The 487,587-nt window shown below is 33.0% G+C and overlaps 2 protein-coding genes and 1 pseudogene across 4 annotated transcripts; 2 read left to right on the plus strand and 1 right to left on the minus strand.

Moving 5' to 3' along the window:
- The first annotated feature begins 148,580 nt into the window (after positions 1-148,580).
- Positions 148,581-150,062, plus strand: LOC130445344 (hexokinase type 2-like). The gene has a single exon (XM_056780924.1). It carries the CDS (start codon positions 148,581-148,583, stop codon positions 150,060-150,062), a length of 1,482 nt encoding a protein of 493 aa, XP_056636902.1.
- Positions 150,063-205,067: 55,005 nt separating this feature from the next.
- LOC130445363 (zinc finger homeobox protein 4) lies at positions 205,068-487,341 on the plus strand. Of its 3 annotated transcripts, XM_056780951.1 has the most exons (7): positions 386,454-386,662; positions 425,533-425,654; positions 445,761-448,125; positions 455,229-457,537; positions 457,664-458,242; positions 467,130-470,271; positions 486,954-487,341. In XM_056780951.1, exons 3-7 carry the CDS (start codon positions 445,794-445,796, stop codon positions 486,956-486,958), a joined length of 8,367 nt encoding a protein of 2,788 aa, XP_056636929.1. In that variant the 5' UTR covers positions 386,454-386,662; positions 425,533-425,654; positions 445,761-445,793; the 3' UTR covers positions 486,959-487,341. The 3 variants fall into 3 exon arrangements, with proteins under 3 accessions (XP_056636928.1, XP_056636927.1, XP_056636929.1); XM_056780950.1 differs by lacking the exon at positions 386,454-386,662 and adding an exon at positions 205,068-205,173 and having other exon boundaries at positions 455,229-458,242; XM_056780949.1 differs by having other exon boundaries at positions 386,427-386,662; positions 455,229-458,242.
- On the minus strand, positions 281,570-307,999 carry LOC130445861 (40S ribosomal protein S2-like; annotated as a pseudogene).
- Positions 487,342-487,587: the final 246 nt, after the last annotated feature.

Consider the following 487,587-nt stretch of genomic DNA (forward strand, 5'->3'; position numbering starts at 1 on the left):
TGAAATTTTTTTAAAAACATATAATATTGACGTTTCGACTAGTTTCAGTAATTGAAATATGATTTGGCACAGACAATTTGCGTATTTTTATTAATCATTAGATCCCCTACATCATGAAAATTAAAATAAAAATAATAACAAGAAAAATTATTAATAGTTCGTCATTTTGTGGAAAAGTCGATAAAATTCAATAAACCCATGTTTGTCTGTTTTGTTGACTTCGCCAAAGCATTTGATAGAATACGCCTGGGAAACAAGATTAGTAGTCTTGAGAAAAACAACATAGACTATAAGTACCAACGAGTCATCAAAGAACTTTATATCGGAACCAGAATAAGAATTAAAACTAAAGTAGAACTCTCTGAAGAAGTTCAAATTGATACAGAGAGAGTCTTAGTCCAACCCTATTCAACATCATAATGGATCAAATTATCGAGGAAGTCAACAACAAAGTCTATGCAGGATACAGAACGGGTTACCGCTCCCTAAAGGTATTGTATTATGTAGACGATGGTATTGTAGTTGCAAAAAATGAAGACGACTTACAACGTCTACTATATAAGATGAAAATTTCTGCCGAAAAATTTAATATGAGCATCTCAGTACACAAGACACCATCAATGGTAATATCAAAAAATCCTATTAGATGCAAATTGGCAGTCGATAGCGGAATAATACAGCAGGTATCAAGATTCAATTACCTGGGAGTGAATCTATCTAGTGAAAGAAACCTGACAAAGGAAGCACGAATACTAGAGATGAAATGAAAGCATAAAAAGTCAGTGGAAGTCTGAGATATATAGTGTGGAGAAACAAAGCGATGAACTCACAGAGCAAGACCAGAATCTATAAAACATGTGTGAGACCTATTCTCACATATCAATCAGAAACCAGAGCAGAGACATCAACAACAAAAGGAATAATGAGAACCACAGAGATGAAAATACTGCGAACCGTCAAGGGAGTCACCCTCAGGGACCGAATAAGAGTGATGACGTAAGAGAAGAATTGGGCGTACAGGATGTGGTGAGATGGGTCAGGGCACGAAAAAGATACTGGAGGGAACTCAGAGACCGAACACATGCAGACCTGTATGCAGACCACCAAAGAGACGGTACGAGAGCTGGAGTTCAGCTTCTTAGGAAGATCCAGGGAGAGGGCCAAACGTACAGAATTGAACAGGACCTGGTCCTATTGAAAGAGGAAGAAGAAGAAAAATTATTTGTTTCTAAAAATTCTCTTTTCCGTTTATTTGATTTCGTTTCAAGAGTTTTTGAATCTTTATAATTGAATGTATGTTTTTTTCATATTTCGTGGTTCGTTAATGTAGTTTTATGATGTTGACTCTTTAGTCTATTTTCTAAATACTGAGATGTCTGTCCTTTGTAGACATCGTCACAATCATGACAAGGTACTTGATATGTTTATTAACATAAGTGATAGAGACCTGAAATTAAGTTAATTTATCATCAAAACTATTAAATATATACTGTGCGAAAAATATTAGATCAATAACTACATTTTCTTTAAATGTACAAATAAATTATCTATTAACAACAATTCTTTGCCCAAAGTGATTCAATTAAGTAAATCGTCCAGTTAAGGAAAATAAAAATTTACACACAATCGCGCGTATATCTCATCCTCGACGTATTTTTCACAGAAGCGAACTGGAACATTGAGAGTCCATTTAAAGCTAACAAAATCACGTTCTGTAGTCATTTTAATGATGGCAGTGAATAGGTAATATGAAACAAGTCTTAGAAATTGGAGGTTCTTGTACGGAATTCAGATGGGTGATGGACGTGTGACGTTCCGTTCAAGACATCTATCGGATCATCAAAGTATCTGAAAAAAAAAAAATAAACAGTGATAGGCTTAAGAGATGTATGACAGTTTTACATACAATTGCTTTTGGTATCAGAAGTATTGTTATTTTCAGTTAGGTGAAAATAAAACTTGACGAAGTAAATTAGAATTCTTTGAAAAATGCTTAAAAAAATCAAGTTTTTGTTCTGAATATGGTTATAATTAGTCTTTAAGATCAATTCAAATTATTGATGAAGAAGGAGAAGTATATTGAAATTATTTATTCACAGAAATCCAAAGAAAAGTTGGTCAGACTAATTTTCATTCTTAATATCATTTTCGAAGAAATTTCGGTGATGTCTGATTAAAAATAAACGTAAAAACATAGTTTGAAGTTGAATCAAATCTAAATAAAACTATTTTTATAACTACATTAAACATTAAAACCAATATTGTTCATTATAGGTGGTCGCTAATATAAAATTTCCAAAAACTATTATTTGTTCAAACTTTTTATTTCTTAAACCTTCTTGCATGTTTTTCTTGACGAGTCTTCTCGGTTTCTGGTTTATTCGACCAATTTTTTCAAGTATAAACTCCCCTCAGATCATTATCTAATTATTTGAAAAATATTTATTTCAAAACCATTTATACCAAAACAAACGTTATATAAAAACTCATGGGACCACGAAGAAAACATGAGAAATATTAAGAATCCTGATGAATATATATTTATTTTTTTATATCTTCACATATAAATATACCTACGAGGATTGAGTTTTGAGATATGGTAGCATTGATGTGAATATGTTAAATCTGATATTGGCATCGAAAAGTTTGACATTTTTAATAGTGAACGTACTCAGAACGTGTTGTTATACGAGTGCTATTTGTGTTGTTTATACTCGTAGATACTTGAAACATTCATTCGTGGCTGCTTTTCTCTAAAGGATAAATTTCTTGAATTATAGTGAACGTATTCAGAATGTGGAATCATACAAGTTGTTTACAGACACTTGAAACATTCATCTTGGTCAAAAAATATAATCGAATCGCTAACATTTTTCGAATTCAATCGTGGTGCACTTAGCTACAGGATGAATTTTGAGGGGGTCTTCCAAAATCGGATGTAGTACCAAGAAACATCGATGCTGTACATAAACTGATATAGAACGATCGTCATGTAACATACCGCGAGATTAATGCATACTTGGGCATTAGTTCCACTCCCATGATCATTTGGCTGCCAAAAAGTTTTGTTCACGTCGAACAGTCAATTCTGGTTGGAGCATTTGTTTGCCAGAAGTATTTGAAAAAATCAGGTAAAGCGATTGTAGAAGACGAGTAAATCTCCACCACGACAACGCGAGCTCTCACACATTAGTTCAAACAAAAACGTTTTTGAAAAACGGATCATGATTGAATGATTCCTTCTTATTCCAGCAGATTAATAATAAATTGCGAGGTCAACGTTTTTTTAAACTTGAAGAAGTGGTTGATGCGTTCAAATTGAAACAATCGGAATGGAAAAAATACTTCGACAATTGGCTCAAACTCATGCAAAAGTGTGATCTTATTGGAGAATATTTTGAAAAACAAGCCATATCCATTCATAAATATTTATTTTCATTTGTCTATTTCAAAACTACAAAAGAAGCAAACCTCGTATTAGAATTATTGTTAAAGATATATAAATAAAAATAAATTGAAGTATAGGTATACCTAAAATAGAATTTATCAAAGCTGTAAAAATATCAAAAAGACTTCACATCAAGATTTATCGAGAGAAGCTTTTAATTTTCTGTCTAAAACTCTCTCCACTACTTTTTCTTCCTTCATCTTTATATTCAAATTTCGTTTTAATCGCGTTATTTTGTAATATTGTCTTCTGCAATCTCTGAATGTTCCTTAACGAATATTCAACTAATAGAACTTCTCCTGACCTTATTTTTCTTCCACATTGAGTTTTTTTTTAACTATCTTGCAGGTGTTATTTCTAGATCTTGCTGAAGTTAAATTTGATCTGAGGTGGTAAATCTCAATATTTCTTCTTCTTCTTCTTCTTCTTCTTCTTCTTGGTCTCTACATCATACTAACAGATCCATTAATGCCTTCTACATTTAGACTCAAGCTTAGTCCTAAATAGGCTTCAACGTGATGTGATGATAAATGATTCCGCTCTAATTTATATATTCTATCTTCTCCCCCAGTTTGTTTCTATATTATTTTACTTAGTAAGTTTTTCATTTGCTTTAACATTTTCAACATTCTTTACATTTCAACAAATTCTTTTACGAGGGTAGTTTGAAAGTTAGCATGAAAAGAAAAAAGACAATTTAAACTTTGGTAAGAAGACAGGACAAATCGCTGGTGGCTAGATTGGGCGGATGTAATTTGGGCGCTAAAGGATTAATGTACTTTTTACAACATGTAAACTAGGCGCCCAGACCGAAGAGTCATTTTAATCCTATGTGTATTTTGGGAGCTAACCGACTGAAGTACATGATTTATGAAATACAGTTATTTATTAAATCACCGACATTTATAATAAGATATATTTTTGTATTTTTAGATTTTCCTATAAGAGAAATGACCTATTATCACTTAAGGTCTGAAAAAGTTTACCGTTAGAGAGGGCTACTTTGCACTTTTTTTGAATGAAAAATATGCCCTTAATAAAGTTTCCTCACAACATTTTTGTAACACTCTACAGAATAAAGTAAATTTTATATTTCTTTATATTTTTATTTAGTACTTAAGTACATATTACATATAAAATAAGAGATTTACATAACCTAACCTAACCTACTTAAAAATCTATCAACTTTCCCTGTATTGGGCTATTTTAAGACTCAACCTACGCTGAAAATACATGTCGGATTATCTACCCTTCTTGGTCAGACAGGTAAAGAAGGATGGTTAGCGCCCAAATTACACCCACCTAGATTTGGTGAATACGATCGGTGGTCAATAAATTTTAAAATTTTTGGTTGTTCTAAATGTTTGTCATCAGTCAAGATTGTGAATAATCATGAAAATATCTCATTTATTCTAACTTTTCTTTCTGTTATTTTTAATTGTTCTCCATACGTTTGTTCCCTTTCTGTTACCATTACCATGATTACCCTTGAATAAAATTTTGTTATATCGAGACTAAAACTATTGGAAATATAAAATCTAAAGGGGTGAAAGACTCATTTTCATACGAATTCTTAGTAAATCCGATGTCGTCCTGCTATTTTTATTGATTTTACTTAAAAATATTTTTAGGTTACACAGGGAAGGAAGTAGATTCATTTTACCACAAGCTAATTTAAAAATATGAGAAGCTTTTGACTGAACTAACGGCTGTATTAAATAGAAATTGGTTCATTAATAGTTCAACTGCATTAATCTAGATCCAACACACACTTTTTCATATATGTTGGCGGTTCCAGAATTTCCAGAAAGACAAATATATGCTTAAGAACAACCACGAGAAAATATCGCCAACAATACCAACACTTTTGAGTTGACTTTTTGTGTCTTCTGAAATACACTTCTGAATTTATTTCCTCGCCTTTCTGACAATAATGAATCTTATTATTCGCCGTTTAATTCCCATCAAAAGTAAAATATGACTCGTCGATGATTTCCAAGCATTTGGCGGGCGAAATGTTGTCACTGAGATTGCTGTGCCGATTTTCTTGATTTTTGAACTATATTTAGTCCAGTCATTTAAGGTAGTTCACCTAGGAAAATCGTGTTAGCCACCTATAAAGTTGTTTAAACTTGTTCATTTGATATCATAAAACTACTTTCAAAACTTACATATAATTCGATGTGAGCAAATTTAAAAATGGGGGGTCAAAAGTCAAAAAAATAGATTTTTTGCATATTTTTTGAAAATAAGTCGTTTCCTATGGGTTTTACGATATTTATAGAGAACTAAATTCTCTACAACTTTTGTTCCAAGAATTTTTTCATATGGTGAATCGTTTCTGAGATAGAGGGCAGAGCACGCGTGGATAGAATCTCGTTTGAAATCAATTGGTAGTCCCGATCAAAATAATCTCTTATTTAGTTTACAAATTATTGCTTAACATATAATTATAAATAATATTCAATTCTTATTAACAATTACATTATATTTCAAAATTTTTTTCAGTATTAAACTTATCTATAAATTCAAAAATACTTATAATTTATTTCTGACATTGAACAATCGCTAAGGGACATACTTTAATTACGTTTTAATTTCTTTCCTATTATTTTTTGTTTATTTAACAATAATTTGAATTATAATATTATAATTTTTCTCTTTACGATTTGGAACTACATGGGCACGTGAGTGCTATTAAATGAATTTATACTAAGTGGAAATAAATAATTAAGCAAAAAATATTTAAATATAATGTAATTAATGATAAAAAATGAAACTTATTCATAATTATATATTTACAATTATTTATAAACTTCATAAGAGATTATTTAGATCGGGAAACAAAAGTTGTACAGAATTTAATGTTCTACGATATTGATAATAGATATAAATAGCGCAAAACCCATAGAAAACGAGTTATTTGCAAAACAATGTGCAAAAAATCGATTTTTTGACTTTTGACCCCCGATTTTTAAAGTTGTTCACATCGAATTATATATGAGTTTTGAGAAGAGTTTTAAGATGTCAAATGAACAAGTTTAAACGACTTTATAGCTGGATATCTCGATTTTTTCTGCCCAATTTTCGCTAACTATCATATTTAAATTGGTTCAAATGGAAGACAATGACAGATATTCATTTATTCGTTGAAACTTAACCTATTAATTTAATGCTCTTTTCAGAAAAAACGGTGGAGTAGCGTTAAACAAAATTTGTGCTAAATTAATCCACACAGGGCGGAAGAAGAGCTCATGATGTTTAAGCAGGGATGACAACCATATAGTAGTTCCTTTTCTATACAGAGAATTTTGAACTTCACCAAAGCCATCAAGGTCTAGTGAAAACGATATGGTTTAGACTAACGTATGCAGTACTTTAACGCAATATTTCTTTAAGAGTGGAAAGGAAGGCCTGCTAAATCACCAGATCTTATATTATTAGATTTCTTTCGTCTATACTTTTGAATAAAAACCCCAAACGACGTAGAGTACACTACAAAGTTGTAGTGGAACAATTAATCTCACGATAAGTTCTCTGGAACAGTCTCAGTGAAACTGACACTTCTTGTTCTGGATAAATTGCGGCGAATTGAGTATTCTTCACAGAAATTGATGGAATTTGGTTCACTACTGTCTTTTCCGAATTATTAACAAATTTTCAAACTGTACTTTCAGAGATGCTCGTTAAAGTTGAAGTCTCTTTCAATGAAAAGTATTTTGCGTCGCCTGGATCTACTAACTTTTTGCTTCTACGTGCAAACATTTGTGCTATTTGGTAGACATTTCAAGAGACAAATAAGTTGAAATTTCTGGAACCATTGGTGATATTCATACTGAATACACTGTTTACATCAACACTCACAATTACTCTGTCTGACGCGCGTTTCGTTAACCAAGTTATCGTCTTCAGACACTGAATGTAAACTAATTGAGTTGTGAGTGTTGTTGTAGTGGTGATTTAAACAGTATATTCAGTATTTCAAAAGACACTGCTCCATGGCTCGAAAAAAACTAACACAGACAAAGGTGTTGGGACCTTACAGAGTCCGAACCTGTTAGGGTTAGGAATAAATATAACGGTAGAGTCTAAGGCATTTTATATATTTCTTGGAGGTTAGTCACTTTCTTAAATTGTGAATAATCCTAACTTTTACGAAGCACTCGTTAACTATGTCAAAGAAGCCCTCAAAAGTTTTATAATGTATTCAGGTAGAAGTTAAAACGATTTTCATTTCCATAATAGTCGTAAAACTACTTTTCTAGAATAATTAATTTTATTGTTCGTTGACGTCGCCCTATCGTCTGCATGTCACAACACTGAGAACAAGGTAAAATCTATTTTTTTTTCACAGGAAGGAAGTAGTTAATTAAACTTTTTGTTACCGTTTATTTTGAATTAAATTACGTTAATTTCGGTCACAAACAATTAAACACTGTTGGAAAGAAAATGTATGCATGTCATTAAACTGTAAAATGTTAAGAACAATCAACTAATACACCACTTTTATTTATTATGTTGATTTATATTACAAAATGCGGTTTTTTGATAAAATTACCATAATTGTTGGAATTATACGGTTGTTTCCAGTAATTTCTATTATAAAGTAATCCTTTTCATAATGTATTTATTAAATATTGTCAAATAATAGCTATTTACATATTATTAGTTGTAAAAAAACAACCTTAACTAACACGTCGTATTTTAGATTTATGTAAACGAGAGACATCTAGAAAAATCCAGACTACTTAAAATTAAAATTGAAACCTAAAAAGATTATATTTTATAAATAATCTCAGCATTTATTTCAATATAAATAGGAATTTTGTTGATTTCATCGTTGAGATTAATAGTTCATTCATCATTTGTGAAACTGAAACTGAAACTTTTTTTGTGAAAAAAATTTTGAAAAATAAAGTTTAAGAAGTGAAAGTTATGATTCCAGCATCTATTTTCTTTATCCACCCGTATATAAGATTGGCATCAACTACGGTCATTATTAATGAGCAGATTCTATGCTACGAGGGTGTTTCAAATAAAAGCCCAAATTTTGATATAAAAAATTTAAGTTACAGAACTGAAATTATTTATAGTTTTTCTAGGTAGTCTCCGTCACACTCTACTTATTTTGGATGCATTTTTCGTAAAAATTCCTGGTCTTGTCTAACAACAATTGCACAGTACGTCAAGTGACTTTTTCAATGGACTAAATAAATAACAGGGGTCAATATTTTGCGCTTGGGTTTTACTTAGTATATTCTGATTGTATAAGAATATACATAAAAAGAAATGTCATCAAAATTTGAAATTGTTTGCTTTTTAAGAACTTATGGTGATTTGAAAATGTTTGATATTTGCGCCTAATCAATGTCGTTTTTCGGGCGCTATTGGTATGGAAGGGTTAGGTTAGATGCAAAATGCTACAATAAGTTGTAAATGAGATGCTGACTCGATTTATTATATTTGCGGCCATTTCATTAGAGTGAGAGAGAAAAAGTGTCATTTGAATACAAACTCAAAAATTTGCGAGGTATATCAAGCTTACTTTAATCTACCAGTCAAAAAATGGGCTCCACATGTATCATGTAACTCTTGTAGATACAATCTTGCCGGTAAGTCCATTTTCCCTTTTTTTATTCTATTAACTATCTTATAATAACATGAACTAGGTTTATGTTACGCTACGTTTTATTTTAGGTTGGTACCGAGGTGAGGAAAGAGCAATGAAGTTTGCAGTGCCGAGAATTCGATCATTACACTGATGGTTATCTTTGTATTGTGAATCCACTCAGAAGTTAAAATTCAAAAAATATAACTTATCCTGACCTACCATCTGCTCCAATGTCACATACAGAAAAAAATCCTGTACCTGCTTCTCAGGTCATCTGTCAAAATTCACTTAAATCTGACTGATAGATTAGTTATAAGACGAAATTAGGAAATAAAAAAATTTTCGATTGGATTTTTCGATTTATTTGCTTATGTTTCTCATGTCATCTCTCAAAATCTACATAAATCTCTACGATAGATTTGTTTTGACACGAAATACGAGAATAAAAAGAATTTTAATCGAATTTTTCTGCTTTTTTGCTCATGTTACTCATGTCATCTGTCAAAATCCACTAAAATCTCACGAGACGAATTACGAGAATAAAAAGATTTTCGATTGGGCTTTTGTGCTTATTTGCTCATGTTTCTCATGTCATCTGTCAAAATCCACTAAAATCTCACCTACAGACTTGTTTTGACACGAAATACGAGAATAAAAAGATTTTTAATCAAATTTTTCTGCTTTTTTGCTCATGTTACTCATGTCATCTGTCAAAATCCACTGAAATCTCACCTACAGACTTGTTTTGACACGAAATACGAGAATAAAAAGATTTTTAATCGAATTTTTCTGCTTTTTTGCTCATGTTACTCATGTCATCTGTCAAAATCCACTGAAATCTCACCTACAGACTTGTTTTGACACGAAATACGAGAATAAAAAGATTTTTAATCGAATTTTTTTGCTTTTTTGCTCATGTTACTCATGTCATCTGTCAAAATCCACTAAAATCTCACCTACAGACTTGTTTTGACACGAAATACGAGAATAAAAAGATTTTCGATTGGGTTTTTGTGCTTATTTGCTCATGTTTCTCATGTTATCTGTCAAAATCCACTAAAATCTCACCTACAGACTTGTTTTGACACGAAATACGAGAATAAAAAGATTTTCGATTGGGTTTTTGTACTTATTTGCTCATGTTTCTCATGTCATCTGTCAAAATCCACTAAAATCTCACCTACAGACTTGTTTTGACACGAAATACGAGAATAAAAAGATTTTCGATTGGGTTTTTGTGCTTATTTGCTCATGTTTTTCATGTCATCTGTCAAAATCCACTAAAATCTCACCTACAGACTTGTTTTGACACGAAATACGAGAATAAAAAGATTTTTAATCGAATTTTTCTGCTTTTTTGCTCATGTTACTCATGTCATCTGTCAAAATCCACTGAAATCTCACCTACAGACTTGTTTTGACACGAAATACGAGAATAAAAAGATTTTCGATTGGGTTTTTGTGCTTATTTGCTCATGTTTTTCATGTCATCTGTCAAAATCCACTAAAATCTCACCTACAGACTTGTTTTGACACGAAATACGAGAATAAAAAGATTTTCGATTGGGTTTTTGTGCTTATTTGCTCATGTTTCTCATGTCATCTGTCAAAATCCACTAAAATCTCACCTACAGACTTGTTTTGACACGAAATACGAGAATAAAAAGATTTTCGATTGGGTTTTTGTGCTTATTTGATCATGTTTCTCATGTCATCTGTCAAAATCCACTGAAATCTCACCTACAGACTTGTTTTGACACGAAATACGAGAATAAAAAGATTTTCGATTGGGTTTTTCTGCTTTTTTGCTCATGTTACTCATGTCATCTGTCAAAATCCACTGAAATCTCACCTACAGACTTGTTTTGACACGAAATACGAGAATAAAAAGATTTTTAATCGAATTTTTTTGCTTTTTTGCTCATGTTACTCATGTCATCTGTCAAAATCCACTAAAATCTCACCTACAGACTTGTTTTGACACGAAATACGAGAATAAAAAGATTTTCGATTGGGTTTTTGTGCTTATTTGCTCATGTTTTTCATGTCATCTGTCAAAATCCACTAAAATCTCACCTACAGACTTGTTTTGACACGAAATACGAGAATAAAAAGATTTTTAATCGAATTTTTCTGCTTTTTTGCTCATGTTACTCATGTCATCTGTCAAAATCCACTAAAATCTCACCTACAGACTTGTTTTGACACGAAATACGAGAATAAAAAGATTTTTAATCGAATTTTTCTGCTTTTTTGCTCATGTTACTCATGTCATCTGTCAAAATCCACTGAAATCTCACCTACAGACTTGTTTTGACACGAAATACGAGAATAAAAAGATTTTCGATTGGGTTTTTGTGCTTATTTGCTCATGTTTCTCATGTCATCTGTCAAAATCCACTAAAATCTCACCTACAGACTTGTTTTGACACGAAATACGAGAATAAAAAGATTTTTAATCGAATTTTTCTGCTTTTTTGCTCATGTTACTCATGTCATCTGTCAAAATCCACTGAAATCTCACCTACAGACTTGTTTTGACACGAAATACGAGAATAAAAAGATTTTCGATTGGGTTTTTGTGCTTATTTGCTCATGTTTTTCATGTCATCTGTCAAAATCCACTAAAATCTCACCTACAGACTTGTTTTGACACGAAATACGAGAATAAAAAGATTTTCGATTGGGTTTTTGTGCTTATTTGCTCATGTTTCTCATGTCATCTGTCAAAATCCACTAAAATCTCACCTACAGACTTGTTTTGACACGAAATACGAGAATAAAAAGATTTTCGATTGGGTTTTTGTGCTTATTTGATCATGTTTCTCATGTCATCTGTCAAAATCCACTGAAATCTCACCTACAGACTTGTTTTGACACGAAATACGAGAATAAAAAGATTTTCGATTGGGTTTTTCTGCTTTTTTGCTCATGTTACTCATGTCATCTGTCAAAATCCACTGAAATCTCACCTACAGACTTGTTTTGACACGAAATACGAGAATAAAAAGATTTTTAATCGAATTTTTTTGCTTTTTTGCTCATGTTACTCATGTCATCTGTCAAAATCCACTAAAATCTCACCTACAGACTTGTTTTGACACGAAATACGAGAATAAAAAGATTTTCGATTGGGTTTTTGTGCTTATTTGCTCATGTTTTTCATGTCATCTGTCAAAATCCACTAAAATCTCACCTACAGACTTGTTTTGACACGAAATACGAGAATAAAAAGATTTTTAATCGAATTTTTCTGCTTTTTTGCTCATGTTACTCATGTCATCTGTCAAAATCCACTAAAATCTCACCTACAGACTTGTTTTGACACGAAATACGAGAATAAAAAGATTTTTAATCGAATTTTTCTGCTTTTTTGCTCATGTTACTCATGTCATCTGTCAAAATCCACTGAAATCTCACCTACAGACTTGTTTTGACACGAAATACGAGAATAAAAAGATTTTCGATTGGGTTTTTGTGCTTATTTGCTCATGTTTCTCATGTCATCTGTCAAAATCCACTAAAATCTCACCTACAGACTTGTTTTGACACGAAATACGAGAATAAAAAGATTTTCGATTGGGTTTTTGTGCTTATTTGATCATGTTTCTCATGTCATCTGTCAAAATCCACTAAAATCTCACCTACAGACTTGTTTTGACACGAAATACGAGAATAAAGAGATTTTCGATTGGGTTTTTCTGCTTTTTTGCTCATGTTACTCATGTCATCTGTCAAAATCCACTGAAATCTCACCTACAGACTTGTTTTGACACGAAATACGAGAATAAAAAGATTTTTAATCGAATTTTTTTGCTTTTTTGCTCATGTTACTCATGTCATCTGTCAAAATCCACTAAAATCTCACCTACAGACTTGTTTTGACACGAAATACGAGAATAAAAAGATTTTCGATTGGGTTTTTGTGCTTATTTGCTCATGTTTTTCATGTCATCTGTCAAAATCCACTAAAATCTCACCTACAGACTTGTTTTGACACGAAATACGAGAATAAAAAGATTTTTAATCGAATTTTTCTGCTTTTTTGCTCATGTTACTCATGTCATCTGTCAAAATCCACTAAAATCTCACCTACAGACTTGTTTTGACACGAAATACGAGAATAAAAAGATTTTCGATTGGGTTTTTGTGCTTATTTGATCATGTTTCTCATGTCATCTGTCAAAATCCACTAAAATCTCACCTACAGACTTGTTTTGACACGAAATACGAGAATAAAGAGATTTTCGATTGGGTTTTTGTGCTTATTTGATCATGTTTCTCATGTCATCTGTCAAAATCCACTAAAATCTCACGAGACGAAATACGAGAATAAAAACATTTTCGATTGGGTTTTTGTGCTTATTTGCTCATGTTTTTCATGTCATCTGTCAAAATCCACTAAAATCTCACCTACAGACTTGTTTTGACACGAAATACGAGAATAAAAAGATTTTCGATTGGGTTTTTGTGCTTATTTGCTCATGTTTCTCATGTCATCTGTCAAAATCCACTAAAATCTCACGAGACGAAATACGAGAATAAAAACATTTTCGATTGGGTTTTTGTGCTTATTTGATCATGTTTCTCATGTCATCTGTCAAAATCCACTAAAATTTCACTTATAGTCTTGTTTTGAGACGAAATACGAAAATAAAAAATTTTTCGATTGGGTTTTAGTGCTTATTTGATCATGTTTCTCATGTCAATTGTCAAAATCCACTAAAATTTCACTTATAGACTTGTTTTGAGACGAAATACGAAAATAAAAAGATTTTCAATTGGTTTTTCTGCTTATTTGATTATGCTTCTTAAGTTATAATTTACATAATGAATCGGATTCATAGATTAGTCTCAAGATGAAATACGGAAATAACGAAAATTTCGTAGTTTAGATCTGGTAAAAGTGAGCATGCAATTTATTTCACAATTAAACAGAAAGGAAACTCAATTCACACCTCTGTATTTGAATTAAAAATTAATCTTCAAATTTGTTCAGTTTATGAGATGAAATCTCGACATTTATATAAATTACTGGTCACTATACATTCGGACAAACCCTGATCATTAGCCTGGATTATATCTAAAAAGGTCTTTGTCTGGTCCGCCATTCAAATTGACTATGATTTATTAAGGGATCATAGGGCTTGATGTGAGTGTGATTAATATAAATCAACACTAACAGTTTGAATTAATTACAAGGTCCATATTTATATCATACAACAAATCTCGTAACTGATTGAGCTCACTACAATTATTTTTTATTAAAATGGATGTAGGAAGTATATTTTTACCAAAGTTCGTATATTTTTCAAGATAAAAATCATCACAGAACATTTTAAATTTTTATTTATCATCAGGGAATATTAAAAAAATAGTGAAAAATAAAAATAATGAAGTAGGTAGTTTCAAATAAACTGTTTTGAGATTAGAGCCAAATGAATGAAATATCTGAATCTAGTAAATCTAGAAATGTCGATAGAGTTTCAACTATGAACACAGGTAGCACAAGTGAAAGCCGGAAGTGCTTTAAAAAATATGAAGTATTGGGGGTTTTGAAGGAATGTGCACATTGAAGTTTTTTGAAGAATTTCAGTGCTTCGACTCTATTTAGGAGTCTGACTTTGCAATATGTGTATGCTATGAGTACTTAGGATTACTGGTTTTAACTATGCCGGAAGTTCAAATTCAAACCAGTCAAAGTGCCTCAAAAATGATTTTAGCGGAGTTTTCAGTTTAATGTATTCAGTATGTATAATGTAATCAGTATTTTGAAGCATTAGTGGAGTCTATTGTATCAGATATGTGTATAATACTGTTACTTGAAATGTTAGGTATTGTTTTCGTATGATCTAAGAGAACTAGGCTCAATTATGGCCATAAGAAGTTAGGATTATATCCAGAAGTGTCAAAAATGAAATCGACGAAAGATACTCTAGTTTTAAAAGAATTACACTATTCAGGTGTCTAAAGTGATAATATAAATATAATTATAAACACCGGAAGTTTGAATTATAACTGGAAGTGTCCCAAAAATGATGTCAGTTACAGGCATATTGAAGTTTTTTGAGGAATATTAGTATTTCGAAACATTTTGGGTATATTATGTAACAGATATATGTATATTAGGGTATGATCCTAGACCAATGAACTCAATTCTGACCACCAGAAAATCCAATTATAACCAGAAATGCCCCAAAATTGAAATCGGCGACGGGCACTTTAAAGTTTTTGAAGAATTACATTATTTAGGCATCTAAAGTGATAAATGTGTGTATAGTACGGTTACTTGTGGTATTGAAGATGATTTTTGTGAATTATAAGACCATTGGACTCAATCATAGCCACCTGAAGTTTGAATTATAACTGGAAGTGACCCAAAAATGAAATCGGCGAAGGGCTCTTTAATGTTTTTAATGAATTACACTATTCAAGTGCCTAAAGTGATAAATATGTGTATAGTACAGTTACTTGTGGTATTGAAGATCATTTTTGTGAATTATAAGATCACTTGACTCAATCATAGCCACCTGAAGTTTGAATTATAGCTGGAAGTGATCCAAAAATGATATCGGTGATGGGCAGTTTGAAGTTTATAAAGAATTATAGTATTTAGGCATCTAAAGTGATAAATATGTGTATAGAACAGTTACTTTTGGTATTGGGGATCATTTTCGTATCATATAAGACTACTAGGTTCAATTATGACCACTAGAAATTCAAATTATAACCTCATATTATGTCCTTAGAATTAAACCGTTGATAAGCACATTCCCATTTTCAAAGAAATATCAGTATTTAGACTCATTTTGGGCAAGTGTGGTTACATATATGAGTAACCAACGTATTGGCATATTTAGTAGTCACTGGTGCTATAAATGGCCATCTTAAGTACATGAACTTTTGACAACAAAGTTCTTCTAGTAACTTTTCAATCCAAGCAGAAATCTTCTGATTCCTACAAAGACTCATTAGTTCTGTTTTATAAAAAACAACGACATACGAGTACACTTGGTAATTATATCGAAAAGCAAGGGATATCTTAATTGTGATATGTATTTATATTCTAATGATAATGGTTATATTATTTTATCGATTTGCTTTTGATCACCCCTCGTATAAATTAACAGATATTTTTTTATGGGCCATTACAATGAAATCTACCTACTTTTGATCTGTTCCATATATTTTTAGCACGTTATATATTGTATAAACTATGTAGATGTTTACGAATTGAAACAATTTCTTCTTATTTGACATTTATAGGAATATACCAAGATATACTATAACTTATCGCATGTGTAAATTGAGGTAGAGATAGATGGCGTTGTAGATAAAGCGATTTCCCTATCAAGCAAACTACGGCTATAGAACCAACTGAAGTTTTTGATAGGCCAGTTAACAATCATTTCACTAATACTTGAGGATTAGAAATCAAGTTATGGGTGGAAAAAGGAAGATAGATGGTTTTTTTCAATATAATTCAATAAAATATTCAATTCAATAGTTTCTGAAATTATAAGTGTACTATTATGAGTTTCAAGAATCTAAAAATCACTGTTTAAATAATTAAATTAGTTAACTAGTACAAAATACCAATCATAATAATTTTATATTGCCTGAATTTATAGCGTCGGGTTCTTAGTGTATTTTCTCTTATATTTTCCTTTCTTTCCTTTAATTTTCTCTTGCTAAGGTCACTATTGACATCTCTAAAAGGCTTGGCTCCCCCTAGTTATTTAATAAAAAAATATTTTAAATTTATAAAATGTACTCAATCTTATACTTTAGTGTAATAACAATATATTTGAAGCAAAAAAATTTAAATTTACGTAACCAAGAATATACAGTAAGACAAGTAACAAAACATTTGCAACATATTGGTATGAAAATGTTCATTTTTAGAAAAAATATATAATGTAATAAAAAAAAATAAATCAATAGTTCGTATGACCGCGTCTTCTTGCTATCAATTGGCCAACGTGTCTCTGTATCCCGCGAATCAAGTTGTCGATAACATGGTCAGCCATATTGTCCCACTCTTCTTAAACGGCAGCAGTCACTTCTTGAAGGGCTACAGGTGAGTTTTCTTGATTGGATATTGCTCTGCCAATATAATCCCACACATGTTCAATGGGATTATTGTCTGGTGAATGTTTTGTACCATTTCCGTGCGATGTGGTCTGGCATTATCATCTTCAAAAATGATATTTCCTCCGTATTCACTCAATGACAATAAGTGGTGTACGGAGACCTTACATTATACTTATCACGGATCCGCAATTATGGGAAACAACATTTCTAGTAACATTGAATCGTTCCTGTCTATCTGGGTCTCTCCAGACCATTTCCAGCCGACTATAACTGTGGAAATCAAATCGGTGACTCGTCGGAAGATAGTACGTTACGCAATTGTTGTAAAACCCAATCCCTGTGCTATTGAGTCCATTGAAGACGGCAGTTATGTGTCTTCGGAAAATCTAGGCACTCTTAAAGGTCTTAAAGGCACTTCTTCGGATGAAATTAGTCACGTAAAGGTCTTCCCTCTCTGATGTAACTCTGGGGCGACCCGTGACCGGTCTTCGCGCTACACCAGCAGTTTCCTGGAAAAGGGTCACGATCCGCTTTATCGAACTCCATGACATATTCAGACGAAGGGCAATATGGTGACTAGATAAATCTTCTTGTTGTAAGGCGACTATTCTTGCTCGATCAAACTCAGATATCATAATACCCAGCATTTTACCCAGCATTTTCAATAAGTTTTATCGTTAAATCTGATTTCTCTTACAAAACTTCATATATTTACGGACGAAAATAATTGTTTTTATGTTTATGACAAGTTGCCACAAAATTTAAAAACAAAAAATGGGCTCTTTATAAAGGCATGCTTAAGAGATTACAAGGGTTAGACTACAACAGGTTAGATTTTGGTACCTAAAATTGAGTAAATCAAAAGTGGAAAGCTTAAAAGATATTTTGAAAATACTGATAATGATTTGCTGGGTAAGCCTAAAAGAAGCTGATGCTAGAATATATTTTTTTTTCATGACAAAAAAATTGATCAACCTTTATTTATGATTGAATCTCCTCCTTTTTTCTGAAAATATGTCACTTTTTGAACATGATTAGTATCAAAATAGAATATTTGATAGATGCTGATAGACATTAAGTCTTCCTACGTCCACAAAACCACAAAAAGCTGCCAAATTTATTCAAAATATTGGTAATGTTTTGTTGTATTCTCTCTCTCTCTTCTAGCCGTTTTCTATCCTTTGGATATAGGCCTCTCTCATATTTTTCCAGTTTTCCCTGTTCTGTGCCACTTGGTACCAGTTAAGTCCGGCTGTTCTCTTGATATCATCATACCATCTTTGTTGTGGTCTGCCGGTGCTTCTTTTCTCCCCCCAAGGTCTCCATCTTGTTATTTTTCCGCTCCAGTTGGTGTTATTTCGAGCAACATGTCCGGCCCAGTTCCATTTAAGACTACCTATTCGCCTCACTATGTCCTCGATTTTGGTTCTATTTCTTATCCACTCATTGGTTTTATGGTCTTTAAGCGTTATTCCTATCATTTTCCGTTCTATTGATCTTTGATGTACCTTTAATTTATTCAAGATTTTCTTTGTTAGGACCCATGTTTCACATCCGTAGGTTGTTACTGGGAGAATGCATTCCATGTAAACCTTGGTTTTTAGTTTGAGGGGTAGGTTGGAGTTGAAGACGTGTCGCATCTTCCCGTAGGCCGCCCATCCTAGATGTATTCTGTGGTTAATTTCAAGTTCTTGATTGGTTTTACCCAATGTTAATTCTTGACCTAGGTAGATATAAGAGTTCACTTTCTTTATCTGTTGTCCTTGCACATTTATACTCTCTTTGTTTGTCCGTTGGTTTGTCATGAATTTGGTTTTAGAAATGTTCATTTCTAGGCCTACTTTTCTTGCTTCTTGTTGTAGTTCTATAAGCATGTATTCTAATTCTTCACTGTTTGGGGCAAAAATGGCAATGTCATCGGCAAATCTTAGGTTACTTAGTTTTTCTCCCGATATATCAATTCCTCTGTCTTCCCAATGTAGGCTCTTAAAAACGTCTTCTAGCACCAGTGTAAACAATTTGGGTGACACAATGTCTCCTTGTCTAACGCCTCTTTTAATTTTGATTTCCTCAGTGTCTTCATATAGCCTTACTTTCATTTTTGAGTTGTCGTTTAGTGTCTGTATAATGTCAATATATCGTTGGTCTATTCTTGCATTTTTCATTGACCTGATAATTGCCCAAAATTCAACTGTGTCGAAGGCCTTTCTAAAATCTATGAAGGCAATCCATAATGGGATGTTATATTCCGTTACTTTTTCGTTCAGTGTCCTTACGGTGTGGAGATGTTCTATTGTACTCATGCCTTTTCTGAAGCCCGCCTGCTCATAGGGTTGGTATGCGTCGAGTTTGAATTCAAGGCGGTTTGCTATTATTCTCATAAAAAGCTTGTAGATCTGTGATAGCAGGCTGATTGGTCTATAGTTTTCTAGGTTGCTTGGATCACCTTTCTTATATATCAGTATGACTATCGCGGTGTTCCAATCCTGTGGTATTCTTCCCTCGGTTAGGCATGTATTAAATAATGATTTAAGCTCTCTTATCAGTAGGCTTCCACCTTCCTTCAACATTTCCGGTATGATGTTATCGTCACCTGCCGCCTTTCCGTTTTTTAGATGATTTAAAGCTTTTACAATTTCTTCCTCTTCAATCTCAGGTAGATCCTCGGAGCCAACGTTACATATCCTGTTTTTATGGTCACTGTTTGCTTTTCTAACATACTCATTGTCTATTTTGGACTCGTACAGACCTGTGTAGAACTTCTCTGTTACCTTGAGTATCTCTCTTCGATCTTCTGTTATGTTACCTTGTCCGTCTCTCAATTTGATCATTTCTTTTTTATGTGCGTTTTCTTTTTTAAAGATGTTCAGACCTCTGTTTTGCTGTATCAACTCCTCTATTCGATTTTCTTGATACTTTCGTATGTCCTGCTTGGCCATTTTCCTTGCTGTTTTGTTTAATTCGGCATACTCTACTGTATTCCTTTTGTTGTCTTTAATGAGCTCTCTCCTTCTTTCCAGTAGCTGTTTGGTTTGTGTTGTAAACTTTTCTATTCTTTTAGTTTTTGATGATACTAAACTTGTAGTTGTTTCTTTCAGTTCTTTTACCAGTCTATTGTTTGTTTCGTCCAAGCTCTCGTGTGATGATGTTGTTTCCTTTGTTAGTCGTTCTGTCAATCTTTTGCTATATATTGACTTGTTGTCTCTTATTGTATCAGGATCTATACGGTATTGCGTGCTGTTGAATTTTTTTGCTCTTTCCAATTTTGTGTTTAATACGATCCTGCACCGGACTAATCTGTGGTCGCTGCCCGTATTAAAGGAATTAAGAACGTCAACTTCTTGGACGATATGTTTATTTGGTGTCAGCACGTAGTCTATTTCGTTTTTTGTAATTCCATCCGGGCTGGCCCAGGTCCATTTTTTGTGAGGTCTTTTTTTGAAAAACGTATTCATTATGTATAGTTGTTCTTTTTCCAGGAAATTTGCATGCATCGTCCCTCTTTCATTTCGTTTCCCCAGTCCAAATTGTCCAACATACTGTGAGCTATTACACTGCTCTCCTATTCTTGCGTTGAAGTCTCCTATTATCAGCGTGTATCTTGTCTTATTTTCTGTTAGGCTCTGTGTGATTTCATCATACAGCACCTCGATCTCTTCGTCCTCATGACTACTTGTTGGGGCATAGATTTGAACGACTTTAATTGTTATATTGGAGTTAATCTTAAGTGTTATGTATATTACTCTATCTGATATGGTTTTAAGTATTTGAAGATTTGGGGAGATTCGTTTGTTGATAAATCATTTTATGATTTCTTATGCAACTAAAATGGTTGTAACATGTTTCCAATTTTCCTTTTTCAACTTATTGCTATTGAATTTTGTTTTTTAACTTAGTACCCACATTTCGTAGCTAAAAGTTATATAAAAACGGTTCAATTAACTAAAATTTTTTCTAAACCTGGCCTATAAAACGAAGCTCCTTCGTGAACCGATTCCGGAAGGGGTCGGTCGTGTCCACAACTAAATCCCTTTGATATATTACAATAGTTAAGCCAGTATCTGATCCGGTGGTCATTTTACATATGTTATATGAGAGTACAAAGACAAAGTGTACATGCCATTATTAAATGCCTAAAGTGTAGAAGGGGAATGTTTGTTTGATTTTAAGAGGTCAACGATGATGGATTGGAATGTCAGTCGCCATCGATTTTTTAAAACACAGTCATTTTATCTTGGTAAACGTCTCATCCCCAAGCATAACAGTAAAAATATTTCGATTTTTAAATGTCTTCTCTACCCCTTCATATTCAAAGGTAAGTCGGGTTTAGTTAGAGTTGTTAAGAACATGATCTGTAGGCTCTAGTATATTCATTATTAAATTTTGATAAAAAATGTACATAGATTGTATGTAACTATCGATCTTAGTAGAAGGCGTAAAAAAATAAATAATGGAGAAAATATTCAACCAACTCAACCAAAAAGAAGTTGCTGGTATTTTGGCCTACCAGGAAAATTTACTATATTATATATATACACGAAGGCTGCTACTTAAGTTTGAGATAGACAAATAAAAACAAATATTTATAATTTGATATGGCTTTATTGTTTTTCAAAACATTCTCCATCAATATCAATACATTTTTTATGTGTTTTAACCAATTATCGAGGCATGTTTTTATTGAGATTGAGGTATCTCTAAAACATGTGATTTGAACTCATCAACCGCTTCTTCAGGTGTAAAAAACGTTGACCTCGCAATTTATTATTGATCTGCGAAAATAAGAAGAAATCATTGAGTGTCAAATAAGGACTGTACTGCGGATGACCCATCAGCTCGATGTTTTGACTGCTCAAAAACATTTTGGTTTGAACTTATGTGGGTGAGCTCGCATTGTCGTGGTGGAGAATTATTCATCTTCAGCGATTGGTTTTCCTGATTTTTTCGAGCACTTCTTGTAAACAAATGCTGGTCTACCATTCAGAATTGACCATTCTACGTTTCTAGACGAAGAAGATTGTTGTTAAGTTGCGGATTCCTATATAAAGATCCATGATTCGTTGCCTTTTACGACCTTATAGAAGTATTTTGAAGCGTTCAATCGATATGAGCTTTTTTTGAACGATTGTCAAGTTATGCGGTATCCAACGCGATCAAATCTGTTTGAAAGCAAAGTTTCCATGCGATATTGAAATTAACCGAGTGAAACTAATGCCCATGTATGCCTGAATCTAACGGTATGTCACATGACAATCTTGCAGTATCATTTTACGCACAGCATCGAAGTTTTTTAGCTAATTTCGTACGACCTTCACAAAATTCATCCTGAGGCGAAGTTCGACCACGATGGAATTAGAAAAACCAGCGAAAAACGGTAGCTCGAGATGGTGTTTCATCACTAAAAGTCGAAGTGTGTTGATCGACACACTACTGTTGGTTTAATCCACGTAAAAAAAATGAAAATCATCTCACGAGAAATTGTTTGACCAAGATGAATGTTTCAAGTGTCTGTTAAAAACTCCTATGATTACACGTTCACCATTAAAAATATCAAGCAATCAGTGTTGCCATATCTCAAAACTTAAGTAGCAACCTTGATATTTATATTTAGTTTGCATTAATGCTTGAGTCAACACAATTTGGTGTTTAATCATCAAAAGTCGAAGCTAGTTTATCGGCACACTGCTGTTGGTTTGATCCACGTCAAAAGTCATAGAAAATTATCGTAAAAATGTTTCCGAAAATGTCGAACTTTATGATGACAGTGTCAGATTCCACGTATTCATATCAATGTTGCCATATCTCAACATTTATGTAGAAATCCTTCTATAAAAGAACGTTGTGTTAGTTGAAATATTCATAACTCAATATCGACTGAACCAAAATGGGCGAAAATTGCTGAGGTGGTACCTTAGAACCAGAAAAATGATAAACACAACAAACAGAATAACGAAAATGCATCAAACATTAGTGTAGCTGTTGATTTGTTGACAATGGTATAACAAAATGCTAGTGACTCGAAATAACAAAACGCAACTGACAACTAAACGTGTTGTTATCTATGGTTAAGTATGATTGAAAATTTGACAATTGAAATTTTTGAGTTGACAAGTTGACAGGTTATTTCAAGCTTCTATTCTAATACCATCGAATCCTTCCCGACAAAGACGGAATGCAAGTAAAATCGAAACATTGCGAATTAAAGAATTCACAGTGCATATGGAGAGCGATCTTCATTCACAAGAGCAAAGCCAGGCAGAATATAGAACAGAGCATAGAGCAACAACTAGATAATTTTCGACGCAAGGTATGATACCAGGATCCCAGCTATATACAACTAATTTGTGAATGTCGCACCACGTGTATTTAGTAAACATGTTAACCAAAGCTCGTGTATTAGAATCCTCTTTTCTAAACAAAACACTGGCTTCAACCCCCCATGCCTGTTGAGCCAGTTAATTGTAACTTTTAATTGACTCGTACAAAGGTGGCGGCATAGCTTTGAAAGAAATATCGTTACATCACGTGACCACATCTGATTTTGGTATCATGATCTAAAACTTTTGGACTGGATAATAAACATTATGGGGGAGCCCCCGGCAAAGGTTTTCGTTTTAGACTGACACAGCAGGCTGACCTAAAGGTTCACCATTACTTTCATCTATGTCAGGCTCGTTGCTTTTAGACACATACTCAGGGATTTCTTAAAGTCGATGCGATTACGCCTAATCACATTACCAAAAGAATCTTTCACAAGGTAAGATCTAGGAGAGTTATGCTTGGAAACAATTTGTGCAGACTCCCACTTATTCTTTACATGGTCAAAATGTCACATTGGCTTTAGGGTCCAAAGGTTTTAGATCTTTACTTTTCTTGTCATAGTAAGACCTGTAAATATTCTGTCTTTGCAATAGTTTCTCAAAAACGTCTTCACAAAGTTTCGGATGCAAAAGACTGGAATTGATAGGAATTTTTCTCTTGCAAATCCTGCTCATTAATAACTCTGCAGGTGAATAGCCAATATACTCAAGTGGCGAATTTCTGTATTGCAATAAAGCAGTGTGTATACCACACCTGACACCATGTATGATATCAGGATGCGAGCTATTTTGTTAAAATAAAACTTATTTGTGAATGCTGCACCACGTGTATTTATTAAACATGTTAACCAAAGCTTGTGTATTAGAATCCTCTCCTCTAAAGTACAAAACACTGGCCTCAACCCCCCATGCCTGTTGAGCCAGTTAATTGTAACTTTTAATTGACTGTACAAAGGTGGCGGCATAGCTATGAAATAAATATATAATTGATTACCTATATAATATACACAATCGAAGAAAATTTTGAAGTATTTATGTGAATTTAGCAGCGTGATGTGATCATCACTAAACGACATAACTAATATTATTGATAGGATTATTCACATCAATGTGCTTATTGCTTATTTTGATTACAAGAACTGACAACGTGATGTCCTTAACTTCAATTTGAATCTTCATCCACAAAACTTATTAAAGCACACGGTCTCCAACTTCTGCAGATTGCGGGTAAAAACTCAGTGTTTGGTCTTACTTGTGAGACTGAAAAGGAACGTGCATTAAATTGAGTTATAACGTCATAAGTGAGAATAATCTGAGTTTTGGTATCATTGCTTCGTGGCTAAATACCCAAATGGAAAAATTTCCTAGCAAACACTCAAAAATATAATTGTTGCTTCTAAATGACCTAATTTGAGGCAGATATTATATAAAAACACAGATTTACTTGTTCATTTGGATGTGCCTGGATAACCAGCGCACAATTTGAGACTAAAGATTAGTTAGGTAATAATAATGCTTCGAAACAACCAAAATTAGGAAACGGAACGCGTTTGGTAGACCATACTCAAATGAAAATTCGAAGGTGAGGAAATTCTCATTTCAAGAGTCCCGATGATCCCAACGCCTTTACCGTTTGAGTTGGACCGACTTCAATTTCCGATTCGTTTTGCATTCACCATGACCAATATCAAATCACCAAGCCAAGAAAGTTTGTAGTCTGAATTTGAAAAATCTATGTTTTTCTCATGTTGAATTATATGTGGCTCAGCTAGTAATAACTTAATTACCACTAATTGATGAAATAATTCGTAATTTTTACAATTGATTCTTTTATTGTCACCCAGAGTACGTAAGCATTCAAAATTTCAAGACGCTTGGTTAACGGAAGGTTACACAAAAAACGATGTGTTCACATAAAGACTATAATATGCAAAATTTTCTACGCTCGCTCTTGAATAGGATATCATTTGTTTCGACTAATAACGTTATCGAAATAACCGAAAAAATAAAGAATGCGTCTAGCATAACAACATTAGAATTCAGCTGTCCGATTCTCATTACGAATGCTAAACGATTATCATTTACCATAACAAATTGTTCCCACTAAATGGCTATTAACACTCATCAGTTCGCTTATCTTCACTCATATCTAGTTTACTATACCTTGTACACATAGAACGCTCAACAAAAAACACATAACAGTGAATAGTTAGTCAACGATTAATTATATACATCCGTTTTATAAACTAATACGAAGAGGCAGTGCGTGAAACTTGTTCGTATTTCATAGATATCTACGAGAGTAAATGTTTACATATTATGATCTAGATATCTGTTCTGCAAAAAAAACACGAGGGAAATGAAAAGGTAAGAAAAAAGAGCTATTCATTCTTTGAAAAACGAATAAGCCCCCGGTGAAGATAAAATAACATCTAAAATGTTGATAAAGATGGGTGAATAAAGGGTATAGGTGCTATTGCAAATATGGGAAGCAGAAATAATACCAAACGATTGGAGAATGGTAATTCCATTCTCCAATAATGCCAATACGAAAAAAGGAAACAAAGCGGAGTGTAATAACTATAGAGGAGTATACAGTAATATACGGGTGTCCCACGACGAGTTAAAAGTATCTGTACATGGCAAAATACTCATAGAAAAATCATGAAAATTTCTACGTTTGGGTTTTCGGTTGAAATCTTTTTAACTAAAATATTTTCAAAGATGGCCGGTTCTACCTGAAATCGATTGTAACTTTGTTATTTTAAATAAAACACCCTGTATATGAATACATTTTTAAAATCTACGTAAAATTTTAGTATAATTTTGTCGTGAAACTTTCTTCGAAAAATGCATACTTTTTGAGTTATCAATTTTTTTGTAAAAAATTTGACCGTTGCAGACCTTTATAAATTATTTTTTAAGAGGATACTCGTAAAGATATACAAAAGGTTTCTATTCGGTTGCTTTTAGCAAGGTCAGACGTATTTGAATCTATGCTGAAAAATTTTTCATTTTATACAGGTTGTATATGAAAAGTTCAAAGTTTAACTTTATAAATATCAAATTTCTTTATTTTTCTAAATAGAACCACCTGCTTTTTTTATTTTAATGCATTCGGAATTAAAAATAAATTCATGTATACTTTCCTATACCTAAACCTTACCGTTATCCAGATAATAAGTATTTTCTGTAAATTTTTAGAGATGCTGGTGTGATCTAAATTTTATTTTGACCCGTTGGTACAAGCACTATTTTTTTTTATCTTGTCAAGCTATGTAAAAATAATCAAATCAAATTGTATTTACTGATCCTTTTCCAGCTTTTAGACGTTTCCGAGATATTTGAGTTTTTAAATTATTATCTTCTTTCTATTATAATTTTTAATTTTTTAAGTTTTTGTTGGCTTTGTAATAAATGACACTTATTTCAGTGTCATTAGTCAATTGTTGATACTTTCGAAAATCGTTAAAATGACTCGTTCTCAATTTAATAACGAAGATTATGTAAATTTGCTTTTAATACATGGTGTATGTGACAAAGATGTTACTAGAACATGTACTTTAATTGCTGCAAGATATCCAGATAGACCATGACCAAACTCGCATACTGGTCAAATTCTCAACAATTTGATACTATACGGTTTGTTTGAAGCAAAAGTTATTAAACCAGTTATTGACAATAATAATACCGAAATCAATGTTGCTGCTTATTTTACTACTTATCCAGAAGCATCAATACGTGTTGTCTTAAGAGATCTTGGAGTAAGCAATTCACTATATTTTGCGAAAATATAAAATGCATCCCCATTCTTACAATTTATGTCAAAATTTAAAACCAACCGATTTTATTAAACGCGTAGAGTTTGCTGAATTTTTAATAATAAAAAGCCAGGGAAACAAAGATTTTATAAAAAACATAATTTGGTGCGACGAATCGAAATTCAGGAAAAATAGATTATAGATAGAGAAATAGATAGATTATTCAACCAAAGAACTTGCTTTTAACTTGCTTTTGAAGATCGGTGACAATTCAATTAATATTTTTTACAAAACAATTAATAATTCAAAAAGTATGCATTTTTCGAAAAAAGTTTTTAGACAAAAGTGTACTGAAATTATACGTAAATTTCAAAAATGTATTAATATACAGAGTGTTCTATTTAAAATAACAAAGTTACAATCGACTTTCGGTTATACTGGAAAAATATTTTAGCTAAAAAGATCGTATCCGAAAACCCAAACGTAGAAATGATTTTACTATAAGTATTTTGCAATATACAGATAGTTTTGACTCGTCGTAGGACACCCCGTATAGTAATGAAAGTATAAAAAAAGAAAATAGAGAAAGGTTGAGATGCATCGTAGAGCCAACACCAGCAGATTTACAAAATGGGTTCCGAAAAGTTCATATTTTTACACTAAATGAAATAATAAACGAAACATTGATGAAGAAAAGTGGATCAGCTGGTTAAAGTATCTTGATAGAAGCGTCTCATATCATTTTCTAGCGATTAATACTTTTTATTCTCTCAAATTTCCTCAAAGGCCAAGTTTGGTCGATTATATCTATCGGAAAAGTATTTTCTTTTCACTTTTCGCATTCCAAAGAGCAGTTTTCCTATGGATAATGTAGCACCTTTCAAATAACCCAGTCGATGAGCTTTAGCGGATATTCGTTACTTGATGATTTGATAGGATTAGAAATTGAAAAAATATATCTGTTGGGTCAATTAGATGATAATTACGATTTACATTTTTTCTGTTCCGTTCTTTTAAACAATTGGATCTAGTTGCAAAATTACAGCTTACAACAAATTCTTGTGTGGACCTATCCTTTGTGCGTCTGTATTATTAATAGTTTAACCACTTCGTTTGTCCAATATATATAATCAATATCATAAACTTGAAGATAACAAAGAAGTTTATCAAGACCAAACTTCTCCCTTTGCATAAATGAAGAAAAGACCATATATATAGAGAGAGAGGGAAAGGAAACTGCAGAAATCTTTTTTGTCCTTATCTCTATGTATGAGGTGTATCAACAAAGTAGGGTCCAATTGATTATATAAAAGAAAACGTGTATAAATACTAAAAAAATTGCTAACCACCAAGGATATATTTTGTGAGATGAGATGAATGTTACTAGCAACGCGGTTCAAGCTATACACGTTCCAGAAAAGTCCTGTACGAGTTTTTTTCACGTTTGCAATGTGAGGTCGGGTATTATCATGAAAAGAAACACCTTTTGACAGTAATCCTAGACGCTTGCTCTGTATTGCGACCGCAGTAAACATGTGCATTCATTATTTAGTTTCGTAGTAAGATAACAAAATTCTACACTTGTGTTTCTGAGGTGTTAATATTTGCTTACGCTCATTTTCCTTAGGACGATGTGTGCCTCCATTCCATTGATTGCTGTTCAGTTTCTGGAGTATCAAAAGATACCCAAGATTCATCCGGTAAAGAAGTTCTTCTGCTTAATCTGAGTAGCTGCTACGCATACTTGGGACAGTGATCTCAGCACTGCCGTTGATATAAATAGAAACAGAACCTACATTTTGTTAAACTCTAACTCTATGCACGACTATTGCCACATTTTCGATGTTTAATCTCAATCGCGAGAACCGCATATTTCGCCTGTTTCTCCTGGTGTTTGTTGAGCACGTTATAAGTATTCGGTTTATCTACATCAACAAGAAAGACAGACCTAACCACCATGATGTAAAGTCTGTTATTCGTCACTTGTCTATAGGTGATAATGGACCTATCGTAGTAGTCTAAAATTGTCATTTTCGAGCAACCTCTGCGGCTGGTACTTGTAATACGGTGTATACGTATTAAGAGGACCGAACTTGTTGGACAGTTACCGATGGATGATGTAGCACACTTGGTTATGCCGGTGCAGATAGTCGGTATTAGCTAACACACTACAAGCAGATGTTATATGTTGATTGGTCTCTGATGTTTCTTGAAACTTTCTGCATTTGTCAGATTTAATGTTCGTTAATAACAGTTTTCTTGTAGTTATTCTTGTTAATAACTTGATTCTTGATAGGCATCATGAAGCTTTCGGTCTCTGGAAAGAGATTTCCACTGTTTGAAGCCTCTTTGTCAACATGCGGCTGGTCGAGGTCGTGATGGTGTCTACCGTGTAGTGCCTTTCGTAACCACTGTTCCAGCTTCTCTATTATTTTTAATAGTATTATCTAGAATTTCGTGGGCTTTTTTGATTGAGCCAAATTAATGCGACGTACTTCACGTGCAATTTTTTGTCCTTTCATTCCAGTGCGAGTGAAATTCTTCTCCAGGATAACGCTTGCCATCATACCGCACGAGACAAAATCAAAGCTAGGGTAGGAGATACTAGAACATCCCCACTGGATGAAGCCTAAAAGATTTTGTAGAGGTGTCAAAAATGTATAAGGAAAGTTACTTAAGAAACTGTAATGTCTCGATTATATTTGAACCACCCTTGTACGTTTTATATTGTAAATATAAATATTTCGAACACTTCTCTATATCCAATATCGTGCAATTCTAAATACGAATTACTACATATACATAAATATTCGCATTCTCGTAAAGACAGCTAACAGAAGACCAAAAAAATTTGATTAAGGATCTATGCAAACAGCAAAATAAGAACAAAAAGGCGTCCAGTCTGTAGTATGTCTATATCCAGCGGACCCGTTAATTTTCATTGACCAAATCTCTTATTCACGATATCCTTTTATTCTCTTGGTCAGTTGTAATAAAGGTTAGCTATAACTTGCGAGGTTACCCTTCAGCTTATCTCGCCTTTGTTCACTTGTCAACATAATTTTTGTTGCGAATGCATAAACAAAATATTTATATTGTCCCCTCGATTACTTTTTCAAGGATCGAGCAGACTGAATCGATCTTTTTTTATTCCAAGAATTCGATTTTTGTTGGGGTAGAGTTCAAGTCGTGATTGAATTATTGTAACCGCACCAACAGGTATTTAAAATTTGATTAAGAGATAAAGTTTCTTGTATTGTTTATTTTTTCAAGTGTTGGGATGTTTTAAAATACGTTCTTTGTTCGTATGTGGAAGATACAAGGGTACATTGATGAGTTATCGTTCAAGAAATGTTTGAAATCCGTTTGCCCACTTACAACAAACCAAAAGAATAATTTGGTACTTAAGCATCGACAGCGAGCAATCTTCTGTTTCAAATTTATCATAATTAAATATATACTAAACCAAGTTTTTTCCTCCGAAATATTACTGGATTCAGGAGACTCCATGCTGATACATTTCTGTCATATTTCGTCAAACAATAATAAGACGAATTGTAGAGAATGTAATTAATGTATTGGGTTAGGTTAGGTTAGGTTAGGTTGTCAATTGAGTCCACTGTGTACTCCTGGGCGTTAACCTGGACTACTTTAGTAAATACTGGTGTAAATGAAAAAAAAAAATTTCCTCGTAGTTTATCATCATGTTTTGACTTCCTCAGGAATGGTTTATCTTCAACTGATCTTTCTTTGTTTGAATACCATGTTGTCCTTTTTACAAAACGTTTCATGATAGATTATAAGGGTTACTACTTTAGTTTAGAGAGATAGAAAAATAAAAACAAATATTCATTCATTTTCAAAATATTCTCCATTCTCAAAGATCCATACATTTTGCATGCGTGGGAACCAAATGTTGAATAATTTTTTTCATTCCGACTAAGGTACCTCCAAAACATGTCCATGTACCTCCAACACGAAAAAGGCTTTTTGACGACCAAATGTTCATGCAATATTGAAAGTATACATATACTAATGCCTAAGTGTGTCTCAATCTCACGGTATGTTACATGAAGATCTTGCGATATGAGTGTACACACAGCATTGATATTTTCTGGCACAACAGCCGATTTACTATTGGTTTTTAAGAATTGCCACTTCTTTTAGATATACCCTTAGCCATGATTGCCCAGTACATTTTTCCATATACAGAGTGAGTTTTATGTATGGAACGCCTCAATTTTTTTGCGCAATGGTCTTGTGATACGGCCGGAATTTACATTGTTGTCAAATTTTTTTCTTTTTCCGTAAAAATGATGAACTTTGTTATTTTAAATGGATCACCATGTATATTTTGTATTCTTTAATAATTTATGTGCTAATACAAATCTCGTAACAAGCTCTAGTGTCAGTAAGTTAGTAAAAAGTTAACGAAACTGGTGCAGTAAAATATTTATCCAAATCATGGCACAGAAAACCTAAAACAACTGATTTTGTCATTTTAGAAGTAGATCCACATTTGTGGGTAGAAAAATTACGCATTTTAGAAAACATACAGTAAAGGTGATTAAAGCAGATACTCAAAATGTTGTTCATTTACTTCAGTAAAACAAGTCATGAGATTTTTAAAACTTGGCAATACATTTTGCAACAACCCTGTTATCTCTGTGGTAATCTTATCTTTTAATTCCTAAATATTGGCAAGTTTTGTTTTATAAACGATGTTTTCAAGGTGACCCCACAAGAAATAGTCTGAAGGAGTCATGTCATGATTTCAATCCATATTCTGGCAAACACATTGTTTAGGTTTTGCCTCACCGCACACGCATAGTGAGGTGAGACACCATCTTGTGGTAGCCAAATATTGTCGGTTACGTTATTGTTATTATCTGAAAATTCCTAATAATGAAGTTTTTGTCAAATGTAAACGTACTTGGATTTGGAAATATCCGAGCCAACTCAGGTATAAAACTATTTTCCAATAAATCTAAGTACTCCGGACCATTTAGGTTACCCTCAATGAAAAAATGAACCAATTATTTTGTCGCATATCATTCCAGCCCATACACTCAGTTTTTCGGGATATTGAGTGTGGGATTCACGCATCCAACAAGGATTGTTACGTGACCAGTATCTACAATAGGCTTGTTTCCACTAAGAATAAATCGCAAGGTTTTGAGTTTCTAATGATTAACCTTGATAATAAAACAATAATTGTTCTACAAAAATAATGTCATTTTCGTGTGAAGTGATCAGGTTATTTCGAGTTATCAGCAATTATTGTTAAATTAATAAAGTTCATTTTTAGTTTAATCTTGAAAGACAGGTATAATTTGCCTTGGAATTAGGATTTAACAAAGCAAACTGCAGTAATTTGTCCAAAATTGTCGCCGCTGTATTTGACAAATTTTTTGCAATTGCAACACCTACTTTTGTTCATCGTAAGTTCGCAGTGTTAAAACTTATATGTAAGTATTATGTGAAGAACAAAGTCTTATTTAATTAGTAGTTACCAGTCAGACAGTCGCATTTACCCACTGTTGAATGAAAATACTCAACTGATTTTGAGGTTAGCGAATACAAAGTTTCAATAACTTATGTTATGTTATGTGTGGTATATTATGGTAGATTTTGCAAAATTCATCGTTTTACTATACATTTATATATAGATACATCAAGTTTTGTTTGATACATCAAAATGATTTTCACAGAAATAACTCGAGGAATTAGTTGTTAAAGTAATATTATTAAAATATCAATTCGTTCGTTTTCAGATAAACGATCCATTTTGACCTTTAATAGACTTCAACAGTAATAATCCAAATTATGGCATTTAGGTATAGGTAACATTAGATGAAAAGTAATTAGTATTTCTTAAGGATTTCTAAAAACTCAAAATATATAGGGTGACTATTCGAAATAACAATTCATTCATTATTTTTCCGGAAAAAAGAAAGATCTGACAACAATGTAGATACTACCATAATACCAGATGTATCACAAGACCCTTGTACACAAGGCGTTTCCGAGATAATTGAGGCGTTTCATAGATAAAACTCACTCTGTATGTTTGGAATTTCTTAGATCAAACATACCTTGGTAGGTGGATGAAACGTGAAAGTTTATTTATTTGGTGACCCAGAACTCCGGTAATACGAAGCACTTTAATTGCAGAAACTGAAACTGATGTCCTATCTACTACTCAGTGACTTATTTCATTTATAGAAAATGATGGACGATACCTTAGTAACCCACACGGTACTGCTCTCTAAATCACCGTTCGGAAAGAGTTCTTTGGTGATTGTTAGACAAATTGAATATGGTACAACTCAAGTTGAATGATTTGTTTATCGGTCTTTTAACAAATACTGTGAAACAATTTGAATGGATTTGTTCAGTGACATAATGTTTCCATTAGCTCGACTTTGCCTATGACAGTGAAATAAAATCAATTTCCATCCACTTCCAGACGTCTACAAATTCTGAAATCGTATGCACGTGTTTGGAAATCAATAAGAAAAAAATAATATTGATAACCTTGACTGAGTATTCTTATAAAACACTGAAAAATATATATGAGACTGTTGAAATTTCCTTAAATGAATGTCGCTTTTCAATATATTTTGTTATATGATTTATTATAATATTTAAACTTAAAATTTTCTCTCACTAATAATTTATCATGAGTATATTAGTAATAAACATTAAATATTAGATAGACACATTATATAACATATTATTTGCATTTGTATGATCATATCTGAATGATTACTGTTAAATTTCAATACCTCTGTATATATAATTAAAAAACCGAATGGGACACATCGAATCAATACCGATTTATCCGAAAAATTCTGGAATTTCTTTGCGAAGGGGAAATTAAACCTCACTCATAACCTGAGGACAAAGGCGCGGCAAAAGGGGGGAATCTAGAGAGGTAGGGGGAGTGAACGACTGATTTCCACATATATACACATACAGTTTAAAGATCGATGCAAAGTAGTAAGAGAGGAAGTAAAAAGAAAGCGGCTGCGGAACCACGGGCTAGCTCGTTACCATGGAGATGTGATGAGACTTCTTCTTCTTTTTAACCTACTGCTTATGTCCACCGTGCATGCAGACAAGGGCGGAATTAGGGACGTCGAGAAAGGGGAGTACAATAAATTATTTATTAGTTTTATAATGAAAAGTACACGAGAATAATAAACGAGGGGTTTCGAGTTGATTTTTTCGCTTGGAAAGTTTACGCCATCGATAAAATTAAACGATTAAACATTATGAAGGTAATTTTTCATAAAAACGCTCTAAAAATATAATTTCTCTCAACTAAAATGATACAGAATTTATAATTTTCCACAGTAGCGATTCGTGTATTGTGTTAGTCAAATTTTTATTTCGGTAAATTAACTTAACAGTAGCTAAAGCTCTATTTTTGAACATATAGAGGGTGTTTGTCGTGAATTATTTCCCTAATTGCTTGAAGAAAGACTCATATGGTTGTTCGGTGGATTTATTTCATTGTAGGACAAGATCTTTCTTCAGCTAGTCCCATCAATGTAACCAACAACGCATTTTCAAAATTAATTACACCGCAAACATAGAAAAACCTCTCTTTCTAATTTGTATACATTTTTTTTATGAATTCAACTGCATATTTTGAAAATTTTTATATTAGGACTAGGATTTTCTTGAAATTAGAATCTAACACAGTTTTTATAATAATCATACATAAACTTAAACCGACAATAATAGGTTAAATAATGCTTAGGTTTTATGGAAAAGTGTCACAATTCAAATAAGTGCTAGAAGTCTCTTTTTATTTAGGGTGTAGTTGAAATATTTCATTTAAACATTAAATCATATTAAAGAATGCGTTGAATAGTGTGTTGAATAAAATATTTTTTTTTACTTTGCTAGCTGCTGTTGCAAATTTTTGAACCACCCCTTTGAACATTTTACTAATTTCAATTTGTGTCACTTTTCTACCGACGGAACCATTTGTTGATGTAATTGCATTATTTGGAGAGTATGAAGAGTAAAATCTATTCGCAGTTCGATGGATAGTTTGCTTGAAGGGATAATGATGTGCGCCAAAAAGTCTTGGAAGGAATACATATCTTGCGCTCATCCTTTTTTATTGAGTTCTGCCGTTTAGCTTCTCTCCATGTTGGGCATGGTTTCTCAAGTGTAGTACCCATGTTGTTTCAGGATTTTTTGCATGTCATAATCTCTTTATTGGTCTTGATTATTTTAATCTTTGTAAATAACATCTCCAACTCAACTGTTAAATAAAAAGTCGTCTATACAGCTTGGAGGTTTACCTGTATTATCAGCATGTTTCATCAAATATCTTGAGTAGTAATCGGCTCAAGCCATAACCTTGTCTTATGCATTTCGTCGTTAGAAGATCTTCTGATATGAGAATTTGACTAATTATAATATGATTTAAATTTTGATTTTCGTGAGTAGAAACTATTTCTTTCTAGAATGTATAGATCATAGATGTCAAAATAAAAAATTGCAATTTGGCGTAAAGTATCATGATAATTCTTAATAAGATTTTTTCACATTTTCTAATATAATATGCTACAAAATTCGCATATTAGAAATAGACGTATTTGTAGTGAAAAATATTTTGTTAAATATTCCCGCTCCCTGTATATAAATTTGTTGTTATTAACTTTAGGAATCTGAAAGGGGAAACCCAATTGGATACTATGAGTAAATTTGATCATTTTTTACCCCGAAATAACGAATCCAATTCTGATAAAAATGAAAAATCGTCGTTGGAAGACGGTAGCAAATAACACGTATTCAGATGGACAACTCGAACTAAATCTATATGCATATAGACTGGACGACTTGGAAAATGGAAAATGGCTTTTCTTTGACACCTTGAAATTAGATTTTTTCTCGAATAAGAATAAAACTCTAAGACGGTCATATACCCTCGGGTTTTCAGCAGTTATATCTGCGTAGGTCGTCAGTGAGAAGTAAAAGATTAAATACCTGAAATAAACTGAAAAATCAGTTTCCCGATATAGAAAAAAAGTGAAAATTACATAAAATAACATAATAAGATCAAAATATTGGTGATAATTCATTTTATTATTGTAGTAATACATCTATTAAATCAATAAACTTTTTAAGACATTGCCAAAAAAAAATAATTTAAAAAAGATGACAAACCAAAACCGTTAAGTTTTAACCCCTGAAGATGATAGCTTCGATATCAACTCTCAAATGTGATAATGATCGTTGTTATAGTGATAAAGTAAGCAGTGTGTTATTTTTTTAAGGTTAGATCACATTGTAATTGAGCATACTATCTATTCAGCTACCAGGATAATTTTTTCAGAAAGTTTTTAAATCAAACGTCTCTAATCAGGTGTACCTTGTGTAGTTGAAGTATTTTGATTCCATAGCTAGATTTTTTACAATAGCTGCTCAAAAATCACCTTTTTCTTGGCTTTAAATATAGTGTCGATCTTCCTTCATCAACCATATATTATCAGCCACCAACTTGTTAATTGTTAATTTGTTAACAAAACAAGTTGATTCAATAATTACTTTAGATTCTCACTGTATAAGTGATTGATTGATTATATAGCTGGATTTTTTACAATAGCTGCTCAAAAATCACCTTTTTCTTAGCGTTAAATATGGTGTCGATCTTCCTTCATTAACCATGGATTATCAGCCACCAACTTGTTAATTGTTAATTTGTTAACAAATAAGTTAATTAAATAGTTACTTTAGATTCTTACTGTATAAATGTTTGTCTTTAGGAACAAGTTTACTTTCTGAATGCGACTTAATTTTATAAATGACGTAATTATAAAAGAACCATATAAAAGAACAAACATACAAAATTCGAAACCTACGAAAATGCAACCCAATTATACACCCATTGCGGGACTTTTTAATGTCACCAAAAAAAAAGGAAGGAACCGTGAAGAAGAAGTTACCTCGCCCATAAATTTCTGTAATTATTTATTACCCTTTTGTGTTTTTTTTAAATTACAGCCGGTTGGCAGTTGCTAAGCGGGTTTTTGGTGACATGTGTCTACCTCAGATATCTTCAAAAATCAAATTTATTACTATCCTACTTCTTAAATGTACTACCGCAATATTCATTTGAGAATTGAAATAAGATTAAATTACAAAGAAATTTCAACAGTTGTGATTATTTATACAGTGTGGCTCATAAATTTGATGATTATTTACATACAAACTTGAGCTAGCGAATACAGAAGCTGTGCTTTTAATTAGAAGCACCCAAATTAGTCCTGCATTTTTCAATATACAGGAAATTGAAATCAACCCAGAGGTTAGTGAAATACCTAGTGAAGTATACTAGAAAAAGTGGAGAATCAATATCCGCATTGTCCAGTTTTATGCCCAATATTGGCGGCCCAAAAGCTTCCAACAGTCGAATCCTGCCATCTGTTGCTAAATCTCAACGCTTAGTGTTTAATTTTGTCACAATCTCACGACGAATGCACTGACTAGTTTCGACGATAATATATCTCATCAGAGTGGTATAACAAACTCTCGTTCAAAGTAGACTCCGAGCTGAAGACAGAATCGGAGAGCGCTTCTATTTAGGTCCTGCAGTTAACTATTCGCCTTTGAACGCTATTCGGCTATTTACTTCCAACTGCGAACCATTAGTCAATCGAAATTTAACCGTAGTTGACGATGATATCAAATAAATATGTGGATATACCAGGTTTATTAATTCGAAATAATTGTTTGCTGTTAATCAAAGGAGAAAATAAATGCTTTCCTGGCTAATGCCGCGGCGTTTATTGAATTAGATTGCCTATGAAGAACGTGATGTCTATCGACCTTTTTGTCCCTAATGCTTCGCAAAAAATTTCTCAAATTGATGGTATGAAAGTAAAATGGGTCTTTCCTTCATCAGCCCACCCTTTTTCGAGATATCATTCTTAAAAGGTGGTAACTAAAATTGAATTTTTATTTTTTTTTTCAGTTTTTTCAGTTTTTCAGTTAAGCTAGAAAGTTAAAATTCCGTTATTTTCGTGCACCCGCAAAGGATTAACCGAGGGTATTTTTTCAATAATCCTGTCAGATTATACGGGGGGGATTTAGCAACTCTTCATTTCATATTAAAACTTCTTTTCAAGACGAAGCTTTATGAAATTAAATTATAACTTAAGCTTATTTGATTTAAAAATATTTTCTATTCTTAAATTTTTTCGCAAAAAGCATAATATTTTCAATAAATTTAGTAGAAAACAGTCAAGATGTCAAATGTAATACGATTCGTAATAAATGCTGAAAATGAGCACCCAGAATTTCAAGTTTCTAGCTTTACTGAAATTTTAGAATTGAATAAAAACTTAATTTCAGTCACCAACTTTTAAGGGTGATATCTCGAGATGTATATATATAATAAATTTGATGAATACTTCCCATATTGACCAAGGAAAAACCACTCGAGTTTGAGAAATTAGAAAGAGAATTTCAACATAAACAACACGTACGATTCCGACGATGTTTTTTCATTTTCCAAGAGATTAATATTTTTGGACACTCTAATGGCTCACGTCACTGACTATATATCACTTGTTTCAATCTACTGCTCGTTTTATGTTTCCTACCCCTACTTCTTGAGTTATAGTTCCATGGACGGAGGTGGAGAATACTTGAAAGATTCTATTTGTTTCGGTAGAAAAGAAAATTACATTATAATTTTCTATTGAAACGAAAATATAAATTTTTGATAGTTTATTTCTACGGATTATCGATTACTAAAGTTGTATTTGTTCTATCAACTTAACGTCGTCTTCATTTTACCTTTGGTCTTTGAAGGCGATAAATTGGTTACCGAAACGCATGTAATTATTTTTGTTTTTTCAACGTTTAACTTCAGGGAATGACCTGTATTTGAAAATACCGCAAGATCCAAATTTTTGATTAGACTTCGTAATCTTTCATATAAATAATCTACTCATAAATTGTAGGGTGAGTCTTGTACACTTTTAGGCCAGGAGCCAGCTGTAAAAAACGTTGAAACGTTAAGAAAGTGGAATTTTGCTCTACTTAATCTTTTATTCAAAATCGACCCTGTACCGAAAGATGTTTTTTATTTTTAAAGGTGAAAGCTGGCCCCTATCGCGAAAAAATTAAAAATCCTCGATTTTAGCATTTATTTGAGTAGTACACAGTTTAAATGAATTATTCGTAGATAAGTTGATAATCTTAAAAAAGTTTATGATTAATCGGACTCTAAAGACCATCCTCTGAGAGTAGTAATATTGAAAGCTTTCATTAAAGACACTTATTATAATCCATGAGTAAGATCTATGTTACAATTTATGAGTATTAAATAATTACGATTTAATTTGTCCATGTCAGATGTTTTATAAAAGACAAATAAAACAAATGAATTTCATGTAATTTTTCAAATCAGATCTCGAAATTTCATCACATTCTACAAATGTATGAGTATTTATAGTTTTAGCGATCAATGGTTTTGTGCTACTGCAAAGTTTTTAATAAATTTCCTGTAATAACCAATAAGTCCTAGAAACGATTTTATTTCTTTTGCTGTTTTAGGTATTTTTTTCTGGATTTGGTTGATTCCATCAGGAACATGTTATGTATCCTTTCAAAGCAACTTTTTCCGATTTTTCTATTTTCTATCTTTAAGTTGGAATTTCGAAGTATTTGAAACATTTTAAGAGTCTTGGATTTATATGAATCGGATCTTGAAACAGGTTCTTTTGAGAGAATTGCCATTATGGCCTGTTGCATATTTTTCTGAAGTTTCCGTCTCTTAGTAAATAATGAATATTATTTTTCTGCCGGAAATGTGGTTGAATCCTGTTGATGGAAAAATTGTTTTTTCTAATGATAATGTGATGATCATCATTAATTTATGTCTATATAATAGACATTCATGATAAATCAGTTGGTTGTCGATTAAAATTAACTAAATCTCGAGTAAGAGAATTTTCTCTGTTAACCGAAATATTTCATTTTCATGAAAATTTGAATTCAAGATCTACTCACCCTCTTCTACAAAAGTTTTCCTGTGCTGAACCGGGATTTTTATATTTTGGGTGGTGTAACTACGTCTCATTGCAAAAAAATTTTAAATCTCAGATTTTATGAATGTTTAGGGGAAAATTGCGTATTAATCGCAAATTTTTTGACATTCTTAAACACGTTACTGATCAATCAGGTTCGTGCAAACACTCCAAAACATCCCCTAATCATATGAAAAGTTGAAAAATAATCTCAACGTTCTTTTTTAATTAAAAATTAATCAAAAGTGCTTTTATATTGAATTGAAAATATTTCGTTAGTATTTTTGTGTTGCTTTTTAAATATTTCCACCCTTATGAAACCTACCCCCAACGACCGAAAATTTCAAAATTGCAGTTTTGCAATATTTGGAATCAATGAAATTTTTTATTTAGAAAATAATATAAAAAAAATTTTAATAATTAAATTTCATCATCACTAATATCTTCTTCCAGTGTTCGTTCGTTTTTCGACAATAACTTGCTCAATTTTAAAGCTAGAGACTTTTATAAGAAAGCATTTTGTAGATGATTTTAAGTACTTTAATGTCATATCAATGAAAAATTTTTTCAACCGCAGGTTTCAAAAAAGGGTGCAGCTCGAAGGGGTTACATAGGTCACATTTGATATGCGAATATAAACTTTGAACTACGTATCAATTTTTATGATACATTGATTTAAAAAAGCTCGAAATTTTTGGCAAGAAAAACCCTACAATTGAAATTTTAAAACGTTTTTTCAAAACATGAATAGTTATTGATTTTTTCTAAGATAAGCCAAATCACATGAATCATATCAATAATACATCAATAAAGTGGATTACGATTCATTTCAATTAGGGTGGTAATGACGAAGGTATAATTATTACATTTTTTTAAAAAAGAAAAAAGAAGAAACTTTATTTTTGTTAGAGATCAGTCAACTCTTATGCAAAAAACTTTTGACATTTCAAAGGTTTTTCTATGTACGTTGAAAAATATCTATTGAGTTTTTTTCAAAAACTGAAATCAATTTTAAGTTATTTGAAGTTGAAGGTTTTCAATTTCGGAGCTTCCCAAAAATGGCCATCCTTCAACGAGCAATAACTCAAAAAATCGTCCTTAATTATCAAAATTCCACGGAAAATCGGCTGGTACCTGGCCTATTAACAATATTCAAAGGAAATCTTTCATTGGCACAAGATATCAATTTATATTTATTATAATATAATCGGCCAACAATAGCGGGTATTGAAAATTTGTCTTTGGTAAAATTATCGGAAATCGTCGTCCGTCTAGATTTTAACGCGTATTTTCAACTTAATCGATTTCCATTTTCCAATACATTTCCTTGATTAATAGAAAATACGCGAAGGCTTTTACACAGCGCCACCCACGAGTGAACAAAGTAAAAAATGACAAAGAAATGTCACGAAAATGCGTAATAAATTAGCAACGAATTACAAGTGAGATATAATGTGTATTTTTAGTGGTTGAAGATAAAAATCATCTTTGAAAAACTTTTGTTTATAAACAGAGGAAACGGAAGTAGAAATGGAAAGAGATATTCTTATCCATAAATAGTATGAAAAAGTGGGGTCATATGTAATGGATTTGAGGGGCAAAAAGTGTCTTTTTCTTCTTAAAAAAAAGTGCTAGTCAGTTATGGTTTAATCTAGAAGTTACATCTATTATCTGAAATAAATAAGATCCGTTTTAGACATAAGCTAGTCTTAATTTTTTCATGCAAAGATTCTCAAAATCACCTTCTCTGACTTTAGTTACTGGTCAGACTCCTGGGCTCTTCAGTTGTTTTAGAATTTTCTATTTAAGCGGTAGGCAATTCTTTTCCTCGCTACCCAACAAAATCGATTGATAAAAATAAAGTCTTCCAAAAATAAACTAAATTAACATTAAAATAACGAAAACTGCATGTTTATATGTTTTTTCTGTCCTGAGATACCTTAAGATATGAGTAAACGGCGAAAATTTAGAGTTTTTTTAAAAACAAATTGACAAATTGACACATACTATATTTGACCATCCAGATCTTCAGACTTAGCTTGCTTAGATTTTTATTTTTCGTAGTTAATAAAAGATCTCGGTTACACTAATAGACTCACGACAAGAAATGCTATGATTGAAATAATACGACAGGCAATACGAAGTATTTCAATGGCAGAAATTGAAATTGCTATCCTGTCAATCCGTCAGCGACTGATTTCATGTATGGACGACGTTTTGAATCCCACTACTTACATAATTAGGTATCTAAGTTGTTAATTGCTAGATTTGTTTCATGGTGTATTTATTAATTTGTACTTATTGTTAGCTTTACATTTAGATAACGTCATCTAGCGGCAATAATAAGATTCTGACAACAGTTTAAATTACTGCAGATAGAACTTTCTATTCAAGATAAATTATATCTTTTGAAACGATTTAATTACATTCGGAATATTAGCATGTATCATTACTTCATGAATACACTGTATGTCCAGAATGTTGGAATCCAAAAAAATCCATTTTTTTCTTGAATATATCGGAAAAATTGTTGGAAACAATGGAAAAAAAATCCTGTGAAGATTAATATTAAAATTTCCCGCATGTTAAACTTCAATTTGCAATATGATTAACACAGTAAAGATTGTTTAAAATTCTATAACTTTTTAATGAGTTAACAAAACCACTGACCAAATCAATTCCTCATAGAAAATTGAACGCTATACAAAAAAGTCGTCCTATAATTTTTTGATAAATTTCCACGTTTCGAAGTTATCCAACTTTTGAATATAATTTATAATATTTTTCCAATTGTTTCAAATATTTTGTATCCTAAATTTATTTTGTTTCACAGATGCTTTTATTTAACTGTCAAATTTCTAGCCGTAGGATTAATTGGACCTCGCGTTTGGTAATTTGGACTTACCTATAAAAGTAAACCAAAAAAAAAATATCTATCAACGATAGAAAATCCAACTTTGACTGAAAGTAGTCAACATCCTGAATACTGAATACACTTATTACACCACCACTACACCAACACTCACTACACTGTCTGACGCGCGTTACGATAACCAAGTTAACGTCTTCAGAGACTGAAGGTAAACTATGAGTAAACTGTGAGTCGCCCATCAAACAGTGTATTTATGAGTGTTGGTGTAGTGGTGGTGTAAACAGTGTATTCAGTATGAATATCGCCAACAGTTCCACAAATTCCAAATTTTAAATAGATTAATTCAGACAATCATAACAAACATCCGGATTAGTGGTGCAAGCTTCATGATTCCAGTTATGGCAACGCACTCATTGTATCCAATCCACTTTTGGTCCTTTCTGATCTCAGTAACTTCGCCCACATTTCGTACAATCATTTTCTTTATCTTCTGAATCGCAACTATCTGAATCGTCAAAGACTACGACTTCTTCTGCTTCAGTCGACTCTTCACTGTTTTCAATTTTCATCTTTTTCTTATTGCCTGCTGTTTTATATATAAGTTTCTTGTTTTAATTTTTTTATCATCCGCTTGATCGGTTTATTTAATGCTTGGATCTTTTTTGGACTGTTTAGCTTTCTGCTGAGATGTCTCTAAATCATTTTTATACAGAGAAGATATCAGTTCAACAGTTTTTTGAGCGCCTCAGTCTTTACCCAAAAAATTGCTCCTGGGTAATGGAGATATAATATTCAGGCTACTTTTGATCAGCACTGGTAATATTGGCAACCAAAGTTTTAGCTGGTGCGAATCGTGAAATATGTTCCGGTTTATAACACGGTCTTCTGAATAACCATCTAAATGTCTTTTAATATTGCTTTAGGAATCTTGTGTAATCGTGAATATTTTTTTTTAGTCATCTGTTACAAAATCTGCAACAAACCGACCATGTGGGGTCCATTCAAGCAAACTGTTTAATCGCAAAAAAAAAGAATTTGACAAGAGCTTAACCTATCTAAGCCGGCTAATCTTTATCACCAGTTAATTGTTACTATTTTCTTGGATCAGTCTAATAAGGAATTTATTATGTGAATATTTGATACATTTGGGAATCTAACAAAATATTAGATCGTAATCAATGAATCAAATGAAGATAACAACTTCATCAATTCCGAACTATAGAAAGTAGTATGTATGTAGTATACTTCTTCTTTAGCTGTATTCGTTTAGTTTCTTCATGTTTAACACCTTTACTCATATTTGTTTGTTAAACTTTGAGTAGCTGACTTGTTTTTTCGGAAACTATCGAAAATAGTTTTGTTGAAACGAATATTCTGTTTGATCTTTCTGCAAAAAAAAGCTGAAAGCTGGTTTCGATGTCACAATTAATTATTGAACGATTCCTTCTGCTTCTCTTGATAGTATTGGATGACAAACAAGCTTGCGCCTCCACATAAAAAAAGCCTATTGTTCATCATCGAGGAAAGCCAATACGTCTTATATATTACAAATATTGATACAAGATAAGCGGTTTATGAAATTTTCGGACAAAATGTTTGATATATTCTTCGTCACGTTCAAAGTACAATACAGATGAGAGGATCGTATATTTTGTAGGAGCATGTTTCTATTTTTTTTTTCTTTGAAATACGGAATGAGATTTATTACCAATTTAAAACTATACAATTCAAAATATACCACAATTTGTTTATATGGAAATTTTTTTATCAAAATTTCTCTAAATTGTAATCAATCTATTTCTCTTGAAGTTTTCCAATGAAAATACAGAATTCAATAGAAAAAGAAGTTTTTCTAAAAAAGCACAAGCTACAGAGAACAATATTTGTAGCAACAGTATAGCAAAAATGTCATCAGATTTATCAAAATTTCTAGAAGCGCGAAAAACTTTAGTACTTCCTAGTGCAATAAACGAGATGCGCTTCAAAATTGTTTAAGAAATTAAAATTTTCAATATTTATTGTGACCAATATTATCAGAAGGCAATACGAGATTATTATACGAGCTTCGTCCTGCTTTAGAGACCAAAGTAATGCTGCTATCCGCTTAATATATCTTTCTAAGTGGTAGAAATTGTTAAAACAAACCGTAAAAATATCAATATAATTAAGTGATATGTTGGAGGATTTAACTCAAAAATAACAAACTCCAAAAACAACTCTCTCTATCTGTGCCCATACCAGTTCAAACTGGTTCAGTTCGCGATGATATTGTTGAGATCTAGCCACTGTTACACGATTTCCCACAATTTCATATGTTTTCAATTTATCTTTATAAAAGAAACATCAAGAATACCGTTCTTCTCTTATCGGGCTAGAACTTAATATTCGTTGTCTATAACTCGGTTATAGATAATTTTAGGAGCCTCCTTGTTCAAGTCCAACAAGAACTCATAGAAACGCGAGGAATGGCTGTGAGTGGTTGGACACCAATAAGAAGAGTTAAGGTGGCTAACTTTGAGACAAAAGGCTCTAGCCTGGTTCCCAACTAACCCAGAAAGCAAAGTGTGCCTGCATGGTACCGATAGAAGGATAAGTCTACAGAAGAGCTGAAGAAAGATTCGTACGTGGCATGAAAGAGAACGTGTATCCTGTGGAAGCAGAAACTGAGTGGGTTTTTAAAGAAACTGGCGGTGCAGCAGGGGATTAAAAGCGAAACGACACATAGTAATTTTAGGAAATCACGTGTTCCTTATGTCAATTTTATTGGCAAAAACTTCATCCTAATGGAGGACAATGCTCCTCAACATACTGCAGGTATGGTAGTATTTAGAGGATGTCGAAATTGGCGCTATGGATTTGCCAACGCGTAGCCCGATCTTAAATTCTATCGAGCATTCATGGGATGAACTTAGAGAAAAGTTTGGGCTAGAATACTATATCTATATATTTCATCAAAACCAAATTACTTCGCATAAAAATTGCTGTTCGTTGTTTTCGCTGCAACTTGAGAACGGTTGGACAGATTTGTCTAATTTTGGTCTTGTAATAAAGTCCAGAGAAGGTTTATAATGTGAATAAATATGGAAATGTTCGTTATTAAATACAAAGGACAATTTTGTTTTTTCTTGATATTTTATCAGAAATTAAATTTCTGAAAGCAACTATAATATTTGACATTTGACAACCAACTAATATATCTATCGATAACTCAGACGAAGAGTGCATCCTTCTATTTTTGTGAGTGACGATTACCGTTACGTACTCGAGAACATTCTTTACTTTCAAGTTATGTGCTCTATTTTTGTTTTTTTCTTTTGTGATAGTGACAAACAATGAAACTGCAAATATGTTCACGAGACAGTCCACAGATTTTTGTCACATCACATATTTAAGAGAGGAGCTTATTCAGAATGTTTTCCCAGATATAGCGTTCAATTACCATGACTGACTAGGTGAACGAACTATATTGGCGGCAAAAAATAAAGATGTCGAGGATCTCAATACGACTATTCAGAATTTTCTTCCGGGACAGTTGGTTTTCTTAAAATCAGTCGAAAACGTTATGAACCGATGATTCCAACGGATTTACAATTTTCGGTACGTCTGGCCTTTGTGATAACCATAAATAAATCACAAGGCAAGTTGCTGGAAGTTTACGGAATCCCTTGTCCTGCTTCGCGCATGGACAAACACAGCAAAACAAAAAATATAGTTTATAAGAAAACTTTAAATTGATTAACAGATTGTATAATAACTGTGTGTGTCTGTCAATATCAATTTGAAACAAATAGTGAGTATTTCAGGAAAACTCTGTTTTGTAAGTAACCAACATCATGAGTAATTAATGTAAAATAATCATAAAACTTCATTCATACCGAAAATTTTTTTATTTGTTACAATAAACAAAAGGATTCATTTTGTTTGTTTTAAGTTTATTTAATTTAAAAATTTAGCTCTCAATTTATCGATTAATGCAGTACAAGTCTGCCAGTTAACATTATATTTATTAACTTTTAGGATGGAGTGGAAACAGTGACGACTGAGTTTAATGTATCGAATGGGACAAACTAATTCAAAAGGAAATTAGATCGACCCTATTGCATCAGAAGGTCTGTATGTATGCAAAACCTTTCGAAATTTGATCCGTGCGGGTATAAATTCACCGACGAATTTCAACGAAACGTCAAATCGAGTTCGAAGTGATATAAGCGTATTTGCGGGTTATAATTAGAATGGAATACGTGGTTCATTAAATTTAAGAAGAGGGTAATTGGGCTGTGCTGAAGCTGCTGGTGTTGGTGCGATGGATCACGAGGGAAATTAACCTGCTAACTAACCAAGAGCTGATGTTCTGAACGCTCTTATAGTACGGGGGATACATAAAAATGAGTTGGCATATATAATTTCAAGGTATTCAGTATGGATATCGCTAATGGACATTTCAACTTATTTAATGTCATTCCTGAAACCTTTCTAGGCTTAAGTGCTACATTGGTCAATGAGGATGACGATATATGTTAATTGCTGGTGAACTAGATGTACAAAGAAGTGGAAAAGAAATAAGAAGAAAAGTGAAAAATATTGGAATGATCATGAAAACTGATAGGTGTTACTCATAGAGTAAGAATTACGTGCTGGTCAATATTCTTGGATATATTTTGAGTTATTTGGAGATTCATTTCATATGTATAGACTTAAAAAGAGACTAGGTTTCTTATAAATATAACATTTGATGCAAAAATAGTCTCAGAAAACAGATTCAATATTCTAAAGGAATCGCCTAATGATTGTCAACCTCTATAATATGATAGGAATCTTTATAAAGGAATCATTTAAGTATCACATCCTCTGAATATGTACATAGGAAGATAAGAGAAAGAAGAGAGCATAGAGAAAGACCAAGTGGACAATAAAAAGACATAGAGCAAAAACTATGTAGAGAAAGTATTTGACTAGGTCCAAAGTACGAAAGAAAAGTCTGGAAAATAAACGAATTGATGAAAATATATCGAATGAAGGCAACAATATTACGAGGTTGAAAATTAATACTCAACGGATCATCAAAAGTTCTTTTTCCGTCGGTTTTCGATCCTTTCATCCTTAAGCTGATTCCATACCTTTAATCTTCCCTATCCATCTAACCACATCTTCTATTAGACACTTCTCTTGGATGACTGCATTATGTTTCGTAGGATCTTCATATCTTAGATCATCATGTACGAGCTTCTTACAGTTAGGAACACTTGCTGTTGGAATATGTGAAGCTAGAAAGAAACTACCAGATAATAATTCATTGAGACAACTAGTAAAGTACCAAGCTACCATGGAAATGTCGTAGAAAAATTGATGGACTCGGACCCGGCGTACGACATAACAAAGAGCATTTCCTTCGTCTTGATTATCGATGTAACCACATTTTCTATTTGAAACTTCTCTTGGGTGACTGCATTATGTTTCGTAGGATCTTCATATCTTAGATCATCATGTACGAGCTTCTTACAGTTAGGAACACTTGCTGTTGGAATATGTGAAGCTAGAAAGAAACTACCAGATAATAATTCATTGAGACAACTAGTAAAGTACCAAGCTACCATGGAAATGTCGTAGAAAAATTGATGGACTCGGACCCGGCGTACGACATAACAAAGAGCATTTCCTTCGTCTTGATTATCGATGTAACCACATTTTCTATTTGAAACTTCTCTTGGGTGACTGCATTATTTTTCTTGAGATCTTCATATCTTAGATTATTTTGTACGAGCTTCTTATAGTTAGGAACAATTGCTATTGAAAGATGAGAAGCTGCAAAGTAACTTCCAGATACCAACTCATTCAGACTGCTATTAAAGTACCAAGCATCCATGGGAATATCGTAGAAAAATTGATGGACTCGATATAAGACATAGTTTTGAAGAGCACTCATAAGTTCTTCTTCCATAGGTTTTCGTTTCTTTCGTAATATACATAGACTTCAGCTCATGTCATCCTCACTGGTATTATACTGGTGTTATACTCATTTCGATTAACAGACCCAAAAGCCTTCAAAAAATAGATTAATCGACCGTACTATAATACTCCATTAAGATTTTTCATGAATATGCAAAAGTTCTCTGCAATTTATGGGGTATTGTGTGAAAATTATACAGATAATTGGACGAATGTCAGATTACCATGATGTTCAATTTCAAACGGAGAATTTTCTTGTTTCGGCCTGTTTGTGAATTAGTTGTTGATGAATATGCTTTTGAAGTTATATTTGCTCTATTCCTTCACTCATTAAAAAATAATTGAGCCAGTTAAATAGCAATGATCAATCCACAATAAATATGCTGATTTTTTAATATAACAAACATTATAGAATTGAATCTAACATCTAAATAATATGAAACTACAACTAAAAGATGGGGAAAAGGCTCTGATAATCTTATAATATCATAATGATGTTAACATTTAATCGTAGTCTGTTCGTTCATGATCAAGATGGAATCATTAAAGTCATTGTCCGAAGAAACGTTTCTGTTTCTGATTTTGCTGTGGCTGATTTTCTTCACAGAAAGGTGTGAAGTGGATGTGAAGTGCTGCCGTACTATTCCTCAATAGATTGCCTCAATATTTGAGTTAAGTGAGAGCGAAATCTCTATAAACAACATAATAATTTTAGCTTCAACTTTATGTGGGTGAGTTTGTTTGTTTTGAAACAAGAGCAGGTGGCTTATTTGATGAAAAATTCGTTCGACAGACGATTCGAGCTTTCGATCTCCGTGTTGGAATTCAAGCTATTCGACAGCTTTACCAACTACACCATTACGGCTCGATACAAGTTTCGACGAGATATTTTTAAATTTAAAAACTAAAAAGTTTGAAATAATTTTCAAAATATAAAACAAAGCTCCTCACGCTATTCTTACATTAATATTATATTTATTTTGGTATTGTGATCAGTACGTTGGTTTGAAATGTAATATGGATGAAAGTGCATCGAGTTTAGTAAATGTTTTGTACTATCGGGTGTGTGTACAAATTTGTTGATGGTGATGGAAAATACTTTTGAAACTCTAGAAAATGATGATTTATCATGATTTGAAGTAATTATGCAAATTCTTTGACTTTTTAACACAAATAAAATGTTTCAAGTGACATTACAAAGACTAATTTATTTGTTATTGATCTATGGCTATAATATTGAGACAACAATTCAAATTTCTCCATGATCAACCAGTGATTAACCTCATCCTCAATAGACTCGTCAATTAAATTCAATTTTGTGAGGGAAATATTTGTAAACTTAAAGTTTCATAAAAGAATATTAAGATTTTTGCAAAACCGCTACTCTATTGGCGAGTTTTTAACCAACATCTGCTTTTTGGGGTCCAGTATTTTGAAAACTGGACGAGTTCCTTTAATTATTTTTTTAATTTCATGCATTTTGTGAAATGATGGGAATTTTGAAATACATTTTTCAATCATAATGAATGAAGCAAACGGAATAATGCACCTTTTTCTAATAATTAATTTACTTGGGAATGTACGGGAAGTAGTCTAAAATCGTGAACGGAAATTATAGCAAACGATAAAAATTGAAAAAGATTCTTAGTAAGCTTCTCTTTTATGCGAATTTAATTGCTTTCTTTTTCATTGTTGGAGTAGTATGCGGCTGATACTTTCATCGATTCGAAGTAATTATTTCAATTGAATGAAAATATTGACTTTAGAAAATTTCATTAGAAGAATCTGAAGAATAATTGAATTTTCAGTAGACCTTTTGATATATAATTTACTGACTATTGGTATTTGCATGGAAAATTCTAAGAAAAATCAATGTTTATAAACGAAAACATTTTCTGAGTAAAATTATTAACCCGCCCTCTCAAAAAATTTGTGCGTACCACAAAACATTGGGTTCATTTAAAACCTTTTGCGTTTATTACTGTAAAGTCTATTAGTCTCCTCGTTTTCCTTGATTCTAAAATGACGAAGAAGTCTAATCAAAAAGACCGTAATCTTCATATCTAGTCAACCTAATTTTTAGAATACTATAGTGATAGTTATTTTACATACTTCTTTCAATAGCAAATATTTCTGCCCAAAAGATTAACTGATGGTTGTGAATTGACCAGATTATAACAAAAAAATTAGCAGATATGTTGTAAAGCGTTGTTGGAAATCAAAATCAATGTCTTTTTGGTTCACGTATGGGGTATAGAAAATGTATCATATATCTTCACATCATATACGAGATAATTGAGGCATTGCTAAACAAAAATTAATTCTGAGCTGTGAAAAATACAATCAGAACCTCTTTCTATATTATAATTTCTAACATATTATTCACATGTAGTTATAAATTTGAAAATATAAGGAAGTGAGTATATTTTTGACATAAAAGTATGTACTTTAATCTATTTTACATCAAAGGCACTATCATATCTTCCAATTAGCTTCCAAAATTCCATTTTATCGTTGATCTATGTATTTCTTTAATGAAAGCACATACTGTAATTACTAGCCGCCAGATCAAGCTGTTCCCAACTAAATGTTCTGATTAGTTCTATTCGATGCATTTGGACAGGCGATATACTAAAGCAAAATGATACTATTACAAAGTTAAAGGTCTTTTCTAGATCAAGGAAGGCGCAGTATGAGGATTAACCCCTTTTAAGCGAGTTATAAATTTAGAAGTGAATTTTGTAAAAATATTTCTTGAGAACTTATTTTTTCGAAAACCAAATAAATATAATTTGAGGAGAAGAATTGAAAGATGAAGAGGAATATACGATGATATGAGGCCAAAAAAGAAAATCACGGAATAGTCGAGAGTCGAACAAGGGATAAGGAAAACTAAACTGGGAAAAGCGAGAGTGATAACATAAAAGCGGAAGTGATGAAATATTTTGAGCAAACAGGAAAGGGATCGTCATCAAAGTTATCTCATTTAGCATGGAACACAAGTAAAATACTCAGAAACTTAGAAAAAATCAATTGATACCACTAAATAAAAATGGAGATGACCCAATATGATAGAGACAAAGTAAGTACACCGATGAGGAACTGGTGTATACAGAAAAAAGGAAACAAATAAATTGTTAACATATACATATTAGCAACTCTAAATGTAAATCTCCACGAACCAACAAATAAGATACATGTAGGACGCGGGATTAGACAAGGAGACACTATCTCTCCTAAGCTCTTCACATGTGTGTTGGAATACTCTTTCAAAAAATTAAACTGGGAAGAGAAAGGTATAAATATCGACGGTGAGTATCTAAAACACCTGCGTTTCGCAGACGATATCGTCATAATCACCGACAATATACAAGACGCTCGGCAGATGGCCACGGATTTGAAAAGAACCACAATGAGTGTTGGCCTAGAAATAAATCTAGACAAAACCAAATTTATGACAAATCTGGTAACAAATGATAACATAATTATCGATGGAGGTGAGATAGCGCAAGTATATGACTATAAATATCTAGGCCATGGAGTGAGGATAGGAAGAGATAACCAAACGTGTGAGATAAAGCGTCGAATACAGTTAGGATGGATAGCTTTTGGCAAGTTGAATAGTACCCTGAAATCAGACTTACCAATAAGCCTAAAGAGAAAAGTATATGAGCAGTGTGTTATACCTGTGATGTCCTATGGGGCAGAGACAAACTGCAGAAAAGATGAGAGTGGCGTAACGGGCAATGGAAAGCGCAATGTTGGGAATTACGAGAAGGGATAGAATTACAAATGAGAACATAAGAAGAAGAACAAACGTTAAGGACATTATTGAAATTATAGCCCAAAAGAAATGGAAATGGGCAGGCCATGTAGCCCGAATGACGGATAATAGATGGACGAAAAGAATATTGGAGTGGAGGCCTAGAATGGATAAGAGAAGTAGAGGCAGGCCGCCAACAAGATGGAGTGACGATGTAAAGAAAATTGTAGGAAATTGGATACATACAGCTCAAGATAGAGATAGATGGTTTAAACTAGAGGAGGCCTATATCCAGCAGTGGATGGAAGATGGCTGGTAGATGATGATGATGATGATGATGATGATATACATATTGAGGAGCTTAATAAAAAGGGAAAGGGAAAGGAATTACATTCATCGATTCGAAAGCTGCATTCGACGCAATAGATATAAAAATGGTATGGGATAGTGTAAGGAAAATAGGAATCCATAGAAAAATAACTCTAGTACCAGAAGGAATATATGAAAATGTAAGAAGAAAAGCTGAAATATACGAAAAAAGACTGATGGAGTTTATGATCTAGATGGGGGTAAAACATTATACATCATGGATAGAATAATAAGAACTATCCAGGAGAATAACTATAAACTTGAGTCATTAATTAGCTACAGAAATCTAGAACCGGTAAAAATAGTCAAAAAAGAGAACATGAAGATGATTAATTGATGAAAGAACAAAGAATGAAGTAACCAGTTTTGAAAATCTGGGAGTCATTTTCATAGAATAGCGATAACAAACATAGTAAGAAAAGTATAACATAAAATATACTGTGCTCTAAATAAAGTCTCAGATTAGAATAGTAGCAGCAAAGAAGAAGCAGCTGAAGAGGATAGCAGGGAAAATGAGTATGGATGGGATATGAAATGAGGTAATTTTAGAAAAGTTAATTCAGGAACTAATAGAAAACAAGATATTTTGAAGATGTTGAAACTGGTACAGACACATGAAGAGAAAAGCACCACACGCCTGATAAGAAAAGTGACAGAAAAACTTTGCTACAACAAGTAGCATAGAAAAGAGGAATGAGGAGGAAAACAAGTCATCAAATGTATGAAATAGCATCAGAAAGAGTGGAAAAAATTGATGACAGGACCATGAAAACTAAAATCCCAATACTACGATGCTTGGAAGGACATAATAAGCTCTAGAAAAAAATACCTTACAAAAAGTTGAATGGAAATTGAATCTAATTTGACATATAGTTTTTGTCTCCTGACGTTCACATTTATTGAATTTTCTTTGGACAAATCTTGCTTTGAATTTTTTAAATATATATGTGTAATTTGAATTGGACTTGTGAGTTTTAAAATAAAATTAATCGACTGTTTTTTCTGCTTTTTCAATGTCGTTAGCTGGATCGAGCTTTTAATATAAAAAAATCATATCTCGTGGTTTGAAATTTTGTTTTATTCTTAGTTAATTCTACTAAAAATCTAAGTATACGTTTCAAGTAATACCGATTAACAACACATAATTAAATTTTGGTAATTATTTTTTTTTTTTCGAGGTTAGCTCATACTCAAAATATTGAGTGACTTTGACGAGATATTCGTAATAACATACCTCGTTACGGAAGTACCAGATCTCATTATCGTGAGTATTTTGGGGAATTTCTCTTTAAAAGACATTATTCATATTCAAATAGAATTGAAGCATTTATTGAAGAAATGTCACGAATGTATCCAATAGAAATTGTGATTATTTGTACGTGTAAATGAATGATTATTGTTAGAAATTGATTTGTGTCATTACATTAATCATAACTAATTATATTTAATGTTGGAAATGATTGAGGGCGAGGAGGTGGTTTGTTAAAAGATAGTCTAAATTTTTAACAGACCCTTAATCATCTCCAACATCAAGTATCTGCAAAATATCAACTATTCAAGATAGTGTACATTTTCCAATGTTCAAACCATAAAAACTATGTGAAGGAATGTTTCCTGTACCCAGCATATAGATATCTTCTTTTTCAGCATAAAAAACTGTATAAGATACTAAAATTTCAACGAAATCGGGCCTATGCAAACTAAACTAAATAATTACCTAGATTTCAATTACAATACTAATTCTATAGTTGTTAATAATTCAAATTAAATTATTATTAAGTTGGAATATTGACGTTCACACACCTCTCAGAGCTGTCCGACATCACTAACAACAGTCGTTAGCTAACAGTCGCAGGACCAAAAAATCCTGGGCCTCCCTTGCGAATTAAAGTAATTTCAAATTCGATTCCGTCGCTAGAGGGACAGATAGATGAGTGGTACATCCGAACAATTCGTTTTAACGTTTATAAACCGCCTAAATCGTCAAGAATTTATCTGTCTCGCCGAACAACAACCTTAGCCCGGCTTAGCTATTCAAATCGCGCTTCGATTGCAGTCGCGCAAATTTTTCCTCTTCTTTATCGGCATCGGCCGATAGGCCAGTCTTCACTTGGGCCGTTCAATCATATGTACGTATGTGTATATAGTATATAGACGTATAGCTATTCCAATTGTAAAATCTAAATTCTACTTTGCATTCCCCTCCAGCACGGTATATAGATGAGAGCAGCAGCTTCGCGCATCCCCGCAACGGTCCTTCGTTCTTGATTGCCTCCTACTACGTCTTTGAAGATTTTGTCGGCGATTACCTGTGTTGAATGAGAATAAATATAACTTTTTGTAATTCACACATTTATATAAATTCAACGAAAAAATGTCTACTCATAAAACCAAATCTAAAATTTATTTATATTCATATCATTTGGCTTTTATTATCCAAAAAGTTTTGGAATTGTTCACATATTTTAACTAAACTCCATTTTTAAGTGTGGAATTAAAACATTTCTTTCAAACTATATTATTGAGTATGTCTCTTGAAAATGTGCTTCTCCAATGTTCACTTCGTTTATGAAATCACATAAAAAGATGATGCAATATTCGATGTACATTCCATCCTATTCTAAGGTTCTAACCCAACGTCTTTAAAACATTGGTAAAAACATTCTTTGAGTTTTGATGCATCGTCTTTGTTGGTTTAGTACTGTTCCCATGTAATCTCAATATCCCATGCAGGTGGACAACCTAAACGCGAAAGATCTTCAAGGGTCAAATCTCCATTATTGAAAAGATTAAAAAACATTGTGTCGTATAATTTTCTTGCTACAGTAAAATTTTGTTTCCCATAATGTTTTAGCACTACAAGAATTTCATTTTCAGATGAAAATCGACAATACATATGAGACAATCCAATATATTGCATAATATTGTAAGTGGGTTTAACTTTACTTGAAACAAATGAAGAAAGAAGACGAAAACGCAAATAAGCTTACGAAAAACTGTTTCAAAATTTAATGGGAGAACAAATGTTTCTCTTTCTATTCACATCAATTGACAATGTAATGGGTACATTTGGCTTTTACTGGCAAGCATGATACGTTCCCATTATTCGAAAAATATTTGAGGATTTTTTGAAGAGTCAGTACTTATAAGGTGGGAACTACAGTTCAGCCACTGCCAAGGTCATGGAGAAAGTCGTTAACAAGCAAATCTTGAGATATCTTGAGCCTGTTAACATCATCAGCGACAATCAATACGGCTTTCGTAAACCTAGATCAACCGGGTATCTCCTGGCTCATATCACCAGCGTATGAATGGCTTGCCGACCTTCTGAAGAAACTGAGATCATACGGTTTTTCGTTCTCACTTATCAACTGGCTACTAACCCTTCCTCAAATGCCGATACATTCAGGTCACTATCGATGGACACACCTCATAAAGATTTTAGGTCAACGCTGGTATTTCTCAAGGACGCATCATGTCACCTACAACATCTCCCTGTACTCGATCGAACTGCAAACTCGATCTATAGTTTGGCCGACGATATCACACTGGTGGTCCCAATAAACTCGCTGAACACCCAAATCTCTCGGCGGTAACAGATCACCAATATCCAAACCGATTATAAAAAAATAATGGAATGGGGTGGAAGCAATCTGGATTTTTGTCCTGTCTGGATTTGAAATGTCACCACTATCGCAAATTCAGTTATTGCTTGTTTTTAAGCCCTTGAAAACCAAAAAGATATAAATTCCGCAACAGATTCTAATCCTCTACAAGGCTAAGATTCTTCCATGTTAGAAGTATTGTTCGCACAATTGTAGCTTGGCTCTCAAGCTCGACTTAATACAGAAAAGAGCAATTCGATTTATTGGCGATCCAAAGTTGACCTACGTGACAGGTAGACGTGCCTGCAAACATCAATTTTTCGGAACTCCTTTCTAACCTAACCTACAAAAGTTCAAAATATCCATAGGCCTCTCCACACGGTGAGCACGACTCGAACTACTCGAATGTAATAAGATTAATCCTCTTTTGCTTAACTGACAAACTGTGCCATGATCAAGAGGAGCTCGACCTGAAGTAGCTTCTATAGACCACGGAAATGAGAGTACTCTGTAGAATCACTGGAAAAACCTTCCTGGACAAAGAAGGAAGAACATAAACTAGGTACTGGATGGAAAAAAGTGTGGAACCAGTTAAATATACCCAAGAAATCACTTGCAGAGCAACTATGAAAAAGAAACAATTCGTCCAAATTAAAGAAGGAAGATAAAAGTTTCAGGAAGTTGTTATACAACCTGAAGGTTTTCTTCACTCGTACTATCGTTAATATATTAGGATGGTTTCATTAGTTAGCATGGTATTGATTGAATGACCTAAACACTCCCATTCTTTGGTCATTCTCTCATTTTAAAATATTACCTTGTTGTTCTGCAGGTACGGTAGGATGGCAAGTCGATAAACGTTTTCAAATTCAGTTCCTTTATTTTTAAGCTGAATCACTTTTGATTGTACACCAACTCATACTCCTAAGTATTATTATTATTCTACGACAACAATAGAAGACTAGAGTTCTGTTTTGCCAATAATAATTTGTTAAAAAGGAAATCTAATACTAAAAAAAGGTAAAGCGGGGATGGTGGATAGTCTATTTGGTTTTGGAGACATTTTCTACCTATTAACGATGTCTAAAAACCTTTTTGTCTTGTTTCGACGAGTGTTTCAAACTGCCCTAAACACGTCAAAATTGACATATAAAATTTGAAACGAGAGACTAAGTTCATCTTGAAGATGTATTTCCTCAATTGCTCTAAGGTGTGCTGTGAATTATCTGGATCTTTCTCATGTTGAGCTACATCTGGATGCCAAAAAGTCCCGGAGAATCCAAATATGTCTCGGACAAACCACTTTGTAATGAATATTGAAAGAAGTTCCACGTTAGGTTGGAATTAATCGAGTGATAAAACCATGTTTAATGTCTTTTCTCTATTGGATTTCATACAAACATCATCATAACATCTCTTCTAATTACAAACAGGTAGACATCGCATGATATTAGATAGGATAAAATTTTAATAATAAATTTGGTTAGAGAAATGAAAAAGATGCTATTTACACAAAAACATTAGAGAAATATCATATCCTAGGTGAGAAAAACACTTTTTCTGTGTATAGGAATAAACAAAAATAGTCACATTGCATTAATTCTCCGAAAAAAGGTTCCGTTTTTCTACGTAACATATAAAAAATTTGTCTAAGGTAGCAGGAAACAATAAAAAGTAACACTGTAGCTATTAAGAATTGTTTCATCTAGGTGTCTAGGTCCATAAAACGACTGGAATTCGAGTTTACCTGTTTTTTTTACCTAATTTAAAAATTTAATTGCAGAGGCACGCGCTTAAGTCAGAGGGTCACACTTGGAAAGAGTCAATAAAGTTCTTGAAGAATACCGTCGGAGTGAAATGGCCACATGTTGCTCCGACTTTATGTAATCATTTTACTGGCCTTCATCATTGATGTAAGATGGATTTTCAGAGATAAGGAACCGCATCTTTTACTGGCCTTCAAAACGGTCATTTTTATTACATACCGAGATTTCAACAAAAGATTAATGCTTAATTTTCATTGTCTTAGTAGCTGTATATTTTTTAATCAAGTTTTACGGTTTGTCTACAAGTATATATCTCCAATTTAATGAATCGAAATATATATAAAATTGCTGGAAGCCAATGCCAACGATTGTATATAAGACAAATACATTGCTTACTTGAAAATAGATTGAGAGATCATACATTATTTTCTCATAAACAACATTTTAGACACCTCGTTCATTGATGGAAACTGAAAATAATTCGTTTCTTCAGTGGACTTATTGAATATTTTGTTTTAGAAATAACAAGCCATCCAAATAAATGTACAAAACCACTAACTTAGCTAACCTAAACATTAATATAAAACTTTTGGTCGATAAATAATCATTAAATTTTTCAAAAATGGGTTGGAATTTGGGTTGCTAATTTAGAATTCTTAATCAGTTTATTCCTAAGTTTCTCGGGATTTTAAATATATGCTAAGTTATAATCAAGTCACCTCAAACTGTGGACGATTCAACTGATGATGTACAGAACATTCACATTTCAAGACGAACCTGGTATTATCAGACAACTAGAGTTGAATGATCTCTCAGACAACTAGAGCTGAATGATCTCTCCTCAGTCATGTCTCTATTCTCTCCGTAAAGAAGTTGGTCTGTGACTTATTTGATTAGATTAAACCATTTCATAGACGACCAGCTTCTAATTCTTTTTCCATGTAGGTGAAATCGTCTATAGGATGGATAGAAAAATATAAAATCCATGAATTTATATATCTGACTCTCATAGAAGGACGCTATTTACGAATTCCTAAGTTTATCCTTCTCTCTAAAGAATCCATTAATCTTCTAAATGATTGAGGATCAGCTAAGTTGTTAACCTGACGTTGAATTTACTGTGTGGTCCAACGGATTTTAGAATCGCATATCGAGGCCAATAAATCAGAAGTTGTGGAGAAGCTCCCTCGTGCATAAAAAGTGGAGATCTTCTCTCGTCAAGATTTAAATCTTCTAATGTCTCGAATAAGTGAATGAATTATTCTTCAGATTTTTTCCTATCTGAAGGAAAGAGTTACTTTCTTGAGATTCCTGCATACATACAAATGTTGTTTAGAGGATGCTACTGAACATGTCAAGTATGTGTGTATTCTGATCTGTCATCCATTAATTACAAAGTGTCTTCCACATTTATCGTTATCAGTATTATTTAAATCATTCTTAAGGAATATTTGTCCTAAAATTTAATTAAAAAATTTCGTTTTTTAGTTCTTTTTAAATAATCTGATGTCTGATTCTAGTACATTATGAAGATTTTCTGTGAAACTCCAGAAATGTTAAATTTGGCATGAACTATACCACTGACAATAAGTTTTTGGCAGCAGACACGGTCCCTACAAGAGCCCTTTGATGCGTGATCCATAATTATATATGCAAATAGTAATTTACATTGAACTTTGAACAATTGTGGCAAAATATGATTGAATTCATGCGGAATTCTAGTCTCTCTTTGTTAATTATACCACGCTACAAGCACATTTTATTGATGAAATGTTCATTAGTGGAAGTTACTGACAAAGGACCATATGAAACTTCGGCTATTATATATCTGAATATTTCGAGTTGTGCCATAGTTCAGGAAAATTAGTGTTCTCTGTACCTGACTCAATTTACATTTTGATAGCCTTTGTTGAAGACAATTATCAAATACTAACCGGAAACTTGCAATTTTACCCACAAATTTGAATAATGATTACGTATAAAGTTATAGAAAGGCAAATATAATGAACGAGTTAATAATATTGAATCAATATCTATCAAGAGTTCATTTCTAACCAAACACTGGGAGAATTCCAATAGAATACTTATTTTAAACAGAAAGAATTGAGTTCAAACTCAAATTTTCAAAAACTTTAGTCTGCGGTTTCTAGTCTATAGTTTCTGAATTCCAGCTAGGTAGGTATATAATAAAAAAACATCATTTACTATGGAAAATTTCAACAGATAGATAGACAGACATCATATTCGTATAACAAAACCCTGGTATCCAATGTCTTGTTATAAATGTTGGGATATACTTTTAGGCACAGAAGAATCAGGTGAGCGCCATTTAGATCGTTTTTTTAGTGTTTAAACCGTTCACGTTACAAAATTACAGTCCTCGAGATGATTTCGTGGTTCTCGCCAAATAGCAGGTGTTCCAAATTAAAGGCACTACTTTACCACTTTTCCATAATGTCTAATATTTCACACACGATTTACAAACACACTTAACTCGACTTTGTTTAATGAAAGGTCCAACATCTACGATTATATCTAATGATTTTTATGATCATGGCAAATCCTGACATGACTTCGCATTGTCCTATTTTGATGTATTCAATACTTGGACTGCTCACGCCTTTACAAAGTGATCTACCAGTCTGGGGGCTATACGGTATACTTTTTCTGGTTTTAAGAATAGTGAATGTGAGCTGTAGAAACCGAAAGATCTATTAGGAGTTTTTTCTATATCCTCAATGGTATTTCACCGAGCAGTACTTAATGAGCATACCAGTAAGTCTCCTTAGTTCCTATTTGCTTAACTGGGTGATTTTTAAGGTCCAATTAGTAGAATAAGCTTCTGAGTTCGTTTTGTATCACAAGATCATGGAATTATGGCTTTTTGAGAAACATATAACGCAATTATGTGGTCCTTATAGCATCGATTGGCTTAGTAGCTCTTCTCATACACCGATCAATCCAGATTGCTAGAGGTAGACACTCCTCAGAAATGTTTGAGGTCAACTCTGGTATTCTTTAACTCTCCTTAACATCTACTCGAAAAAAATGCAATAGCTTCACCGACTATAGCACAAGAGCACACCGGTGTCGCCGTTCAAATTAGCCACCCCAATGAACTCGGCAAATGAACACCCAAATCTTGAAAACATTCTGGTGTGGGATGAAAGCAAACTGATTGAGTTTAATGCATCAAAGATACAGGCTGCTGGCACTGCAACTGTGTTTTGGTCTTGTCTGAACATGAACATCACCATCACCGGAAATTTGCTTATTGAGTATTGAGGTTGAGAGCAATATGTCCTGGCACAATCAAATGGCCGAAATAACTAAAAAAACTTCGGGAAAGCTTGGAGCCCTCTTTGGAGTATTGCTCACACATTTGGAGCCCAGCTCCCAAACATATCCCGAGGATGCTCGACTTAATATAGAATAGAGCAATTCGACTAGGTGATCCAGAGCTGACCAGAAACTTGGACATCTTAGAGCCTAGAAGAAACGTCGCTGACAGGACTCTGTTTTACCGATACTACCACGGTAGATGCTCTTCCGAGCTGTCTAACGTAATTCCCTTAAAACAGTATTTGCAAGACCTACTCGGCAGACATATGAACTTAGATTTCGCCTCCAGGCTTTCAGAATGTCAATTTATCATTTCTTTGAAGAAGTGCAAGCCTTTGGAAGCAGCTACCCGGACACTACAGCCTACGGAAGTTCAAGATCAACATCCACAGGCGTTTGTACACGGCATGCGCCACTCTAACTCTTGTGCTTGCCTTTTACTTAAAAAAAAACTTAGTTAGCCTTATGCACATCGGTGTGGTCTTATACCCATATTAGAATCATTTTGTTGTTTTTTCCCTATGAGTTCATTCTATAAATGATCACCTGCTGAAGTGTAGAAAATTTAAAAGTCTACAACCATTTGCATACTTGTTCTTTGAGATTTTCGAGAGGCCATAATACCCTTGGTGTCTAAAATAGAGTATACAAATTGATTAATTGATGCTTTAAGTAAAATAATTAATTGTTTCTGCTCCATTTTTAGATATTTTTCACTATTACTATTACTAAATTACAAAAGGAGGATTTATCTCCTTTTTATTTCTACACCACTGGCAAAATTTACATTTCAGTAAAAAATTTTTATCCTTTTTTTGTAAATTACTTGGAATGAATCATACTTTAATGTCAAAATAAATGAAAAATTATGAATGAAACATCCTAAATAGTTAGATTCAAAACTTGAATGACAGAATGAATAGAGTTTTAGGGGAATAGCTATCGAAGCCAATCGTAGAGTCATACACGATAGTTGTGGGTAAAAAGAATGCCAACTATTTCGTTTAGTAGGGGTTACTTCGGCACTTTCGTAACAGATGGCACCAACGTATATATTTGAACTAAAGGTCAAGTTATAGTTCAGGAGTTATCTCTATTACATAAAATTAATTTGTAAATTGAAATGCTTAATATGAAATGAGCAAACCTCAAGAAACTACAGTTTTCTTTAAAATTTCGCCGCTTAAAATCTTTATAATTTAAAAAAATCCAGAGTTGTTTTTTAAGATATAGTTGGGCCTGAAGAAATTATTAGTTGCAAAACAGGTCTACCCCCTAACCCCTAACCAATCAAAAAATGTCTTAACTCAACTTTGGGTTGCATATAAGGTGAAGGTGATGTGAAACTGTTAATCAAATAAAAGTATCTCAGCAATATATGTCTAGCTCTTCAACACAAATTGAGTGATATAAGTTCAAATTTCATTATTTAAGAAGATAAAAATGGAAAATCAAAAACTATATTTTTAAATTGATCCATTGTGGAGAAAGAAAATAGAAACCATGTAAATGTACATTGTCAATTTACTACACAACTAAATCAAAACATCGAAGGTACTAGCTCAGTTTTGAGCAAAAAAGAGGATAGTGGGTCGACTATAACAGAAGTTATGCTGTTCTTGGTCACATTATGACGGATGGCAGGTTGAAATTCATGAAGAAATCGCAAGAAAATGTCGAATCTAATGATCTACATTAATAGTATCACCAGAAAATTTAGAAATGTAGAACATACGTAGAGTAAATGGGGATCTTACACCAACATTGGTTATACATTCTATCACATCTAAATAAGAAATTTGACGATACTGACTCTATTACTAACAAAAAAGGTGATCGTGAACGTTCTATAGCAAAAGTGATGCAGTTCTTGATCCTCTTTTGATTGATAACAGATTAAAACTCAAGAAGCAATCGCAGGAATTCATAGAACTCAATAACTAGTACAGCTAGGAAGATTGGAAATATGGAACAAGCTTACGTAGAGAACATCCAGACCCTGATGGTGTTTTTGGTCATATTCCAATGAATAACAGGTTAAAACTCATGAAGGAATCTCAGTAATTTATAGAACTCAATTATTAGTACAGCTAGAAAGCTTGAAACTATGAAACAAGCTTGCGTAGAGTACATCAAGAGCCTACAACCAAAATTATTCGTGTATATGCCAATTTTTATTGAGGAATTTGAAGTTACTGGTTCAGTTGCTAACAAAAAAACTTATGTTAGACATTATATAACAGAAGTTAAGCTGTTCTTGGTCATATTATCATGGATAACAGGTTAAAACTCACGAAGTAATCTCAATGATCCATAGAGCTCAATTTTTAGTACAACTACGAAGCTTAAAACTATAAAACAAGTTTGCGTGAAGTACATCAAGAGCCTACAACCAACATTAGTGATACATATGACAATTCTTATTGAAGAATTTGAAGATACTGGCTCTGTTGTTAACAAAAAAAAAATATGTTGGCCATTATATAACAGAAGTGAAGCTGTTCTTGGTCATATTCTCATGGATAATTGGTTAAAAAACATGCAGTAATTCATAAAACTCAATTATTAGTACAGTTAAGAAGCTTGAAACTATGAAACAAGCTTACGTAGAGTACATCAAGAGCCTACCCCATAAAATATGACATACAAATGTCGCATAATCAAAGTTATTTTCACAATAAAAAACCCTGAAATTATGTGGTCGAAGAAAATGCGTTGAACACCTGCTCGCAGTAACCATTTTAACATATCATAACAATACCTATGAGATATATTTATTCTTGTTTAATGATCTCGAATAATGAATCAGAAATTCCTAAAAGCGCCACAATGGGTACGTTGTACGTTCGCAGTTTCCCTAAAAGTAGCCAGAGATAAGTGGTACCGCCTTTGGTACCTGGTGCAAGGCGAATCAGATAATAATAACGAGTTACCGTCCATTCACAAGCACATGCTTATAATTGTTGATTATTTTAATGACATCCAGGCCGTTCAGAATCACACACACACACAATACCCACACAAAGGTATACAATTGTGTCGTACATTTGCATTTATATTCTATTCAAGTGCACAGAGACTAGATAAACATCACTAAAGACAGAGCAGAGCGCTTTAAGAATTAACAATCTCGCCCAGCTGGGCCTCGCATGATGGTCCCTTGGAATTCGAGGTACCATTATATACAATTAAATATGAAATTTTATTTTATCTCCCCCACATTTTTATTGTGTACGAAAATATTCTAGAATGTCATTTAAGTCGACAATATATTCGTAAATAAAGAAAAGTAAAATCACTCGACATTTAAAAGGATAATTAATGAGTAAAATATATACGAGGGCTGTTCAAAATCTAAGAATATGTTTTTTGATGCGTTAATGATAAGTTTTGTGGAATAATTGGGATGAGGTATACCAACTTTCATACCATTTTATAGATGGTCGTCTAGAGTTGTATCTAATTTAATTAATCACACTATTGGCACTGTCTTGCACTTACTTTTAACGAGCAAAGACCAAAATTACTTATCAACCAAATAATTAAGAACTTACCAACATTAACCAAAGTCTTATTTCAAAATAAAACTCAATATAGCCTGGGTTAGGACGAATTTTAAACCTAAGTATGAGTTCTCAATTTTCTAGTGGTGTGAAAAGGATGTGTGTTTATTATGAATTTAGAGCATTAAGTGAGAATTCTTGTACATTTCTTGCTACTACAGCTGGAAGACTTTTCCTTCTAAAATAAAAGAACCTAGTTCCAGCAAAACAAAGTAAGTTTGAATACGATTTTTCGAAATATATGCTTTTGTATTTAAGAGTAAATATTAACCCTTATGCAGCAAGCTACAAAATTAAACTTTCATTGTATTATTTAAAAAATATCCAAGGGCAAATTCTTTCACATAGATAAACTATTCAGTTCAAATTTTCCATTTTTTTTTGTGATAGTGTGTGCCCAGAAATATCTCTCGAGATTCATAATATACAAAAATCGTACGGTGCGAAAGAATGCAAAATGGCGAAAGGATTCTAACCGAATATAGCGGGAAGAGCTGATCATCCCGTTGAGTAGTGGACAAAAGATCCATTGGCCTGGAAGAAGCTTTGATCTCGTAGCGAAATTGCTATTTTCAAACAATCACCACAACGCAGCTTTAAAACTTATATTGAAAACCTTCTGAAGTTTTTATATCATATTACCAAAAAATAGAAGCAGAAACTGATCCAAATAACAAACTTGTAAAAGTTGAGTGTGTGGTAAATATTAGTACAATGAATGAACTCGGAATACTTAATCATAATATAGAACGGAAAAAATGGATAATCTACAAAATTATTGATAAAAGCGTAGATTATTTTAAAAATAAAGATAGATGGCAAGTAAAAGTATTTGAAAGATTGATTAGCATTGTAATAAATTTTCTTTTCATAAACTGTTAAATCGTTCATAAAATAGCTTTGGATATAGTTAAATACCTCGTATCCAGATTAGGAGAATAAAAATTATGCTGTGGCGGGTAGGACAAAATTAGATTTGTCCATAATGTCTATTATTTGTTTGCTTTCAACAACAACACTGAGTGAGAACATATACGAGGGGGTACCCAGAAGTAACCGGAATAGCATTGTCATGGTTGGAGCTTTTGTAGTACTGATTTCTGCCGCTAGGGCCTGCCTAGCGCAACTCATGGCCAGTTCAGTGTCGCGCGGGCCGTTGACCCACGTTCTGTTCGTCAGTAGTGACCGTTTTGCTAGTGCTGTTTCACTGCTGCTTCGTTTTTTTATGATGGCAAATTTAATGGAAAAACTTACTGCTGTGAAATTGTGTTTTCTACTCGGTAAAAACGCTGCTGAAACTGTTTTAATGTTGAAAACTGCTTCAAAAGATGATGCTATAAAGAGAACTCAAGTGTATGCGTGGTTTTCTCGATTTAAAAAGCGATTGATTGATGACAAACCTCGCTCTGGACGTCCATCAATTGCCCGAATCGATGAAAATGTTGAAAGAAAGAAAAGAACGAGACACGAGCTTGCAGCCATCTCTAAAGATGAGTTCAAACAATGTTTCGAACAGTGGAAGCACCGCTGGGACAAATGTATTACTTATAATGGAGAGTATTTTGAAGGGGAAAAGGTTGTTTTGTAAAAAATTGTAGATATATACCATTTAAAAAATAATTCCGGTCATTTTTGGGTATCCCCTCGTACTCTGTACTGACTGGTTGTTTGGCTCAGCACAAATGTTCGTTTGGATGAATCCTTTTGTTTTGACTATGATATTGTCTGTTTCAGATGATATGTAATTATAGCAAAAAAAAACAAAATGGCGGGAGTGGATCCTTGACGGTATGGAACAGACAATGTAGGTGGTAATCAATAGAGAACTGGGCTTAGATAGAGCTTCATATCAATTCAGTTTACAAAAATCAACATGATACGGAAAAACACCTGATTCATCAGTCAATCAATTGTATGAATGACACACAGATGGCACTGCCATTGTCAAATCCATATGACGTTTATGAAGTACCAACTTTCCGAAGATTCTATGTGAAATTTCATGACATTTCGTAGTCAGAAAAAAGTGACAGCCATTTAAGTGGAACTACTTTTGTTATTTTTGAAACAATGGATCCAAAGTAATTTCGTATGCAAATTTATCATTGCTTATTGATGGAATGAAATACTGTACAAGTTCAGCAGAGGCGTCAAAAGTGTTATACAAACTCTGCTCTATCGAAAAGAACTATAGTCATTGGTTTGCTGAATTTGAACGTAGTTTCACCGATGATGGTGAAAGTTCTGGTCGTCCAATTGAGGTGGTTACTCTAGAAAACATAAAAAAAGTCTACAAATCAGTTATATCTAATCCTATATTTGAATTGCATGATATAGCTGAGGCCATAAAGATGTTAGAGGGCAGTTTATTTACAAATATGCATGAACATTTGACCACGAGAAAGCTATGTTAAAAGTTGGTGCATCGTTCGGCCATGCTTATACGTGATAAAGCAGATTTTTTGAGTCGATATGTGACAATGGATGGAACATGGATCCATCACTTCACTCCGAAATTAAAACGATCATCATCTGAGTGGACTGCAGTCGGTGAACCAGGTCCGAAGCGACAAAGGCACAACAGTCAGCTGGTAAGGTTATGGCTTCAGTATTTTAGGATGTGCATGGAATATTGTTCATCCACTATTTCTAAGAGGCAGAGATATTCAATAGCGAATTATACGTGGATCGTTTGAATGCAAAAAACAAGATAAAACGGCCTCATATATCGAAGAAAACCCCACCAATTTTCACCAAGTCAATGCACCGATGACAACGATGCTTAAATTAAACGAATTAATCTCCAAATTGCTTCTTCGTCCACTATATAGTCTAGTTTTGGCTATTCACTGATATTAAAAAATGCACCCCGGTAAGAAATTCAGCTAAAATGAAGAAGGAATTGTTGACATTGAAGCCTATTTTGAGGCAAATGACAAATAGTTCTACAAGCACGGCATCGAGAAGTTAGAGAAGCGTTGGAATGATTGCATTGCTCTTGAAGGTGATTACATTTATGAATAGAATTGATTTTTGGCAAAAAATGGACAATGTCTAATCCTGAGAAAGTGTGGACATTATTCCAAGTTTCTACTTTATTTGAAGCTGCATTTATTCGAGCATGTACGATGCATAGCGCTTTAATTGGATTCAGAACAGATATTTGACCTCTTGATAACATTACTTTCACTAATTACTATTTTCTCTATGCGACTACAACAGTTATTAAGTTAGTCGATTAAGATAAAGCTGCTGACGAAGAACCCATAAGAAAATTACGAGGTTTATTCAAAAGTGACGAGTGAGGGATTGTCCAACCTACCCCGATACTCTTGGATGATAGATGTAGTAGTACAAAGCATATAATATCCAACAATGCCTCCAAATAATGTTTTGCATATTCCGGAAATTGAACAGAACAAACAAAGAATGTTCACAGAAAAGGAAAAAGAACAACATAAAATCATTAAAGATGCCAAGAAAGTAGAACGCGCTAAAGAAAATATCCTTGGAGAAGAACATAGAAAAAGAGACGTTACCAAAAAAGAAAATATCTGTATTTGGAATACAATATGATTCTTCAGATAATGAAGAGAATGCAAAGTGTTTATACTGTCTGGACTTTATATTCTAAATCAACTGAAGGAAGGATATCTTGTTCCTCATGTTACAATTGGGTACATAACTCTCGTGCTGACTTTGATAGTTATGACTATGAGGCCGTTTTTGTGTGTGAGTGGTATTTCCACTACCTTAACTAGGGAGAAATTTTTTAAAAGCTGTACTTTGATATTATTTTGCATTCCATTTCAATGTTTGATTTTTTCTAATGATGAAATATAATATCAATTATGGATTATAAAATTATAACCCTGAACTATATTGAATATTATTATTAATTCAGCTTCTAAAATAAGTTCAACGAGTTATACGTACTGCACAAAGCACGTAATAGTCATAAACAATATTCAATTAACAAAAAACCCGGTACGGTTTTGACTACGAACGTTTATACAGAAGCTTGTCATAAAGGATACTTCATCCTCATTCAGTCTCGTTTTCATTTGTAGTGACGTTTTGATTATTAACAACAGTGGTGGCGTGAAACAAAATTCCTTAAGGTAATATTGAGAACACTGCATACAAAGGATTTTTCAATTTTTTCAGTTTGCGAACACAAAAACACAAAACATGTTTGATAATCAATAATCAAAGCTGGTAAGCGGCTTATCACATACAATACTCAAAATTCATCATGAAATTAGCAAATAGAACTTATAAATTGACCATCTACGTCGTTTAGATAATTTATTGTACGCTTGGCAATGTGATTTAATGACTTTGATTTTTCGGTAATATAAAAGAAGTCAGAGAACGTCTTGAGATTGCTTCAGAATAGCTTCAAGTTTATAAATAAGTGACGCAATCTTTCTTGAAGAATCGACTTCCAAAATGAAGCAAGCTGATGGTGTTAAGTATTTAATCACTTTGATTTTTCGGTAACAAACAAGAAGTTAGAAAACGTCTGAAAATTGCTTCGAAACTGCTTAAAGTTTAGAAATAAGGGATGTAGTTGCATCTCTAATGCCTCTGAACAATGCAGAAATCCATTTAAAAAGTTTTTACCATTTTATGAATAATAAACATATGACGCGACTTGAATGAAAACTTGGCAGGTATTCTTAAAGAATGGACTTAAAAAAATATGACTTTCAATGGTTATAATTATAAGTAGGAAGCTGTGAAAACTATTTGAAATATTTCCGTTCTTTATTGTCAAGATTTTAATTGAAAATAGAATCATTTATAGACATAGGTTTTGAGGATGCCACTTAAGGCCAAAAGCAGTAGATTTCAATTCTGCAGCTCTGATAACAAGATTGTAGAAAACTGCCATCAAATTCGCGTGGTGCGGCAACTTTACGACTAGTAGAGGTCGGTCGTCGAATCTGCAGACCACCTTGTCAAAACAACCTCTAGCTACTTTGCAGAAATCAGAGAATGCTTCATATGAAAAGCCTCATCCAACGTTTTGGGTATAAGAGAAGCTGCGATAATGAAAAAATTGTATTAATCATACTAAATTCCCTCTAAGTAATTCGATGTCATCGTAGAGTCACACACTTACCCTTAAGGGAGTAATCAACCCCCACACAAACCAAGAAAAATTATTTAAGTTACTTACTTGTGTAAAAACATATAATTTTTTTTGGTTAACAAAATAATAATGATTCCGCTACTGACTGAGACGTGCTCTATAAAATTTAAATGTCGAGCTCCAAATGTCTTCATTAAATTATAACAATGTACAAAGCCTTAATACAACGTAAACTACTTTTTTCTAGGAAAGAAGGTTTCGTTTTTATCAGATTAATTTTTGTTTTCTGATGTACTGTGTCTGAGTTTTGTGACACTTTTTGAATATGAATAGAACCATCATTAAAAAGAAACTTCATATTCTTGTATCGTATTATTATATAATACTAAAGCTGAATTGAAGTTTTTTGTTGGATTATATAAGTTCATTTAGTTGGATGAGTAAATAAATATACTATATGCGATAAAAATATATAATACAGAACATGGACTGGAATATATAACATGATTTTCCAATTGAAAAACAAACTGTAACCAAAAAAGCTCTATTGCACATATTGTAAATTGTGTCCTTAGAACAGGACACTACCCCGATAAGCTCACCTCTCGAGCAATACGGATTCAGAGGTGCACATAGTACGCCGGCTCAAATAATAAGAGGTTTTAATTATATTAGAGAGAGCTTTCAAGAATTCATCATGGTCGCTATAGACATCGAAAAAGTCTTTGACTTCCCAGCAAATCTTAACAGCTGAAGACACTTGTTTTGTAGCATCGGTGAAATCATTCCGATCGCACACACATCTAAATACATTTAAACAATAATATTTCACCATATTTTCTACACAATAAACTAGCTATACGAGGATATATTGAAAAATTCTTAGCCTACTATAAAACCAAACAAAATTTCAATGTCAAAATATTCTATTACTCATCATATTCTCCTCTTAATTGGATACATTTATTTCAACGAAACTTCAACGTCTCTAGACCTTTCAAAAAAAAAATGTTTCTTCTTGCTCTGCAAATAAGACCTCCGCAGCTTTTATTACCTCCTCGTTGGAAGAAAATTTACGACCTTTTTTCCAGTTGAGAAAAGAGATGATAGTTGGACGGAGCCAAATCTCATGAATAAAGGGGTGTTCTAGTAATTCAAACCCTAAATCACGAATTTTTTGCATGGCAACATGAGATTTGTGTGCAGGGGTATTGTCCTGCCAAAACAGAACAACTTTGGATAGCTTTGTGCGTCTTTTCTCTTCAATTTTTCCCGTAGAGTGGTTAGTAATGTCGAATAGTAATCTCCAGATATTGTTCTAGCCTTATACAAAAAATCAATCATGATTACTCCATGGCAATCCCAAAAAACTGAAGCAAGAAGTATTCGAGCAGATTTTTGAACACGAAACTTCTTAGGTCTTGGAGAACCAGAGTGTCGCCATTCTATCGATTGTTACTTTGTTTTTGGATCGTAGAAATGTACCCAAGTCTCATCCGTAATAACAATTCGGTTTAAGAAGTCTACATCGTTTTCAAATCGAGCACAGATCGAACGCGATGCTTCTACCCTTGCACGCTTTTGGTCAACATTCAAACATTTGGGGATCCATTTTGCACCAATTTTTCTCTTGTCCAAATTGACGTGAACTATATGATGAACGCGTTCTTATGAAATATTCAGTGCTTAAGATATCCGTTTTAACCCAATTCGACGGTCTAGTAAAATCATGTCATGAACTGCATCGATATTATTTTCGGGGACTGAGACAGAAACTGGCCTTCCCGATCGGTTCTCATCTTCAATGGAAAATTTACCACTTTTGAAGCTTGCAGTCTTATAATTTACGGTCGCATACGGAGGACATTGATCACCAAGGGTCTTAAGCATATCTTCGTAAATCTGCTTACCCTTAAACCCTTTTAAATACAGATACTTGATTATGGCTCGATAGTCTAATTTTTTGATTTTCACAATTTCTGTGGACATCCTTTCTCTTTTAATTTATTGCGTAAGTTATTGTTCGTTGCTATATTAACGCAAAATTTTGTTTATGCTTGGAACTGATCTAAGCTAACTAGATATCAATACATCCTCGTAAATGCCTCAAAAACTTGTTAGTCAGATGTATAGCTAGGAAAAGCAACTCATTGCAATCGCTGCTAAACATTAACGGACAAACTATTCTACCAAGTAGTACCCTAAAATAACTAGAGTATATTGTGCAAGGAAACACAAATGCTAACGCCCTTATCGCTAAGCAAGTACAAAAACTAAGATTGCAATGGACAGACTTCACCTTATCATTTGTAAACACAGTAAACTCACCACTCAAACTTTCATTATACAAACAAATCATTACACTCATTTCAACATACAGCCCCAGTCTACTACTCATGTATCAAACAAAATTTCCGCACCCTTCAGGTGGTACAGAACAAGTGCCTCTTGCTATTAAATATTCATGCTACCCAAAACTTCCTAGAACCTCGTTGTTACATGATATAGCCGACTTCGTCAAATTTCAACAAACTTTTACAATTATTGTCTGCCAAAAGATCTTCGAGAAAAATTAAAAGCCGCAAATCGTGCAGGAAATATCCAGGCAGTGGGTGTAGGCTTCTGCATGGTTCACTAATTACTAGTTTGGTTGAAATTTAATTAATACCAAATCATCGTGAATTAAAACTTTCACATATCAATGCAAATTATAATTAACATCAGACATGTTGCTTTTTCGAAAACTAAAACCCCGATCGATATTTGAAATCCTCTTTTGCAACTGCTTTTCGGGGATATTTCAGCCTAAAGATTCTTGGAGTCACAACTTTATACCAGGGACATAGTAATTGTACCTACATCAAACTTGTGGTTAATGCCTCGTTGCAAGGAGCCACACATCGCATCCAGACGTATACATGACAACTACGGATTGCCAGAACATCGGCCAAAATATATATGTGTTAGTCTATTAGATGAAATATAGCTAGGCAATTAAAACAGAAAATAAAGACATTTTTGATAATAATGCGAGTCTTTCTCTGAAGTCTTATACTTCCAGTTGCAGCTGTATGTAGTTTGAGAACAAAGTTTAAAATTGAATGCGAAATTGTTATACAAAAAATTAGTTTTTTTAAGCAAATGCAGTAGAGAACTGAGAAACTAAGAACATTAAAACCTGTGTTTTATTGCAAAGTACATATATACGTGAGTAGGGTAATTCAGAATGATATGGTCAGTTAAAAAAAATTAAAAATGTTACCAATAAATGGCACTATATATCAGCAGGGCGCGCTTGACATAGTGCAGTGTGTTGTGCCGAAAAAAATTCAATTGTTCTATTGGTTTCACATTAAACCTACTCAAAAATTGTTAGCAGATTTTACTTCTTACGTTCTTAACGTGCTTTCATAATCGATTTTATATTTATTTTACTTTTATCTTGTAGTTTGATGTTTTGTTGTTGGCATAACCTCAAAATCGTTGAAACTATTTTACATTGACAGCGCTTTTGTGTGTACGGCCATCTGATCCTAAAGTTATGGTTTATATGGCCATTTATATTAAAGCTTTTATGGCCGTACTATTTTTATTGTTAACTAATTTATTTTTTGTTTTGAGATCTCAGAATATCTTCGAATTTCGAACATCAGTAAATGAACCCAAGAACAGCTATCAAATATAGTAAATGACATTAAAAACGAGAAGAAAAATAATCCTTGAAAGGGACATTTGGGCCCAGGTACTACATTCGGCTTTGAAAATGTAAAAAACTCTGTTGTCATATACACAAAATGCAGTCTATCGGATCTCCCTTAACCAGGAAAGATCTGTGGATAATCGGAGGGAATATCTATTGCTCAAACTGTATTTTTGTTCATTTTTTTAATCGACTTTCAGAATTTAGAATAGAAAACCGCGGCCCGGCCTGTACAAATAAACCCCCTTTGTGCTTAGTTGACTGTTTCGTAAACTATCATAAAAATATGGAGTTGTAATTGTAGTACATAAGTGTATTGTTTGTAAATATAATTTTAATTCAATTTATATAAACTTTCTTATGTTAAATTTAGTAAATAAGTAAGTTTTTGAAAAATTGTACATATAATAAACGTTTTATAAAAAAATGTAAAAGGTTGTTTATTTATTATATTTCCTACAACAATTTTATTTGCTTGATAATAGAAAAAGGTGAAATATGTATATGATTTTGAGTAATCGTTAACGTAATTAATATACACAATTACATTGTTTGAAAATGTCGTTTTTGATTTTTTTTATTATTAGTTCAATTTCTCGGACTTGGAACCAACAACGAATTAGTTACAAGGTAAATCACGAAGTAGGCTACCGTATACACAGGTGAACTGATCCCTTATCACTGACGGAGAGCGTGCCGGGACGCACCCGCTTAATTATCGGAAATAGGACCTCAGGATTTTTTTAATCATTTTTTAATTCAATTATTAAGATCAAATAATTTCTATCAAAAAACACATAATCTGTGAAAATGGCTGCCGTATTAAATGGGTATGATTCGAAATAATGTAGAATCATATCTTAACATTTTGAAGACCGTTTTGAAGGATAATGAATTGTTTAGTGATGTTTCCAGCATCTTTAAATTGGATTTGATAGGTCTCCAGCTGAATAAATATCCTGGAGCACTTCTAGCGCTAGCTATAGCCACAATAACGTCGACGGAAAATTTTACCTCCCGCTCGCATCATGAAGGGCAATAATGAAGAAGCAGAGTGTGAAGATAGCTTACCTCCAGGTTCTTTCCTCTTCATGTTGCAAAAATTGGTCTACATAACCAACTGGCAAGGTCCTACTGATTGTTAATAGACATGTATGGCATTGTTCGGTTCAAGTTCTTGGGCAAGCTGAAGTAAATGACATTATTTTTTTTATATGCCATGCTATATTACTCATTATCTCCAACCCTTAAGCAGAGCTTTTTTTAAGTCCTTAAAATGGTATTTTTATTAACAATGTTGTAATTGGCTCAATAATCATCCAAGTTGAGGGATTACCCGATTACAATTTAGTACTGTTTTGTCAGAATCTTGGGAAAAATCTGCGTCTCAAAGGAATGCTTCTTCTTGATTCAGCTCTACTGGAATATATTCATATAACATACAGACACTGGCAAAAACCTCTATGAGGTGATTCTTTGTATGTCCAAGGTTTAATTCTTTTGTGTAAGGTTGATTATTTATATTTTTAGATGATTCACTGATTCTAAAAATTTAATATTTCGATGCGGACCTAGACAAATTTTTTACTATTCATTTCGTAGTGGGACGTCTTCTATCTTTTTTGTGAAGGTAATATTTTCTCTATTTGATGACCGGTATTAAAATATTTTGTTAATAACAACTGCAAACTTTATGTCTTCGTCTAACTACATTTTCTGCACGGTATATCAAAAATAAAAGCTTAATGGCATAAACATCATCCACTTGTTTTTGTCTTGAACACTCCATTTGGATTTGTGATGGGATTGTTAAAATGGGAGTTAGTCGTGCAAGAATGGCAAGAACTTCTACTGCCACTGACAATCATTGAAATAGAGCCTCGTTATTACGGCTATAATAGGCACTACTTGGAAGTTTCGGGGTTTATCAACGATATATGCTCATATTACTATTTAGGTGAACATCTAGAAACGATATATTGATATATATTAGGCCAATAAGCTACTAAAGATATTTGTAACAAATATTTGTTATTAAAACAAACTTAAAATGATGAAATTGATGGATTGATTGTAGATTTGAGGTTATGATTATCATAATAACTCAAATTAATATTTTAAACAGAAAAGTTATGAGTTGATACATCGAAGTGTGTAATGTGCTGCATTTAAGAACGAAGACATATTTTAGATATTTCAAAGATTTTTATTGTAATTTTCACACATATTGGCTTTATTTACAACGATAAATTTCCAAAATTTTATAGTTATGACCAATAATTTCGCATAAATAGCTTTCTAGTGTGACTAAAAGACCAATACACAAAGAATTGAGCCTTTTACTATGTCCAATAATAACTTAAGATTTTTAACTCAATTAGACTTAGTCTTCGAAAAAAAAAAACGTCAACCCAACATAAGTTTATAAAAAATCCTCTAAACTAGACTAAATTTCAATAAGGTAATATATTTTTTTAAATATACAGGGTGGTAATATATTTATAAGATGCTTTTATTGTCTCACTACATCTCCCTTGGGGAGGGAAAAAATATTGCCAGTTGTTAACCAAAAATATTCTTTTTCTACAAGCTGGTCTCCTATTTTTATAATAATATTGAGACATGTCTTCTCAATAACCTCATAGAGACCTATATACAGCGGTTCCAATGTATCTTTACTAATATTTTTTAACATAATATTACCTCCTACGTTATATTTTAACAGATTTTCGATCATACATAGATTTTACTTTATTTTTTAATCAAGTTATTTTTTGCATCATTACATGCTTGCTGCAATCTGTATTTTAGTTCGTGAGGACAATCGTTAAAGTTATAAATGGGAAGGTTATTTGTTTGCTTCTCGAAAATTAGTTCATAACGTGTGTATTTAGTTTCAGTGTGTACTGTTTTATTATAAGCAAAACACCAATAAGGAATCCATGACCTCCATGCATTTCCAAATTTAGCTACATATTTGAATTCGAAGATCTGGAATATCGTAACGTAAGAGAAAATTATTAACAAGGATATTTGCCACTTTCAGCTGATAACCCTCTACAAATTTAGTTAATTCACAATGTATAGTTGAGATGTATTTGTTATATTCAACACCCCGTTGAAGTGGAAGTACTAAATCTATGAAAACTTTTTGATATCCTGTATAAGCGGCTGTAGTTATAGACATTAATTCTGGGTTTGGTATGAAATATTTACATCGTTGACAATCGTCACATCTTTGAACAAAACTTTCTACATCTTTACTTAAACTTTGTCAAAAATACATTTTTTTTATATTATTGTACATTCGACTTACACCAGCGTGTCCCCCTATAGGCAGAATACATATAAGAAGTCATTTAGAATAATTTTTCAGGTTTCACCATCTATGATATTTTCTTTTATTATATTTATAAATATTTTTATACCTGTATTTTTAATTTCATTTGGAAACTTCATTATTGATTCAATTATTTGTGTGCACTTGTATGATTCGCGAATCTTTACTATGCGTTTTATCCATTGATCGAAACAGTTCTGAAAGTCTTCTTTGGTGAGAGACTTTAAGAGCTCTGCCGTTTTTTACCGCTTCAATCGACTCAAATCGGGTCCCTTTCAAAGCAAATCTTTTTCTAACCTTTCAAGGAAATCTGAGCAGACCCGTTGACGCAAGAGCTTTTGGTCAAGAGTCAGATTTTTTGGCACCAACCTCGCACAGACTTTTTTCATGAGTAATTCCTCGTGTAAAATTTGTCTAACCGTTTCTTTATCGGCGTTTACAGTGTTTGCAATCATCCGGATGCTCATTCGATGATCTGCACGCACAATTTGGTTGATTTTGGTCACTGTTTCCGGAGTTGAAATAGTCACGGGGAGACCTGGGTGCTGATCATCTTCAGTGCTCTCTCGACGCTCGCTAAAGCGCTTACACCACTCAAAAACACGCGCACGAGATAGAGAATTGTCCCCATAGGCATTACAACAATTTATAGCACTCAGTCGGAGAAAAAAATACGTTCGTTTCAAACTACTACTGCACAAATACTATAAAAGTGACGGAAATGTGTTTTGGGACGTGCATAGACAAGATATCCAGATATCCAACGCACTACTCGTTTTTTATCTCACCCGTCTAGTGCACCCTCTAGGCGCGCAATTTCGTTATTTAATAGCCAGACCTCGTTTCCAATTATATAATTATCTTTTCCTTTCCTTTGTTTCCTTTCTGTTGTAGAATATGAAGAAAAAAATAATGTTTAGTCCACTTAATGTAGTGATATTGAATAAATATCTATGATAGTTGACTGACTCTCATTTTCTCACTGACTTTAACTGACATGGAGACACTGGGTCTAGTAGAAAAAGATTTTGTGGTGAAGTTGTAGGACCTCCAGATTACATAGTTATAGAAAACGTTGCTATTACAAGGTAACGTAGAAAATGTTTGGAAAGGGAATTTTGGAGAAAGGAGGATGTTTCATATTTGGAGCCAGTTTAGGTAACCTGGAATTAGAGGTTGAGCTTATGCTTCGTCTTACGAATGTCGCAACTAATTCAATATAAAAAGTAATTTGCGTACAAGTTTCAAACAAGCCTTAAGCTATTAATAGAACAACGGAATATTGAAGAATTTAGTAGTTGAAGTTTTTTACGAGTTCTAGAAATTCCTACTACATTCATCGAAAAGTTTTTTCTTATAACAGTCACATACTGAATTTTCTTGGATTAACCCCTTTATGTACAAGCATGTACATAGTTTACTAGAATTACAGATCAATCTAATAATTCTTACCAGACGATCTACCGGTTAGAGTGGATTTTTGTCAAACATTATATGAAACGACAACTTTAAATCCAACTATTTGAAAATATATTTACCAACAACTTTAGGTACAAATGAAAGCGTTTTATATTCTATCTGGAAACTAGCACTAAACTAGCGAGAATTTCTATGATTTGACCACGATGGAGCTCCACCACACTTTGCTAGAAAATATCCTAATTAATTGAGTAACCAATAGATGAATTGATAGAGATGTAGAAATTCCGATTCATTACCCTTCTCCTAATAGCTGATCTTGAACCGAGAATACCTTTTTTCTAACTTTAAAGAAGTTTTGTTTAATACTAATTGGTACGAATAGTGTAACAAGCGCCCTCTAGGAAAGTCAGACATAAAAATAAATTCATAAGATTGTATCAGCTTCCGAAACACTGGCATAAAATTACAATGTTGCCGGTAGCTTATGCAAAATCGAAAAGAATGTGTATATATATTTTTTTCAACTGGATTTTGAAGATGGATGGTGTTTTACTAACCTAACATCAATTAGTTTCTAGTTTTCTACCTATAGACGGTTTCACTTTGTTTTAAACACCCTGTATATGGTTTTATTAGTGTGGTGAGGATACTTATAGCAATTGGGTTAATAATTCGGACGATCTAAAAATTAATATCAGATGCCAATACTCATTACTTTCATTATTAGTATAAATTACTAATCAGTGCTACTAGATTGAAAGGTCACTACCATAACTCCAATCAATAAAAATACTGGTGCTTGATTACCAATCAAGTGACGTCAGATGTCAATTAGGAGAATTACAGCTTAATTTTATTGTCAAAAGGATCCCAATAGAATATTTGTACTTTTTATATTATCTTGTAAGGTTTCGAACTATATTGATTCAGATGAAATCAATACTGGCCTATACGATTTATTTATCAAATAATTTATCAAACGACCAGTGTTATTAAGAAAAGCAACGCATTTTAGACATAATTTGATCATAATAATAATGAATCAGTTAAAGTAGCGGTTAGTACACAAATATTAGTAAAAGAATTATAAATTATAACATGGAAAAACATCGAAAATTACAGGATTTGTTCAGAATTTCATGCCTTTTCAGAAATTTTTTTTCTAGAGCTGTCAAAACATCATTTTTAGGCAATTTCCTTTGACAAACACTTTTGACTTGTGTCTTTATACCAGGTAGTTGGTATTACAGAACCAAGATGGAAGATTGTGGATATTTTCTATTGGTACTATTTTTCCCACACGGCAATCCTTGACGATTAACAATAAATCAGTTAGAGAGAAAGCGGAAAATCCGCCAATGTCACTTTCTTTGGGTTGGAGCAGTCGATTCCCGCGCTGTAAGTGCACATTTCACCGCAAGTGAAACCCGCTCCAACCACAGGTAGTTTTACAGCCCTTTGTGCAAAGCATCTTATAGAAGTGCTGAGGCGCAAGTGGATCTACCAATGGCATAGGGATGGGGCAATAGCCTTTCGTCTCCAAACCGAATTTAGTGGCTGACAATGCATTCCCAAGACAATCCTGGAAAGAGATCAAAAAACATATTTATATTTAATTGAATAATGATTGTCACCACATGCTCATAATAGAACCTTGAAACTCATTCGTAAGTAAATTAAAAAGAAAAAAAGCATTAACATATCAAGTCAATTTATTGCCTGTATTTCTTATAGTAGTCACGCACTGATTCTTTACATTTCAACGATCCCAGAGCTCGTCCTTTGTTTAAAAGGCTCATTTTGACTAACCCATGGATAATACAGGGAAATAATGTATCCTTTACGAACAGACACAAAACCTAACGATCAATAATTGATATCACAGTGATAACTCAAACGTCACATGACAAACATGTAGCCACTTGTCCGCGGAGCGCTACGATCTATCATCACTCCCTCCACTCTCCTTGTATTGCGCCGCTATTCTCGCGGTGCAACATCCCAACAATGGGATGTTGCACTGACCACGGTGAGTGAGCGACATACGTTGTGCATATAGCATGATGATTATATGGAAAAAAATGTGCTCCAAACTCAAAAGAGAACAATTGTCAAAAATTTTGACAACACTTTATACTTACCTGTCGCTGTCCGGGTCGGGACAGTCGGTCCCCACAATCGTCCATCTTGGTTCTACTACGTGATTTAAAGACACCTACTGACGATAACTCGCCAAAAGTTATTGGCGGAAAAAAATTAAGGTTTGATAGCTCTAGAAAAAAATTCTGTCGTGCGTCTAATTTTGTGACTAAACCCGGTAATTTTTGCAGCTATATGATTCTTTCCCACCTTGAAGTGGTTTTTCCTGGGCTAATTGAAAATATTTGTTTTCACAGAATTTCGTGTAGGAACAAAAAAAACCTGTAGCATATAACAGGGATGTCGTACTAATAAAATTTACATACATGAATGAATTAGTTTATATTGCTCTGTACCTAGTCATTTGGAAGAATTTTTTTATGCTGTTGTTTATGTTGACTCACGATAAAGATCGATATCGTTGTTTGAATTTTTTGAATGTAAAAGTTCAACTAACAACAAGAAGATTACAAAAGTCACCCGTGGTGTTAAGTTAGTTCTAATGTAACTGTTTTTACTGTTAACAACCTACATTTATACAATGAAGAGTGAATGTTATAAACAATTTTCACGCTATATAATATTGGGATAAGGACATAATTGATAAATATTAACAGAAATGCATGGTGTTTCAAAAAAGGTGATCCCGTCTCTAGTATAGATAGAAAATTGAAAAATATTTGGGGTTTGCTCAGTAAAAAACCTAAAATATTTTTCAGTTTTCTATCTATCCTAGCGATGTGATCACATTTTTTTGAAACACCCTGTATATACGAGAAACCAAATTGTCAGTTAAAACTTCGTGTCAACTAAATGCAAAAGATACGACAAATGTTACCATCGAAGTTTTCACTAAATGTACGATGTACGATTCGGAATCATCATCTAATTAGATACCATCTTTTTCGTTCAATGAAACATTATTTCGAATAATCGATACACTTCAATGATTGATTATACACGCACGAAAAAATTATAAGTACAGCTGAAATTTTGAGGTTATGTTCAAAGCTTGACTTTCATTGGTTGCTGACTCGTTGTCTTTACTAACTACAAAGTACCTATTTCTGTCAAAATCATTATACTTTTAATTAATTAGGTGATTACTTTGCTGACGAGATGGTCATAAAAAACGTTCTTACTTTTTTTCTGTTTGACACTTAAAAATAACAGATCGTCATTGTCAACAATGAAATTTCAAGTTTTGTGTATCGTACTGCAGTTCAGAGCTAATAAGAAATTTATGTGTTACTTTATTATTAGTAGCTAAGCCCTGGTGTCGATTTTGTATTCTTAAAATTAAAATATGTTATGTTTTTTTATGCAAGTTTTGAGAGCTTTTAACCATACTGCTGGCGACATTTGCTGACATGTTCAATCTAGTTAACAGTTGTTTTTGTTTTTAAACTCGTGCAGATTAGTGTACGAATGGGCTTTTTGCAGGCACAGTGCGGGTGAAATAAAAGTGAATAGTGTTATCTTGTGTGTGATATGCAGGAACATTATTTGAAAGGTAGGACGATTAAATTACTTTATGCTATTAACATTTCATCAACATCAACAAATCAAACGAATTATTGATATTTTTAATGATTGAAACATCCGTAATTTAAAAAATTATTAATTTCGGAGTTTTGAAATTACCTGCATGGCATAAACAACTCAATAGTACATTCATCGAGTCTTATAGCGAAACGAAGTTCGCAATATTGTCTGTCTATTGTATTTTTAAATATACTGGGTGTTCCAAAAAAGTGTGGCGCAGTGGAGTAGGCAAAATAGGAAGTTATACATGTATATGAATGTATATATAGGTTTGGAGTCTCGTATACACTGCCCCTCTTTCTTGCTGCGATACTGGAGAACCCAGTCTTTACAGCTGATCCGTCAATCTCACTCCTTTTAGAAAGTCTAGAATGTAGGATGACTTCAAATGCCAGAGATCTTCGTCTTATATTTCAAGCGCATCCATGTGTAGTGCTTTGGAGTTCCTTAGTCTTCTCCAGTGCTTTTCCATTGCTCTTTAGCTGTGACCACACAAGGATTCAGGCCCCATGAAGGGCTTGTCTTCTCCCATTTCAGCGGGCTTATCAGCTATTTTATTTCTCTTCACTTCGGTGTCTCTCAGAATCTATTGCAAGGTAACTTCATTTTTATTGTCTAGCTCATTTAATTTTTCTAGGCAATTTCAAATGAGTTTGGAGCTTGAAGCTCTAATGGTTGCTTGACTATCTTACATGATGATGATCTCGATAATTGCGATAATTCCTCTGATTGAACTGAACACATTTTTCCATTGTATAGATTTGTGCTTGATAAATGTTTGGTGCGATGCCCAGGCTTTCAGAGTGTTTGGTTCTGGGCCCGTACACTCCTATTTCAGTTCCGTTTGTTTTTAATCCATCCATATACCATTTAATGGTATTTCTGTTCATTTCTTGTATGACATTTTGATACCACTTGCTTTTACAGTTTATTATTGAGGTGAAGTTTTTCTCAAAGCTAAACTTTTTCGATGCAACGTCCTAAAGCATGTCCCAGGGTTGGTCATTATTTAGAAACGGTTTTTTTTTGATGATTCCATCTATGAACATTCTAAGTGATGTTTTCCTTGTCACATTTTCCTGTACTATCTGGAGAGGTAAGTGATTTAGAATCATTTCTAGTATAGCTGTTGGGCAAGATTTCATAGCCTCAGTTGCGCAGGCAGTCTTTGTACAGTCTTTGTACCTTTGAGAGATTGTTCCTCGTATTATTAAGACCAGTTGAAGTACCCCAAACCACTGCCACGTGTATATTACATAATATACGATGAATATAGGAATATTTCAACCTTTTTACAAAGAAATGTATGTTGTTTAGTACCGTTTATAAAATAAGAAAAAAATTAAGCAATAATTTGAAGAATACCATCGATAATTAGATGTATAGATGATTAAGTATTTTTCAACCTCAAGTATCGATATCTCGAAAACTAAGCGAGATAATTTTATTCCTCATTTTCGACTTATTTTAGATCTCAATGAACTATAACACAAAGTAGTTGAAATAATATAAAAAATTTATGAACTATTGATTATATTCAATTTAAACTAAAACAGAGAGTATATAAAGGAACAGCGAGTGAAGACGGATACAAAAGCCGTTGAAATTTTCAATTTTTTAGCATACCTTTTATTGCTTTTTATTTTACTTACTGTCAGTAGATATAGTACTTTATCGAAATATACCTAATTACATAATGCACATCAACTATTATTTTGACATGGTAAAACAAAGAAACAGAGGAAAAGTTACGTTAATATTATCCCGAAATTGCTTTTAAAAGTGGTCATTACTACATAAATACAAGACCGCTTTGTATACTTTGAGTTGGTATGAATTTAGTTACATGTTTGTAAAAAAATCTGTAGCATATATACTAAGTTGGAATTTTTGGAAACGTTATACTGATATCACTATCTAATATCGCTCTGTAGGGAAACTTCTGAAATTATGTTCATTGTTTAGAATCCAAGTCGAATTCATTTGAAAATCAACCTAAAAACCAAGTAATTGGTGTCTAATTTTACAAACAAAATACACAAACAAAGGATGTAATTAATAATTCATAATAACATAGGCAGTCATAAACTTTTACCCTAGTCGTGAGCAGAGGCGTCCATTTATATAAATTTTAAAGGCTTTATTAAATTATTATGGAAAATATCTGAAATTTTTCCAAATTGAGGGCAAATAAAATACTAATTATCCCAAAGTAACTTTCAGCTTGTCAATGTGTCAAGTGAAGCAGTGTTGCCACATAGAAGTTGCAAACCTTCATAAACATCAAATTTTGCTCAAACAGTGCAGCACCAAATGGAAACACCCTGAGATTGAGTTTAAAAAAAATTTTTTATGTCATAACTTTTTATATGAAAATCGGTTTAAAATAATACTTATGTAAAAAACAAGTCATATTTTGATAAAGATAAAGATAAATATTTTTATAGAAAAAACACATAAAATCAAGAAAAATTATCACGAAAAAGTTTATAAAATGTCAACTGCATGCTTTCCAAAACTTCGAATAGTTTATTTCTGATTTCCAAAGCTTGATTGACTCAAACTATGGTTATTCAGCTATAGACCTTCTTTATTTTTTAAATAGAACTAATCGTAATGGCAGGTAATATGTTGAGTTTGTATGGAAAGAAATAAGCATTTGTTAAGAATACTATAATATATTCAGAAACTTCATTAAATTATAGTAAAGCAAGTTGGCTGTTCTAATCTAGAATAAAGTTAGTGACATGCAAGATATATCAGTAATACGATTACGAAGCTATACTTAAACTCAATGTCGAAAATAAAATCAAAATTTTGTCAAAATAAGGCTTTTTCGAATTTTGTTTGGACAATAAATGACTTAGGTCTAGTTTAGATTATAAAATGTGTGTTCAATTTTGCTAAAAACTTTTTTTTTTGAAAACATTTCGGTCGAAAATTGGAATTTCTTTGGTTCAACTTTAGCTTTTAGCCCAATTTATGACCAAATTAGGTCACAAACTGAGCTCAGTAATTGATTATAAGATGACTTTCCTTTACTTCATTTACTAAAGAGTGTCTTTTTTTGAGTGAAATTCGGTTAGCCTTTCTAAAATTAGTTAAAGTTCATATTCGTCAAAAATGTCTTTTCTTTCAAATTTTGATGAGATATTGGCTATTTGGTTTTTAATTTTGTAAAAATTGGCTTTTTTGAAACTGATTTAGTCAAAAATGCTATAGGTCTAATTTAGTTACAATTTGAGCTCAATAGTTGGTCATGAAATGGTTTTTTGTCCAATTGGGCCAAAAATGTCTTTTTTCAATGTAGTTCGGTAGAAAACTGGCTATTCTGAAATTATTTTGCATATAATTTTGCCTAAAATAGCTTTCTTTAGTGAATTTTGAAGGACTATTGGCTTTTTGGGTTCAATTTTGTCAAAAATTGGCTTTTAGAGACTGATTCAGTCAAAAATGCTATAATTATAATTTGGGCTTGAATTTAGCCTAATAATTGGTCATAAAATAGTTTTTCTTTGCCCAATTTGGGCATCAATGTCTTTTTTCTATAGACTTCGGTCAAAAATTGGCCTTTCTAAAATTAGTTTCAGTTCAATTTTTACAGAAATGGCTTTCTCAAGTGAAATTTTAGGAAATATTTATTTCTGTCAAAAATATCTTCTTGAATCTGGTTCTCGGAAAAAATGGTTTTTTTATAATAATATTTAATTTGATATTCCTTTTTTGATATTTAATTCGGTCAATAATTGCATTTTTGAGACTGATTCAGTCAAAAAATACCATAGATCTAATTTGATCAAAAATTGATCTCAATATTTGATTAAAAAATTTCCTTAATTTGGCCGAAAATGAATTTTTTTACTGAAATTCAGTCGAAAGTTCAGTTAGAACGTCCTTTCTGAATACATAAAATAGTCTTATGGAGCCAAATCCTTGAATTAGTGAGAGGGGTAATCAGACGCAGATTTCTTAATATTATTACCCTGTTGTAGTGACTTCAGTTACAGCCATGACGATTTTAATCACAGTCGTGTAGACTTCAGTCGACAAATTCTGCATAATTTCATCGTGGATTCTAATAACACAGCAGTTGGTAATTAATATCAATTATACGAGTATACTTCGTCTGTAAATTGATGTTAATTTCATAATGCCATCATTTATTTATACAGTTGCCACGCTTAATTGTAACAATCAAGAAGAAATTTTGAATATTTCGTTTATGTCTGACATATCGTCTTCTAATTGAGATAATAATCAAAGTATACGAGGTACGACTATAACGAATTTTTTATTATACATAAAGTCTTTCTTCATCAGTTCTCTCTCTCTCTCTCTCTCACACCTTCAATGGACTGGAATCTCTGTTCAATGTAGGCTTCACCTTAAGAAATAAATAAAAATAACACAGAGCAAAATCAGGCGAAAAAAGTGGATGATCTTTCACTGAGATGATGAACTCTCGACAGACAATATAGAATGAATCCTAGTATTGCTTTTATGGGGAAACCGTATTACTTTTATTTATTTTTTTATGAACATCAACAATTTTTATAATCTGTCATTGTGACAATAGAAATGAAAGAAAATCAGTGATGGTGATATACCAAATGTTCTGCTTCATTCAGAATTGATCCTCTAAGCGATTAAGTATATTCTCCGATAAAGTAATTGTTGATATACCTCGTATATTATTGTAAATTTAAAAAAATATAATTTGCATTCGGTTCCCATGTAAAAATATGTAAAAACAGTCGTATAAATTACTAAATGACAAATACATATGTACATTAAGAAAAATAAAAATAATTGCTCGGTCTCATTTCCATTCATTCTGATTACATATTCCAAAGGAGTGTTCATGAGCTACGAGGCAGACCTCAAGTGCTGCCAGTTGGAAGTTGAGGCTTAGGTGAATGTCACGTCAAAAATACCGCGTTTACCTAAGTCACATCAATAAATCAACTTAGAAGGTTTCAACTAGACATTGGACAGTTCATGTACAACAACTTATCATATCTAGGCAATTAAAACAAAACATTAATCTTATTATTTAGTATTCATCTGATGTTTGCGTTAAACTATGTAGAAAAAGTTGAACAATTATATACTCCTAATGAAGGGTGTGAAAATGTTGAATGATATATCGAAAACATGGTAACATGGTAATAGTGAAGAAAAAGTAAAAAATAATTTATTTTAGGGTTGGCGTCAAAGTAATTTCGGTTTTGTAGTATAAAAACACTTTTTGTTTTTAACAAATAATAGTTTTTAATCAAGTATATATTTTGACCTGTTGCCATCATGTTTTCAGCTTCATGATTCCGCGCTCCTAAAATTTCTGGACTTTATTAGCAAATAACTGAACTAGATCATCGACATTTGGGAAAGTTTGACCATTTATAGAATTTTGCAAACTTCGAAATAAATGGTAATCAGATAGTGCTAGATCAGGGCTGTATGAAGATTATGGTATCACTTTCCAGCCAAGCTCCAATGTTTTCCCACGAGTTGCTAAAGATGTGTGAGGCTTTGCATTATCATGGTGGAACACTAAACCTTTCCCGATTCAACAATTCTGGCCGTTTTTCGTTGATTGCTTCATCAAGTTTCATTAATTATTTACAGTATACATCAGAATTAATCGTCTGGTTCCTTTGAAGCAGCTCAAAAACCACAAAATATTTGTAATCCCAACAAACTGACAGCATGATTTGTTTTTATTGTTTTTCAGCTTCCGATATGGTTTGTTTTGGTTAATCTTGTTTGCTCCATGATCCTTTTCGAACTATGTTATTATACAGGACACATTTTTCATCGCCAGTGATGATTCTTTTCAACAAAGTATCGGTTTAATTTTCGTTTAAGGTGCATATCGCCAATGTTGATTCTTTGTGTTAAATCAATTTATTTCAACTCGTGAGGTACCCAAATATCAAGCTTCGCAACTAGCCCAAGTCATTTTAAGTGTATTTCAATTGCCAACCTTATAAAAATCAAAAGCGTGGACAACATATTTTTCCCACGACGCTATAGATCTGTAGAAGCTACGAAATATGGCGATTTCGAACACAACGTTAATTGTATTGTATACATTAATTTATTCTTAAATAAGTCTTTGGATTAAGTAACTAAAAATGCCTTTCGTGTCTTCTCGATTGGGGTAATTTCATATAATGCTTGGATAAAAATTCAAGCAGCGTCAAATGCTGTGATTTTGTGATATGAATAGTTTCTCATTGTGAAGATCATTTGCAATATGCTGCTTTCAGTGGTCCCTAAAAGAATGCATCTTAAAGTGAAAATTCTTCTTCATATATAGCCTTTAGATGAACATTTATTTCAAAAAATGGGCGGTATATTCATATAATTGTGTAACTAACGGTTTTTATTATTTCGGTGCACAATTGTGACATTCCCTGAACAATTTCGACAAATAATCGTCGTCTTTGGTTTTTATTCGTAAATAAGGATATTCTAAACATGTGAAGTGGAAGTATGACACTGTTTTCTGACTTTCCTATCCATTTTGTCTCACAACAACTCAAAAGGTCATGCCAAACAATTACTTTCAGTACATTCTTCCTTTCCAATTCTTTCAAAAAATTTGCAGAGCTTCTAGGAATGCTTGGAAATGTTGTCATGCTAGAAGATAAATTTTCGCTTGCCAGAAAGTACTATATTGGTTTAATATTTTGATTTTTGATTTAATATTGATTTAATATTTTTTATAGCCTTCTTCCTTCAATTTTTTTCCCGGTCTCCAGTCGCCCTTCCTTCAAAACATCCCCAAACCTCCATCGTGGTTCATACAATTACACATGGATCTAACATCTTTCCTTCCTTTGACCTGCGCAAAACATTCTTATTTAGACTAGCAATTCATAAATCTCACTCTCACTCTTCATGCGTCCAATTTTTATATTTTCTAGTCCATTGCAACCTCTCATTTTTATTTTAACGTCTGCCACATTTCCAAATAGACCAGCTGTAGTAGTCAGCTGAAGTCAGATCCTGAAATTCATTGATCTCTGGTCCGGTAAGTCGTCGATCTCGTTTACTGATCAATACAGTACGTTTATCTTACTGCGGTTTTGATTCTGTGAACATTTTCTATTGCAAAAGCTCCTGGTGGATGCATATTTTTTCACGTTGTAATCCATGTTACGTCGTATTATTCTCAAATCGGCAGCAATGGTTTTACCCATTTTAAAACTTCCACGTCTGAATTTACGAGAACGAAAACAATTCGTATACGAATTTTACAAAAAGATATGTTGGTTCGAAAAGTATAAATCACAGCACCTTATTGAGTCTCACGGGACTAGACGACAATCATAAACACCTAAGAAGTAATTCACAGTTGAAGAATAATAAACAAATTAGCCGGGCAAATTTCAACTTGTCATATTTTTGGTTTGTAAGATACTGTTTCGATTTTCGCTTGACAAAAACTTTTGACCGGTAGTGTACGTACGTTCTAATTAAATTCAGAAATGCCCTAGTTTCGTCGACTGCGGTAGGCCTTTGTGGCGATGAAAAAAGTTCGATAAAATTGCATACATTTTTTTTATAATTGTCCAACAGTGGTAGAAGACAAAATACAATGGTGTCTGCGAGAAATCTCGGGATAGCACTAAATTAATATCAAACCCACAAGAAAGCGATACTATCTAGAGCTAATGTCCTCACACAATGAGGATCACAAACAAATAAAACAATATTCGATTTAAATCTGACCAAGACTATTTAGTACACCTACAGATCTGATGTTTCAAGAAAGCACCTGTATACGTTTGCAGGACCGCATTTTTACCAAACGAATTGAAAAATTATGACCAACTTGCGTTGACGAAGATTTGAATAATCAAAAATTACACAACAAGGGACGAAAGTCGGATTTTCGATGGCTTCGCCTCGGGAATCATGATGAGCAAGACCGAGATTTCAACTTCAACGAAAGTTGAACATTTACTTACTGCACACGTGAACTTATTATAGGGAATGAATGTTCAATTTTTTTCCCTGATACTAGAGTCAAAAGTACTTACTTTCGGCCGAGGTATGAAGAAAATATATTTGACGAAGTTCGAGATACATATAAAGAAATTTATTGAGTCGAAATGTTCTAAAGCTATAAGGGGATTATTATATATGAAATAATAGTCACTGTCTTTCCTTCATAGAGAAAATTTAGAGATCATTTGTATTTTTATCTGCTGTCCCTTTATTCTTCTTAGCAAACAGAAAGTGGTACAACATCCTTTAGAACTAATATTAACAGGAAGTGTTTAAATTATTGATCTTAAATCTCCTAAGACAGTTAAAATTCTTGTACAAATCATTTATTAACCTTAATATTCTTTTGGAATCATTGAAACAGTCCAAGGGAGTATATAGGTTTGAGAAAAGAGTGATCGTTATGATATAAGTACTTTCAGATGTCTCTTTTAGATATTTTTAAATTATTTTCATTGTACGATTTGTTTTAAGCCTTTTTAAAGCAGTTTTTAAAGCTTTGTCGTCTTCTGCTTCTTCTTTTTTATGCACCATGTTCACAATTTCTTCATCGGAGACTTTAAATTCTTCACCTTCAACATCTTGCTTTTTTAATAACAACAACAAGGGATTTTCTGATTCGGTTCTCAAGAGATTGTTGAATTTCTTGAAACACAAATGCTGCAAATCTTGGTTAGAACTGACGAAAAGCATACGAGGTTAATAAATTGAGTGCCATGCAATGCGCCAAGAACGAAATAACAAAACGTCTACACAAAAAATTAACGAAGGATATCTTTATAACGTGAATCATACATTGGATGAGATAACAGGACTCTTATGTATAGGGATACGATTAATATCATCTAGAAAAAGAAATCTTGTGTTGGAGATTAACAGATTTCATGGAAAGAATATATCAATAGTATTTTTAACGAGCAAGGAAGGATAATACCAAAAAATGAGACTATGGAAAAAGGAAAAACATACTGTTAACACTTCCACTAGACCAACACTCACAATTACACTGTCTGACTCGGGTTTCGATGACCAAGTTATCGAAGTATCGAAGACGATAACAAGGTTATCGAAATGCGCGTATCGACAGTTGAATTATGAGTGTTGGTGTAATGGTAGTATGAACAATGTGTTTGGTATTAATATGACCAACGGTTCCAAAAATTCCAACTAAGTTGAAAAAAACGGAGAAAAATGCAATTTCGCCATCGTTTTTATTGATTTATGATATTGTTCATTGTATTAATGAAACAACATTTCGTTTTCTTAAAATTAGGTTGTTTTTTACTAAATAATAATCGCTGTTTGTATTTCTCTCCTTTTTTAGAATAGTAGATGGTATCATATCCATAATACAGATACTGAAAGTTTCCCAGCCACATTCTGCATCTTTCCACGTTTTGTCAGTTCATCACGTACTTTTGCTTGGACTCCCGTGTGAATAGATAGATATGTTCCATCTATTATCACATTTAGAACTAAAATTTGGATTTAAAAAGTCCAAACACTGCTCAGAATCATCAATTATGTATATAATTGGTCGATTATAACCTAGCGCGAATCCTACATTGAACAGAGCTTTCGCGAAAACAAATACTGATTGATGTCCAACACGTTCCATTGATACCTTTAGTCTTTTGAAGGTTAGAGCTAACTGAAAATCATATGAATTTATGACTATTACTAGTAGCACCATCTGGTGTATGCTTACGAACTTTTCAGCTCACTTATAATTTTGCTTCTTTTTCTGTGAAAGTAGCTCGCGCAATTAATTCACATGAATTAGGAAGTATGTAATTATATAGGATTAAAAAAATATATCATTTGAATTCTTATTTTGACATATGATCAATCAATATTATTTGTTATGACTGTTTAATCAATAATGTCAGAATGAGAGCCCTGCATCTATTTTCAATAATTTTAATAATAATAATTATCATAGAATGTATTCTAATCACATATATACTAGTGATAGAAGCAAAAAAAGCTGGATATAGAAAGGCCAAAGAACGCTGTTCAGAGAATGAATAGGAAGGAATATGACAGAAACTAAATTTAATATAAATGATTATGTGAAAATCAATTTTATTGCAATCGAATTAAACTAGATTTCACCCACATCTTAGTTTATCTATGAGTGAATGTTTGAATACTTACCTTGATCATCAAATGATGAGTTGGTTCTAAAACAAAAAGAGAAAAGTTCATTCATGCAGGTAAGATATTCGTCTAAATAATGAAACAATTTTAATTTGGAATAACAATAACACCTTGTAAGTTTACTAAATTATAACTTCATTCTTATATAAAAAAAGTTTCAACAAAATATAGTTCATTAGGAGTGATAAACAAAAATAAATTGCATTGGACATATATGGATTCATGGAAAACTACTCTAGAACCATCGACTTCTAGTTAGTTTCCTGCACAGTTATTCAAAACCATATCTCCTGCTATTAATAAAATCCATATCACCGGCCGACAAATGAAGATTTTTTGAAAGTTGTTTGTATTTGAGCCACAAATATCACCAATTTATACTATTTTAAACACAAAAATACTAGCCCTATCACATCAGATTGTTTTAAAAGAAGGAAAATGCATTTTTTTCAAAATTTAAAGAAAAAATCAATAATCATATTACAAAAACATATATTTGAACATTTACAAAGAAAACTTTGAGTCTAAACAATGCTACAGGACTATTTAGAGTGACATCTTTTACGTTTCGCGACAAAATTACGTCTGAGTGTAGTTTTTTTGTGAGTAACTTCAATAATATCACGTGTCAGTGACCAGCAATAATCAGCCATCATATTCACATTCCAACGACCTTGGTACCTTGTCTCCACAGTTTTTATGTCCTGATGAAACCTTTCTCCCTGCTCTCCACTGTAATCACCAAGATTATCAGGAAAAAAGTCCACATGTGAATCTAGAAAGTGGAGTTTTATGCTCATATTACACCCCAATTTTTGATACTTATCCAATAAGTTTGCAACCTTATTTTTATAGTCGGGATGTTTATTATTTCCTAGAAAATTGTTGACAACATCTTTGAACGCCAGTCAAGCATCTGATTCAGTGTTATTCATTGTGGCATCAAATTTTTCATCAGCCATTAAAGATCTGATTTACGGTCCATCGAACACTCCTTTAATTTTTGTTTCAGATAATCTTGGAAATTTTTTACACAGGTATTTAAAAATAGCATTGTTTTTATCCAATGCTTTAACGCACTGTTTCATCACATCGAGTTTGATATGAAGCGGAGGTAGTAAAATGTTTTTAGGACTAATTAAGTTTTTTGTTCCTACTTTGAGATTTTGTTTTTGCTTTAAAGTCATAAATTTTCCACAAATATAACAAAATGCATCCGCATTATTATGACACTTTCTTGAAGACATTCTGTTGTTTTAACAGTTTTTCAACAATAAATCATACATAAAATTTATTGAATACTAAAAGTAAAACATGTAACCTGTTTCGAATGGGTGTGTCGTTGTTGCAACTAATATATTTTCTCACGAGAGGTCGCACGATTCGAGAAAAGAGCGCCAAAATCTAAAATTAAATTTATTTTAATCAAAAAATTTAAAATAGCCAATGTCTTAACTTTTTTAAAAACCTGATGTGATACGATAAAATGAGGTATAATTTCGTGATCAGCACTACAAAATTAGTGGAAAAAAATAATCAAAACTAGAAAAAGGAAAATGATGTCGGCCGGTGTATTACACTGTAAGTCAAATCACACAAATGATTTCTTGCGATAGCAGCAACTCAACCATAAATCTAAACATACTCCTTAAGAACGGTGGAGTTCTAAAAAGCAGAGCGGCCAAGTGTACAGAGTGGCCATCGTATGTACAACTGTATACACTATAATACATAGTTAATGAGCGACTGCACAACGTTGGTTTAATCGTTTCAATAATGGAGATTTAACACTTTAAGATTGTTTCGTCTACTTGCGTGAGATATTGTTACAACTTACAGATGAAACAGTAGAAAACCAGCATTCGCTAATTATTGGACTCCTTTGGAACCGCCAAAGATACCATGTTGGGATATAAAGATAACAAATATTTATAATTGCATATGGTTTTATTGTATACTTTTACATGCGTTTCAGCCAACTATCGAAATAGTTTTTCCATGTTTTTCTTCTAAAACATGTGATTTGAACGCTTCTTTAGGTGTAAAAAAATGTATTTTTGATCTGCGAGAATAAGCGGAAATCATTTGGTGCCAAACAAGGACCGTATTCCTTGATTGACTGTTCAAAAACGTTTTTGTTTGATTCGTCTTCCGTGATTGGTTTCCCTGATTTTTTCACGCAGTTCTGTCAAATAAATGCTGGTGTACCATTCAGAATTAACCGTTCTACATTAATCTAATGGAACGGTGGCGACATGTCCAGTTATTTCGAAAAAACAGGCGATTATTTGCTTCGAAGTGCTTCGTGCGCGAATAACTTTTGTTGAATGTGGCTTAAAAGACCCATACAGGCGATTGTTGTTTAGTTTCAAGTTCATATGCATAGTTCCATAATTCGTGGCTTGTCACGATATTGTAGACGTCTATTGAAGTACCGCGATTGAATTTTTTCAGCATTTATTTGCACTAATCGACACGAGCATTTTTGAGCGATTGCTAAATTTTCATGCAATATTGAATGTACGTAATTGGATCTAATGCCCTCACGATATGTCACATGAAATATCAGCACTGATGTTTTTTTATAAAACCACCGATTTTGAACGACCTTCAAGAACATCCGGTAGCGAAGTGCTACCATCATTGACTTGAATGCGTGCATAATTAAGGGAAAGCTGTATCAGCCAGGTTTTTAAATATCTTCCTTAAGATTACGTGAAAGCCTATTCAATGACCTCGGTAGTGAAGGGTGCATAAAGTGGTATGTTCTCATTTAGATGGGTAATTCTGAGGAGGCTCAAGATTATGGAATCGGTTTCATTTGCAAAGCTCTATAAGAAATTTGGATTGTCAGCTGTAAATAGAGACAGTTTGCGGCTTTATCTTCTGCTACCAATAATTTTTGCGATGTTTTGTGATATAGAGATGTGAACCATCTTTGAATTATCCAGCTTTGTATCAAATTCACAAACTTGATATACATTAATGCTAGCAGATTCATCTAGTACTTTGAAATTTGAATAGAAAATTGATTTGGGTCATTTGTGTGAAACATCTATAAAATAGGCATACACAAGAAAGATGTTGTTGTAACAGCACGCAATAAATAAAATAGGGAAGAAATATTTGAGAGCTAATTAACTTTCTTGGAAATTTTCATTTTAGTAAATATGTTGATCCACCCTCTTTATTAGTTCGAACTGAAGCGAAGTTTTTCCCTGTTCCTTGTACATTAATATCCCTCTCTAACGAGATAACTTTCTTTTAGATACTTGAAGTTACTAGCCAACTGTTTCTGTCAAAAAGTTTCTATAGATTACAAAAATAATTATTGAAAAAAATATTACGTTAAATTGAAACGAAGTTCCGTCGTATTTGAGTCGAAATATTTCTTGTACTATTATCAGTTCTTTCATGACACATTGTTAGTTTTGAATCTTTAATCAATACGTTAAGTAAAATGTACTCGCTCCACATCACTGCCTATGGATGACTAAGCAACGAGAAGATCGTATCAGCGGCCTCCCAACTCGCTATGGATTCTGTCATTCACTTGGGCACCTCCTGTCAAATTATAGTGCAATTATAATTTGGTTTTTTTTATCTTAAAGCCCGCTGAGTAGTATTTGAGTTTCTACATTAAGGTTGTAATATACGAGAAACATTTAAAATGTGATGTTTGATTTTTTAAAATACTTGGATTATTGGATTATTCCGAGGAAGTTGGAATATTTTAAGTAAAATACCGATGAGAAACACGCTATTGGTATCAATTGAACTGAAAAGCAAAAAGTGATTCTCGTATTAGGTATAAAATTAATGAAAAACTCTCACTAAGCTATAAAAGCGTGGGAGTAATTTTTGTATTGTACAAAAATTTTGGGAGAAAAATTGTATTGCAATTTTGAAACAACGATATAATGTTGACAATTCGTTTATCCATCACCATTTTATTCGCATATAGTTAACCAGAAACATAAATTGAATTGTACTTAAAGGGTCGTTTTCTTGAAATGCTGAACGTGTTGCATCATCGACTTTTTTAAAATATTCTACGTCGAAGTTGTTGCTCATTTTTAGCCTCCCAGCCACTTTTCTACTCATTATCACCCAAAACTCTTCAATGGAGACAACCTAGGAAACATTTGGGGGATTATCTTCTTTCAGTATAAATGGTGAGGCTCTAATTAATCTCTGATTATTGTCAATTAGTGACAAGAAACTAGATTGAACCAAAATTTTATTGTTTCATTGGCATAATGTAATGATGTAATGATAAATTAATAAAATCCAGCAACTTTTCAAGAATCTCCCTGTATAAATATGTGCATTCAACACCTCACATGCCCTACATGAGAATATGAAATGCCTGCTGCTTCGGATATAGAACACCAGACAAAAACTTTAACTTTAACTTTAACAAATTTCTTTTTCGATTAATATTTCTGAATGTGATAAGGTGAAATATATTTCGTCATACACGATTCTGTTAACCGAGAAGTGACGTTTCCTTAATGCATAGCAGCGTATCGTGATTCTGCGCAACTGATCTTCAGTATATTTTGGACATTTCTTCCTTTTTCGATGTTTAACTCCTTTCTTTAGTTCTGGACTGATGGTCATCTGGAGAACCCGAAATCGGCAAGCCAGCCTTCGAGTTGATGTTGAGGTTTGGACATGGTATTTGTTCTTCACATTCACTTATTGTTTTATAAATAGTCAAAGTGCAATATTCTCTTAAATAGGGAGATTTTTCGATAAAACATTTGAAATTTGCTGTAAGTGAGTAAAATATCATACAGCGTGTATCAACGTCAAATTTGCCATGAATTTTGAAACTCACCTGCAAGTTTTCTAGCTCTTATAAGCATTTCTTTCACGAGATATGGTTATTAAATAACAATAATAGTGATATAAAATATTTTATTTCGATATTATGTATATTTATTTCTTATAACCTTCAATATTTACCCCTCATCTATCGCCACATCACTCCATACGAATCTTCTATTGTTCGCAACAGTACAGGAAGTCTTTTTCTGTCAAATCTTGTTTCTTTTAATGCAGATTTGACCTTATGAAAAAGGTAGTCGCACGGCGCAAGATCCGGCGAATAAAGTGGATAGTCTTACGTTGGGACGTTCGAAATCAAGCACATACTTTTCGCATGCTGAAAATTTTTTGGTCAATTCCTATAGATTCAGCATTCGCAGGTATACTTTGCCGAGGGTCAGATCGAATAAGATTACTTACTTTTTCTATATTTTCATCTGTTTTTGATTTGCAAGGGCTACCTGATCGTGCATCATCTTCTCGGCCATCTTGAAAACGATTGAACCACTCAGAAACATGCGGACGCTACAAATATTCATTGCCATATACTTTATTTCAATGAATTATAGTTAAGTTATAGTTTTTTCAAGTTTCATATGAAATTTTGCAACAGTCCGTTGCTCTCTTTTCACAGCAAAACAAAAAAAAGGAGGAGACTGCTACACTGGTTTGTTTACGGGCACGATAGACATCGCATTCTAAAAAGTAGGCTTCAGAGTTAACGGACACTCGCGAAGATTCCTTTGGTCTAAATATAGATTGAATTGATGGATTCATATCCATTCAAGTGAGTAAATCTCAATAATAATTTACTATCTGACGTATCTAAGCAGATTCAAGACTTCTCTAGAATTTTTCGTTAGTTCTTCTACAAGTGGGAATCACTTCATACAATCAAATGTTTCCTAGAGCCTACAATCATTGTGAAAATATTTAATAATGAAGTACTAAGAAAAGAGATTTTCACGCTTTTCCGTTCCAAATTGGATAGTTTTTTTTTATTTTTGAATGTTTGTAATCATGTTTGTCACCACGCTATAGCTTTTCTTTAACTGGATAAGAAGAGAAAAATCCCTCATATTTTCCAGAAAAGCTGCATAAAGAATATAATCTATACTCGGAGTTTCTAATATATTTGCCACAATTTCTGTTGAATCCTCTCTGTGTATGTTTTCTTTGGTTATCACATTGGCTTCTATCATATTTATGAACTCAGTATCTATCATACAAGGTGTTCCGGGACTTGATGCAAAAAATTTGGGAGTGATTAGATGATATGAAAATTATACAGTGACATGGAAAAATTTCTCAGACGACTCCTAGTTTCTGAGTTATAGAGCTGCGAAATTGGAGCTTGTATTGTATATTTTCTAAATTATACATTTGAATGAATAATTCTAGACTACTTTCTGAAGAACATAGGCTGCTCATGCCCAATGGTTAACCATCCGTAACATTTATAGGGACAACCTGTACAACCTAAAAATAGTAAACATGAATTTTTTAGCAAAAAGCTGATGAATTTCAATACCTCCTGTCAATATTTCCAATAAATAATTACAATTTATGATAATTTTTATCTGGGGGCTTGTTGTTTTTTTTTACCATGAGCAGGAAGCTGACCAGACCCATGAACCCATGACAGCAGAGTGAAAAAATTAAAATATCTGCAGCAAAAATGAAATGCATGACCACCTTAAAAACACCTATCAGATACAAACTGGTTTTGGATGATGAAATTATACAACAAGAGATGAAATTTAAATATCTAGGCATAGAAATATCAGGGTACGGTGATATCGAAGAAACCAAGCGGCAAAAGCTGCACGAACCTCAGCTTACCTGAACGATACAATCTTCCGAAACAAATATATAGGAATCGAGACCAAATCCCGAATTTACAAGACTGTTTTCAGGTCTATATAAGCATATATAGCGGGAACCAGACCAGACACATCGAACACAAAGAGAATGTTAGAAACCACCGAAATGAAAATATTGCCCAGGATTGCTGGAAAAACACTTTTTGACCTTGAGAGAAGCGAGGACATTAGAAGAACATGTAAGATTAACAACGTAAACGAATGGATATTGGGAAGAAAGAGAGAGTGGAATGAACACACAGATGATGACAGAATGGTCAAAATAGCTGGAGACAAATCGCCCTTAGGGCGTCGAAGCGTTGGAAGACTCCGCAAGAGTTGGAGCGAGAACCTCTCTAATAATTAAACGGCAGAGGATACGAGGAAAAACAAGTATTTTGCTTACATTGAAGAAAGAATAAGATAATTTTCTTCATAATGTCTCTTTATGGCGATTGGTTTCCTTGGTATATACAACGATCTGAACATCTGAACATCTGAACAATTTTGTCGAGTTGAACAAAAAGTTCATTTTTATCGAAACATTTAATTTTTGCTATCTTAGATTATCCCTTCAATAGTTACGGATTGTTAACCATGGGCTTGAGCCTTCCCTGGCATTCAGATAGTAGTGTAGAATTATTTATTCCGTCGAACACACACATGAATATACGTAATCATCCATTAAAAATTCATAATTTTCCAATATATAATTTGGTAAAAATACTTAAATATATAAGTTCTGATTTCGCAAATTTGAAGGCCCATAACTCAGAAACGAAGAAGCGTATTTTTTTAAGTCACAACATTTTTACACGTCAACTACTCACTTCAGAATTTATTATATCAATTTTTGGAAAATTTGCTTATAAAATTCCAGAGCTTCGTCTACTCAAGTAGTCGATATCGATCAGTTTGTGAATTATCCAATTTGAGAATATTTTGTTAATTCACCTAATATTTCTCGAAGGTATTTGCATGAATAATTTGTTTTTTATTGACTGTATAAATAAATACTTATTCTCGTTCTATCTCGATCAGACCCGCTGGCGAGAAAGAACTCATTACGAGGCGTGAGGTAATGAGCGGTCATGAACTGACACCTATCAGTCAGACCCTTAGCAATGCAAATGTTAACAATTAACGTTTATTCCAAGGTCTGATACTCACAATAAAAACATTGTTGTGGGTTTAAGATCGTCATAAGATCTTTAATTAGAAGGTAGAAACAGACGATATCGTTCTACTAAAGCAATTATCCACAGTGCCTTTGTGCCTCATATGTATAAACAACTAAAGTCGATCAAATTGATTCTTACACTTAAGTAATTAACGGTTAACTTCATACATTTTTAATGCAGAACAATTCAAATCAATGGCGAAAATCTATTGGTTCAGTTAAAAAACATGAGAAGGTAAAATATTCAGACTACAGACTATTAACCCAGACCCATCAAACGAAGAAAGTTTTGAAGTCATCAATCAGCTTCATGAGAACACATTTAAAAGAATGCAACATGTGAAAATGATAAAATATATGAAATGAAAGCAAACCCATGACAAAGATACTTTTAGAACAAGCAATACCTTGGACAGAAAACATAATGTAATATTTTTCGAGTTTATTTACATGCTTTCTATTCATGGAGTGAATTAAAAGACACTTTCTTTTACGTTTTTAATCTATTCAAATACCATACACTGCACTAACTTATAATAATTCACCTATCACTTAACTAACTTAAATAATTTTTTTAAATTCTCTGTTTACTTTCTATTTCGGTCTGTTCACTACGACTATTTATTATAAATTAAACTGAACTACGCTACACTACGCCGTGATATATCCCAAAAGATCTAGATAAATAAGGAAACAAAACAAATAAATAAACCTTCCTAGAAATTATCCAAGAGAAGCAATGTAAATAAAGCTCTTGCTATAAAAACAAAGATCAAACGAATTCCAAGTATTTTAGCAAAGGCGGCGCCTTCGCCGAATTTTAAAATACTATATCCTAACACCATCAGCTCCAGGGAGGAGATGAGTTCTTAATAAAGTACTGAGTACTGAGGACATCCAAAAAAAGATTAGAAAGATGTCTAACCTGGTTTTGTAATCAGAAAGTTTTGGAGCTGATTGTCGGTAGGGAAATATAAGATTAAAAGGTTGAAAACCTTCTAACTTTCTAAAAGAAGTATAGAAGGAAATTAGTTATATTTTTTTAGATGCATTGATATTTATTATAACTAATTTCTTTCTCAAACAATATAGAAAATCACAGTAGAGTCTATTAATGTTAATAGAATATTCTAGCCTTTAATTTTTACAAGACTTCTTCGCAATTCACAATTTTGTAAAAGAGTAGATTTTCTTGTAGAAACTTATCTGAAGAAGATTGGGTGGTTGTGGCTCTCGATTCTACCTAGCGGAAATTGTGGCTATAAGACAGAAGTGACTACTCTTTATCAAATTGTCAGTATTCTGTAAGTTTTCATAAATTATTCCTGCGGAGTGACCTTTGGAAGTTAGTTGACAGCGGAAGCTATATGTTGACAGTAATCATGTTACAGGTAGAGAACTAGCTACCCTGTCCATGTTATGATAAATTCTGAAAGTTTTTATTTACATGATCAATCCCTTGGAACCGACCATCACCTCGACCACAATGCTTAACCCACAAATCACATTTACTACACCTAAAACAATGACTTTTCACTGTTGTTTCAATACGTTTTTGACGGTATTCCAAACAAGGTTTTGGGAACCTCACAAAAAAATATTCATTTTCTAAAAAGGATTTATTTCGTGTATCGCTACGGCATACTACATAACAACAATGTTTTTTGCACCCTTTTTTATTGGTAACATTTTTTATTTCAATAAAAATATTTATAAATATACGTTCATTTTAATTGCACTGTTTTTAACAGATAAGTAATTTTCTTTACTTTTTTTTATTTTAAATTCTATAGAAAACGTAGTGTGTATCGTATGTTTATGCGCAGAAAATATCTATTAAAAACGATTCGGACTCCGAATATAGGAGACATGTGAAACGGTCTAAGGAAACATGTTTTTGAGCTGGAGTCATAAATAGTTACCATTTTTCAAACAATTATTTATTTCTCACAAAAATTCTGAAATATCCAAACTGTTCTATCTTTTATATTAAAAAAGAAAATAGTGTAGAGCTCACTATTTTTATACAATTACAGATATAATTGCGTCCCTGTTGAAATCAGAAGATAGCAGTTATAAGTAAAACCAGATGGCCTCTGCAAGAGCGGGCTATAAGCGCGAAAGGTGCGATTTGCCCACGGGCTCAATGTTCTGATCAAGAAAACTAATCTTCGCGCCGTTCTGCTAACAAGTTGTCTGTCAACGACCACCATGATACTCGCGTTAAGACAGCAAATGTTTCCCTAACCATAAATCATAATAACCACTTTTATCATTTCACATAATAAGAAATGATGATTGAGAATTTCTATATAGAGCGTAAGCTTTTATTAGATACACTGAGAATCAAAATTAATAAGTATTTTCGAAAATTGATTGTCCAATGTAAATATTTCACAATTTTTAGAGCATGTTTCCATTAGAATTAACCCACAAATGGAAAAAAATCTGTTAAAATCTCACCATAACAAGGTCAGATTTAAATAGATTTCTAATATTGTTGAATCGTTACTTGAAGCAATATAACCACTTCAAGAGTGCTAATATCACTGGAAATAACTCAAAAAAATCCGGTGAAGACCAGCGACCAGTTTTTCGGTAATGGGCGAGAAAACGATGAGGGGGAAACCTACCACAATAAACTGCGATTTGGAATGACTCCATGGTATATTATTGACCAGAGAGCAAATGAGGGCTGGGAACATCTATGATCATATCTTATACTTTCTTCCGAGCAAAAGAATCAGCCCAAACATAATTTTGGGGGGTTGTAAAAGTTGTATGGAAGGGTCGACTTATTTCATCATTTCGTAATGGAATTATGAGTTCTAGCAAATAACGGAATTAACGGTGTGCTGTCGCCTACTCGTAACATTTCAAATATTACTGCAAGAAGAAAGAATTTCTTGAGTTTGTGACAATATTCATAACAGAATTCAAGATAAGATTGATGATTGATGAACTTTAACCAAATTTTTTGATTCGAGCAATAATTATCAGGAAAATAACTCTTTTTCATATGTGAAATAACCTATTGGTACCTCACTCAAGAACCGCAAGACCAGGTAAGTTATTGCATCCTCCTAATATCAATTTGCAAAATCTCAATAATTTTCTAGATTCGAGAGATATAATTTTAACATGATTTTTTGGCACTCGATAAGTTTCAGCTTAATATCGTCATATGAAGGGATTCATTTCTTTTTTATTCTGAAAGTCCTCAACTGACTGTAATAGGGATATAATTTTTGATCTTTGAGCGTTTACAGAAGGCCAATATTTTTGTGGCTAGAATGAATAAAAACAGATTTAATTTAGCTTTGAATCTATTAATCACAGTAAACATAGTCAGGAGTACCCAATATTTGTCCAGTAATTGTAAAACTTAACAAGGATGTATTCATCAGCATACAATAAATCATTTTCCAAAAGTAATGCCTCGTTTTTCTCAAAACTATTTTATTCCTTGAAAACCACAGTACATTTTTAATTAATAATAATATTAATTAATTGATAAATTGTGATAATATCATCCAACTTCGTGGCATTTTCTCAAGGCTTTCGATGGAAAAATACAATGGCATGAATATACTTTTCAATCGAAGAAATTTTGAAACACTATAAGTTCGTTTCACGTCATTGCAAGTGCACCAACTATATATCATTTTGCCCCTTAGTCAACCCTTTATAGTCCAGTTATCTTAGGCCAAATTAGGTGAGTATATCGGAAAATCGATATACCCAGTATATTAACATTTAATCGGATGGTCACAAGTTTTAAAGTCAGTTGTCAAAGGTCACACAAATCGGGTTTTGTCCATTTTTGCAAATATCTCGTTTTCTATAAGCTTTACGCTGTTTGTATTCGTTATTAATATTGTATTTAAAATTTTTACACAAGCGTCATTTTTTTTTTAAACTTCCAGCTCCTAATTTTTGAAAAAATCCAAGCTTGGGTTTAAGCTCAAATATAAATATGCTCTCCCATTGCATTCTACGAGTGTTGGTAACACTGATATGAATATGTCAAATCTGACATTGGTATGACATTTTTAATGGTAAACGTACTCATAAAGTGTTGTCATACGAGTGCTATTTGACACTTGAAACATTCATCATGGCCATAAAATAGAATTTAATCGAAAACATTTTCACGAATTTCGACAGCAATGTGCCGATTATGGAGTGTAGAGAAGGAGTAACATCTCTGGGTTAAAAAATGTGAGCTGATTTTTGATGGGAAAATAGGTGGCGCTGATTATAGAGGGTATTCGTTTGAATTTTACGCTCTGATTTGAAAATAACTGTATAGTAATGCTTTAAATAATGCACCGTGATAATGAAATTAGTAGTATTAAAATAATGAAACGATTAACAAAACAGAATCTCGTTAAATTAACTTTATTATTTAGCTATTTATTTGGTTTAGATAATACATATATTCAAATATGAAAAAAAAGTAGAATCATGTAACAATAATGAAATAGTATAAAAAAAATTTATTTTGGTTGATTAAAATAAAATATTGAATTTTATCCGTAACTAATATAATAATTATAGCGATATAATTAGATCAATAAAAATAATAGAATAATAAAAAAAATATTTCGGTTCATAAAAATAAATTATTGAACTTCATTAGCAACTAATATAATAGTTATAGTGTTGTTAATTTACAGTGGGTTTTGGGTTTGCAGTTGCAAATAAATTGAGTCCAATCTTGATCAAAGTTCGATTTATTGGATTTCAAAATGCGTTCAAATAACAATAAAAACGGAATAACAATTTCGGAGCACGTTTTTCTTTCGCCTTTCTTTTCGCTTGTGTCACTATTACATGAAACTGTCAAAAGGTGCTTATCGCCTACTAATTTTTAATAAAATCAGAATACATTAGAATACATAATTACCAACTTTGACTCTATATAAAACAAAAGTATAGTGTGAAGTTGGATAGGGTCAAGGTTGGGTTGGGTTCGGGTCAGCTGTGAATTGATCAATTCTCAACAAATATAGTCATATAAAAATATCAATTTTGACTGAATTTTGCTTTCTAACAGATTCAAACATGACTTACCTTTGGTATTCCAAAGAGACTTGCTTGTTTTATATTTTGATATGAACGAATTCCACGATCTTTTAAAGAACCACTTATACATCCAGAAATACAACAAGTTTTCACCATGATTTTTTGTATTCTTTTTTTACTATTTTTTAAATATTTTTAAACGTTGTTTGATTCTTTTCACAACCTACATAATATTCTGTTTTCGTTAGTTTATAGAATCTGAAGCTAGTTTCAGATATAGTAAGTGTTTAACTTCAGATCTCAATCCCATAGTACAATCAGCGCCACGTATTATCCCTACAGAATTCAGACCATATTTTAAACGTACCGTCCATAAGAGATGTTAGTCCTTCTCTACACTCCATAGTGCCGATGAACTCGCTTCGACTTTCGGTGATGAAGCACCATCTTAAGGCACCGTGTTTCGCTGGTTTTCCGAATTCAATCGTGGTCGCACTATTCTACAAAATGAATTTTGAGGGGCCATCCAAAATCGGCTGTTGTGTCAGAAAACATCGACGCTGTGCGTGAACTGATATTGCAAGACATACCGTGACATTGAGGCATATTTTGCATGACGATTTGGCTGTCAAAAAGATTTGATCGCGTTGCCAGAAGTGTTTAAAAAATCAGAGGAACCAATCGCAGACGACGAATCATTTCCCACCACACATCAGTTCAAACAAAAACGTTTTTGAACAGTCAAACGATCGTTTGGCTCCCAATGATTTTGATTCCCTCTTATAAAGAATAAATTGCAAGGTCAACATTTTTTTCTACATCTGGTGAAGCGGTTGATGCGTTCAAATCACATTTTTAATAGGTACCTCAATCGGAATGGACAAAAATACTTCAACAATTAGTTCAAACCCATGCAAAAGTGTATTGTTCTTAGTGGAGAATATTTTGAAAAAAATTAAAGCCATATCCAATTATAAATATTTGTTTTTATTTGTGTATCTCAATGCTTAAGTAGCAACCCTCCAATAATCTTCACAAAAATTTTAATTAGACCTAATTCAATGTACAATGGTGGAAGTAGACCTTCAGACTGCTCTATATGAGGTAAATTTTTAAAAATAAATCATCGGTATTCAGTATAACACAGATGAAGTTCTGGGACAATAATTTTGCAATCATCAAAGATTTTTAAGTATTATTTACTACATTTGATTTCTTCCAGTACTAATTTCACGTTTTCATAGGTTTTTTCCATATCAGCAGAAATTACAGAAGAAAATACATTTCCATGATGCAATTTAATTTAATTTCCAAACTGTACATCGCCCTATTTATATGAGAACAATACACCAAATCTCCATTTGGAGAGTTTCAAGATGTAGTCACATAATTTCTTTCTTTTTAACGAGATTTCAAGGGTTGAGCCTGATTTTTCACATATCAAGTCGCGAACTTACTCGTTAAGGTTTTCTTGAGTTATTCACTGTGGCTTGTACTGAAACTCAAAATAATCTTCTATTCCTGATCCTCCGAATTAACTTTCCGTGATCGAAAATTACTCACTAAGTCTAGTGTGTGTGGATCGACTACTTTTACATAAGGGCATCTCCCAAGTATTAATATTAGATTGATTTGAACTTGAGCTGAGCTTACTAATATCCACGGTATATGAAAAAATCAATTCCTATAGTTGATTTTTTATTACTTATATTATAAATTTGTACCTTCATGTCTATATAACTGTTTCTTTTCAATTATCTGCACGTAATCTTCGATAAAGATAAATATTCTAACCTTAAAACAATTTCCCATTTCAATAATTGAAAACTATTGTTATCTTTATATTTGTCTAAACAAAAAGTTCACTCAACTCATTTTGATGAGGTTAGAGACATTCAAGTTTTATCGCTCATACTGTATAACACCCAGGATAGTCGTCATCTACATGGCTTACGGGTCATCACGACCACTAAACTAGAGGATTACATTCGAAATACAAGCATCGGCAATTAGCCGTTGTGTCAGCCAGGTTCTTTAATTAGATAGCATATCTTCTAAATTACCAGAACTCGTACATCAGCGTTTGGTATGAGATGGATTTAAATTTACCACCAACACGCTCCATTGGCGGAGATAATATCATCAAAATAAATTAAATTATCATTTCAATAGAGTTCAGTTGGATTTTGTCGTGAAAAACTTTGAATTACCCTCTTTTCTATATCTTCTTTGTTTTGTTTTGTGTTAAATGTAAATCTTTGTTTCGATAGTGAGAGAGTCGTGAGAAAGGTTTCTCAGAAAAAAAACACAGCAAACTTTCTGTCATCTGTACAATTTAACCCCCATTTCAGTAACAGAGGAATAGCTAGAGACCTAGGAATGTTCAGAACCACTATTAACCACCAATATCGTTAGTTAATAGTTCAAATGACAGCAGACGAACGAAGTATCAGTCGCGAAACCGTCAGACAACTTTTAACTCAAGATTTTGTGATAAGAAAGTTCGATGCAAAAATAGTTTTAAAAAATCTTTCGCAACATAAATATTTGAAAATTTGGAATAGATAGAAAATTATCCTAAGTTACTTGATCAAAAAAAGGAGCTTCAGGGTCAAAAGTGGCATCATCAAATGATCCTAGACTTATGAGCCAATCGAAAGTGAATAAGATGCTCCTTTGGCAGCCGCGTAGTGGTCTATATGAAGTTCTTTCTACCTGGACAGACCTTATATGTAGGCAGAAGTATTCCAGAGGTACCTACAGCTACCATATATCAACCAGCTACTTCTTTTACATACCTTTGTTGTCAGATCTAATTAAAAGTTTGTCCAGAATGGCTGATTAAGCGATGTATAATGTCTATGTGTAAAATGGAGTCGTGGGGTAGATATAATAAACATTCCTGATAATTTTGTCATCCAGTGAAGAAATCTACACTTCAAGTGTCACGAGTTGTACCAATGATCATCTGTTATTAAATTGAGTGATATAAGATGATGAAATAATGCAGTTTTTAACATGAACTGAATATCTAATGTTATCTAATGTTCTAATCTATTGTATTTTGGTTGATTATGCATTCCAGGCATTGAGTTTTATTGATTTGAAATGTTTCCTTATATCTGTTTCCATTTCACAATCATCAGGCTTTCCAATAACGTCTTCAAATTGATTCAACAAACTCATTTCGTTCAATGCCTTCACTCAAACTATGAAAACACTAACACACAATTGTGGCTCTCAAATAGAAGACTATTTTTTAAATCGATTTACAAGACAAGAAACCCTCTGAAATAGATTTATAGTTTGAAGAATATCAAGTTGAAATATTTTTCACAGTGGGATTATCACTCGTGCCATAATCACTATACGTTTATTATTTTCGTAGTTAAATTCCACTCCAATCACATGATATTCTTTTGCTATGTCTCCCATCATTAACAAACATATATTAACATATGAACCGATTCCACTTCAAAACCCAAACAAAGGAAAAAACTTATTTAAAACATTTTTTATGCAAATGCACCCCTAGGAATTGAATACACCCCGAAGTCGCGTACTGTTTAAAAAATAGAATTAAGCGATTTTTTACCGCTTAAATGCACGCACAACAATAAGAGAGATTAGTAAAAACAAAAAAATGAATAAAAAGTGTCCTTTATGTGCGTGTCACATCTGTCACACTATATGTGAGTAATATTCCAAACGATACACACCAGCATTGAAAGTTGTCTGGTTAGGGAAAGGTCCTAGAATGGTGGTGTGTTTAATTAGTTTTTGTCGCTGGCATGAGAAAAATTATTAGGGTGCGTTCGTTATATTAATGTTGTTATCCGTTGGAATTACTTTCTATTTACTTTCCATATTTCTTGTTATAATTTTAGCACTTTTTAATATATATAAAAAGTTTAAGACTATAAATTAGTTATACTCAATTAATTTTCGAAAATGCGCCCTCTTGTCCCTCACTTTCCCTCTAGAGTACGCAGTGTGTTACCCAAAGTACGAATTTGACGTAATCAACCCCTTTCGGGCTCAAATCGCAAAAAATAATCATACAGTCCTTCATACGCGGTGCAAATTTCATTAAACCATTTTTTATATGTTTTGCAGTGTATCAGGTCTGTTTCTGGGGACACATAGTACACTTCATTAGACGCAGGACATCTTCCATGTAGTGTCAAGTCGCCTAAGACTTTTTCTAGGCTATAAATTAGTTATACTCAATTAATTTTCGAAAATGCGTCCTCTTGGATCTCACTTTCCCTCTAGAGTACGCAGTGTGTTACCCAAAGTACGAATTTGACGTAAGAGTACGCAGTCAACCCCTTTCAGGCACAAATCGCAAAAAATAATCATACAGTCCTTCATACGCGGTGCAAATTTCATTAAACCATTTTTTATGTTTTGCAGTGTATCAGGTCTGTTTCTGGGGCCTCATAGTACACTTCATTACACGCAGGACATCTTCCATGTAGTGTAAAGTCGCCTAAGACTTTTTCTAGGCTATAAATTAGTTATACTCAATTAATTTTCGAAAATGGGCCCTCTTGGATCTCACTTTCCCTCTAGAGTACGCAATGTGTTATCCAATAGTACGAAGTTGACTTAAGAGTACGCAGTCAATCCCTTTCCAAGACATTGCAGTCGAAGAAAATTGAATTGGTGTCGAAAAAAATCTAGAAACAGAATTATCATGTAGCGAAAAAATTGATATTCAATTATTTTTTGTGAAAGATGAATGAATTTTCATAATCCTTGATAATGGGAATCTCTTCAACTCTTTCTATCGTGATATTTCTGTTCAGAGGCTTCGAAAACCTCCAGGATGTCGTATAAATGGAGCGCCCCGGGAACCAGGTATAACCAGTTCATTATAGTTGTGATGTTTGTATTCAACGACGTCGAAATGTATATATTTGGCCCATTTCATAAAAAATCCCCATGAAGCTTCAGGAAACAACGTAGAAATCACCCTCCCTGGCAGGTATCTAGCCGGTCATTGCATTCATGATGCTCGTGTTCGGCGACCTCAGTAACCTCCAGGAGGTAAATATTTGGCTGTTTCCATTAGGAATTTCCACGGGGCACCAGAAGACGACTTATAAATCTTCCTCCCCGGACACTAGGTTTTGAGTTTCGTATTCAGCGCCTTCGAAAACCACCAGGATGTAAATATTTGACCAATTTAATTAGTTATTTCTACGGTGTCTCAGGAGACGACGTATAAATCAGACATCCCGAGCATCAGGTACCTTGCAGGTCATTGCAATCATGATTTTAATCTTCAGTGACCTCGAAAACATCCAGGATGTGAATATTAGGACAACTTCATCTGTAAACTCCACGAGGCTCCAGAAGACGACGTATAAATCACACACCCCAGACACCTAGCAGGTCATTGCAGTCATGATGCTCGTGTCCGAGATGTGAATATTTTGCTAATTTCAAGAGGAATTTCTACAGGGATCCTTTTCTTAGTCTTGTTACTTAATTTACTGTTTGGAAATTTTTTTTCTTCTTAGTAGCAAATAATACTTCAATTCTAATAAGAATGCTATGCGAATATGAGCATGGCAGAGGACCGTGTATCGGAATACCAAAGAGATTAAGAAGTTGATACCATAAAATTCCAAACTTAATTATATGGTATTACTATGTTCAACACTTCAATCATCAACATCAATCTTGAAGACTAATTATATCAAGATTTACCTGAAAAATGTGGGTGATTTATTCAAAAAAAGATGTTTCACGTAATTATTAGATCTCAATCTCATATTCTCCAAATTACCAAAACAATTGTTCAAATAGAATAATTATCCTTCATTATATATAGAAACACGTATCCCATTGCTTATTTAAATCAGGAAACATTGTTTTTAGTAAGGCAGATGTGGCAGATATTATGTGCTTCGTTCTACTCTGTCGGGGTTAAAAGCTGTGAAATAATGCGTACAGATTACTACTTTACCGATTCGATGAGCGCATTTGCATTTCAATTCACAATTAACGCAACCCGTTGAATGAAATACCCACTCTGAACCCCTTTTATATGTAATTCGGAAGGAACTGTCTAGGTGCTCTCTTGTATCACACGAGATTTCGACACGTGCTGCTTGAAATAGAATTGGAAATCAGTCCAATAACATTAATACAATTGATTATTGGACTAAATTGTGATATAAATATTATTAATTATTTCTCGTGATTTCGCGGTTGTGACTTGTATAGTTCTTTCAATATCAATTGCGGATTATAAAAAACCTTGCCGACAATTTTGATTGATCTACCGTAGGCGTAGATACCTCATCTTATTATTTTCCTATTATTTTTATAAATACCTTTAAACCTCTTTCGCTGATTACTTGATTAATAGAAAATTTATTCACTCTAGTTAATTCAGCAATTCTTATTATGATTGCATTATCAGATTGCTGATTATTATTAAAACTGTATAATAAAATTCATATCTGTCTTTTGTTCTTACTACACTGGGCAATGTTCATTTATTAAATCTCACTTAGCCACGGCTCTGCTTATCGTAGACTGTCTAGCAGGAATATTCCAAAAATTTTGTGTACATACACCTCCCGACAGCTTCGGCCAATAGAAATGCATTTATGTTTATGATTCAATGGTAAACAGTGGATGAGATGAGTCCACGTGGTCTGACGGTTTGTTAAATGTTTTTCGAATTTTATACGGGGAGTAAACATTATTTTTCATTTCTTAATTTGGTATGAGTGCCGTGCGTATTTATGAAATATTTATTGTTCCTTGCATAATTGTCTTCTGCAAGTGATGTTGGAGGAACTATACCAAGTAGTCTGTTAGAAGTTTAGTTTAAAGTTTTTCCATAAAGAAAAAATCAAGGGATCTGAATTCATCTTTTTCCTATATTTTCTGGATACCTTATGATTTTACGTTGCAGTTTTGACTCTTAATTATTTTTAAAAAGATTGTTTGGCGCTGTAGATAGGACTTTTTTTATAGGAGCAATCGGTTAGGTTATCGGTTTTTCCGGCAAACCAAACCAAAATCCTCCCTTTTCCATATAAGAAAATTAGATACCATTTAATTCACAATAAAAAAAATATGAACGAAAACCATAAAAAATGTTATTAGTGACTTGTACTAATTATATTCGTACCCAATTATGTATCACAAAAAATGCAATTATCCATAGATATATCAGTTTAGTAAAATATTTATCAACAAATTTAAAGCATCAGTTGATAATTCGTGTTTCAACTAGTAATTTTTTACCGTAAAGAAAAAATCTACAAATCTGAATTTATCTTTTTCCTATATTTTCTGAATAACTTATGATATTACGTTGCAGTTTTGACTCTTAATAATTTTTAGAAAGATTGTTTGGCGCTATCAATAGGATTATTCAAGCATGGGTCTCAAATAATCTAGCTACAAATTTAAATAATCGATCATGTGCAGTGAAGTTACCAGTTTTGTCTATTATCAATCTATCTTGTAAAGACCTTTTCGAGTTCATTCTATTTCTTCGACAATTAAGACGCGCATCGCCTGAGGTCTGTCAAAATAAGGTGCTAAGCTAGAAAATCTTCATTGAAATTTCATAAGACAATCGTACTCAAGAAAGAAATCCAAAAATTTGCTCTCATTAATAACGATATTACGAACAAGTGGTTAATTTTTAGACTTCTATTTAAATTCATAAAATAAATAGAAGTCTAAAGTGAATAAAACTAAAATCTAGGAGAAAACGAGCGACTGAAAATAGTTGCCAAGTTTTATGAACAAAATCAAGATCTGAAGAAATCGTTTACAGTTAATCATTTTATAAGAATAAGAAAATGAGAATAGCTAGACAAACAATTAACTATATCTGTCCATAAGTTGAGTCAAGTATTTCGATTGGAAGAATGTGAGACTCGGGAAAAAAGCAAAAGCAATCCTAAAAAAAGAAGAGAGAGCTTTGGTTGAAGCGGCTCTCAGAAAACTTGGTAAGAATATTCCAAATCCTTAAGAAATATTCCAAAGGAACGAAATTTGGTTCAAAAATCAGAAAAAACAGTACCCAAATATTCTGAGAAGCAACAAATAGAACAAAGATCAAAACCTAGAAGTCTCAATGACATGTTTTCCCCGGTAAAGATTTGGAAATCATTAACGACGACGACTCACGACTACACTTTTATGAAATCCAACGTCGTATTGTATCTAAATTAAACTCCAGTCTCAACTTCTAGAGGGAAATCGTTGAGAATCATCTGTTGGCGATGTCTGTACCTGACTATGTGTTTGAGTGAGAGCGAAATCCCGTATAATGCTAAAATATGTCTAGTAGTATGTTTTTAAGAGATGCAACATCGTGACTTTGTAAGTTGTTATCCAAGTTAAATTTTAATAAACCATACACGTGACTGTCTACCGGAAAGGTCAACCAAACATCACACAGGTATTTCCTCAGACGTTCTGGTCTACCCGCATAGGAACACCTGCGTAGGTAGCCGTCAGAAAAGCCTTGACGTTGAGGCAACGTTATAACGAAACCTTGGTTTGAACCAATCAATTTTCTATGATTTTATCACAACACAATATCACAAGATTATTTTTTTGATAATTCTTGGAAATAATTCACTACATTTTATAGGAAAAGCTAGATTTCTTGTGTTTGTAGTGTACAAAAAGGATAAAATAACTACTTACTACTATCTGTTGAAGATTTTTATTGAATTATTTTACTGGTCACCTCAGTATACATATGAAAGTTGATCAACACTAGTGCAGTAACTATAGGAGGATCATCCTACTAAACGTTGCGTATAAGATTCTATCCAAAAACGACTAGCCAGCTACACTCATGAAATAGTGGGACAATATCAAAGCGGTCTGACACGGGGTAGGTCAATAACAGACGCAGTACATACAATAAAACAAATAATGGGAAAAGCACTTGAGCACCAAATAGACATAGAGATGCTTTCATCGATTTTCAGCAGGTCTTTGACTCATCAAAATGAAACAATTTATTAACACCAAAGGAACAAGATATAGATGCAAAATTACGAAGATTAATCAAGATGACTATGAGCGAAACAAGGGGTATACTCACCCTAAAGGAGAATCTAATATTAACAAAGAAGTAAAATGAGGCGGTTCACAACACTATTAAACTAACATTATAATACATAATGAGAAAAATTCATAAAGGGAATTTGAGGTGGACAAATAATCGCTTACGCTGATGATATAGGACCAAAAGAAGATCTATGATGAAGACAATGTTAAACGAGATTATTACAGAAGGTAAACGAATGGGTTTAAAATGATGTACTCAGCTGAAACAACGACACCAACAATAAATGATGAAGAAAAATTAGGCAGAATGGAAAGAAATATAATAATGGGACATGGTATATGATGGGACCGGTGGAAGTTAGTGAAGGAGAATATAGGATAAAAACGAACCGATAAATAACTGACGAACTCAGCGGCAAACAAAGCTTAACGAGTTAATTGGTTATGACATGTATGGAGAGACGAAACAAAATCCATAGTATTCAATATGATGCAATGGTGGTAGAACAAGAAAACAAAATGGTTAGAAGAGGTGGAAGATGTTGTAAGAAGGGTAGGAGTTATTAACTGACAGAAAAAGACAGGAAATAGAAAGTTGTGTAGGGAGAAAAAGCGACAAGGTGTAGACATGAACTATGAAGACTGATCCATTCCAATAAGAGGATCTGTGAGCATGTTTGTGACGCAACCCCATTACCGTTGTTAAGTCATCGTCATTATTAACACCTCAGGTGAGTGAATCTATATACAAATCAGAATCTTCAGATAACAAACCCATTGACACAAATACGAAAATAATTTACTGAGAGGAAATTCTTTTTCCATTATTCCTTTTTTGTCATTTTCTTAAACTGAAAATGGCTCTTCAAGGTAAGATGAAACACCTTTCATGTTTCGTGTTTCTCGATGATTCTCTTATTGAGGTGACTAAAATATAAATCTCGAGAATAGCTTAACTGATGAAACTTCTAGCACGTAATCAATAGATTGGTGCTCGATTTCTGTATCTGATACTAGTCGAGCTTGAAAAAAATTAATTACTCCATTTTATCCCAAATCATAGACTAGTTATAGCGCCCCCGTTTATATTCTAAATAGGAGATTCTTATCTAACGAAATATCACACGATCTGATTTGTCTTGATTACTTTAATTACTCTTCACGCTTCAAAGAATTCTCATTATAAAAATCAGAATAATCCAATAAAACCGATGTGGGTAATTAGATTTTCTGAACTATCTAGGAAAGTATCTGATGACATAAGTACGGGTAAAACAGAGATGAAAATATAAAATAATAAATCACAATTTTTTTTCCGACCCTCACTTCATTTATTAATATCTTTCGTTGAATTTGTATGACAACCTGCTTTAATACCCTCATATGTTATAGTGGTGAGACAAATGACAACGGTTTTTATCATTTAGAAAGGAAACAAAATTATGATTAGTTTAATCCAAATATATTTCCAACTAAGTTCATTATTCAACAAATAGTTTTACTATACTATTTTTTATATACAGGGTGTCAAACATAAGAATCCATACATCCAAGAGGCGTATAAGTGAGCCAAAATATGAGTTATAAGGTCTTGAAGTAAGATCTAAAATTTTGTTATTCCATTCTTCAGTGAGTACCGTTTGAAGGTCAGATTTTTTGCCTATTGCCCAAACTTTTATCTTAAGCTCATCCCATAAATGCTCGATGGGAATTGAGTCCGGGCTACGTACTAACCAATCCATAACAGTAATTTCGTCATCCTATAAACTGACTTAGGTAACGACGTGATCCCCTAAAAGGTATCGCTTCGCTGTTAATCCTCCGCTCCACAACAGTTTCAATAAAAACCAACTCGGTTTTTGTTTCCATTGAAATGCTCATCCAAACCATTCAGGAACCTTCAAAATCCACTTTTTTTTTATGCAACCCTGCACGAATCTTTCTACAGGTCTTCTGTAACTTTTTCTCTTCTATCGGTACCATGTAGGCATATTAGACATAGAAGGCGGCTTCCACAATACTCACACGAGGTTGTCAAAAGAGTCGGTCATTCTGAGACCAATTATCACATATGGGGCAGTAATTTGGGGTACTGGAAGTAGTCTAAAAACCACGAGGAATAATCGATTTGAGGTACAAATCCTGGCTTGTTCGTGTGCAACTGGGTCCGTAAAATCGTGCCCTAGATAATGACCCAAGCTGGGATATGCCCCAGGCATCGAAAAAATTTATCTTTGAGAAAATATTTACCTCAATACCAAGCTGTAGTAGGGACTGGGATCATAACACCATACGAAAAATGAACAGAAATACCATTAAGTGGTATAAAAACGGATCTAAAACAGCAGACAAAACTGGAATAAGAGTGTACGGACTCAGAACAAAACACTCTAAAAGCCTGGGCAAAACAACATGAATTTTTACAGCAGAAATTCATACAATTAAAACATGTGTTTAGACCAATCTAGAAAGGAAGTATCACGGGAAAAGAAGATAGATAGAAGCAAAACCAATTATTAGGACAACCTACAGGAGCTGAGATAGACAAAGACTCCTGGTAAACTATAAGCAGAGAAGATCTGTTGAATGTATCAACCTAAGAACAATCTACGACTACTAACGGGAGTCCTATCGGTGCACTGTCGCCTCAAATAACACCATGGAACTCCAGATTACTACACCTAGTAGCGTATGAAATAGAAGGCGAAAATCTCTGGCAGGAACATTAATCCCACATTCTGGATTTTTGTAAAAGTGGGACTAACAGAACAGCTGTAAACCCTGGGTTCCCTAGTATAGCAGCAAGAAAAGGGGACGCAATAGATCCTCTGGGTCGCAGTGTATATAAAGTCCCAATATCTACTTACATACATACATGCAGGCATGTTCTGCTTCCGTGAGAACATAACCTCATTATTCATTAGTTCAATTGATATGTTATTTTACAAATTGTAGACTGGGGCTCTCATTCGGAACCAATAGCTGGCCTTTTTGTATCAAGTCTTCTACCAACTCTTCAGCCAATCATCGCGTTTTTATGATATCTTTTGGAATTTAACAACAGTGAGGGCCCGATTTTTTAGCTATGTGCTGACAATGAATCGGTCATCTATCTTAGATGTACACCTCTTCCTTCTGGAACTGTCTCTTTGATGAAAGTCACTAATCCCTTGGTAACGACGGTAAACTCTGGAAAGAGCAGACCGACTCATGTTCAGCGCACTAGCTGACTCTGACCTTGTCGAAATAGGGTTACCGTTTGAGCAGCTTTATCACTTTTGTGTCCATTTTCAGGTAGAATTCTTGTTTGTTGTTAACAGAGATGTGTATCAGTAGACGTTTGATAGCTAACTAAGGTGAGGTTGATAACATATTAGTGGACATTACAGCATTCAATATAATTTTGCAGCTAATATCAATATTTTTAAGATTCTACTAAGAAAAAAACAATTTCGTGTTGTTTTCTTTTGTATCTTATGATTGCAGGGATGTCGCCTAAGTCGATTTTTTTGCTCGCGACTGTATAAAGAAGGAGATCAGCACAAAGCACTAAGTGGAAATAATATGTATTTGAAAAATTTATCCCTAAAAATATGTTCCCACTTCCATAAATTTTTTGTGATAGTTTTTTTTAACAGAAATCATTCAACTACAAATGTACCATTATTATTACCAAGCTTTGTCAGTTCTGGTTTAGTGTACGAGGATAGATTGAAAAATTCTTAGCCTACTATAGAACTTTACAAAATTTCAATATCAAAATATTTTATTACTCAACAATTTCAATGTCAAAATATTTTATTACTCAACATATTCTCCTCTTAATTGGATACATTTATTACATCTAACCTGCAACGCACAAAAAAAACGTTTCTTCTTGCTCCGCAAACCAGACGTCCACAGCTTTTATAACCTCCTCGTTGGAAGAAAATTTAAAGGCTTTTAAACTTTTTTTCAGTTGAGGAAAGAGATGATAGTCGGATGGATTCAAAAATGGTGAATAAGGGGGGTGTCATTCAAACCCAAAATCACGAATTTTTTGTATTTCAACATGATATTTGTGTGCAGGGGCGTTGTCTTGCAAAAACAAAACATATAGCTTTCCGCGTCTTTTCTCTTTAATTTTTTCCCAGTAATGTCGAATAGTAATCTCTAGATATTGATCTATCCTTATCCAAAAAATCAATCAGGATTATTCCATGGCAATCCCATAAAAACTGAAGCAAGAACTTTTCCAGTAGATTTTTTGACACGAAACTTCTTAGTCTCATCCATAGTAACAATTCCGTTTAAGAAGTTTACATCGTTGCACGCTTTTGGTCAACATTCAAACATTTGGGTATCCATTTTACAGCAATTTTTCTCATGTTCAAATTGACGCGAACTATATGATGAACGCGTTCATATGAAATATTCAGTGCTTCAGATATCCGTTTTAGCCCAATTCGACGGTCTGATAAAATCATGTCATGAACTACATCGATATTTTCGGGGACTGACACAGAACTTGGTCTTCCCGATCGGTCATCATCTTCAATTGAAAATTTACCTCTTTTGAAGCTTAGCAGTCTTATTTTTTACGGTCGCATACGAAGGACATTGGTCACCAATGGTATTAAGCATATCTTCGTAAATCTGCTCACCTCTTAACCCTTTTAAATACAGGTACTTGATGATGGGTCGATACTCCAATTTTTCGATTTTCACAATTTCATTGGACATTTTTTTAATGTATTGCGTAACTCTGGTTTACTTTTTTGACGTCAAACTTTACACTGACACTTCTAATAAGTTATTGTTCGTTGCTATGGTAACGGAATATTTTGTTTATTTTTGGTGATTGTCGTTTTGGAACAAAATACTAGATCTATCGACCTCCTGCGAGCGTTTCTTTTCTCACAGTTCCACCATACCAACAGCATTATCTTGAGAGATATCAACACGTACTTTGTAGTACTTTTTATATGTTCATTTTAATAGATTGAGAAAAGGCTCTACTTTATATTTCAATACATTATCTCAGATTTCGATACTGTTAATTATATTTAGACAGCCTTTTTAAAAATTTTTCAAAACGTTCAACAAAAACAAGCCTCAATAAAAGATTTTCTTGGATTATTGTGTATGATTATCAAATTGTCTTACAATAAGCTTGCTCTTGGTTATTGAACCCCATTAGCTAGTAAGTTCTGTTTATCTTTATAAATCTATAAATCAATCTTTTCCTCTATAAATTTCATATCTTGTGTATTGATATTTGGATTCACTAACGTAGAAATCTTTTTCGAAAATATTCATCAACGAACTTCGAAAACATCGAAAAATAATCAACTATGTATAAATATAGAAATCTTCGTATTTCGTCCGGTTCTTAGGTACTATAATATATCAAGCCGTAACGAACAATGTATATTTGATGTTAACAATTTTTAAATTCGCATAACAACGCATATCATTAATTAGCTTTTAAATATGGTGGTTGTTTATGGGGAATGAGTATGTACTGGTGTGGTATTCGGCCCCATTACATCTTTATCTATAGCAAGGAGTGGCAGATAATTTCATTACCAGGTGGGCGTCAAGCAGGGCATCGGATCCAACTATTGTCAGGTGTAAATTCTTCGTAAGACATATCAGTGGCGCGACAAATTTTAAACTTCTTTATCATGTATCTATAAACACTTGAACATAAATAATTCATTTTATATTATTTGTTCCGTCTTAGAAGCAATGAATAAGTACCTTGAAGGTCGGATTAAATCTAGTTTTTAAATAATGTCTACCCCAAATTAGGTCATTTAGAAGAAAAAAACATATTTTTGAGTGTATGCTAGGTGCTTTGCCAAGAAGCTCATGTTGTGGGGTAAATAATGGCACTAAGGCAGCACAATCCTAGCGTTACTTCGGGAAAGTTTAGTCCTTTCATTCGCAATGTTTCTAATCCTAGTTGTTTTGTCAGGAATGATTAGATCGTCTTGTTCGCGGCATTGTTAATGATAATATCAGCGCGAAGGAGAAAAAATATCGAAAGAAACACATCAACCAGTCAACATAAAATCATACTTAATAGATAACTTTATGTTTGGCTGTGAGTTGCGTTTTGTTATTTCGTATCAGTTGTTTGCTCACTAATGTATTAGCCAGTCTAGTTCATTCGCGTCCAGTAAAGTCGGACGATTTGAATTGAAAATATTAACTTACCATTAAAACAAAGAAAATGTGTAAATCTGGTTTCACACAAAGCGCGTCCCGTCAAGTGCCAACGCGTCAAGACTGGCCAAGACTTATTGCGACTGGTCGAAAATTTTAATTGAATTAGTGCAAGCGAAAGAAGCAATATACGATCCTACACACCCAAAGCATGAAGATCGGGATTTTATTGCTGCTGCATGGAGGTGCATAGCTATAGAATTGAACACAACTGGTAAGTAATTAAGTTTTTATTACAGTATATTTTCGTGAAAAAGAGGTACAGATTTGTCTACAAAACATCCCGACATTTCTCGTTTTGCTATGGTACACAACCTTCTGGCGACATGAAATACTCTGTTAATTGTTCTCGGATCTGCATTGCCTTTGTATTTGCTCTGTGGATACTTTTAGATCTTAACGATTGAAGTTGAGGATCGATTGAATTTTGTTCCAAAAACTCGGATTTTGATTCTTTAAATTAATTATCAGTCCAAAAAATATCCTATTCCTGTTTGTTATTTCAGATACAGAAGTCAAAATGGCAAAATTTACGAAGCAATTATATGCACAAAAAGTGCAAACTAAAAAGTGTTCCTTCTGGAACTGGTGCAAACAGTATCCCGAAAATAACATGGTCGTATTTTAAGTTACTGTGGTTTCTGGATTCTACATTTCAATATAAAGCAAAGTCTAGAAACGTTCTAGAAACCGCAGTTCAATTTTTGAATATTAATGAAAGGAGTAACAGTGAGTCTCGTTACGAGCTTTAAGAGGAAACCCAAGAGTCCCTCCAAGAATCAACAATCAAACAGCAAGTTGCTCTACTTTTAGTGGCCCAATCACTCACAAGAAGAGAAAATTTGAGGAAAAGGAAGCGGAAAATAACATGCAAACCCATCAACAAGAGTTTCAGAGAGGGGAGATTTATCAAGACATTCGTTCGTCAAGTTCTGATGAATCGCTACTTCGGAGGAAAAGGCAAAAACAAAAAGCTGATATCAAACATGACATTGATAGGCAATATCAACACCTAACGCAATTGCAAATAAAAAAAAGATGAAAACGATTCTGATTTATTATTCCTCTGCAATTTACTCCCATCGATAATACAACTGTAATCAAATTTCTTAGTTGAAGAAACAAATCTGAGCTCATGCGAAAATAGTTATAAAATTTTTTGAGGTCATCGAGTAAATTCGGAAAGAGGTGATTGAAAGAACCGAACACTAGTCTTCTTAAATGTATGGGATAAACCCAACAGAAATTTCGTCTTTTCTTCATCTTCCTTCTTCTGTATAATCGGTGCGAAATGGGCCTAAGGTACTCACCCATGACGTGGTCTATGGTTTCTTTCTTCTTCAAAGCACCAGCGACATGCTGAATTGTCTTTAATGCTTATAAAGGTGACCGTATAAAGCACCAGTGACATTTCTCATTTTTAATGCCTCTAGAAGTCATTTGGGGAGACAATATCAAATTTAAAGACATGCCATTAGTCGTATTTCACCTTTGTTTAAGATGAGCAGTTGACTTTTTTCCAAATGAAAGATCTCGTCGAAACATGAGATTTAGATAAATCGATATTGCTACAAGATTTTTGTATGTAGTTTCGACAAGCTAGAGTATACTTTTTTGTAGGTTATAGGAAACAGTCTTTGGCAAGTGAATCTACACTCTAATCTCAAATAAGAAAGACTGATATCATTAGAGAACAGATTATTGATTTAACCATCGTAAAACTAAGTCAAAAACGTGATAGAGTACATATTTACCCCAGTGTTTTTAAGCCACGAGTACGTGCTGTAAGTTGGTATGTAGTCATTTTCCTATTAAGTACATGCTCTAATGACTCAAGTTAATTAGTTTTAATTACAAATTTAACTACAAAAATGAGGAAACACTTAACCTATAACATTTATCATTGCTGTGTTTCTGTGCATCCAAATTATGACACTTATGGCGACTTTTTCTTTTTTTTTATCCCTAGGATGGATGAGGATTCACTGTTGATTCACTAATAATAGCTTCCGTTTCTCAAGAAGTAAATTTGGTATATCTTTCTCAGATTTAGTACAGCTTTATATCGGCACACAATATTTGTTTTTACCAGACCAGCTCTTTACCCAAATCCAAGAGAAACTATTGTCAAGCAGCCTGCGTTATCATCTGGATTGCCATATTCTGAATCCGTTTATAGCCGACATATGAAGCAAATTGTTGAATACTACCTTTATTCATCTATTCATCTTTGATCCACTACGTCTACTGCACCTTTTGAGCTATTATAGTGGAGGATAATGTCATGTTCATATGATGTTTCTTTCTCACTTACTTTATCATTATTATATTCAATGGAAAATTGTTTCCGATACATAAGAATTTTCGATTCCTTCTAAAAGCAAAAATTGACCAACTTGTTTGCTTAGATGCCAACAGCAAAAGTTCTTTGAGAATAAAGGTTTTATTTTTTTGTAGTATACCACATAATGTATATACTTTTATCCCACAGTTTTTCTGCCAATTAGATACTGATAAAAAATTATAGGAGGTAATATCGTATCCACTCGATAGATGATCTGTCATATCTATAACCACTCTTTAGCAATGATTTTTTTCAGGTTGGTTATTTTGCTTTCCTAAACATATTTAGTAGGTAACAGAAATAAGGTAAATTGCAAGCTCCATCTAAGTACAGCTACATGCTATATATGCGAATCGCAGCCCTCACCTTCAGACCATACTTGGCTGGATTGCTCTACATATGTATTCCCTCGTAATGGTATCGGTTATATGGGTACTGGGATTTAGCGCAGTTTGAAACTTATTTTTCGAACCAATTTCTGATCGGAGACATTTCATCTTCACCTTTCCGTTCTCTCGTGTATCAAAATTATCGAAACGCAAAAATCTTGTAATAAGCTTGAATAGATCTCGAGCAATAACTGCTGGAACTATTTGAGGAATATACACAGGATCATCAGACTATAGAATTTCGATAAGCTTTTTTGAGCACCAATTGTAATGACGAAGTCAATTTCTGTGTAGTTTGCAGTAATGACCTTCATTTTCATGATCAAAACACCAGTTTTTCAGAAATACCTACGCCCTTCTACTAGGATATCCAAAATATTCTGACATAAAAACAAAAGAAGAGCACTTTTTATACTGGAAACTTTGGAGCTAATACGTGTCAACTTCGGAGTCTTTCTTACTATATTTGTTGCCCACCCTCAAACGGTACCTTCGACCAACAAGGTCCGTATTTTGATACACAGTAGGGGTTACCTAGAGGAAAACTACTCGACCGAACTTCGTCTTCAATAACTTTTTCCACTTCATCGTTCCCAGTCTTTTACATCGTTAGATATACGCTCGACATCACTGGCGTCTCCTGCATTTAAAAATTCTTCTTGGTCCGGGTCGTCATTCATGAAAAATACATTGGTTCCTCATCTGTACAAATCAACCGACTTTCTGTTACAGCAACTTGAACGCAACTGACTCTAGAAACAAATCTACACTTTTATGGGTATTCTCCTAAAATTACAGGGCATTTGTCTATACAATTCAATGAATAAAATAACTTAAACACCCTTACAACACTCCTACAATCTAACCTAACTCCTATGTGGGGTACAAAAGTATCCGAAAAAGAATTTTTGTCATTAAAAAATTAACAAAAGAAGGTTGAAAATCACCATTTTTGGAAAAGGTATGTAATAGAATTAGCTATACATTAGTATATCTTAAAAATGTTCACTTATAGTACGTTTTCATCCCTCTTAATCTTTTAAGATTTAATCGAACAAAGAGAATGAGAATATAGAGATTAAATTGAAACATGAAAGATTTAGAGTCACCAGTATTTTCATAATAAAGTAAAAAATTTGCTTTATTAAATTTATGTTAATAATTTTCATCATTTTATTGTCTTATATTATCAATTTTCTTTGTGTACATCCACGAGCTAAGTTATAACTCTTATATTTTTTGTTGTTTTTCGCTTTCCGCTTTAGAACACGACTCGGGCATATTAAGTAACACTCTTGAGCTCATTACTATACCGGCGAAGTCTTGTTATTTATACATGACAGTAAGCAACGAACGACAGCATTCACTTCGCAAATTGTATAAAACATGTGCAATATTCAACCGTTTATAAATTAAGGAGATTTTATAATTCCTCATTTGTATATGCACCAAAACATGTATTTATAATTATGCTGATATGCGGATCTAATATGGATTACTAGATTATTTATTACCTCTTATGAAGCAAGGTAATATCATTAATTAAATACAAAAAATACTTATTTATGATACAAGTGTTAAAAGTAAGAATTCTGTATTTCTAAGCGACAAAATATGTGGTACCATCTGAAGAAATAAAACATTCAAGAGAACAAATCGATAAATTTTTACATGAAGCTCCAGATACCGATTATTTGATAATGAAAGTAACAATAATTGTTGGTGTATTCTGTGCATATCGCCGTGAAGAGTTTGAAGATTGGAGTTGGATGAAATAGAATTAGGAAATTAGTTGCTGATACATATTCCATATACGAAAACCAACTACTTCAATTATTACCGCAAATATACGTAGGTTAACCATAAATGCACTATCCAACCAGTTAGAATAAATACGTTTGGAAAGATTCTACGTATTTGAAATATATATAAGAGTGAAATTGCTGAAAGCATTCTTGTTGTTTCCAATCTGTGTGATGAGCTTCTTGTTGCTTGAGCAGCTGCTACATCTTCAAATAGCGATAACCAGCACTTGGTAATGATAACATCTTCAAGTAGCGACAAGATATATCAAGATGCTTTAAGAAATTCCTTATCTTTGCCAGGAGAATGTCATTAAAACTTTATACAAATTAATTTTGTTAATACAGGGTCCTTCACGACGAGCTGAATCGATATGTAAATGGAAGTACTGGAACGAGTGTTCTAAAATTTTGCTTGCTTGGGTTTTCCAAAATTCTCGTTTCAGTTTCAATTTCAGTTTCCTGGTACTTCCGGTTATACCGGAAGTGGACACAAAATTATTATTTTAAGCGAAATGCTATAGTTTTTATCAAACTTCGTATACCTAAAGTCCACCATTTTTTAATTATTTTACAATTTCCAAATTTTTGGACACATGCAGCCCTCCACTAAAAAATTATATTTTCATTTTCATTTGGACAAATAACACTTACAGGTTTTAAAATCTGTGAAAACCTTTACATAAATTTACATAGGGTGTTCAGAAAATGGTGCCGAATTTCGGTATCTAGAAACTTCGATAACTTAACTTTTCAAATAGCAACCTCCATTTTTCTCTATACCATTGAATTTTACGCTTTAAATTAAGGAGACATCGTTAGTAAATTTATATATCTCCTGGTGTCCAAAAATTTAGAAAATGTGAAATAATGAAAAAACGATGGACTTTAGGCGTACGATGCCTCACATAAAATTATATTGAAATTTTGCGTATATTTCAAAAATTCAATAAAAACTACAATATTCTATTTAAAATAACGATGTTTGGGTCCGGTATAAGCAAAACTTCCAGAAAACTGAAATTATTTTAGCTGAAACGAGCAGTTCTGAAAACCCATGCAAGCAAATTTTCAGAACACTAGTCGCAGTATCTTCCCATACATATCGATTCAGGTCGTCGTGAAGGATCCTGTACATATTTCACTATAAATGTATAATTAATTCTGAAAAATCTTTTCATACATATAAATTTTCTGTCCGTGTGTATGCGACTAAACTCTTCCAGCTGCTGTACCGATTATAATAAAAATTTTTGTATATATTCCAGAGGATTTGAGAACGGTTTAGATTCACAATTCGGTCCAATGATTAATGTTTATATATTTAATTAATAGTAAATTGTTGTTGATCTTGGAATGTTTCACACTAAATCCGGCATTACCGAGTAATCAGAATTTTTTTACTATGATTACAGTTTTTCCCGACAGTTGGTGCTGCGATTAGATTCAGGAAAATATTTAGTGTTATTATTTTGATGAAATAAATTGTGTTTTAAATTATTTTCCATTAAATTCACACGTGCGTTGATCAACAACCATTCTTATCGAGCATAATCTCCACTTTAATTACTTTTTGAATGTAGCCTAAAATTTATCAAATTTTATAACTCCTTTTCATGATCCGCCTTCATATCTCCCTGGTGCTAATGCTTACACAGTCTCTTCTTAATGCCCGTAGTTTTAGCAGAGCCTCGCAGTACAATTAATGACATCAAAAATAAACACTGATTTTGAACTGATGGACTAACATTAAAATTTTTTTCGAGTCTTCCCGATTGCACATTACCACTTCAATAATGTCTACTCCAGCCTAAGCAGCCATCACTCCACTGCAACAACTTTTTGTAATTTTTCTAAGGCTTTCGATTTTGTTAACCATAATATTTTAATTAACAAATTGCAGTACTACGGTTTCAGAGTTAAAAACTCTCGCACGGCTTAAGTTATACCTTACCTTACAGCTTGTAAGGGTTGTAACAATGATGTCTTGCAAGCCAATAGAATATAGAGTGCCCCAAGGCTGTATATGAACGACAGTGTCTATCTAGACATCAGTGGTCTTTTTGCAGACGATAGTAGTTTCTCTTGGAGTAACCCTGATATCACGGCACTTCATAGGACCATACCTAGTGACATAATCACCCTTAAATTATGCTGCGATTATAATTTTCTGTGTCTCAAAATTTCTAAAACTAAAGTTTCATGATATAAAAATAAATTTGCGCTGAGATCAGTTTCCAAACAACTAAACTTATCCAACTCCTTAACAATTTTTTACGCTGCCGGGACTTCTTCTAAAGATTACAAATTATGATTCTTCCTTTCTTATTTATCTTTGAATTTGCCTAATTTGTAGACACGCTTCCCAAATTTCAGAAAGATTGTTGCACGGCTATCCACTTATGAACGCGGAGCAGGACCTTTACCTACTTACTCCACTTTCAGAATTAGTTGAGGGCTCAATATTTGACAATGCAAAAAAATGCACAATCACTTGCCAATTGAAATCAAATGGATATCATCTTTTTCCGCATTTCGCAATAATTTGAGGGCATATATTGGAATTTTATTCTATTTGTATCTTCATTTGGTAATTTTTATATTTGTTTTTTAGTTTTTACAAGCTTTTGTCTACAAATTGTATTAATTTTTCGACAATCAAGCATTTCAAAAAGATGAAAAACAAAATGACACATTACTTATTTAAAATTCGATACAATAAATCTTTTCAGTCCTGTTACTAAGTAGTCAACTATCCTGTAAAGTTTTTGAATTCACTGGATGTGCCGGGAATGCCACCACATAATTTGCATTGAATATTGGCTCACCTATAATTTTGCCTCGTAATTTCAACGTTCCTAAATTTTGTAATGGCTCACAATTAGTCATAGAAAAATCTTTGACACATTCTTGAAGCCACTAATTTAAGTGGAAATTATACTTCTACCACGGATCCCAATGATTCATTCAGATTTACCTATACCATTCAAACGTTTACAATTTCCAATTCGCTTCGCGTTTGCTATGACTATTAAAAAGGCACCAGGTCAAACAATGAAGATTTGTGATGATGATTATACTTTGCTAGAAAACCATCAAATTTATTTGTTTATACTCCTCAAGGACTAACCAAATATATTGTACATTCATTGGCATTACGATAAATTAAGCTCTAGTACAATTTGATTATACACATGTCATAAAATAGTTTGAGTTTCAACTTTAACCAAAACAACTTTTCATTAGCACAGCCTCTACATTTAACTTTCCTCATAGTATATACATGTTTACACGTTGTCGATTGGTGTCGAATTGTAATAACCATTTATATAATGAAGTTAGATATTGTAATAACTTTTTTATAAAAATTGTCATGGAAACTTATATTCGTATATAAAAATTTAGAATTGTTCAATTTAAGCTGTATGTTCAGGATAATGTCTTGCGGGTTCGCTGGTTTGTCTTTTTTTCAACTATTGTTAAAAGTATTCATATAAAGACAAGAAACAAGGTTATCGAAAGGGGAAACTTTGGATGGAAAATTTCAAGAGGAATACTTTGGAGGACGAAAGGGCACTGCAAAATGACAACTCCTTATCAAAATTAAGAATAACGGAAATACTAACACTACGGCTAACACCCGCATGGAATATTGTTTATCTCCAAAAGACAGTGGCAAGCAATAGCGATTACTACATAGAGTTATTGGATCGTTTGAATGCAAAGAAAAAACGCCTTATATGTTGAAGAAAAAACTACTGGTGTAGCAAGATAATGAACCGTCGATGCCTTCGATGGTTAAATGGAACGAATTATACTTCAAATTGCTTCCTTATCAATCGTTAGTCCATATCTGGCTCCCAGTGACCACGGGATATTCATTCTAAAATGCTCTAAAAAAAATGCTCGCCGATGAGAAATTTAACTCAAATGAAGAAGGAATTACTGAAAATGAAGCCCATTCTTAAGGAAAAGACAGTAGCATCGAGAGATTAAGCATCGAGAAGTTGGAGAAGCAATGAAATTATTGTATTGCTTTTGAAGGAGACTAAATTTATAAATGAAATCGATTTTTGACGAAAAAATGTGTTTTTCTTAGTTAGTCACACGACTTTTGAGTGATGTGTTGTTTCAAAAGCTGTAACAACTTTGAAAGAAGAAATACGGATCGAAATCGACGATGATATTTGTTAATACACATTCCAATTGGCAGATGATCAGGTACTATGTTCAAACGACAGAGATGAATGCATGGTACGCAAAACTAAAGGAAAAATAAGGAAAATAGGGACTGCAGATGAACGTAAAGAGACACAGTACTTATACAACCTAACAAATATACAACTAGAAAACAATCAAATTAAAACGAGATATAAAAACTATTAATATCTAGGAGTTATTTTTGACAAAGATGTAACAGAAGATACAAAAATCAAATGTAGAATAAACAGAGCAAGAACAATATCTAAATCATTAAATGGGATATTATGGAGTACTGAAATAGAACGAAACTGAGGATCTACAATGCAATGATTAGGAGTACTTTGGTATATGAAACAAGAGCCACAAACGCCACAATAAAAGAGAAAATTAACCTAAAAGAAAAAATTATAATATATTGAGGAAAAGCAATTAATTTGGTTCATTCACGTGCAGAGAATAAGGGAGGAGAGATTGCCAAAAAAATGAAGTGGATCCCACAGGATAACAAAAAGAGAGGAAGACCAAGATTATCACGGATGCATGGAATAAGAAAATCAAAGAGTGTACGAAACCTGATTGATACTGAGAACTGAAGTGACAGGAAAGAGTGGCATTTTGAACCCAAATTTGTATATATAAAAGTATTTATTCCGCACGCTTTGTTATAAAATTCAATTTTCAACCATGTCGGCTTGAATTGAAAATGTCACTTTTATCGTCAGTTACATAAGAACTTGTTTATGACTTATATTCGTATGAACGCATTCGATTGGGGTTTTAGATATATTAGATACAAAAGAAATTTACTTTTATAGCTTTTCAAAAGTTACAAATATTTGTTTTGATTCAATATTTAGACAGAATGATGAACAAGTGTTTTGGATATATTGCATTTTTTAAAAGTAAATAACTCACAATAACCTTAAAATATCTTTGACACGACTTTGACATTTACCCCTACAGACATTGTAGAAAATTAAATAAAAGAATAAGCGTGACGTTTTTTTTTTATTATTAAATAAATTTCGTATTATCCATTCAACATTGAATTCGACTTCCATCTATACACCAACATATTTGGTTGATACGTCAGTTTAGACTTGTTGCGTTTGTTCCGATGGAAATATTAATGAATCCCGAGGAGACCCTGCTGCGTATACCAATATATCGTCGTATTTAAAACCCGGTGTATATAGCCACGTTTAGGGAGCTCATATCATATAAATTCCATTGATATTCAAAATGGAATTCCGAACTCTTCGTGGTCTTTCTTTATATCCCCCTCATACGCTTATGGCACTCTAACTCCTTTGCTGTTTAACTTTAAGGTTCTGTCTACTGATACATTACCGATGTTTTTTTTATTTCATACGTATACGTTTTTCAATATAGTCGCAATCACGACGGTGATTCAAATATATACTAGAATTTTCGAATAAATGAAAAATTCAGTGTCTGCACTCAATGTTAGACTTTGTTGAGAAGCGTAGAGTGAGACAGATGTACCCATACAAAATACGCTGTTAACAAGACCACTACACCAACACTCACAATTACACTGTCTGACGCGCGTTTCGATAACCAAGTTATCGTCTTCAGAGACCGAGGTACCAATATCTGTAGCGCAACACATCATTAGGTATTCGTTTTTTGATCAAAGTTAAAAGAGAGGAGTAATTGTGGTTGATTCTATCACTGATAAATGAACTGTGATTACACAGCATCATGGTAACCTCTTGAAAATCACGGTGGAACCTGTTTACAGACCAAAAAGACATGATATTGCAATCCGTAGTGCGATATTGCTGCAAGACAACGCCAGAGTGCATACAGCTCGGCTTGCGATGGAAACATTCCCCTCATAGTTCCGATTCATAGCCATGTGTAAAATTTATTTTGATCATCGAAAGAAAGGAATTTGAGAGCTAGAAATTTTTACGAATAAGGCATCAGAGAGCTTCTGGAGAGGTGGCAGAAGTATGTTGAAGATTATTTAGAAAACCTGTAAAAAATTTCGTCTTTATAACTAAATAATTGATATTTTTATAGCAAAATTCTCTCGTATATTCTTGGTAAGTATATAAACTTCCAAATGAAGCTTACAGAACTTGTTTTTAGTCAGCAAAGTATCCGAAAAAAGTGACTCAAGTAAACCTTCAATGTACTTATTGACACAAAGTGATTTAAGCGATTTTGCACGTGATTGAAATCTGTCTAAAAAACAGACTTAGCTTTTGGGACTAAGTTGAAACTGGAATTGACTTTTATCTGATGCAAAAATTTCTTATTTCCGACATATTCTAATGCAATTCATCAGTGAATGTTCACGGTAACATTGTTCATTATTTCTCCATTCCTTGCGGATTATAATAATAACTCTATGTCGTGTAGGCGTGTACATTGTCTGTTATTTAGCATCCAAGACATTTTGATTCTCCCGATCTCTCTTCCCACTTGCCCATCAAAGCTTCCTACGAAAGTGAAGACAGCACACATCCTTGTCGTACTCTCTTTTTCATTTCCATGATATTATTTTTACTAGTGCTGTTTGATTGCAATCTACGTTTTCAATGCATTCTCTTGAACTCAGTCTTTTGAGAAGCTGCACCAGTTTTTGGTGTAGTGGACTATCGTAGTCAATGAAACATGTACATACATTGTTTTTTTGGTTATTGTCACGATTCCATGCAACTCCACGTTTTTAGTATTATTTTATTATTAACACCCTGACCCTGGTGCGATCTATATGTCCGCAACTGAACTTTATCCACAGCATAGAGCGGTCCTATGGACTCTACACGATTTATTTTATTCCAAACCTTCTTCACGGCCCAAAGAATCGTAATTAAATGTCTTTTACAGTTTGGTTGGACCGTCCTGGGTCCTTTATACATTAATATGTTTCAAAACACATTGCACATTTTTGTGCACTTCAATAAAAGCATACATCATCATTCCAAGGATGAAAAAGCAAAGGAAATTTTATTTTTTTAAACTGCAAGTAGGGTGCTCCTTCAAAGTTATGTAATGAAAAGATTTATTTTGGAATAAAAAGTGCAAAATATTAAATTTTTTGCATATGGTCCATAGGACCGCTCTGAGCTCTGGGTAGACCAGAGCAGGCCTATGGACCGCACACAAAAAACATCATTTTTTCGCACTTTTTATTTGAAATTATTGTTGTATTCCCTGGACTCACACGCCATATGGAGTGTAAAAACACAAGAAAATTTTTTAGGCCCTAGGGCCTTTCAACTTTGATTGGGGCTCAACGTGTTAAGTAAATTACTTTCTCAATATTCTTGGTATGTATTAATAATATTTATTGTAGCCACTTTAACGGTCCCTTAGACACTACCAAAGTCTAGTGTATCGATACAGCGGGAGTATTTTTTTTGTTAGGCTTTCAGATAATTTATGCGATTTTAACAGACTGGTAACAATGGCGCATTATCCGGCCGGCAGTAATTAGCGATCAAGTAGGTGGAAATGTGGGGCATACATTGCATTCAGCTAGACAAAAGCGGCAGAAAAAAAAATGACGACGCTCAATATTCACATCTGTCCGTTGATTTTCCATACACTTTCTGCTTATACGTAATTAGAGAACGAAAAGTAGCACGTATGTGTGATATGTCAATGCAACTTTATTAGAGTTTTTATTGAACGTATTTTAAACAAAGAGTGCGATTAAGTCTACATTAGTGTCAATTTCACTTCCGCTACATCTGTATTATGTGAAAAAAGTGAAGCGAAACGACTCCGAAAGATTATTGTGTCATTTAACATGTAGGAACTCTAACCTTGATGTTTCTACAAGTATTAATGCTAGTCAACAATCGAGATTTCATTTTTCTAAATTTACTTTCTTATTATTACTATAATTTCTTTTCTACGACTTTGAATACGAGTTCATTGATGTGTTATTGCTAAATGCATCAATTCAAAAGATATTGTACTCTGAGTAGAGAAAAAAATCATGTATAAATATAAGAAAAACTTTTTTAAGAGAAACAAAACATCGAGATGTTGATTATAATGAAGGATGAAGCTTGCGTAGAACATAAAATTTTGAATATTAGAATTAACTAATTTGTTTTGAAGATATTATAATTTGAAGTATCGAAAGATAGATGAAAAATTCAGAGGTAAAACCATAGATAAAGAAATAAAACTAGCTAAACGAAGCTAAAAAAAATCATACTAGAACAATAATAATTATATAAAAAGTTTTTTTTCACACTTTACATACTTTCACCACCTCTCCGGAAGCTTTCGGATGTCTGCTTTCGAATCGCAGTCCATCAAGTACCTCTTTCAATAGATAAAATAAATAGTAGTTGCATGGCGGCAAATCGGGACAATAAGGAGGGTGTTTCAGTTTTTCACAACTTAATTCGTTCAACGTTTCCATCATAAACCGAACTTTTGTATCATATTCGTAGATCAATAACAAATATTTCGTACATTATGAAGAGAATGTAATGGGAATTATAGAATTTGGGTGCGGTGTATTTAATACAATAGTGCTGAGGAGTTCGTAGGCCATAACTTATTCATATGTCCAGAATTTCGGTTCAGCGGAAAGAAAAAAGTCACTGAGGATGAGATATGGAGAATACGGTGGGTGCAGAAGCCCAAATTATGCTAATTTGTCATTTTTTTCATTCATTTTTGACACTTCTACGTTTTTTCATGCTTTGGAGTCGGTTCATTACGTTTGGTTCACTAAACTGACTATATATTGGACTCTAGTGTGAAATGATTGTCGATATTCGGGTTTATTAAGGTTAAATAGCTCTAAACACTTCTCAGAATAATTAATTATAATGAATGTTTTGTTTTTGGTACAATGTGAGCTTGAGCGGCACCTACTTTGAGCAGAGCTATCGCGTACACAATATTCATCGAACTCTTTCCTTGGATATATCTAGAGTATATTTGTCCTCAATTTTTGAAATTTTATCAATAATTCTATTTTTCTACGGCCGTTATAATATAGTGGGCTGTTAATACTTTCTTTTTCATAACAATTCGTTCTCCGATACACTTTTATTCTTTGATATTCGTTCGAGAAAATCCGTTTTGCGTCTAATTAAAAGAAGTGTAGTATTATTATTGGTGATGGAGAGTAATAGTGAAAAAAGTTTGAACTGCACACCAGAAGATGTTGTTGAATCGGCAACTGCAACGACTATGAATCTTCTCCCTGAGAAATATAAGAAAAAAGATATAAACAGATTCACAGAAAGAGTGTCACCAGCTTACTTTGTAACTAAATCCAAAATGTGGAAGTCTTCAACACTTTGGTCAACTTCGTAAACAACATCAGTAAATATTCGAAACTCATTGCATATTTGAAAAATAAATAGACTCTAAAAATCTAAAACATTTGCCCATGAAGAAATTAATAAGTTTCTGTTGCAAGCTCCAGACGATCATTATCTCATGCATAAGGTATGACAAAAAAAAATTTTAATGCAAGCTTAGATAATATTCGTAACATCTTTCAAGTTGCTTTAATATTCGGAATCGCAGGAACTCCGCGGAACGAGGAATTATATAGAATGAAGTGTAACGATATTAATAATACCGGAATTGTTTTAATTATCACAGTAACTGAAACAAAAACCCATGTTCAAAGTCGATTCACTGTTATTGGTGAAATATCTGACAATAGAATAAACTTGGTAAACATTTATGAAAAATTTAAAAACCAACGACCCACAAATGTCAAAACATTTTTTTGTAGTATAGAAATGGAAAATGCAAAACCCAAGCTGTAGGTATCAACACCTTTTCAAAAATTCCCTCGTTTATCACAACAGATTGGAATTTACCTAATCGAAAAAAACTACACTGGGCATACTTGTTGACGCTCTTCGGCGTCTCTTTTAGTGGATTCCGGTGGTGATATAATTCAACTAAAGGAGCGCGGTGGATGGAAATCCAACACAGTTGCGGAGGGTTACGTAAACGACTCAATGAAAAACAAAATAAATTCCGCAGTGAAAATTTTAACGGGAACAACTAGTTCGACTTCAAGCAACATTGTAAATGTTCACGATCCTACCAACAATCCAATAAGTACTGATACAACTATAGACGATGTTATTTCTTTGAAACTAAATGTTGCCAATTCAAGTACCAATAGTAATGTAACTTCTTCTTCACTTTAAATTAATAATGCTCGTAATTGTACTGTTAATATCACTGTTACAAGATAGAAATTGATAAAAGTTTTGTCGATTTTTTTCTTCTACGGACATAGAACAAATTTTGTATGAAACTCGTGAGTAAAGTAAGTTCTTTTTTTGTCAAAATAAGTATTACTTCACTTACTTGTTGCATAAATAACTATTTTAGTATATACATAAAAAATTAATAGCATATTTCCAAATATTGATAGGATTTTTTAACGACTATAAAAGAAATTTGTATAATTTGCTGCAAGTTTTCAATTAACTTCCATTGTTACAAAAATGGAAAACGTTTCACACATATGACCAACTTTTTTATTCAGTCACATTCACCAAAACTAAGAGACTTTAATGGAAGTCATTATAACAATTTCAACAATTACATACCTCTCTGTGTAATTATGTTAGTATTGTAATGTACAGGAAATGATTTTTTCAAATGAACTCGCCCACATACGTACATAATCGAAGTTAAATGTCTAACAATGGCCTATTAGCTATCTGATACTATATCTGCTTTCACAATTGTTGATGCTCTCAATAATACTTTTATTTTATTACAAATTGTCAAACGAAATGACGCCTATTTAAAACAGTAAATTATTTCATGGGATGGTCTCTGAATGTCACACAAAATATCATACAATTTTTCAAATTAAGGAGAAGATGTAAAAGAGTCTTTTGACACAAAAGATGACGATGAAATGCCTAGAAGGAAAGAAAAGAATAAAAAGTGAAATGCTTGATACAAATAAGTGGATTGAAATGAGATTTGTTTCTCTAATAACAAGAAGAATTAAACAAGAAAACAGTTTAAATCCATTTCTTTATATTTTGGCCATTAACAATGTGATAAAAAGATTTCAAGAATAAGAAAATCAACGAACTATACTAAATAAAAGAATATGAATATTTAGAACTTGCTTTAATAACATTTTACTAAATAGGAGACCCAGTAGTCGAAATGCCGGCTTGGATTATAAATATGTTAAGGCAAAAATTTTGGTCGAAAAAAAGAGAGTAGAATCGTACTTCGAAGTACTATGTCAAAAATACTTCACATCAGGAGACCAAAATTGCTTTCTTTTCTCCAACTAACTTGCTAATTTCGGAAATTTTTCATCGACGCAGACCTTATTACTAGAAATATAACCCATAGCATCCACAGAATCATTTATTTAAATGAAATCATAACGACCCTTAACAATAGAGTTGTTATAATAGGTCTAATGTCCCTAATACTCAATAGAACTAAGGTTAGTGCTTCTTTCTCGCCACTTAGTTTCAATGTCAAAGTCTAAATAACACTCATCCGTTTGAATTACAAGGTTTTTCTCAGCCTACGATCACTCCGAGCAGACGCTACGCGGACAGAAGAAAGCTGGCATGTGCTATAGGCGACTGCAAATCTCTCGCTCTACTCAGTCCGCCATGGTTGACATTCAGGCGTCAGTCGGCGTTGTGCTACAGCCACGTTAACATATCCACCATGATTGATGCTCCCGCCAAGTGTGAATTGCGAAGTGTGATTCGTTTCTACAGGTTGAAGGCCACAGTACCGCATAAATTCATCGGATAATGAGTCGTGTGTATGGTGAAAGCTTCATGAGTGGTGGTGATGTGCGTGAATGGTGTCGAAAGTTTTAAAGTGGCCGTGATTGGAGGGTGTAAGGATGCAAATCTGTCGTTTCAGATGATCTGGTTCAACGAGTTGACAGAATGGTTAAAGAAAACCGCAGATTCATCATTATTGCTTTGTCTTCGGAATTTCGAGGTCTGTTTTGTACTTTATTGTTACTGAACGGTTAGGCTACATTGACGGAAACTTTCTTTGAAGAAGGTATTGAAAAGCTTGTCCACAGATATGAAAATCTCTTCTGTGATTATGTCTAAAAGTAAATATAAGTGTACTAATCTTTTGGTAATGGAATTATTGTTTTATGTGAACTTGTATCAAAGACGTGAAGCTGGTTTCTCTTAAAAATGAAGAAAAGATTTTGGATTTTGGAATCAAGTAAAGATATTGAAAATTATTAACAATGACAAACTTAAAGCAGAAAGTGGCTAATTAGTGAATAGACATCGTAGGAGTAAGTTGAAACTGTGTGATTATGTGCAGAAAATATTTAAGATGAAAATCGTAAATAAGCTTGTTTGTAGTATTTAAACTACTCCAGATGTGCTTACAGGGTTCAAGGTTCTGATAGCTTCGGCTATAAAAGATAGAAAGGATATGTTGGTAGGACACGGCAATAGACTTCGAAGTTATGATGAAGTATGTCTTTCATTTAACGAAGCACGTTTATAAAGACCCTCAAATGCTAGAAGTCCAATAATCAGAATTGTTGCATCCTTTAATAAAACGGTCAGTTCCAAAATCTACGATGCTAAGCTAGATATTTTTCTGTCATTAGAAGACAACCCTCAAGCAACAGTTCCTAGTTTTTAAAGAAAAATTAAAAAACTATTTTTCTATATAATTATTTCACTTTTTTGTCCTAAAAGTTCGTAGAAAATATTGTGTTGATTTTAGTTTATCAAACTGACTTTCTAGTTTTGGTTATTCAATATAAAAACGAAATAGCCGTATATTAAAGTACGATGGCAAAATGGCACTGTTTTACCGGTAAATATGTAAATTACCAACATTGAAAACGCACACTCCATTAAACAATTACAAGTCAATTATGTAAAATGAAGGGCTATCACTAGCTTCGGATATTAACACAGACAAGTTAAAACACAACCGGGCTCTGCCTATTTTCGGGACCGGAAGCTCTGTTTGGTGCGATTAAACACTGTTAATTTGAATTTGTGATATATTTGCTAATTATGTAGCATGGATTTCGGAAATTAAATTGTTGGCCTGCAAATAATCACTGATTTACTGTCTTTATTCTCACTATGTGTATAAACACTGCTGCGAGAGTAATTAATGGCGAGAGAACCGCTATGTTAAATCTACTCCATTAAAATGAAGAGATTATAAATTGAGTTGATTTGTTAAGCTGGATTTTAATGTAAGACGTAAGGAAGTTTTAAACAGTTAACATTAATCATAACTCTATGGAAGGAAGAAACTTATTATCAGGCGTAAAGGCGTTATTTTGATATTCAGAAATTTACATAATAGGTAAAACGATGTTTAAATCATTAATTACCTCATTATAATGATAATAATTTATAAGTAATTGTTTAAATAGTAAAAATAGGCTTACAAAATGATAAAATTTTCATTTACAACAACTTCTGAGATACTGGATATTACATTGAAATAATAGAAAAAATTTTAGAGAATTTAGAGTCATAGATCTCTCTACATCTCTTTATATTTCAAGAGTAGAATGTAGCAATACAATAAGAAGGGTTGAAAGAGGAATGACACGTGAAAAATTAGATGGTAAGATGCCACTTAAGTTTTGAGATTCATCAGATGTAGAAAAACGTTGACCTCGGAATTTATTTTTGATCTGCGGGAATATGAAGAAATCAATTGATACCAAACAAGGAATGTACGGCAGATGACCCATCAATTCAATGTTTTAACTGTTCAAAAACATTTTTGTTCTTTTAAGTACAAACCCTCCTATAGAAAGCTATCACACAAATCCAAATACATCAGCATTTAATATAGGATAACGGGGAGCAGACATTCGAAAAAAAAGGCATACAAAATTGGAACGTTGACAAAGACTGAAAGAGATTCATGGAGAGTTAGTTGTTGAAATGATCAAAAGAAATATCAACGGAGTGGAGGGAAGGATTGATAGTAATAATACCAGAAAAACTCTGAAGGAGTATAAAGGAGATAAAATCATTAAATACAGTATGCAAACAATTTACAGAAATGACCCATGAATACATTGTAGATGAAATTTATTTCGTCGTTGAAATACATTCACCTGGTTTTATTAAAACTAATAAAAATGACAATTGAAAATTTCAGTGCTAGAGTAAAAACAAAATAATAAAGTGAAAAATTCATAATAAATATAAAAGTAAGGCATAGCGATTCATTATCAGCAAATTTAGTTATGTTAGATCTCAAACAAGCAACAAGAAAAACCAATAAGAAGATAATAAGTAATTTAAGAATTGGATGAATTAATGAAAAAAGATGAAAAATGTTCTCAAACTGAATGCATCGAGAAAAAGGAAGGAGAGACGAGGTAAAAATTGGAAAATGTAAGTTTGAGATACCTGGGTGTAATAATAATGATCGACAGATGTAGAGCATAACAAGTAAAAGGGAATATAGGAATAACGGGCAAAGCATGTGGTGTCTTCATCCAAATATGGAATTTCATATTCTATGAGTTCTGAATGTATTTTTCATATACTCAGCACATCTGCTAGCTTTAAGCTTACTATTCCTTAGCCAACTTTTATTTTCATTCTTTGGTTGCATGCTAAAGTGGATATTCATCATTAATTTGGTAGATGGACTGAATCGTAACACATATTGCTCCAATGCATCAAAGAATTATATTGCCTTTTCTATGATGTAAGATGGAAATGGTTGGAATGAAATTGTTTATATGAATAGCCAGGAAGTCTGTACTTTTTTTAAGGTCTTAAGATACTAACAGTTTCTTTGTGCTATAATTAAATTATTATTATTTCACCTTTGCTTTAGTGTAATACTTTTAAAATTTTATTAACTCCAAACTATTTTGCGATAAATTTTATGGGATTGATGATAGTGTAATCTAAAAGTCCATTTTCTTTAATAACGCCGTATTTACTTTCTTTCAAACATGTTGATGAAGTCAGTGAAGTACAGGAGGAAAGATGCCATTGAGACATTGAAAAAATAAGAAGTTGTTATGTTACGAAGATAGTTAGATGTGTGAACATTGCCACAGCAAGAAAAGTATTGAGGACATTCCTGTAAGAACGTTTGAATGATAAAATAATTTTTTCATACTAAAAATAGGAACTTCAGACACACTTTTGTGTGCTCAAACCTTTACTTCACGCACTAGTGCGTGGAAAAGCATATTTTAAGTAGAAGTGCGTAAAGAAAATCAGGCCTCCGTTTCGCATTGGCTAGAGTACAAGTCCAAGGTTCAAGTCGCACTCATTCAAAATATTAGTAAATATACAATATATTCTATAAGGAATCAATAGAAGCGTTATAGTATCTTTTAACAAAAAATTAAACTCACTAGTACTTGAAGAAAATTACCATTAAACTGTATTTTGATAAAACTTTCGCTAGTAGAAAAAATTTTGTATGCAATTCGTGTGTAAAATATAAATGTATATATACTATGGCATTTCTCAATTGAGGAGTAGAAGTAACAAAGAGGTTAAGTGCCAAAATTGTTAAAAAGAGATATATAAAGAAATACTTTTCATACTATAATACCAAAAGTTTTATTTTCAAATACTAAACTTATATATTATTTGCCTTACGGCTAAACGGGCTACGACACAAACAATGAGAAAAAAATAACAATTTCAAAATAATTGTTCAAAAAAGTAAAACATTTGGGAAATGGGCTAAGTGCCTCTACATTACTTCGTTAAATTACTGTAAAACTCTTTATGATTATGATCTTTTAGATACGGAATCTTGGATCTTAAGTGCTTTTTCTTGCTATCACTAATCTTATTTATGTTTGGTAGCTGGTTAATTGAGATATTTTTTACATCTTGCATGGTTTTTCCTCCTGTAAGTATCGGCGTTGCTTTCCAGTATGCTCCTTCAGAAAAAGATTCAGTAGTGAACAAAAAGCCAGGTGTTTGGGAATCAACTTTCATTTGTATAACTTTGCTAATATGCACTTGTTTGAGATTTAACATCATGTCGGCTGCCGCTTGTACATCAAAAAATTTTTCCTGTGCCATATCTAGTTATTCAAATTGGCCAGTGTGTGTACTTGACAGTATTACATTGTGTTAGTCCTTAGGTACTATCGGAGCGCACTTACGCTTTCTTTTTTCGATTAACACGAAATCCCTAACGCACTGAAGAAAACTATAACCACTGACAAGGTATCGATGTTCAATAGTGTCAAACAGCCCACAACTCACCAAAAACTCATAAATAAACTCAATCATTCTGTTTTTATTTTGGACAGTACAGTTATCGCTCCACACAACAACATTCTTTTTTCCTGTAATGCTTATATTCAGGACGCGTAATAAGCAAGATGCAATGTCGTTACCACCACGTCCTGCCATTCCTTCATGCCAGCAGCACATGACAGAATGTTTGTTATCCCCAAAGTTGTAGAACATGCAAGAGTGCTTCAAAGTAGGTACGAACATGACTTGTTGTAAATCCGCAGAGAACACACTCGTGGTGCTTCCTGGGACTTGTGATGATGCTATGTATTTTTCCATGAGCATGGTAGCTGCTTCTGTTTTTCGTTGGTGCAGCTCTAACTCCACCTTTGCCGCGCAACTTCTTTCACCCTGTGCTTTTATTTCGCAATTCAATGAATCACATTTTCGGCAGGTGTCACTTTGAGGTGCTCTAAATGAAACATTTGAAAAACTTTTTCTAATATTTTTCTGTAAAACTCATAAGGACCAAGCTCTGTGGATATTTCTGTAAAAACGCTTATAAAGGCGGTTTACATTTAAATCTGGACTCATATATTCCTTTGCAATTTTTGCACGCCAATAATGAGACTCTTCTCGGGGTATGCTATTTATGTGCTCTGTAATAACTTTCTTATCATTCTGTGTAAATTTTCCAGGGGCTGTACGAGTTCTCATATCTTTAGAAACTACTTGACCGCTTTTTTTCTTTTGTATAATAGTTTCCAAATGATTTTTCGTCAAATCAAATATCTTCATAAAAGTAGATTTACAGGTATATTGGCGATTACTGTCACGAGGATCTTCATATGAACCATGCCTTCTTCTCTTTACTGTATTAAGTCCATGATGTATACGTCTACGGACGTCAACATTGCACTCGTAGTATTTTTCAAAAAGACCCAATCTGTTTGCGTAGTTCAACGAGTTGCTATTCAATTTGCATGTACATGTTACCTGGAAGAAAAAAGATCATTTTAAAAATCATCATTATCACCTCTCTACATGATAGTCGGAGGGTTGTTTATGAATAACGAATAGAAATAATTTATTTTTGGTCATTTAGACGCTTCCACGTTACAAACAAAGCCAATCACTTACTTGCAGGTTCGGTCTTTTTTTTTCTGCTAGAGCATTCCCTTTTCTCTGTTTATAGGATTGTCCTGCATTTTTTCGTTGTCGTTGTTCATCACTTAATCTCCCAATTTCTCGTTTTCGACGTTCCGGATTCATTTTGTACAGTTCTTTACTTTATTCCACACCTTTGTTGCCGATCACTTGCAGACATTGCCGTTTATCTTGCTTGATTTCTTATAGAATTTGTAGCCCTGGTATTTTACCCGTTTGATAGGACATAGTCCATGGGACATACAACCTTTCTATGCACCTATCTCATTTTTTGGAAAAATTGGCACTTAGCCCCTTTTTTACTTCTACTCCTCCTGAATTGTTTAGTATAATGAAAATTGTGTTACGTTTACTTATTCACCCACATAAGGGTCCATTTACGTGAGATAACCTAACGTCCTTTATGAAAATTTCAATAATAGGTAAACAAGAAATTTGTAAATGTTTATTACAGATATACAAGTATGTGTATTTTTTTTCTCATCTATGTACAAATAAACAATACTAAAGTAACATTTTTAGAACATAATGAGTTATATTTGTGTCAAAAATATTCTTTCAAATACTCCAGATGCATTTGCTCTCGTGTAATATTATTATTAAACATGTCATAATAAAAATAATTCCAATACGAAGCCAAAAAATATTTTTTAAACAAGGTTGAAGGCATTAAAACTCTTATTAAACCCTGATTATAAAACATTGTAATAAAATTTAAGGCATTAAAATAAAACTCGAATAAATTAGTAATAAACTGGTCGCCATTAAGATAATATTTACGATACTTAACGTCAGCTACGTTCATATTTTTGTTCGTAAATTATTAAAAATGAAAATGATAACCGTAAAACTATAATATGACTACTGCACTTGGTGTCGTCTTTAAAGTATATATTTGGTTCGTTCGTTATTGAGGTGTAGTTTATTATCGTTTATTATTTTAATTTTGTAGTCTCAACTTCAACTCGTTCGCTATTAAAACGAGGCATGCTTACAAGTCTTCTTCTTATAGGTAATGGCTATATGATAAACATTCAAATTGATTTGATCGTTGAATTGCTAACCCAGATATCGTTGTCAATATTATAATGTACCTTAGTTCATCGTTGAATTTCATGTTTGAGATTAGAATGAGTGCGAAACTTGAGGTTGTTTTGTAGCATTGTTTTTTTATGTGAAAAGCAACCACTCATTTGAAGTTAATGTTTTGGTAACAGCTTTTGGTAACAAATTAATATCACATTCTACCTGGAAATATAAATGGTGATTTTGTAAGTAATCATTTATTACAGATGGAATAACCATAAAGAGCGAACATCTCTACTTTCAATGCACGATGGAGCTCCACCTAACTTTGATAGAAAGTATCTTAGTTGGTTGAGTTACCATTTTCCGAATCGATGGATTGGTAGATGCAGAGGCTCCGATTCATTGGCCTACTCGATCATGCGATTTTAATCCCTAGTATTACACAATTTGGTCGTATCTTAAAGAAAAATTTTATGCTACAAAGGTGAATTCACCTCATCAATTGAAGGACAGAATCCAAATGAGTTTTTTATCCATCCTAGAGACGGGATCACCTTCTTAGAAACACCCTGTATACTACTAATACTACCAAGTGTGCAGCTTTATGATTCATGCATAGACCAGTTTTCAGTTAATATTTTTTTGTGATAAGGAAAGACTTTCAATGCGTAGGAACAATTTTCCCGAAACTCCCAATGAGGTACGATATACGATACGCCAATGAAATTGCTCACCCATATATCTTTGCTTATATAATGTCACTTAGTTCAATGCAGAATTCCAATTTCGCAAGATAATGGAGCGAAAATATTTGTAGTAAGAATTTTCCAGAATTACAGTTTTTTAAAATAATTATGAGCAAATTGGAAAAGAATCATTTTTGAGTTTGCTATGATGCTTTCTATGATTCTGAGAGAAGTAATCAAACACATGTTAATTGTTTAAAATCTCTCTACTACACTTTACTGTTTTAGGAAAAATCTACGTTTAGTTTAAAAGGTTACAAAAATAAGATAGCTCTGTGAAGACTATACTCAATGCCCAGAAAACGTTTTGACCACGGATTAGAGGGAATCAGTATTCTTGAACCTTTAAATTGGGTATAATATGATAAATCCTTCCCAGATGAATTAGTTTTTGTTCTCTAACCTGGTAAATGCTAATGAATTCAATTATTTGGTTTCTTTCAAGGAGTTAAATTAGAATATAAAGTAGTTAAGACCAAACCAGCATTTATGGTAATCAAAAGAGGAAGTTTTACCTGAAAATATGTAAAAAAGTCCTATACATGAAGTAATTAATAGATATTTTGTACTAAAAAGCCTCTTTCCATATGGGTAATGTATTTCATTACAATGGAAAAATACAACAACAAATTAATAACAGAGAGGCTAACAATTTTTGACATTGATATGTGATATGTAATAGATTCACCTAAATAAAAAGGTCAACTTATTTAACGTGAGTCGCCCAAAAAAAAATAAATAGATAAATAAACGCTACTTTCGACTACTAATGATTTGCGTCTGTATTTCCGTATACACCGGGTATAATCACATACCAATAACAATGCAAACTACGAAAAAATTGAACAATTATAATATATTAATGAATAAATTATGTGATACGCCACTGATAAAGAGATGAAGATCATTATTTGATGCATCCAGTCACAAGACACCTGGGGTCAGGCGATAACATCGATGGTATATAATTAATTGTGTTTTTATATTCTGTTTAATCATTCTATTAGAAGCGACCTCTAACTGGTATAGTACATAAAAAAAATCGAAACGTTAAGCCCGAAAATTCCAATGGTACATTCTCCGAAATCCTTTGTGCCTAGTTTTGAAAATATGTTGTTTACAAATTTGAGCCCCTTGCTTTAGATAAATCAAACATATCGAGAAATTAAGTCAATCTTATTCCAACTTAATATACTTATAGAACTAAGAGTCTTACTCAGTCGTTGTTCCTTCAGACAATAATTAACATGATCACATACTTTGCTTTATATTGACATCGAGTTATTGAGCTTACTTAAAAAGTTTAAAAAGAGATGAATGGCCTCTACCTAGCTGTTGTGGCTGGTTGAAATTATCAACTTTCAAGAAGTGGGTCACTATTCCAAATATACCAGGCAGTATTTATCATATTTTTCATTACGTTTCACTGGAATGTTTGGATTTAGGTATTATTTTTTTGATGAGTCCTTTATACAACACTTATATATACAGAATATATCTGTAACTATATTATATTCGGTTATGCTCTTCAATCTTTTTTATCAATAATTAGGCTTATGCGATATTATTTTTTGTAATGTATTAATTGGTTTGGGTTTCATCACTACTTTTGCTACTTTCCACAACCTTGATACATAATTTAGTATTAATGAATTTACCAGTTTTCTGGGGTGGTTGTTTGAATATTTTTTATGTAATTAGATGGAAGCCAAGAGGTTTTTTAGGTTAATATATGAGTTCCATGAGTTTCATTTCAATTCCAAATGATTCATAATTTATCCAAAGATTCAATTTTTTTTGTTCGGTTGGTAGGTCTCTTCCTTGTAGATCGGAAGCTTGCTCAAGTTCAAACAAATAATGGTTCCCGACAACTACAGTTCGATTGCTTTAGTCCTAGCTAGTGCCAAGGTCACGGAGAAAGTCGTTAAGCAATCAATCTAAGTCTTCGAACGTCATCAACGACCATCAATATGCCTTTCGTAAACATGGGATCTCTCAGCATATGTAACCAACGTATGTACTGAGGATATTGAGAAATATGGGGAATTCCGAGCAATCGCAATTGACATATCGAAGGCTTTATCATGGTTTGGCACTCAGTTTGTCGTCCTCATTTATTAATTAACTAGCTAACTAACTAACTAATTTTGAGGTGCTGGTATTCCCCTGGGATACATCTTGTCACTTACTCTCTTTCTTCTGTACACCGACAAAACTGCAAAATCGCCCCAATATCTTCAACTGACACCCAAATCAGCAGGTAGGAACAAATCACCACCATCAATACCGATCTATTTTTACAAAGGAGGCTAGCCCTGCAGCTCAGGATCTGGTCCTATCTGGATATGAAATACCACCATCATCGCAAATTGCTTGTTGAGTCTTGAGGCTGGGAGCTCGTTGTTAAGGCAGTTTCTAAAAATTTTTTCTAAAACCAATTAGCTATATATTCTACAACAGCTTCTAATCCTCTTCAAGGTCCAGATTTGTCCATCTCTGGAATATTGTTCGCTCATTTGGTACTCGGTTCCCAAAAATATGCTGAGGGTGCAGATGCTCTTCTGAGCAATATTTGCAAGACTTACTCGACAGCCAGACGTGGCTTATGAACACCGAGTTCGCCTGCAGACCCCCAGAACGTCGGCTATCCGGAATCTTTCCTTTGGAGAAGTGCAAGCCTATGGGATCACTTACCAAGGCACGTCTTTCCCCAACACTTCAGCCTACAAAAGTTCAAGATCCATATCCACATGCATCTCAAGTGCAATAGGGTTCAATTTCTTGTACTTGCTTTTCTTCATTTTTGCTTCACATCTGGGTTCACATCTGGTATTCTCCATACCATGTTTCAAGATTTACCACTATTTTAACTTCAAGGTTTTTGTCTCTAATTTCCTGCATCTTTCATTATTTGCTGTGATTATTATAAATATATTCAAGCTTACTGCTTATATTTCATTCTCTATATTGTAAACTTAGTTTTCTTCTTTTATTTCCATTAATTTCTTCTTCAACAATCTATTAAATTTGACGATATATTCTTGAAACATCTTTGTTGTGTTGTCATCGTACACGTCAAACATATTCCAACTTTTGAAAGGTTTTGGATGTCACGAGATGATCAGATTATGATTATGTGTCATTTTTGACTTACCAATCAACAGCGTACACTCATTTTTGCAAATATAATCTCAAGAGTGATACAATATACTGCACCTGAAATATAATTGGATAACTCTCACTATCATTTCGGCTCCAGTTCCATTTTCTGTGTTTTTCACTAAAAAATCAGAATAAGCAGAACTTTCACATTTCTATTGTGGATACTACAATGAAATCACTCTTTTTCTGGAAGACTTACTTAAATTGTAGTAGCTCAATATTCAAAAAGCATTTGAGCTTGAATTTCCTCATTCGTTTTATTTGCAAAATCTTAAATTGTATGGTTAATCTGTGACCGTACTAACTGTGAAGTAGACTATGGTTTCAAAATGACATAAGTGTCAAAAAAAATTGTGATATGTGAAGATTTCCAAATTTTCTGTATATATAAATTTTCTAAATTCCAATGGCCACTTGCAAAAGCGTAGTTTGCAACCCACCAAGTCTCCGCAGTATTGAAGTTATACCAGCACGAAAAGAATTGATAGAAAAATGTACAGAGCTGATTATAACCCAAGATCAAATGCAAACATATATGAAATCATTTTTAGACAATATTGAGAGGGGATTGAAAATGGATACACATCCTACTTCTATAGTAAAATGTTTCCCAACTTACGTTCAGAATTTACCCGACGGATCGGAAACAGGAAAATACCTTGCTTTAGATCTAGGTGGAAGTAATTTCAGAGTCCTTTTGGTAGAGCTCGCGAACAAATCTTACACAATGGATCAGAAAATATACAGTATACCACAGGAGACTATGACAGGACCCGGTGAAGAATTATTCGATTTCATAGCCACATGCTTATCAGAGTATACTACGGAAAAGGGAGTAAACAACGATAATCTTCCCTTAGGATTCACCTTCAGTTTTCCATTAGAACAGAAAGGTCTTAAGGTAGGCATCCTCGAACGGTGGACTAAAGGATTTAGCTGCGATGGAGTGATAGGTAATGACGTGGTTCAACTTTTAGAAGAAGCTATCGCCCGACGTGGAGATGTTACGATAAACGTAGCAGCTGTTGTCAACGATACTACTGGTACGTTAATGGCATGCGCCTTCAAAGATCCGAATTGTAAAATAGGTCTCATAGTCGGTACTGGTACCAATGGTTGCTACGTAGAGAAGCAATCTAATGCTGAATTATTTGACGAACCAGACGAAGGTTCTGGTGTTGTTATAATAAATTTAGAGTCTGGTGCATTCGGTGATGATGGTGCTTTAGATTTTTGTAGAACACAATACGATATAGATGTTGACGCCAATTCAATCAATCCTGGTAAACAATTACACGAAAAAATGATATCAGGGATGTATTTAGGAGAACTTGTTAGATTAGCAGCTGTTAGATTCACTAACGAAGGTATCATGTTCGGTGGTACACTCTCAGATGATTTCAATACCCCTGATAAATTTGAAACTAAGTTCGTTTCTGAGATAGAATCAGATCCACCGGGTAATTTCACTAAAGTAAAAGAAATTTGTGATAGTTTAGGGATGACGGATGCCACCGAACAAGATTATAATGATCTAAAATATTTGTGTCAATGTTTTTCTAGAAGAGCTGCTGTATTAGTGTCTTGTTTGATTACGACTTTAATCAGAAAAATGCAGTCCCCTCAAACAACTGTTGGTATTGATGGTACCCTATATAAAAACCATCCGCATTTTCACGATATTATAATGCAGCAAGTTTCGGAGCTTCTTCAACCAGATCCATATACATGTAAAGTGATGTTATCTGAAGATGGTAGTGGGATTGGTGCAGCTCTGATAGCTGCACTAGCAGTTAAAGGTGGTGACGCACCTGATGCTGGCGAAGGAGGCGAAGAAGGTGGAGAAGGAGGTGGTGAAGAAGGTGGTGAAGGAGAAGCTGAAGGTTAATAATGGATATATAGTACTGGGAATATAATTTTATATCAACAGATTGGAATATCATTTCAATAAATATTTTCAGAATCAGTTTTAATTCAATTTTTATTCTAAAGCTACTGAATTGGAGTTAATTATTTTTTTCTTCTGGAATTTAAAACGTTCTTAATATTTCATGTTATCATATTTCATATATTTTCAAGCTTTCAAAATTTTTATCCGCCATCGAATTGAAAAAATTCCGAGTTGTCCTCACGCGAACAAATTGCCAAATTGCTGTTAAATGTATCGGAACGATAGGAACAAATGAAACAAAAATAGAAAAAGAAGTTGAACACCGAACACTTGAGGGTAATGAAAAGGTACAAATTCCAATGTTTGTCTAGATCACGTCTGAACGTTTGTCCCGTGAATGGTCAGGCGAGGGTGCGGAGATCAGCCGTTTAGGTCACTAATTGCAACTATGTCACACTCTCGGTTAGCGGAAATGAGATAATAGAACTTCGGGTGAATCTTGGAAGATATTTTAAGACATTCTTTAAATTAAAAAATAAATAATAAGTTAAATTCGATGTCACAAACATTGTTGCAATCAATAAATTTCGATATGAGGCATATATATGATGGGAATAGTATAAAAAAATTGTTTTTTGTAGAACTGGCATTAAAAATGGAACTTTTAATGACAACCAACGTAGAAACGTGGTAAAATTCATTTGTGATACAGTTGTTAAAAGGAAGATTTGGTTTTGAGAATGGAGATGATTGGGATACGAGCGTAACACGTTTATTAACTCCATGGACAAAATAAAATCACTTTTAACACTTCTACCATACATTATTCTTCATGAAACTCTTCTTTCCAAGTAAATAAAAATTTTTGGTCTTATATTCTACATAATTAAGAGGCTAGGAGTCGTTAATGTACGATATTTAATTATAATTCACTAAAATTAATCAACTGGAAAGGAAAGAGAATCACCTAATAACAAAATTTGTAGATATTATTTTTATCTATTTTTTTAATAATATCAGTATGCCATGAGATATTATCATGACAACATTCCAATTTGAATAAAATGGAATAGAGAAGAAATCGAAACGGAACCTTAGATCAACACATCGTTTATATAGACAATACGAGGTCCCGTTTCAGCGCCATCTCTTGGTTCCTTAGCAGTACTGAACGTACTTAAAAACAACAGTTTCTCTCTGCTTGTTTGCAGATTTCACACTGAAATCTTTCGTCCAGTTTATTGGAATTGCATCAAACAACAAATACACGAAACGACAGTTTTTTATTACTTTCGAAAAAAATACAAAACAACCATGTAGTAGACAAAGGATCTATTGTGGCTTCCTTTTTTGTTAGGTTACTAGGAAATCCAGTGTTTAAAGCCAATTAATCTCACTCTTCTTAGAAAGTTCAGAATTTTCTATGGCTGTAGTTGCTAGATATCTTATATAGTGCTCTGGAGATAGAGGTTTCGTCCTCTGCGCAACAGAATTTGCTATATCTGATTCCTTCATATCTAAAATCAGAACAATTTATGAAGAAACATTTATATAAAGTTCAAGAAAGAAAAACTATTTCTGTACAATGATAAATTTTTACCTGGCATATTGTTGGTAGGCATCAGCCTAAGATCAACTACGCATTATATATTGTATCAAATGTCAATGCTGTTCTGTGATTGGCTGGATATTGCAGCCGCTAGTGTCACCTACCGTCAAATCTATAAAAGTTTTAGTTGCGCTAATGGACCAAGAGAGTGCGCCACGTTTAATTTTTCCCCTACCGTACCATCGCGTTTCCTTACTCTTACTGAAACTGACCGTGTGTTTGCTGAGTTTGATGTTGAAGCCTACAGTGATCTTTCCTTGATGATCGAACAGGAAGCGAATACAGAGACATTGGATATGCCACCTCCGAAATCGCGACAACAGTAGGGTATGCTATTTATTTGGTAGATTTATGCAATGGTTTTAATCGAAAAAAGTTGAAGGAAAGTTTAGTGGAACTGTATTTTCAGCTTATTCGAATATAAATCAACCATGGTACAACCATAGAAAGCTATTTGCTGATTAAAAATAATCAGAAGAGAATAGAACAAGTTTTATAGACTATAGTGGAAGGATAATTTTGTCAACAGCTGGTATATCTTTTCACTCTAGGATCCAATTGACATATAAAAACTTTCTCGATCAAAAAGAATGTTCAATCACGAAATTAACGGTACGAGTCATGAAATTCATTCTATAAACTAATGCAATTTTTGAGTCTCTTTCAACATTCTATCATCAAACATACTCTTTACAAGAAGTTGATGATGTGATATAGCTCAAGCTCTCTGAGCACTTCATTTTTATATTTAATACGCTCTAGATAAAGAGCTTTGAAGTATTTAACATTTAGAGTGAATATAAATGGAGCCCGTCCTCATGTAGCAGCATCTGGTATCTTCAGGTGTCCATTGAGACGACAATGCTTCGTCAAAACTTTTGTTACTGTTTGTAAATTGTTAATATATACAATTGGTGTTCTTTGACTATATAGAAGCATATTTGCTTGTCGGGAAACATTAGAAAGTAAAATTTTATTATTTATTCATAAATGCGACAGAAAACTCATGCAAAACAGACTTTTTCTGTGGATAGTTGAAAATAATTGCAACGCATGTGGTCCGTTGAAATTCCATTTTCCATTTAATCTTATTTCTGACACAGAGATACTAATCTGTAGTAATTAACAAATTCGTGACCCTTGCAAGTAACTTTTCAACATTTCCTATTCCAATAGTCATCATTCATCATTAATTTTTAACAATTAATTATTGTTCCATACCTAAACAATCCGAACTCAATGACAAAAGATTTATTGTATTGAAAAATAATTTACATTGAATAATTCAATCGATCTTTGCTCTGCAGGCGCTCATTTTCGCTCTTTTTATTTATAGATTTGAGCACCTCTGATGGTCGGCTCGACGGGTGGGTAAGAATGACGAGAGACAAGAGAGGGTTGTTAGTCATGATGGGTTTTGAAAGTGCAATTGTTTTTCGATGCTTAACATTTACATTCGACAATTGTTCGTTGACCTAATTTCTGTCGGGTTAGTTTTTAAATATATAGGGTCACTTGAAAATATCTTTATCTACGACCACCATTAAAGCTGGGCATTTAAATGAATAAAATTAAAGTTTCATTTAAAATGTTACTTTTCCTAATTGCCTTAAGATGGCTATAATTATAACTCTGCATAAAAGAGGAGATGAAAATCAAGCACCGAATTATCACCCAACTCCACTCCTTCCCACGTTATTTAAGATCATAGAAAGTTTGTTCAAAAAGAGCCTTTTATCATTTCTATTTAGATATAAAATACTCACTACCCATCAATTTGAATCAAGTAACAAATGATGCCATATTCTCCCTCCTTAATAATGTGTATTTTAGCCTAAACAGCCATCGCTCCACTACAACAATTTTTTTGTGATATTTCTAATACTTTCGATGGTGTTAATCATAATATTTTAAATTGCAGTACTACAGTTTCAGGGGAACACCACTCGCATGGTTTAAGTCATACCTTACTAACAGAAGTCAGCTTGTAAGGGTTAATACAACGATGTCTTCTTGCAAGCCAATAGAATGTGGAGTGCCCCAAGGCTCAGAACTAGGCCCTATTTTGTTTCTTCTGTTTATAAACGACATCGTCATATGACCACATTAAATAACACTACCATTGACGTTGTTGAATCTGTAACATTCTTAGGGCTTATTGTAGACAATTCCTTGAAATAGGAGTTACATATTTCCGCCCTATCTGAAAAATTAACTTCCTCCTGTTTTGCGCTGAGATCAGTTTCCAAAGAACTGGACTTATCCTCCTCCTTAACAGTTTATCATCTCCTTATTGAGTCGCATCTCCGATATGCACTCCCCTGCACTGCAAAAGAGAGCTGTTTGATATTTACTCGGACTCAAGAGCAACGCTCACTCTAGGGACTTCTTTAAAATATTGAGAATTCTGATTCTTTATTCCTTATTCATCCTTGAATCCGATCCGTTTGCCTAATTCGTACGCACTCTTCTCCAATTTCAGAAAGGTCGTTGCTGCACGACTATCCACTATGGAACGCGGAGCTCGACATCCCACGTTTAGTATTAGTTAAAGGCTCAATATTTCACAATGCACAAAAATGCACAATCAGTTGCCAATTGAAATCAAATCAATATCATCTTTTCCGCATTCTGCGATAATTTGAGGGTATATTTACTGGAAAGTGCCTTCTACTCTGTAAACGACTTCTATTCTAATAATAATATTTAATACCGGGCATGCTGCATACTGTTTTGATTTTTGCTATGGACTTATATCCTAATTATCACCTATTACAATTACCTATAATTTTGTTTCTCATTGAGGTTTTCTTTTGTATGTTTCAATTGTTATTTTTTATGTTCTTTCTTTAGTTTTTACAAGCTTTTATCTACAAATTGTAACAATTCTCTGACAATAAAGCATTTATCTCTTTCTTACGTGAAATTATATATTATACATACATCTTAAAGCGTGTTTCATTATAACATCCAAAAGAGTGCGAAAAAGTACAAAATTTTTTAAATGGGATAATACTATTTTTTCGTTGTATATTTACCAGGTAAATTTGCAAAATATTTTTCAAATTTTTATTAATAAAACACCGATTGTTAAGCTAAATAGACACGGAAGACAAATTTAATTGCACTCCTAAAATTGCAGAGATTGTGTGCAATGTAGCTGAACCCATGTTTCCGGAAAAGTCAAAAGAAATATTTATGTCATATGGTGATTTTTTGAATTGGTGTGGCACTGAAAAAATCAAAAATTAGATGGAAAATGTTTTTATTACATATTTCTTGGAAAAGTCAAGTAAATGTTGATGGAAATCGTCAATGTTATAGTCCCGTTGAAAACCACCAAAAATTTAAATTTAAACATTGATTTAATACATATCGCAAAAATAAAAAATAAATGTACCAAACAACCTGTTGGTATCAACCAGATTGGGAAGTTTCCCCAAGGACTACCCTGGTCACTGTTTTAGACGAACATTTACTTCTCTACTCCTCGATTCGGGTGTAGATATTAGCAATTAAACGACATGGTGGGTGGAAATCTTCTACTGTCGCAAAAAATTGTCTCAACAAAAAAAGGGACGACCAAAAAAATGTTTAATGTCGAAAGTCGAAAGTTAAAGATATGCCCAGAGTAGAAACTTGTGCACTGGAGGAGCCAGAGCCCAAATAGACATTTGTGGAGCGCCTTACACATCAAAAATAGAAACTATAACGTCATAATGTTTGAGTAACGAGGTTACAGTGAAAGAAAAAAAATTACCAACTGTAATAATCAATAATAAAAACAATTGTCTAGAATTCATTGGAAATGTTGATTTTAATGTTACTTGAGTTGTGAATTTTTTTCTCAAATATATGTTTATAATTCTGTTTATAATAAATTATTTTCTACACTTCCCATTCAACCAATTTTTCGGATAATGTCCATATCGGAATTAGTTTTATATCATTTTTTAGCTTCTCTTAGCATAGTAAAATTTTCTATTTGTGAGTTGCGAGATGCTGGAATTAAGTGGATGATATGTATTATATAATTAAGGAAAAGTATTTTTTAATATAGTCATAGATAAAATATTGTATGATACGAGTCAAGTACTTTTGCGTACTCGTTGCGAAAAAGGCACTCGCTATGTTTGTGCTTTTCATTTTCTAAACTTATGCGCAGATGTAATAATTGTCATATATATGTGTAAACTGAATAATAAGCAAACTGCAGTTCGACATATTTGACAGAGAAATCGAACCAATTAATGGCAGCATAAAACTGGATAAAAATGTTTAACTCGAAACTATTGGAATGGTTGGTCGTTCTTCAGCATAAATTTATCCTTCTGGAAAGTCAGTAAATGCCAAAAATAGTGTGTTAGATCTAGATTAATGCAGTTCATGAAGAAAAAGTAGACTTTATGGAGACTTACAGAGTTGAATATTCTAAGATTCTAGGAAGGTCCTTAATGTGCCTCAAATGAGGTTAAATGACCGTTTCTGACCAAATTTGAAACGAAACGTTTATTATAAAGGTTAGGAAGCAACCACACATAAAATAAAATTAATGAATTTCGCGCAAATTTCGGCAAACAAAAATTAAGAATCCATCCATTGTATCAAAGAGTAACAGTTTGTACGCATTCTTTGTCCTCATAACCATAAGTGAATATGGAGAAAGGGCAGTGGAAATGTATTAAACAATTGAATTTACAGAAATGTAAAAAATAAATAACGGCAATCCCAAGGGAAATCAAATTCAAATAAATTTGGAAGACGACCATAGATAAATAAAATATTTGAAAGAACACTCAAAAATAAGGTTGAGTAATCACATCTACACAATTTAAAATTTTTTGAAAAGAAAAAGGCTAAAAACAAAAATGTACTTTTGGTTTTTATCGACCTGAAGAAGGAAAAGAAATATGGAGAGCTGTGGAACAAAATTTATTCAAAACTTCCATGGAAAACACCATAAAACATAAAAGAATTACGAGGGAATGAGAATTTCAATCAGAAATAAACATCTAGACTCATTAAATTTTGCGGAAAACCAAGTAGTCTTAGCTTAGGATAAGGAGGTTCTGGGTTATATGGTGAAAAAGTTGAAGGAGGACAATCAGAAAGTAGGACTAAATAAAATGTGAAAAATTAGAATATACAACAATGACTGACGAAATAGATAGATTGAGACAACGTTTTAACAGTTTCTCTCATTATTTTCCACGTGAAAAATTAAAATTTTCAATATTTTGTTCTCCTATATTCACCCAACAATGGATACAGTTTCTTATCTACCTATGTTAGTCAATATATTAATAAAACACCATAAAAACCTAATCAGAAACGCAATAGAAGCATGCCATGTATTAAATACTGATATGAGATTTACTGCAAAAATTCTATAATGTAAGGGGAATACACGATGTGTTGTATACGTACGTATCCCAATCTAATTTAAATTGTTATTTACAACCGACTGCTGAATTTATAGCTTCTTATTCATTTTTTTGTTCGCAACAACTTATAATTTTGGCATTGTAGGTGTTCCAAAGAAATCGTTAATTTTAATTTATGCATTACAATGTACTTTATGGTATTTTCAGGATATATAGTCAATTGGAGCAAGTGACATAAGACATAGATTCAACAGTGGCGTCGGCTATACCGGATTCTTATATTTATTATATCAAAACAGACCCTAACGATGCTTAACTCAGTGCTTAGAAGACAGAAATTTCAAATTTTTGGGACTGTGGAAAAGTATTAAAGAAAGAATATCGTTTATAAAAGATCAAAAAATCAAGAAATATGGACTTAAATCAGATGCTGATATGTTATGTATATATTTGGAAAAACATGAAGGTCTTTTAAGCTACTCATGTTCTCAAAAAGTTGAGAAACCGCTTCGTCTATGTACGTCTATGTCTGATGTACGAAATATTCTCTTCTGGAAGGATAGATTACCAAACGTTTTTTAAAGAGTTTATTAGGTTGTCATATGCAAGAGACTGTACAAGTTATTTCCTAGCAATGGCCAGGTTAGATTTTGTGGCCCCCTTTCAACACCAACTAGTGTTACATCGAGGAGAATCTACTTTTTCTAATGAAACCCATCAATAGATGTTTGTGATAATATTTTCTATTATTTGTATATTTCTTACGACCTGTCTATTGTCCGAAATATCGCAGCCAAGACAGTTTTCCCGTGCTTTGATCTTGCTCTCAATTCACAGTTGCGGGAATTGATATTAAACCCATTGTTTTATTTTGCTCCCCTACTTTATTTATCAATTGTTGTAGGTCCGAGAAGTTATCAGTGATGAACACCGTGTCATCAGCATATATGATATTGTTAATCCCCACTCCATTAACCTTAACTCCCTTCTCCAAGTCCACCAAAGCCTCCTAAAAAATTCCCTCCAAATATAAATTAAGCAGAAGTTGAGATAGGACATCTTTGCCTTACTCTTCTTTTGATTTTTATGGTATTGTTCATATTATTATTTTTACTAGTCTATTCGGTTCCAATATAAGTTTTCAATGCATCAAATGTCCTTCTGATCTATATCGAGTATTTTGAGAATCTGCATTAGTTTGTGGTGTCGTATACTATCGAATGCCTTCTTGTAGTCAAAGAAACATAGATACATATCTATGATTTGGTCATGGACTAATACTTGCGTGGCCATTATTGCGCCTCGTGTACTTAATCCTTGTCTAAACCCAAATTATTTTTTATTAGGAATATGTTTAAGGTATAATTCATGAGGCTCTTCACAATTGTTTTGTTTGGTCTTCTTAGGTATGGGGATAAAAGTTATATGGTGTTGAACACTTTATATAGAGCTGTTGTGTCCCTTTCAACTTCCAAGTTTAAATATTTCTAAAGTGATTGCGTCTAGGCCAACTGCTTTATTTTTTTTTAATAACGTATGGCTTTTTCACATTTTACATAATACAATATTTTTTTGTACCATTATTGATATAATTATTTGAACTTTGAGGTTAGAAAGAAGTAAAAAGTCGCTAGGTGCTCGATCTTGTTAGTAAGATGCATAGAAAACTAATTTGAAGTGCAATTGTAAGGTGAGGAGGCGCGTTGTCTTGATGAAAAAGTATTTTTTCCTCAAATGAGGTCGCTGTTTTGCAGTTCCTTCCTTTATCAAGCAAACGACGATTCTGTGATGACTATCCTAAAAACATGGTGGATATCACTTCTCCAGTATAGTCAATTTACCGTCTTGGTTGTGTTTATGCTTCGAGAGTGTATTGACCATCTACAGTTATAGGAGGTCTGGCTATTAAATAATAAGACCGGTTACGAAAAAGGGTTTTATTATAAAAAATATTCTGCATTCGAATGCTCCCCATCCCTCGCCACACACTATTCCATACGTTTTTACCATAAATTTTTGCTTCACCGTTTCCATCGACTCAAATCGGGTCCCTCTCAAAGCAGAAATTTTTCTAACCTTTCAAGGAAATCTGAGCGTATAAAATTTTTCTAACCGTTTCTTTATTGGAATTTACAGCCTCCGAAATCATCCGAATGCTTATTCGCGGATCTGCACACATAATTTGGTTTATTTTGGTCACTGTTTCTGGAGTTGAAACAGTAACAGGGCGACCTTGGTGCTGGTCATCTTCAGTGTTCTCTCGGCCCTCACTAAAGCTTTTACACCACTCAAAAACACGCGCACGAGATAGAGAATTGTCCCCATAGATATTGCAACAATTTATAGCACTCAGTTGGAGGTTTTTTCAATTTAACGAGAAATTTAAGATTGATACGTTGCTCCTGATTTTCGGCACGAGAAAAAAACACGTTCTTTTCAAACCGCTACTGCACAAATACTATAATAGTAACGGAAACGTGTTTTGGGATGTGCATAGACAAGATATAGACAAGATATGTAGATACCCACTACTATTTTTTTAACCCACCCGTCTAGGGCGCACTCCAACACAATTGAACTTATTTTGCTTAAATCGCGTTAATAAGAAGAAATTTTCAATAGAAGAACAAAACTAATTTTTAATTGTTATAAAATACATCCCCGATCAGCACACCGCTGAGTTAAAAGAGACGACAAGATTAAATCCTATTTTATATTCGTGCAGTATGATTCTGAGAAGTTTGAAAAGCTTCGGGTAAGATGTAAATAACTGATCCTTCGAAAGCCGTATGTTTCTGTTCATGTACAATAATAATACTTTTTATTATCAAGTCCGCAAAGGATATTTTATTGATATTCAATTGAAAGGTACCATAAACTAGATTATAAATAGACATTTTATCATATAGATCAAAGGTTTGATCATTTGAATGATTCGCCCGAAGCTATTAAGAAACTTCAACATTTCGCTCTGATTATTATAGAAGATATCATTTCCGCAAACAAGCGACGTGATTTATTACAAAATACCGTTCAATGTTAAATAAAGAGTAATAAAATGTTTAGAATATAAAAAAAATTTACTTTCGAATTTACAAAATTCACAAAAAATCTCGAAGAAATGTTCAAAGATAAGTGGCAGAATCAAGGGCGTCTGGTACAGTCGAGAGCACGAAGCGTTACACTTTGGAAGTCTTTGCCTCGACGACGATTGTAATAGGAACGGTTCTAATATCAATATCAATGTCTAAAGGTTCACAAGCCCTCCACAGCAAAATAACTATATTAAACTTTTAAACACAGTAATAATTATTTATTTTAGCAAAAATAATCTTAAATATATATTAAAAAAAATTGATGATTTCCATTCCGAGTCCGTTCAGGCGTTCTACCAAACCGATATGCTTAATTTTTTTTTGCAATGAAAGGTATTGATGGACAGATCAGCCATCAACCATCGGATTTCATCTAATTTTCAACATTCTCAAATGCGATTTCCCCCTGTACATTACTTATGGAAGTTTTTCACATACACACGTTCTATTTTCAATATCTCAGGTTCTATTCAAGATAGAGACTTCATTTGTGCTTAGGAACACTCGCTAAAACATCCTCTTTATTCTGAGTTTTTGAACACTTAAATCGGTCGAGTTGGAGAGGAGCTAGGCGCGGACATTCAATGTGGAGTTATGGATTTTTGTAGGTTTTTGCCAATTTTTCTACATTTAAAGATCTATATCTCAGGTTCTAATATAGCTACAGAGTATGTTTTGGCTTAAGAACACTCGCTGAAATACCTTCTTTCTTTTGAGTTTTTGAACACTTAAATCGGTTGAGTTGGAGAGGAGCTAGGCGCGGACATTCAATGTGGAGTTATGGATTTTTGCAGGTTTTTGCCAATTTTTCTACATTTAAAGATCTATATCTCAGGTTCTAATATAGCTACAGAGTATGTTTTGGTTTAAGAACACTCGCTGAAACACCTTCTTTCTTTTGAGTTTTTGAATACTTAAATCGGTTGAGTTGGAGAGGAGCTAGGCGCGGACATTCAATGTGGAGTTATGGATTTTTGTAGGTTTTTGCCAATTTTTCTACATTCAAAGATCTATATCTCAGGTTCTAATATAGCTACAGAGTTCGTTCTTTTCTATTATAATGATTTCTGATACTTATTTAATGGATTCGATGCGAGCGAAGCCGCGGATAAAAGCTAGTATTTAATTAAAACATAACCTGCGGAGATTTTTTGCCAAACTTTCAACCACTTTATCATTAAAATTATTTATTATAATTCTGTGTACACTCATCATGGCCAGACCATTAAAGCGATCTTCTGCCATGGTGCTTCTTGGCCATGTTTTTAGTCTTCTTAGGCTGCTAAAGGATTGCTCTACTAAACAGGTCATGCATGGTAAAGCGATCAAAATGTTTAATACCTTTTCCGTTTCGGGAAATAGGGAATTTGTTTCTTTTAGGACATCAACAACTATTAAATTTGTTGGATTAAGCCTATAATGCTACAATTGCTGCCAACTTTAGATTTCATTCTTTAGTCTGGTCGCTTTGCGGCTAGCTACATTTGATCTCTAGGGGGGAAGGGGAACTGTCCCCCCTGCTCCCCGTTGGCGACGCCCTTGAGCAGAATTAAAATGATTTTTGATTTGTATTCTGAACGTTTAATTACTGTTTGCAGTGGCGAAGATAGGCGTGGGTAGAGTAGAGTATAACCTCGCGAGGCCACTTTGAATACGGATGCCATCAGACTTTACATCACATAAAGTTGTTAATATTGATGTGATAGCAGAATGAATAAATTATAGTTCTGAGAAACACACTTTTAGCAATAATCGAACTAGAAATATTTGATCCTTCAAGATCTTCGTGCGCAGGTCGTCCCACTGCGTATGATATTGAGGTTATAAAAGAAGTAGTGAAAAAAAATCATTGGTAAGATCTATAAAAGACTCGAGTATCATCATAGTCATCTTATTCACCGAAATCATCACCTAGCGACTTCTTTCTCTTTTCTAGAATTGAAGGAACGCATTTTAATCTATTGAGGACAAATGTTACAAGGTCTCTGTCGAGTTATTTTGACAGAAATTATGTTGTAAGGGTTAATTACTGAATTTTCAGACATCGTATGATGTAAAGCTTGGTTTTAATGAAGAGAAATGGAGTGCTTTATTGTCAAAAAATTGTTACAATTTGTAGACAAAAACTTGTAAAAAATATAAAACAAACATAACAAGAGCTAAATAAAGATATAAATAAAATAAAATTTCAATATGCAGAAAAAACAGAATAATTAACAAAATTATTGGTAATAATTAGTATATAAATCCATAATACACCAGTATATAGCATGTCCAGGATTAAATATTATTATTAGAATAGAAGTCGTTTACAGAGTAGAAGGCACTTTCTAGAAAATATGCCCTCAAATTATTGCGGAATGAGGAAGATCATATCGATTTCATTTCAATTGGTAAGTGATTGTGCATTTTTTGCATTGTAAAATATTGAGCCCTAAACTAATTCAGTGGCTAGCCGTGCAACGATTTTCCTGAAATTGGAGAAGCATGCTCACGATTTATACAACGTATTCAAAGATGAATAAGGAAGGAAGGAAGAATTTTTAATCTTCTAAAGAAGCTCCTCCAGTAAGAGATACTGTTTTGTGTCTTATGGATTGAATATTAATAAGAAACATGTTAAACATGTTATCGTTCAGCCTTTCAAAGAGCAATTGGAATAATATTTGCTATGACTAAGTTTTTGAAGCTGTAGAAGCTTCTCCGTTGAAAAGAAAGACTTGAAGGCGAAAAGAGAAAAGATCTGCTTCAACATCGGCTAAACCAATACCGCGTTGTGGAAACGATAATATAACTCATGCAAAGAATCCACGTCGCTAGGGTGTCCCTCTAATGTTACCGTTAGTTTGATCCTGGTATGTGTTTGCCCTTCGAAGCACAAGCTTGATGGTTGGTCGTTGTACTCTTTCAAATCGACCACAACAAGAAATATTCTTGTCTGCTCGTTAACATTTAAATTTATTTTATACTCGAAGCCAACAAATCTATAAAATTAATTAAATTTAACGCAAATGGATGAAAAACACGTCGAGTCGTATATATAAATTAATTTTCTTAAACCAATTTCGTTTATCTACACATATTAAAATGACATCGTTAGAACGCCACGCCCGTGAAATACCTCCCACATTTTAATGGTCACTATTCACTTGGTTTTAAACTCCTCAATCTTACGCCATTAACAATAGAACCACAGGATATCCCATACAAAATACATAAATACATTGAATTCATTATATATACATATATCTTTAGTAGTCGGACGATGATTTTGACTTCTTGTCAAGTGTTTTGGTTTCGAAGAACTTGCTGTTATCTCGCTGACCCGCTGGATAGGATCTTAACGAGCTAATCAATAGATCACGGTTGATCCATTCATCATTTATCATTCCTTTTTAAATGTATTTGTAACAAGTACTTGATTTTTATAAATAACTGTCACAGATGACTTCCAAATTTATACAGTGTGATTTATTCATATTAGAAACTCATATTTAATAGAATCGAATGAAACAGTTAAAGGAATAAAATTGTAATGATTCATTTAGAACATAGACAATGGCGGATTTACAAATTTTCCACCTGTAGGCATCTTCTAGCGACTAGCTTTCCAAAGGTGTTTTGTTTTTGCAGGACAACGCCCCTACACACAAATGCAAAAAATTCGTGATTTAGGGTTTGAATTACTAGAACATCCCCCGTATTCACCAGATTTGCTAATTTTTCAATATATCCTCGCACAGAAAAAATAGTACTAATTGACATAAAGGAAGAAACAGGAATACAAATTAGTAAAGAAGAGATATGGGTTAAAAAGGAAAAGACATGCTGTTATAATGAAGCTATAGAAGAGAAGACACTTCCAACAGTCTAGTAGAAGGCATTGATAGTACCAATATTTAAAAATTACCGAGGAATAACACTAATTAGTAGTGATGAAAAAATATTAGAGAAAAAATTAGATTAACAACGGAAGATACACCTGAAGAATGTCAAACTGGATTTCGAATGTGAATGAGCACCCAAGATCAGGTATTTACTATAAAACTGATGAAAGAAAAAGCAATACAAGGAAAGTAAAAATTCTACGTGAGTTTCTTAAATCTAGAAAAAATCTTTGATAAAGTACCTAGAGAAAATACATGGAAAATAATGGTTGAACGAGGGGTTATTGTGAAAATTATAGACATAATTAAAAATATTTATGGAAATAATGATGATGCAGTCACAAGAAAGAACCAAATATTAGAAAACTTCACTACAAATATAGGATTAAGATTAGGGGGAAGCTGAAATTCATTATATTTAATCATATTCATGAACGAGATCGTAAATATATGCACGAAGTTGAGTAAAAAAATATGTGTGGGCATTCACAACTACAAAGAATTGAAATCAGCGAAAGAATATTTGCAGACGATGCCATGCTAATAGCAAAGAACGAAAAAGAGTTGAAAGAAAATATTGAGGTATGGAACAAAGCAGAAATTGACATTGGGAAAGAAGAGACAGAGATAAATATAGGGTTTGATACAAAAACACAGGAACCGATACCTAGGAACAATAATAGACGAAAATGGGACATAAAATGCAGAAATAAATAACAGAATTGCAAAAAACAATACACTATATTACGCAAAGAACACGAAAATCGTAAATAAAATCCAGAGGTACCAAACTAAGGATATTCAAAACAATATATAGACCAATTTCTAACATTTGGATGTGAATCCTGGGTATTGACAGAAAGACAGAAAAATAAAACTCAGGCTATATAAATGAAATACCTAAGGAGAGTAGAAGGATTGACAAACAAAGATAAAATGAGAAAACAAAGATATAAGAAAAGACCTCAATATACAACCTACATTATATTATATGGAAAGACAACTAAAATAGAGGTAGACCAAGAAAAACGTGGGATAAAGTTATAACGGAAATATTGAATGAATGAGGAATAAACTGGAAAGAAGCAAAGGAGCCAGCTCATAATAGGAATGAATGGAAGAAATTTGCGCAAACGTAACCATCAACACCACTAAGTGGAATAAGAGCTCACGGATTATATATATATATATATATATATATATATATATATATATGAAATATTTATTCACTAAATGAAAAAAAATTCCTGTGTGAAATAGGATTAAACTTGTACTGCTCAATATTCTAAGACAAGTTGTACCTTCGAATTCAGTTAAAATGAAAATCAAATCAGACAGTATTGAACTAGAGCGCCTGGCAAATATTAATTTTTTTTTCTCTGATTTATGGGATATAATGCAGTCCTTTTGGTTTATTCGCCGTAACTCATGGAATTCCCCAGATTTGGAGAATCCTCTAGACTCGGTAGTTTTGAAACATCGCTTTTCCACTAGGTTGAACAGTTGAAGAAGATCTGTAATTTGGTTTCCTCCACTATTTCGGCAGTCCAGGTTAGCAAGCGGCGAAAAACCTCCCACCCTATGAATTTTTGTTCAAATTTCAACAGTTTGGGAACCCATCGCGCCTTTATTTTGCGATATTGAAGATGTTCGTGGATGAGAGACTCTACATTACCAATACTAATGCCGAAACTCAGTCCAACATTCACTCTACGGTCTTTGCCACATTTGAATATAGCAGACTCACTTAGCCACTCACTATCGAATTGATTTCGTAGACTCCGAAGAATTTTCATGTTTTTAATGCCTTTCCACACCAAAAAACGACCAACAATATGTTGGTTTGCACTTGAATCGTATCATGAGCGTAAAATATGCATTCGGGACAAAAACTATGCCACAATGTTAGTACATATACTCTCAAGCCACAAACTTCAAAACATACAGTGTTTTCATTGATTTTATCTCTTGGTGGAACCTTCTAAACTAGTTTATAGGAAGCATTTTGCATCCATTGTATCTCTTAAAGATCAGAATGAACTGGGAGCTATTTGGAGCCAATGCGAAACCATCTTTCATGAAGTAAGGCTTCAAAAAACTAACAGACGAAGAAAACACAGTATTATGACGGGCAAAACGTTTTTTCTAATAGATGAGAGAAGGAAAGTAAAGGGTAATAAGATAACAAACAAATTCAAAGATACTTATCTTCAAAATACTTCTAGAAATGTCATTGTGTTGTTACATGAGCTAATTATATCCCTACATATTATTTTGACCAATCTGCTATAAAGCTTCTCATGTTTTGAGATAGACAAATACAATAAGTATTTATAAAGGGCTCTATTGTGTTTCAAAATATTTTCCGTTAAGATCCACACACTTTGGTATGCATTTGAACCAATTGTCGAAGGATTCTTCCAATTCCGATTAAGGTACTTACCAAACATGTGATTTAAACGCACCAAACGCATCTTTAGGTGTGGAAAATTTGTGATATCGCTAATTATTTTGGATCTGCGGAAATAAGAAGAAATCATTGGGTACCAAACAAGGACTGTACACCCATCAATTAGATGTTTTGATTATATAAAAACGTTTCGTTTGAAATGATGTGTGACAACTCGTATTGTGGTGGTTGGGAATGATTCGTCTCCTATGATAGGATTCCAAGATTTTTTGAAACATATCTTGCTAACAAATACTGGTGCACCATTCAGAATTGACTTGACTTCGTTGAATGAATGTTTCAATTTCAACAACTCAAATAGCACTTGTATGACAACACGTTCTGAATACCTTTCCCTATTAAAAATGTCAATGATGGCAATGTCAGATTTGAGATATTCACATCAGTGTTGCTATATCTCAAAACTCTAGTAGCAGCCCGCAAAAAGTGTATAGAAATAGAGTAATTATGAAAATAATTTGTTATCTAATTTACAATGTTTAGTTTTTAGTAAACATTTCTGCGATTATTTAAAAATATTTTGTTGTATTTTTCCCCATGTACAAATATTGCATCTCTTCCTCTGGTCGAATATACCACATGAAAAGGTCACCTACACCTGCTATATGGACGAATTCACTACGGCCCGTATGTTTATCTGAAAATTTACTGTCAATTGCTCCAAAGGAAGATACTTGTTACCAACAAGTACCTCCAGGTGTTATTTATTAACCTTCTGATGTTATTATGTTAATTTTCCGTAGCCTAGTAATTTGGTATTAACAAACTCTTCTTCGTGTCAATTTATTGCTCATCATTCGTACTTTATATCGCATCTAATCAGCGACATAATGCAAATGTTCTTTCTCATGCGTCAATCTTCCAATTAGAATCACAATTAAAGTAATGATCATCCACAGACTTATTTTTGATTAAAATTTCCGTCGCAGCAATAAAAATCACAACTAACATTAACCAATTAATTAAGAAGGCGAGCGAAGAGAATCGTCGTGATTATTTGTCACTTAAGAAGATAACCCAATCGCACAACCTAATTTCAAATTATATTAGTCGTTGAAAAAACTAGATTTTTAATATGAGCCGCTGTATACCCTTATCAAAGTCAATTATACAATATATTCGGTTAAGTGACACAGTATTATTATTATTATTATCATTAAAAATAACAGTGGCTCAATGACGGAATACGTTCTTGGATTCTTAATTGATAAATTGAGTAGCAAGTACAAGTATAAATAGTATAGCGGAAATTTCATTTCTAAGCTATTTGTACCTTCCCAATAATGAAAAAAAAAAAGCAACACTTTTCAGTACATTCATCAAATCTTGTTTTGTTTTGACTATCATTCATATCACATACACAAAAGTATTGCAAACTAAACGTACCAGGAAATCAACACTACGAAGAAACGGCGCTAGTTTCTTATAGTCATATTTTCACATATGTAATGCACCACCGATTCTGGGAAGTTTATTTTGCTCACTCATTGATAGTTGTAGAAGTGGAAGATCAACTAAGCATGAAACTTAATGAAACAAAAACAAAAGTAATGACTTCCAAAACCACAACTGAACATAAACATCTATGACACCGCAATAGAGAAAGTTGAAAAATTTGGCAGCTGCATAACGACAAATATAGACCCTGACGTCGAAGTAAGATCAGTTTTAGAACAAGCTAGAGCCATATTCCTAAAGGTGGAGAAGTTATTATGTAACACAACTTTACCTTAAGATACCGTTTTGTAAAGGCGTACGTGCAACCAGTTCTCTTGGATAGAGCAGAAACATGGACATTAAAAGTGGATACCATGAACAGACTCGAAGCTTTTGAAATATGGATCCGTAGAGTACTAAAAATATCATGGACTCAACATATACCTAGCAATGAAGTGCCTAGACGTATGGAAAGGTAATAGAGTTACTTATAAAATAAAGAGAAGAAAAGTTGCTTATCTGGGCCACATATACCGTAACAACAAGTATGATATACTGAAATTAATAATAGAAGGAAAAATCGAAGGAAAACGTCGACCTGGTCGCAGATAACATTCATGGTTAAAAACCATACGCAATTGGACTGGTATGAACACATAATCTTTAATTCTCACCCCTCAGGACCGAAATAAGTATGCCGAAATTGTCGCCAACCTTCATTAGATGGAGATGGCACCTGAAGAAGAAGATTGATAGGCGTTCTTAGTGCAGGGACAGTGGTCCAATTTGTGCAAGAGACTCTTTTTTCTTTTTTTCTTTCAACACCTGTTGCTGGAAATAATGTTTTCTCATTTTGTCAGGTACAGCAGAAAGCCTGGGCAACATTCGAAAATATTTTAACCAAACTTGTCTTGCCCTTACTCCAAATAAGAGTTACTGGAGAGTTCTGCTTTCTGTCTTCGATTCATCTCTTCCAGCCACAAGAAGGAAACTATTTTCTCCTGAAAAAAAATTTGGGGGTACAATCTGGATAGTTTGCAGTTTGGTTTCTATCTCCATCTTTTATACGGTTATAGATATAATGATACTTTTTTATGTAATTTTTTCTCCCACAATACTCACACTATTTGGGAAATTGTATGCTTCCTTTTAGCTCTTTTTGTTCCTATTTGGGGTGAGCTATTCCTTTTTTATTTAAAATCCTATGGATACTCATTTGTTTTTGTAAAGTCCCTCTTTGCTCGAATTTTTCTGCCTATATTTCACTTTGAAGTGTATATAGCAGCCTAAATACACTTGTGATAAAAAAAATAGACACTAGTCGCACACTCGTGGTCAAAATCTGTAGCTTCCATTCTTTTTTCCATTCCAGTATATCACAGCCTTTAATGTTAGCTTTATTATGAATGATCTATGTTGTTATTGAGCTGATTTTTTGGCAAAAAAATATCAAACGAAAAGGAGTCTCAAACAATGAACAAGGGTTATAATTCACAGTAAAAATATACAAACTTTAATTAGTCAAAATAATAACTTATTTGGAATTAACCTATAAATATTTAGTGTTTCCTTCCATGGTCCAAATAGCCACAGCCAATTTAGTGGGTGGTGCATGATTTTAAGCCCGAACTTTTCTCTTAAATTCATCTCTCAAACGCTCGATGGGATTTAAGTTCGGGCTATGCGATGGGCAATCCATCCGTAACGGCAATTTTGACATCCTGTAACTACTGCCATACAGAACCTACAGTATGTAGACAGGCATTGTCTTCTTACCAATGAAGGTGGCATAGAGAATGGCGTGATCACCTAAAATGTCTTCTGTGCATTATATCGCCGTAAATTCCTCCGCTCCACCGTGGGTTTCAATAAAAACCAACTTGCCTTTTGCTTCCATTGAAATGCCCACCAAAACTATACAGGTAACTCCCCCAAAAACCACGTTTGTTCTATGTAGCACTGCGCAAATCTTTTCCCAGATCTTCTGTAGGCTCGTTCTTTTCTATCGCTACCAAACATGCACATTCTGGTTTCCTATAAGACATGAACACAGCCCCATTGTTCGTCAGCACAATTAACGTTTTCTCTGGAAAATCGTAGTAGGACTGAGGCTTATTTGGGGTCAGTAGTTGGCCTTTTGGATCTAATTTAGCTGCCTGCCTGATTATCCAGCCACTCATAGCCACTTCTCACGTTTCTCTGAGCTCTTGGAACGCCAGTGGAGGACTGGTTTCTCAGCGATGTGCTGATAATGAATCGGTCATCTCTGTCGGATGTGAACCTTTTTCTTCCAGTACCACGTCTTAGATAAATGTTACCAATTTGTTGCTAATGACGGTGAACTCTGGAAATAACAGATTGACGCATGCTGAGCGTACTGGCGACATCTCGCTGACTCCGGCCTTGCCACAATAGGGTGTCCATGTTCATGGAGAATGGGGTCAACCTAGTGTGATCCTAGTGTGGACCTCGTCAGGATTATCTAATAAGAAATATTAAAATATAAAAATATAAAATATAAAAATGTGGAAAAATTTCTAGTGGTTATCACGATTACAAGGAGCATTTAGTCATTTACAAGTAACTGTATTCCTCTGCTATGGCCGTTTTAATGAAATTAGTTAACAAACACAATTCTGGAATATTAAACCGACCATTCTTTCATGGTACCGCCATTTTAAATCCGGCTTTTAATAATTAACATATTACCAAACGAACAATGGAAACTACTTACTGAATTAAATACCAATTAAAATGCTACATTTGCTCTTAATAACTTAAAATGAAGTTTATATTCAACCAATAGGCTCAGTTAGTAATATAAACTTTTATTGCCTTTGGTAAATAGTAAGTATAAATCCGTTGTTGATTTTTTTTTGTTCTGTAATGAATAATAATTGAAATATTACAAGTACAGGACACGTACGATTGTATTCAAACTTATAAGGAATGTTAATATGCGAGAATAATTCATAAAACTTATTTTTATAATACAAATTATGGTCAATTCACTTTATGTAAATTTCCACAGGAATTATTGAGAGGTAAATATTTAATTAGTGATGGGAATATCTTACACAGAACTGTTTTTAAAGTAGATTTTCAATATTATTACAAAATTATTTCCCGAAATTTACAAGTTTTCGGACTTTTATAACCATAAGCTTTACAGAACAATATTAAACCGTTTGGACAGGCCAAAAGCCCTGAATGTTAAAAATTACATATCCCCATTATAAGATTTTTCTCAATATTTGCTAGAAATTTTGTTTAATTTTAATTCTAAGAATCTCTATTTTCACCGAAAATAAAATTTTTTCATTTAGTAATGAGGTCCAATTTATACAGGGTGTTGCAAAAAATTCGGGATTGAGTAAATGATGTGAAAATAATATTGTGACATGGGATAAATTTTCTTATATGACCCCTCGTTTCTGAGTAATTGGCCTTTAAAGCTGTGAAATTAGAAATTATATTTAACTATATTTTCTATTTATGGTTTAGAAGATATGTAGATTTTTAGATCGTTGTACACGTCAAGTAAACTGTTTGTTATTAAGAGACATTCCGAAGAAAATTACCATAAATTGTAATTATTTATTGAAAATATTTACAGGAGGTATTGAAACGCAATCAATCATTTCTAATTAAACTGCATACCGTCGAACATCCCACTACTAGCATACGTAAAATGTCACTATTCATAGAATACCCCAGGAGTAATTTCCTCATCCCTTTCAAATATAGAAAGTGTATACTATAGAAGTAGAGGATTATCTAGAGATACTTGCCTACTTTCGTTGGTTTCTAGATAAACAACGAGTTGATAATAGGTTTCCTGGAAAAGTACTGCTTACTAATGAAGTATGAAATGAATAAATAAACATTTGTACTACATATTATCGAAGATTATTACTGGAATAAGGAAAATTTGTAAGAGATTGATAAATAATTAAAATATAAGAAATAAGATTTTTACAAATAGGTAGATTAGTCATGGAGATTCATTTGCATGGCCACCACATTCTCCTGAATTAAATACAATGGATTCTTTTTTAGAAATATCTAAAAAAACTTGGTATATGCAATACATCCTTCAAGTAATTTCAATAAATAATTACAACTTATGATAATTTTCTTCAGAATGCCTCTCCTAAACCAGAGGTGTCAAACTCAATTTTGCTGAGAGCCATATATTAAATTTTGAATTCGTATATGGGCCAGATTGAAAATAAAAAAAAGGAACTGAATTTTTATAACATTTTATTTATTAAATTATATCAGTAAATGATGTACGGTGGTTAAAAAAGTTCCGGGTAATTACCCAAATGAACTGGTGCCTGTGAAGTTTCAAAAATGAATGGATTGTTGAAAATTGGAAATTCCATTTCATTCATTCTGTGAAAGTCTTCAAAACGATTGTTAAATTCCGTAATCAAATTTTGCAGAAGTAGAGAATATTCATCCAATTTTTATTGGTTAACTGTGCCAAATAATTTTAAATGAGGGAAATGGTACAGAATTCGATTTTTTACCTGATATTCCCACAGTCTCAACTTTGTTTCAAGGACTTGAATATATCAATACATTTGAGTGACAATCAGATTTTTACCCTTTAACTCAGTCAAGGGTTTATTCATATCTACCAAAAAGGCACAATCAATACACCAATCATTGTCATAATCAATGGATTTGCATTTCTCTAAAATAAAAGCTTGAATAGAGTCAGGTAATGCAAAAAATCTTGATTAAACATTAGAATTAGTAGTATGCTTGGTGTTGGAAACTTGAAAGGAAATTGCCCGCGTTCTTCTTTAGAAAAAACTTTCCAACAGTAGACAAAGTTGTTGCGACGGCTCGAGATTATGAGGATTGCCGTGAAATGAGTCGAAGCACTCCAAGGAAAGTTTTAAAACAAATAGGTTGGTGCTAGAAAATGTATTTTTTGAAGTTCATTTTGATAGAATTTGATACATTGTCTGAGGACTATAAAATATGAAATCTAAGAAGAAATATATTTTATTTAAATGAAACATGGATCAACGCCAAATAAATTTTGACAAGATGAAACTGTTACAAGTCGAATTGGTTTAAAACTTTCAATTTTCCCTGGTTCATAAAAATACACTATGAAATAGTTAATTTAGTAGTAGTTAGAATCAATCGCGAATGTGAACAAAATAAATTCATGGTTATAAGTGAAAGCCAAAATATTAATATTAACCCTATTCTCACACTGAATGGAAAACATATAGATTGGGTACAAAAATATGAGTATCTTGGTTCAGTCATAAACACTCAAATGGATCCAAACGAAGAAATCGAGATCAGAATTGATATAGGCAAGTAGATACTCTTCAATGTTTGCAAACAGAAATCTAAACTTCCACGCGAGAATCATATTCATGGAATGTTATGTGTGGTCAGTACTACTGTACGGAGTGGAAACTTGGACTTTGAAGGCTAAAATTATTGGCTCTATAGACGCCTCCTGAAGATACCCTCGACTGACAGAATCACCAACGACGAAGTACCAAGACGCATTGTTCGCAAAAGAAAGCTGTTTACAATTATTAAGGTAAGATAAACATCTTACATAGGACACATCTTACGCAACGACAAACACCTACTGTTACAGAACATAATGCAGGGCAGAGTAAAGAGAAAGAAAGGCATCGGCAGGAAGAAGAAATCCTGGCTCCGTAACATAAGAGAATGGACGAATCTCAGCGTCGTTTTATGTTGCGAGGGACAGAGACACATTTAAAAACGTTGTCGTCAACTTTCAATGAGAATACGGTATGAGAATAATGAGAAGACTAGAAAATTATAACCACAAATATTAAGTATAACATAATATGTGTCCTGTTGGTTATATGTTATCATATTAATATTATATAATGTTTTGTAGAAGTGTTTTTGATTTGCTTTAGAGTCTTCTACTTTCTCTCCAAATTTTTGCCTTACTTCATTTTTTGAGGTTTAAATAAGTCCTTTGATTTTTTTCTTTCCACTTTGTATATATTATAATATAGTATCATGGTAATTCCATGATTCTTCTACATTCACATTCATTTTTTTTTAGAAATTCAGTTTCTTATTTATCTCTGTTTAATATTCCTGGGCTGTTTTTATTTTTATTTCATAGTTTGTATGCTTTCATATTGTATTTTTCTTTTTTTTTTTGTTGATTTGCAAGGGTAGTTTCTCTCATTCATATCTTCAAATATGGGTTTTACTACGTAGTGGTTTTTAAAATAATCTATTTTAATGCTTATTTATTCAATATTTTTGTCTATTCACCATTAATTTAGAAGAACCTTCAATATTGACTGGAAGAAATTCTAATGACGTATCAGTTTAATCTAAGCAGATTAATCTAAGAAATATCTGATGGCGTGGTGTTATGGGTAAAAGGCACCCCAAGTGTGACGTTAAGGCCGTTTGTTCTTTACCATCAATCACAATGACTGAAGAGGGCATAATCGGAGAACTGGTTATATATCTGTTTATATACGAAGAAAAAGTTGTTAGTTCTAACGAATATTCTTCATTATGAGAAGTTATAAGAAAAATCTTTCTTTAACAATTTTTTTTATTAATGTTATTAGTTGAATTCGATTTTGTTCAGTTTCCAAACTTGGAGATTTACCATAAACATTATTAAAAATACAGTATGCATAATTTTTGCAAAATTCACTGGGGTGAAGGTCAGGAATAAGTGACGATGCAAAGTTTGATCATGAAGCAACTACATTAGAAATCTCTTTGCAACAAAATATTAGTCAGTCGTTTGTAGTAGAGTTTTTAAAGAAAGATAAATTACACTCAAACAAAGTTCAACTTGTTCAAAAACTCTCAGGAAACGATCCAGACAGACGTTTGGAGTTTTGTGATATTTTCATCAAGCATGTGATAAAAACACAAACTTTCTTAATATCGTTGTATTTCAATATCAAACAAATCAGCGAGGTGACTAAGTGATACAGTAAATCATATCGGGCTCGTAAAAATCCTCATTGGATTAGCAATAATCACACATTTTTTGATAGGAACCAAATAATAGGGAAAGATTTGATCCTAGTATTTGGTTCCAGCAAGATTATGCACTACCACATTATAGCTTTCATGTTCGATGCTTCTGGGGAATCAGTTTAAAGAAAAGTGGATTGAAAGACGTGAATCAGTATAGTGACCACCATCTGTTTATTTTGTCTGATTATTTAAGAAATTGGCTCAACGTTAACCGATCATACAATTTAGAGGAATCAATTATATTAGACATCAAATTAGACTAGCATTGTTTTGGATTAAATATTATTTGCAAAAAAATTCATTCTACCATCAGAAGTTGAAGAAGTCTTTAAGTTTCTGTAATTGTAATAATCCAGGAATTCGCTAAATATGGTATTTTACATTGTAAAAATAAGGTGCGTATTTGCTTGATATGAAAATACGTTTGAATCAACAGGAAACAGATGATGAAGGTTCCGAAAGAGTAAAAAATAGGAGCGAAATTCAAAAGACTAGTTACCATGACTACTGATGAATAAAATGCTAATGTACTACCCAGTAATGAAGAAATTGAGGCCATAAAAGGAGTATGTAATAAGAAATATAAAGGAATCTCAACATACCGCATTAGAAGAAAACATTACAACGAAAATAAACGTAATGAAAAAGTATCTAAAAGTATTATAAAGTAAACTGACAATAGAGTAAGAAGAAATAGTGTTAAATATCACAGTAAACCCTGCAATGAGATAGAGGTTGAAGAAAAAGAAAGAGAAAATTTGGATCAAAGACATATGGGAATTGAACTATGGAAAGAAAAAACCAAGAACTTGATCACTTTGAGAACAATTACCTGTAGAATAAAATGAAATGAAAATTGCGAATGATGCATTTCAAAACATGGATGTTGAAGACATAAAAAAACTTAACCCTTCAGGTATGTAAAGCCGTACGGTACAGATTTGCATATTGAAGGATCTTCTTAGAGGGTTTAGTTTCTAATTAATTCTATAGTATATTTATATTATACAGATGATTTCAAATGAAATCCTATTGTCACAGAGAGAAAGAGTGAGGTATTATGAATGATGAACTCGTCCACGACATGATTCGTGAAGCCAATCCAGATATAATGTAACTCTAAGCTTTGGCGAGTACGCCGAATCGTTTGATGTTTGTTGGCGCCTTTAATATTGCCTTTGACGCTTTTTATGAACAGCTGCGAATAGTTTATGTTATTTTTTTAGAACTTATTCCTAGGAAAGCAATTTTATTTATTAGTTATTTGTTTATTTTCTAGAATTTTAGAGAAATTCATTTGGGTATATAAAGGTGTTTATTTAGCGGAATTAGTTAGTTTATAATAAATAGTCATGGTGAACGGAGCGAAATCGAAAAGTAACCGTAAATTATATAAGTAAGTTGAGTAATAGTAGAATTAATTATTAAATATCACATAAGTTAGTTAAATCCAATGTAAGTGTTTAAATAAATTAAAAAATTAACAGACAGTGTTTATGAATTCACCCCGTCGTTAGAAATAGTATAAATAAATAAGAAAAACATCACCATATGTTTCGATAACCAAGTTATCGTTTTCAGAGACTGAAGGTGGGTGTGAATAGTGTGCTTAGTATGAATATTACCAACGGTTCAAGAAATTCCAGCTTAAATTCACACCTGATATCATTGTATGAAAACAAATGTCAATTTGCGATCTACAATTAAGCAATTCGATGAATTGTCGAAATAAGCTGATGCCCATTTAAAAATACCCACCGTGGGGTGAACGAATGCTTTTGCCATAAGTTTCTGTGTAATTGATTTGTTGGATTTTAAACCTTATTATTTCGAGTTTTATCGCGAAATTGCTTTTTGAAGAGTTGTTACTAAAAGAAGTGTGAAATTTCCTCTCGGAAACGTGGCGTTGTCGTCTTTTTTCCTCAATGTAATGAAAAAGGGGTTAACTCCATCTAAAGCTTCAAATTTATACTGTTACCTCTCAGCTGACTCTGGGTTAACCCTTGGCAGCCTACTCATAAACTTGAATGCAGTGTACTAAATTTTTTAAATTGCTTGAAAGCTTACTTGCAGACTGACGTAGATCATCCGTTGTCTTAGATTGTCTGATATACTTCTATATTATAAAACTGATATTTTGTTATCAATTAACTGAGCATTATTCTTCAAAGCAGTTCTAAAAATATTCTCCGAGTGAAATCTAATAAAACTCACTTTCTTCCCCAGTATTTTTTTAGATTTTCGCTCCATCGAAATTAAAACTGATCATGTATATCGTTTTGATCTGACCCCCGGTTGTTTGCATAACTAAATCATAATTGTAGTGAGACTATTGGACATATTGACTAATGATCCTCTGAACTCAACACAAAAAATAACTATTCAACTCGAACGTACGAATGTTTTCAACGTCGTATTTCGATAAATTATTATGAGACATTAATGAACAAACTATTAATTTTACCAACACCCTTTAATGCTAACAATGGATTCTAATGTTTTGTTTGTAAAAAAGAATGAAATGAACAGAAAATTCTTCAAAGTAAGCTTAGTAAAAATCATTATTATGGATTAACATACTTAAATATCTTTAATGATATTGATATTTCTATTAACTGATATCGTTCAACAATTAATTTATGAGGAGTAGTTTGCAACTTGCTCGTTTGATTTTTTTATAATCTTGTTTTATTTCAGATGCTACTTTTCGGAATTCTTTTTTGTGTTATATTGAATGAATCACGGAAAATCATTTTCCTCACTTATGCATAATCTGATTTAAAATAGACTTTTCCATTATACGCTTTATCTGTTCATTCCAGGATGTATATATGTAGAGTACAAGAGGCTGTTTCCTTCCAGGAAGTGAATGAACCTCAGTGTGCCCGAAATTAATCGTGGCATTTGTCACCTCAATCATCATTTGAAGACGCTTGGTTCAGTAGAGAATGTAACGTGCAGATTTTGTTACATAGATGACGAAACCTCAATCCACATTCTCTGAAAGTGTGAAACACTACTCAACTTCAAAGTATTACACTTAGGAGCGTTGAAAATTAGAATCTTTGGCAGCTATAGCCTTCTAAAAAGAGTAAAATTGATACGATAGCTGTAAACACTTAGTATTTTATATTTATATTGTATCCGCAAGAAATAGGAGCCAAGTAGATCCTTCGAATCGCAATATACATCCTACAGGGTGCGGCAGCATAACTTCCTTTTTTCAAAAGTTAATAAAACTTATTGTATGAATCAGAAAATTTTTATTCGTTTTTTATAATACAGGCACATACATAAAGTTTTGTTTTACTGAGTTTTGAAGATCAAATCAGTTAGGTGACGTCCCCCATTCTCCATACACTGAGTAAACCGATTTCTGGCGTTTGTCATGACTCTTGCCAGCATAGCAGGCGTTATGTTGGCAATTTCTTCCTGGATGTTCGTCTTCAAATCTTGTAGGGTCCTTGGACGGTTCACATACACACGGGATTTCAAAAAACCCCATAGGAAATAATCACAAGGGGTCAAATCGGGAGAGCGGGCTGGCCACTCCAAATCGCCCCTAATTGAGATAAGGCGCTCTGGGAAGTGTTCCCTCAAAACAGCCATCGATGTTCTTGAAGTGTGTGCCGTTGCTCCGTCTTGTTGGAACCAAGTGTCCCCTAAGTCCAACTCATCTAGCCGTGGGAAAAAAAATTCCTGTAACATGTTTACATACCGGTGCGAATTCACTGTCACTGTGACTTCATTTTCCTCAAAGAACCAGGGACCAATAATTCCACGTGAGTAAATTGCACACCACACTGTGACTTTAGGTGAATGCAAAGGCCGTTGATGCAATTGTCGAGGATTGGTATCAGCCCAGTAGCGCATGTTTTGTTTGTTTACGGATCCACACAAATGAAAATGGGCTTCATCACTAAAAAAAACAATAGCGTCCTCAGGAACGACTTCCAGAAAAACCTCACACGCGTTCCTCCGAGAATTGAAGTCACGTTCAGAAAGTTCCTGCACAATTGCCATCTTGTATGGATGAAAATGAAGATCATCATGAAGTATTCTCCTCACAGAACGATCGAAAAGTCCAAGGGCAGACGCATGATTGCGCGCAGAACGCCGTGGTGATCGCAACACTGAAGTTCTAACTAACTCAATGTTCTCCGGTGATCTAATGGGCCGAGGGACTCCAGTTCTTCGTCTTGTCACACTTGCAGTTTGTCTGAACGTAGTGACCCACGTAACAATTGATTTCCGGTCCGGGACAGGGGCCAAGGGGGCTAAATTAAAGCGATTCCGAAAGGCGCGCTGGGTTGCGATCACAGAACATCCGCTCGAAAAGTAAACCTCAACGGCAAACGCACGCTCCTCACTGTTCCAACGCATGATGGCGACTGAACTGTGCCGGGACAAAACTTTATAGTCCCCCCTCTCGAACGAGACCACTAGCACTCCGTTACGACATCTACCGACTAAATGGCGAACTTTTTAAAAAAGGAAGTTATGCTGCCGCACCCTGTATTGTACTAAAACACATACAGGGTTCCATTTAAAATTATCCTTCAATCAACCTGTCATCTATTATCACTACTTTATCTACAATCATTCTACAAATGAAACGGAAAAAGGATATTTTTGTATAATACTGTATAATCATGCGCAAATAGTTATGAATTACCCGTCATCGCATTCGTAATAGCGTAAAAATTTATTTTGATATAATTTGTTGTGGTATATTGCGGTTAACAATTACGGTAAGTTATGGTAGGCTAGTCAGATGAAGACGAAGAGAAAACTAGTAAGAAGTTAATCCAACAGAGAAAAATATACTTATTAAAATACGTGTTATTGTTTCAGTCACGTTGCACTTTCTCACGGGATTCATATACTTTATTAGTTTAATACTAATGTTACTTCAACAGATCTCTTTATTTACAGGGACGGTCTCAAATTTATATCGACAAAGTACTCACCAACATTTAGCCCACATTTTAGCAAAAGACCAATAAGAGAAGACAGTTTCTACCACATAATTATTGAACTTGACTTGATACTTTAAACGATATCTATTATGGAAGTTTGCTCAAACTATGTTCTAATGACTTATCATCAATTGATTGTGATTTGCTTCCATTTAAATTGCATTTTAATTGGTTATAAAGCATCATGTTTAACCATTTTCTAGTTGAATCTATAGGCCTCATAAAGTTCATAAAAATTTTGCATTCGTCATTGACAAGTCTCAACAAGCTTTACACAAAATTTCAACTTGCTATTTCTATCAAGCTCGAACGACCACTGAGTCAAATTGTTTCAAAAAATGTCTCAAGTTGATGTCGACTGAAGAAGAATTAACACCAAGAAAAATTAAAAACAAAAAGGTTGCTATATGCAATTAGTTGTGTCCATCATTTACAACAAATAAATATTGGTCTAAGGTCTAAGATATTTCGCTAGGAACGATAATCATTAGAAGAAGACAAACGTGCGAAAGATCCTGTGTTGGTGATTTGTGTCCATCATTTTCAACAATGAAAAATTGGTCAAAGGTCTAAGATATTTCGCAGGGAACGATAATCGTTAAAAGATGACCCACGTGCGAAAGATCCTGTGATGGTGACTGCTCCAGAAAAAAATAAAACAGTGAAATAATTTGTTCTAAGAAACAAAGCTTTCGAAGATTCAATAATCATTAAGTGGAAAGGAATAAAGGTGAACGGGAGAATAGTAGAAAAAATATCAATATTCAACTTTATGTACTCAAGGTTTGTTGAACAAATATACGTTGTACTTCGCCCGAAAATTATATCCACAATGTTATTTGAAGCTCTGTAGAAAGATCTGACGTTAATGACTTGAGAAAATTTGATGCTTGATTTGTCGAAAACTAAAAGCAAATGTTTTGTTTGGTAGTGGACGGATTAATGTTTCGGCAGAGACCAAATTTTCAATACAAGTATTTTTATAAGATGAATTATTACTTTTCTTCAATAAAATATAATTGTCAGGTAACTGTAAAATAATCTTACAGCAATTCCGACTTGAATTAATGCTTCGAATATCTGCAAACAACTCAAACAGCACTCCTATGACAATACGTTCTGAGTACGTTCACCATTAAAAATGTTAAACTTTGTGATGGGGTTGCTAAATTTAACATATTCATATCAGTGCTGCTAAAACTTAAGTATCAACCCTCGTATTCTATTACGAATCATTGACGTAAGACGATAAAAGTACTTTGAGGTTCACCATTTTACATAATTCTAGACTCGGTTAATGAATTGGGAATGATTAAAAACAAGATTATTTTCGAAAATATTATTAGTCACTAGCTCAAATCCAAAGCATACCAAAAAGAAGAATTGCTTTATTGATTGATCAAATTAATTTGCATCTGACTATACTATTTATTTTTCTTATCATGTTCATGTTTGAATCATAAAATTTTATAAGTCCGGGACTGTTTATATCGAACAAAATATTATAGATCTTTTTTTATTGTAAACCATAAAATCATCTACTGATTTAAAAGTCACCGCAAATTTAATTTTTTTTTTTAATCTCCTTTTTATAATTATTTTACTGCCCAGATGTAATTTATCTGTAAACTTCTACTTTTCATTTACAATTGGTATGCTTCTAATTTTTTCTCAAAATGAGTTAGTTTGGAAGATAAACTAATGTGCAAATAAATCTATGTACAATATGGCGTGTATCTATATCTACAAAAGCGAATACTGTCCATTAAATTTACCTCAAATTTGGTCGTATTTTAAAGTAAATAATAATGAAAAATAATGACTCAAATTAATGGTAAATAATCTCATGTTTAAAGAAAAAATATTAATTCGCAATACATACGTCGAAGTTAATACACGTTCTACTGAATGAAAAGTGATAATTTCAATCGCATCACTCTGTATACATTCAAATAAACGTAAACGAGTTCATTCATACCAATTTATAAAAGTTGTAAATCGAAATATGGTCGTTGATCTTGTTGAGATTGAGCGACATGACTAGATAACAGTATAATTTTTTTTTATTAACAATCTCATTAATTTTTTGTTGTTATTTTTGATTAGTTCGAGATTTGTAAACTAACATTTTTTCTCCTAAATCCGAAGTAGATTATTGAATTTACGTCGATTGCACTTTTGAAAGATGGAATGTAAGTACTATGGCTTGATCATAACTGAAAGATATAAATTAAATACGGAGACAAAAGCCCTTTGGCTGTTAGCAAAAGATATTTTTAAATGATTTAGTTGTTTAAATACTATCTATTATCAATACCTATTGTCACGTCTAATTAATATCAAAAGAAAAATTCTGAAATTAATATCAATGAGGGATGGAGATATTTGAATTAAATAAACATTACTTAGAAAAAATGAGGAAAAGAGTGGAATGTGAAACAAGGATTAGACGCCCCAAAAAAGATGGTTGCTCAAGATAGAACAAGATCTGAAATCTGAAAAAATAAGTAATGAGATTTGCCAAAAATTAAATACTCAATTGACAAATTGGAAGTAATTTGGAGTTAAGTGAGCAATATAAAGAAAAAAATAGACGATTGTAGAAGAAGAAAGAGCAAAAAAGATGATATCTATAGAAAGAATGGAGATGAAACAAGGATTAGATGCCCCAAAAAAGATGGTTACTTAAGATAGAACAAGATCTGAAGGAAATGAAAGTTGAACATTAGAGAATCAAGATCATGGATCGAGTGAAATGAATCTATACGATAAAGGTAGCCAAGGTCCTCCATAGATTGTAGACCTGAAAAATAATTAATGAGATTTCTACAAAAAATTGAATACTGAAAGATGTTTGAAAAATTGGATGTGATTTGGAGTTAAGTGAACATTGTAGAGAACAAAAATAGACGATTGTAGAACTAAGAGAGAATGGATTGAGGAAAGAGCAAAGCAGATGATCTCTATAGAAGGAGTGGAAGGTTAAACAAGGATTAGACACCCCAAAAAAGATGGTTGCTCAATATAGAACAAGATCTGAAGGAAACGAAAATTGAACATTAGAGAAACAAGGTCAGGGATCGAGAGAAATGAATCTATACGATAAAGGTGGCCAAGGTCCACCATAGATTGTAGAGCTGAAAAATAATTAATGAGATTTCTACAAAAAATTGAATACTGAAAGATGTTTGAAAAATTGGATGTGATTTGGAGTTAAGTGAACATTGTAGAGAACAAAAATAGACGATTGTAGAACTAAGAGAGAATGGATTGAAGAAAGGGCAAAAAAGATGATCTCTACAGAAAGAGAGAAAGGTAAAACAAGGATTAGACGCCCCGAAAATGATGTTTGCTCAAGATAAGAGTTGAAGATGCTATATGATAAAGGAGACCAAGAACCATAATAAAAGTACTTACTAATTGGTCATTTATGATATCAATCTAACTCTAACTCGGAACGATATTCTCATATAGCATACGGATTTTTCCCTGCCCACATATGTGAATTACGGGAATTAATTATCACTTCTTTTGTCCTGTACAATGTTGGTCCGTGATTGTTTATAGCTTATTGAAGGGTTCGTAGTAACAACGTCAATAATGTTATCTTCCTGCGCTACATCTACATGTTGTTCTGTTCTTTTAATAGGAAAAATGTCGTATAAATAATTATTGCTGAACCAATTATTGGATGACTGTGTTTTCTTGAGCCTCCTCGTTCGTTAAACGTTATTAGGTATAAAAGTAGAATAATCATTTATAACGTAAATGCAGTGCAGCTATCGAGAATAACTTAAACTAATGCAAGAATCAATTTATTTTATTTGATATCTGATCCCAAACAAATAATTAATTATGAGTTAAACGAGAGTCATCATTCAAAAACTGTTTCCCTTTGCTTGCATTATAGATTACGGAATTATAATTTCCAGTCAGGTATTATCTTTACGGTATTAATTACAAAATACGTGGGTGTGGGATTTAAAAACTCACACACATACATAGGGCTTCTTATTATTTATTAATCGGTAGTGGATGTCACCTTTAATTAATTATACAGATATGTACATATGAACACCTCGATTCCGATAAAAATCTTTCTTTTTTTATTTCTTGATCAACCAGTAGTCGAAGCATTATAATGAACTATCAATTTTATGCATATGAAACTATTTTTTATTGACACAGATAATTGGAAGATAAATTACCCCTGACAGAGATTGGTCAGTTCAAGTTAACACTAAGATAAATGCTTGTGGTATTAAAACATCGTTAATATAATTCACCAAGTACATATAACTTTAAATTTAACTACTATAAAAATGGAAACGTCTTCCTCCCTCTCCAAATTTAGAGAATCCTGTAAACTCACTGCTTTTGAAGCAACGCTTCTCCACTGGGCTGGGCAGTTAAAAAAGATCTGTAGCTTCCAGGTAGTCTAGATTTTATCTCTGATAACTGAGTTCTCCGTGTGTGATAATTGGATCTATCGGAGGTCTACATAGCTATAGTATTGCCACTGATATATCTAGAGGGTTTTGAGCTATATGAAAACATTTGAGTCAAATCAAACGTCTTTGTTTTCCCATTTAACCTGAAGGATTTCTCACTCTGCTATTTTTCTTACAGGTTTGAGCTCTGACAACGATTAACTAGTTGGTTTTAACATAAAGTAAAAAGCTTCTGGTATTAGATGTAGCCAAAAGAAATCATTAATACGAGGGTTGCTATTTAAGTTTTGAGACATGGCAACACTGATGTGAATATATCAAATCTGCTTCGACTTTTTGTGATGAAGATCCATCACAAACTACCGTGATTCGCTGATTTTCCGAATTTCCCAAACGTGGCCGCATGTAATACAGGATTAATTCCGTGAAAATCGTCTAAACTCGGCTGTTGTGCTAAAAAACATGGATGCTGATATTGCAAGATCGTCATATGACATATACTCGCATAAATTCAATTTAACATGAACATTTTGCTGTTAAAAATAATTTTTCGCGTTGGATGCCGCATAAGTTGACAACGCTCGTGTGAACAGGCGACGAATCATAGGTCTATGCATATGAATCCGAACCTAAATAACGATGGACTATATGGGTCTCTCCGGGCCAAATCCAACAAAAGTTGCTTTTTCCGAATAACTGGACATATCGCGACCGTTTCATTAGAGAAACGTAGAATGGTACATCACAATTTGTTCCACAGAAGTACTCAAAATTGATGGGTTATTCGCCATACAGTCCTTGTATGGCAGCCAATTGTATCTTTTGATTCCCAAAATGAAGTGCGAGGTCAACGTATACATTTGAAGAAGCGGTTGAGGCGTGTAAATCACATGTTTTGGAGGTCCCTCGATCGGAATGGAAAAAAATACTTTGACAATTGTTTGAAAGGCATGCAAAAGTGTATTGATCTTAATGGAAAATATTTTGATAAACAATAAAGTCATATCCAATTATAAATGTTTGCTTTTATTTGTGTATTTCAAAACTTTAGTACATATGATTTTGATTTCTAACAAATGAAGATGCTCACATAATTTGTAGAATCCTTTACACTCGCTGGCTTTAAAACAACGCTCTTTCACTGGATTGGACAGTTGAAGAAGATCTGATGCTTCTTTAAATAGTTCATAAAAGTTTTTTTCTCTCAGTAACACTTTTTTCTTCTCGTAACCCAGTAACATAATCTCACAAATTCTGTCTTCACAATCTATAAAATTTCTAATATCTTCGACTTTCATCATATCAATTTTAACCTATCCCATTAGTTTCCTCTCAGTACTTTTCAATCTCTTTTTTATATCATTTTTAACATTATTTTTTTGGAAATAATAGTAAAATAACTAGTTAAAGCTCTCCCCATGTCTTATTGCGTTAAAACATGCACCACAATCGTATTGTCAACATTTTTTAATTCTTTTTTTTTATTTGAGAGTGTCCTTCCTAAGAAAGTAAATTTGCATATCATCATATAAGCTGCCATGTCAGAAAGTATAATGAAATAATTCTTAATCGATTCAAGAAATACTAGTCACAATTGCCTTATAGATTTTTTCCATACCCCATCTCATAACTTGTCTTATCTCAGTCTATAAGTGGCATTGAATAGTGGAACGTCTCCCAGATGTAAGAGAACAATAGATATATGGGACAATGGCCAATCGACTTATTCGTGACATAATGCCCAGTTCATTTCAGCCAGCACACTCAAATATATATATGGCTTTAGATATGATATTGTTTAATGACAATATCGTCTAGAACAACGCCTAAGATGGGTTCATTGTGGACGTATGATCTCGATTTGAGGAGGAGAGTCATTGTCTGAAGTTTCTTATTACTTTTTCGATGATTAGTTATACGCGAAATTCGTTTCATAATTAATCTATGTAGTAAAAGCGTTTATTTTTTCTTTAGAACAGTGAACGAATACAAAAATTTAATTCTTTAACATTCCACAGTTATCCTCAAATAAGACAGTTTGTCCTTATAAAGGAGTTTTGCTGCTATTACCAGCTTCAATAAAGGAAGTTTGAAGCAGGATTGTCCTTATAACGACTGAAATTATCAGTTGATGCTGTATTTATAATATTCATGATTAGTCAATCTATTTTCCATATATTATAATGTTTCTCCTATATTAAGAACAATTTAATTATTAAAAGGAAATACTTTGCTCCTCACAATTATCGTACATTAAGTACACCTACCTATTAAGTAAGTAGTTAAAAAAACTAGAGTAAGCCATTTACTTCAAGGTCGGATAAATATACAGAGGGAATTAAGATTTGAATTAATAAGATTAATGAGTGGAATATCTCTTGATTGTTTCATATCAGTGGCGTTCTTCAATATGGTCCAGATTTTTAGTTTTCAACAAACTTTGAAACAAATAGAATTGTTGTACTGTAATAATTGGAACAATTGAAATCAATACATTTCATTAGAAAAACATCTATCTGTAAGTATTTTTACGAATATTCTATCGGAATGCTGTATTGGGGCCTCATAAAATTGAATAGTTCACTTTTGTAGCACTTTTTTAATTTATCATATGTCGCATGGTGCTATATCTGGTAGATAAAGCATACTAGAAGCGATTTATGGATATGCGCGTTGTGATAATATATATAATTACAATAATTGCTTATTTTACCACATTTTTTCTTGGCTAAAAATCGTATGGTGCTAAATCTGGTGAAGATATACTTACAATAATTGCTTCTTTCAGCACATTTTTCATTTGACTCACATGGCGAATGAAGCATATGAATTCACCACATAATAACCATCGACAAGATCCATGTCAAACCTGAGTCTTTAGTAGTAAGTCACAAAGAATGAATTTTTTAATTAGCGCTCCGAAATTGTATACTGAAAGAGTCACTAGCACTCGTCACTTTTCTTCTTTCATTTTCTCTTATGTATCTTTGTATTGTTTTTTTTATTGCTGACGAAATTTCACCTCTTTTGTTGTACATGTTTCATGTTAGTTTCCAATTCCAATAACTCTCTCTGCATCTTTATTTTTCTCTTTAATTTTTTATTTTCTCTTCATCTTTTCTTCCCCTGATGTTTATCGTTGCATTTTCTTATGTTTGGGAATTTGTTTCTTAAAGAATAACAGCAATTAAATGTAAACCGTTGCGTTCACGACAGAAGTTGGATTGTTGATGTAAGATTTAGATTTGACATAACCCCACAAGAAAAAGTCCATAGATGTCAAATCAGTTCCACGAACTCGTGGCAGAGATCTATTGGGCGTATTTGAAGCTGCACCATTCTGCTAGAACCACGTTCTTTGGTTATAACCATTAAATATTTGCAGCTCAGATACGAAGAAGTCTTCTAACATCTGCATTATCTCTATGAATTCACTGCGCGTGCCCTTTCATCTTCAAAAAACTTCCTAATTCCTCGAGATGACATCGCGTCCATACTGTCACATTAGGCGAATGTAGAGGTTTGTGTTTTGGATTAGTTGCACTCCGGTGACAGTACAATTTTTGCTTTTCGACGTGCCCGTTGAGATGAAAATGAGTTTCATAATAATATGTTGGTGAGCGTTGAAAAGCGTCTGGTTTACGAATCATGCCTTTGACCAACATTCTGCAGCATCGAGTCTGGCACCAGTTGAATTTTTTAATAAATAAATAAATAAATGAATTTCGAAATAATGATGATCTATACACGTTTGAGGTAGAAGCACACTCCCGAATAGACAATTCATACTTCTGATGAACAAACAGACTAACACTGTCCACGTTTTTGACCGACCTAGAAGACCTTGGACGCCCAGATATTAGTTTATTTATTACAACATTTTCTACGCACAGTCGCTGATTGACCTTTTTGTAAAATTCAAGCACGCATAACGCACCGACCGTTCCATAGCGACCAAATTCTCAAGAGCTCGACTGACATACCTCCCACTTCTCTCCGGATAGCTGCGTTGCGTTAAGCAATAATAAAGTGAACTTTTGAGATACCTTGTATCTGTTTTTTTTATTATAGAGATTCGATTGAAGATTCATCCTGCATCTATATTTTTTGTTTAATCATAAAATAAACAGAAATGGTGCAATTGATTGAACATAACATTTAGGAAAAGGTATTACTTTGTGAAATATATTTTATATCATCAGACCTTTTGCATAGTTCCTTATAATATTCAACTATAATTTGATTAAAAGTTATTTCTTTAAACTTTAAACTACAATAATTGTGTGTAGTTCAATGTGTTTTTTTTATTAGTTGTCAAAAACTTTCGATATTGGATTGCTTGAAAGCTATTTTAAAACATATTCATTTCCTCCTGCAACTGTGTTACTTCTCGTCGAAATATATACTTCCCTCGGAGAAAATTCATTTTGTACTTTGCAACATTGATATTGTCATTAAATAAAGGCATATATTACAGATTCTAGGAGCTTAATCTTCTTTTTCAACAAATTTTTATATTACCTCCTATTTTCCCAAACTCTTCCAAAATTTCCATGAGGCTATTTATTATTTTTCTCTGAATAAACTTCATTTGGAATTAAAAAATCTCAACATTCAGAATAAAGGAATCAAATTACAATTTCAAATTTCTGATCTTAAAATGTCCGTGCGTCAACTCGTGACTTTAATACCTTCCGAAACATTTTAACTTCTGTTACAATGTGCCAGCTCGTGATCGTGGTTGTCATGAAGATTAGACAACTCGTGACGGAAGATTATGCCGCTCGCGACCTCAATTATGTCCGTAGTTGAAAATTTTTTCGGTAAAAAGCAAAAGATAACGGAATACAATGTTCATTGTGAACGCCATGTATGATGGAAAACTGGAAAGAGTGCCATCCATGTAAAATGTTGCTGAGTTTTTTAAACAATTCAAGTTGTATTATGTACTAGGACTACCTTTTCGTTTACCTGAAATATTTCTGTCCCGAGTTAGCGCATCCTTATCTTAAAAATCGTCACGAGTTGTAGCGCACTCTTCAAAATGATTCGCCTGTTTTAACGAGTTGCCTTTGTGTTATATTGACGTCAAACGTTCGTGGTAATAATGTTATTGAGGTCCCTCGTGTAATTTTCCCGAGATTTAATATACACGAATAGGAATTGAAGAGTCGTAAATTAACTATGAAATTATCTCAATTCAACTGATTTCGAGATATTTGATAATTATGTAATAGGGAATATTTTCTGATTCAAAATTTATACACATTAAATTTTTCTCAAACAAAAATATTTCTATTACTTCGATACCTCACCTTCATATCGAAAATAGAGGTAAATATGTTAAGCTATCAATTGACAAGTTAATATGTGCGGGAAAGAAGAGATGAGACCAAAACGACGTATTCCAATCCCATGGATTAGTTTGTGGTTTATTAGGCTTGCAGCTTATATCGAGCTTAAGCGGCGTTAAAGCAATACCACTATATTCAGTATTTTTACTTATAAAAAGCTTCCAAACGTTTGGATTTCAACGTCTCTTCTTCTCGTTCATCTTATACGCACATTGGTTCGATATCTAATTTTATTAAAGTATATCTTTCATGGTAAGTAGGTACCTTTCAATTATTATTTTGAACCAATCAGACTTGTTATTTCACATAACATGAGAAACATCTCGTCTCTGTTTAAATTGTTTCTAGTTTCAGCATATTTTATATTTGTTAATCTTGTTTCTTTTCTCATTACTTTTAAACTTCTTTTTGAAAATAAATATTTGGTTAGCTTTGGTAAAATTAAAAAGAAAACGACATCGATCGTTCAATTACAAATAATAGCAAAGTACGCCACACAAGGAAAATGACCTGGATACCTATCTTCATTGGCTAAGCACTGGATGCATTGGACAGCTCCTAGCACGAACTCAAACACAAACGCACGAGCGCGGAGTAATCTGTTTACGTTCAACGCGAACGAGAGTGTCAGCGCAGAGAGGTGCGTATAAATTGACCTTAAGTGTGTTCTTCGGTATTCTGCCTATACCATGCAAATATTCAATTGTTAATTCAATTCGAAGGAGTAATTCCAATTCAATATTGAGTCACCATTTCGTGTACAAAAATATTACCATATCCTTCTGCTTCAAATAAACAACTTCCAATGAGTCGTTGCATGGTCATAAAGACAGTTATAACGTTCAAAATGTCAATTAACGCGTATCTAAATATTCACTGATTAATTAACGCCACGTGTCAAGTATGAAAATTCTAATTTTGTGGAAATAGTAGTCACATATAATTACTAGAGCAAGAAAATGTATGCGTGATGAGAAACATTAACGTACATTACGATTGTCGTTCGAAGTGCTAGGAATATGAAAGGTTTGTGTACCTTAAAACCTCTTTAGACATTGTTTATTGCCGGTGTTAACATCAAGGCGTTTAAAATAGATCAACTTGACAGAATTAATCTCGAAATTCTCCATAATTGTGTATTTGGTCGTGATATAATTTTCAAATTTCTTCTAATTGATACTTTCATAGCTAAAATTTGGATTGATCAAACTTAATTTCGTTCCAATTTTGAATGTGATATAAAACTACCCATGACTGTTTGTTAAAATTTCCGTTCGTATACGAGGTAAGTTTAATATATTGAAATATCATTCATCTCGCAAATAGGGAGAAAACAACTACTTTCCGGGCTATTGCAGCAACTAATATTGAATTACATCTTGTCAATCGACTTTCTTAGAGACATTGATATTGTTAAAAAAAATCGATGTGGAATAGCAGCAGTTGTAACTGTTATCTCCGCAAATTGTCCCAAAGAATGACGTTTGATCAGATTTCTTTGGTCAGAGAATGAGAACTTGATTGACTACAACATAGGAATGTAGAAATGATCACATCAGATACTCTAGATGAGGTGACATCTTCTTTAAACATTACGTAAGTTTATGTGCGTTGAGTACCACGTGTACTAATCACATCAAATAAATCCAAACGTTTGGACATCTGTCAATATTTAAAATTGAACTGAATGTATTTTTTATCACAATAGTGTCCGAAGTTAATCACTACAGTGAAAACACCCAGGATGTTCTAAAAGGAAGTGATGTAAGACCTTTTTCTCATTGGGGTCTGTATAACCAACACTTCTTGTTTGGTGGTCAATAAACCGAAACGAATTGTGGTCAAATCTTTAAAATCGTCTTGTTAAATATAAAAGCAATCAACAGGTTAGGCTTTGAGATTTTGGTACACCCTCCCAACAGCACGGATTTAACTCTCTCAGATTTGTATAGCTTTGAACCGATCAAAGAGACTTTGAAAATACTATAAGCTATAAATGATTCATGGTCAACTGAAAATGTAATAGAAAAGCAAACGAAAGCTTGTACTTAATTTGATGAAATCATTATAAAAAAGTGTGAGTAAGTTTTGATTTAAACTCGTAATTTGTATACAGAACTGCTTCTACTCAATACCTCAGTATTAAGTTCTTTGGTATGGGAATGCTGGATCCAGATCCACAAGTTTGTAGTTTACAATGCAATATAAAAAAATATTATGTCTATTTCGTATTTTTTTTTGGTGTTTCCTATTTCATTTCATAGGTTATCATCAACTTAGAAGACTGCTACTTAAGGCTGGAGATATGGCAACACTGGTGTCAATATTTTAAACTGACATGGCTATCAAGAAGTTTGACATCTTTAATTGTGAACGTACTCAAAACGTATTGGTAAAAAAATGTAATCCCGAACATTATCGGGCGATGATTTTCTATGATTTTCGACGTATATTAAATCAACAACATTGTGCCGAACAACTCGCTTCGGCTTCCGTTAGAGCAACGTAGAAGGATCAATTTCAAATGATACACCAACCAGATGTCTTCAGGTAAACCAATCGCAAAAACCAATCACTATTCACCACGCCAATATGAGCTCTCACACATCAATTCAAACAATAACGTTTTTGAACATCCACCGTACAGTCCTTATTTGGTACCCAATGATTTCTTTTGATTTCCGCAAATCACAAATAAATTGCGAGGTCAACGTTTTTCTTCACCTGAAGAAACGGTTGATGCATTCAAATCACCATTAGAGTATATTGGAAACAATGAAGTCATATCTTAACTAGCAGCCCTCGTAGTGGGGAGGTCTAAGTTGTGTGTTTTTAACAGTCTAGTTTACTTACAACTTGCAATGTAGTGTGCAATCTATTGTGAATATCTTTATATGATACTTTAGTATAATATGTAGTAATTCGTGATTTTCCTGCGTCGATTTCTGAATAATACAAATTGCAACATTTTCCCAATCATCTCCTTCTATTAAAACTCCGAACAAACCAATAGAATAAACGCTGAAACATCAGCAAGTTGTAGTCGATGTAGATCATCAACTTTCCGATCTACAGAAGTCTTCGCTTTCTATAAGGTGGTATTAACTGTTTCAATAATTCTCAGGGCTCCTAGGGATAATTCTTCAAAAACCAACGTTTGAACATTTTTTATCAGTCGCTCTATTGATGGAGAAGTATCCATATGCATATGCAAAACGAGAATCAAATTGACCTTTAGTCATTTTTCATATGTCTAATAATTGCTCCGAAGTTTCAGCTTCATCCTGATTCTTATGAGTACTTTTAAACCGGAGAAATTTTTCCAGGGAACTAAGATAAGAAAGTAACTACCATCGTTACTATTATCTTTACAATGTTATACAAATTGGTCAAAATAATATGTAGGAATATAATTGGTTCAGGTAACAACACATTGACATGTCTAGAAGTAGTTTGAATATGTGAATAGGTTTCTAAGCATCATTTAACTAATTCACAAACTGTTTTATATCTCTCGTGAGTTTTGTTATCTGAATTTTGCGTGCTACGCTTTCTACAGATAGAATTACCACGATTTGCGTAAATTAGCATTCTATTCAAAACGTGTTTCAAATAATATGTTCCAATTTCTAATGGAAACTTCTATTATATATTCTTATCAAAGTTTTATTAGATTGGTTTTATAAATTGAACCGTATTCGATTAGAATCAACTATCACTGGACTAAAAATTTAATTATAAGTTTTGAATAATTTAAATCAAATCAATCTCAACGCCAATTTCGCTTTTGAAAAGGTGTGTTCTACAACAATGATATTTTATTCATGAAATAAATAATTATCGAGCTTTACTTACCCAGCAATTAGTAATACTCTCATTAGATATGCTCTAATAATTACGGCTTCACTTTCATTGAGTGCGTTCAACCAATGGTTGTAGCAAACACTATTTGAAGTCTTTATTTGAGCACTTTTGTTATGATAGATGATATGAAATGGAAACAAGAATACGTGGTTGGAGTAGAATATGATTAACAAATGTAAGCACAGTGAGCCAAATAATAAAGTATATCTCGATATTTGACACGAAATTCTATACCCAAAGAAACCCAACGAAAGACGATATATAGATAACACATCACTCAATAAGTCGTGTGATTTACTTTTTTGCCAAATATCAATTTCACTGATCATGATCATGATGTTGTTATTTACCTCAAAATAGGCTTCAGTTTCAGCAATTTCTTTTCCATTTGAGCTGAATTTCTTACAGGCAAGCATTTGTTTGAGATCAGCGAAAAGTTAGTTGTCACTGTGGACCAAATCTGGACTATACGGGGGATGAGGATGCAATTCGAAGTGTAATTCGTTCAATTTAACCATCATTGCAATCGACTTGTGAATCAGTGCATTGTCTTGGTGAAGCAGTGGTTTTTATTCGATATATGAGGCCGTTTTTTCTTGATTTTTCCATTCAAACAATACAAAAACTCTATGTAGTATTAGATATTGATTGTCTCTCCTTTTAGGAGTAGGTCGATGAACAATATTCCATGCGTATCCCAAAATACTGAAAGCATAACCTTCCCAACTGACTGTTCCTTTGGACGATTCGGACGTGGTTCATCGGCTGCAATCTACTCAGATGATGATCATTTTGTTTTAGGGGTGAACTGATGGATCCATTATCACACATGGACAAAAACAATCTGATATATTACGTGTAAACATGGCTAAACACTGCTCTGAATCATCAACGCGTTGTTGTTTTTAATAGACTGCACCCAATTCGAACAAACTTTCTCATGGTCAAATGTTCATGTATAATGGTAAATACACTGTCTTCTAATATCTCTACGGTCTCAGCTATATCACGCAATTTCAAATTACAATTAGATAAAACCAATTTGTGGACTTTTTTTATGTTTTCTGGACTAACCACATAAATTGGACGACAAGCACGTTCAACATCGTCGGTGTCTGCACGACCACGTTTAAATTCAGCAATCCAATAACAAATGATCCTTTTTGATGGATTAGGGTCCGAATAACACTTTTAAAGCCATCACACACGAAATTGCTTTGAATTTATTGTTGTGAGAATAACAAAAGTAGCTTCACTCAAATGGTTGTCACTTTTTTCTGACTAATCGAAATATCTTGAAATTTCAAAAATAGTCTTATGAAAGTTGGTACTTCGTAAATGTCATATGGATTTCAAAATGGCAGCGCCATCTGTGTATCAGTCACACGACTTATTGAGTTATGTAATACATCACCAGTCAATATTCTTCTTTCTACTTTCCCAAACACATATTTGAGATCCTTATGTAAGGATTGGGAGAACATACTTTATTTTCCTGTTATAACGAATATCTTCTATTATTTAGGATGGCATTTAACAACCACGTGAATCTAACTCGTCTTTTGATTCATGCTATTTGGTTTAGTATGTATTATCTCCATTAATACCTATGATACTACTTCCAATAAATTTAAGTGAGAACGCTGTAAAGCACTCGATTTTATAGAGGTATACTTCTGCTGATATGAGATTGTGTGGTACTCTAATCATTTCAAGTGACCTTACTAAAGTCATGTTGGAATGGGTATCGAAGTATAAGGGTCTCAAATTTACATAAATACCATTCCATGGTCCAAAATACTTCTAGGTTTTAAAAACAATGATGATCAGCAGCTGCAGAGTATGATGGCAGAGCTCAGCAAGTGAAAACCTTTGTGTAGATTCTAGAGGAAGAAATCCATAACTTATGGCGAATAGAAATGCGTTTAAAAGAACCGTTATTTTCAAACAGGAAGATGTGCAAGAAGAAGTACTCATCTCTACACACATTTAGTAGTATCATCGTAAGAATTTGGTACTTTAAATATTCAACGCAACTGATTTTATAATTAGTACATTCTCTACTTATTAATAATGTAAATTCAATTAATTGTTCAAGCATGCTTTTAATTGATGCAATTACCTTCCAACATTCATTACCCCTTTCTATTATTCATCGATACCCAGAATCAATCGCAATCAAAGGCAATGTACAATACAATTGATGGAAGGAGTGCGCTTTCATGCGAGGTAACTTGACATTTCAAGGAAGTTGTGCTTTATGTAAAGGTTAATGCATACAAAAGTACACCGTTACTGTTTACAGGATATTTTCAATGTTATTGTTTGACAAAACCATTATATTATACATGGCATGGGGGATTTTAACAGAAAAATTGTTCTGGGAAAACACAAAGTATATCTAATCAAATATATGTTTTATTTTTGTATATTTATAGTCCAGTTATAATCTAGAAAAAACTAGATTGGGAGGAGCTTCAAAAATGTATGAACTTTTTTTATTTGAAATTTTCATCCTTACTTTGAATTCCGAAGAAAATGTAATGGTTTATAGGAATGATATTATGCTTTGTAAATATTCATTCTAGTCATCTTGGTTATTATTTTACCAGTTGCTAGTAACTATTTTCTATTTTTGATAGTCTTCACTCTGTTTACTCTCTATCATACTTTCTGTATTGTTTGTCCTTATTAGGACTGTGTCGTCTTGCCCTGCAAGAAAAAGGGAAGTTGACAATCTTGAAGCTAAAACAACGAAAAAACTTCCAAAAACCGTACTAAAATACAATAAAAAGCTTATTTGATGGTCATAAATATCTCACTTGGAAGATCTTAGTCAAAACCAGAAGGCGATTCCCTATAGAAAATCGCTTGGTATCTCAGAAACGTTTTACGGTGTATAATTTACTTCAAATGAGTTATCTCTGAACCATAAAAAGAATTTGAAGGGTGGTCCAGCCATAATGTATATTATTGTCAAGTTTTTGCTCAACTTGTTAAATCATTTTACGTTAATGTGCTAAAAACTTCTCTCTGTTGGTGTTAGATTTGTTATTTTTAAGAGGTGGTTTGCTTTGTTCATAAAGTGACTTGAAGTTTTCAGTCTTTGATGTCATGTCATACACCTCTATCAAATCTTTGAATCAGCACTGCAAACGAACTGTTGCCAGTCCCATGGCATTATCATTTGTGTCTGACCAACCAGATTTTTGGTTCTCTCAATCACGGAATTAACTCCATAGACTTCCATATGGGTATGCCCTTTTAATAAATATTTCTGAGTAATTACTTTTGATGTAGGTTCTTAAAATCCACACGTAAGCTGACACTATGCACGATGCTATTTCACAACCACCACGAGCACCCACTGTTTCATCATATATTGTGCAGTGGCTTTTTCACTCATTTTGAAAACAATAACTTAGCTTTTATTTTACAAATATCAATCAAATCATAAATAATAGATTAAATAATCGATTATAATTATTAATATTTGAAATTATTTGTAAAACAAAACAGAAACACCATAAAACATGTAAACAATACCTCCTGCTACGTTCTGGACACATGTCAGTTCAGAGTGTTGCCTTTTTTCTCCGGGGGTAAACTTGCATCTCCTCCACAATCAGTATTTAATAGGGGTATACAGTCGTAACTCAAGTTACTTGAATTTCTCTCTATCATATCATGACAGATACACTAAATTCACATTGGCTAAGACGCCATTCATTGGTTTGACATGGAATGTATAATAAAAATTAAGGAGAAAAAAGAAGCTAATGGCTAAGACCTAGGAAACAGGATAATTATAATAAAGAAAAATAAGAAAAGAGGGCACCAAGATAATAAAGAAAAAGAGAATAAAATGGCTAAACGATAGCATCAACAACTTGGAAAATGACAATAAACATAATGTCAAATTATATCAACATATAAATAAACAAAATAGAAAACGAAATACAACAAATAAGGGGTTTTCCAATAAGGACTTGACAAATTTTTTATCAAAAAAAAAGGAAAACCATTTGAGATATTTAAAAAACTTTAATATCGGGTTGAAGTACATTCAAAACATTTATGCATGGCCACTACGGGCACGTTTGCAATGGTTGATTCGTTGACCCAATTTTCCTTGACTCGGCCACACATTTCGGCCGAAACGGCTGCTATTTCGGGTTCAATGTTGGCTTTGAGTTATTCCAACGTCATCGGCTTATTAGCATAGACCAATGACTTGACGTAGCCACGAAGAAAAAAAACTGGTGGGGTTAAATCGCACGAAAGAGTTGGCCAATCGAATGGTCCAATTCTTGAGATAACACGCTCAAACTTGTTCTTCAATAAATCGATTGTAACGTGTACTGTATGGCTGGTGGCACCGCCCTGTTGAAACCACATGCTCTACAAGTCCATATATTCCAATTCGGGCCAGAAATAATAGATAATGATGGCGCGATAACGATCACCATTCACAGTAACATCGCGACCACTATCGTCGACGAAAAAATATAGACCTATGACGCCGCCGGCATGCAAACTGCACCAAACAGTTATCTTTTGTGGATGAAGTGGTTTTTCATTAAGCACATGTGGATTTTCACCCGCCCAATACCGCATATTTTGTTTATTGACAAGCCCATTGACCCATAAATGAGCGTCATCACTGAAGATGATTTTGCGATGAATTTGATCATCTTGGCGCATCTTTTCCAGAGCCCAATCGGGAACGTACGTCGCTTCGAATGGTCCATCGGCTTTAATTCTTGAGTGGGCCTGATCTTGTATGGGTGTAAAGTAAAATCCTTACGCAAAATTCGCGATAAAGTGGTCTTGGCGATGCTCAACTCTCGGGAATTGGCTGATTTGGATCATTCGCTACCGACGTTTCAAAGGCAGCGATATTTTCGACACTTCGACCAACCCGTAGTCTTACTGGTACGGCAACATCACACAACGGATAAGTAGACCCAAACTTGTTACTGCCTGTCTACTAGGTGGAGAACTACGACCGAAAATCGGAGTTAACGCTCTTAGAGTAGCGGCCACGGACTCCGAATTTCTGTAGTAAATTTTTAAGATTTGTAGACGTTGTTCGTTCGTTTACTTCACCATGATGAAAAGGTTATGTCTAATGAATAAACTGACAGTGACAGTTTGATTTTAAGTGAAAAGGTGCGTTCACAAACTAAATTCAAAATTGTCAAGTCCCTATTGGTAAACTCTTTATTAATAAAACAGAATAGAGTCAGTATTTCAAAAAATTATTAACGGAACAAGACAGTGAATACGAAGAAGATGATATAAATGATAATGGTACAATACTAGAAAATGAAGAAAAACTGACGGAAGCAGAATGTGATGACATAATAGACAAATTGGAATAGAATAAAATAGGAGGAGACTACGAAATAGCGAATGAACTAATAAAATAATAAGAGAATGTAATATCTATGGAAGTATAATTAATAAATTAATATGGTGGTAGCTTATGCTGATGATTTGACTCTAATAGCATGAGACTCAAAGAGTCTAGACACATAAGAGAAAGTTGTAAGGGAGGCAGGAATAAGAGGATTGTAAATAATTCAGAAAAAGACAAAATATATGGAAATTGAAAGAAAGAAGGAATTTCGCAAACAGTAAACATAAATGACCTCATCTTCGAAGTAGTTGACACCTTTAAGTACTTAGGGACAATAATAAGCAATAAAAATGACACAGAAATCGAGACAAAACAAAGAATTCATGCGAGATATAGGGCATGTAATAAGTAAAAAAGCAAAATAATTAGCAGAGTAACCAAATTAAGAGTTTACAAGACTGCGATAAGAGCAGTAGTTACATACGCCGTTGAAAGAATGAGAAAAATAACAAGGCACAAGGAAAATCACAGAATGGAGACCGAGCGAGAAAATATTGCCTGGTAGACCAAAAAATAGATAGGGAGATCAGATTGTGCAAGATATGGAAAATCTGGGAGTACGTGACTGGAGCAAACAGATGTAGGAAAGAGAAAAATGAAGAACACTAGTCGAAGCTGCAAAAACATGTGATAAACTGTAATTAAATAGGGTTTCACCCACAAAAATACAGGGTGAAAAGAGCTCGGTAGAATGTATAGCCTTGTATATATGACGCCATTCATTAGTTGTGTAGATACGACAACTATCCACTCAAGAATGTACACCTCGATAATGCAGTTACAAAATCAAGAATTTTGTAGTTTACCTCTCAGGTACAGAGTTGTTTCGCAATTTTGGGCCCTAATTCAACGTCTTATATCTTCTCATGGAATCAACTTTTGTATTATTGAACCATCCTCGTATATTAAATATCTTGTCTGGAAACTAGAGTCAGAAATTGTATTTCATCTCCTTGTTAATTGGGTCTGTGTAAGTTACCAAAAAAAAATAAACAATCAATTCAGTATGTTGAATTGGAAGAAAAAAAATATATTTTATTCAAAATAGAAATCACCTTTATTATTCAGACATTGGTATAAACATTAGATTACTGAAATCGATGGGTAAAATATACATTTTCCTTTCATCAATATACAATTAAAATTCTTATTAAAAATATAAAAGTTGTCCTTCATCAAACGTAATTAATAAAAACCAAAGCAGATGTATATAAACAGCTGATTTACTATTTTTTTATGGTATCTCTACCGAAATAGAATATAGCTGTGGCTATCCAACCGTTTATCTCAATAGTTTGTTTACCGAAAATATGGAAAGAGTTATTTTTGAAAGAATGAATGTACTAAAAACATAAACATACTATAACGAAAAAACTAAAATTAAAACAATCTGATAAAACGTCGTCCTCCTCAACGACCTTCGACATAAGGTTATTTTTCCACTCTCCATTTAAGCATGGAGGAAGTTCTTAAATATTGGTTAAAGTTAGTTTCATTTACAGAGGCTTTTGATGGTGAACTTTCTGAAAATCTTAAGTATAAAACGAAATAAAGGAGTAGTTATAAGTCAAATTGCGCGATCTTTCAATGAGGAAAAATGGATGGATAGGTAATTTTAGGAAAGCTCAAACAGGAATCGAAAGGAAACAAAATAATTAGAAGCTGTTTAACACGTTCTTTGCTATCCGTTATTAAATCAACTGCGATAACTTTTGAACTAGTAGGATTTTTTTGGTGATTAAGGTACCTACACACTCAGTTTCACCTTCCAGAAAAGATTCCGCCATTTTGTTCTAGGGCCACTAAACTGGCCGCTGGTCTACGAATAATCATAGACACTTTGGCAGACCGACGCGTCGCGACGGCCATTATAGTGGTCTCAAGAAAATTAAACTAAATTGATATGAATAATTATTTATTGAAGTGAATTTCATACATAATCCAGGTTGGTTTTCATATTGCAGGCAGTAATACTTTGACCTCTTTCTTATATTTCTTTCAGAGCACCACCTGCATCTTTTCATAGAATTCATTTCTCCAATGTTCTCAGCCGGATAGTGGTGTGACTGGAAATCTGTGGCTTTGAAATTTCTTTTGGTTTGAGCAGTTCGTTCAAGAGTTTTAACGAAACTTCTTTTGTAAAGGAAACAGGGATTTCAAATGCAAATATCTATTAAATGAAAAATCACTTGATCGGCCCTGTCAACTCCCGGCATATGAGCATTATAATCTAGAACGCTCTGTGGTTTTAGTTTTTCGTGGTCTATTCTTGTTGTAATTTTAACCAACTGATGTTTATGACAATTGCTTATTATTCTGACGTCCCTCTTATCTTTCCATTTGGTTACAACAATTTTTCCTTTGCGTTTCCGGATAGCTTCCTCTCTTTTTAGCTTCTTATTGAGTATTTTTAGGATTTCCTCTAGTGTTAGCCAACCATTCCAGTATTTTGAGACAGCAAAAAATCGGTAAGTGAGACACTGGTGTAAAAGTTGTCTACATACAGTATGTGACCTTCAAGGTAGCACATTTAAGCATGAAGGAAATTCTTAAAGATTGATTAAAGTTCGTTTCATTTACAGAGGCTTTGGATGGTGACCTTTCTGAAAATCTTGAGTATAAAACGAATAAGTGAGTAGTTACAGTCTAATTGCACGATCTTCCAATGAGGAAAAACGTGGATAGATAAGATAAGAAATTAGGTAATTTTAGGAAAGCTGAAACAGGAACCAATAGGAAACAAAAATAATTAGAAGCTGGTTAAAGTGGTACGTGCACATATATAGGAGAACACAAAAAAGCGTGAAAAGAAAGTGACAGAAGCAAAAGGATACAATAAAAGAAAAACTTGGCTAACACTATTAGCACAAGAAGAAGGGAAAACAATACAACAGATGAATGAAGTAGTAAAGGCTAGGAAAGAATTACTGTTTTCCCTTGTCTTCCTTCTTTTTGTATTAATAGTTTTAGCCAAGGTTTTCTTTTATTGTATCTTTTTGCTTCTGTGACTTTTCTTTTCACGCTTTATGGTGTTCTTCTATTTATGTGCACGTACCACTTTAAACAGCTTTTAATTATTCAGTTTCCTTTTGATTCCTGTTTGAGCTTTCCTAAAATTACCTCATTTCTAATACCATCCATCCACGTTTAACCTCATTGAAAGATCGATCAATTAGACTTATAACTACTCACTTATTTCGTTTTATACTTAAGATTTTCAGAAAGTTCACCACATCAAATGTTTATAAAAGATCAAAGCTTCATATTTTGATACAATTACTGCAGTGAAAGCTGTACAATTAAATATTCATATGTTAGCCTCAACTTTTACTCTTTCACCACTTCTGCTCCAAAATCTCTTGCTATTCAAAATTACATCGAGATCAATAAATTCGATACGATATTCAAGACGTGACCACTCTATTTTCTTGTTAATTGGGAACTATATTGCTAGTAGCTTTCATCTACATCAACGTCAATCATCAATTCTACTTTGAAAGCTTCTTCCACGACTCATCTGCGAAGGCTACAATTTGAATTGAAGCATTCGCTAATGTTTAGAAGCACCCTGCTCTGTATGTCATTGATAGCAAATGTAGTCAGACTGCATCTTAATTCGATATCTAGTACCTAGGAGTTTTTCCAATTGAGTTAATAACCTTTCTCGTCAAATAGTGTATCATAGATCCACATCAAGTCTAAAGCTAGTCTAACTTCAAGCAATTCAGCTAGTATATTGTCTAGACTTATCCATGTTTTTCCATAAGTTAAAATGATCCTTGTTGTGTCTTTATGCTTATTGTTTTTTCCTATTTCTTCTTCAATGATATATTTCATTTTTTTCCTTCTTTATAATATAAATGATCGAAATTTGTGTTAGAAACATGGAGAATGTAACTAAAATTATCGTCATTCCTTTATTCCTTATTTCTTTATACTACGTTAAATAGAGAAAAACTCGGTTGCTCAGTCATATCCAAACAAAATAGTGAAAGCAAACTGGAAGACTGAAAATTCAGCATGCCTCTGAAAATGTGAGGGTGGGACGAGAGCGTAAATTTAGACTACGATTAACTCGCTACAGTTACTGAAATATTTAATGAAAATTCGCATTATTCCTGGTCGTTTCATTTAGAAATGTTAACATGACAAACGCTTAGTCGCGATATATTAATAGACGTATCGCATTTCACCACTTTCGGATGTGACAGTTGACAGTTAGTGCTTTTAGTGTATTTTGATTTCCAGCTTGTGGTGTTTTGATTTTTAAGTGAGGTTATAGACCTGTGCGCGGTAACGTCGATAAAGGTGTCGGTAAATCCTCCCAAATTTAAAAAAAAATTGACTTTACGAGGTTTGTTCAATTATTGTCAATCGTATTGTCATATTTTCATCTACTTTTTAATGACGTCTTTTGAAGAAGAGTTTCCACTAGTTCTATATCTTCGAAGTGATGTCGTTTGAGTGACATTTTTAATTTGGGAGGCATCCAAAGTCGCAGAAAGCTACATGGAGACTATACGGAGGTTGGAAATGATATAAGACTTGGCACTTCGTTGTATATTGCAATCCCAAAGCTATTAGTCTTAGCTTCATAATGAGTGATCTATATTGTTATTGAGAAAGAAGTGTTCCTTGACCTTGCTCGAAACTATTCCATTCTTCAGTGAGCGCCGTTTTGACGATGAAGTTTTCGCTGATGAAACTGGTGTGGGGAATGACGTAATCCCCATAGTTTCTTCGATGTATCGATTCGCCGTTAATCCGCTCTACCACCGGTACCAATAAAAACCATCAAGGAACCTCTTCCAAAAACCTCGTTTGCTTCTCTTCTGTCGCTACCATAGAGAGACCCATTGTTCGTCAGTCCAATTAACGGGTTTTCTGGCAAATCGTAGATTCGCAGGGCTGCGATTAATTTGGGACAAGTAGCTGGCCTTTATAGCTCAAGATTCGCTTCCTTAATTCTTCTATCCAGCTACTCATGATCTCTCTTCGCATTTCTCTGAGCTCTTGTTGGACTTGAACACCACTAAGGGCCCGATTTCTTAGCGATGTGCTTACCAGTCTTTTGGTAACGACGAAGAAGTAAACGAAGAGATGGATAACTGATAGTGTTGGGTTAGGTATATAACCTTTTATACGGGTCTGGATGGTAAAACATATTTTTGGACTATAAGAACAAAAGACATTGCAATATTTCATGTCACTTCGAAGCTAATATCTTCAGCTTCAATATTCAAAATACAATTTCTTGGTCAGCTTTTTTATCTGACTTGCGATTGCAGGGGTGTCGTCTGAGTGTGAAAAATTTGGGAGGAATTGTGTCACCTTGTCGGATGCCCTTTCCGATTCTCAACCGATCTGATTCTGCTTGTATTTTGACATTTGCTGTTGCCTGCTGATATATAGAAATATAGAGGAGGTATATACGGCAATTTGCGATAGTTTCAAATATTTCATGGTGGTTTATGGAGTCTATACCTTTTCATATTTGACGAATACTGATAATATGGGCTTTTTGTATTATATAATGTGGTTTATTGATGATTTTATAATGGTCATTTGTTCCATATTCAACTCGGAAGGTTGTTCTCTAAACTGCAATAGGTTTAGTTTGTTAGTCGTGGAGTAATAATTCTGGTGAATGCTTCAAATAAGTTTGTCAACAGGCTTGTCGGTCTAAACTTGTGGTGTTGCTTCTTCCTCTAAAATGGGATAATCTTCAATATACTTAAAGTATTCTTAAAGAATACTGCACTCACACTGACTTGTTTTTTGACGTTATGTCGTTATATATTTAATTGGAGACAAATTTCAAAATAATAAATTAACCACATGTTTTTCTATAATCGCATTTTTTCAAATGCTATTTTCATCAAAGTGTTGCTATTATTAATTTGTCCAACGCTTTGAAGTGAGTACGTTGCTTGAAATGAAAAAAAAATTAATGGATATAATTTGATAGGATTTACCACATTCTCGAGTCGGAACGTTAAATTTTATTTGGAACAGCTGTCGAAATATGAAATTTAGTATTTGTGCCGCATTTCTTCAAAACCGGACAGTAGACTTTCAACGTAGATAATACGATATCTTAAATAAGTTAATTGCACTTGAGGTAGGTTAGTTAGAGTATCATTATATATATCATCTAATAATTTAATTCACCGTCTACGGCTAGATATCTACTACTACTAATGGTTCGCAGTTGAAGTGAAGATGTCGTCAGAAGACGTCTATAGGAGTAGCAGCGCCGGCTGACTTTATCTTCATTTCGGACTAGAGATTCCGAACGAGAGGTCGTTACGCCATTCTGAAGAGACGCAACAACGTCGAAACTAGTCGGTAGTTACGACCCTCTCCTTGTAATTGCGAGCCATTAGGGATGCCAATTTTTGTCGATGACATCACATTCTTCGGAGAAGATGTAATTCAGTATTCTTCATGGTATTAGCCAGGAAACTAGTTGTTTTCTCCTTTGAGGAATGGCAAGCTAACATTTCGAATCCCCCCATTTTGATAAAGATTCAAATATGTCGAAACGTCAATTTTTATTTATCTTCAAAAAATATATTAAAAAAACTAATAGAACAGAATAGACTCATAATAAAAAACATATGTTTGATATGCATAAGCATATCAAAAGATCTAAGAAATAAGATATTGAAGATTGTAGCCTAAGGCAGCATATTTCAATGGGCAACAATAAGAAAATATATTGTTCAAAAGGGGAATATGTTTTTAACAAAAAAAAAAGTAATTTGTTGAACATTTTGTAAAAGATGCTATAAATTGAACAATTGAACAGCCATTTGCCAAGAAAAAACAAAGATCTTACGCGAAACGTTAAGTATTCAATTATAAAGTTGACATTCCATTGACAGAAAATGTAATTTGAATAATTAAGAAATGAAGTATCAAATTTTAGAGGGGAATAGAGGCGACGAAAGATAAACATTACAATTACTTCAGAAATTTAGAGATGAGTGCGTCTACAAGACTCAAGTGTATGGTTAGGTCTTAGGTCAGTAAAAGTTCTGGTGCTGGATCGGCGATTGTAGCGATAGGCTCCAGTCCACGATTAGTTTTTCACACCCCCATTCCGTAGCGTTGACTGCATACTCCATTAACATTTGCACCTGTAGGTACGTCCTGTAGATATGTTGTTCTGCTGTTGCCGATGTAGGTGGAAGTGTCTCAAAATTGAATATGTTCCTAGTAATTAATTTTGTGAAGTTCTTGAATCTTGGGTCGTCGAGTGTACATTTTCATCGCTTCCAAATAATGCGATTAAAAAACATTTTCCAGCTTCAGCCAAGCAATGTTTGTGAATGTTTGCCTCGCAGAACAAGCTCAGAGCTTTATTCAAATTGTTGTTTTTTTTTGAGAGTCTCGATGAATTTCAATTTTCCTACGTTGAATATTGAAGACGTAGTATCGCAACCGCTGAAGGCATATAAGAACAAAATATGTTTTGCTATTGACTCTTCATATTTAAAAATTTGCCGGTGAGTATAATTGTTCCGGAGTCCGTCCTGTGCCGGGCTTCCTGAAGAAAACGTTTTTCAAATGATACCCTAACTTTATCACAATTTCTCGTGTAAAATTGAAAATAAACGTGTTATTCAAGAGACAAAAAATAACCCTTTAAATCAAGATGATGGATGCAGCAACAAGTCTGGTACTTCTACTTTTTGAATTTAAACTACCAGTTACCCCCTTCCAACGAATTCCAAAGGAAATTTGCTGCTTAGAATTTTCGTGACTAATCCGATTGGGCTATGAATGGTTTTCCGCTTTTGAAAAGGCCGAGATGTAATGATAAACTTGCCACATGCGCGGTGCCACAAAATAAATAATACCGATGAGAACTTTAACGCTGTAGAAATACTCATTTTGGGCATCAGCGTAGGTAGTTATGAACAATAATTCAGTTACCGCGAAATTTCGGCCTATTTAGAGCAGAAATCACAAACAAATGGAGAAAATTTGTTACACCGAGGTTTACCCAAATCAAGACAAGACTTAGGTCTATAGAATGGAGGAAGTAAGACAAATGCACATCAGTTACACTGTCAACGGAGAGGTGTTGTGTACCATGTTTTGGAACATGAAAGGAGTAATTGCAGTTAATTTTCTTACTTAGCAATGAACTGTGATAGCGCAGTATTATGATAATCTTCTAAAAAACAAGGTAAAACAATATTCCAATCCGTAGTGCGTTGTTTCCACAAGACAACGCCAGACCACAAACAGCTCATCTTATGTTGAGAATTTATCAAATTGAAAGCTGACCCGACCTATCCCAACCTTGACCCTATCCTCACCTCACACTATTTTGTTTCATAGATAGTCAAAGTTGGTAACCATGTTCATGTTAATTTTTAATTCAATTTAGTTGGCAGAGATGAAATGGCGACAGGCAAACGTGCTCCAATTTGTAATCTCAAGAATTGTTGAGTATTGAGCAACAATCCGACGATTGTTTAGCAAGAGTTTTGTTAATCAAAACAAGTATTGTTAAACGATTCAAAAGGTACCTTTTGAAACTCTGTTCAATAGACTGAACATTTTGTCAATTTTGGACTTCATTTCTCAACAAAGAACCCAAACCCACTGAAAGTAACAACAGGTAATGAGCCCAGGGCAGCTGTGGAAGGGTTTCCTTGGAAGTCAGAACAGGAAAGCAACCTGAAAGTTGAGAAAAGCAGTCCAGAGTGTTAGAACCGGCACGATCAACATAACCTACAAATCATCGACACCGGAGCAGTTATCACACTGCGAGACAACGTTGAGCAACATACACGCAAGTCGCTTTAAGTCAGAAAATCGCCAAGAAAGATTGTAAATTCATTTTGTTTATTTAAAAATTGTCAGAAGTCAATTGAATTGTAAAATTTACTGCAAAATGGATACTGTAAAGTCTCAAATGGAAAGGTTAAGTCAAGAGAATTAGGGAAATGTCAATTTTATTTCATGGCGATTTAAATTGAACCTAACAGTTAAGAATAAGGACTTGCACGAAATTGTAACAGGGGCAAAGCCCAGACCATTAGGTGCTGTGTCAAAAGGAAGCGTTTCAGCTTGGATAAAGAAAGATGTCGAAGCTCAAACGTTGATAGGTTTAAATGTAAACAGTAAATTTGTGAGCAAAATTTCAGCCAAAGACATAATAGATAAATTACTTTATAAGATACAAAGACTGCTATTAATCAAAACAAGTAAAGTCAAACGATTCGAAAGGTACCTTTTGAGACTCTGTTCAATAAACTGAACATTTTGTCAACTTTGGATTTCATCATTTCTCAACAAAGAACCCAAATCCACTGAAAATGACAACATCTTACAATGGAAACGTTGAAAGAATTAAGCTGGAAAACACTTGTACACCCTCTTTATAGTCCCGATTTGTCGCCATGCGAATATTATTTTTTCGGTAATGCAATTCGAAAGTAATCCTTCGTGCAAAAATGGTTTCGTGGCCGCCGAGAGATTTTTACGAAAAAGGCATAATACAATTTTTTATAGCAAAATTTCAGTTTACATTCTAGCCACTCTGGTAATATCTTTGTATGTACAATATTTATATAATAACGTTTAGAAATATAATTTCAGAAATTGATTGAAGAATTGTATGTATTCGTCAGCCTTGGTCCTAAAATTTATTTTGTGATTTCTTCATACCCTATACTTTAAAATTAAAAAAAATACCCACATCATTTAAAAATATTGCTATTGTCTTAGTTATGACTTGAGTTATTATATTAAAAAAAATTATTCAATAGTTATATAATTTTTAAAAATAATGAATTAGACGAAAACCTAGAGATCACATCGGTAAGTGTTATTTTTACGTAGTTAATTCCTCTAGAAGACGTGAAGGCATAAATGCAAAACCCATCGAATATCCAGATCTTCGGCTCCAATTTCTCATAGCCCACAACTTCCAGTACCTCATTTTTTTACGAAATCGTCTCTTTCGAGCTCAACTCAGAGTTCAAATAAGATATTGAAGATTCTTTAATGACTTAATAAGAATTTGTTTAAGTTTAACGCTGAGCTATAGAACTCCCTTTTGAAGTGATAGAATTTGCTCATTGATGTCAAAATAACCATCAACGAAGTCGGCGTACGTTCTACGTTCTTTACCAATGAAGATGAGATGAATTAATTTTAATGACATAAAAGTTTTGTTCAAAGTAATTAGGATGCATCTGTTCTCAATGAGAGGTGTTTATTTACTGACATCTGAACGAAAATCTGGAAAACAGTTTTGCCTTTTAGCTTTGGTCTTGGTCGTGATCTTGGTATTGTATAGTTTGATCTTGGTTTTGTTGCAAGAGTCTTACAGGTCTTGCATTTTATGGTGAAATTAGTTTCTGATTTATAATTGAAAATCATAGGTATTAATCATTTTCCAAAAAATTAAGTTCAAGTTAACTATATCGCTGTAAATCTGTAATAAAGGTTTCCTTGATATGATGATATCGAATATTCAGAAAGTTCTGTTTGAAAGTTCATCCATTTGTTAAAAAATTAAATTTTCTTTTTGTATTTTTGTCCCAAAATACATACACTACGTCACAAAAGAATAACCTTGTATTTACCATATTTATTTACCTATTCAAATATTTTTAAGGTGATAGCAGAAAACCCTGTTATCGACATTACTAGATACTTAAAAAAAAAGCAACGCAACAATTATGAATTTTTTTTATAATTATATTATATATACAAATAATAAAATTATCTCTTAACTACCTCCCATCAATCAACCGTCAACCCTTTATTTTGAATGGGTTTACAACAAGATCCACGTTTTAGCATGCTACACTTATTTTATTAGTATGATATGATTTTATGAGGTAAATAAACATTATTGAATTGGTGAAAAAAAAAACAAAACTGCAAGAGTCTTACAGGCTTTGGTCTTGCATAAGTCTTGACCAACTTGGTCTTAGTCTTGGTCTTGATTTTGCATTGCAAGTATTCAGCTTGTCTTGGTCTTACATTCTTTACAAGGCAAGACCAAAACCAGTCTTCCTCATCACTAAAGCAAAGGGGTTATTTATAACTTTAGTTCTTCAATACGATATGTAGATAATCTATATTTATAATGATTTTTTTTTTCGTCATATCATAGGCATTCCAAACTCCAAAAACTTACCTGTGCCTTTCCGCCTTAGATATAAAAATTGCTTGAGCGATCTATAAATGCAGAATAATGCTATATAATACTGTGTGCTTCAGATTATACATTTTTTTAATAAGAATTTCGTATTTTAATTTATTTAAAACCAATTTTTATTGAGAAGTTTCATGAGTACGATACTGAATTAATGTATTTATTTCATCTATATAGTTCACTATTGTCGTGGGCGTAGTTTTGTAGCAACAAATATAATTAGAGAAAGAATTAATAAATTTTATTATTGAATCCGTGAAGAATATAGCACATCGTGAAATCGTTACGACATTTGGTTCGCAATTATTTAGTTTTTGAACGTTGGAATACGTTTCAACATATCAATTCGGTTATTCAAAGTGTCTATAAAATCTGATTCTAGGACAAATTTGACCCACAACGTTAAAGTTTTGATATATATATATATATATATATATATATATATATATATATATATATATATATATATATATATATATAATTTTGATTTTAGGTCTACTCTGTTTTAAAATTAGATTTTTTAATTATTTTTCAAAAGTAAGATAAAAGTCTTTATCAAAATATGATATTGAAACTGACAATTTGCGTATTTATATTGATCAGTAGATCACCTTCATTATGAATATCAAAATAAGAATAAAGTCAAAGTAAATATTTAAATTATTCAGGTCTTGTTTACCATTTATAGCTTATTCGTTTTTTCCTCTTTTCGTGTATTAGATTCCTTTCAAACAATTTTTAAATCTTTACAATTGAATTAATGTTTTTTTGATATTTCATGGTTCGTTAACGCATCTTTATTTTTTTTATCGTATTGATGACCTTTTAATGTATTTTTAAATATTGAGAGGTCTGCCCTATGTAGATAGCATCACAATTAGTACAAGGATGTAGGTGATCTATTGATTAATATAAATACGCAAATTGTCAGTGTAAATATCATATTTTGATTCAGACTTGAAGAGAAGTCGAAACGTCAAATTTTATCTCTCTTCCAAAAATAATAGAAAAAAACTAATTTTAAAACAGAAGAGACCTAAAATCAAGAATATTTATATATCAAAAGGTCTAGGAAATGAGAAATTAAAGAAATTTATGTCATTATGTAGAACAAGGAACACATTTTTTCAAATTCATTTCAAATATATTGCATGAAAGGGACAGACATTTATGTATTTAGAAATTGTTTATAGGACAAGCTAATTGGGGACATAAATTTATTTTGGTAAATGCAGATCTTATCTTTCTATCCAATTCGCGTTTACTATGACTCCGATATGTGTGTACACTTCTACCCGATCTATGTCTTCATCGCTTATCGTTAGACGCACTGTATGATGTTGAATTTTGCTAATAATCATACGTTTTGTTTTTAATATATTCAAGGAGAGTATATTTGCTATAATTTGTGTTGTTAGCACATCTGTTGTTATTGATAGTTGTACTTTTATTTTTACAGTTTCACTCCAGTACATATTAGCAATAATACGGATATCTCTTCCGTCAGTGCCAATGTTTCTAGGAGCCTCGATAAGTTTTTCGGGTTTGACGTTATCGAAAGGCTTGGAGAAATCGATATAGCACTGGTATACGTGTTTGTTCATGTCTTTACATCTCTGGATAAGAACCTGTAGGGTAAAGACGGCTACTAAAACCAATTTCAGAAGATCTCTGAAACGCAGTTAATATACGTTAATTTAATTATAGTTTTCTTTGGTATATGTTTTAGTATTTTTCCAGAGCCCCTTCTAATTTATAGAATCCTCTTTACATTTTTCTTTGCTCTAGTTATTAAAGTAGCATCATCATAAGAACCAGTAAGCAGTTGTTGAGTGTATCCTGGTAGTCTAATTTCTCATAGAGAAAGAAGATATTTCGAATGAATAGAATCTTAGAGCAGGAAGATTCAAAGCGAGATTTGGTTGATTTGGAAAAGCCTTGGAGTGCGATTATTTTTCGCTGCATGTTGGAGTTCTCCTGGGCATTTATGATACAACCCAGAATATTGATGATTATTTCTCCCCGATCCCGATCAAACCGAGTTTCGTCCTCTCGTCATAATTTCCACAAAACAGTCTCAGGTGTCTGAGACCTTATATAGACTCTCATTCAAGTGCTCTCCATCTCTTTCAGTTCTACTTTCAATTGGTTTCTTTCTGGGAGACAGGACGTTTTTGGTCTGGTACGCTGCAATAGGATGAATAGCGCACTGCTTTCTTTGTTTATTTTACTTAGGTTTACTAGACGTTTCATGCATTAATTTAATTATAGCTTCCTTTGGGATATGTTATAGTATTTCGCCGGTGACTGAGTCAAAGTCAGAAGCTTTCTTTGGTTTGATATTTTCTTTAATTATTGTAGATATTTTCCTTTAGGGTATTTTAAGTTGTTCTCAAGCTGAGTTGTTCGTATTATCTGTTTAAGTCGTTTTTTGCCTTCGATAGCTATACAAGTGTGTGCTAAATGCAATCTATTTGCTTATTGTTGATTGTTTTTAGCCCAGCTTGGTTTTTGATTGAACGATTCTGGGTGATTGACCTCTTCAATCTTTTGGTCACCTTCCATAATGAGTATTCCGTAGATTTGTCGTTTGTTAATTTGTTTAGTACTCTTGTAAGAGTTAAAAATAACTCGATTCTAATTTCCATATTTTAAGGTTATTATACTATTTGGTAAAAGACTAATTTTTAAATCAAGTATGTCTAAAAATGTTTTTAAAAATTTATTTTTCTGTAAAGTGTCTTTTATGTCAAAAATATCACTCAACCCCTATTTAGCTTCAAGATTTTTGACTAGCTATAGCTTTTATTGCAATTAGTTATTGTGTCCGAAGACAATAAAATATTGAAAACAAAAAGTACATCCTTTTTCAATAAGGTTTTTGAGTTTTAAAAGGATTGGATATCTCAAAATTGTGTCACGAGATTGAGGATTCACTCAAAAACAATGAAATTAAATGAAGAAAAAAATGTAAATTAATATCAAATCACTTTGCTTACCTTCGAATTTTGTATAGAAACTGGTACTTGTATATTTACAAGAAAAATGTATTGAACTTAATTGCTATTATTTCAATATTAAGTGTGTTTACTATACTAGCTACGTGTAAGGCTCAATGATTTATTGTGTGAAACGTATAATCACTAATTATAGATAAACATCATGTACATACATAAAAAATATTATTTTTCTTATGTGTGAGTTTCAAGGGGCTATATTTCTATATACTATCCCCATAAAAAGATTTATGTATTTATCCACGGACACCTACAACTATAATAAATAGGTTAGCACTGAAATAAACATTGAATCTTGTTATGTTCAGTGTACGTTGCATTATAATGAGCTGCTAATTAGTGATAGTTACATATTTAGGTTATTCTAAATAACAAGAATTGGAGACGGTTCTTGGAAAACTGAAGGAGTTTGAACGAAAATAACAAACTTCATAGACGCACTCAAAATTTTTTTTCTATCCAAATTTGAATTGATAATAAAATATAACTAGGAGTATCTTTATTTCTAAGTGGTTTCTATCACTCGATTCTAATCATCAGCTTTATTTAATTTCATTTTTATAAAATGTTTATTTAATCACGAAATATATACAAATTGGACTGAATATTAATAGCCATTGGAGGAGAAGAGAATAAAAATTAAAGGAAAAATAATTTACGGGTGATCTGAGGTCTGGAAGGGAAATAAGGAGAGTTCTTTAAGGGTAATAAAGGATTTATCCCGATTTCCAGCAAAACTACAAGTGGTATGGAACAAAGTTGTAGGTAATAAAAATATCTACAGCTTTTGTATTAGCTTTTTTCCACATAACCTGAAAGATTTTGTGAAAAATTGTAGTAACTACTTTTTTGTTTTTTATATTTATTATTTACAAAAACCTTTTTATTTTTCACGAAATTTTGTGGAAATTATGTCCCTAACAGACTGTAATTCATTTGATTTGCAATATTTATTTTATTTTGACGTAATAACGTAAAAGCATCCTAATTTTCAATCGAAAATTCTCCCGTCGAAATATCAGCTTTTTTCAAAAAGTCGGTGAAATTTCTGTTCGCTGAAATACGAATAATCTACTTCCTGATGGCGTAAAAAAATATTACCATCACTATGGTAAATTCTTTCAGAGAACGCAAACAAAAATCGCAACCAATATTTTTTGATAATCACAATATGTTCAATTTTGATATTTATGAAAATTTTACACTTTAATTACTTGGTGTATGGATGTTATATGGGATCTCACATTTCTTATAAAGTCAGTGTGTAAAATAATGAAATAATTAGAAAATGTACAAATGATTAAAAAATTTCTCGTTTCCTTAGCTTTTTATGAGAGAATTAATCGTGGTTATTATGATATATTAATACACCATCAGTAAGTAAACCTAACGAACAAAAATCTCATCTACTTTTTGTAAAAAGATGATATTTTCGCCTTTTAGGTTCCTAAGAGAAGTGTTACCTTTCTACCTGATACTGATCTTCCAGGACCACATCCAATAATTTTTCCTTTTCCTACGTGTACCCACTTCTCTTTTATCAATGACCTTTTTGTGAATAAATTTTTGCGGTATCCCTTCAAAGCGTCGCAACGATTTTACTCTTTGAGCTCACGTAACTTGTATATTCGTACAAATTCTCCAGTTTTTGGACACTCCTTCATCATTAAAATCCTTTTTACGTTCTTATTTTTCTGAAAACCTTTCCTTCCTACTTAATTAGTTTTATTACATTTGCCATTGCTAAAGCCCATGTTTCACAAATTTCGGCGGCTCTAGATAAATCCTGTGGTCTTATCAACTCACTTCATGATCCTATGGCTTTGCTTCCTCTCACCATTCCTCTATTCATGTTAGCTCTAATATTGTTGGTGTGTTGTTCTCACGTGTATTTATGTATAGTTTCTATCCTTGTATTAGCACCTTATACTATTTTCTCTTGGTTTATTCCAGTCCATATTCTTTGCAGCCTCTTCTAGTTTACAGAATCCTCTTCCCATTTTTTTCTTTACTCTGATTATTAAAGCTGAATCAGCATAAGAACCAAGACCAGAAAGCAGTTGTCGAGTGTATCCTGGTAGGCTAATTGTCCCGAGATCCTCTTAGAGAAAGAAGATATTTCGAATAAAGGAAACGAATCTTAGAACAGAAAACTTCAAAGTGAGAATCGCTTGATTTGGAGAAACCGTGGTGAAGGATTATTTTTCGTTACACGTTGGGTTCTCCTAGGCATTTATGCAGAGTATTGCTTTCCGATCCCGATTAAACCCCGTTTCATTCTCCCGTTATAATTTTCACAAAACAGTCTCAAGTGTCTAAGACCTTATATAGACTCTCATTAAAGTGTTTGGCTTTTTATCTTTTTCAGTTATACTTTCAATTGGTTTCTCCCTGGGAAACAGAGTGGTTCTGGTTCGGTAAAGGAAGTCTCTAGGCTTTCACCAGATTATTTGCTACAAAAGGATTGAAAGCGCACTGCTTTCTTTCCTATTTTACTTAGATTTTATAGACATTTCATTATAAATTTTGACTCAATTATTGATCCTTTTAATAGCTTCTTGATATCTATCACAGTATGTGGTGATTAAATCCTCACCTCTTTTGTACATTATGATATACATTGTAGGTTGTTTTGAATTATTTTGGTGGATACCACAAATGTCTACTAATGAGTTTTATTTCTAGATACTTGACTTACTTCCTTCTTCCTCTTCTCCTTATTCTCCCTAGGTATATTTTACCATATTTTTTAGGTTCCTTCTTGGTGTAAATGGAACCAATGGGATTTTACTAGATTTAAGCTCCATTCGTACAGATTTTTACTATTTATTTACCAAAAAAATAGCTTGACTCTATATTATCACTTTTTTACTGATTCTGTTTTTTCTACTGTATGAATGAGTTTTTACCTCCTTTCTTTTCATGCTCTACTTCATATTGTGACAATTAGGCTGGTTTTATATCCATTTTGCAGCAAATGCAGCTTTCCAATGACTTATGTTGTATCCTCTTCTTTTAACCTTATTCGCTTTGAGCTCATGATCCTACGATCTTCATAGACCTGCTCAATAAAAACGTTTCCTTCTTGTTTATCATATTATATCCATTCTATGTTTTCATCTATTCTAATACTAGTAGCTCTTTTAAGTCTTCCAGGTTTTTTGTTTCTTAATACAGCTCTTAATTCGTATGGAAATTGTGGTCTAATTCTTCCTATAAGTTCGAATTTTAATTTTCATCATCAATATTTCTTATCACTTATTTTTTGTTACAAGAAGTGAAAATTAATCTAATCAAAAACTTTCTTAAATATAGTTTATGAAAAATTGAATGAAATCGTTCAGTGTGCACACTTTCATTTCAATTAATGTTATTCAGTACTACGAAGCCTTCAACTATCGTTTGGTCTACGCCAATGATATTACCTTGGTAAGTTTTAATTACCTCCCTTATAGCAAACAAATTAATAAGTGTTAATTGGAATGGGAGCTTTAATTGAATTAGATCTATTAGCTTTGTTTACTAGCGAGACTCATCTAACGCATTGCTGTTGTATTTGTGAACAAACACCAAGAAAATGTTGTTAATTATGTCTATTTATTTTCTCTGAAAGTGTGAAAAAATATAGGTTCCAGTCATCTAGATATCAATTAAATGTCTCTAGGAAACCTTCATTTTCTTCATGCTATGATTGGATTTTAATTAGAAGTTGTAATAATAGTAGAGGCGCCTTTTCTTTTTATCAACTTTTTTTTGTCTAAATCGAAAGTCACCAATTTTCGACATAATATTATTATTGAGGTTATATTCATATGTTATATTCATTACTCTTGAAAGCCAATAGTAACAAAATAATATGTGTGAATAATCACAGGTGCTAGTGCACTAGCTTTCAACAGAGCTGAACTTTCTCGTCATCGTGAAGAGTTTGACAGTCAAGTTTATTAGTAGCTCCTTATTATTGTTCCCTACTTGCTTGTAGTATTTTGGTATTTGCGTTTGCCTCATATAATGAGGCATTAACTTGTCTGAAGCCAGGTGACTGTATCCATGTATATTTTTTCTTTTCCTCGAAGTTTAATGCTCATCTGAATCCACCTTTCCAAAAGGTTTCATTCAATACGTAAGTAATTTCCACTAAAGACTTAGAGGCTATCAAAGGATGAGTGGTTCTCATCTTTGATGCCTACTTAGTTGGACAAAAATGCTGTTATCATCTTGTGCAGGTCTGTATAACAGAACAGAAAGAAGGAAAAATGTTCCTCAATACGTAAGTGATTTCCACTAAAGACTTAGAAGCTATCAAAGGATGAGTGGTTCTCATCTTTGATGCCTACTTACTTGGACAAAAATGCTGTTATCATCTTGTGTCTGTATAACAGAACAGAAAGAAGGAAAATGTTCTTCAATCCCATTTGCGCTCGTTTCTACTTATCTGTAGTATTTCTGCACCAAATCTGAGAACTTTGCCTTCTATAACAAAGTTTTGGTATGTTTAAAACCATATAACTGTATCCATGTATATTTTTTCGGTCCCTCGAGGCTTAAGGCTCATCTGAATCCACATGGCTGGATCCATGTATATTCATTTCTTTCCCAAAAGGTTTTATTCAAGACGTATGTGATTTCCACTAAAGACTTAGAGGCTATCAAAGGATGAGTGGTTCTCATCGTTGATGCCTACTTAGTTGGACAAAAATGCCGTTATCATCTTGTGCAGGTCTGTATAACAGAACAGAAAGAAGGAAAAATGTGTTCTCAATCCCATTTGTCCTTCCTCGTTTCTACTTAACTGTAGTATTTCTGCACAAAATCTGAGAACTTTGCCTTATATAACAAAGTTTTGGTATGTTTAAAACCATATGACTGTATCCATGAATATTTTTCGGTACCTCGAAGCTTGAGGCTCATCTAAATCCACATGGCTGAATCCATGTATATTTTTTTCATTTCCAAAAGGTTTCATTTAATACGTTAGTGATTTCAACTAAAAATTTAGATGCTATCCACTGATAAGTGATTAGGTTATAGTCCCTTACTACTACGTCTTTTGTACTGTGCGTTTACTTGCCCCTTAACTAAATTACAGAATTATAGAAGCAACTATAAAATTGGAGAAACCATGGAAAATCTTTTCTTATACCTTTTTCAACCGATATGTGGTTTCTTCTAGCTTTATTTTCATTAATTCCAGAAACCTGGAAAGTAAGATATCGAGACTTATAATTATCAGTTTGTTGTCAATGGTAGGAGATAAGAAAAGCCGCTATACTATAAGCACGTTCACCTTTGATAACTCGTTCATAAATTGGAGTCATTAATTGGATTGACTTTTAATCAATTGGATGGAATTGCGGCGCTGCTGCTGTCTATTATTAGATGTGAGATAATATTAAGAAATCCGCTGAAATATTATCTTTGCCTCAACACAAAATATAAAGCAGAACAGTTTTAAAGTATGAGCTAATATTAAATTTATCTGAGAAAGATTTTCATGAAGTATCCATTTTACTGTTTTATTTTTTTATATTATTTTCGAATCATCAATGGCATATTTGGGAGAATTAAGGTCATGTTGGTTCTTTGTACCACGCTTTTTCACATACAAGTCGGAAAAAAACACTACGAATATATGATCTTTATGGTCAAGTAGAATATCTTAATATCATATCATGTTGACAACCCCAAAATATGATTATCTACTAAATAACATATCCTCTATGTTTATTGAACTATGTAAAGTGATATTCAAATAATTTGAAATATAAACATCAATAAAAACTTCCAACCGTATGTTTCTGAATAAAATCAACCCTCTCAATTGTTTTTTGTCTATAACGGTCATTTGCAACCCCCTTGAAATAAAACGTGTAAAAATTACGTGGTCATAATCTAAAAGCTGCGCAATATCTATCCATACATGGGACCATCGTCATAAAACAATAACCCAACGGACAACCCTTAAAAGAAACCAGTTTAACAGTTGTACGTTAATAATCTTTTAGGAGAATCAGGGCTATAGTTGAAGGGCACTGAGTAGTTAGGGATGTATTTAATATGCAAAAGCTTTTTTGAACATCGCCAATTAACATATGAACAAGGACAGACTAGCAGGAAGTTACGCTGGTTATCTTCGTAGGGATAGTAATTACTTGACCCCTTTTATGATGATTTTGAAGAGGACACAAATGTTTTTAATTCCCTTTTAAAATGGCGTTTAACCAGCGAGGGGTCTAGTTCTTGTGAAATTGCAATAAAATTCGAAACAAGAGGATGGTAATTGCGAGTAATCAAATATGAATTGTTTTATTTGTATAACGTAAAACAGCTGGATCTAGTCAAATTAGAAAAATAATCCAACCAATCGAAGATGTCGTTAGACAATCCCTTCATTAGAAACCCCAAATTTAAACAGATTCTTCCACTATAATTCCACTACAAATGATTTTTAAATCGTTGTTATACCAACACTACTACTGGACATCATCTTCTCAGGAGTCTGAAAACACCTGATTCGATGATCAACTCTAGTCGTATCTTCAATGTGCTAGCAGCTAAACACATCTTTGTTTTCGAAATAATTCTTAATACCATTTTGTTTTGCAATTAGCCTTACATGTTTTGCAAATTTTTTCTGAAGTTTGTTCTGCAAGCTTTCGCAGTAAAAAAAGAACGATAACTTCCTTGTTTGCTCTAATATTTGAGGCAGTCAAATGCTTTCTGTACTATTAATTTAATATAATTTTTCATATCTACTCATTAGCTATATTTCAGCTCTAGATATCATTGCAATTTTTTATGTATTCAAGAACCCTTAGGAGCATCAGGTGATCCATGCTCTCAGACCCTTTACTCTGTGAATCATCTGAGATATCAGTTTTCTGAGAATATTTAAGAATTTACACGTGAATCTAGATAAGTTGTCATGTATTCATACTTATTATCATTAATTAAATATTCATTCTAATACATTTATTTTATTTTCCAAAAATGTGGTGTTTATATAACTAAGAAAAACCAAAATATCTCCGAGAAACTAACCACTATGGGTTTCTCATAAAGTTCTGTGTTGAGTCTGAACGTGAAAAACAAGGAGAAGGTCCTCTTAGATCTGAAAGGAGCCTAGAATCATTTTGATGATCGTTGTCTTAGGTAGTAGATGTTTTAAGGCTTTGATTGAAATCAAACACAGACCTATGAAGACCTAAGAAATGTTCTTTTTTTTTTAAATAAAAAGATTACTCTTGGTCTTCAAGAAGAAGTTGGTTTCTGTTATTGTTTGTTGTTTATCTGGGGACGAGAATTATTAGATAATGACCCACGTGCAGAAGATCCTGTGATGGTGACTTGTGTCCATCATTTTCAACAATAAAAATTGATCTAAGGTCTAAGATATTTCGTTGCGAACGATAATCATTAGAAGAAGACCTACGTGCAGAAGATCCTGTGATGGTGACTTGTGTCTATCATTTTCAACAATTAAAAATTGGTCTAAGGTCTAAGATATTTCGCTGGGAACGATAATTATTAGAAGAATATCTACGTGCATAAGATCCTGTGATGGTGACTTGTGTCTATAATTTTCAACAATTGGTCTAAGTTGTTTTGCCGGTGAAGAGAATCTTAAGAAGATGACCCACGTGCGTGAGGTCCTGTGACTCAAAAAAAAACATTAAATTAGTGGAAGAAATTGTTCAATCACTGGCTCTTTGAAACAAAATAAATTGCAGCAAAACATTTAAATATGACAAAAGTTAGAACAAAGTGAGGGCCTCGAATTGTCAGTGTAGTGCAAAAGCAGTTTCAAGTAGAATGTTGTGAGTGAATTTGAGAGCTTTTCCACGAGAACTAAAAAAGTAAAATTCAATAATTTGCAACAGGTGATGGAGCTATGGTCTTTCCCTATGATCCAACATGCAAAAGAGATTCCATGGAGTGGTATCGGAAAGGTGAACCAGTGCCAAGAAATACAAAGGTCATCAAAAGAATTGATGTCTACAATATTTTGCAAGGGTATCCTTCTGATTGACTGTAAGGAAAACTGTAATTATTTGGACCTACTAAGGCAGTTGTGTCAAAAATTATCCAAAAACGGTGCGGCAAAATCAGCAGAGCTGTGTTCTTGCTTCACGTCCACCATGTAGCCCTGATCTATCCCCGTCCGATTATTTTTATTTGTAGAGCTGAATGCCCAGTTAAGGCATATAAGATTTAACAGTGACGATAAAATTAAACAGGTGGTGTACGGACCCTTTGACCCTTAATGGGACGTTACGAAAATGGAGAATATACACCTAAAATTTTGTTCTAAAGCTTGTTTATAGATACAACTTCACATTTATCTCTCTATATATTCGGGGTTTTCTATATATTAAGTCCCCCGACTTCTCTCATGTTGAATCTCCACTCAATGACAGTTCAGAAGAAGATTTATAAAGCAAAGACAGTACAGAAACAAATTAAGATATAAATCAAGGTTTATATTTACAACTACGAATGGCCTTGTTTAATTATTGGGATTTTAGCCCATCGGTCATTCCTCCTAACTAATGAACTTTCTGATTAGTCGGTCAGATTCATGGGTCGCTCTGTTCCAGTGACAATGGAAATTAATTCATTACGTCTTCTCCAACTCGTGTGAATTATGTGAATGTTCCATTTTCTTGAGAATATACTGATGGTCTTACAGTGTCGTATCTGAAGTAAAATCTTAAAAAAAATTGATATTATTAACAAAAATTTAATGAATATGTATTTTTCTGTTTATATATATTTTATGATACTATTTTTAGGGAAAGAATTTTAGTTTTATATAAAATGGCACCTATATTTCGAAACATCAATCTCAAAATGATGATTTTTTGCATTTTTTACAAGAATTGTATCTTATATCAAGGATTCTTTTAAGACGATAATTTGGTTATCCAAAAGCACCTTTAACAATGCTGAGTATTTTTCCTATGATCTAAATCCTATGGGTTCCCATGTAACTTGCATAAATTTACCTCTCCTACAATGCCAGTCTTCAAATAGCGAAAATTTTATCTTTACAAGATATAAGAGAAAACCTATCACTGAATCATTCAAAAGTATAGATAAATAACAACATTACACAAAAAACTAATCCTATGGAATTCCAGAAACAAATACATTTTACAAAATTGCAATTTAAAGTGTGATAATGAGTCAAAAATAGAATATGTTACTAAATTTTTGGAAAATTAAGTCTGATAGGTTAACTCCAATATGCAAATATATCTAAAATATGTTCGCATCAAATGTAGTGGCAAATCTTACGGTATTCTTGCAGAACTGAAAAGGGAACATGTCATTGAGGTATATTCGGTACTAACACTGGGAAGATTTTTTAAAAACATGGTTTTAGATATAACATAGTAAGCAAAAGGCAAACAGTAGTGGAAAGTAGTCGTTTCATAAAGTGGAGGAATGAATATATAACAAAAATCGCAGCTTGAGACTGCCAATTTGGTTAAAGCTAACCGCACCCCGTGTTAATTCACTCGAACTGTTCTTCAATTATTTCTTCGAAATTTGATATCTGGCCACTATTTCAATACTTTATTAAAAAACTAAAACAAGTTATCCTCATTCAATTTTGTAAATCGTTTTTTGTGTCTACTGTAAAATTTGGTTTAAAAAAGTTACGAGGTTTGTAGTGGAAGACTTGGTAAATCACAATTCCAAAATTTGTAATAGCTTGGTTAAAAAGTTATTTCCAGTATGATTTTACTGTTATCAACTATTTACTAAATTGTATCTATATTATGGCAAACAAAAACAAGGAAAAATAAGTTTTTCTGACAAAGATTTTTTAGCTCCATGAGTAACTTTCATCAGAAAGTGTTATGTAACTTTCACTCTAGTTTTTAAGTTACAAATAAAACTTTGAAGCAACAAATTCATGTTTGTATTTAATTTTACTGAAATTATCTTCGCTTGTTATATATAACTTTGTACAATTCTTAATGATGAGTTCGGTATCTACGTTTGTAAGTCGATTATGGTTTCACAAAGTGAAATTTTTGCTTTTGATGACCGGCCTTATACCAATTACTGTTAATATTAAGTGTCAATCGTCTACTTTTTTTTGGATAAAATGAAAAAAAATCCAAACAAACTGTTTTTCTCACAGTTTCTAATCTTATTAAACCGTATTCAATTTTTTCCAACTGAACACAAAAGCGAAATAAAATTGGTCAACCTACCCTGTTTGTATAATTTTTTTTATATATCCAGGTCAGAATAAGAAAGGTTGATACAAATCTCGCTCGTCAGTGTCTTTACAAAACACAAACACATTATGATAGGACACTCTTTTCCCTTCATGTGTCGTCCATCCTGTTTTGTTGTTCCGGCTCTTGACGCGGACCAAGAGAGCAACTCGAAAACAAAAGATGGCCACTTTTTGTAAGTTACATTGTTCTGAACAACATGGGAACTGCAATTTCGTATTCGGTATATGGATGTTTTTTCTTTTCTTAATACACAGGTGAGACTAGGACAATTGGAAAAAAATTATAAAGTACAAAGGAGACCTATGGATTTTGTTTTTAATATTTTTATATGACAAACGTTTCTTCGTTGTATGGGAATAATAATAGCATGAAATTAAATTCATATTACGCGTTGGTCTGTTCTTTGATAAATATAGACTAAATTTGCGATACTCTAGAAATTCTCGACCATCCAATACTTTGTTATATTATTTGAATATGGGAAAAAAATCTTTTCACAAATTTTGAATGGCAATATCATAATTCTACATTGTGCGTTTTTTCAAAATGAGATTCCAATTCAATTTGTGAATTCTATAAAAATTCTCTAATGTAAACCGTATTCAAAATAACGGGTGTTGAAGTAAAAGTGATAAACATTTCTTACGATTTTACCGAAATAAATGATATGTTGTGGAAGCTGGTACATCCCATGAATTTGTTTTTACATCTGACTCTCCTAGAGGTAGCTAGTTACACGGTTCGAACCAAGTTGTATTGAACATAACTTTTTAAGTTTAGATTTATTGAGCAAAATGTAAAATGATTTCAAACAATATTAAATTTTACACTATGGTAAAGTTCTACACTGTGTACACTTTTTAGAATATTTTTAAGTAATAACGGATGTAGAAGCTTCTAAAGAATAATTGTACAAAATTTTATTACGATGTTGCCAGTATCTTCGGCAAAATCTTAAAAAATGCGCAAGTTGTGTACCTATACTTAAGGCCGCTTGATATGGTGCAAGAAATTGCATAGATGAATATTGCACGTCGCGTGTCACTTGTCGTTGCATCATGGCTGCCACCAATAAAAATTCAATAAGTGAGTTAAACAAATACCTTACCTAAAATTTGAATCATTATTTTGTGACCGGTTTAACGATGATGAAAATATAACTAAGTAAGTAACGAAGTAAAAAAGTGGTCAGTGGATTGCTGTCAATAATTATATCTACTGCTGCCTTGGTTTTGGAATCTGATGGATAGATTGGTTCTTAAGCCAAAATTAACTAAGTTTGTTCCTAGAATTGCAGCTTGCACGCGATAAAAATGCCACCTAACCGATGATGTTGCAAGTGCGAGATATTGCATGAAACAATCAGCTGAACGCATGCATTTTATCAAGAAATATTGCGCCTTGCATTGCATTACACGTTTTATTACATCATATCAAGCTAAAGATCTTGATTTTGTTTATAAAACTTTATAAGAATGGGAATAGCCAGACAAATAATTTACGACATCTGTTACCTGTTACAGAACATTCAATATCTGAACAGAATTCAAAAGTCAAGATGATCGACACCAAAATATTCGGAGAAGCAACAAATGGAACAAAAATCAAAATTTAGACGACTTGAGTTTTCGCCCGTTTAATGTCTTAACGTCAAAAAAATACAAAAAATTCAACTCGATAGTATTTGTATAGGTGATATCTTCTCGTGGTCGTTCTTCAGCGTAAATTTATCCTTCAGGAAATTCGGTAACCGCCAATTATATGCAAAAGAGGGTGTTAGATCTAGATTAATGCAGTTCATAAAGAAAAAGCATCCTGAAAGAAATTTGGTGTTTTTACCAGATACGGCAACTGCTTATAATGCAAAAGACATTGTGGAACCTTTTGCTTTTGAGTATTCCGTTGACTGAGATGTCTAGAAATGTTCTTAATGTGCCTCAACTGAGGCCAATTCAATGTTTCTGTCGAAAATTGAAACGATATGTAAATTCTTAAGGTTAGAAAGTAACTACACATAGAGAAGAATTTTTAGCAAACTCTGGCAAGCGCCAGTTTCAGTATTTTATAATTTGATGCAACATTTAAAGCCAAAAAGTAGGATAACGAGCTGATTGGTTCACATTTTTTATGATAATTTTTAATACATAAATAAGTTTAGTTAGATATCCACGTATATATCTTCGTCTTAAGTTTAATCACCCAAACGCGAAATTTCCCTGCAGTTTACAATCAACGAATATTTTTATTATAATTATTGCAATATAATTATCGGAATTTACCAAGAAGATGCCCATAACTTACCGATGTTTCACACTCGAATGAAACACATTTTTTTTCACAATCGTTAGCATATATCATTTGTACCTGACTTCTGAACATGAGGAACTAATGACATATGATTATTTCGTAGTATGAATGAAATAATGGATATAATGACACATTATTTCGATGTACGTCACCCGTAAAATCTTGAATACATACTTCGTAATTTAATTTGTCTTGCGTGGAATATATTTACGAAGGGATAAAAATATATTACTCGAAAATTATTATGTTTATATAAAAATATGTTACACATACTCAACAATTTAAAACGCTAGGTTTAATATCAGATACGCAATTTTATATTGTAAGTCATCCAGCAAGATTTAGTCGATTTGCTTAACGATAAAGCGCCCTTTATTCGTCTCAGAAATATTAGAAAATGATAGTTCTATGCAAAGCCTTGACAAGAATGTATAACAATCCTAATCTTTCGAGGACGGAAAAAAACTGAAAGATTTGTAAATATTATGAAAATATTTCGTCCATTGAATGGTTTTTAACTGATTTGACTAAGGTCTCTTCCTTTATGTATCATTATGTACGAGAGTTGCTACTTAAGTTTTGGGATGTGGCAACACTTATTTGACATACTATATGTCAATTTCAACATAATCAGAACGTATTATCATACGAGTGCTATTTGAGTTGCTTACAAATAATTTGAAAAATGATAATAAATCGTAACCATTTTTGTGCAATTATTTTACATCATTTTCATCAATTTTGTGAACGCCTTCAAAATAGGCTGTCGTGCCAGAAAACATCGATGCTGTGTAAAATCGTCATATGACATAATTTGACAATTACTCAAAAAATAAGTTAGTAACAATTGGTGCAAAAAGATGGATAAAAAAATCCAATCGTGATGCTTCAAAAAACGTCTATAAGATCATGAAAGGCGATGGATCATGAGTCTATGCATATGAACGTCTTTCAAGACGAGTCAAAACCAACAAAAACTGCTCGCGCACGAAGCACTTCCAAAGCACTTCCACTGTTCCAAAGAGCAACGTAGAATGGTCAATTCCGAATGGTACACCAGCATTTGTTTGCCAGAAGTGATCGAAAAAATAGGAAAACCAATCGTAGAAGACGAATCATTTTCCACCACGTACAATGCAAGCCTTCACATATTAGTTTTTGAACAGTCAAAACATCAACATCAATGATGTCTTCTTATTCCAGCAGATCAAAAATAAATTGCGAGGTCAACGTTTTCTTTACCTGAAGAAGCGGTGGATTCGTTCAAATCGCATTTTTTGGAGATACCTCAATGGAAATGGAAAAAGTCAACATTAAAAACAAAATAAAAATTTCTCATTCAATGTTTTGATAAAATAATAATGATGTATCGATATAATATACCGAAAATTCCCTGAAGATAGGAAAATTAATTGGAATCGAGTATCCATAAAATCGTCATCAATAAATACTAATTTTCCAACACCATGACATTCATTTCTGAATCATCAGGGATGTTTACTAATTTCACCCTAGTAGCCTTTCTTTCCCCGGAGATGGAATGTGACGTCACGAACGCCACAAATTACGTCACACACAAATACCCATAGATATCTATTAGAGAAGTAAATATGTGACCATCGCGGTCGTGCCAAGTTGTGATTGAGTTAGCGCTTCTTCGAGATTCTCACTTGCTGGTCACTAACCATTGATTAAACTTGAATGCAGGGCTGGACTCACTATAGATCGATACGTATTTAATTGGGTTTCCAAAAAATAATAGCGTATCTCAAAATTTTAAAACTAAATTGGAATATTAGTTTTTTAGTTTGAAAATGATGAAATTTATAAATTTATAAAATAATTTTATGGCAATAATAAAATGTAAACAAATGAAAATTATGTTATGAAAAGATGAAAGATACTCTTTCATACTTTTACTATTATCAGCTCACCTTTATTGGATCCATCCCTGTAATATACAGGGAGTTCTGGGATTTGATACAAAAAATTCGGTAGTGAGTAGATGATGTAAAAATAATGCTTTGACATAAAAAAATTCTCATATGACTTCCCTTTTCTGAGTTATAGGCCTTTAAAGTAAAATATTCAAAGATATTTTCTGAATTATACATTCCAACATTACGGATTTTTGATGAATGATTACCTACGTCCATGCGGTGTGTTGGACGGAATTCTACACTATTTGAAGGACAAGGGTAGATTTTTTAACTTGCTTAACTCGATCATATTTATAGTTTGGGAGGTATGTAGATTTTTAGATCGTTGTACGTGTCAAGGAAACCGTTCGCCATAAAGAGACATTCTGCAGAAACATATCATAAGTTGTAATAATTTATTGAAAATACTGACAAGAGGTATTAAAACACAAACAAACATTTCTTGGAGAACTAATGAATGAATAAATAAACATTCGTCCTACATAATATCGAAGAATCGTATTACTGGCATAAGGAACAACTTGAAATAGATTAATGATTATTTTTCATCTAATAGGCTACTGTTAAAAAAGCTAATGTGTGATATTTGATTGAAAATTGCAAGCGACTTAATTTTTTAATGTTAGTTTGCTATCAATCTTTTCAAAACATGTCATCAAAAATTATCAGAGCGTATTTAAAGTTTCAATATGGTCAAATTTACCTTCGGGTAACTCGTCATAAACCAGAAGGTTATATACTGAACGCTTTCCGGCCAGAATTATACCCGACTGTGGAGTTTTTGTTAGGGTTGATCGCAAAAACAGGTTTGTCTACATAAATTAAGTAAACTAGTTTCTATTTTTTTTATAAAATGATATTTTAGGAAGTGTCCTACCAAAGAAAGTAGCGAATATCAACAACGAACTACACGAACACCAGCTTTAGAGTAAAATGCATTAGATGCAGTTGATACTGATCCCACTACTAGCGTACGCAAAATGTCACTACAATTTAACAAATCAACCACAACTATTCACAGGATTCTCGCAGAGGACATTCGCAGTGGATCGTGCACGATTGAGTCCCTCTTTAATTTCTAAATTATGAGAAAAATCATCCTAATAACATTTTTATTAATGGATGGATTTGTCGGGGGGGGGGTCCATTTGCATGGCCACCACGTACCCCTGAATTTAATATAATGGATTAAAAGCTTAAAAGCAACGAAATGATCGATAGAATAAACTCCCATTGTGACGCTATGACACAGAATCTTGAAAAGCTCTGCTAATTTCAAAGAAATATCCTCCGTAGACTCCGGAAATGTTTAAAAGTGCAAGGTGCCCACTTCGAACTTTATTAAACTTTTTTTTTTCTTTATTTGATAAGTTGTAGGCTAACCGACTACATTTTTTTATACGTCCTCAAAATATATTCAATAAATAATTACAATTTATGATAATTTTCTTCAGAATGTCTTTTTATGACCAACGGTTTCCTTGGCATATACAACGATTTAAAACTCTACATATTATTATCTCCTAAACCATAAATATTATCGAGTTAAACAAATAGTACCTTTTTGTTAAAAAACTGATTGAAAAATCAATTTTTGCTATTTTTAGTGTCAAACACACTATATGGACATACGTAATCATCCATTAAAAGTTCATAATAACTCGAGTATGTTTTTATATATCACAGCATTATTTTCACGTCATCTAACCAAATTTTTGGAATCAACTCCATATCATATAAGGTCATATAACAAATTCATACTGGGCAGGGAGTAATTTTAAGTTTACAGCATAAATAAAACATCACCAAAGCAGACGTAATGAAGAAGAGTAGAATACAGTAGCACATCATATCTTTATCCTATTCTTCCTGCCGGAAATTTTGAAGCTCCTACTAGACAGGAAACAGAAAACTGTACATATTTTTTATAAGGATACTAAATTTTTTATCACCGTCGTTTGTTATTATGTTTTTAACACATTATAGTGCTAGAATTTCTTCCTCAGTAGCTAAGGCGCATACGGCAACACTATCATCTATTCCAATAAATTCTTCTATTTCCATTCTTTGTTCTGTATCAGTAGATCTTTGCATCTGAGCAACTAATTCAGCAAATGGTACGTTGTCATGAACATACCATTCTTCTTCATCTGTAGATTGTATCATTTTCTCTAGCGGAATATCATCGTCGTCCTTCGCTTGTGATGGAGAAGGATCTTTGAAACTTGCATGGCGAAAGCAGTTGGCTATAGTGGTTTGTGTGACATTTTCCCAAGGTTCCGATATCATTAGAATTGCATCCAGAACACAAAGACTTTTAAAATCTTTGCAGTTTTCAATATTCTGTATCATCTGTAGCACTTGATGAATATCGTCGTTATAAGCGATATGTCGCTGTATCTGATGTTGATATAGGCGCTAGAGATTCAGTGACTGGAGTAACCGATCGGTCGTTGTAAACGATATCGATTTCGACTATATATTGATAATAACAGAAAAAATATTTAGGCAACCCTCGTATTTATACAAATATTCTGGTTGGAGTATTATACAAACTGCAATTTCTATCATTGCATGGATATTATACAGTGAACTGCTTAATGTATAATTAACGTTTACTTTTACATACACGTGCGTTTTTATGCCTACTTAGAGGTAATGAACAAAGAAAATCATAATTGTATAGTAGTAACTTCCTATTATTTAAACAGGCACAATTAATAATTTTTTTAATACTAATTTATAGTTGTAAATACAGACCGACAATTTTCACTAACTGTTTCACTACTTTTGTTATTATTAACTTTTCCGCATACGCACAAAAGCATAATATGACTCAAACGGCGTGTAGTATAATTATCAACAAAAATTATGCAGTAGGGTATATAAATTGTTTTTAATGATACTTACCTACTTGTTGATTAGAGTATTGTTGCGGTAAGATTTTAATAAAAATACAAATAACGGACACACGTACCAGGTTTCATTTTTAGTGATAACTTTGTTATTATCTATCGAAATTAAAATTGACTGTACTCTGCATGCTCTGAAATTGGATCAATTGCTTTGTGTAATGAACTACTTTTTAATGTTTGAATCTCACTCACGCTAAGACCCTTTTTACATCGATTCCATTCATCAAATTTCAAAATAATACAATTCAACAAATTTCTTTTACATATTGTCAGGCGAAGGAATCTTATAAACCAAAAATAATAAGGTGATTGTTATTTAAATTTTAAGGTACTTCCAAACTGATTTGAGCGCATCAACTAGGTGAAGAAAACCGTTGACATCGCAATTCATTTTTGATTTGCGAGAATAAGAAGGAATCATTGAGTGATAAACAATTAACCATCAATTCCATGTTTTGACCGTTCAAAAATGTTTTTGAAAATGAACTGATGTGTGACAGATCGCATTGTCGTGGTGGAGAATGATTCCTCAGCTGCGATTGGTTTCCCTGATTTTTTCGAACAGAACAACAGATCGTTCTATGTTGCTCTAATGCAACGGTGGCGATATGTACGGTTATTCCAAAAAAACAATCGACCATTTCTTTAGAAGCGCTTCTTGCGCGAACAGCTTTTGTTGGATTTAACTCGTCTTAAGAGACCGATACAGTCGATTGTTGTTTCGTTTTTGGTTCATACGCATCAATTGAACGCCATTGACAAGCAAATTGAATGTATGCAAGAGGAAGTGATGCCCAAGTATGCCTGAATCTCATGGTAGGTCATATGATGATCTGTAGTTTAGTCCCTGTGAGACGCGAGAACGTCCTGTGACTCAAACTTTATTGACCAAGATATTTTTTCGTGAAGATCGTGTACGAGTTGTTTTCGTCTTCTCAAATTCAGACTTGTAATTTTAAAAACGGGTAAAACCAAGGAACTATCGATTGAAACTCAAGCATTAATTACAAGTCTTCATGGTCTAAGCAAAAGTAACAGTATCATTGATGCCGAATTAAAAATACATTGACCTACCGTGGATGACAGCGTGATAAATTATGTATCAAACAGGAGCTCTGGCGATAGAAAACGTTCAGAACAGCCTCGAAAAACCACAACCGTTGAAGATAAACGTATTTAATTGATCAGTAAACGTGATCGCCCAAAAATAGCAGCTCAGATTAATGAATCTAAACATCTGCCTTTGAGTACTTCTAATCTAAAAAGGATATTGAGAAAAACTGACCTTTTTGGAAGGGTGGCAGTGCAGAAACTTATTATAAGTCGGGGTTGACGTGTGCAAAATTAGACGCGTGAAGAGTAGGGGAAAGTTTCAGGTTTTTGGGTCTAAGATATGAGTGTTTCTGCGCAGGTCAAAAACTGGTATTTAGTTTCATGTGTGCAATTCCAACTGTAAAAACGCCGGATGCTCGATGATGATTTGGGGATGTTTTGGAGGAAAGGCTACTAGAAACCTTGTGAAAATTGAAGGGAGTTTATAGAAAAAATGCTATGAAACATATTAAAGGAAAACGTAGTAAGTTCTGATTGGCAGAAAATTCATCAGCCAGCATGACAACAATCCTCAGCATTCCTCGGAGATGTGCAAAGAGTATTTGAAAGAATTGGAAAGGAAGAATGTACTGAAAATCAGAAAGTAGTATCCTACTTTCACTTCACATCTTTGGAATATCTTGAAAAGCGAACGGAACCAAATAGACCACGATAACTTGTCAAAATTGTTGAAAGGAATGTCATAATTGTGCACAGAAATAATAAAAGCGAAAGGGGATTACATCAATGTATAAATATGTTACAATCACAGACCGTAGCTTCATTATTACCATGTCCTTTTTGACCGGTATTGTTTATTAGGTTTAAGCAAACGAGAAACTCCTCTCAGTTTATGTTTTAAATAGTTGTGAGGGTGCTAACTAATAATCTGCAAGTCTACTAGTGTACCAAAAAACAATGAAATCTAGTGGATTTTCATCAAACTAAAATTGAAAATAATATGATATGAGTAATATTGTCATCATAATAAGTTTATAAAAATTAAGCAAAACATTCCTATCTACGTTTTTGATATCGCACCAAACTTTCTTCTGCTTTTTTCGCTTGTTCAATACCTCATTCATTATTTTAAATACGAGATTCAGTTGTTAGGTTGGAAAGCGTGATTTCCATGGAAAAAAATAAACTAATATGAGATAGGTATTAGTTGACTAGAATCCAGAATATATAACGAGCAATATCGTGAATAAAGGCGGTGATATATTTTCGAAATTAACCTACTTTCATTCAAAATCTAAAACTGAACATGTCCGATTTTTAATCCTAATCCATGAGCAATCCTGGCTATAAAATCTCATAAGCAAACACATTATTAGATTACATTTTTCGGTCACGTGAATAGTACTGGAAATCTTGATTCTTTTGACAATCATTTTTGTCATCTTTCGTCAACATTTTCGGCAATCATTCATCTGCATCAATTATTTTGAAACTTGTTAGGATTACTGAAAAGGTCAAAATTAAATTGGGATTCGTTCTCATATCACAATCATCTGCTATTAATGTCTAGAGGATTATACATTCGTTGAGATGCAATAAGTGTGTTTTAAGAATGTTTTCATTGAATAGTACTTTTTCCATGATGTTTTTCCATTTTATTTAATGTAATTTTTGATATGGAAAGCACGTAACAGGTTGTTATTAATTAATTCTTTAAAATTTACAACATTTGTTGGCCTCACCTAACTTTAATATTCAAAATAATGAAATATATTTTTTTTAATTTGTAGAAAAGGTAACTTATTATAATACTAGTTGTTGTAGTAGACATAAGGACATTCTGTATAAGTGGCAATAATGTTAATCAATAATATACTTCACCTGTGTTATGTCTGAGAGATACTTACCCCAACTTCGGCCACATGAAAATTCGTGGAAACTTAGATGACGGCAAGTAAATTATAAAGGTCGGCTAAAATCAAAGCCCCTTGGTATTGAAGTAAATTGAAGATGAAATTGAAGTGGGAACGTACTGGAAATACATTTTAATAGAATAGTATATATTTTTTCAAAAATAAAAATATGTAATAATAGAAATGGAGCGTTTATGTTTACAAATAACATTTCAATAATATATGAAAGTAGTTGTATATTTTTTTTATCTTCAAAGAGACACCAAAGCCATACTTAACATCGAATAACTGATATTTTGGTTCTCAATCTATAATTCATTGTAAACTTTTATAGAGATTCCTATTATGTGTATGAATGACTATACTATATTTTATTCATAAATGCTACAAAGTAGTGAATTTTCGTGTTCCTCGCAGAACAATAATCAGTAAAGAATATAGACTGGTAAATGTACGAGGTTGTATTGATATCTAGTTAGCCTAGACCAGTTCCATGCATAAGCAAAATAACTTATTAGAAGTGTCAATGTAAAGTTTGACGTCAAAAAAGTAAACCAGAATTACGCAATAAATTAAAAGAAAAAAGATCTCCACCGAAAATGTGAAAATCGAAAATTGGAGTATCGAACCATTATCAAGTACCTGTATTTAAAAGGGTTAAGATGTAAGCAGATTTACGAAGATATGCTTAATACCCTTGGTGATCAATGTCCTTCGTATGCGACCCTGAAAAATTGCACTGCAAGCTTCAAAAGAGGTAAATTTTCTATTGAAGATGATGACCGATCGGGAAGGCCAGTTTCTGTGTCAGTCCCCGAAAATATCAATGAAACGAATATATAAACTACTGGATATTTCATATGAATGCGTTCATCATATAGTTCACGTCAATTTGGACTTGAGAAAAATTGCTGCAAAATAGATCCCCAAATGTTTGAATGTTGACCAAAAGCGTACAACGGTAGAAGCATCGCGTTCGATAAGTGCTCCATTTGAAAACGACGTAGACTTCTTAAACCGAATTATTTTTATGAATGAGACTTGGGTACATTTCTACGATTCAGAAACTAAGTAACAATCGATAGAATGGCGACACTCTGGTTCACCAAGTCCTAAGAAGTGTCGTGTCGAAAAATCTGCTGGAAAAATTCATGCTTCAGTTTTTTGGGATTGCCATGGAGTAATCATGATCGATTTTTTGGATAAGGGTAGAACAATAACTTGAAATTACTATTCGAAACTACTAACCACTCTACGGGAACAAATTAAAGAGAAAAACGCGGAAAGCTATCCATAGGTGTTTTGTTTTTGCAGGACAACGCCCCTGCACACAAATCTCATGTTACCATGCAAAAAATTCGCAATTTAGGGTTTGAATTACTAGAACACCCACCTTATTCACCAGATTTGGCTCCGTCCAACTATCATCTCTTTCCTCAACTGAAGAAAAGTTTAAAAGGTCGTAAATTTCCTTCCAACGAGGAGGTAATGAAAGCTGTGGAGGTCTGGCTTGCAAAACAAGAAGAAACATTTTTTTAAAGGTCTAGAGACGTTGCAGGTTCGCTGTAATAAATGTATCCAATTAAGAGGAGAATATGTGGAGTAATAAAATATTTTGACATTGAAATTTTGTTTGGTTCGATAGTAGGCTATGAATTTTTCAATATCCTCGTAGACCTTAATAAAGATGAAAGTAATATCCAATGTGACCGTACTTGTAAATAATTATTGGTAATACAGTAAAAGGATCAGATACTTTATATAGCTGATAATCTCTCTACAGCGGGGGCAGACAAGCTCTTCATGGGACCTGAATCCTTCTGTGGTATCACCTACAGAAGAATTGAGAAAGGGGGCGGAAATCCAGAGTACTACACCTGGGAGCGTATAAAATATAAGACGAAGGTATCTAGGAATTAAAACCATCCCACATTATAGACTTGTTAAAAGGAGTGGGATTATCAGATCAGCTGTAAACACTGGGTAACCCAGTATCGAAGCAAGAATTATGGGCTCAATAAATTCTTTAGATCGCGATGTATATTACACCCCAAGATCCATATACCTACATACATTTATGGGAGTCAAGAGAGATTTATACTGTTCATCTCGAACTAAAGATTTAGTGAAAAATTTTATTAATAATTTTTGAAGTATTTCTGAAATATTCACTTTGAACCTTCAAATTAACGGAGGGATGAAAGTTTATACCAAAGTCCGACAATTTTGAAGTTTGATTTTCTAATTTTGTTTTTAGATTAAGAATTATTTCACTAAAAGAGGATGAAATTTGTACTTCGATAAACATATTTTTTATAATCCGATCTAACGAATAACACATCTTTTTCCATAATCATTTTCTTTTTTGTCAGGAAGAGAGATCTAGTAAATACGATGGGTGGTCAACCAATTAAAAGTGTTTTCCACATTATTATCTTCCCTTTATTTCGATGTTGGTTTGTGAGTGAAAAAGAAACGGTGGAGGTCTTCCATCACGTGATCTTTCATAGTTAGTTCATAAGTTGTTGGTGACCAGGTCCGTTGTGCTCCACTTGACGTTACCAGAGACCGATGTCCTTTGAGAAGCCACTCAGACGCTTTGGCTTCAGCCCTTTGATACCATTAGGGAAGTTCTGTGGTTTGCCCAGGCGTTTGAACCACGCTCGTGTAGATGGTGTCTTAGATAGCAGTGTCCGGCTAGAAATACGGTCACTAGTCGGATTTCGCGTCTGTTTAGTTGTAGCAATTGTTTGATGTAAGACGCACGAGGTCCGTCTATATGCCAGGTATCTCTACCCATCACTTCCGACCCTTCTTCCGAGTAGATCGTGCAGGGACGCGATGGCAACGCTTATGGACACATTAAGGATGGGGTCTGGGCCCATTGGTGGGTTCGCTGATCCCAATGTAGCGAGTGAGTCCCCTTCGTCGTTGCCTTTGTTGCCGGACAAAAACGCATTGACGTAAAGTGAATAATTAAAGTCGAAGAAAGATAGTTAGCCAAAACATAGTCACACATAGAGCACGTCATCAGGATTGAAAACACCAAAAACGAGCATGTAACAGGACAGCACTCTACAAGAAATAATTTGCAGTTTCATACAGCAGATTAATAATATAAATCAAAAATAATTACGCACAACAACCATATTTGGTTCCCATTGTTGTATTGTTTATATTTTGGCTCTTTGGCTAATAAGTTTAACAACCACTGCTCTATTCCATTGGAGACTTTTGCAACCTAACACAACTGAATATACGTGAATTTCCTACCGAAATTTCAATAATTCTCTACTTTTAACTTTAATTCGAGTTAATGTAAGCGAAAATATAATTATCGCTCATTAGAAATAGTTGTGCTCGTGCCAAATGACTTATTCAACTCGACAGATTATTTTTATTTCATTTCTACTAGTTAAGTGCTGTTAAATATGAACTTTTTTTTATTTTTAGTGTGGGTGAAATGTTTATGGGACTATAATATTTCATTAATATCTAGAAATAAGCTGGTAGCCATGTTATGTTTTTGTATTTTTTGCCAACGGTCTTAATTTATATAATTAATTTTTTGTATCATAAATTCTTTGTCACCTTGAAATTCTATTTGAAGACTAGCATTTTTTTAACGACACTATTTTAGAAATGCTATAATTAATTGTTGTTTTTTTTTATAAAAATATCCTGAGAGTGTGAACTAGATTAATATAAAAAAATAAAGAATATTTTTATAATAATCCGAAATATTCATTTCGGTTTCTCTTCAAGATATAGTTTAAGTAGATGTCCTTACAAGTGAGCTGCTTTAGAAGTAGAAATGACATCATCAACCGACATTGTGTTTACAGTATGTCCTGCATTAATTCAGGTCAAATCTGAATACTTGATCCTCTTCATTTTTTGTTCCAAAGTTCATGCAGATATTTAGATAGTCAACTCATGATAATATTTCTTCACAAAAAGTTAAAAAGACACGGACAAGTCGAAACAAGGCTCATTCGTCGTTAAGGTTCATACATTTTTGCATACATTCAAAGTAATTCTGAAAACTTTCTCCCATTCTGGAGCAGATATCTTGAAAACACGATTTAGAATCTTCAGCAGTTTCTTGAGGTGATGCAAATCGTCGTCCGTGCAACTTTTATTTGACGGAGGGGAACAAGAGGCAGTCATTAAGCATTCCATGCTTGCGAAAACTTGCTTCCCGTAAACTATCAGTCAATTTCTAAATTGCCACTGGATTCGCTATAACAAACATCAATGTTCATACATACAGTGATGCAACTCATTGTTCGACTGTAAAAACTTTTTAGAGACGGTTCAAAATTAATGAAACACGGATTTTTTTATGAATTTTCTATATATCCCTTCTATATCGAGTCATTTTTTATCACTTTCATTAGTTTTGTCGGTATTTCAAATCCTTCTAAGTATTTCCATGTTTGTTTAATATAATTCAACCACTTGCTTTCCCTTAGTTCTTTTTTGATTATACTAAATGTTATCGATACTTTTCCATTATGATTTTTTCATTGAAATGAAAGACGCAATGATGAAAAGCATAAGCAGGTAAAGTTTCATGCGAGATCTCGCACTTGCAACATTATTGGTTTGGTGCCGTTTTTATTGGGCGCAAATTGTTATTCTAGGGAGAAAACTAGTTACCTTTAACATAACAATCAACTTGTCCATCAGGCTCCAAAAGCGGGGTTTAGCTTTGTTATTTCCATTTTTAAATAGGTCACAAGTTAATAAATAAAATTTGATGTTAGAAATTTATTTAATTTTTGTTAGTGGCAGACATGATGCAGTGGCAAGAGAATTGCTAATATCAAGCGACATGCAAGAAGGTGTTGCATGCAATTTCCTGCACGTTGAATTGCATCATGTAAAGCTGTCTTAACTGAAACTTCTCATTTTCTTTCAATTTTGTTCCTAGCAAATATTTCAAATGAGATTCTATATAATTTATTTATAATTTTCGCAATTTGTTTGTTTTTTCTATTCGGGTAGTATCATATTTCTCTCTCACTATTTTCTAAGCTGCTTTACGTACTTCTCATATTCTTTTTTTCCCAACAATATCATCATTTCATCGTTTTAGTAAACTTCATAACCTTTTGTATTTTATTGATTGCATTCTTTTTGGTTATTTCTTCTGCATCTTCTACTACTCATTTTATTATATTTTGGTATAATATCATCATACTTATTTTCATAATTTGTTTCAATTCTATTTTCATCGAATTGTTTTCATTTTCTAGTTTTCTTTATGCTTATCCTAAATCTTCTGTTAATCATTTCCAAGTTGCATCCTTATCTTTATCTTTTTGTTACTTCAACTTCCTATTTGATCTAATTTTTTCTCTTTTGTGATTCTTCTCTTCATGTTTCAGTTTGTGTGTACTTTTTATGTGCTACTCTCTTTTCTAACATAATTTCCACCAATCTGTTCTTTTAACGTGTTTAATACATCTGTTTCACCACACATATTCTGTTGTGTTACTTTGTCTTTCTTTATTTCTCTCTAGCTTTTTTCCTTTCTGATCATTCTTTATTTTTAAGTATACAAAATTTGTTTATTTCTTTGCAATAACTTACAACTTTACTGTTTTCTGTATCTTTTTTGTTAGGTTTTGTGTTTATTTTGATGTTTTCTTACATTTTTTTTATAAATGCTATATTTACGGGCATGGTTCCAGAAGTACCGGCCAAAAAAAACATTTTAGATCCAAATATTTCCTTATGGCTTTATACCCTTTTGGACCAACGAGCCATTTTTCAAGTCTAGGAACAGAAAATAATCCGAGGGGGCTAAATCTAGCGAATAGGGTGTATGAGGTAACAATTCAAACTTTTATTCATTAATTTTGGCCATTTCAATAACGGATATGTGAGCAGATGCATTTTCTATCCAAATGCGGTCGTTTTTGCTTGATATCTTCGCTCAAAAGTTTGCATAATACTTGCCATTGACGGTTTTTCCTTTTTCAAGGTACTCAAAGCCGCCCATCATAAAAAACCGACGCCATGACCTTACCTGCAGATGGAACGGCAAAGCCTTCTTTGGAACCGGTTCTCCCTTTTCAGTCCATTGTTTTGATTGTTCTTTTGTTTCGGAAGTGAAGTGAAGGACTCAAGGTTCATGATTATGAAACGGCACAAAAATTACCGTGAAACATGCCAAACACTTGATGAAAAAATATTCGCTACGCTGTGCTTGTTCCATTGTGAGCACTCATCTTGCGCACAACTTTCTCATATCCAAATTTTCAGTTTGAGATGTACCGTAATTTTTAAAATGATTATTACGTCTGCTAGCTCGCGCTTTTAATCTCTGCTACCCAATATTTTACTGTTTATAACGAAGGAGCAGTCTTACCCAGAGTAGAATCTAGTTCAGCTTTTATATAGATTGGCCTAAAGCCTTTCAAATAAAAGTATTCCATCACATTTTTTTCCATGTTTACAAATTCACTAAAAACGTTCACTATTAATAGCTCTCCAAATACTAAACAATGTAGCGTCTTCAAATTTAAAACATATGCTGTATAGATTGTATACTTTCTAATACAGTGAAATTTTTCGAGTAACTACCGCCACCTCTAGTTCAGGTCAGGTACTTCTGGGACCACCCTCGTATTCAACTAAAATGATTTATTAAAACCGACCTAGAAGACCCACAATTTTTGTTTGTGTCACACGTGGAATCATCTTATTATTTTTTCTATTTCCTTCATACACGGAGCTGCAATCTAAAAATCATTTAATTGGGTATATAATTTAGAAAATATGTGTCAATGAAATTATGAATCATTTCATAAAAAAATTGGCACGCACTGGTTTTATCTTTAAATAAATTTTCTGACAATGATACACCATACGGAAATCGTATGTTTAAATATTACTAGAGTGTTGATAAAAAATTAAATTAAATAATTCATCTATTAAAAAAATTCGAATTTATTACTGTCGGTTTGTAATAAATGAAGTATATAAACTTTTTTCTTTGCCAAATTGTTTTTAAAGCCTAATCTTTTCAAATATTATTAGATATCACTCCAATTTGGCTATAAAATAATTAATACATAACAAAAACAAATTGGAATTCTTATCAATAATATGAAAATTATTGCATACTGAATTGTATAAACCTCAGAGAATTCACAAACCTCTCACTGGAAATGGTTCATCAATTATACTTTATCGGTAGTTGAATAGAATACATTTGCTTTACTGAGAATACGTTAGTTCTTTGTGGAATATCATATTTGACAGCAATTTCTTCTTGTTTTAATTAGAAGAAAAGGAAAAAGGAGCGTGGCAGTGAAGCCACAAGCTAAGCAGGATTGTGAAGGATTGAAAAGAAAGAATGCAATGTGATGTATACTAGTACTCAATACTAAAGAACATGATTATTTTTGAAGAAGAAAATCCATATTGGACCTTTTAGGTGTACGAGATAGTTAATCTAACATGATAAGTAAGGGATGTAGCCCTGAAACAATCTATTCTAGAAGAATATTATGTACACTTTAGACTTCATATGATCTTGCACAGCTAAATTTTAACGTGACTTGGCTGACGACGAGCGTTAAAAACGATAATAAACCAAGATATTGGATTTTGGGCTCTCTTTTGGGCTAGCCATGGGATTGTGTTCATCAACTGTCTTCGGAAAGGTAACACATTGACAGAAAAGTATCACGTGGAAGTGCCTGAAACTGGTACAGAATTAAATTGCAAAAAACGTCTGCATTTAAAAACAAAGAAACTGTTTTCCAATGAGGATAACGCACTTCCTAACACTGTGACCGCAATGGATACTATTCTACCGTATTGAGATCTGACTTACAGCCACTTTATCCCCTTCCTAACCTCAAAACTTATTTGGAAAAGACAGATTTTTATCAAACGAGGACACTATCGCATAAAAGGAAACAAACTTGATGATTATAGAAAAAAATGTCTTGTTTCTTTGATAGCTCGTAAAATTGTTAGACAACCCTCGTAAAATTGACCTATTGAAGTTTGAAAATCATACGAAAATATTAAGTAGAATCAATTGTATTATAAAAATAAAATAAAAATTTATAAGATTTTAAAATAAATTGTCTAAATTTAGTTTTATAAATATGTACCTTGTATATGAATATAAAAAATTTCGTTCTTTTTGAAGATACATTCGTCACGTTATGAATTATTTCCCATAGAAACATTCCCATATGTTATATATAATTATTCTTCCCTTAATAATTACTATGTCCTAACCTAGTAACACGACTGACCCTCTAGATGACCATCGCGAAGAATTAACCTTAAAATCACGATACGTTCGCAGAAGAATGAGTTGGGCTCCCAGGCACCTCAAAGCGTCTATTATGATGCAAATAAGGCAGTAACTACCACTAACCAGGTGTTATTTTTCGAATGGACAGCTATTCTCTGAAGGCAAGACGCGTTAACGACTTTGTGCAGATTTCAGTTACTGCTAATATTTGCATTTGCATCTTCAATTACGTTACCGAGATCCCATGTGAAATGCTAACAGCGATCAGAATTTGTTTTATGGTAATTTATATCTGTATCTGACAGTTTGAGAAAAAAATGCGTAGACAACATCACATAAAAAATGTTAAATCTTATGGGTAAATATGTTAATCACCACCTTTTTCTCTTGCTATTATATTGTATATTCAAAATCGGTGCGTTTATTCTAGTATCTTAATATTAGAATGAGTTAAGTTTTATTCACTTAATTTGAATTTTTTGCTAACAATATGAGAGTGATTAGCCTCAAAAAACGATCAATAACTATGTGAAAGAAATAACTTATTATAAATATTTTCATAATTACACACTACTGAAGCTTATTGATTCTGTAGAGATTAATTCTAGCTTAGAATGGAATTATGTGGATGTTTCTAATATACTGTATAACATAATAAAGTCACAAGGGCTTCATACAAATTTTAACTATTATAAAAAGTGGTTGAAATACATTGTCGTTTATATCAAAACTATTGCCACAGTTGAGAACGGACTTGAAGCTCTAAACTATCATAAATTTGTTAAGGGATCATTAGGTAAGTGTAGTATACAGGCAACAGTCGATATTGATACCAGAAGCGAAATCAAGCACCTGGGGTGTTCCTATATACAAATATGATCTTCTGGTACCTTGAACTACCTAGTGACAAAACGAATTGACTACGATCAAGAAAAAAAGGACTATTGATGGTGATAATCACTCGATCTCTTGTATATCGTGGAAGTTTGGTTAGATGCAATTAGGACAAAGAAATGATACGAAACTATGCCGAAATTACTAGAAAAGTCTGACCTGGTGGTAATGAGATTAATAATTTTTCCTACAAAGTATGATAACCTCTGATAGTACTTTCATAGAATGAAAGAAGTAGGCGATTGCATTTAGGTTGTTGGCAATATAACCTTGGATTTTATTATGATGTTAACTGACTTCTATTCATACAGAGACAATTCTGAGAAAAAAGATATGGTGTAATTTTTGTGTTATCCAGGCCTAAAAGTGATGGTTGAACAAGTGTTGCCGATGAAAACGTCAGCGCTGTATAAAAACTCTTTTTTTAGACGACGCCATCTGAAAGTTTTTCGTTCTGTATTCATTAACATACGGAAAATGCGTTTTGAGTGTTCCATGTAGTGAAAGTGACATTCCTGTACTGCAAAACACTTTAGGAATGCTCTAGAGTAGACAACTTTGATTTCCTTAAATGTAACTCTAGCCACTTCAATGTAATCAGTTGATAGTTTCACTTCGATGATTTTGCATAACTTTAAATTTTTAATTATCTGAAATTATCTGTTTTATCCGAAGTCCTGTCTAAATCAATGAATAACAATGAATGATGATGAAAAAGAAAACATCAGCGATAAAGAGTTACTCGAATCCACGCCACCTGATCTCACCGAAGAAAGCAATGCGGCCGTTCTTAATTCGTTGCCAGATAAATCTCGTGCAAGGTACGAGCTCTTTATGACGTGGTGTCACCAGAAAAAGGCGAAAAACCCAACGGAAAACATTGGAAATAATTTTTCAGAAAAATCTAAAATCTGGAAAATTCTACTCTATGGTCTGGTTTACATTCTCGGTGATTAAAAATACTCTAGCCATAAAACAAGATGTTCACATCAACAAATATACAAAACTGATCAATTTCCTGAAGGAACAAAACAACGGATACCCTGCAAAAAAATCAAAAACTTTAACCAGAGAAAATATAATAGAATTCTTGTTACATTCTTATGCGTCGTCTAAAAAATGTTGTGTACGTCGCGGTTGAAATACTACTTTGTTGGACTCGTCTGTTGTTCGCTTTGCTTCGCTCGTCTCGCAGTTTTCAGACTCGTCCAAAAAAGTAGCACTTTCATTCCTTGGCATACAAATAACTGTTACTATTGAGAGTCTGACGCAATATTGTATACGATATGGTTGAAAAAGAGACCATCAGCGTGGATAATATTGAGCAAATGATGTATGAACGGCTCGGTTACCGCAAAATTTCAGCCAGATGGGCATCGGAAGTTTTGAAATTTGAGTTACCCTGTTGAGTTCGCACGCCTGCGTCCTGCATGAGTATGAAGAAGAAGGAGAAAATTTGTTGCCCTGAATATTCACCACAGACGGGACTTGGATACATCAATATAGTTCGGAAAGTAAATGCATGAAGAAACGAAGACGATTGCGCTCTAGTTAAAGCGAGTTACATTTTCAGCTGGGAAGGTGTTTTGTACTGTGTTTTGGGACGTGAACACCCTCCTTACAGTCCGTATTTATCGCCATGGGACTGTTATTTATTCGATCCATTGAAAGAGATACTTGGCAGACTGTGATTCTAAAGTAATGCAATCCTTCGTGCGCGAATGGTCACGCGACAAGCCGAGAGATTTTCACGATAAGATAAAGACATCCGAAAGCTTCCAGAGAGGTGGGAAAAGTTTGTTGAGTGTAGAAAAACTGTTAACAATATCACCTCTGTTACTTAATACTGAAATTTTCCATAGCAATGGTTTATATTCGAACTATCCTCGTATTTAAATTAACCGTACTGAATTTCGAATTTGAAATTAAGTTTCATACATAAAAACTATACAATAATAATTCCACCAAGTTACAACTTTATGGTATTTAATAGCTCCCATCAATAACGACTTTTTTCCAATTTTATGGTAGCAGAAAATAAATGACTTACAATAATTACTAATTTAAATGACATTGCTAAAATTCCCGTCTGGATTAAAGCGAAAAAGTTTATATTAACTTCCATAACCGCTAATCAAGCATGAACTAACAAAAGGCCTTCTCAGGCATTATGCAGCAAAATCTAGTAACCCACGTAAAGCTAATTAACTTCGCGTGATTGCAAAATGATTAAAATACAAATTAGAGTAAAGGAAATTAATACTGACGTCAAAGTGGTCACGGGAGTCGATGCAACGTTCATTTCTAAAGTTATACCAAATATTCTAGTTCAATCAAAATGGTACTTCTTTGTTTTATTAAAATAATATATTAAAAAATTATATTTCAATAAGATTAGTATAAAATTGGTATAACCAAAAGTACTGTTTTTTCTCTGTATTTACAATGACCTTCGTAGATAACTCGCACCATTATGATTGTTACCAAATGTTATGGAATTTCATTCACTCGACCACGTCGTACTGCTGTAAGCAGGAGACTGCCAGTACCACTGCTCGTAGAAGTCACACAATAAAAGTTTTTTTTCCATAATAAGTAATAAAAACTCTAGAAACCATCTTTTTTGTAGCCTAGCATAGGCTTCTTCTAATGTTTTAGACATTATTTCATCTTGTGTGGTTTGCATCTAGTATTATCGTACTATTCACTCAATATCATTAAGTCAGCATTTCTGGGGTCTACATATTTTTGTAACAAACAACATCTATACGTTTTATGATGGCTGCGACTCCTGTACCTCAATCGATTACGTATCTTTTTTCTGAGCGACATTCTTAACGTGGTTCTCTCCATTGCCCTCTTTATTCTGCTCAATCTACTCGTGTGTGGTTCATATATGTAATGGTTCAGTTCTTTAAGATATAGCTTACCAAATGTTGCTGTAATACAAATAATTCTCTTACCCATTTCATTGTTAAGGTTTTCTTTGAGCAGCTTTATAATGTGACCCAGATAGATATAGACCTTGATTATATTTGTTGTAATATTGCTCATTATCTTTGTTTAGCACATATTCATCCATCCAACTTTCTTATTAATGATATAAATGAAGTAAAACCACTTACAGGACATGAAAAGGAGCCATGCTAGCACCGACTAAAGGTATATATCTTTAATGACTATACTATATCTTTCAATATTTTTTTGGATATTTTATTGAGAATTATTCAAATTCTTGTTTCGATATGTATGTAGAACCGTTACATCGATTTTTTCCACCCTTTCCTGTACTTAGTTTGCGGTAGTGCCTCTATATAATTACCAACAATTATGAATGACGATTACACGAAGGGAACGCGGTTTTCATTCCGTGTTCCAATATTAATTATCAATGTAACAATTTGTCTAATTACCGGAAGTGACGAAATTTTCAACACGTTCTGTACGTGTACGTCGGTGGATAACAAAACCTTGCTTTCAATATTTCAGTGCAATTTTCACGGGGATTATTTCGAAGTACTGTGAAATCATATCAAATAAATTAGATCCGTGTAGATTTGGATATTTATTATTTGTCGCATACATTTAATAATATATTCCAAAGGTACTGATAAACTTTCCACATGGAACGTACAGCTCCAGAAAACCCAAAATTTCAAATTGAAGATCATTCTCAAGAAACATTTCGGAAGATAGTATATACGTTCTTCTTTAGAAACGAATTTCCGATAGTAGACAAACCTCTTGTCACAACTCGGGAGGATTACTTAGAAAGCTTAAAACCTTACGAGGGCTGCTACTTAAGATTTGAAGCATTTTTTCCATTCTGACGGTACCTCCAAAACATGTGATTTGAACGCATCTCCCGCTTTTTCAGGTATAGCAAAACGGTGACCTCGCAACTTATTTTTGATGTTCAGTGATAAAAAGAAACCATTGGATGCCAAACGAGGACTTTACGGCGGATGACCTATCAATTCGATGTTTAGACTGGTCAAAAACGTTTTTGTTTGAACTGATATGTGAGAGCTCGCATTGTCGTGGTGTAGAATCATTCGTCGTCCGCTATTTGTTTCAATGATTGTTTCAAACTCTTTTTTTAATTAATTGCAAATTTACAATCTACTCAAAAACATTACAGAGTAATAAGTAAATGATGTGGTTTCTTGCTAATTGACTTGAAGCGGGCATCATCCACTCTCTCTATGAGGTCTTCTGGTCAGCGTATTTTCAATCTTCTCTGTTCCATGGGATCAGTGTGAAGCTTGGATATTAGTGGATTTTGATGATTTTCGTTGGGATTTTTGTTTCTTATCACTGATGTCTGAATAACTTCATTGATGGTTGGAATACCGAGGTCTGTGTGTAATTTGTGGTTGCTTATAAACGATGGAGCTTTAACTATTATGCGAAGAATTTTAGATTGAAAAGTTTGCCGTATCTTAGTATTCGATGGTTGTTTACTGCAGCCCCATAGCTCTATGCCATATGTCCATATTGGTTTTAGGATAATTTTGTAAATAAGTATCTTATTTTCAATTGTTAACTGCCATCGTCTGCCGATTAGCCAACTCATATTTTGAAGTTTTCGGCTTTAGTTGTGTTTTTTCCCTTGTATGTGTTTCTTCCAAGTTAATCTTTGATTCAAGTGTAGTCCGAGGTACTTGACTTCTGTTTTCAATAGAATAGGCATATCGTTAATGGTCACTTGCGGACAGACACCTCGTTTTGTAGTGAACGTGATTTGTGTGGATTTGTTAGTGTTGACTTTCATTCTCATTGATGTAGCGAATAAAGTATCGTCGGTAGTTGGAATATCAGCAGTATACATAAGGTACATATAAGGGCCAAGGACACTTCCTTGGAGAACATCTGTTTTTATGGGTTGATAATTGGATAAGTAGGTTTGAACTTGACTTCTTCTTTAGGTATAATTGTGCTAATTCTATGGAGAAGGATTTTTTCGAAGGGTTTAGATAGTTGTAGTAGTAAACTATTTTGACCTGTATGAACTGGGTTCATGATGAGGTTTTCTTGGCTTCGCTAACTTGATTATCTGTGCATACTTCCATTGTATTGGATAATTATTAATTTGTAGTATTCTATTGAATATTGTGGTGGTTAGTACAATGGCTTTCCTTGGAAGATGTTTCAAAACTTTTTCGGTGATGAGCTGGAGCTAAATGCGAAATTGAATGTATGAAGTGGAACTAATGTCATAGTATGCTTGAATCTCTCGGTATGTCATATGACGAGCTTGCAATATAAGTTTACGCCCAGAATCGATGCTTTTTGGCACAACAGCAGATTCCGGACGACTTTCACCCTGTATCGAATTTCGACCACTATTAAATTCGGAAAACCAGTGAAACACGGTCGTTCTAGATAGCGCTTCATCATCAAAAATCGAAGTGAGTTGATAAGCACACTGCAATTGGTTTAATGCATGTCAAAATACAATGAAACTCATCTCACGAGAATATTAGCAATTCAATTCCATTTTTTGACCAAGATGAATGTTTCACGAATCTGCAAACAAACTTTATGATAGCAATGTCAGATTTGACGTAATCACATCAATGTTGCCATATCTCGAAACTTAAGTAGCAACCATAGTATACCTATATAACCAGAATGAAACAATGTTCTTCATATCTTTTGGAAAAATGAAACATTTTAGAAAAAACTTTCTACTAAAAGAAGTGAAACCTACGCCTATGGATTACGAATGCTTCATTATTTTATTACTTATTCGTAAAGATAGAATAAAGGACAACCATAGTTTCTGAAGAATTAAGAATTTCATGTAAAATTTAGTCATTTCGACGACAGCCGGTTTTCCCGAACGAAAAAATTGGCCTCATAACGGGCGCGCTAGAAACCTTTTGTAACGTAGTACTTAAGCCTCAAATAAGAGCGGTGTAATAGTTTAGTCTCAACTAAGAGCAATATGATAGAGCAAGAAGTTTTGCAGGCCGGAAAACCTCCGAAAAAATCGGCGTATATTTGAAATGAAAATTTTTCGTATTCCGAGAGACCCCAAAAACCTAATAAAAAATTTCGTGCGCACACGGTATTAGGTTTTTCAGATGAGTGTTCCGGTATTTTCGATCACTTCTTACCTAGATTTTCCGGCCTGCAAAACTTCTTGCGCTATTACACCGCTCTTATTTGAGGTTTGAACCCCACGTTACAAAATGTTTCACGCGCGCCCATTATGAGGTTTTCCAGCCAATTTTTTCGTTCGGGTAACCTGGCTGGTATTTTCATATCCGACCTATGGTGACCTTAAGAAGTGGAGTACTAAGTTAGGGCCGCAAGTTAACAAGCTGAAATGGCGCGCACTTTATCGACCCTGTTTTTTAGCCAGCTCTGGGACTATATGCATGTTTTCAGACATATGCATGCAGTATGCATGAAGTATAGAATCTGCTCTTTACATATCATTAAATAAATTACCTACCTCATAACCTCTCGAGATAAGAATCGTTAATCTTTTCTAAGTCATTTTATGAAAACATATATAAGTGTGTTAAGAAAAAACGGTACTGATTCCAAGCAATAAAACTTTTTATCTAAATTCGTTCATCTAAAAACTAGATCTTCGTCTTATTATTGTTCTCGCACTCAGTAGGCGATATTATTATTAAAAATTCAAATACCAAAACTGAAATTGTACTAAACAACTCTTGTCAACTATAATTTTATTACTGGTGACCCCATTTACAAAGACCAATTTACGTTCCGTTATTGTCGAGTGTATAATTAGAAATATGCAAATCTGAGTATAAAAAGGTACCTAGTTGTGCAGCTGAGATTGCCATCGCTATTACGGATTTGAAACGAAAGGTTAATTAGTTTTCATAAAAACATGCGGATTTGAATAATGGAGAGATTTATTTAAATATGTTCCTATATTCAAATTTTAATGAGTCCAATTTTCCGACAACGTAAATTATTTCTATAGTCTACTTCGAAACGTCGAGAAAAAATATATTTATTTCAAATTCATTTTAGAATTTACTGAAGTTGGTTAGTATTTGTAGCCGCCTCTGTGTAATACATCTAAAATTTTGACGAATGCGTCGGGTTTGGTCAACAAATAACCTTGATGAAACTTCATCATTAAAATAGTGAATTAATGAGCAAAGTATATTATTATATATGAAATTTTTCTTAACTTTTCTTTGGCTCGAAATATGACTCGAGCGATTTAAGATAACATAAGATACAAAATAAAATCTGAAGTACCATGTTGTTATAGGTATAAAATAGTTATGACCGATCAAGAACAAAACTGGACCCTGTCGCCTGGTTTCAGTCTTGCATTTTGCATCTCCTCATGACTTATTCACAGCCATCAATAAAAAAAAAGCTTGCTTTAAGGCACATAATCCATTAAATTATCCGATACCAAAGCACATGTGAGCTTTCACTAAATGATAACAAACTGTATTGACTTCTTCCCTTGACTTAGATGAACTTTCGTCACATCCATGGACTTTATTAAGAGTTTAACGAACTTTTTTCTAATTGTTCAGCACGGATGCAACAGGGGTGAATTTTCTGATGTTAATGTACTAATTAGTAGCAATAAAAAATTTGTTAAAAGTCCTTTACAAATTCAGTTCTACAGGGAAAGCCGAATATAAATTTACCTCCCAAACCAATGTTGGAGAACTTTGTTGAAAACGACAATCTTTTATACTGTACATTTCGTAGCAATTGAGGAATTTCTTTTAGAGTTTAATCCTGAAGACAGTGCTGCAAAGGTATAATATATTATACGAGGATTGTTACTGAACGATATTGCGCGTTATTTGCCAAAACTCGCTGGCTCTCGTTTTGGCAAATATTACGCTTGTTGAACAATATCTCTCTTTTCATAACGTGTTTACGTACAACGTTTTATCTGATTCCGCGTTATTATAATATTCAGTAGAATATTCAATTACAATGGAAATTTTTATGGGGAATCAAATGGTGTTAGAAGTGTTGATACTAAAGAAGCAGGTCTTGAAGTATTGTTGCTAGGGAAGCAAACAACGATTTTTTCAAAATTAGTCATAAGGAATTTCTGAAAATATCTTCAGAGAGCGAATCAAATATACCATTTGAAGTAAGAGAGTCTGCAAATGCTGCAGTGGTTAGTTTAATAATAAAATATCAATGAAAAAGTACTACATGCTCATTTTGAAAATTAACATTAAAGGCGTCGACATTAATCTTTTTGAATGGAATACAAATCGGATGTTGAGATCTAAGCTCACCGTGAGTAAAATGTTGATATCGAGAAGTACACTGTCCTTTTAGTTTTGCTGAAGAGACGATCAGAGGATATCATGCAAAAAAATCCACTAAAGAGAATGTAGGAAGATATATTGAAAAATTCTTAGCATACTATAGAACCGAACAAAATTTCAATTTCAAAATATTTTATTACTCAACATATTCTCCTTTTAATTGTATACATTTATTACAGCGAAACTGCAACATCTCTTGACCTTTAAAAAAAAAGTTTCTTCTTGCTCTGCAAACCAGACCTCGACAGCTTTTATTACCTCCGTGTTGGAAGAAAATTTACGACCTTTTAAACTTTTTTTCAGTTGAGGAAAGAGATGATAGCTGGACGGAGCCAAATCTGGTGAATAAGGGCGTGTTCTAGTAATTCAAACCTTAAATCACGAATTTTTTGCCTAGCATCATGAGATTTGTGTGCAGGGGCGTTGTCCTGCAAAACAAAAACACCTTTGGATAGCTTTCCGCGTCTTTTCTCTTTAATTTTTTCCCGTACAATGGTCAGTAATTCGATGCTTCGACCATCTGCGTTATTTGTTCTTGCGCCTGATAATATGAGGATATATTGAAAAATACTTAGCCTACTATAGAATCAAACAAAATTCCAATGCCAAAATATTTTAATACTCAACATATTCTCCTCTTAATTGGATACATTTATTACAGCGAACCTGCAACGTCTGTAGACCTTTCAAAAAAAAATGTTTCTTCTTGCTCTGCAAACCAGACCTCCACAGCTTTTATTACCTCCTCGTTGGAAGAAAATTTACGACCTTTTAAACTTTTTTTCAGTTGAGGAAAGAGATGCTAGCTGGACGGAGCCAAATCTGGTGAATAAGGGCGTGTTCTAGTAATTCAAACCTTAAATCACGAATTTTTTGCATAGCATCATGAGATTTGTGTGCAGGGGCGGTGTCCTGCAAAACAAAAACACCTTTGGATAGCTTTCCGCGTCTTTTCTCTTTAATTTTTCCTGTAGAGTGGTCAGTAATTTCGCTTAGTAATCTCCAGTTATTGTTCTACTCTTATCTAAAAAATCAAACATGACTTCTTAGGTCTTGGAGAACCAGAGTGTCGCCATTCCATCGATTGTTGCTTTGTTACTGGATCGTAGAAATTTACGTAAGTCTCATCCATAGTAACAATTCGGCTGAAGAAGTTTACTTGTTTTCAAATCGAGCACAGATCGAAAGCGTTGCTTCTATCCTTGCACGCTTTTGGTCAGCATTCACACATTTGGAGATCCATTTTGCAGCAATGTTTCTCATATCCAAATTGACGTGAACCATATGATGAACGCGTTAGTATGAAATATTCATTGCTTCAGATATCCAGTTTAGCCCAATTCGACGGTCTGATAAAATCCTGTCATGAACTGCATCGATATTTTCGGGGATTGACACAGAAACTGGCCTTTCCGATCGGTCATCATCTTCAATGGAAAATTTACTTCTTTTGAAGCTTGCAGAACTATTTTTCAGGACATTGTTCACCAATATTCAAACTAAACTGGCGTTCCTACTAGAGGGAGACATATTTGATGAAAGTCCTTTTTGTAACATTACAATTCCAAAAAGGGAAATACAAGTTATTCGCGATTGATGGTCAATGCTGGAAATAATGTTGGTGTCCAGCAAAGATTGCTCAGTACCTTGCTCTACTTAATGTTGAAGGATACACAGAACAATGTTTTAGACGCTTGTCATCATCTCTCCTGGCAGACTCAGGAGTAGACATACGGAAAACGGAAATCGAACAGTGTATGTTGAAAGTTCATTAGAAAATAGGAGAAAAATTTCAGAAAACATTCTAGGCCAAGCTTCTGGCAGACATGTAGATATCACTGCTTCAAATGAAATTAACACTGGACAAGAAGTTAAAGAGATTATTTACCTACAAAGTGGACTTACTTTGAATAGGTGTTATATTTTTTTCAGATTGTCAAATTATACGGTATCCAATGCGGAAAAATCTTTTTGACTATCAAATATTCATGCAATATTCGATGTATGCGAGTGTCAATAATGCCCAAGTCAATCTTACGGTATGTCACATGACGATATCAGTTTACGCATAGCATCGATGTTGGATTGTTTAAAATCTGTTAACAACACATTCTGAGTACGTAGGTACTAACCTTCGTATAAATAAAATCTTTGAAATAAATGGCTTTTTCGATTAAATTAAGTATATTTAGTGACTTTTCATGCACATATGTGCCCTTATTCCATCAAAATTTCTCTCATTTAAATCCGCTCTACATAAGCATTCGATCGTCGTATTTTTTATCGTACCTCGTATTACAAATGCCCTTTTTCGTACGCAGAATTTCCAAAATTGTCGTTATGTTCATATATTTATATAATAACCTCATTCTTTCAATTAGATCTTTATAAAACGGTGCGTTATTTCCTAAAATTCATATTCTTATTACGCATCTGTTCGAAATTAGGTACATTCGTACAGAATTTAGCATTTCAATAGAATCTTATTAAAAATAATCTGAATAGAGGCATATTCATCATATATTTCAAAAGGCAGAAAACGGAAAGAACTTACACATAATCGCACAAATTACCAGCGCAACTAATCGTCTTCTCCTACCGAACAGTATAATCCTCGGACAGGTAAATCGTGTGGTTGTTATTGTTACTGTCTTGATATAGTTAGGGTAGGTTACATCTAACCAAATAAATTCACAACGGAAACGATAAGGCACGAACGAAGTTTATATTTATGGACGATTGTTGTTGTGGTCAAATGATAGATGTCCCTTTGCTACCAACTGTTCCTAAATGAAACTAACGCTTTGCATTCGTTGAATAGGTCCAGGTATGTGTGTGGGAAAATGTCATCGTGGTGTACAGGGTGTCATGATAAATATCTTAAGAAGTCCTTCATTTTTATATCCATTAATCACACAAGGTTTTGTTTGAAATGATATAAATTTTACTATCATCAATCTAATTTTAACTAACTCAGATTTATACTAAAAAATATCCTTCTCCACTCAAACTTACGTACGTATTGATATCCAGAACTGTTTACATGATCCAAATGAAGACGATGACAGTTACCATTAAAAAAAGACAATGGTGTTAAAATTAGTAGCTGATAATTACAAATACGTGGTACGATAAATGAGGTAGTCTAACATAGAAAGAAAGTTCATAAATGATTATTTTTTTCAATTAATTTATCTTCCATTCTGAAGTAGTCACCGTCATAGAACTTCCCGCAATTAAATCTTCTTCCAATCGTTCTCGTCCCCTTCGAAACAACTTTTAATTTTTGAAGCAAGTTGTGTGAAGCTTGTTGAGCCTTTACACTCACGCCTACAGAAAGATTTTATCTGACGACCATCTGAAACATTGTCCTGTGAATCCTTCAACATTAGGTAGACCCAGGAACTGAGCAATCTTTGCTGGTAATTTGAGACTAGCATTATTTCCAGCAATGACCAGAAATCGCGAATAACTTGTGTTTTCCTTTTTTGGAATTGTAATGTTACAAAAAGTACTTTCATCAAATACGTCTCCCACAGGAACGTCAGTTTAGCATTCTTTCAGGCTTCCTCAATCTCTATTATCATTGACCTAGGGAATAGATTTATTTAATAATAAATTATGAATTATCATAAATTTAGTCGTACTTTCGCCAATAGAAATATTTCTCCATCAACATCCTTCTTTTATAAACTTTTCTACGAGGTTGTATTGATATCTAGTTAGCCTGGACCAGTTCTCTGCATAAACAAAAATATTGCGTTACCATAGCAACGAACAATTATTTATTAGAAGTGTCGGTGTAAAGTTTGACGTCAAAAAAGTAAACCAGAATTACGCAATAAATTGAAAGAAAAAAGATCTCCACCGAAAATGTGAAAGTCGAAAAATTGGAGTATTGAGCTATCATCAAGTACATGTATTTAAAAGGTTTAAGAGGTCAGCAGATTTACGAAGATATACTTAATACCCTGCAATATACTGCAAGCTTCAAAAGACCGTCGAATTGGGCTAAAACGGATATCTGAAGCACTGAATATTCCATACGAACGCGTTTATCATATAGTTCGCGTCAATTTGGACATGAGAAAAATTGCTGCAAAATGGATCCCCAAATGTTTGAATGTTGACAAAAAGCGTGCAAAGGTAGAAGCATCGCGTTTGACCTGTGTTCGATTTGAAAACTTTATACACTTCTTAAACCGAATTGTTACTATGGATGAGACTCGGGTACATTTTTACGATTCAGAAACAAAGCAAGAATCGATGGAATGACGACTCTCTGGTTCTCCAAGACCTAAGAAGTTTCGTGTCGAAAAATCTGCTGGAAAAGTTCATGCTTTAGTTTTTTTGGGATTGCCATGGAGTAATCATGATCGATTTTTTGGATAAGAACATAGAACAATAACTGGAGATTACTATTCGAAATTACTGACCACTCTACGGGAAAAATTAAAGAGAAAGGACGCAGAAAGCTATCCAAAAGTGTTCTGTCTTTGCAGGTCAACGCCCCTTGCACACAAATCTTATGTTGCCATGCAAAAAATTCGTGATTTAAGATTTGAATTACTAGAACACCCAACTTACTCACCAGATACGGCTCCGTCCAGCTATCATCTCTTTCCTTAACTGAAAAAAAGTTTAAAAGGCCGTAAATTTTCTTCCAACGAGGAGGTATATAAAAGTTGTGGAGGTCTGGTTTGCAGAGCAAGAAGAAACATTTTGTTTGGAAGGTCTAGTGACGTTGCAGGTTCGCTGTAATAAATGTATCCAATTAAGAGGAGAATATGTTGAGTAATAAAATATTTCGACATTGAAATTTGGTTTGGTTCTATAGTAGGCTAAGAATTTCTCAATATATCCTCATATACGACGATTATTTTTTCCCTAAAAAAAGGTTTTTGCTTACGATACCTTGATAGAATCGTAGAGGCAGAAGATTATGCATAGTCCCAACTTTCATTATAATGTGTAAACCTTGTGGAGACTTGTTACTTTCGTTTGAATAAAGATTTACCGTTCATTTCACTTCAAAAAGGCTTTTGCTTAAGATACAGCAGTAAAGAAAAAGGTCTTTCCCATACTGTGGACCGTCAGAATCAATGGATAATAATCACGTAACAGATCCTTATTTGTTCACTTGAATGGACTAAAATTCTTAAAATTCCTGAGAATATTGTTTTTAGCATCTTTTAGAGCATATTTTTCAAAATATCAGACCAAAGATGTTGCTGGAAGTAATTGGCATACTAGCACTCCTTTAATTAGCTTTCGAAAATATCTGTATAGAAAATATTCAACTAGATGGATAGGATGGTGATGGCCTTGTTTTTTACCTATTAGAAACCTCCCCAAAAATTTTTCTATTGCTCTGTATAGCTTATGGTTATAAAAGACCAGTCAAAGACCGAAAACTTGTATTAGCTTAGTTACATTTACGAATTTTTTTCTGATAAATCATATTTTCTCATACATTATGGTGGCTTTTTTCTAGGATTTCCTCAATTCTGCCGGACAGTTAAGTGTCTCCTTGACGTTGGTTTTCATATCAAACTGCTGGTATGCGGTAGAGTATTCTCTTTCCTCATTGCGGATGTGCTTAACAGACACAAGAACATGACAACGTTTGCAGACAGAAAGACTTTCTGATGACATCAAAGAGCCTCGAGTGGTTGATGCGGAGCCTTCTTAATGTCACTGCTTCTCTTTTACTCAAACAGTTTATGGGCAGATGAGAAGTAGATAGGTGGATGTTATGTACTTCTGTAATACTCTTGCTCCATATATAGCGTCAAGATTCTTGAAAGAGGTTTTTAAAGTTTGTCTTCAGATCATTGACAAGCTTAACTAGGATTTCAGGAGAATTTTTTGAAGCTTCTTCGGCATGGCGATCTGCAGATTCGTTTCCAGCAATTCCAGTGTGCGATGGAAGCCAGATGAGGGAGACTGTTATATCAAGATCAATGAGGGTTTGGTAGATGTCGTGAATGGTTTGGACTATTGGATGGTCGGTGAATTTGGTTTCAATTGACTGTATGGATGAAAGAGGGTCGGCGATATGTCTATGGGGAGGAGAGATAAACTTAAAATCTTGAAGGATACTGTATAATTCACCAGTATAAAAACTACACGTCGATGGTAACCGGAAAGAACTTATGAGTTCATGGTTTGTAGTGACTACGCAACCGACTCCGGATGCAGCTTTGGAGGCATCCGTATAGAAAATTAGTTCGAATATGCAGAATTTCTATGAATTTTTTCTCTGCAAGGACGCTAGGGAATTCATGTTTATTGTAAAATCTAAGTGAGGTGTCTACTATGAGAATATGAAAATTTTTAAAAATAATTCTGCAATAATAATTAAAATAATCGTATTTGTGCATTAGAAATTAAGTTCTATTACTCTCCCGTGCATAAAAATAGCCTTTAGTTCTCTATTTCAAGAATTGTGTACCTCCTTTAACACAGTTTTTTCATCTGTATGATTTAAACTGAAGAATTGACTCTTCTTCATAACGTTATTTACATCCCTGTAAATTTTATATCCTTGACTATGTTTATGTACTTTTACAAGGTGAAAAATTCCTAATTAAGGCCTTTTCTTCTATTAAACATCACATTATAGCACAGTTAATGTATTCTAAGATGTTCGGAATCATTTATAGTCACACGAATCAATTTCCAAATCATTGCAATGGGCGTAGTATTTTCGAATAATATTTTCGTAACTTTTACTCAGTTTTTGGTTTTACATGTAAAAAATATTGTATAAACAACAATTTTTTTCCGACATCGTAAACAGTTTGCTTTATATGAATATTCAAATAATTGTTTCAAAACCATTTGCAGCAATAAGTGGATATCATCAAAAGAAACTCACCCTATATGCTGGTTTATCGCTATTTCTTATACACTTTTTGTTTGTCCAACGGCTTCGAAAATCCGGCTCTTAACCAAATATTTTTTCACACGTCATTGTCATTTCTTATAATAACTTCGGGTATTAAAATTAATATTTCTGGCTTATGCTATTTATCAGAATTACATGCCGGACAAATTATATATATAAAATAATATCTGTAATTCCTCGACCCAAAAGAAACTTTATTCATTCGTGCATGTAACGGGAGGGCGACCGACCAGATGTGACTCGAGCTGCTCTTCCAAATCCTGATATATTTAATTAGAACCTGAGGAATATTATGAATAAATAGTACATCTAGTATAGAAAATTATCAAGTTTCTTTTTATTGTTGATATTTTATTGTATTTACCTGATTTCTGTTTTTCCTTCATTCCGTTGTTTGAGTTAAGATATAATTTTTGAATTTCCCTCCTTTTAAATCGAGATGCAGCATTGCCAATATCATCAAGCATCTGTCAATATTTGAATAAGTCTAGTGTTTTAAGAATCGACCATAGGAAGTCTACACCATCATTTTCTATAGTTTAATAAACTTTCTTAAGACTACTGACTATTTTGAATGTTGTTAATACGTCAAATGGTTGGCTAGACACTCAAAAATGAATAATGAATCATCTTCAGCGATGATTAGAAGATTTGGACAAATGAAAAATCACGAGTGATAGTTGAAAAGTTGCTTCATCTGCGAAGATTGACATATGGTATGATTTATGAGCTCAACTATAGTTATGGCTTCGCCGATTTAGTACAACTACCATAAGTAAACTTTAATAAAAGTATTGATATTGTTGATAGAAATTATTAATTTATTTTTCCCCGAAAAGTATGATTTTGAAATTTAATGAGTGTATTATAGTGTAAGCAAAACTTTTGACTTACAGTGTATAAATACGAGTAGATTTAGCGTCTGAAAACAATGTCAATGACCTGAAACTGAAATAAAATGAACATTTTTTTAAAAAAAATGGATTTGTTTCGATATTTAAAAAGAAATATATTCTGTTCTGCACGATTTCTGTATCCACACTTTTTCACTTATTGAAGGAAACGGCGCATCAGCATCACCTCATTTCCATGTTATCCTAACTTCGTATTACACTATATATAAGACATTAGCATCGGTTTCTATTGATTTCCTCCACGATGCACGCCCCTGCCCTGTCATCCTTTCTCTCTCCTCGCTGATAATGAGAACGGCTTAAAAGTGATAAACGCGCAGTTAAGAAAGACCGGGAGAATATGGATTCGACGTTAACCCTGGAACGGTTAAAATCGCGTCTTTTGGGTGGGTGGAAGAAGGATGGTGAGGTACCCGCGGGTACGGAACCATCAAGGTTCATTCTCCTACATAGAAAATGCCCGGAGAATGCGAGTTTCTATTGGTCGTAATGATCCCGCCTACCGCGACTTGTCACCTACCGGTATGCAAATGATCCCCTCTTCTCGATGATGCTCCGCAACCCGCAACGCACTAGAAATACCGGCAGAATGCTCTGGCATTCAGCATCCGAGGAGGACGTCGACAAGAAGTCTCGACTTATATTTAAATTCGAGGCTAAGGTCACTGCTATATAATCTATTTACATTTAAAAATATTATTTAAAATAGAAGAATAAATTGTTTTTGATTTTTCACGAGTTAACTGGAAATTATAATGAAGTAGAGTCATTTTTCATAAATAAAAGAAGAAAAAATTAATGGAGTAATTATAGTCCATTCGTTCAGTACGTAAAGCATCGATCTTTAGTGAAAGTAACAAAAATAAGGTTCATGTAAAATGGAATTCATTCGGAAATTATGTGTACAGGACGAATTTATTTACTTTTCAAACATTCCAAAATGTTCGACAACAAATTGATGGTTAAGTTGTAGGAAAAACCTTATTAAGTATTATAGCACAATGAAGATAATGAGGAAACAACTGTCGTAAGAAAACTTATGATAAATATTCCATTCTTTCACTGTTAAGTGGATGATTGTATTATTGCTATATCAAAATGGAAATTGTAAATATAAACTTTAGAATCGAGATCGAACAATATAAAAAAATTGATTTTTTTGATGTTTTTTCGGTCAGCCAGGTCATAATAATCAGAAAATTTTAAAGATATGAATTTAAAATTTAAAGTAAAAATAAATATTCTATAAGTAGAAATATGTGTTCAGTAAAAGAGAAGGAATTTGAAACTGATTCATCATTGTCTTCATAATCAAATAAAGAAGTTTTTTCCAAGCTTCTAGATGGAAATTTCAGGACTATTATCCAAACCTCTAGTAAGTGTTGATGCTGATTTGTCAAATATTATAAAGTATTTCTTAATTTATGACGAGATTTGATGTATGAGCCGCATTCGGCATATATTATATTCTACCAAGAAACCGTTTTTGAGACCTATATTTATATCCAACATCCAACTATCTTAAGCAAACTTAATAAAAAAGTTCCTTTCTTTCGGCGATACGTAAATGATTGCATTATTGCTGCAGGTATCACAAAATTAATAAAAATATGCTATTTGAAAGATAATTTAATACGCTTTAAAGTATGAAACTATGAAAACTTATGACCAAATTGACAATTTGAAACTCTTAATAATATGTACTTATGCCCAAATAGCATTTCTTTTACGATTTGACGTAGATCTAATTAAGTTGGCTATTGTTTCTTGGAGAATATTAAGCCCTTCTTCTTCGACTTCAACAATGAGCTATGGAATCGAGTTTGGGACAGGAAGTCTAGGTCGAACTCTTCTTTTTAGCTTATACCATAAATTTTCTATCAGATTTAAATCAGGACTGTAAGCTGGCCTCCCCTTAATCAGAAAAGCGACTTCTGAAATGTAATCTTGCACGATTCTGGTGGCCTCAAATTCGTCTCCAATGTAGCCGACGTAATGTACCACATGAATTGCTAAAATTTCCCTATTTATCTATCAGCCGTTGAAACTATTCTTGAACACGGTCGCCACTACTGCACAGGGTCGGTTCGTGCTCCTATAGAAATTGCACCCCAGGTCAAGCATGAAACCCCTCCATAAGCACTCTGCTCTACAAAGCAGCAATCTGGAAATCGTTCTCTTGGTCTTCAGTTAACTTTCCTTGTTCGATAGCTACCATGGAGGCATATTTTGGTCTCATCAGAAAACAGAACAGATCCCCATTATTCCAACGTCCAATTCCAATTCCTCGTGGAGCTCTCGTTGCACGGTAGTTGCACGGTATTGAGGTGACGGTTTCTAAATCTCGAAACACGAGCGGTTATGAATTGCTTTTTGCCTGATCCAGGTCACCTATGAAAGGATCTAGTCTGCGCGGGTCATATTCGATTGTCTAGCAACAGCTCTCTGAACAAATCCATTTTCTATTAAAGCAATAACTTGGACGGTTTTTTGAAGTGTAGTATGCATTGAACTTATACACTTGAACACTATTGGGATGATAAAAAACGAATGATATGCAAATTTCTGTTGCAAACCCAATAATTTTAATATTAATATGTTGCTGGTTGGTACGCATATAAACGATAAGCCTTGTTGATAAATTTATGCTCACATTAAAGCATAATGAATTATCTTTCAAACAGCATATTTCTTTTTTGATCTGATGAATAAATTATAAAAAGTTTACATTGAGCCGATATTTATGCACGCAAGCAAACTTAATTTAATTATTTATACCCCATTCTTTTACCGATGTGTATTACTGCTATAGGTACTAAAAAATGCAATTGTAAACATACATTCCTATAGGTAATAAAAATCTTCAATTCATACCCGATACTCGAGTTTCCTGATGTCACATTTGTCACAACTTGGTTTCAAATATATTTAAACTTCAATTCATGTTATCCTATGTCACAAAAAAGATCATTATGTATATTTTTAGATGCTTATTTTCACTGGATCATTCACTACCGACTAAATACTCTACATACATCTTAAAAATATATTGAAACTTGATAAAGCAGGATCCACTATTTAAAATACACTCGTGAGAAGAAAAAAACGACTTAGGCGACACATCTGTAATCACAAGTCTGTGGCAAAAAACTGAACACGAAATCTTACCACAATAAAGTGGTAACTTTAATCGAAGAAGAGGTTCAGGAAGAAAAAAGTGCACATAGCTGAGAAATCGGGCCCTCACTGGTGTACAAGACCAACAAGTGCTCAGAGAAAAGCGAGGAGTGGTTGTGAGTAACTGGATAGTCAAAAAAAGACTTAACACAGATGAACTTATGGTAAAAAGTTCAGATACTGGCCCCAAATTAGTGCAAGTTCACCGATTTGTTAGAAAACATGTTAATTGGACTGACAAACAATGGGGCTCCGCTCCGCATGGCAGCGATAGAAGTTGTGAAGTTTACAAAAGACCTGAATAAAGATTCGCGCAGTGATACAGGGAAGAGAACTTAGATTTTAGGAGAGGATTCTGGTTGGTTTGGAAAAAACCAAGTTGGTTTTAATTGAAACTAGCAATGGAACAGGCGGGTTAACGGCTAATCAATACGTAGAAGGAATTTTAGGGGATCACGTTCTTCTCTACCCGAGTTTAATTTGTTGCTGGAATTTAAAATTTTTTGTATCATCACTTGATCTAGACATTGTTGGAACGCAATTTTCGCACATGATCACGTAGTTAGAAACAGTCTGCATGAACCAACCTCTAATACACTATATTGGTTCCAAGGATCTTTTTGTTAGCCTTAGTTCTTTTCCAGAGGTATTAGTCGCTGAAAAAAATTGTATTTCTAACTTTCATTAACTCTGCTACGAATTTTGCTATCAAATGAATTGTGTAAGGGATATCAAACTAAGGGAACTCAAACTATGCTATTTTTTGAGAAATACAGAGGATTTTTGCTTCATTGTTGAAATAAAATGCTACCTGTGGTTATGTTAAATATTGTAATCAAAACCCTTCGTTGGATCTTATTTAATAAAATCTATAAGATTGAATTGTTTTTATAGAGAATTATCTAAAAGCCCTTATCTGATTTATAGTACAAAGGAGTCTAGTCTGTTGTTGTATAACCGCATAAAAGTCTGTGAAACGGGGCTAAAACTACGCATTCACGTTACGGTTTTATGTCTGGATTTGACCTGAAATCCAGAGTCACGAGCTCTCACTTTCAGCTGTGAGCCAAGTTTTCTCAATCGACATACATGTTCATTCAAAAATCTAGTTGCACTATACTTGTATAATCCACAATATGATCTTAATTCGTGTCAAACAGATCGTATTGATATACAAAACTCAAATGAAATAAAATTTTCACGTTAGAATCTAAGACAAAGAAAATAAAATGTCAAAACTATACACTACAATATAAATAGAGGATAATTGATACCTAGGTGATGGAATATATTTCATTTATATATATTTATATAATATATTTCATTAAATTCGAAAAAACAACTCAGAAGCTTAAAACCCGTTGTTGTTTTTTCAAAACATTGGTATATTGCTTCATCTATTCCATTTCGTACCACGTAAATATTCCTTTATGTTTAAGAAAAACCAGTTATACCCAAATCAGGTGAATAGGGTGGATGTTACATTATCGTCTTTGTTAAAGTACTAATTGTTTGTCGTATTGTCGTACTAAAGAATAACGCTATTTCTGTTGATACCAATTGATAATTTTCGATTAAAATGTTGTCCACTCGATCTATTTGTTCATAATGAAGATCTGCGATAAAAATATCATCAGTTTTCAGAGCTGAATAATTCCGCGTAAACTCGACCAAACACCAAGAAACGACTTTTATAGATATATATTTGGCTTCGGCGTAAGTACTTTAAGATGATTCATTTGAGTAAAGTTGGCATTGTATAAGAATGTTATGAATTGTTTTTTGTAATTTGACAGTTGTCGAATGTCTCAAGAATTACGTCTCTGTTAGGCTCAGGCAGATATGTTAAAATGCCAAAAAAGAAGGTAGAAGCTTCTGAAGAAGAAGAACTGGGTGTCAGTTTGCGAAAATTGAGTAGAAGATTCACAATCGATTAAAAATATGGAAAATGGAAATCAGGAAAATCACAAAGGAACAAAATGAAGTACAAGAATGAACAAAATTGGCACCCAAATATTCTGAAAGGCACCAAATACAACAAAAATAAAAGCCTAGAAGTCCGCTAAAAGTTTCGAAATCATTTTCGACGATTGAAACAGTGAATAATAAGACTTATTATTGTCAGATAGACTAGGAAGTAAATTCAGAAGTGTGTGTAAGAAGACACAAAAAGTATAACTCGAAAGTGTTGATATGATTGGCGATATCTCGTGGTAGTTCTTCGGCATGTTCATAAAAAATGCATCCCGAATGAAATTTTGTGATTTATCTAGATTTGGCAACTGCTTATTATGCAAAGGACGTTGTGTGAGCTTTTGCAGAAATGAATATTCTGTTTACTGAGAAGTCTAGTACCTCAACTGAGGCCAATAGGGCCATAGGTATTTCATAATTAAATTAAAACAAACAGTTTGTACGTAATTTTCTCCCCACCCCCTTAGCTAATGTCTGTTACGTATTAAATGATGATCTAGGAACCATTTTTCGTCTCCAGTGATCAGATTAGTCTCTTTGGACAGATTATGAGGCACCCAAAACTACCAATCTGATGCAAATATTGTTGGATGATCAACCAATGTTTGTTAAGGATGTTTAAGAGTTTCTATATTTACTTCCTTTCCAGCTCTTAATATGTTCTTACTGTTCTGATCAATAGAAGTCATCTAAACTTGAATATTTTTGTTTGTTGTTGTCGATGGGAATGAAGGAAATTAATTTTCAATGAAATTCGTTTAGAAGGTCATCAACTAACTGTTGGTAGTTTGGATCCATATTGTTGCCCAAAAATCCCCTCACTACACTAACAAATGCCTTCCACGCTCTAAGTTCCAGTCTGGTGAGCTTTTTTGCAAAATTGTCATCATCCAGCAATTTTCTTATTTGTGGCGCAATAAAAATACCTTCCTTTAATTTGGCATCACTTAACTGGGGAAAGACTTCTCCAAGATATTTGAATCCCTCACCCTCTTCATCTATAGGCTTTACAAAGTTTTTCATCAATCCAAGTTTAATGTGAAGGGGGGGGGGCAGAAGGATAGTTTTGGGATCTACAAGGGGTATAAAGTTAACATTTTGAGATTCCGGTTAAAACTTACTTCTTGCTTGCCAATTTTTTTTACATAGTGTTGATCTACTGCCTGAGTGTTCCATAGAAAAAGAAAACAGCAAGGTTTCATGAACCCTTCCTGAAGTCCCATTAAAATTCCAATCACCTTCAGGTCCCCACTTTTTGTTTAAAAGTAAGCGAATATTTTCATTAGTTTCTTTCATCTCCACAGAATGAGCAGCTGGTATAGACGGTTTTAAATTTCCGTTGTGTAATAACACTGCTTTTGAACGGTATTTAGACGAGTCAATAAATAGGCGCCACTCACTGGGATTCTGCTCAATATCATGTTCCTTCATTAGGCAATAAATATCCGTACACGCACACAACGAATTTTCCATACTGTATAATGCAGAATATGCAGCATTTCTTTTTCTAATTGTCGTAATTTGTGTCTCTTTGGTTAACAAATTCCATTTCTTAAGACGGAAAGCAAGAAGCTCAGACAGTTGCTTTGATAACCTCAAATCATTGAACTCACTATGAAGAATCAAATGTGGCTCACCGGAATTGGTACTTGGAGTAAAAATAGGGTTGGTGCATAGATCTTCGAAGCTTCCTGATGATACGTTGTCTCCAATATCTTCTAAAACAATATTTAGCGGATCTAAAGGCGCAATTGGTACTGGTAAATCTTATGGGAAACGGGTCTTATAGCAGACGACAAATTTAGATACTCGATCTTCTGCTTTCCTTTCTTAGAATAACCTTCAGTCTTTGTTAGATAAAAAGTAGCAGTCGTCAAAAAATGTTAGTAGGTTCCCGCCACACCATTGGAACTGCAAAAGGCATGCTTTTTTCTTCCCATTCATCCATTGCACCAAAGAGACGCTAGAACTAACCCAGCACGCGTGGGATGCCCACTGCTTGTCTTGGTCTCCAATTAAAGTACCAAATTATTTGAAATGAACTTTCTTCACATTTTCGAAAAATAGCCTGGCTTGTGATTTCACCATAAATTCTCCACAAATATAGCAGAATTTGTCAGAAGTTTCGCAACTGCGGCGCTTTTGACTTGACATTTTCGTCTTTATAATAATTTTTTGCACCATGAACAGAACCACTTACTATGAAACTCAACAGAAAAGAAGAGAGTACCCAAAACCTGTTTTGTTTTTGAATTAAAAAAAAAATAGACAATAGTAACAAATTATATTTTAAAATCATCTAATATTTACTTTGTGATTTTAAGCATCATTTAAATTTTACTTTAAAAAATCTAATTCAAAATTAGTACAAAAAAAATTATTTCATTAAACCTTAGACTTTCTCAATTTGTGATATGGGACCGGACCCCTTGTCAAAATAATACAAAAATTTAAAAATTGTATTAAATCAAAGAATACTCATTCTAGTTTCGAATATAATTATAATTTAACAATTACAATACAATATATACAATAACGGACTAGCTCTTTTTCAAGATCATTACCTAAGACTTCAGGTGTACCGTACTTCATGTTGGACAACCTCATGAGCGTTGTTTTCGGGACATTAAAATCTTTACTGGCCTTCTTCCACCCCATCTTCTTCTTCCGGACTGCTTCAATTGCTTTCCTCGTTTCAGAAGGACTCCACAAGGAACAAGAGGGGGTCCGGCTTAAGCGACTGAAGCCAGCAGTTTGTTAACCCGATTAATTTTAAACCAAATATCTAAATGAAACGTTTTGATGATAAACAATAAACTTAAAACTTATTATTTAAGAATATATATAGATATAAAGGCTTACCTGGAAATATCTGGGAAAAATAACGAAAACTGTGGCACTGCCCAAAAACTTTTTTCGCCATCGAAACATGTAATGGTAAAGTGATGGTGAACATGTGAAATGGGCGATGTGTGCGCTCCACTACATAGTGGTAGATGCCTAAACTACTGTTTATACTTGAAAAGGACAAATTTCAGGAGAATGCAGTATCAGAAGACCAGGGGTCCACTTCAGGGGAAGGGATATACAGTTTATAAAATTACCTAACTGCTAATGTAAACATGGATAATTGAAAAGTGGTACGTGTTAGGGCTTAATAAACATTTTTTCTATTATTGGACGGGGGCAAAAATCTTGTCGGCCAATATATGATCTTATTTCATTATATCATATTTAACCTCACAATAACAACATAGAATGATGAATATAAGTTATGGAACTGTCATTCGTTACCGCCCAGTATAATCCTTCATTTTGCCGTACCAAATCTCATTAGCGTCCGCGTTAACTACAATGTTAGCGCACTTACTGCCCCCCGCGCTGTATAATTACACCACCCCTCTCCGCGTGGTCAAAACGTACTGGCCAGACTATCTCCGTTGGCTCTATAGATAGTATACGGCGAACACGCGGCTTCTAGATACCGGCTGAGAGTGCGAAAGACGCGTACAACAAAATAAACACCTGTCACTTTATTTACGATAAATCAGCTGATTTTTTGTGATGTGGTCTAATGTGTATTGTGCATAGCTTCTCAGTATACTATCAAAAATTGAGTTTAGTGTTTAGGTTAATAAAAAAGTGATAGTGCTGATACTGTATTATAGGTTTGTTTTGATATTAACATGGACATTCATATGAAGCTTATATTCATCACATTTATTTTCTGAATTAAAATAGGTATGATATAAAAATCATTCTATTCTATTTTTCATCTATAATATTTTGATTTATCTATATAGTAACATCAAATACAGAATTATCTATTATAGTAATGCCATATATATTATTTTGTAAATAGTACCTTCAAGATTATTCTGAATTTCGAAATCCACAGGTGGAAATACTTTTTTCTGTTTGCCTTCTACACGTAGTAACAAATTTTGAGCTTTTTAAAAATCAATGCACATGAGTTTTGCCTAAATGAAGGATAACTACTTTTCAAAATATGATCTTCCACTGACAATTCTACTGAAAGAAAAATTCATACGTAAACTTCAGTTTCGTCGTTACGGGACCTCATCAGTATATAGGGTGTTTCAAAACGTTCTAATGATAGTTATATCACTGCATTAAGCGAAAAAAATCGATTAAAAATCCCCAAACAATCACGTGTCTATAACACATAGATTAATCGCAAATTAACACTAAGATTTAGCCAATCAAAGCTTGTGGAACGTTTAAGTTCCTTCCTATCGAGCGGTCGAGAGAGCCATAAAAGGCTTTAGCTGCAGCTGATAATAATATGTGCCCAAAAACTTTCGAGCACGTTTGAGAAACACAGGTAAGTTCAAAAATGCGGTAGCAGCTATATACTTTTATGGCTCTCTCGACCGCTCGATAGGAATGAACTTAAACTTTCCACAAGCTTTGATTGGTCAAACCTTTTGTTAATTTGCTATTAATCTATGCGTTATAGACATGTAATTGTTTGGGGATTTTTAATCGATTTTTTTCGTTTAATGCAGTTATATAGTTCGCACGGGAACGTTTTGAAAGACCCTGTATAGTAGGATCCTAAACTTATATGAAGTGACTTATATTTTCAGCGTAGACTTTTTCGGGTTCAAAGAGGAAGAAACTCAAGGCGTCATAGGCTTCATCAAGTTAGGTTAAGTACATTCAAATGAGACAGAGAGGGAGACAAATAATACTGAGTCTCTACCAATATGGGTAATATAAAGCGTTTTCCCTTTATGGATAGACCAGTAGATAAACTATAAAATAAAAGCTTGAGATTTTCATTTTTTACATACGAATCCTGTCAAATTTTTCATGATACGTCCTTTATGCAACCAGATTTCATGTGTGTAATCCAATTCACTCCTAAAACACGGTGTTAAATTGAATGCAGAAAACCATTTTCTTCATAGTCTTTCTTCAGGACATAGTTTTTATGAATGTATTTAAGATCTGGCGAATAGGATGGATTCGTTGTTACCTTATTGAATTGTTTATTTAAATATACTAATTTCCACGAGAAGGAACACTTTTTGGGTAAACGCTAGGTTTTGGAATGCAATTTAAGACCATTAAGTGGGATTTGGTAAACAGGTTTAAGTGAAATAGAATTTCATTTTGTCCAGATTTGAGATTTATATACATCGAGGAGAATGAACCAAACAAAAAGGAAGGTGAAACAAATTGCAGAGTGGAAATTTCCTTCATTAAAGGTGAAAATAATTATGGTCTAACAGTAAGACAGGTGGTACATGTCACTGCCCTTTTTCTTGATCAAATTTATTCTAGAAGGATAACAAACAATTAAAATAAAAATAGAAGGAGTTGAAGTACCAGGTGGACTTTTCACTTTGGTTCAATGATTTTGTACAAAAAGAATTCGTCTCTTTTTATTTGAAGCATTTAGAATATTACAATCTGGTCAACAATAAACAATGATCAATTTAATTCTCAATCTAATGGAGCTGAAATTTCAACTTAAGATATATTTCTCACCGTTTCTTTGGTCATAAATTTTAACGAGCTTACACAAGCTCTTAAAACATTAAACTAACTCAAAGGGCCTGATCCTCTCTAGTCTTCTTTCTAACCTAGTTTTGTCAAGGAGCTGGATAGGCTCGACATGACTCATGGCTAATTTCTTGATAATATGGTCGAGTGTGTCCAGTTCCACATCCCTATGGTGGTCACTATTGCGAATATACCTACTGTGATTCTAGGTGCTTTATTTTGGTATGTTTGGATGATTGCTAAGTTGCTTACTTTAGTGCATCCCCATATTTGAATACTATAAGTCCGTACAGGTTTCAGTATCTGCTTATAAAGCTTATTATGTCGAGACGAAGCGTAATTTCTTCCAATGAATTAGTATTCCAATACAAGTTCCTCTCTTTTCCTTTTAACATGCCCTTTGCATCTAAGTTTGATATCTAAGGTAATACCCAAGTATTTTGCTATTGGAACCAGGTTATTATTATATATGAATTCTGACTGGAATATGATCCACCCATTCATTTTTAAAGTTGATTTTTCCCTCTCTTCGTAAAGTCATAGAAACAGTGGACAGATGATTGTAGCTTGTTGGATGCTTCTTCATTGCTCTTCCTCACTACTAGAATGACAGAGGCGTCGTTGAAGGTGACTAAAGTATAGTTTTCTAACTCTCAAATATCACATGTGTACAGAATTAGACGACAGGTCCGAGAACAGTTTACTGTAGTACTTCAGCCTTAATTTTTAATATCTGAATAGGCTTCTTCTTGCCTGATTAGAAAATAAAAATGGAGGATATCTTTATGTTTTGGAAGGAAAAGCTTGAGCTTATGCATTAAGTACTTATGCCAAACTTCATCTTGTTGCTTTTTGCTCATTATTTGTAGCCCATTTATTATCTTACAATCTGACATTAGGTTATTAGGTTATGGGTCTCTTAATGGCTTTCCAGAGTGAGTAGTCACTACTGCTGTCGTCTGTCAATTCTCTTACTTATGGATTCTTATTTAAATTGTTGTATTTTTCTTTTGATTATTGGGCTAACATTGTTGAGAATATTTTTATTTTGTGGGGCTTTAGTTTCCTACTATTTTCTTTTTTAGAAATTAGTTCCTTCACTTCTTTAAGATAGTTGTTTCCAACCGTCTTTCTATTAGTAGGAGGTGTAGGATTTATATGAAACTTACACGTGTTTATGAAAAAGTAGTACCATTTTGAGAAAACCAAATAAACTATTTACACATGTATTTTAAATTAACAGATACTTTTTCAATATGTACAAGTAAAATTAATACTTGTAAGAAGCTTATTTGTTATTAATTAACATATTTTCAAGTGATATAATACCCCGTATGACTAATCCTGTAAGACGTTGGAGACCAAAACTACCCACCCTACTTCTTGGAATTGCAGCGCGCTTGCGTACTATTCTCATTACTGTACCGATTAATTAACTTGCATATTGCTGGCTCCTTCTAACCCCTGTAAATTACTTTTTTTTCTCGCTTCCACTTACTGTTTCGTCTCTCTTTTCGCGAATCTACTAACGGCCAGTTCGTCTTGGTCCCTCTCATAGGGGTATGTAATTTCAGTCTGTCTCTAACTTAATGAAATGTACATCTCTCTCACTCTCTCGCCTTTAATTTTCACCACCGTCTTTCTTTCGATGCCACATGATAAATTTTGCTAGGTTATCGCGAAATTTTAACATTTTTCATATTTTGTTCGTTAGAAGTGAATTAAAATTCCGATAGCGTCATGAAGAAGCAAACAAAATACGAGGGCTGCTACTCAAGTTTTGAGATAGACAAATTAAAACAAGTATTTATAATTGGATATGGTTTTTGTTTCAAAATATTCTTCATTAAGATCAATACATTTCTGATTACGTATAAACCAACTCTCCATTCCGATTGAGGTACCTACAAAACATGTGATTTGAACGCATCAACCGCTTAAACGTTGACCTCGTTGATCTGCGGGACTGTACGGTGGATAATATCGATATTTTGATTGTTCAAAAACTTTTTTGTTTGAAGTGATGTTTGAGAGCTCGCATTGTCATGGTGGAGAATAATCTTCCGAATACCAATAACTTACAGCAATAGTATGGCAACACGCTCTTGGTACGTTCACCATTAATGGCAATGTCAGACATATTTACATAACTATTGCCATATCTTGAAACTTAAATAGCAGCCCTCGTAGTCAATGGGCATATTAAACGTCATTTTATCGTCTTAAGATAAGTTTAAAAGTCAAGTCTGAAGAACAAACTCAGAAAATAGGGTTCAATCATTGATGATCCCAGAAAAACGAACCAAAATCAGATAATTTCAGTAATTTACCTCAACTCCGAAGATATTTGGGCACTTTTACCTCACAAAGTGTATGATGGAGGCTGGCGAGTCGAAAAGAGGAAAAGGCAAAGAATGTTTAAAAAAGAATGCGAAATAAGTAGATGTTCAAGTCATCCAATGAGAGATGTTCCTACAAAATTATGCCTAATTGACGAGCAAGTTATTACACACATTCCTACGTTTGATAAAATTAAGAAAAGATGAGGCGAACATGTGTTTTCTGGCAAAGTTAACATTCGAAAAGGAAGGAAAAGGAAGTGAATGCATGTGTGAGATATGTCGAAAGTTACCGAAATCTGTTTACCTGACAGAAAAACATGATGAACAGCTCCAATTTGATAGCTAGGAAGACAAATGTTGATGGTTGTCTACCTATTAGTCCATTTTGACTATAACATTTTTTAGAAATAAGGATCCAATTAAATGTAGTAGTGTGTATCATTTGCCGATAGCTATATTTTTTGGCGAGGCACCTTCTAGAAGCTTATTAGACGAGTTTTGGTGAGGCCTCTAACATCATCCTTAGACCAAAATATCTACGTTCAAGCAAGGCGAGTGGAAGCAAGAGAAGACATCATCCACACTCTCTTACTCGCGTGCGTTCTTTGGTGTAGAGAATGTGGTGTGGTTCTGCTACTTAGATACTTAACGCTCACGTCCTACAGGACAAGTTGACTTGATTCATACATCAAGAAAAAATAGGCATTGATATATTTATTCAAATGTTTTACCTCCTAATGATCCTAAAATATTTACTTGTTTATATTTCGTTTGTTCTTTATAATGATAACTGAATATTTTCAATTTATATTTTCAATAGTTTTGGTTTCAAAATTATACTTTATATAATTTTTATTAAAAGCTTTGTTGGAAATTACTTTTGGTTGTAATAGAAAAGGAAGCAACGTACTTTTTATCTTGATCCTCTTTTTATTCCCATATTTGGCTTCCTATCTCCCGAGTTAGTTTCTTTCTAAACTAGATTAAGTGCATTATATTTGCAATTCTTACTTTGCAGCTCTGCATTTTCTTGGGATTAGAGTATAAATGCTGAAATTAAGTAAGCGGGAGCGGTTTCTATAAGATTTATTGAATTCTGTTTGTTTGGGTATAAGATATACATTCGAAATAGTTTAGTTTTAATGTTACATTTTCAATTATACGAGGGTGGAACAGAGAAGACGTATATCTTAAGTTATTTGTAAAAATTTCAAAGTAATAGTAACCTAACTGGTGCAGAAATATGATTGAAGGTGATTGATTAAATTGTCTTTTGGATCTTTTCTAAAACACAATTTACTCGGCCTACTCATTCCCTTCCGAGATATCATTATTTTTTTGTAAACTGTCAGTGAAATTAGAAACTTAAAGTTGCGTAATTTGCAAAGAACTGACGACGGGTATATTTTCAATATTCCAGTTACATGATACGGCAGTGAAAATGGTGACCAGAAAGCACTTTTTTATCGCTTTGTATGGAAAGGACGGATTGGGGCACCAGATCGACGTCTTCAGAGATATTTGATGAGGCACTTCAAAATCGAGGCTGATGAAACTAAAAAATATCAGCTTGATCATTCCGCAATGAAAAAATATAGATTTTTGAAGGAAAATACTGAATAGTTGAGTGTCCAATTTACATCTGAATAAACCCAATTTGGACGTACGTCCTCGTGGTCGCCCAGAACTAAAATTTTCTGAGAACATCGAGAAAACAAAACGAAAGACTGCAAAACTTTTATCGTCGTTTGAAAGTGAGAAGCTAACTTCAGCTGTAAGCAAAAAACTTGTCTCTGAAGCCGTGCTAAGCACCTCGACTAGGGCTGGTAAAATAAGAGACGCTTGGAGAAATACTTAAAAGGCAGAAGTAATCGATCCACTTATCCCAGATGAAACTCTCTCAGTGTTTATTGAATCCAAAGGTACCAAACATTCCATTTTAACAATATCTATCCCTTTTACCATAAGCCTCGTGAATCAAAATTACTTCGCTACCCACCAAGAGAAGGTCAATAAATCGCTCTATAGAAAGCGAAGACCTCTGTGATTCAGAAAATTGATGATCTACATCGAGTACAACTTTATTCTGTTGGTTTCTTCAGAGTTTTCGTAAAAGAAAATTGGGAAAATGTAGTTGTAGTATTCAGACTTCAGGCTATTCCAGAAAACTACATATTATATCGAAGAATCCTGTCCTTAAAAATATGCGATTCGAACACATAAACCGCATCTTCAGGTGTAGAAAAACGTTGACTTCGCAATTTATATTTGATTTGCGGGTATAAAAAGAAATCATTGGGTGCCAAACAAGGACAGTGCGGCGGATGACTCAATTCAATGTTTTGACTGTTCAAAACCGTTTTTGTTTGAACTGATCTCGAGGTAGAGAACGATTCGTCTTCTACGATTGGTTGCCCTGATTTTTGGATCACAAATGCTGGTGGTTGAGGAGCAGCTGACCATTTGCTTCGAAGTGCTTCGAGCGTGAACAACTTTTGTTGGATTTGGCTTGTTTTTAAAAATCCATACAGTCGATTGTTGTTCAGCTTCAGGATCATATGCATAGATCCATGATTAGTCGCTTGTCACGAGCTGTTTTTGAAAGAATTACAAATTATGCGGTATCCAACGTGATTAAATGTTTTTGTTTCCTGTCACAACAGCCGATTTTGGATGACCTTCACGAAATTCATCCTGTAGCAAAGTACGACCACGATTGAATTGGGAAAACCACCCAGTTTCAAGTATCTGTAAACAACTCAAATAAGTATATGAAAAAATCTAAAATCATATTTTTGATAAGAGATTCTTGAAATTATACTTATAGATCTCATGATAATCTTTAATGCATAGGGTTTATGACCAGTCTAAACCTTTTTCTATTGTTTTGTACATCTTATGGTTATAAAAGATTAATGTAAGCCCACAAACTTGTATTAGTTTCGGTACATTTATGAAAATTTTAGTAAATTCTGTAATAATATCCATTTAAATGGCTGTACTAAGGTTTTGATTTGTAAGTACATTTTATTACTCTCTCATGGAAAAAAATAGACTATAGTTACTAGTGAAAGTTTAAAGCAAGTTTCAATTTCAATATTCAAATTATTTAAATTTAATCTCGCGCTATTGTCCAAATATACAAAATTGAATCCGTGCCCTTTTACCTACTCCACTCTCTTTCAATTAAAGTAATCTTCTTTTCCCTAATGTGCCGGTAAATAGTGAATTTTTCTACATATCTTACTGTCTCCTAGCATAACCACCCCCTTCGAAATTGTAAAAAGGAAAACACGTGCGGTTCTTCTTGTTCTCTCGTCTCGCTAGAATATATTTCCATCGCGTTTTTCAAGGTGGGGTGGTGAATACGGTGGAGCAGAGCGCCATGCAAATGCGTCAGGCGTGATAACCATTCCGAACCGGCGCTCTAAGTCGGCGCCAGCAAAGCGACGTCGTCGCGAGTAGGACGCCGCAATCAGTTTCTAATAATTAACCACCGATTTTAATTGTTTGTTTTTTTTAGTCGGTAGGTTTACCTACCTACGTGAAGCACCAAAAGTACAGATCTTTAAAAAGTGATTGTGATTGTATGAAGCACGTGGCGGAATCGTGACGTACAACTCCTCGGTTTCGGTTATTTACTCGGGAGTTTCAAACGAATAAGTTGTCAAAAGTCGGGGATCGTTTTTTATTCGATACCATTGAAATCACAACAGGTTAACAAGACATATGGTCGTAAATATCAAAGGTAGACATTTCATATTTATTGAAACAAGTCTGAGTTTTTTAATAATTTCAATTTAAACTTATATAACATATTAAAAATAATCGTACAAGAAAAAAGTTGTATTTGACATCAAATATTATTACAAAACGAGTTTTAAGAAAATTGATTTCACTATTTTCTTCCTTTTATTTGACATGTGCTTTATTTGGAGTAGAAGAAAACAAAATTTAACGGTGTTATGAGTTAGGTTAAAATATCCAATGCCAAGTATTTCCCATTTGCTATTTGATTTCAATAACTGACTGAAATAATTCAAATGCGAAAAGTTGTCTTCTTCAAAGGTATAAAAACTTTGATTTTTAAGCAACTTTACGTTCATAAAGAATAATTTTGATATGAAAAATCTCCAGTATAAGTAAAGCTACAAATTCAAATGAGAATCGGAATCAATCGCAGGTTTGATCATTTCATCAGTAATATTCTCCAACTTCCACATTTTCTATTATTCTTTAATCATATGATTAACTACCTCGTACCAATTTTCAGGCTTGATATTATTCACATCCTCCAAAAACAATTGCTTAAGACAATCTATTTCAAAAGAATTATTTTTTCTTAAAACCTTTAGAAACAATGAGGAGAAGATTTAGGCACAATGTCTAAGAAATCCTATCAAAAATGAGCAATATAACGTCCTCTGAAATTGGTGGTTTATACATAAGTACGAATGTAAAACTAAACTTAGCTGATAAACCCTGCGCATACCTGCCTAATCTCTAAGAGCCACGTACATAACTCAGGTAGAGACGCTCGAGATACGCTCGGAACGCTGCCCCGTGTAAGAGTAACCTTAACCTTTCGATCCCAAAGAGTCCTGTCTGAATTCGTGTAAGATATAGGAGAGGGTGTTATAAAACAACAGTGAAAAAATTTTCACCATTTTTCATCATTTCAAATTAGATAATATAAAATAACAATTCGACTTGATAATAATTGGAATACAATATTAATATCTTACCCCATACTAATCTTTAAAACGGAAATGCCATTGTCAATCTCCAGAACTTATTAAATGTATTTTTTGGCATTGAAGGTGATGGAATTTTTCACCAGATCAGAGGTGGATATTGTTAAGTTAATGTCAAAATGTTTTCTTCTAGTAGGGTAATTTTGAATGGGTCTCTAAGTTGAATTGTGAAAGCGACCCAAACACACGAATTCTAAAATGAAAAGAACGGGGAGAGCTAAAGTTTCGTATTTTTTAAAAAAGAATTCGTAATGCGTTCTACTACTCAAACCATAAATGTAATGAATAGGTCTGTTTTGTAATTTGAAGGAAGATTCGAAGAGGTGTAAACTACAAGACCCCCAGAAAGGCAAACCTTAGCGAAAGATACGATACAAACAACGAGTAGTAAGTTGTTAAAGCAGTACGAGAATCGAGCAGCTTAGACACAGATTTAATGGCAGAACAACCCAAAGTGTCTAGATGTATAGACCATTGAAAGACATCTTCAATATGTATAGCAAGAAAATTTATTGAATTTTAAGATCGCATTGTTATTGTGGAGTTTTAGAGGTTGTAATAATACTCTGGATGGTTAGTGTCTAGATGTATAGACCATTGAAAGACATCTTCAATATGTATAACAAGAAAATTTATTGAATTTTAAGATCGCATTGTTATTGTGGAGTTTTAGAGGTTGCAATACTCTGGATGGTTAGTGTCTAGATGTATAGACCATTGAAAGACATCTTCAATATGTATAACAAGAAAATTTATTGAATTTTAAGATCGCATTGTTATTGTGGAGTTTTAGAGGTTGCAATACTCTGGATGGTTAGTGTCTAGATGTATAGACCATTGAAAGACATCTTCAATATGTATAGCAAGAAAATTTATTGAATTTTAAGATCGCATTGTTATTGTGGAGTTTTAGAGGCTGTAATAATACTCTGGATGGTTAGTGTCTAGATGTCTAGACCATTGAAAGACATCTTCAATATGTATAACAAGAAAATTTATTGAATTTTAAGATCGCATTGTTATTGTGGAGTTTTAGAGGTTGCAATACTCTGGATGGTTAGTGTCTAGATGTCTAGACCATTGAAAGACATCTTCAATATGTATAGCAAGAAAATTTATTGAATTTTAAGATCGCATTGTTATTGTGGAGTTTTAGAGGTTGCAATACTCTGGATGGTTAGTGTCTAGATGTATAGACCATTGAAAGACATCTTCAATATGTATAGCAAGAAAATTTATTGAATTTTAAAATCGCATTGTTATTGAGGAGTTTTAGAGGTTGTAATACTCTGGATGGTTAGTGTCTAGATGTCTAGACCATTGAAAGACATCTTCAATATGTATAGCAAGAAAATTTATTGAATTTTAAGATCGCATTGTTATTGTGGAGTTTTAGAGGTTGCAATACTCTGGATGGTTAGTGTCTAGATGTATAGACCATTGAAAGACATCTTCAATATGTATAGCAAGAAAATTTATTGAATTTTAAGATCGCATTGTTATTGAGGAGTTTTAGAGGTTGCAATACTCTGGATGGTTAGTGTCTAGATGTCTAGACCATTGAAAGACATCTTCAATATGTATAGCAAGAAAATTTATTGAATTTTAAGATCGCATTGTTATTGTGGAGTTTTAGAGGTTGTAATAATACTCTGGATGGTTAGTGTCTAGATGTATAGACCATTGAAAGACATCTTCAATATGTATAACAAGAAAATTTATTGAATTTTAAGATCGCATTGTTATTGTGGAGTTTTAGAGGTTGCAATACTCTGGATGGTTAGTGTCTAGATGTATAGACCATTGAAAGACATCTTCAATATGTATAGCAAGAAAATTTATTGAATTTTAAGATCGCATTGTTATTGTGGAGTTTTAGAGGCTGTAATAATACTCTGGATGGTTAGTGTCTAGATGTATAGACCATTGAAAGACATCTTCAATATGTATAACAAGAAAATTTATTGAATTTTAAGATCGCATTGTTATTGTGGAGTTTTAGAGGTTGCAATACTCTGGATGGTTAGTGTCTAGATGTCTAGACCATTGAAAGACATCTTCAATATGTATAACAAGAAAATTTATTGAATTTTAAGATCGCATTGTTATTGTGGAGTTTTAGAGGTTGCAATACTCTGGATGGTTAGTGTCTAGATGTCTAGACCATTGAAAGACATCTTCAATATGTATAGCAAGAAAATTTATTGAATTTTAAGATCGCATTGTTATTGTGGAGTTTTAGAGGTTGCAATACTCTGGATGGTTAGTGTCTAGATGTCTAGACCATTGAAAGACATCTTCAATATGTATAGCAAGAAAATTTATTGAATTTTAAGATCGCATTGTTATTGTGGAGTTTTACAGGTTGTAATACTCTGGATGGTTACATGGGTGTCATCCGCAAATAAATTTAATTTACCATTAAATCGTGAGTCTGTGACATCATTAATGATCTCCAAAAAAAGAATTGAATCTAAAACTGAGATACACCACTGCCGGCCGGTAAATTACTCCTAGATAGGGAACTTATCATTAAGAATTATACAGAGTTGTACTTAATACATCAAACGAAGATAATTTCAGTAAAATGAAATATGAAGATGAATATGTTGCTTCAAAGTTCTATCTGTAACTTAAAACCAATTTTGTTCCCCTTGGTTTGCCTTTATGATACATATATTACAATACTTTCTAAATCACTAGCGTTACATTCATCTTCTCCAGAATAACTTTCGTTGAAATCAATCACAGATCTATAAATTGGTACATGTTGAATATATTGGTTTTCAACTTTTTTCACCGTGATTTATGGCTTTTCTTCAATTCTCGGTGTTCCACAAAGGAGAACGAGTTTTTGGATGAAGTCTTATTAGTTCTTGTCTGTCTTTTTAGATGGAACCAAATTAATACGTTTGGATTAAGAGGTAATCTTAAAACAGTCTTATTTGCCAATTATTTTTGTTTTTAAAGCCTCTATGAGTTGATTCTTTGTATAATGATCTTCGAAATGTAAATATTGTTCAAGTAGAAACTCTTGTATATATACTTTGGAAGAATATTTATGAATTTCATGAATTTGTCTTGAATATCTTGGTAGTAATCTGAAGAGCTATCCTCAACATGCTTGGAAGTTATTAACGATGCATCTTTCACCCAACCTTGCTCCCTACTGCAATGTTATTATATACATATGTCTGGAATGAGGTGCTTTAGTTTTATATGTTCAAAATTATCATTTGTCCAAGATGTACAAATAGTAGCATGGCTGTCAAATCAAGCTTTATCTAATAACTAAATTTGTCTTTCTTCATTTCGATACACCCAAATTTTTGTTACATATTCGCTTCTCCACTTTACCAAATGACTACTTTCCATTACGGTTTGCCTTTTATTTACTGTTTCTTATCTAAAACCATGTTTCTTTTAAATCTTCTCAGTATCGAACATACTTCAAGGACATGTTTCCTTTTCAATTCTGCAAGAATACCTTGAAGATTTCATGCAAACATATTATATGTAGATTCTTTAGTTGGAGTTAACCTATCAGGTTTTATTTTAAAAATAACTACAGTGTAGTTTGAGAAGTATTTATCAAAAACATTGTTTCCTGGATAGCATCTATCTTTTGAGTATCTATTTATAAATATTGTCGTTTCTTTTTAATTGCTGGCCTTTTTCTGTGCTAGGACTTTTACCGAATCTCCAAACCGACTTGTTGATGATTGATCTTAAAGCCTTTTTTGCAAAGATATTATTTTATAACCTGAAACGTGCTACCAGGTATATCGGAGAGGATTAAGTAAAAGAAAGGTTATAAAAGAAAGGTGACTTGGAATTCCCAAAAGAAGGTAATTCGGAATTCCAGTATTAGGTGTCTGTTAGTGAGAAGTCGAAAAATTATTGTTTTATTGTCCAGAGAAACAGTTGAAGGATGAACTGTATTAATTAAACTTAAAAGCAAAGGCACATGGAGTGGTCGCCACGTGTCAAACTGCGATACCTTCGCTAAAAATGACGTGGTTGTTTCAAGTTCCCCGGACTAATAAAAGAACATTATTCGAATTAACTTGTTCGAATAAAACTGAAACATCATCTGGAAAAGGAGAATAAACAAGAATAATTAATTGTTGTTGTGAAACATGCTCAAAAATCTCGATACACAACATTTTCCTCACTAAATAAACCCATAATGTCTAATAAATGAGTATGCAAATGTTCACCCACGCCACATCGATATCGAAGCAAATAAACCTAATCAAATAAAAGAATGAGATATAGTTTTAAAGTACGCATATACTGATTCGATTCCTTATGGTAATAAAGACTATTTCATAGCATGTCACCACAAACTCGGCCCGGTAGGTGTCAATACAGTCGGTCAGTTCATATAACTACGATCGGTCAGTGTGGAAGATTGACGGTTTAAAAAGGGCCGCACTACCGACTCGGCATGATACTGTTCGAATATATGTAGAATGCAGTTAAATCCAACATGGTATATTTTAAGTTTATGATTTTTTTTATCACACCTTTATTTTTTTTTTCGATTCTCGTACCGAAGCGGTTTCATTTATTTGTAATTTAAATCTTAAAATAAAATTTGAGGTGCTAACAACGTTGTACGGAATAATTGTTACGTTAGATTATAGTTTACGTGTTGTACAAGGAAAAGAAATTATTCTGACCTACTAAAATCTTTTTAAACTACTATTAAATTTTTTTATTTAAAATCGTACATCACAATTATGCAATCTTGAGCACTCTCCGTGAAGATCCAGTAACAGGACGATGATTCTTCCACAAATAGTCAGCAAATTCTTCTATCTTATATCCCAATTACCCTATGTTGCAGTTGAACCTTTAGCTGAAGTATAAAAATCCTCAATACCAGCCATCTGAAGAAGTTTGTTAGGTACAGGAGCAGATACGATTCCAGTACCATGTGAATTAACCAGTTACATTGCAAGGTACTATGTGAAGTTGACCAATCTTGTTATCCTAGTAACCTTTACGGACAGTTATTACAGATAACTTAGCTAAAAAAATAGCTTCTCTGATAGCTGCAGCAACTTCTTTACTGCACTTTACACCCAAACCAATATGACCTTTACTGCCTCCAATAACAAGAAAAGCCTTGAATCGAGTACGTTGACCGGCACGAGTTTGTTTATGTACTTGGATGATTTTCAATACCTCGCCATTTAGGTGGGGCCCAATAAAATTATCGATGATTTCAAATTCCTTAATGGGCAACGAAAACATGTAGATTTTTTCGAGTGATCGAATTTTCTATCTTTCACCAAACTTCCTAATTTAGTGACTGGTATCCATTCTTTTTGTTCTTCCTCTGCGTTTGTGTTTACGACCTCTACCACGGTCTGTTGTACCTCCTCGGCTACCACCGCACTCACTACCACCAAAACCACCACGTCCACTGGCTGGAGCTGCGTCCAGCCATTGTCATTGTATCGCATTTGTTGTTGATATTTTCAATTTTAGCTTTCATAGATGCTACAGCTACATAGTTTTTTGATTTAAGGGTGTGGAGGCAAAAAATCCACACAAACTATTTATTTTAATTCAATTATTTGCACTTTACTCTATTAAATAATGTATTATGATTAGACACAATTCCTAATTTTTGTTTTTGATGGTGTAAAATTCCATTCGGCTTTTTACGTTTTTCTTCAAACATTTTGAATATTCCGTTGTTCACGTATTATGGCACAGTGGTCACTTCTAATTTATTTATATTGTAACATTCGAATTTTTGAAGAAATTTTATCGACTTCCCACTTCATTCGAGAATTAAAAAAAAATTTTGTGGTGTACCGGTTGTGTCCTTTGGGTGTGGTTGAAATTTCAACCTGTCAGCTGTAGGGCTGCGGGAAAAAAATAAAATGAGGAAGGAAACGGGAACATAGATGGAAAGTGACTACTTTGCCACAATACGTGAACAAAGATATATTCAAAATGTTTGAAGAAAAACTTAAGAAGCTCTGAATGGCCCGTTGCATTAAACAAAAGTACCTACTGAAGCTGGAGTTTGCTAAAAATTCTCTCTTGATTCTTCATGTGTAGTTGCTTTCTAACTTTCAGGATGTACTACTTGTTTTAAGTAACAACAACGTTGAATTGTCCTCTGCAAAAGCTCCCACAACGTCTTTTGCGTAATGCACATATCTGACCAAAACACAAAATTTGCTTCAGAATGCTTTTTCTTTATGCATTAATCTAGATCTAACACACTGTTTTTCATATATTTTGGCGATTACAGAATTTCCAAAAGGACAAATAGTTGCTGAAGAAAAGATATTGCCAACCACACCAATACTTTCGAGTTGAATTTGTTGTATCTTTTGAAATACTCTTCTGAATGTACTTTCTCGCTTTTCTGATAATAACAAGCCTCATCATTCGTCCTTGCAATCCCGTCCAAAGTAAAATATGACTCGTCGTCGTCGATAATGATTTTTAAACATTTAGCGAACGAAAACTTTTTCGTTCCAATTGCTGCTTCTCAGGATATATGATTTTCTTTATTTTTGAACTAAATCCCGTTCATTTACAATATTTCTTATCGATTTTGAATTTTCTACCCAATTTTTACATACTGACTACCAGTTTCAGTGAGCCGCTTTAACCAAAACTTCTCTTTTCTTTTTTGGAATTTATAACATTCTCAGGCAAAGCCTACTTTACTTGCTAAACTGTCTTAGAATGTACTGATTTTTGTACCCACACTCAATCTTAAGACTTGTTTCATGTGTACGTCTTTTGACGATTCCAGAAGGATGTTAAACTTTGATTTTTCATTTTTTCGTCGACTGCTGGTGGCTTTTGTTTGCTTCTACTACTACTACTACTTTTCTCAACATACGACTTCTAATCCAGATGCAGCATTTTGCATTGAGAGTTGATGCCAGAACAGTTTTTGTCGATAATAAATTTATTTGTAAAGAGATTTTCGAAATATTCTTCATTAATCGTAAGATCAATTTTCGATTGAGGTAATTCCAAAACATGTGATTTGAACGCATCAGGTGTAGAAAAACGCTGACCTTGCCATTTATTTTTGATCTATGCTGATAAGAAGGAATCATTGGATACCAAACAAGGACTAAACGGTGGATGACCCATAAATTCGATGCTTTGACTATTAAAAAACATTTTTGTTTGAACTGACGAGTTCGCATTGTTGTGGTCGGGAATGATACGTCTTCTGCGACTTTTTCGAACACTTCTGGCAAACAACTGCTGGGATACTATTCAGAATTGACCGTTCTACGTTGTTCTAGAAGAATGGTTAATCCGAAAAAACAGGCGACAATTCGCATCGAAGGGCTTCGTGTGCAAACAATTTTTGATGGATTTGGCTCGTCTTGAAAGACCCATACAGTTGATTGTTGCCCAGTATACCTCAATCTCATGGTTTTCTGGTACAACCGATTTTGAACGACGTTCACGAAATTCACAATGGAGCAAGGTGCGACCACGATTGAATTTGAAAAACCAGCAAATACAGTGACTCAAGATGGTGTTTCAACTCAAATAGCATATATATGGCAACATGTTCACTATTAAAAATGTCAAACTTTATGATAGCATTGTCAAATTTGTCATATTCATATCAGTGTTGCCACATCTCGAAACGAAAGTAGCAACACTCGTATTAAGATCACTTACCAATTAATTTTTTTATTCCAAAATCTTAATTTTTTTCATAGTAGAAGAGAGGTTTTTGAAAGATATGTTGAGATGCTGATAGAGAGTTAAGAACGCGCTTATAAAGGACAGACTAACACAAATTCATTATACAGTGTCTAGTATATAAAACAGCGGCCCTGCTGTTTATTGTAAATGCACATGCTTAATTTTATACACACACACCCGCTGACTACTTCGTTGGATGTGGATGAAAATCAATACGGCACAGAAGGAATATTTTTGCTTATAGGGGTTGAGAAGACTTTACAAGATGTATTATGAAAGAAATCATACGCATTCGCATTGTCTTGGTGAATCGAGCGTCTTTTTTGTGCACATTATTGAAATATTTTTATAAAAAATTCCATTTAAGGGTTGTTGCCTTCTTTTATCATTATTTCTTTCATGATAAATGGAAAGTTTAAAGTATAATAAAGATATGTGGAATGCACTTATTTAAAATGAAAATATAAGTTTGTGGTACAAAACCAAATAATTTTTAATCGAAATGACTGATCCAAAAAAGAGCTTGAGCATAGGGTATTCCGAAATGTAGTTACCTTGTTGTGGATACCAGAAGTACCATACAGCTAATAAACTAGAAGAATATATGATTTTTTCGATACAAAATTGGAAGAAATATGTTAAAACAAAACGAAAAAAAAAAGACAACATAACGACAACAAAATAAAAATACGACAAAGACAGAGATCAGATCTGCCTTTAATGGATGTCTCAATAATCAGATTCTGCGGATTAGAACAGGAAGCACCATACACTAACTTGCTGAAAGACTCAAGTATAGTAAAATTACTATTTTTAGATACATTTTTTTGAAAATGAGTTGAAGCATAAATACAGAACGGGCCTTCTTAAAACTAGACGTAAAACCGTGAATAATCTGAATTTTAAATAACTTTTGTTGGTCAGGTAAACAAAAAGATGATGGTAACTGTTTTTTAAACATTTTTGTTCACATCAAAATCACCAATATATATTATAAAGCCCGAGTTTAATGAAAACGAGCCTTATCTTGGACTCAATTCGATTTGTCTCAGAGACGAGACGACATAGTAGTTGTTCTCCAAAATACGAGCACCTAAAAGAATATGACCTAAAATTGGATCGAAAAATTCAAAAGGTACTTGCCTAAGAACAGCAATCAACTCATCTCAGAGAAACCTGATTTTTATGCGTAAAATAGGATGATTCAGTTATGATTTTGAGCTTCATTTTGATCGCATCATATTTGATGATCTAGGGCTATATATATATGATGTCATAATAGCAAGAGATGATTATTTCTGTTTTAAAATCGATTAAAAAACAATTCAAATCTATTTTCTATCGAGATTATTCAACATCAGACAAAAAACGCACAATTTTCAAATTCAAAGTTAAAAATTCAATCTTAGCCTATAATCAATTTCCTTATAACTTTAATAAGAATGCCCTTGCACTATCTCACATTTTAGTTAGTTATCGTTTCCTCAACGAAGTTTCTTTGCACTAATCTTCTCTTCCTTGAGCACCTCATTTTCTAGAGCGCTGCTTTCATTTCATTATTTTCAGTACTTTCATTCGGTTTCAAATTACGTTCTAAGTTCAACTGTCAAAATATGACAGACGCCCTTTCAGAAATAAATAAATTGCTCTAAGCGACAAAGAAATTATTACTCAATATTTTCCTCTTGGGTAACATTACGTAATTCTTGTAAAAAAAAACTAAATGAGGTGACGTTACATTTTTGTGAGAAATACATTTATTGGTATTATTATCGTCACTAAAAAAACATGTTTTCTTACATCATTTCACATATCTTCTATATTAGGAGTCCGGTATGTCCCTAATTGAAGACCAACAGTAGCCTACAAGCAATGCTGGTTCCCATTTTCGTTGGTACTGCTTTTTAATTGATGAAAGCGCTCTCCATGCTCTTTGTGTCTGTATTTTCCGAAAAAAAACTTGGATGGAAATATAAAAAATGTATATTACATCCCAATTAATAATAAGCTTAGTGATGTTGAGGTTATGATATTGAAGAAATCTGTAGAAACCCAAACTTTGACAAACGCTGTGCACGCTTCTCTCTTACAAAATTTTTGATTAGCCATGATTTGATATGCAAAGATGGTTATGGTTGTCTTTTCGGGGTTAACTAAAACTTAATTATTCACATTTTTTTGTCCAGAAACGTAAACAATTCTTGGCGCCTATATTGCTCTTAAGCAATGTTCATTTCTCTCCCAGCTGCTCCACTGAAACCAAATCTGCACAGATTAACCCTCGATAGCTATATTCTATCATTTCTATCAACACTAGTTTTATAATGTATGTTTCTTCTAAATTGAACTTTATTTCCCTGATGGAGCAGTAAAGCCTTTAGACTTGACATTGAACAATCAATGAAGTCTCCATTCCTCTGAACTGTGTTCATAAACCAGTTTTAAAACTAAGCCCTCAATGTCATTACCATACACTAAGTCGTTCTTTTTTGAAAACAACATATCAAATGTGACGCTTTCGGTACTTCAACTGCCGTTTTAAGAAAATTCAACTGTTCTAGTCTTGAATACTTCTTCAGCTTCTCTTGTTAGAAATTAACCTCCGATTGGTTAATCAAATGCGGTGCTTCAGAATTGATGGGAGCTTTAAGTTCTATTTCAATTTCAGAATTGCTTGAACTTCCTTTAACACCGTAAACTGTTACAGGCACAGGACCTTCTTCCGAATGAGGGATTGTCCATTTAACCAACCAGTAAAATTTCTGTGACATGAGATACAGCAGATGTGTGGCACTTCTTAATTAAGAGCGTAAATAGCCTTTTTGGGTTTTAGATGTTTATTCACCGCAAATATAACAAAATAAATCGGAAGAATTAACACATTAGAGTGACATTTTACACGATTCATTTGTCAACTAACTTCCAAAAGTGACTTCACGAGAATAAGAGACTATTTGAAAAAAAAATAAATAAATTTGACTGGGTCTCACCTCGTATTCTGTTGTCATAGAATACGATTTTAAACGCACGAGAAGCATAAAGAATGTTAAAGAAGTAATGCCTTTTGTGATTTCCAATCAGCTAGGGATTAAAAAAATAAGGAACTAATAACTATATTTTAATCTCGCATTCCTGATTTGGTAGATAATTTAGTTCGAATGAAAAAAAAGGAAACCATAGCTAACACATCTTTGTTAATAGTTATTTTCATTACTAACTAAATTTTAATAACGTTTTTGTGAGTCGGTTTGGAAATTAAAACATGAGTATGCGTTAAATTACACTCTAATAAATATATAAAAAAGAAGACTTGACTGAAAGCCTACCGGATATTTATTATTACCAACTATTCTGTACCCGAATTCTTTGTAACCTTCTCCTAATTTTGTCTAACAACTTTGTTAGTCCTTTCGAACGTTGGTATATTTATTTTATACAAGTTTAACGGACTATGAACGATTTTTATTATATGAGAACTGAACTACTTCCTACTTTTTCAAAATACATTTTATTAAGTGAATTACGAGGGTAAGAAACTATGTATGTATACGAAAATCCAGCTCAAGCATAAAGTATATCTTTATTTATTTATTATAAAAGCAGAGCTCGTGAGATGTTTATATTCACTCAACTACATGAAATGAACGTACGATGGTTCATCTAACAAAAACATTTTTCTTTTCATAATCACTTTATTTTGCAACATAGTCTCATATCGAAATTATATTATTAATTCACTGGAAACAAGATCTGGTTAATAGGTTTGACAGTCAATTCTGATTGCAACTTCAAACGCGTTCGGTTTTTGCAAACAACTGTCTTTTATAGGTTATGAATCAACGTCTAAAATACTACTATTCTTTGCTTAAACCGCGTCAATAAATAGGCCAAGAGCCAATTTTTTTTTGTAAAAAACATACGGGAACAGGTATTTTTTTTGAATATTTTCAGATTGTTCAGGGGTGTCCCCTGAATGTATATCCAAGTGGGCGTCATGGGAGGACTTCACTTCAGTCGCCATCTTAAAAAAATACGTTTTATTAAATATCTCCCAAACCGCGCATCGTACGACAAAAATTGTGGAGATCATTACTGTAGATAATATTTACCATCTTTGTTATTTGAAACTTTTTTTTCTGTAACGCATAGGTTTCCAATGAAATTTATAGAAAATTTTATGCTCTACGATTCAGTTACCACCATTTTTAATTTATCATTGACTATTAACTAAATATTTAGCAAAAACCATATCGAAAAAAGTTTGGAGCGTTATAATTAAAAACCTATGCGTTATACAGAAAAAAAACTCAAATAAAAAAGATGGAAAATTTCATTATCTACAATAATGTTTGTTTAATTTTTATCCTACGATGCGCGGTTCGAGAGATATTTAATAAAACGTGTTTTTCAAGATGACGGCTGAAGTGAAGTCCCCCATGACGCCTACTTGGATTCACATTCAGGGGACACCCCTGAACATTTAAAAAAAAATACCAGTTCCCGTTTTTTTCACTACCTACTTTTTTGGTTCGGGCTCTTGGACTTTTAATAAAAGTGCCTAAATCGATACTCAACGCGCTGGTAGCTTACGCATTGATGTATCTTCAGTTCGACTATGACGTCCAAATCATTACTTTCAGTACCTTCTTCTTTTCCAATGCTTTCAAATATTCTTCACACAGCTTGAAAGAATGGTTGGGATCGTCGTCATGTTGAAAAATAAATTTTCTATTCACAACATCTTCATTTTACTTTGTTGTTTTAAAATGGGTTTCTTCGATGCCTCCCTTCCAAAAAGTCTTCTCCCAATCTTTTATAGAAGTACTCAAAAGCAAATCTCCAGATTTATTGATCTGAGCTGCTATCTCTGGAACCATAAATCGTTTATCTTCAGCTAATGTGATTTTTCGATGGCGCCCTAAAAGTTTTCTATTGCAAATGCTCCTGGTAGATACATATTTTGCTGTGTATTATTTCGAAGTTTATCGAATGAATTTTGCGGTGGGCAGAAACTTTTGTCTGGTAGTGTACGTGTTTGAATGAGTACCAGCTGCCACGAACATTAATAATTATTAAGAAAAGCTTGTGACCGAATTAGAAAAATTCTAATCAACATGGGCTCCTGGGCCTTAATCCATGGAATTTGTTTTGGTGCCTCTATAATATTCAATATAAAAAATGGAGTTCATATTATCAGATGTGGAAAATTGTCTAGCAGTCTGCATATAGATTCTGTAGTGTCCCGTTTTGAACAAATATCTAGTTAGATATTTCCCCTGCTAATACACAAATTTGACATTTAACTTTATTCAATTTCTTCACGTAGTAGTTTCCCAAAAGAGTGTGGATCGTGTTAACTCGACTATGGTCCAATCTTCGACTCTTTTTTATCAATTTCTCCCATTATTGTATGTTAAATACTCATGTTTAGGGTGGTTATGATCATCAGATACTACTTAGGTTTTAATCTGCCTAGTGCACACCTTTCTATTACTGTATTTTCAAGAAACTACATTTTCTCCTCGATTCATTCAATTGAATTTCTTTCAATTGACTACTTTCTATTTAGCAACTGTCTTATTCTATCTGACACACTATATATAGAAGGGTAGGTTTCTTCAATAGCTATGGAGCATGTTATGGAGAAGTGATCTTTATGCTACTTCAAGAAATGGCTCTATGTCTAGAGAAAAAATTTCATTTCAAACATTACAAGGGCCCAGATTAAAAGAACTGATTTCAATTCAGTTATATGTGGAGGTATCTTTACATTTTTCGGATAAAGATAAATGTTATGTAGATTCACTCCATGTTTATGTTTTGTTGGAGGCTCACATTTTTCTACATATATTTATAATTATTTCATTTTATCTATTTCAAGTGTTTTTGTTGTTGTTTGACTCTTGACTCATGTCCTCTCTAAACAGTTTATATAGTTTTTAACATCATTATATTCGTTATTAAGTTTATTAATTATCCCTGAAATCTACTAATGTATATAATGAAATTAAAAAATATTTTTGTAGATAAATTCTAGTTCTATTTTGAAAGTATCAACTGTATAGTCCCCATACTACGAAAAAAATTACCTGCGGTTCTAATTTCAAAAAAAAAGGGTGGAAATGTATTATATCATCCGCAATAAGGGTATTAATAAGTTTGAGGATGTTCTGTAACAGAAAAGGTGCAATATTCGATACCTTCAGAGTCGTACAGCAAAATATTTGACGTATGTACATTTGAATATATGTGATTTAACGTTTTGGTAACAAGAAATTGAGGTTGTGAATTTATTGAGAGATAAGTCCAAGACAAAGAAATATAACGAACCGATTTTAGGCAGGTATCAATTGTGGAATAATATGCGTTGTATTCGATTCGGTTCATGAAATTCGTTCTATATAGAAATGACATCAATAAAGAATAAATGTGGATATAAAAAAATTTGTATGCAATAAATTTTCTACTACAGAATTCTCATGTTCTTCTCCATATTATAAAGAAATCTCGAAGGTTTTCTCATCATTATAATGTGGACATCAACGCTATTAATGAACAATTTTGTTCCATTTGCAATTATAAATGTAAAATCTAAAGTTCTGACTTAGTAAGAGTTTTGATAACTAATTTGAAAGGCTTCTTATTATTGTAGAGGAGCTCCATTGCTTCTATATTTACGTGTTTTGATTGCCTCTGTTCGTAACTTTTGCCAAATTTAGAGGTTATCTACCTTAGAGTGTCCATTTCAAGGTCCTAAAAGTCCCCACTATTTCGACTCTTTATCTTGGAATCTCTGAATTATTTGACATTGCTTTGCCTATCGCATCTTCATACTCATATTCCGTAAGTTTATTTTGTTCATTAAATATTTGATGTATATATAGTCCATTATATTGCATAGTTTCAACCCAACATTCAGCAAGCTTTTTATGACCTTTCCTTTCCTTCTAATATGGTGTAAAGGCTTCTTTTAGAGTTAAACATATGTTTAAGTGATTCCATTATTATCTTCTTGTTTAGTCGACCGCAAATTTTGTCATGAATCAAAATTCATTTTTTTCAATCTTTACATAAATTTCAACCCCAATACTATCCTATTTACCCCTACGAAACTATGTATTTTTATACATCCCTCCAGATTTCGTTAACAAGAAATCCAAGTAAGTATAACGTAAACTAATATAAAAATATATTTTAAGGGTAGAACTAATTGTTTAGTCAATACTTTACACCCTGCGTGAGTCATTTTTTCAACCCTAAACCAACCAATCAGGGGTAGTTTCACTAATCACCCCTACCTCGGAATATAATTATGTATCGGACGCAATCAATAATTTACTTTCATATATTACATGAGCAAGGGCGTACATTAAGAAATACGATTTTTGTATTATCAATAAAATATCGTTTTTTTTTTGAATGGTTCCTCCTGGAAGTTTAAATTCTAGTTTTCCCATATTGATTTCAAATAAATGGTATAAAACTATCATTATGAGCTTTTGCACAATGAGAAATGAATCATGGTACCTACTCACATGCTTTTTACTACTCTATAAAATTATCTAGATACGATTTTGCGGGTAGCAGTTTTAAAACAAACAAAAAAAGATTTTTAATACGTATAAATCAAAATATCGTGAGTTCTTTGTGGAACTAAGTCTGATAAACGAAAGTATTACCTTGGAGAAACAATTTGTAAAGTTGAGAGATACTTTTGACATAACACCTTGTATAATAGTGATGATACATACATCTCACAACCATCTTTTTCTATTTGCATTCTAAATAAGGTATATACAGTGTGTGGAATATCATTACGGAATCATTTATATGTAAGGGTATAGGGATAAAAAACCAGAAATACAATTTTTGCACTTTACTCTATAAAATAATTGTTACATTTTCATTCTAAAGTTTTGATTATGTTTTAATTTTTCATGTGTAGTTGCTTCCCAACCCAGAATATACGTTTCGTTTCCAATTTTGCCAATATCCAACTCTGCAAAAGCTCCTACAACGTCGTTTGTATAATAAGCAGTTGCAATATCTGACTAAAGCACAAAATTTCCTTTAAGATCCTTTTTTATAAACTGCAATAATCTAGAATACTCTTTTTCATATATTTTGGTGGTTACAGAATTTCCAGGAGGCCAAATGTATGCTGAAGAACGACCATGAGAAGCTAACACCAACACGTTCGAGTTGAACTATTTGTGTCTTTTGAAATAACTTCTGAATTTACTTTATCGTCTTTCTGACAATGATAAGTCTTATTATTTCCATTCCAACACTTAACGAACGAAAAATCTTTGTCACTGAGGCTTCAAGTATTTGGGTCTTGATTTTTGAACTACATTCCATTCCTTTAGAATGTTGCTTACATATTTTTATCGGTTTTGAATTTTTTGCCCAATTTTAGGAAACTGATTCCCAATTTTCGGTGAACGGTTTTTACCAAATCTTATCCCTTCTTCTTTCTTGGCATTTTTTTGCTTTTCTGTCTGATATTGACTTTCTTTCTGACTAAATGTCGTAAATTATTCGTCTGGTTATCCCCAAACTGATCAACCGTAAACGTGGATTTTGTTCATAAACCTTAACAATTGGTACATTTGACAACTGTGCAATTATGATAAACAATATTTTAAGATGGTTTTAGATATTTATATAAATGATATTAATTACTGGTCACACGTTTAGGTTTCGAGGATGTTGGATATGTGTTTCGTGAAATATTTTAGAAACTTCATCGATTTAATGACGGCAATTGGGTGTTATTTCGGTATCTATTATGAGCGTTAGTCTGAAAAACAAAGCGATATGAACTAAAAAAGAATAAAACATTTTTGTGTAGGTTAGTACTTATTATGTTAAAATTGTGGTCAGCTGTAATCAAACGAGACGGCTTAAAACTGCGACAATATCACCGAAAATGTTCACCAAATAATATAAAATGATCGTTAATTTAAAGGATTGAGCCCATCACCACAAAGAAGAAGAAGAAGATCGTTAATTAAAGGTTATGGAAAAAGAGGAGGCTATGGATATATCAAAAGAACGCATTTGCTATATCACAATTGGTCTGTAAGTTATAAGGGCTTTTGCTCTTTTTGGACCAAAAGCGCAATATTTTGTAATTCTTAAAACTATGGATGAAACTTTGATCCATTATTACACTACTGGAACGAAAATATAGTTGATACAGTTTATTGCAAAGGGTGAAGACGGTTTCTAATTGATGACGTCCTTTTTGTGGAATAGTCATGGGATCGTATTTATTGAAATGATATCATCAAATATTTCGATTTAAAAATTAAAAACATCGATTATAAAACCAATAGTTCGACAAAACAATCTTCCATTAGCGATATTTGCATTTGTATATAATTTCATTATAGAGTAAATTGACTTCTTTTAGGTTTTTTTTGAATCTAAACCATACTGTTCATTCGAGGAATATAACCGAGCGTACGTCTTTGACGCCGTATATTTTCAAATAGCGTGTTTCTTTGATGAATGTGTAACAAAAAGGTCGATGAATATTAAAAAAATTGTTAGATAATTTTTCGTCGTGAATTAATTTTCTCCGTATTGAGACTTTGTAACTGGAAATCGATTATAACGTCTATTGTTGTCTAAACGTTTCAAAAAACTAATAATATATATATATTTATATAATTTACCGTAAATGGAATTTCCATCTAATAAAAAGGTATTTAATTAATTTGTAAGGGCGGTTATTTGATGTGTACAACAGCCGTGTTTTTGCAGAATTGGTTTGGCAATACTACAAAACTAAATCATCATCATCAAGTCTTCCAATCCTTTGGATTATGGCTATCGCTTTTAAGGCTCTAAAATCCTTTTTTGTAGTAGAATACTCCTCGTTTTTCATTTCATTCCAGTTTATCGTTTGTCTTGGCTGCTTTTGTTATCATTTTCCATTCTTTTCGATTCCGGCATTTTGCCCCCCAGTTCTCTATATTAAGCGCTTTTATGTCCTTATTTCGTTTCTTCAAGTCTTCTCCTTGACCACAAAAAGGTCAATTGCATTATTCCTTTGGTCATTTCAGTTGGTTTTCTTCTCATTATATGCCCAGCCCCGTTGGGTCTTTCTGCTTTTATGTATCTCACTATATTTGCTTTCTCCAGCTCTTTCTCTATTCCTTCGTTTTCCTTTGCTCTCTTTTCTCCCTCCTGTATTATGTTTGGACCTGTTATAGTTCTCAAAATCTCTCTCGGTTCTTTTAAGTTCTTCTTCGTCTCTTTTTTTTGCTCAATATTTCTCACATATCTCTTTATTGATGTGATTATGCCATTCCACTCGTCTGGATTTTTGTATCCATATATGCTCTATTAGTTAATGAATATGTTTATTTAGCTTTTCTTCGCCATATTTAAAAAGTTTCGGTTCTATTCCATCTTCTTCAGAGGCTTTATCATTTCGTTTTCTTATTTTGTGTTGTACCTCATTTTACCTCGTCCTCTCTTCCTCTGTTAACAACATTCCTTTATTAGCTTTGATTTTTTCTTTCTCGTTAAGTCTTTATATAAGTCTTTCCATATATTTCCTATCTCTTGTAGGTGAAGTTCTGTTTTGCCGTCTTTCGCTTTTATCCCTCTTTGTTTTTTGTTCTCTTACCTCCTCACACTTTTGGTCATACCATTTTTTATCTCTCTTTTTTCCATTCTCCCTGTTTAGTATCACTAAATATTGTAGCAAAGTTCTTGAAAATCTAGAAATAGCGATTCAGTCAACGATAGGGAAATAAGTGTCTTGAATTGTTCGATTTGAGACTGACTTTCTTCAATAAAATATTAGAGATTCTTGTGATAGTTTCCAAAAAGAGATATTTGATTTGGCGCGAACTTCCTAGGAAATAAATAATATGTGATTTGAGTATATCTTCATCCCTTACAAGTCAGAATCAAATATATGGAATACGTCCTTAATATTGCTTTTAACACAAAGAAAACGAGAAAAAAACTCGAAAAAATCGGACTGCTTTAGCAGGTTTATAGCCCTCCGAGTAATAGAATTTTAGTTATTCACAAAAAACAGCGGAAATGTCCATTGAAAAGTATTCATAGTAATAAATGGCATCCACGGTACTGTAATTGAATCTCCCAGATACAAAAGGAGGTACAAATAAGGTGTAGAGTATTGGAAAAATCTCTCATATTTCCACCAATGTGTTCTACAAGCTACCGGAGACTTTTACAACGAACGGAAGATCGGAACATGGAAATTAGTGATGCTGCTAATCTAATTTTCTTTAATTTTGAATCTTAACGTCGTTGACTTTGGCTGTTCGCCTGCAGACGCCTATAATGTCAATTTATTGGGACTCCTTTCTTTGAAGAAGCCCAAGCTTATGAAATCAGCTACCAAGGGACGTCTTTCCCAAACGATACAACCTACAGAAGTTCAAGATCCACAGGCGTCTCCATGCGGTAGGCACCACTCGTACTAATAGAAAGTAATAAGGTTTACTCTTTTGAGCTTGCTTTTTACATAAAAAAATGAGTTTTGAAACAGAAAATGAAGTAAATTATTCTAGTTTCATACACCTCCCGACTAATATACTGCGTTTAATCTATAGAAATTCTAGACCTATATAGATAAGTACGTATGTATAAAAAAAATCATTTTAAGTGAATAAATGAATTCTGAAAAGGATCTAGTTGCTCAAATTTGTTTCTAAGGATTTATCAGCCCAAACAAAGAACAACCAGGGTCCTACCGTATCTAACAAGTCGCGTTTATTGTCTTATAAAACAGTTTAGTCTGTTTTCTTCAAAATACCTTGAAACTAAAAGTTTTGGGTGCTTTGGCCAGACGTAGCGTGCGTGTAGTGGTTTTATAGTCTGGTAAACATAATCTCATCGAGCTTTGCAGTTTTTACTAAAATCCAAAAATTTCTTGGTCGAAAAATTTAACTATTAAATGGTGTACAAAATTTAAGTTTTTGTTTGCTGTCGCAAATTTTGTGGTTGATAATGTTCAATTATGATTTGATCAAATCGATCGACAAAATTCACCTCGGGCTGCTTTATTTTGAATATTTTTGATTTTAGCATATATATATATATATATATATATATATATATATATATATATATATATATATATATCGAACACAAATATCATATTTACATGATTTGCAGCAACAACATACGAATAACACAGTTTGATATAAAATAAAATTATCTTTTACATTCGAAAGAAAGACGACAATAGTTTAGTGACACTGTGGTTCGTTTTTTGTTACCCTGTGTGTTCAATTTTTATATAATACTTAAATTATTGCCGAAATTCACTAGACTAGACACCATTCAAAGTCGGTGCAAACCGCAAGTCGACAAATCAATATATCGACCGGAAAAACTGTTCCTGTTCTACTTGTTGAGCTATGACGGTGTCTTTGCTGTCCACCACCGGTCAACTACAACTACAGTACCCCTTACTTGACACTATACCACGCGAGGGGTGCATTTTCATTCACGCACACTGGAAAAAACACGTGCTTTTTGTTAAGGATGACCTTTACTTCACAAATAAGGTGAATTAGTTGTTACGAGGGAGCTTTTTTGTTTCACATTCTTTTTTAACACTCTTTTTATTAAAACATACATACAATACAGTTCTTGCCCACCAAAAAAGCATTAATAGATAATAATATAGTAATCATAATCTACAATTTGTAACAATTTGTACTTGTTACATATTTAAATTTTTGATTTAACTTCTATCAATTTGGTGCAAAATTTTGACATTTTCTGTAACAATTACGACTAGGAATTGTCGTCTATTTGTTTCCATTCGCTTATAAGAATATTCTAGAGATGTGAAGTGGAAGTAAAGCACTGATTTTTGACTTCCCTGTCCAATTGGTTTCAGAATAACTCAATTGGGTTGAGATCAGGCGATTGTATTCGCCAAATCATTATTTTCTGTAAATTATTTCTCTCCAATTCTTTCAAATACTCTCCACAGCTACGAAGAATGCTTTGGCTTTTTGTCATGCTGGAAGATAAATTTTCTACCGATCAGAGGCTGGCTAGATCGTACTACATTTTTCTTTGATATTTTTTATAGCCTTCTATCTTCAAATTCCTATCAATTTTGAACAAGTTTCCGTTTGCCCTTTTTCCAAAGCATCTCCAAACCATCACCAAGCATTTGCCGTATTTTACAGTCGGGATCTAACATTCGTTCTTTCTTTGACCTGCGCACAAACACCCTTCTTTTAGACCCAATAACGTCAAACTTTGTCCCATTACTCCATAAAACTTTCCCACATTTTTCACGCGTCCAATTTTCATGTTCTTTAGGTTTTGTGGTTTTTACTGCCACCTTTCCAAAAAAATCTAACTTCCCTCAATCTCCTTTTCATTGTAGAAGTACTCAAAAACAGATCTCTAGATTCATTGATCTGAGCGTTTATCGAGGCTGCCCGAAAATTTTCTATCGCTAAAGCTCCTGGTGGATGGATATTTATCCACTCAAGAATAACCACGAGTTTCAGCCGATAGTTCCTTGGTTTTACCTATTTTATAACTTACAAGTCTAAATTAGCGCGACGTTTGGGTCAAAACGTATAAATAATAGCATATTATTGGGTCTTATAGGGCTAACTTGGACTAAACTACAATCAAAAATACCGAAGAAGTAATTCACAGATAAAGAATAATAAACAAATCAGCCTTTACTTGTTTATTGCCGATAAAACATTAATGTATGAAATAAATGAAATTTAATGAATCGATTATGAGGTGGACGAAAAAAATATAATAAAAAGCCGTTAATGTCACCAAAGTTTATCAATGAAATAATATGAGTCCCTCCAACGATTATATTAACGAATTTATTAATAGAGACCAAGGGTAGCATCAACCCTTCACGAACTTTGTTCATAAGTTACCGTTGTGAAAAAATTAGATCAATTTACCTGTACGGCTTCCTTTAATTCGTTAAGAAAAATCCCAATTACACAACGGTAACATTGAGAATAGTGGATGAAATGGGTCGCATATCCCTTAACAACAATGACAACCCTTAAATTCGAACTGATTCAAATGATATTTTCTCATGATTATGTTTCGAGCTATATTGGCCTCGATTCACTCTATAGCGAACTAATAGCGATAGAAACTAAGTTATGAGATTTCTACTCTTCAGGTTTAAGTAATTTAATACCTCTTTTATAATAGGGAGAGAAATAAGGTCACTAAGGGCTGCGAATACAGCTTAAACAATATAATTTTGTGACAAAAGTTTTTTTTAATAACTTTTTGAAAGGAAAAGTAAATATACACTACAACGAGATTATCACACGCGAAAATATGACTTCTTATGAATGTTTATCTTGTACTTTAAAAAATCTAAAATAGAAACTGTCTTATTTTCTCAACAAGCTCATAAAACAATTCATTTGACATCCGATTTGCTGGATGTCTATCAAGATCTTTAGCAGCAACAAATATTCTCTTTTTCTGTTTCTCTGCTATATAAGAATGCAAGCACCATTTCCTTTTCTTTTTTTCTATATTTTCTTCTATTTTTTACCTACCAATACATGGCAATAACATCTTCATTCGATGATACGGTTAATTAACTTAAATTTGGTAGGACAACTCTATTGACTGCTTGTAAATACAAATATTATAATTGAAACGATTGTTGAATTAAAATATTTTCTCAATTTTCATTGAATAAGTTTTGCGTCATATTCATCTATTCTTATTAGTGTTAAAAGCTTTAACTGGCAATCGATTCAACAGTTACATTTTAAGGTTTCAAACTGAGAATTGCTAGTCCAATTATTTCTATGTTTCTCCATAATCTTCGCCGAGTTCAGTTGGTGAAAATATAGTAGATTATTTATATATAATGTTGCTAGGACATTTATTGTTATGATTATTCATAGTAAATTATTGATATACCTGAATGAAATGTTTTTTATAACGTTGAAGCTGCCTTGCCCTACGATGTTGACTAGGTTTAATACTCTTTTTATAATAGGAATAGTCAAGCTCCTTTAAGTAGCCATCACCTCTTCATTGTTGGAAAACCTTTGACCACCGAGTCTCGAAACAGAAAATAATCCGAGGGGGCTAAATCTGGAGAATATGGTGCAGGAAGTAGCAATTAAAATTTTGATTCATTCATTTTGGCCATTACAACAATGGATGTGTGAGCTGGTGCGTTGTCTTTATGAAACGACACATTATTCTTTGTCAAAAGTTGCAGTTTTTGCTTGGTTTCTTTGCTCAAATGCAATAATTTCTCATGATACTCGCCGTTGATAGTTTTCCCTTTTTTAAAATAGACAAAGGAAATTATACCACGCGCATCCAAAAAAAACGTTGTTTGCTTTTTTTGGAGCCGGTTCTCCCTCTCAGTCCATTGTTTTGATTCAGCGATATATCTGTGAAACATTGCCAACAAATTTTTAGTTAATATGTGATGTTCTAGACTTTTTGAAATGCTTACCATGTCTGCTCGCTCGCAGTCAACGCTCATCCAGTACCGCTTTGTGGTCGTCACCTCATTTGGTCGACCACTGCGATGCTGGTCTTCATAGGTCGTACGGCCTCATTTAAACTCTGCTACCCAATATTTTACTGTTGATAACGGAGGAGAAGTCTCACCCAGAGTAGAATCAAAGTCAGCTTCTAGTTTTATTGGGCTAAGGCTTATCAAACAAAATATTGTATTACCAATTTTTTCCATGTTTACAAATTCACTAAAAACGTTCACTATTGATGGTTGCCAATCAAATATTAAATAAGGTGGCGTCCTCAAATTTGAAACATACGCTGTACAGTTTGTATCCTTTCTGATACAATGATGTTTTTCATGCAATTACCGCAATTTCTAGGTCAGGCCAAGTACTTCTGGGACCATCGACGTACCAATCAAAAGACAAACTCAACAGTGAAGGTTGTAAAGAACCACAAGGTTTTATTCTGATAGTGTTTTTTACACTTGAATTTTAATATTTGAATTGTTAATTTATTGGCGGAATGGTAGGTCATTCAACAACAAGTCCACTACGAAAAATAAACCACCTTGATAATCAAATAGAAATTCTTGAGGAAATATGTAGTTCGGGATCAAATTTTCTTCAGGAGTTATTGATTAGTTAATTCTAATTAAAAGCAACACCTAAAATAAATAGTTCGATCCAATTTTTTTTGCTAGAGATTTGAGCGTGCGATTTGGGGCGATTTTTCTGCTTACGAGTTTTTTAGTCTGTTCATCATTTCATAACAAAAGAAATCATAAAAACCTGTGCCAAATACTTGGCATACGTTCCTATCCTTCTCAACCCTCAAGAACGTAACCCATGAGTTTACATCTAAAGCCCTTATATAAGATTACTTTTCAAAATAACTATCAGTATGCAAATTCTTTTTTACTAAAGAAAATTTTAAATGTGTCGTTTTTCTTTTCAATACATCGCGTGCCCGTGACATACAATACCATCATCAGCACACTTCCACTCAACCAGCTAAACCATCAAGTACAAGCATATCTCTGACCAAGTCTAATAGTCTAGTAACTCTTTGGTCTGCCTTAAATTATAACACTAGTGGTAATTTGCATACCTCATGGGGTGAAATTAGCATAGGTTTTGCATACGGACACATAAAAAATCCTCTGGGTAAGGGGTTAGTCACTAGTTTTGTAAATGTGTTCCAAATATAATAATAATAATAATAATAATAGTAGAACGTGGTCATTGATATGGTAAAGTAGGATGCTTTGCATATGGGCTCACGCAAAATGCGTGTACGTTGTTAACAATCTCACCTGTCGATTCAATAGTACATACAGACTATACATATTGTATGTAAATCGTAGAATTTGGCGCGTGGACATTTTTACATATGGACCCTTCTTGAAGTGAAGATTTTTTTATTATTACATGTTGCTTATTGTAAACTCGATTTGATCAAGGTTAAGTATATAATACTGAATGGAAGCGTAGAAATTAGCATAAAACTGAAGTTTGTCATGAAAATGATGAACGTAAGTTTCATATTATGATACATATTCATATAAATGTACAATAAAAAAATTTTTTTGGTTATATGAGTCTGAATTCTCGATTGAAACGAAAGATACTATATTTTGAGCATGAAAATTATTGTCTTATTGTAAAAGACGTTAATACAGAGGGTAACTGTTTTCAAAATGTTGTATAATAAAATAGACAACAATTTCATTATTTTTAACGAAGTGCTGTGTTTATTCTTCATTTATATCTTCCATTGAAATTCCCGCTAAACCATCCAAGAACCTCATTCAGAAGCTACGTTGTCTTTTATTCAACACTTTCTCAATATTTCTCAAGGTCTTCTGTAGAATCGTCTTCTTTTATTACTACCATGCAGGCACATCTAACCTAACCTAACTCTGCACTCGTCTGACTGGTTCGTGATTAATTTGGTGTCATAAACTGGCTTTTTTGGTTCAAAATTAGCTACATTAAGTCTTGTTCTGACTGTCCATCCACTCCTCGCGTTTCTCTGAGGTCTTGTTAGACTTGAACACCAGTGAGGACTCGATTCAGCTCACCGGCCACTTCTCGCTAACTCTTACTTTGTCGCAATAGGGTCCCGTTTTTGAGCTTTATCTCTTGTGTTAATTTTTAACTAAAATTCTTGTTTGATGTTAACGGAGAGTGTATAGGTTTATGTGGTGGGTCAGGCTATAATCAAACTTCAGGATTTTGTTCAAAGGGGTCGTCTGAGTTGATTTTTTTGCTCACTAGTGTAGTTCGTATCTAGCTCTCCACAATATTACAGTGTTCTTCTTGATTATTTGTCTTCTGGTCCATCTTTAGTTACAGTTGCTGTATCGTGCTGTAGCATGGAGCGTTGACTGCTTTCCTCGGACTCATTTTGTGCTTGACTTTTACGTTGTCTTCCCGAGAAAGTTATCCCAATACTAAGGTGTATATAATAAGGCGAGGAGTACAGTTTAGTCGATTTCTATTTATGATCTCCTGCCATAATTATCTCAGCAGCTGCCACAATCTTCATAGGTTCGTTCTTGGTTCAGTTACTTAACTTACTTCCTAGCTTGAATCTTCTTAGATTGTTAAAATCTATGGGTGCTTCGTCTAGCATACACTATATTCAAAATAGATTTGATGTTCATCGGTTTGTCCAGTACTAGTTTTGTTATAGAAAACTTGTTATCAGCAGTTTTCCAGTATTCCCATTTATCTGTATTTTTTTTTATTTATTGATTGAGGCTGAGAGGAATATAAGACTTCAGCTTCAGGACACTGTTGGTCTACTTTTTAATGACAGATTTTGTGATAAAAGTTCAAAGAGAGAAAATATTGTAGTTTCAATTTTCACTATGATTATGAGAGGTTTGTCCGTAGTTTAAATGAGCATACCTTACGAAAGATGAAAATGGATCATATTTTATGAATATTTAAAAATGAACGATGATTTTTTGTATAAAAATATATATTTAAATGGAAACGGAAAGCAAGCAAATAGAAAAAGAATTTAAAAAAAGCTCGCCTGTAATAAAAGCCATTATTTGAAATGGAATGGAAGCCACCCTTTTATATATTCCTCAAATAGTAAAACTTATAATAGAAGAGGGTCGAATCCCTATTTATACAGACCACTTAGATCAGAAAAAAATCCATACTGTTTTTCTCGAAATCAAATCACCTTAGCAATGATAAAATTATACTTCACCAATGAATAAATATGAAATAATTTCAAATATAGAAAATAATGTCGTAAAGTACTTAACAAGTAGATCGACTTACATATAAATTGTACGTTGAAGGTTACTTCAAAAAACTAATCCTTGTATAGATTTTCGAAAATTACATCACGTCTTAAGCAGTATTGTCATATTCAATACCTTTTGAGGAGCAGGTAGAAGCAGTGACGATTTCTAAACGTGAAAGAAGTGTTGTTAACTACCCTAGATCAGTTTCTTCACTAACTGAAATTTTAACTAGATAATTTTTATCCTAAAGTATTAGTAAATTTCTCTTGGAGTGAATTTTTTGCAGATATAAAGTGTTTTAGTGCTTCAAATTGCAAAAAAACGAAGAGGTAAAATAAATTACATTTTTTGTTTCTAATTATCCAAGTAGAGAAGCACCACATATTTTAAAAACGTATAACTTTCTCAATATATTATTTTGAGTGACATGAAAAGTTTTTTGCTTTAAATTAACTTTTATTGAACCAAACAAATTTCTACTAAGTAATGTCTTGGGCAACTCCTTAACAAAGTCTATATAATACATGACCTACCAGCCGCAGTTCGAGAAAAAATCTCTAGAAAGAGGAAGTGTAGACGACGCTGGCAAAGTACCAAATTACTTGAATCAAATAAGCTAACTAAAGAACTGAAAGAGCTACTTAGAAATGTGATCAATTCGGAATTTCGTATATACCTTGAAAGACTGAGTCCAAATGAAATAAATGAGAGATATTTCTACTAAAAAATTAAACGAACCCATGAAATCAAACCTCAATGGAGACTGAGGACGACCAAATGCAGAGAAAGCTGTAGTATTTGCAAACTAAATGAACAAAGTTTTTAAATCACATTCAGCTGAGAATCCTGATAATGTTGAAAATATCCAACAGTTTTTATAGTCACCCTTATAAATGAACTTACCAATGAAAAAATTACGTTAGAAAACCTTGGCTTACATCTATATCGAAGGCTAACGTGGAAGAAAAGAAAATAACTCGGTTCATTGCTCCGCAGCTCTTGCTCCAATAGAAGCTAGAAGCTTCTACAGCTGGAGAAGAGATCATGGAATGGAGCTCCACCTAAACCATCTGGCTGCTAATCTACTGGACAATAACCAAGAACAATATAGACTAAACCGTGCAAAGACACTTGATTTAGTTAATAGATTTGAGTAAATGTAAAAATAAATTTAAATAAATGTCAAACCAGAAAAGAATATTGTTAATATGATGCCAGATCTCTAGCTTACACTAAAATGCTAATTGGTCTAACAGATTGCAAAGCCTAATAGTAGAGTAAAGTCTTTTATATAATATGATTATCTAGGATTATTGTCATAATTATTTACCTTTTGCTTGATCTAAACGAGTCCTTACCTAATATCTGGATTAGTTTCAAGGAAATCACTTCCACGCTTTTACAAATTTTCAATTCAAAGCATTTTTGCGTTCGATTGAATTGACGGAATGATTAGTGCATCAGAATCTATATTGTTCAATTTCTACTGAACTCAGTTACATTATTCATGCCCTGTAAGTGAAAAATCTCACAGTAAGAAACTTTTTGTGGTGTTTCAGTCTTGAAAGTTTGTGCTCTCGTTTTTTGGTAAGTATATGCACCTCCTAGTAATATATTACCTTTCCCAACCTTTCTTTCTGCTCAGTATCATGTTGAAAGCCTTTTAGATGATCAATTTCATGATACCGCTTTGAGAAGATTACGGCATCTTCTGTTATTTCTGCAATCTGTGAATCACCAGGTGCAGAAGCATGTAATTAACAAATACTTTACTGAGAGTTTCTATCTAATCTGACTTAGTTTGGTAAGCCATATTTTCGTTTGGCGGAAGTCAAATGTCCAAATATAAACATTACATGTTATAAGATTAGTTTTAAGTAAGGAAAATCTAAAAGAAAACAAACGACGTATAATAATTGCAAATTGCAAACAAAATCAAGATCTGAAAAAATCGTTTATGGTTAATCACTTTGTCAGAGAAACAGTTTACGATATCTGTCGGCGTGTTGGGACAGGAATTTCGATTGAAAACTTAGGTTAAAGTAACTCACGGAAAACTGGGAGTTAGTTTGAGAAAATTTGCAGAAAATTCAAAATCGATAACAAATATGTGAGCAACAAGGATCAGAATATAGTTCAAAATTAAGGAAATTCTATGTTTTGGACAAATATGGCAACTGCTCTTTGTGCAAAGGACGTTGTGGGGGCTTTTGCGGAGTTGTCTATTACGTTTATTGTGAAGTCTAGGAATTTTCCTAATGTGCCTCAACTGAGGCCAATTCAAACTTGTTGATGAAATTTGAAACGAAACGTATATTCTGAAGGTTGGGTACATACAAAAAATTAATAAAGAAAGTTTTTAGAAAACTGTGGTAAACACCAGATTCAGTATTTATTGCTACATAGAATGTATGTAATTTAGCGTAGTAACTATTGTTTCATAGTGTTAATTGCAAATAATTTATTTAAAACAAATAGTTTGTACGTATTTTTGCCCCTTATCATTGCTTATCATAATATAACCACTGCTTTGTTTAGGTTTATAGCTTCTTCCATATTAATAGTATATTAGTTTTCTATTTGATCCAAACCTTTTTCTATTGGTACTGCGTTCATTTCTATTAACCTTATTTTTATTGCTCTTATTTCGTAGTTTCAAAATTTAATTTATTAATTACTGTGAAAACTGGCAATTAATTCATTATTTGAAGTGACTATCATCTCATTATTTTTATTCAATAGTATTTTAAGATTTATGAAGATTGACAACATTATTAAAGACACAGTTATTTAAAGTAAGTTCATTTTCTGGGTGAATATTCTCTTGAACTTCTTGTCTAATGTTAAATTCATTTGAAGCTGTGATATCTACATGTATGCCTGTATGAATGTTTTCTGAAGTTCTTCTCTTATTTTGTGATAAACTCTCAACATAACCTTCGGCTACACTGTACAATTACCGTCCTTCGTGTTGCTTTATTTCCAGAACTTCGACTCCCAAGTCTACCAGAAGAGCTGCCGAGCGTCTGAAACAATGTCTTGTATCCTTTAACACTAGGTAGACCCAGGTAATGAGCAATCTTTGCTGGTGATTTTCCAATGTATGCCACACATCGCACAAAAAATCTGTAGTGCTTTACAGGAGGTTTAATATTTTCATACTTTTTAAAGAGATCAACAAGATTTACACCAGCAATATTTACAGCAGTGACCACAAATTCGTATGATTTGCTTTCTGGAATTTTAATGTTGAAGAAGGTGCCTTCATCAATCGGTTCAGCCTTCCAGCAGGCTCCCGCAATCCCTATTATCATTGAGACATAAAGAAGAGATTTATTTAATAATAAATTATAAACGTATCTTAAATTCTCCTTCAACAAAATCTCTGATATTTTCATTTTATTTGAGAAATAATACTTATAAGTCTCGTGTAATTTGCAAAAAGTTTCCAAAATTTACTTACCGAACACTTATTAATGTAGTTTATAGAATAAGAAAATTTTGGCGACCCGCTTTGGTGGGCGTAACCCCTTAACGACATTAGTTCTAGAAAGGACCCGCTTTTGTCACCCCCTGTCGAACAGAAACCGATTAAAACAACCCCTTCGGCTATAGAAAAATTCGATACGTTGTCGATTTGATTTGCAAAATGTATTTTTTTACGATGGAACGTTTATTTCGCCGATAAAGAAGATTGGTAGCATTGTCAAGGGTGGAATGTTATATTTGGTCGCCTGTAGGCATGAAATGAGGCCCTTTTCTAATGACAGAATCATAGGGTGATGCAAACAATTTAGGTATAAACTTCACAGTGAAATTGTAAGATCTCCCCATAGGAACCGTAATTCATATATTGTGGCAACGATATAGTAAAAATTTTTTTCATTAATTATATTTTACAGTCGTACAAATATAAATTTTATCCCAGTTGTTCCCTTGGAGGTACATGAACAACCAAAATTTAAATTCTTCAACATACCTGCATGAAATTTCTATATATAAACATAATGTTTGAATATTCATAATTCATATAAATCAAATCTAAACCAAATCAAACTAAATGAGACGAAGCAATACCAAAATGTTATCTGTCGATGAATTTAAGAGATCATTAATTGTATTAAGTGAAATATTTTAGATCTAAGAACTCAACTAAATGAAATTTGTGACTGTACCCGTATGACAGTTTAAATATGCACCCCTAAACCGAAGCAATTATTGATAAATCGTTTCTATGTATCAGCAGGAGCGACCGAACTTATAAATTTTCTATTAATGCCTTTTAACACCGATCAAATTATTTTTAATACTTACGCAATACCTATTGGGATAGTAACCGTTAAATATTCATATGAAAACTCAATTTTATATTCATAAAATTTGTAAATTTCAAGGTTCAGATAGTTAACGGTTTCGTTTGTAGTCTTCACTGGACAATCCATTCTACAGCATGATGACCTGCAACATTTCTCGTGTTGTACACCATCAGTTCTTGGTTTCTTGACATTATATAATCATAAATACTAACCAAATCTCAACGTTTATAGTTTATTTTATCTTTGACCCTTGATATAAATGTAATAGATTGACCAACATGATGCGGACATGACATTGATGTCAAAAAAAAAGACGTTGTAAAATTAACCTTGAGCCTAATTCTTTCTAGTACACCAATGACTATATAACCTTCGTAAGGTAGATCTATACCATATCTTCTTGTTGTTTTCGAAGTGGTGGCACTATAGGTATCAATTCTTGATACAGTCATCTTTGGAGTACTATTCATTGTATTTTTTCTGTTAAATTTCATTTTCTTGATTAGCTGTGATAGAAATATGTGAGTCAGTCTCTTCTGATGTGTTGGGAATTGTTAATTTTGCTAGCTTGAACTTTATTTCTATCTAGAAGAGATTCATTGCTACCTTGAGTTGTAATTTTTGCAGTAAAAAAATCTTATTTTCATAAACCAAGTTATAGATAGTTGACGGTTTCGTTCATAGTCTTAATAGATCCATGCTACAGCATGATCACCTGCAGTATTTCTCATGTTTTACACCATCAGTTCTTGGTTTTTTGACAATCTATAATCATACTAACCAAATCTCAACGTTTATAGTTTATTTTATCTTTGACCTTTGATATAAATGTAATAGATAGGTCAGCATGCTCTCCAGACCTTAATACAATGTATAATAATACCAGTGACTATATAAGCTTCTTAAGATAGATCTATACCATATCTTCTTGTTGTTTTCGAAGTGGTAGCACTATAGTTATCAGTTTTTGATAAAGCCCGCCTCATTATACTATCATTAGTTGTACTAGAATTTTCTTGGTTAGGTTTGATAGGAATAGGTGAGTCAATCTCTTCTGATGTGATGATTTTGCTGGCCTGGACTGTATTTCTATCTAGAAGATATTCGTTGCTATCTGGCGCTGTAATTTGTGCAGTAAAAACAATCGGTTGATACGAACTTTGATTTTCCTTTAAAAATATTATAATAATGACCATTTGCGATAGTTTTTTTCACAAGTAGGCGTTTTACATTCTGAAATCTATGGAATTATTATGTAAAATCAATTAAGAGATAGACCAGATATATGTACAACAAAAAAGTGACAATGCTTATAATGGTTAATCGATACATGAAGTTAATAAATTATATTTTATATTTATGTATGGTGTGTTGTGGTATTTGTCTGGCACATTTCCTTTTACGGCATTTATAATAGAATTTTCGTCTATTATATAAATTTTAGTTGTATGTTGTTCAATAGATTGTATAAAAAAAGAGAAAGAAAAACTGTACCATTCTTAACGGTGATGTATTTGATAAAAATTATTAACTAAATTTTTAAATCGATATTAGTACATAGGGTTGACTGGTTTCTTCATGAACATGCACTAGGGATTGATGACGAGGTAATTCTCATTACTTTCCAGAAAACACAACTATTTGTTTAACGAAACCTATAGAATAAACCGTGTATAAAAATAAATAAAAAAGAATATAAATAGATAAATAACAAATATTCTCTATTTTCGAGTTAGTCCGTTGAAATGTAACATTTTAAGACCCCTACGTTGCGTTTCTCAGAGGACGCAATTTTATTTGATAGATATGTGGGGGGGTCAGTGGAAGTCTGTGAGGTGCAAAGACCTTTTTCGTTATATCTCGCGAACAATCCATCGTATGAAAAATTTGTGAAATACAATTTGTCACAAATCGCTGTGCCTACAATTAAGCTCATATGTTTTTTTTTCGTAAGTCGCAAATTTAAAAAGTTCAAAAGTGCAAATCTCTTCTTTTTTGCTCTATAACTTTTTGTCTTTTGATTTTACAAAAACAATATTTTAGATCGTTTTTTGAGGATTAATTTCACTTATAACTTTTCTGAATTTGATTAATTTTTATGGCTCATGTAGCGCTCCAAAAGTGTTGGGGCGCTTCGATACTCACAACTTTGAGGCAAAAACGAAGCATTTCTCTATTATTAATTATTTTTATCGACTATTTTCCCCGTCACTTATGAGGTAGATTCTGTAGGCGCGTTTTTTTATGTGGTATCCTCAGTAGGCCGAATAAACAGATAACTTTTAAAGCAGACAATGCTATCTTATCCATTCTCATTAAAAAATACAATGTCATCTTGATATTTGGCCTTTAATCGTTCTATAACCGTACGTTTTTGAGGAATGTAATCCCTTTTAATCGATTTCATTAGATCCGTCATTAGAAATTGACACTCTTCACTATTGTCGTGCAAGTAAGCAAAAATATCCTCCACCGTATTTTCGTTGTTATATGAACACAACTAATGTTAAATATTCCAGATTTCCTCCTAAAACTCATTGAAATCTTAAGATGGCGGTAACATTTGACGACAAATAAGAACAATTTTCTTTTCGTCACCTTTACGGCAAGTTTCTACGACGTATAGTTTCCGACATTCGATAGTTTCTTATCTTGCCATCCGGTACATTAAATAAATTATTTACAATTCTCGGAATCGAAGTTGAAATGTACGATATGATTAATTTTTCGGTTACAATCTAAATAAGACGAAAAATTACTGATAATTGATGTTACCTTTTAATAAGATCTTTATTTGTTATGTTATCACATTTTAACGGAAACTCTAAATCAGTGGCGTCCAGTTCTATGGAAATAATCATCGATCTATAATCTAAATAACTCGACAATTATTTAGTAAAATAGAATAGTGCTTGAAAATAAAAATGATTTATGGCAGAAGAAAAATGTTTACTGACTTCAATATTTTCACCAATTTTAAATAAATTCATATGAAAATCTTTATTTCAGTTGTTGAATTGAGTAAGTACAAAACTGCTTAATAGAAAATTCTAATGCAATTCTAAAAGCTGTGATTAAAATAACAGACACTAATTTTTTTTAACATTTTACTACAAAATGAACATTTTATTATAATGTCCATTTAACCTACACAGTCCCGGGGATGTAAATTCGGCCAACGGTTTCACAAAGGTCGTTTAGCCAAAAAAGGTCTCAAGTAAGGCTAGGTTTCAACATGTAAAATCGGTTGCTTGGTTTTATACTGATAATAACTTGTTATGTACTTCAGAACGTTTAGTTTTGAGCTAACATTTCTTTCATTATTTTTAAACAAATTTGGTTTTATTTTTGTATAAATTTTTGAAAATAAAAGTTTACGAATATTGTATCCCAAACTATTCAGTCGAATTACAAATACAAAAGAGTTCTCTTAAAAATTGAGTCAGTCTGCTGAGGTTGTTCGCGCAAGAAGTACTTCGAAGCAAATTGTCGCTTGTTTTTTCGAAATAACTGGACATGTCGCCAACGTTCAATTAGAATAACGTAGGAAGGATAATTCTGAATGGTACACCAGCATTTGTGTGTCAAAAATGTTCGAGAAAATCAGGAAAATCAATTGCTGAAGACAAACCACGACAATGCGAGCTCCCACATTTCAGTTCAAACAAATACGTTTTAGAACAATCAAAACACCGAATTAATGGGTCATTCGCCGTACAGTCTTCGTTTGGCATCCAATGATTTTTTCTTATTCCCGTAGATGAAAGGTAAATAGCGAGGTCAACGTTTGTTTACACCTCAAAAAGCGGTTGATGTGTTCAAATCACATACTTTATATATACTTCAATCGAATTTTTTTAAAACAATAAAGGTATATCCAATTATAAATATTTGATTTAATTTGTCCATCTTAAAACTTAAGTAGCAACTCTCATAAAGCTAAAACTAAGGGCTTTGAGGTTCTGACATCAAAAAAAGAATCGAAGCTACAGATCTTTTTCTAGAGAGAGCTAATTTGTATTTACTTGGATCTTTGGCTATGATTGATCATTGATTAAATCTTCTTAATTGAAATACTATAAGTCAAATTGTTGGCTAAACTTGCATCTTTTTTAGTTTGCACATTACTTTAATAATTTTTTCTTCAACATATTGTATTATATATACATAATATATATATATATATATATATATATATATATATATATATATATATATATATATATATATATATCATCTTTTCCTCTATCTGTACCTCGACCGACGTTATTGTCAATAGTTTATATTGTAACGACTTCGAAGATACCTTCACTATGACCGGTATTATTAATTCTATATTTGAATGTCATAAATACGATGCAGCTGTCGAAGTCTCACGCCTGCAAAGATATATATACGTATTCCAAATATTGGTTTAGGGACAGACAATCAACTTTAATGTGGCTTATATTCAAGATATTTGTTAACTGATAATAATATCACTAACAATGAGCGGAAGATGATATAATTTTCGATGAATTCTATATGTTTATTGGTATTTTATGTATTTTTATGTTGATTAAAATGTTGATATAAACGATTATTATAATCATGTAGACAACAACGTAAATATTCTCAAATATCTTATTCAGCCACCACCATTTTGATGTACTTGATATATTTTCGGATTGAAGCTGTCTACAAAAATCTTTGAAACCAAGTTTTTTACTACAAATTGTCTCCATTACTTCAACTTGTTACTGTCATTAAATAACGTGAAATAAATTCATCATAATATGGATATTTTTTGATATTTTTCAATGATAAAAACCTGTTGATAGATTTTATCAGGGGTCAGGAAAACCCACACGTATACGTGAAGCACCCTAGAAAACAGATATATCCACAATGTGTCCAAAAACCATATAAAGTTTTAGGTTTGAAGCTGAAGTTATAGTCTCTGGAGTCGCATCTTGCTTGTAAATATACACCCAACAAAAATTATCGCATCACTGGTATTTTAGGATATTTTTAATACTTAATTATAGTATGTAAAAAATTAAGACGACCAAAGCAACGGAAACGGAAAATGAATTTAGGAACATGGAACGAACAAGGCCTCTCCACCAAAATCAATGAAGTTCTACGAGAAATAAGACAACTAACTATGGATATAGTGGGGCTAACGGAAACAAAGAAGAAAGGACAAGGTTCAGAAAATTTGGGTCATTATGATCACTTCTATTCGGGAATATCTAAGGACAAACGAGCTCAGAAAGGAGTATCTATATTAATTAAGAAAAGCTTAAGAAAATACGTGTCATCGTGGGAAGCAGTCAATCAACGAATTATCAAAATAAATATAGCTATTTGCGGAAACAAAACGACAGTCATAGGAACATATGGGGTAAATGAAAACGACACAGTAAATAACAAAGATGACTATTTTGAATGTTTGTCTGAAGAAATTTCTAAAGTAGGCACCTCAAGAGAGGTAATTATCCTACGAGACCTAAATGCAAGAACAGGCAAGAAAATAGACGATCAGATAGTAGGAAGATTCGGGGAAGAAGTAACAAATGATAATGGAAACAGACTTATTACATTATGCCAACAAAATACATTAAAAATACTGAATGGCTTCTTCCAACACAAAATGATACATAAAAACACATGGGTACAGCATACACGGGACTTAAGATCTATTATAGACTATATAATAATGAGACAAAACACAAAAATTAGAATACAGGATGTTAAAGTAGAAAGAGGGGCAAACTGTGGCAGCGACCACTTCTTACTTAGAACAAAAATTTTACCTTTCATGCAGATAAATAAAATAGAAAAACAGCAACAAGAAAAAGCATTTGAAATAAAAATTAATAGATTCAATCTAAATAGCTTACAAGAGGAAAGTGTGAAGAACTTATATCAAAAACGTCTAGATGGAAAACTGGTACAGAAAAATTTTGACAATCCGACAGCTTTATCAAAAGAAGCATGATTGCTACAGCGGAAGAAGCCCTGGGAAGATCCGATAACACTAGAAGACCAAGAACGTACTGGTAGGACAAGGAAATTGAGGATCTCATAAACGATAAGAAAGTAAAGTTCTCCAAGTTTCTATGCACGAAAAATGATAATGATAAAAGAAATTTCAAAGAAGCACAGACAAAAGTAAGAAAAGCTATAACAAAAAAGAAAAACGAGACATGGGAAAAGACCTGCACTCAAATAAACACCTACCTAGAAGGCAGCAGAAACACAGAAAGTTGGAAAACCTTAAAATCTCTTCGAGAAGATAGATCAAATAATCTTATATCGCCAATAACATTAGAAAAATGGGATGAGTACTTCTCTAAATTGTTTACAGAAACAAGACCAGAGTTCAAAAATCAAAAACAGGACAATATAAACATCATCACATCTCCGCTTAGAATTACAATTAAAGAAGTAAAAGACGTTTGTCAGTCACTAAAGAATCGAAAATATCCAGGCCCGGGTCAAATAGCACCAGAGTTAATTAAAAATGGCACTGAAAAACTATTTTCTCATCTGCAAATGCTTTTCCAGAAGTGTATAAATGGTGAAGCGCTACCCCAAGAGTGGAAAACATCTTATATGATTACCGTATATAAAAAAGGGGACAGAGAAAATTGCGACAACTACCGGGGACTTACAGTGCTGTGTACAATATCCAGAATTTATGAAAAAATCATAAAAAATAAAATCGAACAGGAATATTGCAACATGGAGGCCGAAGAACAGGCAGGCTTCAGAGCGGGGAGGTCGACTATTGATCATTTATTTACGATTTCGCAAATAATTGATAAGAAAACCGCCAAAAATCAAGAACTCCACCTTTTATAGGTTGACCTTAAAAAAGCATATGACAGCGTACCGCAAACAAAACTATGGGATGCCTTGGAAAGAACACATATAAATGCGGCCCTAATAAAAGCAGTACAAAAGCTTTATGAAAACAATAAAGCACAAGTAAAAATAGGAAACAAGGTCTCGAAAGGATTCTCCATCAATAAGGGGTTAAAACAAGGATGCTGTCTGTCACCCACACTCTTCAAGATATACCTGGAACACGCACTAGCACACTGGAAAAGGAAATGTAAGAACATGGGCATTCCACTAATCGATTCCACACTATATACCCTGTATTTTGCATATGACCAAATAATCTTGGCACAGGACTACAAAGACTTAGAATATATGACAAGAAAGCTAGTAGAGGAATACAGGAAATGGGGTCTAGAAGTAAATTTTAGTAAAACGGAATATATGTGTATTGGAGGAGAACAACAAAATTTATACTTGAAGAAACACAACAAAAAATAAGTCATTATACAAAATACAAATACCTAGGCATGATCATCACTAATGATGGAAGATTAGATGAAGCAATAGCACAAAGAAATAACCAAGGAAGACAAGCAATAAGACAACTAAATAGTGTATTGTGGGACAAACAAATATCCAAGGAAAACAAACATCGAATATACAATAGCATAATAAAAAGTATAACAACATATAGTAGCGAAGTCTGGCCTCTAAAAGAAAAACCAGTGAAAATGCTTGAAGCTACAGAAATGGATTATTGGAGACGCGCGGCAGGAATATCAAGACTGGAAAAAGTAAGAAACGACAGAATCAGGAAGATCATGAAGGTGCAACACACGATTACGGAAGACATTAGGGTGAATCAGTTAAGATGGTACGGACATGTCCAAAGAATGCCTGAAGACCGCATACCCAAACAAATTTTAAATTGGGCACCACAAGGAAGAAGAAAGAGAGGAAGACCAAGATTAAGTTGGAGAGAAGGTATCGAGAAGGATATTCGAGAGAGAGGATTGGAAGAAGATCTTTGGGAAGATCGAGAAAAATGGAAACTGGGAATCGGAAGACGGCGAAGAACGTTTTAACCCGATTAATAAAAAAAAAAAAATTTTAGTATGTATCAACCTAATGGGCAAAAAAATATCACAATTTCTTATAAATTTTTTTGGAAGCAAAAATGCTCGAATAAATCATTTCTGTCTTGGAGAAAATTTCGATTTATTTTGTTGATAATGGATGTGCCTCAACGTTTAACAAGAGATGTGACGAATGAAGAAGCCGCTAGAATAATCGCGCTCATACAAGATGGCCGCAGTCAAAGATACATCGCCGGGTTAATTGGAGTTCAGCAAAGCACCATATTCAGAGTTGTTATTCGCTACCAAGAAACAGGGTAGTTAACCAGGAGACCCGGACAAGGCCGCGGAAGGGTAACTTCGGTAGTCGATGATCGTTATTTAACGGCGTTAAGAATTAGGCATACCACCGCTTGAAGGCTGCAAAAAGATCTGTTGGCTGCTCGTAATGTCCGAATAAGCCTACAAACAGTTCGAAATAGGCTGAGAGAAGCAGGTATACTGATATTTTATTCACGAATGAATCAAGATTTTGTCTGTATTTATCAGATAGGCGTGTACCAGTGTACAGGCGACGTGGTGAACGGCTGGATCGGGTTAAATTTGTCAAACTGAAAGCTTTGGTGGTGGCTCTATCATGGTTTGGAGTTTGGAATTTCTTTCGAGGGTCGCACGGAGTTAGTACCAGTGAATGATGGAAGACTAAATGCTGATAGGTAAATAACCAATATCCTAGATGTAGTGCCCTATATGCCTCATATCTGTGACAACTCTGTGCTAATGCACGATAATGCTCGTTCACACGCTGCTATAGTGGTTCGGCATTACTTAGGAGAGGTCGAGATACCCGCCGTGAATTGGCCTCCACGTAACCCAATAAAGCATGTCTGGGACCATCCAGGATGGCAAATTCTGCAACATCCTGGCACCAATAAGAATATTTTGTACAATTTTTTTGATATTTTCGTAAAACAAACTTTTTGTCCTCTGTAGATTAAACTGATATAAAATAAATGTTGCAAAAGGCGTCTCTATTGGTGTTTTAATTCGTAATAATAATAAAATTCGAAAAACAGGCAACACATTCAAAATATTTAAAAAATAATTAGTGATACGATAATTTTTGTAGGGTGTATATTCAAAACTCTGATCAGCTTTTTTGAAATATTTTTTTTTCTAAATGGTGACGTTTATAACTATATGCTTTTTGGTCCCTCAGTAGTAGAAGTTTCAGCATTCCAACATAAAAAGGACACTTATCATACAGTACAACAAGATGATAGTAAATTATTCTCCTATCACGTTAACCAATCGTCCAAAATCCTTAATCTCTCAACCCAGGTGGCTATTTTGTATGAGGATATCTTGAAAGTAAAACTCTTAAAAGTCTGCTATGTTAGTATATTTCAAACTGTCGTCGTGAATGGATTCAATCGACTTATACCGATTCTCTTTCAATGGTATTTTCATTTTACTATAACCACAAGCAAAATCTGAGTTATATAAAAGTATGATAGCGTTGCAATGTATCTATAAGCCAAAAAATTCTGAACTCCCAACTACCATTACGCTGGTACGTTTTCTAGATGACAAATACCCATTATACCACCCATTTCGTAAGTATATCTGTTGGCGCGCAATCAGCACACTGCAGCTTGAAAAAGTCCATGTAGTAATTATTTGGCTCTATGATACCAAATTCTAACAGATTCACACCTTTGTGTGTTCTTTGCTGCTTACTCTGTCGCCAGGTTTCCCTTCATAAGATCAAGAAAATCCCAATAAATTGATTTAGGCGTATAGCTTAAGCAAAAGTTAATTATTTTGAAGCATTTGATGGACTCGGCTCGGTGCACCAGATCCTTTCTGCATCTTCAACATAATCTTTGTCAATTCTTGGGGAGTTGATTCCTCCCTATACATTTCTCTCAATTTTTTTAAAAACATTGTTCATTCAGTTTACTAACACGTTATTTTAAAACATTTTGCATCGTTTCTGAGAAGAAAAATAAATGTGTTTACTCTGTTTTGTTTATGTCTTCACATTGAGATATAATATACTCGAATATGAAAATTATGGTAAAATAACATCCGATTTATTTTCGACACTATTGGAGCACTCTGTATGATTTTTTTTGTAAATATGATAAAACAACCCAAACCCGACCCTTCAGGTAAACTTTCACATATATTAGGCTAGTAGTTTTAAATTTATATGATTTTTTGTTAACCCCAATCTTTAAAAGACATGTATTTTGACCAAAACAGAAAATTGATGATTCTGAGCTGTTCAACGGCAACAAACTCGATTGTTTGCATTAATATATAACAATCATTTCACATTGCTAGTTCACACTGAGTCCAATCGACAGCCAATCGAGTGGAATACACGTGAAAAGACGAAAGAATCAGCTGATAAAGTTAATACATCATTATTTTGGTATGCGCATAGTATACACATTATATCGACTATCTTAAAAAGGGAAAACCATAAACAGTGACTATCATGTAACATTTTTGGAGTGAGAGTGCACCGTGTCACTAATCAATGAGATTGGTTTGCTAATTGCTTCCGCATCCTCTGTATTCCTTAAATCTGGTCCCCCAGCGACTTCCCTGTGCTCAGATCTTATGAAGATACTCGCTAGATAGAAATTTTGCGTAGATGAACAGGTTAATACAGAAACTGAAGATGAAAGTGTTGTTTTAAGAAAACGATGCGCCCAGTCACACATCAATGAAAATTGTCTGCGTATTCTCTAGATCTAGCCACCATCGACGTTTTCCTGTTATCAAAATTCAAGAGGATACTCGGTGGACATAAATTGTGCGCAGATGAATGCTAAGGACAAATTGTATTATAAAAACGCAATTTTTCAATTCACCTGTTACTATACCTGTTTACCGTTAATGTATTTTCAAAAACAAGATTCTCAATTAGGAAAGAAATAATCAGCTTCATTTAATGTCATAAATTTTTATATCTGATCAAGTTCTTGTTTTGTTTCAGAAGGTGAGTACGTGGCCGGTGGGATGCTCTTAAAATTGTCACCAGCGATTACCAGGTACGCAAATAGCTTTATAATTGAGATCCACGTCATAAACAGTCCCGTATAATTATGTATAATAATTATAAAGGATAATTATTTTCCTGCAACACCGGATAAACATGTATAATGAAACTTCATTAGTAATATCTCTGTTATTATTATTATAATAAATAAAAAAAGATATATTTTATTATGGTGACTAAGGAATAAATTATGTTCGTTAAATAATTTAGATTGAATGAGCCGAGATATTTTAATTACAAACTATTCCAGGTATAATAAGATTCCATAATAATAATTTACGATCAAACTTATTTTTTTCAATTTTTTTTGTAGATCGATTCCATTTAATCGTTTGTTTGGCCTACTGAATAGAAATAATAAGCTTTTATTTTTATATTAGAATTTTTGTCATGGATTTGAATCATTAAATAATAATTACCATTTTCCTGCTCATAATCTAACCTCAAACTTCCGAAAAAAGCTTAAATAAACTGTTACTCTTCATCATATTTTCTGAAATTGGATCTCAAATTTAACATTATTTGTTTAAATTGTTCAATTCATCACAATCACGTGCAGACGATGACATCAATAAACGGGTAAGAAACTGAATTATTTCTACTAAGTTGAAATGAGAATATGAAAAAGAATGAGTTCTTCATGATGTATCTATAAGACGAGCTGATCCTGTTACCAACTAAACAGTTGTTGGATGCAATATATGGCTGTCCCTGATTTTTTCTCAACCTCTCACAACAGCACAGACAAAATATAATATTAATCAGTTATAAGTCGGTGCACATCCGTGAGCACATCTGTGAGAAATCATGCCCAACAAGAGTTTAGAGAAACGCGAGGAGTGACTATGAGCGGCTGGACAGACGCAGAAGAAAATTTAGAACAACCAACCGTTAGAGCTGCTGGTCCCAAATTAAATCCAGAGCAAACTGTCTACCATTTGCCAGAGAGCACGTTAATTGGACTAACAATCAATGGGGCTCCGTTCCCTTCTCAGACCAAAGCAAAATGTGCCTGCATGGTAGCAATAGAAGATCTGGATAAAGATTCGCTAGTGTTGCATAAAAGAAAACGTGGCTTTTTGGTGGAGGTTCCTTGATGGTGCGGGGGATCAACGGTGAGCTGATATATAGAAGAAATTTTAGGTGATCACGTCGTTCCCTACTCTAATTTCAACAGCAAGAACTTTTTCTCAATGCCTGACCACATGCTGCAAGCTCCGTACGGCAGTATTTACAGGATATCGAAATTGCCGCATAGCCCGGACTCTTAAATCCTATCCAGCATTTATGGTATGAACTTAAGAGAAAAGTCTGCACCAGTCACGAAGTCGGACCTTAGAACAGTGCTCACTACCCCATGAATTAAAAAGAGAAGCTATTCTTAGGGCCAGGAGGAGGAACTGTTAATTATAACCCCTTTTTATTGTTAAAGATTCCTTTTAGTTTGATATTTTTTCTTTACCAAAAACATAACTCAATAACAACATAGACCACTCGTTCTAACGCTAAGACTAATGGGTTTGAGATGCTGAAATCAGAAAAAGAATGAAAGATACAGATTTTTTGGTATCTATATCTGGATTTTTTTGCTTTTTTTTCAGTTCCTTATTCTTCTATAATATTTCTCATTTATTTTCTTCGGCTGTGATAACGTTCATTACCTAATTTGTCGAGAGGTTATATTTTATATAACAAATGTTATTAAATGTCATGTCAGCAATAAATATATAATACAAACAACAGGAAATAATTAAAGTACAATTAACAAAGTTACTGTTACCAATAATTATTTTTTTTTTTCGAAATTCGTGTGTGACAATAATTGTATTTCCCCAACTAAACATAATAACAAACAAGATATGGAATTAAATAAATTATTATAGCGTGAAAAAAATTTTCAACAACTTGCTTAACTTAATAGTGACATAATTATTGCGAGCTTGGTGACAGTATATCAGTAGTTGAAATTATGGTTTAACCATGGAAAATATTACTATAAAGTATTAATGATGACAGTATGGTCCTATAATTACCCGACATAACCTAGAAATATTATAAGTACATAATACTTAAAGGATTTTAAAATTCAAAATGCCACGGTGAATATTTATTTAGCACCCTATAATATTGACGGTTCTTATTGAATTTGACAGAATTATTTTCAAGATATTAACAAAAAAAATATTAAAGCTGCACTAGATTTTCATTTACGTGTGTAAGATTGCAAAACTTCTGCACCGTTTCACGATCATACATGAAGCATGGGTCCAACGTACGTACCAGAGACAAAAAATAATCATAACAATGAACTGAATGAGATGAAACAGCTCTAAAGTTGAACGTTTTCATTTACAAACAAAGTCAAGACATTTTTTTAGAAATAATTCTAGTTGAGTACCTCAAAAACATATTTATTGCGAGTATTAGGTGAAGATGTTACGTATGAGGGTAAAAATCAAGCGATAACGACTGCGTTTGGTTAAGAAGATTATGTTGTCACTTCAGCCTCCTCACATTAATTCTTATTCCTAAAATTTAGAAGAATCTTATTATAAAAAGCTGCTATTAAGTTTCGAGATATGGCAACACTGATATGAATATGTCAAAAGTGTGACATTTTTAATGATGGACGTGCTGTCATACAAGTAGTATTTGAGTTGTTTACAGATAATTTAGAACAATCCACTTTAGTCAAAAAATTAAATTCGAAACATTTTAATGCCATGATTTTCTATGACTTTCGACGTAGATCAAACCAACTGCACTGTGCCAATCAACTCGCTTCGACTTCAATCGTGGTCGAATTCAGCTACAGGATGAATTTCGTGAAAGTCGTCCAAAATCTTCCCTAAAACATCGTTGCTGTGCGTAAACAGATATTGCAAGATCGTCGTGTGATTAAAACCCAGAAAAACCACCTTTTCCCTGATATACAAGAATGTAGACCACTCCTACTCCGACGAGGAATCCTCACCTTCCTTAGATTCCCCGTTTCATATCCTGGAGTATCATCGCCAGGTCGTTTAATAAACCCATCTCAATGTTTGGGACCCCGAAACAGCCTACCAGCACGTCCTCTGCATCAATTTTCACGGGCTCTCGCACTACTGCGAAGCCTCAAATTCCAACGCCATTCCCGCAGTTCCCGAATACTGCATCCGTTGCTCTCCAACCGGTAACTCCACAGATTCTTGCAAGGCCAAACCTATCTGTCCCTCTTGTGGTGTATCGAACGGTAAACTCGATAAATGTCCTAAATCGAATTTTCCTTTCTGTAATAATTGCGACGTTTCTCATTCCGTTTTCTACCTCTGATGTCTGAAGAGAATGGAAACCTCAAAAATCCACCAGGAAACTATCTCAGTTACTATGGAAAAACCCCAAACTCCCTAAGACCTTTCAACCGACACCAAAATCCTTGTCGACATATACCATCAAGAATCCCTACTTCTCGCGTAAAACCCAAGTACCTTCCACTGAAGTAAAACTTCAGGAATTCTCTATTTTGGTGATCTAAAATCAACCTTGCCGGCTCTCCTATATCCATCAGATAAAATCCGACCTCCCACCCCACTTCACACATTCTTCGTCGTTCGTCGTTGCTGCAGATTTTCTGCGGTTTCCCTGCAATCTGGTTTAGAATGAGCAAAAAAAAAAAATAATAAAATAAAAAACCCAAACCGAGAGGAACCGTTTCCGCACGAAAGCTCTCTTTCCAATTTCTTCTGGCCAAACATCCTGAATTTACGTTTTTCCTCCTCCATGAAAGTTAGCAAACATAACCTTACGCAACCACCACAAAATTGGCCCTGCAGAGGAACAGTTCCTATATCCAGGGCCCAATCCAACAAAACCTCCACCTATTAAAATTTTCCTTATCCAACGAGTCTCTCCCTCTCTCTCTCTGTAGATCGCGGTGTTTTAGAAGACTGAATCTCTGCATATGAATTCGAAACTAAACAATAATCGACTGTATGGGTCTATCAAGAGTCAAATACAACAAAAGTTGTAGCACTTCGAAGCATATGGTCGCCTGTTTTTTCTGGTGGTTGAAAATACGCCTATACAATCGACTATTCGAGAAAAGGAAAATCCAACAAAAATTGATCAAGGACGAAGCACTTCGAAGCAAATGGTTCTTTTAGAGTAACGTAGAATGGTTAATTCTAAATGGTATACTAGCATTTGCTTGCCAGAAATCAGGGGAGAGAATCGCAGAAGACGAATCATTCTCCACCACGACAATGCGAGCTCACACACATAAGTTCAACCGAAGGCGTTTTTGAACAGTCAAAACAGTAATCCGCTGTACTTGACACGTAATATTTTCCCTTATTTCTGCAGATCAAAAATGAATTGAGAGGTCAACGTTTTTCTACACATGAAGAAGCAGTTGATGCGCTCTAATCACATGTTTTGAAGGTACTATCAGAATGGAAAAAATGTTCCGACAATTGTTTCAAAGGCATGCAAAAGTGTATTGATATTAATAGAGAATATTTTGAAAAACAATGAAGCCATATCCAATCATAAATATTTGTTTTTATTTGTCTCAAAACTTTCTTCTGGTACTCGCTTTATAGTCCAATAAAGTTTTTTATTCATTTCTAGTTGCTTGATCCTATTTGGTTATATTGGTAGCAGTACTTTATAGATGTCAGAATAAGACTGGCTTCAAATACTGTGCTTATGTAGATAAAGCAATCAATTGGATAGGTTAATCAAGACGATACAAATTTACGTCAAAATTTGTGCCGTGTAGAAGGAAACGGATGTCTGTTTGTACCAGTGACTTAAAGAGAACAAATTTGATTTATATATAACTGTTTGTTTGTCATAAGTCATTAGGAAAGATTCTAGGAGAGACAAATCATTCTTCATCACGACTACTACTGCTCTAAGTGTCAAGTATGACGCTTGTATGTATGATTGTACATAATATTTCGTTTTTTATTACTAAAAACATAATTTCAACTACCTTATTGACGTAAAAACAAGTTTCATGATTTAAAATTTACGAATTAAACAAAATTGGTGGTCAATAAATTACAGTTTTTTCTGTGCTATAAATTCATCATATCACTTCATATGAAACAACTTCTCACCTCATCATTATGTAGATTCAGAAAGTGAGCTTCGAAATCTGATAAAATTTTATGGAGACATCGCACGTAACGGTTTCAAAGAGTGAATAATAAAATACCTAGTGGAGGTAAATACTATTTCATTTTCCACGAAATAATCACTGAAAATTAGGAAATATTTGAACTTAATAATACTAGTATGGTTAGAAATACATTTCGTGCTCAAAAAAATTCTCAAACGCTAAAATAAAAGATCAAAAGTAAAACGGGGGTTTTACTAAATATTTTTTGATTGTAATTTTTATTATCGAATAAGTAAATTTGGAATTAATAATGTTAGAATTTACGGTGATGATAAGTGACTGCGTTCGATGACATATACTTGAAATAATGCCTCAAAAAGATATTTAGCGTTAATAAATTGGACAATATTGCATCCATTTGAATTTACATATTCTTCAATACCAATTCGTTGGATTGAAATAATAGAAAGTCGTTGAGTAGAAGGAACTGAGCACTTCTATCGTAAATAATAAACGATACAGACAGTTTAAGAAGCGATAGTTCTGCTTATTTATTTATCAACAGAGCTCAAAATTCCATCTCCTCGGAATAGAAGTGGAGGTTTTACATGGTTTCGAATAGTCAAATCACCAAATTGGCAAATGAATTCATATAAATGTGATTTTGAATTTTTGTATATATTTGGTAAGCCCGTACCTGAAATTCAAAGAGAATGCAGTGCCAATTAAGAAAGAGTTTTAGGTACAATAAGGGTAGTTTTAATTGTCAGTCGGTTGTCTGTACAGCTTTATGTTTGAAAAACACGAGAGTCGTTTATCGATCGTGTCGACGCTGAAAAAAGCAACGTCGCGGTGGTGCTAAGTGCGAGTGTGGCATGCACGCCATCTTAGCCGCCCGCAATTAAAACTTGTTATCCTGCATGATATTTTCCGGCTCTCTTTTAGTCGAATAATCGACCTTTGTTGTATAATTCCGCTAAAGTTTGGATAGAAAACATTCAAAATTTGTTACACTTTACAAAATTTGATATAAATAACGATAAAACTTGAGATTATAGAAAATTAATTAAGTAGAAGTAGGAAATCATGTCGATGAATGTACATTTCAAGAGTTGTACCAAACATACTGTAACTCTTTTCATTTGTAGGATGAATTAGTAAACACTGTCTCTTAACAATACACTTCACTTATTATAATTTACTTATAAATGTCACTTGAATAATTTCTGCAACTATTTTTACTAATTCGTTCTTCTTACTACGACTATTTATTTAAAACTTACTGCGCTACATAAACTTATTTATATACCACAAATAGAAGTTCTGGAGCAAAAAGAATCAAAAGAAATAAGACTTTCCTAGAAATTATTTAGAAATATTTCCTAGAAATATTGAAAATAACCCGCCCGCTATAATGAAAAGTTCTAGAATGCGCTTCAGTCATTTATAAAAAATGCTAAAGACGCCGTGCGAATTCGCCGAATTTTAAAATTCCAGCTTAGAATCCATCTCGTGAGCTTGTTTGTAACAATATGATTCATATTGATAATCGTTTACTAGTCTCTTACGACCACATCTAGTAATAATGATCGTGAAAAAACTAATGTAAATGATGTTTCTAGGGATTTTTGTCTCACTTCGTTGTATCTTATCCTTCTAAGTAAACGCTCTGTTGTCTCTATCGTTTTCTCACAGAATGCACAGTGAGTACTTTTCCTAGTGACATGGAGAGCTTCACTTTTGGCCTAATATAGCTTGTGATAGAAGGATGATAGCAGCAACAATGAGAAAATTTGATAACTAATCTAAGAAAAGCTTGGAACCTGGACAAGAATAATTGTGCTCTTGCCTTCCAATTCCTGTGCTTCTAAACCTCTATTCTATTCCGTGCATAATTCTTATGACTTCGAAATACGTAAACTATTTTTCTTGCGATTTATGTTTCACTTCGAGGTATCTAATCCTTTTGAGCAGATACTTTGCTTTCTCTATATGCTGCTTATACGCCGATTACGCTGATGTCGTTCGGTATTATTCCTCAAAGAACCAACCATGGTTCAGCGTCGTTTCTTGACATCTTGAGAAGTTCGTCAGGCATGGAGTTTCTGATCTTTCAGCCCTCTGATCAGTTAGTTGCTGATGTGACTTCTCATGCCTCATCTACCCAATTCAGCTCCTAGGTTACACAAGAGTGATAGCAGCTCAATCAGATGTTGCTCCAAAATTTGAAGTATAATAGCTTCGACTCTATCACACAGACATAGACAAGAAGTACCAGATAAAAATTATTTTATAAAACTGTGACTGATTCTTATCGGGAATTCGTCAATCAATTTTTATAAAATTTTCTACTCTCACACTGTACTTAATATTTTAATTATATTTCTAGGATTTGTATAGTTAACGAAGCATGTACAACACGTCTCATCATTGTGTGAGATCATTCAAAATGATATTTTTAATGATTTCGCATTTTCTTTCCGGGTCATCTTCACGTGTTGACACTAAAATGCAAATGTTGTTTTCATAGTCTAAATGTTTTCAACATTTTTGCACGCTCTAATGATTAGGAAGAACTTTTTTTGTGAATGATGTACCTGTAATTATACAGAATTAATTATAATTAAATAATAAATGCAACTGATTTTACTGTGAAAGATAATTACTGTTTTCCTCTTCATCAAATTACATTGTTTATGACAGTTGAAAACCTGTACAGTTAGTACAAAGAAAACGTATATTTATAAAGTAATTATGTTACTTGGTATTAGGTTGTTGTATTTATTCTAATTGTTTGTAATAATTGTTGTTATATCCCTCCATATAATATTTTCTTAATCATGTCATCTTCAGGAAAAAAATCACCTTCCATCCTACTTACATAAAAGCGGAATGAAACTTCCATTACATTGGATGTCATATCCCGGTAGAAAGTTCATAGACCTTTCTTTGTTAGTTAAACTATTAGCTTTCTTCTCATTGAACAGACTTGCAAGAAAAGGGAAGAAAAAACACTAGAATTATCAGTGAGAAAATTGATGAAAACGTTAAAAAGAAGCGAGAAATGGGATAGAGAAAAAGACAATATAGAAAGAGGGAATGAAAATGCATATAATAACACATATAGTGAAACAGGAGAAAATAGAAAGGATTTCAATTGGATTGGAAGTAGATTTAAGAACTACAAGAAAAGACTAAAGGAAAGCAGCATTGCGAGTGAGGAACTAAATGGAATAAAGACAAGAAAAGATATCAATAAACACCCAAATATAACGATGGATATTATAAAATACTACCTAGTTGAAAATGGAAGAAATTATTCAAGAAAATGGAAGAATTGAATCGAATTATGATGAAGAAAATTGATAAATGAAACGAAACATGTCTGAGAACAAGTACAAGGAAATTATACATTCATGAGTGGACAAATGTATGGAAACAATAAAAAATTTAGAAGAAAGAAGAGTAAAAAAGTGTTACCGTGGAAGGAAAATGAAATAAGAGAATCAAATCATATAACAAGAGAGAATTAATACATAATTGAGTGAAATGAAAGAAGATTTAAGAGAAATGAGAAGAGATCAGAAGAAACATTGAAAATGAGCAAGGAAATGGAAAGAAGACGAATTTAATTATATGAATAATAACACATACAGGAGAACAAGCGCAAGGAAAGGAAATATTTACGAGTGAACGAATTTATGAGAACAACGAAGAATTTAAAAGTTACACATTGAATGATAAAAAAGAGAATAAGAAAAAAGTAACCAAGGAAATGAAATAAGAGAATTAAATCATCTAACAGGAGAAAATAAATACATAATTGAAATGAAGAAAGAAATTAAGAGATATGAAAGAAAACCAAATTAAAATAAGGAAGAACATGAAAAAAAGACAAAATTGATGAAATGAACAAGAACACATACGTGAGTACAAGGAAAGGAAATTATGAAAGCAACAAAGAATGTGAAAAAGAAAAATAGAATCGTAAAAACAAAATCGAAGGGAAAGGGAAATTAAAGGATTAAGAAGTAATACCAAAGAAAAGGAACATCGAATTGGAAATGGAAATAAAAAAGCAAGATAGGAACGATACAATAAAAATATAATTATAGATAATATAAGATGTTACAGCTGGTAATAATTATATGAAAATAATAATGGAAATAATGAAGTGAATCAAAGTAAAATGTTGAATATTTTGTTATTATTCACTAGACTATTCACAGTTTATAGCGGTTATTGTCAGTTTGTGAGTGAAGACGAAATATCTCACAACACACTATAATTAGTTTCAATACATTTGATAAATATAACCGTTTCATTAATGGAAAAAATTGAACTGGACCCCCTAAATTATTTCGTATTCAGTTCTACGTGAACAAATTAAACTGAACTTCCACTTTTCTGCAATGTTATATGATTCGAAAATTTTGTTACGGTCATTACCTTTCACATATACTACTTAATATCCTTTCTTTTATCAAAATTCCATCATTTTATTATATTTCTATTATTTTTTACAATTCTTTCTGTTACAATTAAATATTTTCAAAGCTAAATTTCAGTTAACGTTAATGTTCTATTCACAATTGCAGAGGACCAATTCAAAACATACGTTAAAATGTAAAAACATAGCGTGAGGTTAAGCGCAGCATATTAGTCGTGCGGAATATCAAGCTAAATACACTTTTTGGTGTTAAAAATAAAAATCACATACCACAGACAGTATAAATAATAAGATAATTCAGATTATTTGCTGCTATAAACATAGACAAGAAGTAACAGATAAAAATTATTCGATAAGACTGTGACTGATTCTTATCGGAAATTCGCCAATCAATTTTTATCACATCAAAGTTAATGAAGCGTGTACAATACGTTTAATCATTGTGTGAAACCATTCAAAATGATATTTTTAATGATTTCGCACTTTCTTCCGGGTAATCTTCACGTGTTAACACTACAATGCAAATGTTGTTTTCATAGTCTAAATGTTTTTAATATTTTTGCACGCTCTAATGATTAGGAACTTTATAAGGACCAATCAAAGCATACGTCAAAATGTAAAAACAAAGCGTGAGGTTAAGCGCAGTATATTAATCGAGCGGAATATCAAGCCAATTACACTTGTTGGTGTTAAAAACAAAAATCACATACCACAGACAGTATAAATAATAATTTTACTAAAATTGCTTGCTGCTATAAATATCTTTCGTGTTTGTTTGAAAAAAAAATGAGTTTTGCTTAAATATTTTCAAGTTGACACCAACAAACTAAAATCTTCAACAACAAATATTCCTTTCGTTAGCAATGATAACAGCTTTTAAACGACGAACCGTATTCTAGATCAGTTTTTAAAAGATATCATGCGAAATATTTTAATTATATCAATATATCGCGAACTTTCTAACAATCCTATCCCTAAAATGTTCATGAACCTGAACTGCGAATAAGTTTGATTTGAACCTATAGGACGTGTTTTATAATGTATGATGTTTGCGATTTCTCCAAGAACAATCATGGATGAATATATGTCCTTATTTTTCTTACGAGGTGCACTATATACGCTAGGGCATAATTCTCGCCGTATAATCGGCCCTATCTTAAGATTTGAAAAAAATAGAAGCAACCAATGATTTTTTTCTTATTTACCATCATCCTTTTGCATTTCTTGATGTGTACTATTCTCAGGTCTTCTATTTTCTTTATCCATGACTACTTTTTCTACTATTTTCTTATGTATCTAAAACTATTACCATTTTGTCTGTAGTCAATTATTGCCCCCAGCTCACACTTCTTCTTTTTCATGATTTATTCTGTGAATCGTGAATCGAAAGATAATTTACCTACGTGAAATCGTCTCCTCATTTTCGTTTCAATTATGCTCAAATTTATTCATTCTAGTCGATGATTTTATAGGGAAACTAATATTTGTTCTCCAAAACACTCCATATAAGTGAAAGTCCTGATTTTGATGAAGGAGTTTGATGCTAAAATACTCCTTGCAAATTAGAAAGACTTAAACAAAAGATTCTCCGAGTTTTTCGGTCTTAATTCATGCGAAAATTTTGAAATTTAAATTGAAAGATGTTAATTGTTGCTTGAATAGAAGATCTTTTATAGATCTTTTTCTCTGCCGTTGCTTATTTAATATTTATTTTGAAAAAGTTTTGTAACGAAAATAATTGTTAATGAATGTTTGATCCTTGTAGCAATGTAGAATCTGTTTTCCATAAATAAAATTTGAATGAGGCAAAAATAGTTCATCCTTCGATATTTTTTTAAAGCTATAAAATAAGAGTTTTTTTTATCTGAAACAACTACTTCACAAAAACCAAATGAATCGTTTATCTTTTTGTCCTTTTAAGGATTCTCGAAATGTCAAGATCTAAGGTTCAAGACTAATGTATACACATAACAAAACTAATCCCGTCTCTGAAGAATGTAAAAGTGTCACTGAAATTGAAAAACCATTAATTTCCGCATTCGTGACCAAAATCGGGCGCAAGCGTACTCTTTCTTCTTATATGGGGGATAAAAAATGCCAATCAATATCAAATGATTGCTTCACGTTAGCATACATAATGAGGCGTGACGTCATTCTAAATTGCACATAAATTTTTATCTAGAAACTTTATAGTACTAGATGGAAATATATTCGAACTTTCTAACAATTTTCAAATGACACATTCCAATTTTGGAAAGATTTTTTGTTGTATCATTCTACAATACGCATTTTGAAGGCACATAGTATCTGATGATTTATTTTGGAATTGTATTTCAAAACAGTATTTTACATATAATGAATTTCCAAATTTCAGTAAATCTTCTAAAAACGAGAATTCGTATTTTATCTGTCAAAGATAGATAACAGTACAAAAATTTCATAAATTCGTATCATAATCCAGACCAGGTTCACAAGGTGAATCTTTGATCTTGATTTTCATTTTTTTTTTAAATCGTATATGTTGACAATATTTATAGTTTACATCCAATAAACATGCCTCACATCTAATAAAAACAAAAACTTTACACTTTACACTTTAAATATCAATTAGCTCTACTTTTTCCTTTTAGGAGGGGTTGAACTTTCTCTTTTCAAAAACTAACAGTAATCACCCATCATGGCCGAATCCCATCGTCCTTGATACCGAATTTTCATTGTTCTAATATTTTGGTGGATCCTTTCACACTGCTTATCACTGACAGCTTCCAAATTTTCGGAAAAAATGTCAGATGGGAATGGAGGAAATGAATTTTCAATGAAATTCGAGTACCAAGGGATTTGTAGGCGTATAGAAGTTCATCAACTAACTATTGGTAGTTTGGATCCGTATTATTGCCCAAAAATCCCCTCACTACACTAACAAATGCCTTCCACGCTCTAAGTTCCTGCCTGGTGAGCTTTTTTGCAAAATTGTCATCTACTAGTAATTTTCTTATTTGTGGCCAAATAAAAATACCTTCTATTAATTTGGTATCACTCAACTGGGGAAAGACTTCTCTAAGGTATTTGAATCCATCACCCTCTTTATCCATTGTCTTAACAAAGTTTTTCATCAATCCAAATTCAATGTAAAGGGGAGGGCGGAATGACATTTTTGGGATCTACAAGGGGTATAAACTTAACATTTTGAGAAACTCACTTCTTGCTTGCCAATTTTTTCCAATCCTCCCGGAAGTCCCATTAAAATTCCAATCACCTTCAGGTCCCCACGTATCTGTCACTTGTACTTGTTGTAGTTAATTTTGTCGAAAAGCAAGCGAATATTTTCATAAGTTTCATTCAGCAAGTGCTTTGAGACCTTGGTAAAACCAGTCTTTGGGCTTAGCCAAAAATTATCGTTCATCATTGTCAACATCTGTTTTAGAATCAAACTTTTCCGCCATTAATAGTATATGTTGTAGAACTGAATACTTTATGTTGTAGGAGTTCAACACCACCAGGTTCTTCGATCTATTTTTACAAACTGTACATCTCGGATATTCAATTGCATGTTTCAACTTACAACGAGAATCTGATCCCAGCATGTTTCAACTTACGTGATAAAAGATAAAAGCCACACATAACTGATAGAGGACAGTTGGAGTCTTCTGGTACAGGAAACTAAATCGGAACAGGCAAGATAAGCTCCGCTACTACTTTTCTCGTTGAAATTTTCGCTGTGATAGATGAAAGCTACAACTGCCGAAATGGTGTTTTCTATGGTTGTTTTGGAATACAAAAAGGTTTTATACAAATTGGAGAGCTCCTTTAGGTGTTTAGACAAACGACAAAGTTGATTTGCTCTGTAGACTATGATTAACAAAACCACCAGTGGACCTAAAGCTCATTCTTAGTGTAGTTATCACACAACTGACGATTCTGTTTCCAAGACGGACATAGATGGAAATACCTAGCATGGGACAAGCTAAGAAATTGTTCACTTTACCAGATTATGTAATATAAGACCTTATTTTCATGATATAGGCATTAAATGCTCAAAGAAGGGAGAAATTACAAACCAAGTCATCTCTTAAACTTGCGAGGTTCAAATGAGTTTGCAAATTTATGTTTAAAGATTCGAATATAGGTTCCTGATTGACTTTTTCCCTTTGATACTGATTGAAATAGATACTTTCTGTTTTATCATCAACATCTATATATTGGAAATGAAATTTGGCAAAAATCCAGTGCTTTTCGAACATATTTGTCAATTTGAATATATACAGAAAGTACTCAATAACAACCACAAAGCAATAATTAAGATTCTCATTTCAAACTACCTTTTCGTACGATCTATTTGTATGAATCACTATCAAATCCAATTTATTAAAAATCGAAGTATCCATTTCACTCCTGCAATATACAAAAATTAATCACATTATCAATCTACTCATTCCGAAGGCCAATTCAGTCTTCACGACCGCTTCGTCTAAGAGATTAGCAAGACAGATTCATTAATTAAGCCAAGACCATTCATTAAACTGATTGCAAGCGCTGGCCAGAATTTCGATAAAACGGGGGAGCGGGCGATGCACTTGCCCGCCCTCTCGTGCACTTTGCACGATCTCATTTCCTATGTTTTTCACCGAAAAAAAAAAACTTAATGGGATCCATTAAAGTGAATTTTCTGCTTTCATTGGTGATGTACTTGGAATCGAATGATATCCAACTAAATATAAATTTATAAGAAGGTAGAATCAATGTTTAATTTTAGTAAGGTTATATCATTCATCATTCTCTATTAGAATCATTCTGAGATTCTGAGAAAAGTTCAACTATCTCTTTTTGATTATTTCAATAATTACTTTGACCTAATATCGAGATAATTTTTGTTCCATGAATTACTTTTTTTGACACGTTTCATAATACTGAAGATTTTGAAAAAACTAGTGAAGGTTGACAATATTTTCAATGCTGATTAAATTACACCACCCTGCATATGAAAAATTTTTTACAGATGTTTTACAAATGTTTTTTAAGCTGAATCTATATTAGCTTTTCGTTTTTCTCTATTACGTCTAGATTTTATCACGTATTTTATGAAGAAAAGCAAGTTTTTTCACACATCAACAATACAAATTTTATCTTCAATACAAATTATAAATTATATTATAAATTATTAACATGATCTTTGAGAAAATGATAACGAATGTCAATGTCTTGACCTAGGTAAGTAGTAATCATTAATGGACAATGTTATTGCACTCACTATGACGGATGAATTGCTCTGTTCTTGACCGAGTTCAGCATGACATCGACATGTATTCAGCTTCAGCTGTAGATAGTGCCACAGTCTGCTGCTTGTGTGACCGCAAATATACAGCACCACCCTGTAACAAAAAAAATGTAACCCGTGCACCATATCCCGTGATTTTCTCATTACCTTCTTTGGTATATACTAGCTTCAAGTCTTCATCACCCTGCAGAGTCTTCACTGATTTACAATCTGATATTCTAAACCTCGCTAATATTTCATTTATATGTTTCTCTTGATCTAGTATGACTTTGTCCCCATTACTGGTAACATGTAGACCATCACATTGGCTTGCCGGACCAATATATCTCATTTCAAAGTGTTCTTTCAGTTTTTCTTTGAATATAATCTTCGTATTCTCTTCAGAAGTAAATAAAATTAAGTCATTCACCCAGATAGTAATAAAAATATTCTTCTCTGTATTATAATAGACACATGGATTTGTTTTCGATTATATCATTCCTAACTGATGTAGGACAGAATTTAATTTCATGTTTCAGAGTCTGCTAGCCTGCTTGAGTCCATATATAGATTTGTGTAAGAATCACACCTGAGATCCCATCTTATATTCTTCTGGCTGTTGCATTTAAATGTCTCTATTAATCTCTCCTTGTAGAATAGCAGATGCAGCATCCATTTGGTCTATTTTCAATTCATTTCTGGGTGCTAAAGCAAATAAGTAGCGAATAGTTGTGTACCTGACAACATGTGAGTATATTTCTTCATAGTCTGTGCCCCATCTTTGTGGGTAACCTTTTACCACTCGTCTTGTATCTCAGAACATTTTCATGCAGGTCTGTTTTGGTCTTGTTTTTGTCACCCACTTGTATGGAAGAGCCTCTTTACCTGGAGGAAGATCTGTTAAAGTCCATGTTTTATTTTTTACCAAGGATGTATATTGCTTGTCCATGGCTCTCTTTCATTCAGTAGCTTGTGATGATGTAAGTGCTTCTCTCAGTAAAAAGAGAAATTAGCTCATAACAATAGAACATATTGAGAATCACTGATTTCGTGACATACATACATTTACACATATATACATACATTTCGTGGATTATTCTTATTACTGTATACTTTGGTGTTCTCAATTTGAACCAGACTTCCTTCTTACCTGATGACTTACTAATTTATACAATAGCTTTTTCCTTCTCTTTTCTTAAGACTTAGATTTGTTTCTTCCACTATTCAGCCTCTTGAGAAGTAGATGTCCAGATTTCATGCCATCTCTTAGAAGATAGGCTGGAAGGTCTCCATCCTCTGTCCATTTATCCCATCGATGTCATATCATTCTGTCGACGTGGTCTCTCCAAAATCGTGAATTAAACTATATCCTGAATTTTCAGATCTTCTCTTATAGCTTTGCTTCTTATATTATAATCTCTTAGGCTCACTCCTTTGATAATTCCTTATGTTTTCATCTCTGTTGCCTTCATTATGTTCTTCGTTTTCGTTGTGTCCGCTCGTTTTGTATATGCGTACTTTACTCTGTGTGGACATAATTTGTGTTTCTATATAAGGTAACGCAGATAACCAAAGATTCTTGAGTTCTTATTTAATTGGGTTCGTACCTCTTGTTGTAAGTTTCTGCCGATTATGATCTCGAATTTTAAGTATTTACATTGCGTACACTGGTTAATGGGGTTGTCGTTCAAAGTTTTCCTATTGGAGGCTTTTTTGCTATCACCATTAATTTTGTTTTTTCTACAGATATCTGCATATTAAGGTTTTCGGCTGTTATTTGAAACTGTTATATCAAACGATGAATAATGAAGGCATTTGGAACTATATAAAATTAAATAAGATAATTACGGAAAAACTATTCTAATTTAGCTTTCGAACTTTCGTTTTTTTAATTTCCTGCACATCTCTTAGTTGTTTTGGTAATTATTTTTGAGATTCCAGTAGTAGTCAGCCATCATATTTTTGTCCCACCTATGGTACCGTTTTTCCCGTTCTTTTATGTCTTGGTGAAAACGTTCATTTTGCTTTTCACTGTAAGGTTTTCATATCATCAACGTTCATGTTGCATCCAAAATCTTTATAATGCCCACAAAACCGCGCACAACTTTTTAAAATTCATTCAAGCTAGTTTTTTTTCTGATTTATACTTTTTTCAACATTTGCGTCTTCCATCTAAATTCGAATTTGTGACCCACGAAAATTCCCGTCTTAATTGTTACTGAGGTAATGCAGGGAAATTTTTCTGAAGATATTTCTTTCTGAAAGCTTTATATGCAGCGGCAAATCAGCGCTTCGTGCAGGGAATATTACAACAGAACACCATTGAATGTTTTTCATTAAAGAAAGATGGTACATCTCGTTCTCTATAGTGATACCATGAAAAGAATGTACCAGTGGCTTAAAGACATTTTGATTTCAGATTTGAGCCTAAAGCTGCAATTTCCTTATTCGATAGGTTTAAATCTCTAATTTTCTTTAAATCATTTAATTCTGCTTTGGTAAACAGCTGTGATTCATTGCGTCTTCCTAAAGTAAATTTATCTACTTATAAACTGGCTTCACTCTCAGATTTAGCTAACACATCGATCAAAAAGTCAGGTTGAGATGGAATCAGTGGATTTGGCCCATGTAGCACAGGAAATACTCTAGTAAACGACGCTCTTTTTATTTTTAGAACTGTATCTACAGTTCTTGCCCATACAAAAATAGCAGTCGTTAATATGATGCTGCGGTTCTTGACATACCATAGGGATCATAAAGGGCATTTGCTTCTTTTTTCCTGCCTCCCAAACACACAATCTTTCTACACAGATGCGTCACACCATATGAAAGCCAAGAGAAGTGGCTAGAGTGGATACCAATTTATAAGGAAAGGTCTACAATGTATTAGAGATGAACCGGAAGGTAAAATCTATGAAAAAAGAGTTGACCAAGATTTCAAAGACATTTTAAAGCTTATACATTTGAAAATCTCTACAAAACTTCCATGTGGATTGAGCTGAACCACTCTTAGGGATCCCAAAGGGCCGTTGCTACTTTTTTTCCTGTCTTCCAAAGACGCAATCCTTCTACAAACTTTATGGGGAGCAATTTATCTTAATCTCCATGTATTAAGTTGGAATAGGCAAAAAACAGGCTCTTTACTAACCCATTAATATCACTTCTCTGTTACACTACTGTAAAATTACCACAAATATAACAAAACAAATTAGTTAAGCTGGAATTTCTAGAACCGTTGGCGATATTCATACTGAATACACAATTGCCGTGAAAAACTGAATTTCTATTTTCATTTCGTCAGAGATTTCCATCCATGGTGGTGTTATTAATTACCTTCCAATCACTAGATTAGTGAAGTAGAAAACCAGAAAGAACGAAAAAAGAAGAATAGTAAAGGTAAAGATAAAGAAGAGAAAATATAGAATATAGGCAATGAAAAACCAGAAAGTGGTCGATAGTTTATGGCAGTTAGATTACCAGGCGTAAAATAAAAATATATTAAGTAGAGAAAGACGACAAACACATAAAGAGAAGTAGCTCTAAAATGGAGTGGATACCAACTTATAGGGAAAGGTCTACAATGTATTAGGGATGAGCCGGAAGGTAATGTCTAGGAAAAAAGAGTTGACCAAGATTTCAAAGACATTTTAAAGCTTATACATTTGATAATCTCTCTAAAATTTCCACGCGGATAAGCTTTCAACTCTATATTCCAGTGACCTATACATTAGAAAGTTACGATCTGTCAAAATATGATACTTTATATGTTGAATTACGTGGCAATATCCTCAGAATGTAAATAAACTTACAAGGAAAGTGGTAGAAGCAGTGATTATTATCACAAAGAAGAAGAAGTAGATGAAGGAGAAAATAAAGAAAATAGTAAAGAAAAAGCCCTACATCAGGAGACAGTGAACATTGGGGATAAAAAGAAGGATCTTCAACCGGCACTTGAAGGAAAAAACAAAGAAAGAAGACCAAATAGAGGACGAAGCTCTGAAGAAAATGAACATACTTGTCAATAAGAAAAAACCAAAAAAAGTGACATAATGATAAAAAAAGTTGCTTATAATAGAAATCCTTCATGATATCGTTACATGAAGAAATATTATCACGAATAAAAGTGGTATTCAATATCTGAAATACTTACCACTAACGTACAAGTAAGTTTATAATATTTCTCTATCAATATTTTCATTTGAAAACTGAAATGAAAAGTCAAATGATAAAAAAAAGCCACTATCAATGTATATTGTTAATTTATGATAGTTTATTTTGGTTTCTAAAAATTTATCAGAAAAATAATGATTCAATTATTAAGGATATTTACTCCAGAAGATAAATTACTCCATTTGTAATTATGTTCCTAGCAAATTAGAAGTAAAACTGGTATTAATGTTTTCCTACGTAATTATGAGATTTTTTGTCACTGCATTTTCTATTGCTAACGACATTAGAGGTAATTAATGAATCTTTAAGCTCGGTTTTGATGCTGCTATTAAACCATCCGTTTTTATCATTTTCTCTACAAATAAATTTCAATGTCTAATTGGAATTATAATTATTTTTTGATGGATATCATATTATTCAATTTTTAACGTCTTGATTGCTTCGAAATATCCGTTTATTTACAGTGAAATTAGCATAATCCATATCAGCTTTTTAGACAAATATTTTGTCCTTACAATTATCAAAGCGAAATGAACTTTGAAGTATTATTTTCGATTCAATCATTGTCCTCTGGAATATACAAGTCATTTTTGTTATTAAAATTATTCCTCCTGTGACTATTAATAGAAAAGATTTGTTAAAAATTCATATCATGCTTAATTTAAACCAAATTAAAAAACCAAAATAAAGATTGGGCACTCCACGTTGATTTAAAGGTGTATGAACAATGTTCGAGACTTTGGTCTCAAGGGACGAAAAAAGAGTTTTCCTTGAAATAAATATTGCTACTTTTGTCTTTATTATATTGAAGATAATTACAGAAAAACATATTTTGAACCTAAACAATATTAAATAAGCCATCAGTAATGATATATCTATATATGTACCACAAAGTACTGAAATACGTTACTGTCTTTTGGTTCCCTAAATGCTTGGAGTTTTGATTTGCTTTTAAACAACTTAAACCTTCATGCCTTTAGAATCCACGCTGAAAGAGTTCAAGTTCACCTAGAGACAACGCCAAATTTTCTAGTAACGAGTAGAAAAAAGAAAAAACACAAACTAAACTAAAGATAGTACGCATAAGTTAGAGAAATTCTAGGAGAGAGAATTTTAACTAAAAATAACAGAATTATAGGAAATAATTTTTGTGTCTTGCAGTTTTGAAAATAAAATAAATATTTAATGGAATTAATTAAAAATTGCCCTATAAAGGCATTCATAACGATTGAGTTATCCTAAAGATTAAGTATCATACCTTTACTTAAATACTAAGCATACACTACTCAATTTTTATGTTATACGAGGAGTGTGCGAAAAATAATAATATGGATGGTTCATTTACCAAACCTATTATTTGTATACTCTTCAAAATAGCACTTTGGACAGCTAGAAACCAGTGAAATCATTTAGAGCTGCACTCTGTTTGTATTTGTTTTCCAGAGTTTCAAGTTCAAGAACTTTTAAGGCACGTCTTAGTTTCATGTAAGCTAGAGAATCACAAGAAAAAGAAGATCAAAATCAATTATGTCTGTACAGTTTTTTTTCATATAAATAACTGTTTTCTTTCATTCACATTTTTAAATAACACTTGCTTGATTAGTGATTCTTGGTGATCCATTCAATTCGATCTTGGTAATCCTTTCAACTAAATCAGAGCTTTCTCCTGTTTTCGCCGATGCTACTGCACAGAGGGATTATCTTAAGCTGGTGGTCACAACGTTGTCGATCATTGGCAATATGTTTAGTTTCTATATTTTCCTAACACACCTAGTATAATAATCAAAGATCATTATTGCGGGTGCTGTGATTTGCATGTAATGTTTATTATCAATTACGCTGTTTTTATCTTTTATTCGTTTTTCTTGTTCCGATTTTTTTTTAATTATGTAGTGAATTGAGCATTACACGAGAGACATGCAAGTATTTAATTACATCGGGATTGATTGATTTTCCAGCTGCAAATTAACAAAATCCAATTAGTCGAATACGCCTTGAAAGGATTCCGCATTAGATTAGATCTTTTTCCGCTGTTACGGACTAATATATTGCAGCATTCGGTGTGACAATGAAGAAATTTGGAGGGAAAATGTGCTTTGAATGCATTATTACGTTAAGTTCGGAATTAAAAGGATCAGTTTTACTCGAATGACCTTTTCCGAATGATTATTGCGAAAAGGTGAAAACTGAATTCAGTAAACGGGACCATTTTCAAAACGAATTTCAATGAAATTTTACGACTTGATACAATAATAAAACAAGCTGAAACATATCAGCATAAAAAATAATTCTAACAAATTCTAATAAAATCTGCCATCATGGTTGAATTCCATCATTGTTGGCATCCTATTTCTATCATTTGTACATCCTGGTGGTGATTTTTCCCTTGTTCATCTCTTCCTTCACGAAGATTATCAGTGAAAGTACAAAAAATTAAATTAGAACCAAAAGTTTGTGGGAATTTTTTATCCTCACGCCCTTAACAACTAAATTGATTGTTGTTTCAACCTATGCCGTTTCACGCATCAAATTAGAAAAGATGTTTTGTTGCTGACTTCTACATTCATTTTCTTTGGAGTTTTGCCATATGTTTTGTCTGATTTATCAAATGCCCGTGGAAGCTCGTTCTTTGTATACCTAATATTCCCTACTAGTTTATAGCTTTTCCTTACTATCCCCATTATTTTTTATCCGCTTCCTTTTCCATCTATTTTTCTTCGATTTATGGTAATTACTTTTTAATTTTTTTATTATTAACTCTTCTTTTTTATATTATCAAACCTAGTTTTCCCTCCCATTCTTCCTATCCCCTCAAATCAATATTTTCTTTTTTTTCTTTTTTCTCTTTATCTATCAATTTTTCCTTTAACTTTCGTCAATATAGTTTAGTGCTTGTATCAGCTCCAAATTATTTCTACTTTGGCTCTTTGAACATCTTCAAGTATTTTTCCAACAAACTTCGATTTAATGGGCTGTATCGTAATTGATCTACGTAATTGAACCTTAAGATTGCCTCCAAAGAAAATTTTTTGGTCAGTATTTCGAATGTTACTAGTCTGTGATTGGTATATTTTCTCTTGTTTTGAATTCAAATGTATTTTGTGAATATATAACAAACAACATCGTTTTGTTTTTGTTGCTTTTAACCCATTAATAAGAACCGGATCCATTGTTATATCTGGCATTATAAATTCTTAAATTATTTAACAGTTAATTGCTGCAATTGTCTCGACAATTATGATACAACAACATTTATATGCTACATAATAACCTGATATCATTTGTTCATTAGGCCTTCGGGAACTCTTAATATTCATATATTTATAGGAGAAGCATTTATAGTTGAACGTTTTCCTACATTTATCACGTGCAATTATTACATACTGATGATATTTTATGGTTTTTATTTCATTATCATTCATGTGTATAAAATATTGAAATATAGAGTGATAGATTTCAAAACAATGTTCTTCAATTAGAACTTATAGTTATCAAAACTAGAAAGGATCGCGTCAACTCAAGGACTACGTTAAATGAAAGATGGATTCCTTGTAACATATTCAAACTAAGAGACAAACAAAGCAGAATTAATGATAGAACCAAAACCAATACTGGTAGGAAAAGTATGAGAAAAGGAAATTATTTAAAAGATTGAGATGTTACCTACAGAGATTTTGAAAGAGTCCAATCATGCAGCTGAAACCATCTATAACTGAATGTATAACATTGAAACGTTAGATGGTAATCTACTTGAAGTATTCTATACTGTATATTTATAAAGGCTCAAGAATAGCAGCTTGCTACAATTCTTTCACTACTAGTCATAGAACCAATTTTTTTAGTATGTAATAGGCAACAGAGAAGCTTACGCTCATCACTTCAACGCTATTAGTGGTAAATAATTTTGTTCGTTATCAAACACTAGTCAATATTGGACAAATTATGTTTAAATTTTGGATTAGTGGTAACAAATTAGCCCATAGAATAGAGGAAACTGTTCTTAACGTATTTAGTGCACTAATTGATTTACTCCAATACCAAAACTTTCAGGATACTTTTTCTTAATAAATTACCTTAATTTAGATCTAACACATCTTCTCCAGAGGGCCAAATGTATGCTGAACAAAAACCACGGAAAGATATAGCAAACCATATCAATATCTTCGAATTGACTTTTGAATTGTGTCTTTTAGAATATATTTCTGAATTTACTTCCTCGCCTTTCTGGCAATAATAAATCTTATCAAGTCGTGTGACTAACTAAGAAAAACACATTTTTTGCCTAAAATCGATTTTCTCTTCTCTAACTTTTCGATGCCGTTCTCACTTCAAGATAGTCTTCAGAGTCAGCAATTGTTTCATAATTTAAGCTGAATTTCTTACCAACCAGCGAATAGCCAGTGGTGAATGGGGCCAGATCTTGATTATAGAGTTGATAAGGAAGCAATTCGATGTGTAATTCATTCAATTTAACCATTGTTTCCATCGATGGTGAACAGGTGCGTTGTCTTTGTGGAGCAGTGGTTTTTTCTTCGATATATGAAGCCCTGTTTCCTTGATTTTTACATTCAAACGATCAACTCTATATAGTATTCTCTATTAATTATCTCTCCATTTTGGAGATAGTCGATTAACCATATTCCATGCGCATCCCAAAATAGTGTAGCCATAATCTTCCCAGCTGACTGTTGAGCCTTTGGACGCATCGGACACGATTCACCGTCTGCAGTCCACTCAGATGATGACTATTTTCATTCTGGGAGAAAGTGATGGATCCATGTTTCATCTATTGTCACCTATCGATGCAAATAATCTAATTTATTACGTGTAAATACTGCTCTGAATCATCAACACGTTGTTGTTTTAGTTCGACTGTAGGGACAAATGTTCATGCATAATTATAAACAACTATTTCAAGCAATTGCAATTTACGATGAGATGTGACCAATTTGTGGACTTTTTAGATGTTTTCTGGAGTAACCATCTCAATCGGATGACCAGAACGTTCACCAACATCGATTTCTATACGACCACATTTAAATTCAGCAAACCAATAACAAATGATTCTTTTGAATAGAGCAGAGTCCGAATAACACTTTTGAGGCCATTGCAGAGCTTGTACAGTAATTTTTCTCATCAAGAAGTAATAATAAATTGAAATATCAAATTATTTTGAATCCATTGTTCTCAAAATAACAAAAGTAGCCTCAGTTAAATGGCTGTCACTTTTTTCTGACTACGAAATGTCATGAAATTTTACACATAGTATTTTGAAAGTTGGTACCTCGTAAACGTCATATGGATTTGTCAATGGCAGCGCCATCAGTGAGTCATTCACACGACTTATTGAGTGATGTAATATTCGTCGTTTCACTCCTGTCAAAAATAAAATATGACACGTCGTCTATAATGATTTCCAAACCTCTTGCAGGCGAAAACTCTGTGTCACTTAGACTTCTAAGTTCTGGTTTCTGTTCTATTTATTGCTATATATAATATTTGAGTGTCGATTGTCTTGATTTTTGAACTATATTTTGTTCTTAGAATCTTGCTTACATATTTCTTATATTGTTGATTCTCAGTTTTTTTTAAGTCGCTTTAACTATGTCATTTCTTTTGCATTTCCGGATGATCCTGAGTTTATGTTAATCGAAATACCTGTCTCAACACGCCGACGGACAAGTAAATTGTTTGTCTGGCTATTCCCATTCTTACAATTATTTTCTATCGTTTTTTTTTAGATTTTCCATACAAAGAACTAAACTTCTAGCAAAGACGTAATGTTTAGACATTCGACAACTGCCAAATTACGAGAAATAATTAATAACAATAGTCAACGCCTACTTTACTTGTTTCTTTGTCCCCACACCCTCAGATTAGTTGCGATTAAATTCAACAACCAATTAATTTATTCCTGTGTAGGTATAAAATGACAATTTCTATGTATAACCCAAAAAATTTATTCGAAAATTATACCTTATTAAAATTTTTAACTTGTTAATATGTTCAGTTGTTGTTTCCAGATAAAATCAAAGTAGAAACATGTTTTTTCTTTCTCTCGAATGTTCGCAATTCGTCTGAATGTAACACGAATACTAATCATGGGTATCTATGGTAATGCGCGGTCTTTATCTCTACCTTGAAACACTTCTTTGAATATCTAATTACCAAACGGAACATACATGATATCATCAACAAATTAAAAGTCATTAAACCGTCACAATCATCAAACAATAAATATATATGTACGAAAAGGGGTCCTTAGATAATGAATGTATTAATTAGCAGAACACGTATTGACAAACATTCGACTTGTATTCTGTATGATAAGCGGCCAACCACAAAAACGTGATTAATAATTAATTTAGTGATAAACGAGTTGAATTCTTAATTATCTGCAAGTCAGCAAATTCATGAATATGAACTTCATATGTAATCGATAAGTTTTATTTATTTAATGATAATTGTTTTGAAATTACAATTACATCATTCTTTTCTCCAATATAATATTAATAAATTACCCTCATATTTTCAGTTTAAAATCCAATTGTCTTTCTACTAGTGCATGAGCTACAGTTATTTGTATAGCGTATGTCCCAATAGTTTCACATAACTAGGCGTAATTCTCTTCGAACATATCTCAATAGGTCTTGGAGGGATTGAACATCTATTTTGCGTGCGTTAAAAGTAACCAAAAATCTTCAATTGTACGGTACTAAGGTAAAAAGAGGGATTATCGTGCTTTTGGTACAAAAGTTATATTATTTTGATACAATTGCAGTCCGGTCAAAACATTATATGATCTCCAAGGTGATTTTAGATCAACTAATTCAGTGAGATAGTTCTTAATATACCTTCTGGAATCTACACTTTCCTCCTACTCGATCCACATGAGGTCTAAATATACCTCTTGTCGAAATCGCACATCAGATCGGAACTTTTTGCTTTTTCATTATATTTTACATTGCTATGGTACTTTAGCACATTGTCTTACGGAAACCCCGAGTCTGTCTTTTACTTTTTTTACCAATCTTGCTGATCTTTCTTGAGAAAAAATTATGGGTTTTCCACTTACTAGAAGGTTTAAACATGTTATTCATTGATACAACTGATCTTTTCTTTACCCTATGAGGTGGAATGAAAGCTAATACCTTCCTAACAGCTAGCGATGCTGTACTATATGTGGGACTTTCACCTCACAAAACCACTCTCCTCTTTGTAAACCACGGGAGTGATGTCCCTGGAAGGACCAATACTGTCATTTCCTCAGCGTACTTCCATTAATACCTATCACCCATCTACTAACCCGTGCTCTTCTATGTATTCCCCCTCTTTCCTCTTCATTACTCCTATTATGAAGTCAGTCGCCAATTTCCATAGTTTCTTACTCTTCAACACGCATCCTATAATCTCTGTGATTGGCGGAATTTTTCCAATTCCCTTGTATAGCTCATTTCTTTCCTCATCCCATCGTATACATTCATATTGGACATTGCACGGGTCGTCCTTTTGGCCGCAAGTACCACATAGATCATTAATTGTTTTCCGAATTCCATAGATGAAGGTTCCTAATGATCCATGCCCTATAAGAACCTGCATAATGCAATAGTTGGATCTGAGCTTGCAGGTTACCCAGCTTCTTTTATCTTTTCCAGCCTATCCCATTTCTTCTGCCACTTTCTGTAGGGCTTTCGTGCACAATCTTCCTAATGCCGGCCAGTCTATCTTTTAATGTATATCTCGTGTTTATCATGAGGTCTATGGGGATAATTAGTCTTTCCCTATATTTGTCTATCTTCATTGCTTGTCTCCAGACTGGTGCCACATATGAGAGGACTGACTCTATGCATCACTTGACACATTCGGCATAAGTCTATGTAGTTGTCCCAACTTCTTATTTGCCTTCCCTATCAAGTACGATATATGCTCCGAAAATTTTTTTATTATTAACAACCCCTAAATATCTGATATTATTCGATCCTCTGTCCGTCAATCACCATCCTGAAATGCCGATTTGTTTTTCTGGGTCACTTCATAACTACCATTTCTATCTTCTGCGGAGATATCTTGAGGCTCGTAACCACTGGACAGCTACATCTGCAGCTCTTCCTGTTTGACTACGGTTTCTGGATTCCCTTCCACACAGCACACTATATCGTCAGCATATGTAATGGCTGTTACTTAAGGTCCGTATTTCAACTCGAGGATCCTGTTTTACATGACATTCCACAGTACTGGTCCTATGGAACATCCATTGTGCACTTGTGGCAGGTGATGTTACCCACCTATGGTTTAGATAATTTTGAATATATTTAACGAAGTATAAGCTTACTTTTCCCTCTCTTAGGTCCTTATCGAGACTTGTCCATTTATAGTATTGAAAGTGTTTTTAATATCTATGGCCACTATTACCATCCATATGTGAATGCTATTTTTTATTGTTTCTTGTAATTCCTTCATTACAGATACCGTTGAGTGTTTGATTCGGACGTCGTGCTGATGTGGGGCAAGCTTCTTCTTCCGTATCCTCTATTAGTCGATTCGTAATCATGCGTTCCAGCAACTTTCCAGAGGAGTTGATTAGACATATTCATCCGTAGTTTTTTACTCTTTTAGATCTTTCCACTGCATCCAGGAACCATTGCTTTCTAGCGGATTATTCAGGTAGTTCAAAACATGTTTGATTTTGAATGCTTCGATTGTCAAACCATATGGTTCCGGAGACTTATCGTTCTTCATAGTACTTATAACAATTTTCAACTCCTCACAGGTGAAACCTGCTGGGCTTTTCAGACCTGAAGGCTCTTCCATACAAGCCCGATGCTTTATTTTGTCTTCGCGCAGGATTTTCTTCCTACGCTTTACCGTTTTCTGGCTTTGTGTTCTGTTTCCCATTAAAATAAAGGACTTGTCTAACTAATATGAAGAAAATAAACAATATTTTGTTTACAAAGTCATTTTGATATTGTATTATTACAACCCTCTTTTGAATCTGCTGAATTTTGTGCTAAATATATTGCAACATACGTTAATAATAATGAATAGCACCCATGATGATTTCTCTATAGAAATTAACAGGATACGAGGGTTGTCAATAAAATGAAGTCCCCAAGGACGCTCGGAACGCTGTTGGGCCGGGTGAAAGTTGTGACGCACGTTGGTGACTCGACGTGAGTTGACTCCGGGTGAGTTTTTGTGAAACACAGAAATAAATATAACAGTGAATGTTGGCTCATGGGGTGGCATGATGCAGTTCCAACCTTCTTGTGAGCTGAGAAGCTTTGTGCTCATGCCAAAGATTTTCACAGTGCGAGAAAAGAAAATTTGGGGATAGGAGTCGGTAGAAATTGAAATATAATCTGGTTAATTTCTACAAGTTCTGCCTCTTCACTTTTTGCTCCCCCTTTACGCATTGGACGTGCCCTGCGTTAGCCTACGAACATTACCCTAAGAACGTTCTTGTTCTGTTGGCCGTGAAAGATGGAATTTGATTTTCACGCCAGGTGCAAATTACGCTCAGTGATTCGTTCTTTGTGTGCAAAACACAATATTTTGAGAGACTGCTTAAGTATTGCCACGGTTTGAGCAAGCTGGGCTTCGAATATTCCTGACTAATGACAACAAACAACAACGTGTGGAAGAGGCTCCCAGTGATTACCATCTCTTCTCTGAATTAAAGAAACGCTTGGGAGGGACGCATGTCACAACCTACAAAAAAGAGATTTTTAGATATCTTCGCGGTACAATGGCAGATAAAGAAAAACGTTTTTTAACACAACGAGTAGAAGTTTTAAAGAATATTGAGAGCAGAATGCGCTTCAACCCGTTTAAACTTAAGCGTCAGAATCATTAACAATGTGAACGAAAACAAGATATCTCTCATTGACTATATGCATAAAATAAAAGAACATTTTTCCAACAGCACAGTATGTAGTACAGCCAGCCACCTCTATTCTCCACACATTCGATGATCTGATCTTCAACTTTTAACTGACGTTTCTTCATTATATGACACCATACGTAGATATTTCATTCAATTGATTGCAACTGCAAAAAATTGTACCCATCCTAGTGAAAGACGTTATCGAAAAACCACGAATTTCAACAGACGTTCACTAGCGCATTTGTAGGAAAATATCTGCCAAAATTAGTAACAAGTATAAGTTAAGGGTCCTTGATTATGCCGTAAAAACCAAAAGGTCAAGTAAGTAACAGAAACAGCCGTAATAGTTGAAGCAGATGCGTGGTAAACAGTATTCTTCAACTTAGAAAGTCATATCGTTCAGTAAATTGTAGAAGATGAATATTATTTCCTCTGGGAATTAATAATTATGAAAAACGGATGGAAAAAATAACGTCTTTTTAGTAGTAAATACGAAACCTTTAATTAGACGTATGCTAGATGAAGTTATTATGATATTTGGGGAGAAGACAGTGTAGACAAACCTCATTAAGACCATTTGATGTCTGGAGAGCCTAAGAAATAGTTCTACGTTTGGTGAATTTTGTAGGGTGTCCTTGTCGCTATGATATTACCACAAATTTCTGTTATATTTATATTGGATTCGATATGTTCCTTAATAGAGGTTTAGAAGCAGTCAATCGGTATTTTCGCTGCCGATATTTATATAAATTCAGGCAATGATATCATTGATATCAGATAAGTGATTGTTGGAAATATTTCTGATAAACTTAAAGAAAACGAATTACCAGCATGTCTTGGAAGTTTGGAATATAGAATAAGCTTCACCAGTTTGAAATACAAAAGTTTGATGGATTCTATAGGTGCAGTTTCTTTGAAAGTTGATTCTAATAGTAATAGGAACATTCCTATAATGACGATGTCGATTTTATGGGACGCTATCTGGCGAAGAAATTAGTGAGAAGATTGAATTAACGAATGGACATCCTATTAAACAGTCAAAATTAAATTAAAACGGTCATTTGAAGGTTATTTTGTTTTCTGCTTATTATGTACTGCGACTGTTTTTTTCATATAACTGTAAAAGTATTAATATTAACAGTTCAATAGAAACAAATATATAAGGGTTTTTTATTCACTTTTATCTTGATATAAATCAAACTTTCAAAAAGACAAACGAGAAAAGGCGTTAATGCAGACTCCGTAGATCAACAGGTTGTTTTTAATTATTAGGAGCAACCCCTTAATTACCCCTTTTCGGTTGGTCCATTATGCAAAATACTCGTCGGCAATGAAACCACCTCGGAGGCGGCAAACAACCGCTCCCGCCGCTTCGAAACCGTTAAATATATAATTACTTAAAATTCTAATAGACGTTTATTACAACAAGGGGTGTTAATTGAAGATTAAAACGCTTAAGATAATCACAGTCTCGGCTTTTTTAATGCCAGAGGGTGTTTTCTTAAGATTTTAAAGCTGTCTGATTAATTGAAAAGGGTTGGAAAGGAATGTCAACAGCGGTTTTAATATCGGTTAAATTACTTCTGGGGCTAGAGAAACGAAGAAAAAGATGTCTTTGTTATCAATAGTAGGTTGAAGGATGATTTAGCTTTGTAGTTTAGTGAAAGGGTTGAATTTCGCTGTTGTTTTTAGGTAATGAATAAATTAGAAGGTTTAAAATGAAGGTGTTTGCATGACAGGGGATTTATTTATGTTTTATGGACATGCGATTCGTTGTTAGATGAAAAAGGCGATATTATCAACTATGTTTCATAATATTGAAATAAACAGATTGTATTGAACTGTTAAAAACTATTTTTTTCACACTAATTTTGTGATGATTTTCATTTTTGACAACAATATATTATTTTCTGGTCTCTTTACGTGTTTTTATTTAAAGAACTTGATCTAGGCGACTATAAAACGATGTCTGGAGAATTAACTTTTACATCATAGCGTTGAAAATGTACGCCATTAATTCGAAAGTGCTATTTAAAGTATTTTCGTTTTCCTGTGCACCAGCAAGATAAATCCAGGGCTTCACATATATGTTATGTAACGTGTGTCCGATTCCTATTAGGTTGGGCTAAACAAGAATCTAGACATTTGCCGTTTGGTATACCAATGATTTGGATGATTGTTATTTTCGTTTGATTTAAACAAAAAGCATCACAACGAAGTCCAATCACATTTTCCAGTACCAAAACTTGTCGTCGACCAGCAGACAAATCCTACATAGTGCCAAAAAAGCCTCCAAATGAAGCAAAAAGTCAGGATTCTGTTTCTAATTCGGAATTTGTTCTTAGTCAAGCCAATATGGTATCTCAAGAGAGTGAACCAAGTTGGGCTTTTGTGGTCTAGATTACACAAATGTAATTTACTTTCTCCTAGTACGAAAATTTCTTATTTCCTACATCGTGACGATGAAATTAAACCTTCTAAACATCAGCAGATGACTTGGTCTATTGTTATAACGTTCCTGTATTGATGAATCTATTGAATTTTGAATGTGATCCAAGTCACTGGCAATTGTTCATCGATTCCTCAAAAACTAGCCCGAAAGTTTGAAAGCATTGTTGCCCATGGTTTTGATAAGAAAGAGATTTACGAGAACATGAAGTTTCTTATTTAAAAAATTAAATACAGTGAATATGTTTGGAAAATCTGTGGGGATTTCAACGTCATTGCTCCGACAGAAGAAGTCACTTACTCCAAGGCAGAAGAATGCTAGAAATGTTCCTTTAATTTTTGTTAAATTTATGCTCAAATATGACAGTGGATTCTTATAAAGCTTTGGGATGTAATATCTTTTAAAAATACATATATCCTGCACTCTCATCTGTATTTATTTCCCGTATTTTCCCTGTATTTGATTGCTGTGAGTGACGAACAATTCGAAAGATTTCATCATGACATTGCCTTAACAGAAAAGCACCATCAAGTCCAAAAAAGCCCAGGAATGTTCCCACAATGTTCTTTGCTTATTAAGCAGTTGTCATATCTGACCAAAACACAAAATTTCCTTTCTTATGAACTGCATTAACCTAGAAATATGAGACTTTTCCGTATATTTTGGTAGTTACAGAATTTTTAGAAAGAAATGTATAATGAAGATAATCACGAGAAGATACTGCCAACTATAAACTTAAACTTTTTGTGTCTTTTGAAATAGATTAGTTTTTATTTTTGTTCTAATTGCTGCTTCTAAAAATAGTTAGGTATGGATTTTCTTGATTTTTGAACTACATTCCGTTCCATTAGAAGGTTGCTTACATATTTTTTATCGATTTTGAATTTTATGCCCAATTTTCCAAACTGACTCCCAGTTTTTCGTGAGTTGGTTTAACTGAAGCTTGTCTCTTAGTTATTGGCACTTCTTTTGTTTTTCTTTCTGATCCTGACTTTCTTTTAATTCTTTTCTCGACACGCCTATTCTCACGAAGCGGTTAACCGTAAACTTGAACTTTCTTCAGATCTTGTTTGTTTTTTCATAAAACAATTATTTAACGTCTATCGTTTTCTTGTATATTTTCCATACTTAAAACTAAACTGCTAGACTTTGGACACGACCACTTTGCTTTCTTAAATGTCTAAAAATATACAGATTTTTTGTTCCCACACCTTTAGCAATAAATTTATATTTGTATAAAAGGATTGCTATTAAATATGGCTCCATGTAAGTCTTTCTACAGTTACTTCTTCAGCACACGTACCCCTTTTTCTGTTGAAAATGCAGTGCGAACATGTGAAGAAGCTGGATGAAACTATATAAAATAAAAAATAGTATAGAAATAGAAACAAAACAAGCTTAATGTAAAAACAAATTATCGCAAGTCATTCCGAAACATATAAATGTGATTTCAACACTAAAACAATGGATAATAATAATATATGAAGTAGCAAAAGTTAAAATTAGAAATTGAAATAAGGCTGAGAAACTAAAACTGACTTAGTTAGATCAAAAAACATAGTAGAATAGGAAAAGAAAACGAAAGTAAAGTGGAATGAAAAAAGTAGAAATGAAACTAAACATATTGGAATTAAATATTCCTTCATCGAAGAAGAATATTCTAGAAGATTACTGAAGATGATATACGATGTCATAACCACATCGTAGCTTCAAGTTAAATTCAAAAATGTTGCAAATCAGTTAACCAATATGATATTATATGATGCAGTCTTATTTTTTCTTGGTGAAAGGCTACAAAGCCTAACAACTGAAGTTAAAAACCATTACCTGTACCTTACTACAAGTAGGAATCCAACCCACTTTACTTCTAACATCAATAAGGAACTGAATAACTCAACCAAAACTATCAGAAGAATATTACAGCTGGTTCGAGAGCATCACATCACAAAAAATTCGTTTTGATTATTCACAATGCTCATATCCATCTTATATGTATTATAACAGAAAGATTAGAGCTTCAAAGTAGTGGTAGAATTGAGTGTACTCCTTTGAAGATTCCTGGGCTGTTATTTCCAGACTATTGAATTTGTTTGAGGGCCCTATCAGCTATAAGAAGCTATTTTGTATTATAGCTCCTTCCAGGTGATAAACTTGACAAATTTACTCCAAAATTTTATGAATTCTTCAATCCAGAATATGCCTAATGGAGAGATATCAGACGGGTCTTCGTAAAATCTGTAATTTTTGTTATATAGAATTTAATAGTTTTCTATGTAATTTATTGTTCTTATTCTGTAAAAACAGATCAAGAAGTTACTACAAAAGAGAAGAAACAGTTATTAGAAAAATTGGCATGATTTCATGAAAGCTTATGATCCCTAGACATTTTAATTTTTTATTAACATCGCAATCAACGCTACCCAAATTGAGCCTGATATAAATATGAGATGAATTTCAAAAGATACACCGTCATGCATATTATTAATCTGTTCCCCCGTTTTTTTCTCAATACCCATTTTAATAAACCGTGTTCATACTGCCCTTACTAAAAGAAATAAAACAAAGAAAAATCCAACCCTTCCGAATAAGAAATAAGTAACAAGAAACTGACGTTTACTGTTAATGAAATAAAAAATGATCACCCTAATGTATTCATTCCTTTTCCCAGATTTTTCTACAGAGCGGATTAATTTTAATTCAGATTTGCATAAAGAAATGAGTAAGGCAATTTTTCTGAGCCGAAAAAAGAAAAAAAAGTGTTAAATTTCAACGTCATTAATCCAATGCATTTAGTTAGGTGTGCAAAAGAGAAATAATTAGAATAGGGGAATGAAAAAAACTTCAAAAGGATTTCTTGACGGATATAAAAAGGGTTCGTCATTCTAATTATTTTCTTCCAAAATGCTGTACTTTTATCACAAATTTCCACTATACAGTCACTAAATCCAATTATAATTTAACAATATTTTGGAAAAATCATCCACACAACTTATATTTGTTTTATAATGTAAATACTACGTGCAGAGAAACTTACTGATACGTATGGTTCACTGTAAAAAAAATTTTTCACAATTTAATGCTATTTTTCCCAATTATTTGGTATATATCCATATTTTCATTGCTGACATTCGTTACGTGCGTATTAGTACAAGAAGAAACGGAATAGGAATCGAATCTAGATCTACTGGTTATACCCATAGACCAATTATTGACAAAATTGAGAGAAAAAGGTCCAGTGGAAAGGAAAGTCCTTCTCAGACTCAGATCTATTGGTGACAAAACGTAACAGAATGGAAATTCAATGCAACTTGTCACAGTTGATGGTCAATTATCAACCAGTATTAGGTAGTCATTGATGAAACATTTCGGGGAAACTAATGATTCTAAAAAGAGCTTCGATCTTATATTTAAGCGCTGTTACTGTTTTGTTTTCTACGAAAAGATTTGAAAGATTATTTATATAAATCAGATATATTAGCTTGGTTGGTTTGCTTATTGCTGGAAATTAAATTAAAACATCTCATTGTTCTAGCAAACATTTCATTTCCACACTTTTCGAAATTGCCGGTAATAATTACACCATTACATAGAGAAGAAAATAAAGATCAACTATCGAACTATCGCCCAATTGTATTCCTTCTTAAGTTATCTTAAATCATCGAGAGATTGGTCAAAAAAAGGATTTTATCATTCATCATAAAATACTTACTATATAGCAATTTGGAATTATAAGAAACAAATGCATCCTGAATAATGTTTATTTCAGCCTAAACAATCATCTCACACTGCAACAACTTTCTGTGATTTTTATAAGGCTTTCGATTGTGTCAGTCATAATATTTCAATCAACAAATTACAGTACAACGGTATCAGGAGCACACCTTTCGCATGGTTTAACTCATACCTGACCAACAGAAGTCACCTTGTAAGGGTTGATATAACGATGTCTTCTAGCAAGCCAAGAAAATTTGCAGGGCTTCTATTTTGTTTCTTCTGTTTATCAACGACATTATCTATCAGCGGAAAAATACCTCTCTTTGCGGATGATACTAGTTTGGCAACCCTGAGGTCATGGCACTTCATAGGATCATACTTAGCGACTCAATCATCCTTAAATGCTGATTTTCCGCTAATTTTTGCAATATTTCCTTCTTGTATGTTTCTATGGAGTAGCTGACATTTTCTTTTCGTCGCTTTCGATTTGATTTTGATATAATTTGCATCAATGGCCATCAAAATGAACCTTCATCGATTAACTGTGCCAGAGAGTGCTATAAATTGAATAATCTTCTTCTCGTCACATACTACATATGCCTCTTGGACTTTAAATAAGAGATTAACCTCATATTCTTAGCAGTAGGATCATTCATATAATACTATGATATCGTACTACCTAAAAAAAGAACTGGATGTTGGTTACTATAGAAAATATCCCCTTAACAATCACTCAAACAATACTCAACATCAAACCCAATTACCTTCATAGACCCCTGGGTGACTACGAAATTATACAATTTCGCCTTCAAATACTGCAGTTTCCTCCACGAGGAAGTACGAATTCTGGACGGTATAAAAAGGGGTCACTCAAGGTAATTCTTTGTTTTTTACACGTAATAGTTAAGCGGTCATGCAGAAGTAGTTACTTCGACTTGTTTCTTTTTACATGCCACATGTATGACCCTCATTTAACATGCTATAGTTCAAACTAAGAGCTGATAGACTGGAATAAAAGGAAACTAAGAGGCAGACCTGGCCGCTAAGTAAGCTATAAATAGTGATGCGTGAACTTTTTAACTACTTCCTATATTAAATCAATCCTAAAGCTTAAAGTACTTAATGAATGGGAAAAAAAATGATCAACCTCTACAGATAAACTTCGTAAAGTGAAAGAGTCAGTAAAAACCATTGTCAATACTACCGAAAAATAGCAGGAATGAAGTTCTTCAAACGCGTCTCCGCTACTGACCCATAGCTACTCATTTGATGCAAAACCTGAACCAAAATGTAGCAACTGCAATTGCAAATTGCCTATAAAACACATAATCGGAGAATGTCCATCTTTTAACTCAGAAAAATCATCATCAAATCGACCACTCGGAGCAATACGTGAAAATTTAGGATCTAAATACAATAAATCCCTAATAACCACTTGTCAAAATCGTTTATATGATATCCAAAAAGTCAATGTTATTTAATTATCCTATTTGGGTGTAACATTATAATTTAATATATTTCTTTAAATATTAAAAATTGAGTAAATATTTATAAATAAAACATTTTTAAGCCTGCAAATTTGCTACTTGTCATAAAAACTAGAATTTTTTTTCCGTCAATACAGAAACCTGGTTTCTACCATTTAGTGATGGCGTTTAATGACATATTAGTGTCTTTAACAGAAAAAGTTGATTCTTCGAGTATCTTTAACAGTTGACTGGTTAGCTTGATGTATTATTTATCAGATATGTCGATGCAAGGGAAAAGAAACAAAATGGTTCCGTCACAAACAAAAGATATTTTTATTTTGTTATCACTAAATTTGTATATACGAGGACTGGTTGAGGAACAGTAAATATACTTTCATTACGGTGAGAATACTGTTAGTTTCTGTCATATTTATTTCTAAGAAAGTTAATATAAGAGAAGCAACAAAACACACACACACGTGCGGGTGGGAAAATACGTTTCTCTAAGCATCCACCCCCGGATAAATCCACGGATGGATGCGAAAAAGGACATTCCACAAAACCCATGTGTTTTCGACAGGTCCTCATCCTCATTCGTGTCGCAGTTTCGCGCGTAGACTCCTTCCTCTCTCCTGAGTTTTATGATTCTGGGATGTCTTATCTTTATGTTAAGATATTAGCCTGTTGGCTATACACTCTTGGCTTCTTGTTCTGGGCGTCTTAATGTGTGTGTGTGTTTCGCTGCTTCAGGTAAACCTTTTCCAACCTTCAAGAAGAGATCTAATCCGAGTGGTCCTTCGCCTTCTCTGTAGCTGTTCCCGATGTATAGCTCTACATTTGCTATGAAATGCCGAGTTACCGTGTCGGGGGTGTCCTCTTGTGGGCTTGTCTCGATGAACCTAGGATCGTTTTTTCTTGTTTTTTTGTGTTTTTGGAAAGTTTGTACTAACCTATCTTGACCTAATCATCCTGTTATCCTCCTTTTTACTTTACCTGTTGAGCGATGAGTGTTGCTATGAGTGTCTGCATGTTCTGCAGAACACTCAGTAGTTCGGGCGTTCCTTGTCCTGTCGTTTTCTTAGCAACTAGTGCATAGTTGCTTCTTGCTTATGTTGTGTTCGTGGCTGGTTTATTTTCCGTCTTTTTTGGGTGTTTCGGGCATCTCCTGTATTTTATCGGGTGCTCTCCTCCTTAGTTCCTACAATTTGGTTTTTCCGTCCAGTTTAGGGTTCAGTCCGCGCTTAGTGCGCTTCCGCGCATCTGTCGTCGTCATCTTCAGGAGTGCCTCGTCAATAGGAGGTAACACTGTTCTTCGTGCCAAAAATGAGTACAAACCTCTTGGTGTGATGAGCAAAGCCACTTTCTCTTGCCACAATTCTAACTAAAGAGTCATCTGGTGTCTGAGGTCTTCCAGGAACGATGTCTAACTTTTAACGAGCTCAATTCGAGAAGGTTCTTGTCAAGTATTCTTGCTATTCCCGCCCTCTGGCTTCCTGATCGAACCGACCAAAGGCACGACATCGCCCCCGCCGGAAAAATCTTCTCGGATTGGAGTCTGATAGACCCTTCTTTCGTAGGGTTGGAACCCTTAGGCAAGCTCAGTGGTCTGGGTGTGGTGTCCGCCTTCTTCTCCGGGAGATGGTTGATATCCCATTAGTTGGGCGCTATGTCGTCGTCGTCTTCAGGAGGGCCTCGTAAATAGGAGATGACCCTCTTCTTCATGCCAAATGGATGCAAACCTCTTGGGGTGATGAGCAAGGCAATTTTCTCTTACCTACTTAACGAGCTCAATTCGACGAAGTTCTATTCGGTCACGTATTTATGCTATTCTGCCTCTCTGGCTTCCTGACCGAATCGACCAATGGCACGACACATCTCACACAGTACACGTCCATCTTGCACGTGCTTTTTCCGTGGTGAAATCCTTAGCATCTGTAACATTGTACAGGTCCGCCATGCCCCATATCTTAACTTCTTGTATGTTTGTTCCTCTGCGGGCTCTATTACTACTATGTATATCGGTAGTAAGTTTCGGATGTTGTCATCATTTTTTTGAGTATGGCTCGTTAGTTGCCATACTGAGATGCGATAGAATAAACTCCACTCTTATATTTATACCTGACCCTCACAGAATCGGATTATGTCCCAACGACTATATTTGTATTTACTTAAGTTAGTTAGGAAAAATTGTCAATAATTCGATAGCTGTCAAAAAAACACGAAAGTGTTCAATAAGACTTAATTCGCGGCAATATTTATGAAATGTACGTAGATCAAAAAGTTATTGTCAAACTGATGGTGAGATTATTTGTTCCACTACAACTTACTCTGGCGTACTCTACGTCGCTTAGGGTTATTATTCAAAATAATAGACTGAAGGCAAATTATAATGGAGTGGCGGCTCTTGCAAAAAAGCTATAATATTGAATAATTCTTAGAAACTGTATTTTTTAATGGAATACGGTTGTGCCAAAAATGCAAAAGAAGCAGGTCACGAAGTCATTCAGCTTGCGTCATATTATTTTATTTTTGATAAAGAGGAGTTAAAAATGTTACCGCTGAAAATTGGAGAAACTCTATTCAACACGTGAGAAAATTGAGAACTCATACAAAAGTACGTACATGAATATAAATAGTTTGGAACCAATGAAAAATCTTATTCGAGGTATTATCATATCATAGTGTACAAAGCCTTCTGAATAAATAGCCATAAATTTACGACTTTTGGGTCTTATCCAATTTTGTAAAGATTTAGTTAGTGAAGGTAGTAATTTTAAATTTTCTGCCCAATTTTCGTAAACGGACGCCCAGCTTTACGTGAGCCGGTTAAACCAAAGCTTCTCTCTTCGTTTTTGGCATGTCTTTTGGTTTTCTGCTTGATACTGTCTTTCTTTAAATCGAAATATCTGTCTCAACACGTCGACAGATATTGTACGTAAAATTTCTTCAGATCTTGTATATGTTCATAGAACCAAAATTATATCAAAATTTCAAACCCAACAAAGTAAATCAATACCCTACAATGAAATCAAATGAATTTTATAAAATTCAAATTCCTCTTTAAACTTTAAGGTAAATGCCAGGTACTATAATATCATAGTGCGGCTCTGTACAAAGCCTTTTCAATAAATAGCCATAAATTCACGACTTTTTGGTCCTATCGAATTTTATAAAGGTTTTGTTAGTAAAAGTACTTTCTCAGATTGTGCATATTGATAATGTTTTTTAAATGAAAAGGATATTCATTCGACCAATGATAATTCTCGGTCAGTATAAATAAAATAATTGGAAAATAGGGCATAATTGCAAGATTTTCCAGATGTCGTTTGTTCTGTGTATCATTAAAAATTTAATGCAATTAGATGGTTACAAAAGTGGACAAATAACAAAAGTAGTTGAGGTCAGGCGACTCTGTTAAATTAGTGGTATTATCATTAGAGTTTTACAAAGGCTTCATTAATACTAGTTCATATTATAATTTGATACTGTTAGTAGAATTAGTTGCAATAAGTTTATTAAATTACTAAATCAACAATTTCATATCAATTTTTCCATTATCTCATAGAAATATCTATATATCTAGTGGCTAGATTATAAATACAAAGCCCTGTAAAACAAAAATTATCCTTTACAGAAAATAGCAATAAGAAACTTGAATTGTTGAAAAAAAGTGTAATGAAACTAGAAGGTACCAATGGTTACACCAAATAATAATGAGTGTCTTCTTTCTATTTTTCTTTTTTCTATTTTGGATATAGGAACATACTTATACGTAAGGACTAGCTGTTCGGCGCTTGGTATATCTCAAAAGCCTTTCCCATGCCGACTAAAAACCTCCTCTATCTCTGGCACCTGTTTCCCCTGCGGATCCGCCGTAGGGTTATAGCTATCAAACTCTCCCTTCCACTATCACGAATTCACTACTTCTGCATTTTTTTCATCTCGGATTTCTTTCAGCACTGTGAACGTGCTCGTTGCTGTCTATGCGGTTTCTAATGACGACATAGCTTCCAACATATTTTCAATCATGACCCTTATTAAAATTGCTCTTTTCCAGGTACGACGAAGCATGTCGAAGCGTGGGAATGTTGAAGCATACGTGCTCTGCACTTTAGTTAACTCCTGCACAGGTTGGACACTCTGGGGAATCTTCATTTCCTAAAACATCCATGTTCGGATATCATTTAGGTCAGATCGTAATTATCTTCTCCATGGCCAGATATCTAGCCGCGGGGGGTAAGTTGGGGTTCTCATCTTCCCTTGGTAGAGGTGTTTCATAAGATTTGCCAGCGATCAATGCTATTTCTCCTCTCGTTTCTCCCGAGCTCTATCGGGTTCGGTGTGGTCGATCTTCTTTGCCGATAGAGGGATATTCTTTCTTCAGCTTGACTTGTAGTGCTGCTGCCTTGTATCAGTTATTGCAAGGCAAGTGAAGCTAGAACCTTTGAAAGGACATTATTTCAAGAGTTATCTGCAGGCCTTTGATGTATTTTAATCACATCGATATGTTTAAATCTTGTGTTAATTGTCTTATGTCGTTATCAGATCTATATAATCCTTGAATTACTAAGGATCAATAGTTGTTTGTGTTGTCTGTTAACTGAGGAACGCAATACAAATCAAGAATTCATCATCGTCATTACATAAACTCCATATCTAAGAATCTGACTTGACAATTATCAGGAGGAAGGCATACTCTGTAGTTGAAACGATGGTCGATTTGAGATGGAGGATGGTGGGATGTCGTATACTACATCTATATTTCTTTGTTCCATCTGGGTCAAAAAGAAGTTATGAATTTCTATGTAAGCCTTTAGACTTCAAGGTTCAAACTTGCTACAAAGTAGCAACGATCTAGATTTTGAGTAGAACTCAAAAAATATAAGAAAATAGTTTATAAAATAAACAAAACAATATGAAGTCTCATAGATTTTATATCAAAGCAGTCAAAGCACGGTCTCTATCATAAATAAAAATTTTCACAAGCTCAAATTATGAGTATTTAATTCTGTTAACCGCTCGTTTTTTTCTTCTCAAAGCTTTTCATTTAGAGGCGTATCTTCCAAACAGGGATGGTGGTAATTTCCTAGTTTGCATGTTAAGAGGTTAATTTACATGTAAAGCTTTCAATTCCATGGTTCAAACAATGTCTCCATTAATTTTGTAATGAGACCTCTTCGACCGATTTTCTTTCCCCACAGCAGCTTCACTACGCCCTTAATTGGGCCTCAGGCAGACTGATAATTACGCTTTTTAAAATCGGACACTGTGCACAAATTCCTGAAAGCTGTAAAGTGTTTGTAATTATCTCGTTTAAGGGTTAATTAGGGAGGTTTAAGGTTGTTTCACGATGAGGAAATCGGAGAATAAATGTACTGATATCAATATCAATATTTTATAAAAACATAAAATATATTTTTATGTTGAGGATTTATCTTATAAATGATGAAAATTTTTAATTTAAATTCTAGTATATTTCGTCTGTATTCTATACTATGTAGTTTGGAACGAAATTTTTGAGGAAAATATATCGGAGAAAATGGAACAGTGGCTGGCAATTGAATGTAAATTTAAAAAAATATTTTCCATTCTTCCAGCGATGAAATTGAAAATATTTTTTTCTTAGATCTCTCGTAAGTGGAAATGAATTTTAGAAGAGATGCTGAAAATGTTTTATGATGGAAATGGGAATATTTTGAATTTTTGGTCAAAATTAGTTTCTATTTTGTTTTATCGACTGAATCCGATTTTGAAAGACAAATCTTAATTAATATTCGTAACAAAAATTGAAAATTTCTCATTTTATGAAGAAAAGAATGATTATTTTCGATGAAATTCATTTAGATCCCTCGTATGTGGAATAGGAGAAAGGAAAAATTCATTGTAGTAAATATGAATATAAACTACAGGTCAAAAGTTTTGCACACAGCATAATCCATTCATTGAATTTCAAAATAATACACCTCAACAAATTTCACTGGAATTTTTTCAAGCGCATGACGAAACGGTGCCTTATAAACCAAAAATAATAGTGCCCGTTATTGGTTCGATTTATACGAGAGAAGGTTTATATTTTGTCGGTGAGTGCGACAAGTTGAAACTTGCAGGTACCGGCTGATTTGTTTATTATTCTTTAACTGAATTATTTCTTCGATGTTTATGATTGTAGTTTAGTCCCAGTTGGTCCTCTGAGACGCAAGAACGCGCTGCGATTTATACTTTTTGGACCAAGACATCTTTTGTGAAGCTCGTAAAGGATTTGTTTTTCTCCTTACGTATTATCTCTTTTAAAAAATAATTTAACCTTTCTCTATGAATGCAGATCGTATTTCATATAATGTTCTTTCGGTATTAGAACAAAGTTATTCTCGTATACACTCGTATATAGATAGACCCCATTATTGAAGGATTTTTGGTAATTTTCTGTAATGTGTTGGTGCCCCTGGATAACAATTTCATTTTGACAGTTGACTGGACGATGTTTGCGGGTAGTGTGAGAATATTTCAATGATAAGATATTATTTACAATAAATTATATTAGTTTTTAAACAAAGTGAATTTATTCATAAAAAATGGACAAAACATACAAATATACAGTGAAGAAATTTCATGAAAAAACCTAACCTTAAAATGAATGGATGGTTTAATATATTGAAATTATTATGTGTCACTCTCTAGAGAAGTAATTATGGCGGTAGAGGCCACGTCTCGCAATTCCGGTGATGTAAATTTGAATTCTTCACCCGCTTACAGGATGAATTTTTTTCTAATAGAAGCAAACTTTTAAATTCAAATTTCTAAAGTCAACTGTCAAACATGCATCAGTGCTACCAACTGAACATTTACATTATTGTGTAACTTACCTAATGGATATTTTTCTTTGATTAACTAACGTTCCAGCATTCGTTCCTTCTGTTACTCGCGCTAAGCGGTCTTGTACGAATTTGGAACTCTTGCTGGAATGAGAAGGTTTCTGTTACTTGTTTTTTAATATACTATTCCAATATATTCCATTACGGTCTACTAAAAGTTCAACCAAAATAGATAACTTTGTATATATAATAAACGCGCTTATATTTATCTTATTAATCTTATCAGTACTATTAAAATATTCATCTACAAGAGTGTCATGTGTATTATGTGGAACTTGTTTAAGTGCTTGGACACTTTGGTGATAGATGAATTGAAAGTGTTACTGGTTTACACAATTCCCGTATCTGATAATGTCATCAAAAGTACAATTTTCTGAACAAGTGACATGTAATACACCAAAACCCTCTTCAGAAGGACCAGCAGATCATCAGGTTAATTACTGGACACTGGGATGCGATAGAACACCACAAGAAGATGAGCATAATGCCAGATGCTGAATATACAAGATGGAAAAGACAGAAGGAAAATCCACGTACTATTCAATTGTGTTTGATAAGTATCCTGCAAAGGAGCGCGAGAGACAGATATATATAGTATATATGGGGCCCTACATTCGTTTCCCTACTCGCCCATTATTCATTTTCGAACCTCGTGGGAACACATCTTGACATTTGTTCATTGCTGTCGACTTGTTATTATAATTTTATAGTTTTTGAAAAACTGAATTTCCGTGATCATATCTATGAGCAGTTTACATTGCTTTAGAATGCTGAGACGCCCAGTCAGAGATTCATGTTCTGTTCTTGATTACTCACTATTTTGCTACACTTTCTATGAAGGTCTTCAAAGGGGACAAAATGACTTATAGTACTGCCCTATCGTACAAGCTATTGCAAGGCAAGCCTCCCTTTGCTGTTAACGTATAACAAATTGAGTTAGTTTGATGGTTACCCATGAGAAACTCCAACAATTCTGTCCTAAAAGTAAGTTAGAACATTTGAAAGGACATTATTTTAAGAGTTATCTGCAGGCCTTTGATGTATTTTCATCACATCGATCTGTTTAAATTGTCTTATATCGTTATCGGATCAATATAATCCTGAACATCAATAGTTGAGTTAACTGTTGAACGTAATACAAATCAAGGTTTGATCATATTCATTGCAAAAACTCCACATCTTACTTGACAATTATCTGAAGGAAGGATAAGACATATTCTATAGTTAAAACGATGGTCAATTAGTGCTACTGGTTTCCACAAACCCTGTATCCGATGATGTCTTTAAAAGTACAGCTACAGATACTGAATATCCAAGATGGAGAAGACAGAAGGAAACTCCACGTACTATTCAATTTTGTTTGAGAAGTATCCTGGAGAGGGGAGAGACAGATATAAAATATGTAGTATATATATGGTAGAAAAACTAGGATTCCGTAACTTGTATCTTAAACCATGAATTTTCTTTCATAGTTGAATTGAGACTACCTCGATCAGAATCTATTTCCATGTCCACTTTTCTGTTTTCATATGAACGGTTTAAATTTTCTTGCAATATTGTATAAATTAGCTGTAAGTTATTTATGATGTTAAATTGGGGTTTTAAAAAATTCCCGATACTAGAAACTATGTACTTGTGGGTGTTACAATGAGTTTAAGTTTATTAATGATTATTATAAAATATAATAAAGAAAATATTGCGCGCGGGGTTCAAGGCCGTAAATGATAGTCGGGATCGTCACATCTCGCCCATCGTATCTAAAAAAATCGAAGGTGAAAAATGCAGATAGCGGAGGCGAACAAGGGCATTCTTGAAATTCATTCCGACAAAGCGCGCTTGTATGCAAATCGAGGCGTTCGAATCGAATACTTCCGATCGCCCGGTTTCTCCTACGACGAACTACACCGAACATACACACACAGACAAGAAATGAAATACTTATTGATTTTGAATTCTACTTAAATAGTCTTAGGTGGTGACAACTTAGATGTGTGTGAAATAAGAACAGGACCGGATTCCTTGTATTTTCACAATATTTCTATCTAACCTACCTAAAATTTACGAAAAGAAAAGAATTTCTATTCTGAATAATACTTACAAAATCGAAAAAAAAAAAATTATTTCTATCTCTCTAGTCCTTTTCCTAGAAACCCAATTCCCATTCAGATATTCGAACACTTCTTTGGGAGCGTCCTTAAACCACGGGATCATATTATAGTCCTTTTGAGACCCCTTCCTCCCTGCACGTAGCCTTTTCCGTAACCCCTCTATCACTGCCCGATTATATGTAGTTTTTTTACACAATATTGTACGTATTGCACATATTTATTATTAATAATGGAATGCAGCGTGATAATAAACCGCATGTATTTAAACTTATCCCCTCCTCTTGATCAAGCTACGTGGTTTATGGACGTTACCTTTGTTGATGTTACCATCTCTTTGTTGATGTTACCATTCCCTTTCAGTATTTCTTTTTTTTCTTCTGGAATAATTCAGTGCAGTCATATCCCCTTCAGAATCTATCAACTGAAACCCTACCCTTATTACTCATTGGGAACCACCCGCCTCTTTCTTGTTGTCGTTTGTTTCGCCTCCTTGTCTAGAGAGCTCTCAATCTTTCCCTTATCATTCTGTGACGACTTGCTGACTATAACCATAAGCATCACAGAAGTGTTAACAGCGTCGCATATATTCTTCTTTTCGATTGTTGCTCGGGTAATTCCACCCAGATGTTAAACGAAATCACCTCAAAGCTACACACCAGAAGAAAGTGTGTTTAACCAAGTTTTTTCCTTTCAACATGAAGTATACTGTCATCTCTAATCTTTTTCTCATTATGTTACAACTTGCTGGTTATAATCAATAGCAGAACAGAGGTGCTAACAACGTCCCGAATATAACCTTATTACTCATTGGGAACCACCCGGTAATCCTGATTAAGTATCAGGAACGTCTCTTTCCTTCATCCTTTCCTTGCTTTGATAAACTTCTTTGTTGTCGTTTGTTTCGTCGCCTTTTCTTGAGAGTTTTCTAATCTTCTACTTCTCATTCTGTGACGACTTACTGGATATAAGCACAAGCAGCACGGAAGTGTATTGGACCAAGTACCCCTCTACATTATTATCATTCGACCTTAAAATGTTCTTCAGAAATATGGGAAATATCCATAACCAGTTGGAAACTGTGACAGGTAATAACTAACGTCACCAAGATTCCTTTCGGTTCAGCGTCTGGTTTCGCTGCTCTCTGGGAGAATTTCTTCTCTCTTCTTTGCTGCAATTCTCGTATCTTCCTTGTTTCTGTTCTGATGAACGATAAGCTTCTTCTCAATAGACAAGGGGACACTTATATTTGATATGAGTCGACTCTAACTACTGATATGTTCCCAAAACTTTAGTCAATCAAGTGTGATTCGGTCAATCCTCTTCGTAGTTAATAGTCTTTACCTCAAGGATAACCAGGGACAGTTACCTTAATCTATGGTAAAGAAAAGTAGATTATTCTTACTATTTGAAGCATAATAAGTATATATTTTCTGCTCTCTAGTATTTATATTTATTGTAACCGACAATGTCGATATCTTAGATCTGAAATATCATCGAAGCATAGCATCTTCACATACACACACCTAAGGTGTTCATTACAACAACTAATCATTTATTTATGGAAATTCAACTAATTGGGGTTTTGTTTTTACAGCTCCGTCAATTTGTTCCGCTTTAAAAATATCCATCTAAATATAACCGACACATCGTTTCCTTCAATTATTGAGTGCCACTCGAATGTAAGTGTGTAAGTACATGATTGTTATTTAATTAAGGCTTCAATTATGAGAGGTAGCCTTTTAATTGAATTACACCCGTTGGCTCTGTTTACATAAATACAGATAAGGATTATTTGGGAAAGGTTATATGGTATTCTAGATATTTTGTATACATCGATTCCTATCTCTGTAATTTACGTAAGGAAATGAAATTATTACAGTGATATTTACATTAAATACCAATAAATAACAGTCGAGTGGAACGAATCGATCGAATTAAATTTTCGTGAACGTTGATTTGATAAAGAAAATGAATAATTTCTCGACTTTACCTGCATTCTATTGTTCTTAAATGGAATAAATTACAAGAAAATGCGTATAACAAACGCTTATTGTTTAGAATATTCTTATTGATTATATCGAATGAACTGTCAAATTGACTATTTAATAAAAGCCACGAGATATTTTCTCTAAAAATTACCACCCACATCCCTCCAAACAGAATTTTTTATTTGAAGAATTGTCTCCTTGTAGTATCCGTTATGGTGGATCCACACGATACAGACTTCCATAAAATTCTATAGAATTTTGTCCGTGAAAACTACACAGTACAGACAAATATGCGATCCAAAAGTCGGAGTATACATGTAAGTCTGCGTATTTATCGTAGCTAATGGTGGGCCCACACGATACACACTTTTGTTAAAATACAAGTTAAATTTCTTAGCTCGCTATACAATTTTATGGAAGTCTGTATCGTGTAGACCCACCATAAGAAATTTAAATTGTATTTTCGAATGAAAATTCGAAAGTCTTTGATTCGATTTTTGTCACTGCAATATTTTCAAGACCCAGATAACTATTTGATAAATCAATAGATTAATCGAATAAAAATATTTTATTTTACTATTGTCCAAGATATTATCATCAAATAAAGATCCATAACTCTCTGATTTAATTTAATGTACATAACCACAGAGATCTATTGGAATTGTAGTATCTTTTTGAAACTGTGATTGTTATTACAACCTAATAATTATTTAATTATCAATTAATTATTGGAAAATATTTTATTGGACTATTGTTTGAAATTTTATCACTAAATTCTTAGAAGACTGAAACTTTGGAAAAATGTAAGTCTGAAGTAATGAAATGTTTGCACTGAAATTCTATCCAAATGTTTGGGTAAAATGTTTTGCTCCGACTTTATAGTCTGTACAGGTATCTGTACGAACAAAAGTCTGTATTGTATGGACCCACCATTACCAATATGCATTTGGAGTACAGAAGACATCCACAATTATTGTCGCGAGATACTGTAGACGTTTGCTGTTTTCATTTCAACCCCTTAAAAAAGGAAAAAAATCGTATCAACAAGATATACAAAAGAATTCAGCCACCTATCTGTTCACCTCTCTACACTAACGATTTTTGTATTTTCTGTAGTTGAAGGAATATTATCACCACGACTAGGATTGACTAGTCGTTAATTTTGTATTAGAACAGATATTCAGTGACTATTCCATGTGCCGTCGCCTTTAAAAATACATCATTCCCGTACACTTCTATTCACAACGCTTTTTACCATCTGACCGTATTCCTTCTTTTATAAATTGAATTCTAAGTCACCTTTTTATATCCTTCATAATAATATCCTAACAGCATGCAATTAACTTAACCTATCCGATATATCTAGTAGCACGTTTCAAGAAAAACCAACATACCAACACATGGTTTCATGATTCACCCTTCTTTTCTTTATCGACCCAAGTAAATCGTTTTGGATCGAAGTGAAGAGTGAATGGTTAGGTTAGGTTAGCAAAAGTAGTATTAGACTTCCCAATTGAACGAAAGTGTATCTAAAATAGGTAATTTCAGAACTTGTTCTGGAATTGACGCTTGAAAAACTATTCTAAATAGAATTAAATAGAAAGCTATTGACATGTTTAATACCTTTACTCTAAAAGCGCCTTAAAGGCTCATGGCTTAAAGTCTCTCTACTACTTTTCTACAACTGCTTTTGTTTATTGTATCACGACAGTTCGCTATTCCTTCTGTAAGTCTTCCTTACATGCATCTAGCCATTTCCTACTTGGATGCTCTCTTCTTCTTTTTGCACCTTGTCCATTTGTTAAAGATCTTTTCAGTCACCTGTTATCTTCCATTCTGGCGATGTGCCCCAACTAACGCAGTCTTTTTGCCCTTACTGTATAGGCGATCTCTGTCTGACCATAGAAACTTTTAATCTCTGCATTTGCTCTTCTTCTCCCACTCGTATCCATTCAAAAATGTTAGCATTAACTACCACATAACAACGTAGGTTGTATAACTTTCTTGCACATTTTTAGTTTCGCTACCCTTGAGATATTTTTGGACGTTTCCTAGAGCTCCAACTGTTTTAAGGCCTCTTGCTAATTTCTTGTCGAATTATTCAATCTCGTCCTCTTTACTTGTTACAGTCCACTTCTTGTATCGAACCGAAACTCCTTGTTTTGCTATGTTGTAGTTTTTAATTGATTATTCAAAAGTCTGTATCCATTTCCATATACTTGGTCTTATGTTCGTCAATATGTAGGCCATATCTTTTTGCTGTCTTTCCAAATAGTTAAAACATTTTTTTAGTTTCTATTTTGTTCCGGTTATGATCCCTACGTCATCTGCATCTGCCAAGTCTTGCCTTTTGCTATTATAAATCATTCCTTAGATGGTAATCCACTACCCCAAAGAATCACCTCTAGTAAGGAATTAAACAACTTTGTTCATAACGGGTGGTCCTGTCTTAAGCCTTTTTTTGCTTCGCATTTTTTTGGATAACCTTTCATTTATGACTACTATCTTTTCAGTTTTGTTTAGTATCATTTTCATCAACCGTATTGATTTCTTAGGTATTTCAAGTGTTGCTATAGCTTGGTACAGGCGTTTTCTTAATATTGAATCATATGCCTGTTTAAAGTCGATAGCTAATAGCTTCGAATTCAATCTCTGTTAGTCGATTTTCCTTTTTTTAAACCCTCCTTGAAACTCCCTTCGTCCAAGTAATAGTTTAACCTGTTTCATATGATTCTCGCTAGTACTTTATAGACGACATTCAGTAACTACTGTAGTAGTCAGCCTTATCTCATTTCTCATGTATGAAGCAATTGATTCGTCCCATTGGATAACATTTCTTCTAGTTCCCAGATTTTGTTTAATTTATTGAATATCCTTTTCTTTCGGTTTACTGAAGAAGACTTCAGGCACTAATCTTGAACTATCTACTGGTCCCAAATTAGCCTTAGACTGACGAAGTGATGAGTGTACATGCATGGTAGTCATAGAAGAGGACGAGTCTACAGAAGACCTGGAGAAAAATTCGCGCAGTATTGCATAAAACATGGTTTTCAAAGGAGGGTCTTCGGCGATTTGTTTTTATTGAATCTGACGGTGGAGCGGGATATTAACGGATTCGTTTTTGTTTAAGATTTTTTCTTTACCAAAAAAAATAACATAGACCAACTCATCATGGAGCTAAGACTAATGGCTTTGAGATGTTGGAATACGAAAAAAATGGGAGCTTTAGATTTTTCGTTTCGTTCACGTGTGTAGATCTTATCTTATTTTTATGTACGGTATCTTTAAAATGTTCAATACTAGGAATAGGTTGGTTTTCTGCTGGTTCCCATGTAACCTCAGAGTCCCATGCAAGCTTGAAATCTTCACTATTAAAAGGATTAAATAAACGTATTGAACTCTTTATGGAATAATGGACATTACTTATGAGATACCCTCTGTATATTATAGATAAATGTATCTATGTCGATGAAACTTTGATATACCGAGACCCTTTTCTCCATTTAGAAAGTTCATTAACATTAAAACGCATGTCAAATTTTTTAATAGAAAATTTTTCATCGGCGAATATCGTTAACGCCAAAAATAAAACCCTAAACCACCAACCATTAATTGAGTTTCCCTGCAAGGGCCCACGGTCCGGAATTTCCTTTAAAAAGCGACACCAATAATAAAAGTCGGCTAAATAGCGACCCTTCCTCAGTTCCTTGTCTTTGAAAAATTAATAAAGCTGACAAAGCCAAAGGGAATTCTCAAGGAATGTAAATTACGGCCGCAATTACCAAGAACAAGTATTAATTAATTAAATGAAGTACGCCTGACATCCGTGTAAACATGGTGTAAAATTATGACAAACCTCCACCATTATTAACGCCAGGAGAAGTTAGTGAAGGCTCTAATTACAGTTATAAAGATTTTTATGTTAATTTTAGATCATTATTACATTTGTTGCTGTGACATACTCTTCACATAATTTTTATGTTCAATTATTATAGTACGTTCCATGTTGGTCAATAACTCTATTTATAGAGCAAATTAATAGAGAAATTTATTGAACAATCACACAACAGAAGTTATGAATAAAAATAACTGAGTAAATGAAAATAAATATGGTGGAAAACTAGAATATACGATAGCATCTAGAGATGTAGAGGAAAAAAGAGTAAAACAAAGAGAAATGATATAGAAAAACATTTTGGAAACGTCGAGAAACAAAAATTAACATCGGATAAATAAAAATAAGACATTAATGAATGAAAGGAATGTGAATAAGATGATAAGTGATAAATAAATTAGAAAATATCTACTTTTTGAATGAAAAAAAGAATGAACGTAAATAATATCACAAACACTATTAAACGTAATATTTTTTCAACCTAAGTTTTGAAACCTTTTTTTTCGTTAAACGTTATCGCCGGCCAATAAACCAGTTTCTGTTAACATCCACGATATTTTCAAGAAAAATTCTTGAAGTTTTGGTATCGGTGCCAGGTGTAGTAGTAGAAAGACGTTGGTTTATGGTTTGGACGCTTAAATATGATCCCTGATTGTTTCAACATAATAGAAATGGAAACGTAAATATTTAGATCCCCTAGGTACCTACTATGACATTTCTTGTTTTATAAAAAGTGTTCAGTTTGCAATCTTCCATTGTTCTAGAGAGTGCAGGAAATTGATTCCAGAATGCGCGCCACTTTTTCTTTCTCAACTTCAACCGACCCAAGTTTTTTTTCTTTTAATGCAGATTTAACCTTAGGAAGAAGTCTCATTGTTCAATAAGGTGATTGGAACACTGGAATGTTGGACTCCACTAGAAACCTCTTGACGGAAAGTGCGTAATGAGGGACTGGTTTTGTATTTGATATTAAAATTTCTATAGATTCAGCAATCGCACGAATAATTAGCTGAGGGTCGGATCAAACAATATTAGCAACTTTTTTCATATTTTCATCCATTTTTGACGTGGAAGGGCAACTTGAACGAGAATCATCTTTTTTAAAACCTTTATTCACTCAAAAACACGTAGTCGCGACAAACATTCATTGCCATACACTCATTCCAATAAATTATAAGTTTTATTTGCAAGTTTTTAAAGTTTCATGTGAAATTTCACAACAATCCGTTGCTTTATTTTTACGACAAAACAAAAAAAAACAGCCTCCATACAAATGAAGACCACGGCTATACTGATTTGTCTACAAACGTCATATCCATGGCATTTTAAATAGTAGGCTTGAGGGTAAACAATTGACAACCGTTAACGTTTGGCGCATGCGTACTTTTTCTGTAGCAGCACTAGTCTTACTTACTTTTAATAGCCTCATATATAGGATTGTATCTAAATTCGGTTTTTCATTATAGGAAAAAACTCCATATTTTCCTAGTTACAGAAGTATTAAAAAAATTAAATTGAATCCCTAATAGAAGTACAAAATTGTAAGAAAATTTCCATAACTATATATTACAAACAAAAGATTTTTTTGTTTGGCGCATGTAATGCAACGAGTTGTAATTTATGTGTTAAAATGTAGATTTATGTCAAGATAATGCACAAGTTTTTATGGATAATTATTTTTCAAAAGCCATTATTCAACACAGGAAATGACACAATTTCTTTTGACATGAATGGAATTAACGCTTAATATTTATTTAACAAAATATTAATAATAAAAATAAATCAATCTGAAACGACCTCAAATGACAAATTTGGAGAAATTATATGGAAAAAAAAATATTTTCAAATGTTATCAAGAGAAATCGATTTCGGAAATATTTCAATTAACCTTTCAAGGGAAGCTAGATGACCCGTCCTCTTCAATTCTGCTTACCCATAGACATTTGTGTCTTTGCAAATCAATATTTCACTCATCCAACCATCCCAACATATTATGTTCACTTAACCATCATTTTTAACCCAGCTTCTAGTTCTCACTCCGCAAAATAACACCAATCGTTTCCTCAAAGCTCAATCTCATCATCATCCGGCCCAACTTAACTCTGTCATTGATACAGTCTTATCACGACCCATCTTTTTGACTGACTATTCCAGTCGACCTTCTGAAATCAATTGATCTGGAATAGTTGCAACAAATCCTATATTTTCAGGAGCGTCAAGAAAGTTTCGTCTCTAGCTCCTTCACTGGCTTAGAGGATCAACTGAGGGTGTCCCTTCCTTATATCATAGATGTATCAAACAAAATTTGCAGAATCCTCAAACCCCACGGTATTATCACAATCTTCAAATCCAATCAGAAACTCGTCAACCAAGTCAGATCCGTCAAAGATAAAATATTCATGGATTGTATGAATTCTCCTACTCAGATTGCCTCCGTTCCTATATTGCCTAGACAAATCGACGTATTTCCGTCAGAGCAAAGGAACACTTTTTGTCTGTCAGTAATTTCGACATTCAGTCCACCTCCATCTACATTCTCTTGAAGTGTGAAACACTAAGGAACTCCAGAGAACTCCAGAGTAATACGAAGATCTCTGGCAACTGAAGCCATCCCACATTCTAGATTTTTTAAAAGGAGTGAGATTAATGGATCAGCTGCAAACACTGGGTTCTCAAGTACATACATACATCGCCCTACTTTGCTCCTTCAAGTTCAGGATTATTCGATAATCTATTGAGAGACGTCCAAACTGTCTGCACACAAAAGGAACGATAGCCAGAGATTACCTGCAACTTGGAATTACCTTCTTCATCCACTTCACTCCAATCCCACTCCGACCAACAATAACATCTCCTTTGAAACCCCTCGAGAAACCGATCTCTACAGTATTTGCTTCGACGTAGCTGTATGCTATCTTACTGATTGAAGTCAAATAAAAAAGATGCGAATATGACAATAGATCAGCCATAAAAAAACTCATATTGAAAGAATGAAATGTCCTATTTTATGTGACATCAAAACTATATTATTAAATTTGATTATGACATTCATTTGGGTTAAAGGATATGTTGGAATACATGGTAATGAAACAGTGATGGATTACCAAAAGATTCAGTACTAAATGGAGTTTTTTGTAACGTATATAAAGGACGAGGTGCGATTAATTCATTAGAAGATAAAATGTGCGTATCCTGGCAGAAACACCGGGATACTACTTCACGATCCTTAAATTACACCTATTTTCAAATTTATCCTACTTTACCCTCACCCCCGAACTATATTTTCAAATACTTAACTTCGAAATTTCACTCAGCAAGTATACTTAGAATAAAGACTGATCATGGGAAATATCCCGCCCATCTTGCCAGGCTGGGTATCATACAATCATCAGTCTCTTCCTGTGATAATTCTTGTGCTGATCTCAATGAAATTTTTTTCGGATAGAGCAATCACATTCATAAAACAAACAATTTGCTGCAATTACTTGCTAAACAACTACTCCCTATCTCTAAACCTTACTAAGCATAGATAACGGACAAACTTTAGATCTATTAGTAAATTTTAACGAGGATATTGAAATTAATATCTAAATTTTTATATATAGTTCAAACATTATTTCTCTTGTTTTTCTTCATTATCTTCACCAGATTCTCTCACTCTAATACTTCTTCTTTTCTTTAATTGTTCTTTCTATTATTTTTAATATTAATACTTATGCATAATTTTCCTCATTATTCTCAACCTCGACCTCATTAATATACTCCACCAAGTCTTCTATTCTATTCTCGTATCTTATTTCTTCAGTTCTATATTCATCGTTCATTGCCAGTTCAATTTAGTACTTGAATTTCCTCATCATTTTAAATTAACATCTTCCAATGTTTACTATGTATCTTCTTTCTTCTGTCTTCTTGTTAAATTTTATAGATAACAGTCTTCGAAATGATTTCGTGGTTCTTGCCAAATAATCGGTGTTTCAAATTCAGAGGAACTTCTTGCACCACTTTTTCATAACTTTCAATTTACTAGAAACCATTTACAAATACAGTTGGGAGCCCAAGACGTCTAATTTTTATACAAGTTACTCAAAACGTTAAATTTTTGTAGTGTTTATGTATCGAAGATTTCCAAAAATTTCTTTCCTTCACCATCTAGATCCACCGTTCCATTTGAATCAATTATAAGAATCATCAAGTTTGTTTTATGTGAGAAAATTAAATTTTTGATTGTATTTTCCAAGTCAAAATGAAATTTTATAGACGTTTCACCTTCTTGCAACTTTCTGGATCCAAAAACACCCTACCTAGCAATTTTCCCTCCGCGTCTATGCGTGAATGAACCCCATTTATAAGTTTTAATCCAATTCAAATACCGTGTCCCCGCCACACGCGTCGCTTTGAAGGTAGACATCGACCAGGCGTCTGGACGCTCTCTATAAGGACGTCTCTACTACTACACACTAGATGTCTTACAAAAAAAATCGTACGTCTTGAAAAGTTCGTAGTAACGCCAAAAGTTGGCGACGCTGTTCTCCGATGTGGGATTCGTGTATAGTCTAGTAGGAAAGTAGAAGAAAAACTATGCGGTAAGGAAACGGACATAATTGATTTATGTTTTGGAAAGTAAAAAACACGTGATTGACTCATATGAAATCTTCCTGTGATTTAAAATATGGGATATTATGGAAGAAAATGATTCATAATTTGATTTATTCATGCCAAGCAAAACGGTTTTTGTATATTTGTAGATAATCCATTCACATATATTTTAAACAAAACATACTAATTTTATAATTTGATTCTATAGTCCACAACAGGACAATTATTCAAATATCAAAATCTACTATATAGGTAGGGTAAATATTTTAGCCTTATTTCCATATCCCAAAGAAAATATATTATTTCTCGATCTTGTTCGATGCTATCTCATTTTTCGGTGAGCGTCGTTTTCATACCCGATTTCGTGGATGGTGTATCGACATCTTATATTGTACAGAACTTGCAGTAGGTGAAAAATACATGATCCTCTATAAATCGGTTTGCCGGTAATCCCCCGCTCCACCGCTAGTTTCCATAAAAACCAACTCAGTTTCCCGTTCAAACCATCCAGAAACCACTTCCAAAAGCCACAAATCTCTTATGCAACACTACGCGAATCTTTCTCTAGGTCTTCTGAAGAATCGTCCTTTTACCATGCAGGTACACCCTGCTTTCGTTCGAGAAGAGAATTGAACACATTCTTAGTCAGTTCAATTAACATGTCCTCTGACAAATCGTAGACTGACTGCTCGGTGGGCTGAGGTTAATTTGGTGCCTTCTTAGCTCAAGGTGCATTGAGTCTTCTTCTGACTGTCTAGCCACTCCTCGCGTTTTTCTGAGCTCTTGTTGGACCGATTTCTCGGCAATGTATTGACAATGGATCTCTCTTGGATGTGCACCTTTTACTTCCGGAACCGCGTTTCTATGAAAGTTACTTGGTAGCGACGATAAACTCTTAAGACAGCCTCATGTTCAACGTATTAGCCACTACTCGCTGGCTCTGGCCATGGTACAATAGAACGATAGCTTGAGCAGCTTTATCACTTGTTGTATCCATTTTCAGATAGAATTTTTGTTCACTGAGATGTGAATCAATTGACGTTTGATGGACTTATACTGGTGAGACAGCTAGATAACCTTTTATAAGGGTCAGTTACCTTTGTAAATAAGCAAAAAAGGGTGGTAAACCATTATAACATATTGTTGGACATGTAGAGCAAGAGGCATTGCAATATTTCATATTTTGAAGCTTGTTTTGACTCCAAGATGTCACTAAGAAAAATACAATTTTGTGTTGTTTTTTTCCAGTGCCCTACCATTGCAGAGGTGTCGTCTGAGTGGATTTTGTTGCTCACGAGTGTACGACGGCCGTTTTTTCTTCAGGTTTTGATAGGCTATAAATAAAAGACAAGTGCATATAAAACAATAATTTTATTACGAAATGATTGGTTACTTTTCGACATAATCACCGAAAAAATTGAGAAAACTTGAAACTTCTGGACATTTGCGTCCTTGGCCCCCTTCATCATGCACATCTTTAAACTTTCGACACCATTCACGCACAACACCATCACTCATGAAGTTTTCCCCATACACACGACTCATTATGCGAAAGATTTCTGCAGCACTATCGCCTTCAGCCTGTAGAAAACGAATCACCTTTCGCAATTCACTCTTGGCGGGAGCATCAATAATGGCGGATTAATTACTTGGTTGTAGAACAACGCCGACTGACGCCTGAATTCAACAACGGCGGAGTGTGTGAAGCGAGAGCTTCGCAGTCGCTTAAAGCGCATGTCTGCTTTCTTCTGCACGGAGCGATCGAAGGTTAAAAAAACCACCCTCGTATATTATTTGGACTATACTATCATCAAACTATGGTAAAAAAATCTCGACACGCATTTATGGAAAAATATTTAGGCACCATCGCAGTTAATATTCATATTTCTATTACTATAGTCTTGTTTTGGAGATGAAGAAGCAACTATTTATAGACATATAAAGCAACAAATGAAAGAAAGGGAGTTAGTATGCATTTTGTTCTTCTATAAATATGAGCTTTTACGTAATTAAAATATTTCCTATTACATTTTTTAAGTGCATCGACCTTTAATCATTCGCTATAATCATAATTGATTGCACTTATTTTTGTAAAACATCTGAAAAATCGATTAAACTACGCTTTGGCGAATTATTTAAACCGAAAATGAATGGCAACCTTGGAAATAATTGTACGTTTCATTGATGAACGTTCAAACGAAACATAGTTGATGATACGGATGATTTGATACAAAATGTAGAAGAAACGAGCAGTATAAAATTGCGTATGCCTTCTATAGTTTAGATATACAGAGACGTATTTGAAGGCAGATTAAATTTCGTCTATATCACATATATGTCACGAGAAAGAATAAAAATCAGATATAAATTATATAAGTTATTTTATGTTATTTTCATTATTTTTCGGCTTTACATTATTCACAGTCTCCCAAAACAACTGTTCAACATCACACATTTTGAAATAATTATCTTTTTTGGAAACCTTTTTATTTAGCTCAATAGGGCTTAGCTCGGAATGATAAGGTGGTGATCTATTTCAAAAATTTCATTATTCAATTTCATATTTTTTTAATTTCTCTCCATAAAACGAACTCAAAGGAAACAGTTCTTTTCTCGCAGAACTTAACATTCTCTGAATTTAGATAATTCTGTAAATCCTTTTTTGACCACTTGTTTGAAATATTATTCAAAAACATCAGTATTCATGTTCTCATAGCGCTTACCGGAACGAGTAGATTAAAAAGTCATTAAAGCATGCACCTTCACTAAGCTAGACTTTCTGGAATCGTTGGCGAAATTCATACTGAATACAATGTTTACACGCGCGTTTCGATAACCAAGTTATCGTCTTCAGAGGGAATCTTCACATTCATTCCCTGACTACTAAACTATAGAGTGGGATGTAAGGAATTGCCCCATTGTCGCTATTTAAGCTACTCATACATCTAGCAATTTCAATGCTTTCAAATGCATTCAACAAATTTTTATTGGATACATTATTTAACAATTTTACATTATTAATATTTATGACATTGACTGGCAGTGTGATCGGCAATACGTGATTTTCCGTTCCGTCAATATTTTTAATGAGCTATGTGCTCTTTATACCGGACAATAACGGATCTCTCAGTCTGCCCAATATACTTTCCGTCACTTTTTTCCGAACCCAAAATGAGAAACAAAGAAAATTTACTCTGATACGTTTCAATCCTGTTTATGCAAAAGGATTGAAAAGAATATTTAGCAGAATTAGTTTTAAATTATTTTATGAATCCAACAATACATTAAAACATCCTAAAGATAAAATACCAAATTTGAAAATTGAAATTAGCTGTGGTGATGGTGACGGAAAGTATATTGGGCAGACTAAGAGATCCGTTATTGTCCGGTTTAAAGAGCACATAGCTCATTTGAAATATGAACGGACCGGAAAATCAGGTATTGCCAGTCACAATCATGACTTAAATATAAATAATTTAAAATTTTTGTCCAAATTTAATTAGAGTATGTGCCTAGCTGATCCATTTTGTATCTAAATAAAGTATTTCTTCTTTGGTTTTTATTTCCTATTATAGGTAAATTCTTCTCCATACTACAATATCACTTTTTTCAAAATAGGATTGCTGGAATGCTTTTTCTAGCGAAAATCTATTTCGCTTAAAAGTTTCCATATTGTGCTTTGATTCAATTCAGGGTATTCCGTATCATCTTCAACTGTGTCAAGAAATTTGTTTTTGCCTACTGTCGCAAATTCTTTTCTAAAAAAGAAAACATCAACTTTTCTTCGAAGTTTTTTTTCAAATTATTTTTTAATTTAAAATTTTGTTTTTTTTGGTTCTTTATGTGCTGATTGAAACTCGCCACATCTCAAACGTAGATTTTCCAACACCAATCGTACTACTAACTAATTCCACTATATTATCAACATTTTTACATAAATGTTCGTCAGTAAATGATTAAAAACAGTTGAATATTAATGTTTTTTCATTAACTTTCAAATTCCAAATCACAGTAAGTCTTATTTTACAAAATTCATCAAGATATCAATTTCTTTTTGCACAGATGTTGTAGGAAAATGAATATAACTAACTGTTTTGTTCTAATCCACTTCTATTTGCTATTTCTAGCTCTTTTTCGTCCTGAAAGGTCTGTTTTCCACCTGATTCTTCCTGTGATTTACATGTATTCAGTATTTTTGCCATTCACCCTGAGGCCAAATCCAATCTACTATCTACTTTCTTAAATTCTGGGAACAAGTAACCCCTCTAGGTGTTAATTTGGTAAAAAATATCTCGCACTTCCCGAATTATATTTTCTAGAACTGAATTTTGGTTTAGTAGGGTCGCAAAATTCTTGCTAATTCCTACTTAATCTAACCTAACCGAACCTGAGATAGCAACCATTTAACATATGATATCATCAGTCATATTCTCACAAATCAAGAATTTCACGTTACCAGACAAATTTCTAGTAATTAATGTTACAAAGTAGTTGAGAAAATTTTGTTCAGAACTAAATTCGAGATTACTATTTCATTAGCATCTTTCAAAAACAAATATTTTGAGGAATATGGTCACGATTGACTTATGTAATTATCAAACAAAAGTTCCATGACATTCATGAGACGATTTGAAATAAAAAAATTCCATTCACTTCTAAATATCAACAATCATCTGAGAAACATTGTTAAAAGAGATTGTTAGATATAATAAAATAACAAACGATCAACTTGTACGTGTGGGCCAGTCCGACATTGTCTTTGTATATACCTCGAACCATATCAGACGTATCTCAAGAAAGTACCTCATCTATCGCCTATATCAGTATATAAATATTTTAGTCAGTATCAGGCTGTTAGTTTACCAGTACGTCCGTACACGATTCCACAATGCTATTATTCACAAAATACAAAATTCTTAACATTTCCTATCTTACCATTGAAAATATATAACTGCGAGTCGTTTGAATTCCTCAGTGCTGCTGCTGTGTCTTGTTAGACTCTCAACACGTCTTGTTCGAGAGACGACTGGTCGCCATATTGGAAATTGCTTGTGTGGGAAATCATTTGATCATTACAGAGGTTTTAATCGATTTATTTATAAAAATTATAAGACATATACAGATAACAATGATTTCGAATTAATATAACCTCGACAAAAACGTTATATCACGAGGATGATTCAAAAACTAACACCAATTTCTGCGCGTAGATAGTCTTTGAAACGCCCTCAATTGATTCCTGAGTTTGTAAGATACTAATGGATCAGTTAAAGTACTTAATACAAATCGTTTCCCGGTTTGAAAATACCATAGAATATATAGAATACAAAAGAAAAGTAGAGGAATTGTGTCTAATATAATTGTTAGATATTTTGAGTTGAGATAGATAGAAAGAATGAACATCCACGAGGATTCACAGAGTAGTAGACCATCTGACATTAACGCTAATATCATTTTAAAAAAGCGTTTGTTACATAATTTGATAATATCTCTAAAATTTCCAAACATTTCACCGAAAAATTAAGATAATGGAATTTCTGTGTTCGATTCTTACAGAATTCTTAACTAACCTAATCCTATAGTGGTTTTTACAAAGATTTAGAGGATATTTTACATTGAGAATTGGGAAAATGAAGTATCTAATATCCATATTAAATTGTAAGAAGTTTACCGAGAAATTTCCAATGATCTGAAATGTATTGACATATTACTCTGCCTGAAACATTGGAACAACCGTGGACTTCACTATAAAGAGAATAATTGGTCTTGTCGTTATTAACTTCAACCACACAATGTTTTATATAAAGCACTCGTCGAATCATGCAGAAAGTAAACTCTTGCTCTTCATATAAAGCTATAGTTTGTGGAAAATTTTCGTAAAAGCGATGAATAAGTCGGGAAAAGCATTTTCATCATTTTAAATTTTAATAAGAATAATTATTTATTTATAAAAATTTTTCTGAAATCAACAACATTATTTAGGAAGTTTAGTCCTTTCTATATTTCATTCTACAGAACTGAAGATTTGAAAGCAGATGTTTCACAGATTTTCCGGATGGAATATCGCACACTTGGTTTTTTGCAAGTAAGGATCGTTAAACAATTTTTGTGATACAATTTTTCTTTGGATGAATTCTTGGATGTATTCATTTGCTACGTTGAAAGAACGTCATCATCCTTTCCACAGTGAGCAAATCAGCACTTCGGTGTATCCGACAAGTTGGATGTAACACCTACGATCTCTATATGCTACAAATAATCTTCTGTCGTTCTATTTTTCAGCACATAGATCTGCATATTTACGGTAAAGTGCAGAAGGCTCGAATGTACATCCCTCATTGGTAATGGTGAAACTTCTTGACATATGATCTTGCAATAATACAACAATAAAGCGCTTATTATTTTTCACATCGTCCAAACTCAAACGTATTAAATCATCTCTACGACATGCGCCAAAGACTAAAATCACTTTTGCCAATAGATCTTTTTTATCTGAGCTTCGCATGAAGATGTGGTTACTTGTACTGCCTTTAGAACCCTGACACTTCGAAATGGTAATAGTTCTTGGACATTTTGTGCTGCAGCAATTTCTTTTTTAGCATTAAGATCCGATTCCATAACGTGGAAGATTTCATATGGGAAGAATATTAACACTTAACAATTTTAACTTTTTGACATCTCTTTGGTTATAATTGACTCAAATCACGCTGGTTTGTGCCGCTAGCTCTAATCTATTTTTAGGAATACCTGGATTTTCTTCCTGGTTCGTTTTCTACACCAATGCTGATAATAAATGTATCGTTGCCTTGGAAAAATGAATCATTTTTGGTACTATTACGATGTATTATGATTACTTTGGAAATAAAATGATCTAAATTTAATTCTTGGCCCTTCTTGTCTTGTTTTCATATCAAGTATCGTTCATATATTGATTTTTCCAGATTTCTAAAGAAATAAACTATTTCGTATTTATTTAGCATTCTCAAGGGTAATAAAAATTTGTTTTTTTTTGTTATAGTTTTGCATAGAACTATTACAATATTGATTGTAATCTCCTATAGAGCTTCGATAAACTGGGTTCTAACATGTTCTTAAAGTTAAACTACTTGCTTTTACACTTGAAATTATTCCCACGAAACTACGGTGCTTGGTTTTCACCAAGAAGCTGGACGCTCATCAGAGAATCATCAGCAACATAATACAGAAAGCAATTGAAGCTATTGTCTCATTAATGACCTTTCACCAAGGGAAAATTGCATATATTTTACATGAATTGTATTTGAAACGTAATTTTGAAAATGCGAGATACATTTATTGCATTTTCAAAATTATTGTTGTATTATGAAACTTGAAAACATAGTTTTCCGGTGTTTAGTAGCAGTATATAATACAATTATTTCCATATTTTGTTACTTTTAAAAACTTAAATTTGAATGGAAATATTAATTTTTTAATAATAAATAATATCTTTGTGATAATTTCGCAAAACGTCACAGGAAAATAACAATTGTAACCATTACATAAATGGGAGTGAATAAAATTTGGCGTTGATATGAATAATGAAACGACATTAATTAACAATTCATTTATTGCAATTATTGTTAATTAATTTGCGACTACATGAAAAATGTCCCATTAAACTTTTAGTAACTCGCATCACGTAACTATAATTATGTAAATACATTATGAAAAGAATTACGTAATACTGTTAAGCAACAATAGAAAACAGACCTAATTCAAATTTCTGTTCACCTCCCACTTTATTCATTTTACTGTGTTTACTGAATTTTGCAAGACTTTTCATGTCATATCAATCCTTTATTAATGTTTAAGAGGAAACGAAGAACCAAGAAAACTTTGCTACACGAAGATAAGGAAAGGAAAAAGCAATACAGCAAATAAATGAAATAGCAAAAGATCAGAAATCAAAAGATCAGAAGATCGGAAAATTTTGAAAACAGCGAAGAAATCGCGTTATCAAGGATTGTATAGTACAGAGCAGTCTTGAACTGCTGAAAGGGATTGGGAACTGATTCATTATATACTGAAAATTACGTAGACAAAGCAGTAATGATGAATCTGCAGTTTTCTTTAATCATTCTGTCAACTCGCTGAACTAGGTCATCTGAAACGACAGATTTGCATCCTTGGCCCCCTTCATCATGACCATCCTTAAACTTTCGACACCATCCAAGCAAAACACCATCACTCATGAAGTTTTCCCCATATACACGACTCATTCTTCGATGAATTTCTGCAGCACTATGGACTTCAGTATGTAGAAAACGAATCACACTTCGCAATTCGCTCTTGGTGTGAGCATCAATAATGGCGGAGATGTTTACGTGACTTTAGCACAACGCCGACTGACGCATGAATATCAACAATAGCGGATCGTGTTGTGCGATAGCTTCGCAGTCGCCTACAGTACATGCCTGCTTCATTTTGCTAGCGTAGCGGTCTGCACGGAGCGATCGGAGGTTGAAAAAAAAACGTCCAGCTTTATTCATTTTACTGTGTTTACTGAATTTTGCTAGCCTTCTCATGTCATATCAATCCTTTATTAATGTTTAAAAGGAAACGAAGATCCAAGAAAACTTTGCTACAAGTAGCACTAGAAAGATGAAGAAAGGGGAAAGCGATACAGCAAATAAATGAAATAGCAAAAGATCAGAAAACGCGGAATAAAAGCGACGAAGATAGTTGAGGGTGAAATTTCTAGGAGAAAATTTTGAAAACAGCGAAGAAATCGCGTTATCGAGGATTGTATAATAAAGAACAGTCTTAAACTGCCGAAAGCGATTACAAACTGATTCATTATAGCCAAATAAAAAGACCATCCAAAGCTTCCAGCCGAAAATGCAATCAATATTAAATCTCTAGCAAAAATTGTTGCTGAGTCGTTAGAATTTTTTAATTCTACATATTTTTTAAGATTATTTTTGCTTTAAGACCATTCCTCCATATTAAATTTAATTAATGATGAAATCTTTTACTTAGAACTAGAATTCTTGAACGTAAATCATAGCAAATTTGATCTGTACCCAAAGATTTAGATGTTTATAAATTTTTCATGTGCTTTAACACACTTTTTGGTTGTCCTGTTTCTGCCGGATCTTCATTTAAAGCATGTACTGTAATAATTTTGTTTTAAGGCCTTTTTTCAGCTTTTCCCCGTTATTACTTCATTTTTTCTTTAGTTATGTCTCTTCTTTTTGTTATTTGTTTTAGATTTTCGATACAACTTTCATCTTATTTCTAATTTCAAGATACATTTTTTTTGTACAGTTCTTTTTGCAAAACCGAAAAAAAATAATCACATAAAAATTGTAATGGTGTGTAAATTTGACATATAGGTAAAAATTTCAAGCAGAATTTTACGAAACTGGATGCTAATTATACTAAAACGTCTTCCTCTCTTCATATAAGGAGAATTAGATTCATAATTTGATATGAAACTGAAGTCCACTATTTACGAAATCATCAATATTGATAGATATAACTTCATCCTCATTAGAATCCTCTTTTTGAATACTACATAACTTATTCGGTTATAGAACTCATCTAATTGATATTCAGAATTATGTTTTTACTAAATTCTTTCACTGTTTAAATGAATATTTGTCATATTAGTTCACTTACTTAATCCTGAAGCCTTTCTACACTTTCAGGTATAAATCATGCTGAAGTTGGGCTTCCTTTTCCCCAGTAGTTTCCATTCTTGTCTATCCTGTATCTTTTGTCTAATTTCGTGCCATCTTATTCTTTAATTTTCCCCTTCGATCTTAATTTTTTCTGTTCAGGTCCTCCTCGGTCTTCTTTCTTCTTTTTGTAACTTCGTGCTTCATATATCTTCTGTATTAATCTTTTTTCTCTCACTCTCATAACATGACCAAATCATCTTTATTGTCTTTATTTTGTTTTGAATTTTTTTAAACAACTTTATTTATCAATTAAACACTTTACAAAAGTATCAACAATTGTTTGAATCTCAAATCAGTGATTCAAAGCTCTGGCCTCGAGGCTTAAATAACTTCTCACTACGCACTTTATAACATATTCTATTTGTATTTTGTCACAACATCTACTAAGTATTTAAGAAGCTTTTACATTTTCTCATAAAAATTTGATAAGAACTACTAAATTTGATTTCATTACTTGAACTATTAAAGATTTTAGATGCGAGCTGAACAGGATTATATAAACTTACATTAATTCTGTTTTGCGATAGTTTACATTGTTGAAGTTACAATAAGGATTCTAACTTAGGTACCTCCAACTCTTCGGGTAAAACATTTGTTGGTGTGAGATAGTCATGATTGAACATAATTTTCAAAATTTTGTTTTGCATGATGTGCATTTCATTGAAATTATTTTTCCAATAGCTTCCCCAAACGGGCAAAAGATACTTCAGATGGGATAGAAAGAAATCTGAGTATATTTGCTTATTACTCCTAAGAGAAAATTAATTTCTATACGTATAAATGATAGGAATTAGCGGATTTACTTTATTTATTATTTTATTTATACGCTAATTTTCAAATCAAAATTGTTTACTAATTTGTTTTTTTGTTTAAGAATTATATACTTGGTTTTCTCAATCTTTATTTGTAACTTGTTAGAAAACAGCCAACAGTAAAATTTATTAATGTCTTCGTTAATTTCTTTTGAGAGTTAAAGACATACAAATAATAAAACAGCGGGCCAAAGGCTGAACCCTGAGGTACCCCGTAATTGTTAAGTGCTACATGTGTTATCCAATTTAACATATTTTCTACGTCCCTTTAAATATGATTCTATGCAAAAAAACTTATTTCTAAAGCCCCTATTAAACACTATATCTACGTTATTAACTATATCGAATGCTTTGCTTAAATCGACTGAGACTGCACCTACAATCTCTTTTTGATCCAAAACTTTTGTTAGAAAATTTACAAAGTCAAAAGTTGCAGAATTTAACATGTAACGAATTACTAATAATACATTGATGTTTTTAATTAATTTCTCTAGAATTTTCGATAAAATATTTAAAACAGAAATTGACCTATGGTTACTTATTAATATTTTTTCACCAGTTTTATAAATACGAGGACTTTACTTACTTTAAGTTCTGCTGGGAAAACACCCGAAGTTAATGCTTTATTAACTACATTTGATATTGGGTCTGCTATACAGTCTTTAAGGTTAATTATATCCATATCCAGGTGCAGAATTTTATATTCAGTTCCACTATAATATCAGTTATTTCTTCCTTACTTGTTAACTTTAATCTAGACACAAAGTTTTGACTAATAAATTCATTCACAAAATGTTTCGTTTGTTTTGGTTTTGCATTAAAATTTCCTTATTATTCCTTATTTTGTCGCAACTTGATTTATTATTGTCATAATAAAATATAGCTTAGCTATAGCTAAGAGACTTTAACATTATGAAAAAGTCGTTGTTAATATACTACAGTTGACTATGTCTATGGATAAGCTCAAGATGAAGGCTATTCTAGAAGTGTCTCAAAAGAATTGTCGTATACCTCAATTTAAACATCGTAACTTTGCTTTTACTTATTCTCCCTTCCTTTAACTTCTAGTCCCAAGTAAATCATACAGAATTATCACTCTATTTTTACAAAAAAAAGCTCTAAAAATAGAATTTTTGTACGAATTCTGTAGAAATGATCCTTATACCGTGTCCTGTGTAGATATATTTATTTTATTTTCTGTAAATATTTAAAAAAAATACAAATCTAATGACTACTAGTGACTTTAAAAATATTAATAATAAACAAGGCGAAGATCAAGAATGCGACAGCAACATACACACAAATCGGCTCGAAACTTATTTCGAGTCCGTTCAACCGCATCGCAACCCCCACTTTTCCCCCACTTTCCCAGGTGTAGCATGGTGGGGGTGTTATCCCCACCCGGTCCCGCCCCTTATTGGCTGTCAACATTATGCACAAAACAGTTGAAGCTCAGTTACGGACACGTAACGTTGTCCGCGTGAAGATATTAGTACACGATTTTAATTAATACTTTTCAACACCTGTATAGTTTTTAGTATAGTGTTACCAGAAAAAGGATTTCCAGTGTTGTGTTCTAAGGACTATCTTATTTGTTTTATTTTTGTGCATGTGCGTGATACATTTTTCTCAGTGACTTTCAGGATTTAAATCAATTAATATAACAGGAATGATCGAAGGTATATTAAAATTTTGTTTTATAATCATCTAACCAAAATCCTGTCTGCAATGAATATACCCACAGATAAACGATGAAGAAATTAATATAAAAAATAAATTTTGTGATGAAATTAATGAATAATTGGTATAAACTGAGTTATAATAATAAATAGTCTTGCTTTAATAAAGCCTTTTTGCTTCAAGGGTTCGACTTTTAAATTTCGTCGCCCTGAATAGAGGTAAATCTAATAATATGTTAATCTTTGGTAGCATTCAAAAATCGGCTCGTGCTTTTAAGTCTATAAACGTGTGTCATTTGCATATTATGGAAAATTATACTGCATAGTTATAGGTATTAGAAAAAGGATAATAGAATATTGATAGACGCGTGATAATGTGAATAACAATATTTGAAGTACGTATGTGAAAAAGTAATGGGGAGATTTGAGTGACAAAAATTTGACATTGGCATTTTGCATAATTATATTTATTAGTACAATATAAATAGATAATTCGTATTTGCATTAAAATTTTGGAAATAAAACTATAAATCTTACTCAAATTGTTTTTATTATAATTTTTCGTTCCTATGTTAGTAAACCATTTCTATAATTATTTTTATTCTCATATATAATAAATTTGATAATTAAATGTATGTTTTTTTTCATATTTTATGATTTGTTAATGAATTATTATCGAATTGATGATTTTTTAATCTATTTTCCAATTACTTCGATGTTTGTCCTATGTAAAAAGCATCACAGTCATTACAAGATATTTGATATATAATATCACCTCTTTTAATTTTGGTATTCTAAAATTTCAATTCAGTATAATATATGCTAATGTCATATTTATTTAAATAAATCGATGAGCCCTTATACATACAGTGAGGTAAAATGTTTTATGTTTTGTTGTTAAGTTTCTGTTTTGTTTCTTAATTGATGAAAGTATTAATTTATCCTTTTTGGAATGAATAATTATAATATAATAAAATATAATAATAATATAATTATTTTCTGTAAATGCAGTTTTTTAAGAATAACTAAGAATATAAAGTTATTTTTTTATAAATATCGAAAAATGTCAATTTTCTCTCAAAAGAGACCTGAAATTAAGACAATTTATCAAGAGAAACGTATAAAAAGATATAAGTAGTAAAAATAAAATTACTATTCTAGTATTGTTGAGATATGGGTATATAAATGTTGTATTTATAATATATTACAACAATTACAAGGAAAATTAACTACAAAAACGAGAGTTTTTACAACATGATGGTTTTAAATTATCCTGTGGATGGATTTTGGGACTTAAAAATCTGATATATATATCTTCCTCACTTTACTATTTTCACTTTTGGCATGAAAAAAGAAATAAATTATAATATTTTTATGAAAAATTAGGTTAAAGCTATTTTCTGTTGACATTGGTACATAATAAATTAAAAAATATTTAAAAATATATTTTAGAAATATTTTAAACGTACATTTTTAATAAAAGTTGCCAAAATAATCTTCTTGTTCGTAATGTTACTAGAATAGCATTTAGTATTATTATTCAAAAATATTTGAAAACCAAATATGGATAGTAATAGATAATTAACACAAACTGTTAAAAACATCATAATCTTACTCAGAAATATTTTTAGTTTTGTATAAAAATGTGACGAGGAACTATATTTCTATTCCATTCGATTAGCTTCTGAAAGTATTAGAAATATTCATAAACTTTCAAATTTGTTAATTAATTTGACTTAAAAGTTACATAGTACAGTGAAGTTTAGACTTATATGTGTCAATAGTTTTGCTTATGGTGCAAATAATCCTCTGAGGAAAACTTTCATAAACATTAAGCAGTTAAATGTGTTACTTCAACGAACAAATAGTAACAAAATTCTTTTAATTATGTTTAATTTATAGTCTCCAATTCGGAAAATGTCTTATATTAGAGGTAATTGAGGATATATAAAAATAGTTGTTTCAAATTTTAGTCAAAAATTAACACGATGAAATGAAGTAGTGGAACGGGGGGTGTACGTTGTTACAATTTTTGGATTATCGTCAAAATAAAAATAGCTAACAAACATTTACATATTTGATTACTCTTATCGTTAGAATGTCTATTTATTTATTAAAATATGAATGAAAAGTATTAAAATGATTGTAATCTTATTCACAATGGAAAATTTAAGCAAAAAAGTCGATTGCAACAAATGGGGAGTAACATTTGTGGCTAGTTTTTTCACGAGGCACGAAGTTACGTTAAATTAATAGACAAAAGTTTTTTATAATTTGAAAACGTTATAAATAAAAGAGTTTCCAACTTCTGCAGGAACTTTGTATAAAAACTTATACTTTTAATTATTTTAACAAACCGTAAGCAAACTAAAATACTTTTAGAAAAATATATATAGCTATTTATTCAGAGGTAGCAATTTGAGATATTAATATTAAATTAATCTTAATCAGAATTGCAATTAATGCAAATATATGAGTGAATGTTTCCAGACACATTTTGCATTCTAATCATTCTACCCAATCTTCTTTTTTAGAGGTGCTGTAACAAAACCATTAATCAGTATCAGAACCTGAATCGGATACAAAAATTTTTTCTTTCGCCTTATCTTTTTCTTCTTCGCTCATTTTCGAGGACTTTCGTTTTCCTTTACCTTTACCTCCTCTTTTATTTTTGTTATAATTATTTTCAGTCTGGGCTAGTTTTTCTTCATATTCTTTTTTTAATGACATATAACAACTTACCTTGAAAAATTGTGACTACCTGCCCCCCATGGTACGTTTTTTAATAATTGAAGTCACTATTAATGGATATCGATAGTAGAAATGAAAAATATTGCAAGTTAAGGGTAGATATAATATGAATATTTAAGGTTAAAAATTTCGAGAAAAAACATAGACATCAGTAATTAAAAATTTCGAGAAGAATTTTTTGATTAGAAGATTACTTGATTGAAATTGAGACTCATGCACAGCAGCTTGACGCTTGACGACTCCCACTGGTCGTTTTTATTCATTGCACGATATTATAAAAAAAAACAAATGAAGTTGTGTAATTTTTTACCCCTGTAAGAATGTATCCCACGCATCCCTAAAATCCTGAAGCTTTCATTATCCATCCATTATTACATATTTCTGTTATACACGACGTGGTTATTTACCTTTTGTAACATCTTTCTTTACTTCAGGATCATAACAGGAGAAGATGAAGTAACGTACTAAGTATTTAATCATGTTTTTGTAATAATTGGTTTGGAATCTATCTAGGATACTAAGTATCATTGTTTTCAGTATTCTTAACCAATTCTTGCTAATTCCCGGTTGCTCTACAAATTATATGATTCAGATACTTTCTTACGAAGACCCTGACTGTCTTTTGCTCCTATAACTAGTTTTTCTATTCTTTTCCGGGTAAATATTCGTAATTTTTCAATTTTTTGAAGGTTGAAATATGGTATCTCTTCTCCGGTTAAAGCATGCTTCTGCGTGAAAATTTTGGTCAGGCTTAGATATCCGTCAACGAATTTATAAATACTTTCTCTTCTTTCTAAGTTTTTAATGCAACTGACATAAAAAAGGACTTACTTAACTAAAGTGTAGCTAAATTTATGTTTTGAGATAGATAAGTAAAAAAATTATAGTTTGATATGACTTCGTCTTCTGGTGTAGAAAAACGTTGACCTCGCGATTTATTTTTGATCTGCGGGAATAAGAAGAAATCATTGGGTGCCAAACAAGGACTGTACGGCGGATGACCCATCATTCCGATGTTTTAACTGTTCAAAAACGTTTTTTGTTTCAACTGATGTCTGAGAGCTGGCATAATCGTGGTGGAGAATCGAACAATTCTGGCAGTTCTTGTGCCATTCAGATTGACCGTTCTATGTTGCTCAATGAAACGATTAACACATGTCCAGTTATTTTGTAAAACAGGCGAACAACTTTCGTTGGATTGTTGTTTAGCTCCGGGTTTATATGCAAAGATCTATGATTCGGTTGAATCTTTTCAGCAGTATCCAACACGAACAAATCTTTTTAACAGCAAATATTGATGCAATATTGAATATATGTGAGTATATGTCACATAACGATCATGCAATATCAGTTTTCAGTAATTTATCCTGTAGCAAAGTGCGACCACGAAAGAATTCGAAAAACCATCTAAACACTTAAGCAGCAACCCTCGTAGATAGCGAAAACTACTGGTATATGGAGCATTGAACGCATTTTCTATGCAATTATTATTTAGAATAAAAATTAATTTCACCGATATCTCAGTAATGAAACTCATTGAAAACGACGCTTTTCCCCGTGGAAACGAGGGTTGCGTGCGTAACTGTCACCTATTTGCTCTATAACCATTGCTTATTTGTAGGTTAAGTTTATGGTTTATTCAAAAGCTGTGAGTCATTTTAATGTCAATCTTTCCTATATACCTAAGGTTTAAAGAAAACCGCAATTGGTAATTTAACCACGATATAATGAAAAGAATAATTGAAACATATCTATATTTGATTCAATAGAATAATTTATCGTCTCATTATATTCTTTTTCTCACTTTGGTTCATTGTTTTCTTGTTTATTAGTGAATGCGCCATCTCGCGAAATAATTTTAAGATATATTAATACGTCAAATCTTGTTCCATAATCAAAATAATTGCTTGAAATTTTCTCTTTCCATATTCTCTCTAGAAATGGGGGAAAGAGAATTCATTTAAAACGATAATAAAGCAACAGAAGTTGATCCTCCAGAATCAAATTTTGGTGCCACATTGGAACATATGTAGAAAATTTTTTGTCAAGTTTTTTCTTATTATGACGAGTTTTGCGGATCCAATTTTAATTAAACTCTTCTTTTTTTTAAGTGAAAAGCAATCAGAAGAGGGTAAACCCCATTGCACTCGAGTAGTTCGAGTGGTGCCTGTCGGCTAATTTGTACTAATTTATGAAATTTTTTTTTTCGTTATCAGTTCGCAAAATTCTAGTAGTTAAAAAACAGTCATCCTGGCAGAAATATTGATATTATAAATCCAGAATAAGCGTATCGACAATGCTGGGCAGATTACTTCAAGAAATCTTGAAAAATTCATGGAGGCGTCACTTTTATTAGGCTGATTCTTTTACACATCTTAAGGTCCATAAAACGAACGATATAGACGAATATTCAATTTTTGAGTATGTTCCAGTTCAAAAATGGCAATTCTCGTAACTAAAAAAATCAAAAATTTTGTACAAAAAATACGTTTTCGAGCATAGGTGCATGAATCCAGAAATTACTTTCAGATATCTTTAAATATGTCCTTAAAAGTGTCTAGTTGTAAGTCAAGGTAATTTTTTATGCTTTCATAAGTATAAAAAGAAATTCTGAGCCGAAAGAATAAAGGAAATAAAGCTTTGAACAACTGTCAATGACATTTTAGTCATCTTATTCTTTTTGGTGTCTTGTCAAGGCATTTCTACCACAATGGATGCATGAAGATCCTAGATTTAGCGAAAAGTACTGTATAAAATATTTTTATGATACAATATTGAATTTAACGATTTCTGATGCTACTTTTTAATATATACTCAAGAATAAGGAATTTTATTATCAACAATTCATTCTTTTTCCGTGCTAGTGAAGTCAGTAAAGGACGATTTTTTACTAATACTTTCATTGAATTTATTATATGAAGACTTTGTAAAACAATCAACAAATGTAGTGGCAATTAATCACTCAGATGGCAAAAATTGTCGCGATATGGATGAATCATCGATAGTAAACTCGAGTGAATTAATGACAAATCACCCTCTTTCAGTTTTTACCCCTATGACAATGAGAAAGAAACAATAAGGTCGCTTATATCAAGGGCGGGTTAGCAACGTTTTTATTTATAACATCCGTTGGTGAAGTTTAACATTTCTCTATTAAATGAAGTGAAAAAATAATTTGTAGTAACAAGTCAATCTTTCTACGAAATAATCTCCAATCATGGACATTATGTAAAATGGAAAAAAAACAATTTATGCTTTAAATCTTCATTCAATATTATCTCTCAGTACCAAATTCTCAGGTACTGCCAATAGAAGTGCCGATTCAGCCATATTTATGTCAATATTGACATAACCCCAAAATTCTGAGCCTAACCTATAAGACTGATACATGATTCCTTCTCTCTCCCTGGATTACCACCAGGCTTTTTCCCTTTTAAACAGTATATGAATAAAGGTTTGAAGTACTTATACAAGATACAGTTAACAACAACAAGCAAAATAAGAAACAATAACTAAAAACACAAGTGGAGGTTTCCTTCGAACTGTTGAGAAGACCTACTGGGATTTCAAACTCTGCATGCGCTGTTTCAATTAAAGAAAAAATTAAAAACCTGGAAATTTTCATAAATGACAACGTTGGTACTTTTTATGACCTAAGTATTACCGAATATAATTATCGTCTTCAGAGACTGAAGGTAAATTGAAGACGTTTGATTATCAAAAGGTGCGCCAAACAGTGTTGATCTAGTGGTAGTGTAAAAAATTTCATCATGACTTGATTAATCAATTTGTAATATTTTCTATCTTTTTAAATAAAATTTTTGTTGTGGTATTGAATTTTTATTCGTCAAAGTACTTAAACATGAAACGATTCCCTATAAGGGTTTTTATTAAATTTACTTGAAAAGTATAAAGTGAAAATAGAATTTCATATGAACTTTACGTTTGTAACATAAAATCCAATGTGAGTATAAAAGGACTACTATGCACTCTCTACGTATATACAATACATTTATGATTCCATCTTTGAATTTTGATTCTATATCGTTTCAAATGGAACTGAATTGGAACAATAAAAACTTATATAGTTCGAATTATCAAAACTTATGTCCATACTACTTAAAATCAACTTAATCAACCCTTATTCCTTTTTGGTCATTCGGCTAAGCCTCTAGGAATGTTTAGAACAGTAACCGATTTCTGGGTATAATATTTGGGCTGTATCGGTGACAATTTTATGGGTTTCTTACTTAAAACATCACTACAAGTAGTGTTAGATCTGAAATTGTCTTTCAAAAGTTACCTTGTCATATGATGATTCGAAGGATTTCCATTCGTAATTTCAGTTAAAAATTGAATGATGAACCATATTTAATCATTTGTAGTGCAGTATCAATAGTAACTCTAAACTGAGCTGCTTGGCTGGAAAAAGAGACACTTTTTTATTGTATGTTATTCATTTTCCATTCATAATATACATTTAAATCATCTGCAACCATACCAGCACTTCACTATTAGTATGTTCTATGCTCAACGTCATTTTTCAAAATGTTTTCTTTTTATTTCTCAATCGAAGGACATACTGAAATCATCAACAAACATACCAGCACTTCATTATGTGTGTCGCTACATTCTTTCTTGCCATCATCAAAGCTTCTAGTGCACTAGGGCAAGGATACTAATTTTCCAGGTCCTAGCTTTAGGACTGTGCACTAGTTTTTATGTAATTCGTGTAAGCTACCCAATTGGAAGTGAGCTTCATCAATCAACTCGACTATTAGTGATGAAACACCATCTCAAGTTACCGAGTTTCGCTGGTTTTCCGAATTTAATCGTGGTCGCACTTCGCTACAGGACGAATTTCGCCAAGGTCATTCAAAATTGTGTAAATTTCATATTGCATAAACATTTGGCTGTCAAAAACACTTGATTCGACATACGCTCAAAAAAAGGTCGTGTCGATCGCAAAAGACGAATCATCACATCACTTCAAACAAAAACCTTTTCAACAGTTAAAACATCGAATTGATGGATTATCCGCCTAACATTCCTATTTAGTAGCTTCTTTTCACCTCAAATCGAAAATAAATTGCGAGTTTAACGTTTTTCTACACCTGAAGCAGCAATTGATACGGCTAAATCACTTTTTTTGAGGTAACTCGTACGGAATGGAAAAAATCCTTCCACCATTGGTTCATACGCATGCAAAACTGTATTGATCTTAATGGAACATATTTTGAAAAACAGTTTATAAATAATTGTCTGCATCAAAACTTTAGTAGCATCTCTCCTGCACGTTTGTCCAATGTATAGATGATTCTAATTTGCAGTGTATTGTTTCTAGATTTTCTAGTTCAATTATAAAGTGAAGTTTACGTGGAATACAGTTCCCTCCTTAGATGGAACTAACTTTATCATATTAAACGCATCCTTGTGTCCTTTACCAGACACTTTACTTGTAATGAAATATTGAACACCATATTATACGTTAATTGAAATAGACTACAAGATAACTTGTCAACAAATTATTATTTGTTGGAAGGTTTTGTGAATGATGAATATTTAATGGGAAATTATAACCACGCCACCATTCGTCATTAAAATAATGAGCGTCTTCAATCTAGATCCCTTTCTTCTTATCAATAATTAATCTCGAAGTTATTTATTATTAATTGTATTCCTAAATTGTTCTAATTGGTTGTACTATCTAGTATAAATAAATCAATTTATTGATCGTTTTTATGTCATGCAGTATTTGGGTGCAATATAAGGCTTTAAAGTATTTTTAACTTGAAAATTTCATCATATTTAAACTGTATTACCTTCATTTTTTCTAGGTTATCACAGTAATAACAAAATAACAGATTATATGATTCATAACGACCATAAAAATAACAATTTTTCATTTGATTTCATTTAACATTTAAATAGATTTAAGTCTGTGATCGTATTGAACTTATGAAGAAAATAGGAAACAGAACCATTCCAAAATCAAATTTATTAAACAAAATTGACGTAGAAGAAACAGTACTGGTTTAACCAATGGTTATAGCTAGAGACGCTTCGAATGTGTTGATGAAAAAACAATTGATATGGATACAGATAATCAAGCGACAGTTAAAATCTTATTAGTAGAAGTATCTAATATTGATATCGAAACAATCACCATGGAAGAGACAAAAAACGGCCAAAACTATTATCTGTTGCTTGACAAATGAGTCTTTATATAAATTCTATCGGTTAGAGGAATTAAATACGGAGTAAATGTCAGTTTTCAATGGTTTTCGGTACTAGACAAAGAAACAACACACGTAAGACTTGAGGTTAGTAGATTTCATAATAAGAATTTAAATAAGAAAATAGAGGTCGAAGTAGAATTGACATTGATATTGCAGAATCTTCATGTGACATACCGCGAGATTGAAGCATAATTGGGCATTAGTTTCACTTGCATATAATTCAATATTGTTTTCAAAAATATTTGTTCGTGTTAGATATTGCATAAATTGACAATGGCTCAAAAAAAGCTCGTTTCGATTGGTGCAGATATATGCTGAAAAAATTCAATCAAGGACGACTATCAGATCGTTACAGGCGAAGAATAATTCATATAAACCCAAAAATAAACAATAATAGACTGTATAGGTCTTTCGATACAAGCCGAATCCAATTTCGAAGCCAATGGTCGCCTGTTTTGTGGTAATAACTGGAGATGCCTCCACTATTCCATTAGATCAACTTAGAACGATCAATTCTGAATGGTATACCAACATATGTTTGCCAGATGTGTTTTTGAACAGGAGAAACATCGAAACATCGCCGTACAGTCATGGTTTGGCACCTAATGATTTCTTCTTATTACTGCAGACCAAGAATTAATGTCAACGTTTCACAAGTAAAGAAGTGGTTGATGGGTTCGAAACACTTGTTTTGGAGGTACCTCAAACCTTCGCTTAATCCAGTAAGAATAACTATTAAGTAAAACAAGGATTCTTAAAATGAACAAAAGGAAATCATGAAAGAAAAATGACAATTTAGTTTACAGGAGAAAAGTTATTAAATATGAAATTTATATCAATTTCATGCTCCTTGGCATAATATTGAATAACCAAGAATTTTTATTTGTTCTAATTTCAAATACCATTGCGTAAATATTTAATAATAATTTCTCATTTATTGTGTGGTGTAAAAAGTCTAATTGTTTATAGAAAACAAGTGGATAGGAAAAATATTTGAATTATAAACTGTATATTACCGAAACGCGTATTTTCTTATAGGTTTGGTAAATGGTATATAAACGGAAACTACATTATTTTACAGCTATTCATTATTAGATTATTCTGTACGAATCACTGAATCAGAAAATTTGTCCATGGTTTTATATAAATTATATTGGAAAACAACATTTTTATACAAACAGAGCTGATTCTCGGTAACATCTCGTTGGATTCGGTTATTAGTATTGTGTTTAGTCTGTTGCTTTTAAAGAACTCTTCCTCTACATCTTGGTATCTCTAATGTTTTATAAAAATTTATGTATTAATAATATTTTGGTTTCATTATAAGAATACGCTAATAATACAAAACAAGCAGATGACTTTTAGCTTTATCGTGAAATATACTCGTGGCTTCTAGCTAATTACATATTTTTTATTGTTAAATTACGCAGTATAGCAGAAATAATCTATTACTTCTCACATTTTTTACGTCAATCAAATCATTGTCTCAATAACCCTACTTTAGTTTGATATCTAGTTTCAATTTTTATTTAAATAATTAGTAGAATTAAATTCTGATCATAGAAAGTGGAGATTCTTTCAAAAATGCGTTACCTCACTCTTTCGGAATTCCTTTCGTAAAGCTAGATGAAAACTGGGTACCACTGTGTATTTTATGAAAGCTCTTGGTTCACCAGTGATATGGTGAAAATTACGAAAATAATAGAATGCAATACAAATGGAAAATATTCAAATTTATCGCTGTAAATCCCTTAAAAATATATTAGAAAATAACAATGAGAGTTATGTTGAAGTTAAATCTATTTCTAAAGATTTCGATGATATATCTATTCAAGAAACTTCTCGACATGAATTTGTTATTATAATTATTTTATTGTGGTCCTTACTTATCATTTAAATCATTCTTAAAGCCCTATTTTATCAAAATTCACAGAAAAGTCCATTTGACATGATGTGTGGTTTTTTGTTAAATTCAACTGAGGTATCAGCTCCCTATGCTTGTTTCAAACATATATTTTTTCTCTTAGGATACAGAATTTTCCATGATCTAAGAAAGTAACTAGCCTCCAGTTAGTATATGAGATGCAATAGAATAGACTCTACCCTTTTATTTAAATCTTACCCTAACTAGGTCGAATTATGTATAATCCCAACGCCTTTCTCTGTGTCAATTCATTCAGAGTGTCTTTTGGAACGTCTACCAAACAGCCCAAATGTTTACAAAAATTAAAGTCAAAAGTGTTAACTTAAAGTTTGTAGAGCGAGGCCATGAAAAATATTTTCACTTCACTTTAACGAGCATCCCTGAAAGTACAGTTTGGAAAATTGTGATTAATTCGATAGCACCTAAAAAACCACGACAATGAGTATACCAAAGTGCATTGATTTTTTTTTAAGAAGAATATATGCAGAACAAAAAGTGTCAACGTATTGTCACTTTCACGGCAACTGTTCCAGGAAACTGAAGGTAAAATTAATTGTTTCAAAAGAATAGACAGAAGGTAAGTCTTGATGGAATCACAGCGCTTCTTCTTCAAGTACCATACACTTTGCAGCGTGTAGATGTTGTTGTCTTGTCCAAAACTTCTAATCTATTATCTGAAGGCACCCCTCTTCTGCACGACGGAACATTGTTGCCCTACCCTGAATGCCACACCAGTCTCTTATATTCCGTAGCCAGGAATGTAGCTTAAGCCCCGGTTCTCTCGTTCCGTCGATCTTTTCCGTCAGTATGAGCTTGAGATTGAATATCTCGGTCCTCGCAGGATGTGTCCCATACGTTTCGTTGTTCAATTACCGAAATTAGTTCTCTTTCCACACCCGCTCTCCTCAGTACTTCTTCATTCGTCATGTGCTCGGTCCATGAGATCCGCAGGAGTTTGCGCAGTAACCACATTTCCATTGTTTCTATTCTGTTTAAGGACCTCACTTTCAGGGACCACGTCTCGAGGCCTCTACAAAAGGATTGGCCAAATATAACGCTTTATCATCCACGTTTATTGTGAATCCAATTTCGTTGATTCCATTTACTTTAATGCCCTTTTGATGGTGTTTTAATGCCAGCTGAAGAATTCGTTCTACGTGTATGGTAAATAGCATGGATGAGAGTATGCATCCCTGACGGACTCCCTTAAGTATCTGAAGGTTCCATTGTTTGATCTGCATACAGCTTTTGTATGATCCTGATGTCTTTACTATCAATATCAACATTCTTTAGGATGTCAAACAGTAAGTCCTGCCGAATGGAGTCAATAGCTTTTTGGTAGTCTATAAAACAAATGAAGACATCTTTTCTTTGATCATAGCATTTTTGAATTAGTAACTGCGTACAGAATAGTGCTTCCCTGGTAACTAGTCCGTTTCACCACTAACTTCTTCGCACTTCGTTTGTGTATAATCTTCAAACCCATACCCTAACATTACTAAAATTGGGCAGCTTCTAGAGGTCCAGCTAAATCATGTAACAATAATTTCTTATTCATCTATTTTCTAAATTCCAATTTTATTTCATCTCAAGTAAATATTCATAGTAAACATACTTTTTTCGTTACATCAACTGACTTTTCAATTCTTTTAGATTTAGCATCGTTTCTTAAACTGTTTTCCATCTAAAACTTGATTAGTTATCGCTATCTTGCTATCAATTTGATTCTAACCTACACAGAAAAATTATTAGGATCAACGTCTCGATATTATCCAAAATTATAGTACAAGTTATTGTTCTGTCATTATTAAATCTTTCCCATGTTCTTTTCTTTGATTCACTACCATCAAATTTCTTAATGCTTACTTCCATTCTCAGGTATTATTTTTATAGGGATACCCATTTTCCGTATACATAAAGTTAGAAATAATACAAAAGTGATTAAAACTATGAAATTTCGTCAATTATTATCAATTCTTTTAAGAGCAAAATTGTTTTTCTCTTTTATTGGTTACAGTGTAGCTACTCTTATATTTCGGTAAACTAACGTTAGGGTGTCCATGTCCAATGTGTAACACAACAGAAAACTCCAGGGACCTCATACAAACAATATGCGTGTAAATATAGTTGCGTGACGTTCAATAATTATTACTATAATCAGTTAAGAATTGTCATTAGCTTTATTAGTATTTAATCGTGGATACAACGGAAAGAATAAGCCGTTTTAATAATTGATTTCGAGTGGATTGACTGCATTTTCTTTCCGATTAACTTTTTTCAATCAATTTTAAAGGAATATGATTTAATTTCCGTTTAAAACTGTGTCCAAATATAGTCGCGAGAAAAAAAAATCGACTCGGGCGACACCCCTGTAATCACAAGACACTGGCAAAAAAACTGAACACGAAATTTATAAATCTACTCAAGCAGTCACCCTATTAAGTCAATGCCAAAATCAGCGAGAAGTGGTAAGTGCGTTGAGCATGAGTTAGTGTGCTGTTTTTAGAGTTTACCGTCGTTGTCAACAGACAGAAAACTTTCAGCGATTCCTAGGTTGCATATCTGAGATGACCGATTAATTGTCACTGGTGTTCAAGTCCATCAAGAGCTAAGAGAAACGTGAAGAGTAGCTGTACGAGGCTGAATAATCAGAAGATGACTTAAGGCAGATAACGTAAATCCAAAAAGGCCAGCTACTAGCACTAAATTAACACCAGCCCATCGAATTTACCGGGGAACACGTTAATTGGCCTGCAGAGTGTGCAGTATACCGGTAGAAGAAAATGATTACACAGAAGACATGAAGAAAGATTCGCGCAGTGTTCCATAGAAGAAAACGTGGCTGTTGGAGAAGGTTTCGGGATGATTTGGGTAGGCATTTCACTGGAAGCCAAAACTGATGGGATGGGGATAGGATAGCATCGAAAAAGATCGAGTAAAGATACTCGTTTTGTCTGTGAGAAAATTATTGGAAGCTGTTATTAGGGCCGGGAGGAACTGCTGATTATAACCCTTTCTCATTGCTTAAGATACCTTTTTTCTAATATTATTTCATCACCAAAAAAAAAAGTCGATATCAACATAGATCACACAATATTAAAACTAATGGCGTTGAGATGCTGAAACCAGAAACAAAAAGAAGCTACAGATTTTTTGCTAGAGACTTTTGACCACGACCGTGCGACTTGAATAGACTTTTTTGTTCACCAGTGTATTACAAACCAATTCTCTTTTCTACGAAAGCAATTTTTCTTTATAATTTATATCGAATGTGTTGAAATATTCCAAACAAACGATTTGTATGCAATTCTTATATAATATATTAGTTCGCGTACAGTACTGACCATACATAATATTGCGGCATTTTCTCATCTATTTCCGGTGAATAAAATGATCGTACAAGCGTACGGAATATTCGAATGCGTTAAATCTCAGCGAGCGAGAACATTCCACAGATATCTTAAAGTATGACATTCCCAGAGAAAACAAATGATCTGTGATCGTCGCTGAATTAATCTCGCGATATACACGTGTTTGTAGAGATGCGAATAACAGCAACACCAAATTTTATAATTACCACTTTGGAATCTAGAGGAACAGGTTGCGGTTCGATAGTAGGGTGTTGTTATGAAGATGTGCCTAACAGCAACGCTATCCGTAGAAGTTCCTTCGCATTAAAATATCGGCGATAAACTTGTGAGACTATAATAAAAATATACCAGGACCGTATATAAATCTCCTTCAGAATTTGTTATTAATTTAAAGCGGATATATATGCCAAAAACTTAGTTGACGAATTATGCGTATATATATATACACAGTAAAATAGGGAAATATGCTTAAAATGAGCACAAAAATGAGAAATAGGCATTAATTTAAACGAATACAATTCATTTATATTTGTTTGAAAGTCCTTCAGAATTTGTTATTCCTTAAAAGTGGATTAATATGCGAAAAACTTTGATGAAATATGCACATATATATGCACTAATAAATTACGAAGTATGCTCAAAATAAGCACAAAAATGACGAAATAGGCATTGAATTAAAAAGTATACAATTTATTTACATTTATTTAAAAGAGCTTCAGAAATTGTTATTCCTTAAAGGCGGATTAATATGCGAAAAACTTTGATGAAATATTCGCATATATATGCACTAATAAATTACGAAGTATGCTTAAAATAAGCACAAAAATGACGAAATAGGCATTGAATTCAAAAGTATACAATTTATTTACATTTATTTAAAAGAGCTTCAGAATTTGTTATTCCTTAAAAGCGGATTAATATGCGAAAAACTTTGATGAAATATGCGCATATATATGCACTAAAAAATTACGAAATATGCTTAAAATTAGCACAAAAATGACGAAATAGGCATTGAATTAAAAAGTATACAATTTATTTACATTTATTTAAAAGAGCTTCAGAAATTGTTATTCCTTAAAGGCGGATTAATATGCGAAAAACTTTGATGAAATATTCGCATATATATGCACTAATAAATTACGAAGTATGCTTAAAATAAGCACAAAAATGACGAAATAGGCATTGAATTCAAAAGTATACAATTTATTTACATTTATTTAAAAGAGCTTCAGAATTTGTTATTCCTTAAAAGCGGATTAATATGCGAAAAACTTTGATGAAATATGCGCATATATATGCACTAAAAAATTACGAAATATGCTTAAAATTAGCACAAAAATGACGAAATAGGCATTGAATTAAAAAGTATACAATTTATTTACATTTATTTAAAAGAGCTTCAGAAATTGTTATTCCTTAAAGGCGGATTAATATGCGAAAAACTTTGATGAAATATGCGCATATATATGCACTAATAAATTACGAAGTATGCTTAAAATAAGCACAAAAATGACGAAATAGGCATTGAATTCAAAAGTATACAATTTATTTACATTTATTTAAAAGAGCTTCAGAAATTGTTATTCCTTAAAAGCGGATTAATATGCGAAAAACTTGATGAAATATGCACATATATATATGCACTAATAAATTACGAAGTATGCTTAAAATAAGCACAAAAATGACGAAATAGGCATTGAATTAAAAAGTATACAATTTATTTACATTTATTTAAAAGAGCTTCAGTAATTGTTATTCCTTAAAAGCGGATTAATATGCGAAAAACTTGATGAAATATGCACATATATATATGCACTAATAAATTACGAAGTATGCTTAAAATGAGCACAAAAATGATGAAATAGGCATTGAATTAAAAAGAATACAATTTATTTACATTTATTTAAAAGTCCTTCAGAAATTGTTATTACTTAAAAGTGAATATATATGCGAGAAATTTTGATGAAATATCCGCATATATGTCTCCCAAAATGTAGAAATATGCTTAAAATGAGCACAAAAATGACGAAATAGGCATTGAATTAAAAAGTATACAATTTATTTACATTTATTTGAAAGAGCTTCAGAAATTGTTATTCCTTAAAAGTGAATATATATGCGAGAAATTTTAATGAAATATCCGCATATATGTCTCCCAAAATGTAAAAATATGCTTAAAATAAGCACAAAATTCGAAATATGCATTTATTCAAAAAAAACATATTATTTAGGTACATCAATCTAGACACTTTCAGATGTCTACAAATGGAGAATTTGTATATTATTCTAACAAAACTAAAAAGTCTTCTATTATAATTTATAACAAAATATTTTTCCAAATTATCTATCCGGAATTTTTGTTTTTTATTTTAACTGGCTACATATTTTTATAATTCAGAAAGTTTTTCTTTATATCCACCGAGCATATTTAAAGTGACTGAGATCTGAAAATTCTGTACATACATCAAGTTTCCATTCATAATTTCGTAAATTTTAACGAAGTTTTCGCCTCTGTTTTTCTTAAAAACATTTTTCACTTACTCGATTATCAACTTTAATTCAAACTTCTGAAACATTTTCTTTAAATTCTTCAATAATATTAACGGATTCTTTTAAAGACACTTATGTTTATAAATTCTATACAGTGTTTACTACAAAACTGTTATGCATTTTGATAAAGGCTAGCTGACTTATCGATGAAGCCTTTGTTACAATATGTTGTCTCTTTGCAATAGCAGTACTGTCTTCAGCATTTAATTTACATTAAGTAGAGCCACTTCTTACAAATCCAAATCGGAATCAGAAGATGAACTGGTGCGACCAAAAATCAAAAGGGGTGGCTCAATCATTTCATCTGGAATATTGTCCAACCTCACATTTCCCTTCTTTAATTTTATAAACTGCTTTGACACAGTTTTCAGGCTTCAAATTATTCACAAAAAACAGCATTATTCCACAATTTTCTACAATTTATTATTTTTTGAAATTATCTTAACGGTTTCATCTCGCCAGAAGTTATTTGGTGCATAACATTCTTCAGGAAGCATCCAATTTTGAATTCAATTCAAAGTTAAAACGCTTCTTATCGAATACAAACTTTGAAATGAAGTTGATAATTTTATCTGTTAACTTTCGAATAAAATATAATTAGATCTCTTTAAATAGAGTCTCTATTATTGTAACTTAAATTCTACTTTTTTCTCAAACAAAAAATGGAGATATTAATTATTGCGATACAATTCTAAAGATATCATCTTATCTACAAATACTTCCATATAACCCTACTTAGTCACTTCCCTTCCAGTCGAATCTTTGGACTGGTGTATAATAATGAAGTCATTGCTATTAATACTACAACAAATCACCTCGCAACGGTCCTGTAACATAACCACTTCACACTTAACAACTTTTTTGATGGTGTGTATTCAAGAACGATCTAAGAATATCAACAAACCTTTATAGAAATTTTTGTATTGAAAAGAGCCTTTCATAACAATGATCAAGTAGAACTTTTGCTTTCTTATAATTTCAACTCGTTCTTTCAGTTAATTCGCCTTGAAGCGATAAATACTTGAGGAAAAGAACTTGAATTCTTCAAATAACTGTTTATGGTATTGTTTTTTTTTTACCATATAGATGAATCGATCATTATCAGTGATTATATCTCTGATTTGAGGTAAAGTAGTTGCTCTTTCCAAAAAGGAATTCTTGTAAAAATAGTTTGAAATGTTTTGTAGTTACTCAAATATATTTAACAATATTAGAACTGTCTAGAAAAACAAAAGTCGTACATTTAAAATGGAATTGGGATAGCGAAGATTGACAGAAAATAGCTGGACGAAGCGAATACTTGAATGGCGTTCCAGGGATGGAGCATTCAGAAACAAGAAACGATCGTGGACCTGATGAACGGAAGATTTGAAAAAGATATCTTCCAACTATATCCAAGATGGAAAACTACACAAAATGGTATAGGTTGAAAGAGGCTTATGTCGAGCAGTGTACGAGACGGGCTACTAAATGATGAAGAATTGGATGTCAATTTTTGATGTCCAAAAGACATATGTGGGGACTAAAAATGCAAATTTTGACAGTTTAGCAAGTACAGTAGGCGTTGACTGAAAATGATATTGTTTTTCTTAAATTGGTAGTTGGCAACTAAGTTTAGTTTCAAGTATGGAAAATGTTAAAAGTAAAGAACATAGTAAAATTTGAAGAAATTTACGGTTACTCACTTTGTAAAAATAGGAATAGCCGGACAAACAATTTACGATATATATAAGCGTGTTTGAACAGGTATTTCGATTGAAATAAAGTTACGATCACAACCAACAAAGGTGAAATAATATGACAAAAACTATGGAAAAATACGAAAAAGAACATAACAAAATTTGACAATTATTAGTGAATACTACGTAATCTATATTTTCTCATACTAATAATGCTAATAGTGGTATAATAAGCATGCTCGAACCAGTCGAATCGAATAAAATGTTCATTTTCTTACAGAAAATCAGCCTAGAAGGAAGAGAATATAGTAAAGAAGAACGAAATGGAGGAAAAAATATAAAAACAATAGAAAGTGAACATAGAATTAATGATGTCACTCAATTTTTTTGGGAAAAATAACTTTCTGAACAAGTTAAAATTTGTGAAGTTTCTTCAAAGACTCCTATGAGTGGATAGAACAAAAACCCTACAAAATCTTTATTGTTAATATGTACTATAAAAAGACTTCTATAGACAATATGAACAGAAACAGGTTTCAAATTGCTGAAAAAACATAACATTCAAAAATCCTAATCACGTAAACAATTAATTTGGCCATGTTTGTAATGTCGTTCATAAAAAATTCAACCTAATAGTTCTAATATTCACAATACTCTAAGTTATGGGGCAAATATGAGAAAAATGAAATCAAAGAAACTGAAGAAAAGTTGCATAAATATCATCCTGACAAATTCTCTTTCATATATAATGACTTGCAAGTAATTTTCTGTGGGTATGTAATGTTCTGCTTGAATCAATCGTAGTATCCTATCTCTAAATTTGGTTATCATCCCTCGGGTAAGGGTAAAAAAAATTAATTACGGAGTTTTATATTTTAGCAACAATTTGACTTGTTTTCGGAATTGGGTTTCCTGCAATAGTCTGATTTCTATGGCCGCTGGTTTCAGCTCACTGGTAATTTATGTTCTTTCTATTAAACATATTCTATTTTTGTGTTTCGACAATTAGTTCAAACGCATACATTGATTTTAAAAGGGAATATTTTGAAAAACATTAAAGCCACATCCAATTATAAATATTTCTATTTATTTGTCTATCTCAAAACTTAAGTAGCAACTGTCGTACCACAATTACGTATCATTAGATCTTCCATTCTTTCAAATTATTAATCCTCAATTTATGTTCTTCAATTTATCTTGACATCTCGTTTAAATATTGCCAACAGTACATTCATTTATTTAATTAGAATACAACAAAAATAAGCTTTCGCTTTTGAAACTAATAAATGATTACATCGGCAAAAGTAACATCTTCCCGGATAATAAACCAAGTTGCGGATTTTAACGCCGCCGTTAGATTCGTTTGGTTATGTATCGGACACATCGTCGGCGTACGGTAGTGTAAACAAGCAGTCGTTAATTACTGCAAATCGTCTGTGTAACCATTTTACGATGGTACGCATTAAAATTACGACTGCACGCCATTTTACCGAATGCATCTCCACATCGTTTAACCCGTACGGTCGCAAACCAACTTGTATTCCTTCTTCTAGGAATCTTACTGAAAATCTCCGATGTCTTTTATCGCAAACGGCAGGTGTTTTGAAACTCTTATCGATAATTAATATGCTGTTTGTCTTATTATATACTACTAAATGTTGGTTGTGTCTTTCTCGTCTTATGAGGTGTTTTTTAGAGGTTCACAACTTTGAGTTAAGCTTTTTTAACAGCTAATAGTTGTTTCTTGTTCAGTTTAATTTCGTATTTTATTTCGGATAGACTAGATATAGAAACGAATTGTTGAAATCCTTTATGAAAATACTGATTTTGTTCTTTCAACTTATCGTTAGTTCTATCGCGTAAAGAATCGTCTTCTTTTTCAGACATACTAAAGATGCTGTAGTTGCTGGTTGGGAAAATATTGAAGAAGATCTAAATAATCAATTCGTCGACCTTTCCAGCAATTAAGATTGTGTATTTCAATTTATAGGATATTTAATGAGAAGATCTAGGCTTCAAGGTTTTCAAAAGTTAACTAATGTAGGAATTGAAACCAAATGATGATGATCGTGTGGCCGAAAATTCGGGTATGGGTTGGAGCAAGAGATGATATTCAATTTCAATTCGTTTTGTTATAAAGAGTGTTTAAAATAAGCCGACTCCGTCTCTATAATAAGGAAAAATGATTAGGATTCACTTAAAAAAGGAAATAGGAAATATTCGATAAGGAAAAAACATTTTTTTCACGATTTATTTCAAACGACTAGTAACATTGTAATGAAATTTTATGAGAACCATAGGTCGACCGTGCTTGCACACCCTATAGATATTCATATTTTGTATTCATCGATGTAAGCCCCGTTTGCTTTTCGATGTACAATTCTGGCATTTTCTGTATCAATTTCGATAAATAATCGTCGTCTATTTGATGTAAAATACTTCTTTGTGACTTCCCTATCTAATTTGTACCACAGTAACTCAATCGGGTTGAGGTCAGGCGAATGTGACGGCCAAATCATCACTTTCAGTATATTTTTCACAAAACGATGTCTTGGTATTGATCACAGAATGTTCTTGCGTGCTAATTAGGACCAAAATCATAAACATGGAAAAATAATTCACAGTAAAAGGATAATAAATAAATCAGCTGGAAATTACCAGAAGTTTTAAGTAAAAAAATTTATTAAATTGTATTATTTTAAAATGTAATGAATGGATTATGGGGCAAAAACTTTTGACTGGTAGTGTAGTGTAGTTTAAAAATAATAATTATAAACATTTTGATCACTGTATGTGAAGAATTACAAACTAACTTGTTAACTTGGGTCAGATAACCAAGTATTTTAACTATTCTTTAAAGCTCTGGTGTATATCCCAGCTCTAGACTGCTTTGACTGAAGCAGAACAAGTTTAGCACGTCTTTTTCTTTTTTGAAGAAAGGTTGGAAGATTCTATCCACTCCTGGCGACTTAAACGGTTGAAGAACACACATTTCTTATGTTTTTGAAGCTGATACATCTCATGAATTTGTTTTTATGTCTAAGTATCTATGTGTGATCCCAATCCTTAAAACGATTGGTAGTAATTATAAGAAGGTTTTGATAAACACCATTTATAAGATCAATTTTCCAAATCCATTTATAAAACGCCGATTGTGAAATACTATTTGTTGTCGTGTTTTTCAATCTTAATAGTCGAAACTTTTATTAGGAGGAACAATTTCGAAATATCCGGCTTCGAAATCGCTTAAACTTTGTTAATACGATGAAATTTGAAAGATTTCTGTTCGGGAATCAACGAAAACGATCAGATAAGGTGGTGTTCGTGATTTAAACTAATGTCTGTTAGCGCCAAACAACAATCTACATATAGATAAATATCTAGATTGCTTTTCTCGATTGTCATTTATTTTTGTATGAGTGCAAATGAAATCAAACTGTTTTTGTCTTGTTTGTAAGTCTCGAACGGCGAATAATTTTCAATTGTTTTCGAGAAATATCTGATTGTGCACGAAAGTTGTTCATTTTTCGGCCCGTCGGCAATTAATGTGGGTTTGATTATGATAAAGGTTGTAATTAGATGTCTACCATTCAATTCGATTTGTTTTGAGACGGGGATAATTGAATTACCGACACGAACATGCCTAATTCTCTCCATTAATGGTGAAATAATGGAACTTTTCGGTCGTGGATTATTCATTATTGATAAACACATCAAAAACTTTGAGGTTATGTTTACTTTGTCATTTTTTGTTAAATACAAACAATCTTAGGATGTGGGGTCAAAATTACCGTACAAACTGTTCGTTTTAATTTAATTACTTGAAATTTACTAGATGAAACAATGGTTATTACACTATAATGACACACATTTCATATTATTGAATCAGTACCACGTCGGCGCGCTTTTTCCATTTTTTATAATAGAACATAGCTCAAAAAGTCACTCTGTTGATTAACTTTTCGTGAAGCCCACCTACAAAATGATAGTCTTCAAAATCAACTTCAGGTGATTCCTGTTGCAAGTAAATGTTGTAAGATTGCATTTTGTTTTTGATAAGGATTCTTTACACACCGTAGAAGCTCAGCTCATGTTCCCACTTGTTTGGGGGTTTTCCAGATCACAATCATTTCATCACTAATGAATTTTTAGAAACACCAAGAAATGTACCAAACAACAATAATGTATCTTGTCATGTCATGTGATTATCACATATCAGTTTTTGACACATAAATTATATCCAACTCATAATTAATTGTTAAATTATTAAATATACGTAAAAAATCATTATTTTGCAGAGAAAAATGAAAATATTTCAAGATTTTAGGTATTTAAATAACTTTGATATAACACAGCATTCTGGAAGATTGTGGATAATTTTAATATGTGAAGACTAATGATGGCTACAATCCCTCAAATTCTCAAATTGCTATCTCAAAGTACAAAGGACACACTGAACTTTATCATACTAATCAATAACCCCGTATTTTCCTGAACCTATTGGAAGTTAACTTTATTCTGCTGTTTGCCATAATTATTTTTAAAGTTGAACGTATCGTTTGTATGAAATTATTTCAATAGTTTCCCATTATTTGGTTTGCAATTATTTGAACTAACGAGAGAAAGTACAATTATTACGAAAATTTTGTGTGTATTAACTTGTTTTTGTGATATTTGATTGCGTATAAAATAGTATTATTAATAACCATGATCAAACAATTATAATTTTATTATTATAAGTTTTGCGAAAATTTAATCAAAAAATATACCACCAAGTACGTGATTTATATCCGTATTTCACGAAATGAACAATTTAACCATTCACTCGTTGATAATTACACGTATTTCAATTTCGATATTTAACACAAAAAAAATCAATTGGTTTCTTTTAGATGTGCTCATTTATTATCTGGTTTAGTTCCTCGGTTTTTCTATGTTTTCCATACTTGCGTAATACACTGTATAATATTTTTCTTATTATATAGGAATTAATAGTTTGAATAACCAATTATATTATTACAATATTTCACGGCGAATTATTTTTTTATTTCAATTATATTGGCAAATAGTTTGACTATTATACGGTTTGTTATTTAATAAAAACTTCAAAAACTGGAAAAACCTCGACGTTACCTTCAATTGCTCCATTACATTACATTAATATTATTAGATTAGCTGATTTAGATATGCATGGATACAGAACATCGATCTTTATAAGAAGTGTGTATCCGCAAAAATTTTAAAAAAGGTTTCAAAACGTTTTTCAATATCTTTTTTTTCTTATGAAGCACTGATTCTGGTTCCTTGGTTCTAAAAAACTGCACCATATCTACGTTGAAACACTAAACATATGCTTAAAAAATGAGATATCAAAGATTTGAATAGGCATATCTTCTTGATCTAATATTTCCCTACAGATAATAAAGCATGTGTCATCCTTTGTTCCAATTTTACAAAATTTCTTATCCTACAAGCATAAAGCAGACAACAGGATTTTTTTCCAGCCTTAGAACTAGCATCAACAGATTTTTAAATTTGATCAAATCTAGGGATTTTTCATCATGACATGCAAGTCGTTTTATCGTATTTTTCTGATGATATATGGTTAACATGGTACACGTGCAACAATCAAACATTTCGTAGCTTGTATAAAGTAGTGAAAAAAAATGTTGGAAACTTTGGATACTACAAGGTGCGACTAATAAGTTAGGAGTTTAGCGCTGCTAAAAAAAGTACGCATGTGCTAAAGGTTAGGTTTTTTAATGCGATGTCTACCGTCTCTGTAGACAAACCAGTGTAGCCGTGTCATGAAAATAGAGGAATTGTTGTGAAATTTCACATGAAACTTGGAAAAACTGAAACTTATAATTTATTGAAAGAAGTGTATGAATGTCTGTCGCGTCCACGTGTCTTTAAGTGGTTTTAGTGTTTCCAAAATGGTCGATAAGAGAAATGAATGACTGACTAAAAAGACTAAAAGTTAGAGGAGGGGGAGGAAAAAGGTTTTTGTCATAATTAGTCTCTAAATAAAATATTTTATATCACTAGTCTTATTAAATAACCACACCTCGTATACGCGCAAAAGGTATTGAAAAGTTGATCTTAACAATGTAGTAAGACACGTTTTATTTTAAATGAAATATCTTTATAGGAAATTACCTAAGCAGGTAGTTTCATTATTAATTTTCACTTTTTTGTTTTTATAAACTGCAAAAACGTTTTTATAATTTTTTGTTTTGAACTCTTATTTATTTTCTAAATATTTTTCTTCAAATTTTTAGAATTGTTAGACATTAAAAACGGTATGTCTCAAAAAAATAATTATAAGAACATTCTTTATAGATAAGTGTATGGTTTACAACTTTTTCTCTAAACTAATTATATCATAAAACCTATGCACTTGAATAAAATTAATTTAGGAAGGACGACAACTTATTAGTGTTCATTTGTAATGGTGTTATCAACCTTATTCGTATCAGTTTTTAACTCTATATTTAATTTTTGTAACATCACTACTATTTTCAGAACTAATTTGACTTCACTATATAAAGATAAATAGTTTGTTTATAGAAATTCTTAAACAACCGTCATATTTTGATCTCATTTATCAATGGATTAAAGTGAGCAAGTTCGAACTCCTTTAGAATTGTTTTATAGATACGAGGGTTGCTACTAAAGTTTGCTATAGAGGTACCTCCAAAACATGTGATTTGAACGAATCAACCGCTTCTTCAGGTGCAGAAAAACGTTGACCTCGCAATTTATTTTTGACATGCGACAATAAGGAGAAATCATGGGGTGCCAAAAAAGGACTGAACGGTGGAAAACAAATCAAATCAATGTTTTGACTGTTCAAAAACGTTTTTTTTGTTTTGCGAGTCACAGCACGAAAATGTTTAAACTACCCAAATAGGACTATGACAAAATGTTCTGAGTACGTTCACCATGCGTTGTCAGGTTTGATATAATCACATCAGTGTTGCCATATCTCAAAACTTAAGCAGCTACCCTCGTACGTATAACCTCTATATTTTCCCATATAAACAGTTAGTCTCAAATATAATAACGAATCATGGGACATAGTATATTAAAAACCTCGTTTTTTTTACAGCTACTGGTTTATTTAATTTTAAACAACAAAATTTATAACTTCATGGTCAAACTAAAATTATTTCCTCATCACGATCGGTTCAGAAATTAATTAAATATAATTACTAGTGGAACAAAAAAAGCAGGTGTTGTAAAATACGCTTTTTTTAACCCATCACGGCATATCCAATCGAAATTGACAAAATTCTTTCATATTCACTATAATATGAGGTAATTAATATTTTAATATGATGATTTGCATAAAAATTAAAGTGATTTGTTTCTTACAATATTATAATTAATAATCCTATAGAGCCAAAAAGCTAAATGTCATTATATAAATGATAATTATTAACATTTTAATTATAATTTCACGTTCTGATGATTTTTTATTAAATAGAATTTTTATCCCATTTAATTTTATGACGTAAATGATCATCAAACATTGTGAATTGTTGCAACAATCTTTTAAGTCAAATAGTGTTAAATACGAATAGTTTTTTGACTTTAAGAAAACAAATTAACTTCATGAATACTTCTGAACTTCTTAAACTTGTAGTGGTATCGCTTCATCTTTTTCACTAAATCATGTACTTCAATTCTCAACAGGAAACAGTTGCTTCAAATTCAGATTTTCTCTAATCCTATATCACGTAACAAATCCATCCAACAGCATTTCTTACATGGTTCTCTCCATTGTACTCTACCATTTTCAATAGAGATTTTTTTGATGTCATTGTTACAGATACTTTTCACTGTAAGTCGTTAGTTCTGTCATTTAGGATATAACCAAATACTGCCCGAGTTAAAACGAACTCTCTATCTGTTTTATGATTATGTCTGTTGTTATATCAATAATCATCAATGTTTTTCTGTCCTGTTAAGTTCTTCAAACATTAACACTATATTGTCAATAAGGTGGAGATTGGAAGGATTCGTTAATTCTTATCCTCCCCTTTTGGTTCCTTGATAGTTCTTTGAGGACGTCTTCCAATGAAAGAATAAGTAACTTGGTAGATATCGGGACTTCCTGTCCTAGCCGGCATTTCTTTGTACTATGATTTTGTTAACTTGTAGCTCTTCGTCAATTGTAACAATACTATTTAACGAATTCATTCCCAATTCTTTCCATCTTATGCCAAATTTTTCGCTTCGATCCATGTCTTGTCCTTCTATGCTTGTGGTTTCCTTTTCTCCTGCTTCTTTTCCAAATTTTCTTAACTAGTACGGAGTTATCTATCCTGGTAGTTGACCCCATCATACTAGTTGTTTCCTTTGAATTCTTGTATGGATTGTTCGGGTCTATAATTTCTAGATACTCCTCTTTCTATTTATTATTTCTGCTGTTTTAATTATCAATTCTAGTCATATTAAAGCAGGGCAAATGAACAAATGCGTATATATTCAAGAGGAAAAGGCTAACCTGAGGTCTTACATCCTTACTGAGATGTTTTTTCCGTGGTTTATTCAAGAAAACTACTTATTACGGGACTCATTAGCATTGGGGGTTGATGAAAAATCGCGTACCGGCTTGCAGATTTAAAGGCAGCTATTATAACATATGTTGATGATTGTGTGTGACAAATGATGATCATACTGACCATTTTTGAATTGTTTTTTGTTATTTAAGCTGTTCTTCAATTAGAAAAATGTTAAATATTGATTAGATAATCGCTTAACCGAACATAAATCATAAAAAAATATACTCTACTACCCTTAAATGAGAAAACATTAGTGAAACGATTTTTGCATGACATAACCGTTCATTTGGGGTTAAGTTTCAGAAAGGGCTTGTTAAAAGCCCATCAGAATATTAAGAAATTATGTAATAAACTTTGCCTATCTAGTTTATTCCTAATTGAATAATGTTCGATCATTCACTGTAATTTGATAGGTTTTAATAATTGGATCATAAATCATCTTCTACCAAATTTTCTTTTTTGGAAAAATCAACCGTAATCTTAGATAGAATTCCAACTTTACGTAATAGCGCTAATTATTAGAAAGTTGTAGTGACCATGATAACTTTTCCTGTATCATATTTAAAGACCAATTGTATTCACAATATCCTGGCACTGTATCAATGAAAACGAAGTACAGTAGTTTCAAATCTTGTATATTTTATAGTCAGAAATTACTATCAGATTCAGGTTTTATACATGGGAAGAACAATAAATCTTTCGGCATCAATTTCAGGTTAGTTCCAAATTAGCTCTTAATCATGATGTTTTCCGAATTTTTTCTAATACTTCTGGTAAAAAAAAGGTTCCACTTTAGCTCTGTGATTTCTATTGCTATATGACCTGCGCAGCGTGTGAATTTCTGCTCAAAATGCAGAAGTCTTGGCACCCATCTGGCTGAAATTTTGCCGTACATAAATTATTTGCTCAATTCTACTTACACTGATTCCCAATTCTTACGTACGGTCCTGCGTCGGTCTCCCAAAATGAGTTTTTTTTGCAGCATTGACATTCTCATCGGTAAGACTTGTTCTCGGACGCAAGCTTCCCGCCATTTCTAGACCTTTTTGGAAAGCGAAACATCATTTATACACTTGAGTCTTGGATTAGCAATCTTCCCAGAATTTCTCAAGTAAGTTTCGATATATTTCCGCGGATTTTACTTTATCTTTAACCAAAAAATGAAGAATGATGCGTTGCGCAACATAAACTGGTACATCCTTTTTGCTCATGGCTATAAGTATTCTAAACAGCGAGGTTATGCGTCCCGGTTCTTCTCCACGCTTCGTAACAGACTAGTCTAACCACCCTCGTGCGTCTTTGTCGGAAAATATCTTTTCTTCAAGTGAAACGTTAAAATTAGGTAACAGGAAAAATTGCTGCAACTCAGAATTCAGACACCGAAACTTACAATAAAAATATTATCCTCACTGTATAAATAATTGAGGTGGAATATCTAATTCCATAGAATCACGATGTCTCTCATTTGTTCGTAATCATGTATAAAATTAAGTTATCATATTTTATGCAAATTAGCATTGTAGTTCAAGACAGAATTTGTTGTTTATCGCTAGAGGGTGCCACCATGTCTGTTGCATCTGGTGAAAGTACAGTTATTTAATTATAACACGAATCGTTCATAAATTATCTTTGATGATAAATACAGATAAATTCTGTTGATTATTTGTAATAATTCTTGCGTCCAAAACCGAAGTGTCCAACATAATATAAGATCTTTCCTAATATTGTTGAAGAATCAACTAATTTGTATACAAATCAAAAATAGAAAGAAAAAACAAAAATCGTAATATATGGAATGGTAAAGTACGCTCTATCTTAGCGGTGTTTCCTTTAATATTTATTTAATTGGATTAAGACATGCATGTTACATGCTTCACACGCAATAATTGCAGCCTTTAAGATTTTTATCGCTATCGTGCAAGAAAATATATGCACTGTACTGATTTATATGCATTTACCAGAGGTGGCTTCTAGAACTTCGGTTCCTATAAATATAAAGTTTGTATTTAGGCGTAACTCAGTGGGAATCAAAATCATCTCTCTCCGATGTATAATCCAAGACCAAAGAATTTTTTCCCAGAGGCTCATCATGGGTATTTTCATCTATTGGCCCAATTTCGATTTTTTGGCCAATTATTTGGCAGTTGAAATAGTGTTGTGGAGGCCCATTTTTCTATAATGTTCTAATAATATGCAGCTTTTTTTAAATATTTACCGATATACAAACCTTTTGATTGTAGAGATTCACCAACTACATTAATTTGAAAAAGTATGTCCCGACCTCCAGAATATTCGTGACAGATCCAAATTTTACCAAAAACGTTCAATTGGTCTCAGTTGAGACACATAAGAAACATTCTTAGACTTCTAAAGCTCCCATAAAATGTTTGTCGGACTATTCCCATTCTTAAAAATCGATTCTTTAGGATCTTAATTTTCTTCATAAAACTTGGCAATCATTTTAAATCGTTCGTTTTCTTTAAGATTTTCCATACTTGAAACTAAACTCTTAACAGAGTTCACACTTGGAACAATTACCAAATTATGAGAAACAATTCATAACACCTACTTTCGGATTTTTCGTACCCACTCCCTTAGTTTCAGCAACATAGGAGTCAAATTTAGAGACAAAACTAACATGAATAGAGAAAGTGATACCGAAAAAGTGAAATATATAATATCTACGAACAGAAGCTATCATGCAAATACCACTCTAAAAATGACAATCAAAATTTTGATCCAACTAATAAATCAAAGAATATCTTTTGAGGATGAACAACAAGGTTTTAGAAGTGGGAGATCATGTACAGACGCAGTATTTGTAACTAAACAAATCCAAGAGAAAGCTCATTTGCTTAATTGACTTGATTTGACAAAAGCCTTTTAGAGAGTTAGATTAAAAAACGTGGTTCACATGTTATTATATATATATATATATATATATATATATATATATATATATATATATATATATATATATATATATATATATATATAACTTAAACGCACAACAAAAGAAAGAAAAAAGGCAGAATCGCCTATAGAAAAGATAGAAGAAGAAGAAGAAGAAGAAGAAGAACTTATCATGCCTAACCTAACCAAGGTTTGTATCTAAAAATCCTCATACGCCCAAGTTTGGTAGAGGGCTACGCAGCAAGAAATCTTGAATTCTAAGTAAATAATATGATCTAGTGAACGAAAACTCAAGCAGATGTCACTTTGTACAAGAAGAAAGACATATTTAAGTACATAAGTGAGTCACCTCTTGCGGAGGGATGAAGAATCCAGACCAAATCAACAAGAAAAGAAAGCTCAAAGGCCGAAGATACATTTGCTAAGTCATAGTAGATTCTTGAAACAGAATACTCGTGGACAAATGCCTGTTACAGAAACCACTGGAATCAATTATTAGAATGAATTGTCGTGCTGATGTTGTTGATAAAAAGTGTATGTAGTTAACTCCAGTTAAGTCATATGTCAGTTAAAAAGCAGTACATTTTCGAATGTTCCCAATAAGAGCTCATATAATTTGAGTGTAAGAAAAATAGTTTATAGGAACGTCTATGCTTTCATTTATACAAATTTTTGAGAGAAAATAGTTTTTTCTGTATTTTTCAATTATAATTACTGAATTTTACGTTCTAAACACTAAACTGCAAGGTCCTGTTACATCGCAATAATTTATTCATAAAGAAGAAATGTTATTTATAGCTCATATGTTATTATTACTTCACCTACCATTTTATAATTACTTATGTAGGGTTTGGTAAGAGTTCAAGAATTTAATGACACTAATAAAACGCCCGAGATTAACTGTTAAGCAAATAAATTTCGCCTAAGACAGTGGCGTGTAGTATATTCAAAAGTATTTTTCATATTTTTCTATTATATCTTAGCAAAATGAATATTTGTTTTTTTAGATAATCATATGGCTCGAATAAAAACACAATTCAAATTATTGCTTTTGATTTAGAATCTAGAAATAGTCACTTGTGACTAAATACAGAAAATCGGGTGGCTAAGGAAGCTTTATAGTCTATTCAATAGATTTTTGCTATGATAACTGCATTCTTGCATTAATTTTTTTACAAGTCGGTTCAATATATCTTTGAACTATCATTAAATGATGCAGCTGGTTCAAATAAAAAGAGGAGCAAATTATTCTTAGAGAAGTAATGTTAAATCCAGAAAATATGAATCTATCCTACAAAAAATGTATCTACGTGCTGCTCACAAGATTCTATACAAATTATATAGCCTCAAGAGTTGAATACAATTACAATGAATGCCATTTTGAGTCATTTCTTTCATTAGTCTTGCACACAATAATGTTTGAATAACTATTTATCAAAAGTGTGGTCTATTATGATCAATATTTTCATTAATATTCCCATAAATTTCGTATAACACGCATCTGCACTAACGAAAAATGTACATCGAGAGTATTATACGAGGTTAATATAAAAAGTAAAATAGCTACCTCCGTATTTCTATTCCAAAACAAAACTCACTCCGTGGGGCATTTTCTTCGCTATAGAATCTTCAAAAACACATTAGAGAACGCTGTTATCGACTAAATGTTAGCAGCACAGTATCACAGTAGTAAAAATAGCGTTTTTGTATAAAATTCTGCTAATTTAGAAAATTAACGTCATCTGTCAACTATAATGTGGTCTGTATCATTTATTATTCGTTTTGTGTCATGTGTCAAACAACAAGTAATTGTCATTTGTCATTTCTAACGTGATTTATGTTATACGACCTCTGTGTGGCATTGACGTGACATCAGTAAGTCTTTACGACTTCACGTACTCGTTGAAGAACCAACTGAGCGTATTATTTCATTAACGCCACGCTTCTACAATGTTTTTTTTTGTTAGCGGCATTTTATTATAGTAAAAACCAGCGAATTTGTATCAAAATTGGTGATTCAGAAACAAGACGACATATGTCAACCATAACGTGTTCTGTGTCATCTATTATGTGTTTTGTGTCAAACAAGTCATTGTCATTTAGAACGTGATTTTTATTATATTTTGTGAGACATGGACATCTTCACGAACTCTTTGGAGAGCGCTGTTACTAACTAAATGTGTCATTTCGTTAACGCCACGCCTTCAAAGTGCATTTTTTGTAAGCTACATTCTATTATAGTAAAAAATAGCGTATATGTGTCAAGTTTTGCTGATTCAGAAACAAAACATCTGTTAACTATAATGTGTTCTGTATGCGTTTTGTGACATGTGTCAAACAACAAGTAATTGTCATTTGTCATTTCTAACGTGATTTATGTTATACGACCTCCGTGAGGCATTGACGTCACCAGTAAGTCTTCACGCTTCTAACATATCCATAGTAACTATTTTCTCATAAAAAGTAGATGTAAGCCGTAAAATTTATTTCTTTGTGAAATATATTTTTCTTTCGTCTTAATTGACTCACATTTCTTTTCAGACTATTATTTTTCATCTGAATTTTAACACTTCTTGCACTTCGTATTCATCAGTCTTGATTTTTTAATGTATTTCATTTGAAGTTTGATTCTATTATTCATAATGATAATAACCAAAAACAAATTTTTGTGTGTGTGGTCTTAAATTTATGCGTTTTTTCTGATATCCCAATGACTCATCTTAAATTAATTTACTCTTTTATATTCTTCTGAATAATATTCTGTAAATATTTCGAACACCTATGGTGTTAACTAACAATGTTTCTCTACCTACGCATTCCAAAGTTGAGAACGAGACTTCTACGGATATACAGAGATATTTACATCAATATTGGACCAAACTTATCAATTTCTAATAAGACAGCTTGTTGAATTAATCGAATCTATGCAGGTATTTCAAGGTTACCATGAAATGCGGAACAAATTCTGGACGAAACGATGATCGTATACCGATAGAGCCGTTTATATGTGCAGATTTCGACATTAATTTATATAGACCAGTCAAATTTGCTTGATAAATTTGATTTTTGAGAAAAAGTAATATGGATATCACATTTTTTTTAATATTCAGTACACTAATACATAGATACTGTGAAAAATGGTGTTTATATTGTTTATTTCACCGTATTCAGAGTGGAAATTCTTTATTTGGAGATAAAACTAATATTCAAATTAACTTTCATATATAAAAGAAGTTTTCTCGAAAAAAAACAGCGGTAACTGACTCTTATAAAAGGTTATCTACCTTACTCCCAACGCGAGAAATAGCTGGATAGTCAGAAGTATTAAGGCATCTAAACTTCTGCAGTTGACCTCAAATTAACCCCTACGATTTCCTAGAGAATTGGACTGGAAGAAAACGAATCTACAGAAAATCTGGAGAAAGATTCCCGCGTTTCAACTTAAAGAAAATGTGGTTTGGAAGAGGTTCCTGGATGGTTTGGGCGAACACTTCAATGGAAGCAAAAACCGAGTTGGTTCTCTTCAAAGTTAATTATTAAAGTAAAAGGAGATCAAATTGACACGTGGTGAAGCCCTCTTAAAAAATTATACTTTAAATGGACCATAAGAAGTGAATGATATAAATAAATTGAATTTTCTTTTAAACAAAATCTAATTTGACTGGATTAGAAGGTATCTTCTATCTGTGGTAACTACATAAGTTAGGTATGTAGGAATTAAAGGTCACTATGTGATGCGAGGACAAAAAACCGTGTGATATGTTGTAGAAAAGGCACAAAAATTGTAGAAAAGTTCACAAATGTGACGTGGGAATCATTCAAGAAGAATCTGATATGAAACCTTGTATTAATTTCGGTAAAATGATATTTTTCAACATTTAGAAATGTTCAAAGCACAAAAAATAGAATAATAAATTCCAAGATATTCAATTCGCGGAAAAAATATTTATTCACTCAAACTCGAGATTTGAGTAAATTTTCTGCAAATTATATTATAAAAAAGTTCTGATTGAGATTTCAACAAATATTTCCATATAAATAATCGTTTATTTAACCTTTTTGGAAATGTAAAATCTAAAAATCAGCTATATGGTGATGTATCAGTTATTCTCTCAGGATATGTTCTGATATATTTATTCAGATTATGTAAGTCGTTAATTAACAGTCAACTTTGTGAAAAGAGCGTTGATATTTACACACATTTTTGTGTATATCGCAATGTACAACGTTCTCATACATATCACTTTCTAATAAGACAGGCGATAAATGAAGTAGCAAGAGATTGTGTTAGTACTCTCAACTCTGAGTCACGAGAACTGATTGATATTTTTACATTTGTGGAATCAATTAAGGGATTATTTTCCCATCAATTAATCACGTTGAAAATTTTCTCTTTAACGCCTTTCAGTTCTACACAGTCAAAAGTCGTTTGTTTAAGGTCATTCCGACTTAGGAAGTAATGGAATATTAAATCTGAAGCACCTCATAAAACATTTAGTAAATTTCAATATAATAAACTTCTCTTATTGTGAAGTGATGGTCGAAAAGGTTTCTTAGAAACCAAAAATAATGGTGTCCTTAAATTTTTTACTTGATACGTTTGTTTATATTTTATTGGTGATTGCGCCAAGTTAAAACTTCAAATACCGGCTGATTTGTTTAATATTATTTAGCTGTGAATAATCAAATAATCTTTTCTGTGTTCATGATTGTAGTTTAGTCCCAATTAGCCAAGTGAGAGTCAAGAGCGTGCTGTGATTTATATTTTTTGGACCAAGATATCTTTTTTGTGGAATTCAGAATTGTTTACGGGGGTAAAACTATCGGTTGAAACCGAAAGTCTTCATGTGCAAAAATAACCGTATCATTACTAACGAATTAAAAATACCTCGACGTAAGTAGACTACAACATGAAAAAATATGCATCCACCAGAAGTTTTGGCGATGAAAACCGCTGAAGATAAACGTATAGTATTGAAAAGTAAACGTGATCAACGACTCATGAGCCTGGAGATAGCAGCTCAGATCAATGAATCTGCTTTTGAGTACTTCTTCAGTGAAAAGAAGATTAAAAGAAGCTGGCCATTATGGAAGGGTGGCAGTGAGTTAAAGAAAATAAAAATTGGGCACAAGAAGATTGGGAGAAAGTGATATGGAGTGATGAGTCAAAATATATATACCCAGTACTTCGTAATAAGATAAATTGTTTGTATGGTCGCCAGTCTTTGACTTAAAAATCAATTATCCTACAAACAAATCTACTGATGAACTTTTAGACTTACTTCACAACAAAAAATTGAAAGTTTCCCGACTAGATTCCAAGATGTTATCATAAGTATGTGCAAAACGATTGTTTAAAACAATGATGATGATAAAAACCTTTTCAAAACGTTAATTAAAGACGTTGAATATACCATGTGGTAAATTATAAACACCGTTATAAGATTATTGTACTCAAAATACTTGATTACTTGAGTTCTAGTGACACTCCCTCGTATATAGAACTAAACTTGTTATATTTATAAACTACATTATACCTTTCGATACCGTAGGTATGTTCACAAAAACCGGTAAACTAACTACCGACACAGAACTTGAAGTGGCACACATAAGATGTGTCATTTCATCGTATAATTTATTGCGTTTAATTCAATAATCCCTCGTTGAGACTGCTCTCCGCAGTACTTTCAAACGTTTATATATTAATTTAATGATAGCGATACTCTATAATGAAAAACAAATGAAAATCAGTTGCCCACCTGCTTAGACATAAATAAATCAACAATAATAAATCAAACAGATAACAAACAAAATCGCTGCAGAAAACGAGAATAGTTTCTCCGGCGTTGGTGGATGTATGTGTAACCGCTGGCAATATCCCGCGCTGTTGCCAAATCCCTCCTAAAATCACAGAGATATACGTCGAGTCCCACACATCTTCCTTCATTACATCATTCAAAGTTTATATCAACTATTTCATTTCAGTAATTCATGCATACAGTTTTCAGTTTTTTCGACACACCTTTGAAGACGGTGCTCTAGTTGTAGAAGAAGTCTTTCGCCAATTCGTTGAGGAAGCTTTATAGAGGTTTAGATGGATGCTTATGGAAAATGTAGTTAGGGATTTTTATTATTCTATTTTTCATTTGTTTTATCAAATTCTTTTTTATAGACTGTTTATGCTATGAATGGAAATTCAGATATCTACCTGAGCTACATGGTTTCCTGTACCAATCTATTACGATAGAATTATACAATCTACGTGTCAAAAAATGGTACGGAATGGTTGTCTTCTACTTTTATTATGAATTGGATGTGTGGGTCATAACTGTATCTAAGATTTCGTTTAAACCATTACTAGGTATGGAGACGATAATATTAGCAACAAATTTTTTAATGAAAAATGGGTTAAAGGAAAGTATAGAGATCACTATGTCTAATACATCGTCCACGACGTAGGATGCCAGTACCAGTGTACCAAAAGTCTATTTGTAAAATTTTTTATTAAAAGAAAAATATGTGTTATTGGAAAGAAATGATATTAATTCTAAAAGTGAATTCTTATTTATACTGTAATGGTTACTGATCTATTCCCAGTTTTTATCAATAGATTTAGAATTAGAATTAGGCAAGTATACATTACTGAAAAGTGAAACGACATCTAGGCTAGCCAACACGTGTTTATCTGGAAGTTTTATGATATTGAATTGATAAGAAATATCAAATGAATCATTCACAAAATAATCGTCATTTAAATAATATACATTAGTTAAAATATTTGTTACAAATTGTGCAATTTGTTCCGGTGGTGCTCCAATTGAGGCTACAATCGGACTCATGGATAAGATGGGTTTGTGGACCTTTGGAAAGGTGTATTAACAATTTTTCGTTTACCAGTGCAGTGACCAAGCGCGGATCCGGGGAGGGTCATGGGCTTCATGACCCTTCTTAAACCCTGATTAATTAACATGGTTTTTTGTTTCTTATAAAAGGGCGTTGTGATATACGATTCAAAATCGATGAGGAATTGAGGTTTAAAGTACAAATGGCGTGAAATTCGTCATTATTATGCTGTCAAAAACAACGTAATTAACTTATATTTTGTGGATAAAGGCTTAAAATACCATGTCTCTGGGGGAGGACTCGTCCTAATACTAATGACCCCCCGTTTATCAAGACCCTGGGTCCGCCCATGGCAGTGACAGATCTTTATTATAAATGATGTTAAAAATTCAGTCTAAACTGAGTCAATAAGGATTAAAAAATGTTTATTCGAATGCGCTTTTGGTCCAATTGGGCAAACAACGGCGAATAACTTACTTTCGCATAGCTCTTCAGTAAATATAGAGCATTTTTAATATGCTGAAAGCCTATTCTATGAGGGTTACTACTCAAATTTTGAGATAAACCAATAAAAACGTTGACGTCATTTATTTTTATCTGCGATAATTAGAAAAAATCATTAAGTGCTAAACAAGGTCTTAACGGCGGATGACCCTTTAATTCGATGTTTTTTTGACTATTCAAAAATGTTTTTTTTTGAACTGATGTGTGAGAGCTCACTTTGTAGTGATAAAAAATGATTCGCCTTCTGGCAAAGCCTTAATCTCACGGTATGTCACATGACGATCTTGCAGCATCAGTTTACGAACAGCATCGATGTTTTCTGGCACAATATTTGATGTTGGACGACCTTCACAAAATTCATCCTGTAGTGAAGTGCGACTACGATTGAATTCGGAAAACCAGCGAAATATGATGGCTGGAGATGGTGCTCCATCACCAAAAATCGAAGCGAGTTGATCGACACACTGCTGTTGGTTTAATTCACATCGAAAGTCATAGAAAATCATCGCACGAAAATTTTTAACTATCTTTGAACGACTCAAACAACACTTGTATGACACCACGTTCTATGTACGTTCACCATTCAAAATGTGAAATTTCATGATCGCATTGTCAGATTCAACAAACTCACATCAAAGTTGTCATATTTCAATGTAGTATCTCTCAACATTAATCTAAAGGTTTTCTAGTATTATTTGGTGAACTTTATCGATATTTTCTTGCTGTTTACTGCAGTTTTTGGACTTCCCGACCAAAACTGTATTTGAAATAATAATGCAGAGTCTTATAACACAGTATCTAACTCCATTTTCGTTCGTAGAGACCTATTGCTTTTCAGACACAAATATTCAACGACATCTTGATACGCTGTTATCCTATTTTCAGAAAAATTTTCACTTATTCGCGTATCAAACGGAAACTAAGCATATAATATGGATTGATGAACTTCGGATAGAAGTCGAAAACTTTTACATCCCTCGTACTGTAACTGACATCTTCAAGTGAATAATAAACCTTGTAATTAAAATGGAAGTTGAAAGATGAACGTATATATAAATGGGAATCCTCATAATTATAAAAATGATCAAGAATAAATAATCCTTATTCACATTCCATCTACTGTTGATTATTAATCGACTGATCAAGCAGTTCATATTTCATATAATTCCGGCAACACTGTAATTCAGGTACATAAAACGTTTACACAATAGGACAATCATGGTGGGGATAAAGTGTCGTTCTTAGTATCCTCTAATTTATCGTGAGTCATGGCCTACCAAATTCTTTGGAATATTTCGAGAGTCGAATTTTGGTATTTGGATTCCAGTGCTAGGAGGATTTCATTCATTTGAATGAATATGAATGGTATTTTACCAAAAAAAAAACGTATTAATCATGTCAACGTCATTTCAGGTTCCTCCGCCATGAGCCTTCACCATTTTTTTAAAAAAAGGAAAAATCATTGTACCGTGCTTTATACTGACAATTTCGTCTTCTTTTTTTGACATAGTATTTTTTAATTTCAGTTATTTCATCGGTTCAAAGGATTAACGCAACTAAAATTTGAAGACAGATACAATTGTGTCAAGATTTTGCTGCTTAAGAAGAGTTCAAAAGAATTATTGTTTCTACATGCCGAAATTTACAGGTAATTCCATCTGATGTTTTTTTTTCTATTTTCACTATAATGAATCAATACAACAAAGTAGCGGACTGGATTTAGGAATAGTCTATTATTATTAATGAGAGAGTAATAAAATGAAGGGGCGTTCTTAATCCATAAACGTATCACATCTTCTAGTAGAGTGTTAAAATATTTTTTCAGGTTATACTTTCAGTATTACCGTACGAAATTACATTTGTATAAGCCACAGTGTTTTGTTGATTTTCTGAAATCAACGTAGATCGTTCAATTCTGAATAGTACATCAGAATTTGTTTGCTAAATGTGTTCAAAAATATCAGGTAAAACAATTGCAGAAGACGAATCATTCTCCACCACGAAAATTCGAACACATAAGTGTTAAACAAAAACGTTTTTGAACAATCAAAATATCGAATTAATGGGTCATCCGCCGTTTATTCCTGGTTTGGCATCAAACGATTTCATCTTATTCACGCAGATGAAAAAAAAATTGCGGGGTCAACGTTCTTCTACACCTGAAGAAGCAGTTGATGTGTTCAAATCACATGTTTTGGAGGTACCCCTCAATCGAAATAGAAAAAATACTTCGACAATTCGGTCAAACGCTTGCAAAAGTGCTAATGATATTTTAAAAAACAATAATCAATTATACATATTTTTTTTTACTTGTCTATCTCAAAACTTAAGTAGCAGCCTTCGTATGTTAGGAGCATGTCATACTTTTAGATCAGACTTTTAATCATTTCATCACTAATATTATCCAATATCTACATTTTCTGGACTTCTTAAATCGTATAATTCACTGCCAAAAATCATTTTTTGCATTGAAATTCAATTGGAAATACTTGAATTTAGTAGTAAGCGATTCAACTTAAAATTTTGTATAATGCTTTGAGTATTTATGTACTAAATTATTTAGATTACAAAAATTAGAAACCCATGATCCAACTTGAATTTTTGTTGTGCACAAAGCAAAACAAACACCTGAATACAAAATAATAGAGTTTGTATCAACTGCTGTGTTGACGAATCACAAAAACTCAATTCAATGTCGAGTTGTGCATAATTTTTTACTTCTTAGACCTTTTCTGTGTGGTTTTGTTGATAAATTATCTTGATTTTATATTTCTTACAATTAAAATTGCGTTTAAAAACATATAACGTTTCGTATAGATCAAATTTGACCTAGACTTTTGGTACGAGTCTTCACACCCGAAACATTAGAGAAAATTTGTTGAATTTATTCCAGAATTGAGAGCTTCTGCTTTCTCTTGGCTATCGACATGACGATTTTCAAATACAATTTCCTCAACTACAAACATATTGAAACATTTCCTAATACAATTGTTCTCAATGAAAATAACGTCATCTTAATTATGTTTATAACTGTCCTGTTTCCTATATTTCTGATTATCTTATCATGTCGAATTGGAAGAGTTGCATTTGGTTCATTCAAGTCCTTTGAAAGTACGAGGTTTGTCCATAAAATAAGGTTCCGTAGATGCTGCCAAACTCTTTCTCCCAGTTCTCGCCCTGACGAGATTTCTACAATGTTCGTTCTAGTCTTGGTGTATAAAGACGTTCTTTCGAACATTCATTCCTAACTGTGTGAGGTGTAGAGAATCCAAATACAGACGACCATGTCGATTAGCGTTAATCATCAGCGAGTTGATCCCCGTTGTCAGCAAGTTCTGTATCCACAACATAAGAAACGTAAGAAACCGCTTAGGATATATCAAAGTTTGTGCAAAGGGAGTTCCGAAATACTGACGGATGGCAATAAACGGCATTGTATGGTGGGGAAGATGCATTTCACAACCGACGAAGAGCTGAAAATGTTTGATTTTTTAGAATATCAAAAATCCAGAAATTGATTTCGCTAGTTCAAATATAAACTACATCTTTTTGATTGAGTGAAATGATAATTTCAAATCTGTTTCAAACTTAATTGAAATTATTATATTTTTTGTTCCTAATAAAATTAATCCGTTAGTTGTCTCTTTTATTTTAAAATAAAACTACCTGTTGATTCATATATATCAGCTGCTATACACATTTTAGTCTATTGTTTCTACTGATAAAACCGACAACTATAATTTTTTTATTTGCATCCAGTACAATGACCTTATAAACATTATTTTTACTATGGGAACGTCAAATAAATCAAAATTGTTCATCACACAGAAGTTTATTATTTATTCAAATGTATTCATCGATTTTAAAATAATAGTTACTTGATACATTCGGACAGAAAATAAAATATATCTTTATAATTAAGAAATACTATCCTTTTACGTTCTAATAATTAATTTTTTATTTATGTATATATTCGTTCAACATTCATTAATAGTTCAAGGTAATTATGTACATAATTTAACAGTTATTTTGTAGTTTTGCTAAGAAACTGTTTCCATAAAATTAATCAGCTTCGAGATGGTGTACGTCTATTGTTATCTCAAAAAATAACTTATAAATTTCGATTAATATTAGTTCACTCGATCGAATTAGTCACAATAATTCACAGATTGAACAGTTCACTCCAAACTGAACAATTCCACGTATACTCCACCGAATAATCACAAGCTCCTTTATGGGATATCAACCTGTCTTTGGTTAATTGATTGGGAAGTGAATGTAGCGTTTTGTATTATCATATCGCAGTGATCAAATGATCGAGAAACGGTTCTGTATGATGCCCTTGAAGCCATACCTTCCATATGATGAATCGTTCGGCGTTGCTCTTTCCGAAAAAATTATGAAGAATACAAACATATGATTTTATTGTTTCTCCAAACTAATTCAAATATTCTCGGGTGGCTCTTTGATCGTATAATATGGATTTGCTTCCTCTTTTGTTCATCAAAATACTCTTAATCTAATAATTTGGCATTTTCAAACATTTAATTTGGATAATACATATTATTTATAATTATAATGAGTTCTTATTTCTGGAAAAAATAGCACACTTTCAAGGTGCTATTACTTTATAATGATCTTGGAAAATTTCTTCTTCTTTCAATGCGTATCCACTAATGGATGATCGCGATAACATTTACCATGGCTTCTCTATTTCTGGCGGTGTGTATTAAGGATTGTATATCATGTAGTCCTGTCCACTGCCTGGTGTTTCGCAACCAAGATATTTCCTTCCTTCCGATCTCTCTCTCTTTTCTTCAATTTTACCTTCGGTCAGTAGGTGCAAAAATTGATATTTGTTGTTTCGCATAATGTTCAAATTCAAATAATTCACGTTGTTTGCCGATACATCTCAGAATTTCAGAAACTGTGTACAATAAAAATAATTAGCAAGGGCATACCTTATCCCATTAAGAAACCCAAATAGATCAAAATAAATGAAACGCTTATAAAAAGAGAGGAATGATTGTCCTGGAAAGATAAAAGGGTGGTTACGCAGTTGAGTGATAACGGTGGATTCATTACAAAAACAATATTGGTATGAGGATGTGATCAAATGTGGAACAGCCAAAAATTTGTTTTAACTACACGGCTTCAAGGGGTGGTTTTGATCGCGCGGATCAATACGCATCATCATACTGTTACCTAAGAAAATCTCTCGAGTGGTGGAGGAAAATGTTCTTTTGGGGATTAGAGATGTTTGCCATGAACGCTTAAAGTGTGTAGGAAAGAAGAAAAACGAGAAACCACTGTCCCATTTGAAGTTTTGTTTGTTTGTCCTCGTCAAAAGATTAGTCGATCAACTCGTAGCTAGATCAAGACCTTCCACTTCAACATATGAAACAAGACTGGATAAAAGACTGCACATATTGCTAAAAGATAAGAAAAGAGATTGTCAAAAAAAAAGACTAAGAACCGAAACTTTTAAATTTTGTGATTATTTCCCCGATAAACCGCATGCATATGGGTAATTGTTTCAAAAGAAAGAAATTTCAAACCCCAAATTTATGTTTTGAGTTAGAGTATGTTTCTTTATGAAATAGCTAAGAAATAAATGTTTGGTTTTATTGCAACAAACTGTTAATTTTGAGATATAAAGTGTTAAAGTTTAAACAAATATAATACATTTAATTTGAAGCGAATTCGACTGGAATTTCGTTGAATTTATGGTGTTCGAGTGAAGAAAGGGTCTGATTTTCATCACAAAATAATCAAAATGAGATAGGAAAATATCATTTTTTTCTACAAGTTATAGTATCCCTACATTTTATTAATTTAATTTAGTTGATGCCTGATAACTAGCAAAAAGTCTCAACCAACTTACATAAAAGATGTAGTTTTATAAAAGTTTTTATAAAAATTTCTCCATGTTAAACGTGAATCACAAGAAACATCTTAAAAATACAACTTTTTATTAATGATACTCACAATAAAACCGATCACTTGTACTTGATAAAACATTATTCCTTTTATTGTCCTTTTTCATTGCATCATATCATTTTTTTCGTAATTTTTATCCCCCATGGATACTTAAAAATACTTTATTTTATGAAATTATAGTGTTGTTGGTATATTTTGGTACAATACAATATTTATAACGAACCTTTGTCGATTTAGGCTTCGACATCCTATCAAAAATACTAATAACTAACTAATATGACGCGATAATATGGTAAAACGATAGAACGAACATGGTGTGGATGGTGATGTAGCTTGTCGAGCGAATTTCGATCGGCGCTGGTGACGTAAGCAAGCGATTAGCGCGTTGTAGGAAGAAATGAGGGCGGAGTTAAAATATTATACTTTTCAAAAATTTATATCAGCGCTATGATGACTAGTATAGACGTGCGAAAAATTGCAAAGTTTATTCAATTCAACTATTTAAACCCGACATCGGTTTCAGACCCATTTCCTTCGAAAGAATGATACAGTTGTATGAAAGAATTAACTGAAAAACTTCTTCTTCAGATCATATTTTTGGAAAATACATTTGTCTATCGCAAGCAATAACAGTAGATTTTATTGAAAAACTTAAATTTTTAGAAACGTCGTTAGGAAGGGCTAGCGGTGTGCTGTAAGGAATTGGATTTATTACAGAATCAAGAATATACCTTTTGAAACCATTACATGACATGTGACAGTTTAGGAGGGACTTTAGAAGAAGATTCTAGTCGAGCTCATGAAGTTTATCCTCATAAGATTTTTATAATTTTATCTGAACTACTGAAGGGATAATTTATATCCCAATTTTCTTGATGAGAATACCCGTAAGCGACATTAGCAGATCTCAATCCCGGAGTGATTCTACGAATACGTACAGCAAATATTTGATGTATTATTAAGCTATTTTGAAAGTTGAATCTCTAGATAACGCATACGCTAAAGTTGCAATAATTTCTAGAAACAATTTTCAATCTGTCTTAAAAAAGAGTTATGCTTTTTTCTCAATAAAAATGAAGTCGCTATTTAAATCATGTTTTCGGAAATAATCGACAACCATTTTTAACATTTTAAGGCAACTAATGAACATAAAAAGTGAAAAAGTTATTTTCTTCAACAAATTTCTGTTAAATATCAATCTTTCCTTTGCTTGCTACATTCTCCAAAAGCTTTTGTCGTCTACTGATAGCGTGAACTCTATAAAATCGTCGTTTAGATTTATGATATTGGTCTTTGCGGTGGAGTGGAACAATAAAAACTATTTTTACGAAGGTGAAAGTTATGGTAGTGTAGTGTGAGATACGATTCAACCATAAGAGCAAAACCGAATACTGAGATTTATATATTTCAGTTTCGATGGCGCCAATAACTCAAAACCAATAATGTTAGAATTTTATGAGGTACAAGGTAAAGGGTTTACAAGATGTAATAAGGTCGTGAATTACGATTTGTGGTTATGGTTTAGTTAACACCATTCCAAATAGAAATACTTGTCAGTGAATCACTCACTTAATTTATTTCAATCTTTTAGAATATGAAGTATGATATTTAGTTATATGATATCTGCTGTTTCTTAGTTGTTCTTGGTATTGGTTATGTTGTTAACTAACTGAATCAATCAATTTTCTTCTAAATATATCTGGTTCTTTTTAGTCGACCCTCGTATAGCGTGACTCTTTCGATTACTATAAATATTTCTAAAAGATAGCCCATGCCATAGGAATGCATAAAAATTCCCATCATTTAATATTTTTTGACCGTTCTGAATTCAACAATAGCGAAAGGGAAAGTATTCTATGAATGGTCAGCAACCGGTCGTTGAATGAGGGTAGTGAAGCACTAAAGCGAGATAGAGAGAGTTGGATAGTAAAAGGGGAGTTTTCCACCACATCTCGGTGGCGATATCGTCAAGGCTACCGAAACCCGCGACCTAAAATAACAGACCAGGTGTCCTTTTTAGTTTGGGTCAACGTTTGCGGATTTGTGGCAACGAAAATTTAAGGGGATGATAGAAATATGACTTACTTGATGTCAATTTGAATGTAATTGTAGTTCTTAAGGTAGTATTAAGAATTTTATTTGAAAATTAAATGTTTTGAAGTGACAAGTGATAATTAATCTCATATTTTATAATCCATTCGTTTAATATGCGTGCAATATACATCTAGCGTAGAATCCGCTTTTTAATAATAACAAAAAAAAATGCTGTACGTATGTATTGATCCGTCTCCAGGTTTCAAAAGTAATAATAACTGAAGAGAAGAGACTTCATATGAGTTTCGCGAATATAAAAATGTAACTTCACTTAAAACATGTATGAGAATTTTCTGCATAACTTACTATGTTTTTTTTTTCTATAGAATAAAAGGCCTTACAGACTATTCACTTTCCAGTCGCGTTTTCTTACAGAATATTTAGTTGACCGATTGTGAAAGTTCTTTAATATATTTTTCACGTATATAGGGCTTATTTTCATTTTTCTTTGTAGTTTAACGCTGAGCTCGGCAAAAATGGATTTATTCCAACGATTCAATAGACCAAATGAATAAGTTTCCTAACTGAAAAGTTTATGTTGAACGAGCAGTTGATAATACTGACGTTTATGTCTAATAATAATTAAAAAATAAAAATATTGGCTTCTCTTTGTCAGTTTCATAGGGAGCTCTTTGATTAGAACTTTTAGTTTGTAATCCATTTAATAGGATATATTAAACCTTATTGTGTGTAAATTATTTTATTAGTTTCCTTTTGGACCTTGTCTCCCTCCTTCTCTATCTACCTAATTACTTGTTTACGAGGGTTGCTACTTAAGTTTTGATATATGGCAACGCTGATGTGAATATGTCAAATCTGACATTTCCATCACTGAGTTTAATATTTTTAATGTTGAACGTACTCAGAGCGTGTGCAGTGCGAGTTGTTTACAAATACTTGAAACATTCATTTTGGTCAATAAATGGAATTCAGTTGCGAACATTATTTTCTATGACAGCAGTGTGTCCAACAACTTACTTCGACTTTTGGTGATGGAGCATCATCTCAAGCTAATTCAATATTTACAAAAATTTGGCTGTCAATAAGATTTTTCGTTTTGGATACCGCATAATTTGACAATCGTTCAAAAAAAGCTCGTGTCGATCGGCGCAAAGAAATGCTGAAAAATGCAATCGGCGTGCCTCAAAAGGCGACAAATCATGGATCTATGCTATGAACCCCAAAATGGACGAGAATCGACTGAATAGATATTTCAAGACAAGCAAAACCCAACAAAAGTTGTTTGCGCACGAAGTTATTTCGGAATAACTGGACATGTCGCCATCGTTCCATTAGAGCATCTTGGAACGGTCAATTTTGAATTGTATACCAGCATTTGTTTGCTAGAAGTATTCGAAAAAAAAAACAGGGAAATCAATCGCAGAAGAGGAATCATTCTCCACCACGACAATGAGAGCTCTCGCACATCAGTTTTTGAACGGTCAAAATATCGAATTGATTTAGCATCCGCCGCACAGTCCTTGTTTGGCACCCAATGATTACTCCTTATTCCCGCATATCATAAATAAATTGCAATTTCAACACCTATTTCTACACCTGAAGAGTCGGTTGATGAGCTCAAATTATATGTTTTGGAGATACCTGCTTCGACAATTGGTTCAAACACATGCAAAAGATTTTGAAAAACAATGAAGCCATATCCAATTATAAATATTGGTTTTTATTTGTTTATCTCAAAACTTAAGTAGCAACATCTTCTCCACTTATATTTTGTAATATATTTCGATTGTATTGATGTTCTTCTTCATTCTAATCTTCGCTGGACTCAGAACTCCTATTTCTTCTCATTATTTTTCTTTGTGTGTGGTATTTTCTTTTTTCCCCTTGTCTCAGTTTTTTATTCATAAAGTATTATAAGCTCGTCTATTATATGTTCATCTGTGTTTAGTATAGATCAAATCGAAGTTCGGCTCCAAAAAGATAACACATCAATTCACACCAGTACAGAGTCATTGGCTTTATTCGAAACTTTGAATTTCGAACTATTAGAATAGCTATAGTGTTCCTAGGACATAAACCTGATGGATCTATGGAGGAATCTATGGGGGAATATGATTCGTCAACAATGAATGATATTCTCGGATAAATGAGATCGGGAATGTAATACTTAATTTAGAACAAATCTATTAACCAATATTTACTTGAACAAATCAAGTGGAGATGTAGTTATTTCTCTTAGCTTAATTCGTGCTAAATATTGTAGCGTTACAACAAACTTTCATTGATAAAATGGATGATTTTTAATACAAATATAATCCTGACATAATTGATATTATTATGCAAATTACGTTATATAATAACTAAAGAAATGAGGAAATACTATGAAATTCACTACGAGTGTAGACAGATGTTGTATAAATCAACTCAAGTTCTTTTACGACCAATTTTCAATATAAATGTTACGATAATTATGATTTCAAGTGCTTTCAAAGGATTATTATATGATTTTGACATTCCCAAGTTGTACAAATATACATTACAATTTAATTCCAACTAACTTCGAATCTAGTTGCCATAGAAAACACAGATTTTAAGATGACACTTAAATTTTGTCAAATTTTAACTTAGTTACGGCGTACAATTTATAAAAAAATAAGTGAATGTGAATAACGAATACCATGTTCAAACTTTCCAAAAGATAGGCGGCCTAAAACTTCCCATTTGAAACTTCCCATTCCCATTTGAAAAGATTGGTGGAATGTGCAAAAAGAAATTATGAACATCGAATCGTTGGTGTCGCAAATTTTCTTCGGTTTTCTTGTAACCTTGTGCACCGGTTGACCATCTAAATAACACGGACGACGACATGAAATAATGTAGCTCCAGCTGTACCCACCCGCCCCCAATTACCAGGTCTCCTATTAAAAATAAACAAAAAATCAAGCAAAAAACACAAAAGTTGAGAAAAAATTAAGAAAAAAACAAAAAATCACAAATATATCGCAACACTGGAGAGAACCGTTATTTTTAGGCTAGAACTTTACTTTTTTTTCTTCGGGCCACGTACGGTCGTTCATTTTGTTTTGTTCTTTTCTTTTTTCATCCTGAAGCAGCCATAATCACCCTCCAATGAACCTTCCACTCATCCTCATCCAACAAATCTCTTTCTTTCTTATCAACACGATGGTTCGCTCGTCGGTGGGGTGCGAGCAGCACACACGTGCATCGAGCGCACTGGCACATTTAGAACTGTCGAAGTGAGTCCTAGAGATGGGCAAACATACGAACTTTTGATTAATTATTATTATTATGAAAAAACGAAACACCATCAGCAACATCTAAGATTTTCAAAAATGATCAATATTATATAAAATATTCAGCAAAAATTGGAAGAAAAATTTATTTTTTCTAAGAACGAGTACATTTTTGGTATTTTTTACGCTGGTATTAACTCTTTGTTAACTCTTCAATAATTTTTGTTCTTTCGGTTAAGGTAATAAGCATTTCAAGGTAAATACAGGGAATATTTTATATTTTATACCTGGAAATGTGCGCTTGAACTACCGTGCGCTCGACTCACGTGTGCTCGATGTTCGCATTCGGCTTGTCGATCTCGAGTTTTTCACATGACCATCAGTCAAAACCTATTCCGCATATAATGCAACGCAATTGAAAAAAATGGTCCTTTAAGTATTTATATTCATAAAATTGCACTACAAAATTTATCAAAAATTTTTGTCACAAACGTTACTAGAATCAACTCTTTTTAGTTGCTAATAAAATATAATATTTAAGAAAAAGATTAACAGATACTACCATCAATTAAAAAATAAAATAGAAGCGAAACATTAAAACATAAACATTTTTCCTGACCATAAATGTACAAGGACTTTCCCAACAATTATCAAATTATTTTAATAAGTATGATATTAGTATAAGTCATAAAGGACATAATACTTTATCCAAATATTTCACTAAATTAAAATCTAAAACACCAAAAAAAAAGAAGTAATATTATATATTAAGTGCCTTGTACTAATTGTGACTCTATCTACATAGGACAGACATCTCAGTATTTATAAAATAGACTAAGAGGTCATCAATAATAATTAATATAAACATAAATTCAATTATAAATATTCAAAAATTCTTGAAACGGAATCTAATACACGAAAAAGAGAATTTTTAGTAATGGTTCACATTCATAAGAACGAAAAAACTATGAATCATGAAAAAGACCTAAAGAATTTAAGTAAAATTAATAGCTCTATTTTGTAATTTCTAATTAAACTATAAATAATTTAATTGATAACTGCTACATATTTGTCATATAAGGACTAAGGAAAAAATATTATTTTTCTTATAAGAACAAAGTTCTAGTTTGATTTTATTCTTATTTTGATATTTATGATGAAGATGATCTATTAATCAATATAAATAGGCAAATTGTCAGTGTCAATATCATAGTTTGATAAAGGCTTGAAGAAATGTCAAAATGTCAATTTTCATCTTTCTTTTGAAAAATAATGAAAAAAATATAATTTTAAAACGGAAGAGACCTAAAATCAAAAACATTTAGATGCGTTAATATATCAAAAGATCTAAGAAATAAGAAATTAAAGAAATTTAGTACTATATTAGTACTATAGTAGAAATGAATATTGTGTTACTTGTATCCATGTAAATGTATTCTTCACAAATTACTCCGACTAAACTATATGTATCTTTGTATATACGTAATCATGAAAATGATTTTAAATCCATCCGCGCCCATTATAATTTGCAGAATGCCTACTTAAAATTGGTTCGTGTCGAGAAATTTAACAAAAAGAACAAAGTAAAATCAATCGTGAACATTCATGGGAAAAATTGTAAGTATATTAAAAACCAAAGTAAGCAAAAAGGCCCTAATTATTGCCGTGATTAAACCATGGTGTGGGAAATGGTAATTACAAGTACAACATTAAACCAACGAGAATACACCACCAACCATGATTCGTATCTCCAACCAGAGGCGTAGAGCATATGGGTTATACACCAACAGCTACAAATTTCGAAAATATAGACGAGTTGCGAAAAATCTAATGATTCTAGGTCATTTCTGAAGTGTCTGTCACGAAATATAAACGCGATAACGATAAATGTCAAAGAATCTAACGAAATATTGAAATTTTTTTATGGTTAAAACCCTTGTAAGGAAATTCTTAATCTAAAAGAAAACTGTGTTAATGTGAGACCACAATAGAACAGATCAGAGTACTGTCTAAAGAAACTTTCTAGATATTTCTTCTTCTTCTATTTCATGCGCTCTGATTTTAACTGCTTCTGGAAGTTTTTCTTTTAGAATTTATGATAGGTCTGTAGCGTTTCAGAATTCCTTTCTTCTTTTCTTCTGGTCTGTTGATGTTAGTTCATTAAAGACAACATACGTCTACTATGTCATAAGCCTGCTTAGAATTTATAAATATAACATGATCATCTTAAGGGTAAATTTCTGATTCGTATTCCTATTCCTTTATTGAAACCTCTCCCACTATCCTTTCATGGTATTCGTTGAGTTTCTTTCTCACAATTTTATCCAAATTTTTGTATACCACTTCCAAAATTGATATAATTGTCACATTTACTTTTATTTCCTTTCTTAAATATTGTACATATTATTGCATCTCTTAGGAATTCGTTCTTCATTCCGCATATTGTTTACTGTATATCTTTGCTGTTATATTTGATAATTTCTGTTGAAACCCCATCAAATTTTTTATCTGTTCTAAGATTTTTTTATCACTTGGTTCCTCCACGAGATCCTCATTTTCTATTTTCTCTCCTAGAGTTTCTTCTCATTTCCCTTTCCATTCAATACTCCTACAGATTATCGATCCTATCTTTTAACTTTTTTAAGTGGGTGTATTGAAAGATTATTGTACCTTATTAAAATATTGTTAGCACGTCTCTGTATATAAAAATGACTTGTTCAACTTGTTGGCGGCGCCTTACCCTCACTTATAATCAAAATTACACATAATTATAAAATTTTTTCGACGAAATCTCTCAAATTAGTACTCTGGGCATTTGAAAAGATTCATTTTGAACCGTAGGTCGTTTAGGATAAAAACGGATTTAATAACTGCGTATTTTTTATCGGCCCTATATAATTTTTTTAATCATCTTTCTGGGACCCGACTTAATCGATATCTCATGATAAACATAATTATTTTCTTAAATAGTAACAAAAATTGTTATGGGTCGTTTTGACGCGGTCTGTTTGATTAATAACAGATGTGATACAAATTACTCATAATTGCCAAAAGTTAAAAAATCCACCACTAGTCTGGGAAGTACGTATCTTCGGTCCAAAATGGCTGCTTCTTTTTCTTTTTTTATTAATTATATACTATCAATGAAATCTCGTTGATCAGCTTTGTTCGTCAAAATATATGCTTTCTTTATAAAAATGTTCAACGGTAATCATTTTATCATATATTTTTTACTTACTTCGCACGCAATTTTAACCCCAGATGGCCTATAGTTGCTAAAAATCGCTGTTAAAAATACTTTTCTCATTGTATTTTCGTGTTGTAGAATATTTACACTCTGACACTCACAAAACAAATTAAATGTATTCTGCCTGCCCACTTATACACTACATTCTCATGATATGGACAAAAGCTCGGATCTTTTCGATTAAATTCATTCGTAAACTGAAAATAAGTTATTTTCAAAACTATAAAAATTAACCTAGGTCAAAAAATGAAAAAAAAATCGCTTTTGACTTTGACGTGTGATGATTTTCTATGACTTTCGACGTCGATAAAACCAACAGGAGTTTGCAAAAAAAGCTTCTGACTGTGTGTCATTCCAAAAAAAATGATCAACTTTATTGGCATCAAACAGCAACAGTCAAAATCGAAAGGTCCACATCAGAAGAGATAACAATAAGAAGAGGCGTGCGACAAGAGTGTATATTGTCTCCCCTACTGTTCAACCTCTACTCTAAGGCAGTATTCTAAACCCTCGAAAATACAACTCCGGGCATAAAGATCAATGGAAACAATCTTCGTTACGCAGATGATACCGTGGTAGTGGCCAGAAGACGTTATTGTGAAATATAGCAAGCAATTTGGCCTTTATATGAATACGTCCAAGACCACACTATTGGTATTCTCAAAAATACAATGAAACGCCACCCATGGAGAGATCATTGAACAAATGCTCTGAACAACATGAGGATTCTTCTGGCAAATCGCAATCTCAGCCTGGGAATTCCGGACGCTGTTACATCTTTCCTGTCCTTCTGTACGGATGCGAAAGTTGGACGCCTGCAGGTGAATGCTGCGGAAGATAAGACAAACATAGTGGTACTACACCAAATGGGTAACACGAAGAACTTCTTAGGACAATCAAGGAGAGAAATTTGAAGTACCTAGGACATATAATGAGAGGCGAGCGATATGAGATTCTCCGTCTGATAATAGAAGGAAAGATCGAAGGAAAATGTCAGTCGGCCGTAGACAAAATTCATGGCGGACAGACTAGCGCAGATGGCTCGTACAGACGTCTAAAGAAATTTTCAGAGCTGCGGTTTCTCGTGCGGCAATAGTCATTTGACGTGATCGCACTTCGCTACAGGATGAATTTTGTGAAGATTTTCCAAAATCAGCTGTTGTGCCAAAAAAAATCGATGCTGTGCGTAAACTGATATGGCAAGATCGCCATGTTACATACCGTGATATTGAGGCTTGCCTGGGCATTAATTCCGCTATCATACATTCAATATTGTATGAACATTTGGAAGTCAAAAAGATTTGTTTGCGTTGGATACCGTATAATTTGACAATCGCTCAAAAAAAAGCTGAAAAAAATTTTTGATAAAAGCAAATTATACTCTATTCCATCCGTTTTATCACCCATTATAGTTCTTTAAATCGAAGAGAAGCTTCCATATGAGACCAGTTCGTAGGACACAACATACTTTTTCATCAATAATCTTTATGGTCCTTGCTCTTCGCTCTGTTCTAAATCGAAACTCTTTCTTTACAAAACTGACGCTGTAGTCTTGATTTGATGTAGTAGCTTTCTTTCTGTTCTATTCCAAGAACGTAATTATTCGACATAGACACCTGAAAACTTCATCATTGCCAAATTACTTTAATTGGATGAAAATGTTTGAAATTTAAATTTTAATTCAACTTGTACACAACACCTGTCTGTACAAATTAATCTTTTATTGTGATAAGAATAATTAGTCGTTTCAAATAAAATGAAAACAGGTTTAAACAATTAATATGATTAATTGAATAGTTGACCTCATAATAATGGGAGAAAATTCCAAACTTACAATTATACAGTAGTGCTCAAAATTATCCAAGCATTTGACATTTCTTATGATAATCATCGTAGAGAAGAATACATCGATATACAACCAGTCATTTTGCTAATTGAGAGAATAAAATCTAAGGAACAAAGAATACATCTGAGAAGGATGTAATGTATTTAAGTTTCTCAAAATTGTATAACCCTCAAAGGAAATAAATAAACAACGACTCAAAGTAAGAAAAAAGAATGTTTTAAAAAGATTATGTTCAAGGCTAAAAATTTCAGACCTCCTATATATTGTTGTAATTGAACGTAATGTGTCATCAGTTCAAATCCATAGTAAGATCTAATAACAATGACGGTGGATGCATGAGCATCATGTACCAACAAATAGGAACCCAAAACATTATTAGACTCTAGAATACTAGAGTCTATAATCTGAACCTCCAACCTTATTTCCTAATTGGAAGCCACCTGTAACATATTTTTTAGTATTACTTCACATTGGACCCTTATTATTACATAGCTAGTTCATCGTTCTATTCTTGTTTTTGAAAACTTTGCTTCCCAATATTATTTCTTACTAGTTCTTTAATCTTCCTGTTTTCTTCATTTTCAAGTATGAATACAAATATTTCTTCTAATAATTTAGCTGATTATTGTCTCAGACCATGTACGTGATGCTGGTTTTTCTCATGATTTTGCTTCAGAAAGCTTTGGAAATATCAATATTCAGCTAAAACGCTTTGCTTTCTTTCTGCCCATTCCTTCACGGTCCTAATTAGTTCATGAGTCGAGTCTACCACGGTTGTTACTCAAGTTTTGACATAAGGCAACAATGATGTAAAGATGTCAAGTCTGTTCTGAATCGCGAACATTTTCGGGCGATGATTTTCGATGTAGATTAAACCAACAGCAATGGGCCTATCAACTCGCTTCAACTTTTGGCATCATTTTTAACTGGTTTTCTGGATTCAGTCGTGGTCGTACTTCGCTACAAAATGAAGGTTGTCCAAAATCGGCAGTTGTGCTAGAAAACATCGATACTGCGCATAAACCGATATTGCAAGATCATCATGTGACATACTGGGAGATTAAGGCATACTTGGGCATTGATTCTACTAGCATATATTCAATATCGCATGAACATCTTGCTCTTAAAAAGATTTGTTCGCGCTGGATACCGCATTATTTGACAATCGTCAAAGCTTGAATAGCAGCCCTCGAATTTTCCTGTGGTTTCACTGTTTAATCTGCCACTTTAAGAAAGTTCAGGTGATTTCATAGAACAAGGACTACAATAATAAAAAAATTCTAGGATACTCTGTCTTCGGAAAGAGACATCCTCTAGGTCAGTGATCGCCAAACTTTTGAGTTTGAGTATTAAAAATAAAGGAAGTATACCAAATAGAATTTAAACCCGTTCATTACAAACGAACATTTATTTCTAGAACTAATCAAAATATATAGGATGTGTAAGAAAAAAAGTTCAAATGTTCGTTTCGATGAGAGGAGGGAACTCTTTTTGCCCACAACTATTTTGTTGAAGTTTAAAGAGTATGTTGTAGCTCCCATTCTGATGCAGTTGTCCAAATGTTTATCAGTCAGTTTCTATATTTGTTTTTTATGAATTTCATACTTGAAAAAGATGCTTCACACAAATATGTAGAACTGAATATAGCTCTCAATCTCAATGCAACTTCAACCACAATTGGATACTTTCCTTTGGGGACTAGAGGCCAGACATTTTCAGTGGTAGAGAAGGATTTTAGGTCATTCTGAAAATCAACAACTTCTATTTCAGCCTGATCTCCACCAAAATGTTTTACAACACAAGCTGAAAAATCTTATGTGCCACAATCAATATGCTTTTAAAATCTTAGAATCGTTGATCAAATTGTTGTTTTAATTTTGAAAAAATTTCCACGTATTCTTGGTTATTGTAGCCATGTAGGATCTTCCAGTTCGGTGAGAAGCAACAGATCACCTTACTGGTATTCTAGCTCTTCAATTAGTTCTCTGAACAGTCGTCTTTGAAGTGCATGATCATACTTAAGAACTTTCCACACAGTAACTGCTGGTGGATGATACAATGGTAAGACAAAAATGTTGTCTGTCTTTACGATATAAGGTAATAAATCCTTTCTCCACGCCTACCATTGCGGGAGCTCCATTCGCTTGCTAAGAATATATCATTTCCAGTTTTACGCCCAGTGAGCGGCACAACCTTTACCAAGTCTTCTTTGTTTCAAAATCTTCAAATACCATTCTTACAAAAATAGCCAACTGAGCTGTATCAACTATATCAGTTGATTTGTCAATTTGTATAGAAAAATAACTACAACGATTAAAATTAGTTTTAAGCTGTGAAACTAAATCAGAACTCATAGTTTCAACTCTTTGCATCACTATATTAGCAGAAAGAACAGATTTAATAGCAGACATGATCACAACTTCATTTTTGAAGTTATCAGATAATGTAACGGCAACTTCTAAAAATGCAGTTTCAATCAACCCACAATCTTCATACGGTTTCCTATGTCAAGCGATGACCTTGGAAACCAGGAATGACACCTCGGTATCTACCATGTTCTTGTCTAGTGTTTTAAAAAAAGTTGATAGTTGTGCATTTAGCTGAGATTTTAATTGCATCACCTTCTCTCTTATCAGAACTGAATTCCACTGTGGACTGTCTTGAAATGACGCTCAACATTTTCTTTATTTCCGACTTTTTGTTTGAACTAGCCCCAATAAAAACAAATAAGGAAAGAGCTTAAGCGTGTACACTTTAATTAAACACATACGGCACAAACATAACCTCACTCTGTCTACAAGCGTGACAATAACAGTCTGCGAAACAAAAACGTGTAACTCTGGCAATGACCAATGGGCTGCAGCTCTCCCAGACACTCAGTGCTGCCAATCCTCTGAACGTCACCGCAAGCTAGCCAAAATTACCGCGCGAGCCACCGGTTTATCTGTTGTGTCTCGCTTTCGGAGGTTGATTGTTACGCCAAAAGTAACTAGACTTGCATCTTGCACGCAATAGAAATGATACCAAATCGATAATGTGAGAGATTTAGTATGAAACAATCAGTCGAACTTCATCTGCCCGTGCTTTTGGTCAAAAAATATTGCGTGTTGCATTACACGTTGTATTGCATCATGTCAAGCGGCCTTAAGTATCATTCTTGATTACGTTTTGTATAAGCAACAAAAAATAAATGTTGAATTGCAACGATGTTTTTCTCGAATTGTTTTTCTTTTTAGCGCAACTTATATTTTATGTGCTCCACTATTTTACTATCGTGAAAAACTGTTGATACTTTCCTGATATTTTTTGTTTATATAACAATATTCTTACGAAACTTTTATAGAAACGAGCTCCATTTTAGTTGCTAATGACGGCGAGAATCATACTGATTTAAGAAACAAAATAGAGAAGGTTAAATTAATATATTACAAAATGGTTGTTACGATTTATAATTTATTTCAACGAGCACATAAGGTTCTAATAATAATCGACAATAAATAAAGGTTCAGATCTAAAAAAAAGCATAATAGAGCAAATTATCGACAGTTATCGTTTGATTTTAGCTTGGGGTCAGACAGACTTGCAATCTTAAAGATGTTATACTGTAAACTCGGCTTAATTCTACATTATTTGCGTGCATACAATATAATTTTTGATTTTAATATTCAGATGCCAATATTGTTCGGGAAAAACAGCTCGTGTTATAAATGCTTGAATATTTAACCACTAGATCGCTCTTGATTGCATCGCCCGAAGATATCAATTACATAGATTGTTGTTCTCTCTAACAACAACGGAATATTTAATGTGTATCTCATTCTTCTAGACAAAGGAATTCTAAATCGTTTAGATCGGTCCCAATCTATTATAATAATTAAGATTTATTAATGCCATTAAAATTAATTGGAGCTAAATCAAAACATTCTTCACTGTAGGATAAAACTGGTACACAATCTATCGAAGAATTATAATTTTCCCTTTTTCCTATTTTTCTCAATTTCTTTCATCATATTTCAGTCATATTTCTTTTTTTTACATAAGTCATAACATTCGTTACATTCAATACAAGTGTTGTCATTTCCATCGAAATTTTCTTCAGCAGATACACGAAGTCGTTTGTTTTTTGAGTTATTAAATGAGTTGCTGATATCAAAACCTCAACTTGTTGTTTCTTTTTACTCAGTTTATTATGTATAACAGGCAACGTAAGGTCTTTGTTGGTGTTTCTTCTTTGAAAAACAACACAAGAAGTGTAGCTGAGTAGACGTTCATTATCATTAACAAATTCATATGAAATGGAATGAGAGCCACGACCATCTAGAACAAGAAGAACTTTCCCTTCTGAAGAATAGATTACTTTTGATTACCTGATTCAAGTGATAGACTTTCTGAAAATTCAGGTTTTTCGTATTTTCTCCCAGAAATCAAAACAGACAGAAAAAAATTTTCGCGGACATTGTAACACGCAATTAACGAAATATTTTCATCTATTTGGAGCCTTGCTGGTCAATACGCATCCAATTTTATGGTTAATACACTACCACCTCGTCTCCAAGTTTTATATTCTTTGCGGCTTAGGGATTTCAAGGCTTCCGCTTTTCATTTATTTAGTTTTAGGCGCTTTTTCATGAATCCTCGAAACCTATCTCAGCTATATTGAAAAAACTCATTTCAAAAATTTAAATTTTCCAAATGACGTCTTCGTCTAATGTAAATCTCTTTTCTACAAGGGAAATTTGGGGTTAGGATATAAGAAAAGTCGCTAGGAGTCACATATGGTGAATAGGCACTTTATTTTCCTTTAAATGCTATTACCATCACTTTAAAACTGTTTGTATTGTAATTATTGTAATTGTAATGTATTGGTGAAGCCAGGTTTAATCTGCAGTTAAGTATCGATGCAAAAATATTATTCATTTCCCTGCGTCAATGAGATCTGAATTTGATTGCATTTGGTCCAAAATATACAAACACGGCATCTTGCTTCTTGTATTTCTCTAACTTTAATACGACGATCGTCTAGCAGAACGTTTTCGAAGATATGATCCGCCCCGAATGTTCGTCGTTAGTTAAGCTGATAGGCCACGTTTGAGTTCAACTATCCTAAATTTTACGGTCATAAAAGATGGTGCACAGGCTCTGTACAAAGACTAACTTTGTCAAATAGAATCTAAGTATCGATAATGGCGGATATTTCAGTCTAAACGTTTCTCAAGAAATATATTTCCCTTTTATTGACATTTGAACAACCTTTAAATCTTCACTTTTGACAAAGAAATATGGAAGAAACCGTCTTTTTTGTCCTGTGCTCAATTTATATGCCGATATTAACAATCTTATGACTCAACCGTTTACGTACTTTTATGATCAATAATCATGTTTCTAATTTTTGTTTTTTTTTTTTGTTTACAGGGCATCTTCTTAGCGAACATGTGATGCTTCGCGATGCCCACTCTGTCCGCGGCGCCTGAGCAGAGTTCCGGCGGCCGCACCGACCGGCAGAATAGTGAAAGCGACGCCATGAGCCCAGAGCAGGAGGCGAGTCCACCACCTGCCGCCCCGGGCGCATCTCCACCACCGCCACCTCCGACGCGACTGCCAACGCCAGTCATGTCACAAGAGGAAATCAACACCTCTGACGTTGAGCAGTTCGCCGGTAAAATCGTTTATAATCCAGATGGTTCTGCTTACATAATCGAAGACTCCGAGAGTGATAACGAAACTCAAGGACATAATACGAATGTTCCTGAAATCGTGCCACCTCTTCAGGCCGTGTACGTTTCGAGGTTACTTAGGCAGCCCGCCCGTCCTACGGATCTACCTGCAGTACACAGCTATCGTGTGATCGCGCTAAGAGACGCTAGGCCACCTAGGCCTGCTTCTGTGCCAGTTAAACCCATCCTAATGTGTTTTGTTTGTAAATTGAGCTTCGGTTTTGCACGGTCTTTTGCAAATCACGCACAATCCGAGCACGGTGTTACTCTCAAAGAAAACGAACGCGAAGTGTTAGCTGCAGACTGCTCGGCAATATTACAGTGCGTCGGGGCTGATAAAAGGCCAGTAGTATCATTATTAGAACCTCTCGGTACGACAAGTCAAGAAAATCACAATTCAAATATCGTTCATTCTGTACAAAATCGAAATGAAGGACCTTCACCTATTTCAGAAACGCCATCGTCATGTAATACATCTAGAAACACCCCTGGTAAATCACCTTCACCACCTTTTGTTGCACCGCCGGCTTTTATGACTGGTACAACTATAGGTGTTTGTCCAGAGCATTTACAAGGACGACCTTCTGGCGTAGAATGTGCGCGATGTGAGATGATTCTCGCGTCAGGACGACTAGGACCTGCTGGATTAGCGAATGTACACAGTAGAAACTCTTGTAAAACTCTAAAATGTCCAAAATGTAATTGGCATTACAAATATCAAGAAACTTTAGAGATTCATATGAAAGAAAAACACCCCGAAGCCGAAACTAGCTGTATTTATTGTATAGCCGGACAGCCTCATCCTCGATTGGCGAGGGGCGAAACCTACACTTGCGGTTACAAACCCTATAGGTGCGAAGTATGTAACTACTCGACGACAACCAAAGGAAACCTTAGTATACACATGCAATCGGATAAACATTTGAATAACATGCAAGAATTACAAAACGGAGGCGGACCGAATTCGGAGAATCGACAATCTCCTCCTAAAGCTTCTCCATTACACCATTCGCCCGTTAGTAGCGGCCATAAACCTAAACCTAGCTTCAGATGCGACGTATGTAATTACGAAACTAACGTAGCGCGTAATTTACGAATCCACATGACATCTGAGAAACATACCCACAACATGTTAGTGCTACAACAAAACGTCAAACACATGCAAACATTATCAGCGTTACATCATCAACAACATCCCCAACAACACATTGAAAGTTTATACGGCATGTATCCTGGTTTAGGAGATAAACCCGAAGCTGCTTTAGCAGATATGGCCTACAATCAAGCTTTACTTATACAAATGATGACCGGCGGTCAATTACCAGGTCACGCAGGACCCGCTGATATGTCAGCACATTCAGATCTCGGTTTGAATCCCGAAACGATGGAACCTCCACCGGAACCAGCGGATCCTGATCCAGAAAAAACGTACCAATGCTGCGTATGTAACGTTTTTCAAAGTGATAGTTTGGAAGAGCTTGGAAGACATTTGGCGTTAGATCGTACGCGACTTCGAGAACAAGAAATTCTCGCCGTTGTAGCCGGTCATTACGTGTGTAAATTATGCACATACAAAACTAATCTCAAGGCAAACTTTCAACTCCACTGTAAGACTGATAAGCATCTACAGAGACTGCAACACGTGAATCACGTCAAAGAGGGCGGACCGAGAAACGAATGGAAACTCAAATACGCTTCAGCACCTGGAGGAGTTCAAATCCGTTGTAACGCTTGTGATTATTATACTAATTCAGCACATAAACTGCAGTTACATGCGGCAGCTAGTAGACACGACGCCGGAGTAGCTCTAATGAAACATCTAGTTGAAAAATGTTCCAATATCGGTCCTCACCAATCAAAAGTCCATCATTGTTCACTATGTGGATTCTCGTCTACTACAAGGCTACCTCTATTACAACACGTACGATCTCTAAAGCATCTTCATATGGAACAATTACATCAACTCCAAAGACGGGCGGAAGGTAAAGAAAATAATCCTGAAATCGGGGAAGTTTTCCACGTGGTATCCGGTCCTATTGAACAAGCACAACAACATACACCAGGTAAGTGATCTTTACCTTTTAATCAAGAATATTTATATAATGATGTTCCGCGAAGGTTAATTTGAGTTTTCAAGGTCAATCAAATACAAACAAACCTTTAATGATATTTTGGTGTCATTTGTAGTAATTAGGAAAGAGATACCTTATGTAGGAAAACTTCGTAGGTGAAAACCTGAAATCAGCCGAAATTTATAGCTTGTTCTATTCGTAGAAGCAACCCTCTCAAGGTTGGATTGAATCGAAGCTTCTCAGTGATCGGAGGTTGCTATGGAAATGTCCAATCAGTCATCAGAAATCAATAGGACTGTAGAAAAATCTCAGCACGTTTTCAAGCTTTTAATTTGTTTTAAATTAAGACTATCATCGCAACCTACCCCTGTAGTTTCTTGTATGAAGCTTCATTGTATCTTGCGCGGGATGAAGTGTCAATACAATCCATGTTTATCAATTTATTTTTTCATTTGTATGGATCCCTCAAAGAAGAACTTGCTTGAACACAACTGGCTACATCTAGACATTCCTAGAAAACAAATGTATGATAAAATTAAGGGATTATACAAGGATACAATTTGTAGAAATAGATTTTTAATACACATGGAAAGTTTATATTCGATTGACATGGAACATCAAACTTTTATTTTCAAATTAGTATGTCGGGTGGGTTAGTTTCGAAACGGGTGTTTGGCCGCTGCTGTTCAATACTTTTATTAATACAAATTACATAATTAGTGCGTTATACTGTTCAACTGTGGTGCCATTAACCAAACAACACTGTAAATACTTTAAAGGTTGACGAACGAACCACCGAAGGCCATGCACACTTTTTTTTATATATTCCACCATTTGTGCTTGCTGTGAGCATAAAAAACATTGTGCCACGGGCTTACTGTTCAACCTTAAGCGTCACCATGAAGCAATTCAAATTCTTATTCATTTGAAGCATTTCTCATATTTTGGGGCTGTTCTCTAGAAATAACAAGTGCTCAGATGATTAGAAAAAAAATTTAGATGATAGTTTGGTGGAAAATGAGGGGGAAATAGATGTGAGACTATATATGATTAATTATCAGTCGACAAATTGATTATGGCGAAAAACGGGTATGAAATTTCATAATTTTCCATGCGGAAAATAGAGACAACAGATACTACTTGTGCTTTTGAGTGAATCTCGTTTAAAGAGGACACTGGTGACTTAATTTTCAAGCATATGTCAAAAATACTATTTTTTTATTCCATATAGCAACCGCTAAGATTTGACACTTAATTAGATAACTGTATTTTCAAGAACAAAATGAAACGATTTAATTTCACTATGTTGAATTGATTTAAAGTTGACAGTTATCATTGTTATTTCGTTTGAAAAGTGAAATTTAAAAAAAAAACAGTTGAATATTCTATGACGAGGTCCTAATCGCTCAATATGAATTGTTTTTCGCGATGTTTTTAGGTAAATTGAAGAAAATCCGAGCATTAAGACTAAAAATAAGGCACCTTTATATCATACACTCTCTAATACGTTCATCTCTATCCGATTAACTTTTAAAAAGTACTTGCTATGCTAGATAGTGATTTCCTGTAGTTTTATTGTACAAAAAAACCAAAATATTTCGAAAATGTGAACGTTCGCATGAAATGATTTAGGATTAACAATTTGGTGTTCTCAGAAAGTGAAAAATAAATTTGGTTTCCATTAGAATATGACTATAAACCATTGTAAAAATAAACATTTACTCTATTCGTAACCATAACACTAGTCAACAATTTTTTTTGTCACTCGAAAACTTACACTAAATTTTGAATGTGCTATGGCACTCAAAGAATAATAAATCAATGTTAGGCTTCTACTAGGTCCTTTTTAAGTATCTAATCTGCTAGAATTCCTAGACTTTTTCTCCCTTGATAGCGCTTTTCTATTAAGGAAATGTCCTAACGAAATCTTTCGCATCATTCGTCTCTCACGCTACCCAAATTCTTGGGGAACAAATTCAAATGAGAGTGCAGGATATGTATTTTCAAAAATATTTTACATCCAAACTCTTTGTATGAAATTATAAGCTCATTGATTAAGTCTTTGTAATTTTCCGCTTTATGGTTTCGTAGGAAGTTTTTGAAAACATTCACAAAACATTTCCAGTTCATTCGACTCTCCTTAAAGTCCTTCATTAGTTTCCGTATTTGTGACCAACAAACATTCCCTCTTTAATTTTTCTCTCGCCGAGTTTGAGAAATTTCTCTTTCAGGTATAAGAATCCTCTTCCATCTTTAGGCATAGCTTTCATAAAATTTTTAATATTCTGTTGCCCTGGAGTAAGTGATCCACGCTTGGGCCATACTTTCTAGCTGTTCCCCAAGCAGAAAAGCAATGACTTCAAAATCTTCAAAAATTTACACTACATTTGATTTTTTCAAGAAGGAACTTCATGTTGTATTAAGTCTCTTTCATATTAGAACCAAGACAAACCAGCACTGAAGGACATTTGTTTCTGTTGTATAGCAACATTGCTTTCAAGCTAGTTTTTGAGGAGACGATGAACAATCGCCAGTGGATCATATATAAAATTCGATAAATTCATCACTATGGGAAAGTTCTTACAAAAGATTAAATAATCTGGTTTAGAACATAAGGTTTCATTTCATCGTCACGATGTCGGATTCAAGAAATTTTCGTACTAGGAGAATTTCAGTCGTTTAATCTAGGCCTCATAAGCTCAGCTTGTTTTTTATACAAATTAAAATCACCTACTAAATCGTTTGAATCGCTTTGAATCAATAAATGTGGTCCTTTAGATGTTGACGGTTCATAACTTGGGTCACTCTCTTGAAATACCTTATCGGTTTGACTAAGAATTCCGGACTAGAAACAGAATCCTGATTTTCTGCTTGATTTGGAGGCTTTGGTAGAGGCTGTTGTAGGATTGGTCTGTTGGCCGATGACAAGTTTGGGTACCGGACAGTGTGTTTGGACTTGGTTGAGACGCCTTTTGTTTGAATTAAACAAAAATAACAATCATTTACATGATCTTTTGGTTGTGTCCAAATCGTTGGTATATCAAAAGGCAAATATCTAGATTCTTGTTCAGCTCAACCTAAGGAAACCAGGATTTATCTTGGTGGAGCACAGGAAAACTAAAATAGTCTAAAGCAGCACTATTCAATTAATGCTGTAAATTTTCGATGCTGAGATGTAAAAGTGGATTCTCCACACACTGTCCGGGTTATTAGAACACGTCCTCAACATATTTACAATTTAACAAACGTAACTTATTCAAATGCAATCCTTAAACAGTCACCTAAATTAAATTATTCAAACAAAAACACGTAAATGTGGTCAGAAAAGAATATATATCTGTCATAAAAAAACTGGATGTGACTGAAACAAAATAATAAGTTTTTTTGGAAAACAAATAAAAATTATCACAAAGTTCGTGTGGCAAAAAAAAGTGTTTGTCCGTAATAATTAGTACACTGATTTCTCATTCAAATTGTATTTTGTGTAATAATCTTATTAGTGATGGATTTTAATCTAATAAAACAAATATTATAAATGTATAAATATCAAAATCGTATCAAAAAGAGAATAAAACTATACACAAAATATTAAAAACTTGGGATTTACGATGTTATAAATTCTTACGTGTGTGGTCTGCTTTATAAACAACAAATAGTGTAGTGTCCACGTGGTAAAATATATCTTGCATGGTATGTACAACAATAAATAAATAAATTAAAATTGTCACGTGTATTAAAAAAAGATATCGTTGTTGTTAGTAGAGAAACATAAATAAAAATTAAAATACATTCGATGGATTTTAGTGTACATAACCTAAATTTTTGAAGGACTAAAATTAAAAAATTCTAATAACGATTAGGAGTTTTTGTTGGAGCACAAAATATTTCAAGTTAATAACGGCGTCCACACACGATATAAATTACAATAACTATATTTGAGAAATAAATAAAACTTTCCGACGTTTCCTTTCTCAAATGTGACGTTAAATTTTTTTTGTAAAATACGTTCAAACATTACAAATATGAATATTTTAATCACTCTACGTCAAAAATGTCAAACTTGTTACTTACCTTTGGTGAAATAAAAAAGTAATGATGCAAAAAGTATAACGAGGTATGTCCAATATTTACACGTGGTCAGTATACAATAATCTTATTTTATACAAGCAAGTTAAATTTTTGAAGAATGCAGAAAACTATGGAAGACTATGTTATTTTGTCCTATAAATCCAGAAATTCATATTTGTTTCTCGATAAAATGTATAGTTTTTTGAAAAATTTTGTTAATTTTCCTAAATTTTCCGCTCATAATAATTTTTTTCCAGGCAACTGATATATTTCTTGAACTCCTCGTATCAGAAAATTCCTTTCTAAACAATTTTAACATAATCCCTTGAAGTCTGAGCTTTTATTACATAACTTTATGTTATATTATTCGCTTTATATGATCATGAAAGGACTGATGACTTTTTTTTGATAGTATCAACGTTAGTCTTCCAATTTTTTTGTATTACGTTGCAATTCCACAACTGTAGATACTATAAATTTATATGGTGCTATTTTCCAAAAATATATTACTCTAACTTCAAACCTGTATGTTCCTCACAAATATTAAATTCAAGAAATCCAAGATACAGGGTCACTTGGATACATGTTTTCTCGATTGATTCATGTCAAAAATGAATCGATATCCATGCTTTTTGTTGAAAAAAATTCCAAAAATTATATTTGTTTCTGGATAAAATGTTTACTTTCCGAAAAATCTAATTTTCATTAATTTTCCGCTTATAATAGTTTTTTTTAGTAACTGATATTTTTTTGGACTCCTCGTAACAAAAAATTCCGTTTCTACTTAATTTTAACAAAATCAAAAATAATTTTCTTTCACTTTTAGAGCGAAGGGGACCCCTTTAAGATCTGAGCTTCTCTTTCTTAACTTTATGATATATAATTCGCTTTATATGATCATGAAAGGGCTGATGACTTTTTTTTGATAGTATCAACGTTAGTCTTCCCATTTTTTTGTATTACAACGTTGCAATTCCACAACTGTAGTTACTATAAATTTATATAGTGTTATTTAAAAAAAATATTACTCCAACTTCAACCCTGTATTTTCCTCACAAATATTCAATTGACGAAATCCAAGATACAGGATCACTTGGATACAAGTTTTCTCGATTGATTCATGTCAAAAATAAATCGACGTCTCGAATAGCATCGAAAATATAGAATTTTTTATATAAACATGTTATTTTTTTTAAATATCAGTATGTTTTGAAATAGTAGTTGAAAATGCAAGTTAATAACGAAAGAATGAAGAAAACTATGGAAGGCTATGTTTTTTGTTCCCAAAAATTCAAAAATTATATTAGTTTCTGGACAAAAAATTTAGTTTTCCGAAAAAACCATTTTTCATGAATTTTCAGACTATAAGCTCAAATCTTAGCATTTATCTTTGAAAAAAATATTCCTACTCCTGTTAGCGATCGCAAAAAAAGGTCCAGCCAACAAAGAATTCCTTACTGTTAATAAAGGTCTAAAGTAAGAGAAAATTATTATATTGACAAGCTGTGCAAAGAACATGGTCATATTCTTCTCAGACTACCTCTTTAATATTGCATATTTAACCATATACAATTAATATGGGCAAACATACAATCAGAATTATGAATCACTCTCCAGAACTGAGTAAAGAGGTTGTAGAACTCGTAAAGGAAATTCTAGTAGCAGACCTCCAAGAGCTTTGGAGAAACTGTGTTGAACATGTTATCAAAGAAGAAGATTACAACCCATCATAATTCAATCAAATTATGACTCTAATTCAGTCGATTCTGACTACCATCATTATTTATAGAGATAATTTGAAATTGAAATGTTTTTTCTTCTGTTTTATTTCCTTTTATGGCTTTTGCTTTGAAATTTCGTTTCCTGATAAAAAAACGAATGGGGTACAAAAAGGGATCAGTTCATGTCTAGTACTCTGTTTAAACCAAACTCCCTGACAGTCAGGTACATTTTACTCGTCTATTTAAGTTTTATAATTTAATATTCAGTTGTAGCAAGTTAAAGAGGTATAAAATGATTTTTTTCAAGTTCCAAGTAGGACAACATATTTTCAAAAATATTTATAAAAATAATTTATAAAATTTATAAAATGAGGTATCTACGCCTATGGTAGATCAGTCAAAATTGTCGGCAAGGGTTTTTATATAAGTTTTTATAATCTGCAATTGATATTGGGAGAACTGGGAGGATCTTGTGTTTTACATAACCTTTTTTAATCTTTTCACTGCTCGTATTACTTTATCAATAATTTATGAAATCCATTAGAATGCGTTCACGAGACTATTTTACTCAGTCACAGCCGTCAAATGATGAAAATCTTGCGCTTGACTGTAGGGATGGTCCGCAAGTACAGAACATTCGTCTAGACCTACTAAAATGTGTCAAAGCCGGGAAAGCTTCACTGGTCCGACTATAAAAGGGTGTTGCAGTGAAAAGGTTAATAATTTTCATTACAAGGCCTCTTCTATTTATTCTTTGTTACGTTACTTCAGACTTTTATTAAATGATATCAATCCTATAAGGACATTTTTGATAAGGATTAAAGCTTTCTCTTTTAATTATTAGTTTGTACCAAAGAACGGTTGTGCGTGATTTTATTGTAAAAATGTATAAAAGTAATTATATATTAAATGAAAAAGAAGACGCTTTATATAGAAATAGTAATAACGATGTTTTGATGAATTTTGGGGTGAAGATAATTGGCGTACTTTTGTAATATAGTCCGACACTCGAGGCGTAGCCAAAAGTGTTTTAACATATGCTTGATACAAATAATTGCGGGGTTTTTATTAAAAATATTTAGCCCATATAATTAGGTATACATTTTATCGAACGTAAGCCTGCCGATGAGGCGTGGTTTCAAGCCTCGGGCCCTTGAATACAATAGCAGCGGCCGAACAATTGTTTTTATTGTCACAGGGGGCCCGGTGTTTTAAACTTTTTGAAAGTTACCCGTAATCTCTGTCATTACTGTAACAATACGAACCCGAATTTTACCTTTAAAATGTTCTTTTATTATCCAACAGAGCGAAGAGATAGTATCAATTTGGAACTATGTCAAATCGAAACGAATCAAGTTAAATCCGAACCACGAGAAGACAACGACGATGCTAATAATAGCGAGAGTGGAAATTCTCAACACATGTGCCCTTTTTGTGATTATACCAGCGATTCTGAAATGCGCATTCAAGCCCACATACTCGCCCAACATGGTACTAGTAACACATCCATACCGGAACAACAACCCTCTTTACACTGTCCTTTATGTCAGGATGTTTTTAAAGATCGTATATTACTCGAAAGGCACGTTATGCAGATACATTCGGTAAACAGCGAAGGTCTGCAACGGTTACTCATGCTTGTCGATCAAAGTCATTGGTTAAATCAAACGTCTCGAACACCCACTCCGAATAATTCAATGAATCAATCGCAAACGACACCCAATCAAATAGTATCACCAAATTCCGTGTCTTCCAAAGAATCTAACAAGTTCGAAAAAACAGACATAACATCGAACGAAGTCGATTTACTGTCCCCAAATAACAGCGACGATAATACAGAATCTGAATCGGAAAGATGTAGCACGTGTTTCAGAACGTTTCGGAATATAGACGAATTATGTTATCATCAGAACGAAATTGGACATTTAGAAATAAAACAAACGCCAAGCGGACCGGGTTATCTTTGTTGGAAAAAAGGGTGTAATCAATTTTTTCCGACGGCGCATACTTTACAAATGCATTTCAAAGAAGTACATGCTAAGAATTCCGTTGCGAATATGTCCGTATCGGAAAAACACGTCTATAAATACAGATGTAATCAATGCTCTTTAGCTTTCAAAACATTAGAAAAACTACAATTGCATTCACAATATCATTTAATTCGAGATGCAACGAAATGCGTTTTATGCGGACGAAGCTTCAGATCGCTCGTTGCTCTACATAAACACGTAGAAAGTGTACATTCAGAATTAACAGACGAAGAATTAAATGCTTATAAACAAAGTTTAATGAACAATCCTTTGTTATTAGCAGGATTGCAAGGACAAGTTTTAGATAGTTCTACAAATGAAATTTTGAAAAAGGAATCGTTACGCACCGAAGATGAATCTTTAGAATGCGACGAAAGTAAAGAATTAAACAGTAGTCAATCTTTGGAAGAAATAAATCAAAACGACGGTGAAAATTCAGATGACAGTATTATTTACAAGGACCAACAATTTTTAGAAGATTATTTGAACAGTCAAGCTATAGCAGAAGATAGTTATAACGATCCGAATAGAAAATATAAATGTCATCGTTGTAAAGTAGCTTTCACAAGACAAAGTTATCTAACGGCTCATAATAAAACGTTGTTACATAGAAAAGGTGAAAAATTGAGTTATCCAATGGAGAAATATCTTGATCCTAATAGACCTTATAAATGTGACGTTTGCAAAGAAAGTTTCACGCAAAAAAATATTTTACTAGTACATTATAACTCTGTGAGTCATTTACATAAATTAAAAAGGGCAATGCAAGAACAAAATCAAAATAATAATAATAATACGCCGGTTTCGCCCGTTTTACCAGGCGCGCAAGCGCAAAATTTAACATTAACACCAAAAAGTACATCGTCAGAAGAAGATGATAAAAAAAAATATCGGTGCAATATATGTAAAGTAGCTTATACACAAGGCAGTACGTTAGATATTCACATGCGAAGTGTCTTACATCAAACTAGAGCTAGTAAATTACAAGATTTAGCATTGTCCGGTCAAATCGACCTGTCGAAACCACTGATAGAACAACCCGAAGCCATGCAGTCTCCGAAACAAAACAGTCCTACGCCGGGTAGTGGGGACAAACAACCCTCTCCGACCCCACCATCACCTGGGCTCGCAGGTAACTTAGGGATGATGAGTTGCTCTAAGTGCGGTGCGCTATTTAGTTCGCAAGATCAGTTGAACGCTCATCAGCAACTGTACTGTATGTTTACAACGCCGATGGCGATTTATCAGGGGGCGCACGAACCGAGTCAAGCTAAAACTCCACCACCCTCGAACGATAATCCGGAAGGCGGTATAAAAGTTAATATAATACCGAAAAAAACCGGCTCTCATATGTATAAACATTTATTAGAAAGTTTCGGTTTCGATTTGGTGATGCAATATAATGAAACACATCAACGACGACAACGACAACAACGAGAAGCTGAAGAAATCGCCGCCGCGAACGAAGTACAACAACAATCTCCACCGCTTCCAGTGCAAGAAGAACCCGTCGCCGAAACGATAGCAGTCGCAGACGGTACCGAGTCCAAAACCGAGGAGGAAATCGAAACCAACCTACCCGAAGTAAGTAAATCTACGTGCCAACATTGCAATAAAGAGTTCTCTAGTGTGTGGGTGTTAAAATCTCACTGTGAAGAAGTTCATAAAGATTTAGTGCCGCTAGAATTCTTAGAAAAATATGCTCAACAGTTCAAAACCGAATACGAAAAGAAAACGGTGGTGGTGACGGCGGCGACTTCCTCGACCCTCAACGCCTTGCCTAGTGTATCGACTCCCGGTGCTACGCCGTCCAATACCACTACGACGTCCAGTCCAGAAAATTCGACGCCGGAGAAGCAGGACGAATCTAAAGAAACTTTACATGCGAAACTTAATTTACAAACACCACCGGAAGCTGCTTCGACCGCACCCTCGACACCGACATCCTCCACGACGCCGGCCAGCAGCACAGATTCTTTGCCAGCTAATATTCAAGCTATGATCGCGCAAAGTATGGCACAGAATCCAGTAGCACTAGCTCAACAAATGTCTGAAATGCAAGCTGCTTTGAACGTAATGCAACTCCAACAACTTAATTTCAATCCTATGATGCAAATGATGGGTATGGGACTGCCGCTTGGTTTGAACGCTTTAGCGGCTATGAATCTACAACCGCCTCTTGTTCCGCTGATGATGCCGCCTCCACCGTTCGATCCGATCTCGCAATTTGGACCACAAGATCAGTCTGGAATGATGGCTAAACAACAAGCTATGATGCAGCAACAAGCAGTAAGTGTTTCAAAATTATTTATTTTACATTTAATTACTTCAAAATATTATATTGTAATTTTCTCTATAAATCATATTACTTTCATTTTTTATGATAGTTACTACAGTATTAATATAAAAATATCATCTAACTAGTTAACCTTTCATTGTGCATAAATTTGCAGTTTTATAAAAATATTTTGTTAAAAATTGAATACAAAATTAATTTTCTTTTAAAAATTTACTGGAAAGAGAATTAAAATATTTGAAAATTGAAAAGGTTTATAAAGCATTAAAATCATTCATAAAAGTATTTGCTATAGTTATAAAGCCCTTTTGGTTCAATTTATGATTCTATTAAATATTCTAAATACTACAAAATTGTAAATTTGGAAAGAAATAAATAATTTAAAATGTGAAATATATGAGTTAAAACTTTTCAGTTCGTAAAATATTTGACTATGGATTAAGTTTATTTACAACATTTATTTTCTTACTATGCACTGTTCTTTCGCTCTTAAGATTAAGTCTAATAATATTATTTCCATAATTTACTATTCTAGATGGATTTTATTCCAAATTACAGATGGATCCTCTCATTTAATTCATATAGTACCGTATTGAAAGGGTAGAATGTATTTTCATCCACTGTATACATCTTCAATTCGAATTTAAACTTTTACTGTTAATTTGTTTATTGTTGCAACTCCAATTCGAGCCTTTCAACTTAACTTTATGAAATTTTTCTCAATGAACCATAAGAACAAAACCATTTCAGTGTAAAACATCAAACCTAGTGGAATTATTCATCTATTAGATTCATTGAAGAAACTAATTTTCAAAAATTCTTCTAAAATTATGACCTTACAACCATGATGTACAACTTGACGACTTTTGGGTCAGTCTAGCTGTGATATAAAATATGATAAAGCTGTTAATTACGGGGTTTATTTGAAAATATTCAGACCTCGTCTTTAAGAAGTCAACATTCATCGATATATATTTGCGCACTATATTAATATTTTTCTCCACTACAATTTTTTCATCTTAACATGGGACAAATAACTGATTTTCCATGAAAAGTTACCTAAAAACATATAAAAAGTTGAAGTGAATTGAACTAATATTGAGCAACAGATAAACTGATATGTAAATAATTCGTTATTATTTCGCATGCTTAAAACTATAGTTAAAAAATGATTCTAAGGTTAGAATTTATAGTAGTAAGTCACATAAGACATTAAACCAATTATTTGATTATGTAATATCATCTTAATATTGTGATAATTGTGTCAGATTCATCGTTATTTGACATGTATGTCTTTACATATTGACATACTATACAGTGTGTCTCAATATCGTTACTTTAATATTTCTTCAGTGATAACATTTTTTAATTTAGTTTTCTTATGTCATAATTATATAATGTGCTAAATCATACGTACTTTCCATTAACAATTAGTTAAATATAATAAAAGTTTATTTATTAGAATAGCTTTAATCATATGATTTTTCACTTAAAACTCATTATAGATTCTATTATAATTATTTCGTTGTAAAATATCTGACGTACTAATATATTCTCTATAATTATCAATTATTCAAGCGATTAAAAATTTATTATCATCAAACATTGCATTGAAATCTTATTACGAAGTTCTAGAAAAGAAACAATACTTTCTCATCACACTTTTGAACATCGTATAACTTAATTTCTCATTTGTACTAGTAAATATCAAATTCGTGAATTGTTTATTATTGTTACATAAACAATTTCACGCTATTTTACAATAACATTTTGTACTCAGTCAATAGATGGCGCACCTTGGTTTTCTGTAGTTTGAAAAATAATAATTAAATTAATTAAAATTATATAGCCTTGAAATCTGCTTCTTGATCGAGAATTCGCGGAAACAATAGCATGAAATAAATGATGAATATCAAATCATTTATTTTCATTTCAAGGGAACTTTTAAAATATTTTCGAAGGATATCTAACCTCTTAAATGTCTGACTATTTATCATATCTGGCATTTATAATTTAAAGAAAATTTTGAATTTTGTTTATTTATTTGTTATGCATACGCTCCAAATATATAGCGGCGAATAAAGTCTTCTTGAAATTGTCTTTTCTTGTTTCTTTTCGAATTATTCACAATTTTCCAAACTATACTTTTAGGGATGCTTGCTAAAGCTGAAGCCTATTCCAATGAAAAGTATTTATCGCGGCCCGATCTACTAACTTTAATTAAACTCTTGTAACTATCATTTTTAAAAAACATACATATTCATGGCTAGAAATGAACTGACATAGGCAAAGGCATTGAAACCGTACATCATCCGACCCTGTTAGAGTTGGATATAAATATAAGGATATGATTTATTCTTTTGTATCTCATATATTAACTGGAGGTTAGTTACTTTCTTACTTAAAGTTAATCTGATGTATTATTACTTCTCCAAATTGTCCATTATCCATTAGATAACCTAACTACCGCATTCCATGTTTCTTCTTTGTTTGTTCTTGCTTCGTATACTTTTTCAACCACTTCTTTTGTATGATCTTGCACAATTTCATTTGACCTTTTATCTTCTTTAGATAAGTCATATCCATGCTTCTTATCTTAATACTCCAACTTTTTGTTGTATTACGTGATTCTGACGTGGGCATTGGAGTGACTAGTTTTTTTTTTTTAATTCATGTTTTTATTCATTTCTGTATCACTTTCGTACTATCCTGTTCTATCTCTTATTCTATGCTAGGTTCCATTATTTTATATCCTGGGTTTTGTACTTTTTTCTCTTTGTTTTCTCTACATATATTTTCAAGTTTCTTTATGTATTCATAAATTTTTAGTGGTAGTTCTTTTTCTTTTAACAAGTAGTATCAAATCATCTTCGCAGGCTTTAATTTCTTCCATATTTCAATTTTCTACCTTGTTGTGTACTTTTTATACTTTCATCAGGAACAACTGAGAAGAGCAGTTTATTCCTTGTCTTACTATTCGTGTTTTCCTAATTTTTTTTAACATTTCGTCCTATATAGTCCTTTAATTTCATTTATCTTTGTTTTTTAGACTCCTCTATAGGTAGTTTCTGTTTTTTTATCGAAAACTATCTATTCTCTTATTAGATTACGGCTATTTCTTTTTTGATCTAAACTCGTACATTATTGGAATTATATTGAACAATTTTTGTTTTTATTATTCAACTATTAGTGATATAGAACTAGAGAGAAATATTTTAATAATTGACAGTTTGACTGGGCTATAAAGTGCGACTTTATTTGAATAAATTTGGAATCAATATTTGAATGAATATCTTTTGTCCCTCATTCTCGAGATAGATTTGAAAAGAAATTCTTGAAACTAGTAAAATATCCCGTTCTAAAACAGGCAAATATTTCTAGGTAGGTATATATTTGTTTTGATGCAAACAAGGGTATATTAATACAATGTTAAACAATGCGACTAGGGTACTTAATAACATCAGAGTTTCAAGAAAGTTTATGGTCATCGTAAATGTTTTTACCTACACCTACTTTTATAGACCCGGTTCTTTTTTGGCAAAGAGGATATTTCTTACCTGCTTATAACCGCTTTTGTATCTCTGTGAGGTTTTTACTATATTTTTCGTAATAACAATAATCAAAGTAACGGTATTCTCTTGAAAATATATTCTTTATTATTCTTAAATTATATTGGGTGGCTCCAAATAGACCTTTCAAACTCGTAACTTCGTCTTCTTTCTGTTTCGAAATTTTCTCTACTTTATCAGTACTTTTATCTGATTTTTGTACTAGCTTTATACTGGTAAATTTGACATTTTCAATATTCGGCACATAAATGTTCTAAGAAGAAATAAATGGAACAAAGCATAGAAGTCTCAGTGACAACGAGATTTCGCCCGCTAAAGTCTTGGAAATCATTATCAGTGAAATGACAATTAATAAGGCTGGTTATTGTCAAAAAAGAGAGGACGTAAATTTAGAAGTGTATTTCAAAGGGCACAGAAACTTCAACTCAAATGTGTTGGCGATATCTTCTCGTTTTTGTTCTTCACCATATATTTGTCTTTCTGGAAGTTCTTCTAGAAAATATACGAATAAAAGTGTGCTAGAAAATTATGTGTTTTTGCCAGATATAGCAACTACTGAAATGTTCCTTTCAAATCAATGTGTATCTTTTTTAATTCTGGTACTGACATCAGTTCTAAATTTACGTATACCATGTCAAAGTTTGTTCGAGTTCTAAGGAAAAATCTAAATACTTCAACCATTGGTGTAACATTAGATGAGCTGGTTGATTAGAGGTAACATTTTCTTCGTCTGTGGTAAATCTACACTTTTTGTTTGTTCATTCGTAATTTATCTGTTACCAAAAGTAGCAAGCAAGTCATAAAAAAATGTGATAGGTACTTAACTTTTTACTGTTTTACATAGTTACACGTCAACTGTATGAGATAAATACGAGGATGGTCCCAGAATTAACTGACCCAATAGAGAAAATACAAAAATTTTGGCAAAGATATCTTATTTTAATAAAAATCATCAAGCTTCTCAGGAAACTCAGGAAAGCCATCGACTGCCGACGTCACCTCTTCGTTGTTGGAAAACTTTGACTACCGAGCCATTTATTCAAGTCCGGGAACATAAAATAATCCGAGGAGGCTAGATCTGGAGAATAGGGTGTATAAGATAGCCATTCAAACTTTAATTCATTCATTTTGGTCATTGCAACAACGGATGTGTGAGCTAGCGCGTTGTCTTGATGAAACAAAACTTTCTTTTTAGCAAATCACCCGTTATTTCTTGATTTCTTCGCTCAAACGTTGCTATGAGTTCGCATAATACTTGTAGTTGATAGTTTTACCTTTTTTAATGGAAAATATCCCACGCGCATCTCAAAAAAACGACGCTATGATTTTGCCTGCAGATGGAACGGTCTTAAGTTTCATTGGAACCGTTTCTCTCTTCTCACTTCATTGTTTTGATTGTTCTTTTGTTCGGGTGTGAAATGGTGGACTCATGATTTATCCATGGTTATGAAACGGCGCAAAAATACGGCTCTATATTTTGTTATTTTTCTATTGGGAGTACCTATCTTGCGTACAGCTGTCTCATGTCCAAATTTCCGCTTTTTGGAATACCTTCCAAGTCTACTAGCTCGCGCATTTTCAGTCGACGATCATCCAGTACCGCTTTGTGGATTTTATTCAACATTTCTGGTGTCGTCACCTCATTTAGTCGACCACTGCAGGTCGTTGGGCTAATGCCTTTCAAAAATAAAAGTATTGTATCACATAACGATGACCAATTTTTACCACATTTACAAATTCTCTATTGATGGCTTTCAAACAAATTCTAAACAGCGTGGCGTCTCTAAACTTGAAACATATGCTGTATAGATTATATACTTTCTGTGGTATTTTTCAAACAACTACTGCCATCTCTAGTTCAGGCCAAGTACTTCTGAGACTATCCTCATAAAGTGTTAAGAAAGGCAAAGGATTGTAGTCTTTAATGAAGAAAGCAACAACCAGAAGTTAGATTGTAGGTTAATTATATCCTTTTTAAGTTCAAGTATACTTACATTTGCTTCTCATTACAAGAATTTATTTTGATAGTGTAGGAACTTTTAGATCCTCTACAAATCAGCTTCAATTTCACCTAGTCTTTATCTGTCTTTTGATAGATACGATTCCAGTTATTGCTTTTTATTTGCATTTAAAGCATTGAATGACGTTTTTTTCTAACAAAAAATTCACGTAGATTGGTATCTCCATTTTCAAGGAATGCCCTAACTATTTAATTGCAGAAAAACAGTTTATTGAACTGTACTGTACAGATTTAATTTTTACGATATTCTTTACAAGCAAAGTTCTAAGTAAATTAACAATATTATGTTAATTCGATTTAAATATTCCGTAGATAAATTTAAAATCATTAATTCAACGTTTTTAGTGGGTGTACTAAATTTGTGAGTAGGTGTAAATTAAATATATCTATCGTTTTTTTTGTCCTTTCAGTTTCGGAATGTGGGACAAAAAATTATTTAAAATACAATTGCTGATAATTAACACTAATCAAAATTTTGGTTGTTTTACATATGTATGAATAATTTATGAACAATTAGATATATCACTTTTATTCTTCATATTTATCGATTATATTTTATATAAATTATTTCTGATTTTCTGCTTGTGACGTGCAAAGTTTTTAAAAGATATTAGATCAATAGAATACACTGAGAAAAGCTTTTTATACGTTTATAAATATATAAAAGTAAATTATGGGCTTAAACATTTTAAAAAACTTCATTCATACATGGTTATTGTTCTAAAACACCCCTTTCAGTTTATATGTGGCTCAATATAAGTTTAATTTTCTATGCTCTATATTGAAATGAAAATTTGCCATATAAGAATCAACCAGTTTTAAATTATTCCTTCCACTCATGTTACTGACCACCATAATAACATGATTTTCATTCACTTGAAATAGCAGAGACCTTAAATTCGTCCTGATAGGGATCGAGACGAATTCCCTTGTACAGGAACCATCAATTACTATAGACATATCAAAAAACGCTGAAGAATTATCCTTTCCGCACGTTGGAAAGGATTGTCGCTCACTTTGGACTAAAAGGTTATTCGAATGAACATTTCCAAGGTATTACTGATACTGTTTAAGCCAAAGTCAAGACAGATCTGCTCCGAAAAGGCAAAACCAGTTATATCCACTAGAAAATTGATAGCTACAGGTTTTTGAAATAGTCCTGGGATTGCTTTCCCCTAATCACCAGGGCCAAAAATCATTTGAATTGGTTTAGCACCCGATTCAACATATCTAAGACCTCAGTGACTATTTCTGGATTTCTATGTATGAAGTTTCACTTGCAAGTGAGAGATATGCATCAAACGAAGACGTTCTTGTATTCGATAATCTAAAGTAATGCTGAAATAGTATATATAATTAAAAGGTCGAAAAATTTTCAAACCATCAACGTGAATTCATGAAAAACAGTATCCCATAACTCGTGATTTTATTAATGGTGTATTATACTACAAGCGACGAAAGCTGAACGATATTTCTTCATAACTGTTCAATAGGTTCAATGTTGGAAATAATGTTTTAATTGCCTTTTTTGATCGGTTTTGAAGAACAATCGTATAAACTACACGGATCGAAAGTTGAAATCTCCTCCCCACTTACAGATAGTAAATGTACATTCAAACAATTGAAGTCATATTTTATTCAATTCACCCTAAATTCTGACAAATTATATACCTAAACCTTTTTTATGAATTACTCCATTTAGAACTAAATACCAAATGAAGATTTGTTTAGTATCTTTTGGTTTTATCGCGAATAGACAGTCATTTGTATTTATAATTTAACCCCTTTAACCCCTTTACTTTAGAAGAAACTTTGTGTTTGATGTTTTTCTATAATCTCACTACCACTTGATTCTTTTTCTCATTTTCCATCGTTATAAAATTATTTTAATTCCAAAACTATTCAATATGCAGGTACAAATAGTTCGTTTCATACCTGTTGACAATTATTGTTGCTTCAATTTCTTTAAATATCTTCTACGTAATGAAACGAAGTGATAATTATTGTTTGTGGTATTTATAGATGTCCTAAAAATATAATATACTTAATTTTAACAGATTTCACATTTGGCCTTTCGACTTTAGTTGGTCAGCTGTTAATTACCACTCACTATTTCACTAATTATCGTTAATATAATTTCGGTTACCATCAGTTAACATAAAAAAATTATACAATTCATCTATTGTAGACCAGGAGTTACTTACTAACTTAATCAAAAACAATAATACTTTTAAATTATCAGTATCAATGTTTTGTTGAATATTCATGAATTAAATCGAATGAGTACGTGAAAATTGATGATTCTGTATAAAAAAACCTTTTAAACTAATTTTCGCAAATTAGAATTTCAACATTCTTGATTTCTTTTCTTTCCAGTTTCACTTATGTCAGATGAGAAATCTATTTCCTCTTAAACCTATTCTTTTTACGAGCATCTTTATCAATCTCACTTTTCTTCATTTATCTTCTGCATTTTAAAGATCTGTGCACTAAACAACGCACAGCATTCTTATTTTATACCTCTTCACGAATAACTTGTCGTCTGCTATCCATTTTCTGTGTTAACTATATGAAATTATGGGTAAAAATTCAAAATCAGAGAATAGAACAACCTCTCTACAATCCTGCTTTAACGTTCAGTGACTATACCTGAGTGGTAAGCATAACTACAACTTCGTCAAAATCTAATGCTCGATATAACAATAAATAATTATGAATGTAGATTCAAGTACAAGTTTTCATGTGAAAATCAATTTGCTTCACTTTTTATTTGAAACAAAAATATGGCCTTTTCTCTGATTTTGTTAGTTCTTCTTACTATTATTTCGTTCTATATCGAGTCTTTTATCACGTTTTCTCTTGTAGGTGTTCGATTTCCTTCACAGTTTTCATATTTTATTTATGGCTTTCTATGTTCGGCTAAAAACGCATGTGCCACACTACGTATATTATTAGAAATATTTAACACTTTTGTAAATAAGTCTATAATATTCTTTAAATTTAGAAGGTTAAGTAAAATTATCAATTGAATAATATAATTCACGTCAAAATTCTAGCAATCAGTTTTTTTTCCGCAACTCCTGGTCTATACAATCCATTATAACTTGCGTTAAATCTGTCTCTCTTTCTTTCTCTTTCTTAGTTGATTATTTTAATTGTTTGGAAGATGTAGCCTTGCATTGTGATAATTATCGTAATTGATTTATAGCCAATTTGTAATAATTTATTAAGGCTACATACGTATACAATTTGTTGATTCCGTACATATAAATCCATTTCTTATTGCTGCAGGTTGTCAGCGCAGCCGCTAATCAAAAACGAGCTAGAACGAGGATAACAGACGATCAACTAAAAATCCTACGTGCTCATTTCGATATAAACAATTCTCCGTCAGAAGATCAAATTCACGAAATGGCCTCACAGAGTGGTTTACCTCCAAAAGTGATCAAGCATTGGTTTCGAAATACGTTATTCAAAGAAAGACAACGTAACAAAGATAGTCCATATAATTTCAATAATCCTCCATCTACTACCCTTAATTTAGAAGAGTACGAAAAAACCGGGGAAGCGAAAGTAATGCCGTTAAATAGCTCGGGAAGTAGCGTGGAAGATAATAAATTCAAAGAATCCCCGAAACTTATCCATCAAGAAATAAAAAATGAGCTTAAAGAAGAACCCAGCGACGATTTTCCTAAAATTAATGAAGATAAACAAGAACCAGTAGAAGAAAAACCTAATATATTCAATTTACCAGTGAGTTTACAACAGGTACAAAGTCCGGCTACTTCAATCGCCAGCTCTGATAACCAGAGCGTTTCGCAACCTTCAACGCCTAATAACCTCACCTTAACATCTATAATTGCTTCCCAATTAGGCGATACTTTAACCACAACTACCCCTACTATGAACATGACAAATATTTCCTCACACCATGGTCTAACTAGTCCTATGTTACCACCACCTAAGCTAAATCAACAAAATTTTCCTAATCCTAATAACCTCCAAGGAATGTTACCTCTAACTCCCAACAGATGTTTAAGTCCAAGCAGAGATTATAGCAACCCGGGAAGTCAGGGATCTGGAGGATCAACTGGTAAAAGGGCCAATCGTACAAGATTCACAGATTATCAAATAAAAGTCTTACAAGAATTCTTCGAAAACAACGCTTACCCAAAAGACGACGATCTAGAATACCTCTCAAAACTATTAAACCTCAGTCCACGAGTGATCGTCGTGTGGTTTCAAAACGCAAGACAAAAAGCTCGGAAAGTATACGAAAATCAACCCGCAGCCGAACCAGCTCCGGGGATAGACGAGAGCGGTGCTAATAGATTTCAAAGAACACCCGGTTTGAATTATCAATGTAAAAAATGTTTATTAGTTTTCCAAAGATATTACGAGTTAATTCGACACCAAAAAACGCATTGTTTTAAAGAAGAAGACGCTAAACGTTCCGCACAAGCACAAGCCGCAGCAGCACAAATTGCAGCAGTCTTAAGTTCAGAAGATTCAAATTCAAGTACAACAGTCGAACAATCTCAACAACATCAATTACCTCCACAAACAAACGTACCTTCACTACCTCAATCTAATCTCACACAAAGTCCTAATCATCCAACAGCTCCTACTACTCCTACACCGAGTCAGGGAAATTACCCACCGACATCACCATCGCCTTCAGAATCAAAAGAAACGACGTTTCAATGCGATAAATGTAATTTAGTTTTTCCTCGATTCGAGCTATGGAGAGAACATCAGCTAGTTCATTTAATGAACCCTAATCTTTTTCCTACATACCCTCCAGATTCCCCTTTTGGGATTCTCCAGCAACATGCTCAACTACAACAACTGAACGCGAATTTGGGCGACCTCGGCAAACAACAAAACAACGTCAATTCCCAACATCCCCTTATTAGTATGTTGAACAATGTTGCTGGACAGAAGAGGAAAATCGACGAATTTGATGCTGAGAGTGATACATCGGATCAACCGAAAGATAAAAGACTGCGTACTACTATCCTACCTGAACAGCTAGATTACCTCTATCAAAAATATCAAGTTGAAAGTAATCCATCGAGAAAAATGTTGGAGAATATAGCAAGAGAAGTGGGGTTGAAGAAAAGAGTTGTGCAAGTTTGGTTTCAAAACACTAGAGCTAGAGAAAGAAAAGGGCAGTTTAGAGCCCACGCTCAAGTTATAAATAAACGTTGTCCTTTTTGTCCAGCGCTATTTAAAGTTAAATCTGCGTTAGAATCACATTTGACTACTAAACACGCAGACCATTGCGCCAGAGGTGAAATAAATATTGACGCATTACCAGATGAAGAAGCTAGTCTTGAATCAGCTCCAAGTTTAAGCTCCGGTGGAGGTGAAAACAAAAATCAACCACAAAATTCCAACATGATCCCACCTCTATTTCCTTCCTTACATCCCGATATGGAAAATTCTATAAAAAAATATTATGAAGAAAGTATGAAACGCTATATAAACGAACTGCAAGCTCACGCTGCATCCTCTAATGGAGATAAAAGCGAAATAAAATCAGAAAAACCTGAAGGTGAAATACCTCTAGATCTTTCAAAACCAGTTGACTTATCTCGACCGATGAAAGTATCTATGGACCACGAACGAAACGTATGCGATCCAGGTCCTTTAACTGACCTCAGTGAACGTTCTTTATGTGACGAACGAAGCGATTCAATGTCTGAAACTACGGAGTACTATGACGATGAAAGTAATCCAACATCACCAGCGAGTAGTACTCAAAGCAATACTCACAAAGCTTTAAATAGCAGCGGCTCACATTCTGGTAATAAACGATATAGAACACAAATGTCTTCAATACAAATAAAAGTAATGAAAATACTCTTTAATGATTATAAAACTCCAACGATGGCAGAATGCGAAAATCTCGGCAAGGAAATTGGTCTACCCAAACGAGTTATTCAAGTTTGGTTCCAAAACGCTCGAGCAAAAGAAAAGAAAGGCAAGTTAGCTTTACAAAAAGCCTTAGGTCAACCTGATGGTGAAAATAATACTATTCCCGACGACTGCAAATATTGCAATTTCAAATATTCGCACAAATATTCGATTCAAGATCACATTTTCACGAAATCTCACATAAACAACGTGAAAGTGCATCTAGAAAATCAAAATAAAGACGTTGGTCCCGAAAGTGAATTCACAGTGCCATCGTTACCCGGTGCTTCTGGATCTGTTTCCGCAGATTCCACTACAAATCCACAACAGAATCTCAACAACAACAGCCACTATCAGTTGCTGCAAATGGCGGGGGTGCAAATGGGGAATGTAGCCAAAAGCGAACAAGAAGAAGGCGCGGACAATATATTCCAACAGTTTTACCAGCTTGGAAACAATGCAAATTATGGAGTGCAGAACCAGTACGTTCATCATGCGATGTTCGGTGCAAATGGTAAGTAATTTTTTACTTGATATTTGGTTTTGATGATATATCTTATTACAATTCTTTTTGGTCATTTCTCTATCTGCTGTTCATTAAATCAAATCTATCAAATTCCTAGGGGAGTTTAGACAATGTTTAACAGCTCTATTTCTTTACTTTCTTTAACTTATTATGTATAGATTCACGATAGAAATTAAGCTGCCTATATTAGAATTCTAGAGAGAGGCAATCAAAACCGCTGTCTAACCTTTGATAAGTTACAAGTGAGGGCCTTTAGATCTAGTGATGCTGATTTCACCATGAAAAAATTGTATGAATCTTGGGTACCAAAAGTACTAGAAATTTTTAAAGTACATCTGGTCCTATATTCAAGAATAGACCTACCATCCTATAACATATATAAGACGTGATATTTACCTCTTCCGCTATTTTAGACGGAGTTTAGGTAAGAATGCGAAGTACTATAGCTTGGAAACTATTAGATAGTTGCCAGGGGGTGTAAATGCAATTGATAGTTCTCTGAAATCTACAAAATAACTATCTCCAAAGCGTGGCAAGAAGCAAAAGGGGTTTGCTTATATCGTATCTATTAATAAAATAAATTAAAAAAATTTGTTATAAACAAATAGCTATAGCTCTTGAACGACTGAATGTATTTTAACGTTTGGACTCAATTCCACGTATTTTAATGCCAAAACAAAATTTACCAATAGCGAATCAAAAGCTTCCATTACGAACTGAACGCAGAATAATTTTCGTGGAATTTAAAACATTTTTAGACCAAATGTCGCATTTTGACCAGTCATATTTATAATTGATCGAGTAAAGCTTAGCATTGAGAAGCATAATAAGTAACGAGACTAGCGTTGCTACACAAAAAGTATGCGATATCTATTGTGTCTGTTGATAAACCTGTCTAGCCGTTACCTTCATGGGCTATTTTTTGTTTTGCTATAGAAATAAAGGAACGCATGTGAAATTTCACATGAAACTTGGAAAAATTGCGACTTAAACTTATAATTTATGGTAACAAGTGTTCCACAATGAATGATTGTTATGTCCACGTGTTTTTGAGTGGTTTAAGTGTTTTTAAAATGGCCGAGAAAATGTTGAAGATGATTCACGTTCGGGTCGCCCTTGTGACGAGTGAAAATATCGAAAAAGTCGTTAATTTTGTTCGATATGACCGTCGGCTAAGTACTCGTGACATCGTTGAATCTATAGGAATTGACAAAGAATGTGTACGGCAAATTTTACATAAAAATTTCAAAAAGTGAGTGTGGTACCTCATTCCGAAGTGACCGGCAAGAAGTTTCTACATCCCAGTGTTAGAACACCCACCTTATTCGCCGCATATTGCTCCGTGCGACTTCTGTCTCTTTCCTAAGGTCAAATCTGAATTAGAAATAGCCGAATTTGGGTGTGTTTAGGCTGTGAAAGAAAAAGCGGTCCGCGGCCTGAAGGGACAGACAGATCACGATTTCCTGCACTATTTCGGATAATGGAAGATTTTCATGAAGCGATGTATTGATAGAAGAGGGGTATAATTGAAGGTGCTAATAAATAAATATACATATTATTACAATAACAATATTTTATACCACCAATCTCTTTATTTAATAGCCACAACTCGTATATGTTTTGTTAACATTCACTTGGTGGATTCCAATAATTTTGAACCAATTTTTTTTACCTTATGAGTACAATAATTTAGAAATTATACCATTTTGCATTCCTATTTAGCAACCATGTACAAAATATATTCATACAAAGTAAAAACCTAGATAAAAAATTATTGCCTAACCATGTTTTTATACATTGTTATTGAATAGAATATAATAATATGTGTATTTTAAAGTTCTAAAAATCACCTGTCAATGATTGGGTCTATCATTTAACTTTTCGAATGACAAAAACAAATAATGGTCACTATCTATTGAAATAAAGTAGTGTAGAGACCCCCATTAAGTCTAAATAATGTATTTATTCTCTTTAATGTTTTGGTACAACCGGAAATACTTATTGGAATTCATTATTTGAATAACCTTCATTTTTCCGAATCTCAAGCTATATGAAATGGATTGAACTGTTTGCAGATACAAAAAAACAACTAAATATTTAAGAACAAACATTGCCAGTTATATAAATGTAATTTTGTGCCTCATTTACCTTATCTATGTTTGTGATACTTCGACTTAATATTTCTTAAGTTTAAAGATCAACTATAAATCACACGGAATCAAATCTAGACGAGAAGAGTAAATGTTCATTATCATCACTGAAATGTTGGAAATACATTAAGTGTGTGTTAAAATTTTCTGATCCTTCAGATATCAAATCTTATCATTTATTCTTGCACTTTCTGTTTTCTTCGTGTTAGTAGTAAGATTTTTGTATGTATAGGTTCATATAGTCATTTGAAAATTTGCTGTATTCTTTTTTCGAAGTACACAATGTTTCTTGGTGCTTTTGGACAAATTATGGTTACGTTATTTCCATTAAATCATGTCTACTTCTGTTTTGAAGTACCAATTGTCTAAAAACTAGATAGGAAAGGTATTTTACATTCTTCGTTCGTTTCTTTTTTCAAAGTTCATCCTTTTTGGCTTATTACATTATTTAGAACAATGCAAATATTTAAAAAATAAAAATTTCTTTTGTGACACCTTATTATATAACCCTGTTACTGTTGGAACCAATTTCTTTTAGATTTCTTCTTTGATTCATTTTGTATATCAAAACCAGATATTGCTTATGCAACTCTTGGACTTCCTTATATATAAATTTTTAAATATCGACTATTTTTCAATGTTATTTACTTCTTTACCATTCTAGAATTAACTATTCATTCAAATAAGATAGATAATGCACCGAATATCAGGTTTCTATGTCACAACTAAAATTTCTAAAGTTCGTTTTTGTAACATTTTATCTTATTTACCTAATTTTTGTTTCGTACGTTATTTAGTATTAAACCAAACTTATATTTCTAGTTTTCATACTTTGAATTTAGGTAATCTCTTTTTGTGGAAAGATAACTGTCTGTGTATTGGGTGCAGTTTGCTTGTATCAAATATGGAATTTTATCTTTATACATTATGATGAAAACTGACCTGACTCCAAAATCTTAGATAGTCTTTCAAGTCTCCAAATTTATTGAATTCTACATTTTACTGCCTAGTTTGGGAACTTCACATCTAAATAACTTTCAAAGTAGATTAATTAATTTAATAATTAATAACAAAATGCGATTATTCATTAGATTTAATTTTGGGAACAAAAATATTTTTTGTGAAAACACAATTAGGTATTGAATAATTATTGAAGGACAATTGCATTCGTAGCACATAAAAACAACCTACTTAATCTAATAGCATGTTATTTATATCGTAAAATACCAATTTCCTGCTAGACTACACGAATTGTTCTCCCCTGGAAATGAGAAATATGAATTAATTTTTCATTCCCCCTTTTGTATTTCTCATATGAATTCGTAACGTGGAGGAGTTGCGCAACCCAGGGCTATCTTTTCGACAAGAAAATCATAGACGTAACACGTTGGGATATTTGATATTTGTAAATTGATTTTAGAGCAAATAAAAAATTTTGCGATGCCTCCTGTAACTAGAATTCTTCTAAATTCTTTCTTTTCCTCATCAGAATCTACACTCGTTTCAGGGCGTCTTTGTTTACCTTGAATACCAAATTACAAGTTCTCTTGCACTGTTGAATCCTTAGACCAACTTAAATAAAAAACGTGGAAACTGGAAGCTTTTATAGGCGATATAGAAGAGCTTCCATCGTTGAGCATCTATGTATAATTAGATGTAAAGTTTGTATGATAGATCCTACTTATTATTTTCGTCATCAGTAACAAGATCTACTGGTTTCCGAGAATAACCTTTCAGATACACCAAAACTAATTTTTCTATCAAATTATCTATATTGATTCTCGTTGTACTCTTATACCAAGGTTGCTACTAAGGTTTTAAGATAGATAAATAAAACTAAATATTTTTTGTTTTTCTCCATTACGATCAGTACACTACAAAAAAACCTGTGATTAGAACACATCAACCGCTTCTTCAGGTGTAGAAGAACGTTGGCCTCGCAGTTTATTTTTAATCTGCGAGAATAAGAAGAAATCAATGGGTACCAAACAAGGACTGTACGGCAGATGACCCATCAATTTCGCTGTTTTAACTGTTTTTGTTTGAACTCGCATTGTCTTGGTGGAGGATGATTCGTCTTCTTGATTGGTTTCCCTGATGTTTTCAAATACTTCTAGTTAACAAATGCTGGTGTTCCATTCAGAACTGACCGCTCTACATCGCTCGAATGGATCGTTGGCGACATGTCCAGTTATTCCGATAAAACAGGCGAAGATATTTTATTGGATTTGACTCATCTTGAAAGACCCGTACAGATTGTTATTTTTTTGACCAAAACTAATGTAATATCTGTAAATCTGTAAATAACTGGAATTAAGTAAATAGATTACTCGTCGCATGCATTCATTCTAACCATAATTAGAATATCCCAACAGTCCAAAGAAAATACAGGTATAAGAGCTGTTTGGAAACTAGGATTTTGGGTTATATAGATCACCTATCAGTTGATTGTAGATCCTAATCATGAATATAGAAAAGATCCTTTCATACTTCCATGATCCTATCACAGAATGGAATTTTTGTCGTAATCGATTTTCATCTACCTCAATTCAGTTATACAGAGAACTTTTTTGCAAGTCTTCAAGTTATAAATACCAAATTTGAAACACTGTTAGAGGTATTAAGTACCTAGAAGGCGATCAAACCATTCTGGGAGGTAATTAGATGTGACGTAACCTAAAAATTTTACAGAAGTTTTCTATCTATCAATTACGGAATCCAAGTAACGGATTCCACCAGGAGCGTGATGAATATGTGGGACTCCCGCCGCAGCAAACCCACTAAACATTAGAAATAATCAAAATGTCAAACTATACGCAATGTCAGATTTGACATATTAACATCAGTGTTGTCATATCTCAAAATTTAAGCAGCGACCCTCGTGTAGATTTACTAAACTACATTCTTTATTTGATGATGGGTTTTATAGTTTATTTTTTTTTTTTGTATCTTTTATGAGAATAACAAATTTATAATTGTTGAGAAATGACATATAATTGATTATTTGTCGCTTAGATTGAGCCGGTTCATTTTCGTACAAAATTTGAGCATCATATATCTTTAAATTAATTTAGAGTGATTTATTTTTTTAGTTTCGGTGAATACATAAAATCACACTTTTTTTTCTCAATGCATGAATTACTAGTGACCTTTTATCATAAAAACACTATTGGAAAATAGTTTGTAGTAAACTAAGTGAAAGTTTTTCTTTATTTGTAGCTCTACATCACGTTATAATAATGTTTTTAATAAAGAATTATTTAGGAAGATGACAAATTAAATTGAATTAGGAAACATTCAATATTGAGTTTCCTGAACGATTTTCTATATATAGTAATACAGTTTCTTATAATATTTTATCTGTTATGTTTTTCATTTACATTTCGAACTGCGCCTATGAATAAAGTCATAAATAGAAGTCTGTATGTAAGCAGAATATGAACCTTATCTTTATAGAGTAAATGACTAAAATTTGAATGTTGATTATACCATACATAAATTAATGATTATATATCAGTAAGTTTCTCGATTTACGATCTTTGGATTGTATATTAAAACAAAAGTGAACTATTTGATAGAATAATTGAAAAAAATAGAGAAAAATTCACGTAAATATTCTTATAGTTGATTCTCTTTTTTGAAAAATGTTCATAAATATTTTCCAAAGAAAGTTTGGTATTTTTGAGAATAATATTATGATTGTTGCAAAAATAAATATAACCTTCAATAACAACTACCTGGGAAACCAAATAGATAGTGCTGCAATACATTATTTTCTTCTTGTTCGATCAAACGATGCATTTATCGAAGTGGAGTGATTCGATGTCCGCCGCTAGTAAGTCTTCAGTGTGACGACAATTATCAAAAGCCGTCTATAAAACTATAAAACTAAAAAATTTACGTGAAGTTCCTAGAAACAATTCGAAATGCGTGTGTAAAACAAGTAGTTTTCATCATTGCTTTTAAATTTTTTGTGCAAATACTGACCACCTAAAAATATTATGATAACTAAAAAATTTCATCTTGAAGAAGGTGGTTATTAAGTTGGTCCAACCTGTATGAGAACAGACATATTAACCAATAATAAATATGAAAAATTTATTTTCAATTATGCAAATTGATAAAAATTTTTAAAAAAACAATCTCTAAGTAGCAGTCAACTTCCCTGTCCAATTCGTCCCATAACAATTCAATAGGGTTAAGCTCGGGCGACTGTGATGGTCAAACCATTATTTTTAAGACATTCATCCTTTCAAATACTCTTTGTACAACTTCGAGGAATTATTGGCAACGTTGTCATGCTGGAGGGTAATTATTCTACCGTTCAGACACCAGCCTACTACTACTGATACTTTAATATTCTGTTTAGTCTACTTTCATAAAAATCCTTTCAATTTTTACCAGGTCTTCAGTCGCCCTTCCTCCAAAACATCCTCAAACCATCATCGTGTTTTTCTTCTGACCTGCGCACTCCATAAAACTTTCTCACATTCTTTATGCGTCCAATTTGTATCTTCTTAGCTTACTGCAACCTTTTAATTTGATTCCAAAAAGTTCGGCTTGTCTCAATTTCTTTTTTACCGTTGAAGTACTCAAAGGTAAATCCCTAGGTTCATTGATCTGAGCTGCTTTCTCTGGGGCAGTGAGTCGTCATCACGTTTACTGATCAATACAATGCGTTTATTTTTTTTTTTTTCGACGCCGCTCCAAGGCTCCTGGTGGTACATCGAGGTATCTTTAATTCGGCGGCATGTTATGGTTACTTTTGCCTAGACCACGAAGCATTGCGATTAAAGAACGAATTTCAAACGAAATTTCCTTGGTTTTACCTATTTAAAAATTTACTTCAGAATTTGCGAGAACCGAAACGAATGTGACAAAAAGGTTTCTTGGTCCGAAAAGTATGAAAAGTGTAGCAGTATGGCGTGGACCGAAACTTTCTACCGGTAGTGAAAGCTAATACGAGGGCTGCTACTTATGTTTTGATAATGACAAATGTAAATAAAAATTTATAGAAATGGCTTCATTGTTTCTCAAAATAATCTCAATTGAGATCAATATTAATAAACAATTCTATGTTTTGACTGTTCAAGAACGTTTTTCTTGGAACTAATGCGTGACAATTTGCATTTATTTACCTGATGTTTTCGAAAACTTCTGGTAAACTGGTGTACCATTCGGATAACCAGCGAAACATGGTGGTTCGAGTTGGTGCTTCATCACCAAAAGTCGAAGCGAGTTGATCGGCACTCTTCTGTTGGTTTAATCCACGTCGAAAGTCATAGAAAATCATCGCACGAAATTGTTAATGTTAATTCCATATTTTGACCAAGATAAAAAATGTTTCAAGTATCTGTGAACGACTCAAATAGCACTCGTGTGGCAACAAACTCTGAGTACGTTCATCATTAATAATGTAACTTTATGTTGGTAATGTCAATTTTGACATATTGCCATCTGTTAAAACTTAAGTAACAACCCTCGTACTACGAAATATATAAAAACCATAAATTCAGTTCATCATCGTATAAAAACAAGTTTTCCGAACACAATAAGATGGATTTAAATCGGACGTTCGGGCTTATATCACAATTTTAATTATGTATGAGTCAAACGGGCTTCAGACAACTGCCAACCATTGTCGATTTATGTTAATTATTGAAATATAATTTATAGTCTTCTCTGAATCGATCAGCATGATTGGTTCTGGGCTCGTATTTCCTATGGGCAATAAATTTAAATGAACAAAAGACCAAATCCATTGCTAATATTGCTGTATGTACGTGCGTCTGAAAAGTCGCATGTGCCGTTGTGTCCCCTCGCGTTTTTTCCTCACTTAATACATATACGTAAAAAATATCAGATCTGCAATCGATACATCGACGAGTGTATATAGTAGATAACTTTTTCTAATTATGATATGCATCTTTCATCAGTGATTCAAGGCTTTGGTACCATTTTTTTGACGTTAAAAACTGTTAGACATAACATTCAGCGATTTTTCTATGAAATATCTTCAACTGAAAATGACAAAATTGAAATTGATTATTCAACGAGAGGTTTGCAGATGATTTCACGACATGCATTCATATCTTGAACCCAGTTCACAATCTTTGCTAAATAGGACTAGGAAACATAAGCAATGTAGACCAAAAATTAAAGAAAACGGTATAATTTTGTAGGTAGTAGACAATTTATTGTAGGAGGATTATCTAGTGATATTTAAGTCTTCATTATCAAAGATGTTTTTACAACTATGTATGGGAGTATTGGAAACAGTGGAATGGACTGATAGAACCCAGGATTTGAGCTCTTTTCTATGGATTATTCAAAATCTAAATTCTACACTAATAGACCTACAATTATTTATGCAAGAAAAGCAGATCATACCACCTGCTATGCTAGAGAATATTCTAGAAGAATGTTATGTTATTTTCAAGCGGATAATGGACAATAATTTGAAGATATATTATAAATTAACTATTATTTGGTTTTGTTATTGTTCCACAGTAATCGCAATCCCGAAATCTACATCAAATAATGAATTCCCGAATACTTTATTAGAATTGTATCATTCCATAGTCGATAATTCAGTTTGTCATTCAAAAAGAGACATTATCGTTAATAATCTAGCTTCAATGAAATATAAAAATTCATATTAGAAGACCCTATAGTAATATTTTCTTTCTCCGCATATTTTTATACACAAATAAGTTGAAAATCTATTCTATTAATTATTATTAACTGTATTTTTTGTATATCATTTCAATATTACCAATATATTAACTATATAAAAATTTAGGAAGTTATCATAAATTTAATATGCACATAGTTATTTCTGAAAATTGCTTTATGCATACGGAATACTTTAATTATGAACCTCGCCTAGTAATTTGACTCACGTGTCTTTTTGGAATGATGTAAATGGGATTTTCTAACGTTCCTTGACCGAGAACAGTCGTAAAATAATGATTGTCATGAAGATAAGTTGAAAAAGATAGTTTTCTGATGAAATATGTCACTCCACAAACCACCATGAATTGTTTAAAGTTATTACAAACTACTGTATAGACACCGATATATTTCTAGCAGACATCAGCAAAGGACAAAATTTATGCAGAAACAGATGGGTTCAATATCGAAAAGGGTGTCCGACAAGGTGACAAAGTTTCTCCCATTTGTGTTTTTCCAACGAACTATCCACAGCTTCCCTAAATATAGGCTTTAGTCCTGAAGTTAGAAGGCGAGGAAATCGAATACGTAAAATCCTGAGATGTGAGATCTGAGCTGAAGGAGACAATCAAACTAGAGAACTAAACAGAAAGAGAGGACTGTCTTGGGCTGCATTTGACAAGCTGAGAGATATATTCAAGTCAGATATACCACCTACCTGTCGAAAGGTGTTTGACCAATGCATTTTCCCAGTGTTGACTTAAGGCTCAGAAACACTAAGGCTCTTGACGTTTGGAACCATTCAAACGCTTTACGCCGCGCCTCTAATTATTTGGAACAATTGCAGCATAAACGTCGTATTTGGCGTCAGCACAAAATGTTGAAATTCGATAAAGAAAAAGACGAATTATTAATAGAATCAGTCCATGTTATTGTGTATTATACAATAAAAGTGACCATCAACTTTTTCTTTAGGTGATATGGTTAGGTTAGATTGGGATGCCTTTAAGATTGCAGTTTGATTATACATTCCCGCACAAGTTCTACGATATATTTGAATTATCCTCAATTGACACGAAAATATTCAATAAATTTGGTATTTTTTTCTTTCATGTGTTTTGTATCTTCATAAATATCACACGACTACACGATAGTTCTGTTTGTCGACTATTGTTGAGAACGAGACGTCGTCGTTCGCGTATGAGATGTATTGACGCTGTGTCTGGCGTTCAGACGTCGATCGAGACGTTTACGCTCAAGTGGGATGCCGCATAGAGCATTTAATAGGAAACCGAGGCCTAACATTGGAACAAAATCATGTAAATAAAATAAGAATAAGTCAACGAGCCATGGAGAGGTCCAGTTAGGAATGACTAACTGCGTAGAAGAATCAAAGATGAAGATGCAATCGAAACTCTTGCGATATTATTTTCCTCATATGTTAAAGTTCTAGTGAAATGGTTTTTCATTATTATGTAATTTAATTACATATAAAGGTCAATGAATGAAAAAAGAACGTAGATTCTTGCGTTTTTATTAATAGAACCAAAATATTTGATTTTGTCGAAGGATCTATCATTGAAATGCAGTAACCACCGTATATTATAAAGAAAAGTGTCATAAAATTCTTAACATTTATATGTATAAAAAGTTGTTAATTGAATATAAACGAGACAATCACCAACTGTTACAAATTAAAATCGTTTTTATATATTAAAATACCCAAACAAAATCATGAAAATAAACGAATTTCATTCAAAAATGATCATTTATAATTAGTTTTATAATATTTCTTACATCATAAATTTACTATGAACAGAATTTTCAGATATACAGAATAAGATAGCAACCTGTTTGTATAGTATAGATATCTTCACAATCTTATACATTCTCGTAAAAAGATGTTCTTGATGTATAGAATATTTACAGAAACGAAGATTCGTTCTCGAAAAGCCCATATTATGTTCCAAGTCGAGTACCATCAGGGCAATATAATCAGCGTGCAAGTCAGCCCTAATGAAAGCGCATCTCAAAATGTTGTGGCATATAAAACGGAATCAAGTCTATAAAAAGTCAGTTACCGTGATGTATATATAAGTTTATAATCGACCGTAAGTAAGTGGATTCGCCAATGGAAACGCGTAATACGGGTAGCTATAGAAACGTAGTCTTGTTTGTCTTATTGCTAAAGTAGAATGAATCCGTAGACCCGCCCAGTCTCCACACGTCTCTCTTCGTACGACCAACTCTTTTCATCATCAAGTTTCTCTTTATATCGATACGTTGATGGTATATACGAGAGATTTTTTCTCATTACGTTTAAGTGGAATTTATTACTCGAATTCCATCGTTCGGTAAACCTTTTTCAAAAGATCTCGGAGTTGAAGACATGTTTAGATACTATACAGACGTTAACTTATGAAATTTTTGGAAACACTTTTAATTACAGATTCATTTTTCACTCTTTTTGTATGTTTATGTACTAATATTACATAATTTATGGGGAAAAATTGACATATTAGGGTTACCTGCAACCTTTACTGATAACCTGTTACCTATTAAATCAAAATTGAACTATAATTCCGTATATCTCCAGTTCCATTAATTGGTAGCCCACGCAAAAATTTCTTGTTCTGAATATGTGTATTTTGTCGAATTAAACAAAAAGCAAAAGTCTTTTTCACTAAAAATAGCCTTCAGTTTCGATGACAACATCTTCAACGGCGCATAATTTCTGTCTAGCGAGCATCCTTTTGTCAATGTTACTACCGTAACGAGCTGTCCATAAGGTGGAGTCCTATCACCCCACTGTGATCATTGGAAGTGGTAGTTAACACAATCAAAAAATGAGATGATAAAGTGTAGCTCTCGATCAACCCCAGTAATACATCGCTAGTCCCATTTTAAAGAAAGCAAATATAAGCGCTCTTATCGTGAATGGAACTAAATTAATAACTATCTAGGAGTCATCCTGGATAAAACACTTACTTAGAACGATCACCTCTACAAGGTAATTGCAAAAGCCACTGTGGCTATAAAGACTTGTCGCAAGCTTGTGGGCAAGATATGTTGACTAAAGCCTCAAATGGTATTCTGCATATACCAAACAGTCATCAAACCCATGATCACAAATGCAGCTCTTGTTTGGTAGTCGAAAACTGAACAAACGAAATCTTAGAAAAAGCTGAATAAGAAAGAAAGGCTGATCGCGCCCACGGGCTAATCCAGATAGTAAAACTGAATCCAGGAAATCTGATAAGTCACCTGAGGATTCTAAGGCTAATAAAGCTAGAAAGCTGCGACAAACCAATAGATCAAATTCATAGTATGTTTGGTTGTCGGAGATGTAGAAATTGATTTTCTTTCCTCTGGCAGCGCTTGGAGCTTTATTTCTTTCGTTCGTTTATGGTATCCTCAAAAATTATATTTTCTACTGGTTAATTTTTCGATTGAACTCTTGAAAATAGGTACCACAGAAGATTTGTGTTAATATTCTAAATCTTATAATCAGTGCCATTTAATCGCTATACTTTGAAAGCTTTGAAAGAATGTCTATCAAGTGTTGATTGGAATGCCTAACACTGCTTCTAAGCCCATTATTGGAAAGTAATTCTATCTCAAGTTATAATTATATACATATTATTAGTCTACTACTATATCGTCAATATTTTGATCTGTATTATAAACTGAATTTGCGTTTAATTGAATTTATATCCATTTTATGTTGGTTGGAATTTGGTTCAGAGACTTACCGAATTTACTAATGTTATATTAACATTATTAGAAATAAAAGATTCAAGATATTCAATCTAAAAGATATGTTTATATTTCTTCTTGGGGGTAGCAATTCGATTTGTAATACGAGTAATTCATCAAAGTCTTTAAAAAAAATTCTTTTACTAGAAATAGTCGAAAATCTATTCTTTCGAAATATCATTTGCCGTTCTTGGCATTGTTCATTGTATACACTTTAATCTCTTTCTTTGGCCAGGTGTTACTTCACAGAAATTCACTGTTAACATACCTAGAAAAGTCCCTTTTTACCTGAGATTACTTATCATTACCGATAATATAAACAGCTGCATTGTTTGACACGGTTCTACAAAACACAGAAATATTTCAGTTTCGAAATTTCGTACGTATTTACAAAATCCTTTTCAAGGCGAACTGACGGTTTCTGGGAATTTGCGAGCTATTTTTTTTATTTAATTTCTTTTAAGAGAATTGTCAGGTATCCAAAACATCTTAGGATCGTACCGGCGACTCTTGTACATATGAATAACGTTCCTGTGTTTATTCAAGTTATATATTTACATAAGAAATCACTAATTCCGTCAAAAACAAAACTTGTAAAAAAACAAAGTCTGGCAACTCAGTTCTTCTACCGTAAAAAGTTCTGAGATCAATATAATATCAAGTCGGTTGATTTATTAAGTCCCTACTTGAAGAAACTTCTGTCTTGAGTTATTAGCTAACCTTACAACATCTTATAGTGACCACATTAGTATTAACAATCTTGAAAAAAATGTTTAAATAAAATATATTATAGTAAATAAGATTATTTAGTACGATTAGTTGGACTTTGTTTTTGATGGCATAGTGTTTTCCCTCAAAAGGAACTGAATAAATTAAACGCCTTGGTATTACATGGATCTCAAAGCATTTTATGGTTAGGTGAGACTTGGTTTATTTCAGATTTAGGTAGACCTCCTTTTTTCCTTTCCAGTACCCTCTACTTCTTAAATACCAACAACGAATTTTCTCTGTCTTTTTTATTTGTGCAGGTAGTCTTCCTCTTTTTTTCCGATTCTACTTCTTGAGCTTTAGCTAAAGTTTTTCTCAAATCCCTCTTCCTATCTCTAAGGGTTTTTCTCGCAGGTTTCTTAGTCTATTGTATTCACAAACTGAAGATTCCTGCGTTTTAATACTTCGAAAGTCGACATTAATTTGATGTAACCCTCCCAGACTTGTAAATTTCAAAAGTGCCACGTAAGCTTGACCGGATGTGAATACTGCAGAACCGATATCCATCTACGCATTGTTGAGACTTAGGCCCTGATTTTTGTGTATAGTTATAGCATATGTTATACATATGGGAAACTGTTGTCGATAAACGTAAGCTCTATTAATAATTTCAAATTTAGTTTTGACCGGACCCAGTTAGTAAACATGTTCTTTATTAAATGTACTGTATATTTTAATAATTATTGTTGTATTTTCCGGATCAACCTCTACTTTTTGCTCTATACAGATAGAACCATTAACGTTTAATCATTTTTTTCATCTTTTTTATTATTTATGCAGTTGGTGTATCTAGAAAACTGGACTGAGTAGATGTAATAGGCCTCCTGTGAGAAAGACTTCTGGACTAAGATAACAAAATATTTTAGTTTTTTCGTGATTTATACCAATTATATTCAAAATTTGAGGATTCTATGCCTAAGAATTTTAATGATCAGTCAGTAAGTGAGTGGCAGAGTTAAAAACTTTGACTTGTTATAATTCTAAAAGTACTATTTCAAATTGATTAAAATTTGAATGATACCTTGTTCATACAATGCTTGCTTGAATACTAGAAATACAGGCTTCTAGTTCAATCCATAACGAAGATATAGGCCGTGCCGCTTTTTTTGCTCGACGTGGCGGGGGCACTCCCTTGCCCCCAAAGTTTTAATTTCACGGACAACAAATTCCATGTTCAGTTTTCGTTTCTTATAATGTACATACTTTTGACACTTCATCATATGTTTAGAATCAATTTTACTTTGAATCCAGTTTTATTTGTTTGGATGTCTTTTTTAATAGTTTTATTTTTCTCTTTTCACAATGGGATCTATCCTTGTCTCTGTTTTGTATTTCTGGGTTTCATTTCGATTACATCGTGAGCCATTCTTTTATTGCTTGTTATTTTATTTGTAACAAGTATTGTTTTAAATTGAAAATGGAAATGTTTGCTTCGATTTCAAATAATTCATCGATGAAACATCATCTACATACTCTAATTTCTGCAAAATTGAAAATTTGCTTTCTCCAAAAACTTATTTGAAACATTTAGATCGATCACTAGATATTTGTTTTTACTAGTTAAAAATAAATCATAGCCTTGCATAGAACCATTGGATATTATTCTTGAGTTTCAAGAACTCGAACTTATTTTTGTAAACAAATGGCAATGTTAGATCAAAGTAGAAGATGTTAAGCTTTCTGATTAGATTGACGGTCATTTCAATTGTAAAAATTAGGGCTATTGGTCTAATGAGAATCTTAACTGCATGAGTAAAGAATATACTCAATATCCAGAAAAAGTTTGAACAGAAATTATTGGATTTAATATTGCAGGCCCTATTTTCATTGATGGCATTTTTAATGGCATCTTTGACTAAATTATTTCCTGATATATTCACGTCTATTGAATATATTAGGCACTTTAAGTACTTTTTCTTCTTGGTTTATTCTTTGTACGGATATTTGCAGTCATTTTCGTTTCCTACATAGAACTTTCCATCTGTTTTTATCAATTTTTTGCCAAGAAGTAAATATTAAACGAACTGGATATTCAATCAAAATATTTCTTATTACATATATTCCGTTATACGAATGTTTTTTCAAAATTTATAATACAGTTCACACTCTAGTCCATCAATTTCAACTTTATCCTGACGTCAAGTCTAACTAAGACAACAAATCATATACATAGAAATTCAAAAAGAAATGTATATTGTATATTTTTGACAAGCAAATAGTGATTTTAATATTCATTGGAAATTATTTGTCCAAAAAAATAGGCAATAAAAAAAGGAATTTATGATTAAGCTATTTAAATTTAATCCATTTGATTATCCTTGGCCCATTTATAAATGACTATACATATCGGATTATTGAACAAAGGTAGTGGGTCTTTGATACCATGTGGTACATATTGCTGAACTTAATAAAAACAATAAGTACCACGAATGTAAGATGTAGACCATCCAAACTCGAAAAGACATTATCTTACCTTGCAAGATCATTAATAATAAAATTTACCACGAAAAATAAGCTGGTTAAATGATCATTCTTAGTTAACTCTTCTATTGATTGAAAATTTTTCTACTTTTAGTAGAATACGAGGGCTGCTACATTTCCGCATGTGTTTGAACCAATTGCCGAAATGAACTGATGTGCGAGAGATCGCATTGTCTTAGTGGAGAATGATTCGTCTTCTTCAATTGGTTTCCCTGATACACTTCTGGTAAACGAATGCTTGTGTACTGTTCAGAATTGACCGTTCTACGTTGCTCTAATCGAACAGTGGTGACATGACCAATTATTGAGAGAATTGGTAACCATGTGTACTTCGAGCGCGAACAACTTTTATTGGCTTTGGCTCGTCTAGAAAGACCCGAAAAGTTAATTGTTGCTTAGCCGATTTTGGACGATCTTCCCGAAATTCATCCTGTAGCGGAGTGCGACCACGGTTGAATTCGGAAAACTCGAGATGGTGCTTCATCACCAAAAGTCGGAGCGAGTTGATCTGCTCACTGCCGTATGTTTCAAGTATCTGTGAACAATTCAAATAGCATTCGTATCACAACACGCTACGTTTACCATTGAAAATTATGATGGATATGTCAGCTTTGACATATTTACATCCGTTTTGCCATATCTCGAAACTTAACAACCCTCGTAGCATAAAAGTTTTCTCATTTTCACTGATATTGACGTCAGGATATAGACGTAAAATCAAAAAGATTTTTCGAATCACATCTACCCATTAGAAAACTGATTTACTTTTATGATTTATCTAAATTATTTTTTTTTGTTTTTATTTTTCGTTTGATTTTTATTTTGTTTTTAATTTTATTTCAGGCTAAATTTTTTTCTAAATTTTCTCAACTTGGGAGATGACTGAAAATATCCGGATAGGAATCTGATGTGTCGCGGGAACAGAATCAAAGTAAAAGAAGAAAGAGACTTATTAGTTCCATGCCGAAATAAAAAAAAATGTGATATTACTTTGTACTATATAATGTTTAAATATTTGTATATAATCTATACAGTTAATTGTAAGTTCCTACTAGATAAATAAGCTGCTTCCTATAAGTTATAAATAATTTAAATAACTGTAATGATTATTTTATGAAATAATTTTATTTAAATCTTTGTTCAATTTTTTTTGTTACTATAACCTTCAAACCCAGTGAGAAAATGTCTTATTATTATATTTATGTAAAATAAATATATTTCCATCAGTTGACTCATAGTATTTCTATTAATTTGAACCAATATCTTTGATATTACTGTCCTTAACTCCGAATCTATTTTAACTTCGGAATACCACTCGTACAATTTTATATTTATAATTAGTCCATTGGAAAGAGTTGTGATCATATTATAACTAATAATACCGAATAGCTGACGGGACGAAGTCACTAGTTCTAAATTCAGAATATGAATTTTCGTCTCTTAACTATAGATCCAACATTCTTCTTCAGAAATTTTG

Source organism: Diorhabda sublineata, chromosome 6 (assembly GCF_026230105.1).
Source record: "Diorhabda sublineata isolate icDioSubl1.1 chromosome 6, icDioSubl1.1, whole genome shotgun sequence".
Lineage (NCBI taxonomy): Eukaryota > Metazoa > Arthropoda > Insecta > Coleoptera > Chrysomelidae > Diorhabda > Diorhabda sublineata.

Bases quoted from the DNA above. Each gene is read 5' to 3' on its own strand.
- LOC130445344 (XM_056780924.1), top strand. From the start codon at position 148,581: ATGGCCACTTGCAAAAGCGTAGTTTGCAACCCACCAAGTCTCCGCAGT.
- LOC130445363 (XM_056780950.1), top strand. From the start codon at position 445,794: ATGCCCACTCTGTCCGCGGCGCCTGAGCAGAGTTCCGGCGGCCGCACC. The intron at 448,126-455,228 runs GTAAGTGATCTT...ATTATCCAACAG, and splicing joins AGCACAACAACATACACCAG to AGCGAAGAGATAGTATCAAT. The intron at 458,243-467,129 runs GTAAGTGTTTCA...TTATTGCTGCAG, and splicing joins CTATGATGCAGCAACAAGCA to GTTGTCAGCGCAGCCGCTAA.